Here is a 467,481-nt window from a genome sequence, read left to right on the forward strand (position 1 = left end):
ATTCCCAAAGTCACCGCAGTCCCCCTAGAGGTTGTTGCATACATTCTCACCTATTCGGTGCTGCCTGCTCCTGCAGTGCAGCCACCAGTGGCGGCTGAGGTAGAAGTGTGTGTGGGGCTTGCTTTGTCAGGGAAGAAACTCTTCCCTTGGTGGCAGTGGAGAAGGAGGCGTTGACAACTGATAGCCCAGCCAGATCGCTCTCTCCATCCTCCCTAGTCCTGACCCCGCTGTCTGAGACTGTGTGACCTGACACACACACACCCCGCCCCGCCATCTGAGACTGAGGAGGAGCAGGAAGTACTTCCGCTTTTCAGCCCTGGACGGAGGGCAGTGGTGGTGGTGGCCCCCAGCAGGAACCAGCCACCCCAGTAGTACCATCACCACCAAAACAGTCCTGACATGGTGTGGGAGCACTTTCAGCTCCGCGAAGGTGACCCTACACATGCTGTCTGCACCCACTGCTAGGCACAGGTCAGCAGGGACAAGGCCACTAAGCATCTTGGGACGTCAGCAATGCGGAGGCACCTGCAACTGCATCATCTGGGGGTCATTGCTCCTGCTGGCAGCACTAGGCCGCCTGGCATGCCCTCAACTAGCGGCGGCCCTGCATGGCCTCCTGCGCTCAAGTAGGGGACATTGCCAGTTGCACAGAGGGTGCAGTCAGCGGGCAAGTGGTCTGGTCTGAAATATATCTCTAACAAGTAATTATTATCCAGGACTCAATCAATCAATCAATCAATCAATCAAGTAATTGAATACTCAATTAACATTGATAGGAAAACACATGCAGATAGTTAAGCAATACTTTTCTGGTAAGAACAGTTTGGAAACTTTCAAGAACTATACAAATGTAAGCATTTATAAACATGTGCCAATGGGACAAGGAAGGGGAGTGCTTACCAGCTGTTTCTCAAGCCAACAAACATAAAGGCAGTGTGATGTTTGCCCACATGCTGATTTGATTGGCAATGCTGATATCTCCTGAGACAATCCTCCCTTTTGTGGGTATTTTAGTTCCCCTCTAGGGCTTTAAAGAGCATCATCAAAAAGTAGCTCTGTTGTAGCTATATAGTTAGCATTTTTCTCCTCATTAAAAAAGAGGTGGAGAAATTGACTCTTCGCCTCTTTCTCACACACAACCCTTACTCTTGGATGTTTGCAATTTCCCCTGCCACCAAAAATAACCCAATTTTTGCTGTACATTCTCTACCCAAGATTACATTTTGCATGTTCACTGCAAACTTTTCTTTGCTCTTGGCACCAACATGCAAAAGAATATTTTAAACTCCTTTGTCAACACAATTTGCAAGTTTCCTACTGGGTCACAGGAACCTGCAAGGCAAGTGTTGGTAAACCCCTGGAAATTTCCACAGATAATCTTGATGGTATTTATTCTGTAGAATTTGAACACTGCTCCAACACAAGAAGATCTCCCTCATGAATGAAAGGATTACAATGCAGTGCAATTTTTCTCCAGATGTTTTCTTTGAGAGATGGTATGCATGTATTAGCAACAGAGGAGCTAAGCCTCAAATTTCTGCTTTGTTCTTAACTGACTAGAGACAGAAGAAGGCCAGCCCCTTTAAGTGAACAATTAAGACATTTATTCTGTATCATGATGTGGAATGGATGTACTGCATCTAAAATAAAAAGCCCCATTGTGGGGTGGAATCCTGGGAGTTTCAGTTATTTGCACAATAGAAGAACATTACAGCCAACCTTGGTCTGTTGCACTAGTGGATGTGTCAGTCTTTTAAAAAAACTTGGTACACAACCCTGTAATTAAAATCCATTGCTCTTGATCTTGCGCTTTGACATGCAGAAAGTGCAAATTTTCTTATAACTGAGCCCAAGCCTGGAGAAATGGTACCTATTGACCGTGTTTGTCATGCAAGCTATTGAAGGCTACATGTGGCTCACGTTGGGCCACAGTCATGTTTCAGTTTGAAGCCTACTCTGAGAGGAGCACAAGCAGATTTGGGAAGGTAAGCAAGCTTTTCCACAAAACAACCACCCTTCTTTCTTCAATCAAACTAACAGGAGGAGGGGAGATTTTGAGGGGCTGGTTTCTCTTTAAGGTAGAAGTCCCAGTGTATGTGTCTGTTTGTTTTGTGCCAGGGCTAGCATTTGCCAAGGCTTGCTTTGGGGGCTCTTGCTCAGTGAAACAGGCAGAGCTGAGGGGTCTCAATGCATGGATGAGACACTGGTGATGAGAGGAAGGGTTTAGATTTGTTAGGTACTGGGATACATTTTGGGGCAAGCAAAGTCTGTACAAAAGGGACAGGCTCCCCTTGCTGGTTCCATAAAAAAAGGTCGCAAAGCAGCTTTTAAAATGATAACTAGCATGGCTAACAGGTAAGGTCAAGGGAGCTGAAAAGGGGAAGAAGACTCCCTTCAGAAACTAGAAGGCCTGCCCAAATGGAGAGAACAGAAAGGAAAAAAAACTCTAGCAAAAGAAATGCAAGGTGACAATAAGGGAAGCAAAAAGAAAGTCTGAGAAACATTTAGCTAAAAGCATCAAGGGAAATAACAAAAACTTATTTAAATACATCAGAAGCAGGAAACCTTCCAGGGAGGTGGTTGGACCATTAGAAGATGAAGGCATGAAAGGGATTATTAAGGGGGATATGGAGGTTGTGGAGAAGCTAAATGTGTTTTTGCATCTGTCTTCACAGCAGAGGATATTGAGTGTATACCTGTTCCTGAACCTGGCTTCTCAGAGACAGAGGCTAAAGAATTTAGTCAGATATAGGTGACAAGAGATGATGTTCTAAACTGTATGGAAAAACTAAAAACTAGCAAATTGCCAAGGCCAAACGGCATCCATCCAAGAGTCCTTAAAGAACTCAAATGTGAAATTGCCGACCTCCTTGCAAAAATATGTAACTTATCCCTACAATCAGGCTCTGTACCAGAGGACTGGAAAGTAGCAAATGTGACACCGATTTTCAAAAAGGGATCCAAGGGGGATCTGGGAAATTACAGGCTGTTTAGCATAATGTCTGTTCCAAGCAAATTGATGGAAAGCATTCTCAAGGATAAAACTGTAAAGCACATAGAAGACTAGGCCCTGCTGAGAGAGAGCCAGCATGGCTTCTGCAAAGGTAAATCTTGCCTAACCAACCTTTTGGAGTTATTTGAGAATGTCAACAGGTGTGTGGATAAAGATGATCCAGTTGACATAGTATTCCTGGACTTCCAAAAAGCTTTTGACAAAGTTCCTCATCAAAGGCTCTTGAGAAAACTTAGCAGTCATGGGATAAGGGGACAAGTACATGTGCAGATTGCTAACTGGTTAAAGGACAGGTCTATCATCGACTACTAGTTGGAGGGCTATAGGCCACCTCCAGCCTCAAATGCAGGATGCCTCTGAGTACCAGTTGCAGGAGAGTAACAGCAGGAGAGAGGGCATGCCCTCAACTCCTGCCTGAGGCTTCCAGAGGCATCTGGTGGGCCACTGTGTTATGTTTTTAAAGGTTAGGTATGAATGGACTGTTTTCACAATGGACCGGAGTAAATGATGTATCAAATGATGGAGAAACCTGTGTAGACTTGTTCTTGGGCACCATGAATGTAGTTCATGGATGTAGGATTTAAAAGCATATTGTTTACAAAATCTCAATTTATGGCTATGCTGGTCCTATTGTTAAATAGAAGATAGGGAACATCAACTCTTCTCTGAAGTAATCATAACTATTCTGGATGTACCCTATTAAGATGACTGGGTGCCCCCAAGATCAGCTATGTGCCCCCCCCCGCCCCCGAGATGCAAACACTTCCAAATCAATTTGGCTGACCAGGTACATGTGATACACAGAAAGCTGAAACTATAGGAATAATACATCTTTAATGGTTTTATTAGAAATGTTAAGGAAGCTTTACATCATATGTACAATCTGCTGAGTATTCCACAAAAGTAATACTGTCCTCCTCCTAACCACAAAGAGCTAAGTGGAGAAAGTCCCCAAATGGCGGATTTTGCTTTGTCTGCCAACTTGCATCTGGTATACTTTGTTCCTCTTCTTCAGTATACTGTATATACACAAGCCTATAAGTGGTCGCTAAGAGTCAACACCGACATGACGGCACTCACTCACTCACTCACTCACTCACTCAATCGTGCTGAAATGGCTATCCATACCAGCAGTCAAGAAATATGCCGCAGACTAGCATTTGGTAGGGTTGCAATGAAGGCCTTAGAAAGGATATTTAGATGCTGTGGCATGTCTATACCTACAAAGATTAGAATCGTTCAGACAATGGTTTTTCCTCTGATGCTCTATGGATGAGAAAGCTGGACTTTGAAGAAACAAGACAGAAAAAGTATTGATGCTTTTGAACTTTGATGCTGGAGAAGACTTTTGAGGATACCATGAACAGCCAGGAAAATAAACAAATGGATCATAGAACAAATCAATCCAGAATTTTCACTCGAGACACAAATGACCAGGACTTTGGACACATTATGTGAAAACCCAGCTCCCTTGAGAAGTCCATAATGCTGGGAAATGTTGAAGGAAAGAGAAGGAGAGGATGACCAGCAGCAAGGTGGATGGACTTGATTACAACAACAGTGAATGCACCACTGAGAGACTTAAAGGCCAAGTTGAAGACAGATCATCCTGGAAAGAATCTATGTGGTCGCAAAGAGTCAAGACTGACTTGACGACACTTAATTAATCAATCAGAAAAGAGAGCAGGAGATATATACAGTCTCCATACAGCGACATTCTCAACCAATGTCCATATGAGCAGGGGCTGTTCTCAGCAGCATGTTATGGTTAACCCCGCCATATTTCACTCATCCATCTTTAGAAGGGCAGACTTTTTTGAATTTAGAAAGCTGGTTTTCTTCTTTTTCTTTGTTGACATATCCAAAGAAAATGTGGAATCACGGAAAACAAATATCTTCTCCTTTGTGTCTGTGAGCTCAATGACTTCTGCAGCACCCACAGGAGCCACCTCATCTGACTGAAAGTGTTCAGCCAAACATTCTGGAAGAAACAATTTTGATTTTTCCAGAAGTGTAAGCTGTTTTTGCTTCAGGACACTGAATCTAGAAAAGCAAAAAGAACATTGAAAATGACTGCCATGAATAAAATCTAAGAGGGAACTTTTGCTACAGTGTATTATTACTGGAATAACTTATAGACTATACAGGAACGTTTGCTTTAAATGGAGTGTCAGTTATTCTGACTTTAACCCAAATCTTTAATTCATTCCCCAAATGTTGTGCATTTTCAGGACTTCATTTACAACAGAACAAGATATGGCAGCAGCAAACCCATGCCTTCAAAAGCTGGTTGGGCTGAACAGCTGCAAAGAAAAATGGAGGGTGGGGGATTCCAAGGAGAAAAAATGATGGGTAGGAGTGGATCCTAAGCCCTTTCTTGGCCTAGCACTTCTCTTTTGCAAGACCTTCCTGAAGCTACTTTCCTCCTATCTGAGTTCCGAGACTCAGAGAGAAATGGAGAGAAATGGCAGGCACACGAAGGGTTCGGCACCCTTGCCCACTTGCCACTTCTCTACTTGAAATGCCCCTCCTCCCACACTGTTCAGCTGTTTGGCAGCAACCTGTGCTTGAAGACAAGGATGTGATATCATTAAGTTGAGTTTCACCCTTGGATCCTCATGTTTTTTTAAAGAACTCTTCATTGTAAAGTAATTCAATATAGTTTAGAAAGCTTGTGAGTAGGCCAAATATTAAGATCTTAAAGATTTTATTTATTTTTACATTTATATTCTGCTATTCCTCCAAGGAGCCCAGAGCAGGGTACATAGTTATGTTTCTCCTCACAACAACCATTTACACTTAAATGAGTATTTGCTGGTTTCATAGTGAGCCCAGGGTCCAATTCTGGGATGGATATAAAAGGGAACCAGCAGTCAAAATAAATATCAGAGGAGGGGCCCCTCAGATTTGTGTAGATAATTTTTGCAGAAGCATAACACCCCAAATTCTGGATTAATTCTTGGTTTTTGACTGAGTTACGGTTTGGGACATTGGCACAAATAAAGGATGGACAATGGGATCTCTATGAGGTTTAGCCAGCCTTTAAAAAAATTTAAGTAGAAAAATTGGTCAAAAAGAGTGCATGTCTCATATACAGAGAACAATTCTCAATCAAAAATGGGCTATCACTAGTGAAGAAAAGTCCCCCTCTGTCATATTCCATGACACAGGATCAAATTTCAGACTGCCTTGCTTTTCACAGGAGGAAGATTCTCAAGAGAAGCTACAGAGAACCTGAGGTTTAGGTTTTGCTTCTCCCCAAAGAACTATGAAACATAAACATACCTTTTATTATGATCAACAGAATCCCTCAAGTGTGTGTTTATCATCTCTTGTCTCATTTTGGTTTCTAAGGCTTGCCATGACTCTTGGAACTTCCTGAGGAAACAGGTTTTTTTTTTTAAAAAAGAAGAACTAGAGAGAGATAAACCATAGTTAAGACATTTATTATCCATTTTCATAGCACTTGAACACATGCAATACAAACACACACTGACTGATGCTACTATCCCAGTTCAATCATCACATAAACTCCCAACTTATCATCTTTGAACCCAAAGTTTGGAAGTTGGGAGTGTATGTTATTCCTCCTGATCTTATACTTTGTGTCCTTAGAAATTACAACATGGAGGACCAAGTGAAAAGGAAAGGAATGGCCAAAAAAAGGCAGGCAAAGTAAGGCTATTTTTATTTAATTACTAGTAGATGAGGCCCGTTGACTAGGCAATGCCATTTTGCATAGATTACACTTCTAGGGAAGTTCAAGAAATGAAATATATGTAATAGTTTTTTTTAATGTGCTTGCAAAAGGGAAATAAAAGAATAGTTTGAAATTTCAGACTGAATTTTCAGATTAAAATGTTTTCAATTTCAGAAGTTTGAAATTTCAGATTTCAACTTCAAACATTATTCATTTTATTGCATAATGATCATACACAGTAAATTTCAATAATAGTAAATTTGAAACTGAGAAAGATCTTCTGCTTTTCTTGGACATTAGGTCATTTTGGAATTATTGATCTGAAAACTGAGTGTTAAAAATCTGCTGAGAACAACAGTTAAATATGATTATTAATTCAGTATTTCTGCATTCACCTAATTTAAATGGCAGGGTTGTTCATGCAAACTTTGGTATCTGTAGTAAATTGGGAAGTATATTAAGAATTTCTTCAAAAAATGTTCAAAAATTATTTAAATTTTCACAGAGCATAATGTCATGTAAAAAATAGTGTATCCAGTTAATTTCAGTTATTTAAAAGATAGAATAAAAACCTTAACAAAAACCACAGGATAAAACACATAAAACTGGCAGCAGAAACACAGGCAGCAAAGTTAGTGAAGGAAGAGACTATTAGGAAACTATGATAGTGGTAGGGATACTGTGGGAATAGGAAGTCTAAGAGTAGAGTCTGATAGCAGTATATTGCAATCAATACTTTATTACAGTCATAGACCAGCACATAAGCCCAGCAAAATAACCATCAGGGTTATGATACAGTGGTTAAACACCAACATAGATCAGCGAGATTTAAAATTCTTAATGAACTCCTGGCGAATTTTACCAGTTATTAAACAGAACTTAGCCACATTATGAATCATTCTGGCCAGTTAAAAGATAATCCAAATAAAAAGTGCAACCTGGATGACAGATAATAAAAGGATTTATATATTTATGCCGTATTATCTTGATAAAATTAACAATAATGGAGGACGTTTGCCGTTGTTTCGAGATCTCCTGAGTTGCAGTGACAAGCATTCTTTGGAGGGAATTTTTTGATACCTCCCTTACAGGACTGTTGTTTGTAAGGCAATACATCATGCCTGTGTCAAAATTCTTCAGTATTTTGGTAATGTTAGATATCTAGCTGGGGTGGAACTCAGAACTTGATTGCCCAAATGGACACCAACAGGAATAGAGCCCTGGTCAATTTGATGCTACATATCATATATTCTACATCTGAGGTTGGCCCTGGTATTTTCATATCCCAGAGTTATCAATGCAGAAGGGGAGAAACTGTAATGACACAACCTTTCCTCCAACTCTCTTTTCCATCTTGAGTGGTAGCTATCTATTAGCACAAGTGGAACTAAACCTATGGGATGGAAGACCAGCTTTAGCCTGAATTCAAAGATGCTCCATGCTCTGGCCTCCAGTTTAAGTTGTTCTACTTCCAGACAAAGGACAGCACTAGGCACACACTGGGGTACTTGAAAACTGTCCATCAGGAACATAGATTGCACGGATTTCACCTTTCAGAAGTTAGACTAGAGGATACATTGTTATCCACGGTTTCATTACCTGCGGATTTGCGTATCTGTGGTCAGGTAAAAGACACCTGGGGTTGGAAATTACCGTGGAGGTCATTTCCACCAGCCGTTTTGTTTATCTGAGCCGCAAAATGGCTCCTTATTAACACCCTCCCAAAATAGCAATTTTCAGCCAATTTGGGGGCATTCCAGGGCACAGCGCAACTCAGTGGGATCAGCAAAGCATGGTAAGGAGCTCCTCTCCATGTTTCCCCCCAAGATTTGGCAGAGGTTGGGCAATTTTAGACAATTTCCAAGCCGACCAGGAACCTAACCCCCACAATCCCATAACCCCACTGCCTTGATATTCACAGTTTCCATATCCGCAGTTGCATCCAGGAAGCCCTGAAAATATCAAGGTCCTCCTGTACATGCCAAGTTGAGCTCCATATAGGTGCTGTGCTTGTACTTTGGCCGAAAAAAGTTGTATCGTGGAAGGTAGAATTTGGGCGCTCCTAGAATGGTGGAAGGATTGAATTGCTTGTGCACTCTTGTGTGCATTCTGCCTTACATATCTCTATGTGCACCTCTTCTGCCTGAGGCCTGGAAGATTACACCAGAGTATTTGAAATGCTTAACTTGTTCTAGCCTATGCCCATTTAGTGACCAATTCTGAATCTTTAGTTTCTTCGCATATACCAAGATCTTAGTTTTGGTATAATTTATTTCGAAAGCTTGTTCATTACAATAGTTGGCAAGAGAGCGCAAAGCTCTTCTTAGGCCTATCAGAGTTTGTGAGAGAATAATGGCATCATCTGTACATACAAGTATGGCAAGATGTTTATCTGCTAATTTTGGTGGATGATATTCTAGATTGCCTAAATGGGGAACAAGAGAGTTGATATAAAAGTTAAACAGCGAAGCCAGGATACAACCCTGTCTGACTCCCCTGAATGTTGGTATTTCCTAGATGAGATGTCCCTGAGTGCTACAATCTACCAACATGAGAGTTTTCATATAATTTAAACATTAAAAGAAGTAGACGGCAGTCTATAGTTGATCTCAATAACTTACACCAAAGTTTCTCTCTGGGGTATATTGCAAGACTTGCTAGTTTACAAACATTACAATGTAGGCAGAATTATGGAGATTGATAGCAAAATACTCTAACAACCAGTGGCGGCTGATGGTCATTGGGGCTGGGGAGGCAGAGAGCAGGAGAACATGGAATACACTCTGCTCATGCTCAGAGGCTCTCTTTCCACTCCATCACTCACATATTCTGCAGAATAGGATACAGAGTCTTCAACCTTCAGCTTATCTATTCTGCCCACCTCACCCACATCACCACACCAATCTGATGATCGGCTCACCATGGCATACAATCTGCCTCAAGTGACTCTGGGGTCCATCATAGTGCCTAACTGCACTCCAAATGAACTGCTAGGCAGTGTGTAGAGCCTGCCTGGAGACTGCCCTTGTTGTTGACTGCCCAGGAGAACTGCTGAGGAGCTGTGAGGGCAGAGGAGGGAGGAAGAAGAGGAGAGGAAGCAGAAATGGAGACCAGAGGAAAGGAAAGGAGGCAGAAGAGGGAAGAAAGGGGAAGGAGCCGAGGAGGGGCTGCATGATCGACTCCTCCCTCCCTCCCTCCCCTGCCAGCTTGGTCAGTCTCCCAGTGGGCTCTGCGCACTGCCCAAGCAGCTTGGCTAAGATGCAGTTCGGAGCTGTACCCCACACAGTGACTTCAGCTGCTGCTGCCACTAGGAGTAACCCACTTGCCTTCCTCTGCTCCTTTCTTCTTTTCCCGGCCAAATGGAGCACATGTGCAAACATCCTCTGAAAGGTGACAGCAGCAATGCTGCCACTCACAGGAGTTTAAAAAAACCTGTGGAAAAACAACGCATGCTGGTTTCTTCTGGGGAGTGAATACCCTAATTGCGTAGGGCAGGATTTATTCTGGCATTTACTGCATTTGTGAGTGCCAGATCTGCTGCCCTTTTAGAACTTGTCTTTGCAGAAGCACACACAGAAGCAGAGGAGGTCCCTTTTTGGACAGCAGTGAGACTGCAGTCAAATCAAATCAAGTTAGATTTCTGACTGCGAGAGGGGGAGTAGCACCCTTTCTTCCCTTACAGACCAGCCACCTTACAACATAAGATGGCAACACAGGCATTCCAATATTGGGGAGCTTCAGGGGGCACAGGTGTGGAAAGAGAGAATAATTTTAGGTTCAAGCAAAAGATTGGTACCTGTCAAGCAAATATTCCAAGGAGGAACAAAAAAGAATGAAGAAAAGATACAGAAGAGCACCACACACCCCTATACCTCTTGAAGTTGCCAGCTTCCTCTCTAATGCCATCATTTTCAGTAATGATTTCTGAATATTTACTGTTGATCAACCTCAAAATGGAAAGCAGCTCACTCTGGGAGCTCATCGGTAGAAGCAAGTGCATGATTCTGTGTAATGGCCCCACAGGCACCATTATCAGTTTTGTTAAATATGTTGCTAATCTGAGCTCCTACAGGAAAATAAAGATTGCTACAATCAGAAACAAGCACAATATTCTCTTTAATTAATAATCAGCATGCATTTCTGAAATTGCACTCAGGAAAAACAGTCACTTCTATCTATCTATCTATCTATCTATTTATTTATTTATTTATTTACGTATTTTTATACTGCCCAAAACTTATAAGAAAATAAAAACAGAAAGTAAAACATTAGTTAAAACAAAAACGGAACACTTAAAACATTACAACAATTCAATTTTTTAAAAGAATACTTTAAAACAGCATTAAAACCATTAAAACAATATTAATTAAAAGCCTGCATGAACAGATGTGTTTTTAAAGACTTTTAAAAAGCTGTCAGAGATGGGGAGGCTCTTATTTCACTAGGGAGCGCATTCCAAAGCCTCGGGGCAGCAGCGGAGAAGGCCCGTCCCTGAGTGGCCACCAGACGAGCCAGTGGCAAATGCAGATGGACCTTTCCAGCTGATCTCAGTGGGTGGTGAGGTTCATAACCAAGAAGATGTTCTCTTAAATACCCAGGTCCCAAGCTGTTTAGGGCTTTATAGGTTATAAAACAACACCTCGAATTTTGCCCAGAAATGTATCGGCAGCCAGTGTAGCTCCTTCAATACAGAAGTTATATGGTCTCTCCGAGATGACTCAGAGATCAACCTGGCTGCCGCATTCTGGACCAACTGTAGTTTCCAGTCTATATACAAGGGCAGCCCCACATAGAGCGCATTGCAGTAATCCAGTCTGGAGGTTACCAGCAGATGTACCACTGTTTTGAGGTCGTTCACCTCAAGAAACTGATGCAGCTGGCGTATCAGCCGAAGCTGATAGAAGGCACTTCTGGCCACAGCCTCAACCTGGGACACCAGGGAGAGGCTCGGATCCAGAAGCACCCCTAGACTGCATACCTGTTCCTTCTGGGGAAGTGTGACCCCATCCAGAACAGGCAGATCAAAATCATCTCTCGAGTTCCAACCCTGCACAATGAGTACCTCCACCTTATCTGGATTCAGTCTCAGTTTGTTATCCCTCATCCAGCCCATCACTGACTCCAGGCAGGCATTTAGGGAGGTTATGCCCTCTTCCAATGATGCTGACATGGAGAAATAGATTTGAGTGTCATCAGCATACTGATAGCACCCTGCACCAAATCTCCTGATGATCTCTCCCAGCGGTTTCATGTAGATGTTAAAAAACATCGGAGACAATACGAAGCCCTGAGGCACACCATACAGATTTTGAAGAACAGCAGTCTCCAAGAGACACCATCTGGAATCTGCTCGAGAGGTAGGAGTGGAACCACCGCAAAGCAGTGCCTCCAACTCCCAACCCCCTCAGACGCTTCAGAAGGATATATGGTCGATAGTATCAAAAGCTGCTGAGAGGTCCAAAAGGACCAACAGAGTCACACTTCCTCTGTCCATTCCCAATTGGAGATCAACCATCAAGCCGACCAAGGATGACCAATGAAAGCAAGTAATGAAAACAGTTCCAAAAGTTTGTTTTGGAACTTGCAGCCCATCTTACATCGTTTTGAGCAGACAGTGTCTACATAATGGTGAACACAAAATACTCCTCATGAGTTCAGAGGCTGCCATGCCAACAATTTTACTTCCTATCTCTCAGGACCAGCTTAGAGCACTGAAAACAAGTTCTGGGTGTAGCCCTGACAGTGGGCCCTCTCAACAGTAAAGGTAAGTGGTAGGATGACTGATAAAACCCCTCTTTTTAAAAATGAAAGTGGATCAGTAGATACATACTACGTGGGAGATGGCAATGGGAAACCCCTCCTGTATTCTTCCAAAGACAACCACAAGGCTCTGTGGTCGCTGGGAGCTGACACCAACTTGACAGCACACTTTACCTTTAATTTAATTCATATTAAAGCCATGGACCATTCCAAGGTATGTTGGATAAAGGACATATACAGGAGAACCTCGTTATTCGTGGAGGTTCCATTCCTTGTCTACTACAGCAAGAAATGGAACTGCAAGTATGGAGGCATTACTCCTATGGGAAACAGTGGGTTAGGTTCCAGGATGGAGGGGAAGTGCTTAAAATGGGGGGGGGACACAAAAAACAACACGTAATTCCATACAGTACTGTGGTCCATGTGCCCAGGATGTGTCCCGGAATACCCCCAAAACCATGAAATGTGCCCCTAAACAATGAAAAATCACAGGGGGAAATGAGTCTTTTCCCAAGAAATGAGCCACAAAATGGCTCCAATGAACAAAATCTGGAGTCCCATGTGGCCCTCTAGGACTCATGTATATTTGTGTTTTAACCCTACCGTATCCACGTATACTGAAAACGGGTGCCAGAGACCCCGCGGATATGCGGAGCTGTGAGTAGCAGTTCCACAAATAATGAGGTTCTACTGTATAGAAGAATGATGAAATTGAGGCCATAAACGGCTTCTTCTGTTAACATGTGTAATTTTTAAATGCATGCACAGCCACATCTATAGCCAAGAATGAAGAAGACAAACTTGCCCAACAAGAACCTTCAGACCACAAAATGAAAAGCAATAAATGGATGAAAATAATATTTGAAAAGGAGGAGGGGTGGGATGTAGCTTAATAAAATAATATCTTTAAAAGGACCTAGTGCTGAGTATGTTATTTTGGATGCTCCGGGGGTTTACCCTCCCATGTGCCCAACTGCTGATCTAGCTACTTATTCCCAAGTAAATCTATCTCGGAGTGGATCTTAGGGATATGCACAAACTAGTTCATGCACTCCTGGGAGGTGGTTATCTTTAAGGGGCAGGGAAGATGACTATCTCTGCCCCGTCACCTTCCCCCTGCTAGCACTCTCTCCAAAAGCTTTGGCACGAGGCTGCAGTGTACCTCCTTGCAGCCCCGGTCAGTGTAGTACTGGAAATAGCCAACACACAGGGGCACCTTCCCTGCCCTTTAAAGGTAATCCCACTGCTTCCGAACCAGCTCGAACGGTGGCATTCCAAACCAGTTCGGCACTCCCGAAAAAGAGGGCCAAACCGGTTCATGCACATCCCTAGTGGATCTAGCCAAGTTCCTGCTCTGCAGCAATGGAGGGGATCAGAAAGAAGAGGCTAGCAGACTCCAAAACTAAGACCCTACGGCCAGAGGATCTCCCTGACAAGGAGTGGTGGCAGTGTTACTGAGTGTTCAGGCAAGCGGACTGGGCCCACTGTGCACAAAGTAAGCATAGAAAAACCCAGCCTGTTTCATCACACCAACGACCACCATCTCCAATACCCGGTTGTTGTGGGGTTTTCCAATGTAAGATCTGCCTAGTTTGGGCATTGGCAATAGACAAACTGGAGGTCAGATCAAATTTGGCCCTTTTCTCAGTGCTCTGAAGCCTGTTACAATTGCCATGGTTTTCACTGGTATTTGGATTCTACTTTGCTCACAGTTAGGTAGATACATAATACCCGATACTTGTCTTCCCTGCTTTATACTAAAATGGCCCGAAATTGCCCATTCCATATTTTACTGACTCATCATTTAAAGTGGAATGTGCAAATGGAAGTTCTCAAGGAACTTGGGAGAGAGACCATGGCACATGATATGGAACAAGTCTTAAGTCTGATCTCTAGCTTCTCCAGTTACAAGATCCTAGGCAGCAGGCATGGGGAAGATCTCTTTTTGTCTGAGACCCTGGAAAACCACCACCAATCAGAATCACCAGCCAGAATAGTGGCTCTCCAAGGTTTCAAAGAGAGGTCTCTCCCAGACCATCTTTCTTTGGAACCCTGGAGAGCCATTCTAGTAAGAACAGGCAGCATTGAAATAGATGGACTAATGTTTTGAATTTTTCTTACTCTTTGAAGGACAGCCAGCCCACCTGACTACTTTCCGATTAAGAGATAGTACAAGCCAAGTGTAGGGAAATTTCTGGATGAAACTAAGGGTGAAATACCCCAATTCAAAGCAATCTTAGATGCCTCTTCATATTAACTTTTCCCTTCCCTGCTACCTGTAGGAAACATCCCCCACCCCACCCCTAACATTGCTTTCTTTATCTGAAATAGAAGTTCCAGTGCACTTACCCATAGCAATGAAGCTGATTTTTGAAAACACACTACACAATCCAAGTGAAATGTTCTCTTTTCTATTGCTGTTTCTCTTTAACAACTTATTAACTTGAACAAATGACATGTTCTTACCTTGGTATAAAGTGCCAAAAGTGTATCTATTTCTATGGTCTCCAGAATATTTTCAAGCACCACAATATTACTTTGAACCTCTCTTGATCTGAAATTAAAACAATTATTTTGAGAGGCAGGATATTGCTTAAATGCTTATAAAAAGAAGAAATCACTTCACTTTGGGTGAAGTCCAAACTACACCCTCAGATGCCTGTAACAAATGACAATAGTACTTTAGATAGGTAATATAATAAGAATCTTTTCACTTTACAATACTATATTTGTAGCGATGGAGCATATTCTGCATTACTCATTTCATTGTTCCATCACAAAATGTGTGGTTAAGAATAGACATAGAGGGTTAAATTCCACAGGCACAGGAGAACAGGAACATTGGTTTATTTTTAGGAAACTAATATCACATTGCATGCAAACAAAAACCTAGTTATAAGAAGCAAACTTTGCACCTTGATGGCAAAGAAGAGAGACAAGGTTCCTACTTGTGCAATTATAAGATTCTGGAAGTTACAAGTCTATTTTCCAAAAGTAATAATCAGGCCCTAGAAGACTGGCCATCAGCCTCCATTTGTCCAAGTGTATGTTCTCTGAGATAACAAAAGAAGCATAAACAAGAAAATTTGTCCCATTACAGGAACATCTTACTCTACACAGGTGAAGCCCGTGGATACCAAAGCATTGAGTTAATCAGACTCAGGGGGTTAAGTTCCTGGAGACTCCAGAAACAGTGAGAAATGGTGAAAAATGGCCCTCAAAACTGAAAGACGTGCCCTACCATGCTATGTGGGTCTCCAGATGCCCAGCAATGCCTCCCAAAAGTCCCAAATCTCACTTTTATTGATTGATTGATTGATTGATTGATTTGATTTGATTTGATTTGAGCATCGCACTTCCAAAATGGCTCAGGGCAGTTCACAACATGATAAAAACATTTAAAACAAATTAACAATTAAAATCAAACTATTAAAACACAATAAAACCAATTAAGCAGCTAAAAACCCTGGAAATCAGGGCAACAATTTAAAACAATGTAAAACAGTTAATCATTTAAAACCCTGGAAGGCCAGGCCAAACAGATAGGTTTTAAGGGTTCTCCTGAAGGACAGCAATGATCTCAAATTATGAATTTCTGCCGGGAGTGCATTCCACAGCCCAGGAGCAGCTACAGAGAAGGATATGGACCTCCTCAGATGACCTTAACATGCGGTGGGGATCATGTAGAAGAAGGCGCTCTCTTAGATAACTCGGACCTAAGCCATTCAGGGCTTTAAAGGTAATATCCAGCACTTTGTATTTTGCCCAGAAACATATCGGCAGCCAGTGTAACTATTTCCAAACAGGCATGATATAGTCTCTCTGGGTTGCCCCAGAGACCAATCTGGCTGCCACATTCTGAACTAACTGAAGTTTCCGGACTACGTACAAAGGCAGCCCCACGTAGAGCGCACTGCAGTAGTCAAGCTGGGAGGTTACCAGCTGATGCACCATTGTTTTGAGATCATCCTCTCTGAGGAATGGGCACAGCTGTTGAATCAGCTGAAGCTGATAGAAAGCACTCCTGGCCATGGTGTCCACCTGAGATACCAGGGTGAGGCCTGGGTCCAGGAGTACTCCCAAGCTGCGCACCTGCTCCTTTTGGGAGAGTGTAACCCCATCCAGCACAGGAAGATCTAACTCACCCCTCAGATTTTGAGCCCCCACAATGAAATGCTTTCCCCCATGAAAAATCACAGTTAAAAAAAATTTACATAGATGAGCCACAAAATGGTTCCTATCCTCAGGATGGCCAAAAATGACCATGGAGGTCATTTTTGGCAACCCCGAACCTGCACATACATGGAATCAACCCTTTGTAAACCTCCTCCACTCAGGATATGCCAAGGTCGGGAATCAATTACCCAACCATGAATACACAAAACTGTGGATGTTTGATCTGCAAATGGCAAGGTTCACCTGTACTAGTTCTGAAAATCTGAAATTCTTAGAGTATCAGTCCAACAACAACAACAATTTATATCCTGCTCTTCCTCCAAGGAGCCCAGAGCAGTATACATGGTTATTTTTACCCCTTATGTTTATGTGCCTGGCCCAGTCACCCAGTGAGTTTCATGGCTAAATGGGGATTTGAACCCAGGTTTCCCCAGTCCTAGTCTAACACGCTAAACACTACACAGCAAAATATATCACCCTGCCTCTGTAATGTGGACTAATCAGTAGCTTTCAGATCCTCAGAGAAGCTGTCATGGGAGGCCTTATGACAATCCAGTCAAATACACAATATTAATTTGGGATCTCCTTCCACATGCAAATGAAAGGTAGTTTAAAGTGGAGTGATTAAGTAGAATCAGAAAAATTCTGGAAAATCCCAGTTTTAAATCAAAGCAAGTCTGGGTTTTTGGCTGTCATGGGGGTGAGGACGAGGTTTTCAAAGAAAAAGCTGTGTATGGAAGATTTTCTATGGACCTGATCTGCAGAGTGATTCCTGCCAATTTTTTTTTGCCAAAGTACTAATTTCAGCATCCTTTTGACCCAACTTCCTAATTTAAACAGGATTATTTTTAAACTCTCCCTCTTCCCCCAATTTCCCCCCAGCATTGTATCAACTACTATTATCACTTAGCCAAGGAATGCTGAATATAGTGGATTGCAAGTTTCAATTCTGAAGTTTATGGTCAACTCACACCTGTGTGACAAAGACTGATAGCAATATTTATAGTGATAAAAATTAGAGATCCTTACCTTTGTCTGTTCAAATACACTAACTGTTTGCATGCATTCAGTGATTTCCATAGGAGTGTGGACACCTGTCCATCTGAATTAGATTCCTCTGTGTTGTTCGTAAGGCCCAGACTATCTGGACTCCACCTCTTTCTGTTCATAACATAATGCTGTCGCTGAGCCAACTCTTGATGCAACAGCTCATCCTGCATCTTTTTTTCCAGCTCCTCAGTTTCCTTGATTTTAAAAGGAAGTAATGTATAACAATCATAAACACTGCAATCATCACCAACATTATTATTATTATTATTTTTACATGGTTTATCAAATCAAAAGGTCTTAACTTGGCACCAAAAAAGATGTAAGGTATGGTGCCAGGAAAGTCTTTCTGGGGACAGCATTCCAAAAGCAGTTCGACAGAAAAGGCCATGTCCCCATTCTCCACCCACCTCACTTCTAGAAGCAGGGCAGGGGCGTAACTATAATAGAGCAAGGGGAGACAGTTGTCTGGGGGCCCACTGCCTGGGGGGGCCCCCAGAGGTAAGTCACATGATGGACTCCCCCGGGCTTCCTTCAGTTGTATTCATCCTCCAAAACTGATGTGTGTGTTAAGACCGGGAGCTACCAGAACAGCATGTCTTTCTCTAGTACCATTAAAGGACTTGCATCATCCACAATTTACAAAACCTTTTTTAACAATAATGTATGATGATGTTCTATTGTGGCACATAGATTGATAGATAGATAGATAGATAGATTGGTTATCTATCTATCTATCTATCTATCTATCTATGCTTTTTGTTACCACTATTCAGCCTTATTTAAGATTCCTTTACTTCATGAGCTGAGCTTCATTGGGGGGGTGGGGGGGGTGCATTTTAAAATATTGTCTCTGGGCCCACTCCAACCTTGCTACACCCCTGAAGCAGGGGCATCCACAGATGGGACTCAGAAGATACTTTTAATAATCAGGCAGTTTCATGTGGGAGGAGGTAGGCCATGAAGTACTTGGGCCTCAAGTCACTTAGCATTTTAAAGATTAAAATCACTACTTTGAATTGTCCTTGGAAATGAACAAGTAGCCAGTGCAATTGTTTTAAGAATGGTGAGATATGCGTCCCAAAATTAATACCCAGTAAAATGATTTCCCCCCCTATCAAACTCGAATTAATTGGTGGCTCATCCTTGAAGAGGAGTAAGAGACAGAGTGCCATTAAGTCCATCGTTAACTGGGTTTATATTTGATGAAGACTTGGCACCTAATACTTTTACTTTGCTACTTACATGATTGCTTTGCTCCAAGATCTCAGCACAATCTGACTTGGTCAGAGTTTTTGATGAACTCAGTTCTTCTAGAAGTAAAGCTCGTAGTCGGACGAGAGCTTTGTAAAACTCCAAGGTTTGAGGTGTCTTTGCAATCCTTCGGAACTGTAAAGAAGTGATGTATTCCCCAAGTTTATTCTCCAGAGCCTGCAGCTGATGCTCTCTTTCAAGTTGTAGTTCACTGAGAATCTGAAAATGAAAAATCAAACTCTGAGATAGCCAGATTGACAAAAACCTGTCAAGTATATTCATCATCATCATCATCTTCTTGTAAACTACTTTGAGAGCTTTTTCTCAAAAAGTATATAAATAGTAGTAGTAGTAATCCAGGAGCTAAGGATCAGACTACTTTATTGATAGCCTCACTATCGGTAGTTGATGGAACAGACCAGTGGTGAGGAAGAAACTACTTATATCTATAAGATTTGGCTTATTTGTTACATTTCTTATATCAGAATTGGAACCAGCCACAATGATAATTTTTGACATTAAATTATCTACATTTCCTCATTTATTTGATTGATTGACTGATTGACTGACTGATATACTACCCTTCCAAAAATGGCTTTATCATTTAGATAAAATGAATTTGCCCAGGCATAGCTAATTTCCAGTTATTAAATTCAAGTAAGCTCAAAGGGCATCTTTACAAATCCCTGCACTAATTCATTCAGTCATCTCTTTTGAAGCATGCTGTAAAAGGACCATGATTACATGAAACTAAATGCATGCATGAGAAAGAACTGTAATGACAGCCTGAGCTTGCAGTTACTCACACCGCAGAAGAGGCAAGCCACGCTTGTGAGTGATGGTAATTGAAATGTCCAGCTGTGTGCACACATCTGCACAGGTAGCTTCCATGGATCACAGCCATACACTATGAATGGTGCACAGAATATTACTGAATCATTGTTATATCAGGCTATCAGAACTTTTAAGTGGAGTTTGTGGGTGCATGTTATATGGAGGAGCTTCACACGGGTCATGTGAAGTGCCAGACGAGGTTTGGCGGGGAGAGTGGGCTTAGCCCACTCTCCCCGCACACAAGCAGTTGCGGATTGGCCACCCAGACGAGCGGCTGCTCCGGTCGGGCGCTCCTGCGCCCGGCTGCGGCTCCGTCAGGCAGTTCTGGGGGTTGGGGGAAGGGGAATGCCGCGTGTGTCCCCCCGGAAGGCACTGCATGAGTGCACGGTGCCTTCCTGGGGTCCCCTCTCCCCACCACCCCAAGTGGGTCAGTCGCAGCTGCAGGCAGCCGTGGCTGACATACAATCAAAAGGACGAGGTTAACGGAGTGCTCACTCCATTAACCTCGTTTAAGGGTAGGGGATTTTAGGCGGGCTAGCACCCAGAAAAGCGGTTCTCTCAACTGCGCAAAAGCAAGCTGGACTGCATCAGCCCGCTTTTGCGAGGTCGTGTGACTAGCTTCATGGTTTTTCACAGCTACTTTGCCCTTTGTCTCTCACTGCATAGCTCCTTCTATCAGATTCAAGCCTTCCTTTAGGTACTAGAGACCTGGTTTCTTCCCAAGCCTCCCTCCCAGTGTGGCTGTGAAACTCAACATGGGGTCCCTTCATGCTTGGAAAAACAGAGCGTTATACCACAACCATTGTCAAGCCTTATCTGCCCTTCCTTTACAAGCAACAATAGTAAAACCCTGTTATTTTGGCCTGATCAGGGATGAGTATCACTACAGGTTGTCCAGTTGATTACAGTTACCTTGGTCACGTGTTCATCTGTTATGTAGCTTTCATATATGTGAATCTTCTTTTCCAGGGCTTTCTTTAGAACATCCATCTGATTTTTGTTCTCTAACTTTTTTTTCACTTTAGACCCTTGCTGGAAAAATGCACACACTTAAGACAATTCTTATATAGGCTATAAAATGGAATATGCTTCCCTCCCCCATGTCAAACCAAAATAACTTCAGAGACAAAGATGTGATTTGCAAGCAGTTTCACTGTCTTTGCAGCACTTGCAGCTTTTTGAACTCTTCTAGAAACAAGATACAGCTGCAAAATGATGCTAGAATAATTTTGTCAAAATGGTGTAAAATAAGGGTGTTTTCTCTCTCTAAGCAAAAGTATGGATATAAAAAACATCTTGTCCTAATTTGAACTGTTTGTTCAGGAAACAATGTTCCTGATAATGTGCGGAGGTGGTAAAGGAATCTGGTAGAGATTTCATGGATGTGACTCAGGGGGCGTGTTAGATAGAATGACTGTTAGACAGAATGCAAATATTAATGATATGTTTTCTCTTTAGGTATTTTTGTTTAAAAAAATTATTTACTGTTCTTCAGTATACATATTTATTTATAAACCAGTACAACAAAGCGAACAGCAAAAAAACCTTGAAGAGTGAAACAGCAAATAAAAGCAGCATTTAAACAACTTCAACCAGAGTTAGGTGGTCTGGGAAAATAAAAAGGTCTTTGCCTGGCATGGAAACAACATCAACGTAAGTGCCACATGTGCCTGCTTGGGAAAGTATTCCATAGATGCAGTGTTACTGCATCTAAGGCTCTATCCTACCCACCTCACATCAGATAGCGGGGTTACCCTGAGAAGGGCCTCCAAAGATGCCCTCTTGTGTGGACAGGTTCATATTGGATGTCTGGTCAATGTCAGCCTGTTGTATGGAATAATTTATTCTGTTCAGTACTTCCAATAAAAGCAGCATATTCTGGGCACAGATGCACTAGGTTGCTGGGCTATCTGGACTATCTATATAGATATCCTCCTCAACCAACCCTTTAAAAGTTTATGATAATATACTGTTAAATTGTCTATGCATGCGTTGCAATCACAATTAGTTCTGAGTTTTCTACTGGTGAAAAACCCATCATTTTGATTAGCAGGGGCCTATGCTATGACCCTCCTCATGGTCAGGAAAATTGAAAGCCCAGGTGGGATGCAGGGAAATGTTTACATAAAATTGCTAAATTCCTCACGTAACTAGTTAGGCCAGATGGATTCTAGGGATATAGGGATATAACACTCTTGGGGCCCTTTGGGGGAAAAGGCCCTTATCCTGGTACCCCAGAGGATCACTAAGCTGAGTCACATGGGTTTGTATTTGCTGTATCTAAACCACTGGGACCACTGTTCCCTTTAATAGGGATTCCCAGATGTTGCTCACTACAACTCCCAGCATCCCCAGCTGCAGTGGATTTTGGTTAGGGATTCTGGGAGTTGTAGTCAACAACATCTGGGAATCCCTGTTAGAGAGAACACTGACTGGGACTAAATCTACCATAAAATACCCAGAGAATCAATAGCTGCCAACAATTACTGCAGTAAAGAGTAGCCGAGCTCTTGTGCATTATGGGGGAAGAGAACTAGCTGAGGTACTGTGTTACCGATCCCTGTCCAATCCAGTCCTCCCATAAAGGGTCAGCACACATTTTCAGTAGTTTAGAGTTTGGCTAAGATGACTAAGATAAGGCAGTAACATGGGATGATAGAAGGTAAGTATAAGAATATCAGATGTCTATTTTAACGAAGAAGTTAGATTTTATGAACGCAATGCACATTGAAAACCGTGAAGGAAATAGAGAAGACTGTGGACGCCATGTGTGTGCTGGTGCCATGCGTGGGTACTTGGGACAAATGCTGCCACAACAGGAACTGAGGTTTCTGCACTGGTTTGGTACCAAACTGGTTTAGATGAGGTCCAAACCGGTTTGGCACCACGGGGAGGGGAGTGGAGAGCAGGATCTTTTTCTTTTCTTTTTTTAAAGGAGAGCAGGTCCTTACCTGCTCTCTGCCACCATGTGCAGCTTTCTGCAGCGGCGGTGTTTGTCCCAAGACCTGACTGTACATTTATAAGAACTGGCCTGCAAAATGGACACAATGGCATGATCTGCTTCAGGTTATCAGTGGTGGAATGAAGCTTGACTAGTCATATCAACATTAACTTTCACCTCTAAGGAAGGAAGATTAGGAGTATAGGTAAAAAACACAGGCAACATATAGATTTGAAAATGATCAAAAATAGGTACAATTTAGTCTGCTGCCTTCCACTTCTCAATGACAGAGACCCTGATTTTAAAGCTAATATGATCAAGGGATGTCCTACAAGTATTACCTGCTTGTTAGGTGCCAGCATATTTTGATCTACCTTCTGCAGTGCTGCTTCTCTCCGCTCCGACTGGTAAGTCTGCAGCAACACCCTTGCCCGAATCTTGGGTAAAGCCAAACTGCAATCCATCTGGGAAAAGCAACTATGGAACTCCTGCCTTATTTTCAGCAGTTCTTCTTCAGACAAAACAAGAGAAAAACCTAAAAGTTTCCTGGAAGAGAAACAACATTCTTCAAACTTTTCCTGTTTCATTATTTTGTTTTAGGATTCATATATTTGAGATTGACACTCAATATATGAATGACTGTTTTAAATAGTTTTAAATTGCTGTTTCAACAGTTTGTTTTATTTTGTCTTTATTGTGTTTATTTTTGCGAACCACCTAGAGCCTTTGAAATCAGGTAGTATATAAATAAAATAACAAAAACAATAATATATAAGAGTTACTGGGGAGATTAATTTGAAATAAGACCTCCAAGGGTCATTTGGGTAAAATTTTGCAAACTTCCTTAAATTGGTTTTCGGTTAAACAAAAGTCTTTTTCTGATTATTGGATTTTATTTGCATAGGTAGAAATTCCGAAGCTTAAGGCTGTATTTTTAAAAGAATGAGTACTACTGGGTGTTTGTTTCTCAGACTTGTTTAGATACCCTTGCAAATCAGTTGTTCTTTGTCACATCCATGTTTTTATGTGTGATGCACATGCTCAACACCATGCTGACCACGCAAATGGTGTCCGTGCATGCATGTGTACCTGTGCCATGCGCTGGTTCTTGTGGGGAGCACTGTGGCAACAGGAAGCTGCACGGGGTGGCGGAGAGCAGGTAAGGACCTGCACTCCTCCTTTTTAAAGAACCTGCTCACTGTTGCCTACCCCAGTCCCACTGGCAGTGAACTGGTTTGGACTTTGCCCAAACTGGTTCAAAACTGAACCTATGCCTGAGACTTGGTTCATGCGTATCCCTAGCCCTTTGGTCCAACTATGCAGATGTATTTTGGTTTCTGACCTATCATATCTCAACAATGTAGTTTTATTTCATCAAATTAATGTGATGCTTGTATCAAAACTGGAGGCTTAACATGGAAGGTTGAATTCCCATAATTCTAATATTCCCTTGTTTGACCATGAATGCATTGTTGGGGGAAAGAGGTTAACAAACTGGCTACACAAATTAAATACGATCATTCTCAAACTGTGATTAAATCTCATATTAAGGAAAAGTAGTAACTTAAGACTCCTTTTCAAAATTACTTTTCAAAAACACTTTTGATTGTGTTTGGATACATCAAATCAAATATAGTTTCAACTTTATGCTACATAAAAGCAACACCTTTTCTCCATTTTTAATAGCATTTATTCCCTTCCAGAGTCCATCAGTTCTGATTATAGCCCATGTGACTTGGATTTGTGTCCCTCAGTGATGGCCTCAGAAATTCTGGAATTAATAAGATTCTTCTTGAGCAGTAAGGTATCAGGAGAATATATATTTCAGGGTGAGTGGCTGAAGTGCTATCCAGAATGTCGGGATCTGACTATATACATGTCACCAAAGCTATTCCTATTGGGATTCAGACATAATTCACATTTTAACAACAACAATAATATAAGGGGACAGGATCTTCCACTGTTACAGAACCATCAAACTTATTAATACAGCACCTAAGCTATATCAAAATATCTGCTTTGCTTTAAACTACAACTGTTGATGACAGTGGGCCAGATGAACTCAAAACCTGGCTTTTTGGGTACTGAACTTGACCCAAAGCCTGCCAAGCCCACATCCTCAAGTTTCCTCCTCCCACTTCCTTCTCACCTCATTTACTCAGAAAATTATAGTTTAGTTAAATCACAGTTCAGAGAGTAATCTGAACCTCAGAGTGTGATTTAACTAAGGTTTAGAAACCAGGATATGAAACTGGGATTCTTATTAAAAATATTATACTATACGCTGTACTGCTTCTCAACCAAAAAAAAAAAAAGTTCTCAGGCTGGTTTACATAGCAAAACATATGAGAAAATGCTTCCCTATATATAAATGGCTCATAATCTCAGGATAAGCATAAAAGACACCAGCAACTGTCAACGGAGAGATGCTATGCTGGGTTGAATGAGGACAGTTGCTCTCCCTTGCTAAATATTAGATTATTAGAGAGGGTTAGGTAGAGATTATAAATGGTTTTCTGAGGGAGGGCAGGATGCCTCCTTAAGGTAAGGAGGTCTATCATTAGATCATACTGAAGAAACCTGAATTGGATCCCTCAAAGTTAGCCAATTATAGACTCTAATAATATGCTTCAAATGTGATTCGGCATCTGAATCATGGGCACATCCCTTTAAAACTGAGGGCTTATACAGCCCCTTTAACATGGAGGAGAGCAGGTCCACATACCTGCTCCTCCTCTGTTCACCACTTCCGTAATGGCGGCACTCCCAGCTATGACCGTGCATCCGTGGACCATTCCAGCTGCCACTGCACGATACTAGCATGTGCATGGCCTCCCTGAAGGAGTATGCACCATGGTATCCTACTGGGTTGCCTCAGGGAATTGAAATTAGGTAGTACTGTTTTACAGTGGTTCCACTCCTACCTCTCGGGCAGATTCCAGATGGTATCTCTTGGAAATTGTTGCTCTTCAAAGCGAAAGCTACTGTATGGTTCTGCAAGATTCCTTACGGTCGTCAATGTTTTTTAACATCCACATGAAACCATCAGGAGATTTGGTGCAAAGTGTTTAATGGGCTGGATGAGGGATAACAAACTGAGGCTGAAGCAGGATAAGACAGAGGTACTGACTGTGGAGGGTCAGGACTCGAGAGATGGTTTAGATCTGCCAGTTCTGGATGGGGCTACACTCCATCTACGTATGTACAAGTATGTAGTTTGGGAGTACTAGTATGTAGTTTTGCATCTATATATTTAATCCTCTTAAACGTACCTGTTGCTAATCTCATGTGTGGCAGCTCTCGCAAGAGTTTGCGAGCAGCTGCCTGGATAGAGATGGCGGCGGGACAGGGGAGAAAATAGCAGGGAGAAGAAGGTGGCAGTGGGCTGGCCCAGACGTGAGGAGGAAGAGGAGGCACAGGCAGCGGGCCGGCCTGGCCACCGGGAGAAGGCAGCCGCTGCCTGGAGCGGGCGGGCGGGTGGGTGTGGCAGGCCAGTTTTCCGGCTAGCCTGCCAGCCAGAAAATGGGGGGGGAGGAGAAGAAGTGGGCTGGCCAGCCCACCATCCAGAAAGCGCAGAGGGGGCAGAAGTGGGCAGGGGGGAGAAGAAGCATGACATATAATACAGCTAGTATAATTATTTGATTAAAAGTAATTGTTGTAGTTCTATAGCCTATGTGTATAACTGAATGAAGTATTGATGTTGATAAGGAGAATTGCTCCCATTTCAAGGAAACATAATAGAATGATTTACTTTTGTTTAACTGTGTGTGTCTGAAAGAATGTATGAGTAAGCAAAGGATATACCAGCCCCAAAACATGGTAAAATGTTGGGAGAGAAATGCAGATGACCCAAAAGGACCAGAGAAAACTGGATAAAATGCTGAACACAGAAGAAAGGAGTTGCTCGGAAAACAAGGACTATGGTCAATAAGGACGGATGCAAACACGGAACAGCAAACAGCTTCAAAGGCAGGCAACCCTTTTTAAAGTCAGGCATCAACAGAGGTTTTCTCGGAGAAGCACAGAACATCGTGGGGCCTCCAGCTTCTCACAACTCCCCATTAAAGACTGATCACCTTTAAGTGGGGCTGGTAAGTATGGATGTGTGAGTGAATGAATTATAGTTTAGCTAATACTTAGGGTGTAACAATTAACTGATGAACTAAATCCAGCTGGTATCCGGGATCTATTTTCTTTTTGGGACTTGTATTAGCCTATCCGAAGCAATACTCCTAATTAAAAGTGATCCCCTTAATAATTGGTCACAAGTAGGCCGGATGGCTAGAAAGCCGGGCATGCCAGCGAGGGTAGGGGGAGAAACCGGCAGTGGCAGTGGCTGCGCTGGCCGGAGGCGCAGATGCTCTGCGCCCAGCCCAGCTAGTAACCTTTTAATTGCTGTAATCTCTGAATGTTTTAAATTTTGTAATTGTTGTTTTAATAGTTGGTTTTATTCCGTTTCTATTGTGTTTATTTATGTGAACCTCCTACAGCCTTTGGAGTCAGGCGCAGTGTTCCCTCTAAGGCATGTGCGTGTGTGCATGCTCATAAGTTTTTTTTATGTCCACTGAGTTAATTTTAGATCCTGCTCAGGTTTAATCAGGAAGGCCCAACTCTGAATGCATGTGCGCACACACTGCCTTGATGCTGCCACCCAGAACAAAACTCATTCTGCACTCAGATGAAAAAAATTAGAGAGAACGTAGGCGGTATATAAATTAATGGCTTGGGCCCAGTATTTAAGAGAGCATTTAAGAGTATTTGGGTATTTAAGAGAGGACCTTCTCTGTCATGAATTCTGCTGACTACTGAGATCATGTGGGGAGGTTCGGTTACAGCTGCTACCAGCTTGTCTGGTCGCAGCGTGGGACTGAGCCTTCTCTGTGGCTGCTCCAGGGCTTTGGGATGCTTGGGATGCTCTTCCTGTCAATATAAGAGCTTCTCCATCTCTAGTTGCCTTTAAAAAATCGCTGAAGACATCTGTTTTCTTAGGTCTTTTGTTAAAACCATTTTAAAAACTATTTTTTAGTTTGGATGAAGGAGAGCTTGTCTTGTGGTAGCAACAATGAATTGTCCCCTTTGCCAAGCAGAATCCATCCTGGTTTGCATTTGCATTCAGACTACATGTGAGCCCTGTAAGATATCCCTCTTAGGATGGAGCCGCTCTGGGAAGAGCACCTGAATTCTTGAATTCAGAAGGTTCCAAGGTCCCTCCCCGGCATCTCTAAGATAGGGCTGAGAGAGGCTCCTGCCTGCAACCTTGGAGAAGCTGTTGCCAGTCTGTGTAGACAATACTGAGCGAGATGGATCAAGGGTCTGACTCGGTATAAGGTGTCTCTTTCTCAAGTTAGCAGAGGATTAGATCCACAGCGCTCCAGGTTATACCAAAACAAGAATTTTAAAGAATGGATTATACTTCCCAAATAGTCTGAAGCAATTATCCTCAAGACTAAATTTCCTAAGTATGCATTAGTGTTAAAGCATAAGGTACAGTTCTAGCACAATCATGGTTTGGGGCATTTGTTTAACAAGAATAGATTTTATTTTATTTATTTTAGTTAGACATTAGATCCAGAAGTACGCACTCCCAGACTGCATACCTGTACCTTCTGGGAAAGTGTGACCCCATCCAGAACTGGCAGATCAAAATTGTCTCCCAAGTTTCGACTCTGCTCAATAAGTACCTCCATCTTATTTGGATTCAGTCTCAGTTTGTTATCCCTCATCCAACCCATCACAGCCTCCAGGTAGACATTTAGGGAGGTTATGCCTTCTCCTGATGATGTTGACATGGAGAAATAGATTTGGGTGTCATCAGCATATGGATAACACCCTGCACCAAATCTCCTGATGATCTCTCCCAGCAGTTTCATGTAGATGTTAAACATTGGAAATAAGATGAAGCTCTGGGGGACGCCATATCACACATGATCTTATCCACTTTCTGAAGAACAACAGTCTCCAAACAACACCATCTGGGATCTGCCCTAGAGGAAGGAGCGGAACCACTGTAAAACACTGCCTCCCACTCCCAACCCTCTCAGATGCTCCAGAAGGATACTATGGTTGATAGTATCAAAAGCCACCGAGAGATCCAAAGGTTGGAGACAAGCTGGTGGTTGCTTATCTCTGGGGGATCCAATGCAGGCTTCTTCAGAAGAGGTCTAATGATTGCCTCCTTAAGGCATGGAGGCATCCAGCCCTCTCTCAGAGAAGCATTTATAATCTCTACCAAGCCTTCTACAACAATCCTTCTACCAGATACTATAAACCATATCAAGCAAGGATTAAGAGAACAGGTAATAGGCCTCACTTTTCAAGCAGCTTATCCACATCATCAGGAGTCAGAAACTGAAACTGATCCAGCATAAGCACATAAGAAGAATTGCTGGACACCTCTGTATTAGACTCTGCAATAATTGTGGTGCCTGAGTCTAAGTCAATCTGAATACAAGAGAATACAACAGGTAATTGATGGCTCCAAATTCTGATTCAAGGGAGGAGGGACATGTACTAGTCTTTTCACAACGCTAAACTACTCCACTGGATGTGAACTTGTGGAAGCAATACGGGCTGAAAAGAATCACTTCTTTGCTGCACATATTGCCTGAGTATAGGTCTTCAAATGCGCTGTGTTGTAATCTGTCAGATTCGAGTTGAGTCTTTCTCCACTTGCACTCCAGTCATCTACCTTTCTATTTCAGCTCCCCTAGTTCTTCTGTATCCCAAGGGGCCAATTTTGAAGTGGGTTGCCATAGTGAGTTTGCTGTTCCAGTTCTCCAAAAGGGCATCAACAGAATCACCAGCATAGCCAACATTAAATCCTTCCAAGGCTTCTTGGAATCCTATAGGATCCAAGAATCTTCTTGGGTGCACCATCCTAATAGGCCCCTCACCCCTGTGGAGGTGGGATGTGATTGTGAGTCCAACCTTAACCAAATAGTGGTCTATCCATGACAATGGGGAAATCACAAGAGTCCTCATCCATGGAACACCACCCTGATCAGAGTAAAATACCAGATCAAGCTTGTATCCAGCAACATGACTCGGTCCCAAGACCACTTGGGATAGGCCTATAGTTGTTACAGCCACTATGAACTCCTGGGCCGCCCTGGACAAATTGGTCTCAAAGTAAACATTGAAGTCCCCCACCACCATAAGCCTGGGAGACTCCAATGCCAAGCCCGAGATCAAGTCCGTCAGCTCAGTTAGGGACTCTGTTGGGCAGCCAGGTGATCAGTACACCAACAAAAGTCCCAGTATATCCCTGGTCCTCAGACTTAAATATACACATTCAATATGGTCAGACACCCCAACAGGGAGCCTGGTAAGAGAGATGTTTCTCTTATAGACCACAGCCACTCCACCTCCCCGCCTACATCTTCTCACCTGCTCCTCAGCAGAATACCTTGGAGGGAGAAGCTGGGACCATACAGCACCACCATCCCCGCCCTCAACCAAGTTTGATATGTGATACATACCTGGTCGGCCCCTTTATCCATAATCAGATCATGGATAATTTCTGATTTATTCTGGACTGACCTGGCATTACAAAGGAGCAAGATGAAGCTCTGTGGGTGGTTGGCACTGCTCCCTCAGGTCAAAGAGCTGGCAGGACAGCCAGAACAGGCAACAGCTATTAGGCTTCTGATTTCCCTTCCCCTGTAACAGTCTGTTGATCTGCTGTTACTTCTCCTATTCCCCACCACCATCAGAATAGCTGCCCCATAATCAATAGACATGCCCCCTGTCTCACCATCTCCAAACAAGCCTAGACACATTGTAAACTAATCTCACCCAAGACTCAGACAACCAAAGCTATCTAAACAACAGCTTCCGCTTCTAAAACAGCCATAAAAAAATACTCTGCCCCAACCCTCAGTCCCACACCGAAGGCCCGGCACCAGAGGCCGGCCCGCTTTCGTGGCTGCCTCCAGGCTGGACACCTATCCCGCCAGCCACACCACCATCTGTGCCTTGGGGGCACCTCCTTTCTTATAAGGAGGATGGAGATGGTGGGAGGTGGCGAGGGTGAGGAGAGGAAAGGATTCTGAAGGTTTCCCTGACCTCTCCTGACGAACAAGAGTCGTGTCGCCCTACCTGTGCATTCCTGACTTGTTTTTGCGGCCCCGGACCTTCTGAAGAACAGCTTGCTTGCAGCTTGTTTGCCTTCTGGTCCTATCTGTGCCTTCTACCTGAGTATTTGACAATTTAAAAACCTTGGAAGGCCAGGCCAAACAAGTAAGTTTTTAGGGGTCTCTTAAAGGCCAACAATGAGCCTAAATTACGGATATCTGCTGGGAGTGCATTCCATAGGCCAGGAGCATTCCACCTGTCCATGAGGACCAGATCTCTCTCTCTCTCTCTCTCTGTCTCTCGGAGATTTCTGGAGCCCTTGGAAGCATAAATAGGAAGAAGGCATTCTGGAGGCGTAGCAGACCGCCTGCAGGAGGCCGCTGAAGGGACACAGTTTCTGTGTGGGACTGGGGTCTGGGGGCAAGTTATACTAAGGTGGGGTTGGAGGTCTGGGTTAGTCCTTCTTTTATTGGGTTTTGCCAGGCCTTTTGTTGTCATGTGTTTGGTTTTTTTAGGCAGGGTGATGTGGGGGGTGCTTCTGGCAGCTCAGCAGTAGCTATTACTGTTGCGGTGGGGAATAGAAGAATATACGTTGGCAGAGCAGCTGGCCATTACAGGGGAAAGGAAACCAGTAATTTAATAACCGTTTCCACTTCCAACTGCCCTGTCAGCAATCTGGCGTTGAGGAGCAATCACAACTACCCACAGAACCTAGCCTTCCTACTCTGCAATGCCAAGCCAGAATAAGACCAAAATCATCCATGACTTGATCATGGATGACGGAGCTGACCTGGCTTGTATAACTGAGAGCTGGATGGAGAAGGCTAGTTGCCCAGTTTGGGCCCAGCTTCTCCCACCAGGTTACTCTGTTGTGGAGCAGGCTAGTGGAAGTGGGTGGGGGGTGGGGGTGGAGTGGCTGTGATCCATAAGAATGCCATCTCCATTGCCAGGGCTCCTGTGAGACAGTTGACTCTGAGAGGCCAATTGCGCAGGCGCGGCGGCATCCAAAATGGCTGCTGAGCTGTGGGGGAAGGCCCAAACAGGCTGAAGAGCTGGCCCAACAGACCGGTTTGGGCTGCATTGAGGCCAGCGGGGGAGGGTGAACCTCCACAGACACCCAGTCGCCGCCTCCAACAACTCCCTGGGAGGGGATAATTGGCATTTTTTAAAAAATAGTTAAAAAAAAGAAAAGTCCGTGAACCCCCAAACAGGGTGTTTGGTCTGGGGTCAGACCGATCAGGGGGTGGTTCGGTTCGACCCCGGACCGTCAAACCGAACCGGCTCGACATCAAACCTGTTCGACGTCGAGCCGGTTTGCACATCCCTATCTGTTGGTTCTTTTGGATCTCTCGGCGGCATTTAATACCATCGACCATGGTATCCTTCTGGATTGCCTGGGGGAGTTGGGGATAGGAGGCATTGCTTTGCAGTGGTTCTGCTCCTCTGTCTCAGGCAGATTCAAGATGGTGGAGTTTGGTGATGGTTGCTCATCAAAACAGGAGCTATTATATGGAGTCCCTCAGGGCTCCATTCTGTCACCAATGCTTTTTAGCATCTACATGAAACCACTGGGTGAGGTTATGAGTAGATTTGGTGCAGGGTGTTATCAGTATGCCGATGACACCAAATTCTATTTCTCCTTATCATCATCGTCGTCGTCGTCATCATCATCAGGAAATGGCATCCATTCCCTAAATGCCTACCTACGGGCAGTAATGGGATGGATGAGAGATGAAAAATTGACTCTAAGCAAGATTGAGGTCCTCATTGTGGGGGACCAGGATTTGAGAGATGAGTTAGATCTTCCTGTGCTGGATGTGGTTACACTCCCCCAGAAGGAACAGCTATGCAGCTTGGGAGTGCTCTTGGATTCAGGCCTCACCATAGTATCTCAGGTGGGGCCTATGGCCAGGAGCACTTTCCATCAACTTCAGCTGATTCTACGGCTGTGACCATTCTTTGAAGAGAACTACCTCAAAACAGTGGTGCATCAGCTGGTAACATCCAGGCTTGACTACTGCAATGCGCTCTATGTGGGGCTGCCTTTGTATGTAGTTTGGAAACTTCAGTTAGTTCATATAATGCCTGTTTTAAAACAATTGAACTGGCTGCCAATATGTTTCTGGGCAAAATACAAAGTCCTGGTTATTACCTTTAAAGCCCTAAATGGCTTGGGCTACCTTAGAAAGCACCTTCTTCTACATGATCCCCATCACATGTTGAGGCCATCTGGAGAGGTCTGTCTCCAGTTACCACTGGTACATTTGGTGGTGACTCAGAGCCGGGCCTTCTCTGTAGCTGCTCCTGGCCTATGGAATGCACTCCCAGCAGATATCCGTAATTTAGGCTCATTGTTGGCCTTTAAGAGAGCCCTAAAAACTTACTTGTTTGGCCTGGCCTTCCAAGGTTTTTAAATTGTTTTAAAGTATTTTAATTGGTTCAAATGGTTCTGAATTGTTTTAAAATTATTATTTTTTTAATATTGTTTCAAGCAGTGTGTTTTAAATAGTGTTTGTTTTTATGTTTTTTAAACTTGTTGTGCATCACCCACAGCCTTTGGATGGGGCAGTCTAGAAATGTAATAAAGAAAGACGCCCCAGAAACCCAGAGCCTCCCTCTCACGAGAGACTCCGAGACTTGGCTGATGGTAATTAATGCCTGCAGGAGGAGCTAATAAGGCAATCAGGAAAGGAAGGCCACAGCTCCAAGAGCTGAGCAGAGGAAAGCTGATCCTTTGACCGGGCAAGAGGGGTGGGAAGCAGCAGTCAGTTTCCAGTCCAAATGGAAGAGACTAACTGGCCAAGCCCAAGCCGCTTACCTTTATCCCTCCAGTCCTCAAGTCCGAGAGTTGAAGATAGATGCAACAGAAAAATAATGATGAAATTAATACCATATATCTGTTAGACACTTGTAAAATGTCTCCTTGCAGGTGATAAAACCAATTAAAAAAACAACAGAGCAGATACTTACAAGAACACTAATTGTTCCCATTCCCTTAACTGTCTCTGTTCTGTGATACTGCTCTGAAGTTCTTGGTTCAATTTCTCTCTCTTACGCTGCAGTAATATTTTAGCAGCCTTCATTTTGTCCTGATCTTCTTTTTCAAGCCGCTTTGTGTCTTGTGCAATCTCTCTCTTGTGGTCCTCTATCATTTGCTGCAGAGGCTGTTTAGGCACATGAAGTTTTAACAGTTCTTGCATGACAAATCCATACTGAATGTGTCGGATTTCTTCAGCGGCTCTCTCTGTCAGAGAATGCCTGAGCGCTACTAGTTCTTCCTCGGCTTCATTATCCAGTTTTTCATTAAGCTCTTCAAATTCAGCAGTACCTTCAGCCAGTATCTTTTGCCATTGCTCCAGGTACTGGCAGATATCGCCAGGGGTTCTGAAAGCATCCCCAGGGCACATCTGCTCTTTTTGTTTCTCTTTCTGCAATGCATTAAATAAAACAAAAACATTTTGTCTCAGACTACAATACATAAATGTTTACCTGCACAGCATAAGGCCCAGGGGCCAGATCCGGCCCACAGGGACTTGTTGTTGGCCCACAGGTAGGACTATCCGGCAGCAACAGCAGCCCAGAAAGGCAGGGGCCACTCTTTAGATCAGTGTCCTCTTCTCCAAGAGGTCCATCCTCTATTATCTCTGAAACTGCCTTACAGCATCATCCTATGCATGTTGACTTGGAAATATCTCCACCCTGTTTCCAGAGAGGCTTGTATGCCTAGGATTGCAACCTGAAAGCAACTGTGATTTAGGGAGAGGAGAGGACTGGACATTTGTTTGGGGCTGGCATGCACTCCAGCTGCCCCACTGACTGAGCAGGGACAGAACTTATTTTCTGGCCACTATCCTTAGTTAAAATTGTGGGTCCTTTGATGGGCGGAAATACAAATACAAATATGATGAATATTTATATGCTGCTTTTTAACAAAAGTTCCCAAAGTGGTTTACACAGATAAAAATAAATGAATAAATAAATAAGTAGATAAAATGGTTCCCTGTCCCCAAAGAAACATAGGATAGACAACAGCAACAGCCACTGGAGGGATGCTGTGCCGGGGATGGATAGGGTTAGTTGCTCTCTCCCTGCTATATAAAGAGAATCAACACATTTAAAAGCTGCCTCCTTTGTTCAGTTAGCAGGGTAAAGATCCACAAATAACTAATAATTGCATTCATTAATATTTTTAATAATTAATTTTAATGTAACACACTGAAAATTGACCCTAGCCCCAAACACCATGTTGTGATTAGTAATGTTGTGATGACCTTGGCCACAAACACTATGATGTGATGAGTGTAGTTCTGGCCTATCATCTGGGGCATTTAAGCTGTGCACACCGGATCTAGTAGTGCAGTGGATTAATTTTTTTAAAAAAATCATTTCATTGATAGCATGCTGCACAAGAACACATGCAGTGTGGAGCAACACATTGCGTATGTGTATGAGCAAACACACACACACACACAGCCACAGCTGCCCTTCCCCCATCAACAGAAGCTGCTGAAGTCTGTTCACTTTGATGACAGTCATTTTGGGGGTGGCGGAGAGTAAGTTCTACCAATGAAGCTTCAGTCTGCCAAGTAGAGATGACTTGCACAACTTGGTCTTAGTTAAATTACGGTCTTAAGAGTCGCACCATGGCGTGGCTCTGCCGTCGGAATGGAAGACTACATGCGAGCACTGTAAGATAGGAACATAGGAAGCTGCCATATACTGAGTCAGACCTTTGGTCTATCTAGCTCAGTATTGTCTACACAGACTGGCGGCTTCTCCAAAGTTGTAGGCAGAAATCTCTCAGCCCTATCTTGGAGAAGCCAGGGAGGGAACTTGGAACCTTGATGCTCTTCCCAGAGCAGCTCCATCCCCTGAGGGGAATATCTTACAGTGCTCACATGTGGTGTCCCATTCAAATGCAACCAGAGCGGACCCTGCTTAGCTAAGGGGACATGTCATGCTTGCTACCACAAGACCAGCTCTTCTCTCTGATATTCCCCTTAGGGGATGGGGCTGCTCTGGAAAGAGTGCAATGGAGACCGCTGAGCATGACGTCTATCAGGATATTGTCTGAACTGACCCACTGCAAGAACTGACTACTGAGTATGCCAAAATTCAGATATGAGGGAGAGAGTTCAGAAATGAATGCTCCCAAATAAGTGATTAGGAGATGAGCCTTCCCAAAGTGAATTATAAACCAAATTATTGGTTCATAATGGGCTCACCTTGATGCCACTGGTCCTCGCCACCAAATTCCTCTCCTTGTTGTCCCCATCCCAAATCAGACACCTCATCCTTAAGGTCCTTGTGCTTATTCAGAATGTCCACTGCAGCTGAGGAGCATGGAAAATGATTGTTCTTAGTACTCTTCTGCTTACTGAATTGATCAGGGCATAACTGAGAATTCCATCTCCCAGATTCTGCAGTGATAATGAGCACCTAGGCCTTAAGAAAACTAGGACAAAACAGAGTTAATGACTAGGTGACGTGGGTTGCCCCAGGAGAGGTTGGAGAAGGAGAGGTTGCCCAACACTACCTGCCACACACAATCTAAACATCATGGATCCCCCCCCTTTCTTCTGTATTTTAATGTTTCTTGTTCTTCTTCTTAAGTTCTAGATTACCTGTTGCAGCATTTCTTGTTGTCTTGTATGTATCAACTTTTGGTGAATTTTTTGCTTCTCCTGCTTTAAAACATGATCAATTTTCTGTTTAGCAGAGTGCAGTTCAGCTTGTGCTATATTTAGGACTCCTCCCAAGTGATTTTCAGCCAAATGACCAGCTCTGTAATAAGAATAGGAACGTAACATTAATAATTGCAAGCAAAATAACCCAATAACACCCATCATCTCGAGTTCTCTTAATCTGTTTATTATTTATGTTGAATATGTTTTGTACACTCACCATGGCCCGGATCCAGTCTAGTTAATCACAATCCAAGTGGTTCAGAGTGGATGCACACTCTGATTTGAGTTACCAGTTTGCTTTCTAAACCAGTTGGGCTTAGGACCAAAAGTAATGACAACTGCAGTTAGAATCTGAAATAATCTCTCCACATTTCCCCACATGCTTGCATATCTGTCCTCCCATGTAATGAATCTCTTATGTGTGTGTTGCATATATATGCAATTCCATGCAAAGGAGAGACAAAAATTCTGTAATGAGGGAAGGACTGTTAAGAATGAACCAAAATCTGGAGGTCTATCCTCTGGGATCTCAGCTGCTTCAGTCTCACCATTTCAGAGGAGCTGGGATTGAGGGGTGAACCTTTGGCAATTCCCCCTGCTAAAATAAATACCAGCCATGAACAAGGGTCAAATTCTAGAACCTCTGACCTATCAATGGCCCAAAAAAGTTAATCTATATTCATTAAGTTTCTTAATATATAGGAAGAGGATGGATGGTGGTGGGGCGGGGCTTGTATAAACAGGCAGATAAATATTAATACATTTTTTTTAATGTTTCATTTCAATGGAGGCTTAATCAAGAACATACACATGACTAACTTTGCACAACCTGTAAAGCAACATAGATTAAGTAAGTCTAAAATGTCATTACTGATGTAGTGATAGTCACCTCCTACCCCAAAGTAGAGGATTTTTTAAATCAATAAGACCCATAGGACAACATCCAGACTAAGTTAGCCATAACAGATTTCAATGGGGTATAGTCATCACTAACTAGACTGGATGAAGCCAACATTACTGCAAGAATATGGACATAGTTGAAAGATGCAGGAGATCAGATATGACGACTATTTCTTTTTCTTTACTTTAAATAGGTTTCTTTAGGTTAAGCAGGGGCTTCACTTTTGATCAGAGCAGCAGTGCACAGTCAGGGTCCTTAACATTGTCCCCACCCACGTCATATTCTCCACCCACACCCGAAAATTGCCCTACCAAGTTATAACTAGGGCCAGCTGGCGGGGGGGGGGGTGGACTGCAGATACCTGCATTTCCCCCTCAAAAACAGCTGATAGTGCTAATAGCTATAAAGTGCGTGCACACACATTTAGACAGGCAGATCCCATTTTTCCAGTCATGGATTTCCCATGTTGCAGCTGTTTGAGCCTTAAGTCAGAAGGGTCTTGCCTCTTGCTGGTGCAGGCAAGACCACCACCAAGCCAAACACAGTCACTCAATCAATCAATCATCTTTATTACGGCCAAAGACCAGCACAGGATATAATACAGATACAGTAAAATAGAAGATCATGTGGCAATAAAATCATATTACATTAAAACTAATATAATCCAAATTATCATGAAATAGTTACAACTAACTTACTAAAAAATTCATATGCCATAGACTATAAAGTTATAATTTATAAAACACAACTCTAAAAATTGTGGGGAGACTAATAAAATAAAATAGATATATATATAATATAAGGCGAAATAGCTAAAATGTGAAGTAAAACAACATGGGTTATGGGCTGGCAGTCAGGATCTGGCGGATCTTGAATGCTGCCACAGAGAACCTGGCAGCGTTGTACGTGAAGGTCTGATTTTCATCTGAGAGCAGCATCGTGGTGCAGTCTTGATTAGAGTGACCAGGGTATCTGAGAAGTAGGGGGAGTATGAGCTTGTCTCGGCTATCTTTATAAAAGGGTGCTGGTAGGGCAATGTGGTCACAGTGGGCCTTTCTTGAGCCAGAGGCATGAAGGACCACCCCCAGGTATCTAAAACAGGCGGCCTGCTTAATTCTGTGTCCGTCAATATTCCAGTGTCGGGTCTTAGGTCATCTAGTGAAGGCCATGACCTTAGTTTTTTGTAGTTTATTTCAAGTTGTTCACTCTTGCAGTACTGTGACAATATCACCAGAGCCCTTCTGAGGCCTATAGGGGTCCTCGAAAGGATTGCAACATCGTCTGCATAGAGTAGGATGGAGATGGTTCTTCCAGCCAACTTGGGAGGGTGGAAGTCAGGGTTGTTAAGGTGGGTCACCATGGCATTGAAATGAAGGTTGAACAGAAGCAAGACCGGGATACAGCCCTATATGACTCCCTTCTGGGTTGATACATGGTTTGTAAGGTGTGCTTGGGGGCTTCATCTCACCCTGAGTGTTGTGTCTGTGTAGAGGGTACGGATCAGATAAAGCAGACGCTGATTGATTGTAATGGATTCAAGCTTTTCCCATAGCTTAACTCGGGAGAAAGAATCAAATGCAACCTTGAGGTTTATGAAGGCAGCATAAAGGGAGGTAGTGTTGTTAGAAGAATACTTTTCAATGAGATGTTGGAGCACCAGACACTGGTCAATTGTAGATTTGCCTTCCCTAAAGCCCAGTTGTTCATCTGTCAGCGTCTCTTCTTGGTCTAACCAGTCCTTGAATTTCCCATGTATGTGTCTGGCATACAGCTTGCTAGTGTCATGCCCTCGCTCTCAGATAGCGAGGAGGAAGGGGATACTGACAGCCCTTCAGCCGATGCAGGGGTGCCTGAGGGGGTGAGCCTGGCTGTCGATTCCCAAGAGACGGCTGAGGCAGGTCCAGCTGATGTCTCAGAGCAGGCACAGCAGTCTGAGGCAGCAGAGACAGGGACTGACGAACCGGAGGATGAGCTAAGTAGGCAACCCCCACTGACTCCACAGCAAAGATGGGTCACAAGGCAGCATGCACAGCTGGAATCCATCAGGAGAAGTAGGCGCAGAGGGCTGATAAGCCTTGAATCCCTGCCAGCTGAGAGTTATCAGCTTGGACTATAAAGCATGTCTACAGCTTGCAGTTAGCAGCTGGAAGACAACGTACATCATCCCTAGTGTCGACAGCCTTCAGCCTGAGCCAGAGAGAGAGAGACATTTCTGAACTGTGTTTCGCTTCTGCAACCCAGACTGGTCTTTTGTGAACTATCATCCTAGACTTCCCTACCGGGTGGCCAGATTGCTGACTGCCTATAATTGGCAGGGTCAACTTTGTCCCTTTTTGAAAATGGGCACAATGATCACCAGCCCCCAGTGCTTGGGAATGCGGCCCTGAGAGTCAATATGGGTAAATAACAAGGTCAGGATTGGGCCCACTACTCCAGGTTACTTTTTATAAGATCCATAGGGATGAGGTCTTCCTCTGGGGCCTTTCCCACTTTAGATTGTGAAACAAGGGACTCAATCTCCGATACAGTGACCAGTGGCCAGGTCTTTTATATCCTTTAGAGGGGGACCTGAGTTTGCCAGGAACCGCCCCCACTGAGAATGAGTGGTATCCATTGAGTGTAAGGTCATCTATAGCCCATTTCCTGGGCTAGAATTATGCTGAATTGGGAAAGGAAGCTGTTGCAGACTATATCTCTGTGATGGCTCCACCCTGCCAAGTCCCATTGCCATTACTGAAATTAACGACTCAGCTGAGAGCAAACATGCATCGCCTAAAAACTGGAGGAGGTGAGTGGCAGACTTGGCAGATTTAGGGTCCCCTTTTCTCAACCCCCGTGGGTTGTCTCCGGCTGGGCTGCTTGGTTGGTTCAGGAGTTATTAGATTTATCTGAGGTTCCCCTGTGGCACATTCCTTGTTGGAGTGGGGAGGGCTCAGTGATTGGGTGGGGCCTCTCTGCTTCATCGAAACACAAGTCTGTAAAGCTGTTCCTAGTAAAGGAAATATTTTCAGCAGAAGAGTTACTCACTGTTCCTCTCTGCCTTGTTGGTGGTAAGAATAAATCAAGTTTCAGCTGTTTGTCTTTTCTCCACCGCCCAGGTTGAAGTTGGCCACTACTTTTGTTGTCAGGGCTTTTGTTGTCAGGGCTTTCTATTTTTGTTGTCAGGGCTTTCTATTTTGTCCCTGTTTCTTCCCCCCCCCTTCCAATGACATGATGGATAAGGGGAAAAGGTGCCCTGGGGCAGTGGCGTAGCTAGGGGAGAGAGGGCCCGTGTTCGCCCCTCTACCTGGTGGCCCCTCAGAGTGAGGGAAATAATGAAGAAAATAGGGAGGGGTGGAGCTAGGGGGGCCCTCAGAAGCTGGGGCCCCCGGGTTCTTTGAACTCATCAGCTCAATTATAGCTACACCCTTGCCCTGGAGGTGGTTGTGTCCAGTGGCTGTGCAGAGCCTCAGCAAGGAGTTCCTACTCGGTTGCCATCTTGGCTCCTAAACCCTGCAAACACAGTCCATCAATCACATATGCTGGTCCACCAAGGGCTGGATAAGTCTCTGCTTGCTGATTACCTGTGGCTACAAAGAATGGAGGGACTGCTAGGCCAAAACACTGCTGACAGGCTGCATTTGACTTTGTGGGTGACAAGCTGTAACGTGCTTAGTACAGTATATTAATTTAAAAAAAACACCCAAATATTGTGCAGCTACAAATAATCTACTACTAGAAACCCTCACAATGCAATGAAATAGACAGATATTTACCTTTCTACCTTACTAATGAAAATTCCTATCTGGCTTGCTGCAGTGCTCCAGAGAGAAGACATCTGGGAATCCAATAGCCGAATGATTTGAATAAGGTATTCTCTATGAGCAAATATTTTACTCAAATGATACTTCTTATGAGCTTGCAAAAAATCCATCAGCTCTTCAATGTCTCCCTGCAGGGGGAAAATACCAACCAATATATCCAATTAATTTTTACAGTTGTTTAATGTAACACCTTGGAGAGTGGCAATTAAATTTTTGCATTCATACAAGGATTAAACAGCCTTTAGAAAGCATAGCAATGAATCGTACATGTTTAAAAATAAGATGGTTCTGCTTCATTGTGGGTGCTAAAAATGGAGAATTCACACATTGCAAATCAACGTTTGTACCAGTTCAGCTGCCTCTGAAAATGTCATGCAGATCTTGGGGGGAAAATCACCCCAAGTTCCTTCTCTTCACCGCCACACCCACCTCCACTTCTTTTAGAGATACATTTCTGTAGAGGTTGTTTAGGGGAAATGCCATGGAAATAGCCAGTGACAAATATCCCCAGTGTGCTGGAGATGCAAGGGTAGATGAGGGATGGACACTTAACAGGGTTTCCTCAATGACTGATAGGCTCATCAGACTGATAGGCTTATCAGTCATGGTGGACAAGCGTCCCACAACTGGATGTTGTCAGCTTGCCCATCTATTACTAATCTCCCCTCGCAACACAAAGCCACAAACTTACAGTTCACACAGGGCAAGAGCGAGGCCAAGGAGGCCCAGCCAGTGTCCCATGTAAACTGAGCTCACATCCTGGAGCAGTTTTTCAAACCATCTGCAAGACACAAGGGTTCGGCACAGGTGCATAGGGGAAGCAGAAGAGTTGATGTGGAAAGCGTTTCCTGAAGGTAGAAGCTGCATCTCACTCTGCTTGATCTCACCAGGTGCACCACTGAGGAGGAAAGTAAACCGCACCGGGACGGAGTGCAGTGCAAGTTTTATCAGTGAGGAATGACACTTCTGCAGTAGTGGCTGGTGCAGGCACTGCTGGGGGGTGGGGTCCACGAGAAGCACCTTTAAGCGTAAATAAATAGGTGCTTACCTCCACTAGCACCGTACTTGAATGCTGCTTGGAGCAGCAGCACACCACCCAGCACCCCCTGCAGCTGGGGATTGCCTCTGCCACTCACCTGGGGGGGAATTGGCTCCATGGAGGCCAGATGAGTGGCAGAGGCGATCCCTCGCCGCAGGGGGGGGCTAGGCGGAGTTCTGCTGCGCCGAGCAGCATTCAGATGCCGCGAGAGCGGAGGTAAGCATCTATTAATTTGCCCACTCTGCCAGCAGCACTCCTGTGTGTGTGTGTGTGTGTGTGTGTGCGCGCGCGCACGCACAAGAATTGCAGGAGAAAACTAGTAACACAACGGACAAAATTGTCTGCTGACAGATGAAACCTGGCTTTCTTCTAGCAATTCATCCCTCCTCTACTTTTCCAACAAGGCTGCTGCTGTAGGTAAGAGGAAGAAAGCACTACAGCAGTGATTCTCAAACTTGGGTCCTCAGGTGTTATTGGACTTCAACTCCCATAATCCCCAACCAAAGGCCACTGAGGCTGGGGATTATGGGAGTTGAAGTCCAATAACACCTGAGGACCCAAGTTTGAGAATCCCTGCACTACAGGAACTTACCAGAAGAGCCCACTATCCCTCCTATCTCTGCGCTGCAGTGCTAAGAATGTAGGTTCTGATCTGTATACAACTTTGGAAGCTTTGCCCTATCCAGGGTATACATCACGCTTTAAATGGAAAGTGAAATGTTTCCATAGCAGAGGAACGCTGTAACTGAACTTCAGTTCCTTAATGCATAGTTATTCTGCAGTTTTCTTCACATTTCATCCAGCGCAGGTTTGCAACCTGGCCACCAATGGATGTACTGTATCCCCAGGCTCCATTCGGCCAGGTGGGCGAAAGGTTTGTGGCTTGCTGAGGAAGAAGAAATGAGGCAGCTTCCTTCTTCTGCCGAACAGGTAACATGGATCCTGAAAGAAGACTTGATCCCCTCCCAGAAGACAGAGCTGACTGGCATCACTGAGAGGAGCCCAGTAGCAATACCAGCTGACCACTGATGCCAACCTTTTAAATACAGCACTCTCACTTATGTGCCCGTTTATCCAAATATGGCTAGTCTTACAGTCACAACAACCCTATTTAAAGAATTAACCAGTATTGCTAAGCCCCGTGGAGCTGGCTGTGGGAATGCAGATTACTCAGGCAATCCTGGTCAAGCCACTATTGGTAAACCACATTTAACCAAGATCTGATCTGGTGAAATTGATTGCCTAGAAAAATCTGTGTTCTCACAACCATCCCCACAGGGCTCAGCAGTCCAGGTTAACTCTAACCAGAATCATCATGATTGTGAAAATACAGCATATTTAAGCATTAATTTTTCCTGGTGTATATTTATGCTCATACCTGCATTTTACAGTAATCTTCGACTAGAGATTTGGCTGCTTCTAATTTCAATTCTCCTTTTAAAATTGCATTTCTTATCTGAGTAAAAAAGATGTTGTGGATCTCATTTCTCTGGGAAATAGCCAGTTCTCTATAAGCCTTAGCAAAGTATTCTTCTTGTTTTACCATCAGAAACCTCTTGATGTGGTGGTGTTCAAGTTTGTGAATTTTTTCCAGAAGAGGTCTGCATTCTGCAGCGGACTAAGGAAGCAAGAATACAAACCCAAAATGAACTAGTAATACCAGCATATAAAAATCATGGATCCACAAATACTGCCTTAGCTAACTAGCCACCCTCTATTTGTCCGCACAGCAACTCCCCTCTCCAATCCTCTAGAATATGCAAAGGGATTCAGAGAGAATCAGACATTTATCTTATTTACACCGGAACAAAAAGAGAAGAGAAGGGTCTCTCCAGGGAGAGACAGTGAGGCTGTTCACACATGCAGCCAAGAGCAGGCTAAGGCAGCCAAGACTGCTCTTGCTTGCGTGTGTGAAGATGCTGCCGCAAACCTGCCTGCACAACCTCTGCACAGAGGTTAAGGGAGTGCTCGTTCTTTTAACCCCATTTTCTTGCTTTTAGCTGGCACTGCAGTAGTGATGGGCACCACCCACCCCTTGCTGCTAGGATACCCATAATCCACCACACACTCACATGGTGCATTATGGGAGTTCCAAGGGCCAGGAAGACACAGGCCATCCCCTGACCCTTCGCGCTGCTAGGGGCTGCTGGCAGGGGTAGTTTAATGCAGGGGCAGAGGAGGCAAAATCTGAGGAGCAGCTGTGGGGAGGGGGGGCGAGTTCCCCCTTTTACTTTATTTTTACAAAAATCACAGCAGCAGTAGCTGTGGGGAGGGGGGCAACCAGGCAAGGGGAAAGGTCCCCCTTTTGCCTTGCTGGTGGTGGGAAATGGATGGGGCATGGTGGTGGCTGACTGTGGGGGGGGAGTCACAGTGCCCCCCTTTTTTATTTCTAAGCCCATGTGGAAGGAAAGCTGGAAACAAGCTGCAGATAGCAGAACCCGGCGGCTGTGCAGTCGCTTGGCAGGAGGGAGGAGCTCGCGGTGGTGCTGCCAGCACAGCGGGCTTAGAGGTTAAAAGAAGGGCACAGTAAGTTTGAGCAGCCTTCCCCGCCTCCCTCCACCAAGCCCTTCTCACATCGTGAGAAAGGGCTCAATGGCTGACATGCAAACTGACAAAACGCTGGTGCAGCAAATGCACAGCGTGCAATATTGGGCAAGGGTGATTTTCATTAAATTATATAGCAGCAAACACAGCAGAGGACCACAACTAATCCTGGCTGTGTGACAAATGCACTGTATGATGGTTTTGTTTAAATGTTTGGGAAACCCTCAGAATATTTTAGATGTATGTCTAAAGTATGAAACAGTGCTAATGCATATTCTCTTCCACTTTCATGAGCAATCCACATGGGAGGTCTTACAAACATATATTAAAATGGCATCAGGAACACAAGGCAGAAGTGACTGGGGGCACAATAAAGCAAATCCGCATTGAGCAAATAGCCAAGGGGGTATTTTCCCCTTCATTCATTCCCAGAACGAAGATTAAGAGGTTAGGGGGTTCCAGAACTGAGTTTCCCTGTACCCCCCCCTTGGTTCCCCTGCAGAGGTGCCCAACCTGGCATGACCTGTTTGAGAGAGTCCAGGAAGGAAACAGTGTTCATCACTGAAGCTAAGAATAATCTAGGGGACCAGTTAGGGAGGGAACACAGGTGTGGCATCTTACCCCACAGGAGTCTGGGTAAGAGCTTCCCGACATCCCAAGAAAGACTTCCCACATGGAGACTCTCAAGCACTCCTCAGACTTCCAAACCAAGGCAATCAGGCCTTGTATCCCTGCACATACTTACACTCCTGACCACCCAGTCTCCTTTCCCAGAGCCTTCAAAGCTTTAGAATCAACAGATTAAAACCCTTAAAATCCACCTTCCCAAATAATCCCATATTCCTGTCTAGCTGTCCCAAGACTTATTGTTCTATTATTCTATTAGCAGGGATGTAGCAAGCCTCAGGTGGTACGTGGCAAGCCACCAGGGCTGTCCTTAGAGAGCCCTAGCACGGTAAGGGGCCTGGGGCAAATTAGCCAGTGTGGGGCCCCCTTCCAGTTAATTCTAATGGGTGTTAAAATAGCATGGCCTGGGGCGGTCACCCTGCTTGCCATGCCCTAAGAACAGCCCTGCAAGCCACACCCATGCAATCGACAGTGACATTGGAGGCCCAATCAGAGGTCTTCTCCAGCTGTGAGAATTCTGTACCATGGCTATAGAGGTGTGCACAAAACCAGTTTGCCCAGTTTGATTCGAGTCTGGACCGGACTCAAACTGAACTGGGCATATTCGGTTTTGTGTCCCCCCGCCAAGATACCCCCGGTTCATCTTGAATTTGAGCCAGTTCAGGGATTCTAAGTTTAATTTTTTTAAAAAAATTTAATACTCATTGCCAGATCCAGATCAGCAGTGGTGGCCGCAGGGGGGTCTCTGCCATCTCGCCCTCCCACTGCCGGCCTTCTCCTATTTGAAAAAGGGCCTGTTCGATCCATTTTCAGGCCATTCTGGCCCTTCCTCATGAGGTGGCGGCCATTTTGGAGGTTACTGAGCATGCCCAATGGTGGGGGGGGAAAGAGATGGCAGAGACATATAACCCCCACGGTGGTGAATGTTAAAAGCTTTTTTTTTTTTTTTAAATAGAACCCCTGAACTGGCTCCGAGGTGAACTGGGCCTGGTCCAGCTCAAGGGTGTGCCCTTGAGCTGTCCCGGTTCGATGGTGAGCCGGCTCAACCTTGAGCCGGTTTGTACATCCCTACATGGAGACCTTCCGAAATAAACAGAGAAACGACACCACGAATGCGACCAAGAGGGTGAGGGGGGTGAAAACAATGGGATGGAGGAGGAGCAGGAGCACAGCTCAGGTGAACGTGGTGGTGGGGGAAGCAATGACATCAGCAGGGATGGGTGGGAGAGAAGCAATGTCATGGGGAGCACTGAGGGTGTGCAAGTGGGTGAGAAGCATTGACGGCAGAGGGGATGGGGCAGTGTGTGCAGGGCTCAGGTGGAGGTGGGGAGGTCTCTGGGTGAGAGGACTGTGACGGGGGCAAAGGGAGCAAGTACTGCTCTTTGTGGGTTCAGCTACTTCCCATTAATTATTATATTGATTTCATGCCTCTTTACCATATAAATTTGGCCAGCCAAAAGCCCTCCAAACTGTACAGTCTATGCAATCATTCTGAAGACCCTCTGCTGCTTCAATACCTCCATAGTCAATTTCCCCACCGAGAATCCGGTTTCTCTTCCCTTCACATCAGACATGTAAATATAGGGAGAGCTCCTACTTCCCTGCTCCCGGGGGTATTCTGGCAAGCCTGGGAACTGCCTCCTCCTTGGATTCCATTTACTAGTTCCCAGTGTCCCCCCACTTTTTGCATAGTCTAATCCTAAATCTGCCCTTACACTGCAAAGATTAGTCAGATCTACTGACTCAGCTGAAGAAGCCGTTTCTCCTCTTGTCAGTTTCCTCCATTTGTTCCCCCTTGTGCCTCTCTCTCTCTCTCTCTCTCTCTCTCCCTCTCCTCTTCCCCTTGCTGGATCTCCAGACCAGCTCCTGCCTCCGTTCTCTTATCCGAACTCATTTGGGTTCCTCTCTCTCTCTCTCTCTTTCTACCTGTCTCCTTCCAGTTCTTCTGACCAGCTCTGCCCTTGTTTCACTCCCCAAACTCTCTCGGCTCCCCCGTCTCACCTCTCCCAGTCATCTGCCAGTTCTTTGGATCAGCTCCTCCTTCTCTCATTAGTTGAACCCGTTCAGGAGGCTGCATTTCCCTCTCTCGATCTCCTGCCAGTCCTCATCTTCAGGAAACTGTTTGTTTTATAACCCTGCTGACATGGTCTTGCAAGGGGGTAGAAAGCTCTCCTGGTAACAGAGACTGGAATCTGGTTTGTATCAAGTCTAGAACCATGGGGAACTTGGCTTTTCAATTGCTAGCTATGGGATGAATTTAACCTTATAATTCTGCTAAAATATAAGAAATGTCAGAACAGAAGAAGGACACTTCAGCAGTGTCCCATTGTTTTGACATTTGATTTACCTTTTCACTTGCCTGCTTTATCAATTCTTCAGCTTCTTCATTGTTCTTTCTCTTCTTCTGCTGCTGAGATTCAACTTCTTTCCTATTCTCTAGATTACATTCTGCTGTTAATGCAACCATCTTCCGTTTGTATTCTTCCTGAATTTCCATCTCCATAGTAAGCAATAGTTTTTGGAAAGTTGAACTCATCCTTTTCTCCACATGAGGAGAGAGCCTTTGAGTAGCAACCATGTTCTTCACTGAGAGGGTAATCACATCTTTGCAAATCTGCGTTCGATAGGCTTCCAAATCTCTATCTGCACAGGTCAAGTTTGCTATCTCAAAGCTATAAAAAAGAATAAGGATGTTTGGAAATTTGAAAATATAAAGGGTTCTGTCACTGCTAAAAAAAATTAAAAACAAAACACCACCATCCAATTTTACAGCATTCAGAAAAGAGCAGGAAGGATGTCTGAACTATGACGACTGTAGTGAAATAGTGCCAGTTTCAAAAACAGAAGCTTTTCTCAATTCTGGCCTACATTATGAGGAAAATTACTCGAAGTAGTCCCATTGAAATTAAAAGGATTTTAATTCCAATGGGACTACTTTGAGTAATTTTTCTCATGGTGACATATCCTCCATTTCTAAGGATACTGGGGAGAGAACACTAGAAGGATGATAAAAGAGAGAAAACACAAGAACAAGACAAAGAAAGGGGGAAAATAATCTGGAAAAAATATATAATCTAAATCAGAGGTTCCCAACCTGTGGTTCTCCAGATGTTGTTAAACTACAACTCCCATCATGTTCAGCAACAATTTATTGTGGCTGGGGATGATGGGAGATGTAGTTCAGCAACATCTAGAGGACCACAGATTGGAAACCCCATCTAAATTCATAAAGACAGAAGGGTAATGGCAGCAATGCACCTTCATTTGGAGTAGTTCTGAGAGAGAACAATACTACAACATCGATTATTATTGTTCAGTGGCTGACCCTGGACCCTGTTATCTGCGGGGGTTCCATTCCCGCCAATTTCAGTGGGTAACAAAACTGCAGTTAATGGGGCATTAAGTCTATGGTGATGGGGATTAGATTCCTGCAGGGCAAAAAATGTGTGGAAAAGGGCTAAAAACAGTGGAAACCGGGGGACGGGAGGAGTGCCCTACCATGTTCTGTGGGTCCCCAGCTGTCCAGCTATGCCCCTAAAACACTGATTTTTCCTATTTTTCAATGAAAAATTGCATGGGGAAAATTCTTTTTACACACAAATGAGCCACAAAACGGCTTTCTTTAAAATGGTGGCTGGAAATGACCTTGCGAGATCACTTCCAGCCACCTCAAAACCACAAATATGTGAAAATTAACCGCTCCTCCACATATACTGAGGTCAGGTGTCGATTGTCTGGGCACGGATATGTGAAAATGCAACTGCTGGGACCACGTGTGTCGAAGTCCGCCTATACTGGGGGAAATTATTCAAATGCCCAACCTGCCCTTCTAATTTCAATGGGACTACTTTGAGAATTTTCCTCAGCATGTCAGCCAATATTCATATTGGTATTGTTGACGTGCACAAAGACAAGGCATCTTGGTAGATGTCACAGGCCAATATCAAGCCATATTCTGCTGGCACTGCAGACACTGCCAATAGCCAGAAGGCTCTTTCCCTGTATGTATTTCTATTAACAAAGAAAACAAATACCAATTTCAAATTAATGTAAACTACTCGAAGAACCCTGCCATGTGCTATAGAACACCATGTAACAGTAATGATATTCTTACTCTTCTAAAAACTGAAGCATTTTCTCCGATTCGTCCAAAAACAAAATGTCAATAATTTGGTCATTCAAAAATATATCCTCATGGCTGGTACCACCAGGTGAATTAAAGTGTGAATGCTCCAGTTTATATTCTGTGTCGCAGTCATGTTCCACCTCCTAAATTCACAAACAAAACAATAGTTTTGACCATGTCATGCTCATTGGGAAAAGGGATCATTATTGCTTTGTTCCTAATCTGTAGGTGAAAATATAACTTCGGAAGCACAACAGATCCTTCCCCATACCTGCAGCTTTTCAGAATGGAGCACTGTATGGTGACCTGGCCATTTAGTTCATATGAATCAATGAGAGTTTCAGCAAGAGTAAGGTCTTATCATTTACAAAATTCTACATATGCACCTACAAAGCATCTGGCTTTCTAGTTCATGTAGTTTCATAGCAATCACTGAGAGTTTCAGCAGCCATATGGAGTTTAAACATTATAATCTATATTAATGAGATAATAGCAGCTTTTTGTGGGGGTTTCCGTCAGAGAAACTGCATGAGAGAAAGGGCTCAGTTGGCTCTCCCCCAGCTTCAGCTGGGACCACACAATAACAGATACCCCATATTATGCATAGTTTGACCTTTACTTTAGACCAGAGTTCTCAACTTTGGGTCCCCAGATACTGTTGGACTACAACTCCCGTCATCCTAGGGATGATGAGAGTTGTAGTCCAACAACATCTGGGGACCCAATGTTGAGAGCCCCTGCTCTAGACACCACCACTTTTGCTTCTGCCAATCTCTTTGACAGATTCTCCAGTACAAATGAACATAAGAGGGCAAATTTTAAAAAGACGTGGTATATAGTAGGATGGAGAGAAGAATCTCATTGCATTTCACGCTTAATGGTCCTTCACCAGGGGCATTTTGTGTACAGTAAAGTTTTATTCTGCATGAGAAGAAAAGGCATTCTCTGTTCCCTGTAAAGGTTTTCTCTGCTCCATCACAACTGGGTGAGATGCTAAATGGATGGAGCAGCTGCCCTTTGATTCTCCAAGTGACACTTAATCTAAGCCAAATGCAAAGCACCCAAAGATTTCTTAAAGAGAGCTCTTTACTGTATGTGCCAGCTGATAGCTAGCGGGCCTCTATTTCTACATTAGCTATTTGAGAAGGTCTGTTAAAGGGGTTCTTCTGGACTTAAGCCTTACTTTTGACCATATATTCAACATGTTTGCAGACAGTAATCCACATGTGCAAAAACAAAAGAAAAATGTCCTTATCCCTATAGGGTTATCTTCAGATCCAGTTATTTAAGACTAAAGAGCAATTCAGATCAGACTAAAGCTTCTATTAAGAGCGGCAGTGCTGGGGGGGTGGGGGCGGGAGACAGGTGCTCATTGCAGATGTATTTTCCCCTTCTGCTGTCAACAGCAGTTTGGGGGTAGGGGATTTAAACTGGGGGCATAAAAGGGGGGAGTAACTGTGGAGCCCCCTTACTACTCAAATCTTTTTAAAAGAGTTATGGCACAGGTAGTTTGGCCCCAAGATTAAAATATTTTTAAATGGCTAAAGCAAACTCTCTAGGCTTCTTATGGTCTGCCATTTCAAAATAACTTTCTGCCCAATGGGAATTTTGCCTTTGTTTCTCATTCAATAACACTGTCTGCATTTCTTCCCCATTACTGGGAGATTATTGATTTATAACTAGGGATGTGCACAAAACCGGTTTGCCTGGTTCGGTTCGAATTCGAACCAGGTTCGAACCAGGACGGGGTTGTTCAGTTTTGGTTTTGCTCGAACCTCCCCCTGGTTCAGTTCAAATTCGAACCGTTTTGAACCAGTTCGGACATCCAAAAATTGGTAGGATGGTAGCTGACACCCAAGGGTACCTGCCACCCAAACCCCAAAGCAATCGGACACTCGTACGATTTTTTATGAATTTTTGAAAATTATTTTTATTTTTTTCTCATAGGGTATACTGGGACTCGAACCAGCCCATTATTCCTTATTGTGGAGCACCCATGGGTGCCAACAACCATGCAAACCCTGAAGCAATTGGACACCCCTATGATTTTTTAAGAATATTTGAAATATTTTTAATTATTTTTCTCATAGGGTATAATGGGACCAGAACCAGCCCATATCCCCTATTATGGAGCACCTAGGGGCACAAAAGTGGGGTGGGTGGTAGACAACCATGGGTGCCTACTATCCACAAAGTTCCAAGGCAATCGGACACTCCTCTGATTATTGGTGAATTTTAAAATTATTTTGGAATTCCTCATAGAGAATAATGAGGATTGCAGCAAATGTATAGCTTCACGTCGGGAAGAAAGGGGTGTCCTAGAGTGGAGTGTGGTGGGTGGTAGTTCCCAAGGTGGGCAAGGAAGCTATCAGATTATTTGAAAGGAATGGGGCAAAAGGCTGATTTTTAAGTGATTTTTGAAGTTTATGTGACTGTAAGGTTTTTCTCCATAAAGAAGCATGGAGGTGTCAGCAAGTGTGTAGCTTCTCGTCAGGGGGGAGGGGAGGGGTGTCCAAGAGCAGAGTGTGGTGGGTGGTAGTGCCAAAGGGGGACCAGGTAGCTATCAGAATTATTTGAAAAGAATTGGGCAAAGGGCTGATTTTTAAGTGATTTTTGAAGTTTATGTGTCTTTAAGGTTAGCAGATGAGAGTGGATTCATGGTTTGTCATTGAAAATCTTATATGCTACCCAAGAATCTACACTCAGAACACTTCAGAAAGAACAAAACCCAGTACCCCATGGGTTAGCTACCCATGGAGGTGGTTGGCACCCTCGCTCTGGGCCACCCCAGCACCCCCCAAGTGCAGTTATGGGGCTGCTGAAACCTCCATTCTTCCCTATGGAGAAAACCTTAAAGCCACTTGTGGGGTGCTGGGGTGGCCCAGCGTGAGTGGTGGTCTATTGCAAAGAGAGTGCCAACCACCCCCATGGGTTGCTAACCCATGGGGTTCTTGGTTTTGTTGTTTCTGAAGTGTTCTGAGTGTAGATTCTTGGGTAGCATATAAGATTTTCAATGACAGACCATGAATCCACTCTCATCTGCTAATCTTAAAGACACACAAACTTCAAAATCATTTAAAAATCAGCCCTTTGCCCAATTCCTTTCAAATAATTCTGATAGCTACCTGGCCCCCCTTGGGCACTACCACCCACCACACTCTGCTCTAGGCTACCCCTTTGTCCCTGACGTGAAGCTATACATTTGCTGACACTTCCATGCTTCTTTATGGAGAAAAACCTTAAAGACACGTAAACTTCAAAAATCACTTAAAAATCAGCCCTTTGCCCAATTCCTTTCAAATAATTCTGATAGTTTCCTTGCCCACCCTAGGAACTACTACCCACCACACGCCTCTCTACAACACCCCTTTCCCCCCGACGTGAAGCTATACATTTGCTGCAATCCTAATTATTCCCTATGAGGAATTCAAAAATACTTTAAAAATTCACCAATAATCAGAGGAGTGTCCAATTGCCTTGGAGTTTTGTGGGGGGTAGGCACCCCGTATGTCTACCACCCACCCCGATCTTGTGCCCCTAGGTGCTCCAAAATAGGGGATATGGGCTGGTTCTGGTCCCATTATACTCTATGAGAAAAATAATTGAAAATATTTCAAATATTCATAAAAAAGTAGGACTTTCCGATTGCTTCAGGGTTTGGGTGGTTGTTGGCACCCATTGGTGCTCCACAATAAGGTATAATGGGCTGGTTCAAGTCCCATTATACCCTATGAGAAAAAAATAAAAATAATTTTCAAAAATTCATAAAAAATCGTACGAGTGTCCGATTGTTTTGGGGTTTGGGTGGCAGGTACCCCTGGGTGTCAGCTACCATCCTACCAATTTTTGGATGTCCGAACCAGTTCGAATCGAACCACCCCCTGGTTCGGTTCGAATTCGAACCTGCAGCTCGAACCTGATGCCTGGTTTGGTTCGAATTCAAATCTTCGAACCACCCTGGTTCGAATTCGAAACGGTTCGCACATCCCTATTTATAACTCACTTTTTGATTAAAATCCAAGGCGGCTTACAAAACACATCAAAACAGAACAGATTGGCATGCCCTATAAAAACATACCAATAAACAGCAAAACTAAAATTCCAGCTAACAGTAACAACCATTTCTCATAAAAGACAAATTGGAGCTAGATGCATATTGAAACTGCATGGGTTTTTATTATAAAATGTACCTGTTTATTATAGCACTTTTGGGGAGCTCTCCTAGTTTTGTAAGCAGTCCACCATGTTACACTTGATAATATAAAAGACATTACGAAAGCAATGAAAAATCCCAAAGCATGGATGCCATGACTAAACAAAATCTGAAAAGAAAATAATCTGTTACTCATCAACAGGAAATTCATACAAGCAAAAGCGATTTACTTAGTGAAATTTACAAGACTACATGAGAGGAGCCTGAGGACTTTTTAAGAGATTCCAACAGGATACTATATAGTAAGTTATTTTAATAATGCAAGAAAACACAAAGCTTTTTCAAAGAAAGCTACCATCTCTTCCTCTCTTAAAAAAAAGAGGGGAGAGGCAGCACAGTAATATGCTTGCATACATGTCCAGGATAAAGGAGACAGGAATTCTGAAGAATGCATCTGGGTGAAGACAGGAGGAGCAAAACAGGATGGAAATCACTGCAGGAATCTGAACTAAACCAGTCAAGAAGACTGAAGAGGTGCCTATCTATAAGAAAACCCTTCTAGAACAAACTTAAACCCTTTCAGAATAAATCATAATGGTTTCAGCCATCTCACTTGTTTAGTGATCCTAAAAATGAAGTTGTTACTTCTGTATAATTGTCTGGATTATTTGCACCAGTAATGCAATCACTAGTTGGTACAATATCAACTCAACGACTGCTACTATTACAACTACTTATATACCACTTTTAAACAAAAGTTTCCAAAGCAGCTTACTTAGAAAAATAAATAACAAATAAATAAGCTGGGGCTCACAATCTAAAAAAATATGAAGTAGACACCAACAATAGCCATTGACAGGATGTACTGGGGTTTGACAGTTAGTTTTTACTCATCTCAAGCTTTCAAAGAGAAGGAATCAAGGAGCCTCAGAAGGAAATCTGAGTTACTCACCTTTGTCTTTTTTTCTCCTATTATTCTGAATGATGCTGTCAGTGAGCCAAGTTCTGAACTGTTCTGAAAATGGGGGATGAGACACACACACACCTCAGTTTCTCAGCATATTTTTCGGATAACACAATCTTAGTCAGGTCTTGAGAAGAAACAGATCCTGTCCTTTCCCTCAAAAAATGACACCATTTCAAGCAAAAGGCATAATTCAATATTTAGATGGAAGAATACTTATGCACTGTATAGGGTCAGAATGTGGCTACAACATGTATATATTTTCTATCTAGGAAACCCTGAAATATTACCATTTACTATTAAGAGTTTCAAGGGCAAAATTAAGGTGCAATGCCATCAACCCAAAGCAACATAGTCCTTCAAAGTTGCATGAAGAATCCCGCCAGGAGGTAATATGACCATATATTGGATGCAATTAAGGCTAGCAGAGGGGAACAAAGAGATCTGACCAATGGTGCAAATAGACTAGGAAGCTCTTCTGTTCAAACTCCATTACAGAATCATAGAATTTTAGAACTGGAAGGAACCCTGGAGTTCTCCTAATTCAACCCCCTCTTAAATTCAGGAAACTGCCACAGCATCCCTGACAAATGTCATCCAGCCTTTTTTTGAAGATCTCAACCCTAAGTAATTCTTTGCTGGCCCAGCAACTTTGGGATCATGCCACATGTTGAACTACCTCATAAAACTTCAGAAGAGGCTTCTCTTGCTTTATCTTCTTCCATCTTAAGGTCATCAAAGCAGCCTTACTTTGTGTCAATGGTCAGCACTAAAGGCATGAATTCAATGCAAGTAGCCAAGAACTTGTCCGATGCAACAGCTAAAATTGTCAGTGCATCAGGAAATGGCTAATCAATGCACATATTAACTATCTGCATACATCTGAGACATGATAGACACATGGCTAGTGATTATATTGCTTTTCTTTTGCATTGCCATCTGCCTTGCTTCTACTCTGCTTGTGACACATTTGCATCAAGAGAGCCAATCTGGAAAGGAAAGTCCTTATTTAAATGCAGGGGGATCAGACCAGATTCTCTGGTCTGATTTGTTTCTGTTCAGAGGGCATCCTCACCAACACTCCTTAAGTGAAAGAAACCCAGAGAAATACTTTGCTTCCCTGCTCCATGCCTAACATCCTGCATAGAATTTTACATAGTAATTATTATATATATAATAAAGTACATACCAGTGATGAGCTTCGGAAGGTCAGTTTAGCAGGCAATGTCAATGCTCCGGCATCACCCATTTCCTTTGCCCTTATGACAGCAATGTAGTCCACTGAATAATATCCTCCAACTGTTAACAAAGGGCAGAAAAGGCAAGTGATAAATGCTAGGACACTTTTGAACACTAACTATATCATATTGAATTGGGAGGCATCTTGAATGTAAAAGAACTAGCTGGCCCAGGTGCAGAGCATCTGAGCCTCTAGTTGTCCCTTCCTCCCCACCCCTCCTTCCCTCCCTTGTTCTCAGCTCTCCCTCTGTTCTCACCGCCACCACGCTGCCGCCACTTTCTCCCCCCCCAGCCACTGCCACTTTCTTTCCCTCCCAGCCACTTTCTCTCTCCCCGCTTTCTCCCCTTCCCGCTTCCCCCCCCACTGCTTTCTCTCCCCTGCTCCAAAAATGCCCCCCCAGCATTAAAAGGCAAAATAAATTGTCCTACCATGCTCTGCAGACCTGCAGCAATGCCTCCCCCAAGTCAGAAATAGTCCAATTTTTGGTATTTTTCCACAATTTCTGGTGGAGCATTTAAAACAGGCATCTCCAAACTGTGGCCCTCCAGAAGTTGCTGAACTACAACTTCCAGAATACCCAGCCACAAAAAATTGTGTCTAGGGATGCTGGGAGTTGTAGTTCAGCAACATCTGGAGGGCCGCAGTTTGGGGATGCCTGATTTAAAGTAAAGGAGCCACAAAATGGCTCCATTTCACAAAATGGCAGTCTGAAATGAACTTCGCGGTCATTTCCAGCTGCCTCTGACCCGCAGATACATGAAATTAACCTCTTGTGGGCTGTCGTCCCCTCCCCACCCGGCACATATGCTGAGGTCAGGTGTCAATCACCCATCCGCGAATACATGAAACCACAGGTGGTGGGTCCACGAATACGGAGGTTCAGTAAGTGCTGAGAAAATGGTAAAAGAGATTTACTTCCCTGTCTCACAATACTAGAAACCAAGGCCATCCAATGAAACTGGTTTAGCAGGAGATTTGGGATGGACAAAGGAAGTACCTCTTCCACTTAATTTATGGAATTTGCTGCAACAAGATATGGTGATAGCCACTAGTCTAAAAGAGCATTTGATGAATTTAGAGAGGACAGATCTATCAATGGCTGTTGATCATGATGGCTATATGCTACCTCCTTGTGCAGGCAGTATACTTCTGCCTACCAGCTGCTGGGGAGCAGCAGTGGGAAAGGGCTATTTGTCCACATATGCTGCTTCTGGGCTCTCCAGAGGCATCTGGTTGGCCACTGTGGAAAGGCTGAACAAGACAGGCCTCTGGTTTGAACCAGCAGAGACCTTCTTATGAGCTTATAGATTAGCTAGTCTCAATAATCAGAATAGGCTAGGACAACTTTCTAGGAAAGAACTAGTAGGGATGAGGTTAGGGTTAAGTCACTCTAACCAGCACCTTAATCAGAACACACTGCTCTAAATATATAGGCCAATAATCTAGCCACAACTCCACATTTTATTTAAGTATTTTAAGGCTTTTCATGTTCTGAAACCAGCTGCATTTCACACCATCAGTGAACTTACCTTGCAAAAATTGTATTCTGTATTTTTGAAACCCATCTGCTGTCTTATTACCCTTTGTTCCTTGAATGTGGAGACCAGTAATGTTGTCCAGCAAAACAAGATCTGTGACATTAAATGCAAGTGGTGCATTGGTGTTGTTAATCAGAAGTTTCACATAAGCCCTTTGGGGTTCATGCTCAGTAGCAACCTTTAGAAAGAAATAACAGTGTTAATTATTATTATTTATTATTATTATTATTATTATTATTACATTTTATACCGCCCAAAACTTACGTCTCTCAGCAGTTTACAACAGAATAAAAACAAAGTAAAACATTCGTTAAGACAAAAATGGTGGGGTTGACACATACATTACAAAAATTTTAAAATTTTAAAATAATATTTTAAAACAGCATTAAAACCATTTAAAACCATTAAAACAATATTAATTAAAAGCCTGGGTGAAGAAATGTGTTTTCAAAGACTTTTTAAAAGCTGTCAGAGATGGGGAGGCTCTTATTTCACTAGGGAGCGCGTTCCAAAGCCTCGCAGCAGCAGCAGCAGAAAAGACCCATCCCTGAGTGGCCACCAGATGAGCCGGTGGCAGCTGCAGACAGACCTCTCCAGCAGATCTCAGTGGGCGGTGGAGTTCATGCAGAAGAAGGCGTTCCCTTAAATACCCAGGGCCCAAACTGTTTGAAAACTGTAATGAAAACGGATTTAAACTTGGTGCTGGTTTTCCCCAACCTGCTCCCTCCTGTTGAATTTTTCATCTCCCCACTTTGCCTATGAGGGTCTCCTGGGTCCCCACATGTATTCATTATTCATTATCATACAGAAACATGATGCTAGACTAAACTGGCAGCAAGGTCCTTTGAGGTTACTGTGGTGATTGGCCAGAAATGATTATTTTAAAAAATGAATGAATTTAATTAAGGTAGAAAATTCACAGAAACTCTTCTGTTGATCTTCCTTACTCAGAAGTTTATTTTACAGTTGGACCACAGGTTCCATATCTGCAGTTTCCAAAAAATAAAAATCCTTCATGTATGAAACCAATTCCTCTACAGAGCAGAGAGACAACTTACTCCTGCAATTCAAAACCAAAAAGCGGAGTCGCCAATCAAGGCTCCTGGAAGGTTACTGAGATGACAAGTAATGTACCAACATAGCTCAACAAGTAAAATTTGGGTCTGGCTGGTGAACAGAGCCAATATTTCTTCACCCCTGCCTGTACCAACCAAGAATAGGTTCAGAGCCTAAATATGATTGACCTGGCAAGGGAGAGAGCAAGTGGCTTGGAACTTTAGAAAGCCTATGGACTGTATAAAACTCTCTGCTCCCACTTCTTTCTAATGTGTCTGGCACAGGCACTAGGTAAGATGGTATGCCACCAGCCAAAGCCTTCTGTTACCATGAGTAGGCTCAGCTTCTTCTTGAAAAATGTAATTATATTGCAACCCACAAATACAACTTGATAGATCTGGAATGTATCTGCAAGGGATCCAAAGCAAAGTTTGATTCATTACACATTTTTATTTCAGCAAATGAACTACAATAATTCCAAGGACACTGCCAATTCTGTTACAACTTCTAAAACTTTGATAGTGCTTACTGGTTTGAAGTTCATACTTTCCTTTTAAACTGATGGCTCAAGAATATTTATCAAAGATTCAGATCTCATGATGACCCTTCGAGAAAGTATGTTGAAACTTACCACCGCACACTTCTGAAAAGTGATTCCATGTGCAGAAGACACTGCCATTCTTGATGCAACTTCATGCTGTACAGAAAATTACACATCTTGCCTCATTTCAGCTTAAACCAAAATATGCATTTTGTCTTAATGCTAAACAATTAATTCATAACGGGCTATTTCTGCCATGAATTTTATGAAATTATTTCAAGTTAAGGTTCATCATTCTGCAAAACTATTCCCTGACATATGTTCATGGGTGTAAGTGCAGAACGGCAAACAATACACTTGCACATGTAAATACAAACAAGGTTAATATAGACTCCTTCCTTCATTAACTAACTATCACTAGACAAGCCGCTAATTCAAATGGGCCGTCAAGCTATTCAGAGCAGAACAAAGCTACTTCTTATAGCAGCTCCTCCGGGGACTACAGAGTTCTTCCAAACTCTCAGCATTACAATTCCCCAAGAGCTTCTTGGCTGATGAGAGACCTGCGACCTGGCTACTCATCTTTCCCGACAAACTATTCCCTGCCATGTCATCACAAATTTTTTCATGCACAAGTACAGAGCAGACTGGGCTGCTATACAACAGCATCTTCTTATGTTCCTGACTGGTGTGGTAAAGACTACACCCCCTCTAAAACAAGAAATGGTGAGAGTATAAAGGCACATCACAAGCAGTCTCTCTGTAGCAGGGATCCCCAGATGCTGATGACTACAACTCCCGTCATCCCCTGCTGAAATAGCCTTTGGCTGGGGTTATGGCAGTTGTAATCAACACTTGGAAATCCCTGTTAAAAGGAACACTGATAATGAGGCGCCAAGAAGTAAATGCAAGAACTTTGGCAGTAGGGATATGCACGAGCCGGTTCGGTGCCCCTTTTGTGGACTGCTGAACTGGTTTCGATGTCTGGCATGTGAGCCGGTTCAGAGGCAGAGAGCCTTTAAGGAGCAAGAAGGGTGCTCTTACCTGCCCCACTGCTTTCCCCCTGCCAGCACTGTGCTCAAAACCATTGTCGAGGGGCTGCAGCATACCTCCCTGCAGCCCCAGTGTGCGTCCAACTGAAAGTGGCTGACACACGTGCATGCCTGTGTGCACGCGCATGCACGCTGGTCACTTCCACTAGGACACACCCCAGGGCTGCAGGGAGGTATGCTGCAGCTCCACTGCAATGGTTTGGGGCACAGTGCTGGAGAGGCAAAAGAGGCGGAGCAGGTAAGATCACCCTCCTTGCCCCTTAAAGCCCACCCCCCCGCCTCCAGGGAGTACATGAACTTGTTTGCACGCATCGCTATTTGGCAGTAGCAGTACTTAAAGGCATCCACAGTAGCTCTTTTCCACAGGATATGTATCAGGAATAGTTGAGGCAACTGCAACCTCATCCAGAAGGCTGGAGCCCTCCTAGTCCTGATTTAACCCCAGAGTGGAGGTAGAGCACTTTCCTTGCACAGATCCATGGCTGGTGCAGCCATAGCCCTTCCTCATTAGAGGCTCTGCTTGAGAAGAAAGGGTTCAGCCCGCAGAGAAGAAAACGCAGAGAAGGCAACTGAAAAGGGAAGCTGCCATCCTTGCAAGGGCATTCTTCATTCTGTGGATGATGATGATGATTTTAACTGAAGTTAAATAATATCTGGTCAATCTAGAGTTCAAAGCCTACATTAGGTAACGTATTTTCAGAGGTGATATTTTACTGACCAGTTGATGGTTACTGGAAGCCTCTCGTTTGACCATGTTCTTTCTTATCCAAGAGGGTATCAAAGCAAAGAAGGAATGGCTGAAGTGAATATCTGGTGCTGCAGAAGTTAAAAGCAAAGCATGGTCTTCTTCACTTTGCCTCTCTGCCAGTTGCATTTTGACAGCTGTAAAAAAATAATTTAAAAAAAAAAACCAAAGGAAAACTCAGTGCTAGAAGGGAAGCCCAATTCATAAAAAATCTGGTCCAGCAAAGCAGACAGTGCAGAGGCCATAAGCAGAAGCATCTAGTGGCTTGCTTTGCTTTTTGCTTTGCTTTTTGCTTTTCTAGTGGCATTTAGTGGCTTGCTTTGCTTTTTCTGTAATCTGTAGACATGCCAGGGAAGACAGCTAATCCAGTGTGCCATCTGCTCAAATGAAACTGGCCAAACTGGAGACAGGCCCCAACTGCAGAGTGTCAGGCATACATACATTTAGCATGAGATCTGATAAAGCCAATACTTCAGTGAAAGCCTTTGGAGGATACACATCTGGCTTCCCAGAACTTCTGTGCCAAAACTGAGGAACCAACCCTGTTCTACACTGAACATCAATGTGCTGAACGCATTCAATGTGCTGAACGCATTCATTATAATCAATGCTCGGGATATGCATTTTACAGCACAATCCAATGCATGTTTATGCAGAAATAGATCCCACTGCATTCATGAATATTTTGTATTAAAACAGAACAGGAATGGTTTCATGATGTATCATTGACTTGACACTATCTTACTTATTTTCCTCTTCCCTCTCCATCCCTTTTTCCTTTTGTATCCATCCTCTAGAATCTGTTAGACTGTAAGCCTGCAGGCTGGGACTGTTTTTTGTTTTGTTTTGTTATTATATTCTTATATTATAAGAATATTATTCTTATTCTGGCACAATGTCAAGGAAATGAATTCCCCCACCTCAGCAAATGAACCTATGAATTACCAAATAGCTAGGAAACAAATAACTAGAATCCAATGGACAACATACTGTGTGAGCAAGCATCTGGCTAAAATAGTTGAAACTGTAATCAAAACCAATACTTACCTGTTGTGCTGAAGCACTTCCTCGGGGGTTTAATCCAAAGCTCTTCTTGAGCAACCTGAAACAGGAGCATAAATTGTATGGTTTAGTCCTGAAATAAATGTAGATAACAATACTCAGCCACTTTTCCTACTTCAAGCCCATTTGTTTCTATATAATTTTAAAGGCCTAATGTTCTCTAAATTTATAAGAACATAAGAACAGCCCTGTTGGATCAGGCCCAAGGCCCATCTAGTCCAGCATCCTGTTTCGCACAGTAGCCCACCAGATGCCACTGGAAGCCACAGACAGGAGTTGAGGGCGTGCCCTCTCTCCTGCCATTACTCCCCTGCAACTGGTACTCAGAGGCATCCTGCCTTTGAGGCTGGAGGTGGCCCACAGCCCTCCAACTAGTAGCCATTGATAGACCTCTCTTCCATGAAGTCATCCAAACCCCTCTTAAAGCCATCCAGGTTGTTGGCTGTCACCACATCCTGTGGCAGAGAGTTCCACAAATGGATCACGCGTTGTGTGAAAAAGTACTTCAGTTTGTTAGTCCTAGACCTCCTGGCAATCAATTTTATGGAGTGACCCCTGGTTCTAGTGTTGTGTGAGAGGGAAAAGAATTTCTCTCTCTCCACTTTCTCCACCCCATGCATGATTTTATAGACCTCTATCATGTCACCCCGCAGTCATCTTTTTTCTAAACTAAAAAGCCCCAGGTGTTGTAGTCTTGCCTCATAAGAAAGGTGCTCTAGGCCCCTGATCATCTTGGTTGCCCTCTTCTGTACCTTCTCCAGTTCAAAGTATGTATTTGTTATATTTGTACACTGTCCCAAATTCACATCTCTGGGCAATTCACAACAAATCAAGATTTATTCATGCAAACTTTTTTGTCCAGGCTTAAAGATGGAAGATGCATCTACACAGTCCTTTTATTGTGGAGATCTGAAACAATCTTATCAGCACATTTAGACCCCCCCCCCCACAAGCAGAGCCTAAGCACTTCAGGGGAACTTCCAGGAATGCACATATTAACGGTTGTGTTTTAAAATTTGCACAACGTACCAGCGGGGATTCGAACCGGCCACCTCTGGCTTGCTATTCAAGTCATTTCCCCAGGGCACCATTAGGTGGCTAGTTCCACTTATATAGGGTGTGGATTTTACAGTGGTTTGTATCTGACCCCTGGCTATACAAGTATCATGTTACACACAACCATAATAACCATACTTTTTAAGCTTAAGTGAAGTTAAGTCTAACTCCTTTTCAAAAGGACCTTTTGTATCAAAAAGCTGATTATATGCCTCATTTCAGAAATTATGCAGATCCATGGCTTGACAGGATTCCAATTTCATAATAGTCCCATGGTGTGAACAAACTGAGAGTTTATAAAGGAGTTTGGGGAAAGTGTGTGTGTGGGGGGGCGGGTATAGCCTGCCATTAATACTGATGAGGGAGGGAAGCGCCGATTTATAGGTTGCAGGGGCGCGCAAGAAACCCCGCCCATGGCCATGCCCACCCTAACAGCCAAAGAAGCCAAGAAGTACCGGTGCTCCATCGCTGCACATGCTCCCTCCACTATACCCCACCACCGGAGTCCTGGAACAGAATCATAACTAGTGCCTCCCTTCCACTCCTGGGCTGGGCGCCCCCGTCCCCGGACGTTTGGTTCTGTCGCGATGTGCTCTCCTGCTGTGATGGGTCTCTCGCTTTCCCCTCTCTGCCAACGCAACGTCAACGCATCTAAGAACCAGCCCGTGCTTGAGAAGAACGGCAGCTCCACTCACCTGGGAAGGCAGCGCCAAGTTAGTGCCGAAGGCCGCGGGAAAGTTTGGCCCGCAGAGAGGAGGAAGGTTTCCATCCCGCCGTAGCAGGCAACTTGGGGGCCCGTCTAGCTTCTGCCGCCGCCACCAAGAGCAGCCGGGGCGACGATGACGATCCACCCCCTCCGGAAAGAGGCTCGCTGCCGCCAACAGCAGAACTCCCAGCAGCGCCCCCGCTGCAAGGCAGACGGGTGGCTCAAGGCGCGCTCCCATCCCCGAGACATGAGGGACGGGACTGGAGCGCCGGGCGGGCGGGACTTGGCAACCGGGAAAGCAGCGCTGCCTTTCGACCACTCCGAACGGACCCCGTCCAGGCTCTGAGCAAAAGATCCGGGGAGGAGTCGGCCCAAATCCACCGAGACGGGTGGTCCAAAGCTTCAAGAAAGGCGCCCGATTGGCTTAGCTCGACTTTCCAGCCGAGATCCGGCTCCAGTTGCAGACGAAGCCCAGCCCACCATGGACGGAGAGAGATGAGGGAGGAGATTGGGGGGGATCGGAGTGGGACGCCTCTGCTGCTGAAGCTTCTGAGTCTGGACGAGCAGCTTTGCCTCCTTTAGGCGCGACAAGGCGAGGGGATCCCTCCCGGGAGACTCCAACGTCCTCCCGCGTATCAGCTGGCGCTGGAGCTTTCCGAGGAAACTTTTCCTAATGGCGCCCCCAAAGTTAGTTCGTGCTTTATCAGGCCAGCCTAGCGCTGTAGTCCTCCTGGACAGGGTTAGCAGGGATTAAGCGCCGTCCTAGCAAGACTGGTTGCTGAGTAAACATGCCCAGGGTTGTACCCTGAGTTCCTTTCTCCTCCACCCGGGTCTGCTGCCATGTCTGCTGCTGCCGGGTCGTCATCACCGACGGGCCCCTGTTTCCAAGAAGTCGGGCTGCAGCTCCTGGCGCATCTTTACCAACTATCGCCCGGCTTGCTGGCTCTGGCGGTGGTGCTGGGGATCGGACTGGGGATCGGGGCGGCAGCCGTGCTGTGGCTTTGCGGAATCGGACGTCGTCTGATCCAGCCAAAGGTACCTGGTGGTGTCGTCGTGATTCGAGGAGTCCTCTCTTTCCCATATACACGTCGCTCCTCAAAGTTTGTTTTAATATGCCATAGGGTAGATGCATGCATTATGCAAGTAATTAAGCTCCAAAGGCTGCTGTTTTCCTAAATAATTATGAGTCTGGAGAGGGAGCAGAGAAGCAGTGAAGAGTGGGGCTTCAGCCGAGGCGGCAGTTAGTTCCTCCTATTTCCTTATTTATAATTCCCAGATCTTAATTGAGTTCAAGGGTTCAGTGTAGGTGAAACCTGAACATAAATATGAACAGCTTTGTACCCAAAAATAAGTTCTAGCCCATAGATTTATGACACCCAGAGACTATGCTTTGATTTAGAAGCAATCTGTTCTGTGGGAACTGCAACCCACTACAAACACAGATTATGTGTAGAAATGAATGTGTGGGGGAAATTGGGGTCCTACTCTCTGACCCTGCCCCAACCTCCACCTGTTCACGATGTCATCTGCACAGGGCCCAGCTTCCTGTGCAGGGTATATACACAGGGTATATACTATACATGTATACCCAAATGCATATGATTGGTATCCTGCAAAGCTGAGGGTGTGGATTGTCCAAATGGCACTTTGAGTACATAGAGATTCATAGTTCTACACAGAATGACATTTGCATAGGGTTTTTGTATTCCTCAGTTACACTGAATAAATGTAGTGTTTGTTCAGAGTTGGCCAAAAAGAAATAGTTCTCTGTGTTGTCATCTGAGGAAGACTTTTCTACTTTCTGTAATGTCTGCAAGACATTTGCATGTCTAAAAACATGTCCCTAGGAGCAGGGTGTAGCTAGGGGAGAGGGGAACATAGGAACATAAGAAGCTGCCATATACTGAGTCAGACCATTGGTCTATCTGGCTCAGTATTGCCTTCACAGACCGGCAGCGGCTTCTCCAAGGTTGCAGGCAGGAATCTCTCTCAGCCCTATCTTGGAGAAGCCAGGGAGGGAACTTGGAACCTAGATGCTCTTCCGAGAGCAGCTTCATCCCCTGAGGGGAATATCTTGCAGTGCTCACACATCAAGTCTCCCATTCATATGCAACCAGGGCAGACCCTGCTTAGCTATGGGGACAAGTCATGCTTGTTACCACAAGACCAGCTCTCCTCCCATAATCCTGGGGGCCTGTGTTTGTCCCTCTCCCAGGTGGCCCCTTGGAGTGGAGAAGATAATGAAGAAAATAGGGAGGGGTGGGGCTCTCAGGAGCTGGGGGGCGGGGCTCGGGTTCTTTGAACCCATCCACTCAATTATAGCTACACACCCCTGCCTAGGAGCTGCTCTTGGAGTTGAGAGATGATTGTCCAGCTTCCTTTATTTTGACACCTTCAGAATGTGCTGTGGTAATCATGCAAGCAATAGTTATAACACCTGCCTGGAGCCTCATTCTCTGGAGTCAGGAGGGAAGGGGCACTTGCCAAACTTGGGAAGGACAGCTGCCTTGGTGAAATGCATTTGTGGATTCATTTTAATAAAATATGTTTGGTTTGGGGATTTCAGAAGGACGATTCCCAAAGGCTGGTGGAAGGTGATCACTCTGATACACAGGAACATCTTCATGAAGATCATCCCTTACCAGAAAAGAAGGAAACAGAAACTTGGACAGCTGCAGAAGTGGTATTGGAACTTAGGCAATTTTCTAGATGTTTGTTATGTCTAATACTTCCACCTGCTGAAGCCAAACTGAATAAGAACAGTGATGTGGGTTTTCGGGGGAGGGACGAATTGGAACATTTCCCCCCGATTTACATCACACTTGCTTGCATTTCCCCCCGATTTACATCACACTTGCTTGCTTAAGATTCTCTTTTCTCACGAAATGTTACTGTGGAAATTTTGCCTATGCTCCAGTGATATGATTGGCATGTTATTTGACCTATATATTTAATAAGAAACACATTTTTTAAAAATTCAAATAGTTACATAATTGAAATGTAATATGCAATTAGAGTGGGGGGATCAATAAAAGGTACTTAATGCAGTTTTAATATGATATATTATTCCAAAGGAATTCAACCTTCACTTGGGAATTATTTGTACAGTAAATATGTCAGCATGCAGAGACGTAGCAAGGTTGGAATGGGCCCAGAGACAAGATTTTAGAATCCCCCCCCCCCAAGTATGTATATATATATATAACTTATGTGCCACAACAGAACATCATCCTAAATTATTTTTTTAAAAGTTTTGTAAATTGTAGACGATGCAGGTCATTTAATGGTACTAGAGAAAGACATGCTGTTCTGGTAGCTCCAGGTCTTGACACCCACATCAATTCTGGAGGATGAATACAACTGAAGGAAGCCTGGGCGGGTTCGCAGCTGGGGGAGTCAGTCATGTGACTTGCCTCTGACAGCTGTCTCCCCTTGCCCTATTATAGTTACGCCCCTGTCAGCATGGCAACTCAACAGTCTAGATTACAAAAATTATGTATGAAGGAACACAACCAAGACACTGGGAAAATATGAATATATACTGCATTTTTCACATGCCAAAAGAAAATCCAAACATTCAAGTGAAACTATCATTTATGCAAAATAATTTCATACGGAGCAAGCATTGTGTGTATAAAATATACATATACAATTTATCGCAGCTTTGTGTTTCTTTAGTTTATCTATATATTTTCACCTTTAGTTTATCTGTATCTTTTAAGTAGTACCACTGAGTAACTTAATCTGGATTCCAGCCAGTGTAAACTAACACATTCTAGATTCTCACATATTGTACTTGCTTACAGTTTAGTAGACTCTGTGCAACCACACTTATTCTAGGTCTTTCAGCTCCGGTCCTCTGTCTCTAATAATCTGTGCTTCTTATCCAAATTTGATAATTTTTAAAAGTGTTTTTCTTTACAGGATAGCCAGCCTCCTTGGGATACTTCCATTGCAGAATTCGCCCTGAAAGCAAAGGTCATCTATCCAATCAATCAAAAATTCAGGGTAAGACATTTTTTCAATGAAAGAGGGATAGACTTTTTAACATAAAAGTAGCCTCTGGAGAACAGAGTTGACAAATTACATTGTTGGTATTCAATTAAAGTGGATGTGAGATGTGTTTGCATATATTTAGTTGACGTAGATCTTATCCTAGGCAGCTGGAGCTTGCTTCAGTTCAAAAACAATCCTTATGTTAACCAGATGACCACTCTTAGCCCTGCTGCGTGCAAGCTGCACGCCTACACAACTCGAGCAAGTGGGACCAGCACAGAACAACAGAGGCCAGGACTTGTTATCCAGGGTCCCACAGTATATTGCATGCCAAGCACAGTGCACTGGGGGATTCCCCCAGTGGACGCATGCTCTAGGCACCCATCTCTGTGTCAATGCGAGCTGCAAGCAAGCTCGCCTGTCAAGTGTATCAAGCTTGCGCTGACACACCATCCCGGCAGCTGAACACACAATCCCGGCTGACACATAACTCCAGCCGCCAGATCCACATGAATCCCGGCAGCTTGCGCTGACACACAATCCCGACACATGATCCCAGCAGCCAGACACACGATCCCAGGCTTCGGCGCTGGGTTTGGGGCCACGGGGCTGCCAGGATCTGCCTGGGCTTGGCTGCTCATAAGAACAGCCTTGATGTCCGCATGTGGTAATGCTAGTGACCAAAATGGTGCTGGATAAGGTAGCACCACTCTTACAAAACAATAACAAAGCACTGGAGCATTCTCTCACCCCTGTTAGAATCCCCGACCACGCTTGTGCATTATTTTGAACATAGGGGAGTTGTAACTGCCTAAGATAATATTGACACCAACTGACTATATATAAAGTGGTAGCTGAACGGAACTATAATGTCACAACTATGTCAGCCAATTGGGGGCATAGGGGTAACTTTTTCTTAGACTAGTAGCCATTGATAGACCTCCCCTCCATGAATTTAGCCAAACCCCTCTTAAACAATGCACCACAGCTCATTTTCTCACTGCAGAACTTCAGGGTTCTCTGAAACAGTTTGGAAACCATTGATTTAGACCACACCCTCAGGCAGAACTATTAGGACTCAGCCAAAATGGCCCCTTGCACCTGGTTCCCAGGCTGCAAAGTGTGTATGTGTATATTTTGGCAACTTGCATGTTGCATACAGAGGCAGAGTGGCAAGAAGCTTACTGGTGCTGTCAATTGCCATCCCTGCTTGATTGTTTCTTGCGCTCACTCTGATTTATCTTCACGATAGCACCACATGGCCATTGAGAACTGCAGTGAGATCATCAGAATCGCACGAAGAGGTGGCAGCATATCAAAAAAGAAGCAAGTGGGTGTGGCACCTTTGAGCCAAAAAAAATTCTAGAGAGCTTCTGACTCAGCCCTAAGGACAGCCAGCCAATCAACTGCTACCCACAGAGCACCCTGAATAGTCCAGGCAATGTGAAGTGGTCAGCACTGTGGAGGCATTATCAGTTAAAAAAATAAAACTTTTCATCTTTGAATGACTGAGCACATTTCTCAGGAGGATAGGAAAAAATGAGATGTCATGTTTTCATGTTTTTGGCAGCAGCAGGCGGTGGGAGGCGGATTTAAAATATAGAGTTGCTATTTTTGTGAGCTAAACATTGGTAAAACTTATACATTTGCATTGATCAAAGCCCCTGGCAGATGGCTCATCCAATCCCTCACTGCACGAGAATCCCAAACAGGCTGTTCTGCCTAATCAGATCCTGGACGTGTCTTCTTCAAGCAGCCTTGGGTCCCTTAGTCAGAGAGAGAAAGAGGATTGTGCTTCATCCACTACAATACATTCTGCAGCAAGTGATGACCGATACCAGGATCAGACTTTCCTCAAAGTGGCATCTTTCCCTGAAGTACTGACCTGTGATATGTAAGTGACCCAGGTTTGGGGTTTTGGTTATATGCAGGGGGCAACGCATTTTGTCTGACCTCTGGTGGCCAACCAAAAATATTTGGTTGCCAGACCCCTCCCCCTAATGAGTGTCGTCCAATGTTCCCTCTAAGGTGTGTGAATGTGTGTACACACACAAGTTTTTTGACGTCCACTCAGTTTTCAATCCTGTTCAGATTAAATAAGAAATGACCCATTCGGAAAGCATGTGCGCACACACTGCCTTGATACTGCTGCCCAGAACAAAACTCATCCTGTGCACAGTTGGAAAAAAATTAGAGGGAACACTGGTGACGTCTTGTACCTGTCCTGATGCTGGGCCTCAGCATCAGTGCAAAGTTAGGGATGACCTCTGCTCCTCTCCCCAGCTTCAAACTGGGGAGGAGAGTGAGGGATCCTACTTGGAGTCGGAAAGGGGTGTGTGGACTTGTCTTTGAGAGCCTCAAACACAGCTGCTAAAGCAAGCCCCTCCCCTCCCCCTCTAGGTCTATGTTGGAGACCGAGACAAGGCACTGGTTACCTTGGCTCTTTATTTCCCAGGTAGTCCAATCGCCTTGCAAGCCCTGCAGCCAAAGAATGTCCCTCCCCTTTCCCCGTTAGTTCTGAACTGGAGTGAGGAGATGAAGGGATTGTCGACTTGGCCTTCTGAGCACCCAGCAAGCACAGAGCCACAGGAAGCCCCTCCTCTTCCCCCTTCCAGCTCAGGAGACTAAGATTAGCTTTGGGTGCTGCATTTGTGTGACACTCCAAACACCTTATGAACACACTGGCCAAAGAGCCTCCAGCCTCCCTCCTTGCCCCCTCCCCAGTTCCAGGGATGGAAGTGTGCTGCACATGGAGATTATTCTCACTCCCATCTGCAGCTTGGAAGTTGGGAAGAAGGCTGGGCAGCAACCCATCATGCTCACCAGAGGGCAGCAACACTCTTGCTGGTCACATTGCTTGAAGTTTTGTGTTGATGGATCATAAAATTAAGCATGTATTTTTCTTGCCCATAATCTAAATTTTAGCAAGGCAAATACTAAGGGATGGCTCAGATTTACAATTGAAACCGGGATTTAGGGATTGGGTGTGGACTGCAGGTTCACACATAAAGCATAAGGTAAAGTTGTGCTGTCAAGTTGGTGTCAGCTCCTGGCGACCACAGGGCCATGTGATTTTCTTTGGTAGAATACAGGAGGAGTTTACCATTGCCATCTCCTGCACAGTATGAGATGATGCTTTTCAGCATCTTCCTATATCACTGCTGCGGGGATTCGAACTGGCAACTTCTTGCTCCCTAGGCATGTTACTTCCCCGCTGCGCCATTAGGTGCCTGGTAGGTTCATGCATACCTTCCCTTTATCCTGCAGAGTCCATACCCACAGACCCCTCTATTCAGTTCTGGTTAAAATAAAAATGACAGGTCTTCTCAATGCACTGTGAAACTCTGTTGGGTTCTCAACAGTATATTTTGGAGCATATCTATTTGCATTTAATGTGGGTTGTTGACCCTCGCACACACCTAATACCTCAAACAAGTATATTATTATTATTACATTTATATCCCGCTCTTCCTCCAAGGAGCCCAGAGCGGTGTATGATATACTTGAGTTTCTCTTTCACAATGACCCTGTGAAGTAGGTTAGGCTGAGAGAGAAGTGACTGGTCCAGAGTCACCCAGCTAGTTTCATGGCTGAATGGGGATTTGAACTCGGATCTCCCCGGTCCTAGTCCAGCACTCTAACCACTACATCACGCTGGCTAGTAGAGAGGGATGGGGCAGAGCATACTTCATCCTGTGGCTCAATCCCTATCCCAAAATCCCAGTTTCAGTCTAAACTGAGCTTCAAAGATGGGCACAGGATTCAAAGTAATTGTCTTCCTTGCAACTGAGTTGTGAGAGATCCAAGTCAGTTCTTTGCTGCAATATTACTCTGTTTATCTTTTATATAATTACCATAATATTAGCATTAATATTAATACTTTAGTGAATACCATAGTTTATCACATGACCTGATCTTGGTAGATGGCAGATAATAGTTCAAGCATAGTTGGAAGATAATGAGCCCACCCCCATTCCTTCTAGATGATATTTTAATCTGTGCTGATGTTTAAGTATTGTTTTATATGTTGTATACCGCCTAGAGATGTACTTATCAGGCAGCAGAGAAATATGAGAGATAGATAGATAGATAGATAGATAGATAGATAGATAGATAGATAGACAGATAGATTTTCAAAGTTTTAAAGACCACACAAGATTAAGTCCATAAATATAAATCCTGTTGAATAGGTTTGTTTGAACTGTGTCTTTAAAAATTCTATGTATAGTGTTGTTAGATCTGTTAATAAAATGCTTTTATTGGGTTTTTAGATTTGATGTAAAGATGTGTTTGTACAGCCTCTTTTTGAAAAATCTCCATCTTCTGGATGCAGAACAAAGGAAAGAAAAATATGTGGTAGGTGCTGTGACTGGTGCAGGATATTTTTGTGCCTGAGGCAGAAAAAGCAAATGGCACCTTGTCACTGTGCTCTTTCATTTAAATGTGGTTTGTGCTCCAGAAATTCACAGTATCTTGGGCCCTGTAAGTCAGATCTGTCTCTCTGTCATTTTGCCATCCTTAAAAGTGAAAAATCCACTGCTTGAGTCAACCATATTGCCTTGCCTCATGGTAGTGTTGCCTCTGATTTGAGCAAATAGGAGAACTATTTAGAAGCCTTCAGTGGTGATGAAGTGGGTCAAGTATTTGAATATGGATTACTCAGGTTCATATCTCTGCCCAACTCCGAAGCTCTATAAAAGCAAATTTGGGCAGATGGCTTCTCCTTTTTCTGTCCCACCTCCCAAGATTGTTGTGAATGTGAAACATTGCTCTGAGTTCTTTGGAAGGGATTATAGATTGTCCAAATATAGCAAATAATACTTCTTTGCCTCTCAAGCTACAGAAAGGCACAGGACTAAAGTGATCTGTTTGGGACACATACCAGATAGGGGGATGTTTCATTAGAAATTCAGTGAAAAACAAGAAAGAAAAGAGCTACTCTTTTCCTCAGACTGGATAAATGGCTGCCAAGCAAGAAAAAAGTTGTGCAGTCTGCAGACGAAATTAGAGCTACCTTGCCGTGAAGCATTATGCCATGAAACAAGTTGTTTTGTTTCATCCAAAAGCTATTTAAGACCATTTAATTACATTGATTTGGGGTTGTTCATTAGCTTTTGAGCTCAGTCCAACCAACCCTACCCATATGCTATAGAAATTAGCATCCGGTCTCTGTGTGCAGATGACCTGCTAGTAGGATAAGAATGGGATTGAAAATAGGCTGCTCCTGCCCTGGAGCAGAGCAGAAAAGCTGGGTTGTTCCCCTTAGTTTGGAATCTGTTAACTCCAGTGTTGGCTCATTCTCGTGAATAATTTAAAATACAGCTTTGAAAAAAGTAAATAGGATAGTTCTACCTTGTCATACTGCTCAGCTTTTATCTGTGCTGTCTTTTAAAACAGGCAGTTCTTCATATTTTCAGAACGTATGTAGCAAATTTGCATCTTAAAAAGAAAATTCCAGAAAATTTGTATGAAAATATCCTTCATAAACAAGAAATGGTAAGTATTGATAATTGAGCAAAGTAAACTTTCTCCATTAATCTCATTACAATGATTTAATTTTGATGCACTCTTTGAGAAGATTATATGATTGAACACTGAGATTTCCTCCACCCCAAATTCTTGTTTTCTTGTTATCCCCGATAAATGGCTTTGTGACAAATGGTCTACCTGTCTTAAGACAATTTAAATCTATACAGTCTTTCTCGAGGCTACAAGGAGAAAAGATCTGATCTGTGAAGGGTACAGAATGTTTTAGATTGCTTCTATTTGCTCTACATAAGTAAATATTTCCACTTATTATGTTGCAAAATCTTCTGCTTTCTATACTTTGCAATAACATCAAAGTGGGTGGCACAATACTAGAAGAGAATTTGGGGCTAAACCGAACTCTAGACATTTGCAAGAGAGAATAGGTACTTGGGAATAAAGCATGTTGACCTCTGTGCTATACTGGCCACTTTCTTGTGGCAATCAGACAATGAGATAACCATTTAGAATGAGTGACATTTGGAACTTGTTACTCTGAGATTAGACTTGCGCAGGGCATACTGGAGCTTCCGGGGGCCGCATGGCCCCCAATCCTCCCAGCACCTGCTGGCTCCATCACGGAGCCGGCAGTCGTGTGGGCGGCCAATCCGGCCACCCAAGGCTACCGCCCTGCTCGTGTGCGGGGAGAGCGAGCTAAGCCCACTCTCCCCGCTCACCCTCCCCAGGCGGGTCTCTTGGATCATGAGACCCTCCTCCTTATCAGTCTCCTCCACTGAAACTCTTCAATCGTGCCTCAGGATATTTTTTAACCTATAAAACCCTCCCAAAAGAAGGCATCAATCTCTTGCACCCCTCCTACTCTGAACACACTTGGGCATGCTGCTCACATGCACCCCATAGTTAGCCACATGCTTGAGCCAACTGGAGAGAAGAACCCCACCTAGATTGCCGATAGCTATGAAAAACAGCTCTGTTTTTTCTCTTTCGTTCACCTCGAACCTTTCTTTCATCCCTTCCCAGTGCTATGACATGGAGGGGAAGTACTTTAGGAGCCACCTTAGCCACTTCCAGAGAATCTGCCAAACTCTTTTATGGAAAGACTGTCATTAGCGAGGCACTAATCGCCTGCTTAATCACTCTATTTGCCCCTAATACCCCCAATAAAGCAATCCCTTTGTTTTCAAGGCACTTGTCCACTTTCTTGGTCCTTTCCAACGCATCCATACTGCGACCCTACTTTCCCTAGTGTTTTAAGGTTAATATAGCTGTTTGCTGGTCTGCATCCATAAGAACATAAGCCCAAGGCCCATCTAGTCCAGCATCCTGTTTCACACAGTGGCCCACCAGATGCCGCTGGAAGCCACAGGCAGGAGTTGAGGGCATGTCCTCTCTCCTGCTGTTACTCTCCTGCAACTGGTAATCAGAGGCATTCTGCCTTTGAGACTGGAGGTGACCTGTAGCCCTCCCAACTATTTGAAACTAATTTTCCCACTTACAGCCAAGCATAGTCACTAAGGGTGGTTACTGCCACACATTCACGCAGACCCACTAACACGCCCTGGAGCTGTCACTCACTCCCTCAAGCTTGGTGACGGTGCTGTTTGTGTGAAGGGGGAAGCACCACAACCCTGAGCATCCAGCTCAAGGAGATGAGTGACAGTTCTGGGACGGGACTTCCTCCCTGCTTTGGGAACTGTAACTGTGAGTGCAGCGGCTCTCACAAGTGTCTGAATGAACCTTCTGGTATGCCTGGAACTGACAGAGTGGAATGAAATACGAAAAGAGGGAAAGATGAAATGCCTTTGGTTTAAAGCGTTCCTTCTGAAAAGAGAGAGGCAAAGTCAACCATGCAGATAAGGCATCAGGACTTGTCATTCCTCAAAGGTCTTAGCCAAGACTGGGCTAAGGCAACGAAGTCCAGGCTTGGCTGCCTGTGAGAACCCCTGGGAGGCACAAGACTCCCTCAGCAGCAAACCCTCCTAGGAAGCCTGACTCTTAAACGAGGTTGAGGGAGCAAGCACTCCCTTAACCCTGTTCGATGGATCGTCTGTCAGCGCCAGTTGCTTTCAGCTGGTGCTGCAATACTGACAGGCGCCTGCCTGTAGCTGGGGGGGATCCCCACAATGCCCCGTGTGCTTATGCAGTGCATTGTGGGATTTCCGGTGACCGGGACGATGAGTCCCAGCCTCAGAGTGATCAGCCCTGCAATCAGCATGGAGCAGAGCTGATCTTGTGGGAGTGTGGAGTGTGCTGCCACCGGAACAACAGTGACTGGGGAGAAGGCAAGTCTTGAAAATAGCCTTCCCCCTTCCCTCCCGCCCACCTGCTCGGCAGGTCATGTGAATGTCCCTGTCTCGTCTGTATACAAATGTAATTGCTGCAATAGGCAGCTGGCTGTTTGTACTGAAATTTTTAACAGGCCCATTGTGGTCCTGAGGGCAAGAGGGAGGGAAGGGAGAAAGGAAAGCCTCATTAGTTCAGGCTGACTGCAGCTTTTCTTATGTCTACACTTTAAGGCATTGCTGCTACCAACTATTTGCATAATAAAGCCCACATGCTAATCTCTGGTTGCAAACTGTTTAGCAAAATGTTAAAGAGAGATCATCAAACTTAGTACCTGCTCCTGTCTGGCATCCAAAGTATCCTTGATTCAAAATGACAATCTGAACACCTGGTGGTTAGCTTTTCAACCTGGATGCGACCTACCCTGGTGGTATCAAAATGGTGGCTGTTACAGACATCAGGAGTTTGCATACTAGTCTGTTTGGTCTTTTCTAAGCCATACTTACTAGAATGACTTCATTGTATGACTTCTAAGTAGTGTCATGGTTGGCTAAACTGATAGATGTTGAAGCTTCAATAGGAAGCTATGGCAGAATGCACCAATAAAGGTCCAAGATTCATTGTGGTTTTGGATCAGCCCCAGGACCTTATGAGATCACAGAATTCTTTGCCATAGCCGAACCTCCTTCATCAACTAGATATGTGGACCTTCTGCATGTTGTTTTATCTCTGTGAGTTGCTGTTTTTTCATGAATGACTCTCCACATCTGAGATATTACATGTAGTGCATCTTGCCAGATGAGTCCTCACAATCTTGTAGGGCGACAAGAGGCAGAAGCAGCCTGGGGATAAGAGTACATATAGATCATCTCTAAGTGAGTAGGATGTAGAGTGGTACTCTCAAGACTGTGAGCTGCCCAGAGACATGCATGTTGGGCAGGATAGAAATATGTCAAGTAAAAAAAATACAATGATTTTATGGAACTAGATTGTATTCTTGTTGGGGAGAAAGAGCTACTGAACCTGTTTTGGAATACTTCATCCCAGATACTGTCTTGCCTTGTTTTCGGCAGAAGAAGTGCATTTTGGGGTGCAAAGAAAAATGTTCACTCTGGCTCTAGCAAATTAAATATGTCCAGAAAGTTTTTATTCTTATTTAATGAGTCTTTGTTTTGTTTGCTTCACAGGCATTTGAGGAACTGCAAAACCAGCTCCGATCCAGACTTCTGAACACTGAGATGTCAGGAACTCATGAGTCAGAGTATCAGACCTTGGATGACTTGGAAAGGAAAGAAAGAGACTATTCTGATCACATCCTAGATAATGTATGTCCTCATTTCATTTTTAGCATTCCTCATTTATTTTCATTGTATCTTCTTTTGATGAGTCTTCAGAAGGATCGTACACTAATGTTCTCTTAATCATAGGTATCAGTAGCTTTTTCTCTGATCTCTGTTGGGATTGTTTTTGATACAAGTTATTCTTCCTCTGTTAGAATGTTTTTGCTTTGTTTTTTGAGAGCTGTTGGCTTGAAGGTTTGAAAGTTCTTTCAGACAATATAATATTTTAGCATTGTCTAGAACTATTTCTCCTTTTTAGCCTACTTTCCAATAGGCTTATGAGATCACCCGGCATTCCCTGTGTGTGTCCATGTGTGTCTGTGCCCCCTCCCCTCACACTGCCTGGACCAATATGAACTAAATTGGGTACAGTTGTAGGGACACATAAACACACCTCAACAGCGTAGTTTGTGATGATGTCATCCACCCAATTCAAGATGGCAGACATGTAAACCTTTGAGGTGCAAGTGGACTAACTGGTGACCCCCCTAACCAATTTGAACCAAATTTGCTACAGCTGTAGCAACGCATAGGGATGCCACATTGGTGTAGTTTCTGATGCTGCCATCTTCCCCAATCCAAGATGGCAGATGCATTAACATTTGAGGCGCAAGCGGGCTAACTTGTCCACAGTTTAACACAAGCCTGCTCAACCTATCCCCCCCAGTTGTTTTTGGACTACAACTCCCATAATCCCCAACCACAGTGACTTATAGCCAGGGATTATGGGAGTTGTAGGCCAACATCTGCAGGAGGGCCAAAGTTGAGCAGCCCTGGTCTAACTGATTTGAACCAAATTAGGTACAGTTGTAGTGAGTTACACATAGGGACTCCCCAATGGCATAGTTTATGATGATGTCATCCACCCTAATTCAAGATGCGTAACATGTAAACATTTGAGGTACAAGTGGACTAACTTGTGAACCACCAAACTGATTTGAACCAAATTTGCTGCAGCTGTAGGGACACATAGGAACATCTCAGTGGCATCGTCTGTGATGACGTCATTCACCCCAATTCAAGATGGCAGGCATGCAAATGTTTGAGGCGCAAGTGGTCTATCTTGTGGACCATCTAACCAATTTGAACCAAATTTAGTCCAGTTGTTGGGGTAGTGAAAGGAACATAGGCAAATTAGTTCTTACTAGAACAACTTGTATCTTAATCATTTTGATAATCTTGAGTTGTCTACTCAATATCTTAGTGCATGTATGAGATTAATATGTTGCTTTTACTCAGATACCAGAGAACAGATATGGGTATTGTTGTTTTTTAAAAGATTGTTGCCTGTGGGCGCCAGGAGTCGAAGTTGACTTGATGGCACACTTTACCTTTACCTTATGCCTAGAAGTCACTCATGTCACCGTAAAATGATGAAAGTGTGTTTTCCCTGCACATGAAGTGTCAATGAATACCAGGTGTCCTACAGCTTTGGGGGATCCCTCTGGGCCTGTTGTGCTTAGCCAGGTTGCAGTCCGGTTTATTTCTGCTTTGGACGGAACTGCGCTGAACACCTACAGGTGTTACAAACTATAAGGATTGGCCGTACTCCAGTGATTTCCAACCTATCTTCTGTGGAACCATGCAGTTCCTCGGAAGTTTATTGGGTTTCTTGAGGGTGGTTAGAGGCATGCTGAATTTGTCCACTTCTCATCTGAAAAAAAAAACCCTTATTCTTGGTAGCACCCTTGCATTCCTTGTTTCTGGAGCACAACATCCCTGAATGTCTGTATGACCTACAGCCTTATTTTTAACCTCACCCTTTAGCTTTTTCTTTTTGTGTTTCAGTTCCTGATCATAAATGCAAACACTTTTATTTTAATCCATTATTCCTAGATGGAAGCTTTCTGGAAACACACCAACCAAGCCTTGCTTTTTTTCCTGGACCAATCAAAGTGCTCAAGGGCAAAAGCAAATAAAATCATGCTGAGCCTGACTGAGAAAATGATTTGGGTGGAGGAGTTACTGAAGAAATTTCAGGATTTGCAGACCATGGTAAAGTATGCAAGCCTTATGCTGAAACTGATATGCAGATGAGGGCGTGCATCATTTGTGTCAGTCAAAGCCTTGCTGTTGTGTTGACATCTTAGCCCAGCCCAGGATATGCCTCAGCCTGTCTTCCCAAAGCCCATCATCCTCTGGGGTTGCAGCAGACCTCAAGGGCTATTGTAAGAGAAGGCTCTGCCTTAGCTAGAGACACAGATCACCCGGTCACTATGACCTGTTCAGGTGAGGTTACTGCACAAGGCTCCCCAGGGCTTTAGAGCAGAAGTACACATTGCAGAAGATGCATTGTGGCTGCCACTAAAAACAGAAACCGTATACCATCTCTTGCTCTCTCCCCAGATATTCTGTAGTTAAAAAATAACAATACTTGGCAAATGGAAAGACAGTCAATGCCCGTCTAAAGAGGATTGGATTCTTAAAGTACTAGAATTGGCAGAAATGGTGAAATTAACATCACTACTAAGAAATAAATTTGAAGAATTTAAAAAAGAATGGGACCCTCTTCTTGTCTATTTAAAAATACATCACAAAATGGATTTTTGTCAGGCCTTTGAGGGCTAATAACAAATGTCTTAAAAACACCCTAAAGTTGTTTTTTATATGAATTACTGGGGAGAGAATGTTTAATCTATAGGCAAGATCCGGTTATTGTCAACAACACTTGTTCCAATGATGAGATGGAAGTCTTTATTGTGTGTGTTTATATCATTTGTGTTTGTCCTTTTGTGTTGTGAAAATTGAATAAAAAGTATAAGACCAAAAAAACCCAAAAAACAATACTTGTATGTGATGTCCCTTTATGTTTGGAAGCGGTATGGAAATCTGTTCTTGTCATCGTCACAACAACCCTAAAAGATAGGTCATTTATTGTTATCTCTGTATTGCAAGTGTGGGGTCTGAGGCTGAGTATGACTTGCCTTTGGCCATCTTGTTAGCCCATGCTTGAGGCAAACTTCAAACCAGGGACTTTCTGAATTATGTCATTCTGCTCTAAGTTTTCTGTAATTGGGGCAAGGGCGGAGCCACCATTGAGCAAATGGATTCAAAGAACCCAGGCCGCCAATAATCGGGGGCTGCACCTGGCACCCCAGCCACACCCTCTGCGCCATACGTCAGATGCAGGGGGCATGATTTCATTCACAAATGAGGCTGCATTCCCCATTTAACAGCAAATACAGGTCAGCGCTGCGTTTGCAGTGTGGCCAGGAGCTGCTCTTCCTGCCTTTAAAGGCAAGGAGAACATTCCTGGCCGCGCTGTGAATGTGGCGCTGGGGTGGGGGCGACCCAGTCGCTGCTCCCCCTGCGTCAGATGGTCAGATGCTCCCTTTAAAGTCAGAGAGAAAAGCTCCCGGCCATGCTGCAAACACAGAGCTGGCCGGTATTTGCTGTTAAACGGGGAACACGGCCCCATTTGTGGATGAAGCCACGCCCCCTACATCTGATGTATGACGCAGGGGGTGTGGCTGTGGCACCAGGCGCAGCCCCTGATTGGTGGTGGCCCAGGTTCTGATGTCAGATTATGTCAGATGCAGGGGGCATGGCGGGGGGGGCACCAGCGGGAGGAACATGGACCGCCGGCTGACTTCCTCTGCCAGTGAATGGGGGTGGTGGGTGGTGTGTGCAATGGCATTACATCACATACCATCTCCAGCCTCAAAGGCAAGACGCCTCTAAATACCAGTGCAAGGGAGCAACAGCAGGAGGGAGGGCATGCCCTCAGCAATTGCCTGTAGGCTTCCCAGAGGCATCTGGTGGGCCACTGTGTGAAACAGGATGCTGGACTAGATAGGCTTTAAGCCTGATCCAGCAGGGCTGTTCTTATGTTCTTGTATTTCATGGTTTCTGGGGAGGAAGAAGGGAAGGAGATGACACAGGGCTCCATTTTTGGCAGCAGTAATCTGTAATTCCACCCATAGAATCCTCTACCACCGATGTCATCTGATCCAGGACTGTGTTCTATGCTTTTAAGTGATTAATATATTTGTAAAAACAAACTGGTCCCATGACTTGGTTACTGACGTTGCCCCACATTGCACCCTTGAGGACCTGTATGGTGTGGGAATTAAATGAACCTTTGATAGGAGTCGGCTATTATTTAACTAAGAATTTACACTAGTGGGGGGGGATTTTTTTTTTGCAATTGTAGTTAAATGGGGCTTCAGCACAATCTGATACATTGCAAAGCTTCTCAAACATATGGTTGCAGTAGATATCCGCTTTTTAATGTAAAATAAAATTTATTTCAGGCCATCCAAGAAAGAATGTTTAACTGGGAGCAACTGGTGAAAATTATCAATATGTTGAGAAAACAGATACAGGAAGAAAGTAAATGCAGACTCAAAGCTGTATCAAATATACTGGATCAGTTAACTAAAAAGGACAACCTCACTGTGAAACAAAGGGAGAAGCTTTTAACAGGCATCCATAAAGTATTTTGGGAACATGTGGAACATTATGAAGATGGTGAGTTTACAGAGGATTTCTGGACTCAAGGTGCTTCCACGCTTGCTTTTATCTCTGCAACTGATATTCTTGGCTCACTCATTTATTACCAAAAATCCAATGTTCCTCCCAAACCAGTACATATGTGAGTTTTTCCCCATTGTCTTCCCATTTTTTAATTTCTTCCTCAAACTCTTGTTTATTGTGATTTCTTTAGCATCCAATAAAATTGCTGCACAGTGGTTGACATCCAGACTAATGTTGCACTAACTGAATAACATTTTTCGTGTGAATGAGGGCAGGCATTTTTGCCTCTTTCCTGCTTCCTTCTGCAGCCCTTTGTGCTGTCCAAAAATATGTCCCTGAGAGTCCCACAGCCCTTAAGGACTTATTTCCAGGAGGCACAGAGAGTTGTAGAGAGAAGGGGGAAATGGCCTCTCCTTTATTGAGTGTGGAAAATATTACTTGATGTCCATAATGCTAGTCTGGATGTCAGCCATACCTTTCTGTTATGCATTTACTGGAACAATGGCTTTGTCCAATTTTTTGAAATTTGAAAAGAAATGCATACCAATGCTTGTGTGCTTGGTGGCCCCCATCAACCCTAATTGCAGCTCCCTGACTTGCTTATTGGACATCAAAGCTGATTGCCCTGCAGAGTCCCCCTGACACCCTGCAGAGACAACCATTCTCACTGTACAGTGCTGTGCCCAGGGCCAGGGGGCTCCTTTAGGAGGAACAGAGCCCTCTTGAGCCCCTAATCCATCTTGCAAGGTGTGCTCAGAGTGCTGGGAAGTTCAGCCCTTCCCAGCCCTTCCCGCATAGAGCATTTAAGAGAGGATTTCCTCCAGTTTCCCCTCTAACAGGTTTTCCCAGCTGTTGTTGACTACAACTCCCAGAATCCCCAAGCAAAAGCCATTGCAGCTGAGAATTTTGGGAGTTTTAGTCAACAACATCTGGGAATCAGTGTTAGAGGGAATACTGGTTCCCTCTCTCTTAAAGGGCCCTCCCAGCACTGAGAAAAGCACAGGACTGTGCAAAGGTCGGCACAGTGGGAAATGGCTCTCACATTGAAGGGTTTTGTGTAGAGGTGTTTTGTTTTTTTTGCCACAGTGGCCCCCTCTTGAAAAATAGTAAAGATCACTGATCTAAAACAACCTCTCCTCCTTGGAGCAGCAGCTGGTGGTAGCAGAGAGAAAGGTGGAAACTGGTGCTCAAGGAGAAGAGGAGGGCTGTCCAGTCCTCCTGACCTAGCAGTGGAACTCTGCTGGCCTAGTAGCCACAGCCTCAGCAGCATACCTATACTGCAGGAGGCTCTTCCCTGCTACCTACCTGCTTATCCTTCCTCTATTTCTTGCTTTCTCCACCTGCAGTCTAGGCAGAAAAACTGGCTCAGTTGCCCTAAAATCAGTCCTGGAATAGGACGGAATAGGCAGAAGCCAGGACGGGAGAGGTTTATGGCATGGAAGGGAAAGACTGCACTGCTGCTAGGTTGGGTGACTGGTATTGTTGTTATTTATATATCACACTTCAAGAACAACAACAGAGGTTCTCAAAGTTTACATTTCAATATACATGGTTTTGAGAACTTTTTGTTGTTGTTGAAGAGCATTATATAAATAATAAACAAAGCTTAAATAATAAAAATTATCTTAATTTTCATAGTATTAAGTATAGTATTCTTCAAACATATATCCAACTCACTTCTTAGACCAAGGAATTTTAAATAGGTGATCATTTGTAAGTTGAAGTTGAATGGATTTTCTGAAGGTTGCATGGCTGGATCTCTCTCACTCTCTCTCTCTCTCTCTCTCTCTCTCTCTCTCTCTCTCTCTCTCTCTCTCAACTCCTTGAGGGTATAACAATAAATTGTACACATTTTGTATTCCAGAATGCATTCAGCTAGGTAAAGATCTAATCCAAAAATACCTTATGAGTCACACAAAGAAAATAGAATGCCTTAAAGAACTTCAGGAAGATGAGCAAAGAGACCTCCTCAGCAAAAGCAAGCAACTGGAAAGCCTTGATGAATTTTTGAAGGTTAGGAAAATGTCTAATTCTTCTTAAGCGTTTTTTAGAATTACTGCACAAAAAATTGTTGGAAAAGATAGAATTTGTATCCACTGAATAAGAAGTAGTAGTAGTAGTGAGCCCCCTGTTCTGATGCTTTCCCACAAAGCAATGGATTTAATTCAAGTTTGAGTCCTGGAATAGTTACTTAGTTACGAATCCTAGGTTAGGAGGAGACTCTGGCATCAAAATTGTCTAGCAGGAGTTTTGTATGATGATGGTTTCGGCTATTCCAAAAAGGAGATTTTACAGTATTCTTTGTTAATATTCCTCTTTATTTTAGGCATATCATGAAATGACAAAATGCCAGAGAAAAGCACGATGTAACCTGGAAGAAGAGAGTGATTGTGAAATTTGTGAGGCTCTGGCAGATGTCTATAAGGTGATGTTTTTCTCCAGTCCATTCAGCCACAAAGGCTCTCTTGGGATAGGGTTCATGCTATGAGCATTTACTCAGCAGCAAATCCCAGTGTATTCATTGGGATGTATCTCGAGTGAGTGAGTTTAGGATTGTACCCTTAGTTATACATAACACTGTGTCTCTGCTAAGTTAAGGGAAATGATCTAGAGGGAGCGATAATTAAATATAAACTAGGAAGCATGCAGTGGTGGCTGGTGGAGGATGGGACAAGGCAGAGAGGTGTACCATAAAAGCACCTGCTCCATTTTGCTGTGCTGACCCCTCAGATGACCATCATGCAAGCACATAGGCCATCGGAGAGGTGGGGCTCACAGCTCATTGTGTGCACAGGATGCCAGGCAGAGGAAACGTTTGCTGGCAGTTAAAATTATACTCCATCTTCTGCTCCACTCCTCCTGCCCCAGCCTCCACCAACCACCATGGGAAGCATGCCACTTGGTCAAACCAACGCTCAGAGAATTGCCTTTCTCGGCTGGTGTAGGAGGTCACCCAAGCTTGGGATTACATCCCCCCCACATGCTCCAAAAGGCAGGAAGTAGTCATACTTGAAGATCCTTAACCCAGTGCATGTGGGCGGATCTCCTCAGTTCTACTTCCTGCCTTTGCTCCAGAAGGCTCGCATTACAGCTCGCTGGCTTTGGCCTAGTTAACTAGGCCTCTTCTTTTCTTCTGCTTATATTCCTATTGTTTTTGACTATTTTCAATCTATTCTTCACCTGGTATTCTACTACTATTAGTTCTCTCTAGTTACTAAAGAAAAAAGAAAATAATAATAATAATAATTTTAAATTTTTTTAAAAAAAAAATCATATCTGTTCTTCTACTGTCCTTTCTGTTATTCGTTACCTCTCCTCACCTCTTGCCGACCTTTTGGCCGATGTCCGCTAAAAAGACCTTCGGACTCCTGGCTATTAGGGAGAGATCCGCCCATCAGCGCCTGTTCCCGCCAAAAACTTGGGACTGCGCAAATCCTGTAAGGAAAATGGCAGATGTATCAGATGACCTTGCTGGCGCCTGTAGGCCACAGCGGTCCTCTCTGTTGCCAGATACCGGTGAGGAGACTGGGCGCAATTCATGCCACCAGCAATCCACCGAAGCAGGACGCAGGTGGCGGCACCAGAATCGGAGGCTTTCCTACAAGGAGGCCCCGTTGGTGGCCAGATACCGGTGAGGAGACTGGGCGCAATCCATGCCACCAGCAATCCACCGAAGCAGGACGCAGGTGGCGGCACCAGAATCGGAGGCTTCCTGACAAGGAGGCCCCGTTGGTGGCCAGATACCGGTGAGGAGACTGGGCGCAATTCATGCCACCAGCAATCCACCATAGCAGGACACAAGTGGCGGCACCAGAATCGGAGGCTTCCCTACAAGGAGGCCCCGTTGGTGAGAGAGCTTTCGCCTGGCAACGCAAGCAAGGTAAGCCTGTGATGTTTGGCCTCGCCCCCCCCCCAACTCCTTTCCCTAGCAGTGCAGGAGGAGGACTGCCTCAGCGAGTATTGGGGCCACGCTGAAAGGAACGTCAGGAGTGGCCGCCCCAGAGCCTGTCGGAATCAGACGGGGAAGACGTGCAGGATGATGAGGCAGGGGGTGCTGAGCCCATGGATGGGGCGTCGGAGCACCCAGAAGGCCATGAACAGCTCCCCCCAGTAAGATCGGGACTTGCTCGGGGGGGAGGAGGTGAGTACAGATGCCCCCTATGTGGCCCCTCCCTCAGGGCCTACTCCTACAGGGAATGTGGGAGTTCCCCCTGATGCTGCCACTGCAAAGGGCTGGATTCAGGAGGCCGTTCAGGTCTCACTGGCAGCGGCGCTTAAAGCGCGGAAGCCTGCAAGGCATTGCAAGGCGGGCTGTGATCCATGTGTCGCCCTCAGACTCTCAGGAGGAGACGGTGCCTGCTAAGCAGCCCAGGGTGGCTATACGCCAGGACTCTGTGCCCTTGCGTAGGGAGAGGTCTTCAGATGAGTCTGGAGAGGACTCCCCAGATCTATTGTGACCCAGGGTCAGTGGGTCAGAGACATTGCTGGGCAACCCAGACAAGGGGCCCTCCTCCTCGGAAGAGGGGGAGGTGATTGAGGACTCTGCTGCAAACTTACACAGTCAGAGGCTCTCTCTTATGGTGGATTTTCAGCCACTAATTAACCAGGCTATTGCTGCGCTTGATCTGTAGCCAGTTACAGAGGAACAGATCTCTCCTGTGTCCAAGGGCTCCTTGGTGCTGCCTAAGGCTAAGGTACCACAGATTAAATCAGTGATACCTGAGGGCTTTACTAAGACCATCAAGGAGGAATGGGCAGTTATTGCGACTCCCAAAGCGTATGTTGACATTGGCTAGCAAATTGTACAACTTTGAGGAGGAGACTCTGGACTTGCTGAAGGTGCCACTTACGGTTGCTCACTTCGGGGCCCTACTTAGTAGCACAGTGGTACCCAAGGATGGGGACTCCTCTTCTAAGGAGCCAGAAAAGCAGAATCTGCACTGCGCAGGGCCCACGAGGCTTGAGCAGTGGCCATCAGAGCTGACACCACTGTGTCCTTGGTGTCTAGAGCATCGGTCTTGTGGATTGGCGAGTTACCCAATGACCCTCCCACTAATCAATCTAAGATGTGGCGTAAGCTACTTCGTCTGCAGAGGGCGGCTGCCTTTTCAGCGGATGCTACTCTGGACAGTGTTCAGTTCTCGGCACGTGCGGTCAGTGCAGGTGTCCTGGCAAGACGCAACATATGGCTAAAATTTTGGAAGTTGATAATACGTCTAGGGCTAAATTAGCCGCTGTTCCCTATGCTGGGGGAAAAGCTAATTGGGAATGAGGCCCTGAAAGAGGTCCTCATTGAAACTAAGGATAACCGCAGGGCTCTGCCATCAGCTCCTAGGAAGAAGGACAAGAGTTTTAATCATAGACCGATGCAAACCTTCAGGGCGTTTAGACCTCAGTTTGTCAGAGGGAGCCTTTTAGGCCTTTTCGATCGCAGTGGAACAGATCCAGAGGCCAAGGCAGGCAAGGGTTCACTCAGCAGAACCATCAGTCTCTCGGAAACCAGCAGTGGGGCCCCCAAGCAGCAGTCCTGACTCCCACTCAGGCAAAGTGGGGGTCTGCCATTTGGACTGTTTTGGAAAGAATCCATCGACAGGTGGTTTCTTTCCATTAGCCTACACGGGTACGAAGTGGAGCTGGCCAGCCCCCCAGGAAACAGATTCCTCCTTACCCCTAGATCTGGGAAACCGGAAAAGCACAAGGGGTTGTCCATGGCCATTCAGTATCTGGTGGCTATAGGGGCCATAGAGGAGGTCCCACCTCTTCAGAGAGGCAAGGGCATCTATTCTGTGATTTTACAGTGCCAAAAAAGGACGGATTGGCCAGGGCAGTTCTCAACCTACGCCCAGTCAACCGTTTTGTGATAAAAAGGAGGTTCAGGATGGAAACCCTTTGTACCATCTCAGAGGCATTGCAGATGGGGGACTACATGACTTCAATAGATCTCCAGGAGGCCTATTTACACATCCCCATTCATCCACGCAGTCGACATATACTCCACTTCTGCTACATGGGGAGGCATTATCAGTACAGAGCCCTTCCTTTTGGTCTCTCATCAGCCACCTGAGTTTTTATGAAGGTTCTAGTCTGCTAGTGGCCACTTTATGCACTGAGGGGGTCCACCTGTATTGTTACCTCAACAACTTGCTCAAGAAGGGGCAGTTCAGTCGGCTCTGTCCAGAACAATGTCTGTGTTACGTGCGCATGGGTTTCTGATAAATGTGGGCAAGAGTCACCTGATGCCCACACAGAGCCTTCGTCATTTGGGCATGGTAATGGACACCTCAGTAGGCAAACTGTTTCTGCCACAGGATCGGATGGAGGTCTTAACGTCACTGGCTCGTGTGATTGCTTCGAGACTGTGGGCCAGCCTTCTCAATCTAGCAAGTTTGTTGGGTCTCATGGTGGCGGCTATGGACTCGGTGCCTTGGGCGAGGTTTTCATCTACGCCAGTTACAGTGGGGTTTCCTCCTTTACCAGCACAGGATTGCCCTCAAACGTGACAAGAACATTCCTCTCTAGGTGTTTCTTCGCTAGTCGATTCGTTGGACGGCCCGGGGAAACTAGACAAGGGCAAGCTGTTCATAGAACCCGAGAGAGTGATGGTCACGACGGACACCAGTCTATCGGGCTGGGGGGCTCACTGTTGGAACAGTTCTGCCCAGGGGCTTTGGTCGGTGGAAGAGTTGCTCCATAGCATAAACTGGCTCGAACTGTGGGCTGTCTTTCTGGCCCTAAGAGCCTTCACGCCCTTGGTGAAGGGAAGGAATATCTTAATGTGTACAGAACAACTTAATATCCATTCTGGACCATCATGTAAACAGAATTTCCAATGTTCGGGCAGATTGGCTAAGACGGCAGGAGATCCAGCCGGCAGAATGGGGCCTGCACCCTCAAGTATTTAGGTGGCTGACAGAGCAGCTGGGGTGTCCCCAGATAGACTTGTTTGCATATCCTCAGAATGCCAAGATTCAGAGGTTTTACTCACGTTTCCCGATGTTGGGGGCAGAAGAGACGGATACGCTATCGGTGCCATGGCCTCCGTGTCTGCTGAATGCATTTCCTCCAGTGCCGCTGCTCTCCCGTTGCCTCAGGAAGCTGCGGGGTTTCCGGGCATCCCTGATATTGATTGCATCTTTTTGGCCCAGAGGGCCTTGGTTTTCCGAGATCGGCAACTTGACCGTAGGTCATCCACTCAGTTTGCCAGACCATCCAGTTCTGCTGTGTCAAGGTCCGATTTACCATCCTTGCATCTAGAAAGTGTTCAGCCAACAAGATTTACCAATCGACTTGGCGTAGTTTTCTGCGCTGGACAGCAAAGCTCTCCCTGCAGCTGGACAAGTGCAGGTCGAGGGGATTACTAGGTTTTCTTCAGGATGGCCTTGCGCTTGGTCTGAAACCCAACACACTTAAACACCAGGCAGCGTGCTTGATCCAGATGTTGTTTCCTCATCAGCGTTTGTTCAGGCGTGGCACCCTCTTCTACGCAAGTTCTTGAGGGGGCAGCTTTGTTGTCTCCTCTGGTCTGCCATCGTTTTCCGTCATGGGATTTGCATATTGTGTTGTGGGGTCTGCAGTTTCCGCCATTTGAACCACTTTGATCTGTATCATTGCAGATGGAAGGTGGCCTTTTTAGTAGCTGTAACATCAGCCAGGAGGGTTTCTGAATCGCAGGCTCTGTCAGTTCAGAGTATTTTGTGTAATTTCTCTACGGACTCTGTGAGACTTATCCCGGATCCTTCGTTTATCCCTAAGGTAAAGTCTCAGTTTAATCGTGAGGCGGTCATTTAATTACCTTCTTTTTGTCCGGATGCTCGTCACCCTGCAGAGAAGGAGTGCAACCGGACGCAGGCTTTTCGTAAGTCAGATGCTCTTTTTGTGGCCTTTAAGGCTTCTAAGATGGGATGCAAGGTCTCTTCAGCCATTATTGCTCGATGGGTTCATTCATGCATTACGATGTTGTATGAAACCCAGAAACTTTCGGTGCCTGGTCAGATTACGGCGCACTCAACTACATCGGCAGCCACTTCCACTGTGTTATCTTCACCGGTGTCCCATGAAGAGATTTGCAAGGCGGCTACTTGGTCGTCGCCTTTTACATTTTCAAGGCATTACAAGTTGGATGAACATGAAGCTGCCAGAGCAGCATTTGGTCGGAGGGTCCTGCAACAGGTCCTTCCGGGTCAGTAGCTCCAGCTTGGGTATTTTCCCTCCCGTGGTTGGTGCTGTGGTATGTCCCAAGCTTGGGTGACCTCCTACACCAGCCGAGAAAGGTACATTGGTACTCACCGTGAAGGTGTCTTCTGGCTGGTGTAGAAGAGGTCACCCAAGGCCCGCCCGGGTTGTGTTAGGCTGGAGCTGATGATCTGGTTGTAGGGGGACAGTTTTTCTGTCTTTCTCTGCATTATTGTTTGTATATTGTTGTATATTCTCTGTTGTGTTCTGTGGTTTTCATTCCGTAGCTTGAGCTGTTTTAAGCACTGAGGAGATCCGCCCACATGCACTGGGTTAAGGATCTTCAAGTATGACTACTTCCTGCCTTTTGGAGCATGTGGGGGGGATGTAATCCCAAGCTTGGGTGACCTCTTCTACACCAGCCAGAAGACACCTTCACGGTGAGTACCAATGTACCTTTTTATTGTTGAGAGTCTAGAATTTCATTCTGGGCTCCTTAAAGGACAGGATACAAATGCAGCAACTATAGATACGTCTCTGAAGATAGCAAAACAGTAATGGTGCACGTTATTTATCAGCTGAGAAGCTTTTTCACATTACTTTTCTTTTGTCTTCCTTCACTTGAACAGAGACCTACCTATATACAGATGGTATCGGAAGAATTAATAGGATGTACTTCTGGGTGAGAGAGAGGGAGGTATTTGCCCATTGGGGAGGTTGAAAAAAGTAAACATATTCTATTTGTGTGCTGGCTTTTAGAACGTGTGAAGTTTAGAAAATAGGCTTGAGAGTAAATTGACCAAGAATAATGTGGTGGGAGAGGAGTTATTAAAATACTCATAATTAATTTGCAAAATAAAGTGTTCCTGACAAATTTAAAAAAATAGAAAGTCATCTGCCAGTCAAAAGAGTGAGATGTTTTGTGTTTACAGTGAGCAATGTACATCAATGTATTTACATAGTAGAGTGGAATAAAAGTATAACAGTGTTCAATTGAATTTTTTGTGTTAGATAGCTGCCTTCCTCAGATACTCTGGTCATGCAGGAGGAAATAATTCCTTACAACCACTTGATATAGGAGATGCAAAGGAAATCTTTGAAAATGAGAATTTGACTGATACTTTTTCATGGCAATAAAAGTGGATCCATTTATCATTTTCGTGCTATGTTAGATATAGCCAGTGCAGCTGTTCATTCCTTTGTACTTATTTGTCCTTTCAGGTGTATTCATATCATCTTCTACCCATTTTTCGGGTATAATGCAATTTCATTTTTTAAAAAAAGATCTTTAATTTCTTGTCAAATTTGGCAGCTAACTCCCCGGCAAGAAGTTTGCCTCCATTACTGGACCCCTCTGGTAACTTGAGGGAAAGTCATTGGTTACATACTTTATTATCATCAAGATATATATTGAAAGCATAAATATATACCAAAAGCAGCTCCCCCTTTGATAGCTTTTGTTTGCTTAGGTTGGGAATATTAATTTGAAATACACCATTATTTTTCTTTCAGAAATCTATGTGTGAGACAAAGTTCTTCCAAATGCACTTTTGCCTCTTTTGACCCCACCCCCAATATTAGTTTTTCCAGTGTTGCCACTGGGTTTCTGATAGGACACTCTCGGAATGGAAGAGTGTTCTAGCTAGATGGTACGGACTTCATTCCATTTGTACAATTATGAAACAGAAAGCAACATATGGGGATGTATAAAACTGGTTCACAATCGAACAGCGAATTGGGTTTGTTTGAGCAATTCGATCACAAACCAGTTTGGGCTGGTTTGTCGAACCAACTGGCCCAGCCAATTGGTTCAACCAAACCAGTTCAAGCGACCGAACCACATACCCACTGTTAGGTCCAAATTTGGTTTGAATTAGGAACGAACCATGCCAGTCAGTTCATGCACACCCCTAGCAACATATCTATGTAGATGATGGGACATGGAGAAGATAACATTAAGATAACATCATGTAGTGAAGGTCATTTGAGGAGTTCCGTCTCCAGTTACCACCAGTACGTCTTGTGGCCACTCAGAGGAGGGCCTTCTCTGTAACTGCTTCTGGGCTGTGGAATGCACTCCCTGTAGAAATCCGTAATTTGAATTCATTATTGGCCTTCAGGAGAGCCCTCAAAACCTGTTTGGTCTGGCCTTTCAGGGTTTTTAAATTGTTGTAAATGTTTTTAACTGACTGTAACCTGGTTTTCCAGGGTTTTTAAACTGTTTTGAATCTTTGAACTGTTAATTCTTTTATGGTGTTTTATAGTCTCTGTTTTTAATTGTTAATTGATTTTAATTGTTTTCTTTTTAATTGTAAACCACCCTGAGCCATTTTTAGAAGGGCGGTATAGAAAGTGAATGAATGAATGAATGAATGAAAGTCAAGATGCATGATAGAAGGAGAAGGACTGTGTATGTATTACCACAAGCTGTCTCTCAAATTATTTGTATTAGAAGCTGTATTCTAGATATTCCCAAACTCTGGAGGACTTGGTGGTTCAGCTGTTTCTTCAGACCCTTCCTGTTGTAACTGGGTTGCCACTAAGAGAATGTGAGCTTCTGAAAGATGAATTGCAAGAAGAGCTGGCCCTGCAGTTAGAAGAATCAGAGAGGTGCAAACAAAAGCATTGGACTTTCTTCCAAGAACAACTACAACAAGAACAGGAGGTACAACATTAGACCAACTTTATCTTTTACATGGTTGCTGCTCCTGACTTGAGGGGTTTTGCTCTTTTTCCCACTTTTTTTTTTAGTAGCCTCAGATTTGTCTGACAAATGGTTTTTATGTTTGTATGTTTGTAAGTCTATGCTTAACGTAAGCTCCCAATTGTTTTACTGTATGTCCAAGAAATGCATTTCCAACAAGAAACTGTATTATTCTCTGCTGCTAGATGAGGACATCTCCTGTGGGATATCCTTCCCATGTGCTCCAGAAGACAGGACTATGCAAATTATGAAATGCTTTAAGAGACTGGGAAGGAGAAACCCCTCCCAGTTCTTCTAGTCCTGCATCCTGCTCCAGAGACAGCCTTATTTCCCTTAGCCAAGCCTTCTTTTTTCTACTGTTTTTTCATTGCTTACCCTCTTCTTCCTTAACTTATCAAGAGGTGCTCTTACCCTGGACTTCGAGGCCAAGGTCTAGGGCCTCCACACCCCCTGGGCCCCCCCAAATCTTTCTTTAGTCTGCCCTGGGTGGTGTAATTGGTGCCCTCAAGAACGTATGTGTTAAAAAATGATGCTTAACTTGCTACGGTGGTGGTGGGGCTCCAAAGGCCTTTAGGTCCAGGCTCCAAAATTACCTGGGTGCACCTCTGATCTTATCTTCCTTTCTTTGAATTCTATTTTAACCGCCGCCGCCCACCCTCATGGCTCAGATTCCTAGAAAAATATGGAACATTTTGCTCCCTAAGGGAAAGCATACCTCTTCCTTTCCACCCACGGGCAGTCTCTTCCATCAAGCAATGATTACTCGCTGATTCCTTCTATCAGAGGTGGGGCTCGGAACTTCAGGAAGGCCCGTCAGCTCCACCCAGGACTGGGCCCATACGCAGCATCTCCACCCAGGACTGGGCCAATACTCAGCCTTCAGTCCCAGTCATTCCAGGAATATCGCCAGACCTCACCTCTGCATCCAGCAGCCTTCCAGTGCTCTGAAGGCCCTGCAGACTCACACACCCCTCCCCCGGTGTGGACTTCCAAACGGCTGGGCCATGAAGCCCTTGCCCATGTCAAGTGAGCCTTCCATGCCCACCCCAGCACCCTTCAGGCCACTATCTGAAGACAACAGCTCCCGCCCAGGCCAGCAGCAACAGCTACCCATTAGGAATGCCCCAAAGCAGCATGGCAGAAACACCTACTGAAAAGAGGCATGAAAAGGACTGTGGGCCTTTCAAGGATGGCGGGACAGGAACACCCTCTTGGCCAATCATGCCATCCTACCCCCAGAGAGAGTCAGAAAGAGAGATGCCTTCAGAACCAGTGAGACCAAGGCCTTCCTGCCCCTCCACTTCCCATCCCTGCAAACCAGCCCACCCTGACTATCCAGCCTGTCCTGCCAGCTGCTCCTCTACTTGATCTCCTCTCTCAAATTCCCCCAGCTTGGCAGACTTGGTTTCAGGGAATGCTGGACAAGTCACTCCAACAGCACACAGGTTCCAAGAGCTCTAAAAAACCAGACCAGGCATGGGGATTCCTCCTCCTCCACTTCAATGGCATCTTCTTCCTCTTCCTCCTTGCCTAAAAAGGCAAAGAAAATATCTAAACATGGAAAGATGTCCAGGGCCAAAAGGGTGAAGAATTAATATATATATATATATATATATACACCAGACTAAAACCAGAAGAGTGCAAGACTCCCCTTCCAACTCTTCTGCCATCTCAGTCTATGATTCTCCAGATCAACACACCAGGAAGCCTGATCTGGGCCCGCCAGGGCCCATCCATAACATCGAAATCCTGTTATGATCCCCAGTAACCCAGATACCCCCCACTCCATAGACCGAGGACCATGATATAGTCTTGGACTCCAGAAAAGAGGAAGAATGGTCAGACGATCAGGCCCCTGACTCTTTATCTCCAAGTCTTTCAGGCTTTTTTCTTCCAGATGACTTCATGCAACTTTGTAATAAAGCCATTTTCTACTGTAGGACTTAAGCAACCTTTGGGGAGAGGGATCCATCTTATTTATTTATTTATTATTTCTCTGTGTAAACCACCCTGAGCCATTTTTGGAAGGGCGGTATAGCAATCGAATGAATGAATGAATGAATCCTCATAGGGATTCATTGTGGAAAAGTTATTATACAACAAAGGATCCAAACACTTGAAAAATAGTGACCACACATTTTGCTCCATAACTCCAGTTCTACAAGGGCTAGAGCTTAATGTTGTTTTTTAATGAAAGCTGGGAATCTGGGGGAATTAATATAAGGAATCCGAATCTTGAATCAATTCGAATATAATCTGGCACAATTCAATTTGGACCTGAATCTAGCCAATGGACCACAGGGGCAATTTGTTCTGTCTCCGAATTCCCTGAATCAGCTGGATTTGGGTACAAATTGATTTGTACCCAAATCGATTCTCACATCCCTACTCTACAAGATCAGCAACCACATGAGCTGCATTCTCCACAAATGCCCTGCTCTCTGAAATTTGTGGAGCGACCACCAGGACATCTCGTCCACCTTCACTCAGCAGTATAAGATTGTCTTACATCGCTCTTCCCAAGCAGCTTTCGGTAGACATGTCCTTCAACAGGTCCTTCCTCCCCAGTTCCTCCCACTGACTCCCCCACCCAGGAATTTTAGCTGTGGCAGATCCCACAGGAGATGTCCTCACCCAGCAGCAGAGAAGGGAGCATTGGTTACTCACCATGAAGGCTTATTCTTGTTGCTAGAGTTGAGGATATCTAGAACCAAAAACTGGGCATCTGCACTACTGGTGTACTTCTCTTTTTCCTGTTATCCTAATCTTGCATTTCTCTCTGTATCTTGGACTTGGTTACTCAAAACTGAGTGGGGTTTCTCCTTATCAGGCTCTTAAAGCATTGCATAATTTGCATAGTCCTGGAGCATGTGGAAAGGATAACCCACAGCAGATTGCCTCAACTCCAGCAGCAAAAAGAAGCCATCACAGTGATAACCAATGCTCTTATTTGCCCAAATAAAGAGATGTAAATCTGAATTCAAAATACTTTTAACATAAGAAGTAACTGTAAAACCTTTCAGGCTCATACATATAGATGAATTGACCTAGCTCCTAGTCTATATCAAATGTTTGTTCTTTGTCTTCTGTGAGGGAAGGGGAAGTTGTTAGCTTGGTTGGGATTAAACTCTTGCACAAGAGACAGGATTGCACAAGAAAAATTGCAGAAGAGACAGGTCTTTGTGGGGCTTGCTGAAGACTGAGATGAATGCCAGGGAAGAAGGAAGTTAAACAGGAGGGATCAAAGGGTGACCGTGTTTGAAAGAAAGGTGCAGAGTAGGGAAACTGAGAAAGTAAAGGAACCTTGAGAGAAGGATAGGTGGAGGAGAAGACTGCTTGAGGAACATGGCAGAGGAGACAGGGAATCAGAACAATGAGGCAAATGAGACAAGGTGGGCATTTCAGCTAAGGAGTGGACAGTATCAACCAGGTAGGCCATTGGATCAACCAGGTAGGCCATAGGCATGTCAGAGGAGAAAAGAGTACAGAGGAGCAAAGGTAAACTATGTGAAAGGAAGTTTGTGCTGCTCATTGGAATCATGTGTAATGTGTTCACTTTCAACTTGAAAAAGGCAGCTCACCAACTTTACCAGTGGATCCTTTTTCTTCTCTCCTTATTAGCTATGGATGAAAGAGCACGCCTTCTCTGCAGTGATGCAAAATCATTTGACAGAAACAAATGAGAAGAGTATCCAATGTGTGTTGAACAGATTAGGCGGGCTCAGCAAGGAGTAAGTATGGTTATCCGAGCTAGACCACTAAACCACAAGTGAAAGTGAAAATGTCTGCATATAATGTGTTCTGCTCTAAGGGTGTTTGTAAGAAAACCTTCAGTGAAAGGCTCCGATCACCCCTGGCTTTAGCTTAACTTACTTTTAGCTGCTCATTTGTGAGGATTATGATGTTTGCAGCACAATGCACATTGCAGCTTCCCTGTAGTTAAAGAGAGCACAGCCAGCTCTACAGGTTCCTAGGGTGGCACTGTATGAGGTGCAGGTGTGTGGCCACAGTTGTTGCAACCAGGGGTTGGTGGAGGAGATCAGAAGAACAGCTCTGAATATAAAGGAGGACCCCTTGGGCCTGATAAGTATTGGGAGTACCAGTCATGGATGGATGGGAACAGACAGTTCAGAATAAGAATTGGAACATGGGGGCAGGGGGGAAGAAGAGAGAGAATAAAAACAATTTAGCATTTTCTCTATGGTATAGGTGGCTGGAGGTTGGGCACAACTGGTGCCACAACTGACACAAATGTGGAGTTTTCTAAGACACTAGAGAGAGAGGGCTGGGGGATCTGGACCTAGCATTGAATCAGGCCTGCAGCCCTGCCCCTGCTTCCAGTGCTGTGCTGGTGCCTGCTTCCCAGCTCAGGAAAGTGCACCCTAGACTGGTCCTCTCTTGCCGTTTAGAATGTAAAGTACAATTGACTTGGCAGCTACCACAAGAATTGACTTGTGGAACCCTTGCCAAACCGGTTGGCCACCACTAGTCCTCAGTCTTAAAATGCATGGAGATGAAGGTGTCCACAATACAGGATGCCAGTGTACTACCTTGTTTTGTTTTCATTATATCTCACTATCTAGTTCATTTTTCTTGCTTCACCTCCAACGATCCAGGCAAATGTGTGAGTCTTTGTTGTTTATTAAGTTGCATTTAGCCTGGTTTCCTTTTTAAATCTGGTAAGCATCACTGAACTTTCTTTCCTTTTCCATTTCCACTGCTGCCATGACTGAATTAAACATAGCTTTGTCTTATCATCCTTCAGTGAAATGTCATTAACGAAGACATGCTACCTTTCATCAAAAGGATCAGCTCCATTTCTTTAATGGAAGGACATGCTGCTGCCTTTATTCTACTCTTGCTGAGCTGTCACTCTAGACTTCTTCTTCTTTTGACTTGCTATTAGATCTCTTTTCTTACTCTGTTATACATGTGAAATAGCAGCTTCCTTTCCCCTGCTACACACAAAAGCATGATCATTTTAAGTGATGAACACAATGTAACTCCTTTCAGCTCCTGTTCTTCAGTCTCACCCCTCCTGCCCTGCTGATATGAGAGATTCTGCAGCTCTGAGTATGCAGCAAAAAAAATCTAGTAGTTCTATCCAGCTGTATTCCTCAGACCTTTGTAGAATTATGTTCTTATTAGTATAACATTGTCTTTGCATTCTAGAGCATAGGCTCAAAGAAAGGTTGTCTTGTCATTGTTCTGGCTGGAATCCCTGGTTGTCTGAATTGCCATTCAACAATAAAGAAGGAACATCTCTTTAATCTCCATTGACCAACTGTGATCTTTTTCACAGGTCTTCCAAATATATATCACAGAAACACAAACTCTTGCTAAGCTCAGTCCTGAGAAGGCTAGCTCTCCGACAGGTTATTATGAGTGTGTTGGCTCAAATAAGAATATCCCGGAAAAGAAGCTTTGTTTTGGAGCTGAAAGAGCAGCACCGACTCCAACAGAGTTCTTCCCACTGCTTTGATGAACATCAGTGGAAGCAGCTGAAAGAAATGGTACTCTTCTTTGCTTCTTTGCCCTCCCCCACCCTGAGTTCACAGCTTGTACAAGCCTCAGATCTATCTAGCCAGGAGAGCAATACTGTAAAAACTTGTAAAATATAGATCATCAACCCAGTGGTGATATATGTAGGGTCCTAGGTTCTCAGGGACCTCCCTTGCCCCTGGGAGGTTCTCTCCCAGGGGCAAGGCATGGAACAGCTGAAGAGATGTTCCTCAAGTGGAGGCTCTCATGAAGCAGGCAGAGCCTTTTTCCATGCACCAGCCTAGAAGTGGATTGGTCTGTTTGCTCCCTTGTGGACTGCTTTCATTAATCCACTGTTGACTTTTGGGGGATGACTGTTTGCCCCTGTCATCCCAACCTAATCTGAAAAGGTAGCTCAGAAGGAGTAGTGACTTGTTCCCTAGGTTTTGGAGAGAGGGGTAGAAATAGTGTGTTCTTCAGCATGTGAGGATCGATGTTTACTCATTTGTGGAACAGATTATTGGTTTGGGGAAGGGGGTAATTTTAAAAGGGAGAATCATTAAGATTAGATAGTTTGACAAATGCCAGTGTGAGCTTTCTTCCAGAGGTTAGAAGAGCCCTACAAAGATTTAGCATGTGCTTATTGAGGGACTTCTAAGCAGCAAATACATCATACACGTGACTTACAATATTTTGCCAGGGCCAAATGTGATACTAGGCTGCAAATGTAGCTTCTATTTATATCTGTTCCATCTTCAGACAAATCAGTATTTTATTAGAGCATCTTCTGCCCAGAATACCTTGCAATTAAGAATTTTGCTACCTGAAGCATGGTGCTCCCTTCTAGCAATCTAGATTTGGATTGCTGGCTCTGCAATGACTTTAGTTGTATTATTATGTTTAATTGGTGACCATCCCCACTTTGGAAATAAAAACAGATTGGCAATCTGTGATAACCGTAGAGGCAGGTGCTCTGCAGACTTCCTTGTGAGTTTGTATATGGCAACACTGCACAACTTTGGCCCTTCTGCTGCTGGTAGACTGCAATTCCCAGCATCCCTGACTATTGGCCAGTGGGGATGATGACAGTTGTAGTCCAAAAATAGATGAAGTGCTGAGGTTGTGTAACCTGGCATATGGAGTTGTGCAAAGGTTTTTTTGTTAGTGGGGTGCCAAACTGGTCCATGATTGAACCGGTCATGGGCAGAATTACAATTAGGCAAGGGGAGGCAGTTGTCTGGGGGCCCAACTGCCTGGAGAGCCCCCCTGAGACACCTCACATGACTCCCCATTGTGCCCTGCTCAGCCCCAAGGCCCTTCAGCCACTTGCCCTGTTCGCCCTCTCTCCTGCTTGTCCTCCTGGCCAGCAATCTAAGCAGCAGACATGCTCCTTCTCTCCCCACCTCTCAGCTGATTGTTGGGTGGGTGTGGCTTCCAGAGAGGCCTCCGTGTAGGCCTCACTGAAGCCTGAACTCGAGTAGGCCAGCAGGCCCCAAGCAAGCAAGGAAGAAGGCAGACAGAGTGGCCTCCACAGTTCTCTGCAGCAGACCCTCTGCCCAGGACAGCCAGCCCAGCCTTTGCCAAGTAGAATGTGAATTCCTTTTTGTGGTTCTGCCCACCCAGATATATAGGAATCTGCTTGCTACTGGGCTTTGATATGGCGGGGGTGGGGGTGACTGAGAAGTCTCTGAATATTTAATTTAAAACAGATTGGAAAATTTGCTGACTTTTAAAAAAACCTATCTAAAAAGTCCTATAAGTGGCTTGTTTCATGGCAGAAAAGTACAAAAACTTCTGGAACAAATACTGTTATATTCATTCATTCATTTATAAATACACTTATGTTCAAGTTGTTTTGCAACTCAGAAGGTCTGAGTGAGAACTGTGAAGCATGTGTTGTGCTTTTATTTTATTTTATTTTATTTTTCTTGTGTGTGAACTGCTCTCCAATAACTCATAGGGACTTCAGGGTAAATCTGGCCAACATGTGAATGCAGCACCTCCATTCCAGAGGAGAGGTGTCTTAAAGGGCTTTAAAAGCCCCGTGTGAAAAACCTCCTGGAATCAAACTTTACTCAATTTGTTCAGAATTCTTTATGTACGCTACTACAGCAGTCAGCATAATATATGCACAGAAATGGAAGAGTAATGAACTGCCTTCAAAAGAAGATTGGCTGATAAAAATTTTGGAATATGCGGAGATGGCAAAACTCACAGTACTGATAAGAGATCAAAATTTGGAATGTTTTAAAGAAGATTGGAAACCATTTCTATTATACTTAAAGAACTATTTCCCTAATATTGATTTTACAACAGGGTTTGAAATTTAGTAATAATAGCAGGTTGGGTAGATCAAAATCGAGTTTGTAAGGTTTAAGATATATGTTTTGAATTACTATTATTGCAAGGGTTAATTCTACAGTTGGTGATTCACGAGGAGTAGGGGTGTGCACGGAACCGCACAGCTGCAGTCCAGCACTGTGGAGGGGTTCCTTTAAGGGCAGGGAGGGTTTACTTACCCCTCCTGCCGCTTTGCCCCCTCCAGCGCTCGTAATTACTGTAGAAATTGGGGCGGCAGGATACCTCCCTGCCGCCCCTTCTTGCTGCTGAATGTAAAAGGCTCCGACAAGCCTTCTGCACACCGCACGCGAGCTTCACGTCTCCCGGAGGCCCAGTCTACCCGGCCTCGGCCCCTGCCGGCGGGTAGACCGGGCATCCGGCGGCCGGAGGCCCGGTCTACCCGGCTTCGTCCCAGTGGGTAGACCGGGCCTCCGGGAGACGTGAAGCTCACGTGCGGCGTGTGCGTGAGCCGAAGGCTTGTCGGAGCCTTTTACATTGAGCAGCAAGAAGGAGCGGCAGGGAGTTATCCTGCCGCCCCAATTTCTACAGTAATTACGAGAGCTGGAGGGGGCAAAGCGGCGGGAGGGGTAAGTAAACCCTCCCCGCCCTTAAAGGAACCCCCTCCACCCGGACCGGCCAGGTCCGAACCGGTCCGGACGGTCCGGAGGCCTTTACAATGGCCTCCGGACCGGTCCGGACCCAACACCTAACGAGGAGGTGTGAGCAGGAAGTCAATATTTGTTTAATATGATGTGAATGTTAAGATATTGTTAAAATCAATAAAAATTTAAACATGGAAAAATAAAAAAAAAATTTGTTCAGAATTCTGAGAAAACATACATCGGCTCACATTGCATGGTTGAAAGTCTCCTTTGCTAATCTGCAGCGAGGGGCCCATTTTAATAATTAGTGTTTCTAGTGTGTTCTAGGCATTAAAAGTAGCACAAATATATAGTACTCAATGTATATCACTATATATTGTGAAGTGTGCGTGTGTGTATTCAGTGAAATATATTTCCAGGCAGCATACTTATTTTGAAATATCAGACTTAAATCCTTGGGGGCCTGGGGTGTGTGGAGGCCCTGGATTTTGAGGGAAGGGGCCATTTTAAAATCTCATCTCTGGGCCCACTCCAACCTTACTACCCCCCTGGATCCGGTCCACCGTAAACCAGGCCGGTTCGACCAGTTCGACTGTGGTCTGGACTGGCCTTTGCAGAAAGGGTTCCAGTCCATGATCTAGACTGAACCCAGTTCAGCCACAGATCATTTCACTGGTTCAAGCAGCTGTAAAGGGGAATCCAAGTGAGGATTCCCCTTTGCCTCTGAAGTAAAGGGTTTTTGTAAAAGGCGGTGGGGGAGCTATGAGTGAGAAGCACCTTTAAAAGTCAAATAGAAAGTGCTTACTGCCAGGCCTGCAGCACTCCCCCTGCCCCCAAACATGCAGTGGCAGTGGCAATATCTGGTCTCTGCACATGTGCCGAGGCCATTTACAGCATGGTCAGCAACACCTTGACCTTGCAAATAGCCTCCGTTCATGCGCGGAGGCCAGATATTGCCCCTGCAAGGATGAGGAGGAGCACCACAGGTTGGCTGGTAAGCACCTTCTATTTTACTTTTAAAGGCACCTCCCATTCACCGCTCTTCCCTCTGCCCTTTACAAAACCATTTTTTACTTCATAAGCAAAGGGGAATCCTCTCTGAATTCCCCTTTACAGCCACTCGATCCGGTGAACCGGTTCGAGTGTGTTCAGTCAGACAGGCAGAACTGGCCGGTTGGTCCAACCAAACTGGTTTGCAGGCCGCAGTGTGGTCCAAATTTGATTTGAATTCAGACCGGACCATGCAAATTGGTTCCATGCATGCCCTTAGTTTTTGTTAATCCCCACATAACAGAGTTGCTATATAGATTTTTGTGCATGTTGCATTAGCTTCATCCACTCTTCTTTGGAGTGTGGCATTTGACTATGAGTAGAAATGTACCCAAAAGAATGCCCGGGAAATGCCATATTGAAGCTCATTGTTTCAGTTTTTGCAGAGTTCTTGCTTGAGTAGGCACCTCCAAATCTCCTTGATTTTTTACTTCAGGGGGGGAAATGGCAGCTCTGTAAAAACTGAGGGAAATGAGGGGCTTTGATAATGACCTTTGTCAAGAATTTTGTATTGCATGGCTCTACTCACTGCTAAATACCAAGATGAGTTATATGGCTCAGTGTGAAAAGAAAGGAATCAGAAGGGCACTGCGAGACAAATTCAAGAGAGATGCTTTTGAGGATGACTTGATATAAATCAAGTGGATTTTAGCAAATGGTTCAAAAGTGGAAGAATGATTCACCCACTTAAAAAGACCTTTAACCACTATCTAGTGTCAGTGTTGTCCAGGTCTAAAGATTTCAATTTATGAAGCACCAACACTGATATGCAATAAATTATGCTGCTGTTTGCCTAAAGAGCAATGATTCCTTCCATCTACAAGGAGTCACACATTGCAGAAGAGGAAGAAAAGCTGGAGAATGAGATGCGAGAGACAAGGCTAGAATTTCACCAGCAATTAGTTGCAGAAACCCAAGAGAGTCTTCAGTTTCTACAGCAACACATGGAACAAGCACTTGGCTGTGCCTTGCTCCATCATGCCCGGCAAGAGGCTGCAAAACATAATACGGATGGAAGAGAAGACTTCAAGGTATTAAGTCATAATCTCTGGTAATTTTCAGAAATGGGCACCATGTTGATAAAATTGTCTACTGCATTCATACTGGCTCCAAAAAGTAGGCTTGAAATCTGGTTTGGACTTTAGGAGAAGGAAACTCCTTAATCCTTTCTGTTATGTTTTCAATGTCTGGGCAACTGTATCCTCACCCTCCATCACAACTCCACAGGTGGCAGCACTTCTGTGGTGGTTTTTGCACTAAATTGATTGTAAAGTGTTCCCAGACTCTGTCACCCTGGTTTTGATAATGGAATCTCCATAGTTCTTCACTTTAATTGGGGTTTAAAAAAAACAAAAAACCAAGGGTGGTTTTAAAAGGTAAAAGTAAATAAATAAAATAGTTAATAAAACAGTTTTTATTCATGATTTAATTTTGGATGTGCCCATCTACTTAGATATACATTGATGAAATTTTGGTTTCCATTTAGTCCCAATTTCAGTGTGAAGAGTTGGAGGTAGTGTGTGTGTGTGTGTGTGTGTGTGTGTGAGAGAGAGAGAGAGAGAGAGAGAGAGAGAGAGAGAGAGAGAGAGAGAGAGATGCTCAGCATCTCATCCAGATCAGGTCTTAAGTGCAGGGAAAGGCTGGATTGCCAAAGATAAGATAGATGGTACTTTAGTCTACTGTGCAATTAACAATAATAAATACATAAATAATAAATATAATAATTATTATTTATATTTATACATGCTGTTTTAATTGATGAATTCTCAATGTGGTTTACATAGATGATGGTGAGAATAATAATTATTATAATATGATTCCTTGTCCCCAAAGGGCCATAGTCTAAAAAGAAACATAAGTGCAACGGGCAATGGAGGGATGCTGTGCTGGGACTGAAGAGGAACAGTTGCTCTCCCCCTGCTAAATATAAAAAGAGCCACCACTTTGAGACAAAAGGTGCTTCAAGGGCTCTTCTGTGCAAGAAGGAAAAATACAGAAATACATATAGTTGTTATCAAATACTAGACATCTTTTCAGTATGCACAAACTCTTTAAGCATGAGGAACAAAGCCCTCTGGAAGACGATTCAGTGCTGGGATTTTGCTCTACTGTCATTCTTATTTCATAATGTGAGAAAACCGCCCTGAGCCATTTTGGGAAGGGTGGTATATCAATCAATCAAATAAATAAATAACCAATCCTCTGGGGGGAGAAAGTTCTTCTGAAATGGTGGCACAGTTCTCCACTTCCTGACATCCCTGTTCATGTTGCCCAGTCTGACATGCCTGTTCATGAACTCACAAAAACCTTTTCAGTGAGTTTCCCTTTGACTGACTGATTTGACTGAAATGTTTTATATCTTCCTTTGGTCAATTGCAACATGTCTTGCAGGAGATACTGAAAGAAGCTGTTGTGGAGAGCGTATACATCACCAACACTGGACTTCGCCGGCTGCTGCAAAGTTACTGCGTGCAGCTAGCAAAAATCCAAGAAAGTCACGAAGATGCAGAACTGAAAATATTTCAGGGTATGCCTGGGAAAAGCTGTAGATTAGACAAACAGTTCTTATTAACTGAATAGGTTTTAACTCATGATAGTAATTTACAAAGTGAGATATTTACACCTGAGATAAATAGTGCCACTAAAATATTACCTTTCGTTCTTCCTTTGTTATTGTGAGGGTCCACCCTACTCCAGGGTGCCTTTTTGCTCCGGCCACTCAGATCTATATGACGGGATTTAAGTCCCTTCTCACACACACACACATACCCCGCCCCTTTGTTCTATAGGAGCATGGAGAACGGCCTCTCTTTTAATGGAGTGGAAGAGGAAACAACCAAAGATGTTAAAACAGATAACAGGTTTGTATTGTTCACTAGATGGTCCAATTAGTGTGGTGGTTACAAGTACAAGTAGTACTGAAGCAGAATGGTCTCAAATTCAAAAGGTACAAAAGTGTAGCAGTTACCCAAAGTTGACACAGATTACAAAGATGCTGAAAGATTCTCTTCTCCAGGAGCTTTTTCAGAGAGCAACCTTACAGCAACTTTACTTTTGGGAGGGTGAGTGTGCGTTCACATATCAGCCAGATTTACCCCCAAGTCTGTGCGGTATTTCAGAGAGCACTTCACACAAGATTCGGGTTTCCCCCTCTGTCTTGGAACGTAGCCTGATTTATGTCTGGGGTTTTTAAAATATCCTCTTTTTGTGGTGCAGTATGCCTTATATCCCGAACTTGCAGTAAAGCCTCGCAGTAAACCTGCGGTGAAGCCTGCTGTGTGAAAAGCCTCCTGACTGTGGTTCAGGCACCTTGCTTATTTCTGAATTACTAGACAGCCTCCCACCTGAGGTCTGTTGTGCTTATTCCCCAAACAGGTTCTGGCTTCACACCTGCTAAATCCACATTGTTCAGAAACCTTAACTCCACAAGCCGACATCCAGCCTTCTATCTCAAACCAACAGTCCTCAACTGACTTTAACTGTCTGTTCCTCCTAACTGTCTTGCCTCCACCAGGATTCCAAAAGCAGGGTTTCCTGGTCACTCTTGCAGGGGTCTCCCTAGTCCTGCTGCCAGCCAATCCTGCACAGACTTAGAACCACTGTGTAGTACTAGATTAACAATTAACACACATATAACTGACACTTGTAACAATCAACACAAAACAGTTCTCAAAAACCTAATTATTTCTCTTGATTGTGAGGTTGGCTGGAAGAAGCTCCATAGTAAGATGGCTTGTTTTTTAGAGTTCTGTCATTTTAAAACTTGAACATTCTGTTCATCATAAAATCAATACAATTGGACCTATCTGGATAAAATTTGGCATAGAGAATCCTTTTAATGAGGAGTGTCATCTGAACAAATTTCAGAGAAATCCAATATGCCTTTGAGGTTTAGCAAATTTGCATTGTGGTGTGTGATTGTGATTACGAGCTTGCTATCTCATAACATGCTTCACATTTTCTCCTTTGGCAGTTTAGCTTGTGTCAGAAAGTAAGTATATTGTGGAAGGTTTTCCTTTTGTTGGCTTGTATATCCCTGGAATGGAGGTGGGGGAGAGAGGTGCAAATGTATGTGTGTGTGTATGCACATGCATGTGAGAGAGAAAATCCAGATTATGAGTGTTAGAGAAAGGAGTGCTGCTGCATGTGCTTGTGCGTGCAGGAAAGAAGGTAGGTAGGGGTGTGTGTGTGTGTGTGTGTGTGTGTGTGTGTGTGTGTGTGTGTGTGTATTGGGCGGGGCAGGGGGGAGATCAGGTCCGTTTCCTGGCTGTAAAGTGGGAAAATGATTTCCGCATGCTTAATTATTTGAGTACATCATCCATATTTTGACTTCAGCTGGGGTTTTGCTCACTGCCACAAATGACAGGCGAAAGGGTTAATCCAAGGCTTCCCCAGTCTACTTTGGTCTCCCCCACGACTGAAGCTGGGAGCTTCTATCATGGCTCTCACATAATGTGTATTTTGTTCTTTAGATAAGCTAATTGAAGAGAGCAGCATGAACAAAGCAGGCAAAAGCCTTTAACAAGCCTAGAAGATAAACCACCGCAAGGTTTTTACCCCCCAGTAGTATATGGCATTATAGTGATCTGGCATGGATGCTATGTCTGGCTGGCCCTTCCTACCATGTGTGGGACTGAGTATGCATATCCTGCCTCCCTACTGGTACACTGTCTCACAACTTCAAAATTGCATTGGGGGGGGGGCATCCAAACCAGCTCTCACGTGTAAGTTAAATACTGAAGGTAAAGTGTGCTGTCGAGTCAGTGTCTACTCCTGGCAACCACAAAGCCCTATGGTTGTCTTTGGTAGAATACAGGAGGGGTTTACCATTGCCATCTCCTGGACAGTATGAGATGATGCCTTCCACCATCTTCCTATATTGCTGCTGCCCGATATAGGTGTTTCCCATAGTCTGGGAAATATACCAGCAGGGATTCGAACCGGCACCATCTGGCTTGCTAGTCAAGTCATTTCCTGCTGCCCCATTAGGTGGCTACAAGTTAAATACTAGCTGAACAATATTAAGTCAAGTGCGAGGGGCCATTTGGATTAAGCACATGATAATGAGTTTGTGGGATGGCTTACCTGCAGATAGGGCAGCCTGTGCTTGGTGGGGATGTATCATCCTACCTGGGCACTGTTTTTGCTGTTCATTGCCTTGGGCACTCCGAAAAAAAATAAAACTGCTTGAGGCTGCAGTAATTTCAACTTAATCTGTATGAGGAGGCATGGCTTCATTAACCTGTTCGTTTCACATCGTCCTGCTTTCCTGTTTATATTGTGGGAAATGGAGCATAAGTTAGGAAGCTCCTGGAGAATGCCCTGCATCTAGTTTTTCCAAGAAAGTTTATTTTTAAAAACAAAACCACCCACTTCCATTTATAACTAGAGCTAGACTGTGTTAGAAGTATGAAAGATGTGTCTTGTAAATCAGTAGTGGTTTTTAAAAGCTTGAATTGAAGTGTGCTGTGTTGTGCTGCTAAGACGTTTCCGTTAACAGACGATCAGAATTCGTAGGATAGGGAGCACGTTGGAAGCTGTGTGAAGCCAAGTCCAAGGTTTTACAAAGATGAATTTTTTTTTAGCAGAAAGGACTGAATGCAATAGATATCAAAGAAGACAAGATGATGAGCAAAGAGACCATCAAGGCACTCTGAATTCTTCAGCTGCAGGCCAGGAAAGGTGAGAGCAAACAGTAGTATTGCTTGATATAGCTTGATAGTTGTGTTATTTAGAATTAAATAGCTATCAATAAATTTCAGAAACATTCTCCTTTGCATCTGTCTCCTGGCATCTGTCTCCTGGCCTGTCATTGAAGGAATGTGAGGCTTCCTGTATCCCCCAAATTTAACTGTCCTGGCATTCTTTGCCCTGGCTTTATTGTTTGCATGAACATCTTGGTAGAAGGGGCTTACAACCAGAGCAATCGGTTCTTTTAAAGGGCTTATCTTTTTCTTCTGCGGTAAGTGTGAGCTGGAAACTGCTGATTTCTGATAACAGGTTTTGTATCAGGATTAAACATGCATACTACTTCTTAGTTACTTTCTGGTAAACTCTGACTGTTGTTAAGAGACTGGGTATAAAATGGAAACAAGAGCATTCAATATTACATACAGGTATCTGTCTCAAATGCACCTGTGCTGATCCAGAGGTTCCTTTATAGTTTTAGGAGCTCTAGTGTGCTTATATGGGGGTCACACACAAGCAAGGGCTTCCCCTAAATCTTCAGTATCAAGAGCAGCTCTCTGCAAAACTCATGTACATACCTCACACCAGATCTGAAACCTGTTCACTCAGCAGTTCTGTGTGTGCATTAGAACAGTCAGGAACACCCACAGAGCTGTGGTTTGGAGCCCCTGTATATTTTTCTATGCTCCCCAAACAAAAAAAAAAATGCCTTAGGTACTCCCAGTGAGAAATTGCACCATAGAAGGTAATGGCATGAAATGTCTGTCCACTTTGAAAGGCTTGTATAAATGGAGCTTTTTATAAACTGCATCAACTTGAGACTTGTACGCATAAATGGTTTTATAAATTGCATCTTGAGACTTGTACTTGTCTGTGTCTTCTAAAGCCTCTTCTGCATGACTCTATTTTTCAGTCCATTTCTTGTGAAACCACTGTCAGTACAAACCTGCAGTTGAGAATACACCAACACTTCTTTTTGAAAACTGTTAGTATTTTTATATTCTTCCTGTATGTTCAGAATTGAAATTTTGTGACTGTCACTTTCCAGATATGTAGCAGTTAACCTATGGGCCAAGCTATGCTTTACATTGTTCCTGCTGTTAGCACTGATGGGCTTCACATTTTTTTGTTTGAAAATCCATTCAAATTAATAATCCAGCACACGATTATGTGTTTGTGGGATGGCTGTACCATCCGGTTTTATCTTTCGATACTCTGCATAAGACTGTGGAATGCACTCCCTACTGAAATACGATCCTCCCCATCTTTGACAATTTTGAAAAAAGCACTTGAATATCCACCTCTTCAGCCAAGCTTTTTCTGCTTTTTAAATTTTTAAGTTTTAATCTGTTTTTAACTTTTAGATTGCCTAAATTGTATTAAGATTTGTGTGTATGTTTTAACTTGTTTTATGTTGTTGTTAACCACCCAGAGGCGAAAGTTTGGGGCGATGTACAAATTTGACAGACAGACAGACAGACAGACCGACCGACCAATCAATCAATCAATCAATCAATAAGCAGGCCCTTGCCACAACCCATGTGTCTTTGAACCAGCCTCCCTCCCCCTTAGCTGAACCAGAATGCTTTCAGGACCCAAAAGGGAAGACTGGAAAGTTGCTAGAATGCATTGCTGCTTCAACTTTTTTTTTAAATTGTGCATTTACAGATTGATTGTATTCTGATTGTCAGTTCATAGTTGCTGTTGTGCTCCAGCCAATCTGCCTTGTGTTTCAACACCTTGAGAACAAAACCAGTATTTAAAGATAAAACTTTCCTGCATTGTCTTTCCAGAATGCTACAGGAGCAAAAACGAGTTATGGCTTGGTTTGATGTCCAGCAACAGGCCCACTTGGTTTCCCTGAAACAGAAGATGTTACTTCTGAACCATATGGAAACACAGCTAGAGAATGAGCTAATGGTAAATTGCAGGGTGGGGAAGGAAGTGGTTCTGCCTTCTCCAAAATCCTGAGTTGATGGCTCTGAAACCCACTAAGGAAAAGACTCAATTCAAAATAGGAAAACGTGTTCAGGTGGCAGAGAAAATGCTGTATGAGCATGATGTTTAATGTCTGCTTTTCACTGGAGTAGCATATTCCCCAGAATGCTTAATCTGAGAAGAGTCATGCTTCACTCAAGTTAGATTAGCAGTTTTTATACATTAGAACAGATGTTTGATGGTGCTTTTGGGTAGGCTCATTCAGACAGTGATTTATTCCAGCTTCAACACATATTCCAACAGGAGATGTAACAAGCCATCCCCACTGAGTTCCAAGTATGTTGCCTATGTTTTTTAGCATCGCTTTCCACATTCTGTGGGAGAAGCTGTGTCTTTTCAATATTACTTTTATTCTGTTGAAAAAGACACAGGTTTTTCATGGATTGTCAGCAGATAATACTAAGAGCTCCCGTGAAGTACTGAACATCATGTGGATGGCTCATTACATCTACCATCGGAATTTGTGCTGATGTTGGAATAAATCACTGTCCGAAACAGCCCACTGGAATTATCCCATTAGGCCAGATATCAATACTCCTGTATAACAAGAGAGAGATCTAGACATGAAACACTGTAATAATTAAGGTCAATAAGGAAAAGTCCAACATTTGAACTTGGGATTCCCAGCCCCTGTATATTATCCATTGCTGTGCCAAACCATCATTTCTCTGGGCTCGGTACAAACTTGTAAAATGGGACATTTCCTGCCACACACACACACACACCCCACACTGAATTCATCCACAAAATCAAAAACTGTGTTCTACCTGGGTTTGGGAGTTGTGTGTTTCCAATTTTTGGTTGTGTGGAAGCAAGGTAGGAGGAAAACCTGGGTAGCTTTCCCTTGCTTCCACGCAATCACTTCTACCCAGGTTTTCCTCCTACCTTGCTTCCACACAACTGAAAATTGGGAGCACACACAGCTCCCAAAGCCAGGTAGAACACAGTTTTTGATTGTGTGAATGACTTCTATGAATGTCCTTGGGGCGATTCTCACGAACGCCCTGGTCAGGCAGGGAGGGCGTGGGGAGAAAGCTGCTTTCCACTTACCTTTCCCCAGATGACCAAGCAGGTTGGCTTTGGCGCACCTCCCACATGCCCACATGGACAGCCCTGCTCCATGCAGCTCCGTGAAGCATGGAGCAGGGCAGAGGGATCTGGGGCCAAAACTTGTTGTTCTGGCCTCCAGGCATCCCTCAATGCAATGCAGGGGATGTGCGTTGCATTGGAGACTCCCCCCCCCCCTCAGATAGGCGCTCTATGCTATGCGCCCATCTCTGTGATTCCTCTCGCTGCACGCAGCCCTAGGAATCACATGATCCCCAGTATCCGGGTTAAGGGTGCAAGAGCACCCTTAACCTTGGCTAAAAACCAGATTTATTAAGGGGGTTAGGCAGGAGGGGACTGCAAGGATCCCGCAGCTTCTTATGACCAGCCTAACCCTTCTTGGGGCAGCCCAAGCAGTTAGGCTGGTCATGAAAAAAGCTTCTTTGTTTCAGAATGATTAGATCTCTTGTTTAGGATCTTTACATTTCTGACTGCCTGGTTTGTATTTGCAGTGAGACAAGTGAAAAATGCCTTAAGAATACTTCACTGAACTGGGATTAAAACTGGATTTTCTCACTCTTGCAGCAGCCTTTGTTCTATATATTTGTACTATAATATTTGTTGTCTTTTAACTTCAGAAAGCAGAACAGCACTTTATCACTCAGGTGGCTGCTATGGCTCGACTTCCCTTGTCTGTTCCCAAACTAACTTTAGAACCAGCTGAAAAATCAGGTGAATCCAGAAACTTTTGCTTGTTTCTTTTGAAACTTTAAATGGCAATATTGTTGATATATATATAATCGTAGATACTGGCAATAAAATGTTGTAGTGTATCCCTAGCTCCTAACCATCTCACATCTTTCAGATGCTGACTTTTAAACTCCACTTTTTAGATTCTGTGAAGTGCAGGTTTGGGGGTCCCTCCTCCATTCTATTCTTTTGCTTATCTAACCTGATGAAGAGTTCTGTTTGTTGCTTTGTTACTTTTTAGTAGGTCCTAATAAAAGTATTATCCACCTTCAGTGGCGCAGTGGGGAAATGCTTGACAAACAAGCAGAAAGTTGCCAGTTCGAATCCCTGCTGGTACTATGTCGGGCAGCAGCGATATAGGAAGATGCTGAAAGGCATCATCTCACACTGCCCAGGAGGAGGCAGTGGTAAACTCCTCCTGTATTCTACCAAAGAAAACCACAGGGCTCTGTGGGCGCCAGGAGTCGACATCAACTTGACAGCACACTTTACTTTTAATAAATGTATTACTTATTTTGGATTGGAGAGTTGGCTCTCAACAAATAAACCTTTTAATTAATATCCCAGACTCTAAATCAAAATTGCTCTCCTGCCCTACCCAGCCCTGGGTACATGGGGGCATCAGTGGAAGGGCAGGGACTTTGGTCATCGTCAGAGTTTTAATCACTTTGAAGCAGGGCAGGGTGCCAGCCTCAGTCCTGAGAAAAGAGATGGTGGACCACAGTTTGGCTGGAAGAAAGAGCGGCCCCTTCCATATTTTTCCCCCTTTGAGGCAGAATTTTGCTGATTTTCTTGATGAGACTTTGGCAGTGTGATTTGTTGCTGCTCTTTTCATAGAACTGTTTCGTAGAATTTCTGTTTTTAAAAATGAGTGGCATTTCTTTTCTCAACATACCTAGGACTTTTCAAAAGAAATTTCTATCACTGTAAGTCCCCCCACCCCGCCATTGGCTATTAGCTATGCTGCAAAGTGACCAACTATAGGGGTGAATGTTTGCGCTTAGTTGAGATTTCACATTTAAAATATGATCACCTAATTCAAAAACAAAAGTATCTGTATTTTAAAGCTTCTGAGTAACCAGTTGCATCTTTCTTTTTTCCTTTCTTTTTTTGCTTGAAGAAAAGAAATTACTCATTCATATTTCCAGTGTTTAGCCACTGAGAAACAGTACCCCCACCCACCAACCCCCACCCTAACACGTCTCAAATACTTATACTCATGCAATAAATCACTGTCAACAGTTGCTCCCAGTGAATTACAACTCTGTTTTTCATGCTTCTTCCAGGAAAAAAGCCAAGAACAAAAAAAAAGGATTCTCAGTCGCGAGAGAGAAAAGAGAATGGTAACAGTGAAAAAAGGGACAATGCTTCTAGTGGCCAGACCTCCACTTCCTTCAGGTAGTATAAAACATTGGCCAAAATGTTTCAGGCATTCCAATACATTGGCTCAAGGTGCTAGTACACTGCCATATCAGTTCAGTTCGATATGGACACACATACCCATACTGCAACTGTGCTGGCCATAATGGGAAGAGAGCTGGTCTTGTGGTAAAGTAAAGTAATTGTACTGTTGAGTTGGTGTTGACTCCTGGCTACCACAGAGCCCTGTGGATGTCTTTGGTAGAACACAGGAGGGGTTTACCATTGCCATCTCTCGCGCAATATGAGATGATGCCTCTCAGCATCTTCCTATATTGCTGCCGCCCAATATAGGTGTTTCCCATAGTCTGGGAAACATACCAGCGGGGATTTGAATCAGCAACCTCTTACTCCCGCTTACTGTACTTCCCCACTGAGCCATTAGGTGGGACCAGGGTCTTGTGGTAGCAAGCATGAATTGTTCCCTTTGCTAAGCAGGGTCTGCTCTGGTTTGCTTTTGAATGGGAGACTACATGTGTGAGCACTGTAGGATACTCCCCTCAGGGATGGGGCCGCTCATACTTACATGCAGAAGGTTCCAAGTTCCCTCCCCGGCATCTCCAAAATAGGACTGAGATTCCTGGCTGAAATCTTGGAGAAGCCACTGCCAGTCTGTGTAGACAATACTGAGCGAGATGGACCAACAGTCTGACTTGGTAGAAGGCAGCTTCCTATGTTCTTATGGTCCATTGCAGGATTGAGCTCTGTAAAAGTCTGAGGGTTTTTTTAACTGGACTCAGCCCTGAAATGGCTGGTGCGCTTGAGCCTCGGCCAGCGGAGCAACAGTGGGGCTTATTACCATGCTGAAGGCAGACGCTGCCTTGTTCACTGCCCTCTGCCCCAGTGAGCACCACCCACCACTGTTTATCAGAGATGAGGAGACAGCAGGGAGAACACCCAAGGAATGCTCAAGGATACGCAACCTTGATACTCCAGCTGTTGTGGAATTACAGCTCCCATTGCAAGCAGGTTGCAAGCAGGAATCTCAGCCCTCTCTTGGAAATGCCAGGAAGGGAATTTGAAACCTTCTGCTCTTCCCAGAGTGGCTCCATCCCGAGGGGAATATCTGACAGTGTTCACAAAGGTTGCCTTCCCCTGGAGCAGGGCTGCTCAACTTCGGCCTTCCTGCAGATGTTGGCCTATAACTTCCATCATCCCTGGCTGTTGGCCATTGTGGCTGGGGATTATGGGAGTAGTAGTCCAAAAACAGTTGGGCAGGAGCTGAGGAGGCCTGCCCTGGAGGCTGAGCCTGAGGGCCTCTGTGCTGCGTTGCCCCAGCACCCAGGGGTCTTGGGAACTTCTTTACCTACAATAAATGTTATGGCAGGAATTGAGGCAATATCTCATTCACTTCAGATCAGGCCAGATGCTGGAGGGTCTTGGGCCCATTCCAAAATGGATGGGAGTCAGGCACCAAAACCCTTGTTTTCTTAATCCCACCCAGTACTTCTCCTGACAGGGCTGTCCCCAACTCTCTGTAATGATTAACTTTACAGGTTGGCTATACTTTATACAAGTACTTCATAGGACATTATTAGCACATGTCCTATTCTTGTACTGTCATAGTTATGCTCCCACAGATAATATTTTCCTTTCACTTATCAGTCATGAAATGACAGGGGAGAGAAATAATGGCACACTCTATGGATATTTATGTAAATCAAGTTGGGCATACTCATAAAATGTTCTGTTCTACATTTTCTGGTCTAAACTGATAAGTTTTCATTGTCATAACAGTGAACAGACAATATATTATGTTTTATGCTGAAGAGTTTTAATGGATTCACAGCCAGGTGGACTAATTTCATTGTGCTTTCTTATCAGAAATACATTGCAGAATCGTCAGGAAGATGAAGTTGGCCCAGTGAAAAATACAAAGAAGCTACTGGAGAAAAGATGTAACACTTAATAAAAGACCTTTATTCTCTTTATTGAAACAAGCCATTTTGTATGATAGAGCTATGACATCCACATGATGACATGAAGAACAAAAAAGAAAAGGTGACTATGGTAGACTTCTAAGATTCACTCTTGGGTGGTTCTGGTCAATTAAGCTGGAGAATCTTTAGAATATGAGATTATTAATGCTTTCTGCTGTGCTGTTGGTTATAAAAACATTCTTTAGACCTAGGCCAAATGACATGTTGCAGTAAGCACTCCATTAGGGCCACCTGGAGAAGGCCTGCTCAGGATTGGTTCTCAATATGAAGCATCAACTGTGAGACACAATGCAGGGCCTTCTTTGTTGTGGCCCTTGTTCTGTGGAACTCTAACCACCTGGCATCTACCAGGAAACAAGGTCAGGTCTTCCTGTTTATGTTGTGCTGTTGTAATCTTTGCATGCATCCAAAGGGTACATAATTTGAGCAGTGAATCTGTTTTAGAAGCAGCTAGAAGACTGAGAGGAGGGATAAAAATAGTTTAAATAAACATGCAAGGCACTTGGGGGGGGAACGACTTAAACAACTTGTGGGGGGAATTGGTGAAAAGGAAGAGGAAATCAAATCAAATCCATGTTGAATTGGGAGGTATGGGATGTATGTGTTATTTGAGGAGCAAAGTTGCAGAGAAACCAAGTTTGCAGCAAGAAAACATCAAAGCAACCATTTCCAGGTACATCTGTCACGATCCTTTTTGTAACTCATAATATAATTTTGTAAAAGGTCTTTGTATTAGCCTCTTCTAAGGCACATGATTATATTTGTATATTGGAGAATTTTGTGTGAACTTTATGAACGTGTTAATGGTGATTTTGATTTAATGCCATTCTGAGTATTTCTATGAGAAAATAGGGGCTGTATTGGCCCCTCTTATTACTCTAAGAAGCAAGAGAATATCCTAGCAGCTAGGACCATTTTAAATAACTTATTCCAAGAATATAGCACTCAGACCCCTGCCCATAATGGGCAGTGAAGTTCTATAGTTTTATTTGCTAACATATTTATGTAAATATTTTGGCTAATGGAAGGGAATAAGCAACCATAAGTTTGCCCTCTGGAAAGGAGCTAAACTATTCGTACTACTTGGAAAAAATGTACAGGCAAACCTCGGCATTTGCAGACCCGACAACTACAGTTCTGCATATCCGCGGTCGAGCAATTAACAACCAACCTCGGGATACATGGGGGAAAACAGTCAACAAATGGTTAATTCCACATATCTGCAGGTTGGGGGTGGCCAGAAATGTCCTCCGAGGTCATTCCCAGCCACTATTGTCAGGAGAGAAGCCATTTTGTGATGCATTTTTGTTGTTTTTAATTAAAATCATGATTTTTCATGTGAAAATAATGTATTTGGGGTGGGGGTGGGGACTGCTGGTCACCTGGAAACCCACAGAGCATGATAGGGTACTTCTCCCTGTTTTTAGGGCCCCTTTCCACTGTTTTTCACTGTTTTCCACATCTCCAGGGACCTAACCCCCCAAGTTCCATTGTTGTCTGTAGTTCTGTTATCGATGGTTGTAGCAGAGAACAGTAGCCCTGAGGATAATGGGGTTCACCTGTAATGATTATCTCCATGTTCTTTGGTATTCTTGAGCTGTAGAAGGAAAAGTTCATTCACAGTTTCCATTCTGAAGACTCTAACTATGGTAATTCTAATAAGATTCTAAATATTGCACATAACAGAACAGTGATGGCATCTTTGGATAATGTATACTTTAAAACTGATTTTAATAAAATGGCAGCTTACAATCAATGATGAATATGCCTCTCTGAAGTATCTTTGTCACCTCTAATCTGTGAATACAAATCAATGATTTCTTTTAAGAGCACCTTCTACTAGGGTCAATAGTTGTTCTAAGCAAATGGTAGACATGATGCACAGCATTACGGAAGCATGAAGCTTCATTGGGGGACTGCTCTGGACTTATAGAGGAAGTGTCAGGGCTGCACAGAAGGGACAGTTGCACAACCGAATGCTTCCACACATTTCCGCATTTTGGGAAACCACCCCTTCTGAGCAGCCCCGACATTCCCTTTGAAGTCTACCACAGTCCCACAATGCAGCACTATGTCTCCACAATGCTACACGTCATGGAGGAGAGGAGAGCTGGTCTTGTGGCAGCAAGCATGACTTGTCCCCTTAGCTAAGCAGGGTCTGCCCTGGTTGCATCTGAATGGGAGACTAGAAATGTGAGCCCTGTAAGAGATTCCCCTCAGGGGATGGAGCTACTCTGGGAAGAGCACATGAGGTTTCAAGTTCCCTCTCTGGCTTCTAAAAGGTAGGGCTTAGAGAGATTCCTACCTGGAACCTTGGAGAAGCCGCTGCCAGTCTGTGAAGACAATACTGAGCTAGATGGACCAATGGTCTGACTCAGTATATGGCAGCTTCCTATATTCCTATGTCCCTATGTCAGCCAATATGCTCCAGATATTTGTAGTGATACCCAGCTGGGCCTCTAAACCTAAGCAGTGGTAGAGGGGAGAAATGGCTTGCATTGCTGCAAGCAATGTGTGATCCTCTGCTCAGCAAGCAAGGCATACTAGCTGACTGGCTCTCATGTTCCCGAACCACCACCACCCCACCCCGTATCCCACTCTTTCCGCTGTTGCAGCTGGTGCACATTTGCAACAAATATTTGTTGGAGTCATTTCCTCCTTTGCGCCATTTCCTAGTTTGAAATTGCAGGGAAAGCTGCTTGTCCCAATGCTTGCAGGGGCAACCTCCCAGTGGCCCCTGTTCCTGGCAAAGGCTGGAATATTCTTCCCCTCACTTCTGCAGTCCCAGAGCTTTTTCAAAAGGCAGGGAGCAGGAGGAGGAAGAGGAAGAAGAGCAGCCGCCGCAGGGATGGCCTCCACTGCCAAATAAGGGATTGAGGGAGATGGGGGGAGATACCATAGGGATCGGGAGCAACAGCCTGCTGCCACACCTCTTCAGACATCCGAGCTTGAGCCAAGCCGATGGTCAGCACTGAATATCTTTTACTCTGTTGCTTACTCTTTATGCTGTCTTGTGTAACATGTCTTGCCCTGTAATGAGCCCCTGGTGGCACAGTGGTAAAACTGCCGCCCTGTAACCAGAAGGTTACAAGTTCAATCCTGACCAGGGGCTCAAGGTTGACTCAGCCTTCCATCCTTCCGAGGTTGGTAAAATGAGTACCCAGAATGTTGGGGGCAATATGCTAAGTCATTGTAAACTGCTTAGAGAGCTCTGGCTGTAGAGTGGTATATAAATGTAAGTGCTATTGCTATTGTGTAACATGTCTTGCCTTCTTGTCCTTCCAAATTTATTTTATGAATACAAGAGATTGAGCAACTCTTGACAGAGTGTCAGTCTGGTACAGCCTTTGCCGTTCTGTGCTTATTTATAAATTCCCCTCAGTTTTGAGAGGAGGGCACATAAGCTAGCTTGCCATAAACTAGCAGCTTGAAATGTTATAAATGTTGTTTATAAAGTGCTTTATGTTTTTATTGCTTAAAATATGCATTTTCTTTTGGGGGTCTAGTCTGAGGGGGTGGGGGTGCGATAAAGTTGCCAAAAACAACAGCAGGCTCCAGTGTGTTCTCATTCAAATATTTTTGCCCATTAAAGTCATATCAAACTTTAGCCCAACAGTGTCCCCTTGTGGCCAAAAACGAATAACCATAAACAAGGTTGTTCAAAGAGGAAAAGAAATCTCCATTTGACTCCACAGCTTCAGGTATTCTAGGAAGCCAGGGCTTATTGATCGAGGGAATTCCGATTCAAATCCCTTATTCCTCTTTCTGCTTCACTGCTTACTACTAGACCGCCCGGTCCCTCTGTGACATCACAATTAATGCCAGCCACATGATCTTTTGACACTTCCACATTCCTAAGCCCATTATATTTTAACTGCAAATCAACCAAGGACATAAAGAGAAGCAAGTATGGCAAAGGCTGAAGAGAAAGCAATCAGAAGGGCACACAAGGTCTTCAGCAGAGTCCAGAAGAGCACAATTATTTGGGATTTGTCACCGAAATATTTATGTGGTCAACATGTGGCTTCTTTGTACAAAGTTAACATGTCTCAACACCTGTTAGGAATTCACAATAAGTGAACCCTAAATATAATGGGAGAGAGTCCCAACAATTCCAATTCAAATGCATCAGCCAGGTTTGCATTAATCTTCCTATCTGGATTGCCCTTCCACAGGGAGTAGAGGGGGTAGAAAGAGAGAACGGTCAGTTTTACTAACAGTGGGGCTGCAGAGAAGAGAACAAAAGTGAAGCTTTGCCAGTTGCTAATTAAGGTCCCTGCCTGTCAATATGTTTTTGATTTACAATCTACAGCTTTCAATGCCAGCAACTACCCTCACCACATTTTTCCTCTCTCCCTTGAGCCTCTGGTCCTTGCATATGATTTTAACTTGTTTTATGCTGCTGTTAACCACCCAGAGATGAAAGTTTGGGGCGGTGTACAAATTTGATAAATAATAAATATATGGTGCTAGAGTAAACTTATAAGTGCACACACATATCTACCAATGCAGTAAAAGGCAATCATATTCAACACTACAGACTGTTGGCACTTCTTTCTCAAATGGAAAATGATGGGTTTCAGTGAAGGTCCACCCCCGCCCTGTTCCTTTCAGCAGCCAATGAAAGGCAGTGGGACCTTATCAAACAATAAGGAAATAATGGAATTCCTCCCTCCACTCTGCCACATTTTTTTACTGGGAGGGCAGCTTTTCACTCAGGCTTACATTAGCTGGCAAATGGCCAGTGTAGCCATCAACTGGCTAATTAACATAAGTAGCTGTTCTAACCTTGTTAAGAGTTCCAGTCCAATCCACACAAAAGGGTTTCATGGGCTACTTTTGTGTGCTCTGCCATGTTGGTTTTGCACATTTCCGTTGCCCTAAAGTACATCAGCACAAACGACAAATGCTGCTCAACGGTCTTGATTATGAATTGGAAGCCAAAGGAGACAACACATTTCATTTCTTTTCTTTTCTTTTCCTTCTCTTTTTATTTCACAAGCCTTCAAATTCAGAAAATGAACCACAACTAGTCGATCTGATACACTGTTGTAAGTAAAAATGAACGTGATTAAAAAGGAGAAAAAACTTTGTACAAAAACTTTAAAAACCCAACAGCAATTTGAATTGTTTGCAAGTACCAAAAAAATTGCATGCAAAAGGCGAGCACTACTGCCCAGTTGTGGAAATCCCCTGAACAAGATGGCAACAGCGTCGCTGGGTGGAAGTTATGGCTCTTCCTAAAAACAAACAAACAGTGATACAGACCTGGAATGTACTAAGTGGATCAGAGCTCCTGGGCTCTCCTCTAGTGAAGCTTTTAGTTGGCAATGCCTCCTAGTTGGATCTAGAATAAAACGAAATACATCAACAGAAAGCCGCTTGTCCTAGTCTACTGCATACTCTTAAAATGTCCATCATCTTCCTTCTTTAGTGGAATCTCTTATCTTGGCATCGTGTCTAGTTAATTGTTGGCAACGTGTTCTAAAATGGACTCACTCACAAACTGCAACTTGCATCAATAACTTAGTAACATGCATCAACTACTCTAGCACAGCTAGTGGGGGGTGGGGGGTGCAAAGGAACCATCAGAGAGTTACAAGACAAAGCTAAAAGCAGAAGAGTCACTAACGGGGCAATGGAAGCACCATGCTTTAAGGTGACAAAGGTATGAAAGCACAATTGTGAAGCAATTAGTTCCAAGCAAACACACCACACTATGATGACCTCTTTCTATGCAAAACCTTTTTTTTTTAAAGACCATTCATTTCCCCCCCTCATTAGTACCGAATAAAATTGTGGGTTCAACAACACAGACACAGAAGGGAAATAAGATTATTCCCATGAGCCTTCATTCTTGGTTTCCTGGTTTCCATCCACGCTCACCCAAGACTAGTAATATTGGAGCGGCCACCAGGGGGCGCAACAATGCGATGTCCAGTACGGCGTGGGTTGTTATCATCTATTTGAGCACCTGTAAAAACAGTAATCCAGAAACAAAGCAATAGTTTATAGCCACTCCAGCTCTTTTCACTCTATTTAGCACTCAGTTAGCACTAGAAGCGCTTTTCTGTTCATAAACGTTTTACCTGCTTTAGGTGAAAACCGAATCTCTCTTCCAGAAATTTGGATTTGTGAGGGGAGGGGGGATGACCATACTGCACAACTTTCAGGTGGAACCGGAGGGGTGGGTTGGTTCTTAAGCAATGCTGACTCCCACTTAATACTGGATCCTCAAAACCTGCTATAAGTCTTCATAGAGGTGAATGAGTATTTTGATATAGCACTCGTGGGACCTTGGAGTGATTCCCAGAAGGTAATGTGGATTCCTGTGTGCAGTTTTCTGCCACTATACATGCAGAAGGTTGCTGGGTGACATTCGTTATCCAGCCACGAAGCTTGCATATGTAAGCTTCCCCCAAATGCCCCAAACCATATGCAGCAAAGCCTATGGCTATAATCATGGTAAGGGCCTCCACTCATTCTAGAAACTTATTTCCTGCCCAAATGGGGTCATTAGTGCCGCAATGACTCTGTAATAATCTGCTATTTGTAACGCATAAAACAGGTTTGCAGGCCATTTCCTAATAGTCATAGTCTGTCACATTGCTTCACCTGATAAGCTAAAATTAGACTGGTGGAGGTTCCTGATTGGAGGAGGCTGGTTTTTGGCAGGAGATGATTTAGTGGAAGGTGCAGGAGTTGCATATTTTGGTGTCACTGGGACTTCATAGACTGGCCCATCATACATTCCTCTGGATACTCCTTGTAATTCTGTTACCTGCATATCACAAAACACACACACATTTACTCACTCACCTGTGTCCAGTGAAATTTTATGACCCCATCCCACACACAGAATCAATGCAAATGTGCATGCTAAGGGGAAGGCAATACAGGAAGCAAGTCATGATTCCTCCATTTACTGACAGGCAGAGCCTGCTTCTTGTACAAAGCAGGTGAAGTGCACATTTAATAACCTCTCTTCTTAAGCACCTAAAAATAAGGTGCTGTACGATATAGCATACAGTGAGTCTGTTCTCATGACCAGAGATTCCTGGGTAAGAGGGGGCTAAACCAAGGAATCTGTGATTGTCTGGGGCACCAGAGGTCCTCCCAACCCAGCAGATCAAAACCTGGATAGCCCAGATCTGATACCCACGATAAAAGCCAAGTAGGACAAAAACGGAGCCTGTCCTGCCTTGTATTTTGGTCATCTGTGCTGCTACGCCATTTTTAACTGTTCTCAGGCAGCCGGGATCTATCATAGAGTCCTGCGGCTTGTGGGGCCAGGCAGAGTGGAGCTGCTACAGCACTGAGGGCTGCCTCTCTACTGTTTGTGCAATGCATTGTGGGATAGCTGGAGGCCCCAGCTCCCCATATCAGCAATTGAGATTGCCACTGCCCCGTTCATGTGGGCACGTGAACTTCAGAGCCAAAAGGTCATCTGGGAGGCACGAGGTAGAAGTGTGCCTTCCCTCCAGCCCACCCCAATATGGTCATGAGAACAGGCTCAGTGTAAAACACAAAAGACTGCCACCTACAGGTGTGCAAACTCTATGCAAGGAAAAACATGCATCTTGCCATGATGGAATATATGATCACACTGTTATCTAGAAGCAACAATAGATGAAGCAGGACTCACTCAAGCTCCCTCCATCACTATTCTGGGTGTATGTCCAAAGCCACCCACTTCTACTTTCCCTGCTTCTCCTCCAATTTAGCCATACGATGCACCCTCCATAGCCGCCTCAAAACAGTAGCTGAGGGGCTTAGGACAAAAGGTAAGGGGACCAGGGAAGAACCGTCTCCCCTGCGATTCGAGCACTGGGAATAGCAAAGATACAAAAATGTACTTGAACTAATTTCCACAAGTGCTGAATTAGGACAATTACAATGCTTCCAAAATTAAATGTATCATAGATACCAGGTTAGATCCAAGGGTTCCCTTCCTCTGAAGGTGGGGGTTTTTTGGGGGGGGGGTTGTTTGCTGAAAATCTAATGGAGAAAACAAACCAAATTCCAACAGAGCTGGAGAACTCTCAAAACAAGCCCCCAAGGGAGGCAAACAGGCAGCTGTTTTACAGCTAACCTCCCCATCACAGTCCATTCCTATGAGTAAAGTTGCTCCTTACTCATGAGCAAATCACAAAACCACCAAGGTAAAGACACCGCCCTGCCCCCCCCCCCCCGGCAAAAAACAAACAAATACCAGCCACTGCAAAAACTCATCTGAGAAAACTCTACTAAGGCACCTACAAAAGCCAAGTAATCCACCTGTTGCCCTGAAAATAAACTGGGCTGATTTGAGTATTTGAATCAAACTCTCAGACTGGCCCAAACAGGACTGTTAATGTTTGCAGCTCTGTTCAACTCAGGAGGCCCCTGAATATGGGAGGAGAGCTGGTCTTGTGGTAGCAAGCATGAATTGTCTGCTTTATAAAGTAGAGCCCACCCTGATTTGCACATGAATGGGATACTACAAGTGAACAATGTAAGATATCCCCCTTAGAATGGGGCTGCTCTGAGAAGAAAACCTGCACACTTGCATGCAGAAGGTTCCCACCCTGGCATCTTGAAGATGGGCTGAGAGAGAGTCCTGCCTGCAACCTCGGAGAAGCCGCTGCCAGTCTGGGTAGACAATACTGAGTTAAATGGACCACTGGTCTGACTCAGTAGAAGGCAGCTTCCTGTGTTCCTAATATAATATCATTTGCAGATGGAGATTGTGAGGCCTGAATACAAGTGAGGCCATCACTTGGTTGTGCAGTGCTAACATTCGCAGCCAGGGATCACAAGGCTTGAGTAGAAGATGAAACTATTATCAAAGCATCTTTGAATCTGCAGATTTGCACAAACCTACCTTATTCCTAATTCTGATGCGCTGATAAAGGTATTCAGGGAAAGGCTTCCGGGGAATGAAGCGACCCATTCCTTTACTTACATGGAGATTCCCATCCTCAAACACAATCTTCCCTTGGCTAATGACTACGAGGGGAGCGCCGTGGCATTCCATGCCTTCAAAGATATTATATTCCACAGCCTGACCAAAAGGCAAACAAAACAAAACAAAACCATGCCATTTATTCTCCTTGATTTCTAGGCATGTTTTAAACACATTAATTCAACGGGGGAAGGCCTTAAGTATGCTGCTCCATGATGCACGTTTAGCTTCTAATGATGAAATAACAGAATTTAATCAAAATTAAATTAACATCTTTTTAGATTGTGAGCCCTTTGGGGACAGGGAGCCATTTTATGTATCTATGTAAAATGCTTTTGGGGGCGGTTGTTGAAAAGCGGTATATAAATATCCACTGTATTGTAATCATATTGTAAAACATTTATTTTTCAGGGGAACAAACAAGAAACAGTGGATGACGTCTGGACTAACCAAGTGCTTGCCATGACAAACGTGTCACACTAGCATAAGGCTGTTGCGCTAGCTAGTTGTGCTATGCTTGGAGTTTGCGCTCCAGACTAGCATTGTGCTAGCACAAACATGTTTGCACTGGTGCAACAAAGAACATGGCCTGCCTCATATGTTTTGCAGGAACCTGTATCCCAATAGCACCATTCCAAAGATCCCTGTGATTTATTTAGTGCAGCGATGTGATCTTCTCACACAAATGCAACTTTGTTCACCGAGCAAGCGCTTTGTTAGTCTGGATGCCGATCCCTGTTTGGTAAATAAAATTAGACTTCCTTGATACAGAATTATCCAGATCCCTTGATCCTTGAAGACCCATAGTGAAGTCCCAATCCCCTAGCACCGCTGGAAATTTTGCTAACAACTCACAAGGAAGTCAAGGTCTCAGCAATAATAGCATACAATACAATCAACCTGAAAGGGAAATTGAAGCTTTTGGAAAGAACAGCTGTGGCTTTACCGAATGATTCATTTTATCAGCACTGGCATCAGCATGCCTAGGAAATTTGCAGCACCCATCCAGATGAGGGACCAACAGGCTCCGGTGTGAGAAGGGACCTACAGAGGATGCTTTGGAAAGGCCCCCTCCAAACCTGTCCAATGATAAAAATTACTTACCTTTTCTTACTTGGAAGTAGGGATGTTCATGGAACTGGTTCTGTGCACTCCCGGGAGGGCAGAGGGTTTACTTTAAGGAGCAGAAAGGGTGCCTCCTACCTGCCCATCCCTGCTCTGTCGCTTTCCACCCACTGGCGCTTTCCCAAAAAGCATGGGCACGGGGCTACAGTGTTCCTCCTTGCAGCCCCATTCAGCTTTGCCACACAAATGGCCGATGCACATAACCCCCACACACACCTCCAGGCTCCAAACCAGTTCGAACGCCAGCACTTCAAACCAGTTTGGCACTCCAGAAAAGAAGTGCCAAAATGGTTCCATGCACATCTCTACTGTGAAGGCTTCTTGCTGCTGGAGTTGAGGACATCTCATGGGTTATCCAGAAGGCAGGACTATGTAAATTATACAATGCCTTAAAAGTATGGGAAGGAGAAACCTCACACAGAGTGGAGTAGCCGAGTCCATGGTACAGAGAGAAAAACAAAGGGAAAGTGAGAAGTACACCAGTAGACACAGATGGAGACTCCTGGATGGGGGGGTTAAGAGGTTCTCAAATCCAGCAGCAAAAAGAGAAGCCTTCACAGTGAGTAACTGATGCTCCTCTCTCTGCTGCTGGATAAAGACATCTCATGTGGGGCAAGCCACAGCTAAGAATCGTGGGTGGGAATATCAGCTTCTACTGGGATGGAAGAGCCTGTTGCAAGACTCGCCTGCCAAAGGCTACTTGTGAAGAGCTATGTTAGTTGAGCTTGTAGTGTCAAGTGAAAGTGGACGGAGGTGCCCAGGAGGCCGCTCTGCACATTTCAGCTAGTGGGGCGTTAGTGGAAAACGCAGCTGATGTGGCCGCTGATCTCATAGAGTGTGCTGTGATGTTGTGGGGCGATCTTAAGTTCTGCACCTCATAGACTAGTGTGATACAGGCATTAATCCACCTGGCAATAGTGGTGGAAACCTTCAGATCCATAGATGCTGGTAGATAGGAGACAAACAAGGCAACAGTGGAGCAAAAGGAAGCTGTGCATGACAGGTATACTTTCGGACAGTGATGCACATCGAGCTTATGCCAAGAATAATGCAAGAATAGCACACAGTTGTGCAATGGATGGCCATTGGAAACAATGGCCATTCATCATGCAACTGCATTCATGCAATTCTTGCATTTTGCACAAGAGTGCTTTTACACAACTGCACACACATTCCATTACAATACAGATAGAATGTTGTGCAGTACAGTATGCCAGCCAATAACAATACTTTTCTATGTCTGAAAAATCACATCTAATTTTGGTTGCAATTTCTTTGAGCTTTCCCTCAACATATACCCTCGTTATAGAGCCCCCATGTTCATGGTGTTTCTTAGTGTGCTGCAGAAAAGGGTTTAAAAGAACAGGTGGTTCGCCACTCTTGTATGTATGTCAGTCCTGTGGTGTTAACACAGTTCTGGCACTTGAAATGTTTAACTCCCCCCCTCCACCGCCAATGAAGTGACTAGGGCTGAAGAGTTATTCCTCTTACCGATTTATGGCTTTTGGCTGTGATTGTCTTCCCCTTCTCTGGATCCCAGATCACAATGTCAGCATCAGAGCCCACAGCAATCCTGCCCTTCCGTGGATACAAATTAAAGACTTTGGCCGCATTGGTACTGGTAACTGCAACAAACTGGTTTTCATCCATTTTACCTGTAGACTAAAATGAATTTTTCATGAGTAACACATCTTTTGAATGGAGAGGTAATAAGAAGTGCAGATGAGAGAGATTAGGATTTGTAAACAACAGAGTGAAAATCTTGAAGCAGCACAGATTTTGGAAGTCTATAGCACTGCTAAGCTAGTTGATAGAGTCATTCCAAAGTGCAATCACTAATATAATGCCAGCATATATATCTGTGGAGGTTTTTAATATGCTTCAGAAAAAGATATCAGTTCATTTGCAGTTTTTGCACATTTTTACGCCAATCTGCTGGTGTGACACAGCTCTAGCACATAAAATACTTGAAAATGGAACACTTGGGGTGGGGGGTGGGGGACCCTCAACATACAAGTAGATGGTATCTGAAACCAGCAGTTGAGACCTTGGACCCAGAGAGACAAGAAACCAGAAAAATTCCATGACAGCTGGAAGAATCCTGGCAGAGCAAGCGTCAAGTGGCTTTGTGGCCTACTCCTAGACTAGGTGGCTTTGTGGCCTACTCCTAGAGTCCAAAATGGTTGGCCTGGGCTAGGAATTTGTTCTCGATGCTGAGCTTTGAGAGGCTGTGTTCTGATGAGGAAGGGCACCTTGAAGGCACTGTCAACAGCACCCATTAGAGCAAATAATATAGGGAGTGGTGAGATGGTAGTGCTGGTGGATGTAAGGAAGAAATGTCTGCCTGGAGGGGATTTATAATTTTCAGATCTCAGGACTGTTGAATATGCAGCTACCTGGAACAACAGTAATAACAGTACAACATACAAGGGAGTGCTTGTTGGTTGGAGCTGGGGTGTGTGGCGGGGTGGACAATGAGAGATGGATCTGGAAGGAAGGTGTGAGCACAGTGCTTCAGAGTAAGAAACGGGAACAGGCAGAATTTATCACTGCCCAGGGCAGCTCCTTGGCTTGGGCTGCCTTGGTGGAATTTACATGAACTTGGTGCAAACCAACTGTGAAAACCAAACCATAATTAAAAATACACACTGCAGCAGAAAAATAAAATGCAGAAAGCAAGAGAGTTTTCACCACTCAGCTAAGCGCAGGGTTGGAAGACTATAAACATTAGGTAAAGGTGAAGTGTGCCGTCAAGTCAATTTCAACTCCTGGCGCCCACAGAGCCCTGTGGTTTTCTTTTGGTAGACTACAGGAGGGGTTTACCATTGCCTCCTCCCACACAGTCTGAGACGATGCCTTTCAGCATCTTCATCTATCGCTGCTGCCCGATATAGTACCAGCGGGGATTCGAACTGGCAACCTTCTGCTTGTTAGTCAAGCATTTCCCCGCTGCGCCATTAGGTGGCCTATAAAGATTAGAACACATGTGAATGCTAACTCAAGGCCAGGAGAGAGAAAAATATGCTAACTGAGCAAAGAGGCACCTTTTAAAAGTGGTGAATCTCTTTATTTAGCAGGGGGAGAGCAACTGGCCCTATCCATCCCCAGCACAGCATCCCTCCAGTGGCTGTTGCTGGTGTCTATATTATGTTGCTTTTTTAGATTGTGAGCCCTATGGGGACAGGGAGCCATTTTATTTATGTATATCTATGTAAACCACTTTGGCAGGGGCGTAACTATAATAGGACAAGAGGAGACAGTTGTCTGGGGGCCCACTGCCTTGGGGGGCCCCCAGAGGTAAGTCACATGACTCCCCCGGCCGCACACTCGCCCAGGCTTCCTTCAGTTGTATTCATCCTCCGAAACTGATGTGAGTGTTAAGACCTGGAGCTACCAGAACAGCATGTCTTTCTCTAGTACCATTAAATGACTTGCATCGTCCACAATTTACAAAACCTTTTTTAAAATAAGGGGGGGCCATTTTAAAATCTTGTCTCTGGGTCCACTCCAACCTTGCTACGCCCCTGCACTTTGGGAATTTTTGTTGAAAAAAATGTATGTATGTATTTGTTTATTTCGGCCCAAGGCCAGCATAAACACAAGAAAAAAAAACAACAACAACAATAAAATACATAAAATACACAAAACATTAATACCTTTAAATACTGTATACATGACTAATTTCAACCAAATGAAACCGGTTAATCTGAAATGCACAGCCCGGCATCTCGTGCCTCAATCACTCTAAACCGAATCTTGCTTGCTATGAAAAAATTTTTTGCTACCCTCCTGTAAACGTATTCTGACTTAGCAGTAAGCAGAAAAAGGACCTTGTCCCCATCAGAAGGGCAATTAGAATTGTAATGAATTAACAGAGGGGAGAGAAGCTTTCCCCTTAATTAGTATAAAATCTACATTTCAGCATCAGATGTTCCGTAGTCTTCACTTCACCATTCTGGCAGGGGCATAATCTTTTATCATAGGGCACCTTCCCGAAGCGTCCTTCCAATACCGCCGTATGAAGGGCGTTAAGTCTAGCCGCTGCAAGAGCCCTACGATGATCCCCGTTGGAGATCCTAAGTAAATATTCAGCAGGGGAATGACTACTGATTTGATCTCCTAGGATCAAAATAGAGCCTATTTGGGCAACATCCCCCTGCTTCGTCATATCCCAAATACATTGAGTTATGACCATTTTGGCCTTGCTGTGGCCCAGAGTTCTAATCAGGGGCAGGGAAAAACCCAAGGACGCTAACATTGCATTAATATCATTTTTCCAGCGGGTCATAAAGCCATCCTCCACTATCAAAAGAGCAATGCCCGTAGGGTAAAAAATCAGATTACGCCAATAAGAGAAAACAATTTTCCAGAGTCTCACTTCTACGGTGGCCACCCGATCTCGAGCCTAACAGCAGCATTTGAAACTCAGCACGGTAGTCTAAGAAGAGACCTAATAAACTTAGATTGGACCGTCTCCAACGTCAGATAATTAGTTTTGTTCCCCAGCGTGCATCCCACTAGGAGCAAGGCAAGAGCCTTGGCCTTGAAAAGCTCTAAAGCAGGGCTGCTCAACTTCGGCCCTCCTGCAGATGTTGGCCTACAACTCCCATCATCCCTGACTATTGGCCACTGTGGCTGGGGATTGTGGGAGTTGTAGTCCAAAAACAACTGGGGGGCCTAAATTGAGCAGGCCTGCTCTAAAGGTACTTGCAACAAGTGAGCTTGTTTCTTTATGTGAAAGGAGCAAATTGCTGAGGCAGCTTTCTGGGCGTTGGCAATAACATAATCCCTATGTGCTGTAGTGCTTCTATTGGACTGTAACACAACTTCAAGATATTTAAATTGTCTGGTCTGCTCTAAAGTATGCCCATTAAGTATCCACATAAGCGTCCTAGGTCTAGCCGCAAAGACCATGATTTTGGTTTTATCATAATTCAAAGACAGTTCGTGGTCACTGCAAAAATTGGCCAGCTCTTTCAAAATTCGCTTAAGTCCAACCCTCATCCTAGAAATCAACACAGCAACAGCGTACAAAAGCACATTAATATGTTTTTGAGCTAATTTGGGTGGGTGAAAGTCCAATTTCCTCATACGTTCCACAAGGGGGTTAATATAAAAATTAAATAATGTTGGGGCCAAAATACACCCTTGCCTGACCCCAGTCCTGGTTGAAATTGAATTAGTCACCTGAGCTTTCCTATTTAGCCTGACTTTGCGGGTGGTGTTCTCATGTAATTTAGCCATCAGCAGGAGAAGTCTCCTGTTGATATTAAAATGTAGTAAAAATGGTATATAAATATTTGTCATATTTGTCGTCATAAGATTGCTTTTACTTACTACACATTTATACCAGACAACTGTCATCCTCTCTTCAATTCCATTAACTCCTTCAGGAATCAGAGTAAAGTTGTCTTTCCCGACAGCCTTCTGAGCTGTGCTGTAAGTACAGTGGCCGCTTCCAGTCACCTGCAGGTCACCACTGAAAGAATGTATACATGAAATGTTTAAGTTGAATGGCGAAGAGACTGTGGACTGCTTACAATCTTCATTTCTATCTAACGGTGCTGCAGAGGTATTTTATTTACATTATCAGCTATATTGCTTTTCTGCCTTTATCAGGTCCTCAGAGCAGCTTAATGTATATTCTGCTCACAATGACTGCTTCTAATTTCCATTCACTACTCTGCTTCCATATTTGCATCAACAACAGCTACTCCGCTTATTGTTTCTTTGTGATCTGATTTCATTTCAGTTTCTTGTGAAAAGGCAAGTACGTTAAACTAAGATTATGCAACATGAACTTGAGAATGCTGGGCAGCATCCTACCCCTGGAGGTAGGAGGCCTCTGCTTGTGGGCCCCTTATGGGCCTCCTAACCGTCCGGGCCCAGGGACATTTGTCTCCCTTTGTCCAATGGATGCTACGCCTATGCTGGCATGACTAAATAGCACTGCAATCAATGAGACCAGTTAGTCATGACTACCTTAAGTCCCATTCATTTCAATGTGATTTAGCCATGACGTACTTAGCCTGGATGCTGAGCAGTGTTATTTTAGAATAGATTCTATAGCCCCCTTCCATTAATGGCCAAACCATACTATACATAATGTGGTGTGTGTGTGAAAATCTCCTGGTGGATTTTTGTTTTCAATTGAAAAGCAGCTAGTGGAGGCTGTCAGTTTGAGTGGAAGAATAACAAGGGGAGAGGCTGCTTCATTATTTCCCTTCCAGCCCTTCTCCCACTCAGAATCACTCTTCCGAAGCTACTTTTATCATCTAAGGGGAAAATATATAGGAACCCCGGGACTTTATAACCATGGGCGGGAAAGCAGCTTGGGGCTATTTAGAATAGGAAAGGGGTCGGAAGGGAAAGGACTAAGCAGCCCATCCCCCACAGTTATTCTTCCACTCAAAATCACAACCATTGATTCTGACTTTCAGGGACATTGTTAAGGGACCAGCGGCTTTTCACACATCTCCAGCATCACAGAAGATTTACTATTCATTTGAGAGCAAGCTAGGTTGGGCCACGTAGCGGAACACATCAAGAGTCTTGTTTGTTCATTTATTCCATTTATCTATTTAATTATTTATTACACCTATTTATTTAATGGACTTTAGATCACCCCCAAGCTAGTCAAGGGTCAGTAGTCTGGTTGGATCAATAGTTAACCAGCAATTACAATTTAATACCATGCTAAAAGTGAAGTCAAATGATCCGGGGTTGTAGGATCCAGACTCAGAGGTGGCGAGGTCACAAATGCCGCAGCCTTGGCCCAGTTTTTGCTCCAGTAATGTGTCCCATCTGTCCCCAAGCTGGCAGTGATTGGCTCCCCAAAAACAAGAGCACCTTGGGAAGAAGGAAACACATACATGGTTAAACTACCTTGCTTTCCCAAGCATGGAGGCTCAGCTGCCACCCAAACAAAAAAAGTGACATAACACTGAAGACATTGAACGTCTTTACCAACATCGTAGCCATTCAATAAGGCAACTTGCTAATGCAAAGCTATTGTTGCAACCAACCCAGATTCTGACTCAGAGCAGAACACCCCAGCTGAAACCTCCAGCCCGGGGGGGGGGGTGGAACTAGATCTAACAGACCATGAGTAGCCTGAACTTGTCACCTCTTCTGCAGTTGTCCCCCGGAAGGAGCCCTGACATTCTTGGGACCCAGTGTCCCCCAGTGAGGCTCTTGTCCAGTCTGAAGAGCCCCTTCTATTGCCCCAGGACCCCCGATACAGAGGCAATGCTACAGACCAAGGCCACACTTCAGCAGTAGAAGCAAAGTGCTTGCCTGGGTGACTGGCCTACTTGAGAGGAAGGGGAGACCAGCCTGGGCCCCTGTTCTGGTCAGGGCCAATCTGAACTCCAGAAATGGGTAGGGCTTCTGACTCCAACACAACCTCTCCATCTGCAGCCAGCCTTTGCTAGCTCAGCAGCTCCTTCCTGGCTATTCCTGCTTTTAATTAGGATGTCTTGATTGCTAGCTAGCGAACGTTGGAGGTCAATGTCCATTCAATTTGATAGATATTATTCTTGCCATCATCTCACTCTGAGTTTAAGGAAGTTGCAAGAGCAGATAAGCAGTCCCAAAGAGACACACTTAAGGAGAAGAAAATATTTTTCCACCAGGGTGCCTGACTAACTCTGATCTATAGATTCTCCGTCAATGGAGTTCACGAATCCCCTTCATCTTCCCAATGGCACAGTTGCGGAAAGCCCTCAGTCTGGCTGCCTATCATCTTTCAGCACGGACAGCCAAGTCCAGGCATTTCTGTCATACTGCTCAGACTTCCATGCTTTCAGCTCCCAATTATACAACAGGAACCACAGACTGGAGGAAACAGCATATACAGCAAGACTGTATGATATTTACGCAAAGGTCAATGGGCTCCATACAAAAATATCACAGCGAGCTGATCTGGGTCACTTGAATTGTATCAGTAAAGCAAAGCAGCACTGCCAGGGAGGTGGGATGGGGTAGGATCCCCACACTCACAACCTGAGAGGGGTTTTTGACAGCCTCCTCCTATCTCCATTCCACAAAGTTTCCTTGCTACTAATCATTGGACCGATGCCAGCTATGTGCCAGAGCACTCTCCAGAAACTACCATTCAGTTCAGTAAGGATCGATTCAATACAGAAAATGATGACCCAACGTCTTAAGGAAAGTCGAAGGGGGGGAAAGGGTAGGACAATACAAAGGGAGCAGAGTGACAAACAATAAAACCTGTGGGAAGAGCATTGGGTGGGAGAGAGAAGGTTTCTCCTGCTGCAGGGAGTCAAGCTTGATGTCTACAGCATCAAGCGGTGATTTGCATGTATGAATGAGCCATCACTGATCACAAACAACACTTTCACGTGACTTCCGCCAGATGAAAGTTTTCCCATTGAGTCAGTTCACGTGGTCAGCTACAAGTCATCAAATGGTGAGAAAACAAATCTTGTCTATGCATGTGTCAACCAGGCCTAGCTTGGACTTTCTAACTTGGACTTCAGGATGGAAGAATTTGGTCTCTCTAACACCTTGAAAATGAGAAGCATTATTTGGTGTGTTGAATGGAGGAAGCACCCGGAAATGGCAACGATCCTCTTATTATGGTAAAACCAGCCTGTTTGGGGTTTCATGTGTGTGCTTGCTAATGAACTGTCAGAAGATCCTGATGCTGCCATTCTTTTTCTGAAACAACCTACCATAATCTGGGGCACCCCTCTGGCCCTAGAAGTCCAACAATATAGACACATGCTTCAAAAGGGCTCCCTTTGAAAGGCAACTTTCTGTACCTTTCTTTCTAGCCAGTGAAATGATATCAGCTGCACTCCTACTCATGACCTTGGTGATATACACTGGACAGTTGATCCGACTAGCTATGGTGATGGCCCGGAAAACAGCTTCTGCTTCAAGCTGAAACAAGAAAACTCATTATCACCTTGCATCATCTTGACACCGGTATTTTCAAGGTCTCAACACTCTTCCCCCTCCTGCCCTATTAAGAAGCTTCTCTCAATTTAGCAGTTTCAGCAATTTCTTTCTGAGTTTATGTAACTGTGCTCTTTAAAATTAATCTCCCTTCCTCTACTCACCTTATTTAGCCCTTCTTTGCTTTTGCTCCAAGCTAAATTTACTGAAAACTACACACAGTATTCAAGGTCGTGCCTTGAAAAGTAGCATTCATATTTTCCCCAGCTATTCTTGAAATGCCTTTCCCAGTGGAGTTGGATATTCCTTGTTAACAATAATATTGCACTTCATTTAAAAATGCATCTCTTTGCATTTCAAAATAAAGAGTCTTCAAGTGATAACAAAAATGTTTAGTCTACAATTAAGGCATAATCGTTAATAAGCAAAAGTAATGGAACATTTAATGAGAATCCTGCCCTGTCTACTGTCATTATCCTGAACTATATCTCTCTCAAACCATGTTCAGTAGTCTTTGGTATCATAGTCTAAACTCTCTTCAAAATCTTTCTACCTAATTATCTGATTGCCCCTCAAATACAGGGCATGTATATGGAAATGCAAATGAACAATTTGGCTGCCAGTCAAATATCCAGAATTTACTAGTGGAATTGACCAGATTTCCAATTTCCTCATCCAGGCTTGGTGATCTTGTGTTTTTTGCACTTGCAAGAAAGGTTAGATCATTTTAAGACATAGCTGTTAAAGCATTTGAACCAGGGGCGTAACTACCATTAGGCAAGGGGAGGCAGCTGCCTAGGGGCTCCCACGCCTCGAGGGGCCCCCCAGAGGCAAGTCACATGAGGCAAGTCACATGACTATATATTGTGAAGTGTGTGTGTGCATCAGCGAAGGGCCCATTTTAAAATTTTGTCTCTGGGCCCACTCCAGCCTTGTTACGCCCCTGATTTGAACTGAATGCAGCTCTCACCTCCTCTGGTCTGCTCAAAGCATGCCCCTCAGGTCCAGTTATTCCCATCTCAAGCATACGTTTTTGTTCCTAAAAAGATAACAGACACATGGCAATTGTCTGTAGGTTGAGGAGTAATCAGGTGATGTCACTTCAATACACTGCACTCAGCCATGTCTGCCAAAGAGAAATGTAGGACAGAAAGCCTACCCTCCAGAAAACTGGAATTTTCAGGAAGCTGAATTCATTGCCCAAGACCCCATTCTGCATTTTTGTGGCAGCACAGCATAAACAAAGCTCTGCAAATTGGGTTTTATCTGGAAAAAGACAAGCACCCTGAAGGATCCCCTCATGACAACATTAAGCATGTATGTTATTTGGACCCAAAGAAACTTCAGAACCCGCTTCAGATAGATTCTGAATTTTCACACCACCAAGGCTCATTTACATTCACCATTCAGCCCAATTCCACACCTATATCCAATGCAAATTCTTACCTGTTATTAGAGTGCAGTTGCCACTTCCACATGGCGAAGGCACAACACTACAGTAGTCACCCATCAGGAACCACGTGAGAGAATGGAACAGGCTCTGATATCAAACTGCCACCTCTGAGGATGTGCCCCCTGGTGGAGGACCTGTCCATCAATGAATCCATACTAATCCCAATAGACATGTAAAAGCAATACATTTCTCTCACCTGATCTATCAAATCTCCATTTTCAGCATGTACCATGATTACAGCTCCAAGACTTTTCAAAAATGTGAAGGCTTCATAGAGCTTATATGCATAATATAAAGAAAAGAAAATAGTCAATAATGGCAGCTGCTTGTTGACTGTAGTTATTTTATGTCTATGTTTAAAATCATACCACTCTCTCGCTTTGGGATAGCACAAAAGCCCACAAAAGATGAACCTTTACTTCACTTGGACAGCCACATGCCTATTTATTTTGTCCCTTCCCACCAGCAAACTAAGTGATGTTATTAATGAAATGAATAGAAGTGTTGCTACATTTTATTCTGCCCTTCTTTCCTGGGCTTCCTAACTGGAGTCAGCAGAAAGATCAAGAGAAAAAATAAGGGAAGGAGACACCATTCCTGTTGCAGGAATGGCAGACCATGTTCCAAGAACTTGCACCAGAAACCAGCATAGCAGCTTCTTGATGCTCACACTTGAAGCGGAAAAGAAGCTCACTCCACCATTCAGGCATTATACGATCTCTCTCTCTCTCTCTCTCTCTCTCTCTCTCTCTCTCTCTCTCATGCTCTCTCTCTGTAGAACTTCACCAGGGCGTTTTTCACACAGCAGGCTTCACCACAAGTTTACTGTGAGGCTTTATTGCAAGTTCAAAGTTGCCCCCCAAAAAGTCACAAAAAGTGTTTTTAACCCTGGATATAAATCGGGCTACACTTTAATAACGTGTGATGAAAAATCCAAATTGTGAGTGACATGCTCCCTGATCGCTTGTAGGGACTTCAGAGTAAATCTGGCCGATATGTGAATGCACACCCTCCATTCCGGAGGAGATGCGAGCCAAAAGCCCTGTGTGGAAAACGCCAAGCATGTACAGTATGAGTAAAGGCAGCTTTTTCACATGTTACTTTTCCCACCAACACAGAGATTTTTTTTCCCCTTAGACCAGTTTGGACAATACTTTGTCTGTCAGCCCTGCCACATGTGATAAGGAAGTGAGTGCTTCATGAACACACACATCGTTTCCCTCTTCCCAGGGCACTGTTCTGTAAATGTACTCTTCGACACGTATGGCAAATTCTACAATTTGCAGCGTGGGTAGAAGGACAACTTGAACAAACAGCAGGCCTATGCAATCCTCAACCCAGGCATCTGAGGGAGAGGAAAATCATGCAGGCTCATGGAACACTCACTTCTATATCATGTGAGGCATGGCTGGCAAATAAAATATCATTCAGTCCATCCCTTAGTGAATTGTACTATTTAACACTCGAGGCCTGATTTTTACAATGCCTTAGTTCTCCCTCCACACAATAAGATAAACACCTAACATACTTAGAATGCAGGTGCTGTTTTCAACATACAGACCTCTAAATGAATAGTTGAGATTAGCCGTGCAATCCTATGAGTGTTTACTCACAAGTAGTCCCATTGCATCCAATGGGGCTTACTCCTTGGTAAGCAGACATAGGAAGCAGCCTTAGGGACAAACTAAATGTGACGTTAAACATGTCATTGCCTAGTTTGGGGAGGCACTTCTAAAGTTTCAAATAACAGCCATGTATGGGCTCAATCCAGATTGGGATCACGGTGTGGAGGTAGGGTGTGCTTCCATGACGTTTCCTTTATCTCCACATCCTTTTTCTTGCTGAAAATCCCCTCCAAGCTCTCCTGAGCCCCTGGAGGTGCCATTGGAGCAAGAGGCAGTTTGGGGGTCAAAGCAGCTTGGAGGATTATTTTTCAATGGGAAAACAGCCAGGAGAAAAAGTGTTAAGCACTTACTACCACAGTACTTCTGTGCTGAGGTCCCAATCCAGATCATAGCACAATTGCTATGTTGATAAAATCACCAAACTAGGCAATGATGTGCTTTAACTTCACTTCCCATTTGGCCCTTATTCATCCCACTATTCAAGCTAGTTCTTTGCCAAGAACTTGAGTTTTAAAGTATTTCTTTAGATGCTGGTTTGTTTACAAATCTGAGTAAGAACGCCTAAAATAATTTCTAAGCTTTGTCATTCAGCTTTGTCGCCAAAACTGAATAAACGAACAGCCTCTTCTTATTATAAGGTGATGCTGGTGTGTGTGTATGTGCAGTGATTCGGTACCTCCTTTGGGAAGCGCAGAACCGGCTCAGGCACCAGCAGCTGAACCAGTTCAGTGCCTTACCTGCTCTGCTGCCGCACCGCCATTTTCCCAGATGCAGCGCTCACACTAGGCCGTGCACAGCTGCAGCACTGTTCCCTGCAGGCTGCATATGGCACACGCAGGGAACGGCACATCAGCCATGTATGTGCCAATGCCGTGCATAGCCTGCAGGGAACAGCGCCATAGCTGCATGAGGCCTTTGGTAGAGCGAATGCCACGCCCAGAAAAGTGGCAGGGCAGCAAGGGAACACAGGACCTGCTTACCTGCTTCTTAAGGGAACCGCTCCCTGCCCCGTCTGCAGCTACCCGAGCCCATTCAAGCTCATCCCTCTCTCTATATTGTATTCAATCATATTTAGCCTGTTGCATTTAATATTTTGAAAGGAAATAATTTCTTATCTGGGACAGCTCCAAGCATGTGAAATTTCTTCTTGAAATTGTGAAGCAACAGGAAAAACTAAGCTAGAGAACTCCATATTTATTCAAGTTTCTATTCCAAATCAATTCTGCTCCATTTCTGTTAAATGTAGCAGGCATCACTTGCATTCATCAGAACTTCAGTCCAGAATACATTAGCTCCGCTGAACTTCATAAGCCCTAAACAAGACATAGATGTTCAACATCTCTTGTTTCAGAGAAACTGATGACACTTGACTGGTAGGTTTTCTTAAGCTTAATTTTTCAAATTCAACAAGCACGTATCTTCATTAGAAAGACTATTGCACTACGATGCAAAGCTCTCGTAAGAAAAGGTATGCAGCAGATTACCTGGCTATCAGTCATTTGGTAGAGATCTTTGTAGGCCATGTAAACTTGGAAAGAATTAACACCTGTTCACAGAAAAAATATGAATTCATGCTTACTATTTTTAGCCTTTTGAAGCTGAGCATTACCTAAAGACAGATATATTCATATTAAAACTGTAGGAGTGTATTAACCATTTTCAGTTACAAATACATGCAAAGATATTTGTATTTTAGTCTTAGCAGTTTAACCAGTTCATCTTCTACACAGACCATGATGGCATGTTAATGTGACCTCATCAGAATGAGTCAGATGGGAGGTTTCTGAAGGGTAGGCAAGGTAAATAAAGATGCTAGTCTCTTAATTATGTACAGCTATCTTCAAGAGATACTTCCCTCTGCTTTGACTCCCAAGTTCTTTTTCCTGCTATCTGAGGTGCTCAGTGCTATTACATAAGGGTTACAGTACATATTTTATTGTCCGTTTCTTTTGGTAGGGAAGAGAACTGGTCTTGTGGTAGCAAGCGTGACTTGTCCCCTTTGCTAAGCAGGGTATACCCTGGTTGCACATGGATGGGAGATTACATGCATGAGCACTGTAATATATTCCCCGAAGGGGATGGAGCCACTCTGGGAAGAGCATCTGCATGCAGAAGGTTCCAAGTTCCCTCCCTGGCATCTCCAAGATAGGGCTGAGAGAGACTCCTGCCTGTAACCTTGGAGAAGCCACTGCCAGTCTGTGTAGACAATACTGAGCTAGATGAACCTATGGTCTGACTCAGTATATGGCAGCTTCCAATGCTAACCATTTTTGCCATTCTATCTGTTTAAAATGCCTGGATAAAAGAAGCACCAGCCTTTTTTCAGCATATGACATAATACCCTAAAGCAAATCTTATAATCCGGATGCATCTTTGTCCACCTAGTTCTTTAGTGATGTACAGGCTAGACCTGGAGGAGCAGAAGAGGGCTGAACTGCAGTGACCTATCCTAATTCCATCATCCTGTTTAGGTGCCCTGTTCAGCTATCATTTAATTTCAAGTGTATGCATCTGGATAAAATCTCCCAGGAAAGTCCACACATCACTCATCATAAATCAAGTTCCAATCTCACAGGAGGAGAGCAAGGTTACTCAATTGATATCCAATAAGTCTGAAAGGCCCCTTTCCCTCTCGTAATCCCACCATCCTGCCCCATCTATTACTGACCTTTATCTTGCACCAGTATATCCAGCTCTTCCCGGATCCCATCATACCAGCTGGTGATATCCACATGGAGGGAGTAATCACAACAGGATTTGGTGTCCGCTGCTTCATGCCACTTTTCAAATGAGGTTAATAAGCTGGAGCCAGGCTCAGGAAGGACATGGTCAACTGCCATGAAAACAAGAGCACCTATTAGCCAGCCATTTTTCCAGTCCACACTGTTGCCTGCAGATACAGAGCAGAGGCTTGTACATGACGCAAACCAAGCTCTGAAACCTCTGGTTACATTTGGTCTTTTGTTTCCAAAGACACATGCCACTCCTCTACAGAAAGAATGGATGTCTGCAATTAACTTCATTGAATTTCACCTTCCTTTCTCCCTCAAAGAGGGAAAACTTGTTGGTTAAGCCAGTTAGGGTTTGGATTTGTAGTAATATCAGTTTTTGCCATGCACACTGAAAGTGCTAAATACGTAATAAATCATAATTGCTGCTTATATGTCTGATCAAAAAACAACCACCCTGCTCAACTGTTGGCTTAAACAATCATCTAAATTGTGGCCACTGTATGGCAATCAACCTCTTGAAAGAAAAAGTAGTATTTCATTTCATCATGGCCAAGCATGAGAGACAAAAGGGTGAAATGCTACCTAGAAAGGAAGGAGAAGCCTATCTGTTTCCTTTTCCCCCTTGACCACCAATATTAAAGGTGTCAGAAAAACAGATGGATGGATGGATGGATGGATAGATAGATAGATAGAGTGCCATCAAGTCAGGACTCATAGTGACCACATATATACAGAATATATAACTTAACAAGAATATACATGCTTAACAGAATATATAGCTTATTTCTTGTTTCTGCAGAGCAATTTCAGTCCCACATTACCTTGCACAATTAACTCAATCAGAATTTCTTTATTAAGACCCAAGGCCAGCAAAGAAAATCAACATATTTGGCAGTAGCTAATAAATCAAGCTGAATTCAAATCATTGGCCATTGTCCGCCACAACCTAAAGGCTAAGAAGCAGAACTTGGCTACATTATAAGTGTCCTGAAACTTATAATCTGCTAAAAGAAGTGCTACATAAAAATCATCGGAGTGACCTGGGAATCCACAATTAACTCATTCAGCAGAATGACCACTTGCATAGCAAAAATCTGCAGTATCTTGTGCCAGGTTAGTATTTCTATTCCACAGTTACTGTACCACACAACCCCTCTCTAGCATAAAGTGTAAACAAATGGCAAGAACTTCCATGTAAAATATGAAAATAGAGGGTGCAAACAAAAACACAAAGAAAGGTTACACAACTATCACCTGATATGTCAATCAATCATTTATTGGTTTCATTTTTGTCTCACCCTTTCTTGAAGAAGCTCAGGATAGTTATCCCCCCATTTATTCTCACAACAATCCTGTAAGGTAGGTTTGGCTGAGACAGCAGTTAGCCCAAGGGACCCAGTAGACTTCGTAGTTGAGTGGGGACCGGAACTGGGTCTTCTCAGTACTAATCCAACATGCTAAGCACTCTACAACACTGCCCTATCTGTAAATAACACACACTGTAACAATGTGTGAATCCACTCTAAGGAACATATCCGCAGTTGAGCCTTGACCTGATACACTCAGACCCACATCGCACCTTGAAAGAGACAGCTTGGCCACAGCTACTCATGCTCTGGTAGCCTCCTGCTTAGATTACTGCAATGTACTATACGTAGGGCTGCCTTTGAAAATGATCCAGAAACTGCAGTTGGTACAAAGCAGGGCTGCAAGATTAACTGGGACTGGGTATTTTGATCATATAATGGCAGTGCTTTATCAGCTGCTCTGGCTCCCAGTCCGTTTCCAGGCCCAATTCAAAGTACTGGTTTTAACTTGGGGCCGGGTAACCTGAGAATGCCCCATATGCCCCAACTTAAGATCTTCTTCGGAGGCCCTGCCCCAAGTACCCTTGCCAAACGAGGTGAAGCGGGTGGCTTCTAAGGGCCTTTTGTGGCGTGGCCGATGCACGCGTGTGCCATGCGCGTCGGCCATGAGCATGGTGACACTGATCAGGGCTGCAAGCAGGAACGCTGCAGCCCAGCGCACCCGCTTTTTTGGAGGGCGCTGGCAGGGGAAAGATGACGGGATGGGGGCTGACAGGGAGGCAGCACCTTCCCAGTCCCTTAAAGCTAACCGCCTCCCACCCTTCCGGGAGTGCATGGACCGGTTCCATGCACATCCCTACAGTATATTGTCAAAAGATACATTACGTAAACAGATCCTGTTTTAAGTCAGTCATTTAGAATAATGCTTTGTGCACATCACCAGTATGGTCTAGTGCAGGCTGGCTCAGCTTCAGCCCTCCTGCACATGTTGGCTGCTAACTCCTATAATCCCTCACTATTGGCCACCGTGGCTGGGGATAATGGCAGCTCTAATTAAAAAAAAAAAAAAAAGCTGGAGGGTCGAAATTGAGCCGCCCTAGTCTAGTGGATAAAGTACTAAGTCTTGGGAAGAGTCTATTCAAGGTCAGACTCCTCCTTCCACAGGAAATAGCAGCTGAGCAAGCCACACTCTACTTATTTGGGGATGCAATGAGAAATAGGAAGTGATTTAATAAAATTATGAAAAATAGTAAATATTCTTGAAAACATATGGTAAATATAAAGTTTTACTGACCAGAACGTTCGGTCCCTTCTCAAGCCTATTGCCTATCTGAATGTATCCATAAGAGCAGCTGTTTCTTCAGTTACTACTGCCTTTTCAGGGGGCTCTGGATTTGCCCGTTCAGTCACAGATGACACAGGAGAGCAAACTCTTCCATAGCACAAACTCTCCTATTCTGTGAATGGAACCCATCCCCATCTCCAGTACTTACTGATCATGGTTGTGCCTCCTGCTAAAGCTGCCTTTGTGCCTTGATAGAAGTCATCAATAGCCGTCATGCCTTGATAAGGCTTCTGGAGATAAGTATTGACATCAATACCACCAGGAATAACCATTCGCCCATTTGCCTCAATAGTCTTCACACCACCAGGAACAATCAAATTCTCTCCTATTTGTCTAACAAAAAGGAAGAAGGGTTATTTATTCCTCTGCCTAGAAACACTGGCCGACATGACAGGCAGCCCTACATTGATGTTAGGAACCTGCCAGGGCTGCTGCAGAACTTGAAAGGCATAGCACAATGGGTTTGCTGTGGGATGTCTTAAAACCACTTCCAAGCAGTCATGCAGCACTGCTTCCACTGGAAATACTTCTGCTTGGAAGAAGCTCCGAGTCATTCTGCAGCAGTCCATTCGCACTACATTGTCAGGGCTGCCTTCCAACTTGTGTAGCAGTTCCTGTGGGTGCCTTACATTAATTCAGAGCTGCCCATCATGTTGGCTATTAATAGCAATCCTGAAGAACTCAAGTTTAAACCCCAACTCACAGAGGAACCTGAAGCATTTAGCATACCATGACATACGTATGGAAAATCTTGGGGCCTAACTCTTTATCAGTTATATAATTACACAGCATTTTGCATTTCCATTAGATCTCATAGCATTTTTCAACTGTAGAACCTGCAAAACAAATTTTAGTTAAAGTATCTCATAGTCTTAATGCTGCTTCAGCTATTCTCTTTGTTTAATCCTCCAACCAACTATTAGGGTAGCATGATGTTTCTTACCCTGTAGTGCAGCTATTTCTATCTTCAGCACCACAAGGAAAATTATCTGGATCTTTTGGCAAGATTAGAAGATTACCATAGCCAGCCCAATTCTCAGACAGGGTTTTTGAAACAACGAACATATAACAAAAAGGGGAATGTAGAAAGAAGGGTGAAAATCATCCACATCTTTGAAAGTTCAACAAATTCTTTAGACTACCATTTTTATTATCATATAATAGGCTGTTGCTTTTGACATGTCTGTCCCACAAACACACTTGTATACCCTGACTCTGTGATATTATGGAAATATTATAAACATTAGGAACATAGGAAGCTACCTTATACCGAGTCAGACCATTGGTCCATCTAGCTCAGTATTGTCTACACTGGCAGTAGCTTCTTCAAGGTTTCAGGCAGGAGTTTTCCCCAGCTCTGCCGGGATATGCCAGGGATTGAACCTGGGACCTCTTGCTTGCAAAACATCTGCATTCCCATGGAGCAACAGCCTCATCTCCAAAGGTGACATACATGGGTCTTCCATCCAAACACTGACCACACCAAGACCTGCTTAGCTTCAGCAAGTGAGCTAGCCACTCCCAGTCCCTTCTGAGCCAAAGTCTGATAGTGTCAAATCAGCATATGAATTCCAACTCAGTAGTTTCATGATAGAGCCTCCCTTTGAAACCTTCTTGTTGAAGTATGTGAACTTTCGAGTCTGTTACATCCATTAATTACATGAAGATAAAGAAAGAAGATCAATATTAACTATTAATGCATATAACACTTAAACTGGCTGCTGTTTCTAAAATTAATTCACTTTCGTGCTATTGGTAACCACAGCAAAATAGCACACCACCTCCATCAAATTTTACATTATGTTCAGTGGAGACTCTTTGATGGAAGTACTTGTTTGCCTCTCTATTTTTGTATTGAAATCCTTACACTAAATACACAGCCTGGGTTCAATTTATTATTATTTTATTATTATTTTGCATTTATATCCCGCTCTTCCTCCAAGGAGCCCAGAGCAGTGTACTACATACTTGAGTTTCTCTTTCACAATAACCCTGTGAAGTAGGTTAGGCTGAGAGAGAAGTGACTGGCCCAGAGTCACCCAGCTGGTTTCATGGCTGAATGGGGATTTGAACTCGGGTCTCCCCGGTCCTAGTCCAGCACTCTAACCACTGCCAACAATGCACTCTTCTGGCATAAGGAAAGACTAAAGCATAACTTGTATCTTTTGTGAGATACCATTGTTAAGAAATACCTATAGATCTTACAGGCAGAATACCATGATTTAGAGACTTGTCCAGTGTTCCCTCTATCAGGGATTCCCAGATGTTGTTGACTACAACTCCCAGAATCCCCAGCCAAAGGCCACTACAACTGGGGATGCTGGGAGTTGTAGTGGACAACATCTGGGAATCCCTGTTAGAGGGAACAGTGGTCTTGTTTCTGTAGACATGCAAAGAATGTTCATTGTTCGAAAACTAACTTTATGAGCCCGTCTTCCAGGTACACATCTGCATAGAAGGAGTGGTCATCATTGATAATTCGTCCACCTTTAATGAGTAGGCGATCACTCTGGAAGGGGGGAAAAACCAGAAATAGTGAAAGGATAAGAAAAAGAAAAAGAAGTCACAAAGCTTGCACTAAAGTTTTTCATAATTAACCCTCAGCAGCAGAGGAGTTATCTAATCAGAAGGCACACACTAAGGTACTGTTCTTCACTGCAAGGCCCAGGAGCAAGTGGTGGCTCCCACCGACCCGAAGAGTGGTTCTCTAACTAATTACTCATTAGGTCTGTGTGAGTTTTAGCCAAAGTTGAATAGTCCGCACAACTGCTTTGCCACCATGTGGAGATTATTGTTCCCCCTGTGCTTTGCCCAGTGCCAGTGGGGCTCCATAAAGAGAAATGGAGTCCTCTTGAGGCCTAGTGCCATCTTTGAAAGTGTGCACTAAGTGCTGGGAAATGTAGTCCTTCCCAGTGTTTTACCCACACAGAGCTCTATCAGGAAAGTGTGGAGAAGGACTACACTTCCCAGATGTTACTGGGGCTTAACCAGGTTCTGTTTCTCTTAAAGGGCTCCCCAACCCTGATGCTGGGGAAAGCACACAACTACACAGAGGTCAGCATGGTGTAAAATGGCTCACATATTTTTCCAAAATGGTCCACACTGGAAAACCAATGAAGATCACTGCTATAGGGCTCTAAGTGTGGATAGGTTATTGTTTGCTCAATGAATTCATTTATTTATTCATTCAGTCATTCATTCAATTTCTATATCGCTCTTCCAAAAATGACTCAGGGTAGTCTACACAGAGAAATAATAAACACATTATTTAATTATGATAATTTAATTAGATAATTAGATAATTTAATTTAATTAGAATTTCTATAGTACTTTTTAAGGATGCAGAGTTCAAAATGTATCATTTTGTTCACATGCATTATCTTGATGTAGTCCTTCCAACAACCCTGTAAAGTAAGCATGATTATCCCAATACAGCAGGTGGGGGTTGAGAAGCTTGCCTAAGGCCACCTAGTGAGTTCATGGCAAAGACGAGAGTTGAACCAAGGAAGTCCTAATTCATAGCTCAGTCTCTTAGCCATTACACTATGCCAGCTTTACTCCATTGTTCATATTTATCTTCCACATCCAACAGGTATGATTCATCACTCTCTATAATGAATGCTCCAGGCCTATTTCCAGTGTACACTGTCTGGCTTCTCCTTCTACTGATGATTACAAAAACCAACCTTCCTTCCCTGAACAGAAGTGCTATATGTACTTAATGTATTCTTACTCTCAGACCAGACAAAAATCCTTTGATCTCCCCTTTTCTAAAAGTCAGCTCGTTGGGTAGAAATGCCTATTTATAGTCTTTGTTGCATTTTTCTAACAGATTGCCCATTCTGAAACACTTCCAGTATTGGATTGCTATGAATTTCCTGATGGATTCTGGGTTATCACCTCTACAGCAGAAATAGTCAGGTGGGCTCCCAAACCATTTCCTCAAGCTCCACATTATATTTAGCAAATGTTGCTTCCTAAATCTTGTCACTGGTAGTTAGGATAAGCAAGGTAAGTTTTGCAACACCTAAACTGCTCAATTAAAGCACAGCTCCTTGCAAGAATTTGGCTCTTTTGCATCTTAGTCAATATAAAATGTCTGTAAAGAGTACTATGTAACTTAGGAATAAAAAGCGCTCTTTGATCTACCATTAAACGCAAAATATGCCTTGATGCATTTGTCTGTAAAATGCTGTTAGGAGTATGACCTGAATGAACAACATATTAGGATACAACATAATAAAATGCATTTTCCTTTATTTACTCTCAGAATCAGTCAGGATAAAGAGGCTTAATCTACCTCCTTGAGTTTTCAGATGTTGACAGGTAAAGCTAATCAATATAAAACATCTGTATGTACATAATGCCTGTATAGCATCAGCACTGTTAGCTCTGGGCACAAAGGGCGTGTGCCCAAATATCTGGCTGGATGCCCTGAACTTCTTGTCTGTCTGCCCATCCCCACACCACCAACACTGTATGAAGGAAACACAAGGTAGTAGAAAGGGGGAGCTCTGGACTGGAATTAGAAATCCCAGCCCAGCAGGTGCTCCCCACCACGGCCTCCTGTTGTTGAGCCTCCCCACTCCACGCAATTGTAAGGATGGAGCCAAGCGTCTTCTCCCCATTTCCTTTTTGAATCTCTATCCTGTTTGTGCCCAAAGTGGGGGAGGCAGTTATGCTGGGAGCTGGCTCTTTGGGTGTGCGGGGCCTTTGGCCTTGTGCCCAGCAGCAACACGGGTGCTGGGCTCAATGGAGGAGGTGGTGGGTGTCCCTTAGCCCAGCAGCAACACAGCTGACAGGCGGCCCTTATGTGGCAACAACCCAGCTGCTGGACTCAATGGAGGAGCTGGTGATGGCACAGGAGAATAAGGCACAGGGGTGGAGCTAGGGGAGATGGGGCTTGTGTTCACCCCTCTCCCTGGAGGCCCCTCGGAGTGAAGGAGATAATGAAGAAAATAGGGAGGGGTGGAGCTGGGGGGGTACCTCAGGAGTTGGGGGGCCCAGGTTCTTTGAATCCATCTGCTCAATTATAGCTACACCCCTGATGAGGTAGATAGTACCCACCAAGATACCCCCCAAATTTCACACAGTGGCAAGGCTGCTATAAGAAATGATAGCAAAGGGAAGGGTAATTTTAAAATAAAGTACTGTGGACCAGGGATCCAACCAATCACAATAGGACCCTAGCAGCATATCTGGCCAAAACATGCCAGATATAACAAGGGCATACTGGTGATTAATGGCTTCAAAAATTGGAAGAGTTAGATTCTGTTAGAGAGAATGAAAAGGTTTCATTATCAAAATGAAGGGAATTATCAAAATAAGGGGAAGCCCAGATCTTTGAAGTACATAGCAATGCCCCACTTTATAGATTTTTGAAATGTAGGTATCCAGGATCAATTAATCTGATCTTAACTGTCTTTAAGGGGAAAACTGTTCTAATTTTAACTTTGGTGCAGAAATGTGTTTTCTGATTTTTTAAAATATTTGACAAAGTTCTAAATTATTTACTCCATATGATTTTGGAATTAAAGAAATGTACTCAAGCCTATTTCATTAGTGATGATTTATGGGAAGGGACTATTCTGGAATCAACATATATTAGGATGTTCAATTACTGGTGCAGAGTATTACAAAAGGTGGGATGGCATACTTCCCAAGATTTGACTTATAAAACGAAACTTAAAATCTTCGTTTACAAGTCTGAATTAATTAGCAGATCTGGTATCATATTATGGATTTTCGTCATGGGCATTAGACTGTCTTTGCAATGTAGCTAAACTACTGTATGTTCAGACAGAGGCCGAATTCACACATAGTGCAGAACCACAAGTTCAACCAAGCTGCTACAGCCCCAGACACATATGGGAGCCACTGGAAATGATAGGTTGTCTTGGCATATTCTACCCTTCCACACTACTTGCAGCATAGAACTGGGCATCTGTAACTGAGATTTGAAGTCAAGGACAGGTGTTCAGTTCCATGCCACAAGTAGGGTAGAATATGCAAAGATAGATGAGTTCGTATGTCATGCCCAATCTTGGCACATCGTTCCTGAAACCAGGAGTAAGGCTCACATGCACGCCCAGGCCTGCCACAACTCAAACAAACCACCAGTTCCACACTACACGTGAAGCCGAACAGAGTCCCTGATGCAGATATAAAATCTATTGTGGATGCCCTTTTGAATTCATAGATTATAGTCTTGCATCACTGTGGAAAGTATTTATTTCCATTGAAAACAGAACACAGGAAACATTTACCCAATTTGGTTTTGAGTAGACAAATATGAAGGTGCACATGGGAGGCTCCCTGCAGACCTGTTTAGAAAGCATTCCTGTTTAGGAAGGATTATGAGATGTACCCAAAGATTATGAGATGGATCCCTTCCTTTAACAGAAGGAGTCTTCTGGAGGAAGGAGTCCTTCTGTCAGCGTAAAATTCCTTCTGTTAGAAAAAAGGAACCTTTAGCTTCAATCTCATCTGTTTGGATCCAACCGTATGTTGAGTATTTTACTCATTATGTTTTAGAATATCAGCCTGATGGTGATATTAAAGAATATTATTTTGAACCTTTTTTTTTAAAGCAAAGTTTTGGGATGCTAAAGGAAAATTTCATATTTATCACAAGGTAAACGTCAAGATAATCAAAAAATATTGCTTAAATTTTTTAACTGTTTTATTTAGTCAATGCAAAGGTTTTAATACTATGAGTTATTCACATATATTTCTGGTTTTGTTTTTCTTGTGTTTTTAAAACATTAATTCTCGATGTTTTTTTATACTGTGTATGTGTAATCTGAACTTTAAATTGAGCATGCATGGGGACTGATTCAATAATTTGAGATGTGTGCATGTATATTAATTTGTTGCTTCAGTTCTGGAATGTTGACCAGAAGAAATACACAGAAACTAGCTGGGCCGGGCACAGAGCATCTGCGCCTCTCGTTATCCCCCATTTCCCCTGCCTCCGGTGCTGCTTCCCCTCTGGCCACTTCTCCACCCCCTGTGCTCCTACCCCTGGCACTGCTGCTGCTGGGCCATCCTTCCTTGTGTCTGGAGAGGGAGTGTGCCATCCTCTCTGCCGCCCACCTGCCGGTTTCACCCACCCATCGGCCGGGCCATCATTCCTTTTGGCCAGCAGGTGGGCCAGAGAGGGAGACTGTACCACCCACTCCGCCGGCCGCTGCAGAAGTAATTTTCTGGCCCACCACCCACCCGTCACCACCTTCTTTCTTCCGCCCCACCCCCCAGTCACCGCTTTTTTCTCCGCCTGGTGGCAGCTGGCCACCACCATTCACTGCCATTTCCCCCCCGCTGGGTGGCCAGCTGCCGCCACCATTTTATTCTCCCACCGGTACATCGCTATCTGGCAGCTGGTCGTGAACTATTGCGAGAGCTGCCACACATGGGATTAGCCACAGGTACGCCTTAGAGAAATATATATAAAGAAGATATACAGTTCATAAACAAGCTTTTTCCATATGGATCAGCATTTCTCCTGGAAATAAACCCCTTGCGGGTCAACATTCTTTGGGAACATTGTACTTAATGGATCCATAGACCACCACAGATGCTTGTTGCTATTATGCAGGTTTTAAAGGCATAGTAGTCCTACCAAAAAATAGACCGCAAGCCTAGTCACCCTACTCCTATATTGCAGCAGTAGAAAGGTGGCTGCCAAAGCAAAGAAGGGATTAAACCCAAAGGGACAGGAGGTTTTATGCAGCATGTAAGTTAATGTCTCTTCCGCCTCCACCAGCCCTGCCATTTTTATGGGGAAATCTTTAATTTTTCCCATTTAAAAAAAAACAAAACTCCCCCATAAAGGTTCCAAGGAGCTTTAGGCAATATTTACACTTTACTGCAACGAGTGGCTTCTGCCAGAAGAGAGATCTGTAGGCCAAACTAGACACTATGTTAAGTCTATTATTAGTTGATGGGCTTTTCTTTCAATACAGTAGCCATGAGTAGGGAGTGATCCAGATCAGGACGATTGGGGAGGGGGATCTGAAACATTCCCTCCAGTACCACCCCAATCCCTCCCCTCCCCTGCAGCTGCTATCTGATAAGGCAGAAAAGCACCCATTGGCACCAATGGGATATTTTTTACTCATGTAAAATAACAGCCATGGCAGATCTGATCAGGATTGGGACTGTGATAGGGGCAAAGCCAGCCCCCTTCTGCCTCACTACAACTCTGATCCAGATCAGGACCCTTCACAGCTGACATTTTTGAATGAAAAGTTCAGCCCACTCGTATTAATGGCAGACTTAACAAAAATGGGTTCACCCAAATGGCTTCTGAGTGGGTAGCCATTTGGGTGAACTAGCTCCCTGTGACATTTGGGCAGTTTCAAACATGCCAGGTCCCCCCATCCTGGGCCTACCCCCTGCCTATTAGACTTCCTTCCTGCAGCTTGAGTCATGGGAATCTAACAAGAGAAGTTTCTCTTCACATGTTGGTAAGTGGTGGGGAAAGCCTGTGCACGGGGCTGCTATGAAAGATACAGAGCAAACACGGCACAAAAGAAAGCCAGCTCTGCTCCAGCCGCCTTGCCTCTGGCTCTCTGTCCCTCAGCTTCAATTTCAAATTCGCATGCTTCACCGAGGGGTCATGACTGTAATGACCCAGTCCAGGGTTTGCCTCTCCTCCCTCCCACCCAGCTGGTTAGTTTAAGTCAATGTGTGAAATGCGGCTTTGGCATAAGTGAATTACAATTGCCATGTGGCTGGTTGGTGTCTTACAGTCTCCTTAGTGACTGGCAGGAGTTCCACTTATCTGCATCCCTTTCTTCATAATATCCTCCAATGATTGGATTAGTCCCAGTTCTGGTTTGAACAAAAGGTTTCACTTTCCTCTGTAAGCTTAAGAGTTTAGGGTTAAACTACATATTAGTTTCCTTTAAAATGTTAGTCAGATTGAGCTTCCCATGGAACAGCACCATGTGTGTGTGTGGGGGGGGGCTTTAGTCCTATTCCCCACTCCACTGCAGTCCTAATCCCAATCACACACACATACAAAGGGTGCAATCTGCCAAGGGGGGAAAGTCTGCACTCATTTCCCTTGGCAAATAATACCTGGGGGGCCTGCACCTGCTTTGGGATTGCAACAAAGCAGGGTTAAAGGGAGGGATGTGCCTAAATGGACTCAGGCAGCCACAGCTGGGGCGGTGGGCAGTTCCCTTAAGAAGCAGGTAAGCAGGTCTTTATCTGTTCTGCTGCCGCCCCGCCACTTTTCCAGGCCCAGCGCTGGCTCTAACAAAGGCCACACATGGCTGCGGCACTGTTTCATGCAGTCTGTACACGTACAGCCTTTGGTAGAACAAGTGCTCCGCCTGGAGGAGGGGGGAGGTGGCAGCAGAGCAGGTAAGGGCCTGCTTTTTAAGGGAACTCCTCCTTGCCCTGCCGCGGGATCAACGGTTCCCGATGAAGGCGCCAAACTGATTCGTGCACATCCGTAAGAACATAAGAACAGCCCTGCTGGATCAGGCCCAAGACCCATCTAGTCCAGCATCTGGTTTCACACAGTGGCCCACCAGATGCCACTGGGAGCCTACAGGCAGGAGTTGAGGAGCTGAATACCCCTGCAACTGGTATTCAGAGGCATCCTGCCTTTGAGGCAGGAGATGGCCTATAGCCCTCAGGCTAGTAGCCATTGATAGACCTCTCCTCCATTTATCCAAACCCCCCTTAAAGCCATCCAGGTTGTTGGCTGTCACCACATCTTGTGGCAGAGAATTCCACAAGTTGATTATGCATTGTATGAAAAAGTACTGCCATTTGTTGGTCCTAGATTTCATGTCAATCAATTTCATGGGATTACCCCTGAGTCTAGTGTTATGTGAGAGGGAGAAAAATTTATCTCTATCACTTTCTCCATACGATGCATGATTTTATAGACCTCTATCATGTCACCCCGGAGTTGTCTTTTTTCTAAACTAAAAAGCCCCAGGTGTAATCTTGCCTCATAAGAAAGGTGCTCTAGGCCCCTGATCATCTTGGTTGCCCTCTTCTTTACCTTCTCCAGTTCAACAATGTCCTTTTTAAGATGTGGTGACCAGAACTGTACACAGTACTCCAGGTATGGCCACACCATAGTTTTGTATAAGGGCAATATAATATTAACAGTTTTCGTTGCAATCCCCTTCCAAATGATCCCTAGCATGGAATTGGCCTTTTTCACAGCTGCCGCACATTGAGTCGACATTTTCAACAAGCTGTCCACCACGACCCCAAGATCCCTCTCCTGGTCAGTCACCGACAGCTCAGGTCCCATCAGCATATACTTGAAGGTGGGTTTTTTTGTCCCGAAGAGCATCACTTTACACTTGCCAACAATGAACTGCATTTGCCATTTTGTTGCCCACTCCCCCAGTTTGGAGAGATCCTTTTGGAGCTCCTCACAATCCGTTTTGGATTCCACTACCCTAAATAGTTTGGTGTAATTTGCAAATTTGGCTTACCCCTACTTCTAGATCATTTATGAATAAATTAAAAAGCACCGGTCCCAGTACAGATCCCTGGGAGACCCCACTTCTTACTTCCCTCCATTGTGAAAACTCTCCATTTATACCTACCTTCTGTTTCCTGTCCTCCAACCAGTTACCAATGCACACATGTACTTGTCCCCTTATGCCATGACCGCTAAGTTTCCTCAGGAGTCTTTGATGAGGAACTTTGTCGAAAGCTTTTTGGAAGTCCAAGTATACTATGTCAACTGGATCACCTTGATCCACACACTTCTTGACACTCTCAAAGAACTCCAAAAAGTTCTTGAGGAAAGATTTATCTTTGCAGAAGCCATGCTGGTTCTCCCCCAGCAAGGCCTGTTCTTCTATGTGCTTTACAATTTTACCCTTGAGGATGCTTTCCATCAATTTGCCTGGAACAGACGTTAAGCTAACCGGCCTGTAATTTCCCGGATCGCACCTGGATCCCTTTTTGAAAATCGGTGTTACATTTGCTACTTTCCAGTCCTCTGGTACAGAGCTCAAGTAAAATTCATTTTTAAAGCAAATGAGCTGTGGGAGAGGGGCAGCTACTTTTAGGAAACATTGCCAGATGTTGCAGTTTGATTGACCTTAACCAACAAGACTAAAAATATTAATCACTAAAAGAGCCCACAGCACTAAAAGATCCACCCTAAGAGTAAGGCCCAAATGCCCAATACATTATAGTGGGATTAAATATTACTGTAAACATGGAGCTGCTGCTAAAAATAGCAGTCCTGTGCCGAGTTCTTCTCTTCTGGAACTTGTAGCAGAACTTGTGAGTGTCCCTGCTCTCAGTTCACATCATTACTTGCTGCTGGACGTTTTTCACACCCGGTTTATAGTTCACATCTCCGCTGGAATGGAGGTGTGCATTCACATATCAGCCAAATTTACCCCAAAGTTCCTGCAAGCTGTCAGGGAGCATGTCACTCACAATTCGGGTTTTTCATCGTGCATTAGAGTGTAGCCCAATTTATATCCGGGGTTAAAAAATCCACTTTTGGTGTTGGTTTTGGGGGGCAACTTCAAACTCACAGTAAAGCCTCGCAGAAAACCCGTGGTAAAGCCTGCTGTCTGGGAAAGCTCCTGGGACTTTTACACAGCAGGCTTTACCGCGGGTTTACCGGGAGGCTTTATTGCGAACTCAAAGTTGTCCCAAAAAACCGACACAAATAGTGGGGTTTTTTTTACCCCAGATATAAATCGAGTTACACTCTAACACACAGCAAAAAACCTCAATTGTGTGTGAAGTGCTCCCCCATAACTCGCAGGTACTTTGGGGTCAATCTGCCCAATATAGGAATGCACTCCCTCCATTCTGGAAGAGATTCAAGTTAAAGGCTTTAAAAGCCCCGTGTGAAAAACTTACTTGTGGAGGTATGGAAATGTATGTGATGACCTTGTCAAAGAATGGATCAATTTTACTACACACTGCAGAGAGAAAGGGAATAACCATATTTATTGCAACATGTAGCTCTTGCCTCAGCTGGCACACTCTATTTATTATTATTATCATTATTATTATTATTATTATTATTATTAATTTGATTTCTATACCGCCCTTCCAAAAATGGCTCAGGGCGGTTTACACAGAGAAATAATAAATAAAGAAGATGGCTCCCTGTCCCCAAAGGGCTCACATTCTACTTATCACATTCTACTTATTTAAAATTAAGACTAACTCTGAATTAGCATGTTCAGAAATTAGGCAAACAGCCTATGGCTGCAATAAAAGAAGAGAAAATAACCAAGAAATTGTGACTATATTTTGTGTTCCTGGAGGGACATTTTCAAGAGATGCTTTAAATTCCACTAGAGAATTTCATATGAAACTAAAGAAGCATATGGCCGTTATAATGATGAGAGGTGTAGTAAAACATATTTTAGGCCACAGATAATTGGAAAGCTTTTTCATATTGTGTTTGTTTGTTTGTTTGTTTGTTTGTTTGTTTGTTTTTAAAGTTTGTGGACCACCCCAAACTTCCATGTCTGGACAGTTTCTAATATATTATTGCCTTAACATTTTTGTTTGCATGCTGTCTATGCTCTGAAGTTGGTTTACACAGCAACTAGCCTCTGAATTTAGAATCAGAGGATGTCACTTCTGCCAGTTGCTGGAGAACATGTACTCAGTCAAGAATCTTCCCAGGAAAGGCTACCTTTTCCTGCTTATTACAACATTAGAATTTTAAAGCTTAGTTTGATTCAGGAACTTGGCAGACAGTGACAATGTTACTTGCAGAGTGGTAACTGTGTTAGGCTGTTGGAGCAAAACCAACAAAATGTCTTGTAGTGCCTTAAAGAGCCTTAAAGACCAACAAATTCATTTTAATTTAAGCATTCACAGTCTAGAGCCTATATCATTAGACACATGAAGTCATATACTCAGCTGGAAGTGTGTGTGTGTGTGTGTAGATAGATAGATAGATAGATAGATAGATAGATAGATAGATACACACAGATACGCATACATGTTGTTAGTGCTGGTCTGAACTTCCCCCCCATTTACACTACCACTTTTTCAGGCAGTAAAAATGGGGCAGTTTCCACCGTTTCAAGGGGGAATCTACAACATTTCTGAGAATTTTTTGGGTGTGTGTGTGGTGGTGGTGGGGGTGGTTCACCAGTATGACTAGTGGCAGAAGCAGTGATAACATGAATGAATGAAATTGAATGAATTAATGAATGTATTTGTTTTGTTTTTTACAGAAAACCTTGAGCCTCTGTAAGAGGCAACAGTGCTTGAGTGCTGTAGCACTTCCCAGCAGCCATCTACCCCTCAAAATGCAGTGAGAAATTATGCTAGCCACCATTTCCCCCCCCTAGAATGTAGTGGGGAGCTATGCTAGTCTTGTCATTCCATTGTGCCTTTTGCGGGGGGGGGGGGGTGTTGCAGAATGGCAGCTGACCAACACTGGCTGCCAGGAAGAACAGCAGAGCTTCAAGCATAGCTGTCACTGACACTCTGAGAGGTGTTACATTTTCTGTAAACAAAGAAGACATTCACTGTCACCAGAACTCATATTGATAAGATGCCCTCTTACTGTTCAAATTTTGTGGGTCCCTCCTGTGATGAACCTTTCCCAAGCAACCTCATAACAGCCAAAAGTATATCTATATTCTCTAAGGCATACCCATGGCTAATCCTGTGCGTGGCAGCTCTCGTGAGAGTTTGCAAACAGACGCACCTGATTGGGCAGTGGGGATTCCATATGCAGATAGGGAGGAGGAGCCTGTGATGGTTAAGGTCAGTTGGAATGCTACTGTTACTGGTTGGAAGATGTTCTTGACTGTAGAGGAGAGGAATCTATATATATAAAAGGATAGTGGGCAGGGGTCTGTGAAGAGAGGGGTCGTGAGGAAGGAAAGAACCTATTCAGGAGAAGGAGGCTGCCCTTGTGTGAATTAGATGCAGAAACAAGATGAACAAGATATGTTAACTCCGGAAGGGGGGGAGGGAGAAAGTAGGGAGCGGGAAGAAACACAGAGGGGAAGAGAGAATGGAGGAGAGATAAAGAGAGAAAAAGAAGGAAGGGAAGAGAGAAAGAAGAAAGGGTGAGGGACTGGCCTGAGCCTGTCAGTGGCCTGAGGGGAATGAGTGGCTATGGCGACAGCAGCAAGGAAGGGCCCAGTCAACCACTGCTGCTGTTTGGGGCTACCGAGGCCATTGGTGGAGGGAGGCAGGCAGGCAAGGGACAGGCCCGGGCCTGTCAGCAGCCTGAGGGGAATGAGCGGCCATGGCAGTGGTGGTAGCAAGGAAGGGCCCAGTCAACTGCTGCATCTGTGGGGAGGAGCAGGCTAGGCTCAGGTGAGGGTGGGGAGGTCTCTGGGAATAGGGGGCTGCAGTTTGACCAATCGGCGCCAGCAATGCTGGGTGAGGGGGATGGAGTAAAGGGATGGAGGAGTGATCAAGAGGTGTGAGGGGGATGGAAGCAACAAGATGAAGGAGGAGCAGAAGTGCAGCTCAGGTGAGGGTGGAGAGATCTCTGAGGTGAGGGCAGCTGTGGCAGAGGGTGAGGGGAGCAATCAATTACGAGTGCGCAGATGCTCTGCGCAGGTTAAGCTAGTTTGTGATTATTTTCAAGCCAACATTAGTATACATGATGACTGCCAAATGAGAATAACACTTCATGAATTGGATAAAGCAGGCTCTCAACCAGGGCTGCCCAACTTCAGCCCTCCTGCAGATGTTGGCCTATGTCCCATAATCCCTGGCTACTGGCCACTGTGGCTGGGGATTATTTGGGAGTTGAACTCCAAAAGCAATGGGGAGGCCAAAGTTGAGCTGCTCTAGACCAAGCCTGCTCAACCTAGCCCCCCTTAGTTGTTTTTGGACTACAACTCCCATAATCCCTAGCCATAGTGGCCAATAGCCAATGATTATGGGAGTTATAGGCCAACATCTGCAGGAGGACCAAATTTGAGCAGCCCTGCTCTAGACCTTGAAAGCTTATGCTAAATGAAACATGTTCATCTTTAAAGTACTGCAAAACTCTTTCTTTATGTTACTTAAGCAACAAAACCCCACTACTACTCCTATTTCTAGCTTGGCCACTAATGCTGTAACTCATCATTTCTACCCTCAGCTCCCACTTCTATGCCCAGCTTCCCAGGACCACACCAGGGGTGTAACTATAATAGTGCAAGGAGAGACAGTTGTCTGGGGGCCCACTGCCTTGGGGGGCCCCCCAGAGGCAAGTCACATGACTGACTCCCCTAGCCACGCACCCGCCCGGGCTTCCTTCGGTTGTCTTCCTCCTCCAAAATTGATGTGAGTATTAAGACCTGGAGCTACCAGGACAGCATGTCTTTCTCTAGTACCATTAAATGACTTGCATCATCCACAATGTACAAAACCTTTTAAAAGAAAATTTAGGATGATGTTCTATTGTGGCACATAGGTGTTATATATAGATATATAATAAATTTTACTATGCTTTTTGTTACCACTATTCAGCCTCATTTAAGACTTCTTTACTTCATGAGCTGAGCTTCAGTGAGGGGGGACATTTTAAAATCTTGTCTCTGGGCCCACTACAACCTTGCTACGCCCCTGGACCACACAAATGCAAGTGGATCATTTGGAAGATTATATATTCTACACAAATGCACACAAGTGGCAGCAATTGTAAATCTTGGGGAAAGTTAAGAATTGCTGCAGACCTTTAAGAACTTTGCTGTAGAAATTCCAAGTTCTCACTGTTCATATGGACAATACCTCAAAAGCTGCTGTGCAAAAAACAAAAACAAAAACCACTCCCCCAAAACATCACCAAAAATCTGTTGACCGCTCCTGTCTAATCATAAGCAACTGGTCAGAGTGCCATGTCTCTAGCATTTTCTTTCCCCACCAGCAGTATTCAGTAGCTGCATTTGCTGCATGTGAAGCTGCAGGCACAAAGCCCATGAGAAGCTCCGAGAGCACCATCCTGCCTTGCCTGCTGTCCTCTTCACTAAGCTTTTCCACAAGCGGATATGTCTTTCAATTTATTATTTTGAAAATATGTCTAAGAGACCTGGATAAGGAAGCCCCAAGCAAAGTATGACAATGTCCTGCCCAGATTGTCCTTTGAGGCCCTCCTCTGAGTCCCCTCACTATCTGAAGAGATGTGGATGGTGACCAGAGCCAGGATCTCCTCTTTTATAGCAAGACTTGATTCTCACCATGGTACCTGGAATATTAAGTGATTCACCTGAGTCTGGCAATAGATGGACACAGCCAGGAAAAGAAGTGAGCAAGCACAGTAGGCATGGGTTCAGTAGCAGTTCATCCTAACAAACCAAGGGGGGCTCCGAATGAAGCACAGCTGCTTCTGGTTCCCAGAAGCCCGTGTTCAGTGATCAACCACCCCACACAGCTCTACCTGACAAATGGCCAGCCTGCAGGCAGCATGGCTCTCATTAATGTTGGGATGGGGCAGGATGGGAGGGGGAGAGGTGCAAACTGGGCTCTCAGCAACCAGAAGCAGCTGCACCTCATTTGGCACCCACCCCCTGGGTCATTAGGACAAGCCACTACTAAGTAGCTTGCTCCCTTCTCCTCCTCCAGTCCTCCTAGTCATGTTTGCCCATCACCTGCCTGAACCAAATGGACATGACCAGGGAGAGGAGGGAGTAAACCGCCTCCATTTTGCTTGCTCTCTCCTCCATTGCCTGCCTGGGCCATATAGACATGATCAAGAGAAAAACAGAGCAGGCAAGGTGGGGGCAAGCACAGTGGGGAGTCTGCCCCCATGGAACAGAAAGCATTGCTGAGGGTGAGTCTTCTTGCCTTGCCCCTGCCCCCAGTAGACAAGGTCATTGCTAGGGGCAAGGGGTAAGTCCACCCCACCCCCTGTGGAGCAGTTTGACTCCTAAGGTTTGGGGTTGGCTTCTGGATTAAAATTAAAATGGCCAAATTCCTTGAAGGTTAAATACCAAAAAACTAAAATCATGATGTTTGCAAGATCCCCTACAGAGTTAGAGTATTGATGGATTTAAAATTGACCATTTTAAATATTTAGGGGCAATTTCCCAAGAAAAAGGCAGTTTAAATTAGTGTAAAGAATTTGTAACGCAAAATGCCCAAATAAGTCTTTCAGGAATCTTGGCTTTTTTTCAAACTAGAGGTGGACAGTTTATCCCGGCTATCAAACTATACAAAGCTAAAGCATTAGCCCGTCTCCTATATGGTGCCCAGATCACCTCATATTCAAATTCTGCAGCCTTAGAAAAACCCAAACCAAGTCTTTGAGAAGCCCATTTCAACTGCCTTGCTGTGTGCCTAATGTGATTTTGCATTTAGAGGCCGATGTACCAAGTGTGGAAACTAGGGTCTTGCTGGCGGTATGTAATTTATGGTTAAAGCTTATTTTTCCCCCCTAAGGGTTTGCCACCTTTGATACTGAAGGATGGCTTTCAGTCGTGATGGAAATTACTAATAGCAAAGAAATCCTATTTACTTGGATTCTCTCCTGAGCTATTGATAGCGTGGGGCCATATCATGAATGTGCCAAGTTAGTCCTCAAACAAAGGCTCTTAGTCATCACACGCCAAAATGATCTAAGTTTTAAAACAAATCTAAAACAAATAAGTTTTTCCTTGGGAACCAAATATATAACTCCAAACCAGCTAGGTACCTTAGCACGTTAACAGTGCCTAAGTATAGAAGGATGTTTTCATTGGCACATTTTAATGCTCTCCCATCAGCGGTTCTGGAGGGTAGGTTTAAGTGGATTCCTTATGAGGAACGGTTATGCCCATGAGGAGATGGAACAGTTGAGTCTATAGTTCATGTTTTATTTATATTGCACTTTTGATTAAGTTTCTCATACTCTTATAGCTCCTTTACTAACACATTTTCCAGGCTGTTCAGTTGAGTTTTTTGTTTGTTGTCTTCTTGCTGACCATGACCCTAATGTTACAATGTGTTACATACAATGTAACTAAATTTTGTGTGGTGGCTAATAGACTCAGACAGACTGTAATACTTAATCCAATTGTTATGCTTTAGGATGAATTGTTATCAATGGTTAAAGTTTTCTGTCTACTTTGTATTGCAGGTCAGAGACGAAAATAAAGCTGAACTGAACTGAAAAATTGTCCAGGCCTATGTGACAGCACTCTATCGCTGGAATTCCCTCTCCAAAGGGAACTGGGGCTTTTTAATGCTGCTTTTTTTTGGTCTCTTGCTTTGTTTTAGTCTTATAGCTGAGGTGTTTTATTGTTATTTATATTTTAATGAATTTTATTGGATACCATTCTGAGAGGTTTGCCTAAAGAGTGGCCATAAATATAAAATGATCCAAGCTGGAAAATTACATAATTGTATATCCTCCTTATATTACATTACCTTTGATGCCCATATATCACCTTTGTTCAGATTATGCCTGGGGGTCAGGACAAGTAGTGACACACCTGATGGCCAATCCAGTCCCTGGGAAAGCAGTGCCTAGAAGCAACTGTACATGATTCACTCACCAGAGACATCTAGGAACAAAACTTGTAAAACTCCCACCCTACACACTGGTGTACCGTGATTTCTCTCACACCCTCAAACACACCCAGGTTCTGTGTACAGGATGCTATAGTTCCATTTTATATTTTAATTTTAATAAATTAATCTTGCCAAGATAAAGAAACCTGGACTAGGCAAAATCCGAAAAGCTTTTCAGCCACAGTGGTTGACTGGGAGAACATGTCAATGGCCCTGCTAGATCAGATGTGTTTCTAAAAGTGGCCAGTCAGACAGGAAGCCTTGGAAGCTTATGGAAGGGCATGACGCAGTAGCCCTGCCCTGCTCTTTGCCTCCAGCTAACTTTGGTAACAAAAAAAGCCATCACCTTAAGTGGCACAGTGCGAAAATGCTTGACTAACAAGCAGAAGGTTGCCGGTTCGAATCCCCACTGGTACTATATTGGGCAGAAGCGATATAGGAAGGTGCTGAAAGGCATCATCTCATACTGCGTGGGAGGAGCAATGGTAAAGCCCTCCTGTATTCTACCAAAGAAAACCACACAGCTCTGTGGGTGCCAGGAGTCAAAATCGACTTGACAGCACACTTTACCTTTAAAGTAGATGTAGGTCAACAGGCTTATGCTGAATTCAGACAAGATGGAACTAAAATGATTAAAGGAACCCAATGGGAGGAGGGAGTTGCCTATTACTGACAGGTTAACAGTTGCCCTGTCGGACCAGGCATGAGTCTGGAGGTGCTGTTCTGGATAAGCTGGAGACTGCTGTGGCAAAGAAAGTCTATTGAACATCTGGTTAGGAATCTCACTGCAGTTATGCATGCCTTTGTCACCTGACCCTTGTCATGACACTATGAAAATTAGAATGGAAAGGGCCTCAGAGACTAATGCACACATGCTGCCTGCCAAGCCATCCTTTTGCTGCTTGTCCTTTGAATGGATTCCAGGTTGAATGGATTCCAGCACTAAAATCTAGGGCAACAGTGGCTTCTCCCCTCCCCCCTTGACACTCCCCCCTTCCCTTGTGATGCTGCAGCTGCATCACCACAGCACACCCCTGCATTTCTATTTGCCTATAAAAATATACATCATGCTCCACCTCCCACCCAGCCTTTTGTGTGTCTGCAAAGGCCAATGGGGGCAACATTCTGGGCGGCGGCGGCAACTCCATGTTGTGCTTTCAAAGAAATCTAAGTGGATCAGATCAGCGCTGCACTCACTCACTTGGAAATAAGCACCCACGATCATCAGGCTCACCCCTGAGTAAACATGTGTCGGCTCGCTTGGGCTACACAGATGGCAAGAGCAGGCAAGCGCTCTGGCTTCCTTTTAGCATGGATGTCTCCCACAAATGTTGGAAGAGCAAGTTAGAAGAAATGCCTCAGATCTCGCTTGGACGTGTACGTGCGGCGGGGGGGAATACACCATTTTTCAATGGAGTGCTCGGTTTCCTTCAGAAAAGCCATAAATTGTAATAGTAAAGCTTTCCCTGATCTATTAATAGTGCGGGGAGGGAGCGCTGGCTCTATTATTATGGCGCTCTTTGGCTGCTCACCTTGCTTTCCAAACCCCGCTCTTAAGAGTTCCCTGCTTGTAAATCTCACTGTTTTTCCGGCCCGGGAGGGCGCGTAATTCCCGTTCATAGCCCAGCAGGTGCTTGGCGTTGCGGAGGAGGGGGTGCTCCCTACGCCGCCCCACCGCGCTCCCTTTCGAAGGCCCGGCCTTAGGATCCCCTCCCTCTTTTGTTCTGCCTCGCATCCTCAGAGGCCGCCTCGCCCCTGGATTTTCGCACCTTCCTCAGAAGGCGGCGGCGGCGGCTGCAGCGGCGGCGACATCTCCAGAAGCCAAGACGCCTCCCCTCCCTTGTCCAGCTAGTCAAAGGCGGGCACTGCCCCGCCCCACCACCACTCGTCCCCTGCCCCAAGAAATCCGCGACCGCGAGCCGCCTCATCCACAGAGCCTTCCCCGCCGCCGCTGGCACGAGTGGCGGCGACGAAGCAGCAGGCCTTGGCTCGCCTCCCTCTCTTCCCCTGCCCGGGGGGATGTCGCGATCGACCAGACGCGTGGCTTGCAGCGCTGCCGCCATAGGCAGCCCCGCCCCCGCTGCCCCTTGGGCCGCTCGGCTAGCAGGGTCACCGACCGGTCGCTCTCGCCAGCCGCGGACGCACGCGAGACTCTCGCCCCGGCCGCGCTTCCTTCCCCACGCTGCCGCTGCTGCGGCGGCTGCTCACCGTGATGTGCGGGATGCTCTTCTTGCCCTGGTAGCCAGACATGCCGGCTGCGGAGAGGGGCGCGGCGGCGGTGGCGGCAGCTGCGGCAACAAAGCGGGGGAGCGCTCGGACCCCGGCCGAGGCTTCTCGCCGGGAGGAGGAGGAGGAGGAGGGCGTGGAAGGAAAGCCGCGCCTGCCGCTCGATGGCCGCCCCTGTTCGTGGGCTGCGCTGGATTAGGGACGCGGCGGCTCCGCACCCCGCGGGACTGGGCGCGAGGGGCGAGCTCCGTCTAGAGGCGGCGGCTGCTGCAACAGCAACGCGCCGAGGAGCCCGATTCGTTCGCTCCGCGCAACCTAGGAAGCGTTTCCTTGGCTCCTGGTCTCCCCCTCCCCGAGTCAGGCCTCCAATACCGGCAGGGGCGGAACACGCTGCTCTCTGTCCACGCTTTCCCCACCCCGGCGAACAGGACTCCTGCCTTGGCAGCAAAAGAAGGACGCTGCTTGGCCGCCTCGCCCCCTCTGCACGCGCCATGATGCCTGTGGGGAAAGGACGGCGGTGGTGGCAGCCAAGAAGGTCCCGTTCCCCCCCCCGCCCCCAGACAGGGCCAGCAGCTGGACTCCGACTCCTCCTCTCTGCCTTTCAGATCCAGAGGGGATTTTGACAGGGCAGCCATCCAGCCGCTTCGGCCCCATGTGCCGTATAAAACCGCCGCTGCGAAAAGAAACAAGAAGGGGGGGAAATTGGGCAGGTGCCGTTTGTCGTGCAGAGGCCACCCACATTCTTTCTTATGGATGGAGGCCAGGATGTTCTTCCCCATCATTCATTCTGTTCTAGAGTGCTCAGAAAGCCTGACCAGACGGCGGGGAGAACGGGAGGAGGAAAATGGCCTTTAACACTTGTTTTTCTCTAGCCACTGAAACTGCACAGGAGACCTGTCCTCTCTTGCAGCAAACTAATTCTGACAGCCACTCCATCCTCTGCCCACAAGAGCCCTGCCCTCGGAGCTGTCCTTTTACACCCACAGCACAATCCCGTCAGAAGTAGGTGCTTTGCTACTATAAGAGCAGCATAAGCATAGCATACACCTTTGTTTTCTATCCAGACTGCACCATACACTTAGCAAAGGGTCGTCCTCTAAATAGTTTGTCACCAGCCCAGACTGGGATTTTGCCTACATCATGAAAAACCCTTCAACAAGGTGACCAAGAGACTAGTCCTTAAGCACATGAGACAATGAATTTAGGCAAGGGCATCTGTCAGCCAGGGCATATTTTTAATTTTCTAGGGCATGGGACTCAAAGGCAGCAACCAAGCACAAAATGTGATGCAAAGCAATGAGCTGGCAGAAGCTACAGGGGTATCTGTAGGAGAGCAGAACTTTTAGGTGGCTTACAGTCCAGGCACACTTAAAACTGTGGGGACAACAATAGCAAAAAAAAAAAAAGTTAGTAATCACCCATGATGTGGGGGATGCCCTCCAGTCACCATGTATGTTCTGTGGCCACAACCAAAGACCAACTGAGAATTGTTGCTCTGTATTCTAGCAATAGGGCTACCTAATGGCACAGTGAGGAAATGCTTGACCAACAAGCAGAAGGTTGCCAGTTTGAATCCCCACTGGTACTATTTTGGGCAGCAGAGATATAGGAAGATGCTGAAAGGCATCATCTCATACTGCATGGGAGGAGGCAATGGCAAACCCCTCCTGTATTCTACCAAAAGAAAACCACAGGGCTCTGTGGGCGCCAGGAGTCAAAATCCACTTGACGGCACACTTTACCTTTTACCTTTACCTTTTCCAGCAATACTATGCTCAGTAATGATAGGTGACAAATTCACTCTTGCCTATGGTGTGTGAATAAACACAAAGGTCTGGGAAAGAGAGAAAAGGTCTCTTCCATGGAAACAGACCTCTGTGAATTTTCTAAGGCAATGTTCTAACAAAATCACAGATATGTTAGTGAATGAGACATTTATGGCACAATACAAACTTAGCCCACCTTCTCAGACACAGACAGTTTTCTTATTTTAATATTTAATATTAATATTATTAGAATTTTTTAAAATCAGAGTCAACGTACTTAAATCTTAAATCACCTCCACATTCTGATTGCTTCATACAGTTAAGCCATACACAAAAATTCTTCTAGCTGCATCAGAAATATTGCCAGTGGTGGGAAGACAAACCATGCTTTGGGAACTGATCTGCTTGATTAGTTGGTATATACAGTGCAATTTACTTGCCACAAATACAAATACAACGAATATTTATATACCACTTTTCAATAGAAGTTCCCAAAGCAGTTTACATAGATATAAACAATCAAATAATAAAATGACTCCCTGTCCTCAAAGGCCTCACAATCTAAAAAAGAAACATATGGCAGACACCAGCAACAGCAACAGGAGGGATGTTGTGCTGGGGTTGGATAGGGCCAGTTGCACTCCCCCTGTGTCACAAAATGTCTCCATATTGTGACGACCACATGAAGCAGTCACAATATGGAGACATTTCAAGCAGTCTCTATATGGTGCGACCACATTACAGGATGCTTCAACCCAATGTATCCTCTTGCTTGCTCTGGATTTCTTGGGTATGCTTCATATACTACAATAAACACAAGTCCCTGTTTGCCCCTGTTTGTCTTTATTGCAAATATGTGGAGGACAGACACATGTCTGAAAATCCTTATTGCTACTCCAAAGCACATACTAACCATCCATTTTCAGATAAACATCTCCCCTCCATGTTATGGTGGTCACCATGGACCAACATAACTACTACTACTTATATACTGCTTTTCAACAAAGTTTCCAAAGCAGTTTACATAGAAAAATAAAGAGTACATAAATAAGATGGTTCCCTGTCCCAAAAGGGCTTACAGTCTAAAAAAGAAACATAAACCAGCAACAACCACTGGAAGGATGCTGTGCTGGGGTTGGATAGGGCCAATTGTTCTTCCCCTGCTAAATATGAGAGTATTAAACACAAGAGTAGTAAACATAGTAGGCAAACGGGAACCTTTCTTTCTTGTAATATGTGAAGTAGCCTTTATATTGAAAGCCAATGGAGCCAACATCCTCACAGAATAGTCACTCTACAGAATTCTCAGTCCTAATCTAAAACTTTCAGATTTTTGAAATGATATTTTGCACAGTTACTCCTAAAAACCACAATCCACATTAGCTGTTCTGAGACTTCTAGAAAAGCAGGTGCATCAACTCCACATGTAAACAAGAATTACAACTATAGACCTAACAAGACATACTGTAACATGGAAGATGGATTAACTGGATGTATTTTTCTTTTACAAAAGCAGCCACGGGACCTTCCAATTTGGATCAGAGGTGTGATGTGGGAGGATAAAATTTAACCCACCCACCCCTTTGCCAATTCCCTGATACAAATCCTATCTCCAGACATGGAGACATATTGTTCCCAAATGTCTCCATGTCCCACATCTTGGGGGAGGGTGTGATCTGCATTAGGAAACTGGCATGGGGAAATGGAGAAACCCCACCTACCCTTTGCTGAGGTCCTGATCCAAATTGTCTGCATCTATCCTGGGGCTGCTTTTAAGAAAAGTTAATAAGCTGTGGAACTCCTGGATCAGCTCTCTCATGTAACATTTAAATTGTTCCTAAGACTACAGCTACCCAAGATAAATGGTTCTTGGGTATCTGGGGAGCAGACCATGTTGTGGTATCTAATGGTCACTGAGGCAGACCAATAGTCTATTTGGTGAGTCAGTTCTGGGAAGCTGGAGTCCATCTTTCCTCTATTGCAAGCTTGGCTAACTGAGGTCAGACTGGAGTGTAAGTTCCACTGAGGAACAGTTGGAAGAGTTCTTCTTCCAGCATTTAACATTCCATATCTAATGGTCACAATGGAACTGGAAACTTCTGAGAACTTAGATACATGTGCCAAGAACAGCATGCTTTAGCATCAAAAAGGTATTGGTTTTCATAAGGCTTCTGTATAAAGAGTTGCTCCAATAATGAATCCTGGGTCCACATGATTATTTTGCTGTCTTTTAGCCTTCCTTTCTTCATGCTCATTATGATGTATAGCTAAAGCTGTACAGATGTCAGTAGGTAAAGGCTTGGGCACAAGCCACTGAGTAGTTTTTTCTGCACCCAAATTATATGCCACCTTTCATTTCAGTGGGACTTGTACAGGAGTGCTTCTTCCCAGTTGGGCTGTGCCTCTAGAACACCCGCAAGCCAAGTAAGTGCTCTTTCTCCTCCAGAAAATTGAATATAGACCCTCAAGAAAAATTAAGGAGCTTCTGTCCACTCTAATGCCACTTGGGCTTGCACATCATTCTCTCTCTCAAAATTGGTTAAAATGATAAAAATGGGAAACTGTAGATAAATATTATTTTCTGCACAAAAAGGGGAAGACATGAGGAAATTAAGACCAAATTGTACTCCAGTTCAGATTATTACCTTAAAATACACTTAACAAATGCCATAGGTGAGGCATTTCTCAGAACACAATGGGTGTCTGTGTGTGCATGCATGTGCGCATTGCACATTAGGTGTATCACCTCAGCTTGCATGCTATAACAAACATCTAAAAGATGGATTGCCCACTCGGCAAGAGGTTCCTAGCTAGCTAACCCAGCTGGGTTTCTTGTTCAGATCATTAAGTGCTCCCCCACTCAACTTAACTAGACTGAATCTTTGTGCTGCTCCAGTGACTCCAAATAGAAATTAGCAAACCACTCAGCCTTTCTGAAAGAAAGGTCAAAGAGGAGAAGGCCATTGATGAGCTCAGCAAAGCCGGTATTGCACAACCGGCACTTCAGAGGCGAATAGCCTGACTTTCCAGGGTCCGTGGCTTCATAAATATACAGGACTTGCAACCACTGAAGATCTTGTTCAAACCACTTACTAGCCACAAAGCAAAAAAGATCCATGCAGTGAACTAACAGAGATTATGTCCCCAGCCTGCATTTCTAGCTGTGGGCAAGAAAAGTGGCTGGCTGCTAATATAGGCAAATTTCAGGGGCGGGGAATTTGGACTGGGATTTTGAATTCCAACGCCTAAGGAAAGTGAAACTGATGGTTCACACAAACCGGGTATTGAGGACGAGCCTTTCAGCCCTATGAGATTCATATTCAGAGCATCTGCACACAAATTCCATGCACCTCCCGCTTCTCAGCAGCATCAGGGTTCCCTTTGGGAAAGCACTTAATAAATCATCTCACTAGAACACATGTGATGATGGCCCCCTTCCAAGAGGAAAGTGGCGAGGGAAGAGACCCCATGGGGGATGCGTTTACTTTTTACAGCTTGTTCATTACATGCAAAGCTAAAGGCCCAGTCGAGTTTGACGGAGAGTTCCACGCCTTTCCACACCTTTAATTTCTCCACCCCACCCCCCTATTCATCACTGCGGCCAGCGCCTCTGATGGATCGGTACTTTGTCCCACAGAACTCAGTGGGAACACGAAGATCCAAGCCACGCTGGGCTCCCAGTGCCTTTCTCTTGGTCGCGCTGGAGCTGGCTTCCCGATAGACCGACAGTGCGAGGGATTGAGATCTCGTATGGGGGAGGAGGACCCTGGGTTCGTCTCATTGGCTTTGGCACTGAACAGCCGGCTGTTGCTGCCAGGCCTCCCGCAAGCCCCCTCTCCGGTTTTGCTGGCAGAACGCCGCAGTGAGCACTGCGGCGGGGGCTCGGGTGAAGGCGTGGGAGCTGGCGGCGGCGGCGGCGCGCGAGGCGGGGGGCGGGGACCGACCACTCACTCCTCCGGGCCTGAACAGCAGCAGCCCGCCATCCCCGCCCCCGGCCATCCCTGCTCCCGGGTCCCGTCCCCCCCTGCGGCTCAGGCGCCTTCCGCCCCTTGCCTTACCTGCCCATTGTCCAGGCCCTGCCGCAGCAGCTCCTTCCCGAAGGGGTACCTGATCTCCACGCCGGGCGTCTTGTCGTCCCGATCGCCGCCGGGCGAGCTGATCACGGAGCCGGAGATCTCGCTGACGTCGCTGGCCGTCTCGCTGTAGTTGTCCCCCCCGGCGCCGTCGAGCATGTCGTGGCGGCTGCCGCTGCGCGGGGTGCGGGAGCCCTTCTTGCCCACGCTGTAGGCGTCGAAGTCGATGGTCTTGTTCTCGTAGGCGCCCTCCACCGAGGCGAACATGCCGCCGTATTTCTGCCGCGGGGTCTGCGCCGTGGTGCCCGGCCGGGCCAAGTAGACGGGCAGGTCGTCCTCCTTGTTCCAGGTCCTTTTCCTCTCGGCCATCCTCTCTCGCTCGCTCCTCTACCGGGATCCTCCGCAGCAGCCACCTCTGGTGGGAACCATGCAAATGAACGGGGGCGGACGAAGGACGCAGCGGCTGGCTGGAGGGGCCCTTCCCCGGGGGGCTTCCAACCTCCCACCCCCCCCTCGGAGGACCGAAACTAGCTCCTTCGCCGGGAACACGTGAAAGAAAGTACAAAGGGACGAGGCTGCGGGGAGGGGACTGGAAAAGCCTTCGACGAATGGGAAGAGCAGCGGCTGCGGCGGCAGCAGCGGGGACTGCAGCGAGCGACACTCGCCAGGCCGATCTCGGAGGCGGAATGTCACACGCACCGCACACGCCACGCCGCACACTGGGGCTCCCTCCGGAGTGCTCGCGCAGCCGGACGCTGGCCGGGGTTAGGCCGCCCACGGCTCTCCCAAAAGAGGCCGGCAGCAGCAAGGCCAGCCGGACGATGCCTGCCAGGCCGGCGTATGCGCCTCCCCCCAGCAGCGGCTCTTTCCAATGGAAAGGACGACACCGCAATGAGGGCTCCAGACAGAACAGCTGCCGGCTGGGGGGGGGGAATCCTTACAGCTGGTGGACGATCCGAGTCGCCCAGCCGGGCTGCTGGTTGCCCTCTGGGGTGGGGATGAGGGGAAAGAGGGAAGCTTGCTGGTCTGCCTCTAGCCTCCTTGAAGCGGCTTCCCTGGCTCAACTGCGCTGCGAAGCTGACACGGAAGTGATCGCGCCTCCGCAATCCGGCTACACCGGGAGGGGCGGGGAAGGGTGGCGGCGGCGGGGTGCGGGGAGGTTGGGTTTGCGGAGCGGAGAACTCCGCGGGTGAGGCGGCGCTGCTTCGCTTTGCACGCTTCTTCTCGCCGCTGCAGGGAGCTGTCCGTTCAGCACCAGGAACTGCGGCAGCCAGCTACGGCCATGGTTCGGGAAGTCGAGAGCCGTGAAGCCGGGTAGTAGACGGCTTCTTCTGGGTTGTCCAGATGAGAGGTGCTGCGGTCAACTACACTTGAAAGTCACGCCTTCTGCCCTGGAGGTCCCTCCCCTCCTGATAAGGGACTGTGCGCCGTGGCATTGACAAGTAGCCCTGAGGCGAAGGATGGTGCACTGGAGAGATTGCATCTTATCTTATATCGTCATCATCCCATTCCCCAAGGTTCCAAACGGGCAACAAAAATGTTTTGTTTTTAAATTAAATTAAATTAAATTAAAGGTTTTAAAAATCTTAAAATAGTAGAACTCCCAACTATATCCACATATCCCTGGCTACCCCAAGCCAAGTAAAACGAAGAGCAAGTATGGCTCAGAGCAGACAGAATGCTGGACTTGGACCACAGAGACACAGCTGCCAAGCTCAATGGGTTGCCATTCACTCTTTCCCAGCCTAACTCACGAGGATGTTGTGAGGGTAAAATGGGCTGGCATGCGGGGGGAGGTAGGCTGTTGTAAGCTCCTTGAAGAGAGACCAGGGGCATAGGGAGCTTACCTGTGGCCAGAGGACACAATCTTGCCAGTGACTCCCCCAACCCTTTTGATTTTTAATCATGCACACTTTGTGCCTCAACCCATGCCTCCTGTGTCTGACATCAGACACAGGGAGTGTGGCCAGTACCCAAGATGGAGCCAGTGAGAAGGTTCCAAGTTCCCTCCCTGGCATCTCCAAGATAGGGCTGAGAGAGATTCCTGCCTGCAACCTTGGAGAAGCCACTGCCAGTCTGTATAGACAATACTGAGCTAGATGGACCAATGGTTTGACTCGGTAGAAGGCAGCTTCCTATGTTCCAGCCCCTGCAGAGTTTCCCCAGTCAGTGGCTTGTTGAATCACTGACTGGGAGCTCCTTTCCCTGCCTCCATGAAGAGGCAAGGAAAGGAGCTCCTAGTCAGTGAGTCCACAAAACACTGGCTGGGGAAACTGCAGACTGGCCCTGTCCAGGTATTGGTCACACCCCCTACATCTGATGTCAGATGCACGAGCTATGGCTACTGGCCAGGAGAGGGTCCATTGAGACCTTCTCCCATCCTCCCCAGTCAGTGTTCTATTGAAACACTGACAGACAGGACTTATTCCAGCCCAGCCAACATTTCAATGAAACACTGGCTGGGGAAAAGAGGGGTGTGCCTCACACTCCCTGGGTGTGGGAAGGGGCAAGTAGGTGCCTGGCTGAGGGCAAGGAGATGCTTTGGCAGCTCCCCCAAACTCTAGCGGCCAAGGGAGGGCCATCCCCCTCTTGCTCTATTGTCCTTCCACCCCTGAGGTAGACTAGGATGCAAATGTGGTAGATTTAGCTTGTGTCTGGAAGTTTAAACTCAGCCTTTAGATGCCAGTTAAGAGAATCCTAGAGATGTGGCTTATTCATTTATGAAGTTTGTCTACTGTATGTGTCTGTGCTGTGCATAAGCAAGGGTTCCCTTGACCAAACTTGAACCAAGCTGAAACCTGTGTGTGCGCGTGTGTGCATGTGCATGTGCACCTCTTAGGACTTTCCTCCAGCTGCTAAATGTTGCATTTTGTGAGGGCTCAGAATAATTTTTCCTCTTGGCACAACACAAGCAGTATTCTCTCTAATTTTTTTCATCTCTGTGCAGAATGTGTTTCATTCTGGGTGGCAGTCTCAAGGTAGTGTGTGTGTGTGTGTGTGTGTGTGTGTGTGTGTGTGCACATGCATTTAAAATGGGGCCTTCCTGATTCAACCTGAGTGGGGTTTAAAATTAATTGAGCATACATAAAGAAAATGTGTGAGCGCACACACATGCGTGCATCTTAGAGGGAACACTGAACACAAGGTTGAATTTGGTTTCTGGTTCTCACTGGGCTGCAGTAGCAGCCTAAATAATGGATGTATGTGCATCAATTCCTGCACCCAAAATGAGCACTGGGCTACTGCAGATCATACCTACACCTATGATACCCCCAAATCAGCATCATCTCTAGCTCAAAGCTTAATTTTGTTTCACAATGCATATTAACATGGGATGCTACTGGAAAATATTTAGGAAGAAGGAATTGAGTTTTGCTCCCTAAAATAAACCATAGACCTCTTCAATTATAAACCCTTGCCACCAAAAAATGATTCTCCAAGATGCTCTAGCGTACTGTCCAATCCAAAGCTTGATGTTTGTACAAGAGTGATGTCATCTCCCCAGGGATATTATTTCTTTGCCAATATGTTTATGACTAAGAATAGGAAAACTGGAGACTTGTATCTAGAAATAAACTTCGGGTCATCTCAAATCAGAGATCACCTTCAACCAGCATAACGTACTCTGTGTGTCATCTTTAGCCTAACACTTCATCGTTGTGCAAGTCACTGTGATGCTGTTTATAATCTTTGCTTACCAATATATCTGTGAGAAAGAAACTGGAGAAATTGCACCCTGGAATAAACTCTGAGGAATACTAAAGCATACACCCCCACCCCTTGGAGACTGTCCCATTTGAAATGGGTAATAGCAGATCTCTGATCCAAAGCTTCAGTTTTGCGTAGTGCCTGTTGAATCCAGGCCAACATTTAGGAATAAGGAACTGAATGGTTTGCACCCTGGAATAAGCCTTGGAGCATCACAAATCATATACCACAATCACTAAGAGAGGCTCAGACCTATAAGATGCCACAGCAGCATGTCTAGATGATGACACTGAGGTATTCCTGATAACATTTGAACAGATTGCCATTGAATTCAAATGGATCAATGACACTTTACCTGGCTGTTCAGCTCACTGGACATGAGCAGATGGTTTACTGTGAGCTCTTGTTAATATATCTTTGAAATTATACTGCAAGTTGTTTAGAAACATAGGAAACTGCCATATACCGAGCTAGACTATTGGTCTATCTAGTTCAGCATTGTCTACATAGACTGGCAGTGACTTCTCCAAGGATACAGGCAGGAGTCCTATCTGGAGCCCTATCTGGAGAGGAGATGCCTATCTTCTCATCCCTATCTGGAGATGCCAGGGATGGAACTTGGAACTTTCTGCATGCAAGCAGTGTTTTTCCTTAGGGAGACAGGGGTCTCAAGATGAACTGCCCCTGTTCCTGACACAGAAGCTCCAGGAAGCTGCTGGGTGATGGTCTAGGAATGCTATCAGGATCTAAGTAGATGAACAAATAGAAATGCAACAGTTTGTGGAGTGCTGCATGGCTTACCAAATTTGGCATGCCTAGTTGGCTAAGTTTAAGCTAAAGATCATCCCAGAAGCAGTACCACTAATGGTCAATTTATGGGCCATTGAAGAAGTTCTTTGTGAGTTGAGACTAAGGTGTCCCAGAGGCTAGACTTCATCAATGATTGACTTATTCATCCCTGTGATCATCCAACACTGGGTGCAAAGTTCCATAGAGACCAAAGGAGGAGGGAATAGAACAAGAGGGCAAAATAAGGACCTTGGGCAGGTCCTTCATATTATAAGTGAAGTCAGTTTGGTCATGAGAATGCCCAGCCATGGAGGCTCACCACTTAAGTTCCACCCTTGGCCCTATTGACCCAGGAATGGAAGATAGACCTTAGTGCACCATTTCTGGTCACACTGGGCTGGATTATAATAAACACTTTGAACTGAGTCTGGAAGACAAAAGAGAGAGCTAGTAACAATGCTGGAGTAATTACATAATGCTCTCCCACCAGCCCTCTCTGATAAGAAAACGGTTAATGTATGTGCACCATTCTGCAAGAGTACATAAAGAGCAGTCCCACACTAGAGTAATCTGCCTGAAGGGGACTAGCTTTGTTGGCTGCAGTGAAAAGGATGTCTAAGTGTGTGTGACAGAGTTAATGCGTCTAATGTAGCAATTTGCAAAGGATTTCACTGAGTGGCATGTGAATGAAGTGACTGCCCTATCCATGAACAACAGTGACACCACATTTAAACACGTACATGGGATTTTTTTAATTGGTGGTGGTGGGGTGTGTCTGTTGAAAGATACCTTATAGGTTTAAAGTCAAACATTATGCCCATAGCTGGTTGTAGACCATAATAAATGGAATGGAACTGAATTGAATCAAATCAAACCATTCCTATATTGCAGTCTTAGGGGAGACTAAGACTGAGATATAGTAGCTTGCCTGAGGTCATCTGATGAGTTACTGGCTGAGGTGAAATTTAAACTGACACCTTTGAAATTTGAATGGACACCTTCCCATATCACAACTCTCATTCTCAGCCACTATACAACACCAGCTCTCATATGCTGTCATAGGACTAATGTTAGCTCCAAAATTTTAATGCTATACTATTTCTGCCATGTATCTCTTGCTCTTCTGTTGGTTTCATTCTGTTGATCATTAAGCATCATCCTGTAGTAGGCTGTAATAAATTAGGACTGTCTCTATATATCATGACTCACATAATTGCAGAAATGTGTAGCATTGCCTTGTATATGTCAGCAATAAACAGCTTTTTTGATTGATTAAAGCTTGTATGTTGTTTGCCATCTTTTAATCTAGGGATTACATTCTGTGCATACTCACTGGGAAACATTCAAGGGAAAAATTCTATGCATACACATGCAGTCTGCAACAAGTAGGAGCCCAAATCATGTGCAAGTGCCCCCACAGTAACTCTGACCTGGTTTGCAAGAAAATTAATATTTCATGTAACTTGAGGCATAAATAATTATTATTGATAAAAAGAACATTGAAATCATGGTGAAAAGGTCAAGATATTACTTCAAGCTATGATAAATTCCAGTTTTAGTGAAAATATGAAGGCAGTGTGTTCATGGTTACATATGTCTTGAATGTCATTATAAATGCCACATATTTTCCAATAAGATCAAAGCAGAAGTGAAAACTAAATGCTTTTTGATGTATGCCACAATCATTTTTTGAGACTAGGAAAGCAAACCCCCACCTCACTTGCCACTTGCTTCATGTTTTCTTGATGGAGTTCACAATAGTTATATGAGCCCAAGAAACACCTTTACACACTATATCAGATTTTCTGGATGTATCTTACAGTAGTTATTGCAAGAACAATTCAGAAAACAAGAAGATAGAGTTAGAGGAGACCCTTTCCTGGCATTCATAGCCTTTCTCCTGTTGGTTTTTACTTCGTTCTATTATAATTTTCCTCTGATTCTAGCCTCTCTCACTTCTCTTAAGTTCTCCCTAATGGGGCAAGTAACTGCTTAGGCAGTGATTTAGACTGAGAAAATGGCATAGGAGAAAAAGATTACATACACCCTCACCAGTGCTGCAATCCTGATGCAATTGTCCCTCCAACTCAGCTGCTTTGAAAATAAAATTAGTATGGGAAATCTGAGCATAGATCTCTTATCTCATCCAGTTTTGTCCTCAGATCTTTATCTTCTCACTTTCTGCACTCCACTTCCTTCTACTTCAACAGGAACCCATCAGCTGTTCCTTTCTCTCAATCCCATCAGTAGGAAACTGGGAGGAGGGGAAGGAATTTCATGGCATCCTTTTAAAGTCCTAAGCAAACAGCAGGAAAGCACAGAGTGTCCCCCATTAGTCCTCAGCAACATTTGCCATCACAACACGGTGGAGATACAGACACCCATAGTTATACTGGCACAGTAGTACCAGTATAATTAAGATATTGAGTTATTTCAATATTCAACCATTACAAGCCCTAAACATACTTACTATTGGTCATAAAATCAACACTGTCTATCCAGTCTGCCTGAAAGTTTCACACTGAATGCCTAGACATCAGTAAGGTGAAAAGCAACACTACCCTTGCAAATCTAGTGCAGGTCTGATGTAAAATATTTGAGAGGCAGAAGTTTTAAAACTGACCCTTCTGCTCTAGAAATTGTGATGGCTATGGGGTTTTTTGGGGTTTTTTTTTGGGGGGGGTTGTCATCATATAATTTTTTAATGCCCTTTTAACTGCCTCTTTAAAAAAAGCAGGTATATGCTGAAACATAATCCTGTGTTGTTGTTTTTAAATCCATCCAGTATTTCCTGAGTTATTAGCCACTGAAGCTCCCATAATAACAAGGTAAAATCAACTAAGGGTGCAGCTCAGCAATTTTACCCACTGAATGTTCTGAATGTTCTTGGAGGGGCAAGTGACAGTCCTGGAAAGTTCTGGAAAGTGAATTTCTGCTTGTGAACTCAGCTACTAGCTTTAAACAACAGTCTAGGAGACCATTGGCACTTTGAGGCCAAGGTAAAGTGTGGGTACATGGAGCCTAATTCATAATTGGTGAGACTGTATAGACTTTACCACTTATATGACACAGAACTGAAAATGGACACCCTATTCCATGCTTTTTAGAGTATGCATGAAATTTTAAGCACCATCACTTTACTGAAAACTCAGTAAACTTCAACTGAAATTTGATTGATTGATTAAGTGCCATCAAGTTGGTATTAACTCTTAGCGACCACATAGATAGATTCTCTGCAGGATGATCTGTCTTCAACTTGGTCTTTAAGGTCTCTCAGTGGTGCAGCCATTGCTGTCACAATCAAGTCCAAAAACCTTGCTGCTGGTCTTGCCTTCTTCTCTTTCCTTCAACTTTTCCCAGCATTATCGATTTCTCAAGGGAGCTGGGAACTGAAATTTACACCTTCACAAATAAATGTACTCATTATACATTGCACTGACTCGGGAAAGAGGGTGCACGTAGTTGATATTTGGGTACATAGTACATAGTGCAATGTACTATGTATTGGTGATCAGAAAGTGCTCTATTATGGGGGAGTGTGTGTGTGTGTGTCGGGGGGAGGTTTAATGAAATCCATAAGTCACACTACCTGTTCTGCCCTAATTTTAGCCCCTTCCACTGGCCCTCATGAGTCACACCCTTAGCTCTGTTCCTGAGGATGCTGTACAAATCACCCATACATAGAAACATTTTATGACTGGGACAACATCACATTATTTCAGTGTGGTTAATAGCAGTAGGAGCATTAATGTGCCAAGTGTGTTGGCTTCATACTGTTAACTACATTGAATTGCAGAGGTAAATCAGTGTTCTCATGAACTTTGCTTTCAGAAATATTAGTGGGGGAATTGTTGAGGATGTGAGGAGAAACATTATGAGTTGTGAGTTCCAGAACTTTTTCTCCCAGGGCCCACCAACCTTGCTACATTCCTGGGTTGACTGCATTGAACAGAGCGGGGTGGGACTGTATCAGTTAAATATGTTTTTTCTCATATTTCTTGCCCAGGGTCAGAAATAGAAAAATTGAAAATGTTTCCTATGAAATATCTTCTCTCTTTCTTACAATGATGCATTACAAGTTTTATAAGGTATAGTTTGCTTTTCCATTGCTTTTTCAAAATGCTGTCTAACATGTCTACTACTCCTCACATTATAACTATGTAATATGAAGATGTTTTTATGTAAGACAATGAAAAATGTTGGATAATTCTAATTCTGTATAACATAGAGTTATATATCAGTCTCAAATCCCAGATGCATTTTGGCCTTTGCCCATCACAGGAACATTGTCATCTTCACAAGAGAAACACACTGATACAAGCAGGGGCATATCTAGGGTGGGGCAGGCAGGGCACGTGCCCCAGGCACCACTTGAAGGGGGGGCGCCATTTCTAAAAATTAATAAATTTTTAAAATGGCCACCGAGAACAAAATGTCCACTGTGCATGCTCAAATGGCCTCTGTGAGGCCCTAGGCCATGCCAGGCCTCGCAGAGGCCATTTGAGCATGCACAGTGGCCATTTTGTTTTCAGCAGTCTTTTTTTTAAAAAAAAAATATTTTAAAAAATTGTCACTGCACATGCTAAAATGGTCCCTGCGAAGCCCTAGAGGCCAACTGGGGGAGGTGGAACATTTGCAGACCCCCCTGGCCTTTAGGAAGCCCCCCGAAGAGGCTACGGGGGGGGAATTAAAAATTAATATAATATGTCACTGTACACATATTCAGTTTGGCACTATGTACAGAGAATCAGGGCTTGTGAATACTGAGCTGAAGCTTATGAGCTAGGATTGTATTCATTTGCTCTTACTTTGCTTCTTGTGATAAGTGAGTTAAATGTGATGTCTTAATAACATGGCAATTAATGGTGAGTTTGTCTTTGAATCAGCATGAAATCCTTAGTATTAAGGCCCACTGGGAGTTTCTTGCTCGCTTTCTCTCATTTTAACTGTCTTTCTGAAATACTAGAATATATTTCAAGCCGTGATACAGGTTACTCTGCATATCCTTTAATTATATTCAGAGTATCTGGGAAAAGTCAAATTCTCCATTTATTTTTAAAACTTATGTAATAGTGATGCTACAATGCATAGTAGAGAATTAGACAGGCACTTCTGTTTAGTTTTCCAAGTACACCTCCACATAGTATTTGGCTATTTCATGAGCCCCAGCATACTGAAATTTGTAGTTTTCCAGCATTTTTTGGTCTGGCTACGTCCACAGCTAAATAGTTTTTGAAATATTAAAAGATTAATGAGCTTGACTTGTGTTTTTCAGCTGATATTATGGTAAAGTTATCTGAAAGATGGGTGTCAGATGTTTGGACAGGGGGCGCAATTTCAGTGCTTGCCCTAGGCACTATTTTCCCTAGATACACCTCTAGTCCTTCCTAGCAGGGCTTTTTAAAAGGAAAATTAGAAATGCACAATGGCACGTGAGTTAAATTTATACACATAATATGTGCCATGACACATACATATGCATTTTCCTTGTCTGTGCATACATATACATTGTCGCCTAGACTCACATTCCACGACATGGTAGTCTACACAGAGTGACAAAAAATCCTCAGAATTGAGAATTTGACTGCACTATTGCAGAAGGGTGTTATATTCATCAGTGAAGACTCTGTGCGGAGTAGTAGAGGCATCTACTGGAAGCATCTTTGGCAAGGGGAGGAGAAATGGGTATGCTTGATCGGGATCTGGGTTCTAGGGGAGCCTGGACTACACACTTTACTTTTCTCATTGTCAGTCACTTTTTACATCATCTAACATAATACATGTTTTCCATGACAAATTTTTGAACTGCACAACTGTGCGTTCTTTCTCTCTCTCTCTCTCTCTCTCTCTCTCTCTCTCTCTCAGAACTGCATGTTTTGTGTCTGGATGCACATTTTTTTTAAAGCCCTGCTTTCTAGGACCCTTCTTTATTGGTTAATTGGTGCATGCCTTCCTCTTTGGAGAACGGTGGAGGTACTGTCTTCTTGATCTTGTCCCTGTTCATCTTGGAGATATTCTCCATGTTTCATCCTCCCTGCTTGCTTGTGTGGAGAGAGTTAAAGGAAAGTCAAAGAGGGCAGATGCTGCAAGAGGCTTGTTGTGGGTAACAAAGTCTCAGAAGGAACCTATTCAGATGCCTCAGACAGGGCTGGATTAAGCTAGTGTGGGGCCTGTAGCATATGTTATGAAGGGGCCCCAAATTTAAAAAAATGCACATAAATATTAAAACATAAATTATTTACTTGCATAGTAAAGTAATTCAATTTTTTCATTTGCCTAGTGCCCCCCCACCAACCACCCCATGCCTCCACTTAGCTGAGCCAGCCAGTCAACAAACTTTGCAAAACACACACACACACCACACACACACTTTTGTGACTCCTGACCATGGGTTCTCCTTTGGAGTTATTTTCACAAAGAGAAAGGGGGTGGGGAACAAAACTCTGAATGTTTAAATTAAAAGGTTCTCAGGAATTCTGTACTTTGAGAAATCTGAACCTATTAGCAATTTTGGCACACAACAGTGGGTGTTTGATTCCAATGTGTGCAGAACATATTGGATCCCAGCAGCCATCACATTAAAAGGGCCATTTGACAATATTAAGAATATATGTTTAACCTCTTGTGCAAGCCTGACAGGAAAGCAGATGTATATTTAAAATAGTTGATGCATTGCAAATGAATATGATTATGATGAGGTGCATTAGCAACTTCCATGAAAACAGAAGTATCCAAAAGACAATCTTTTGGCAGGAGCTACAGCCTCTTTCAATCTAAATTACACTAAAATGCTTAAAAGGAGGAAATGAACAAATCATTCAGTGCAACCCTAAGCATGTTTACTCAGAAGTAAGTCCCACTGAACTCAATGAGCCTTACTCTCTAGTAATTGTGTTTAGGTTTAGGTTTATCTTTGGACAATTTCAAAGGGCATCCCAATGTAAAGCTAATGAATTTGGCAACGCAGCAGTAGTTATTTCAGTTCTAGAGGAGAGGAAAGGAGTTCACCTTAAATCTGGCAGTTCCTTGAAAAGCAATGATCACAAATTCCCTCCCAACTGCACTAGATACTAAAGGAGGATATAAATGACCTTACTCAACAAGACCGTGATATAAGCTCCCCTCAATTGATTCACTGAACTTTGAGACTCCTCTTGCCATGCATCTGAGTTACTTCCGGCTTTCTTTTTCCTCTTAAAGGTACACGTTCTCATTGTTTATCTTTACCCTCTCCCAGTCAGTCGGAAAACGCTGGCAACATTCACCTAGCATCTTCTTTAGCTTCCTTTCTTCCGCTCGGCATTAATAGTTAGTTGTTTTTTAATCTAAACTGCTTTTATTTCTTTTACTCTCTCTGTGTATGTTTTTAAAAACTTTTACAGTTTAAACAAATAAAGACCAACTCCCTGGCAATTAAGTTATCTTTGAGACCCCTTTGCAAGTGATCTGTTCCTATTGTTGTTCTTACTGCTCCCTCCTGTGCTGCTTAACATAATAGATAACCCAATCAACACCATGGTGCCAGGAAGACCTTGCTTAAATGCCCTCGAGCGAGGCGAGAGAATGGGCAGCAGCAGGCAATGGGGAGAGTCAGCAGAGAGCACCAAATAGAGAGCAAAAGAAGGGGCAGACGTTCAAGCCAGGCGTGCGGGGCCCTAGAAAACGCGGGGCCCATAGCAAATGCTACATTTGCTACTATGTTAATCCGGCCCTGGCCTCAGATTGTAGCAGTTTGCAGGCTGATCTCAAACACTAGATATAGCTGTAATTATTGTTTGGTATACTTCCAAAATGCAGAAGTATGAATTCCTTTTTTAAATTTTTTTTTTTAAAAGGAAAATAATATGTGCTAAATACACTGTACATAGTTCATTTTGTGTCTTTAAAACAGTAAAATCAGTTTAAATAGTAGAAGGCATTATATATATTTCAAACCCCCCTCCCCCAAAATTTCAATTTTAAAAAACAGCAGAAACTTGTGTTCCTCCCCACATGGCTTCAAAATCTGCAGAAATTGGACATCTCTATGAGGGGGTCTTTACAAAAGCAAATGGGCTGGGCTTCTGTGGACTGATCAGAAGCTGCTTATCCTTCCAGCCAACTGCACCTTCTAAAAACAAAATCCTAATCAGGGAACTAACCTGCTCCAAATCAAAGAACCGCAGAATGAAATGTAAAATGTATCCCACCCCCCACCCCCGAAACTGTGATATGTTTTTTTTTTTTAAAAAGCATTGGAGGCAAACTTGTTTCAGAAAATGGATATCTTGAGCAATTCTAACTGAGCTGCACTGATATGTGAGGCATGGATGTCATCAGGACTTTTTTCCAGGGTGGGGCGGGGTTTGCAGTGCAAAGCCTACAACCCTATACTCACCAGGGAGTAAGCTCTATTGAATGCAAAAGGACTGGCTCAATCGGCGGCGGGGGGCTCCCCATCCCGCTCCACTGGACACCCAAGGTGTGAGGTTTCAAGAATATTAACCTATGTGCTATTGTTTGGATTCAAGATTTAACCCATTTGGCTCTTAAAAGCAAGCAATTTGATTTTTTTAAAAAATGGAATGTTTGTGACCATTACAAAAGTACTTTTATGCATTTTAAATTTTGACTGACTTCTAGGTTTTTAAACTATTTTTCTATAATTTTGGGATTTAGTTATTTTTTTGGCTTGGTACACTTTTAACTCTTCATATGACCATAGTATTATTTAATTTAGATATTTATTAATTACATAATTTAGGTAATTTTAAAACCTTACAAATTCTTAAATTAAAAAAGTAAAAGCTTGAATTGAAAATAGGCATACATTTTAATATACAAAATTATACAAATTATACATTTAACATAGAAAAATACAGTATATCTTGTTAACAAGATATAGCGGAACATTTAAACAGTTTTAAATTGGACCCTACAAAAACGTGATCAAAGTAGAATTTGTGACTGTATTACAATTCCATTGTTTCTTTGATGATACTGAAAATTAACATATGTTCACTTTTTCCATTATACAATGTAACAAAAAAATAAAAATAAAAATACATGCCCCAATCCAGGAGGTTTGTTCCATGTTCAGTAGGGACATTGCACATGCTATACACAAAAAGGAGGAATAAATATTGCTCTGCCTTCTGAATAGAGAAACCTGTATGGGATGACGCAGTACATGGCAGAGATGGGGTAAGGAGAGATTCCCATACAGATTTGCAGAGCAGATCCATTTTTGCATGTGCAAGGTCTTACATACAACAAGGACATGAGCACACTGGCAGTGTAATGCAATACAATGCCAGGGCTAACTCATCTTACTAGTCTGCATCAAATTTTCATGCATAGTACTAATTGTGTACAATATATTTCTTCCCAGGAGCATCTCCAGATTGTAGCCAGTAGCATCTTTTGTGCCACTACTACATTACACTTTGCTCTAGGCCAACTACAGGGCATCAACCCTTACCTGTGAACTTCCCAAGGCATTTGGTTAGTTACTGGTGGAAACAGAAGGCAGAAACAGATTGACCCTTAGTCTGATCCAGCAGGGCTCTCTTTACTTGTATTTCCATTGTTAACCCTTAGTTGCAGGCGGACACCTTATATATTTATTTACTCAGAAATCTGTTAAAAATGTGAAAATCTGGTAAAAGTGCAAAGTCACAAAACAATCGCCATTCACAAAACAAAACAGACAGAGCTGCCTTTAGGAATGGCTCTATTATCTCCACCATACATGTGCCATAGAATAGGTTCTTTGGAGTATACTTTAGGTGCTGTATAAGCGTTATCACAAAGCAGGACATTAAGCTAGTGTTACAGGATACCACAATGGTGCTATAGGCATATTCACTACTGTAAATGTTTAGAAACTTGATAACACAGTTTTAAGTTGCTAATCCTCTCAACTGCAGAGAGAAATAACGCAAGAGTGCAATAATAATAGACTATATTATTGTATTTAAATTGTATAACATTCTACTGGAATTTCATTATGGAATGGAATAAGTAACAAGATTATGAGTTAATGTCCTCAGGATGTGGGGCAAAATATAAATTTTGGAAATATATTTGAACTATAGAACCATCTCTTTGTGTACGAGATAGAACAGACTGTTGTGAGCTGCCCAGAGAACAATTTGTTATGGGGTGGCTCACAATTAAAGTTTGTTTGTTTGTCTATTTATTTAACTAACTTAAATTTATAGACCACCCCATCCAAAGGCTCTGGGCTGTGCACAACAAGTTTTAAAAGACATAAAAACAAACACCATTTAAAACACACTGCTTAAAACAATATAAAAACAATTTAAAAACAATTCAAAATTATGTAGAACCAATTAAAATACTTAAAAACTGTTTTAAAACCTTGAAAGGCCAGGCCAAACAAGTAAGATTTTAGGGCTCTCTTAAGGGCCTAAACTGTGGATATCTGCCTAAACTAACAAGCCTAAACTTCAGATATCTGCTGGGAGTGCATTCCCTAGGCCAGGAGCACCTACAGAGAAGGCCCAGTTTTGAGTCGACAGCAGACGTACTGGTGGTAACTGGAGACAGACCTCTCTAGATGACCTCAGTGTGTAATGGGGATCATACAGAAGAAGGTGCTCTCTAAGGTAGAACGGACCCAAGCCATTCAGGACTTTAAAGGTAATAACCAGCACTTTGTATTTTGCCTGGAAACATATCAGCAGCCAGTGCAACTGTTTTAAGACAGGCATAATATGGTCTCTCCTGGTTACCACAGAGACCAGTCCGGCTGCCGCATTTTGAACTGAAGTTTCCAAACTATGTACAAAGTCAGCCAAACAAGCCTGGAGGTTACCAGCTGATGCACCACTGTTTTGAGATTGTTCTCTTCAAGGAATGGACACAGCTGTCAAATCAGCCAAAGTTGATGGAAAGCACTCCTGGCCATAGCCTCCACCTAAGATACCAGGGGAGACTTGGATCCAAGAGCACTCCTAAGCTACATACCTGTTTCTTCTGGGGGAGTGTAACCCCATCCAACACAGGAAGATCTAACTCATCCCTCAAATTCCAATCCCCCACAATGAGCACCTCTGTCTTGCTTGGAGTCCGCTTAAATTTGTTATCCCTCATCCAGCCCATAGGCAGGCATTTAGGGAGTAAATGCCATTTCATGATGATGATGATGATGATGATGATGATGATGATGATGATGATGAAGAGAAATAGATTTTGGTGTCATCAGCATACTGATAACACTCTGCACCAAATCTCCTGATGACCTCACCCAGCGGTTTCACGTAGATGCTAAAAAGCATTGGTGACAGAATGGAGCCCTGAGAGACTCCACATACTGTAATGGCAACTGTCACCAAGCTCCATCATCTTGAATCTGCCTGAGAGACAGGAGCGGAACCACTGCAAAACAGTGCCTCCTATCCCCAACTCCCCCAAGCAACCCAGAAGGATACCATGCTTGATGGTATTGAATGCTGCTGAGAGATCCAAAAGAACCAACAGAGTCACACTCCCTCTGCCGATTCCCTGGTAAAGGTCATCCATCAGGCTGACCAAGGCAGTCTCAGCCCCATAGTCAGCTCTAAAGCCAGTTTGAAATGGGTCTAGATAATTGGTTTCCTCCAAAAATGCCTGGAGCTGGTTAGCCACCACTCTCTCAATCACCTTGCCAAATCATGGGAGACTGGAGACTGGCCGATAACTATCCATCACTGAGGGATCTAGGGAAGGCTTCTTAAGAAGTGGTTTAAGCATTGCCTCCTTAAAACAAGGAAGCCTCTGAGTACCAGTTGCAGGGGAGTAACAGCAGGAGAGAGGGCATGCCCTCAACTCCTGCCTGTAGGCTTCCAGTGGCATCTGGTGGGCCTCTGTGTGAAACAGGATGCTGGACTAGATGGGCCTTGGGCCTGATCCAGCAGGGTTGTTCTTATGAAGCATCCTACCCTCCCTCAGTGATGAGTTAATGATATTAACTAGGCCTTCTCCAACAATTTCCCTGCTAGATAAAAGCAGCCAAGTCAGGCAAGGATCCAGAGAACACATGATAGGCTACACTGCCTCAAGCAGCTTGTCCATGTCCTCGGGCATCACAGGTTGAAACTGATCCACTCTAATACTGCAAGCGGGGTTGCTGGACACCACCTTAATAGCCTCTGCAAAAACAGTGGAGTCCAAGTCGGCCCAAATACAGGAGAACAAAGTCCCTGGAGATTGGTTTGAATTGGAAGGAGCCTGAATCAAACTCCTCACAACCCGGGACAGCTCTGCCGGACGTGAACCCACAGAAGCAATGTGTGCAGACCAGAATCGGTTTTTTGCCGAATGCACCACCTCCGCATAAACCTTCAAATGGGCTCTATGCTGTGTCCTGTCACATTCAAGCCAAGTTCTCCTCCACTTGCGCTCCAGTCGCCTACCTTGCTGCTTCAGACCCCATAACTCCTCTGTACACCAAGGGGCCACTTTTAAAGCAGGTTGGAAGAGATGCTTAGGAGCAATAGTCTACTGCCCCAGTGACTTCCATGTTCCAGGTTCCCACCAGGGCATCAACAGAATCACTGGCAGGACCAACCTCCATGCCTTTTTGGAATCCTACTGGGTCCAGCAGCCATCTTGGGCGAACCATCTTAATAGGTCCTCCACCCCTGCAGGGATGGGTAGCATCTGTGAAACCAACCTTAACCAAGTGGTGGTTTGTCCATGACAAAGGGGAAACCACAGGATCCCCCACCCATGCAACACCCCTCTGATCAATACTATCATCATCATCACCACCACCACCACCACCACCACCAATGTGGGGGGAAATGCTACAAAGTAATGACAAGGTGATATATTATACCATATGGGTCATATAAAAATCATTACTACCTATAAACCACATTTTTGGAAATGCAAGAAAGATTTAGTTACCTTCTAGCACTCATGGTGGTACTGCTAGCTTTTAGAAAAGTATTGGTATGAGACTGGATATAATTTTATAGAATTGCAAACTTCTTCATACAGTAGATCTAGTTCTGATAGTATTCATTGACTTGTATAATCAATGACTCACAGGAGTCATTATCCTATATGAGTTGCACAGTCCAATTTACTAAATACTTAAGCCTAGGAAAAGTTCCTAAGTGAGAGAACAAAGTGCATGAATATGCTTGGCTTACCAAATTAACACATTACACCCAAACAAAAGAGGACAGCAAAGTTCTTTTTAAAGAATTAGCTACTTTTTGTTGGATATTGGAAAGTAAAGAAATATTTATATCTTGGATGTGAATATATATATTTACATTGATGCAACCAACTGTATTAAACATCGTACTATGTATATTATAAAGTTTGTTGTGTTTTTTTTAAAAAAAAAATAAGTTATTGATAAGCTGTGTCAAATGGGTTGTGAAGTGGATGATCAATTTTTTGCTGTATATTTTCAAACTGGGTTCAGTCTATGCATCAGTCAATTTTCCTTAACACCACTATGCAGAATGAGTACAGTGCTTCTATCTACAAGATGTTAATTGAATCCCTCTTATCATAATTACAGATGTGCCTTTTATTAAAAACAGAGGAAATGCATATTTCTCAAAATCATATTAAAACCTTCAGTTGGCCTCCTGCATTTGAGTGAACAATATTATTATGACATGATATCATACCAATATTTTTATGATGTTTGGGTTGATCCTACTGCTAGCAGAACTAGCATGAGCAACAAAGCTTCATTGAGGCAAACTCTCAAAAGGAGAGACAAGGGGTGTCTGGAAGTAAGGGTGGTGGTTACATGCCTATGGTCAGGGGCATAGGGAGGGGAGAGACGGCCAGTGTGTGCCCCTCTCCTCAGTGGTGGCACCAGGAGTGAAGGATATAATGAAGAAAATAGGGAGGGGTGAAGCTGGGGGCCCCTCAGGAGCCGAGAGGCCCAGGTTCTTTGAAACCATCTGCTCAATTATTTCTATACCCCTGCCTATAGCCTAGAAGGGAAGCGAGGGGGAAAGAAACTGGGTGGGGACAATTATTGGAAAGAATCGGTGTGTGTAGAAGTTTCATTTCAATATGCTGTGTGTAAAGCTATACATTAAAAAAAATCCATCAGACAGTAATATAATTTATCATGCTTGTGATCCAATTAAGCATTTCTTGAATCCAGTTTGGCTCTTGGAAAAAGTCCTTAGAGAATACAACTAGTTAAGTTAATATTCCTAGGAAATTCCTTGTTCATTTAACAACAACTGTTCCCTGCCCATACACTCACTGACAGCATCCTAATTTGCAGAATACTCAAGAGACACCACTAGAGGATCCGAAATCACCACTTGTTTAAAGCGGTGCATTTAAATGCAAGAAAGCGCCCAGTTCGCTATGCCATTGCGTGTTGATAGAAAATAATATATCAGAATGAGGAAAGATCTCTGGAAAAGATCTTGTGAGCACATACACATGAAATTATTTTGTTAGAATTTGTGTGGGAGCAGGCTCACTCAAATCCACACCAGTAACGTATGTTTTTAAGAAAGGCATCAGATTTGGTCTAGTGTAGATTTGACTCCCACCATGTGGCAAGAATAACACTACGGTCTTTAGTCCCCACTGCAGTATTTCCTAGAACTCTTCCTGATGCCCCTCCCTCTGTACAATTTAGTGGGGTAAGAAAGATAAGAAGAACACACTATAGCAAAAACTGTGGTTTAGATTTTGATCTGATGCATGCTTGCCATGGCATCTAAGGAGGCTTGGAAGCATGAGTAGATGTTCCCATTGTTCTCCATACGTCTACCAAGTTGCATCAAGTGCAGGGACAGTAGGAGGGTTCCAGAGAATGTTGTAGGGATCTTTCAAGTGTCTTGAGCTTGAAAGAAAGTGCCCTTTAAATAAAGAGCCTATTTAGCGCTCGGAGCAAAAGAATCCCATTTTGATTCCAAATGTTTCAATGTTTTGAGCGCCATTTTGGAGGCCTGTTTTTTTCTTGCTGATTGGTTTTCCAGCACTGGCTTCCGATCCTATGGGGGTTTGGGGAAAAAGGTTAAAGATGTGTTAAAAATTGCTCGCTTGCCCATTGCTTTTGTGGTTTGGGTAGTACCCTCATGCCCTATCACCCAACTCATATTTTGGTGTCCTAAAGAGCTACCCATGGGGAACAATGGGGTGTTTTGAGTTTCAGGTTTTGTTCTGTAGAAATAACCGGGTTAACCGCTGTTTCGATGAAATGTGCCATTTGTGTTTTGTTTCAAGCTCAAAACAAAATACAAAATTCATTCCGTACACATCCCTAGAATGTTGCAGCAGGGATTTGGGGCAATTCCAGACCAAATTTGGAGCAGACCTAAAGGGTCTGGTGTCTGATCCAAAAGGGATCTGGAGGAGTCAACACCTAAAAATCTGATGTACTAGTCTCTCCTGCAACCCACTGCACATTTTGGAGTATGCCTTATCACAATGACTTATACATATTACTTTTTCATACAAAGTATCTTTGTATGGAATCCAATAGGATTCTGAGATTCTGCTCATGGTTTCTGGAAACCTATTTCTGGATAGACTACTCCAGAATGGTTCTTCTAGGTGTTCATGGAGTGCTTTGCAAAAACAACTCACAAGCATAAAATATAATGTAGACAGTTATCCTTTAAGAAAATTTTAGCAAAGAAATTTTAGCATTGTTTAATACTGCTTGATGGCAGGGAATGGATTTGGAAATAACCTAATCATTGACTAAAGCAGAGAACCAGCATACTATAGTAGAAAAAGAAAGTGTCAGACTTGGACCATGGACAGCCCATGGTTTAAATTCTTGCTTAGCTGTGGAGCTATGTGGGTGGTTTTTGTCTACCCACCAAAATGGTTAAGTGGGTGGTTAAGTGTCAGCCTAACCTATCACAGAGGGCTTTTGTGAGAATAAAATGGGTTATCCCTACACATACCATGCTGAGCTCCTTGGATGGAATACAAACATAATAATACTATTTGAAACATTTACTCATATTTGGACTTGCAGACACCAGGAGATTTAAGACATAAGCAAAAAACCTTGCACATACTACCATGACTAATAAATTCTAATGCTAATATTTTTAAGAACCAAGGCATAATAATATTGGGGAGAAATTCTGAACAGAAAGGAGGTATACACAGGGTGTATATCATCCAAAATGCTGTTTTTCCTCTGCCTTAAGGCACTCAACAACTTCTAAAGATTTACCACAACATAAGCATATGTTCTCTTGCCATCATTACAGTTTTATTTAAAAAAACCCAAATTCCATCTACAGTTTAGAAATATGAGTAAGACTTGATTAAACACAGGAGCAGCCTCCATAATAGCCAAATCAATTTTTTCTTGGACTGTATCACTGCAGCGGTGTGTGGGGGTGGGAGGGTTCATGTTCAGATCTGCTTCTGCCCTAGATCTCCCCTGCAGAGAAATCTAGGAGATTAGGGAGAAGACCTCAGCTCCCCAGACATACTATTGTTCTATGTGGAGGGAATGTTTGTCATTGAAACATAAGCACATAAGAACAGCCTGCTGGATCAGGCCCAAGGCCCATCTAGTCCAGCATCCTGTTTCACACAGTGGCCCACCAGATGCCTCTGGGAAGCCCACAGGCAAGAGGCGAGGGCATGCCTTCTCTCTTGCTGTTGCTCCATACCTCTGAGGTTGGAGGTGGTCCACAGACACCAGATTAGTAGCCATTGATATACCTGTCCTCCATAAATCTGTCTAAGCCCCTTTTAAAGGCATCTAGGCTATTGGCTGTCGCCACATCTTGTGGCAGGGAATACTCCATCTCCCCTGAAGGGAGATATGATAAGTTTTACATCTCAGTTCAACTGATTGTATAAATGGGCCCTTAGAGCCTAATTTTAGAAGGCTCCAGGATGTTAAACAAGCAGGGGTGTTATTATTATTATTATTATTACATTTATATCCTGCTCTTTCTCCAAGGAGCCCAGAGCAGTGTACTACATACTTGAGTTTCTCCTCACAACAACCCTGTGAAGTAAGTTAGGCTGAGAGAGAAGTGACTGGCCCAGAGTCATCCAGCTAGTATCATGGCTGAATGGGGATTTGAACTCGGGTCTCCCCGGTCCTAGTCCAGCACTCTAACCACTATACCACACTGGCTCTCTAGTGTATATATAGTGTATAGTGTAGCTATAATTGAACGGATGGGTTCTTTGAACCCGGGGCCCCCAGCTCCACCCCTCCCTATTTGCTTCATCATCTCCCTCACTCTAAGGGGCCACCAGGGAGAGGGGAGAACACGGGCCCCCTCTCCTCTAGCTATGCCCCTGCAAACTAGCATTCATAGGAAATGCGGGGGGGGTGCAGGTCCTGGTGTGTCCACACCATAGCTTACTTGACCAACCCTAATATTTTTATATTAATTTTACAGCGCTTTTAATCATTGTGCTTCCAATATCTGAAACTGAAGTTGGTGCAAATAATATTTTGTAATAATATTGGAAGGCAATAGCAGCACTAGAATGAATATCATGCCACAAGAAAAGTAGCTCTGTATGTCTTATGATAATTTCAGATTGTTAAAATCTGGATTTCTTATAGTGTCTGTTAATGGCTTTTATCATTCATGAAGAGAAATTATTCTAAAATATTAGACATTATTTATCAGTTTAAAAATAATTTCTATGGTTGTTCTTTTTCATCTTTTCAGATGTGTGGCAAAAATAATATAGAGAAAAGCAGTTGCCCATCATTTACCATTCTTCATAAGGGATCAGGGATTAGTAGCTAAGAAGAGCACAAGTTGCCGTGGTCATTTATCATCATCCATTGCTAAACGTATTATCATACTGGGTATGAAATTAGTCTGTCAATTATTTTTATACATTTGTACCATTCTGCCATTCACTTTCAAACAACTAGTGGGTCAATCATGATTAAGACCACCATTTTCTAAACAAAGAGCAATTAAACAAAATGTGGTAGGTCCCACTTCTCTGAGTGTCCAATATTGTGACTCTCAGAGAAGTGGAGTCCATTCTAAATATTTCAGACAAAAAAACAAGGGAGTCCTTATCAAGGTTTTATACAGATACATTTTCATTACCTTAATCTTGTTCATGCATATGGAAATTGCTGGAGAGGGAACTCCAGGAACATCAATTCTTAACACCTTTTATACTAGTGACCACTCAGGGCACTAAGAGTAGTGACAGTGATAAAGGGTCTTGCTCTTTATTTCATTCTTGTTGTCTCTCTTTCTTATGAAAAGAAAATTCATAATTTTCTGAATTTCTCTGATAGGTAGCTTTCTCTGACTTTCTCTGATAGGTAGACTGATATTCTGAGGGCCTATCGCTCCGCCTTTCTTGCTCCCAGAGTGCCTCTTGACTCTCTCTGCTGCAGATTCCATTGGTCATGCGGCTTCTTCCTCTCCGTCTCTACTCTATATTATGAAGACAGAAAGCTCCGGCATACAGGCTTTCTATCCAAGAGTGTAACTTCCCCAATAAAGCTTACTTGCTTTTGGAACTTAAACAATTGTCTCAAACTACTCTTTAATGGGCTCAACTTTTACTGCTCACACTGGCTCTGTTATAATTGGGGTTAGTCAAACCCCTGCCTTCAAACACAAATCCCTTGTATTTTTATTCATGTCTATTGCTACCTGTTAACAAATTCATATTATGAATACCTAAAGGTGGTATTCATTACTGAATGAATAATTATACCATTTTAAAAATACTTTTCTTAAAAGTAAATACTTAAAATGCTAGCCAAATGTTTGGGCTTTCCCCAAACATTAAGATGGACACACTTTGGTAGATTTGTATTCGGTAGACTGAAACTCATTAAAACACATAATTATGTAACAATCTGTACATTTTTTAAAAAATCACTCCACATTGGGCTGCCTTTGTACATAGTCCGGAAACTGCAGTTGGTAAAGAATACAGCAGCCAGGTTATTCTCTGGGGTTACCCGAAGATATATTACACCCGTTTTAAAAGAACTACACGGGCTGCCAATACATTTCCTGGCAAAAAACAAAGTGCTGGTTATTAACTATAAAGCCCTGAACCCCACCACCTATTAAGATCATCTGGAGAAGTCTGGTTGTGGTTGCCACTGGCTCAGTAAGTGGCAACTCAAAACTGGGTCTTTTCTAGGGTTGCCCTGGGACATTGGAACATGCTTCCTAATGAAATCAGAGCCTCCCTTTCTCTGAATGTTTTTTAAGGAGGACCTGAAAACATACATGTTGAGTCAGGCTTTTAGTTTATAGTTGTAAAGTTTTAAGTTTTAGAGTTTTTATTTGTATTTTAGATGGTTTTAATTGTGTTAATGTTTTAATTGATGTATTTTTAGATTGTGAACTGCCTAGGGATTTGCATATGGGGTGATAGAATTTCTAACAACAACAACGACTGTTGTAAAAAGATCACACAGACTGACTTCAAACAAAGGGATGACAAAGTAGCAGGGATGATACACTGGAACATCTGCAAAAAATACAAGCTACCTGTAGCCAAAGATTGGTGGGACAATAAAATTGAAAAAGTTGTTAGAAAACGAAGATGCAAAAATATTATGGGACTTCCGACTACAAACAGACAAACATCTGCCACGCAATACATCAGATATAACTGTAGTTGAGAAGAAAGAAAAACAAGTTAAAATAATCAACATAGCAATACCAGGGGATAGCAGAATAGAAGAAAAAGAAATAGAAAAAAATCACAAAATACAAAGATCTACAAACTGAAATGGAAAGGCTGTGGCAGAAAAAGACCAAAATAATCCCAGTGGTAATTGGCACCCTAGGTGCAATTCCAAAACAACTTGAAGAGCACCTCAACACCATAGGGGCCACAGAAATCACCATCAGCCAATTACAAAAAGCAGCTTTACTGGGAACAGCCTATATTCTGCGACGATATCTATAATAACAGCAACAACATTGATAATAAAATCCAGCCATCCCAGGTCCTTGGGAAGGACTCGATGTCTGGATAAAACAAACCAGTCAATAACACCTGTCTGACTGTGTAAATGAAGAAGAAGAAGAAGAAGAAGAAGAAGAAGAAGAAGAAGGAGTGTATTCTGAAATTTAGAGGAAAATGGCTGCATCCACTGTATGTCAAAAATTGCCAGTACTTTACAAAGTGTGTGTGTTCATGTTCCATCCTCCTCTTCCTTTAAAATTCTTTGGCAAAAGATATCCCCCTAGTTTTGCAGTATTGGAGAGGGTTTAAACAGTTCTATTTTTTAAAGCATTTCCTAGTCTTTAATTAGTTAATCTAATGTAAATGGTCTTATATTTCTTCAGAGTTTATTCTTTTTGCCATAATGACGTAAATTTCTATATTTTCAGTTTAATTACTGTATTTTGCTTGTACTGATTGTAAATTATGTTGAGAGTTGCAAACAGAAATGTGATTAATACATTTAATAATAACATGCACCCGCCCGCCCACGCACATACACCCATGTTGTATGATTCTCAACCTAAGCACATTAATAATCCAATTGGATTTCAGTGGAACCACAGATTTCATTACAGCTAATTGTGACTGCAACGTAGCCCATGTTTATAGCTTCAGTGAGTTTTCTTGCTAAACCATGTTATTTTTTACTATGTGGCATCATTTCACTGTACTATATCACATTAAACAGAAACACCATTAATTCTCTGGAGAAGTCTGCTCTTCAGATGTTACTAAAAGGAAGTCTCAAGCAGCAGAAATTAATTCATTCAATTATCTGTGCTGTGAGATGGTGGAGTTAAGAATACTCAGCACCTCTTAGGAATGATCAGTATTGTGTAAACATACATGCATTCACACATGAAACACGATATGGGGAATGTCTGAAACACTGAAGTATTATGCTATTCATATCCTGTAGGAGCAGATTAATAAATGGTTGTTCTGAAGGTTTCCAAGATAAGAGTGAATTATTGTGGGTTCATAACTCTTTTTTCAGTTACGTATCTGTGGTAAGCAGCAGAATGCAAACTTGCTCCGTCATGCCTCCAGCAATGCTTTGCTTTTTCTCTCTGGATCAGGTACATCTGTTCCTATAAAGAGAAAAATGTAAATAAAATCCCATCAGGAAAGAAAATAAGCAAGCCAAGTTCCTTATTTTGTTATCAGAATAAAATACACTACTCAGGGTTAGACCAGACAGAATGCTAAATGCATCATTTGTGCTTGCATTTCCCCGCATCAAAATAGCAGCTCACTGTATTGGGCATTGGGATCAGGACTATGGCACGACGGGAGGAGGCATTAGGCAGGAAGCTTCTATACTGTAAAGGTATCCATATTTCCAGATTGATGCCAGATGGCATGAATGTAAAACCTGCTGGAGCAGGACGAAGAATGTGATATTTTATGCTTCCAACACAGTAGCAGGCTTTATCTTTTACAATTAAGATAAACAAAACATCACAGCACACTTGAATTTTACCAAGCAGATACCTGCCAATAGTAGGCAGCATTAGACTACATCACAGTCTAACTTGCACAGAAGCGCCAATCCATTCATATTTATTTGTTTATTTATTGTTAAATTTATATTTATTATTCATTCAATTTATATATCACCCTTCCTAAAATGGCTCAAGGTGCTTTACATTAAAATCAAAAACACATAATAAAACAAACAAAAAAATTAACCAGATTAAAACTCGTTAAAAAATAGCACTAGATATCATTAAAAGCCAGGCTAAAAAGATCTACATATTTAATCCCCGTAGACGTGCCTCTGTGGGGATGTGTCCCGGCAACCCAGCTGATTGGCTGGGCAGCGGAGCGGAGGGACGCACCTGATTGGCTGAGGCGCGTCTGTGGTGGAGGACAGAGGCGGCGACGGGCCTTGCCGGGCCATGGAGGCCAGGGTGGCAGCAGGCCCAGCCCAGCCGGAGACAGGGGCAGGGGGAAGAGAGGTTGCCGGCGGCGGGCCCAGCCCAAACGCGGAGGCCGCCGCCGCCGGCGGGCCCGGATGCCAGGTGGCGGGGCCGGATGCCAGGCGGCGGCAGGCCTGGCCACAGTGGCGGTACTCGGCCGGGCCGGAGACTTGGGTGGGGGGAGAGAGGCGGCAGATCCGGCCCGGCGAGGAGTCCAGGCGAGGAGGCGGCGGCCCGGCGGGAGACTGGGGTGGGGGAGGGGTAGAGGTTGCCGGCCCCAAAAAACGCACAGATGCTCTGTGCAGGGGTCGGCTTGTAAGTCTTTAAGGCTCTCCTGAAGGCCTCCAAGGAATATAATCCTCTTCATGTAACACGTTCCCCAAACATGGGGAGTGTGTTCCACAACCTAGGAGTGACAACTAAGAAGGCCTAATCCCAGTTTGCCACCAGATGAACTGGTGGCACCCGAAGACTCTTCCTGATTATCTTAATGAGCAGTGGGGATCTTGTAGAGAAGGCACTCTCTCAGGTAACATGAACTGAAGCCATTCAGGGTTTTAAAGATAATAACCAGCATTTTGTACTTTGCCCAGAAAAATATCAGCAGCCAGTACAACAACAGGCATAATGTGGTCTCTCCAGGATACCCCAGAGACCAATCTGGATGCTGGCTTTTGGACTAACTAAAGTTTCCTAACTACATACAAAGGCAGCCCTACATAGAGCGTATTTCAATAGTCCAACCTGCGGACTACCAGCAGGTGCACCACTGTTTCCAGGTCATTGTCCTCAAGAAATGGGCAGAGTTGTTGCATCAGTTGCAGCTAGTAAAAAACTGCTATGGGAAGCTGACTACACAAGACCAGACTCCCTTTGGATTTACCCCTGCTGCCTAATCCCCGAATGGCGTTCGGTTCTCTGCTGCTGCATCCCAACTCCCAGTCTCGTTCAGAGGAAAGTGGTCCTTTGGTTTCATCAGAGTCATAAGGAGTGAGGTAGTATAATAACCACCTGCATCCCTCTGAGCCTGTTCTTTCTTAAATCCAAAAACCTGTTTCTCTGAAGCGCAAGCTAAAATTGCCTCTTTGTAAATTACCTGGTTAATCTCGGTGATGTATTTTAATAATAATTTTGCCTTAATAAAATCTTCTTTTATTCCTGTACCCCTAATCCTTCAATAAACTGATTGTATTCATGAACCTCAACTTATTCTCTGTCAGTTCATTTGCCCAGGACCAGAACTTTGCACAAATTTATTCTGACATGGGACTGCTCCACTCCATCTCACTAATTCCCCTACACAAGCCCAAACATATTTAGGGGTATTCTTACCAATCACCCCGGAGCAGTTCCATTAACATTATACATGTAAAAAATGCATGTAAAATAATGTCTATATAGATAGATAGACAGACAGATAGATAGATAAATAAATAAAAAACTAATATTCACTCACTCATTCATTCATTCATTCATTCAATTTCCTTCCAAAAATGGCTCAAGGCGGTTTACACAGAGAAATAATATATAAATAAGATGGATCCCTGTCCCCAAAGGGCTCACAATCTAAAAGAAACGTAAGATAGACACCAGCAACAGTCACTGGAGGTACTGTGCTGGGGGTGGATAGGGCCAGTTACTCTCCCCCTGCTAAATAAAGAGAATCACCACGTTAAAAGGTGCCTCTTTGCCAAGTTAGCAGTGGATAGATAGCCAAGTTATGCTGTCTACTATATATCTACAGATATTTATTTATTTATTTATTACATTTAAACCACCTAACACCTAAATCTCAAGGCGGTGTACACAACCTAAAACAATAAATAAAATTCAATAAAAATATTAAAAACAATTAAAATCATAAAATATTAAAGACACTTTTAACAAAAACATTTTAAAATTTTATTAAAAAAATATTTTTAAAAATTTAATATGCTATCTCACTGAATGTTTCTCATGAGAGTAACATTTCCAATATTTCCATTTAGATCATGGGTATGATCCACTGTGTAACAGTAAGTGCTCATTGTCTATGCAACAAATTGTATGTGTGGAAAATGAGGAGACCCCACTAGAAATGGATAGGACAACACAAAAGCAACCTATGAATCACACAGGGTCACATTTTGCAGATCTAGATTTTGGGTTGTTGAAATGCTGAGCAAACTGAGGAGTGTTCTGAACTAGAGAACACACACCCCTTCTCCTGCTCAGTTAATAATCAACCCTCTGAGGCTTGTAAAAAGAACAGAAGGGGGGGACTTTTATTAAATTACTGCAGACTGGTTCCATCTGTGGCTTTTAGCTTTTCAGATACACTTAAAAATACTTGGTTACAAGAATACTTCAAAAGCACCCTGAATGATGCTGGGGTGGCATACAGTAAAATCTTAGTTACTTAGTTGCACCGAACAGATATTTAGGAAAATGCAAAGCACATAAACAAAAGCGAACTAAATTCCAGACAGACAGTCTGACTAAACATACTGTTCCCTATGCTGGGTTCCTGAAGCCAGCTCTGGCTTCTTCCCTTGAACTCACCAAACTCCTGATGAGAATTTATTTATTTATTTATTTATTTATGTTTGTTTGTTTGTTTGTTTTTTATTATTGTTAAATTTATATACCACCTTTCATTAAAACAATCCCAAGGCGGTTTACAGCAAAATTTAAAAACAAGATTGTAAAAAAGACACAATTAAAATATTAAGCTAAAAATATAAAACAAATCTAATTAAAAATTTAAAACAAAAGCATAAAAGCAATACAGAGTACAAACAGCAGTAGCAGAGACAATCAAATAAAAGCCTGGGTAAAAAGCCTCGATTTAACATGCTTTCTAAAAGCTGTGATGGAGACCGAGGAACGAATAGCCACCGGGAGTAGGGGTGTGCCCGAACCGGTTCGGAGGCCATGCTGGAGGCCTCCGAACTGGTCCAGTTCCGAGCTGGTCTGGCGGTTTGGCACGGAGGGGAGTTGTAGCTTTAAGGGCAGGGGGGTAGTACTTACCCCCCTGCCACTCTTCCCTCTCCGGCGCTGTGCTTTTTGACAAAGATTCTGGGGCGGCAGCGTTCCTCCCTGCTGCCCCTGCCCCTGTTGTTAGCCTCCCAGAGCCAAAGTAAGGCACACGCATGCGCCCGTTCTGGGTTGCATGCGCACCCGCTGTCGCCGCATGCGCGCTGCGCATACGTCACGTGTATGACCGGACCGGTTCGGCACTTTGCACATCCCTAACCGGGAGAGCATTCCAGAGTCTGGGGGCAGCAACAGAGAAGGCCCTGTCCCGCGTGCACAACAACCAAGCCTCCCTCATTGTCGGCACCCGGAGCAGAGCCCCCTCAGATGACCTCATCAAGTGGGCAGCAACCCTTGGGAGCTGGCGGTCCCTCAGGTATCCCGGGCCCAAACCGTTAAGGGCTTTAAAGGTCAAAACCAGCACCCTGAATTGGACCCAGAAACAAACTGGTAGCCCGTGCAGCTCTTTCAAAATGGGTGTGATGTGCTTCTACTGGGTAGCTCCAGATAAAACCCTAGCTGCTGCATTTTGCACTAGCTGCAGTTTCCGGATATTCTTCAAGGGCAGCCCCACATAGAACATGTTACAGTAATCCAGTCCTGTGACATGACTAAGGCATGGGTAACTGTGGCCAGATCTGCCTTCTTGAGAAAGGGACGCAGCTGGCACACTAGCCGAAGCCGTGCAATGGCACCCCTGGCCACCGCCTCCATCTGAGCTTCCAAAAGCAGAGCCGGGTCCAGTAATACCCCCAAGCTGCGTACTTGTTCTTTCAAGGGGAGTGCAACCCCATCCAGAACTGGTAAAATCTCCTCATCCCAATTGGCTCTCCTACTGACCAACATTACCTCCATCTTGTCCGGATTCAATTTCAGTTTATTAGCCCACATCCAACCCATCATGGCCTCTAGCCCCCGATTCAGAACATCCACCGCCTCCCTAGGATCACGTGACAAGGAGAGATAGAGCTGAGTGTCATCTGGATATTGCTGGCAACTCAGTCCGAGTCCCCGGATGACCTCTTTCAGCGGTTTCATGTAGATGTTAAACAGCATGGGGGACAAGACTGAACCCTGTGGGACCCCACAGGCCAACGGCCACAGAGCTGAGCGGTAGACCCCCAGCACCACCTTCTGGACCCTCCCCACAAAAAAGGACCGGAACCACTGCAATACAGTACCTCCGATTCCCATACTCGAGAGGCGGCCCAGAAGGATACCATGGTTGATGGTATCGAACACCACCGAGAGGTCCAGCAGAACCAACAGAGACGCACTCGCCCTGTCTTGTTCCCGGCGTAGGTCATCCACTAGAGTGACCAAGGCAGTCTCAGTCCCATATCTGGGGCGGAAGCCATATTGAAAAGGGTCCAGATAATCTGTATCCCTCTGTAGCTGGGATGCCACCACACGCTCTATCACCTTGCCCAAAAAGGGAAGGTTAGAGACTGGTCTATAATTGTCCAGTTTGGACGGATCAAGGGAGAGCTTTTTAAATAATGGTCTTGCCATCACCTCCTTGAGGCACGATGGCATCCTGCCTTCCCTTAATGAGGCATTAATAATCACCTCCAACCATCTATCTGTACCCTCCCTGGCAGCTTTTATTAGCCATGAAGGGCAAGAGTCAAGAATCAAACCTCCTGCAGATCTCTCACGCTGAAAGATTATCCTGCATGAGGCATAATTCCCATGAGGCAGCCGACCTCATGCTAGTCCACACTCTCTGTACAGATTTCCCCCTTCTTGCTCCTAGCAATCCCAGCAACAGCTCTCATGTTCCACCCACCTGGTCAACTGATTGGTTGAGCCCTGGAAGTCACCAGCCTGTCAGTCAAGACAGAGGTTCACTTCCTGTTAACCCTTTAGAGGGAGGGAAGACTATTCACTACACTGTTGTACCAGAAAATAAAAACAGAATATATGATAGACAAGCAGCACTCTAAGGACTTCATGTTGGAATCGTACTTTCAAAAATTACTTCTCACTTGCCTCAGATTCTTCTATCTCCTGCATTAGTGAAATAGCTGAAGAATGCTTGAACATACCGTACACACAAAGAACATACTAACATGAAGAAGTTGAGAAGTTTTATTCAGTTAAGGAAATCCTTCCACTTCTTGAAGTGTATGAAGCACAAAAGAATAGTTCAGAATGAGAAGTTACCAGTTTCTTCAGACAACAGTTCTGAAGACAGAAATTAACTTGTGTTATATTACAATTTTCAAAAAAAACATTAACTGAAATTGAGAGGCCTACTGATAAAACATAAATATGGGTTCAGGATGGCTTCTTTCCTTATAGGTACCTTGATGTTTGTGGCCTGCTCTTACGTACCCGCCACCCTCACACACAGACAGCCCCCCGCCCCTTTGTTGCTGCCCCACTTTTCCAGCTGCTAAGGCCTAAGTAGGCTCAGACTCAAGCTCAAGCTAAGCAACCATGGGCCAAGTGGCCTAAACACAGCTACCACTGCTGTCTCCCACCAGCTCAAAATCCCTGCTAACTTGGCAAAGAGGCACCTTTTAATGTGGTGATTCTCTTTATTTAGCAGGGGGAGAGTAACTGGCCCTATCCACCCCCAGCACAGTACCTCCAGTGACTGTTGCTGGTGTCTATCTTATGTTTCTTTTTAGATTGTGAGCCCTTTGGGGACAGGGATCCATCTTATTTATTTATTATTTCTCTGTGTAAACTGCCCTGAGCCATTTTTGGAAGGGCAGTGTAGAAATCAAATAAATAAATAAATAAATAAATAAATAAATAAATAAATAAATAACTGCAGTCCATGTGGTGAGCAGTCAGGTGTACCCTATTTGTGCCACCACTGCCATTCCTGGGCAGGCAGGTGACATGAGATGAGGGACCAAGCACACCATATCAGCATTCCTGGGGCTGCAGGCAGGCACCATGTGGCTCTGTTTGCCACCACCACACTTCTCCATCTCTTCATTTCCTCTCAGAAGAAGAGTTAGCAGAGTAGCAGTGTGGTAGGGGAAAACCGGGAAGGGAGAAGGTGAAGTTCAATGGTTGCCATTTTGCCTTCCTTCCTGTTTGAGACCTGGCAGGCAACCTTGGAGAAAAAAATAATATTTGAAAAAACAAACCGGGTCTTCAGGCCCCAAAGATGATAGCTAGCAGTGCCCCTGCTAATCACAGATCTCCCACAGTATTTCTAATTTGGCCTCAACACAAAAGTTCAGTTCCTTGGCAACCAGACAGCCTCGAATACAAAGTCCACTCAGAGATCTATTTTAGCAAAATAAATAAATAAATAAAAATGGGAAGGAAACTGTCACAACCCATTAATCACCAGTTTTATGTCATGCACTTTTTCTTTCTCTTGAGTTCAAAAATTGCTGATAAATTAGAATTTCCAGTTTATGCTCAATTGCCTTGTATAAATCCTTTGTCTCCTCTCAGATTCAAGGCTATGGGAGTTCATGTAGAAAGACAAAAGTCGATAATGCAGACTCAAATCCATTTCATTCTAGAGAGTTACAAATAATTTGCTTCATCCAGCATATGAAGGAAAGGACTGGGATTCTGCTTGGAGCATACGTACAAGATGGCTGCTTGAGCCAAGTGCTCCACAGAAGCCCACGCCAACATTTTCCCCCAGGCTTCTCAATATCAATTTTGACACTATCTTTAAAATGTACACTTATTGGTCATGGAAATGAAGTCAGATTTTGAAATTCTCCACTAATAAACATGGCAGCCATCAGTTAACAATCATTACACAAGATGCTGAGGGACAAATGAAATGAAACCAAATTACCCCCAGCTGCTTTCTCCCCAGGGGGCTCTGGATACAAGATGTAACCATGGCAGCATGGGGAAGGGTCATAGCACAGTAGTAAAGCACATGCTTTGCATGTATAATGTCCCAGGTTCAATCACCAGCATGTCCATGAAAAGGATCCCAGATAGCTGACAGAGGAGAAGACTTCATCAATAAAACTGAAGGCCTAGAGAGTTCATTTATGAGGAATAATCTTTCAGTGTTAACCTCTAGGCTTGATGATTGCAATGCGCTCTACATAGGGCTGCCTTTGTATGTAGTTTGTAAATTTCAGTTAGTTCAAAATGCTGCAACCGTATTATGTTTGTTTTAAAACAGCTGCTCTGGCTGCCAATAAGTTTCCAGCCCAAATTCAAAGTGTTAGTAATTACCTTTAAATCCCCAAACAGCTTAAGACCTGGTTACCTGGAAGACATTTACATAGTTAAAAAGTCCATTCTGCACTGTTTGCCAGTTCAACTCTAACTGAGGAGTTGCTGAGTTTCTTAGCAATAATCTTTCAAGTCCAACCCTCTTAAAGAGATAGGTCATATTTGCATGTAACGCAAAACCGTGGGTCCAATGGACCAGTGGTTCCATGCCCCACCTTGCTCTCCTGTCCAAATTTGGACACAATAGAGAGTATTCTCTCTGCAGTCAGGAGGGGGACCTGGCTGCATGGGCATTCTCCTTGCACAAAGGACAGCCCGCACAGCCAATCACAGCTGGAGAGGGTAGGATCTTCCTCCCTCAATTCCAGTTACAGCAAATGCAGCCAGCAGTTTTTGCTTGTAACACTCCGTAACTGAAACTTTGGGTTGGGGTGGAGAAACTCACTACAAAGCATGAGTTCAAGTTGGAGTTTACAGAGCACAACCTCAGATCGATTTCCAAATGGTACTGGAGTTGCATGCATTCGGGTCATCATATCCTCTCGGGGCTTTCCCTGTATTTGCTCCTGGGCTGCGGAGTGCACTCCCTAATAGGGTATTTCTTTTGTTCTTGTTTGTTTTTATGTGAACCTCTTAGAGTTATTTGGGTTAGGCCATATAAAGATATAATAAATAAAGCGAAATATATCAGGCCTTCCTGAAGGCACTGAAATCAAAACCCTAGAGATATTGATCAAAAAGTGGCTAACAAGGGAATGCAGAGAGGCGGGGTTAGAAAACATGGACCAATGGTGACATACAACTTCACAGAAAACATGGACATGCTTTTAACACCCCTGTTATCATACTAAGTAACACTCTGTAAGAATCACACAATTCCCATTTGGGTAGGCGCGCCCAGCCAGGGTAGGAGAGCAAGGCGCAATCCCGACCAGCAGTCGTGTAAATCTGAACAACATGGTAGGAGGATGTGAGACTGATGATGTGACAGGCTGGAGTTGGGTAGGATGGGCACACCCTACCCAGATTCTGTACCCACTGAGGTAGACATAAAGCCATGATACACAGCTCCCGCCTCCTACAGGATCACTCTTCTGTCCTACTACCTTGTTTGAGTTTGCATGACTGCCTACTAGGCTCTCCTTCTAATCAGATGAGGATTGTGTGAATGAAGCTTGTGAGTCTTGTTGTAAGCTCTTCACCCTTTGGCTGCATGGTGTATTCATTGACCATGCAATAATCTGATCTAAAAACCTAAATGGCAGTTATTCTTTTGGTTAAAGAAATACTAGAAAACCATAGTTGTTCTGCAAACAAGAGTTCCAAATACACCTCAGCAGCTGCGACAGGTGAAATGGCAGGCTGTGCCCTGCATGGCGCCTCAGTGTTCAGGCACACATCCATGTAAAGGCAGGCACCACTACAGACCAGATGCATCCATGCCTGACTTTGAGATTTAACTTTTATTTGTATTGGTTTTTATTTATTTTATATGCCACCTAACTCCACATGCTCAAGGCAGTTCACAAAAACACAACAAAAACAAAATAAAACAAACTGTTACAACAAAACAATTTAACATTTAGCGGTTACTAAAAGCCTGGCTTAAAAAAAAATTGCCTTAAGGGCTCTTTTAAAGGCTGGTGAAGATGCTAAACTACAAACATCCATGGGGAATGCATTCCATAGCCCAGGAGTAACTACAGAGAAGACCTGTTCCCGAGTCACTGCCAGACAAGCTGGCGGCATCTGGAGACGGGCCTCTCTTGGTGACCTTAATGTGCGGTGGGGATTATGCAGAAGAAGGCACTCTCCCAGGCAGGGCAGCCAAGAGTGGGTTTGGGCCCCAGTGAAAATTTTTCTCAAGGCCCTTGCCATGAGCCCCCCCCCACTGCCATGAGGCCCCCCTGCCGCCATTGCCACGAGACCAAACCGCTGATCTTTAAAATGATTCTAGCTGCCATGAAAGTGGCTGGGGGGGGTGAGCCGAGTACCCCTCTGTGGGGGTGGTGGGCGGAGAAGGAGTGGCCGCTGAGCCTGACTGTGGCCAGGGGCGTAGCTAGGGGAGAGGGGGCCCATGTTCATCCCTCTCTCTGGCGGCCTCCCAGAGTGAGGGAGATAATGAAGAAAATAAGAAGGGATGGAGCTGGAGGGCCCTCAGGAGCTGGGGGCCCGTGTTCTTTGAACCCTTTCGCTCAATTATAGCTACGCCCCTGCCAGTGGTCCTTGAGAACAGCAAGGTGTTCCAGCGCGCCTGTGCAGTTTGAAGAGAGTGTCAACGCTCTATTCAAACTGCGCAGGCATGCTGGAGTGCCTCGCAGTTCTCAAGGGCCACTGGACCAGATGGTCAGGCTCAGCAGCTGCTCCCACTCTGCCTGCTGCCCCTGCCGTGTGTGTGTGTGTGCTTGGCTCACCGCACCTCCACCCCCCGGCCGCACACATGCCAGCTAGAATTTGGCCTCATGGTTAGCTAGTGGTTTGGCCTCATGGTGGCGGCAGGGCGGGCGCAGGGTGGTGGCAGGAGGCAAAACAAAAACATATGCAACATAGTTGGGCCCCAGGCCCCCTTCTGGACCCCGGTAATTTGTACCAGCTCCTCCCCCACCTCATCGGTCCTGCTCCCAGATAATCCAGTCCTAATCCTTTTAGAGACTTGAGACTGAGAGATGAGCTCTGAAGAATATCAACACTATTGACTCACAATATCAGCATTTTGATATTCCCTGCAAACTGAGTAAAGAGGCAGCCTTTAAAGTGGTGAGTTCTGACACTCCTCTCCTCTCCCCTCCCCTCTCTCCTGGAAGCCAAGAAGAGTCCTCTGATCAGGAGCCCAACAGCCTGCCAGTGAGTCATGGAGGTGAGAGATAAAAAGTGAGCTATTGCCCGGAGAATGGGCTCAGGGGCCCAGGGACGTTTGTCCCCACCTTGTTCAATTATAGCTGCAGGTCTGTTTTTATATCTCCGGTTCTTACAAAGGTTACATTATTTGTTTCTCTTTTTAAAGAAAGCTGGACTGCTAACAGCCCACCAAGTAGCATGTTCAGAGTCTAGGCCACATTGCAACCCTGCTCCCACTGCAAAGTCATGGCCTCCTCTATACCAAGGCCTTTGCTCTCTCATCCATCCCTTGCTATGTTCAAGACAAAGAACAGCATCAGGCCCTCTTCTCCAGACCTAACAATGCATTTTGCTCACCAGGATGAGCAAACTGTGGGGTGAAGGCAGAGTAAAGGTAATAAAATTGTCCAGGCTGTCCTCTGTAAAAACACTCTGTGAAGTTCTGCTGGCCTTTAACTAGTATTAAAAATAAAAATAAAGGGACATGCCACCAGTCATAGGGCAAACCATGTATTTCACAGAAGTTACATAGTGAAACTATCAGGGCACATAGCAGAAACTGGTTAATGTACAACCACATTTAGTATGCAGGGGAACTAAATCTCAGATTACAACTGCCTGAAGCAACGTATATGACCCATTTCCCATTCAGAAGGGAGTAGGGACGGCTAATTTCACAGCCAAAAATTGTAGCAGGATCTTGGGCAAAAACAAAGCAACTTTTGTGCTGTAAGGGAGGGAAGCAAAGCAATGTCTGTGGGGCCCTGTTTCGCTCCCCTTCCTCCCAAAAAACAAGTGAAGCCTCTACTACTTCAGAGAGTCTGAAGAGAATGAGCTGGCTGCCAAACCAAAGCTGCTATGAAAGATGATTGGTCTTTTGAAGTGTTTACATAAAGAAGAGATAGTAATGCAACAAGATGGTTACTAAGGCTGCAAAAATCATCACAAAACAGAGCTATTTTAATTGTTCAACTTGGCTGGATTGTATTGGATTTGTGTTCCCTCTGAGAGATGTTCTGAGCGGAACTAGCAGACACAGAAGCCTGAGAATCCGCCTAGCAAGCATACAGGCTTCCCACATAACCTCCTGCCCACCTGCACCATTCCCAAAGATTGCTGCGCTGCCCAGCCACCACAGTGACAGTGCTGGGTGTGCACTTAAAGAGCCACCACCACCAGTGCAGTACCCGGAGTACTTGCCCTGCATTTAGCTGCCTCCTGGTGGTGGGGAAGGGATTTACAACTTGCACAGGCCTACTAGTTATATCATACAGGCAGAGCAGGCAAAAGGGCTAAGACAAAGAATAATAGACCCAGCAGTCTACCTCAAATTGCAGCTGGTCAAGAAAAGCAGGGAGGGCTAGGAAAGGAAGAAAAGTGATCATTCTGCTGATCCTGTAGAATGAGGGAAAGGTCAGAGAATGGTGCCTGAGTGTGGAAGAGAAAATGGGCATTCAAGTGGCTTATGGATGATGATGAAGTGCCCCTTGCCTCCATGTACATGGCAGCTCCCTCTCCTATTTTAGTGAAACAAGGTTACCATAGCAACCTGCATGCAACCTGCTTAGATGAGCCAGCTGAGAAGAGTTGGTAGCTGGACTAATGAATTTAAAACCATAGACTGAACCCTTGAAAGATTAATGTGCTTAGGGATTCAGATGTGTCCTACTTATGGATTCTGTCTATCATAACCATCCAAGCATTAATGCAATTGAGGACCATAATTTGTTTTAAATGCCAGAAAACAGGGTGTTCATACTATTTCCTTGAAGGCCCCATCATCTATGGGGAATGGAGGGCTGAGATCCAAAGAGCTGCTTTAGAAATCGTACCCAGGAGCCTGGGCAGACTGAGTGCAATAATGGACTTTTCCCACCCTTTCCTCCAACTGTCATATTATACGGTTATTTTGAAAGTCCCCTGAGATTCAACAAGCTGTTATGGTAAGAATTAATCTGCCTACTTTGCTTACACTATAATCTTAATTGCTAATTACCATCCTCATAAATTAGCCCACTTCAGCCTTAAACATTCATGTCTGCCATCTTGAATTAGGATGGGTGACATCATCACAAACAACACTGTTCAGGCATCCCTATGTGTCTCTACACTGTAATAAATTTGGTTCAAATCGGTTAGGCAGTTCACAAATTAGCCCATGGGCCTCAAACATTCATGCATCTGCCATCTTGAATTGGGGTGAATGACATAATTACAAACTATACCCTTGAGGCATCCCTATGTGTCCCTACAGCTGTAGCAAATTTGGTTCAAATCGATTAGACGGTCCACAAGTTAGCCCACTTGCACCTCAAACATTCACACATCTGCCATCTTGAGCCGGGATGGATGACATCATCACAAATTATGCCATGTGTACCTACAGCTGTAGCAAATTTGGTTCAAATTGGTTACGTGGTTCACAAATTCGGGCGCCTCAAATGTTTACACGTCCACCATCTTGAATCAGAGTGGATGGCATCATCAGAAACTACGCCGTTGAGAATGTGGAAGCAAATGAAAATGAAGGACCCCAAAAGCCTTGTCTTGACCTGAGTGTAACATGTATCAGAGGAGTGAGCTAAGGAACAAAGGAGTCTCGGGTAAACAGTTCCTGCTCCATCAGCGGAAGACTGTAAGGAAACTTAAAAACATGTTTATGTTTAGTTAAACATCCTCTTATTGCTGTATAAGCTATGTTGTTGTTGTTTACACAGTCAAACAGGTGTTATTGACATAATTGAAAACCGCCTTGGGGTTTTCTTTTAACGAAAGGCGGTATAAAAATGTAAAAATAAATAAATAAATAAAAATTGACTGGTTTCTTTTATCCAGACATCAAGTCCTTCCCAAGGACCTGGGATGGCTGGATTTTATTATCAATGTTGTTGCTGTTATTATTACAGATATTGTTGCAGAATATAGGCTGTTCCCAGTAAAGCTGCTTTTTGTAATTGGCTAAAGGTGATCTCTGTGGCCCTATGGTGTTGAGGTGCTCTTCAAGGTCTTTTGGAACTGCACCCAGGGCGCCAATTACCACTGGGATTATTTTGGTCTTTTTCTGCCACAGCCTTTCAATTTCAGTTTGTAGATCTTTGAATTTTGTTATTTTTTTCTATTTCTTTTTCTTCTATTCTGCTATCCCCTGGTATTGCTATGTTGATTATTCTAACTTGTTTTTCTTTCTTCTTGACTACAGTTATATCTGGTGTATTGTGTGGCAGATGTTTGTCTGTTTGTAGTTGGAAGGCCCATAATATTTTTGCATCTTCATTTTCTTCAACTTTTTCATTTTAATGGTCCCACCAATCTTTGGCTACAGGTAGCTTGTATTTTTTGCAGATGTATCATCCCTGCTACCTTGTCATGCCTTTGTTTATAGTCAGTCTGTGAGATCTTTTTTACAACCGCTGATTAGGTGGTCCACTGTTTTATCTACTTCTTTACAAAGGCGGCACTTGCTATTTGTTGTTGATTTTCCTACTTTTGCTCTTATTGCATTTGTTCTTAGTGTCTGTTCTTGTGCAGCCAATATTAAACCCTCTGTTTCTTTCTTCAAGTTGCCATTCTTAAGCCATTGCCAGGTCTTGGTGATGTTTGATTTTCCACTTATATTGTACAAATATTGACCATGTCGTGGCTTATTTTTCCATTTTTCTGCTCGGTTCTTGACTTGTTCTTTCTTGTAGGCCTGCTTTCTTTCATTGGTGTTGAATAGTTTCTCATTATTGACCATTTGAAGTGCATCCTCTTCACTGTCCTTTATGCACTTCAAGGCCTCGTTTCTCCTCCTCTACTGTTTGATGGACTTGCAGCATTTCTCTTCCACCTGAGCTGTGAGGGAGGTATAGCCTATCTACATCACTGTGGGGGTGCAGAGCATGATTGAAGGTCATTATTTTCCTGGTCTTACAATCTAGCGTCTCTAGCTCTGCCTGGGTCCATTCTATTATTCCTGCACTGTATCTGATAATAGGTATAGCCTAGGTGTTTATGGCTTGTATGGTGTTCCCGCCATTGAGTTTGGACTTTAGGATTTTTCTAACTCTCCTGATGTATTCACCTCAGTGTGTGTGATGTTATCAGCCTGGAGAATGCCTAATAATAATAATAATAATAATAATAATAAGAAGAAGAAGTTATAAGTTTATTCGGTCATTGACCAGCAAATAATAATAATAATAATAATTCAATTTTTATACCCCCCCTCCAAAAATAGCTTGGGGCAGTTTACACAGAGAAATAATAAATAAATAAGATGGATCCCTGTCCTCAAAGGGCTCACAATCTAAAAAGAAACATAAGATAGACACCAGCAGCAGTCGCTGGAGGTACTGTGCTGGAGGTGGATAGGGCCAGTTATTCTCACCCTGCTAAATAAGAGAGAATTACCACATTAAAAGGTGCCTCTTTGCCAAGTTTCTTGACCAGTGGAGAATTCCATTTGTAAAAGCATGCTCAGGATTGTACTAAACTGCTGACAATACTGTTTGAAATTGTATAAAAGTGCTGTAGCCTTATGATGCCTCCTTGTCTTAAGGAGGCTATTATTAGACCTTTAAAAAAGAAAGAAAAAAGAAACCTGCATTGGATCCCTCAAAGTTAGCTAATTACAGACTTGTCTAATCTTCCTTGGTTGGGCAAGATGATTGAGCAAGTGGTTGCTTCTCAGCTCCAGGCAGTTTTGGATGACACAGATTATTTAGATTCTTTCCATACTGGTTTTTGGGTGGGCTATGGGGTGGAGACGGCCTTGGTCGGCCTGATGGATGATCTCCAATTTGCGATCGACAGAGGGAGTGTGACTCTGTCGATCCTTTTGGAAGGTTTTGATACCATTGACCATGGGTTGCTTGAAGGAAGTGGGATTGGGTGGCACAGTTTTACAGTGGTTCTTTTCCTACCTCTCCAGCAGATTCCAGATGGTGTCACTTGGAGACTGATGTTCTGAAAAATCAAGAGCTAAAGTGTGGGGTTCCACAAGGCTCCATATTGTCTCCAATGTTTTTTAACATCTACATAAAATCACTGGGAAAGATCGTCAGGAAGTTTGGTCTGGGATGCTATCAATATGCTGATGAACCCAGACCAGATGAACTCCATACTAACTTCATCAGGAAATGGCATGACCCCGCTAAGTGCCTGCCTGGAGGCGATATTGGGCTGGATGATGGATAACAGGCTGAAGTTGAATCCAAAAAAGATGGTGGTACTCTGGGTCAGGATTCGAGAGATGATTTAGATCTGCCTGTTCTGGATGGGGTTACACTCCCCCTAAAAGATCAGGTTCGTAGTCTGCGAGTGCTCCTGGATCCCAAACTCTCCCTGATTTTGCAGGTTGAGGTTGTGGCCAGGAGAACTTTTTATCAGCTTCGGCTGATACGCCAGATACATCCATTAAGGACAAATGACCTTAAAACAGTAGTACATATGCTGGTAACCTCTAGGCTTGACTACTGTAATCCACTCTACGTGGGGCTGCCTTTGTAAGTAGTTCAGAAACTACAATTGGTACAGAATGCGGCAGTCAAATTGGGTCTACCCAAAGGGATCATATAACAACATTTCTAAAAGAACTGCATTGACTGCCGATATGTTTCCAGACAAACTATAAAGTGCTGGTTATTACCTATAAAGCCCTTAACGGCTTCGGTCCAGGGTACTTAAGAGAGCGCTTCTCTGTTTTGAACCCTGTCGCCTATTAAGATCATCCGGAGAGGCCAGCTCATTTGGTGGAACTCGGAACCGGGCCTTCTCCGTGGCTGCCCTGGGGCTTTGGAACGTGCTCTCTGCTGAAATAAGAGCATTTCCTTCTCTGTTTGCTTTTAGGAGGACCCTGAAGTTGCACCTGTTTCCCCAGGCTTTTAACTGAAATTTAAACTTTAAATCGTAATGTGTTCTATTGTGATTTTTATCTGTTTTTATGAATTTTAAATGTTTTATATTTGATATTATGTTTTAATCTGTACACTGCCTTAGAGATTTCTATATTAGGTGGTATAGAAATTCATTCATTCAATCAATATTAAAAATATCCCCAGCATCCAAAGTGGATGTTGACTGAGAAACACAAGGTCAAAGCTACCTTGAGTGTGCAAAACTAATTGAGTGGTTCTTTGGATCCCATACTGCATGAAAACCTTCTTTCTGAAGGGCCAAATTACATGTTACATTGAGCATATCATTGGCCCTGATGCACTAAGCTTTTGTTTAAATAACAGCTGCAGATAAGGTGAAGATCATTCAAACTGTGGAATTTTTAGGCATACTCTTTTACAGCAGCAGGATGGAGTTCTGGTGGCAATGTAACCCACAGTATAAGAAGCAATGGGTAATAACATTCGTTTCAATGAGTACTTAATCTTTCTGCTTTTACTATATTTAACCACATGCTAAAACAACATTTGGATCCAATGCGTTATACTGCTGCTGAACAAAGAGATTAAATAATAATGTCCTTAACACTGTGTAACAGCCAAGGGAATAATATATGACATTATCTTTCAAATCAAGCAGCTCAGTGGTTCTTCCGAATCCAAATTAAATGCTGGCAACATTTAAAAGCTATCCAGCCTCATTCCCTGCTTACCTTAGCATTTATTGAACTTGTAATGGACTTCTGAAAGTTCTCCCTCAATATAAATCTAGCAGGCAGAATGAAGACTAGTTAAAGAGATTAATGAGAAAGCCAACAACGTCCTTAATGTTCTAATTGATGCTTTGTAAGCTTTGCGGCCGATTACATCCCGTAAGCGAGAACATTTCAGCTACTTCTCCAACGATAATTTACATTTCATTGAAAACATGTTGATGAAATGGTATACAAGGAATTGTCTCATATCTTCTCATAGATTGATTGCCTGATAACTCCAAAGAAATCAAGTGGATACCTTCAATTTTTGAGACTTATTTTTTAGAATAAGGGAGGGGGACCTGAACAAAAATCTAAAGCAATTCTAATCAATAACAGCTGTTAAACTCTCTTTGTAAGACATACTCCCAGTCTCCAAAACTCCACACTGAACAAGATAGCTTGACCTCTGTATGGACCAAACTAGATGAGATACCAGAGATTTGTTATCAGGATCTCCTGTGCTAATTTGATCAGGAAAGCAGCACTGGATGTGAAAGCATTTCACACACACACACACACACACACACACACACACACACACACACACACAGAGCTGACATTGGTTTAGTGGGGCTGGGAAGCTCTCCTAGATGGTGACATATTCCAATTTCAATGCAAATTATGATGGTAATAAAATGAGAAATGCACACAACATATCACAGAATATTCTTAGTGCCATCTGCTGGCAATCTGTGAATAAGCAGTTTCTTTCAAATTAGAATAAAAAGAATTTTAAAACTCATGAATGCCACAGATTGTCAGTAGATGGTGCTAAGAATATTACACAACATCCTTGTTCAAAGGGAGGATTTGTTGTGGTATTTATCATTGTAATTGGCATTACAGTTGGAATATATCACCATTTGGAAGAGTCCAAGATGAACATCTGTACTTGTTCTCCCTCTACTGTCTGCTTGAGAGGGTCAGAACAATTTAGATTATTGAAATGGCATGGGAGGGGAGGGTTAAAAAACTCCCCCTCCTTCAGTGCCACTTCAACAATAACAGAACCACTTCCCCAGTAACAGTTCCATACAGCTGCTTTGAAAAGCGGGGAGGACCTCATATGAGAGACTGATTTTGGATTTCTCATGTCATACTTATTTGGCCTTAAGCAATTTGATCCATACTTCTGTCTCTATTTAAGATAAATCTCCAGCTCCGTCAGCTCATTTTGTTCCCTTCTCTCAATGGCAAGGAAGAACTATAATTATCCATCCTATTTACAGCAGCCTCTATCAGGACATATTGTGGGGGTTTTGCCAAGTTCAGCCTTTCTTTGTACATCTCATATTTCAATTTATTATCAGCTTGGTTACTCTTAATCTTCTGAATTGTGTCTCTGGTTGCACATTCTAGCAAAGCTATATTCATGTGCAGGAGACCATCATATGCAGCCAGATGTTTAATTAAAGATGCACCAAATGTTTGCTCACAAACATTTTGGGATAAATGTGTGCTTTTGAGTTGGCCAAAATGTTATCTAGAAAACATCCTACTTTTAAGGACATTTTCATTTCCTCCCACACCTGTTCTTAGCCCCAATCTGCTACTGCTTTGGTGCCATGTTTTCTGCATCTTGCTCCTCCACTACGTGATCCGACCAATCAGGGATCATGTAGTGAATATGATGACATTTCAATGCCACAATCTTTTTCTAAAACTCTGTCATGATGTTAAAGTTATCCTGATCAGTGCATTTTCCTAGTCACTGCTCAAATCGCAGCAGGGAGGCGGGATGCCTCTTACCTTTTGTGATGTCCCCTGTTTGAGCTATTCTTTAGAAGGCTAACAGGGGTCCCTATCTCTATTCAAGGGCCCCCATGTGGCTCCCCTGCCTGAATTGCTCACCATTTCTCTCTGAGGCTGTGCATCAACTTGAGAAGGGTGGTCTTGTCTCCAACTCTGTACTGCTTAGCTTACTCAGTCTGCTTATCCAAATTCATCCATTATATGTCCCTCTACAGAAAGGATCTCTCTTTAGCTAGCTAACTAGCGTGCTACTTAGTGGGCAGTCAGTCTGCCTTCCCACCTGCCCTTTGCCCCCATGGTTTGGTTAGATATTTCTCCCATCAATCAAAGTCCCTGCCACACCTCAAAGGTCCCAGCTGCCATAGCATCTATCTATATTGGTTGAGGGAAATTTACAGCCAAGCATACGGTCCCACACCAACGGTCCCACACCAACTGCTTTAAAACTTGCCTTGTATCTGACCCCAAGGTAAGCACATAGCTTGAATTCCAGCTGGGGAAGGAGCAGGTGTGAGATTCCAATCCAATGGCCATCAGGATCAACACAGGAGAGGGCTGCAAAAGAAATGCTTAAGCCTAGCTGGCTTCATTGCTATTTTAAGACTCAAACTGGAAGACATGAACACAAAACAAATTCCTATGTGGAATTAATAGAAATTCCTGCTCGGAAAAAGAACCAGATTCCTGGTAATGGTATCTCTGTCACAGTGTGAAGGCAGACTGATACAGACATTTTGCTCCTTACGAGGAATTTGGTGAATGAAAGGACTGATCTACTGTGCATCACTGCCATCCTTTGCCATCCCACCATGTAGGATTATACCTTGTTTCAGTTGTAGGAGTGAAATATCATACCTGCCAACATGTCCCCTTTTTCCCCATTTAGGTGAACGGGAAAATAGGGACATGTTGGCAGGTATGAAGTATGCCTCCAGTCTCAATTCAGAAAAATAGTGTGCTACATCCACCCAAAGTTTGGTTAACACATACCTATACCATATACAGTGTCATGAACACCTCATTCATTGACATCAAAATGTATTTTTCTTTGAAGTCTTCAACACAAATTGGATAAACGAGGATATATTCTCTCAGAAAGCCTCTCTAGTTACCTATTAGTTTGTATAGCTACAGCATCTCTTTCACTTAATAAATTAATTAAAAATCCACATGGATGTTTCAGCTTTTGTTCATAATCTCTGTTAAAATGATAGAATGTTAGCAATGATCCCACACTGCATATATACATAATTAATATTTTAAAATGTGCTGTTCAAGTCCTTCTTGATTAACAACAGAGGAACTATTAATCAGAAAAAGACCGGAACAGTGCATTTTAAAGTATTAATTATGAATATACACAGTTTGGGATTATACCCAATACTCTTTCATTGGTACACAATGCTTTCATTCATTGCTCTGGATACATGTGTTTTTAAAATGTGCTCTATTAATTTTTAAGGATATTTAAGCTACAGCTAGTGATTATATTTTCATATGCAATGAACTATTATATTTTTAAAAACTTTATAACACTTCCATCTCAGTTTCTCCGAGAGGCTCAGGGCATTGTACATTGGGGCTATCCCAGTTTATCGTTACAATAACTGTGCAGTCACTTAGACTAAAAGAGACTGGCCTAAAGTTACTGGTGGCTCAGTGGAGAATGGTTTTGCAATACATTACAATAAATGTGTAGTTTAGATCTCTCTCTCTCTCTCTCTCTCTCTCTCTCTCTCTCTGTATGATAACACACTGATAATAACCTGATTGAGGGTGTCCCAATCAGGACTGGGAACATGGTCTGCTGGGAGCAGCTATTTAATTATATAATAATAATAATAATAATAATAATAATAATAATAATAATAATAATAACAACAACAACAACAACAACAACAACAATGTGATGCAACACTTATTAACTAACAAACAGCTTCCAGTTGAACAGAAAGGAAATTGCCCGAACACCAGAGGCACAAAAGACCAGCTGCTGATTGACAAAATGATTTTAGAAAACTGCAAGAGAAGAAAAACAAATCTAAGTGTTGCATGGATTGACTACAAGAAAGCGTTCGATTCATTGCCTCACACATGGATACTAAAATATTTAGAAACAACTGGTGTCAGCAAAAACATTCAGCTATTTATTTAAAAAAGCAATGAGCATGTGGAGTACACAGTTAACAATCAATGGCGAGACACTTGGACAGGTTAGCATTAGAAGAGGCATTTTCCAAGGGGACTCACTATCCCCTCTGTTGTTTGTAATTGCCATGACCGCACTTTCACAAATACTAAACAAAACAGGCCTCGGATACCAAACATCTAAAACATCAAGTAAAATCAACCATCTGCTGTACATGGACGATCTGAAGTTGTATGGAAAGTCCCAGTCAGAAACTGGATCACTGCTAAACACTGTCCGTATATTCAGTAGCGATATAGCAATGGAGTTTGGACTAGACAAGAGTGCTGCATTAATAATGAACAGAGGGAAAATAAGAAAAACAGAAGGAATAGAACTGCCCAATGGCAGCAAGATCAAGAACTTGGAAGAGAAAGAACATTACAAATACTTGGGCATTCTCCAGGCTGATAACATTGCACACACTGAAGTTAAAAGGAAAATTGGAAGTGAATACATCAGGAGAGTTAGAAAAATCCTCAAGTCCAAACTCAATGGTGGGAACACCATACAAGCCATAAACACCTGGGCTATACCTGTTATCAGATACACTGCAGGAATAATAGACTGGACCCAAGCAGAGCTAGAGATGCTGGATCGTAAGACCAGGAAAATAATGATCATCAATCATGCTCTGCACCCCCACAGTGATGTCGATAGGCTATACCTCCCTCGCAGCTCAGGAATAATAAATTGATGAAAATGCTGAAAGTCCACCAAACAGTAGAGGAGGAGAAAAGAGGCCGTGAAGAATATATAAGGGACAGTGAAGAAGATGCACTTCAGATGGTCAATAACACGAAACTATTCAACACCAATGAAAGAAAGCAGGCCTACAAGAAAGAACAAGTCAAGAACCGAGCAGAAAAATGGAAAAATAAGCCCCTGCATGGTCAATATTTGCACAATATAAGTGGAAAATCAGACATCACCAAGATCTGGCAATGGCTTCAGAATGGCAACTTGAAGAAAGAAACTGAGGGTTTAATACTGGCTGCGCAAGAACAGGCACTAAGAACAAATGCTATAAGAGCCAAAGTAGAAAAATCCACAACAAACAGCAAGTGACGCCTTTGTAAAGAAGCAGATGAAACAGTGGACCACCTAATCAGCTGTTGTAAAAAGATCGCACAGACTGACTACAAAAAAAGGCATGACAAGGTAGCAGGGATGATACACTGGAACATCTGCAAAAAATACAAGCTACCTGTAGCCAAGAATTGGTGGGACCATAAAATTGAAAAAGTGGTAGAAAATGAAGATGTAAAAATATTATGGGACTTCCGACTACAAACAGACAAACATCTGCCACACGATACACTAGATATAACTGTAGTCGAGAAGAAAGAAAAACAAGTTAAAATAATCGACATAGCAATACCAGGGGATAGCAGAATAGAAGAAGAAGAAATAGAAAAAATCACAAAATACAAAGATCTACAAATTGAAATTGAAAGGCTGTGGCAGAAAAAGACCAAAATAATCCCAGTGGTAATTGGCGCCCTGGGTGCAGTTCCAAAAGACCTTGAAGAGCACCTCAACACCATAGGGCCACAGAGATCACCTTTAGCCAATTACAAAAAGCAGCTTTACTGGGAACAGCCTATATTCTGCAACAATATCTGTAATAATAACAGCAACAACATTGATAATAAAATTCTGGCATCCCAGGTCCTCGGGAAGGACTCGATGTCTGGATAAAACAAACCAGTCAATAACACCTGTCTGACTGTGTAAATAAATAAATAAATAAATAATAATAAAATTCTATTTCTATACTGCCCTTCCAAAAATGCCTCAGGATGGTTTATTTATTTGATTTCTATGCTGCCCTTCCAAAAATGGCTCAGGGCGGTTCACACAGAGAAACAACAAATAAATAAGATGGATCCCTGTCCCCAAAGGGCTCACAATCTAAAAAGAAACACAAGATAGACACCAGAAACAGTCCCTAGAAGTACTGTGCTGGGGGTGGATAGGGCCAGTTACTCTCCCCCTGCTATATAAAGAGAATCACCGCATTAAAAGGTGCCTCTTTGCCAAGTTAGCAGGGGTTTAACTCTCTCTTGCTATGCAATGGTCCCAATTGGGGCAGCTCATCCATCAGGCAGGGTGAGGCGATGGCCTCAGGCAGCATCTGCACTCTAGGGTGGCAAGTACAGGCATCCCACCCCATGCCCAGTCGCCCACCACGCCTCACTTATCTACCACATCCTAGCTCCTCATTGCCCCCTTATGATGATTTGCAAGCACTTTGCTAGCTGCCTGGATGTCTTTTTTCTCTTATGATATGAGGAAGGAAACCAAAAAAGGAAGCCATTCAGGCAGTTAGCAAAGCGCATGCAAGCTTATAGATGAGGTAGGGCAGTGGCAAGAGAGGCGGGATGACTCCATCCCTGATGCCTTCATGCCCACCATATGCGCTGCTCTTCATGTCCATCATATGTGCTGCTCCATCTACCAGTACTGCCCTCCATCATCTGCAGGCTTGCAAGCGAGCTGCCTGGTTGGTTTTTCCTCCGTTCTCTTCCCCCACAGAGAATTGACAGATGGGCAAGGGCAGGGCCAGCTACAGAGGTGGGACAGCCCACCCCTGGTATCAGAGCATGGATATGAGTAGGTGTGGTTGGCATTGCCTTGAACTGGTACTGGTTCCCCCATCTGAATCGGTGCTTGGGTCAGTAACGGACTGGATGAAGGTGAATAAGCTGAGACTCAATCCAGACAAGACAGAAGTACTGCTGGTCGGTGGTTCCTCTGCCTGGGTGAATGATGTTCTGCCTGTTCTAGATGGGGTTGCACTTCCCCTGAAGGATCAGGTTCACAGCTTGGGGGGTGGTCATTGATCCAGCACTTTCACTAGAGGCTCAAGTGGCCTCTGTGGCTCGGAGTGCCTTTTATCAGCTTCGGCCGATACGCCAACTGCGACTGTACCTGGACAGAGATAGCTTGGCCATAGTTACCCATGCTCTGGTAACCTCTCGCTTAGATTACTACAATGTATTGTACTGTATGTGGGGCTGCCTTTGAAAATGGTCTGGGAACTGCAGCTGGTACAAAATAGGGCTGCGAGATTACTAACTGGGACTGGACGTTTGAGCAGATTACGCCAGTGCTTCATCAGCTGCACTGGCTCCCAGTCCATTTCCAGACCAAATTCAAGGTGCTGTGTTTTTTTAAATCTTTAAAGCCCTAAATAGCTTGGGGTTACCTGAGGGAATGCCTTGTCCCATATGTCCCAACCCAGTCCTTAAGATCCTCTTGGGAGGCTGTTCTCCAGGTGCTCCTGCCAAACGAGGAGAGGCGGGTGGCTACTAGGGAGAGGGCCTTTTCAGCTGTTGCACCCTCCCCAGTGAAGTTTGCCTGTCTTCATCACTATTTTCTTTTAGATGCCAGGTAAAGCCCTTTTTGTTCACTTGGGTCTTTTAAAATTTTAAAATCTTAAATCTTAAATTTTAAAATTTTAAACTTAATTTAAAAAATGATGATTTGATTGTAACTGATTTTGTGTGTGTGTGGTAAAAACGTTTTTAAAATTGTTTTTGTATCGTATTTTGTACTCCCTCCACTTTTTTTGGTCTATTATGATTTAATGTATGTTTTTATCTCATGTTTTAATGTTGTGTGGTAAGCCGCCCAGAGAACAATTTGTTATGGGGTGGCAAACAAATAAAGTTTATTAATAATTTATAATTATTATTAATAATAAAATATTGCCCTGAAGTTTTTATTAGTCTCAGGACAAAGCTTCCACTGGTGCCAATAGAAGTTTCCCTCCCAGAGCTAAATGCACTGTTGAGAGCACATTTTTCATTCAGACCACAGCACAGTGGGAAAGCGTTAAATACCCTCTTCCCATATGCTATGGTTCTGATTAGGCCCCACAGCTTTAAATAAAAGAGGTCCCAACTATGCATTGGGCTGAACTGGGATTTGAATCCAGATCTCCTTAGTCCAAATGTAACATTCTGTCCTATGTGCCACACAGTTTATGCTATCCTTTTACCTATTCTGGTAATGAAGGTCCCATTGCTACATCCCAATTCATCTACCACTTCAGCTAACCACTTTTCAATTGTTTTAATAATGTGAGGCTGTAGGATAAAAACCCAACGAACACTCTTAGGGGTTTGGCTAGGTCCCAGCTTATTTCTCTCCTGATAGTACCATGAAAAGAACCTGTTGCAAGTAATAAGCTACAATCTTCTGCTGCAGTAAGAAACCAGATAGTTTGTCTGCTGTGAAAATTATAGAGGCTTTGCAGAAACTGGCCTCATCTTGTAGTTTTTACAGGTATACAGATATGACAGGACAGCTTTTGACAATGGCAAGACAGTCCCTAGACAAGTACTCTGCAAATCCTGCTCTAAGAGGAACTTGTCTCTTCCCCACACTGGTCACATGAAAGACCAGCTAGCCTCTGGAAATAAAAGGTGTCACCATACCTGATGCTTCATCATGCTGAGAAGGGCCCTGTGGGTGTAGAGATTACATTATTGTACAGTTCTGTCTGTCCACTTATTATGCCCACTATGTGTTATCTCAACCATTTTATTTTTGCCCTCAGGGATGCTTCTTTTCCCTTTTACCCAAAAGGAATTCTTGCTTTGACTAATGCAATCTCCCACATTTTTATCTAATTAGAGTTTAGTTGCCCAACCATGATGGCTCCTACATCTGACATGCCTGAAGATTCCATTACTTTTTTCCTCCTTCTCTTTCTCCTCCTCCAGCCAAATTCCTTGGAGTGTGGGCTTTCCTCCTGGGCCTGACCGTGTTTAAATTAAAACTCTGAATATGGAATAGAATAATAGGAGTGTATCATTTGTTTTCATTTGTGTCTCCAAAACCCAATTCATGTTAATGTATGGAAGGCCCATAGCTCAGTGGTAAAGCACATGTTTTGCATACATAAGGTCCCAGGTTCAGACTCCAGCATCACCAGTTTAAAGGGTGTTAGGTACGAGGGCTGGAAACGACCTCTGTCTGGGTTGCTGGAGAACTGTTTCCTAGTTAGTAATTGGGAAAAAGAATAGGCTTCATGATTGTGATAGCAAAGCAATTAAGCACAGATGAAGTATTTTAATTTTAATAAGTACATTTCTGCTTAAGTAATATATGCTTAAAGGATTTAATGATGTGCTGTCGGTGTGTATGGTGCTTTATAGAGGAATAATTTGGAGTCAGGCCTCTGCCCTAAGGGGAGGCAACAGAAGGAAGGTAAAGAAGGGGGAATATGTGATCAGCTCTGTGACAGGTAGTCTTAAGTGTTATTCGGGAATTTCCAGGAAATGTTATGCCAGATAGATAGATAAAGAGAGAGGGGGAGAAAGAAAGAGAGCGGGGGCTAGGAATTTGCTTAGGTAACAGATTCACAGTTGGGCTGGTGGGAGAGTTGTTGACAATTAAATCCCTCTCTCTTTTGGTCACTGGAGGTTAAAGTGGCATCTATGACACAAAGCACCTTGGACTCCACCTCGACAGAGATAGCCAGGCCACAGTTATCTGTTGCTCTGGTAACTTCCATATTAGAGGAAGACTTCTCACTTAATATTTAATTCACCATACTTTCAACCACGACAAGAATACATTGAGGCTATTCCCATGACTACTGGAAAGCAGGCTAAGGGAGCTTAACCCGTTTTCCAGGGATCGTGGGAACCACTGGGCTTGCAGGTGAGCCCCGGTGCTCCCAAGGTGGCTAGCCTGCCTAATTCCCCCTCCCCTTAAGTGAGGTTAACAGAGCTAGTGCTCCGGTAACCTAATTTGGTTGCTTGTGTGTTGCCACAGCACGCAGACCTGGAAGAAGCTCTTCTCACCGATCGTGAGAAGAGCTTTATTGTATAAATGTTATGAATTATTCTGGGAGTATCAACAATTCAATACTTTAGTATGATAGCATCCTGAACTGTGCCAAGCAGTGTTCCTTGTAATAAGGATCCCCAGATGTTGTTGACTACAGCTCCCATAATCCTCAGCCAAAGGCTATTGCAGATGGAGATGATGGAGGCTGTAGTCAACATCTAGCAATCCCTGTTACAGGGAACAATGGTGCCAAGTCAAGGCTGTGAGCATTTCAAGAATTGGATTATTATTTATTTCCCACTTCAAAAAATGCCCAAGTGATATCCAACAAAAGTCATGAAAAATGCAATCACACTTAAAATACAACAGATAAAATAAAATAAAATAACAGCACAATATATAAATATTAAGTAGTAAAAATGGGGGGGGGCAAATAAAATTGCACAAAAAACTGTTGTCCGCTTGCAAATATTTGACTAGCCTTTTGTTATTTTGAATACATCCCTGGAGGAAATGTTCAATACTATTAGGAGAAAGTGCAAGGATTGTTGCTTTAACCCAACATAACCCAGCAAGGGAAACCCTTTGGCAGCTTATGCAAATACTTGTCTGGATGCATATCCCTGAATGCATAGGACACTCACATTATTATCACCTTCTCATTTAGAAATCTGCCCATCTCTTACTCTTCCATGATTGTGAAGCTGGCTGCCTGCTTTTTCTTCTTATCAATCCTGCCACGGTCAGGACTGCCCTATTTACTCCCCTTTCTTACTGTTTCCCACTCATAGGTTTCTACTCCCCATTGCATCCAAGTTGCTTTGCAGTATTATTCATCCTGGGTCTCTCTCAACTTTCATATCTGCCCCTGATGCTTGGTTTACCTTTCTTGCTAACATCATCCCTTCCATGCTCCTTGGTGTGTTCACCATTCATCTTGATAACCTCACCTATCTCCCTCCTACTCTATGATGTCCTCTTTTGGCTACTCACTGTTATGGTCACTCTCTTGATCTTGTGAATTCAAATAACTACTCTGAGCAACTTCTCTACTGTGAATTTGACCAGACATCATCTTGTCTTTTTCAACATTGTGCATTCCTCTTTCCCCTCTCAGCCTGCCCCTCACTCCTTCTATGATCTTCAGTCCATCAAAGCCATGGCTTTCAAGCATTGATCTCCTCTGTGCAGCGGCAGTCCTGAGCCAGGGTGAGAAAGTCTCCTCAAGCACAGGTTCTGTGAAGGACAGGGGGCATGGGAAGTGCCAGAGCACCATGGACACCAATCTGACCTCCATCTGGGTGTTTTTCACACAGGACCTTTAAAGCCCGTTAGCTCGCATCTCCTCCACAATGTTCACAAATCAGGCAGATTTATCCCAAAGTCCCTGCTAGCTAACAGGGAGCACCTCACACACAATTCAGGCTTTTCACTGCGCATTAGAATAGCCTGATTTATATCTGGGGTTCAAAAATCCACTTTTTGCATTTGTTCTTTTGGACAACTTCGAGTTTACAGCAAAGCCTCGCAGTAAACTCACAGTAAAGCCTGCTGTGTGAAGAATTCCCTGTTGCTTGTTTGCATAGCCTGATAATCATTGTGTGTCTGCCACAGGCTTGGCATTATCACCTGAGAATGTTGAGCACCCACCCACAAATTAGGGTTGACATTATATTGCCCTTCACCTGAGAAAGCAAAATGTCTTGGACACCCCTTCCATTGTCATATCTGTCCTCTCTGTAGATTCTGTAGTCTACACCTTCAATGCCTCCCTAACCTCAACTCTTGACTTGTTTGCCCCCCCGACCCACCAAACTCTTGTCTTTAGTTCTATTCTCAACTAACTCACAGATTAGTTTTTAAAAAGCAATATGTGCTAGTACATTTATTACCAATGAAATGTCTAAAGAGAATTTTTTAAAATCAACATGAAGTATTTCATTTTTTTCTGATAAATATAATCCTCCTATCATAAACAAATAATCTTTCATGGGATTCACATTAAACTCCCCCCCCCAGCTCATTTTTCACCTAACCAGGAATATAACAGCACCTAGTAGTTTGGAATTGCCTGAATGAAGGTCACAGCTAACCCCTATAAAGATGAGCTATCGTTAAACTGACTATCTTTAGAGGCAGCGCTGGAAGATATTTTTAATACTTATCAATGAAACTAACCTATTTTAACTGAAAAACTGATTACTGTCTAAACAGAGGATTCACTAAGGTTGAAGCTGAGTAGCAAGTCACATTTCTTTATAAATCATCTATATCCATCCAAGCATCTAAATTGCTTCCAAAAAAATGTAATAAAGATCAGGAATGAAGTGGCAGAAACTTCTATAGATACGGTAAGGACTATTCATTTTTTGTTTTTTGCAGGCACATAATACTATGGCAGCCACATGGAGGCTGCTTACAGTGGCTGAAATCACATAGTAAGTAATTTGCATATGTCCAAAAAAGGGTTGATGGGGGATCTGAGGAAAATTGCCTTGTCCACAACTTCTGCTATTGAGTGGCTAGCAATGTGTTGACAGCAGCCATGTGGAACAATTTAAAGCAGCCTCTGTGCAGAGATGGCAATTTGTCTATCAGCACAAAGCCTTCCTCACCAGTTTGGCACTGAATAATATAGTTTTCTTTTTCAGTAGAAGATATTTTTCCTCCTTTTTCATTTTATGTGGGAAAACAATGTTCATACAAAAACAAACAAGACCTTCTCTTCCCAATTATGCTTTATTTTCTTAAAGTATTTTTATCCCAAAATTTTCCAAATTGTTGTTTACAAATAACAAAGAAGCCATTTGTATAAAATCTATACAGCTCCAAAAATATACTTATTTATAGAAACATACATTTCACCTTAATATCAATATTACCCCCCACACACTACTATCCTGAGGCCAAGATTTCTTAATATCTAACAGGATCGTTCAAAATTGCCAATACCGTATTCTTCAGTTCCAAACACTGAGGTCATTGAAACCCCTCTGTAACACCATGATTCCATCTACTGCAGAAATTATGAAAACTGTTAAAATAGTATTTCCCCCCAGTAACTGATTTGATTTTCCATCTCGATTTGTATATCCAAACCTTCCACCTGCTTGCACTTGACAGAACAGATAAGAAAACAAGAACCTATTAGAAAAAAGAATTCTAACTCAGAAGGATGCTAGTGCAAAAACACAATTTAAGCCAATCTGGTCACATTATATTTTTATTAATATAATAGTAGCTTTCACAGGACAAAGCTATCACAAGTTTCAATCTCTACCTCCACCAGGGATAGCCCAAATTCCCAAATAAAATGATCAGTTTTTAAAAATGACAGGTAGCGAGGATGCTTTATTGGAACAATGGAGACTTTGAAACTAAAATATTGTATCTTCTTCTACTGTATCAGTTTTTGAGTAAACACATTTTTCATATTGAACTGTAGAATTATGAATTAATTTACTTAGGCAGAGTTGGGGGGAGGAGGTCAGTTTATTTATTTATTTATTTAATTGTGAAATGAAAGTTGTTCCAGATCACACCTTTGCTTGTAAGAGACAACAATTTGACTATAACCAAACACAACTTTATTATGAAAAAGATACCTGAAACTTGCACATTTATTACAGTGTGTCTGTAATGTTCGTCTGATTTAATTAGAAGCTTTCTCCTGAAGTACAGACACTGCAGCAATTGATTAGAATAATACCCAATACATGATGGGCATCAAATGGAAATAAATTGGAAGTGCTCTTTACAGCATTAATACGTTGGTGACAAAATTTACTGGTGAAAACCAGTGATTCATTTACACACACTTTACACACACACATTTACGCACACATATTTGAATGCACTTTAGTAAAAAAAATTCCAGGGATTTTCAAGGGATTACCAATTACCAAATTAAATAAATATTATTTTAAAGTAAATATATAATCCCTAAAATGTGGTGGGATTCCCTTAAAAAATGTCATCCAGATAAAAAGGAAATAACAATTTGTAACACTGAAAAGAAAACACACTGTAAAGGCTTTTTACCTTGCATTGTTTTCATGGGCTTTCCTCTTTCCAGAGCAGCTGATTTCCCCCCCAAAGGACTCCAGCCTTTATTACTTGCTGACAAGGTGTCTGACAAATAGCTTTCTGCTGCAGCAGTTGAGGTTGAGCCATCTGTTTTTTCCTTTAGAGATCTATGCATTATTCATGATGACATTTCTTTCTCTCCTCCTCTGGCCAATAGCCACTATGTTTGCCATTTTCCTGTTTTATCCTGAAACATATCACCAGGTTGGAATAATTGTTCATGCTCTTTACAATATTTAAATGACAAGTCTCTGAAAGCTCTTGTGAAAAGAATTCTGGGCACCATAGGCTAGAAAGTTCTATCCTGGAGCCTATGTGGAGGTGTTGAGGCATGCCCTCAACTCCTGCCTGTAGGCTTCCAGTGGCATCTGGTGGGCCACTGTGTGAAATAGGACGCTGCACTAGATGGGCCTTGGGCCTGATCCAGCAGGGCTGTTCTTATGTTGGGAGCTTTCTTCCTAGACTAATAGCAGCTTTAGGATGGGGTGGGGATTTTCATTGGGACCATAACATGAGAGGAAAGGGTTAAATTAGCCTCCTCATGTGATCCTGATCCCACTTTATAGCTATTTTATTTTTAAGACAGAAGCACAAATCACACTTTTAGCATCACATGTGTTTTGAATCTGAGTTGGAGAACAAACTGAACAAATGTCTTGATTTAATATGAATGGGAGAACCAGGAACAACAGAGAATAACTTATTTATTATTTTATTGATTTTCAATATTTATACCCCTCCCCTCCAGTACACTATTGCTCGGGGCAGCTCACAATAATAAAATGTAAAATAAAACTAATACAATTACCAAATTATGTAAACAAAAGTCAAGCTAAAACCACAATCAGAATAAAGTTTCAAATTAAAAGCTATTTTAAAAGCTAAAAATTGAGAATTATAAAAACTAAAAATGAAAGAACCTACCAGATATAACCAAAGATGGAGCATTAAAAAGCCTCTTTAAAAAGATGTGTGGTGGTTTTTTTTATTTATTTTAAAAACACAGACACACTGAGCAAGGGAGAATGGTGAAGCTCTTCAGAAAGGGCATTCCAAAGCCAAGGGGCCAGAACTGAATAATAACAATACTTCCTAGTTGACACAGTAATGGTTTGTTATAATTATCATTTCTCACATATATATCCAATCCTTTCTCAGTGACCTTAGGGCTAGTTTACATAGGATACCTCCTCCTTTGATTCCCACAACAGCCTTGTAAGGTAAGTTAGGCTGAGGGAGAAAGAGGGGCTGCTATAAGATCCCCCAGTGATTTTCATTGCAAGACACATTTGCTCACCCTGGCTTTTAATTAGATCTACAGTTTTTACAGTTTTAACATTGTGTTAAATTTTAATTGTGTTAATGTTTTGTTGTTTTAATCTGTATTGTTTTTTATTGTAAACTACCCAGAGACATAAGTTTTGGTCGGTATATAAATATGATAGCCAGCGTGGTGTAGTGGCTAGAGTGCCGGACTAGGACCAGGGAGACCCGAGTTCAAATCCCCATTCAGCCATGAAACTAGCTGGGTGACTCTGGGCCAGTCACTCTCTCTCAGCCTAACCTACTTCACAGGGTTGTTGTTGTGAGGAGAAACCTAAGTATGTAGTACACCACTCTGGGCTCCTTGGAGGAAGAGTGGGATATAAAATATAAAAATAAATAAAATAAAATAAAATAGAGAGAGAGAGAGAGAGAAGTAATGTGGGTAAACATCACTACCCCATTGGTAAAGTGGGTGTCTCACAAATGGGTGCCTTGGGTGTCAAAATGGACGCAAGGATGACTGGAGTGAATTCCTCCAAATTGAGGACACCTCCTCATAAGGTATGCAGAAAATCTTGACTGTGTTAAAAATAGTCACTGGATCCCCACAAGTCCCAGACTAGTGGTAATTAGGGTTGTGCATATGTGCTGCCCTCATACTGCCTTGGATGACAGCCAGGTAGCAGTGAGAGCCCTCAACCACTGATGCCAGAAGTTAGCGTGCATGGAAAAAAGTGGCCTGCTGGGGCAGGGATGTACAAGTGCATACACTTACTGCTTTTATCCTTGAAGGCTGCCAAGTGCCCTTGCAGTACAATGGTTGGACAGCAATTAGAGACACCCCTCTGCTTGGCTTTTCCTAGCTGGAACAGAGGCGTGGGCAGTGGCAATTATCTTGGACTTGTGGAAAGGGGTGGGAAGGAAGAAGCTGCTTCCTTTAGCACCCTCTCTTCTCTTCTCTCTTCTCTCCAAGCCACCCACATTTCTTGCCCCAACTAACAAGATCTACACAAGGAAGCAGGCATCTGAGCAGCAATACACTTGGCTGGCTCAAGAGCGTACATAAATAAGATACATAAGAGAGCCAGCATGATGTAGTGGTTAGAGTGCTGGACTAGGAGCAGGGAGACCCGAGTTCAAATCCCCATTCAGCCATGATACTAGCTGGGTGACTCTGGGCCAGTCACGTCTCTCTCAGCCTATCCTACTTCACAGGGTTGTTGTGAGGAGAAACTTAAGTACGTAGTACACCACTCTGGGCTCCTTGGAGGAAGAGTGGGATATAATGTAAATAAATAAAATAAATCATCATCATCATCATCATCCCATTGGTAATTGGCACCCTAGGTGAAATTCCAAAACAACTTGAAGAGTACCTCAACACCATAGGGGCCACAGAAATCACCATCAGCCAATTACAAAAAGCAGCTTTACTGGGAACAGCCTATATTTTGTAACGATATCTATAATAAGCAACAGTATTGATGTTAAAATTCAGCCATCCCAGGTCCTTGGGAAGGGACTCGATGTCTGGATAAAAACAAACCAGTCAATAACACCTGTCTGACTGTGTAAACAAGAAATAATAATTAATAATAATTAATAATAATAATAATAATAATAATAATAATAATAATAATAATAATAATATCAGAAGCACAAAGTGTATCCCAAATCAGATGCAGTAAATAGACACATAGGAACATAGGAAGCTGCCACATACTGAGTCAGACTATAGATCCATCTAGCTCAGTATTGTCTGCACAGACTGGCAGCGGCTTCTCCAAACTTGCAGGGGGGAGTCTCTCTCAGCCCTATCTTGGAAATGCCATGGAGGGAACTTGGAACCTTCTGCTCTTCCCTGAGCAGCTCTATCCCCTAAGGATAGGAATATCTTACAGTGCTCTCACATCAAGTCTCCCACTCATATGCAACCAGGGCAGACCCTGCTTAGCTAAGGGGACAAGACATGCTTGCTACCACAAGACCAGCTCTCCTCTTTTGCACATATTTGCACTGCATTGCTTCAAACTGAATGTGCATATGGTGGCATGTAGCAATAAACATTCCATTGAATGGAATACATTGTGAATACACATATGTGCTCAGTTGTGCAATGGATCCTCCTGTGATTTGTGCCCACAACCTATCCAGTTAAGGGGCTTTGCAGTCAGAAGTAGTCTGGAGGAGAAATACTCTTGCCCAAATTCACAGTTGAATGTATGTTTCCAGACTCCTCCTATAAAATATGGACCATGGTCCATCTTGCATTCGTCTTAGAAGAAAGTCTGGGTTCATGACCTATACCTCTCCTGGGCTAATCTAGATTGGAAGGAGAACTATCCCCCTGGATAAGGGGAAGCACACACTCCATAAAATGTGAGGTTCTGACATCCTGGCCAAGTGAAGGCCTCTAAAGGTAAAGTGTGCCGTCGAGTCAACTCCTGGAGACCACAGAGCCCTATGGTTGTCTTTGGTAGAATACAGGAGGAGCAGCTGAATATCCAAGGAAAGAGGATAGGTTCCTTCTGCTTTTTGGCAAAATTCAGAAAATATTTGCACAAGTGCTCTACATAATTTTAAAATACAGAATGAAACTATAGTTTCCTGCCACCTTCCCCCAAGTGTTCACATTCTTGCACTGAGAATATAAATGCCATATTCAAAGTGTGTGCAAAATTTAGTGAAAGGTTGCTTATCTGTGATGATCTAGAATGCACACATTATTTGGAAAAGAAATACACCTTTAAAATTCAGAATTTAATATAAAACACAAAGTCTGTTTAGTCTGAATAAGCTGTCTGTTCTCAGGTCGGTTGGCTGATTGCGATGTTGTGCTTCCTGGTATATGTGGCTTTCGCCAGTTCTCTGGAATGTTGCTATGGTAGAGGAACTGCTTCCTTGGCGAGTTTTTATTGCTAAAGAGGATATTGTCCGGAGGAGATTAATGCTTCCTAGATTCTGACTGAATTAAAAAGCGGGCATTCACAAGTGCATTTGTAAATTAAATCAGCTCCATCTTTAACAGGATTCCTGCAGTTAATGGAAATTAGTATAAAGAGCTTCAGGAAACAATAATAACTGGATTATTTTAAAAGGAGGAAGACATAGATAGATTGGTCACTGATTACCTGAACAGTAAATAGATTTTTCTCCCACTCCGAGAACGAAGATATGAGAACACAGAATGTGAATTGAAACAGGGCCACAATCATATTACCGCAGAGGCGTATCTAGGGAAAATAGCGCCTAGGGCAAGCACTGAAATTGCGCCCCCTGTCCAAGCATCTGACACCCATCTTTCAGATAACTTTACCATGATATCAGCTGAAAAATACAAGTCAGGCTCGTTAATCTTTTAATATTTCCAAAACTATTTAGCAGTGGCCAGACCAAAAAATGCTGCAAAACTACAAATTTCAGTATGCTGGGGCTCATGAAATACCCAAATACTATGTGGAGGTGTACTAGGAAAACTAAACAGAAGTGCCTGTCTAATTCTCTACCATGCATTGCAGCATCACCATTACATAAGTTTTAAAAATAAATGGAGAATTTGACTTTTCCCAGATACTCTGAAAATAATTAAAGGATATGCAGAGTCAACTGTGTCACTGCTTGGAATATATTCTAGTATTTCAGAAAGACAGTTAAAATGAGACAAAGAGAGCAAGAAACTCCCAGTAGGCCTTAATACTAAGGATTTCGCACTGATTCAAAGACAGACTCACCATTAATAGTCATATTAGCAGGACATCACATTTAACTCACTTATCACAAGAAGCAAAGTAAGAGCAAATGAATACAATCCTAGCTCATAAGCTTCAGCTCAGTATTCACAAGCCCTGATTCTCTGTACATAGTGCCAATCTAAATATGTGTGCAGTGTCTTATATTATATTATTATTTTCTACCTGTAGCCCCTTTGGGGGGCTTCCTAAAGGCTGTGGGGTTTTTTTTTTGCAAAGGTTCTTCCTCCCCCCGCTGGCATCTAGAGCCTCACAGAGACCATTTGAGCATGTGTGGTGGCCATTTTAAAAAATAATCTTTTTTTTAAAGGCCACTGAAAACAAAATGGCCACCGCACATACTCAAATGGCCTCTGCAAGGCCTGGCATGACCTAGGGCCTCACAGAGCTCATTTGAGCATGCATGGTGGCCATTTTGTTTTCGGCAGCCATTTTTTTTAAAAAAAAATTAATTTCACAAAATGGCGCCCCCTTCAAGTGGCGCCCGGGGCACATGCCCTCCCTGCCCTACCCTAGATACACCCCTGTATTACCGGTAGGAACAAAGGCTGATCTGCAACATAAAGAACTATTTAACTTCAGAATCCCTTCTGTTCTTCCATGTGGCTACCTATCACTCAAAATGGGAGCTGGTAGAGAGCATCTTCCATCACTTGCTGTGGAGGAATAGCTTTCTGTTCCTCCTTTTTATCGCTGCCACCAAGTGGATTTTTGGTATGGCTGAGTCCACTACAACAGCCCTTCACCTTTATCAAAAATTACAAAAGGGGGGGGGACCCAAAAAAACACTTCAGCAAAGTGGAGAGGTGGAGATAGATCAACAAGCTTTTGATCTTTATATAATAAGTAATTTTACTTTTTTAAAAAAAATCAGTTCAATTAAAACAATACTTTTACAGCAAAAATGCAATTTCAAAAGAGTTACTTATTAACACAGCAGGTTAGGGAAAATAAAAAGCAGGGAAAATGCAATCACTACCTGGCTCCATACTGGTCCCTACTCTGTAGTCCTCTGTACTTTTTCTTCTTCTCAACTTCTGGCTTACTGGGCAGTCTCTTGTTCTGGTTACAGGTCTGGGGCTCAATCCAGTCTGGCTTATCTTTTTCTTCTAGTGATTTCAGCTATTTTCCTCCTGCTACGTATCTGCTACAAACGGACCAGCTCCACTGCAGACAGATTCTCTTTCAGACTTCTTCTAGCTGCACTCATGGTTCTCTTGACTCTTCTGGACTGTGCTGGTTTCATCTGGACTCACTCTAGCAGACTTCCAAACTGACTTCCTTCTTCTGCAACCTCCAGTTCTGACTTAACTAAACCCTTTGAAACTCTCTCAATATATACAGTATCTGGCCAAACAGTGCGTCCACCCAGCCAATCAGAACAAACAAAAATTCCCTCTATTTTTCAAAATTTCTTTCCCCCCTAAAAAAATCTACTGTCAAACTACTACTTTCATGGCAGAGGATACTGAGCATATACCTGTTCCTGAACCAGGCTTTTCGGGGATGGAGGCTAAAGAACTGAGTCAGATAGAAGTGACAAGAGAAGATGTTCTAAACTGTCTGGAAAAACTGAAAACTAACAAATCGCCAAGGCCGGATGGTATCCATCCAAGAGTCCTCAAAGAACTCAAATGTGAAATTGCCAACCTCCTTGCTAAAATATGTAACTTATCCCTGCAATTGGGCTCTGTACTGGAAGACTGGAAAGTAGCAAATGTAACAACAACTTTCAAAAAGGGATCCAGGGCCGATCCGGGAAATTACAGGCTGGTTAGCTTAACATCTGTTCCAGTCAAATTGATGGAAAGCATCCTCAAGGGTAAAATTGTAAAGCACATAGAAGAACAGGCCCTGCTGGGAGAGAACCAGCATGGCTTTTGCAAAGGTAAATCTTGCCTCACAAACCTTTTGGAGTTCTTTGAGAGTGTCAAGAAGTGTGTGGATCAAGGTGATCCAGTTGATATAGTATACCTAGACTTCCAAAAAACTTTTGACAAAGTTCCTCATCAAAGACTCCTGAGGAAACTTAGCAGTAATGGGATAAGGGGACAAGTACATGTGTAGATTGCTAACTGGTTGAAAGACAGGAAACAGGGGTAGATATAAATGGAGAGTTTTCACAATGGAGGGAAGTAAGAAGTGGGGTCCCCCAGGGATCTGTACTGGGATCAGTGCTTTTTAATTTATTCATAAATGATCTAGAAGTAGGGGTAAGCAGCGATGTGGCCAAATCTGCAGATGATACCAAACTATTTAGGATAGTGGAATCCAAAATGGATTGTGAGGAGCTCCAAAAGGATCTCTCCAAACTGGGTGAGTGGTCGACAAAGGGGCAAATGCGCTTCAATGTTGGCAAGTGATGCACACTGGGACGAAAACCCCCAGCTTCAGGTATATGCTGATGGGATCTGAGCTGCCGGTGACTGACCAGGAGAGGGATCTTGGGGTCATGGTGGCCAGCTCGTTGAAAGTGTTGACTCAATGCGTGGCAGCTGTGAAAAAGGCCAATTCCATGCTAGGGATCATTAGGAAGGGGATTGAAAATAAAACTGCTAATATTATAATGCCCTTATACAAAATGATGGTGCAGCCACACCTGGAGTACTGCGTACAATTCTGGTCACCACATCTAAAAAAGGACATTGTAGAACTGGAAAAGGTGCAGAAGAGGGCAACCAAGATGATCAGGGGCCTAGAGCACCTTCCTTATGAGGCAAGGCTAAAACACCTGGGGCTATTTAGTTTAGAAAAAGATGACTGCGAGGAGACATGATAGAAGTCTATAAAATCATGCATGGTGTGGAGAAAGTGGATAGAGAGAAATTCTTCTCCCTCTAACGTAACATTAGAACTAGGGGTCTTCCCATGAAATTGAATGCCAGGAAATCTAGGACCAACAAACGGAAGTACTTTTTCACACAACCCACAATCAACTTGTGGAATTCTCTGCCACAAGATGTGGTGACTGCCAACAACCTGGATGGCTTTAAGAGGGGTTTGGATAACTTCATGGAGGAGAGGTCTATCATCGGCTACTTGTTGGAGGGCTAAAAACCACCTCCAGCCTAGTACCAGTTGCAGGGGAGTAATAACAGCAGGAGAGAGGGCATGCCCTCAACTCCTGTCTGTGGCTTCCAGCGGCATTTGGTGAGCCACTGTGTGAAACAGGATGCTGGATTAGATGGGCCTTGGGCCTGATCCAGCGGAGCTGTTCTTATATTCTTACTAAACCAAATGTGAAACTATAGAAAAACAAGAATGAATTTTGACCCCACACAGAGACCAGCCAACATTTTATACATATTTACAGTGGATAAGAGGTTTGTGCTCATTCCTTCACACTTGTCTTGGTCAGGTGACCCCTTTCCTAAAAAGTGTGACTGTCAGTCATCTGATTAACTCTCACTGTGTGGAAATGTTGTTGTAATATGTCCAGACTGTAGGTGGCACTAGCATTTGCTAGTGGTGATCCTAATTGGAGGCACAGTGCCTTCCTTCTTCCTGCCCATACTTTTGTTGAACATGTCTCTTCCTGTTATGCAATAAAATAGCCTATAATGGCTGCCTTCCTCTGAGCTCTCATGACACTCACCAAAACCAACATGGTCCTAAGACTGTCTTGTCCCATGAAACAGTCCCAGCTACCTACTACTCCCAACTGGCCTGCTGTGGTTAGTACATGAGAGGACAGCAGATGGCAAAAAAGTCTATCTCAACTGAGCTAATCATTTGCTTTCAGCCAGGCTTTAGGTCGGGTCTGCACAACATAAGGCCCGGGGGCCCATGGGGACTATTTTTCTGGCCCACAGGAAGGAAAATCCTACAGCAACAGCAGGAGCCATGAAGAGCTCTTGGTCTGTCCAGTGACCACCAGCACCAGCAGCTCAATGCATTTGTCAACTTGAGACCAGATGTTTCTCACCCACCTGGCTAGTCCTGCCTCTGGGCCAGAGCCCACTAATTGCATCCCTCTTTCCTCTCACCTTTCCCCCTCCAGCCCTCTGCCTCCTCGCTTTCATTAATTTTTTAAATAATTAATTATAGTGTAATATTTAATGTGCTGAAAATGGACCTCGGACCCTGCACACCAAGTCACGGTTGGACACTTGAGTTGTGCACTTCTGCTTAAGGTAGTGGTTCTGCTAGCAAGACATGTTAGGGTGGGTGGCACTACAATAAGCACACTTGTGGAGGCGCCTATGTGGAGGCCAGAGACAACAGCCACTGCTACTGAATTCCCAACAGATGAAGTGGGGCTAAACCTTCTGGAGATAACATCTGGTTAGACTCTTCTAACTGAATGGCCAAAGTTCTGTAATGCTTGGGACCTTTTGCCTTGCATTCAGAAGGTCCCAGGTTCAGTCCCTGGCTTCTCCATGAAAGGCAGGGAAAGTCTGAAACTTTGGAAAGCTGCTGCCAGTCAGAGTGATAATACTAACCAAGACAGATGAAAAGTCTGGTTTACATTGGTCATGAAGGCTGTTTCACGTGATCGTCTAAAATTGACTCTCCTATATGCTAACAGTCCATTTTTCTCGCCAAGTGTTCTGGAATGCTGTCGTCAATCACCTGAATGTCCTTCAGAACATGCCCAAATGCATCAAACAAGCATGGCATTAATTCTATCTCAGGATGTTGTAAACCTGTATTGATGAACATTGCAACAGAGGAAGTGCCTGGTAGGGGTGTACAAGCCAGCTTGGCTTGAGCTGGGCTTGATGTTGAGCCGGATTGGCGGGCTTGGGGTCTGAATTAGAACGGAACCAAACCGGTTCAGAACTCTACTTGTAAAGGGGAATTCGGTGAAGATTCTCCTTTACCAGTAAAGGCGCAGGCAGGGGGGCTTTCCTAAACCTAGATGGGGCAGGAGGGGCCACTCTGAAAGAGACCAGAGGGGTGGAGGGAACTGCCCCCCACATGGCCACCGCCACCAGGACTGGTAAGTACTAAATCACTCCCCTCCCACCCACTCTAGGTTTAGGGAAATCCCCCTGCTCACCAGATTCCCCTTTAACAGTAGAGCTCTGAACCAGTTTGAACTGTTTTGGCAGTCTAACCAGACTGGGTCCGGTTTGACAGGTGCAAAAACCAAACTGGCCTGGCCGGATTTGTACACATGCCTAGTGCCTAGCTCTTGCAGACTGACTTGCCGGTTCTTAGATCAACTAAATACTATCAAATGTGGCTTGATAGGATTGTTTTCCTCCACTCCCTTATTTCTCTTGCCCCAGGAATAACTAGTGCAACTTCACTTTGAGCTGGGATCAGGGCAATCCTTTTGGACACAGAACCAGGAAGACACTGTTCCTCTCTGTCAAATTTCTTCCCTTTCATCAACTCTGGTGCTGTTACAGCAGTTTCAAAGGAACAGCACCTAGATCCCATTCAGATGGTCTGCTGTCACAGCAGAGTTGGAGATACTCTTAAACAAGAAATCTGTTTCACTTCCCTAGTTCCATTACACTCCCTTCTGTACTTATCTGGATAAAAAGCACAGCAGAGCCTCTTACCTTCACACATAAATATGTTCAGAAAAGATAAGAATTACAAGCCCCCACAGGATACTTCAATATTAACACTCTTCCCTCCTGCAAGTTTATTTTTCCTATCACTAACCAAGGAAATACTTTTAATTCTATGATACTGGGCATTAGTTCAGCATCTTTCTACCTACCACTCATTCAAATTAAAACACGCACACACAGAGATTGTTTTGTAGAAACAGTTTGGAAAACTGGCCCCAAGGATGACCACAAGGTCTTGAAACCTTACACTGGGAATTGTGTACTGTATTATGTATCTTCTAACAGGAATTAAGTGTGTACCTGAACTCAATATTTGTGAACATATTTATAAGGGATCTTTTATTATGGGTATTATTTGAATTATATTTGTATATCTGTTTTGGGAAAATAAATTATTAAAGAGAGAGAGAGAGATGGTGGCTTACATACCGCATAGAGAGCTGCCTTCCTAAGCAATGGGCGTGCTCACTGTTTCTGCCTCTCTTTCTCAAGGGCAAATTCCATGCTACATTAAATGCAAAGTTTGGCCCTTGCGTGCTTGCTCTTGTTGTTTATAAAAATCAGCGATAGAGGATGATCCACATCATATCAGGACCACAGGGGTGGGCTGGAGGGATGCTTTAGCCCTTTCCTTCCTCTGAAGTCTTAATCAGAATTGGGGTCTCTGTAGCTGCTATTTCCCATCGGTACCAGTAGTGGCTTCCCTCCCAAGGAAATAGCATCTATGGAGGAGGTCCTCTGATCGAGATCAGGCTGGCAGCATAGAAAAATAGTTAAAGCCTCCCATTACCCCTGCTTCAGTCCCAGTTTGGATAATCCTCCCCCACTATGGATTATTTATAGTAACAACGAAAACCAAGCATTCAAGGGCCACACTAGAAACTGTGCATTTAATGTAATGTGTAGATTGGTCTTCAGCCAAGCCTACCTGATAGGGTTGTTGAGATGATAAAATGCTAATTTGAGCTCCATGGAGGAAGAACAGGAGGCAAACATAGTAAATAAGCTTATGAGCAGAAGGTTATTTTATCATCTCTTTGACAAATCATTTGACATTGATTTCTCATCTTGATATTTACACAGATCAGCGTAAGTGTTGCAAGGAATTGCTGAAACCCAGGCCTATGCTGTTTGTGATGCACCAAGCCTAACACAGCCCAGCAGCCATTTATTTTTTTAAAAACCTTGTTTTTCCTGTTCCAGGCAGGGAGCAACAATGGATTGTTGCATACTTGGACAGTAGTGTAGCATGGACCAAATCCTTTGCCTCTTCAGTGCAAACACCTGCATAATGCTATGCAGGTAAAGCTCTGGACCAGTTGAGCAATCCAGCATTTAATTTTGTAGCACCTCTGCCCAAGGCAAGACAGAAAGCAAAGCATTAAAATATTTCAATTTTGAATTAAACTGTAGAATTATATTAGTGCACGTCATCATCAATTATCTCTCACTCTCCCATCTCTATGGCAGGATTCAGAGCCCAACCCAACACCATAAATATCTGGAGGTTGAAAAAGTTTGTTGAAGTGCCCTCTGGTGGCAAGATGGTAGACTATGGATGTCTCAACACTAAAACTGTCAATTATTAGTCTTACAACCCTCTTAGAGCTCAGTTCAGAAAGTGTGCTCCTTAGCAAGAGGTAAACGTGAAATTACTGCAAGTCTCCTCAAAATAAAATGAACTTGGAACTACAGGTATGGCCAGTGATTGTCTTCTCTGAAGTTCTTTAGTCTTCATTCTAACAAAACAAAAACTACAGGTTCCATTTTGTTGCTGAGTAGTACATAAAATACACATGGCACGGCAGTGATTTCCACATTTTCTAAAGTTTGTTTAATGAATTAGTTTTAGCAGTCTACAGAAACTCCCGTGACAATTACTATCATTCTAATTGAACCTATTTTGCCTCCCTCAAAATACTTCATGTTTCGAGGCCAAACTCCAAATAATGACAGTACACTGAGAGTTTTCAACACATAGGTCTGCCATGTGGGGGCACAAAGGAAAGGGCCAAAAGAGTTGCATTGGAAAGGGTACTCAACCTTCTCCCCACCACCTCCTCCATCATTTATTTATTAAAACACCATTTATTCCCACTTTTATTGACAAGGCAACCCACAGCAGATTACTACAACAAACAAAATAAAAATATAATAAGTAGCATTAAAATATCAAAAACAGCAAGGCAACAGCACCACAAAAGAAGAAGAAGAAGAAACAGAACCCAGCAACAGCATACTACCACCTAGGCACCACCAGCCCCCTCCAATTGCAAAATGAAAAAGTCCTGTTTTAATTTGCCCCGTGAAGAAGATAGAGTGGGAGTAACATGAGCCTCCAATGCGAGGGTATTCCATACAGCTGCCACCACCACTAAAGAGGCCCAGCTCCTACTGGAAGCCACTGTATTTCTGATGGCAAGGGCTCTGGAACACGACCTCAGATGATGACAGGAGCATACAGGCAGGTGCATCAAGACCACACGAGCAGGCACATTCCCCCCACCCCACCCTCAGTCAGGCATCAGCACTGCAAGTGAACCTAGCCAAGAGGAAAGTAAGTAAGGGGAAAGGCTGAGAGAAAGAGTATGCACCTTCTACCCAGAAAAGAATGCACCACCTACCCATACACCCATTTTGTGCTTCCGATTGCACCCTAGCTTTAAATATGATTGGGGCAGAACCTTGTTTTAAAAACTGGGTCTGCCATTATAGCCTCAGGACGCAACTTCCAAACCTCTCTTGGAATTTTGTTTTACGCAAAACTCAGTGTCAGTGCAGGACCTAACAGTTCTGTAGGCTCATCAAAACACATTTTGCTTTTCTGAGAAATTCCTGAAATGTTACGCCTGCACAGGAATAACCAAACTTGTCTTGAAATTTTATTTTACACAAAGTTTGGTGGAAACTCTAGATTATACAGTATGTCCACTTATTATTTATTGCATGTATATTAGTCAAACATTGCACCACTCCAGCTGACAGCTGCTAGAACACCCTCTGAAGTGTGCTATAATCTAGGAATGGCAGAGCCTAGATCAATAAATAAATGTTACAGGTTGCTGTGCTACATTTTCCAGAGCTCTTTCATCACTGAGCCACCTGAGGCTAGAGGGCTACAACAACAGCATACTAAGAAGTCCATGTGGTAACAGGTCTCTAATTAAGCTCATATACTCACACTCTCTGCAAGAAATGTTCTAAACTAGTTTTTCCTTCTCTCCTGGTGGGTGAGAACTTGCCAGAAAAGCCAGAAATACAGTAATGCATTTTTTCCTGACAGGTCTCAAACTACTACTACTACTACTTATTATTATTATTATTATTCACACAGTCAGACAGGTGTTATTGACTGGTTTGTTTTATCCAGACATCGAGTCCTTCCCAAGGACCTGGGATGCCAGAATTTTATTGTCAATGTTGTTGCTGTTGTTATAGATATTGTCGCAGAATATAGGCTGTTCCCAGTAAAGTTGCTTTTTCTAATTGGCTGATGGAGCCACAGGATTTCGTGGGGCTTCATGCTGGGCTGGGGTCTATCAAGAACAGCAACAGGAGGGAGAGGGAGAGGGAGAGTCTCAGAAGCTATACTCTCACGAGGCGGGTTTTCAGACAGGCTAGCCCTCTGCCAATACTGAGAGAGGAGAGGAAGAAGCTACAGGGCAGAGGATTGGTAGTGTGCATGGTTCGGTTCGGGCACACTCTTACAGACCTCCGGACCGGTTCGGCAGTCCGGAGATCCGGATGGGCGGGGGCATGTAGCTTTAAGCGGGGGGTGGTGGTAGTACTTACACACACACCCGCCTCTCTTCCCCCTCCGGCGCTGGTTGTTTTAAATATCTTCTTGGGGCGGCAGAGTTCCTCCCTGCCGCCCCTGCCCCCGTCGTTGTTCCTTAAGGGTTAAAAGAGACTAGCGCTAGCGGCGCGCATATGCCCTGCTCGGCGCGCGCGCTCGTCTTTGACGCTGGTGCGCGCACACCACATGCAGCGCACCAGCACCAGAGACAACTGCGCACGCCGAGTAGGGTGCATGCATGCCGCTAGCGCTAGTCTCTTTTAACCCTTAAGGAACAACGACGGGGGCAGGGGCGGCAGGGAGGAACTCTGCCGCCCCAAGAAGATGTTTAAAACAACCAGCGCTGGAGGGGGAAGAGAGGCGGGGGGTGTAAGTACTACCACCACCCCACGCTTAAAGTAACAGCCCCCCTCCTGTGCCGGACCAGGGGGTACTCCGGACCATGCACACCCCTACAGAGGATGATGCCAGCTATGGAGAGCTGAAGGGCTTGGCAATTTCTGTGTGCAAAGCAGGGGTTCTATCCCATAGGTTTCCCCTGGACATAGGAAGCTGCCTTGCACTGAGTCAGGACTTTGGTCCTCCTAGCCCAGTATTGTCTACCCTGACTGGCAGCAGCTCTCAAAGATGCCCACCCACCCCTGCCGCAACTCTGCTACTCAAGAACCTTGCAACTAGAAACTGAACCTAGGACCTTCTGAATGGAAAGTGTACGTTCTGCACACTGAATTCCTTAGATTAATTATACACAATGTGAAGAAGTCCCTCCGTTTTCCCATCCTAAATCCCCTGCCAATCCGCTTCATTGGATGACCCCTGCAATGAAAATGGCAAATAAAAATGAGGAAAAGAGAATGTGCTTGGAGACTGTTGTTAACTGGGCTAACTGGGCAAAGAGGCACCTTTTACCATGGTGATTCTCTTTATTTAGCAGGGGGAGAGTAACTGGCCCTATCCACCCCCAGCACAGTACTTCCAGTGACTGTTGCTGGTGTGTGTCATATTCTCTATAAAAAGAATATGTTTCTTTTTAGAATGTGAGCCCTTTGGGGACAGGAAGCCATTTTATTTGTTTGTTATTTCTCTTTGTAAACCGCCCTGAGCCATTTTTGGAAGGGCGGTATAGAAATTGAATTATTAATTATTATTATTATTATTATTATTATTATTATTATTAATGCTTTACTGGGAACAGCCTATATTTTGCGACGATATCTATAATAAGCAACAGTATTGATGATAAAATTCAGCCATCCCAGGTCCTTGGTAAGGACTCGATGTCTGGATAAAACAAACCAGTCAATAACACCTGTCTGACTGTGTAAACAAGAAATAATAATAATCATCTTTCTTTTGTTCTAGATGGTTGCCAACTTAGCTGAAGCAGAGGAGCAGCTGAGAAATCAAGGTGCTGACAACCTCTCCACTCTTTAGCACAAAGGAAATTAGCTGTACATAGGGGCTCCCAACACTAATTTGAGAGGGGTCCTTGAGAAGATTGCTGCATCATCAGCATAAAGCAGGGTGGAAATATGTTTCTCTGCCAACTTTGGAGGGTGGAACTTGGGGTTTAGATTGCCCACCATGCCATTAATATATGATCCCAACATTTCTAGAACCAGCCCTGCTAGCATCTGATCAAGGATGTCAGTGTTAACAGCTGTGAATTTAATAAATGTGTTTGTAATCATATTTGGTGGTAAGAAATGTTATCCTGAAGACAGAACACTCCTTTTTATTTGGCATCTAGTGTCTGGTATCACAAGAGGATTTCCTTGCAGGAGACTTCACTCTAAAATTCTAAGAGGTAACCTTTATAATCAGACAGTGCATGCTGGTATGAGTGACAGCCAAACCATAGGGCCTAAAATTTTTAGATTCAGCATGGTTTTTTCTTTAAGAAACACCTGGTTGCCACTTACCCATTAAATGCCATCTGCTTCCATAACAATTTCTGAAAAAGGGAGGTCATTTCCCAAGATGATGGCCAAAGTGTATAAAATTTGGATACTCCCAATTTTCAAATGCAGTGCACTTTTTTCATTAAGAAATACCTGGTTGCCACTAATTTCTTCAAAATGCCTTCCCCACATTTTCTATATGCCTTTTCTGGATTTTTCAATCAATCAATCAATCTTTATTATGGTCTTAGACCAGCATAAGGTAAGAGGAGCATGTAATATTGAAAGCAATTAAAAGCAGATAAAAACAATAGAGTCTATGCCTGTTCGCATAGAGACTGTAATGTTACTACAGGATTACAGAAAAGCTAAAAACTAAGAGTGTCTGTAAAATAACTATAAAATTGCTGAAAGAGTAGCATGTGTCTATGAAATCACAGTAGGGCTGAAATATATAAGATGCTGTTAAATGTTACATGCTATAAAATTGCTGTGATGCTAAAATCATTAAGACATTGTCTATAAAATATTGAAGATAAACTGCATCATTAAAAGCAGTAGGGCTAAAAGACTGGAGGATTTGTTCAGGCTAGCGGTCAGAGCCCGGTGAATTCTGCATCCTGCTGCGCAGAACTCGGCAACATTGGGCATTATAGATGGATTAGGGTCTGGGAGTAACAGGGAGATGTATTATTGGCCTGAGCGTTCTGGCAACCTATCAAGTAGCAGGAGGATAAGGACATTTTGTACGTCTCTGTAGAACAGGCAGTGAAGGACATGCTCAATTGTTTTGACTTGCCCCGAGTCACAGGGGCACAGAATTCTATACTTTTATAGTCACAGACCTCTCATCTTTCGGAAGGGTAAACTGGAGACTACCATATATGGTGGTAGCCCAGTTCGGGCTTCTGCACATGCATGGGGGCCATTTTAGTGATCTCCACGCATTCGCAGAGGCCATTTGCACGACCATGCAAATTGTGTGGTCATACAAATGGCCTCTGCACATGCGTGGTCACTAGAATGGTCCCTGCACATGCACAGAGGCCCGGACTGGGCAGCAGCTGGCTCGGGCTACTCTGGAGGAGGCTGGCATGGGTGGGGGGGATCTGCCACTGCTGTCGCCCTCCCACAGATGCCACAACAACAAAAGGGACTTTTAAGTAGTAACAGACTTCCCTCCTGCCCCCTCTAGACTTAGGGAAGCCCCGCTGTTCCTTTACTGGAAAAGAGGAATCCTTACCAGATTCCCCTTTACCAATAGTGCTCCAAACCAGTTTCGTTTAAACTCAGACCTGCCAAGGCTGGGCCGGTCTGACCTTGGACCTATCAAGCCAAGCCGGTTCAACCTCGAGCCCAGCTCAAAGCGAGCCAACTTGCACACCTCTACTTCTAGTTGTGTGAGGCATCCAGCCAGTATTATTATGTACCTTAGACTATCAGAGAGAATAGAAATTCAGGGACCTTTCTAAGTTGGTTTGGCATTCTGTGTCAATAATGCGCTGTTTGAAAAGTGTTCTGGCCTGCTCGTAACCCATGGGGGAAAAGTGAGGAGGGGAGAGTCCAGTTAAGGATGTCTCTCTGCCAGCTTCAGAGAGTGGAAATCTGGGTTTAGATGGCCCAGGCCTACTATGTCATTAATATATGGATTTTTGAACAAACTACATGAGACTAAATTAGAGTGAGCAGACTAAATGAGATCCTGCTCGCCTTCTCCCATATTCCATCTTTAAGGGCAGATTTAAGGGCTCATGTGTACATTGGACATAATATATATCTACTATGTATGAGCATGGAATCCATGTATGTTGGCCCTATAATCAATAAACTCAGTTTGATTAGAAGCAGCCCAGTTTGGCCAGTCTGAGCTCGAACTGAACCGGCCCTCCAAAAAGTGGGGCCGATCCAAGTTCGAGCTGAACTGGGCCCGGTTTGAATCAAACTGGTTCAGCCTGATTCAGCTGGTTCTAGTGCTCACAAAGGAGAATTCAGTAAATATTCCCCTTTACAAGCGTCAGGGGAACCTTATGGGGTTGAAAAAGGGCAGGCGGGGAACATGCAGGAGGTTACCTTACACACTGCAGTGGCATTTCAGTTCCTTGGCAGCAGTGGCAGCGGACTGCCGGAGGCTCCCCTAGGCCCCGCCAGCACTCAGTGCAAGCGCAATGTGGTGAGAATCCAGATCAGGCCTCCACACAAGCATGGAGATCACTCTAACAGCCTCCCTGCTGGCCCACACTGATCGGGGGGGGGGGGGAGCACTGCCAGGGAGCCACACCACAGCAGTAACCTCTCATTCCCCTACCCTTTTCCAACCCCATAGGGTACCTCCGTTGCTTGTAAAGGTGAATCCTTTACAGATTCCCCTTTGCAAGCACTAGAACTGGATCAAACTGGTTTGACCTGGTTCTAGGCATGAACCGAACTGCCGGCCAGTTCTAATGAAGAGGCTCACAGAACAGATGGTTCGGTTTGAGCTTGGTTCGAACTCAAACCGAACCACCCCAAACGGTTCTGTGCACACCCCTATTGAGCATATGCACTTGAAAGTCAGGAATGAACAAAGCTCCAACATACTCAATAGCAGACTGAATGAAAAACTACCAGCTAAGCCCCTGTTTTGTAGGCAGGAATAAAAATGTAACAATTAAAAGTCCTTACCTGGTTTGAAATAAATATACCTATGCATTAAGGCTGAATTAATGTATAGGTGTATTTATTTTAAATCTGGCTGCCTCTGATACTCCAAAGAAAGAAAAACTGCTGCATTTCATGTCACACTCAATAAAAGTCTTGCACACAAATGCAAAGGAATACAGCCCAGAAAAGGTGTAGCTTTATTCTGAATATATATTTATCTGGAAGCAAAATAATGACAATATTCCTTATTAGAACACGAGTTTCCAGTAAACAACCACCAGCTCATTCTTCTAGAACTGCTCACTAAGGTATTATTGTGTCTCAATGGTGTTCAAAACACATTTAAAATAAAAGAAATTACAAACAAAAGGTAACTGACTAGAAGTATCAGCATTTCTTCAGAAAACTACAGGGTGCAATTAATAAATTTAGGTTTTGTTGACAACTCAGCTTTTTCTGCTTAGGACATAATATTATCTGTATGAGACGTCATGCTGTCCCGCTATGGCACTAATTGTGATGTCATAGACTGAGCATGATACGACATGCCACATATTCAGATGCTTGAGTGCTCTTTTAATCTTAGTGGGAGTTGTAGTAATTTGCAAGGAAGGCAGAATTTCTCAGTTATTAAGTTACAGAAGTTGGAAATGCAACAATGCCCTGTATCTACCTGCTTTAGCAAAGCAAAATTAAATTTTTGAAACATATTTATATATTATGTATTGAGAGCATATCCCTCAATATATATTATATTAATGTGTATATATAATATGAATATTATATACATATTATATAATGTTTTATATAATATGTATATTATATATTTTATATGAGTCTCTCTTTCTTTCTCTCTCTCTCTCTCTCCCCAAGTCAGAAAGTTCGAGATTTGAGTTAGGACTGCTAGTTCTGTACCGCAATATTATGCAAGCAAACAGTTTTTCCTAGTGACCCTCTGTAGCAAGAAACACAGCTGTGATCTGAAGCAAACACACACACACACACACAACCTGTTCTTTAGATCAGAGGCTTTCTTCCATCTGACAGAATGCAGCAAGGGCTTGAAAGCTACAAACATCATTTGATTCTTCCATCCTCCCTCTCAAAAATAAGCCAAGTAGTTAAGAGGCATACTAGCTGTCAAAACCTGCATGCTTTTGTATACAAATAAAGCCACATGCTTCCAGTGACATCACCAGAAGCCACATGCTTGCTGATGTCACCAGATACTGTCAGAAGCAGGCCTACATCACCATAAATCAGGGGTGGGGGACCTTGGCCCTCCAGCTGTTTTTGAACTTCAAATGATGGGAGCTGTAGTTCAAAAACAGCTGGAGGGCCAAGGTTCCCCACCCCTGCCATAAATGGTCAGGGGTGGGTCTATGTCACTGAAAATGGTCCGAACCAGGCCTACACCCACTCTGCAGAAGTTCTGTCCCCCGACACAACCCTAAAATATGACCTGGCATGCCCTGAAGTTGGGCATGTGATCCTTCTATGAACATGCCCCACTACCTAATAAGATATTCCCCTGAGGGGATGGAGCCACTCTGGGAAGAGCAGAAGGTTTCAAGTTCCCTCCCTGGCTTTTCCAAGATAGGGCTGAGAGAGATTCCTGCCTGCAACCTTGGAGAAGCCGCTGCCAGTCTGTGAAGACAATACTGAACTAGATAGACCAATGGTCTGACTCAGTATATGGCAGCTTCCTATGTTCCTATGCACCCTAGACCAATAGTAACAGATTTTAAAACCTGGGAAGGCTTAATGGCACAGGTTCCACAATGAAGAAGCAGCCATTTTGTCTAACTTTATGGGCCAGTAGGGGTTCAAGTGACCCTTCAACAAGCACAGCCCATTATCCTGGCCTGGTAGGAAGATGGTTCTGCCCTCTGAGCCATCTTGTTTTGCAGAGTCGCCCGGCAGTGCGCTCACAGGGTCCCCTGAAAGATATTTAGAGCCAAGTGTGTCACCTCCTGTTGAAAAACCTAACTTAACCTGAGAAAATTGTGCATTAGCTTAGCACAAGTTCGGATGATGAGAGGTTTCTTCCAACAAAGCACCCAGAAGAAGAAGACCAAGAAGTTCATGAAATGTGGCAGGAAATCATTTAGACCATTGCAGCAGAGCCTTCTGGAACACAGGTGTTACCGGGGAGGGGGGGATGTTATAGGCTACTAGAGACCAGGATAAGGATAACTTAAAGCAGTGTTATTTGTTTTTCTAGGAGGATGAGGAGCCTTGCCTTGATATGAAGCCTCCAGCCATGTGGAACCCAGCAGCACCAGGGCTGGATTACGCTCTTTGCCACCCATAAGCGGTCAAAGATTTGCCACAGCAGCAGCAAGAGAGGAAGGCAGGGGTTAAATCTATTTTTTTAACATTAAAACTGCCACGGCGCGACAGTGTGGCAGCAGAGATGGTGGCGATACCCCTCCTTACCCAATCCCACCTACCTCCCAAATGATAGCTATCACCTGAAATCGGGCTATAGCTGTCATTTGGGAGGTAGGCGGGCTTGGGTAAGGAGGGGTATCGCTGCCCTCTCCAGTGCATTAGTGGCAGAGAGGGCGGCGACACCCCTCTTAACCCAAGCCTGCCTACCTCCCAAATGACAGCTATCGCCCAAAATCAGGCTTTTCTGTGCACGTATGTTTGCAACAACATAAAACAAATTAAAACAAACATGAAAACCTTACAATGATTTAGAACCACAAGTCCAGTTAAAAAGCTTGGGTGAAAAAAATGTGTCTTTAACTAGATACAACCTGATGCTTTTTTATACACTTTAAAGTACAAGAAGAAAAAGAAAAAGAAAGGTAGATTACCCTTGGCTCAATACTGGTTGCTTACATGTGAAAAAAGCTTTCAACCTTTTGTATCTTGGTCATTTCTCAACAGACCTGCATCAGATTTAGAAAGCTAGTGGAATGTTTTACCTAGTTACTGCATACCAAATTTCAGCCAAATTGAAAGATTGTTTGGATTTTATGACCAATAGAATGTCCAGGGCTTGAAATGGTGGGATGGAGTTTTACACCTCACCTTATTGATACAGGCTGATGTACAGAGCAAGAATGCACCAGTGCAGCAGGAGAGCAGGCTAACAGAACTTCCCAACTAATGCACAAGTGCAGCAGGGAAGCAGTAATTTTTGATGCCTTCCCCTTCCCCAGGAAGCCATCTGTGCCACCCGAAATATGTCCCTGAGGGTTGCACAGCAGCAGGAGGGGAAGAGGGGGCATCAAAACATCCCTGCTGCACTGGTGCAATTAGTTGGGAAGTTCTGATAGGCAGTTCTCCTACTGCATCAGTGCATCCTTGCTCTGTATGTCATTGACACTATAATGCCTATATAAATTGCAATACAGAGCAGTAATTTCCCAACTGTACATTGGGGCACACTAGTATACTGTGAGAGGACTGGTAGTGTAAACCCTTAAAGGCTCCTGCAAACCTAAAGTGCTCATGCACAGAGGAGGCTAACCCCTGAGTCTCTGCATGACTCACTGCTCTGGCCTTTCAATCAGCCTCTACTGCAGTCGGCAGATCTACAATTCTGCTGCACATCTGTATTAGGTGTGCCTGACTCAACCAGTTACAGTGACTGGCTACATGTTACTCTCCTCATGTATGCAAGGCTTTCACTGCTAAGAACTCTGAAAGTTCTCCTGGAAATAGACAGAGAAAAAGAGGGGAGCACAGAGCTGCTTGCCACCTTTTTCTGTTCATTATTTAACTACACTCATCTCACTTAACGGTTCCTCCCCCTTCCCCTCTGAATCCCTAGCACAGTGGTGTAACGGGGGGGGGGGCAAACAAGGCACCTGCCCTAGGCACCACTGGGGGGGCGCCACACCAGTGCCTGCCACCCCCTCTCACTGCCCACCTGCCCAGCCCCAAGGCCCCACAGCCACTTGCCCTGTTCGCCTTCTCCCCTGCTTGCCTTGCTCTCCGGCCTACAATTGGAGCAGCCAGCAAACTGCAACACAGCTCCTTCTCTCCCCACCTCTCAGCTGATCAGCGGGTGGGTGGGGCTTCCAGAGAGGCCTCCGTGCAGGCCTCCCTGAAGCCTGAACTCGAGTGCCGGCTGCTCTTACCCACCGCAGTTCTCTCTGCCCAGCACAGACCAGCCTTTGCCTGCTTAATGGAGGTATGATGTGAATTCCTTTTTGTGGTTACCCCCCCCCCCCCCGATATATAGGGATCTACTTGCTATAGGGCTTTGATGGGGGTGGGGAGACTGAGAAGTCTGAATATTTAACTTGAAACAGATTGGAAAATTTGATGCCTTTTTAAAAAAAACTGTCTAAAAAGCCTTGCAAGTGGCTTGTTTCATGGCAGAAAATTACAAAAACTTCTGGAACAAATATATTATATTATATTATATTATATTATTTCATTCATAAATGCACTTATGTTCAAGTTGTTTTGCAACCCATAAGGTCTGAGTGAGAACTGTGAAGCATGTGTTGTGCATTTTGTTTTTATTTCTTTACAAATGCATTATATGTCCAAGCTGGTTGGACATGTCCAAAAACCTCACTCACACTATTTACACTGTATATCATCGGTCAGTATGATTCTGTAATGATATGAAAGGTTAAGGAGGCCCTGCACATGCTGATTAGCCCCCCAGCCCCGCACCCCACTAGGAATGACCCTGCTTCTGAGCACCTGCAGAGAGAGTTTTTTATCTCAGTACAGTGAGAGACCACAACCAGCCCTATTTCCATATAGGGGAACAGGGAGAATGACTTTTAAGACAGACTAGGGCATAGCTTCAGGAGCTCCTTGAGCCCTGGCAAGGAGTCTCATCTTAAAATTTTACCAAGAAGAGGCAAATTCCTCATTCTCCCCCTCCCCACTCTTTTTCTCCTGAGGAATGGTGCTAATTCTTGCTCTTTTCTCTATTTCTTCCCACCTATCTTCCTTCTTCCTTGCTTCAGTGAGACTTACTGGTCTCCTATATGGAGCAAAATATGCTGGGAGCACAAATTAGTTTGGTTTACATCCCTGAGCATGTGCAATCCTATATGCACTTACCAGGGACAGTTGCATGCAATGGAGTTTAGCTGGAGTACCTCCAGCTAAATGTGATTAGATTTGCTGCCTGAGGCTGCAATTCTCCACACACTTACCTGGGACTTTTACACACAGCAGGCTTTACTGCAAGTTTACTGGGAGGCTTTACTGTGAAACTGAAGTTGTCCCAAAGAACGAACACATAATAGTGGATTTTGTTTTACTCCAGATATAAACCAGGCTATACTCTAACGAGCCGTGAAAAACCTGAATTGCGTGTGAACTGCTCAGGGTAAATCTGGCCAACATGTGAATGCAGCACCTCCATTCCAGAGGAGATGTGTGTTAAAGGGCTTTAAAACCCCTGTGTGAAAAACCTCCTGGAATCAAACTTTACTGAATTTGTTCAGAATTCTGAGAAAACAAACATAGGCTCACCCTGCATGGTTGAAAGTCTCCTTTGCTAATCTGCAGCGAGGGGCCCATTTTAATAATTAGTGTTTCTAGTGTGTTCTAGGCATTAAAAGTAGCACAAATCTATAGTACTCAATGTATATCACTATATATTGTGAAGTGTACACTGTGTGTATACAGTGAAATGTATTTCCAGGCAGCATACTTATTTTGAAATATCAGTCTTAAATCCTTGGGGGCCTGGGCTGTGTGGAGGCCCTGGACTTTGAGGGGCTGAGGGCCCATTTTAAAATCTCATCTTGGCCCATTCCAACATTGCTATGCCCCTGGCGGAATAGATACTACACATGGGTTTCTGCACAACACCTGCACATAAGAAACTGCCATGTAGAAGATGTGTCTCTTGTAAATTGACCCTGAATTTTCCATCCATGACTGGGATATCTGAGTTAGAGTTAATAATAAAAGAACAGCACACTGCTTGTGACAGGAAGGGGCAAATTACAATGATTTCTTAGTCTGGCAGGGGCTGGTTTTGGCCCTGGCTGAATTTGGCTGTCTGCTGCTGTTGCAAATTCCTCTGTCTAGTATGGCAAACTAATGTAACCTCCTCCCTCCGGGTGCCAAAGTAAGCACTAGTGTAGTGAATGCACATATACCCCATCATGAGCCAACAGTCATCACAAAACAAAGGCTGGCTGGAATCATTCACTGGTTTATAGGCTCCCCCCCCCCCCCGCCGCCACCTTCTTCTTCCCTATTTCGCTAGTGGCTATTTGGGCAGGTGATCCCCTAGGACAAAGTCATGTTTTTTTAAAAAGCATGAGATGAGACAGAAAATGACACTTGGAATCCTCACATAACTCCTGACTGTTGTTCTACGACTTTAACAGAGATGGCTCATGTTTTCAGGTTTTGATCAACAACCATGTCTAGATGGTACAGTGTTCTAGTCTAGAAGGTACAGTGTTCCTTTTAACAGGGATTTCCAGATATTGTTGACTACAAGTCCCATCATCCCTGTCTGGACAGGGGCACAATTTCAGCGCTTGCCCTAGGCACTATTTTCCCTAGATACGTCCCTGCCCTAGCAGCAATTAGCTACTAAAGGAAGGGTAACATTAAAGCTAAAGGAGCGATGGAGAAAGGAAACCAACAGCTCTAGTCTCCTTAGGCTTCTTCTGCCTCCTAGAGAGACTACAGCATTCTTAGCAATTAGGAGCTGGCCTACACGTGGATACTCTTCATATGAGTGTAACACAGCCAGGCTCTTTCTCCGCCTCAAAAGAGACTGCCTATTACACCTCCGTTTATCACTGCCCTGTTTCCTTCCAGTCAGGATGCACATCCAGATCAGAGGCTAACGTAGAAACACTAAGGGTGGGCAATTCTGTCTTACACAATCCAAACGTAAACATTTTTGGTTGTCACAGTGCCTCCAGTTCAGAAAAACAAGTATGTCTCAGCTATCAGAAGTGCATAACACTGGTGGAGATCCAGCAGTTTTATGCATCCAGCAGAAGTGCATAAAACTGGTGAAGATCCTTTCTCATGGCTAAAGGTCTGGATCATGGCTAAAGGTCAGGTTGTTCATTAGTGTGGAAAATACATACAAAGCAATAGACAGAAACTAAAAATAGCCAATAAATATCAAAAAGATTCTGGACAGCAGGTAAGTTGAAAACTTATCAGAAAAGTCAAATCTTCAGTCTTCCATATGTGATTTAAATGCATACATTCCAAGTTTTGTTTTGGTTTTTCAAGTCATATTCCTTATCACTGCACCAAACTTTTGATTTTTGACATTGCCACTAGAATAATGTGTCACTGTGGGGATCAGCTTGAAACAATGAACAGTTGTTTCCTGGTTCCTAACTGAGTGGCAAGGGAGTGCTGGCATTTCCAGCAGTATGGCTGGTTTGAAAGGCTTGAACCTACATTGGCTATGATGCTTAACATGTAGCTTGCTTGACTGGACTGACTGCCATTCTAAAAAATGAAAAATTACTTTTGGTGACACAGCAGTCCACAAACATGCCCAGTCATGCTAAGAACTGATATGTGTACAGAGACCACACAAAGGGGAACAGCTGCTCATTCTTCCACCTAACTGTTCATAGGGCATTCTCAAACCTGATACCCCATGTTTTGTTTAGGACTGTTCACTAGATTTGTCTAGTCAGTGGCAATAAAACCACATAAGGATCTCCTTCCTTCAGTCTCAGGCTTTCTGCAAACACACACAGAGAAAAGTATGTATGTTTTGGTTGTTTCAAGGATAGGGATGTAGCAAAACTGGAGTGGGCCCTGGGACCATGGGCACACCTAGGTCCAAAAGCAGCCTGGACCTGAAGGGCTTTGGAGGAGCCACCGCCACGAGGCACAACTTTATATATATATATATATTTTAAAAAAATTAAATTCCTGCTGCTGCTTCGCCGCTGCTCTTGTCTCTGGAGAGCGGGGATCCAAATGATCGGTGGGGCTCCCCAGAGCCCCGCAGCTGCCCCATGCCCATCCCACTGTTGCCCCACGTCCGCTGCTAGGGATGTGCACAGACCTGTTCAGAGGCCCTTCTACGGGCCTCCGAACAGGTTCAAACACTGGGAGGTTCAGAGGTTCTACGTTGGGGGGGGGGATAATTTTAAGGGCAGGGGAGGGTGCACTCCACCACCACACTGTGTTTTCCCCCACAGACGCTTGCTGAAAAATCAGTCTGGTGGAGCGGCGGTGCACCTCCCTGACACCCCATCTGCTCCTTGGAGCGGAAGTGACAGAAAGTAGTGTGTGCGCATGCAGGTGCATATGCACATCACACTTGCTCGCGTGCATGATGGGCATGCATGCGCCCAACATGTGCACACCCACACACTACTTCCTGTCACTTCGAGTCTGAGGAGCAGACAAGACAGTAGGGAGGTACGCTGCCAACCCGCTGGACCGGTGTGCCAGTGAGTACTGGCGGAAGAAATGCAGTGGGGGGGGGAAGTGTACCCTCTTCTGCCCTTAAAGTTATCCCCCTGCCATCAAATTGGCCCCTGCCAGTTCCATGCACATCCCTACCTGCCGCTGCCCCGCCTCCGCACTGATATTTGCCATCTTCGCCTCCGGGGGGTGGGGGGCAAGCAGCAAGCAGATCAGGCCTCCCCCTCACACGGTGGCAGTCTGTCCAGCGGGCGCTCCTGCATAGTGTGAATATGCAACATCGCATGGCATGACATCACCGGCATGTGACATTCCATATTCACACTGTGCAGGCATGCCTGCTGGACAGACTGCCACTATGTGGGTGGGGGGAAGGCCTGCTCTGCTTGCCACTTGCCCCCCACCCCCCAGAGGCAAAGATGACAAATATTGGCGTGGGGCAGTGGCATGGCAGTGGAGGGGCAGCAGGGCTCTGGGAGGCCCCCCAATCATTCGGAGCCCCCCCCCAGAGGCAGGAGGACACAAATCTGGCCTCCGAGGTCCATGGCTAAATCCGCCTCTGCCTGGGACAAACAGTGAGGATGGGCTTCTCCCCCCTGCCACACATACACACTTCCCCACCATTGTCTTTGGAGAGGCAGAAAGGGAAGAGTGAAGAGCAAACTACTGCTCAGCTGATGGCCCTTCTCTCCCTCAGAGGCCCAGGGACATCTGTCACTATGCCCCGTCAAGGATTTTATTGTTTGGAATGTTAGGGTCTTCACTGAGTCCCTATAAAGGCTTGTGGGCTCTGTTGAAATCTTGACAGGATGGCAATGGCTTATCAACCATTGACTTTACTGATCAAGTTTGTTGCACTGTATCCTCCATGAAGCTCTGACAGTGCACATCGAATATCTATTTTGTTCTCACAGTAACTCTGTGAAGTACAGTATGAAGTGAGTCACTATGGCTCACCCACAGTATTGTATTCAGGCACAGTGAATTAACTGTGCACTGCCCCCTTAAGACCAGACCAGCTTCCAGACTTCCTCTCCCTCTCAGATTAGGGAAAATCCTGTGCAGGCCTGAGTTAGGAGCCCTGCCAGGTAGCTGTATTTAACCTTGTAAATATATCAGTTAAGCTAGTAATACTGTGTGGAGCTTGAATCCAATAGGCAAGCTTCCACACACAACTCACCCATGGCCTCCATGTATGGTTCACGGCTCAGCAGGGATTTAGTCTTCCTAGAGACAGTCCAACCTTGCATTCACAACTCTGGCTCTTGTTGCTTATCATTAGATTAGTAGATTCAAATAGCAAACAATGGCTGTTGCAGTTCCTATAAGACAGTAATATTGTGCATCAATGAATTGTTGCGGGGGGGGAACCACACACACACACACACACTTATTTTAAAAAACTTCATCTTCCAAACTACTATTAGAGTCAGCAATAGATAAAATATTTCACAATATTTAATCTAGCAGTTTCTTTGCTCCCATGTCAAATATAACAGGATTGAAAAGTAAGGACACAAACCTGTTCCAGTGTTTTCCTGCTTTCCAGAGAGGTCAAAAAACTTTTCCTGCAGAGCACTGAGTTTTGGATTTTTAAGCAAAAAGCCACATTCTCCTTGTGCTTTAATTTTGATGCCAGGTTTGGAAATGCGGCTTTTGGAAAGTTTGAAACTGATTTAATAAGCCTCGTTCGGGGCTGAAGCTGTCTTGTGAACATGTGCTACACACAAAAATTCCAGATAAAATAATGTATTTCTCATGGGTCTCTTTGCAGCAAAAAATATTTTCCTTGGCAGATTGGCCATTCCACTGTATCCATTGCTGCATTTACATTGTATACTGTATAAAATAGATTTTCAATCCTTTAATATATATAATTGGCTGGTCCTCTGTTTTTCGTCAGTCATGTACATCACAACGTTTCCTGGATGTTTTTTCCACTGACCACACTATTCCATCCTGTGCTGTGTACTTGGCATTTTACTTCTGGAATTAGGGGGAAACACATACTTCTCCCAGCAAGTCCTTCCCCCTTTTTTAAATTTATAGCCCCCCACCCACCCACCAAATAACATGAAGTCAGCTACTTTGGAATCCCCTTTGGCTAATCCAACATATTAGCATGATTGTTGCATGCTTATTTTATCATCTAGCATTATAAAAATGATATTGTGCAATTTTGCATAGGCTTCTTTCCATTCCCGCCCCCTAGGATTACTATTTTTCCATCAGCTATCCTCATTCTTCTTAATTCGCGCCTTGCTGTTTGTTGTTACTTGAGTAGTTATGTCTTTGTGTATCTACACAATAAATCAGATGTTTAATGTTTATTTTAATTTATCTTAGAAACACAATACTAGTCTACTCCATACTGTCCCATTTGGCAGCCATCTTCGCATAATCTTTAGTCTAATAAACATTCCTAGTTAGATCCATTTGTTTTATGCCACAACCGTTTTCCTTCTGTCTCTAATACTGAAGAAACTGTATCTCTATTTCCAGAGCTGTAAAAGTGCATACTTTAAATTTTCTTCAGTGTTGAACATTGTGTCTTTTCATATTCCAGTTTATATTCTACATTTTTATTTAATCGGAATCTTGTTGATATACTATAAAGGATCAGTACCAGCACTTGTGTATCCATGAAAGTGGAGCCAGGACCATGAATATTTTCTTCAGTTATCAGCCTTTAGTCCATAGCTTTTCTGGATCCAAACTGTACAATATCCCAGCAATTTAAGTGTCTTTTCATTATGGCCCAGAATTTTAATTTATTTAATAACTGGCACCCCAAGACAAACACTTCCCAGACACTTAGATTTCATGTGTGAAATCATTTTTCTTTCTACATGGCTTCCAGGTCTTTTTCTTATATGATAGAGGTGAGCTGTAACATCGGAGTTGCCATGCCCCCCTAGTGATGCTCTCCTTCTCAACTTTTATTTTTCCCTTTCTGCACCACATCAGGTTCTCATACATTTATTTTAGCTTCATCTAACAGGATTCTCATTCTTTATTTGGATCCAGTCTTGTAGTAGCTTTATCTCCAGTTTACAACAGTATTTCTTCTCAGCACTGAAAATTCCACATCCAAACGGTTCTGTGTGAAAAACTTGCCTCTGTTTCTTGAGATCATGCAAGTGGGCACAAAGAAGTAGGTGATTTTACAATAACACACACAAACACGCACACAAGTAGACATAGTGAAGACTGTTGTAAAGAAGAATTGCCCCTGAATTTTTGTTCATTTCATTGTCTCAAAACTTCATAAATTTCCTTAGTATTATTAGTGCTGGTTTGTTGGTATAAGATTATCAAATAATTCCAGTTTATAGCTATAGCTTTATACAAAAAATCCAAAATGGCTCACAGCTGTTTGAAAGCAAAACAGCTGCAAACTGCATCAAGGAAAAGTAAAGGACATTGACTTAAAGCTGCTTAAACAAACACTTTTGGTACTTGTACAAAAACTCATTGGTTTACTCCAAAGGATCTTTTCATAACCTATAGAACAGAGAGAATATAGTAGATAGCAAGTTAATAATTATGCAGATGGACTTTCATTCATATTTTTAAACATTTTAGACTGTAATTCTAAGTGAATTTTCCAGAGAGTAAGTCCCATCAAACTCTGTGAGACTTCTGTGGAAATGTGCATAAGATTTCACTGCACATGGATAACAATTTCTTTTGATCCCTTAATACTTGTCTTGAATTTTGAAAATTCCACAGCCAGGATCCAAAAAGCTACTTTGGATTCCAGTGGGAGTTTTGACTTTTCTTTTGAACAGTACAGTAGACATAGCAGATATTCCTGGGTCATATTTTTAAAAATCCCCTCTGTTTCAAAAATGGTTTGCCATGCAGCTTGATGGGGAGGGGCAGCTGCCCCCAAACGCAAGCCCAAATCCCCCATGGGTATAAAGAACCAGAGCTGTGGTTCTTTGGCTCCTATCTTTATGTTCCTAACACAGTTTTGCAAGAAGAAGTGCATACACTCTAATTATAAATTGCCATAAAATAAATTTAAAAAGAATACCAACCACATTTCTTTGCTCTGTAGATTCATCAAGGCCACAGGATGAATGCTAGTGAGAAAAACAGAAAAAGGAACAAAAACTATAAAATAAGGTCAAAAGAAGAAGAAAAAGAAAAGAAGAAAAAGATGTAAGATATGTAACATGAAAACCAGTGGCATCAGTTAGACCTCAAGTTATTAGAATTCTGTTAAAAATAGTTTCAAAGACCTACTATAGGGCCCATGGTTTGTTTTCTCATCATGCTATTTCAGTTTTTTCCAAAAAGCTATAGAAATAAATAACCCCATTAGTGACAACGTTACAAATCTTCCACTAACACTTACATTCTGAAATAGTCAGGCCAAATCCTAGTCCGGTTCTACCCTAACTTTAATATCAGCAACACTGATATTAACTACCCTAACACTAATATCAGCAACACCTTGGGGCTCTGCACTTGAAGCAGCTGCTGGCACAGCCAATTCTAGCACTTATTTACTACCATGTTCTAGGATGAGACTGCAGTCCCCCTGTAACTTGTGAGCAGTGCTTTTAAAACCAACATCCAAATTGTTCTGTTAGCCCAGATGAGCAGGTAACTCATGTCCCCTTAGTGTTCCAGTGATGTCTTACCTCCAATTAACAGAATCAGTGCAATTAATTAATATGCAGCTCACAAGCTCCAAGAGCAATTGGCTGACTCCATGCAACCAACTGTATTATTAATTATTATTATTTAAATTTCTATCCCACTCTTTCTCCAATTGGTATACACAGTTCCCACCAATCCTGCATATAATCCTGTATATAAGATTGTCCCTTCATTTTATCTTCAATTGATTGATTGATTGATTAAGTGCTGTCAAGTCAGTGTTGAGTCTTAGCGACCACATAGATAGATTCTATGTGATTCTATCTATATGAGGTAAATGAGGCTGAGAGGTGAGGCTTGAATAAACTCACAATTATGTGAGGTAAATTAGGCTGAGAGGTGGTGACTGGCCCAAGGTCACCCAGTAAACTTCATTGTTGAGAGTGGATTTGAACTGGGTCTCCCCACTCCTGGTCCAGCCTTCTAATCACTGCACCATGCAGCCATAGGTTAGAGGAACATAGGAAGCTGCCAAATACTGAGTCAGACTATATATCCCTCTAGCTCAGTATTGTCTACACAGACTGGCAGCGGTTTCTTCAAGGTTGCAGGCAGGAATCTCTCTTGGAGATGCCAGGGAGGGAACTTGGAACCTTCTGCTCTTCCCAGAGTGGCTCCATCCCCTAAGGGGAATCTCTTGCAGTGCTCACACATCGTCTCCCATTCATATGCAACCAGGCTGGACCCGGCTTAGTGAAGGTCACAAGTCATGTTTGCTAACACAAGACCAGCTCTCCTCTCCTACAACTGAGGGTCCTCAGCAGTAGGAAAAAAGTTATACTTAGTTTTCAGTGTTAAACTGGATTGGCTCTCAGCTTCCTCCCTTGTCTTATCCCCACTTTCTTGCCTCCTACCTGTTGAAAGTGAAGGACTATGCGCTGACTCTTGTCTCAGTGACAGTGGAGGACAGACTAGTGAGTCAGAGGGTTAGAGGGTCAAGACACTGGTCATCCCTTCTCTACCGCTCTGACACTATCCCTTTGGAATGTAGATTGCTACTCTCAGGGACACTTCCTCCCTTCCTTGTCACTTCCTCTCTCCCTTCTCTTCCCTTCCTTCTACCTTGTAACATGCAAGCTCCTCTCCCCTGCACCATGTGTGCAGAGGTGCAGAATCCATCTGCATCCAGCTAGCTAGATAGATTAGAGATTCTATCTACTCACTTTCCTATCTAGAATGGAATTCTCTAATAAATACCACTTATATTGATTTGCAACTATGAACTGGCTCCAAGTTACTTTACTCTCAGCATACACGCATGCCTAACTAAATTCCGCTGTGTTGTGCCTCTGTGCACTCTGCTATAATGAAAAAGGGTTTTTCTTACCAGAGAGAATTCCCAACACTACCCTCCTAATCCCACCAATCATTATCATTCTCAATCATTCTCAGTCCTCATTTACCACATTCTCACATGACACATATTGTTTTATAGGGGTTTTTTGCACTCCTCCTGTCCTGGGATTCTTTTACAAGGCTTTCCCACCCTCTCCTAACATGTTTATTCAAGCCTAGTGATGTATTCAGGCCTAGTATTCTAAGAGGTGGTCTGAGATATGGTCTATGGTAGGAAAGCAACTAAAAGTGTGTGTGTGTGCGTGCACGCACACGGGGGTGGGGGGCACATCCTTAACCATAATGCCTGGGCACTCACAAAAACTAGTAGTCCCATTAAAATTAAAAGGGCAGTTTAGGACTACTTTGAGTAATTTTGTTCATCATGTCAGCCAGCAAGAATTGTATAATACGTTAGAAATAATGTCCTATGCTGGCAACTCACACATGTCAAGTTTCTTAAACTTCTAAAGCTATACAGAGAAGCAGGAAGGAAGATCTTCACACATTTCAGAACTTTTCCATAGTAAAGCAGGTGCTTTGTCTACTGTTTTAGCTCTATGCAATGAAAAGAATTAGCAGGCAAAATTTAATGGACCAAGCATCCATTTAATGCTAGCTTTTCTAGGTATATCTTATTTTCTTCACAAAACACCCCACACAAGCATGTGTTTTTTTTTTTTAAGAAAACAGGAATTTTCCATAAGTTAGAATGCTGCTTCCAGAACATGCTCTCCCATCTAGCAGATGCTTTCATCTAACACCCTACTTAAAAGGGTTTCAAACTTCAGTGTAAAGCATACATCTTGCTCTGACTCACAGGCAAACAACCTCAGATCAGTGATACATATGTTGGTAACCTCCAGACTTGACTACTGCAATGTGCTCTACATGGGGCTGCCTTTGTACATAATCCAGAAACTGCAGTTGGTACAGAAAGCGGCAGCCAGGTTGGTCTCTGGATCATCTCTGAGAAACCATATTACTCTCATACTAAAAGAACCGCTACCAGTAGGTTTCTGGCCAAAATAGAAGGTTCTGGTTATAACCTATTAAATCCTAAACTTAGGCCCAAGGTATTTAAAGAGAACATCTTCTTTGCCATGAGCCCCATTGCCCATGGAGGGCTTCATCTGCAGTTGCTACCAGCTCATCTGGTGGCTACACAGAGACATGCCTTCTCTGTTGCTGCCCCAAGACTCTGGAATGTGCTCCCTGCTGAAATGAAGCTCCTCATCTCTGAAAACTTTTAAAAAGTCCTTAAATACTCATTTTTTTTCACCCAATCTTTTTAATTTGACTATGGTTTTAAATTGTTTTAAGGTTTTCATTTTTGTCTTAATTTGTTTTATGTTGTAAACTGCCCAGAGATGGCAGTTTGGGGCAGTCTACAAGTCTGATAGGTAAGTCATGCCTCAGGATGTTTATACAAATGTATTTTCCTTTGTATCTGTGGGGTGTCCAGAACTTGCAAGATTTTCTAGAACCAATCAGGAGTTGTGTTAAAACAGAAGCAACATTCTGAACAGTAAACAGCTAGCCTGGGTAGGAACACAAAGAGAGAGAGAAGCCCTATTTGCAAACACACATGCAAGGGAGAAAGCCTCCTAGACATGGCCTCCAACACTGAACTGACCATTTTCTCCAGCCAGCTGTGCATGTGGTGTTTATCTAAGTTGTATGTGTGGAGGGCTTGTCTACAAAACTTTGAAACCCTACCAGATCAGGACTACAATATCACATAGTTTGAGAGACAGATACACATACTCCACCCCTATGAAACTTGCTCACTCAAGAACTACAAGTCCCAGAATTCCCTAGTTCCTGGCATTTCCTATGCACAGACAGGAGGAACCAACAGGGTGCAGCAGATGACTGATAGCAACATGGAAGAACAAGCACGACGACAAAGACATTTAAATCCCAGGTACAGGGTGATCCAATGCTGTGATATAATATGCAGGCTTCAGAACAGGGGAGTAGCAAGGTTGGAGTGGGCCCAGAGACAAGATTTTAAAATGGTTCCCCGCTCACTGAAGCTCAGCTCATGACGTAAAGAAATCTTAAATGAGGCTGAATAGTGGTAACAAAAAGCATAGTTAGATACTTATCTGTCTCCCCTATGTGCCACAATAGAACATCATCCTACATTATTTTTAAAAAGATTTTGTAAATTGTGGACGATGCAATTCATTCAATGGTACTAGAGAAAGACATGCTGTTCTGGTAGCTCCAGGTGTTATTAATCAACCCACATCAATTTCAGAGGATGAATACAACTGAAGGAAGCCCGGGCGGGTGTGGGTCTGGGAGAGTCAGTCATGTGACTTGCCTCTGGGAGGCCCCCCAAGGCAGTGGGCCCCCAGACAACTGTCTCCCCTTGCCCTATTATAGTTATGCCCCTGCTTCAGAACATATGCAAGTAAATATGTTCAGCCTCTGGTCTTCAAAATACATAGAATTGATACTACATTCTTGGGACAGACAGGCTCTAAGGAGCACTTGCATATAACTGATATACTGCTAGAACTGTAAGTATCTTAAACAAAAGTAGCTAAGAAAGACCTAAAGGACATCAACTAATCTTGAGTTTTTCAAACCAGATGGAAGAACCTCAGATTTGAAGATGGAATTTTTCTTTAGCAAGTTAGCAAGTAATCTATAAATATGTTTTACATTTTAAAAGGATTCCAGATTACTTATAATAATCTTAACAAATTACAATATGCACTTCTCCAAAGAAGATAAAGAAAATCTGGTGCTAACAATAAAATACTGAGAAAACAAAAATAACTTTTCAAAGACGGGAATGTATTCAGTAGTGATGAGATTAATAATAAACTACCTTTTCCTCTATTTCTTTGAGCTGTCGCTTCTGAAGTTCAATTTTGTCTTCTAGCTCCCGAATTCTCTGGAACAAACAATGCAAAATTTAAAAAAGAGACATTAAGTAGTAGGTTGCCAAGCAATATCCAGGTATTTATACACATGAACAACAAATTGCCCAAATAGGTGATGCCATCTTCTCCATTAGCCTGTTGACTCATTCAAGAACTACGTTAACTGTGTACCAGGGAAACACAACCTTTTGGCACCAGTGTACTCCATGGCCATGCCCCCTGGCACCTATGAGTTCAGCATGTGTCTGAGGAGGTACAGCCATTCACACACAAAAAAGTATCTGTGTACTGACATCGGAACACAGGTACAACACAAGTCTGAAGAGGACTGCACTCTTCAAATATATATACTGGCCCCAAAATCTATGATTTGTACCATCAAGCTAACCTTTGACTAGAACACAGACAAAATCACAGCACAAGCTTAAAAGATGTGCACGAACATTCCAAATAATACAGGGACATGGTGAAATGTAATGGAAATTTTTTTGTAATTCAGGGATGAAGCAAGTGATAAAAATCCTGGCTTTCTGTTTTCTCCCCCAGATCCAAGTTTGAGGATCTGGGGGAGAAAACAGAAAGCCAGGATTTTTATCACTTGCTTCATGGGATTTTTTATGGGTTTTGAGTGAACTTAGTCTTTTTTCCCTTCATGGGTTTAAAGGTCAACCAGTTATATGCACTGGTGCTTCTTAAGCTGGGGCGGGGATCACTCCAATACAGATTGTACTATATTTACCCAAATAGACTCTGCATTTCATATTTATATAGATAAGACTTAGACTATCCGCTCAAGAAGTAGAGGTTACATGCAGGTTATATCTGTAACTTATATACATATATATGTTTTAATAATATCTTAAATAAAATAGATTATATATTTCTATAAAATACATAAAACAGCACAGGATGTGTATGTATGTGGCACCTTGCAAATAAAGAAAAATTCTCACATGTTAAAAACTTCATGATCAAAATCAATCTTTAAATCTGACTTAAGGATGTTATCTGTACATTGCTCATGTAGTGACAAAAATACAATACTACATTAAGAGGTTTAGAAGCAGCTTAATAGTCCCGGTGACTCAGGTACATCTTATTGGATTTGCATTCATCAGCAAGTCCACAAAAGCAATTTGGTAATTTTAGCACAACACAGGCAAAGGAGGATTTGCTAAGCTGCTTAGAGACTCAGCTTGAAAATGTTTGAAAGGTTCAGTCTGATCTACAAGATATGCCCGACAGAAGAACTCTTTCAATCAATCAGCCTCTATTACAGTCAGAGACCAGCAGAAAAAACTACATAAAATAATAGAAGAACTCTTTCAAACAGCACTATCAACCTGCAACATGTTCTAGAATGTGAAAAAGTGAAGGAGACACCAGCATCAGAAATATCCTTCAATTCACAATGGTAAGGAATTGAACTTTCAACACAATAATGCCATTTGCTTAGCAAAACGTTACGTCGGTTGAAGTGTGATGTTATATGTTACATAGATGGAAATTGTGTGGAATGAGACTGAAGTTAATAAAGCAACACCTGTCTGTAATTAACTATGTTGAACTACTTGGTACTACAATTGTTTTGAAAGTTGCTACCGACGATGAGCCATGTTTCAGGGAGCACCTTGAGTTGATGAAGGGCTTGCTTCCTCTATACATAGCAAGACTAACTTGTATTTTAACAGCAGCCATATCAAATCACAAGCAATTATTGAAACTTCCAGATTTTTAGGACCATACAAGACAGGTTAAGCAATCACATTTGTTGTTTTTTGTCTCTGCCCCATTCACATTCAGAAGGGGAAGGGACTAATTTTTATAACAAAAGAAAGCATGGGATGATAGGAGCTGAGCTACTGCCCCTCTCATTGTTAGTTCACTGTGCTCTGTCACTTTAAACGCTTATCTTCCAACCCAACACTGATGCCAAAAATGAACTGGGCTGGGGAGAAATGTTTATGAAACATTGGGGCTCATGGCGGTAGGGTAGGAGGACATAGTCACTCATCTCAGCCATGCATAAAGGGGTAAAATTTATGGAAATTTTGAAACCATGGAGAAAAACAGGGTTTTTCCTGGGGGGGGGGATTGAAATTTGGAGGAAATTTGAAATATCTATAATACATATTTCTGTATTATATTTAATCTTACTTTACTGTTTTAAAGTCACACAATAAGCTAGCTTATTTAGCTCCTGCCTTAAAATAAAACTAAGGCACTTAGACTTTCAAATGTCACAAATACGCTAAATAATAATTACAATTATACCATCTAAAGATCGAAGCAGATTCTGAATTTAAGATGACCCCCTTGAAAAGCAGAGGTTAAATATCGGTTATACCTGAATTTATGCAAAAGGAACAGCACTCTGAATTTAAGACAACCTAGACTTGGATTGAGATAAATACAGTATGTAGAGCTAGAAATTGATCTGCAAGTTGCTGCAACCCTGAGTTATCTGGACATTTCTGGTATTTTGCCAGTTGAAAATTAGGGAGGGGGAGTTGAAAGATGCAGTAAGATGCTGTTGTATTCTATCCAGTAATCTTTTGCAGTTTGTTTGTTTGGACATTTGTCCCAGAGGGGATCCCGTAGAGAGTGTGGTTGGGTGGAGTCAGAAAGGAAAAGGAAGGAGAAAATGGAGTTGTTGCTTTAGTTAAATCTGCATAAGATTGCCTTGTTTTTATAGCTGCTTCCTCCATATAGAAACACTTGGCAATGAGATTTTGAACCAGCTAAGTATGTAAGCCTGCAAAGCTTGTGAATGTTCCTGCAACCTCATTTCATTGCATCACTGGGCCTACATTCCTGAACTGCTTTTTACTGTCGCTGCCACTGATTGTTTCTCCAACTTCCTGAGTTGCACAACCCCTGAAGGTATTTTTCATCAACTAGCCGACCCCGCACAGAGCATCTGTGTGCTCTTCGGGGCTGGCAGTTACCTCTCCTCCCCAGTGCTGCCTCCACAGACGGGCCCGCCGCCATTGCCTGCCTCTGCGGCTGGCCCGCCACAGGGCCGAGTGCCGTCTTCTCCAGCGGGCCGAGTGCCGCCTCCACGGGCGGGCCCACCTCCGGGCTGAGTGTTGCCTCTGCCGCCAGGCCGAGTGCTGCCTCCGGACCCACCACCAGGCTGAGTGCCACCTCCACCGCCGGGCCCGCTGCCACTTTCCTCCACGGCTAGGCCCACCTGCTGTTTGCCTCCCCGGCAATGCCTGCCGCCGCCTCTAGTCTCCTGGGTGTGCCAGCGCCCAGCCAATCAGTTGGGGTGCCGGGACGCACATTTGAAGGCACACCCAGGAGAAATATATATATAGATCCTGGACTCTGTTGTTCACTAGATGTCCACTGCAGCATGGCTCAGATCCCACCACCGCCTTTTTTCTTGTCCACCCCAGGAGAACCTGCTCTTCCCTAGAAACAATGGAGGTCCTATATCTGCAATTACCTCCTCAACATACAGAGCCCTGATTTTATTCCAGCAAAGCAGAAGGCTAGAAGGTTTCACTGCCTGAGCCCTGAAGGGCAGAGAATATATAATCATTTGCCCTTTCCTGCCATTTTGGAAGGGGATGCCAATTCTTATGAAGCTGCTCTTCAAGCCTTAGATGATCATTTCAACCCTACTTTGAATATGATTGCTGAACACTACAAGTGCTCTTCTAAATCCCAACTGCCTGGTGAATCTATCGATCAGTATATCACAGCACTGCGTGCCTTAAGTGTAAACTGTGAGTTTGCCAGCTTTACTGATGAAATGCTCAGGGATCAGATTGTTATGAAAACAAACTGCTCCAAACTGCATGAAAAACTGTGATTGGAGCAGAAACATACCTTGGATAAAATTATAGAGATGGCTAGGAGGGTAGGAAAATGATCTTCACTGTGCCAGATCTCTCTCTTAGGTACACCAAAACACACCTGAAATCAAGGCTGTTCAGTCTAAATCCTTCCAAACTCAATCTTCTCCTATGGCACTGCCCCAGAAAGTGGTGGCCCAAGAAAGGAGGCGTTACCAATGCTGGAGCTTTACAAGTAAAGGGGGATTCCCTAGCCTAAGGAGGTACCTTTAATTTCCAGGTGGCAGGAACGCCGGAGGCAAATTGCGTGGTGACGTAAATGGCCTCCATGCATGTGCAGAGGCCCAAACCAGGCCACAGCCACCCCAGGCTGTCATTTGGGAGGCCAATGGGGTGGGGCTTGGAGGAGTCCCCGTCCCGCCTTAGGTTAGGGAATCCTCCATTACTTGTAAAGGGAAAGCCTTGCCGGATTCCCCTTTACAAGTAAACCCACAAACCAGTTCCTAGAACCAGGTCTGGTCTGTTTCAAACTCAGACTGCCGGAACCAGGCTGGTTGAGCCCAGCTCAAATTGAGCCTGTTTGTACATCCCTAACCCATAGCATTGCACTAACCACTTAAGACTATAGCATGCTGATATCATAGAACCTGTTGATTTATCAGAATGGGTCTCTCACATTCTTCTTGCACGGAAATCAAATGATACACTTCAAATGTGCATAGGTTTAATAGATTTGAGCATGGTCGTGGATTGTCATCCACTACCTAATACAAATGAAATGCTGCGTACTCTGAAAGAGCCCTCTGTGTTCACAACTTTTGACTTTTTTTTGGCTGAACATCAAATTCCTCTGCTCAAGAGATCTAACAAAAATACAACATTCATTACTCCAGAGCATTTTTTTCAGTACAAAAGACTGCCCTTTAGATTAGCCGCTGCAATTTCGGTATTTCATATAACAATGCATGCAATTTTTGAGACTACAAATGGAATCACTTACTTTCAGGATGACATTTTAGTATATGGCAGAAACATCAAGGAGTGTGATGGTAAACTGAGAAAAGTCTTAAGAAACTTCCGACAACACGAACTTACTATCTCTGCAGAGAAATGTCGGTTTTGCACACACTCGGTGACATACTTGGGACACACAGTATCTCATAGTGGCATACATCTGCAAACAGACTTGGAGAAAACTATTTGGGAAGCACCAGAACCACATAACAAGGATGCACTTCGCTCCATTTTAGGATTCTGTATTACTCTAAATTTGTTAGACAATTTGCCTCAAAAGTTGCTCCATTGCGTCTTCTTTTTAAAAAGAATGTAGCATTTAACTGGGATGCTTCTTGCAAGACTGGTTTTCAGACTATCAAATCAGGCATTGCTGAAAGTCCTGCTCTCACTTCTTTTGACACCAGCAGGCACACTATTGTAACCACTGATGCTTCTGAATATGGTTTGGGTCTTGACCCAGCAAAAAGGGGACAGGGGAGTTACATTTGCCTTTGCTTCCAGAGTGCTTAGTGTATCAGAGAAGATGTCTTCTCTCACTGAAAAAGAACTTCTAGCATGTTTCTGGGCAGTGAGGCACTAAAGGACTCACTTGTGGGGCACTGTATGGTTAGACCATAAACCCCTATCTGCTTTATTTACTACTCGGGGATCAAGTCGAGCCCAAGAATAAGCAAATGGATCACCAGACTTATGGATTTTGGTTTCCAGATGGAATATCTTCCAGGTCTTCAGAAAACAACTGCTGATTGTTTACTTCCTCCTCCAAGCCAAGAGCAGATCCCAGAGGACAAAAATGAAAGTTGTAATGGCACCAATAGCTTTATCCACTCATGGAGTTATCATGTCTTCTGAATGGAAAGCAGCTCTCAGAGCTGATCAAGTGCTTACTGAACTTACACCTTACATAACTAATGGTTGGCCCTGCAAAAACATGGTACCGGAACATTTTCAACCATACATGCATGGAGTGAGTGAGTTGCCTCTTTCTCAATGAACTGCTGTGGAGGATTGATTGTTTGGTGGTGCCAACCTCCTTACAAGCAAAAGTGATCAAAATTGCCCACAAAGATAAGCTGGGCATGAACTTGACTAAAAGGAAAATCAGAAAGTTTCTGGTGACCAGATATGGACAAACACATTGAAAATGTAATCTGGCACTGTATGGCTTGTGCTGTATCTGACAAATCGCAGAAGACTTTTACTACCCCCTTGACTCCAGTAGAGTATCCCAATGGTCCCTGGAAAAAACTTACCCTGGATATAATGGGGCCTTTTGATAATCAACCAGCAAAGCAAAGATTTGTTATAGTGATGGTGGATTACTATTCCAGGTGGCCAGAAGTTTCATTTCCTGTTAACGTTACTACAAACAAGGTGATCCAGTCCATAGCTGTAGTTTTTGCGAGGGAAGGTCTTCCTGAAGAACTAGTGACTGACAATGGGGCACAGCTTACCTCATTTGAAATGGGGCAATACTTGCATAACCACAAGATAAAACACATACTATTTCCTTGTACCATCCTTGAGAGAATGGCTTAGTGGAAAGAATGAACAGATTAGTTAAAGAAAGTTTACAACTCGCTACTGTGCAACAACAACCCTGGAAAGAGGCAGTCTGTGAAACTATTTGCTAATCAAACTACTCCTCATTCTACTACAGGAAAATAACATTTTGGACCTCACCAAGCTTCCACTAAACTTACCCTGGCAACAACGGATGGAGTTACAAGTGCAATCTCACCCTGAGGATGCAGGGATTCATTATTGGGTAAGAGAGAAGCAACAAAAACATAAATACCCTTCAAGAGGGAAGGGAGTCTGATCTTAAGAGAGGAACTTAAGAGGAATTTGATCTTGCCTCCAGTTTTGACCTCGCAGAAGAAGCTGATGAAAGTGATGGACAATCCTCGGTACCAGAAGAACAAACAGCAACTGTGCAAGAGAACCCAAGACTTTGGAGAAGTGTGCATGACAGGAAACCATCTAAAAGACTTCAAGACTTGTCACTTAATTTTAAATCAATTCAAATTTTGTTTCTTATAAAGAGGAGGGATATTGTATTCTTTCCAATAATCTTCTACAGTATGTTAGGACATTTATCCCAGGGGTATCCTGTGGAGGGGTGGCGGGGTGGCGCATAGAACCAGAAAGGAAAAGGGAGGGAATGGAGAAGCAGAAAATGGAGTTGTTGTAAATCTTTAGATAAATCTACATAAGATTTCCTTGTGTGTGTGTGTATGGGGGAAGCAGCTATAAAACAGATGCAGTTTATGTACTTCCTTGTACGAAACTGGGTGCCAAGGTGAGGTGGGATAGAACCAGGAAGAGGCAGATTCCAGACTACCCAGTTTAAAAGATTAGGTTTCTTCTTCGGCTTTGCTACCACAATAAGCCTCTTGAAGATCTGTCCCCTTTGACTTTCTTTTAACTTTATCCACACAAGCTGACAGAGCAAATCAGCTAGATCATGGGTAAGCAACCTTGACTCTCCAGCTATTCTTGAACTCCCATCATCCCCAACCACAATTTATTGTGTCTGGAGATGATGGGGGTTGTAGTCCAACAGATGGATAGCCTTGACTAGATAGTATATCTACCAGGCCTGCACAACTGGGATCCCTGATTTTGATACAAACGCGCTACCGCCACTGCATTGGAGGTGAACATTTCAGTGTGGATAGCACCAAGCAGTAGATGCTTTTTCTGGCATGGATGGGGGCTTCTTGCTGGAACCAGAAGTCACCCACAAGACACTGGGAAGGTTCACACGGAATGACTGGCAGGCTCACAGGGACATTTCGTGACTGTAGTTTCTCCCAGAACTTCCCCATGGGTGCCTGGGGACTACACCTTACCAGCATCCTGTGTGCACTTTCCCAGCATTCCCTCAAGCCTTCCCAGCCTTCTGGAATCCCCAGATTCCAGAAGTTCCCATGCATGGTCTCCTGGTGTTCCCACATGCCCCCCCCCCCAGCTTCCTGTGCGCAACTTCTACGCCCACACTGGAAAAAGTAAACACTGCCTGCTGATGTCTGGAGTGTCCAGCTGGGGGCGGGGGTTGTGATTGTGTCACAACTGGAGATTCCAATTGCACAGGGATAATATCTACCAATTTCCAGACCAAAGAGGATAACTGCCAGAACCAATCACAAGCAAAGAAGGGCCCAAGGAAAAGCCTAGGGCGGTGCATTCCTCTAGTAAAGACGTGTCCTGTGAGAGTCAAAGGCTGAAACACACCTGGGATTTGAGAGTTATATATAAGTCTATATTATACTGGATTAGAATTGTAATTATCTAATATTTTTACATAAAACATTTTCATATGTTTTTCATAAAGAGCAATGGGCAGGAAGTGATCATATTTTAAAACCTTATCTTGCAAAGATTTTCATACATCATTCTAAAAGAGAAAATATTTCATAAGAGGTCTGTCCCCCCACCCCCAATTTTCCAAATGTTTCACATTTTTCTATCTCTGGCCTTAAGGGAAAAGATGGGAGGAAACCTGTTTCCCCCACCAGACTTTCACATCCCTATTATAAAAATTAGACCCTCTCCCCATTTAAGATGTGAATAAAGCAGAGTGAACAACAAATATGGCTGCCTCAACACCTGTGGCTCCACTGTGCACATAGATCTTTTTGAGAGAAGGAGCACCTTTGTTTCTATAACCTCACGGATGGCTCACATTTGCATAATGGAAGTGTGTCTGTGGAACTGTTATGATACCCAAGAGCATAGGGCAGCAGTTCCTGCTTGCATAGAGCATTGTGCATGTGTGGGAGTCTAAATCACGATGCGTTAATATTTTGTAGAATTTTATACTGCACAGAGCTACAAACATTAAAAAACAAAAACAAAACTTCCCTCGGATCCTTCATACACAATATTTTTTAAAGCAAGCACTCATATTTATTAGCAAAAACAAAAACAAACCCAGAAATGTGAGCAAATCTTTAACATGATATTGAAGATGGTTTTAATATTACTGACTGAAGAAACATTCTAATGAATCTCATCTCAGCAATAATTTAATATTTTACAAGATCTGTCCGAATGAATGATGAAAAATCAATATGATGACCCAATTAAAAGGCAACAAACCTATCAAAGTAAAAAATTGCATAACATTCAAGATACCTTAATACAATTAAAACACTTGATTAAAATAGTGCATTATTAACACCTTACAAAAGAATAAGGCACAACAAAACAGCACTTCAGTAAATGGTATTTAAATTTGGCTTATTGATTGTATCCCAGGTATTAACACTTTTATGTATTAGGATGAACTCACTCTCAACACCATATAGATAGTTGCAAATTGCAATTTTAACACAAAGCATGTGTGACATTTGGCTTTCTATTATTAACCTTTTAAAACACACACCCTTCTCAGAAAGATATTCAGCTGCAGAACTACACTGAAGTCCACACAGCCAAGTGTCATCTTGTTTGACTTAAAAATCCAAGATCTGGCACAACCTCAAGTTGATCAGCATGGCAGAAATAAACCACAAGGAAGGTGCAACTTGACTTCCAGTTCTCAAAACCTCTCTGTACATAAACAGCAGGTAATTTGACTTCCTGCCCTCCCCTTTACGCTCAACCATTTACCAGGATAATCCTTTTACCTGTTACACAATAAGAGCATTACTCTAATCTATAGAATAAATCTGAAGCACTAACTTCACCTTCTGCATAGAAGAAAGCTGGAAGCTGCAGGGATCACTTCTTAAACAAACTAGGGCCAAAAATGTGGTATGTATTATATTGGATATAATCCAGCAGATGTTAGTTGTTACTAATGACTAAGCTACTTGTTATGTGGGAGATAAGTGATCAGAACTCCAGTTTTTATCCTCTCACTAAAAGCAGTGATGGGGAGGTGTTTTGGATCAAGACCATGTCACAGAGGAAGGAAGCTGAACCCCTTCCCGCTGCAAATCACCCTCCCAAAGCTTAGCTGGAGAAGGAAAAATACCTATTAGGTTTTCCCCTTTGTAGCTAAGAGAAGCTTGGGTTTTTGTTTTTGTTTTATAATGGAAAGAAAAATATATTGGGAGATCCAATCGCTGATCTCCCATGTAATGTGTAGATTGGCTCGAAGCCCTATTGAAAGCATTATTGCTATCTCTGTTCTTGGAAGTGTCTATAGTAAAACACAAATCCCCAAACAAGTGAAATTAAAGATACTTAAAACAATCATAAACTACAGTTTCAAATCTTCGATTAGGAGCAGCGTTGGAACAGACATAATACTGAATTGAGAGGAAATTGTTGCAAGAGAGGGCAATGCACAATCCTGTGACCCACTCCCTATACCAGGCCATACATCTTTCTGCCCAACCCTCAGGTTAGGAAAAATATAGGGTACCCCAAAGCAAACATAATCTGATGCTTCATAGAATCATAATCATTTTTTAAAGTGTTTTACTACACTGCAAACTATCTTGGGGTCATTGGATGAATGGTGGTATCCTAAATTAAAATAACAACACAATGATGATGATGATGATCATCATCATCTGACAAATTTGCCAAATAATCAGACATTGCAGGCATGCTGCTATATATGCCATGTAATCTTCGTCTCATTTGGCTACTGGTTTCAACTAATGCTTTACCACAGCATTTTACTAATCTGATAGGTACTTTGCCAGTTTCCTAGAAGGAGGTGCAGCTGTCATTGTTTTGGCAACTATGGTATGTTCTTTTCCAGCTTTGCCAGATACATTACAAAATATTTTATAATGAATACGACTCAGTCTATCAGAAAGCAGTTGGTTTTCATTTTCCTTCCTCTGTTTCAACACCTCACCACAACCTGTTCAGGCATGCCTTCTGCAGACTGTGAGTAGAGCTTAGTGTCTGCATAAAAATTAGTCCTACGATTACAAGGGAGGGGATAGGATTACATTTCAAACTGGGATATGGGGGCCATTTTGTCTGCTTTGACTTGTATACATCATAAAGGCCCTTAACCAAGACCGGACGACTGAGAACCTTAAGAATGTTGGCCGAATGAACGGAAAATGATTGAGAAGCCCCCAAATGGTTGTAGTTAAAGTGGAGATAGACACATGGTGCCTGGGCATGCAGAGTGCTAGGTTACCTGCTGGGCTTGCTGAAGCAGCTCCATGCGCTCATGCAGGATCTGGCTGTCAAACTCACGGCTTTGCCTCATGATCTGCCTCCGCACCTTCTCCACTGCGGTGCGCAAGTCGTCCTTCTGGGCCTCATTCAAGGACTCGCTCACTCTCTTCCCCGACTCCTGCTGCAGAGCATTATAAAGTGTGGCTTCCAGCTCCTGGATTTTCTAATGCAACCCAAATCACATACAAAACAGTCTCCCGTTTGAATACGGAAAGCCAACACAACACAACAAGAGCGGCAACAACAGTAATGCACATGGGGTGGAGGGAAGCCTGCGGAGTACAAGGACACGATTCAACAGCAGAGAAGCAGCCGCCAAGTGTCAGAAGCAAGTGAAGAGCATTCCATGTGAAGTGCGCACAAGACTCTGCTACAGTACAGGCACTGTGCCATTGTTCATGGAGTGATTTGCTCAGTCAACCAGACTTGTCACCAAGTTGTGCAAAAGGAGAACATGGAGAGGAGCCACAGCTCAGTGGCAGAGCACATGCTTTGCATGCAAAAGGTTCCAGGTTCAATCCCTGGCATCTCCAGTCCAAAGGATCTCAGGTAGCATGGCTGGGAATTGACCTCCACCTGAGAACCTGGATTGCTGCTGTCACTCAGAACAGATAACATTGAGAAAGATGAACCAGTAGTCTGTCTTAGTATAAGGTAGCATCATATGTTCAAAGCAGATCAGATTAGAAAATCCCTTTGCGACTGATGAACTAGAGACTCCTTTGTTTCCTGTGGATTGTTAAGCCTATCAGTACAGTCAACCACCAACAGAAAGTGGTAAGCAACAGGAGCCCAGTGGAAGTTACAGTTTTGTATTTTCCTCACTGGAATTCTCCCCTACATTAAAATATATGTTGTAATGCCATGGGTATGCCAGTATTTTTAAATTTTGCCCTAGTTAACTATATACTTCTGTCAGAAGCAAGATCCTGGGAGATGTATGTCCATAGCCAAAAGCAACTGGCTTCCACTTTCATGACTTGGCATACAACAGTGGTGTATCAACACATAAATCCTCAGAGCAATTGTTACCAGCTTTGAAAGAAAACAAAATACATACTCTTGAGACTGCAGGGCAGTCAGCAAAATGCCATTGGATTATGGCTCTGTATTTCATCCAGGCAGAAGAATCCTGAGCAAAATCATCCTAATAACAAGCTTCCTATTCAGTGCAGAGTCCCACATTTGCAAGTTAGCAGAACTCCAAGCAGTGGCCCCAGTCTAATTCATCATATTTTCCACAAGCCACTGACCAAAGTTAAATGCCAACAACACACTGCCATTTTTTATTTATTTTAGAAATAATGGCTTATGAGTGGGGCCAGGAAATGAAGTCAATGCATCACATAGCAGGTTAGGGTCAAAGTCAGGGTGAAATCTAGCAGCTCATGGAATAGAATCTAGGGTTGTGCTTTTTTTTTTCTGTTTTGTTTTTGGCCCAAATCCGAAACATCCCCATTTTGTTCTTTGTTTGAAATCAGCCAATCCGAAACACTCCAATTTTGTTCTTTGTTCGAAATTGCAAAATCCAAATCCAGAACGCTTTGGATTTTAAAAAATGGCCCTGGGGCAAAACTAGTGGGTGGCGGTGGTAGTACCCAATGGGTGGAAACTATCACCCAAATTTCAGAGGAATTGGGCAAAGCACTGATTTTTGGTGAATTTTTGAAGTTTAAGGTTTTTCCCATAGAGAATAATGGAGGTTTCAGCAAAAATATAGCTTTCATGTCGGGGGGAAAGGGGTGGCCCAGAGCAGAGTAGGGTGGGTGGTAGTGCCCAGTGGGGGCAAGAAAGCTGCCAGAATTATTTCAAAGGAATTAGGCAGAGGGCTGATTTTTAAAGATTTAATGGAGTTTATGCATCTTTAAAGTTCTTCCCCATAGGGAATGATGGATATTTCAGCAGCCCCATAACTACACTTGGGGGGCAACAGGGTGGCCCAGAGCGAGTGGTGGTGTAGAGCACATAAGGTGTCAACCACCCCTATGGGTTGCTAACCCATGGGGTACTGGTTTCTGAGATGTTTTGAGTGTAGATTCTCTGATAGCATATGAGAGTGGATTCATTGTTGTAGAACATCTCATATGCTACCAGAGAATCTACACTCAGAACACCTCAGAAACAACAGAACCCGGCACCCCATAGGTTAGCAACCCATGTGGGTGGTTGGCACCCTATGTGCACTACACCACCACTCACTCCTGGCCACCCCAGTGCCCCCCAGGTGGAGTTATGGGTCTGCAGAAACCTCCATTATTCCCTATGGGGGAAAACCTTAAAGCCGCGTAAACGTCAACAATTCCTAAGAAATCAGCCCTTTGCTCTATTCCTTTGGAATCTGGGTTGTGGCAGGCACCCCTTGGGTCACTGCCACCCAACCCACTGTTTTGCCCCTAAGGCCCCCTTTCTGCCCCAAATGTGCCCCAAAGACATGTCAACTTCATGAATTCTTTAAAAATCAGTCCTTTTCCAAACTCCTTTGGAATCTGGGTAGCAGCAGGTACCCAGTGGGGCACTACCACCTGACCCATTCTTCTGCCCCCAAAGCCCCCTTTCTGCCCCAAATCCACCCCAAATAACATCAACATCACACATCAACAACAGCAGAGCTTTGCAAAGAACCAGGCAGATTTCCAAAGGTCATGCATATCCACACCCCCCCACCCCAAATGCAATTTATTATTACATTTATATCCCGCTCTTCGTCCAAGGAGCCCAGAGTGGTGTACTACATACTTGAGTTTCTCTTTCACAACAACCCTGTGAAGTAGGCTAGGCTGAGAGAGAAGTGACTGGCCCAGAGTCACCCAGCTAGTTTCATGGCTGAATGTAGATTTGAACTCGGGTCTCCTCGGTCCTAGTCCAGCACTCTAACCACTATACCATGCTGGCTATTTTGGCTACAAAACAGCCGAAATGGCCTGTTTTGTGCACAAAACATTTTGTATCCAAAACGAAAACGCACATCCCTAATAGAATCTGAAGGTGTGGGGTGAACTGAATACTAATGACATTTTCTTGGTCTGTCTCCAGCACTTCTTGGCTTCCTAGAACATGATACTGGCTAATGTTGCACTTACAGGCCAGTAAAATAATAACTGGTTGCTAACCTCACAATAAGACATCTTGTACCCTATGGTTTTGTCTCCTATTTCAAAGAACTGCCAGTCTGAGTGATGGGTGGCATGTAATGGATAGAAAATGGCTCTTGGAAGTTATGCAGTATCATTCAAATGGAGCAGCATATTTGACCAGGAGTTCTAACATGGGTTTCCCTTGCTGTTGTTGAACAGGGCAACACCCACCTTGACTTGTGTGTGAAGAAAGGGAATTATATCTTTCCCTGACCACACTGATGAAGAACTAAAACATAATAACCAGCTTTAGGATTTTAAATATGTTCCCTCAATACCTCTCACATATTTGGCATCCATTGCATTATCAAACTACAGCATAGAGAGATTAGATATCAGGGGAACAACAAGTAACCAAGAATTTGTGGTTTACACACTCAAAATGCATATGTTGTTATTCTGAGGTAAAAACACCAGATTCTATTATCCAGGAATCCTGGGAATGTTAGCCACACATTCTTGCTGTCTTCTTTGGACAATAACTTGTCCTCTTGGCTAAGCAGGGTCCACCCTGGTTGCATATGAATGGGAGACTAGAAGTGTGAGCACTGTAAGATATTCCCCTCAGGGGATGAAACCTCTCTGGGAAGAGCAGAAGGTTTCAAGTTTCCTCCCTGGCGTCTCCAAGATAGGGCTGAGAGAGATTCCTGCCTTCAACCTTGGAGAAGCCGCTGCCAGGCTGTGAAGACAATACTGAGCGAGATAGACCAATGGTCTGACTCAGTATATGGCAGCTTCCTATGTTCCTAAAACTGCTTGAAATGGCTCCCCATGTGACTGTCTTGAGTTGTGAAGATGTTTAATGCATATACAACTGCCCTGACAGAAGAATTTTCAGATTGCAAACTTTTATCCCAGGGATATATGACGACATGGAGAAACATGCCTTAATTCACAGGGTGAGCTATTGCTCACCAAGAGATTGTACTGTAGAATCAGTTACCAGGGGAAGCCTTTCCAATCCACTCTTACATGTTGCTAGTTGTTTTTGGGGCTCAGCTCAAAGAACCTAAGTCCTGGTTCAAAGGGCCTAAATGCATGTTACTCATGATAGATCTCCTAGTACTTTTGTTAAAGAAATATATATGCTTGGAAGTCCTGCAAATTTGATTGCAACAGTCCTGCTGGAGAAGGGGTTGTTAGCGCCCTTTCCACACAGGCTGTTTTTGAGGTTACATTTCCCCCCACCCTAAGCTGCGTTCCTACTTGTGTGGGGGTGGGGGGGGGCAATATAAAAACTTGCAGATACCCATATTTTACCACAGTAGATGGGAAAGTAGCCTGGGAAGAGGGGAGTGTTTGATGACAAACACTGTGATAAGTGTTTGGTGAGCATTCCAGCATGTGAGTCCCTACCCCTACAGTCTGAAGCTATACAGCCCAGACATAGGTTTTCCAGCTCAGTAAGAATTAGGCCAGCATTTCATATCTACCTGTACACTAAGGAAAGTTTAGTAGTACTTTGTTTCTGCACTTGGAAAGGCTAGAAATAAATGTTATTTCTAGGCAAGGTGAAAAAAACCATGAAGAAGTTACTTGATTTTGACTAGTGTTGTTAGTAGTTTGAGCCCAGCTCTTGCAACCATAGTTTCCTTCTCTTTTCCTAGGCAGTTTCTGGTGTCTTAACATAGCAGAAGAGACAGTATACATATAGGCTTATACAATATTTTAAAATGATTGTATTTTGTTCAAACTGATCACACACGCGTACACACACACTTTTCCTACCATGTAAGCCTGGTCGAGAGCTTGTTTCCTGTAATCAAGTTCTTCTTCTAAATAACCCTTCTGTTTACTGAACAGGTCCTGAGTAAAACACAAGGAAGGGTTTGTTCTTTAGCTCAACTCAAAAGCAGTTGCAGTGGTTATAAGCTTGGGCAGGTCAGGTGTTAATCACTAATCTAAGAGAGGAGGGAGAGAAAGCGTGTGCCACAGAGCATATTCATGGTTAGATAACTTAGTGTCGAAAACAATACTATTAAAAACATGTTCCATGGCATGCCTTTTCATAAGCACACCTGAAGACAGTGGCTCCTTGTTTTTTCAACGAAGCCCCCAGCTAGGGGCTTGAAACCTTTTCCACTTGATCCTGCAGGTTGGTTGGTTCAGAAATGTTCACTTGATAACTTACAGTTGAATGTATGAACTGGCTTCATAGAAAAGCACTGAATATGAGTTGTCATCAGGTAAAGTTCTAACTATATGATTAGGGCTGCTAACTCTGCTGCTGCTCCTGAAGATTCCCCCCACCCCACTCCATTTTTCCCTTTTCCAGGAAAATTCCATTATTCTGTTTCACACCTTGTCCCTGTCCCCAGCCTCTACATGCTGATTGGTTCTATGCATTCAGAGCACACACATGTACAGGCTCTTTCCATGTGCTGGGAAACTCTAATAAAACAAGGCTCTCAATTGTGTTGAGCCAGGCTGTGAGCCAGGCATCATAGAAGACACCAACCAAGGGTTTGGCAGTGCTGCAGTAGCAGCAAGCATGGTGACTGAGCCTGGCTTAGGATTTAGCAAGCTTCCCGGTAAGACATATAAGGGAGAAAGTGTAGGAATTGAGAATTCTAAAGCATTGCTATTAGCACCGCAGTCACCTCTTCTGGCCACTAGAAGAATGATGAGATATGTTAATAGGTCTCTATCTTGGTCAGTTAAGAATCAATTAGAACTGTTCTGTTGTTGTTTTGAAGGCTAGTGCCTTATTTCTGTATGGTTTTGTTTTTTTTAAATTAGGGGTGTGTAGAACCAGTTCAAACTCAAACCGGACCAGCCTCAGAAAAAGGCGGCCAGTCCAAGTTTGAACTGGACCGGGCCCAGTCCGATATAGACTGGTTCAACCCAGTTCCAGGGGCTCTGCTTGTAAAGAGGAATCTGGTGAGGATTCCCCTTCACGAGCAAAGGGGAATCCTGTCTCTAAAAGGGTTCTAAGGGCAGCCGGGGGGAGGGGAGGTGGCGAGAGGGCACCTTACCGGATTCAGTGGTGGTAGTGTGGCAGAAGCTCCCCTAAATCCCTCTGGAGCTCCCCCCAAGCAGTGTGGGCCAGTGTTGGAGTGCAGGGCACATGCCCAACAGGCCTCTGCACCAAAATGGCCACCGCAATGGGGGTGAGGCCTGGAGCAAGTCAAGGACCGCCCAAACAGGGTGATCTGAGGCAGAATGGAGGCCTGCGGGGGAGGGGGAGCCTCCGGAGATCATCCTGCAGCCTTGGAGAAGCCCCCCCGGAGGGGATAAGTAAAAACAATAATATTTTTTTTTAAACAGAAAAAGCTCAAAAACACCCCCACCTCCGAAAAGTTGAGGGGGTTGGTCTGATGTCGAGCTGAACTGGGGGTGGGTGGGTTCGGCTCGACATCAAGCCGTCAAAGCGAACCAGTTCGATGTCAAACCAGTTCAACATTGAACTGGTTTGCACATCCCTAGTACTGATCTGCGTGTATAAGTTTACACAGAACTTAAAGATCTAAAAAGGGCTACTGTGCATGAGTAATGAAGATCTTTATGTAAACTAGTCTTGATGGGTCGCATTAAGAAACCATACTGGTGTCCCTATATGTAAAGTGGAGGGGCAGTGTGCCTACTGAATAGCAGTTGTAGGTAAGTAGTGGCAGGACAGGGAATATGCCTTCATATCCTACTTGTGGACTTCCCAAAGGCATCTGGAAGGCCACTGTGGGAAACAGGATACTGGACTAGGTCGGCCTTGGCCTGACCCAGCAGGGCTCTTACATTCTTAGGAGCACTTTAGTTTAGTTTATGCCTTGGGCCTGATTCACACATGGTTCATCACTTGATCAGAACAACATCAAGAGATGACTTCCACATACAAATGAGTCGTCACAGACACAACAATAAGTTTCAGATAACTTCAAACAGTTCTCCTTGACTTTGCATTCAGCTTTGAGTAAATAAGGGGAGATAGACTGTTCTGTACATACCTTTAAAATGCACAATGTGTGTCATTGTGTGTCAACAGGTCATCTGTTAGCCAGGCTAACCTTTCAACTACTAGCTGATGTGATAGAAGGCTCTCAGCTAAGGTGTGGAGTTCCTGCCCCATTATTGCAGAGGTGTAAGTACATCCTGTACGTCCAAATATATATGTATCATATATATTGACATGCAATATATATATATATAACATGCAATAATCTACATATCTCTTTCTAAAATTGACGTAAAGACACTCACTGTTCCTAGTGGGGTGGAGGGGCCTATACTGTTTGTAGGGACCACCAACCCTTGCAGAAAAACAGAACAGGGTTAAACAATCACCTCACACCAAGCTCCACAAACTTCCCCAACAGACAGTTGCCCATATGTCATGGAATATCCCTGTCAGGTTTAAGGAAAACATACATTGTTGATGGTTGCATATAACCATGAAGCTCTTCTCACGATCAGTGAGAAGAACTTCTGGCGGGTCTGCGGGGAGAGCGGGCTTAGCCTGGTCTCCCCGCAGACGAGCAGCCTCCAGGCCCTGGGTGGCTGGATCAGCCACCCACATGACTGCTGGCTCCGTCACAGAGCTGGTGGAGGCTGCGGGGATCAGGGGCCGTCTGGCCCCCAGAGGTTCTAGGATGCCCTGCGCATTCTGGAAAGACCCCTGAGGCTGGGAGGCTGGCTGCAGTCAGGGGTCTATTCATGTGTCACCACACACAGTGGCGGTGGCACACGAGGAACAAAATGAGGTTAATATGGCACTCGCTCTGTTAATCTCATGTAAGGGGTGGGGGAATTAGGCGGGCTAGCCGCCTTGGAACCACCGGGCTCGATTCCGTTAGCCCGCTTTCTACTGATTGTGGGAATAGCTTTCGTATATATTAAGCAGAAAAATGCAACATGCATCCATGTTCCCTATTATTTGCAAAAATAAAGAAAGAAAAGAAAAAAAGAAAGGTTAACAGTTTTCTGACCTTTTCATTTTCCAGGTCAATCATCTTCTGAGTGAGGGCAGCTTCAGTCTCTTCTATTTGTTTTAGCCACTGTATGAAAATGATGGTGACAAAATAAAATCAGAGGCTGCAACACAGCTTATGCCAAACGTTTGGTAAGTAAAGATTCAAGTCATATGCCTTAAATTCTATTAATTGCTCAATTTTGTACTCAACAACTAATTAACTCATTAGATTTGGACATTTGAAAACAATTACTAGTTGTAATGAGATAGTATCTCCTATACTGAAATGGATTCATTCCATCTTCCATACATTGGGCAGCTTCAGATTTTATTTATATTTACATTTATATCCCACTCTTCCCTCAAAGAGCCCACATGGTTATGGTTATCCTCACAACAACCCTTTGAGGCAGATTAGGCTGAGAGATAAGTAACTGGCCCAGAATCTACCAGTGAGTTTCGTGACTCTGGGGATTTAAACCTGGGTCTCCCCAGTCCTATTTTAACTCTGTAACCACTACAGCATGTTGGCTATCATTCTGCTTTAATAGGGGCTCATAATTTATGTTCTTCACAAACTGGGGAAACTCATATTTCCCACATGAGTGCAAATGCAAGCCATTATGGAACTTAACATGTTTTTTCTTTAGTTTGGACAACAGAGGGTATCTCCTAAAAATCTTATGGGCGACACAGCCTTGAGAGGATATAGCAGCATTGTGCCAAAGGCCCAGAAGAGGCCTAAATCCTAGCAACAGCAACCTCAAATTATGTTTTCATGATAATATTTTCCCCAATTGACTTCAGAAGATCGCTCCTAGGAGGAAACGCTGTTTCCAAGAGCACTTGCCATTGTGTGATCCAACTGTAGGCTCTTACAGAGATCCCTGGAGCCCTAATTGTGACTCATTTAGCATGTGGGTTGAAAGCAAGTCAGGCAAATTATTTGTCTGTGTGTTTTGAGTTGTGAGCGTTGCATTGCTGACAGTATACACGTGCGCCCTATTCTCATGATTATTGATCTGTTCTGTGCATCTCTCAAGGGGAGCTTTCGTTTTTCAGTGGGCTGCTAAACTGCTGTAGGTACCCCTTCTTGGGGCAATGCCCATTCAACAGCTGCCATGCTAGAGCTGCTTTAAATGGCTGGCCATGGGTGGCTTCCCCATGTGGCAAACTATCTGCAATGTCTAATCAGAGAAATCATGCCCTTTTCTCCATGCCCCTGCAACACTTTACTTGTTGCAGCCTTAGATGTCCCAGACTCCAAATCCCTATGGTAACCCACTGCACAGGGGTGGAAAACCCTTGCCAGATGAATGTAGCTGTCATAGGTGACCCTTTAATATAGCCTGGATATGGTGACCTCTTTTTTTTTTTTTTTGGCGCAACGGCCCATAGATATGAAGCCACTGCACTGCCAGTCTGTGAAGACAATACTGAGCTAGATAGACCAACGGTCTGACTCAGTATATGGCTTCTTCCTATGTTCCTATATAGTCTAAAAAAAGACATACTCTTCAGTTGTCCCAAATCACTCTGGGCTGTCATGGCTATCAGCTAGTAACTTCAGTTAATTCACTATCCCAGGAGAATCATTATGGATATTGGCCTTCCTTCCCAGTCAAGCATGCACAGTGGTTTAAATTTTTTTTTTAATGACACGTGGGCAGGGGGAATACAGGTTTTATGGAATAGAAACTTGCATGCCTCAGAGAAGCAAATCTTCATGTAATTCTACCTTTTCACAGAGGGAAAGTACAGTCCCAGCTTGGATTATTGCAACTTGTTCTTCATTCCTCAAATTCTAAAACGTAAAAAACACATGAGATTTTACAATGCAGCATAAATCCATCCTCCAAAAACAATCAGAGAACTATGTTGCAGGCATTGTTGAGCACATGAACATTTTTTTACTTTTTAAAAAAGTTTGGCAAAGAAAAACACACTGCCAGGAATGACAGTTGAAGCAACTCTGTCTTATGGGTATGCTGTAAGTCAATGCTTTTCCAAGGCCACGGGAGCCTTGTTTTGTGAGCAACATGGCTTCAGTTGGGGCTGCCAGGTACCTGGAGGGTCACAACCTGAGACTCGGGGGGGTGGGGGGGAGTCTAGAAGCTGGTGGGATAGGCCAGAACCAAGTGGTGCCTGCTGGAATAGGGGATGATACCTGATTGGTCAGGGGAAGAGTATGATTGACAAGAGGAGAGAGGTTGCAAATGGCAAAATCTCTTAAGCCAAGAAGAAAATAGGCCAGCCTTTTGATTCTTTCACCCTGAGATCTTCTTCCCCTGGAGAGCCTGAGGCAGTGGTTAAAATCCTGAAACTGCAGGTAAAATTCTGCAGGCTCCGATACCTAATAAACCTAGCCTCCTGAATGTAAGAAATTGCTGAATGATAGAAATTTGATTTTTGAATGCTCCTTCCACTGCAGGCTACAGATCACTACAAGATAACAGCTCAGTACTCTCTGTGAAATTTGTTTACTGATTTGTATCAAAAGGTTAAACCTCTGGCAGTAACTATTGTAATTATAGGCTTATTTACATTATTTATAGGGATTCCCTCATCCTGATCTATTGCATGAAAAAACAAGGCAATACTGGAGAAGTCATGAGAATGCATGGTTATCCATTTAAGTCTTTTGACTGCTCATCTAAGCATCACCTCCTGCAATGTTTGAACTTGTGCCTTTTAAACATTTGACAAAAGGAGAGGCCCAATCCTGGAATTTGACGCACAGGTGCAAGCCAGAGTCTCACCTTACATAAGGAATTGCAAACTATTATTTCCTTACAGATACACAGTGACAGAATGTCTTATGTTTTGTTTATTGTAGTAGAAGGGTGGACAACCTGATCATATGAAAAGCCACGTAAGAGAGAGCTTTAGCCAGAAGACTGCCATTTAATTTACACATATTAGATGCATGTTATAGATATTATTTGCTTAGGACTTTCAGGAACATGTGGATACTAAATTATAACTGATAAACATTCTGCATCAATTCTACAATATTCTTGTTCAGAAACTGTTGCTGTCCAACATGAAAATCTGGACCACAAAATAAATAAATAAATTGATATATAATCTTAAACTATTACAGCCAAACAAAAAAGAAGGATGAATCTGGGCATTTTAATTGTTTCCTTGATTCTGATCCTTTAATATTTTGGCTGTCATATTTTCAAATACATCCCTGAAATCTTGAGTTCTAGAAATTTACATTTTGAAATGAAAGGCTGACATTCTCAGAATTCTAGGGGACACAGAGAATCAGCAAGATGTATCTTTTAAGATGACATTTAGCCTACAGGCATATGTTGCCCGCCCCTCCATTGCCAAATGCCTGCTGACATACTATAACAAATACAGAATTGGAACTATGTAAATAAATACATTAGCTACCCCATTATCACCAAGGATATCTAGCTTCTTCATAAGTTCAGAAATATTCACATCCTGGAAAAGAAATTTCAATGTTTATTTTTCAATGCATCCAAATCACATATATATTCATAATTGCGTTAACCATTACAAATTCTTCCACATTAACTAGGCTGGAAAAATGACAACGTAGAAGAGATTCTGACTTCAACCAACATTAACAGCAAAATTCCCATCTCATTCCAAAACAATAGTAATTCCTCCAGTTAATTGCAGGGAATTTAGGTAAGAATTGTTCTCAAAGTTAAATTTTGAACTGTGTAATATTCTCAGTGTTATGAATTTTATATATATATATATATTCTGCTATACTTCACTCTCATTTATTTTTGTTCAGCAACTGAAAATCATGAATATTAAAATCAAAGAAGCCTTTTCAAACTCCATGATACTACCACTAACAAAGAACATCATTAAAAGGTTTTTGCTAAGGATTTTTTTTTTTAAAAAATCAGACTTTGAGGCATCACACCCATTTTACAGAGAAAAGTAATTTCAAAATTAATGATCAAATATCAAAAAAATAATTTGAGTAAAACAAAACTAGTGGTAATAGTGAGGTGAGAGGCCTTGTCGCATAACAGTGAACATCTGAGGTTGGGAATCTGCATGCAGCATGTAAGACGAGGTGGTAAGTATGCTTGAGATCCCATGTGGAGTTCGTAGGGATATGGAGGCTGCCATTTTCACAAACATGTTTGAAAAGGCAGAGGCCACATAACTTCCAGGGACAAACTAGATGTGATGGTGGCAGCTATGTCTGTTCAAATCATGTGTCTACTCCAGGGTTCTCAAACTTGGGTCCTCAGGTGTTATTGGACTTCAACTCCCATAATCCCCAGCCTCAGTGGCCTTTGGTTGGGGATTATGGGAGTTGAAGTCCAATAACACCTGAGGACCCAAGTTTGAGAATCACTGGTCTACTCCATTGACATATGAATTAGAGTAGAGAGTGGTTTTAACTTCAAAGGGGCATGCAGAGGAGGAGAGGCAAACTCTCCTCATCTTACCTCTCCCTGGTCCATCATTCAGACTTCCCCCCTCCTTAACCCAGTTCTAATTCCAAAAGAGAAACACGTTGGAAGAAAAGGGGCTATGGTGGCAGACCACAGAGAGATAAGGCAGAAGGGTTCACCTTCACTTGTGTGCTCCCTTTTGGTGTAACTCCCCACGCACTTAAGATATAAGTAGGGCAAATATGTGATTAACCAAATGTGGCTGCTGTTATTATATCTGGTTTGGCCCACCTACTATTTCTGACCATTCAGGTATCCCACAAGAATCAACAAATCCACATCTACCTTTATTCCCTCCTGACGACAGAACAGTTGAAGTGCACTTCCATTGTTTTCAGGGAAGGCAGTTATATGGAGGTTAAAAGCTGGTGACCTTCGTTCTCTCTCCTGAGGAAAGATTTTGTTCAAAACAAGAACATTACGGTTACAGGAGATACCCACCCTCTCTTCTTCATGTCCTTCAAGCCAAGCAAAATAACAACCCTGTATGGGATTTATGTTTGCGTACGTTAGCATAACTAGGAGGCTGTAATAAAGGGGGTTCTCTTCCAAATCAACCTTGACACAGCAGCACAAGGGGTCATGCAAGATTATTTTTAGTTAGAACATGAAATTAGCAGTGTTTTCTTTTAAAACTGAAAGCTATGGTATTTCAAGGTGGGAGAGGAAAAGCCAAATATCAGCTTTGCTCAGAGGTTTAGCAAAGGTAGCAGCAGGCCTGGCAGAATGGCACCTTCATGATTTCTTTGTCCTACAGCCCAACAGGAAAGTATTTTCAGCTGCTGAATGGGTGGAGAAAATCTGAGACATGCAATTCAAGTCAGCTGCTGCTGATCACATAGCAGCCACCAGCAAGGTGTTTGTTTGTTTTTTGCACCACAGCTTCTGAGCTGTCTCAGGATGATATTGGATTCAATTTGTAGTTAGGTGAAATAATATGTCCAAATAAATGTGGGATCTCCCAGCTATGGTGTTAGCTTCTACATGCAGTAAGGAGGACGACATAGAGGAAGAAGCAAACCTGAGACCCATTCCTGATCTCACGATGCAGAGATGTAATCAGAAAAGCATGGTCCAAACAGTTATTCATTTAGAGTAGCATGCAGTAGTGTCTTGAATGGTGTGGATTAGAATTACAGTAGGTGCACCCTTAAAAGTACACTACCATGCTTCACTTGCCCTAGATTTATCAATCACTTCCCACAGAAGTCAACTTGGGTTAAATATTTATGTGACATATAAATAAGAAACTTATTTACTGGTTACGTATCTATCATCTACTAGAATGTAGACTGAAACCTGCCCCAAGCATGGATTTAATTAGGTATGGTGCCAAGGGTACCCACATTTCAGTATGGGTAAAAGCTACAAAGCTTATCACATTCTTCAATGTAATTAAAATGGTTTGGATGCAACACGCAAAAAATCAAATCAAATCAAATCAATCAATCAATAAATAATGAGCACTCATATTTTCCAGTTGGCAGGGCTCCATGTGATGCATAGATTGAACTGAAGGACAGTTCAATGCATTCAAGGATTTAAAAGCACTGGGATTCCAGTCTCATTTTCCAAAAACAATCAGTTATGCAGGGGCATCCAAACACTACTCAAGATGCAACACATTATTGTGTGACTTTGTGGAGGCATATGATAAAATATCATTCAGAATATTTTCAGTAAAGATCAGCTGTTTAAGTACTCGTTTATGACATAATGTAGATACAGACAACCAGAAACATTACCTAGAAAACTAGGAGCCAATGTGTACACAAGTGGGATGTGTGACTCTAGTAAATCACCCCTTTTCAGACTGGCCATATGGCTAGTAACAAAAATGTACTTGGTGACCCACATTATAGAGCCATAACGCTGCCCACCCAGGCTGCTGCGAACTTCAAAGGCAGTCTCAATGCTGTTTTGAAGCAGTGATTTGTAGGAGCAGTGTTTCCTCAGATTTCCCCATGTGCAGCAATGGGGAAGCCTGCAGTTGCTGTCCCAAAGCAGCATCAGGATTGCCTTTGAAGTCCGCAGCAGTCCAGGGATGCAGTGTTATGGCTTCGTAATGCTGTGCATCATGTGGGTCAATGCCATTGCATGGTGCTTGCTTTATCATGTGGCCAGTTTGAATAAGCATACACTAGATTCACACAACAGGTTTGTGTGCACTGGACCTAGGAGGGATGAGATAACACAGGCCTGCTCAATTGTGCCCCCCCCCCAGCTGTTAGCCCCACAACTCCCATAATCCCCAGCCACAGTGGCCAATAGCCAGGGATTATGAGAGCTGTAGGCCAACATCTGCAGAAGGGCCAAAGTTGAGCAGCCCTGAGTTAACTTAATGTGTCTCAGGGCAAAACTAGATGTGATGTGTGAACTCTCTGATTGGAACTTTCAATGTCTTTTTTTCTTTCCAAAAAGTAACTAGCGGGAGGTGGAGGATTTGAATCAGGGCTGTGGTACGGGGAAAAGGGTAGACCACCCTCCTCCCATGCCATGGCCCAGATCCAAATTGGGCCCTTCTGTAGTTGCTTTTTGAAAAAGAAAAGACATTGGGATTTGTGATCATAGAACTCACACATTGTATCTAGTCTGGCCTCTCTTGTTTATTTGTTTTGCTTCTCAAAAGCATGTATGATCTTAAGGCTGAACTGTGATTGCAATGTGTGTACTAAACAATCAGCAGTTCTGAAATATATGCATTGCAGCCCACAGAAGGGGAAGGCAAGACTGTCATAGAGTAATTGGTGGTGAAAAGGGGAACTCATTATAGGTGCAAATTGGCAGGGCATGGTCCCAGATTTCCAAAAATATTTACGCTCTGTCTTTCAGCCAAAATTGCAGTTTCATATGGAATGAAGTGATTAAAGGAGCAATAGTTGCAAGGGCCATGAAAGCACAAGAACAAGCAAGGTTTTATGAGACAAGATGAGCTAAATGCTGTGCGTATCGTCAAATACAAGATGAGGAGAAGAGGAAAAATTGGTATCTGTATATAATATATGGATCAGGAACGGAGTATAAATCCAGAAAGGAATAAGATTTTCTTTGATGAAATTTTAAACTGGCTTAATTGTAGCATCCAAAAACTGAATCTTTGCCCTATGCTCCCCACAGATGCTAGTTGGATTATATTAACAAAGCACCCAGTAACAACTTATATTTTTTAATCAGCAGGGAGAGCTTTTCTACATTTTACAGAAAAGATTTGATTTTGCTCTCTCTCAGAATAAAAAAATAATGGGAAAAGTGATTTCACCTGGATTGTTTTCATGTCTATTCCATCCACAGCCCGATTTCCAAGATAACCAGAAGGCGTTTGTGAGAGGAATGTGTGAAGTTGCCTGCAGCTGAGTCAGACCAGTGGCCCACCTAGCTCAGGACTGTCTGCTTAGACAGTCAGCAACTTGCCAAGTTCTCAGGCACGGGCACTTGTCAGCCCTCCTACCTCCCTAACTGGATGATAGGGATTGAACCTAGAAACTCATAGATGAAAAGAATGGACTCTGCTATGCTGCTTCCTCAATGGACAAGGTTCTCACTGGAATCCAATTTTTCCACAACAGTCAAGGAAGATAAATATAAAATTAGACTAAAATTGGTTTAAAAAACCCTCATCTGCATCCATTAGGATTCTCATGAACCTGTAGTCATGTCCAGTGGTTGTTCTGGCTTTGTGGACAAGTTAATACTGGTAAGTAATGATACCTGTTAAAAGGTTCATGATCCTTATACAAGGATCATCAAACAAGACTAGCTAAATAAAATAGTAGAACCAACATTTTTCAGTTACACACACGTGGAATGTCTACACAGCATGACAATGTGGTGAAAGCTTTCCTCTCCATGGAAAGCTATATATGCCAAGGTTTCTGAGGTCATGCAAGAGGCAAAATTACAAATAAACTACAACTGGTTTTGTGACATTTGCTCCAAAGATACAAATCATGTTAGACTAACCACTTTTTGATCAGGATTATGTATTGTAATGGTACAAACATGATAATACTTCCTATATTCTTCTCAAAACATCCAAGTAACATTTTGGCTCCCTCGTAGTACATGGGGCTCACATTTTTTAAAATAAGCAATTTGATACAATACCACTATCATTCACTGAGGGTCAGCTCAAGGTGTGAGGGGGCCCATGATAAATGAGCTTCATAGGCAGATCCTAGATTATTTTGGCATGGGGGCAGGGTGTCTCCATATCTATGAATGAGAGCTTTCCTCTAGAGATCACTCTGATGATACAGGGGCCTCTACAAGACCATTTGCAGACTGAGAAAATGCTTAGAAGAGATGACAGAACAAGTTGCTTTGCTGAGTGAGACCACCCTGTCAACATCTGCCCTCCCATCCAGAAATGGGCTTCCTCCGAAGGCCTCCTGCATCACTATAGAGGCCTCTGTGACAAAGCTTCCAATTCATAGATGGAAAAAGCGAGAGAAAGCAGTGACAGGGTGATTCAACCAAGAGAGCTGAGTGCCTGCTGCACTCTCTCAAAAGTGGGCACTTTTTAAAAGTGCTATAGATATTTGGTCTTTTAAATCTGATTGAAAGTAAACTTAAACATATATTAAAAATGAGATGGTGGATGTGTCATAACCTTAGACTTCATTTCATGCAGAAATGCAGGATGTGCAGAGGTGTGTTAATTGAAACAATGCCAGCTGAGACAGAGTTGGTAGTATGCATATCAGATAATGTCACATGCAGGGAAGGAGCAGTCATGGAAATGAAACAAATAAAAAGTCAAAACACTGAAAAAGAAAACATTTTATTGGGTGCAAAACAAACTATATGCAATATACATATTAGCTATGTTACATTGTCATAAAGTGAGCATTCTCTGAAAAACCACATTAAGGCAGTGGCATTATATTCATCACCCAAATGTCACAGCAGATATCAGAATATCTGATTTGGATAAGGAAAACCTTACACATGCATTAAATGCTAGTGAACTTTATACAAATTTTAGCTTGGGTTCAAAGACAAGTTCTGTTCCATTTGAGAGTTTACAACTCAGAGAATCTCTTACTTCCAGTTCTAGGACTCGGAATTCCAGCAGCTCATTCTGGTCTTTGGCATCCTGCATCTCACTCTTCAGATGATTTTCTTCCAGCTCCATTTTGTAAATCTAAGAGACAGCAAAGTACCACAAAACTGAGAGCCAAAGTAGATGCAGCATATTCAATGCATGCTTTTTATAGCATACAAAATAAATGAAAACCACAGCAAGAAGTCACTTGTTGAAATAAAGCAAGCAATCATTCTATCATATACAGAGTCGAAATGTCACTTCTGTGGGCCTACACATTTGGATCATCCAGATACTTATGCTTTGGGGCTGCAGAAAGGCAATAGGTTTTAAGAGATTTGAGAGTAGTAGGACATTGCACTGTAATGAGCACATACATGTAAACACATGCATACACTGAACACACAAATAGAACCTGCAACATATGTAAAAATTATTTGACTGATTGTGTGACTAGATGTGATGTCTGGAAATCCATGACCTGGTCCCCTGGAATTCCCTAAAAGGGCAAATACAGCTGCAGGGCAGGGTGGTGGAGCCCTGGATTGGAGTGCAGCACAGGGAAATAAAATATCTTCCTCACTTGTGCTGTTTTCCTGATCTGGATCACACCCACCCCTCCCCACCCCAGCTGCTGTTTGCCCCATGCAACAGCAGCTGATGGGTGGTGGACATGATTTGGATTGTAAATAGTGCAGGGGAAAGGGATATTTCCCCTTATTTCCGCTGCCAGAGCCCCAAATTAAATAGCAAGAGGATTTCCAGATTTTGTCCTTGTTTTTGTTAGGACCGGGGCTGTGGCAAACAGGGACGGAGTATGTAACCCCACAAGCCACTGTCCTGCTGACAATTTATTCATTCATTCATTCGATTTCTATACCACCCTTCCAAAAAATGGCTCAGGGTGGTTTACATAGAGAAATAATAAATAAATAAGATGGATCCCTGTCCCCAAAGGGCTCATAATCTAAAAATAAACATAAGATAGACACCAGCAACAGTCACTGGAGGTACTGTGCTGGGGGTGGATAGGGCCAGTTACTCTCCATTTACCATATAAAAGAAAAATCAGTGCAAAAGAACCGTCAGTGTCACTTTACATTTGAGTTCATGGCAATCTGCAATATGAACAGCTGTTGTGCTCTCCACATACCCTTTCTAGCAATTCTTGGTTCATCCTGATCAATGCCTGCTTTTCTTCTATCCATTTAGAATCCTGAAAGAGAAAAATTTCCAACATTAAAATAAATGTATACACTGGACCATTACAAGAAGGTAATGCAAGTATAAAGTCAAATCTGCATGCAAAGTATAAAACGTTTAAAGAGAGAAAGTCCTTTAAATAACCACTCTTTGCCCAATGAAAGTCACTTATACATTCTTGTAATTTGCAGAACAGAAATATTATTGGTGATCTTGTCTTGCTCATTATCCTCTTTCATAGATCTTAGATGTCTAGTAATTTTATTAAGAAGGGAGATGAATGGATATGAGGGAGAATGGTGCAAACAAGCTCCAGAATCTTCATTCAGAAGGAACACAGGTGAAATTGGTATTTCAAAGAGAATGGTCATTTTAGAGAGTTTTTTCTACATTCCCTCAAATTCAAAGGATTATTTGTTGTCGGAGATGATGTTTGGTATTAAAAACCTGACATCATTATCAGAGGTTGTAGTATGAGGCTGGCAAGTTAATTTCAACGACATTCAGAGAAGCATACAAAATGCTGAGGCACAATGGTCATAGGAATATAGGAAGCTGCCATATACTGAGTCAGACCATTGGTCTATCTAGCTCAGTATTGTCTTCACAGACTGGCAGTGGCTTCTCCAAGGTTGCAGGAAGGACTCTCTCTCAGCTCTATCTTGGAGAAGCCAGGGAGGGAACTTGGAACCTTCTGCTCTTCCTAGAGCAGCTCCATCCCCTGAGGGAGGGAGGGAAATAAATAAACAAATAAATAAACATATACACATACATACATACACACACATACACACACACTCACACTTCAAGTCTCCCATTCATATGCAACCAGGGCAGACCCTGCTTAGCTAAGGGGACAAGTCATGCTTGCTACTACAATACCAGCTTTCCTGTTGTCCCCCATGAAAATTACTGCTATCACAACAACTATTGCACACTACCAATCCTGTCCTCAGCCAGCACTGAGAGTTGAATCGAGAAGAACCAACTGACCATCAGCCAAAGGAAATCTCTCCAATATTTCAACCAATCCATACCAGTTCATCTGGTATACTAGTTCAGCTACTGGCTATAGGGGTGTATAGGACGTCCACATCATTAAGCATTGCAATAATGTATTTTGAGAATCAACAGTGGAACCTCTCTTAAGATGTGAAAAAGACTTATTAGAAATGTAAACATTGGCTGACACCCTAACAAAGCGCTTGTGAAAGGACTTTGTACTTGCACAAAGCTGTTGTGCTAGCTTATGCTAAATCTAGCATGCTTGTGCAACTGTTGCACAACCTGTAGCATGCTTAATTTGTTTTAAAGGGAACGTTTACGTGAAAATGCAACAGTGCAATTCAACCAATTGCTGTTTTTAGTACAACTCTGCAATCTTGCACTAGTGCAGGGGTTCTCAACCTGTGGTACTCCAGATGTTGTTGAACTACAACTCCCACCATCCCAGCCACAATAAATGGTAGCTGGGGAAGACAGGAATTGTAGTTCAGCAACATTTCGAGTACCACAGGTTGAGAACCCCTGCCCTAACAAGACTTGGTTCATTACACAAGCATTTTGTAAGAATCTCAGCAACTGATTTTAAAGAACTGTTATAGCTTGTATATAAATAGAAGTTCTAAATAAAAATGTAAATACATTGTTTAGGTATGATGATACTCTGTACTCAACAGGGTAGAGGATTGTTTAATTTACAAAGGTGTAACAATGTTAATCTGTTACAGGAAAAACAACAAAGAGGCCTCTTAAAGACTAGCAGATACGGCATTAGTTTTTGGAGGCTACATTTTGAGTTGCCTTATACTGAGTTAGCCATTGGCCCATTTAGCCCAGCATTGACTACTTTGACTAGGAGCAGCTTTCCATGGTCCAAGGTAAAACCCTCTCTCATCACATGCTAGCTCATCTTTTTTTTTTTTAATTAAAACTGGAGATTAAAGCAGAAGGTCCCAGGGATTGAACCAGGGGTGTTCTACCACTGAGCTGTAGCTTTTCCACAAGAACAGTCTATGAAGCGGACTCTAATCCATGAGACCTTACATATACCATAAGCCTTTTCATCTTTAAGGGTTAATATGTTTATATATACTGAACTTTTCTGAAGCAAACTGCTGAATATTTATATCTGCTATCAGATTACTGGTCAAATCCCAGTTTAGCTGTTAGAACTGTGCAAATTCGGATTCGAAAATTTGGATTTTATCCGAAATTGCCAACAACAGATGAAAACCAATATGTCCAGCCATTCTGGAAATATAAAAGGGGGGCAAAAGGGGCATGCCATAACCCCTTTTCATGAAGGCAAAGGGCAGATTCCGCCACATGGTGATGGAATGATGCTCCAAGGAGGGTTTTTAGTTTCAGAAGTTTTTGTAAAGCTCTGTCTTGAAACAAATGATATTTCACAATTTTTAGCCATTTCCCAAAAACTTTCATACAGGATTGACTAATTTCTTCAAATTCACTATAGGAGGCCCTGACCTCCTTCCCCACATGTATGGCAGATTTCAAAGCTCTAGAATCAACCATTAAGTTTTGGTAATTTTTTTTTTTAAATCTCTCCATTAACCACTATGGGGAAAATCAGAATTTAAGGTGGATTTCGGATTCAAATTCAAATTCCAATCCGATATTGCCCAAGCCCATAGAATCTGATATTGTCAAATTTGGATCAAGTCAAGTCTGAATCCGAATTTTCTGAACACACAAAAGCTGTGTCACAAGATAGTTTTAGGCAAATCATTATCTTGCTGCTTTCGTCTCCCATCTGCAATATAGAAATAATAATACTGGCTTACTCTATAGGAATGTTGCAGGGATTACTAAAATAATGTTTGCAAAGCACTTTGGGCACTATTTAAATTTTATTATATGCTCATTCCTATTTTTAAAGAAATTGATGCTTCTTTATTGCAGCATTTTAAATCTTAAACCAGTTCAATGCACTTAAGAAAGTCACCTGCCTATTTAGGTTAAAAATATCAAACAACAATGATGATAGTCCCAAGGTTGCCAAGGGTGAAATAATACCTCTAGCTCTATCCCAAGACAAATATTTTTACTAATGTAATCACATCATGCACAGGAAATGCTTTTGTTTGTAAAACAAAATTTATTTTGAAAAACAGCTGCTAACAGTTCATCTTTGCAGTGAAAGAAACAGAAAGTGCAACATACTCCAAGAAACAAAAGAGTGTGCGTTTTCCCTTTAAGGCTGCCTGAGACATTCACAAACACAGGATCAAGTCCATAGCTTAATATAGTAGGAGATAAAAGGTGAAGACAAATGCAATTTGAAAAAAGAGAGAGTACAGAGTAGATCCCTGAGCAATAGGGAGGATCCAACTTTCTCCTGACTAAACTCAATGCTGGCTTATCAGGCTTGCACCTTTCCATGCTTCAAGCCTGTATTTTGTCTTGTTTTTACTTACAAAAAACAGCATTTATATATGTTTAGCAGTTTATGCATATATTAACCACCTTATTAACAAAAGGGACCCCCTCCCCAGGGCAAAACCTCACCAAGAAGTGTAGAGAGGGTTCTTTATTACTGCAGAAGCATCAGCCAATCAGTGCTATGCACAGCTGACCCCATTATAAACTTGCAGAACACTTCCTCCCGCCCCCAATGTCTCAGACCTTGATCCTGGAGACAAAAATGGAGAGAGAGAGCTTCCAAAGCAGCCCGACTGCTCTAAAAACATTCCATCTGTCTTCACCCAAAGCCAACCACTTCCAATCCAATGGACAAAATGTAAACACAAAGAAGCCCACCTTCTGATTCATGTGTTAAGAATTTTATGGTTTGGTAGATAGCTAGTACAGTAGTTTCATATTTCTGTTAGTTCTTTATAGCACATATACCATTTGACTGCAAACATGGAAGGTCATTTATAAATAAAGAAAACAGCAAGGAGTCAAAGCCAACTTGTTTTTATAAAAGGAACATTCAAGTTTATGTCTTATCATCCTGAAGGAAGCAAAGCTGAAACCACAACCAATATGGTTAATTTGTGCTTGATAATAAGGGTGTGCACAAATGCAGTTCGAGCACCTTTTGGGAGTGGGAACTTTAAGAAAGAGGTGAGTAAATCCTTACCTGCTCTCCACTGCCCCAAGAAGTTTCCTGCTGGGCAACACACGTCCCAAGTACTCCTGTGTGGCACCAGCATACACATGGCATCTGTGCATGAGTGGGTGCCATTTGCGTGGTCATCGACACGACGTTGACCACACAAATGGCACCTGTGCATGCTGGCATCGCGCAGGGGTGCTTGGGGAACATACCGCCCCAGCAGGAAGCTGAATGGGGCGGCCAAGAGCACCTGCTCTCCTCTTTCTTAAAGTTCCCACTCTCTAAAAGGTGCTCGAATCGTGGTACGAACCGTGGTTCATGCACATAGGAACATAAGAACATAGGAAGCTGCCATATACTGAGTCAGACCATTGGTCCATCTAGCTCAGTATTGTCTACACAGATTGGAAGCAGCTTCTCAAAGGTTGCAGCCAGTAATCTCTCTCAGCCCTATCTTGAAGATGCTAGGGAGGGAACTTGGAACCACAGTAGTCTCCAATACTTTCGTAGGCCCAGTACTATTCCTAGCCTGGATATGAGCCTCTCTGTCATTTCAGTAAGTGGCTCAAAGTAGATGTGGCATAGTGGACATCTTTGCTGGGTGGAGTTCTGGGTGTTGATAGGACTCTTGTGCCCCATTCTGCATGCTGCTGGGATGCAACCATGTGCCAGGGGTCTTGAACACAGGCCCTTTGAGTACTCACTACACCACTGCCACGAGTTTAGATAGCTTCAAATGGGTGTAAGACAAAGTCATGGAGATGAGATTTATCTATGGCTATATGGGACCTCCAGATTCATAGACAGTATGTCTCTGAATCCCAGTTGCTGAGGAGCCACAACAACAGAGAAAGGCTATTGCCTTCATATATTGTTTGCGGCTTCTTGGAGGCATTTGGATGGTCACTCTGGAAGCAGCATGCTAGAGCTGATGGACCTTTGAACTGATCCAGCAAGGCTCTTCTTATGTTGATGGGCACCTTTTGTCTTGTTCTTGGACTGAACTTTTGGGATACTGCTCCTGTGCTTATATAAAACTAGATGCCTAGACCAATGATCTCAAAGAAGACAGTAAACGACTATGAATGGCTCAGGTTTCTAAATGAATTGATATCAAAGATGGTTTCTGATGGAGGCATTTACACTAGATCCATTTCTTAGCCTTGCGTATTTTGAGGGGTTACCCTGTGATTAGCAATGATGTAGATCTGATATACTATGAATAGGAACTCCATTTACTCCTGACCCCAAAAAATTAAACATCACCATATCCCCTCCAAACCTCTACCAGAGTTTTGTGCAAAAAGCCCCGAGATTTGTACCGCCTTGTTTGGGGGCATGACAAACATCTAAAATTGGGGTTCTAAGGAAAGTCTCCTGAAAATGAATATTTTCAGATCATTGTTGTATCTCCTCAAAACCTCAACCAGAGTTTTTGTGCTCATTTAGTGCCACAAGCCACAAGTTTTGTGCCACCTCATTTCGAGATGTAATTGTAATCTCAAATTGGAGTCCCAAGGAAATGCTCCATGTTGCGCCATCTTGTGCCACAAGCCCCAAGTTTTGTGCTGCCTCATGTAATGGTGTAACAACATTTCAATTTGATCATACTCCCAAAATTGAATGGGAAACACCATTTTAATGGGAAACAACATTTCCTAGGTCAAAATCCCAAAGAACTAAAATCGTCATATCCCACCAATAACCTTACCAGATCAGGCTTATCTGTAAGCACAGTGAGAGAGAAAAGCAAAGTAATGTAACATTTTAGCAGTGTGATATAAATTAATGTTGGTTCACTCTCTCAGTTTACTGGGTCTTTAATTATTTTTTGGTGCATAGCTATACTGCCACTTCAACAGATTGTTGAGATTGGTTAAGCAATACATAACTTACACACTAGAAACCATAGCATAACTGAACTGCTGAATTTACCTGATAAAAAAGTGTAAACATGCATAAAGACATTGATTGATTGGTTGACTGACTGATTGAGTGCCGTCAAGTTGGTGTCAACTCTTAGGGTCCACATAGATAGATTCTCTCCAGGATGATCTGTCTTCAACTTGGCCTTTAAAGTTTCTCAGTGATGCATTCATTGCTTTTGCAATCGAGTCCATCCACCTTGCTGCTGGTCATCTTCTTCTTCTCTTTCCTTCAACTTTTCCCAGCATTATGGACTTCTCAAGGTAGCTGGGTTTTTGCATAATGTGTCCTAAGTATGATAGTTTGAGCCTCGCCATTTGTGTCTCGAGTGAAAATTCTGGACTGATTTGTTCTATGATCCATTTGCTTGTTTTCCTGGCTGTCCATGGTATCCTCAAAAGTCTTCTCCAGCATATAGACATACACATCTATTTAATTCTTAATGTGTGCAGCTGGTATCAAGTGCACACACTGATACTGGTATTAGTCCAAATGTCAATAAAGGGATGTACATAACTTTGGAGCCCAAATTATCTTACAAATACTTTCATTAAGATATGCCTAATACTGGTTCAGGAACAGAATGAAACTCTTGCAAACTTACTCGACCTTCCTCTTTGAATGTACACAGCTGAATACAGTCACTAGATCTGAGGGAACAGACTTTTTGGTGCACATTTCAGTCAGAAGCTAGAAGAAGCTTATGTTGGGACCTCTTTGGAATGCTATGAAAATGCTTTGGAGCCCATCACTGAGTAGTGAAATTTTTCTAACACCACCACCACCACACAAAATATTTGTTTGGAAATGCAGAGAAAATAGTCATAAACTGTATGTTAATAAATATGTAAAATTAACGGTAAAACAGGTAAAACAGTAAAACATTTAAAAATGAACAGTAAGCCTTCAGGAATATGCTGTTTATGGTGAAGGAAATATATGTTCTGTATGAGAGAAAGTTTTTCTGCTCTATGAGTGATGTCATAACTTCTATGTATTGTAAATTAGCAGATGGCAAATTATTTCCTTGCTTCTACTGGATACTGATTTCTTGTTGCTCAGATCATTATATCATTGCTCATATATTATTGTGTCTTCAGCAATATGCCACATAATGCTCTCAGATTTGCCACATTATATGCCACATAATGCTCTCAAGAGCAATGGCCCTTGTTTTGTATACTTGTGCAGATATCTCTTTCCTTATGATGTTTGCTGCTAAGCTACTTAAAGTAAAGACATTAGTGCACTGAACAAACTCCTTGTATCTTTCACTGTCACAATATGCCACACAGATTATTTGTACAAGTGAATCAAAAGCACACGTGTTTTTAAAAATGGCCATCGTCTTATTAACTAGAATTGATTTCATTTTATTTCTATTCCCATTTTTATTATTTATTCATTCGATTTCTATACTGCCCTTCCAAAAATGGCTCAGGGCGGTTTACACAGAGAAATAATAAATAAATGAGATGGATCTCTGTCCCACAAAGGGCTCACAGGAGAGGAGAGCTTGACTTGTGGTAGCAAGAATGAATTGTCTCCTTAGCTAAGCAGTGTCCACCCTGGTTGCATTTGAATGGGAGACGAAGTGTGAGCACAGTAAGAGATTCCCCCCTCAGGGGAAACTGAGCCACAGCATCTCCAAGATAGGGCTGAGATGCATAGCCTGTGAAGAGGCATATGAGGAGCTGGACGGGGATGAGAGGCTGGCTGGTGAAGAGTGTCCGGGGCCCCCAGAGAGGGGCAGACACAAGGCGCAAGCAGCCTGGGACAGAGGAGGCACAGAGTGCCACTCAGCCCCCTCCCTGTCCCTGCTCTGGGGCCATACCCAATAAGCCTAGCCAGGCTGGGTAAAGGAAACAGGGACGTGTAGCCAGGCAATCAGTTTCTTTAGCATCATCTTCACTGATCACCGAGGCATTAGTCATTGCAGCAGCAAGCTTCACGGTACCCTCCAGTGATTGAATGTGTTGGCAAAACAAAGTCATCCAGATGCAAAGGCAGGGTCTTGTGTTGAACAACTCTGCACTTGAAGTCCTTGAAATAAGTCTCACTTGAAACACTACTAGCTGTAACAGCACCATACCCATAGAATGGGACCATCATACCTGTTCATAATGAAATCGGATGCGAGACTTTAATAACAACAATAATTATTATCTATATATATAATTCTCCTGGGTGTGCCCAGGAAAAATGCGTCCCGGCAGCCCAGCTGATTGGCTGGGCTGCGGGGGCGCCTGATTGGTCCTGGCGGCACACCCAGGAGAACAGTGGCGGCGGCCATGGCTGCTGGTGTGCCTGGCCTGGCAGCGACGGGGACAGGCCAAGGAGCCGAGGCGCCGGGCCTGGCCGGGCGAGGTGAGGAGGCGGCGGGGGAAGCTGGGCGAGGCGGCGGCAGGCCCGGCCGGGAGGAGGAGGCGGTGGCGGGGGAAGCAGGGAGGAGGAGGCGGGGGAAGCCGGGAGGAGGAGGCGGCGGTGGGGGAAGCCGGAGCCCGGGGGACGCAGGAGGCAGCGGAGGGCCCGGCTGGAGGAGGCGGCGAGGGAAGCCGGGCGAGGCGGCGGCGGGCCCGGCCGGAGCCGCGGGCGACGGTGGTGGGCCCGGGCAGAGCCCAACTAGAGGCACAGATTCTCTGTGCCTGGAACCACTAGTTATTATTATTTCTTGTTTACACAGTCAGACAGGTGTTATTGACTGGTTTGTTTTATCCAGACATCGAGTCCTTCCCAAGGACCTGGGATGACTGAATTTTATTGTCAATTGTTATAGATATCGTCGCAGAATATAGGCTGTTCCCAGTAAAGCTGCTTTTTGTTGTTGTTGTTGTTATTATTATTACATTTATATCCTGCTCTTCCTCCAAGTAGCCCAGAGCGGTGTACTACATACTTAAGTTTCTCTTTCACAACAACCCTGTGAAGTAGGTTAGGCTGAGAGAGAAGTGACTGGCCTAGAGTCACCGAGCTAGTATCATGGCTGAATGGGGATTTGAACTCAGATCTCCCCGGTCCTTGTCCGGTAGTCTAACCACTAGGTTGGGAAGCAATTTCCGGTAGCCCCTGTACCCTCAAGCGCTTTTGATACTGACGGTTTGCTTTATATTCTCTACCATGCATATGAAAGCATTCACATAGCACTTCTCTGTTGAATCAGTGCGGCACGATCCTTTGCTGCATTCTTCTTCCTTTGTAACTCCTTGAGAACGAATTCTTCCTATTCTATGCAGCAGTATATTTTTGCTTAATCCACATTCTGTAGGTTGTCCTGTGGCCTTGTCCTCTCACTCAGTGCAACAATTATGATGTGTTTCAGCAGCGCCTCCACATCCTTAATATCTTATGATTGTACAACTTGAGACATACTTCTCGGGTAGAACTGACGATTCTGTGATGCTGCCTTTGCTGGCTAGGCCATTTTGCCATTAGGTTGATCATGTGTGCAACATCATTTCAAATGCAGCAAGCAGACAATTTTGGTGGCCCAAGAGCAGCCCCGTTGGGAGCTAAACTACGCCCTCGTGGCTGGTCTCGGTATCATGTTGTTCTGAAAGCAAACTGCACACTGGATAGATTTTTTTTAGTGCCAGGATTTTAAACAACAGCATTGTACAGATATGAGCGTCCTGATTTCATACCATTGGCTTTCCTCTCAACTTTTCTAACCAATCCTCCTCTTGCATCAATACTCATACTGGGAGTCTTTGAAGTCTTGCAGTATTAGTTGTAAACATGGATTTGAGCAGAGCTGTGGTATCTCACATTTAGCACATGACACTCTACTGTGTCCATTGCAAGGACAGCAGCTTGTATGGAGTCATCATGCAGACAACTACAGACCACTTCCCTTCATTGCTTTGCACTTTGCTATACACAGAGCATTTGCAGTAGGTAGATTACTTGGTTCAAGGTCACCAAAACATATCAGAACATTTGCATCAATGCTCTGTAGAGCAGTTGTAGACATGTTTTCCGTGGTCATTTTCTGCTTGCTTGCTTGCTCCTTTTCATCCCCAGTCCCTTTTCTCTTCAAGTTTGTAGGATGATTTTGATAGAACCTTCCCTTGTATGGTTTTGAGATAATATGAAATTATGCTTTTTCAGGAGCATTTCCTTGGGACCCCAATCTGAGATGCCCATTATGCCCCGAAATGAGGTGGCACAAAATTCGCACAAAACTGATAGAGATTTGGAGGGGATATGGGGTCAGGAGGAGCATTTCCTTGGGACTCCAGTTTGAGATTCTTGTTATACCCCTAAATGAAGCGGCACAACGCTCAGGATGTGAGGCACAAAAAGGCACAAAGTGAGTTCAAAACTCTAGTGGGGTTTTTGAAGGGATCCTCAACTTGTTTTGAGAGGATATGAAATTATGCTTTTTCAGGAATATTTATTTGGGACTCCAATTTGAGATGCCCATTACATCCCAAAACAAGGCGGCACAAAACTCAGGGTTTGTGATGTAAAGTGGCACAAAAGTAGCACAGAACTCTGGTAGAGGTTTGGAAGGGATGTGGTGATATGGGGAGAGAGGTTGGGAGGAAATGGAGCCGAGAATAGGGATTTAAAATAATGTTTTATATCTTATTCTGACTTCACTCACGAAGGTCCTCTTCCAAAACATTTGTGGTCAAGAAAGGATTTTGAAGTGATTCCATTACATATATGTGGAAATGTTCTGTTAGAACTGATTATTTTAATCACAGGATTCCAGTAATTATATGGTTATACGTATCGGATTGTTATGATCCTTTGGTGTAAAATAATAAAATTGACATGACAAGATTCTCATCTGACCTTTTATATCATTGATTAGATTCTGTACAATTTACATAGATATCCAGTTCCAACCTAACATCTGCATCCCAGTACATTATGATGATCACTTCACAAGAGCCTCATGAGAACTAAACACTGGCTGACATCCAGAGCAGCGGACTGAGGACAGAGCAGGAGTTCTATCATCACAGAGATAGCATTTGATGCAGCCAAATGCTTCCTTAGCAGAAGACCACACTGCCGGGGGGTGGGGGTGTTGTGATTTTCACTGACCTCCAGAAATGCTCTGTGCCAGGAAATATGTCTCTGAGAGCTGCATGACCCTCAGGGACATATTTCTGGAAGGCAAAGAACACTTCTGAATGCTGGAGAGATTCATGAAAATTGATCCTGCCTCCCCACACATGCTGCACTGCTGGGGAAGTCTCTAGCTGCAAGTAAGGTAAAGTGTGCCATCAAGTCGGTGTCAACTCCTGGTGACCACAGAGCCCTGTAGTTGTCTTTGGTAGAATAAAAGAGGGGTTTACCATTGCTATCTCATGCACAGTATGAGAAGATGCCTTTCAGCCCGATATAGGTGTTTCCCATAGTCTGGGAAACATACCAGCGGGAATTCAAACCGGCAACCTCTGGCTTACTAATCAAGTCATTTCCCCGCTGCACCATTAGGTGGCTTCTAGCTGCAAGTACACAAGGCCAAACTACATGTTATCTCAAGCCTGACACTGGGCCTGGCATGTCTGAGGTTTTTTTCTTAAATAGGAACTGTAGGCCTCATCCAGATTGGCCTCATCCGCCCGTAATCAAGCACACCACATGATTGATCTAGTCTGGTAGTCATCCCAGGCAGAACTAGATCTCTTGGGATACACAGCAATCAAAGGCATATTTCCCTATATGGGAGAAGTTATCTTGCAATAAAGCTACACCTTTTGTCAAACTCTGGCAGTAAACCTCCTAGCACGATGTTGCCAAAAAGGCAATAAAAAGAAAGCTATAGTGAAATGTCCTGAGTCTGCAAAACATGCTTAAATACTTTCTATAAGACATGCAGTTTGATCCTACTAAATTCCAGGGGACATACTTTCAAGTAAGTTTGCTCAGGATTGCAACCTAAGCTATTCAATTATTTAATATAATATAATATATATTATTTAAAAAATATATTTAATCTTTAGCAAACATTTTTCCAGTGATAGAACATCAGCTTAATGTACATCAGACACACAAATGTACCAGGAAGCAATGAAGATGATAAGGGCAGCACTGCATGCAAAAGAGAGAATGGAGTGAGAGTTAGCATGAAGGGAGCCTTTTACCTGCCCTCTCTCAATCAGAGCTTTCTCCAGGTCTTCAATTTTTGCTTGGCACCTGAGAAGATCAGCCTGCAGTTGTTCACGTGTCTGAAAAGGGAGTTTAAAGAACTCATGTTGACAATGTGGATATCAGAGATACTTCCTATACTCTGTTTTTGTGCACAAAAAACATGATTTCAAGAATTCAGCATTTCCAGTCCTCTACCCGCAGCTACAATCTAGCCAGCACACAACAGTAAGGCTCAACTGTTCTTCACTAAGTTGTCACTCAATAAATTCTGTTGGATTTGGCATTCAGAAAGTAGTGAGGATGTGATAGTAACAGTTATCATAGCATAGAGAAAGTATCAGAAACACAAATTGGTCCCATCGCATTTAACTGGAAAGGTGCTGGGACTAGAACTTCCACTACAATTTTTCAGCTGGGCAGATTTCAAGAAGCTAAGAAGGCCTGAGACTAAGGGCCAAACCACACAAAATGTCAGTTCAAAGCATTATTTAACCTGGTAGTTTTTCTTAACCCATAGCAGCTGAATCATGTCCCTCCCCCACAATGGATTACATAGGAACATAGTAAGCTGCCATATACTGAGTCAGACCATTGGTCTATCTAGCAGAGTATTGTCTTCACAGACTGGCAGCAGCTTCTTCAAGGTTGCAGACAGGAACCTCTCTCAGCCCTATCTTGGAGATGCTGCCAGGGAGGGAACTTGAAACCTTCTGCTCTTCCCAGAGCTGCTCCATCCCCTGAGGGGAATATCTTACAGTGCTCACACTTCTAGTCTCCCATTCATATGCAACCAGGACAGACCCTGCTTAGCTAAGGGGACCACTCATGCTTGCTACCACAAGACCAGCTCTCCTCTCCAAAAAACCAATTACCAAAAAAACTAATTACCAAAAATTCCAACCACAGTAGTGGGAGGCAGCCTTTAACCCTATCCTCCACCATTGTTTCTGATCTAGCTGCTGTTTACCTGGAAAAAAGCTCTTTAGTACTTACCAGATCACCCCCAATTTGCATTACAACTCACACAATGGTTCCACCCCTATTAACTGGGCAAAAGGCATATTTTAAAGTGATGGCTCTCTTATATTTAGCAGGGGGAGAGCAACTGTCCTTATGCAGGCCCAGCACAGCATTTCCTCCAGTGGCTATTTCTGGTGTCTACGTTGAGTTACTTTTTAGACTGTGAGCCCTTTAGGGACAAGGAGCCAACTTCTTTTTAGTATTCCCTTCCTCCCATGTAAACCCCTCTATGAACCTTTTTTTGGCTGAAAAGCACTATTTAAAACATAATAACAGGTTTGGACCCAAAATACTGCATTTCTCATGTTATTATAGATCCCTATGTATTCTACATAGCACCAACGTTGAAAATAAAATGGAGGGAAATCATTGTTTTCATTTATTATAAGCACCACCAGACTTGGACTTCTTTCTCTTCCCCCTTTATTTGACCAGCTTGCCTAGGAAAGCTATTGCTAGCTAGTACAAATTATATAACGTGCCTTGGCAAGAAACAGGAAACCGTTCTCTTGCTGGGAGGGTTAGGAACTGCTTGCACTTATATTCTACAGTACATGGTACACTAAGCTGCAGAGGCAGGCAGATCAGCTGACTTGAGCCCATTGGTTTAGGGAAAGGAGAGGTGGGAGTATATGGCCAAGGAACAAAGAAAGTAGCAGCTCTGTGAAATAGTTATCACTTGTTAAAAAAAAATGCCCCTCCTTGTATGTACCAGGTGGTATAAAATGTATGTACCAGGTGGTATAAAATATGATAAATAGTTATATAAATAAATAATTATATGCACTATAGATGGAGGCTGTTATTAAAGGGGGAAGAACTATATGATAATTGGGAAATTGGGGTATGTCCATCTCTGGAATCTACTGAATCTTCAGACTGGAAGTCTGGAGCCACCAAAGTATTTCCTAAGAAGTCTCAAGTGATTATGCCCATGGTGACTATATAAAACAAGTACAATTAAAGGAGAAATTTAGAGTAATAGAAATCAGGCATCATTCAATCATGTACAATGGTAGAAGTAGGCAAACTATTATATGCACTAGTCCCTAGACAACTGTGTATATGCCAAATTAACTCAGAGAAGCTGTATTTGTTTGCAAAACCAAAGTAAAAAGTTACCCTTGCTTCTCTTTCTGCATCCAGGGTTCCCCCGACCTGTTCTTGCAGCAACGCATATGCCCTTTGCAAAGCTTGATATTCTCTGGTTAGTTGACAGAACCGCAAGTCAGCTTCTTCTTTAGGTGTGTTCTTTAAATAGATTATAAAGACATTGTTTTCTTCTGGCATTGCAAATATGTTTAATAGTTTGTTGTTATGTTATTTACTATTTAAAAAGAAAAAGAATTACATAAAGAAGGAAATTATGAAAGGAGGATAGGACATTCCAGCGATAGCCCTTACAAGAAGGGTTCCTAACTTTGGGTCTCCAGATGTTGTTGGACCATTGCGCTGAGGATGATGGGAGCTGTAGTTCAATACCATCTGGGATATAAGGTTGGTGCATTCCAGCAGTTAATGAAAGGACTGCCACTTCCCTGCCTAGTCCTGTTGTTGCAAATATGAAGGTGGCAACAAGCTGAAAACAAGGTTAGCAGTGGTTTCAGAAATAAAAAGCTGACACCACAGAGAAGTCTTCCTGGTATAACAATTAAAGCTTAAATATTTTTCTTAAGAATTTGATTCATAAAAGGGGACAAGGTCTTTCTAGAAACTTGAGGAAGAATACATTTGTGCTTCCAATATTATATCAGTAATAACTAGGGGTGTGCAATTTGGGTTTTCGGTGATTCGGTTCGGGACCTGAACCGAATCGCCCCCGTTCTGTTCTGTGCCCGAATCTGGGCTACCCGAATCACCGGATTCGGTTCGGATTCGGATTAAATCTGAATCCGAATCTGAATCGATTCGGGTAAGAAAAATGGGTCCCAGGGGCAAAATAATGGGGTGGGGTGGTAGTGCCCAATGGTTGGAGGCTACCACCCAAATTTCAGGGGAATTGGGCAAAGGGCTGATTTTTGGGGAATTTTTGAAGTTTTTGTGTCTTTGGGGCAGATCGGGGGCATAGCGTGGGATCAGGGCAAAAAGAGTGGGGTGGGGTGGTAGTGCCTAATGGGTGGAGTCTACCACCCCAATTTCAGAGTGATTGGGCAGAGGGCTGATTTTTGGGGAATTGTTGAAGTTTATGCGTCTTTAAGGTTTTTCCCCATAGAGAAGCATTGAGGTGTCACGAAATCTATAGCTTCACGCGGGGGGCAAAGGGGTGGCCTAGAGCAGTGTGGGGTTGGTGGTAGTGCCAGGTAGGGTCAAGGAAGCTACCTGAATTTTTTCAAAGGATTTGGGCAGAGGGCTGATTTTTGGGGAATTGTTAAAATTTACGCGTCTTTAAGGTTCTTCCTCATACGGTATACATGGAGCTTTCAGCAGCCCCATAAGTGCACTTGGGGGGGTGCTGGGGTGGCCCAGAGCGAGTGGTAGTGTAGTGCACATAGGGTGCCAACCACCCCCATGGGTTTCTAACCCATGGGGTACAGGGTTCTGTTGTTTCAGAGGTATTCTGAGTGTGGATTCTATGATAGCTAATGAGATTTTCAATTAAACACCATGAATCCACTCTAATTTGCTATCATAGAATCCACACTCAGAATACCTCTGAAAAATTCCCCCCAACTCAGCCCTTTGCCCAATTCCCCTGAAATTTGGGTGGTAGCCTCCATCCATTAGGCACTACCACCCCACCCCACTATTTTGCCCCTGGGACCTGAAATTCAAGCTGACGTCACATCAGACCTTTTTGCATTCAAATCAATGGAGGCAAAAAGGCGGGAAATTCAAACAGACGTCATCCCGAATCACCCGAATTTTTCGGGCACGAATCAGGGGTGATTCGGCTTGGCCCCGAAAAATATCGGGGGACATATTGGTTCAGACCCAAATCACCCGAAATTGCTCGTTTCGGGCACAGATTGATCTGTGCCCGATATTTTTTGCACATCCCTAGTAATAACCATCTTCCTCCTATAATGTTGTTTCCTGCCCATCACTAACTTCTGTGTTAAAGAACAGACCCACCCCCCACCCAGGGGCGTAATTATAATAGGGCAAGGGGAGACAGTTGTCGGAGGGCCCACTGCCTTGGGGGGGCCCCCAGAGGCCAGTCACATGACTGACTCCCCCAGCCCGGGCTTCCTTCAGTTGTATTCATCCTCCGAAATTGATGTGGGTGTTAAGACCTGGAACTACCAGAACAGCATGTCTTTCTCTAGTACCATTAAATGACTTGCATCGTACACAATTTACAAAACCTTTTAAAAAACAATTTAGGATAAATTTTACTATGCTTTTTGTTACCACTATTCAGCCTCATTTAAGATTTGTTTACTTCATGAGCTGAGCTTCAGTGAGGGGGTGGCCCATTTAAAAATCTTGTCTCTGGGCCCACTCCAACGTTGCTACGCCCCTGCCCCCACCCCCCACCCACAACCACACCACCAATGTTGGCCTGGTAAAAACCATGACAATTCATGGTTCAAGTTCTAGTTTTCCTGGCACTTTCTATTTTCTCTATCAGCAAATAAGAGCAAAATTAAATCTTGTGTGGGAAACCTGTGATCCAGCTCTCCCAACATATTTATTTCACATTCATACATTTAAAGCAGATTGTAGGGGGGGAAACTGGATTGGAGCAGAGGTACTGGGAAAGAGAGTGCTTAAACTCCATGTTGTTTTCCTAATCTAAAACACGCACACACCAAGCTGGTGTTTGTTCTGCTGGAACAGAGCAAAACCAACAGAGGAACAACAGAAGAACCTGCTGAGCACCTACTAACAACTTCTTCTTTGGGCTAATTGTTTTATTTTTAGATAGTGAACCGTCCAGGGCCTTGCATATGGGGTGGTATAAACATGTGTTAAATAAATATATAAATAAAATAGTGCTATTTCACTATTAAAATATATTAATGAAAGAGAACCTGCCATTAAAGCCCCTTTCCTCAAGCAGGTAACAGATGAAGACTAATTAATGAACAATTCACCACTAATCTCCCAACTAAACTCAACAGGAAACAATAAGAAGACCAAAACATGCAAGGAATTGATTTAATTAATTCCTTTTTATTAATTAATTAGGAATTGATTTAATTAATTCCTAATTAAGTGCTGACTGGCTGGTGTTGTAACTGTATTGTATTACCCACTTGCCCCCAAAAGCCACAAATCAGGTCTAGGGAGGAAATGCAGGACAAGAAAACATCTGGAACAGCAATTTGAAATGACATTGTCTGGATTTCCCATTTAAAAAGAAGAAGAGGAATGAACATGAACAGTAATTCCAGAGAAAACAGCTAGGTTAGAAGCAACCATATTTTGTCTCCAAACCAGAATAAGAAGTGAATTCTTGGTATGGTTTTTGTATGGTGATATACATAATGACAATGGAAAACGTAGGACAGAGCGAGAAAAATGAACAGAAAAAGGAATGAAGTTGAAGAATAAAGCAATAGGATAAAATAAGAGCACAAGTAAGAATTAACAGGGGAATGCCTAGTTTTCTGTAAAAGTTGAATGTGTTGTATACATTTGTTGTGTATCTACCAGCCAGTGGAAAAAAAGTATTTCAAAGCAGAGTACATGTGCTGGTAGAGAAGCTATAAGATGGCATGACATATTCACACATTACACTTCCATGGAATCCTAGTATCTGAGGATTCTGAAATAGTAGCACAGCATGCTTAAAATAGGTATCTTATTGAGCACAGACAGGAAAACATAAGTGAAATAGCATGCAAGTCCCAAACAGCAAACAATTTTCAAAAATGAAGTGACTTAGGAAACAAAGTTTGAAGGAATAGGAGAAACTGAAAACAACTAAAACTTGGTAGAGTGCCATCCACTGTATATATTATATCAAGATTTAAGCAAATGCACAGGTGCTTACATCTTCCAAGTCCTCTTCTGGTGTAGCTGGAGTCCTGTCTGTCTTATCTGTGTTATAGGAAGTTACCGATGATGTTTCTGAATCAACAGATTCTTCATCAAATCCAAAAAATGTCTCTACAACATGCCTCTGCAATTAAGACAAAGGTTCTTTGTCACCAACAGGGTAGATATTACAGTGTTATACATGTCAGAAAGCCTTTATTTCCTGTCCTTGTTAGAAATAAGCGGATGGTTGTCCAAGGACCAAATCTGGCATCCAGCATAACACCTGATTGCAAAAGTCCTCTTCATACATAATTACTGCATCTCAGTTACTTTCAATTACTACTATCTCAGTACTAACAATTTAATTCCTGACCAGGAACTAAAGAATTCGGGATTCCTAATATAAGCAACATTAATCGGAGTAACCCTACCAATGACAGCTCCTTTATTAAAGCTATAACAGAAAGGCAAATGTTATAATCCTGGTAAGTTTTTTTGCTAATTCAACCCAGGTATGTAAACTCAAACACAACATTTATGTATTTATTTATTCAAAATATTTGTACCCTGATTTTCCATCCACATACAGGGAAACCCCACCCAAAAAGTGTTTGCTTGTACTTCACTTTGCTTTTGTTCGTCCCCCACTCTGTGGACCCTAGCCACCAAGAACTGGCAAGAACCACCCCGCAAAACCATGAAATTCATCAAAAAGATGAACGATTAAACATTTGACTCTCTCTAGCCAAAGGCAGCCCTAGCATGTTGTAGCAATCCGATTTGGTTGCGACTAAGGAACATGCCACAGTTCTAGATCTGCCTTATCCAAAAGGTGCAGCTGACACACCAGTGTAGGAGTTCTGGCCACAACAAGCAGGCCATTGTGGAGCACTGCCAAGCTGGAGACCTGGTTTTTCAAGGCAAATATAAATCCCTCCTGGATTCTACCAAAGACAACCACAGAGCTCTGTGGTCGCCAGGAGTCGACACCAGCTTGACAGTACACTTTAATTTACTTTACTAGCCTATATACTTAACCCCGTTAATTTTTTCTACCAACTAAAAGCACTTCTATCATGTCTGGATTAAGTTTCAGCTTGTTAGCACACTCTTGTCCATCACTGATCTAAGACATCAGTTCAGGATCTCTACTGCCTCCCTGAAATCTGACAGAAAAGAGACTTATAGTTTACACTATTTAGCATACTGATGATGTAGCACCTCAAATCTCTGGACAACCTCCCCCAGTGGTTTCATGTAGATATGAAATAGCATGAGGGATAAGATGGAAGTTAACTCTGTAGAACCACATAAATCAAAAGGTCTAACAGTAATCCCCTGGCACCAACTTCTCGGACTTGCCTTCGAGGAAAGACTGGGACCACTACATAACAATACGTTCTAATCCCATCCTGATCATATGGCCCAGAAGGATACAATGGCTGAAAGTATTTTTTAAAATCCAGAACAGGGTTTCGCTTTCCCTGTCCCATTCCTGGTAAGCAAGGCCACTAAAGGTAACCAAGTCTGTCTCCATTGCAAAATGAGGATGGAAAACAAACTGAAAAGAGTCTAGTATCATCTGGAAATACTTGGGGTTGGCCTGCTAACATATACTCAAACACTTTGCCCAGAAATTGCTTATTTGAAACAGGTGAAATAAACAATTGTTTGTTTGAAACAGTAATTATCCAGAACAGGATTGAAAGAAGGCTTTTTCAATAAAGATATTACAACAACTTCCTTTAAGGTCAACAATATCCCTCCTTCTCTCAAAGAGGTATGTATTATCTTCTTTACTCAACCAGCCATTTCATCTTTGGCCATTCCAATTAGCTAGGAAAAGTGGCAAGACCACACAGGTAGTTGGTCTCACATTTCCAGGGTACCTGCCTACATTCTCTGGCTACACCAGCTGAGAAGTATCCATACTAAAAGAATAAGCAGAAGCTTAATACATTCCCTTTATTCCCCTTTATTATTTCTCAAGAACTGAGTTAGACAACCTCAAAGCCTAATCAAGAAACTTCACAGATTTGGTTATAAAAGAGAAACTTGTTTTTAGTGATAGATGATAAAAGGGAAGAGAGACTTTCAAAAAGTACAAGGCATGATGTCACTGTAGGCTGGAGAATACAGCAAGTGTATAGCATCTTAAAGACAAACATTTATTATGGCCCATGGAAACTTATGCCATAATTCAGTTGGTAGTCTGAATTGTCTGAATTGTGACATTAAGAATCTATGGTGCCATTAAGACTCTCCCCGCCCCCCCTTCCCTCCACAGCAGGATAACATAGCTATGTTTCTGGAACTTGTGGCAAATAGCTGTCAAATAAATTAAGTGGCAGGGAATACATCTCAGTCTCAGAGGCACTTGGTGGGCCACCATGTGAAACAAGATGCTGGACTAGTTAGGCCTTGGGCCTGATCCAGCAGTGTTGTTTTTATGTCTCATTAAGCTCGGATAATCCTAAGGTCTCCTGTTCTTCAAAAGCACCACTTCAGAAGGTATTCAACCCACAAAGTTATACATTGTCATCCAACATGTGTGAGAAATATACCACATTCACAACGATACTTTCCAGAAACTGACAGAACAATTGACCTCACTCCCTCGCACTAAGTTTTATTTGTTTTAAAATCTCTCAGGTTTTGATATTTTTGTCTCTTTAGTTTCTTTATATTTCTATGAGTGGAGGAATGATATCCATTATTAATAGGCACTAGTTTATTTCCCTATCCAAACAATAGTAGACCCTTTATCAGCAATTCCAACCTGTGATTGATGTATTCCAACAGAACGTCCGTGGTTTTTCAAAGCTATTAAAGGGCTGGGAGTTAAGCTGTGTAGAAAATAATCTCTTATTTCCACTTAATTAACCAAAATGGAAAAAGGAAAGAGGAAACTTAAACTGAATTCATCAACACAAGAATATGAACAAATAACCAAAAGCTCCTTACCTTCATGCTTGTAAGTCATTTCTTGGCAGCCAGAAAAATATAGGCACACCAGAGCACACAGACAAATGAAAAAAGAGAAATACAAGACAAAAAATATGTATTCCATCCTAATGTTGCAGACACTGAACACTTCCTGTTTCTAATCAGCAAAATATTATAGTGACATTTACAGAACAGCAAATAGTCCCCAAAATTCTCCAGGTTCCAAATAGTATTACTCCGTTGGAAAGCCAGAAATGTTGGAATGGTTTTTTTTTAAAACCAATTTCATTCATCAGTTCATGCAGTTTAGTATTCAGCTACATATTATTCTTAAATCAAGAGATGTAAAACTATAAAAAGCTGCTTGCTCAGAAGAAAAACATGTTTAGCCATACGCACACAACCACATTCCTCTTTCCATAGCTCCACCGTATATAGAAATAAAGAGTCCCACCCTCTGTACTGCTCCTCAAGATCTGAGCTAATTGTCAGCACCATGCCACTCTTTTAAAAATCCCATGACAATTAACAGAGTGCCTAATGAAAACTAACATAGCAACAGTTACCTGGTACGCTTAGATACTAGCAAGGGAATGCATCAATAGAACCATGAAGGCCATCTAATCTCCCACTGATAAGGCCCAGCAGCTTATGCTACAAACTACAATATGCCACAAGCAGAGAACAAGAGCACTGCAAGAGATATCTACAGAGCAAATACAGCCAACTGACAAAGCCAAGTCACATAGGTTAAAAACAAAGCCCAAAACAGAGTCACTATTTCTAGCCAACATGATCTGGGGCAAATATTACTTCCCACAAATATGGAAGCCACCCACAAGCGTGTTCATTTTCTCTCCGGCTGTCCATGCAAAATCCAACTTTATTGAGGATTGCTGCTTTGTCATAAAATGTATTCCCCCTTTGGGCAGAGGCCTGCCAACCTTCCTCCATGGTTTAACAGTCAAACATGTGACCAGATAAATGTGCTACAAATCGCTCTTCACTTTTACTGCAGGATACCTGCAAAGGCCTGCTGTTTCTAACCCTTGTCACCAGCTCTAGGATGGCCCTTTACCTTCATGGGAGAGAGCCATGTCATGTGCAGGGTTGTTCTTTCTGGCTGAGTGGATGTAGTTTGTCTCCAGCCTCTCACCAAATACTCGTATCTACCTGGTCAGCCTCCTCCTTTCGAGACTCATCCTGAGCTGTCATTCAGCATTAGCTTTGTTTCCTTGCACCAAACCAGAGGTTTCTAATCTCTTCTACTGTTACCAGACAGCTCGATTTCGGGGTAGCCCAGAGATCACACCTCTATTCATATCGCTTTGGAAGGTTATCCAGCTCCAGACTACAGGATCATAGTGAAATTTTCACCTGCCTATGTTTGATAAGACTCAGATTGGGTCACTCAGCATGAGCAAAGCATGGGGCAATGCACCCCAATAACAAAGACTGGGTGGGATGCCCCCCACCCCTCTCTTTCACAAGAGCAGACAATAGCCAGCAAGCAGACCCCATTTTAAAAGGTGAATTAATTAAGAAAGGAATCCTCCCTTTCCCAGAGATAACAGTGGAGCACGCCTTGGGAGGCACACAGATAATCGGTGGATTTCCCAATCCATTCTAAAACAACAAATTAGCTGGCAAGGACTCAGGGAAATGAGCGCATCAAAAGTGGAGATGTGTAATCTAGATACCTGAAGGGAGACATCCTGTTCTTGAGGTAGCCAGCCCAGCAGTCCTATTCATCACATCCAATACAGTAACATAACTTTACCTATGCCTTTGTTGACAAGCTACCTTCAGAGTGATTAAGTTTGGGTGGCAAGAGACCTTTGTCTTACATGGAATCTGCCATCCTCTGGATAAGCAAAATGGCTGGGAAACTACCTCAGGGTATATTTAAAGGTATATATACCTCTAGCCCAGGCATCCCCAAACTGCGGCCCTCCAGATGTTGATGAACTACAACTCCCAGCATCCCTAGACAATTTTTTGTGGCTGGGTATGCTGGAAGTTGTAGTTCAGCAACATCTGGAGGTCCGCAGTTTGGGGATGCCTGCTCTAGCCAAAGCACATGGCTGCAGAATCTGCTTGGATTTATTATCCATGGACTCTGAAAGTTCCCAAACTGCGGCCCTCCAGATGTTGCTGAACTACAACTCCCAGCATCCCTAGACACAATTTTTTGTGGCTGGGTATGCTGGAAGTTGTAGTTCAGCAACATCTGGAGGGCCACAGTTTGGGGATGCCTGCAAAGCACATGGCCGCAGAATCTGCTTGGATTTATTATCCATGGACTCTGAAAGTGAGTGGCAGCCTTCGCTCCTTGCCCTTTCCTTCCCACCGCCCTGCCCGTTCCCTGCAAGAAGACCTACAAGTGCAATAAATCTTGTTGAACTGTATTGTATTTCTGTCTCCTCATCTTTTCCAAGACACCAACACTTGCTCAAATTGATACTGAAGCCAAACTGTTCCCCAAGCCAAGCTAATTTCCACGCTCTAAGCCAAAGGTACAGTTGGGGCGTCTAGCCAGAGTTCCAGGACAGTTCTGGTAACACTGCCCTTTCCAGTTGACCTGTGACAACACCCACTAGTTATGTCATTCTGAGACACTGCAGGCCATAATCAATCTAGGTGGACCTTTTGGCAGCACAGTCAGAATGTGGTGGGGTAAGCTATTGGACTCCATCCACAGACTTTCTATGCTAGGAAAACTTAATTGTTCACAGATCAGTTCACTATTTTGAGGGGGGGGGGTTAAACTAAAAAACAAATCCTTCCCATGCTCCTTTAAAAAACATCCTTAGTTTAACATATGCCGATATCTACAGTAAGAAAAAGAACACATATGCCTAAGGCATGACAAATATTTTATTCCCACAGATGAAGAGCACAATCCACTGTGATTATCCTGAATAACCTTCATTGAGGAACTGGCAGAGTAAATCTGATAAAAATGACCAAAATAAAACTTAGTGAGTGGAAGCTAGTTTAACTGAAAATTAATTGAAAATTCCAAGCCACATAATACTTCATGAATATGGGGGCTGTTTATTTCAGAATCAAACCTATAACCACGGCCTAGGTCTTCTCTTTTTCTTTTTTAAAGGCCCTGGGACAACTGCATTCTGGGCTTACAGAGCACATAAGAGTGCCAGATAGAACACCTCATTGCCATCACTAATTGCTTACAACCTGATCCTAAACATGTTTACTCCGAAGTAAGTTCCACTTTGTTAAATGGGGCTTAATTTCAATTAAGTGTGTGAACAGGGTTATAACTAACACTCCTTCAGTTTCAGGCTTCCCTGCTAGATGCAACCAATCCGCAGCCACAGCATTACATACAGGATAAGCTAGGAATTTTACTTATTTATTACATTTATATCCTGCTCTTCCTCCAAGGAGCCCAGAGCAGTGTACTACATACTTAAGTTTCTCCTCACAACGACCCTGAGAAGTAGGTTAGGCTGAGAGAGAGAAGTGAACGGCCCAGAGTCACCCAGCAAGTCTCATGGCTGAATGAGGATTTGAGCTCGGGTCTCCCCGGTCCTAGTCCAGCATTCTAACCACTACACCACGCTGGCCCCCAGTGCTACACCACACCGGCAGATGTTTCAGGTAGCAGGGCTGGTGGCAGCTCCTGACATCATCTAGAAGACAGCATTTATCTTCACCCCACCCCCTTTGCATGAAAAAATCACCTAGCATATGAAAAGTACCTTTGTTGAGTGCAAGGAAAATCAAATGCATGTCTCAGACACAGAAATACTTGGCTGGTGACCCCAGTGGTTCTTGCCAATGGTCCAAGTTCTTATAGCAGTGCACGTGAAGAGGCACAATCTGTTTCCTGGCTCCTGTGACACATGAACATCAGGTAGGGGCTTGGCAGTAGAAGAGGCAAGAGCAGGGCTGTTCAACTTCAGCCCTCCTGCAGATGTCCCATAACATCTCCCATAATCCCTGGCTACTGGCCATTGTGGCTGGGGATTATGGGAGTTGTAGTCCAAAACCAGCTGGGGGGTCCTAAGTTGAGCAGACCTGGGAAAGAGGCACCTATGTCTCATTGGGAACCAGCCTCTTTATGAGCACAGGGCTTTACAATCACAGTGTTCCTCCAGTTTAAGAGCCACACCCCTACAGGTTGGTCATATTCATTCATCTAGACGCTTTCCAGACTAGCTGCTCGTTAGCAGCAAAATGCCTCCGTTTGGGCAAGTCGCATTCGGGCCCCAAACAGCATGGGGAGCAGTCTCGCAGAAACTAACAACCCGAGAAAACAGCAACTTTTTCAAGCCAAATATACGACGTCCTTGCTCTATATCGCAGCGATTAAATTCGCAACAAGGCACTAGAAATGTGAACTGCACTCTGCTGTCCATGTAGGGACTGTGGTGTCACAACACAGGAAGTGTGGAAGCACACTTCCGAGATTTGTCCTGACCCCGTTGTAGGGTCTAGTCTGGAAAGCGCCCTAGTTAGGTTTCTGTCTTGTACCACGCTCTTCCTTGTTCACTACCCTGCAGCTGGGGAGGGAACTAGCATGCTCAGGTCCCTGTCTGCTACATATTAAAACTTATGGCAATACAAAAAAAACCACAAAAAAACCCACAACCTGTTCCAGGGATAGTTCATATCCATATGGCTATAGTGGTATACATTGGTAAAATGAATCTATTAACATAATCCAAAATGAGCCACTTCTTCTATCAGCAATAGCTGCCCACACTCACCTTTATATCAGTTCACATCATTAACTACGAGATAAAGAAGTATTCTTGTATCTCTTTAAAAAGCACATATATTGCCAAATACAAGGTTTTTTAGCCAACTTTATAAAACTGAAAGTTATAGAAATGCGCCACCATCTGGCCATCAATAGTCTGTTCAAGGTTATATTGAACACAAAATGTCTAACATCACATCTATTTTAAAAAAACAAAAGAAAAGACTTTGGGAGAAACACACACACACTCATTCAATTAAAAGCTAACAGCAACTTCTAAACTTTCTTTTCATCCTTTAATGCTATATTTTAATACGGAAAATAAGTTTGGGAAAACCTAATTCATCAGGATGGAACCAAGAGTCACTCACCTTTGGAGGTTTCAAACTTTTCCTTTTCTGCTTTTTAGAGCGTAATAATCGTTCTCGCTCCTAGAGCAAGAGAGATGTCATTGTAAAAAGATATATTTAAGTTATACAAGACAGCATCCAAGATTTTCATAATACAGGTGAAACTCGGAAAATTAGAATATCGTGCAAAAGTCCATTAATTTCAGTAATGCAAATTAAAAGGTGAAACTGATATATAAGACAGACGCATTACATGCAAAGCGAGATAAGTCAAGCCTTAATTTGTTATAATTGTGATGATCATGGCGTACAGCTCATGAAAACCCCAAATCCACAATCTCAGAAAATTAGAATATTACATGGAACCAAGAAGACAAGGATTGAAGAATAGAACAATATCGGACCTCTGAAAAGTATAAGCATGCATATGTATTCAGTACTTGGTTTGGGCCCCTTTTGCAGCAATTACTGCCTCAATGCGGCGTGGCATGGATGCTATCAGCCTGTGGCACTGATGAGGTATCACGGAAGACCAGGATGCTTCATTAGCGGCCTTCAGCTCTTCTGCATTGTTTGGTCTCATGTCTCTCATCCTTCTCTCGGCAGTGCCCCATAGATCCTCTATGGGGTCAGGTCAGGCGAGTTTGCTGGCCAATCAAGCACAGTACACTGTATACTTTTCGGAGGTCTGATATTGTTCTATTCTACAATCCTTGTCTTCTTGGTTCCATGTAATATTCTAATTTTCTGGGATTGTGGATTTGGGGTTTTCATGAGCTTTAATATCATCACAATTATAACAAATTAAGGCTTGACTTATCTCGCTTTGCATGTAATGCGTCTGTCTCATATATCAGTTTCACCTTTTAATTTGCATTACTGAAATTAATGGACTTTTGCACGATATTCTAATTTTCCGAGTTTCACCTGTATGTGACCCAAAAGTTCAAAAGGATATTTTTGGATGTGGAAACTGAAGTCACAACATGTCACACAGAGAAGCCAAAGATATCATCCCCCATTACTTTTTAAAAGTTTAACTTTTTGTAGTGGTTCCCATATCTGAAAACCTGGCAAAAGCATGCTATAACTAACTAACACACACACACACACACACACACACACACACACACACACACACACACACATATCTTTGGACCAAACTACAAATGATATTAAATGCAGTCCCAAGCGTGTGCTTTTTATTTTCCAGCTTAAAGAACAGCTGTGGGAGAGGCAACTGGGATCACAGTGTGCAGGGAGGACATGTAACCCTTTCACTTTGCATAATGGTGCCAATGAAAATGACCCAAAGCTCCTACTAGCTCCAGGAGGAACACTTCACTGGTGCCAGTTTTCTCACTAGATAAATGCAATTCCATTCTTTTTTCACTCTTCCCTTGCTAGTAACTTCAACCAGTCTACGGACTGGGTAGGACCCATGACATCACTGCTAATTAATGACAACTGTACCCTACCTTACGTCTGCATCATTTTATAAATGTTTTAATTTGTATTTTTTGAATAATTATTTAGAGCTTGTACAGTTAACTGTAACACAAAGCACTTTTGCAGACCTTTAGAATATAAGACATGTACAAACCAACCTATCTCCCCTTTAAAGAGAGCATGGCCCACCATGTTGTTTCACACTTCCTTCCTCCTCCACTTTCCTTTTACTAAAGTTTTTCTTTGAATCCTACACCTTCTGCACTCCACTACACACAATTTAAAAAACAAACACAGAAAGAATGAGAAGCAGCAAACCTCAGTGCAATTATCTCTTGCTACAAGGTTATTTCCTCCCCATCCACCTAGTGTATCTCTATAGATGGTATGGTGAGGAAGGACATGATCACTGTGCATAAGAGGGAGGAGCTCTACGTTTTCCATTCCCAGAGCTGGCTCTATAGTGGCAGGATACAATGGCCGCTGTTGTTAACAAGGATGACCTGCTAGCAATCAGTCACAAGGAGCTGTGCCAAAATGTAAGCTATTCTTTATTTGGATCAAGTGATCATATGTCCTTACAAATAGATTTCTAAGCAGATTTTTTTTAAAGGCAGCTAAGGCTGAGCTTGGCAAAAAATGTAATATTACCACTGTGAGGTCATCAATAACATGTCGTTGCTCTACAACTTGCAGCTTAAGGAACTGAACTTCTTGTTCTTCACGTGTGCTGCTGAGGTCATTCAATGAAGTGTGCCTTCTCAAAGCTGGTTGGGCAGATAACTTCTCTTTCTATAAAATATATATATATATTCATTTCGACAGACAGATATTATGTAACTTCCTAGAGCACACCACATCAATATCTACAGTTCAAGCACAAAGAAATACTAGTACAAAAAATTGTGTGGTAAACAACCTTAAATTTTTAGCATACTTTCCTTAAGTAAAGGAAGGCAAGCTTATGAGATCACCCAGGTGTTAGGGATGTGCGAACCGGTTCGAATTCAAACCAGGGTGGTTCGAAGGTTCGAATTCGAACTAGATCAGCCATCAGATTCGAGCTGCAGGTTCGAATTCGAACCAAACAGGGGGTGGTTCGATTTGAACCGGTTTGAACTGGTTCGAACCTCCAAAAGAGAGTGGGGTGGTAGCTGGCACCCATGGGTACCTACCACCCAAACCCCAAAGCAATTGGACATTCATACAATTTTTAATGAATTTTTGAATTATATTTTTATTTTTTCTCATAGGGTATAATGGGACTCGAACCAGCCCATTATTCCCTCTTGTGGATCACCCATGGGTGCCAACAACCACCCAAACCCCAAAGCAATCGGACACTCCTACGATTTTTTATGAATATTTGAAATATTTTTAATTATTTTTCTCATAGGGTATAATGGGACCCAAACCAGCCCATTATCCCCTATTGTGGAGCACCTAGGGGCATAAAAGTGGAGTGGGTGGTAGGCACTCAGGGGTGTCTACCACCCAAAAAACCCCAAGGCAATCGGACACTCCTCCGATTATTGGTGAATTTTTAACGTATTTTTGAATTCCTCATAGCGAATAATGAGGACTGCAGCAAATGTATAGCTTCACGTCGGGGGGAAAGGGGTATCATAGAGCAGAGTGTGGTGGGTGGTAGTTTCCAAGGTGGGCAAGGAAGCTATCAGAATTATTTGAAAAGAATTGGGCAAAAGGCTGATTTTTAAGTGATTTTTGAAATTTAGGCGTCTTTAAGGTTTTTCTCCATAAAGAAGCATGTAGGTGTCAGCAAATGTCTAACTTCACGTTGGGGGCAAAGAGGTGGCCTAGAGCAGAGTGTGGTGGGTAGCCTAGAGCAGAGTGTAGTGCTCAAGGGGGGCAAGAAAGCTATCAGAGTTATTTGAAAGGAAATGGGCAAAGGGCTGATTTTTAAAGTTTATGTGGATTTATGGTTTGTCATTGAAAATCTAATATGCTACCAAATAATCTAGACTCAGAACACCTCAGAAACAACAAAACCCAGTACCCCATGGGTTAGCAACCCATGGGGGTGGTTGGCACCCTCTTTGCACTAGGCCACCACTAACTCTGGGCCATCCCAGCACCTCACAAGTGGCTTTAAGGTTTTTCTCCATAGGGAAGAATGGAGATTTCAGCAGCCCCATAACTGCACTTGGGGGGTGCTGGGGTGGCCCAGAGCGAGGGTGCCAACCACGCCCATGAGTTGCTAACCCATGGGGTACTGAGTTTTGTTGTTTCAGACACATAAAATTCAAAAATCACTTAAAAATCAGCCCTTTGCCCAATTCCTTTCAAATAATTCTGATAGCTTTCTTGCCCCCCTTGGGCACTACCAGCCACCACACTCTGCTCTAGGCCACCCCTTTGCCCCCGACGTGAAGCTATACATTTGCTGATACCTCCATGCTTCTTTATGGAGAAAAACCTTAAAGTCGCGTAAATTTCAAAAATCACTTAAAAATCAGCCTTTTGCCCAATTCCTTTCAAATAATTCTGATAGCTTTCTTGCCCCCCTTGGGAACTACCACCCACCACACTCCACTCTAGGACACCCCTTTCCCCCTGACGTGAAGCTATACATTTGCTGCAATCCTCATTATTCCCTAGGAGGAATTCCAAAATACTTTTAAAATTCACCAATAATCAGAGGAGTGTCCAATTGCCTTGGAACTTTGTGAATGGTAGGCACCCCTGGGTGTCTACCACCCACCCCACTTTTGTGCCCCTAGGTGCTCCACAATAGGGGATATGGGCTGGTTCAGGTCCCATTATACCCTATGAGAAAAATAATTTTAAAATATTTCAAATATTCATAAAAAATCATAGGGGTGTCCGATTGTTTCGGGGTTTGCATGGTTGTTGGAACCCACGGGTGCTCCACAATAGAGAATAATGGGCTGGTTCAAGTTCCATTTAACTCTATGAGGAAAAAATAAAAATAAGTTTCAAAAATTCATTAAAAAATCGTATGAGTGTCCGATTGCTTTGTGGTTTGGGTGCCAGCTACCCCTGGGTGCCAGCTACCAGCCTACCCATTTTTGGATGTCTGAACCGGTCTGAACCAGTCTGAAACGGTTTGAATTCTAACCGAACCAGGGGGAGGTTCGAGCAAAACCAAAATCGAACCATGGTTCGAATTTGAACTGAACCGGGCAAACCGGTTTTGTGCACATCCCTACCAGGTGTGTGTTTCGAGCCTGTTTGCACACCCCTTGATAGATAATCTTTCAATGACCAAAATTGTTCAGGCTATACACCCAAAATCATCCCATGCGTGGTAATGGAGTAATTGGGTATGGGTGCGTGAATACATACATACATCGTATGTACGTCACTACAAAAGCATAATCGTAAGCTTTCATCTGTCTGCTTCTCTCTGTGTGTGGTAGAGTGTAGCCTGGTGAAACAGGAGGTTCTGCTCCTACTGCCTCCCCTTTTTTCAGCCTAAAATTGCTGTTGCCATCCAGACCTCCCAAAAGGTAGGTTTTCACTTGTAGATCATTTCAGGTCTTACTGGGGATGGTTTGATACAGCTGCTCTCATTTCCCTTTCTTGTGTTGTTCTCCGCTGAGCTACTGGGCAGCTCACTTACTTTCTGTGGGCTTGCTATTGTGGTTCCCACAGTTTCTTCAGGCAGCTCCTGCAAAAAGCTTTTTCTCTTGCAGAAACAGTGGCTGACATTCTAATGAAATGTCAGCTCTCCGTGAGGTCCGCCAGTGCTGTGGACACCATTGACTACCTCAGCACTGCCACTCACTGTGCATTTGTGTATGTGTGGATTTTGATTACTTCTCCTTATTTATTTGAAAGATTACCTCATAAATGGACTCATGGAGCTTACAACATAATTAATTAAAAACTGACTAAAACAGCTTCTAATATCATAAAGGTGCAGAATAAGACAGTCATTAAAACAGGGCAATCACAAAGAAATACACAGAGTTAGGGCAAGGCCTGCGGAAATATAAAAAAATCTTCAAAATTGGTTTATGTGGCCCTGGAAGTGCTCTGTGCCACCGGAAAAAAATGTCCCTGAAAGCTGCACAGCCCTAAGGGACATATTTGCAGGTGACACAGAGGGCTCCCAGGGGAAGGGGTGGTTGTAGAAACTCACCCCCTCCCCAACCCCTTTGTGAGCTCCACTGCTGCATTAATCTGGAAGTCATCCACAGCATGAGTGCTTTGTTAGTCAGGATGTCAGCCAGCATTCCTACAGTGAAATCTGAATTTGTCTCCTAGAGAAATCATGGGATCTCTATGCATGCTTATCTCCCCTTCTTCACACCCAGGGCCCTACACAGGGCTGTAGAGCTGGCTGGCTGTTACTGGAATGGCAATAGTGCAGTTAAGGGCTATGGGAGTGGCTATCAACACAGCTGTCTTTACTCCTATTACGATTATGCTTTTGGCATTGCTGTTGGGCGACAGGAACATAGAAAGCTGCCACATACTGAGTCAGACCCTAGCTCCATCTTGCTCAGTATTGTCTTCACAGACTGGCACTGGCTTCTCCAAGGTTGCGGGCAGGAGTCTCTCTCAGCCCTATCTTGGAGATGCTGCCAGGAACCTCCTGCTCTTCCCAGAGCGGCTTCATCCCCTAAGGGGAAGATCTTACAGTGCTCACACATCAAGTCTCCCATTCATATGCAACCAAGGTGGACCCTGCTTAGCTAAGGGGACAAGTCATTCTTGCTACCACCAACTAGTTATACAAGCATAAGTTCTGGAGCAGCCCGAATCTTTGGAGCTTTTCAAAACTGACACTTCCTATGTCCTGCAATCACCTGAATCAGCTCTAAAATCTACCAGAATCTGTAACATGCAAGATATTGCTGCTCACCATTTCCACATTTTCCTTGGAGAGGCTCTTAATTTTTTCTTCCATCCTCTGTATACTCTGCAGCATGTTATCATTCTTTTTATTCAACCTTTTGTTCTTTTCTACAAGTGGCTTAAGTTGCACTTCTGTCTCCCGAGACCGTTTCAGCTATGAAAAGGTTTAAAAAACAAACAAACACCAGTAGACTAAATACAGTTGAATTCTTCATAGGGTCACTTTGACCTGAAATGATTGCTACCAGTGGCATGCTGGCATGAAGCTCATGCATCACCAACTTCGGAAGTGGAAGCCAGAGCTAGGCAAACACTGTACTAGACACTGCTGCTCCTTTCACATACCATCCCAGCTAATATCACTATAAAGTCACAAGTCACATGTCCAAGAGTACATGATCTTGATTATTTCATGTGTCTCTAATTAAGTTACAGAACTTTTTCCTTCACAATACTGATTATTTCATGTGTCTTTAATTAAGTTACAGAACTTTTTCTTTCACAATACTGAAGCACTAAGGTTAACTTTTCATCAATGTAATTATTTTTCATTGATAGCAGTGTTTCAATAGTCCTTGAATTGTGTAAAAGCACTTAATAGGATTTTTTCAGAAAACTGTCCCTTCCCCCATCCCCTCGGAAATATCTAAGCCTTAAATATAAAAGAAAGAAGAAAAACCATTGGAAAACACTGGAAAGCTGTAGCTATTGCTCTCTAGTAAAAAGCAATTAAAACTAGGTTAAAAGTTCTGGTCTTCCCAATACTAGAAGCAAAGCTGAAGACAATTAAGTACAGAAGACCAAAGATGAAGAGTTATCGCAAAGCGAGCTCATGTGGTAATAGGAAGACGACGCCAAGACAACACACACAACCTTGAAGATGTTATATCATGCAATATGTGAAAGTGCATTTGCAGCACAATCATAAGAAGAAACAAAGCTGACCTCAGGGTTCTTAAGATCATCTCTGTTCCATTATACTACAATCCATTGGTACATTTACGCTGGCTGGAGGGCCACAGGACATCCATATTCCCTGTGCTGGCGGATGCTGAAAACAAGCCAACATCAAGCCTCTGTACCTGCTTAATACCGAGGTTATGTCAATGTAACCACAATACTGGCGCAACTCCTCCAGGGTAGGGGTAAAAAATGGGTGACACTAAAAGCATGTTGAGGGAGCAACAGGAATTTGATACTGCCCCCAGCAATAGCATCCACTAAAAGAGATGGTGTAAGTCAAAACACTCTCATAAACTCAATGGAGAGTCACCTATTGTCATGACAGAGCATAGGATACTGACTCTGTAGCAACTCATTGAATGTCAACAGAAGCAAATAAATTCCTGCCAGGCAATCCATACTTCAGGTGGTAGGGCACAAGGCATGGGGTTAAATCACTGGCACGCAAGGGATAGTTTGGTGATACAATGGCAAAAGGACACTTTGCACAAACAGCCAAAAATATAATCAGATATAGGAAAAGCATATGGGTAACATTTGTCTTCCCTGAACCTTCACAGATATTCTAATTCACAACTCCATACTTCCAAATGCACCCTCAACTCTAGTCTTCCAGCTGCAAGGGGATGCAAGGCATAGCACTCCACTAAAGTAAGCATGGGAGAAGGATGCCATGCTTCAAAGTATAACCACTGCAAATGCCTCTCCCTCGCTCACCATATACACATGATGAGCAGTTACCTGCATATGGAGGTTCCACAAAATATGTGAAATGTATTGGCTACATAACCCTCTCTCCCTCACACCAGGGACACAAGGCGGGGGGGGGGGGGGAGCGGCTAATGGATCTCCACATGCACCAGTAGATGGGGATATACCTAGGGAAGAGGTATAATAGGGAGAACTACACCCGCTCCTTTGCTATCTGTTATATATAGCTTTCAAAAGGCACAGAACCCTGATGTAACCACCATGGCTGGCAACCCTATTCATGTGCTTTGTTCAGAACTCTTTGCTTGAAGAAGCTGAGGTGGAAAAGTGGAAGTGTGAACACTACCATGTGCCCAAGACCTGTTTGCAAGCTGTGTGTGCATGCACGTACACACAATAGTAAAACAGCTTGCAGTTTGCAAGCTTGCTTGCAAGTACTCAAGAAAACTGCCAAAGTTTGTTCAAATCGTAATCCTACATGCAACCCCAATGCTAACCCATGCTTTTCCGTTGATTTTTTGGGCAGTCTAGGCTAGGTAGCCCATGCAGCTATCTATTTATCTATGAGATTCAAACTTGTGTCTGCAGAGATGATTAGAGTATATCAGTTAGGAGCTCATGCTGTGCAGACCACAGTGGTTCACATTGTCAAGGAAATGATGTTGCCCTTGTGTCTGTGTGTGTGGTGTAGTAGGATGATGTCACAGAGCTGTTTCCCCAGCATTGTGCATGGGATGGCGCCTTCTATGCATGTCTGATGTGTGGGAGATCATTTGCAGATCATATTGCAACTGGTATCTGTTGAAAGTTTTGTCACGGACAGTGGGGGAGTGTCTATTTTACTACCAACCGTGTAATTTAAAATAGTTTTGCTGCTTAATAGTGTACAGGACCCAAAGAACGTTATGCCAGCACTAGACTGACATTAGCAGGCTTCTGGTGCAGGAGGGCCATAGGATTGTTCTGCTAGTTACATTACCAGTTCATTCCTTTCATCCGCTAAAAGTGTATTTCTGTCTTCAAGTTTCCGTATTACTGCATTCAGTTCAGCTATTTTTAGTAGAAATCTCCGCATATCTCGCTCATCCATATGTTGCTCCTTTAAAATAAAAAAGCCGCATTAAAGCACACAACTGTCAAAAATGTTACCCCATAGAAGAGTAAGTGTGAATTATCACAGAAAATCAAACATTCACTATTTGAAATTGATGTACTTGCATCCACACAGGAAAACATGCAATTGACATATACTAGTAAGGGGCTGAGGGTGCAAGTGCTTTTCTGTTTTATGCACTTGTGTGACACTTATACGAACTGCTTGCTATTGCTAGTTTTGTTAGTTCTAGGCCAAATTTCTCCACCCATAGCACTTTCAGCAAAGTTTGCTATACTGGGAACCTTTCAGAGTAGGGAGAAACTTTTGAAATGTTTACCCATTCATTGTGTGCAAGAGAGGGAAGGTAGCGATGAAAGTGACAAACACTTTCACGTGGGGAAGCAGAGCTGAAAAAGCTAATCCACTCTCATGCTTGAAAAATCCAGTTAATGTTTCAAAATAGCTTAGGAAGACTTTTATGGGTGTTTTATTTCAAACATTTTTGGAACACTAATATTTACACATGTACAGACTCAAAACCTTTTCCCAATAAAAATTTCCAATAATGTCTGAATATTTGAAGGTTTATGCTGAAATCCTAAAGTCTACCCATTTCTTGATAACTGGAAAACCCTAGGAAGCAATAATATTACTAGCAAATAAAACCCTTTGGAGAATTGATGCAAAGCTTAGTGCTGCACTATTTACTTTTACTATGTAATTTATAAGCTGTCTTTCTAAGGTTAGAATTAGGACCAAACTTCATGCTACATAATGAGATTGGTCCCAGCATGCTTTATCTTTATTCCAAAACAGCTGCTATGGGAGGACATATCCAGAGTGGGGCTGAGGCAGGGTCAATGGGTTGAAGCTCCCTTCCTCCACACCACAGTCGTGATCCAGATCAACTCCACCCCCACCCCCAAGCCTGCCATGTAGAACAAAAATCAAGTATGCCAGGGACAATCACGTTAACCTAACATTTAATTTGGCCTTCTAGTGTAATCTGGGAACATGTTAAAGTTTTAGCCCAACCCCTGCTAACTGGGCAAAGAAGCACTTTTTGAAGTGGTGACTCATATATAGGTTGAGAGCTATGGTTCTTATTCAGCCCAGCATAATGTCTCTCCATGTCTGGCTGATGTTGGTGTCACCTTTGTGTGTGTTTTTAGATTGTAAGGCCTTTTGGGACAGAGAACCATTTTCTCATACCTTTTGCTTGATGAAAACTTCTTTGAGAATGTTCTTGTTGGAAATAAGTAAATAAATATTTTTAGCTGTTAGCAATAACAATAGTATGATAGACATGTGAAACACACTTAGTTCTCTTACCGGACTTCCTGCAAGCTCGGTGACATCTCCCACACCAGGAGGAAGCTCTCTTTTTGGGCTGCCATGGTATCGTTCTGCCTCTTTCACTTGAACAAGTTGTTCATCCAGTGCTTCTTTCTGGAGTAGCAACTTTTGTGTATGACCTGCCTGGACACCAAGATCTTTCTCCAAAGCCAGAATCACTCTGTCCTTGCCTTTTATCTCATCCATCTTAAAGGGAGTTAGAAAACATCATTAACAATGTTTGCAAGCACTTCCAAGAAAAGAGTATTCTTTCTCCTTAGCAACACTTTCACAGTAGTCAAATAATGCCAAGAGGGAAGTACTGCAGGAATTAAACATCTGATTCTTGTTTAGAGTGCTCCTTTGGCTTATTTGGTAATATGCAAATATAAATTCCTTTGAGAACCGTCGATTCCTTTCCATAAAGGTTGGGAACAGACAAGTGACACTATGGGAGAAAAAGGCAAAATGTCACCCTCAAGGATTAAAATCCACTTCTTTTCAAAGCATCACTATTTCTGTGGTTCTTGAATAATAAGTTGCTTAAGAGTGACAGGCTTGCTTTTAAAAGTGTGTACTTATTCAGAAAGCATTTAGGATTCTCCAGAACCTACAGTATTATGTAAATATTGAAAAAGTAAATTAGACTCTAAGCAGAACTGAAATAAAAATGTCTAACAGATATATAAGCACCAAAACAACAAAAAATAAGATCATGTCAAATAATGATTAAAAAGTCAGCAGAAATACAAAAGAGAGTCAGCAGGAAGCTACAGCATCATCATCAACAGTAATGAATAAAATGTGATAATATTTACAGTATCAAACGGAAGCTACTTTTTAGAAGTTACCATAGAAATATCACAAAATGTGTTTTCATCATACTTTGACTTTATTTTTGAATGTAATATAATATTTTCTCCAGCTATACAATTGTGTGCTATAAGTACTTGCACTGAATTCTTTTAATTTTTTAATTAAATAAATAAATGGACCCCAGGAACCAAGACCAGGTACATTTTTTAAAAGGTCACACACCAGGCTCACAAACTGTCCTGAATTTGACAGTTCCCCACATCTCTCAAACAACCATTATTCTGCACACTTTTAATGTTTTCTCATTCTGTATAGACACTGAAACCAAATGTGAGATTGGAAACAACATTTAGAGGAACGAGGCTTGTGAAACTGGTGTGAAGGTAGAGTATTTGCTAGATATTCTATGCCTGTTCAACCCTACCCAATTCCCTAAGTGAGCCACTCTTTGCTTCAACCATTTAATTAGAGACCCATATTTATTTGATGAAATGTGTTGCAAATTTTGGAAGCTATTGAGGCCTGAGAGTATTCTGAAATGTCAGAATTTCCTGGGAAAGAAATCAAAACAGGTATGGAAAATTTTCTCCAAAGTGGAAATTCTCTCCAAATCTTAGGGTTGCTCCCAAGGAGAAACTGAATTTCTCTCTGAATTTCAAGGTTTTTCTTTGAAGAAATATTTTCAGATGGTTTCCCCACACCATAGGAACATAAGAAGCTACCGTAAACTGAGTCAGACCATTGGTCTATCTAGCTCAGTATTGTCTACATAGACTAGCAGTGGCTTCTCCAAGGTTGCAGGCAGGAATCTCTCTCAGGCCTATCTTGGAGAAGCCAGAGAGGGAACTTGAAACCTTCTGCTCTTCCCAGAGCAGATCCATCCCCTAAGGGGAATATCTTACAGTGCTCACATGTGGTTTCCCATTCAACTGCAACCAGAGCAGACCCTGCTTAGCTAGGGGGACAAGTCATGTTTGCTACCACAAGACCAGCTCTCACATCCCAAGTAGAAACTGCAATGGGTGGTACTCATATGTCAAATCACAACTGACAATTTTCTGTAGCATCTGTGTCTCCAAACAGTCCATAAGGGTACGACCAAAACAATGATAATTATCATTGTCAGTAATTAAAAGTGGGCTACATATCAAAAGCACAAATCCCTTTGCTTAAAAAAAAGGCAGGGGGAGACAGTAACTTCTCCATGTTGATAACACCGCTGTAGTTATTGTGACAAAAAACAAATCACAGTAAAATGTAATTTATACTTCAATGTGTCCAATTCTGGAATTTAGAGCTTGTCAAATCTCACTTCCCCTTACTTAAACTTATCCATTTAAATATATGAAATGAACCCCATGGACCCAGACGATTAAAATCAGAGCTAGTCTACAAATTAGGATGATCATTTTTAAAAGGGCAATGGCATTTGCAATGGTTATGCTTGTGTAACAGCTGTCATCACAGAATATAAAGCTGCAATCCAGTGCACACATACCTGTGAGTACAATACACTGCACAGTGGACTTTACTACCAAGTAAATATTTATAACTTCTCATGTAGTTCCTCAGATCCCAGCCCCACCCCACTCCCAATTCAAAAGTCACAATTCTTTCACAATGTAGTCCTAGTTACACCACCTGGCTATAGATTGCAATTCAGGGCACAATTCTATACTGTGAAAAACTCAGAACACAGAAAGATGCCTCTCAGTATGCAAAGATGAAGGCCTTCCTGTTGAGAGCATCAGCCACTTTCTCCATTTCGACTGTTGGCCATACACTTAAGGAACATTATTAAGGAACTCTGGGTGTACTGAAGACCACTGTCACATGAAGAATGTGGGAGAGGTGAGGGAGCACTGTGCAGGCTCCCTCTTTCCCTAGCAGGATCTAAGAACTGTTCCCACTGGGTGGAATCTATGCTCTGGCCTGCCATAGATGTCCCTTGATGTTTCAAAAAAAGCACTGGCTCTGGCCAATTGCCTCATAAGGCATGAAGTACCCCCTGACATACAGGCTCTTGTGCCCTTTATTCATGTAACTGTGACTTTAGTCTTTCTTTTTCCAAATTCAATTTTTATTGATTTTAACAATAATATTATTATCATTCATAACAAACAGAATAAATGAAACTGGACTTCCCGCACAGCTCTCTTCGTGAAACATCAGCTATAAAATTTACCCTTGCTATATTAATAATTCAAAACATAAATTTAGACCCTTACAAACACAGTTAATCTACCCAACCTGCATTTTTTTTTTAAAAAAATTCCAAATCCTGCTGTGTGAATTTAGTTTTTCAGAAGAAGAAAAAGTGGCCATCACAAAAATATCCCTTACCCTCAATAACTGTGTTGAGGATAGGGTATGGAAAACTAAGTATAAACTGAGAGTCTTATGAAACATAGCTCTGAAGCTCTGGAGTTACTAGCAGGCATGAAAAGAACTGAGAGGTACTCTACCCTTCAGCGGGACAAGAAAATTTAGAACATGTCCTGCCTCTGCAATGGATGGGTGCCCATGCCAGGATGCCTTTCTACCACTAAGAATTACAAGATAGCATTAACAGCCCTCTGATCGTCAACAGAAAATAGGGGGGACTCAAGGAGTTGTGGTAACACACAATTATGTCACTGACATACCACTTCTATTAATACTGAAATATTTGGATAGGCATAGGCATAGAATATATTGGACTATTGGCTAAACCTACCAGCCTACGGATGTCCCTCTCACATTCACGCTTTATCCTATTAATCTCATCTTGATGGGACTGGTAGGCCATGCGCAGGTCAGCTGCCTTCATCTTATCTGCCTGCATGAGGTTGCTCAAGGCTTCTTCCAGCTGTTTTTTGCCTGACTTCAGTTCCAGTATCTCCTGCTGCATCTTTATACGCTCACCATCAAAGGATTTCCGGGCTTCCTCCCTGGCTTCATTTAGCAAAGCAGTTTTCACTTTGTCAGCAGCCCCATCCCGCAACACATTCACGGTAGACTGCAATCGCTGGACTTCAGTGTCTTTGATTTTCACCATTCGAGCTACCTCTTGTTCATGCTGCCGAATAAGTACCTCCCGGAGAGCCTGGAGTTCTTTCATTTTCTCTTCATGGAGTTTTGCCTTCAGTTCAGATATGTAGGCTGTGTGCTTGTGCTGCTCCTGTTCTCGCTCTTGCTTTACCTCCTGGAGCTTCTCTCTCAGTTTACTTACCTGGAACATATATATACACACAAACATTTTTAAAATGGTAATGGGTTAACAGAAGTATATACAACAGTAGGAATGCTTGTTATGCAACAAACACAAAATGTGAACAGAGAGAGAGAAAGCATGCGAGAAAGAGAATCCTCTATAATAAAGAGCCACGGTGTAATCCCGTGTCTCCCTGCCTGTGTCTTTCTCGGCCGTTCTGGGCATGCGCAGAGTGCATGCCCAGGACGTCTGAGAAAGATACGGACGCAGAGACACGGTGGCCATGTTGGGGCCGGGAGGAGAAGCGGCGGGCTGAGGAGAAGCGGCCGCCGCCAACGCAGGGAGGAGAGTGCGGGCGAGGCGGCGGTGGCCGCGGCAGGGCGACTGGCCCCGATGGCGGCGGTGGCCGCGGCGGCGGGAGTGCGGGCGAGGCGGCGGCGGAGCCGCGGCCTTGGCAAGAGGTGGCGGTGGCCGCGGCGGGGCGACTGGCCCCGATGGCGGCGGACGCCACGGCAAGGAGACTGGGCCTGATGGCGGCAGCCGCCACGCCAGGGAGACTGGGCCCGCTGGCGGCGGGGGCCGCGGCGGAAGGACTGGGCCCACTGGCGGGGGCGGTCTACTAGCGCCCTTTAATCTAACGGGCTTAAAATTACTAGTGTATACATAAACTCTTTCTGAGATAAATCCTGCTAACTGAGCAAAGAGGCACCTTTTAAAAGTGGCGATTCTCTTTATTGAGCAGGGGGAGAGCAACTGGCCCTATCCATCCCCAGCACAGCACCCCTCCAGTGGCTGTTGCTGGTGTCTATTTTATGTTTCTTTTTTTTAGATTGCAAGCCTTTTGGGGAAAGGGAGCCATCTTCTTTATTTATACCTATGTAAACCACTTTGGGAACTTTTGTTGAAAAGCGGTATATAAATATTTGTCATATTTATATTCTGAATGTAGTGAGACTAAAGTTGGACTACCCACATTATGCTGAAAGGACTCCGCAACAGGGTTTGGCCCCAGAATAAAAGCGTTTGATTTCAAGATTCAAGCCTTGCTATGAACATGGAGAAATTACAATTATATTTTATTATTTACTTTATATTTTATTTTTAAGCTGTTTTTTCCAGCAACAAAGACTCTCAATGGAGAGTTTACAAATCACAAAACATTGCAGTTATTTTTTTAAAAAAATTGCAACTACACCAGTAGTGAGGGCAGCAAGAGGAGGATGGCAAGAGGAACCTTTAAAAATAAATCAGTAGGCGCTTACCAGCATTACTGCAGCACCTGCAAACTGTCTCAAGCAGCAGCACTCCACCTGGTATCCTATGCAGGGTGGTGGTGCTTCACCCGGCATCCCATGTGGGGACACCATGCTGACCACGCAGAGGCCAGGGCCATGCCACCGCCTCATGTGGGATGCCAGGCGGAGCATTACTGCACCACACAGGATACTGGGCAGAGCACTTCTGCTTGAGACAGTTTGCAGGTGTTGCAGTAACTCTGGTTACTGTTAATTTATGTTTAAAGGTGCCTCTCGCTGCCCCCCGCCACCCTCACCAGCCACTATTATTGTACACAAAATACAAATATGGAGCAATATCCAGACTAAGTTACTCAACAGTACTCCTCAGGAGTTACTTTATGAACTACTTATTTTCAATAGGCCTACTCAGGAGTAATAGAATTTGGCTGCTACCCATTTTTAAAAACCATTCACTGTCCAATTCTGGTTCAGAGGAGGATATGAATAAAAATGAAAATAACTTATGAATTGGTCAGTCCAAAGAGCATAACTGGAAAGTGAACTGCATTCATATATCGAAATGTACCTGACCTTAATTACATACCTTCCAACATGTCCCTTTTCCCCCATTCACCTCAATGGGAAAATGTTGGCAGGTATGTTGTTATGTCAGAAAAGAGGATTTGAAATACAACTTGCTACCCTGCTGTCCAGGGCAGCCATACAATTCATAACTTCCGAAAAGAAAGCAGACTTCAATTAAGTCATAGTTTGATAAAACCATATTTTATAGTGACTGCAATTTAATGTGGAAATGAAGTTGCCAACAAAAAGTACTCATCATAATTAAGTTGATAAGCATAGAGGTTTGCTTAGTTCAACAGCTTTTTCAAGACTGCTGGATAGCATCATAGCCAGTAAGAAAACAGTTGAACAATATCCAGAGTGACTGAGATGGGAAGAAGAAATGATAGAAGAAATGCATGATAGAAGAAATGCAATTAGACATTTTAGAATTCAATATGTCATTAAAAAAAATTCAGTGATATTTCTAATACGAAAGAAAAATCAATGCTGCTATTCCATTACTCTCTTTATTATATTAGTTATGCAACTACTAAAAGTAGGAGCTGGATATATACATTGAAAGTCCCTGTCTGATGGAATGGGATTACTGTTGTGCCCATGCTAACTTCAAGTTCGTGAGGTAATCTAATTGCAGTCATCTTTGACTAAGCTTTTCACTTGTAAGCTCATTACAAGGACAAGAACTTGCCCTAGACAGTCAAAATCCAAGGAAATGCTACTCCTCCCTCCTCTTTTGCACAGAAGGGAAGCAACATGGCAATTAAAATGGACAATTCAAAGCCCAGCCTCAAGTATTTATTTTTGTGACCATTCCCTCACAGATTTAGATCAGAACTATACTCAAAGAAAAACATCTCTCAGTTTCAATACCCTCACTGCTTCTGACTTTCAACCAATACAAAATCTACTTTACTGCTTTTGTGCATATTACACACACACACACACACACACACACACACCACAATCTTGAAATATAACAAGAGAAAACACAAAATCCATCAACAAACTTCATTAAAAATTATGCAGCACAAGATACAAGAAAAAGCATGAATTTTCAACAAGCCTCTAGAAATCAGGGAGAGCAAATTAACAGATCCTGGAGGCCTGGTGGAACAAGACTGCCTTCAACTTCCAAAAACTTAGCAGTGAAAGAGTTAGACATGCTTCCCAAGGGATTGACTTCCAGATTCTGAGTGTCACAACCAGCTTTCCCACATGCCTGCCAACTGCACTTCAAACAATGGTGGATGGAGTAGAGCCTCCCCAGAAGATTTGAATAGACAGGCAGGATTATGTAGGAGCAGCAAATGGTCCCAAATTGTTTAGGGCTTAAAACATCACAGTCAGCAGCACTTTGAATTGGGCTCGGAGACAAACCAGGAGCCAATGCAGACTGAATAATATCATCATGACATGGCTTACTCATGGTTTGTAAACTGCAGTTAAACAGCAGCTCTGAGTTCAGACAAGCCACAAAGTTGTGGTTTAACAAAACTTATTACAATGACAAAGCTCTGCACTGGAGCTCAGGAGGTAAAGGGGTGGGGGAGAAGGGAGTTTATAGGCTTGAGAGTCACGTTCATGATCTTAAAATACGGTTTATTGATCATGTGAATCACATAATCTATGATCATTTGTTTCACACATTATTAGCCCTATTCAGACATTATGTGGTACAACTGTACAGATGGCTGTGCACTCGTACATGTTTTTGTGTGCATGAATGTACCTGCTGCATTCGTTTTAAAAGTGAACCTGGGTCCAGGCCCCTCAAATGTATGGTATGGGTGGGAAGTGCACTTCTGTACCTGCATTGAACATAATATATGAATAACTGTACACACATTGCACAAGCGCTGAACATAATGTGTGAATAGTGCTATTACAAGTATGAACCCACAACAAAATGTTGCAGCATATCCCTGGTATGCATGCATTACCTGAGCCAGTGCATGAGCATGGTGAACGTTCAAGGCACCTTTTCCCCTCAGAAGCAGAAGGGGTTGTGACTGACCTGAGTGAATGTTCTTCAAGCTGAGATATTTCCTGCTGTTTCAAACCCTCCTCCCCACCCCCAACCTCGGTCACCACCCAGTCCCATTAGTCCCACCTGGTTGTCTGTTAACTGCCAAGTTTGTGAACATTCTGCTCTATTGAGTTACATTGGGGCAGTTTTCAGAGGGGTTGCCCCCTTAGGTATCTGCTTCAGATTTTTGTGAAACTGACATATCTGCAGGTTACTTTGAATCTGCTGGTGCCTCCCTCTCATCCACACGTGATCCAGTCACACATCCATAAGGATGTATGGTGCTTTAGAAAATAGATAGCTTTAGCTAACCGTTCATATGAATGAACACTGTGGAATAGCTGAGAATATTTGCATGGACAAAGAACACATTATGTGAACCAGCTTGAAGAAGTTAGTCATTTTCCCATTCAATTGCACTAGGCTTCTCAAAGCTTTTAATTGTGTATGCCAGAGAAGCACAAAAGAAAACAGCATAAATTAAAAATGCTTACACTAATCACACACCAATTTTGCTGACTAATAATCAAGCAACACTGGGAAATATTTGGCTGCTGCTCATATGTTCAGCCATCTAGAAATTTCTAGGCAGGAATGTACAAGTGAGTGAAGAAGTAGCAAAATATCAAATCCACGACAAAACCAGGCAGCTCACAAAAGCTACTGATAGAACAGACCACTTTCATGAAATTATAGCTTGCTGTCATTTGCTTTCATTAACTGAAGTCTCTAAGCAAATGAACAATCTAGAGGAAGACAGTTTCAGAATAAGTGAGATTCAAAGCCAAGAACTTGATGATGTAGATAAACACCAGCTCTAAATCATTCAGCAATGCAGTCACTTACAGGCATTGCACCCAGACCCAAGGAGACACAGACATGATTGTCTGGTGAAATTGGCCACATTTATTGAGACACAGTTCATTGTGTGCTGGCATGGCACTCAGCTGGGATTGGCGCTCCTCCCACCACAGTGCGGTTCCTATAAGGCCGGCCACAAAAGTGGCCGCCTTGGCCTAGATTACCATGGCACTAGAACCTTGGCTCCAAGTGTCTCCAACACTCTAAAGCGGGAGACGCCCTTCCTAGCCAACCTAATGTCAGGTCTCTGGTACCAATGACACCCCTCCAACACCGTCCAGCCATACGAAAGGATGTCACTTGCAGAGAAGAACAGATTGAGCGGCATCCCTGATCTGTCAAGACCCAAGGGATCCGCCCCTCCCCCTATATGCGCTTACCTAAGGTGCTTACCTCAGGTGCAGCACCGATTTTAAGCTGATGCTTCCCACCGCACTGTCCCTGCCAGAATGTGACCGAGAAGTTATGGCCCCTAACTAACTACTGGGAATACAGATATAGACCGGGGCAGGCAAAAAAAGGCACATACCACCGGCCACTTTGGTGTGGACCCAAAAAATTCCTGCCCGGCCCCAAATGGCAACCAACCAAACCCAGCCTATATCTGAGGAATGGGAGGGAGGGGGTGCCTGTGAGAGACAGACTGAAGCGGTGCATGCTTGCCGCGCCTATTTTTAATTATTATTCTTTATTTTTACATTTTATATCCCGCTCTTCCTCCAAGGAGCCCATAAGTACTACATACTTATGTTTCTCTTCACAACAACCCTGTGAAGTAGGTTAGGCTGAGAGAGAAGGGACTGGCCCAGAATCACCCAGCAAGTCTCATGGCTGAATGGGGATTTGAACTTGGGTCGTCTCAGTCCTAGTCCAGCACTCTAACCACTACGCCACGCTGGGTCTCTTTGCCTGGCCCCGCCCCGTGAGCACCTGGGAGCCAATGGGTGTGGCTTCCCCAGGTCACGTGCTCCATGGGGAGGGGGCAAACGAGCCAGGCCGCCTAGAAGAGCGGCGAGTGGCTGGATTAATTGCACATTCTACGGCCACGTGTGTGTATGGCAGATAGCATTGTGGCAGCAGACTCCACCCTGACATACGCACATTCATGAGAACACCTGTAAAGAGCTCCTGGCTGCTCAGCTGTATGTGCAGAAGGCTCTCTTTGCATGATTAGGAAAACTTGCTTCCCAAAACTGTCAGGTTAGATCAGAAATCTGACATTTCCCAGCATTCCTGCTGGACAAGCAAGCTGCCCCTCAGCTGAGAGGCAGTGCAGGGGCCACCTGAAAGGTAAATAGCCAGTGCAGTCCCGCTCAATTGACAGTCATTGCGCTGGCCATTTATTGTAACTTTTAAATGGTCCATGTGGAGCCTCTCAGCTGAAGGGCAATGCACTGACCATTTGAAAGTTGGGTACAGCTATTAGGTGACTGTACTCTTCATAATTCCATCCATGGAAAGTCAGTTTCTGCCCATCCCAATCTCAGAGTGTATACATCTTACAGATTTCTAAAATGAGAGAGTCCATGTTTTTGCCAGTCACTCCTTCAGCTTAGAAACATTTGGACCATGCCAGGAGGCTGGTGGGGGAGGGGGGAATATCAGGATACGGTACGTCCTCCATTTTTTTGTTTAAAGAAAATTGTCCCCCACCCTGAGCCAGAACCAGTTCAGACTAGTGCTGGACCAGGCCTGGCTCTAGTGTGCAGAGGACTGGACCTGGTTCGGTTTGAGTCCAGTTCTACTCTAACCAAATCGGGTTTTCCAGTTTTGTACACACTCCTAGTTGCTGTTGCTGTTGTCTATCTTGCGTTTCTTTTTAAATTGTGAGCCATTTGGGGACAGTGAACCATTTTATTATTCTCTTTTCTCTATGTAAACAACAGTGTGATTTTTTAAAATGAAAATTGGTATATAAATATATATAATAGTAATGATGACCCTGATATTGTGCAGTAATATGAGGACAGAAGAAGAAGTGTGCCATCCTCGGGGAGAAGCTGGAGAGCAGCTGTGGCAAAGGTTTGTTCCATAGCCAAGCATGCACGGGGAATTGGGGAGGGGAGCAATTTTTGCCCCTCTCCCCTCCGTTAAAGCCCTTTCTCATAAATATGTTTGAGAGATGTGTGACCCTCAGGGACATATTTCTGGAAGCATTTTTGTTTTTGCACAAAGCAGCTTGCAATAAATCTAGAACATAACATATACAAAATGGAAGCTGTTGTGTTAATTTAAGAGAAAATGCTAGAAAGGGTATCCCTCAGGCAGTAAGAATGCACTTTCCCTGAAGGTTTCCCCTGGTTGTGGAACTTCTAGTCTGGTTCTGTTTTTTTACTCCCTGTACCTTACTGAAAGAGTCACATAATAGCACAGTGGGGAAATGACTTGACCAGAAAGCCAGAGGTTGTCGGTTTGAATCCCCGCTGGTATGTGTCCCAGACTATGGGAAACACCTATATCGGGCAGCAGCGATATAGGAAGATGCTAAGAGGCATCATCTCATACTGCACGGGAGATGGCAATGGTAAATCCCTCCTGTATTCTATCAAAGACAGGGCTCTGTGGTCGCCAGGAGTTGACACTGACTCGACGGCACACTTTACTCTACCTTGCTGAAACTAGAGGTGTTTGTTTCCCCTTCTCTTCTTATTCCCTACACTACATTTCTCACTGAGCTCTGACAATCTAGCTCCTACTGACTCAGCAGGAAACACTCTCACAATTAATGTTTTCTATTCATGTGACATTGAAATTGCAAAAGTACAACATACAAGTTTGATGGATGCTTCATTTCTTTCAGTCATCGAGGCTTGGTGGCATCAGAGTTAGTAACTGATCACCTGGAACATACCAAAAGGGCAACACCACAAAGGATATCCCAGAAGAAACCAATTATGGAAGATAAGCGGATGAGAGATTTGGTCAACTGTGTCTCAAGAGTGACACTTCTGTTATTAATAAAACATAGAGTCAGCAACTCCTATCCAGGGCTAGTCTACTTCAGTGATTTTTTCATGTAAAAATTGCAAGAATTGTTGCCACACTGGTTGTGTTAGCGATATTATTAATCCATCTGATGGTAGAAAATATAAACTCAAACTGTACCGCAACCAGCAGTCACACTCCCTCTGTCTCAACCCCACAGCCAGCAATAAAGCCAGTTTGAAATAGATCTAGATAATCCATTTCCTCCAAAACTGCCTGGAGCTGGTTAGCCACCACCCTCTCAATCACCTTGCCCAACCAAGGGAAATTGTTGACTGGCCTATAACTATCCATTGCTAAGGGATCCAGGCAAGGCTTCTTAAGAAGCGGTCTAACAATTGCCTCTTTCAAACAAAGAGGCACCCTACCCTCCCTCAGCAATGCATTTATGATATTAACTAGGCCACCTCCAACAATCTCCCTGCTACTACTTGAATCTATTCACTGATCTCTTGTAGCTGCTAGATTTGCATTTGTTTCTTCATTGTTGAACTGGACATTTCTCTGTGCAGAAATAATTTTACATACCTTGCTCTTTTCCTGCTGATATTCTATCTGGATGTTGGTCAATTTAGTCCGTAATTCCTCATTAGCAGTTTGGACAGCGTCAACCTCCATGTCAGACCTTTCTCCCTTTGTACGGTTTTTCTTCGACATAGCTTTAAATACTGTTTCTTACATCTACACTGGACCAACAGCCAAGCAGTTCTGCATACTGTGCATTAAAAAGTCAAACAGCAGTCAGTGCCATCCCACATATAACCCTGTGCTGTCATGATTACTGCCTTTATTTTCTAAAAGAAAAAGAAAACAGGAAAAGATGTTAACGGTTTGACCAAAGAAAGCATCAAATAAATATAATGGGCATGATCCAACAAAGGTAAGCATTTTTCAGTTCTATTTATTTCAGGCAAGCAGATTTAAGCACACACTTAACTTACCTATCTAAATTAATGGGACTTAGGATGCTTAACTTTGGCAGGATTGCACCCTTTGTATTTTAAATAAATTAAGAAATGGGTGCTATATCAACGATTAGTTATACAATACTTTCCAAAGTATATGATAGAAGGCAATCATTATTTTTGCAACAATTTTTTTTCTTAATTAAGTCAACCAAGTATACAGGAAATCCACATAGAAGTTCTGAAAATACACAATGCCAGTCCAGAATCAAGGGAGCACATGTATGCTTCCAGAATGAAGCATTTGATTTAAAGTTTGCTGGGAATTAAATGCCATCTAACATATTATATACAGTCTGGTCAGCATCCTGGGCCCAGACTCTGTGTGTGTGTGTGTGTGTGTGTGTGTGTGTGTGTGTGAGAGAGAGAGAGAGAGAGAGAGAGAGAGAGAGAGAGAGAGAGAGAGAGAGAGGGCATTTGATACCCAGCAAACTCTAAATCAGATGCCCGTTTTGCCACTTAATATTGCCTCTACCACAAGCAACATAAAGAAGAGTTAATGGAACACATCTTCTCATATCTAACTTGATTTCTTCATTTGGATTGGTAGAATATCAACCTGGTGTGATGCAATGAGGACAAACACTGCAGAAAAATAGATCAATGTTCCTCCCAAAAAACAAAGATATAAAATGACTAATTTGTCCTGTTAAGTGGACTAAAATATTTGCAGACAAAGTATCAGGTTAAATATGAGGCAGCTCAGATATATAACTTAAAATAACAATCTTTATTTATCTATCTATCAAATTTGTAGACCGCCCCAAACTTTAGGTAGACCGCCCCAAACTCTAGGATGTCTACTGCAACATAAGGCAAATTAAAACAAAAATGAAAATGTTAAAACAATTTAAAACTGCAGTACAGTTAAAAAGCTTGGATTAAAAAATGAGTTTTTAAGGACTGTTAAGAAGTTGTCAGACGGGGAGGTTCTTATTTCAGCAGGGAGCACATTCCAGAGACTTGGTGCAGCAACAGAGAAAATCTGTCCCTGTGTAGCCACCAGATGAGTTGGTGGCAACTGCAGACAAACCTCTTCAGATTATCTCAATGGGCGATGGGGCACATGGCAAAGACTACATTCCCTTAAAATACCCAGGGCCTAAGCTGTTTAGAGCTTTAGAGGTTATAACCAGCACCTTGTATTTTGCCTGGAAACCTTTTGGTAGCCAGTGTAGTTCTTTCAGTATAGGAGTAATATGGTATCCCCAAGATGCCCAGAGACCAACCTGGCTGCCGCATTCTGGACCAACTGCAGTTCCGGACTATGTACAAGGGCAGCCCCACATAGAGTGCACTGCAGTAGTCAAGCCTGGAGGTTACCAGCATATGTGCCACTGTTCAGAGGTTGTTTAAACAGACACAGCTGGTATCAGACACAAAGCTGTTAGAAAGTATTTCCGGCCACCGCCTCAATCTGGGACACCAGGGAGAGGTATGGATCCAGAAGCACCCCCAGACTGAGTACCTGTTCCTTCTGGGGAAGTGTGGCCCCATCCAGAACTGGCAGATGAAAATCATCTCCTGAGTTCTGACTCCACATAATAAGTACCTTCATCTTATCTAGATTTCATCTCAGTTTGTTATCCCTCATCCAGAACATCACTGCCTCCATGCAGGCATTTAGGTTATACTTTCTCCATGTCTCTCCATGTCAACATCATCAGGAGAAGTAGATTTGGGTGTCATCAGCATACTGATAACACCCTGCACCAAATCTCTTGATGATTTCTTCCAAGAGAGATAATATAACCAAGAATAACCAATATGAAATATATTCATTCACACACACACACACACACACACACACAAACTTTATTTATATTTATATTTGAGAATTATTATTAGTAGGAACAAATTTCAGATTGCAATGCAGCCACCTTTAAGAGCTGCCCCATGGCAGCTTCTCCCTTGCAAAGGACCCTCAGAAGGGGGAGATCTGAAGGACAGAATGTGGGTGGTGTTTAACCCTTTTCCTGCCATTTCCCTTGAAACTTCCCCTCCAGTGTTCGCCTCCAGTGTTCTGGAACAGTGTTCCAGATGTGAATTTGCAACACAGCTTTGTAAATCTACAAAGAAAAAAAACAATGCACTGAGGTGTGTGCTGAGCTGCGCGGCTGCACAGGCTGTTGGCTGGGGGGAGCGCTGCTGCTTGGTACCACTGCTAGTAAGCATCTTAGCATAGTGCCTCTTGCTGCCACCACCCTCATTGGCAAGCCCTTTAAAAAGAATTTTTAAAGAATTCCCTTTTTACAAGTAAAGGGGAATCATCACCAGATTCCACTTTACATAGCTGCACGAACTGCTAAACTGGTCCACCTTGTACCAGACTTGATTCAGTTCAATTGCTGACTGGACACCCTTTCCTCAAGGCCGGTCCGGTCCATGATAGGACCTATAAGTCAGCCCAGTTCAGTTCATGCACACCCCTAGAACAGATTAAATATCTAGCAACAAAGACATGACATTGTTGCATGGGTATTGGTGTTTTCCTTGTGTAACTGCTAGCGAGAAATATCTAGGTACAACTATAACATCATGAAGAGTTTTGCAGACTCTATGAACTTTATTTAAAATGTGTGTCAATATTGTTACATTTGAGGTTATTGTTATTGCACAGATATAAGCACAGGGAAAGCTAAGAGTCATCTTAGCCAGGGCAAACATCTGGCTTTGTATTCACATTCCCAAACCAACATTCTTCCAATATCAATATTCTCCTAACTTAAAAAGTAAAATTTCCCAAACAATAATAAGGCATCTTTATCTTAATTCAAAATAAAGATAGAGCATCTTTATCTCACTTATGTAAATAAAAATATTGTTGCATATAGTTCTCCCTAGCATTAGCTTCCAATGAGGAATAATCAACAAAGCATGCTTGTCGATTAACAAGCAGTCTGCTCAATTGAATGGTCAGCCATTTTAGAAAGATCCCATTGACTAAGCAATTTGCTTTAGACACAAAGATGTCTCGCCCATTCTGTAATAAATAATTGCAATTAGAGCTTTTAAGGCATTCAACCATGAAAGGCCATGAAGATGAGCATCTAAGGAGGCTACCCTCAACCACCACCACTTTGGGGTTTTATATATTAAGCACCATATGAAAAAGGCATTGAATTTTTGCCTTAAATACACAACCTTCATTATTGTTTGGAAGAATAAAGGCAGAAAGAATTGCTATCATCACAATAGGAGAAATGACAGTTAACACTGGTTGCACAGCCAGCATCGTCCTCGGCAGTATCACTGCTTCCATATCCACAGCAGCAGCACTGCAACTCTCTTGTCCCTGTTGAGACTGCACATCATGTCAGCCATTTTATATGTCTGCAATTATCTACACATGTGCACAGAAACAGAAGCCAGTGGTAAAGCCTTTACATTGGCTGTCCAATTGCTATATAAACCCCCATGTTTCAAGAACTACCCTCAAAAGTGCTGATTGTGAACTGTCTAGAGATCATTCATTTGGACAGTGTAAAAATATAATGGTATACAGGGATGTTGTGAGGAGAAACCTAAGTATGTAGTACACCGTTCTGGGCTCTTTGGAGGAAGAGCGGGATATAAAATTTAATAAATAAATAAATAAATAAAACAAGGTGAAAACAAAAAAGGATTTTGCAAATTAATTGTTTCGTGCTCAAGGGTTGTTGGGGTTACTATTTATGGCAACAATAAAAACACTGTCCAAAACCAATAGCTTCTGGTTGTTTATTTTATTTGCTGCTAAAATTCTAGTAAACTGCTCTCTATTGCCCAAAATAAATACACAATAGGAAATGGCAGAATTGTTCCTTACATGTAGAAAACCGTCCAGCTTCTTTGTATGCCTGGCTTTAATCATGATACAGAGATTAGTGGTTCTGTATTTGTGCAATTTTAGATTTTAAATGGATAACTCGTGGCTTGTCATTTTGAATCCAGAAAATAAATCCTAGAAACCACACTTTCTGATATCTCCCATTTCCAATTCAAAAGAACACAGAGAAAGGTCATTCAGACATAATGTCAACCACAGTTTGGTATAACGAGAATGAGCCTCAGGCTTGCATATTCCCTCTTCCCCTTATACGCACTGCAATTTGAGATTTCTCATTCTGGAGTAGTGGCAACCCACAATTTGAGGGCTCATCTGCACAGAACAGTTGAAATAATACAATTTATAATTTCTTTTACAACTGAAAACACCGCCAAGGCACTACACAAACGTGATATCAGCAATAAGATCCTGCCTGCAAACTTACAATCTAAACAGACTCCCCATGTAGCTCGGAGGGGCACAGGTGGGGGTTGAAGGGAGGCCCTGTTCAAATCCAAATCCAAAGTTCCTTTGAGCACAAGGAAATAGTTGTGTACTTCTCTATACCCAGGCCAAGGACAAATGCTTCATTTTTACAAAAACATGAGTTATATTACAGTTCATAACAACTGTCCATGTCAGGAAACAGTTAAAAGACTGACCTTCACAGCATTCCAGAATCTAGAAAGGGCAAACAGATGTTTGGAAAGTGAGAATGCTCGAATCCTGTGTTTCTCAACTGCCGGTCCGCAGGCCAGTGCCGATCCATGTGGAGTTGAGTGCCAGTCCATGTGGAATTAACCCCAAAAAACCAATTTCGAACTGGTGGGGGCCACTGCTGCCAGGAGCTCTCTGGAGTTGATTTCTAAGCAGGCAGTCCTTTCTGCCTTGCTCCCTCGAAATAAACATAATCCCTGCAGCAAGGGCCGCTTGCGTAGAAAAACAAGGATGCTTTCTGTTTTAAACTTATTTGCCTTGAATTTGTGTTTTTAACTTCAGAGAATTCATGGAGATAATCAGGGTAATTTTTGATTGACCTCAACAATATGTCCAGTTTTTTCTCTCACAGGGTGGTCCTTCTGCAATGGCATATTGTAGGAGAAGAATGGCAGTTCAGTCCCCAAATAGCAGAGCAAAATCAGTTTGGTGAGAAAGCAGTAAAGCAAGAGGTCTTGAGAGAGTTCTTTAGTACTGAAGAACTACAAGGATTTATTTAAAGAAAAAGGTTACAAACAAATGTGGAAAAGCCTGCAGTTTAATTTCAGCTGTAGCTCATGGCTGAAAAGAGAGAGAGAGAGACCAAAACAAACAGCCATCTCTGGAGAGGCAAAATGGAGACTAACATTGGAAGAACAAAGAGGGGAGGAGTCAAGCACTTTTATCCATGACCCTAAAAAACCCCAGTGGTTACTAAGAGACATTGCAGCTGAGAGCGGATGCTGCCAGAGTCCTAGTTCCAACACATATTTCCTCAAACTGGTTAATTTCAATGAGAAACTGAACATCAAACACAAGGGCGGGGGCAAGATCCATGGAGCCCAGGCAAGCTCTCTGGAGCTCATTTCTAGGCAGGCAGCCCTTGCTGCAGGGATTATGTTCATTTCAAGGAAGCTCCCGGTGATTACGTTCCTTTCGAGAGCTCCCGGTAGCAGCCCCCACCAGCTCAAAATTTTTGCGGGGGGGGGGGGGATTCCACACGGACCTGAACAGACTGGCACTCTGAGGGCTGCCTGCCTAGAAATGAACTCGGGAGCGTTCCCAGTGGCAGCGGCCTCCACCAGCTCGAAATTGTTTTTTGGGGCCAAAATAATTTGGCCATTCAAGAAGAAATGTTGCTGGAGCTGTCATCTGATGCTGGTCTCCAAGCTGCCTTTCAATCAATGCCCATAGCACAGTTTTGGATAAAACTCAAGGATGAGTATGAGATTCTCCACAAAAAGGCAATAAAAATACTCCTCCCATTTTCATCAACATATTTTTGTTAGGCCGGATTTTTGAGTATGAGTTTTACTAAAACAAACACACACAACTGAATTGACATTAATCATTGTTTACGCTTGGCCCTGACGACCACTGCGCTGCAAATAGAGCAGCTGGTGAAAATGAAACAAGAACATTCACATTAATTTAGAATCTTGTGTGTAGTTTAATGAGTATGTAAATGAAATACATTTTTTTGTTATTTTATTTATCAACTGAGGACATATGAAGACATACTGAAGACATATTTATTCACTCAGGCTTTTAATTAGATTCATAGTGTTAATACTTAATGTTTGCTTTTAAATGATTTTAATGTCAATTATTTTAATGCTTATAATATGATTTTGATTGTAAACTGCCCAGAGATGCAAGTTTTGGGTGGTATGGAAATCTGTTAAATAAATAAATAAACTTAAACCTGAAACCCCTTTATAACTGCTGGTCCAGGAAACTGTGCACGAAAAATATACTGGTTCTTGACTCCAAAAACATTGAGAAACACTGCTCCAGGGGCGGAGCCATCATTGAGCAAACGGGTTCAAAGAACTCAGGCCGCCAATGAAAAGGAATGCCGGAGCCCTTGTTGCACATGATGCCATGCAGGACGGGCCAAACAAAGGCCGCCATTCGGTTGGCTCCACCCCGCACTGCTCTAATCTGAAGTAAGGATACTATTAATGTGATAGTATAACACTACAGTAAAAAGGAGAGAAAGGTTTTGTCAGTGAAAGAATATTTCACAAACAAATGCCCTTTTCTGCCATAAACTGAAAGCTCCTACTCGCATCCCGATTTTCCACTTTCACTCCTGATTCAATTCACTCCACGAATACTAGGAAGATTATAAACAACTAGGTCACTGCATCTGTCTGATTACCAGAGCCACAAAAGAAATTCAGACATATTGATCTTGAAAGCTCACAAAACTACCACTATGTGTACAAGAGGAACAAAAAGCTATGCAACAAAACTATAAACAGTTTCTGTATTTCTCATTGAAATTAACCATTGAGGAAATATGCCATTGTGAAAGGACCACCCTGTGAGAGGAAAAACTGAACATTGTGTTTGAGGTCAATCAAAAATTAGCCTGATTATCTCCATGATTTATGTGCAGTGAAAAACACAAATCCAAGGCAAACTTGTCTAAAACAGGAAGCATGCTTGTTTTAACAGAAGTGTGCACACAGTCCCTATAGTATGCCAGCTGATTTGCTTGAGAGATACTTAAAGGTAAAGATAAAGAGTGCCGTCAAGTCGATTTCAACTCCTGGCGCCCACAGAGCCCTGTGGTGTTCTTTGGAAGAATACAGGAGGGGTTTACCATACTTACTATACCTTAATATGTTCACATCACTACAGCAGATTCAGTTTACTTTGCACATAAACATCTAACATGCAAGGTAATGCAGGTCCAAATACCATTTACAACACTACCCTCCCTTCCTCATAGAAAACTAGGGATGACAAGTAAATTCCTGCAGTTTCGTTCCATATTCCGCCATTCCATATGCCCTGGATTCCAGTTCAGTTTTCTAACAAAAAGGAACATTTTAGAATATTGCTAATGCCTTCTGTGTGTGCATGCACGCACACGCACAATCCTATTTCCCTGGAAGGGAGACAAAAGAGATATTCCTTTGAATTATTTATCTTTTTATGCTGCCTTTCTGCAGGAGTGCTCCAGCACTGAGCTGGTAATACTTAGAAGAGCAAAGGCCTGCTTCATCAGAAGAAAACATCTTTATTCCTTTAAGTAACATAAAGATAACAACTAAGAAGAATTTTCTTCTGAGGAAAAGGAAAACACACACACAAAACAAAACTCTGGTGTTATTCTGGCCTAGAGTCCAGTGCTGGAGGGCAACTTCATGATGTGCTAGCAGTTGAGACTCAATTTGGGTGTGGATTTCCACAGTTCGGTCATACTGACATGCTCTGTAGATGGAGGTCTGTGGAACCCAAGGAATAGCAGAACAGTTGAATAATAATGGAACAGGAGTATGTCAGTAAGCAGGTTTGTATAGGATGCACCATAGTGGTTCACACTGTTGAGGGCATTGTCAGATCCTTGTGCTTGCTGAGGGGTGTGTGTGTGTGTGTGTGTGTGTGTGTGTGTGTGTGTGTGTGTGTGTGTGTGTTCAATCAGTCCAATGAATAGTTCCACCCCACCCCCACATGTTAGCCTATTCCAGATTGAATATTGGAAAATTGTATGAAATTGTGTTAAAACATACCAGCAGATTATGGTTGGGCCAGCAGATTATAGTTGGGCACAACTGTAGACTAATGACATGCAAAGTAGGATTGCAAGGTTTAATCCATTATTTAGTTAGAGCAGTCAATTTTAAAATGTTTTGGTTGGCTAAAAAGGTATCTCCAATTATTTGGTCAGCGGACTTTTAAAAATGATTTTAATGCAAGTACTTGTAAAAACTGCAGATGGCAAGCACCATTTGAAAAATTGGCATTCATATATTTCTGACTTAAGTATTGTTAATTTACTTCTGATTAATGTTTGCAAATATCGTAAAATTCTACTAAACGTTAAAATTTTTTTTAAATAAGAAGAGGCATTTCTTCCTGTGTGAGAGTGCAAGGGGAATTGTCTAAAATGAGGTCTGCTGTGAAACAGACCCATTTCAGACTGGCTTTCAGGTGGGCTATGGGGTGGAAACTGCCTTGGTTGGCCTGATGGATGATCTCCAATTGGGAATTGACAGAGGAAGGTGACTCTGTTGGTCCTTTTGGACCTCTCGGCGGCTTTCGATACTATCGACCATAGTATCCTTCTGGAGCGTATGAGGGGGTTGGGAGTTGGAGGCACTGTTTTGCAGTGGTTCCGCTCCTACCTCTCGGGCAGGTTCCAGATGGTGTCCCTTGGTGACTGCTGTTCTTCAAAATCTGCACTTTTGTATGGTGTTCCCCAGGGCTCCATATTGTCTCCAATGTTGTTTAATATCTACATGAAACCGCTGGGAGAGATCATCAGGAGATTTGGTGCAGGATGTTATCAGTATGCTGATGATACCCAAATCTATTTCTCCATGTCAACATCACTGGGAGAGGATATAACCTCCCTAAATGCCTGCCTGGAAGGATGAGATGTAACTGGATGAGAGATAACAAACTGAGACTCAATCCAGATAAGACGGAGGCACTCATTGTGCGGGGTCAAAACTTGGGAGATGAGTTTGATCTGCCTGTTCTGGATCGGGTCACACTTCCCCAGAAGAAACAGGTACACAGTCTAGGGATGCTTCTGGATCAAAGCCTCTCCCTGGTGTCTCAGGTTGAGGCAGTGGCCAGAACTGCCTTCTAACAGCTTCGGCTGATATGCCAGCTGCGTCCATTTCTTGAGATAAATGACCTCAGGACAGTGGTACATATGCTGGTAACCTCCAGACTAGATTACTGCAATGTGCTCTACGAGGGACTGCCCTTCTATGTAGGCTGGAAACTACAGTTAGACCAGAATGTGACTGCCAGGTTGGTCTCTGGGTCATCTCAGAGAGATCATGTTACACCTGTATTGAAAGAGCTACACTAGCTGCCGATAAGTTTCTGGGCAAAATACAAGATACTGGTTATAACCTATAAAGCCCTAAACGGCTTGGGCCCTGGGTATTTAAGAGAACGTATTCTTCATTATGAACCCCACCACCCATTGAGATCATCAGGAGAGGTCCGTCTGCAGTTGCCACCAGCTAGTCTGGTGGCCACTCAGGGACGGAACTTCTCCGATGCTACCCCAAAGCTTTGGAATGCGCTCGCTGCTAAAATAAGTCTCCTCATCTCTGTCAACTTTTTAAAAGTCTTTAAAGACGCATCTGTTCACCCAGGCTATTAATTAAATAGTGTGTTAATAGTTTTAACATTGTTTTTAAAATATTTTAAAATTTTAAATTGTTGTAATGTGTCAATCTTTTCTGTTATCATTTATTTTGTTTTAATTAATGTTTTAGCTTTTCTGCTGTAAACCGCCCAGAGATGTGAGTTTGGGTGTTATAGAAATATGTTAAATAAATAAAATAATAAATAAATATATAATAAATATGCATGCATTGCCGAAAACAGTGGTTTTCTCCCTCACATGAAAATCTATATTCATTTAATCCATTAATTGACTAAAATGCATACAATCAACTGGAATATATTTCATCAGGTGACAGCCCGTAATGTAAAATATTAATATACAAGTAAATTCATAAACAGAACACTTGTAGCAGGCCTAAAATCAGCATGAACAGTCTGCTTATGGGAATTAACAGGAAATGAAGCAAAAAAAGCAAAAATATAGATACTTAAAGAGAAGTGATGGTTTTCACCTTAAATTATCTGGTGTGATATTTTAGAAAATTATGAGGGGAAAACCTTTATGCAGACAGTTTTCATTTCCCCCCTTTTAAAATGAAGATGCAGTGCATCTTCCAGTCAAATCTAGAAGCAAACAGAATTGTGTTCCTAAAGGTATTATAAAAGGTCAATAGTTGGCATTCTGTATTCAGAATGTAGGGCTTTCTTTTTATTGACAGACATGAAGTCTTCCGTTTGCCCTGCATTTTCTGCAACTAGACGCTTATATCAAGCAGACCATCAATTATGCAAAGCTCTGTTTTCACACGCACAGGAAATCTTTGACATTTGTTGCAAGCATGGAAGAGCAATACTCAGTCTATGAAAAACCAAATAGGCAGATCTCAAACAAATTCTTATTGGGTTTTTTAAAACAAGTTCTCTCTAATGCTGTGACATATATACGAATGGTGTTTTAACATTTGATTTTTTTTTTTTTTTAAAGCAAGCAAGCATTCCAAACTTTTGCAGCATACATGAATTTGGATTCCCATACTTATGTACACAGACTTAGGGTGTTTCCAGACTTCAGTAATAAGCACAGGAACATCATTTTCCCAAGTGCAGTTTTACTCTCTGCACGATTTCACTCTCTGCCCATATACAAAGCAAGATCCTAGTGCAATTTTCTCAGTACCACCTGCTGCCAGCTCTTGCCTTTTCTGAGGAACTGATTAGTCACTACTTTTCTGGCAAATAGTGGCTGAGGCATCTCACAAAAGGCAAGAAATGTCCAGCAGGTGGCACTGCACAAGGCTCCTACCCTACAGAGGGAACGCTAAAGTGTACAAAAAAGAGTTTAAAATGTGCTTGGAAGCAGACTGGAAACATTCTGTAATACAAGCACACACAGCAAACTCAGATGTGCAATGTAAAAGAAAAAGAAATAATGGCTGCAATTCTATGCATGCTTTAGAGTAAGTCCTATTAAACTGGATGTAGCTTACTTCAAAATAAATATCCAGTGGATCAATCTGCATGGCCCTTCCCTATTTTGCCCTCACCATATTTGCCATCAATTAGAAGGGAGAGCTTTTTGTGAGGGAAGGGTTGGTACTCTCTCCTTCTCTCTCCACACACACTTTCCACTCAGTGTGTTTGATGCAGATGGACTCAATTGCAGACACCAAGAAGCCAAGAAAAACAGCTGGGAAATACTGAGCTTTTAAATTTAACTTTAAGAACTATAACATTCATCAGAGATTATCTCACATTGGTCAGAAATATTAAGCATATATTAAGCAGTTTCTTTTTCTAAATTTAAATTTTGTAGGACCCCTTCACTTGAAACAGACATATTTCTGAAAGATACTCTTTACGTGAAAAGAGATTCTAAAGTTTCAACCTGCCGCATCATCCTTTTAAAATGTAATCTGTGATAATCTTTTGTGAAAGTTCTTTCCACAGCGACTTAGAAATCCATTTTTTAACAAATCTCAGCTATCTGTATTTTTGAAAATTCATGTCTAAAAGAACTGCACACATTGTACCATGACAACAATGACCAAATTATATAACCCTGTCAGTTACATCTCAAAATGAAGCACCTGTCATTTGTATTTCCTAAAATGTGTCTTTATAAAATCTACATTAATATTCTTTACACACTTGGTCTTGTCTCCTAACTTTAAGAAAGAATGCCCACATGACATTATAAAAATGTGAATTCCTTAGCCAACAACAGACTATCTCCTTCTCTAGAACACAAAGCAACAAGCAGGTTTTTTTCCATTCTCCATCAACCATTTCTGCAAAGGTACATTATGCCTTTTGTCCTCCTTGGCCAGAAGTACCTGGAGCGCATGTGCGCCCCCGACAAGCAGGCACACAGGCCCGGCATGCACACGCCGGGTACTTCTGGCCAAGGAGAACACCAGGGTGGCAGGGAGGTACGCTGCCGCCCCGGACACTTTTTAAATGGAGCACTGGTGGGGAAAACATGGCGGGAGTAGTATGGGCATCTTCCTCCGCCCTTAAAGGTATGCCCCCCACCTTTGAACTGGTTCAGAGCCCTATAAAGAGCCTCCAAACTGGTTCCGTGCACATCCCTAATACTAAGCTTTAGTATTACCTTTAACTTACTCACAAGTGCTTTTTCAAAGTGCTGTTTATTGACATCTAGAAAAGTCTGAATGCCATGAAAAATACTGGTTAGAGACAGGATTTGGTAGATCACTCAAGTCAAGAAAGAACCACTTACTGTTTAACTACAGCTGGCAACCATTTCCTTTGTTAGGCAGACTGCTAGTTAATCATCCAGAAGGGTTTGTTGATATTGCATCAACTAGACCTAATAGGTAGTGCTGCTGAGCCTGAAGTCTCTCACTGAATCTCAAAATGGGGATGAGGGAAGAATTCAGGGGTTTTGAAACCAGAGCATGGTGAAACCATAGAGATTTCAGAGGAACTTTGAGAAATTCTTCGAGAATTTCAGAGGCAGCTCACTGCTGCTTAGTGGCGGCTATACTTTCAGGTTTTGTTGTTGTTTTTGCTGCTGCAGCATCACCACCAGCAGTGAAGCTCTTCTTGGCAGTCAGCTCCAGCTGCCTACCATGATTTTGTCCTCCAGAATGCCAGGAATTATGCTGTGGTGACATGGTGTCATTCTGAGGATCCTTCAGTGGGGAAAAATTGTGGCCTCAAAACTGATAGTTCTAATTTTCCCCACCCAGAAGCCTTCCAAGAATGATATTATGTTATGATGCTATGGGCGGGTTCAGAAGACCCACTACAACTAAATAGGAGAGAACTGGAGGCTGCTGGTACGAGCTGGTACTTTCACCCCTTTCTGAGTAATCTGAACCAGGAAATGTTGGGTTCCCTCTGCCCACCATTCTCTGGCCAATTTCAAATGTTGGTTACAGATGGGTGTTGGGCAGTGAAAGGAACCCAATATTCTCCACCCAACACTTCTGTTCAGATAACATGGAAAGGGGCAGAAGTATTTCAAGGGAGGAAAGCGGGTCTTGTGGTAACAAGAATGAATTGTCCCCTTTATTAAGCAGGGTCTGCCCTGGTTTGTATTTAAAGGGAGACTACATGTGTGAGCACACTGCAAGATATTCCCCTTAGGGGATGGGGCTGCTCTGGCAAACACATCTGCAAGTTTGCATGCAAAGGGTTCCAGATTCCCTCTCTGGCATCTCCAAGCTAGGGCTGAGATTCCTGCCTGCAACCCTGGAGAAGCCACTGTCAGTCTGTGTAGACCAGTGTTTCTCAACCACTGGTCCCTGGACCGCTGCCGGTCCCCGAAGGGTTGAGTGCCGGTCCCTGACTGGGAGTCAACCCCCCCCCCCAACTGAAATCAAGGCACTCACTTACTCAATTTTGCACATGGCACGGAAGAGGAAGAGTATCACGGAGGCATGGGACCCTTCTTGTGCCTTGCCTCCACGTGCTGCTGAGATCTTCCTACAGCTACCTTATTCCCTATCTTTACAGCTTCAAACTGTATGCGATGCGGGGGCATGGAGGAAAAAGTATGGCAGTGGGCGCCACTTGAAGGGCTGCTGGTTCTTGCATGCTCATTGTTTGTAGCCAAAGGCTGGTTGATTGAAACCCAGCTGCCTGTTGTGATCGAGGCGCCTTGAGAGGGAACGCTGTTTCCCTCTTGCATCAGTGGGGCTTGCTTGTATGTTGTTTTCATTGGCCCCATGTAGCTTTTGAATTTTTCTAATGGCCCAACATCCCCTCTCCACTGAGTAATCACAAGCACCTCCACTCCAGACATACTGGAGACAAATTTGTTCACCCAGGCTTTTAGATTCAGGGGTTCTCAACCTTGGGTACCCAGACGTTGGTGGACTTCTACTCCCATAATCCCCAGCCATAATGGCCAAATGCCATTGTTGCTGGGGGTTATGGGAGTTTAACTGAGGGACCCAAGGTTAAGAACCCCTAATATTCCATGTTTGCAAAAGATTCCAAATTTAATTATTTTAATGCTTATATTATTTTCATTCTAAACTGCCCAGAGATGCAAGTTTTGGGCAGTATAGAAGTCTGATAGATAGACAGATAGATAGATAGACAGACTTGAAACCCCTTTACTAACTGCTGGTCCGGGAAACTGCACATGAAGAATGTAGCGGTCCTTGAAACTCTGCACGAAGAATTTAGCGGTCCTTGACTCCAAAAAGTTTGAGAAACACTGGTGTAGACCAAGGGTCTGACTCAGTATAAGGCAGCTTCCTATGTTCCTATTGGCTTACATCGGGAATCTTCTGTTCCCTCTTACTTACTAGCAGCAGCTTGTCTGAATCCGCCATTAGTCAATCTTGGAGCTTCCAGGGGTGGGGGGCTGGGATAATGATAGATGGTGGAAGCTGGCTGCCAAGAAAAGCTGCTGCTGCTAAAGAAGTAGTGAAGAAAATTTTAAAGAGAAAGGGGGCGGGGCGGGGGAGAAAAACTAACAGTAAACTGGCCCTGAAACATTTGAAGAATTTCTCATGCTTCCCTACAAAATTGCCAAAATCTCCCTTCCCATTTTCACCATCTGTAAATGGGGCAGAGAAAATGTACGGGGCCTGTTTGGATATCCCTGCTTAGAAGATACTTGGTAAACTCTCTGTATGCTTGAATAAGTATGCATGAGAGCTGGAGGGGAGGGACAGGGATATGAGTGCGAGAGAGAGAGAGAACACACAGTTTGCAGTCCAAAAGAGAAAGAAGCAGAGAAAGAGCACTGTGAAAAGCACCTTGGGCGGCCTCTCTCTGGCAACCTATTTTGGAGTAGCAGGTTTGCCACCTTATACGAGTGCCTGCTGTGTGCCTCCATTTATGCTCTATGTATATTTGTTAATAAAGTAAATATATTACAAAAATGCTTCATTGCTCTCTAGTGCTGTGCCTGGTACTTCTCACTGCTCAGGAAAGTGGGGAGTATACAACACTTTTGTTCACTTAAAAAACTGTAACACGCCTTTATTTTGAAAAATAAAGTGGTCAGAAGTACAAAAACTGTCTGACAACAACAAAATGATGATATCAGAATCATAACAAATCAAATGCATGCCTAAATAAAAATATTTTCACACTTATTCTGACATCTAGCTCTGGAGAGCATGTTCATGAAAGGAATTCCCCTGAAGTCACATTCACGTCAGTATTGTATTGTATTAAAAATAGGAATACGAATATATATATGGCTCCCTGTCCCCCAAAGGACTCACAATCTAAAAAGAAACACAAAACACCAACCACTAGAGGGATGCTGTGCTGGGAATGGATAGGGATTGCTCTCCCCCTGCTGATGAAAGAGTATCACCTCACCACTTTAAAAAGGTGCTTCTTTGCTCAGTTAGCAGGGGCCTGAGATAATTGGAGCATTATTATCCCAATTAATTGAAATTAGGACATTTAGTTTATAACAGATGCAGAAATCAGAAGTGTTATAAAATCAGACTGCAGTTCTAAAAATTAAAAAAATAGTCAAGAAAAAATTTGAAAGATAACCACAGAAGGTTACAAAATGCTTCAAGAGAAATAAACTCTCCTTAGTTTCAGAGAAGCTTAGTGTATGCTTAACATCTAAAAATAGACAGGATACCTAGACTGCAAACAGAAGATGACAAATCCACTACCTATGGGGCAGTTAATACCACTTGTTCCTGCCCCAGCTGATCAGCATCATTTCTGCTTTGTCGGACGTCAGTGAGCGGGCCATGCCAGTCTTTCTCGGGGCCACTTGGCACAGTACTATTTTGGAGTGCACATGCAGAGCACGCACTAAAAGGGTCATTTTGAGGAAAGCAAAATGTTCTCATACCAAAGAACAAGTGACTAGTTGGAACTCACTAACACATGCCATGTGTAAAGAGGACCTCAGATACAGGCATAAAGAGTTCAAGCACAAAAAGTTAAAACATTGCTTCTAAAAGACACACTCTATGATAAGAAAAATCCTCTTCATATAAAAGGACAGACTCTGCTACTTTAACTGTTGTACTATAGGGAGTATCCATTAACTCAGTCTTGGGTCCCAATGGAAGATAAATTCTTTAGTACTTTTAGAAGGAAAAAATAAAAAAGCAGAATTAGCCTAGTGTTATTATTAATCCCTCAAACATTGCTAAACTCAATTTGTGTTATACATTTATATCCTATCCTTCAATGTAAAAACATTTCAAGGGCAGGTTATAACAAAATAGTCACTAAATCTAACACAACTATAAAATAGTATTCAAACAAGAAGAGATAAAACAGCAGCATTTATCAATTTTACTCAGAAATTAAAACCCCGAGAAATTAAAAGTGCAGCAGCCAAGCCACTGTAAGAGTTAGAATTGTGCACTTTGCAATAAAAGCACAAACCATGATGTATACAGAGGGTACCCTGTGAAGTTCAAATTAAGATGGGAAGCCATTCCTAAAGCTCTCAGAAGACAGGCTGACCAATATTTTCAGAAGCAAGTCTCACTGAGTTTAAGGGGCGGGGGGAGAGAAAACGTGCAATCCTATAGCCACTTACTGGGAACAAGCCCCATTTATTTACTGGCAGGACCTTCGTGTCAGTGAATGCTTAGAGCCCCAGAGTAGTTACACCTTCCTATTTGGGCCTCTGCTCAGTTTACATATCCAGTGTTGTGTCAATAGAGGCCTGCTGCATTAGTATCATCCACCCCAGATGCCTATAATAGGAATGTGCACAGAACTGCGGTGGGGCGGTTCGAAGGTGGCGGGTGTCTCCCTTTAAGAGCAGGGGGAGGGCGCACTTACCCCTCCTGCCGCTTTCCCCCCGCCAGCGTCGATTTTTTTTAAACAGCCCATCATTGCAGCAGTGTACCTCCCTGCCGCCCTGTTGCACTCGTCTTCCGGATATGACCAGAAGTTGCTGACGCACCTGTGCACGCCAGTACAGGCGTGCACACGTCACGCATGCATGCACGCCCATACCAGTGCATGCAGGTGCATCTGCAACTTCTGGAAGACGAGGGCAACAGGGCAGCAGGGAGGTACACTGCCGCAACGATGGGCTGTTAAAAAAAATGACACCGGGGGGGGGGGGAAGCAGTGGAAGGGGTAAGTGCACCCTCCACCCACTCTTGGGTCCAAGAGTGGGTCCCTCCACCCACTCTTAAAGGGAGACTCCTGCCTCCTTCGAACTGGGGGAAACGCTGGTTCTTTGAACCGGTCCGGAGGCCCATAAAGGGCCTCTGAACTGGTTCCGTACATATCCCTAGCCTATAAGCTTTGGCTGGGCAGTGGGCACACCCTGTCCTTGCTTGCCAGTGCTGAGGGAGAGGTCTGAAGAAGCTCCTCTTCACCTTCTAGTGATGCCTTGGGCTGTTTACCTTTATAGATCTTCTACTCTAGTAAATGTTCAGGTTATTTATTCATTGTTACATTTTTATACCACTTTTCATTAAAAAAAATCTCAAAGCAGTTTACAAACCATTGAAAACAATATAAGACCATAAAACAGTTACACAATAAAAATATTAAATTTGAATATAAAAATACACATCTAAGAAGTTGAAACTGTGATGGAGACTAAGGAGCAGATGCCCACTGGAAGAGTATTCCAAAGTCTGAGAAAGCCCTGTCCAGTGTTCCTTCTAAGGCGTGCACATGTGCACCCGCTCACAAGTTTTTGGATGTCCGCTCAGTTAATTTTAGATCCCGCTCAGGATCTTAAAAAGCCCCATTCTGAATGCACATGCACACACACTGCCTTGATACTGCCACCCAGAACCAAACTCATTCTGCACATAGATGAAAAAAATTAGAGAGAACACTGTCCCTGTCCCGCATGCAGCCGAGCCTCCCTCATTGTCAGCATGCAGAGCAGAGCCCCCTCAGATGACCTTGTCAAGTGGGCAGAAACCCTCAGGTATCCACGGCACAAAACTTTAAGGGCTTTAAAAGTCAAAACCAGCACCTTGAATTGGACCTGGAAACAAATTGGCAGCCAAGTTTACCTTCCAGTCGTCACTTATTTCATCAATGACTCATTATTATTGCCCAGGCACACTGGGAAACTATAATACACCATGAAGGCAATGTGCAGCAGGCAAACAACAACAACCTACCCCCAAATCCACCAAGTGCCCATGGCTAATCAGCATCTCTAAGGGGTCAAAAAAGATTCAATTCGTCCCTATGAAAGCAAACTACTAGGCCCACACTGCTCCTCCTTCGGATAGATCAAATGCTGAGAACTGGTACAGGGTGATGAAAGCTGTGGGCGTGAGAGCCCTGTTGCCTCCTGTCACCCCATTATCTGGTCTTGCTTGTGGCCAACTTGGCTAGGTTCTGCCTTGTCCATTGCCCAGCATGCTGGGCGAAAGCTGCCTCACCTTCCCAATGGCAGCAGAGGGGAAGAAACATTAAACCTTCCGTTCAATTTCAATGTCCATAATTCCATTATTATTTTTGAGGGAGGCAGGCAGCATGTTTCCCTTGCACCTTCATCAAATAAACCCTAGGAGGAAGTTATTTTGTTGAAATCTGATACAGAATGCTATCCCACCCCCCTCCTTTTTTGGCCAGACCCACTTTGAAAGCTGAAATTACAATGTAAGCACTATTAATTATTATTTATCAATTATTTATTATTATTATTATTACTACTACTACTACTACTACTACTACTACATTTATATCCCGCTCTTCCTCTAAGGAGCCCAGAGTGGTGTACTACATACTTGAGTTTCTCCTCACAGCAACCCTGTGAAGTAGATTAGGCTGAGAGAGAAGTGACTGGCCCAGAGTCCCCAGCAAGTCTCATGGCTGAATGGGGATTTGAACTCAGGTCTCCCCGGTCCTAGTCCAGCACTCTAACCACTACACCACGCTAGTCACCATTAACCAATAATGCATCATCTTTCAAATCCATATTTTATAAATAAAATTAGGTGATTATATATCCATCGTCATGCTGTGATTACAATGAGCCTGCTGATGTTCAATTTGATTTTTGACTAGCGTCAGCAGATGACCCGGTTGCCTCAGCTACCGAGAGAGGACCCCTGCTGAGGCCTGTCACATCTGGGCTGTGAGAGAGAGTGTCTCCCATACAATTTGCAGTCTTTCATATGCATACATCTTCTACCTGAAATATGCAGCTGGTAGCTGCTGAGAGCAAAATATTTTTTGGCCCTTTGTGACACTAAATGGAACTCAAATGTCAACAGCTGCCTTCTTAATGGGTTTAGGGGGGGGAAATAGTCTTAAGGGTCATTTATTCACCAATGTGGTTAATTGTGGTTAGCCAGCGTGGTGTAGTGGTTAGAGTGCTGGACTAGGACCGGGGAGACCTGAGTTCAAATCCCCATTCAGCCATAAAACTAGCTGGGTGACTCTGGGCCAGTAACTTCTCTCTCAGCCTAACCTACTTCACAGGGTTGTTGTGAAAGAGAAACTCAAGTATGTAGTACACCACTCTGGGCTCCTTGGAGGAAGAGCGGGATATAAATGTAATAATAATAATAATTTGCCAGGCTAAAAAGGTGGCAACCCTCCTTAGCTTCCTTGTCTCTGGCATAAATCCTAACCCCTAAGCAAAATGAAAATATGCTCCATAGCTCAGATGCTTCTGCTCTGCCACATCTCAATTGCTTTCCCACGTTTCACCTGCAGCTCTTATATTTGTTTGCTAGGAAACTTTATATAACCCACTATAAAGTAAAGTGTGCCATCAAGTTAATTTCGACTCCTGGTGCCCAACGAGCCTCCCACTATACAAAAAGGTTTTTTTTTTAATTTACTCTACAGATGCACCAAGGTTCTTTTGACACAAATTATGATCAGCTTTAGACCAAACTTTAGGGATACTTCTGAAATGTTACCCATCCAAATTTTTAACAAGCGTCAGTAGGTGACCATCCGGTTGCCTCAGCCACCAAGAGTAGAGGACCCCTCTGAGGCCTATCACATCTGAGCTGTGTGAGAGAGTGCCTCCCATACAGTTTGCATACATTTTCTACCTGAAATATGCAGCTGGTAGCTACCAAGTGTGAATTATTTTTGGCCCTATGTGACACTAAACGCCTGCACTAAAAGGAACTCAAATGTCAACAGCTGCCTTGTTAATGGGATTAGGAATAAATAGACAGACTCAAGGGTCATTTAATTCAAAATTGCTATTGCAGATTACAAAAGCTCACCGTTTGGTTTGTTTACATGGAATTAGACTAAAGGGTGTTCTTTTATCCTCCTCTGGAATCATTTTCCAGTCACAGCATCCATATTATGAATTAACAACTCTGATAAGGATGTGAAGAAACTCCCTGAGAAATGCCACCACTCTATTAAAGTTCTTGCTCCCTTCAAAATGTGTGGGAACAACCCACAAAGTTCATCTCTAAACTTGCTTTAGTATAGTCAGCTGTCCATACGGAAGACATAAGAAAGTGCTATTGATCCACTTTTATCTTGTTTTGGATTAACATCGATTCTGTCAAACAAATCCTCTCTCAGCAATCCCATTAGTTTTCACAGCTTGTTAGTACCTCTGCTACACCAGTGTCTCCAAACCCTTCCATATCTGTGAACTTCTCTCAAATCAACTTTCTTTCTAGTTGTTCCACAACTGAGTCCAGTTGAAGGGGACAGTGATGGCCAACCTTTTTGGTACATGTTCCCTAAATCCTATCAAAAATAGGAGACAGGACATTATGCGAGTGTACTCAACACATACACATCCTGCAGAGTTTTAGGCTGATTGTGCTTCTTCTCTGTTGAGCCAGGGAGCAGGATGCCATGCACTGCTTGAGGCGCAGTCAGGATCAGTAAATATTCTTCATTTAGTACATTGCATTTGAAAAATTATTTTTGAATGTCTCATCCCAGGCACAAGAAACTGGCACTTAACAATTTTAGATACATTTGCTCTGTCCTTTGCATATCACCCGAGCATTCACATTTTCTGCTTAGTAGCAAACTTTCAAATTTTCATGCTGGACCTATTTTTGATAGGATTTATACCTGGCTCAGAGCCAAGCAGCATCATGGCCAATCGTCTCTCTTAGATCCAAGGTCATACACTAACTAAAAACAAAGTTTTCCCTTGCAAACAAAACGCCCTTCACTTATTACCTTCTAATATGTAGTCCCATGTGCTTTCCCCAAAACATTTGGAACCAGTTTTGAGGGGACATGGGGTCTGCGAATGAGGAAACATTTTCAATTTACACATACATACCGCTCATGGGCAAAGCAACAACAACAACAACAACAAAGCACAACCTTTGGAACCACTACAAATGATTGATCAATATTATTCTGCTACATCTCAGCAATGATTCAGAATTGTCAAAGGAAATAAAACACCTATTAGGCAATGCTGCGTATCTGCTTAGGACAGAAGGAAACCACCTCACACACAAAAATAATCCAGATAAGAAACATGTATACATGATAACTAGGGAACAAGATTCAGGAAGGGAAACTCTATCAACATAATATAGAGAAATCAGGGGCTTTAAGGTTTCATCTTCTTATCTTTTGCCAACTGGGAAAATAGTATATTGTGAAAAACCAGGGGATTAGCTAAAGAGATTAAGACTTAGTCAATTCCAACATCAACTCCCCATTCATAAGGAACTTGTTGAAAAGGTGATGAAACACCATACATGCAAAAGAACACAGTAATTTAGTGAGTAAAGCTATTTGGAAATTATTGCATCAGCTATAGTGGAGTGATGGATATTCACAAAACACAGATTCCCACCCACCACTGAAAGAGAGAGTCTCAAATCACAATATATAATTTTCAGTTTGAAAGAGAAAGTGAACAGTTTTAGTCAACTCCTCAGCTGCAGCTAGAGATCGAGACTGTAATATTCTGTTCTAAAAATGTTTAAATCATAACAGGTTCATATCACAATCGGAACCACTTCTGAATGGCTTGCAAGAAACACTTTTCTATGTTGGAAAGACAGTTACATTTTCATTTAGAGCAGTCCACTTTTCAAGCCAAATTAATGTTCTATGAAAACCCATGATCAGCATCAAAACTGACAAATCTAATAAAGGATGGAATGTGCATGTGTGCTCAGGGCTCTGCAGAAGATTCTCCTACTGTATCTGTGGCAATGCTTGAGTGCTCATCTCTGAGGTCTAGGTATTATGATCCACAATGTATTACACAGAATGTCTTTCCCAAGCTATTATTCCACAACGTTAATGAACTGAAATCCACAACGTTAATGAACTGAAAATTATATAGAAGAACAAGATTCGAAACAAAGATGTTTTATGCAAACCTTGTAAACCATGATGTCCAAGAAATTGCTGCTTTGATGCCAAATTCCCTAGTTCTTAATCTCTTATTAGTTCATAAGGGGTTCAGCGATCCGATACCTGGTTTGTAAGCACTTTGCATTTTCTTCTACATCAGCAATGACCGCTGAAGCACTGCACTACCCTCTATAGCCTAAGCTTTTAAGGGTTTTAAAGAATAGCTAACAGAAAATACATTATCCTAAAAAAATAAAGGAACAAAATGAGCAAAAAGGGGAGCAGGAGATAAAGGCAGGCTAAACTGAAATGCTTCATCACCATCATATCCCAGCAAGGCTTAGGCTCTGTATATATACTCCACTCTCTGTCCACCCAAGCTGTAGCAATGGTTCCTCACTGCCCACAATCTTCCTGGTTACTGCTGGCATTATTAACAATGCCACAGGGCGGGCATTGTTAGAGGATGGAGCAGTGGGGTGGATAATAAGGTCTCCTGCTGCAGCAATCATGAGAAGCTAGTGGCAATCAACTAAATGAAAATGGGCAGATGCAGCAAGCCCAGCTGAAGTGGCTTGACAAGCCATGGATCCCCACCACTACCACAGTGCTCGAAGCATGTCATGCATTAATTTCCATCCCCATCTCCCCATTCCCACAATCTCTCCCTACTTGGGAAGGAGGATGAGGCAGCCACCAATGTTGCCTGCCTGCCTATCATCATCCCCTCACTCATTCATCCCATTTTAAAATGCAAGGGCAGGACACAGAACCGAAGGAAGTGTCTGACCCCACACTCCCTTTTACTCTGTCTTCTACTCCACCACCCTTTCGGACTTCAGGGAGCAAGCTGGACGGTGATCAGTGGTGGAGGCAGCTGGTGGAGCCCCCACTTCCACTATCAAGTGGGGGTGGCTGTCCACCTGCCAATGAAGTGGCAAGTGAGGCAGGCAGCCAGAAGTCGTAGGCCAGAGAAGGCAGCTAACTCAATATCTCTTTCAGTCTGCTGCCTAAGCTAACGACCTTAGCACACCTCTTTAGCAGGCCAGCCAAGGAGTGGAGTTTAGCCAAAACAAAAAGCACATGGAGGCCATTTGAGGCAGAAAGCTACTTGAATGAGACCATTTCACCAGAGCCTCTGCTTTGCTGCAACTGCCTTAGGCTTCTCTCTTCCCAGCCCTCCTTCCTAAAAAACCATGGGCAGCGACTGAACATGGGGCTTTTCATGTGCTTTGTCTGTGCTATTTCCCTGGGCTACAGTTCCACAAAGGAATCCTTCAGTACCAGGAGATAAGGCTACCAGCATCTCATGCATGGCACTGGGAGAGGGTGTCATGGGTCAGGCAGCTGGAAGACAGCAAAGCCTCCAACATCAGCTTCTTATCTGTTTATGGCTATCATTGCTCTGTGGAATTACTATTACTAACAATATTTAGATGTTGATTTTCAACAACAAAAGTTCTCAGTGCAGTTTGCATAGCGAAGGAATTTTTCTCTACCTCAACAAGGCTTGCAGTCTAAAACAAACAAACCAGGAAGACAACAGAAACAGGCATGGAATAGGGACAGTTGCTATATGCCCCCTGCTAAATACAGAAGAGCTACCACTTTATAAGGTGCCTCTTTGCCCAATTAGCAGGGGATGGAAGTATGCGTTTTATTTCCACTATTTCCCCCTTTTTTCATCTACAGGTATCTTTGCCAGACAGTCCTCCCAAAAGATAGTGGAGTCAGACTTGCACAGTCACACCCTCCTATATGTCCACTTGCAACTTTCCTCCTTACTGTGCTGCTAGGCAGCCCCAATCTAGCCTCCCTACCCTGCTTCATCTCCTTTCTTTCCCTCCTCCTCTTCTCTTTCTTAATCCTTATGTGTATCCTGTTAAGAATCAGTACCATGACTTGGGATAATGCACTGAGGCTAACGGGGGCAGAATTGATAGGAGGAAGGATGAATAACTGTAGTGCAAAGAATAGCTGATGGGGATACACTATTGTCAGTTTTGTTGCTATGACAAACTGGAACTGTAGTGTTCACGTGTTTGTCAAAACAACAACAAGCAACCATCAACACCACCCACTTTTAAATAATTCAAACATCAGAAGTGAGAGCAGTGTCAATGTCACAGGGAGCACCCTCATGCAACTCTCAGGGGCACAGCATCCTGCTCAAGAGCCCCCTCTGTCCAGCCAACAACTGGAGGCTGCCAGATAGGTGGACCTCCTTCCCCTTAACTTGGAGGTGTTACAGCGATGTGGGACACCCCCTCCACCCTCTTCTGAAACTGAACTGCAAATGTAAGCATGCAAGGAGGATGTGAAAGTGGCGGCACCACCACCACCACGACCACCCTCTTGCCTGCCTGCACACCTGCCTGCTGCTATCACTTCCTTTCACCTGCAAGAGCCATGGCAGCCATGCTGAGCACACATGGCAGGTGGGCAAATGACTGCACTGCTGCTGTCTCACTGCACATTTACTCTCATTCACAGCTCAGATTTGAAAAGAGAGGAAAGTGAGGGGGGGATGGAAGCTAAGAGGAGGAAGGTTAAGTGGGGACACAGGAGTAACAAAGGACTTTTGAAGGAGGGAGTGCTCCATACAGCTGCAACATGGGCTTGTCTCAAAGGAGTGGAAGCCCACCTAGGTAGGAGAGTGACCAACACAAATAGGGAGCCCCAGAAGACAGCTTGCCTAGGGGCCCTGCAGATCTGGAGTTGGCCTAGATTAGAGAGCCTTAATGTGACATAATAAAGCACATAATCCTTTCCAATATACAAAGCAAACCATACATGGGCTGTTTTTTACATCCTGCTTCACTGAAGACACAGAATCTACAGAGCATACTAATTAAGAGTGTTTTAAGGAAAATCTAGCACTCACTCAGCCACAGAAAGCCAAGGCCAATAAATTCAAACCCCTGCCTGCCAACCATCCTCCCAATTAAGAGAGAGGCAACATTGCTTCAGGAAAGGCGGCAGATGGTGAAAGGAAAAAACTAGGACAAACATTCTAACTTAAGCTTAAGCAAGACAAGGAACCTCTTCTGCAGCTGAACAATTCAAAAATATTTCAAAATATAATCGATTTTTTAAAACATTTATATATGAACCCACCTTATCCTAAGGACTGTGTGTTATCTGCCCTTCTAAATAGACGTATTTACCAAGAATATGAGGAATTTGATAACAATTCTATCATATTGTATTTAATCACTGAAAAGATTACCAGCTGATAAACTTAGTGCTGCTCAGAGTCTCCAACAAGTCAAGTTGCCAAAATGAGCTACAACAAACACTACAAATAATAAAAATTACAAAATATCTAAACTTGAATCTTTAGTTAAAAATGTTAAAAATTCACGATCTCCCTGGCAGATCCTAAAGTTCCCATCAATACTGAAAACAATAAATATAAAAGACTAGACACAGCACTCGCCCCACGTATTAGTAAATATTTATACCTACCTTTGTGTTGAAGGCAGCTTACAAATTATCAAAGACCAAGTAAAAACACACACCAAAAAACACAATTAAAAAGAACTGTAAAAGTGACCAATTGTCCCCAAATACTGCATCACAGATAATTTAAATTATACATGTGTGCCTACACAGGAAGGCTTAAATCCTTCTATCTATCTAATGAGAGCCAGCATGGTGTAGTGGTTAGAGTGCTGGACTAGGACTGGGGAGACTCCTGTTCAAATCCCCATTCAGCCATGAGACTTGCTGGGTGACTCTGGGCCAGTCAGTTCTCTTTCAGCCTAACCTACTTCACAGGGCTGTTGTGAGGAGAAACTTAATTATGTAGTACACAGCTCAGGGCTCCTTGGAGGAAGAGTGGGATCTAAATGTAAATAAATAATAATAATAATATCATCTTGGTTGTGAACTTTTAATTGCAATGCAATACCTGCACTCGGCTGCAGACAAAATGATTTACCTAGCATCGGGCAATGAGTTAGTAGAGCAGGCCTGCACAACATAAGACCCAAGGACCAGATCCGGCCCACGGGGACTTTTTTGCTGGTCCCCAGAACGAAATATCCTGCAACAAAAGCAGGAGCCATGAAAGAGCTCTTGGCCTTTCCAACTGCGTGGCAGCAGCTCAATGCAGCTGGCCGCTTGAGACCAGATGTCCCCTACCCACCCACCCCACTAAATAAAGCCTACCGACACCAACCCTCTGCCGCCTCACTTTTATTAATATTTTAAATTTTAATGTAGTAATTAACGTGCATTAAATTAACCTTGGCCCCATGCAGCAAGTCATGGTTGGTTCCGGCCCACTGGGGCATTTGAGTTGTGCACCCCTGTAGTAGAGAGACTCAAAGAAAAATGACACAAAAGGCTCTATCAGTGACAGTGGACATACAAGGCCTGCATGGAGATTCTTTCTTTACCCTAACTATATGTCATGTGAATATATGCATTAAAAAGCTAGCTGCTTTGGGTATGAGATGATTTGGAGCAGACAAGCACTACTTGTCTGCTCAAAATATTTTGGTTTTGGGGTTTTGTTTTGTTAAACCATTTTCTGTGCCAAACTGCCCCGATCCAGGACTTTCCCCTCCTAGAAAAGTCCTTGGTTACTCCGTAACCTTCCTCCTCTTACCTTCCATTCCCTCCCTCACTTTCCTCCTCCCATTAGTGCTAAGCAAAGGAAGAGGCCAATCATTAAAGGAGAATGCCATTAAACCACTAGGAGAGAAAGATGGTGCATAAAAAAACATAGCAAAGAACGGATTTCTCCACACCTCTCTCCTGAGTGTTTGTGTGGGACTGGGAGTGAATTCAATGCTAATTTTGTAAACTGGAGATTTGCCTTAATTCTTACCATTATAATTATTTATTTATTCAATACATTTTTATACCAGCTTTCTGCCTTGACAAAGGCACCCAAAGTGGCTTGCACTATTAAAATAAGCAGATTACAGAATGTTAATAAAACGTTGTCTCAGGCTGCTGGTCTTTTCAGGAGCTGAGAACAAGAGCTCCCTGGCCTGGGCACATCCTTTCTTGCCTTCCTCTCAGGGCACACTGGTCTTTCCATACTCCTGGGAAGGCGGGGGGGGAGGGAGGGGCTGCCCCAACAGTCCCCACAAGCCAGAGGTAGTCTCTATGGGGGCCAATGTTATGCTCTCCCCTGGCCTGGGTGCCTCCTTTCTTGCCTTCCTCTCCGGGCACACAGAATACACCTTAACGTATTCTGTTTACTAGTGAATTAGTTTAGTTGACTGCTCATATTCATCTCATATTCTGAACTGCTAAAAGCTCAGCTGTAGAGCAAACCAACAGTGTAAACTGTTAGAAGATTAAAGGGCATAAATAAATAAATAAATAAATAAATAAATAAATAAAACTTTATGTTACTTGCACCATAACAAATTGTTCTCTGGGTGGCTCACAACACAACATTAGAATATGAAATTTAAAAAGACACACATGTTAAGTCATAACAGACCAGAAGATAAAAGAAAAAATACAATACACAAAGTAATCTAAAAACTGTTTAAAAATCAAATTTAAAAATCAAAATTTAAAAAACCCAAGTGAACAAAAAGGTACTGGCATCTAAAAGAACAAAGTGATGAAGCCAGGAGAACCTTACTTGGGGTTCTATCCCATAACTGGGGTGCAACCACCGAAAAGCCCCTCTCCCTAGTAGGCACCCACCTCACCTCGTTTGGCAGGGGCACCCAGAGGAGGGCCTCTGAAGATCTTAAGGCTGGGAAATATGGGGCAAGGCGCTCTCTCAGGTAACCTGACCCCAAGCCATTTAGAGCTTTAAAGGTCCACACCAGCACTTTGAATTGGGCCCAGAAACAGACTGGGAGCTGGTGTAATATGCTCAAAATGTCCAGTCCCAGTTAATAAACTTGCAACCCTATTTTGTACCAGCTGTAGTTTCTGGACCATTTTCAAAGGCAGCCGCATGTACAACATATTGCAGTAATCTATGCGAGAGGTTACCAGAGCATAAGTAACTGTGGCCAAGCTATCGCTATCCAGGTAAGGTTGCAACTGGAGTATCAGCTGGAGAATCTGATAAAAGGCACTCCGAGCCACAGAGGCCACTTGAGTGAGTTCCCCCAAACTGCGAACCTGGTCCTTCAGGGGGAGTGCAACCCCATCTAGAACAGGCTGGACATCATTCATCCGGGCAGATGAACCACCAGCCAGTAGTACTTCTGTCTTGTCTGGATTGAGTCTCAACTTGTTCACCTTCATCCAGTCCATTACTACATCCAGGCATTGAATCAGGACAGTCACCACCTGTGTCTGATGAAAAGGATACAACTGAGTGTCATCCACATATCTCAGGCCAAATCTCTGGAGGACCTCTCTCAGTGGTTTCATGTAGATGTTAAACAGTATAGAGGAAAGCATGGAAAGCATGGAACCCTGCAAAACCGAAACACATAACTGCCAAGGGCTTGAGCAGTAATCCCCCAGCACCATATTTTGGTAATGAAACTCAAAGTAGGAGTGGAACCACCTCCAAGAAGTGCTTCCCAAACTCAACTCAGCCAGCCTATCCAAAAGGATACCATGGTCAATGGCATCGAAAGCCACTGAGATCCAAGAGAATTAACAGGGTTGCACTCCCTGTCTCTCTCTGCATAGGTCTTGCCACAATGCAACCAAAGCAGTTTCTGTTCCAAAGCCAGGCCTGAAGCCTTATTGAAATGGATCTAGATAGTCCATTTCCTCCAAGAGTGTCTGGAGAAGGTCAGCCACTACATGTTCAAGCACCTTGCCCAGGAAGGGAATACTGGCCATAGGCCTATAGTTGTTTACACCCTCTGGGTCCAGACTAGGGCATGCTTAAGGAAGTACCGGTAAGAATCCTTTCTGTTTCCATCTACTCAGCAATGCTGTCTCTATAATACAGCAGCCTTTAAAAGAAAAGAAAAAAAGGCAGCTGTTACTTTTGTTTTCCAGTTCAGATATAGCAGCAAACCATTTAATGAAGAACATGCTTTTTAATTCTGGTTTGCAGAACAAACCATGGTTTGTCCATTCCAGCATCACACCAAACCATTTGTGATCATATTTCCCTTTAAAACTGAGATGTAAGAATGAAATTTGATGCATATGTTCAGGATGTAATTCTTCATTTGCCATTCAAAAAATAAATAAATCAGATTTTGCCCAGAAATATATGTAACATACACTATAATGAAACACACACTTAACTCCATCAAGGCAAGGAAAAACACGCACCTCATTTTATTGTTTTAATGATTTGCTATTTTTATCACATAAGTTGCTCTGGAGGACTTGTTAACTAAAGAGTGGGAGAAATTAAATAAGTAAATTGATATGCAAATGAGATACCTTCCTTGACCACTGAGAGATCACAACTGAACTATCTTTGTAAAGTTTGTAAGCACTAGCTTGACCCTGACAGCCATTTTCAAAACAATTCTTTATTGTGAAGCAAGACCTTGAACACTGTACTTTCCTAGTTAATATTTCCCTAGTTAATCATAATTTATGAGGCGTTTGTAGAATAGTTCTATCTTGCTCCTAGGCTTCCTGGACAGGCTCATAGCCACAGGGGGTGTGTGGAAAGCTGGGCACACCAGCCCAGGTCTCTGAATTTCAAGCTTTAAAAACAAGATCCCTTTCCTTTACAGAGAGATAAGAGAAAGTGTGCAAGCAAGAATCTATCCAGCTGCTCTGTAGAGAATGTGCGGGAGGGATAGCTGGCTCCTACCCTGAATCAGTTAACTCCTTACAGATTGTATTCTTTCTCATATACGCTGTTCCACAACTTTCTCTCCCTAGCCTCTCTTTTTTTCTTTATTTCATTCCTCTCATGTGTAATGTCAGCAGTGACTGACAACATACTACACTGGACAGAAAATATGAGCTAGATCCATGATATTTTTGGTTTGCTCCTCTGTTTGCAGTGGAAAACTTGGCTCAGGAATAGACTGGGCCATGTTTTTGTCATTTATTGCAAGCCACTTTGCTACAACATGCCTGTATGAAGGCATGTGCGTCTCTGAGTATATGCAGAATATGTTCAGGCTAAAAGACTAAAGGGCATAATGCTCAGAAATCCCAGAATCTGATCACATAAAAAGTAATGCCCTTTATAGGGTTAAAAGACTGCAGGGGTATAATATCCAGACACTTAAGCTACAATACCACAGAAAAAGAAGGCTAAAGATGTCTAATGCTGAATCAAGTATAAATAAGCCTTGCTATCAATGCCAATATTGTAAACATTGAGCAGGAGTATCTCTAAGCATGTACAGCGTGTCTTTCCTTCATTACACAGTAACTCTGTACCCCTACCTACCTGGTATTGAAGAAAGTTTCGAGATTAGAGGATGACTTACAGTCAGGCAGAGTTTGGGCATTTTATTAACTAAAGCACTGGTTAATAGCCATCTATAGATATTTCTATACTAGGCGGGAAAGAAATTAAGTGAAATGAAATGAAATGAAATGAAAAAATAATGATAAATAAATCTCCCCCCATGTTTTCTATGACAGTTTGAATCCTGCTCCATATATCACCACAGACTCCTTTAGTTAAAAAAAAAAATTATATCGACTAGATTGCACTTTGGGTGCTTGTTTAATATTAAGAGACATATTGCCTTACCTCAGATAGAGGAATGTCCTTTTCAGTGTTCAGATGAGAGGATATGGATTGTGTGGCTTTGTAAACTGTTTTGTCTGAATAATGTCACATATTATTCCTGTATATATGCACGTGTGCTCAACAAAGTTTCCTGTACCAATTTTTTTTCACCTTGTCAAAATCAGATATAAAAGCAAGACACAGGAGCCCCTTTCCTCTAAACATATGGTTACATAACTTGAAAATGCCTTACTTTAATCATTTTGGATTATAGGTCTTTTATTTCACCTAAATATACACCTTGAGATCTTAATACTGCTACTTTTGAGAAGGAACCTGGAATAGAAATTCCTGGAATAGAAATTCTGCTTTTGGAGAACAGAAAGAATCAGAACTTGGTTAGCACTCCAGACTTATTATTATTTCTCATTCAGAAGGCTCACCAATTGTTTCTATAGGCCATGACAGGCTTTTGACAGACACAAGATTTACAGTCCTGGGCATGTAGCCCTTGTCCACAAGTCCTGTGACATCTCTAACCTGTCATCACAGCCCTGAAGGCCATTGCACAGGGAAAGGCCAACACAGAACATTTGTAGACTGTATACTGTATATATAACCTACAGTCATGATATGGTTATTTGGGAAGGTGACTATATAAACCACACAAAGGTCCACAAGCAAAGCTTCCAAGTATATTCCCCTTTAACAACTTGCCATCATTCCCCCATTGGAGCAACTTATGACCATCAACTCTGTTATGTATGTATGGAACAAATGCTTTAAAAAAAAACAAAAACTTCCAAATTAATTAAGCCATTTGGCATCTGTCACATTCTTTTGATTATGTGTATTCTGTAGTCACAAGAATCATTGAACTGGAAAACGAGGACATCAAGTCCCAAAACTGCTCTGGATCTCATTGATGTTCAATCAGCAAGTAAAAGATGCTTATGTATTCCAAATAAAATGTATAATGAAAAAGAATAGCGATGTGCAGCCACAGTGCATTCTGTCTGTGCAAGCCTTGTGTTTTTTGTATTAAAATTTATTAAAGTTTAAATAAGATTACACAATCAAAATAATAAAACAATAAATCCACATTTGTTACAATAATGAGAACTGTGTGAACAGCTTAAACTCACTAATAGAGCAAAAGACAAAAAGGGGGTGCGGAAGCACTATGTTAAACTAGAAATGTTTGTGTATGGTGCTCTGTTAACAAATATTAGAATCTGGGCAAATATAACCTCTTTTAAGAGGTTATATTTGCCCAGATTAAATTTATATTTTAAAGAAAGACACTAACAAAACCAATGAAGTTTATGAACTGAGAATTTCCAATGAGCTTTATTGTCAAAGTAGCAAAACTACTTTTGCTGGCTGCTCCAAGGGAAGGAGGAGCTGGGATTCCAAAGGAACTTTACTAAGTTTTACTTTACTAAAAGTTCCAAAATTCATAAGCATGCCCCACAACTTTAACTAATAATTAATATTTATTTATTTATTATTTATTATTAAAAATTGTATACCGCCCTTCCAAAAGGCTCAGGGTGGTTTGCATTAAAACACCATTTAAATAAATTAACAATTAAAACAGAAATTATAAATCTACATAAAATAATAATTAACAATTAAAACATCATAAAACACCAATTAAATAGCCAAAACAATTTAAAAACAAGTTTTAAAAAGCTGAGAAAGCTTGATTCCGAATCAGAATCAATTCTATTACAGCCCTGAGCCAACCAGAAAGAAAACACTAGGAAAAACATACAGCAGTACAATAAACATCTGTCAATAAGAAAATAAAAAATATAGGAACAGACATGCAGATAAAACTGGAAATACATGATAAAGAACCATGGCAGGATGTCTGTCTCATAGCCCCATAAATGAACCTAGCCACTATCCTGGTGACTTCGTCATTAGTGTCAGCTAGGCAGTAGTTAAGATAAAAGGAATCAGTCCTACCAGGGAACTGCTGGAAAATAGGAGCCAATAATTCTCTCCTAGAATCACGATATAAGGAGCAATATAGCAAGATGTGAGTGACAGTTTCAAGGCTACCCTCTCCGCACGAGCACAGAGAAAGCTTGGTTGAAGAGATGTGTTTTCAGAAGTTTCTTAAAAAATTAAGGAGGCTCCTTACCCTTCACAAGAGCTGGTCTTGTGGTAGCAAGCATAAATTGTCCCCTTTGCTAAGCAGGGTCCGTCCTGGTTGCATATTTGGAAGACTACATGTGTGAGCACTGTAGGATATTTCCCTTAGGAGATGGAGGGGATGGAGCCGCTCCAGGGAGAGCAGAAGGTTGCCCATTCCCTCCCTGGCATCGCCAAGATAGGACAAGATTTATTTTATTTTATTTTTTATAGGACAAGATTTTTTTATTGAACCAACAAACTACCAAAGCATACAGTACATTGCCAAAGCACAATTATATACAAAGTGTTTGTTTGTACATGATATATCTACAAAGATTTACACACAAGGATTTGGAAACCCACAAGGTTATGAAGTATATGCAGGTAGTACTGTAACTCAGGGGTGGGGGATTTCAAGGCACATCAGGTAATCGGTGGGGTTACCTCCGACGTCCATTTCCACAATTTGTCCCATTGCTGTTTAGAAGAGATACTCTTGTCTTTTTGCACATAACCATACAAACTTTTCCAGAAGAGATTTACTGTCTCATCTGTGTGAACCTCTTGGTCGCGTCTTCCCTCCCTATTCCTATGCAGGAGCATTGCATAAATGACATACAGTTTATGTCATTTTACTAACCTGTTTACGAGAAGGGGAACGTTCCAATTCCCTAGTATGATGGCACCCGTTCCATCCCGTTTCCTTGAAGAATTCTTTCTGGGACCTCGAAAGGAAGTTATATCGCTCAAACCCGAGGTTAGTTCTTCCCAAGTCTGTTTTTCCAAATCAGGCCACTCTAACAGCTTGCTTACTCCCTGCCACACTCTTTTGGCTACCACACACTCTTTTAAGAAATGTGAGTGGGTTTCCCTGAACGTTTTACCTAGCTCGCTAGCTTTCTGTTTGCAGGTGATTTTAGGGCACTCTTGCTGGTCCTCTGGGAGCCATGGCTTAAGATAGGGCTGAGAGAGACTCTTGCCTGCAACCTTGGAGAAGCCGCTGCTGGTCTGTGTGGACAAAACTGAGCTAGATGGACTAAGGGTCTGACTCAGTATAAGGCAGCTTCCTATGTTTCCCAATAGCTGCCACTCGAATGTCAGCCAGCCATATTTTTCTTGTACGCTAACCTCTACTTCCAAACCACCACAAGACACAGAATTCTAAGCTAAGTAGTCTAGTCGTTAACCCATTTTATCCACCAACATCCATCACAATTTATCTCCACTGACATTACTTACATGTCCAACCTCAGTTCTTCCAGGGTATATTTAATATTACAAAGAGGGTTCCCCCCCATCTTCTTCTCAGCCAGAAATCATTCATAGCCATACCTGATTTATCACATGTTCTCCTCTTTATTCATAACACATAAGATCCTTTTGCAATATTGTGTGTTATATGCAACTTAGAATTATAGATGTTATCAAATTAATTTCTTGCCAAAATTTGAAACAAAACTCATGGTTCTAGACCTCTCCTTCTCCCCAGCAGATTGGATTTTATAAGATTTGGAGATGTCTAAAGATTCTATTCACTCCATACATTTGTGTAAAAACATGTATTTAAATACATACTTTGCAATATCCAGGATGACACAAATAAGATGAGTCTGGCTGTTACTCTGAGCTCTTACAAATCTGGGCCTATCTTATTTGTGTCATCCTGTATAATTGCTCTAGTTGTATGTATAATTTTTCCAGCAAATAGTGAAAATACTTAAATTAAAATACATATTTAAATACACATATTTTTCAGTGACAGGAAAAAAAGTCAACAGATTTTCAATAGAAGAGAGCAGAACAGAAATCAAAGGAAGATGTGTAAAGTTTGGGCAGAACAGAGAGATCTTTCCATCCCAGCTTATAAAAAGGTTTCCCACAGTAGTGAAGCACAGTTACCATTTTATACCATATTTTTCAACGATTCCGTAGCCCTTAATTTTAAAAAGCTTGACATACTTTAAAAGCAATAAATATACTGAAAATAAAAGCTCAGAAATGTTTGTTTTTAAATTGTTATTTGGGAAGCAAAAACGTTAAGACTGAATTACAGTACTAGCTTACTCACTACAAAGGTTTCAAGCAAGATTATTCTTAATATAATGATATTTCATAGTGATTTAAACTTTCATGGATTCTCATAAAGTATTATAGCATAGTGAGAGTAATTAACTAGGGTCCCTTGAGAGAATTGTGACTATTGAAACCTGTTTGGATTTGCAATATAGATGGTTTGCAAGGGCTATCCTGCCAGGCCACCTATGCCTGCTTGCTGCAGGGGATCCTTTTGCTCCAGAACCTTGGCACCATAATCAAATGCATGTTCCCCAACAGGAGGGGGGCAGAGAGGGGGAAAGTGCTCAAGGCTGCTCTTTGTCCCAGTCCTGGAATGAGGACATCAAATTAAAAATTGCCTATAGTGAGGAGGTTAAGGCCCATCAACAGAGGAACCACTGCCACTGGGCCCAGTACAGTGGGGTGATTTCCCAAATTCTCTTTCCCACAGTCCATCAAAGAATGGGAAAAAACCCAAGTCTAGGATATTTCTTTTCACACACCCCTCCCCTTGTATTGGTTGACTTGGGCTCTAGACTTCAGGCTCTGCTGGAGATCAGCTACATTACTGCACATCTGAAGGCAGAGTCAAGAATGCAGAAGGACATCATGGAGGGAGGGTGCAAGTTTGGTTGGCTTCAGCTTTGAGTTAGAGGAGACAATAATTCTTCCTTGCTTGCTGTTCTGCCACTAACCAATAATCTATCTTCAGCTAGCCCTCTATAATTCTTCAATTGAAAGAAAAAAGCTGTGCGAATCTGCCTATGAATGTTTTTTCAGTAATACTCATGTGCCCTCTGTAACAGGATTAATGGAAATGAACTCAAAACAAAGCAGGATCCCTGGGGGAAACTGTTTCCTGATGTACAGCTCCCAGTCTTATTCTGGAGGCAACTCTCTGTTCAACAATGCTTTTGTTGCAAGCCTAACGTCTGCCAAATCTTGGTGGGTTTGAAAGATACTTTTCCAGCCCATGTGATTAAAAGGGGGTTGAACCCATTCTGAGATCTTTCATGGACGTCCTTCTGATGCATTCCTTTGTTGCAGGGGGTGGGGTCAGCTGAACTATCACTCAACATACAACCCAATAATAGTTTAAATTAGTGACCAAATTAGCATTTGGGTCACATTTAGATCAATGATTCAAATCAACTACAGGTTGCTTACCTGTAACTTTGCTTCTTCTAGTGGTCATCTGTGATTTTACACCAATGGGCTATGGGCCTGAGCAGAGACCTCATCAGAACCCAACAAGCTCAATTCTCCTGGTTTAGGCGGGAACCCCGCCCTCAGCCGCTATATGCGGCTGCACCACTCCACATCCCCTCAGCCATGGAGTCCACCTTCAGTAGATCCAGCAGGAAGGATGGGAGGGCGTGTAAAGGATAGATGACCACTAGAAGAAACATAATTACAGATAAGCAACCTATAGTTACTCGACATGGTCTCTGTCTTTTACACCAATGGGTGCATAACAAGCTAGCACCCAAGGTGAAGGGGAAAACGAAACAGAACATATGTACACTGGAACAGCAATTGTTTATTAAGAACAAAGCACATTAATTGAAAATAGACTGCAGAACAGATCTGCTAAACTTAGCATCATCACAAGACCTCACATCAATAGCATAATGTTGAATAAACAAATAGGATGAAGCCCAAGTAGCAGCCTGATAAATAGTGTCTAATATGGCCACACAATCAAAAGCTAAAGAGGCCGCTATGGACCTTGACGAATGTGCCTTGATAGTTCCAGGCAACTGCTTATCTGCCAAACTATAACAAAATTTGATAGCGGAAACAATCCATCTAGACAAGGACTGTGAAGAATCTTGCAAACCCTTGTGGGGTCCATCATAAGAAACAAACAGAGAAGGAGTTTTCCTCCATTCTGCCAACCACTGAACATAAAAGGCAAGAGCCCTCCTGACACCCAAATGATGCAGCTTGTGCTCTGCAGCAGACAAAGGGTTCTGAAAAAATATAGGCAAAGTAATCGACTCGGACCTGTGAAAAGTGGAAACAATTTTAGGAAGAAACTGAACATCCTTTCAGAGCACCACCTTATCTATATGAAAATGAAGGTATGGCAAATCAACTCTCAGGGCCTGGAGTTCACTCACTTTCCTTGCGAAGGTGATTGCCACTAAAAAAGCAACCTTCCATGTGAGAAGACGAGGTTCTATCAAGGCCAACGGTTCAAAAGGTGGGCGTAACAGGCCAGGCAACACCACAACCAAATCCCAAGTAAGTGCCACGACAGGGTTATCCAGCAAAGTATGCAACAGCTGCTTCAGAAACCTTTTTACCAATGGGTCCTTGAACCAAAAAACCTAAGCACCAAGCGAAAACACCACAAGAGTGGCCAAATGTACACAAAGATAGGACAGTTTCAGACCAGATTCCTTCAAATGCAAAAGGTAAACACAAATGTTCTGAACAGACAGGTTAAGTTCATTAAAACCCCTCTGAGCAGCAAAGGCAATAAAATGAGTCCATTTATGTCCATAAGACTTGCTAGTCAAAGGCTTCCAGGCCACAATCAGAAAGTCTCTGAGTTCTGACAGGAAACCGGAGAAATCTTCCAACCCGTCAGATGTAGAGAACGGATCTCTGGATGGAGCACTTGACCCCTTTCTTGAGACAGAAGGTACAGAAGAGACGGAAGATGAACGTAGGCTTCCACCAATCTCAGGAGAGCCGGAAACCATGGCCTCCTGGGCCACCAAGGTACTATCAGGATGGCCTGAGAACGGTCTGCCTTCACTTTTTGAAGGACCCTGGGTATGAGAGGGACTGGAAAAAAGAGGTAAACATAATGGTCCCTCCAGGAAAGGACAAACACATGCTTCGGAGAGCACCTCCCTCTCCCTCCTCTTGAGCAACAGAGGGTTCACTGGGCATTGTCCTGTGATACGAAAGCATCCATAACTGGAACAACCCATTTTGTAAATAACTCTAGAAGCACACCCTGATCTAACATCCACTCGGAGATTGTCTTCAATCTGCTCAAACTGTCTGCCCAGGGGCATAGCAAGGTTGGAGTGGGCCCAGAGACAAGATTTTAAAATGCCCCCACTCACTGAAGCTCAGCTCATGAAGTAAAGAAATCTTAAATGAGGCTGTCATTTAATGGTACTAGAGAAAGAAATGTTGTTTTGGTAGCTCCAGGTCTTAACACTCACACAAATTTCGGAGGATGAATACAACTGAAGGAAGCAGGGGCAGGTGCATGGTTGGGGGAGTCAGTCATGTGACTTGCCTCTGGGGGGCCCCCAAGGCAGTGGGCCCCCAGACAACTGTCTCTCCTTGCCCTATTATAGTTACGCCCCTGTGTCTGCCTGAACATTCAGGTCTCCTCGAACGTAGACTGCTTGTGGCGTTACCGCATGTGCAATACACCAAAGCCATAGGTTGATGGAAAGAAACAGCAGACTTCTCGAAGCCGTGCCTCCTTGTCAATTTATATAGCCCTTTACCGTTGTATTGTCTGTCTGGACCATCACAAGGCAGCCCGCAATTACACGTAGAAACCCTTTGAGGGCATAGAAGATGGCCATCAGTTCCAAATAGTTGATATGCTGACCTGTCTCTCTCGCAGTCCAATGGTTGCTCAGGTGAACCTGGTCCATATGAGTGCCCCAACTGAGCTCTGATACATTGGTGGTAATGACCCTCCGTGGAGGTGGCAAATGAAAAGGAGCGCCGTATTCTAGATGACGGACTTCAACCCACCAGGCTACATTCTCACACACCACTTGAGGGGTGCGCCTCAGATGTCCTGAATCCCGAAGGGGGTCAAAAACATCAAGAAACCATTTCTGAACGACACGCATCCTGAGACGTGCATGCAGAAGCACATACATGGTTGCAGCCATATGGCCTAGCAGGCGCTGTACAGAGTGCATTGACTGAGGCCCTCCAGCCACGAATGTTGATGCCAATCTTACAATTGTCTTTATACAGGTCTCTGGAAGAAAGACCTTTTCCATGTGGATGTTGAAAATCAGTCCTATAAACTGTGTCCTGTGGACTGGTTCTAACTGGGACTACTTGAAGCTGATTTGCAAGCCCAAAACCTCCAAAGTGTCTATGGCTGTGTTGAGAGACTCCTAAACAGCCCTGTTTGAACCTGTCACAAATGATAATGAGCCAATTATCAACTATGGCAGTATTTGAACCCCTCTTTCTTGCAGAAAAGCCACCAGCAGGGCAAGGCACTTTGTAAAGACCCTTGGGGCCATTGTCAGGCCAAATGGCAGGGCCTTGAGCTGATAGGTGTTTCCCCCTAACTTGAACCGCAGAAAACTGCAATGCTGTGGGCAGATGGAGATGTGATAATACGCATTTTGCAGGTCTAAGGAGACCATCCACATTTCTCGCTCTAACAGGGCCAAAATGGTTGGCACCGACAGCGTACGGAACCACTTGTAGACGATGTGCTTATTCAGGCCCCTGAGATCTAATATAGCGCATTGGCCACTGTCCAGCTTCGGAACGATGAAGTACCGGAAGTAGAACCCGAGACTTGCCACACTGGCAACCTTCTCAATTGCATCTTTCAAGAAAAGGGCAGAGATCTTCTCCTCTAATGCAGGGGTCAACGGCGTGGTCACAATTCCAGCCAATGGGGGTGTCTGGAGAAACTCCAAAGCATAACCTATAATAGTGAGGACCCACTGATCCACCTTGTCCCAGTTTGCAGCAAACGGAGCAAGGCGGGCCCGAAAGGTCCAATAGTCACTGTTTCTTTTGAAAGGTATTTGGTCGCTGCTTCTGGAAAGGAAGCTTACTGGCCTAAAAGCCAGACTTGTAGCAAGGCTGGAATTTGTTAGCATGAAAAGAATGCTCCAAAGAAGATTGTAGCTGTGGAGCTGATTTAGTGTGCAAGTAGGGAGACCACCTAGAATGACTTTGCGGCTTAGGAGTAAAGGAAGAGTAAGACATAGACTTAGCCATACTTCTCAGTTTTTGGACTTTCCGCAGTATCATCAGTCTGTTCCGCAAAAAGGCTAGAATGTTCAAAGGAAGATCCTCAATCCTAGCCCGAGCCTCATATATTAGTCCAGAGGAACACAACCATGCATGCCTCCTGATGTCTATAGATGTGGCCATCACTTTCACCGCACATTCCACGGAATGCCTTGCAGAGTAAAGTTCTTGCTTTACCACCTGCACTGCTTCCCTCAAAAAGACTTTTGCAAGATCACGCTTATCTTGGGGCAAGAGATCCAAAAATGGGGTCACTTTCTCCCACAGAAAATGGTTATACCTAGCATTATAAGCTAGATAATTGGCAATCTTTAAATGCAGAGCAGACGCTGAGTAAAGCCTCCTCCCAAAGGAATCCAATTTCCTCCCCTCTTTATCTCCCAGCGCAGACTGATTGCAACCTTTGAACGTATTAAGAGAGGCTTCCACCACAATAGGATTGGGTGTGGGGTGATTTTTCAAGAAAGCCGCGCTATTCTCTTGCATCTGTACCCTACATAAATTTTCCAAACATCTATTAGGTTGGAAAAGCATCACTGGCCTTTTCCAATGACCATGCATGACCTCTAGGAAAGCCATATTAAGCGGCAGAGATGCAGGCACTTTGGCCTCTGCATTGATCAACTCAAACAAATGGTCCAGTTCCTCTTTCTGCTGTATGTCCAAGCTCACCCCTACAGCTGAGGCTATACGCAAGACATAAGCAGAATACTGTTTCAGATCTTCTGACGGAGAGACGGGCTTAGAATCCAATGCAATATCCAAAGGGAAAGACCCCAGCAAAACAAGATCCGAATCAGGCAACCCAGGATCACCCTCTCATCACTTTCCATCTCTGGAGGCCCAACTGGTACCAGATCCAAGTCCAAAGGAACGACTGGAACCTCTGGAGGGTCATCCAACAGAGAAAGTATTGAAACATCTGTCACCAGTACCAGCAAAGACTGCATCACCTGGGGCCGTACTGGGTCCCATGATGGAGACGAGCACTCCTGAACATGCTCCTGCGGGTCCCGCTGAGGAGAACGAGACCAAGGTGTGCCTTGTTAATGTGAAGGAGCTTTATACCAAGTACGTCCATCTCCCCAGCCTTGATCACAGGACTCTTCCCACTACCAAGGTCTGTACTGCGACCTAACGTGAGAATGGTCCGAACGACATTCCGATGGAAACTGCCTATAAGTACCTTCTTCTTGACGCCAGTCCCTGCACAAAAGAGTCAGCCTCTGCAGAATACATCAACCCCGAAGGGAAATCACGGTATCGACCAGAGAATGAGTGGCGATAGCAATTCTACTCTCGCCCATATCTGGATTCACAAGAGCATTCCTCTGAGTCCCAGCACGTTCCTCAATCCTTACAGAGAGTCTGGTCAACTCACTTCAAGGGAGGCGAACGATGCCTAGGAAGTCAAGCATCACCCCTATCCGGAGAGTAGGCTTCATATTCCGAAACGTCATAGTCCGGCCCCTCCTCAACCTCCAGTTCCTCGTGATCCACCTTGGGGGATCCACTTTCCGATGGATGGTATAGAGACCTCTGGTCCACTGGCAAACATTTTTAAGACTGAGAGGCAGCGCCCATTGGTACCGTCACTACCGGTACTAGAGCAGATGTAACCATAGATGAAGGCTGCACCTTTTTCGACGAATCCAGCTTTGGTTTCTTCTACTTTGGTACCTCCAAAGGAGTAACCAGCAGGGTCTTTTTCTTCTTAGGAATAGGTGGCAGGTGCTGCCCAGCCAGGAGATGAGGGGCTTGAGTCACCTTCTTTTTCTTAATGGGTTCTGAAGGAACAGCAGGAGGCACCGGTCCTGACGGAGGCTGTATAGGCCCAGGCAATGGGTCTAACGGTGCAGAAGAAGCCGAATCCACAGCCACACTCGACATGGGTACTAGGGGATGTGCACGGACCGGTCCGGGGCCATGCAAAAGGCCTCCGAACCGGTCCGGAATTCAGCTGGTCCAGCGGTCCAGCACTGGGGGGAGTGTTGCTTTAAGAGCTGGGGGGTAGTACTCCCCCCCCGGCTGCTCTTCCCCCTCTGGCGCTGGACTTTGTTAAAACATTTTTGAGGTGGCAGAGTTCCTCCCTGCCGCCCCTGCCCCCGTTGTTGTCTGAAGAGCTTCCCGAAGTTCCAAGGAGTAGAAGCTGGCGGCGGGCACATGCGCCCGGCGGCGCCGCCCACACGCCACATACATCACAATGATGTATGCGGCGTGCGCACCAGGGGCGGCAACGGGCGCATGCGCCCGCCACCAGCTTCTACTCCTTGGAACTTTGGGAAGCTCTTCAGGCAACAACGGGGGCAGGGGCGGCAGGGAGGAACTCTGCCACCTCAAAAATGTTTTAACAAAGTCCAGCGCCAGAGGGGGAAGAGCAGCGGGGGGGGGGGAGTACTACCCCCCCGCTTTTAAAACGGCACTCCCCCCAGTGCTGGACCACGCCTCCATGGTTCCATGCACATCCCTAATGGGTACCAACAATATCGATACAGACACTGTCTGCGCCAACCCTGGAGGCGCGGAGTCCGAACACTGAGGAAGCCATTTTCAAAGACTGCTTCAATGACAGGGCCTCCAGTGAACAAAGAGCTAGGTCCCACAGGGCTGCACACAAGCAAGACACCCTATTCTTTCGCGCCTGCTTCATGAGTTTTTGGCAATGAACACAGGTCTGGACAATGTGGGATTCCCCGAAACAGAGAAGACACTCAGTATTGGTATCGGGGGATGGGATCTTCAATCCACAATGGACACACTTTTTAAAATGAGTTGTGCCCGGCATAGAAATTGTTTTTTTGGCTGCATGGCCGTGAGGTTCCAGAGCATCTTAGAATCCAAGGGAAATAAGAAAAGTGGGGGGGATCCCAAGAAAATAAAAATGTCAAGAAAAAAATGCTACTACCCGAAGAAAGAAAACAACAAGGCGTGGAAAGAGAACAGGAGAAAAAACAACAATAGAACTAAGCAAAGCTAGAAATCCTACTCGTTGCAGAGCCCAAGATTCCACGACATCTACTGAAGCACGGACAACGAAGACTGAGGGGATGTGGAGTGGCACAGTCGCATATAGCGGCTGGGGTGGGGTTCCCGCCTAAATCAGGATAATTGAGGTTGTTAGGTTCCAACAAGGTCTCTGTGCAGGCGCATGAGACCACGTCAAAGAACCAACCTTCCCCACACAGAATAGAGGAATTCACCAGGAGGACATCAGAGTGTCTTAGGAGGATGTCATGACACCTGTGAAAGACGTGTGCTCTCAGCATTTCCCCTTTTTAATCATGTGGGCTGGAAAAGTATCATCCAAAACAGCCCTCTGGTTTTTACAGTTCTTCAAATCTAAAATTGCATTGGCATCCTTATATCAACAGGCCTGACCCGAGTCTCTCCCTAGTAGCTGGGATGGTGTGGCAAGCCACCACCCACACCTCTACCTTTACAGCATAAAGACCACACTACATGCCCCTCATCCTGCCCTGTCTTTTCAAAAGACACTTCCAGTCATTCCACACTGTCCTCTGTCTTTTGATAATGCTGAGTGGGCAGGACAAGTGAGAGGGAGAGTGGTGATGGTGGTTGCAGTTGCTATGTATGCCATCACCAGATGAGGTTTGGGGAGGCAGCAGACAATCTGCTGCTGCCACCAGTTTGCTGCCTGAGGCAGCTGCCTCACCCAGACCCATTAGTGGGTCAGCCATTTCATCCTACATTTGAAGGAGCCAACAATATAAAAGTGACATGTACAAATATCAAACAGAACTTTTAAAAATTCACCAGCTTAAATCCAAAATTAAACTGCCATTAACAGCAGACAATGCTTCAAAGACTAATTTAAAAGGACATATGCCTCACATTTTTTCATAAAAATGATGAGGGAAGAGCTCTGCAGCACCTGTTTGGAGAGCTCATGCCATAGCCTCAAAACCAAGGCAGAAAAAGCCCTACTACAAATGACAAACTCAGCATACTCTGACTGGAACACACAAGCCCCTACAAAGAAGGGCTTTTTAAGATAAATGTAGCTTTCTTACTCCAAAGCACTACCCAGTTGTAAGTTAACTGTAACTACCAATGCTAAAGAAAGGGAATGTTCTATTTATGTCCTATTGCATACTATGATCACCTATTTTACTGACTTTTTCTAGGATTTTCTATAAATACTCTAAAAACTTCTACAAGAAATTTGCATTTCTGTGTAAAGAACCTAATGTGATCCAAAATTATTAAAGTGTCTAATGAACAGATTTAAATACCTGCTTCACTGCCTTTCCTATCCAGAAGAGATTTCACAGACACATACATAGTGGTTGTTTCCAAACTTTCCAGACACTTATGCTTAAGACATACTGTGTATATTTATTTGAAGCATATAATTTTCTACACCCACCCAGTCATTCCCTGTGTCTCAGTGTGAGGGTAAATTGTTTTGCAAACAGATTTGCTGAACTCATAGAAAAAAGCCCTCTAAGTTATCGGAAAGCTTGTGGTTTCCCCTTACTTACTTTTCTCAAATTCTAAATGTTAAAAAAAAAAAAAAAGTAAAACAGCATACACATGCATATGCTTGAAAAAGACTCCATTGCATTGGTTTGGATTCAAAGATTCCCTTCCTCCAATGGAAGAAGCTTCCTCTGAAGAAAGGAGTCCTTCCACCAGAGAAAGGAAACCTCTGGATCCAACCCAATATTTTCAGTGAAACAAGCAATTCAAAATTAAGTTTTCCCCCCCAGAAATTATATTATAGGTCAGGACACAGTAATAAATTATGCTCTTAATGTACATGAAGGCAGTGAATAGTAAATCTTTGTACCACAGAAATCAGCTAATAAGATTTGAACCAAAATTTGTACTTGCAAATAATCACTTATTATTACCATTAGAATAATAATGAATAAGTAAAATGAATCATTGGCTGGAGCAATCTTGATTGCGCAGACTGATGCTATAATGCAGTTGTAGGTTGTCGAGGAGGTTAAAAGAAAGAACACATTCCCAGTATGGTGGCCACATTAGGGATTTTTTCACATTAGATGTGCACTTACAAATGTAATGCTTAAATCAGACGTAGGATTCAATGTAATTAATGCAGTACTTTGCTCAAGTTCAAAAGGAAGAGCCATTATGTCTTCCTCTAATCCATTTGCCCAACATTTTAAAACCTTGAAGCATCTATCTCTGGGACAAATGCAATTGTTTTGTCAGTTACTTGGAAATAAACCAGGGTTTGTTTTAGCAGAGTATTGTTTTAGCAGAGTAAAAGCATATATAGATATGTGTGCACGCACACACACTTACACTTTTATTAGCTATGCTGGGATATAAATTGAAATAAAATACATAATTTGTCAGTACAAAACAGGCATTTCGCACAGGCTTCAGCAGCTTTTATTTCTACGTACAGAGAACGAGATATTTTAAGTCAGGCACTGTTGTGAGTGGTATCTGTTTCAAAGTTCCTCACGAATCCCATTCTGACACAATTTCATCCAAATTATTCTGGATAATCACATTGGAAAGTGATTTCTCAATTGATACATAAGTGATCACACAAAAATGCTAAATTGTTAAGTGCACACAGAATACTACTCTTCAGCAGTCTCTCTTTGTACATCTCCAGGTCCCTATGGGTGTGGTCACATGAACACTAATTCTTGTAGAAGTCTTCTGTAGCTGCTTCATGGAGGGAAATATGTTCAGCTTGAAAGCCAGTACAAGCTGGGCAGACTCAAAGGCCTTGCTCCAGGGAATATCAGTCATGCTTAAGTCCCCTTGAAATAGTAGGACTTCAGTTAGTCATGACAGAGGCCTAGTTTTCAGTGAAGTGATAGACCTTTGTCTGGGTTGTACCACTCCAGACTGCCAGAGGAAACTACCATGATTGAATGGTCTCCATACAAACAAAAAGCCAAAACTGTGTACAGAAAACTAGCATGCCAAGGAAGGATAGGGTTTTGGACCTGACTTTCCTACCATATATTACTACTCTATGTAGTGTGAGTAGGAGCATTCCATCATGTTAGTCCCTACTTGCTGTCTCGTGGTATATGCCAGACACATGTTTACTACTTGAATGAGAACTAAGCCACCATTGTTCCGAATGTTTTCAATGGAACTTAAGCACATCTAACTCTCTCTGGCCAACTTTCATAGATTGTACAAATCACATTGGCTTATTTGATCATGTGTTAAAATCCAGTTCTTTTCTGCACTGAAATGACTCTTTACAGCCATCACCTACTGAAGATTCGCAGAAATCTTAAGGCTTCTGAATAATGTATTTCTAAAAATTAGACATGTTACTAGTCCAAATTCATTTTGAAAACGACATTAATTTTGAAACCAATAGAGAAAATTGTGTTTTGTTTTAACTAGTTATATTCCTCCAACTTATTTCCAGTTGCACTAGGACACTTTCTTTACAAAATTAAAGTATTCTGCAATAGATGCAGAATAAAATTGCTTCCTTGCTGTACATATTGCCACAGCATAGGCATTCAAATAGGCTCTATGCTATGTCTTATCAAATTCAAGATGAGTCCTCCATTTGTGCTCCAGCTGTCTACCTTGCTGCTTCAGCTCCCACATATCTTCTGTATACAATGGAGATAATTTTGAAGTGGGTGACTTTATTGGGTTGTTTGTTTAAGATTATGTAAGATTGTGTGTCCTTTAGGGACAGATAATCTCATATGTTATGTACACCACTTGAAGTTTTTGTTGTTGAAAAGTGGTATATTATTATTCATTCAATTGTATAGAAAAACAATTGTATTTCAAATGTAATTGTAACTGTAATAATCAATAATAATTCCCATGGGAATTTCCAATGGGAGGTGCTTCTGGGCACTTTCCAGACTAGACCCTACAACGGGGTCAGGACAAATATCGGAAGTGTGCTTCCACACTTCCTGCGTCGTGACACCGCAGTCCCTACGAGGACAGCAGGGTGCCATTCTCATTTCCAATGCCTTGTTGCAAATTTAATAGCTGTGATGTAGAGCAAGGACATCGTACATCCGGCGTGAAAAAGTTGCTGTTTTTTCGTTAGTTTCTGCAAGACTGCTCCCCCTGCTGTTTACATCCTGAATGCGACTTGCATGTGCAGAGGGCCTGTCTTTCAAGACCAAGAAAATAATTACAAGCCCATTCCTACATTCTCAAAAATATAGCTTCCAAGGTAGATGGCAAGTTAGCTTTCAGACAGGCACTCACTCTTTAGGAATTAAGCGTGAGCCTCTGAACTTAACAGAGTACCCTTTCCTCATCAACAAGTAACCATAATCAGATTTTGCACCTCTATGACTGTGGAGGGGAGAATTTTAAAAATTGCTGTTTAAAAAACAAAAGAAGTCTTCTGTCTTCAAAAACACAGATGAAGGGAGAGTCTGCTGTTCAGGGAGAGTATAGGATTGTTAAGAAGAAAAACCATAGGAAAATATATTCGGCTTTTAAAATTATATACTCATCCCCCATGACTTTATGTAGATCTAGATATCAAGATTAATAGTCACTGATATTAATTTTATATTGTTTTTTGTCTTTGTGAGCCACCCTAAGCAGTTTTGCTCTGGAGGGTGGGATACAGATATGATAGATAGATAGATAGATAGATAGATAGACAGACAGACAGATAGATAGATAGATAGATAGATAGATAGATAGATAGACAAAACATAATTTTCTGGGCCCTGTAAGAACTTGTAACACAACCCCCACTTCCTTCCTCTCTCCCCACAAAAGGCCTTGTTTGTTTTAAAGAACTGGAAAACTGGTTGGTGTCCTTTAGCTTCTTTAGATCCCTTGGTTTAAGCTCCTTACATTTCTGGCTGGCTGATTTGTATTTACAGCCAGACATGGCAATATGACGTTTGTTTATATTAATTATACATGAGTGGCAAATGCCCTTTAGACACTACTCCCTTTATCTTAGATCTATTTATTTATTAAATTTATATCCTGCTCTTTTTGCAAGGAGCTCAGAGCTGTATACATGTTTATTTTTACCCTCATAACAACCCTGTGAGGTAGGTTAGGCTGAGATATACATGACTGGCCCAGAGCCACCCAGTGAGTTTCATGGTTGAATGGGGATTAGAACTCGGGTCTTCCTGGTCCTAGTCCAACACTCTAACCCCTGCGCTATGCTGGCTCCAGAGTGCATATTCTATGCACTCTGAAACTCAAAAACCTCTCATTTACTCATTTGTGTTCTGGGGCCTGTAAGTCATATCCCAGCACTGGCTCCCATTGGCCCTGGGACCTCTGATTGTTATGGTGCTTACAAATCCATCCTGCTGCCAGATCCTGTTCACGACTCCTGCCTCTGTATCGGAAATGTCAGAAGGAACTAAGAGATTCCGAGACTTGTAGGAAATATAAGCCACTTTGGATAATACCTTAATGGTCCACACGATTAGAACAGGGATGCGCCAAGAGCACATCTATCATGATGTCTTCTGTGGACATCCCGACACCCTCCCAGCATGTCCCTTTATCACATGGATGGGATATTAATCTGAAAGGCTCAAATAGCCACTCTGCACATGCTATGTTGACTCAATGCATAGCCAACTGTGAAAAAGGCAAATTTCATACTAGGGATCATTAGGAAGGGGACTGAAAATAAAATTGCTAATATTATAATGCCAGTATACAAAGCTGTGATGTGGCTCCATTTGGAATATCGTGTACAGTTCTAGTCACTATATCTCAAAAACTGGATTAGGGAGAGGGCAAACAGGATGATCAGGAGTCTGTAGTACGAGGTAATAATACATTTAGGACTTTTTAGTTTAGAAAAAAGGCAACTAAGAGGAAACATGACAGAGGTATGCATGGTATGGAGAGAGTGAATAGGGAGAGGTTCTTCTCCCTCTCTCACAACATTAGAACCAGGGGTCATCCCATGAAACTAACTGCCAAGAAATTTAGGACTGGCAAAAGGAAGTACTTTTTCACATAGTACATAATTAATTTAAGGAATTCTTTGCCACAGGATGTGAAGTTGGCCACTTTGGATGACTTTAAGCAGAGCTTAGACAAATTCATGGAGGAGAAGCCCATCAATAGCTACTAGCTTTGATGGCTATAGGTTAGCTCCAGGTTCAGAGGCAGGATGCTTCCAAATACTAGTTGCAAGGAAGCAATGGCAGGAGAGGGGACATGCCTTCATCACCTGGTTGTGGGCGCCTTCATCACCTGGTTGTGGGCTTCCCAGAAATATCTGGTGGGCCAGTGTGGGAAACAGGGTGCTCGACTAGATAGGCCTTGAGCCTGATCCAGCAAGGCTGTTCTTATGTGTACAGAGCGCCATTCAGATGTAGGGATATGCACAGAACCAGTTCTGAGGCTCTTTAAGGACCTCCAAACTGGTTCAAAAGTCAGGCGTTCTGGCGGTTTGAAGGTGAGAGGGGTATCTTTAAGGATGAGGGAGGGTGCTCTTACCCCTCCTGCCGCATATCCCCCACCGGCGCTGTGTGGACTGATAGAGTATTGTCTGAACCAACCACATGTCACACAGAGGGTAGTTTGAGAGACTTCTCCCTGTCCCACAAATGACAAGTCCTAGAGTTTTTGGTACAAGTGCTTGCTCATCCTTTTTCTTTTTCTTTTTGGAGGGGGTGGCATGGGCCAGCAGTTAATTGTGTATAACATCGCTGGTCCTTGTCTAACACTACTTCTGACTGGATTCAGAAACTTACAAGATCTAGACACCCCATATAGAGAAGGAAATAAGTTTGCAAGAACATCCTATTGGAGATGCAGCTTCTGATGGCATTGACTCTTAGCACCAGCAACCCTATTGACCACTAGGGGTGGTTTCTTGAGTTAGACGACCTCAAAACAGTGGTACATCTGCTGGTAACCTCCAGACTGGATTACTGCAATGCGCTGTATGTGGGGCTGCCCTTGTACATAGTCCGGAAACTACAGTTGGTCCAGAATGAGGCATCCAGGCTGGTCTCCGGGTCATCTAGGAGAGACCATATTACTCCCGTATTGAAGGAGTTACACTGGCTGCCAATATGTTTCCGGGCAAAATACAAGGTGTTGGTCATAACCTATAAAGCCCTAAACAGCCTGGGCCCTGGGTTTTTAAGAGAACGGCTTCTTCGTAATGAACCCCGCCACCCACTGAGATCATCAGGAGAGGTCTGTCTGCATTTGCCACCGGCTCGTCCAGTGGCTACTTAGGGGCGGGCCTTCTCCATTGCTGCCCCGAGGCTTTGGAATACGCTCCCTAGTGCAATAAGAGCCTCCCCATCTCTGACATCCTTTAAAAAGTCCTTAAAGATGCATTTCTTCACCCAAGCTTTTAACTGATATTGTTTTGAATGTTATTTTTAGAATATTGTTTAAAAAAAATTAAATTGTGTTTTACATTTCTTGCTTTTAAATTTTTGTTTTGTTTTGTTTTTGTTTTTAATTAATGTTTTACTTTTTAATCTTGTTGTAAACTGCCCAGAGACGTAAGTTTTGGGCGGTGTAAAAATATGATAGATAGATAGATAGATAGATAGATATAAATTAAGGGTAAAGATAGCCAGTAAGGGCATTCCAACTCTATGCTTTCTCTACTTCCCCTTTGTTACACTGATAGTCTCAGGTTTCATTCACTCACTTGGAGAGACTTCCTTCTTCTCTCTCCCCTTTTTCCTGTATGCAGCTAACAGCAAGGCCTTATCTATCTCCCTGATAGATTTCCTAAATAAACTACTTTATTTAGAACTTTAACTCCATGTCTCCAGACAATATTAGTTGGAAGTACTCTCCTTACCTTTGCACTTCCACTGCAGCTGGGATAAAGAAATCTCCCTGCCAAGCTCTCTAACACATACCCGCCTCCTACCAGACTGCTGGACCAAGGTAAAGTGTACACCTTTTCTCCCATTCTTGGGACCTGGACACTATTCAGGGAAACACCCATTCAGATATTATGTTGTACGTGCATATGGATGTCTGTACACAAGTTTTTGTTGTATGACTATATATGCAGTCACTTTAAAAGTACAGTTTAAAAGCTACAGGCCCTTTCAAATGGGGTAATACTAATACAGTAAGTATACTGCTGCACATGCATTGAACAATGTGTGAGTACTGCATGTGCATACAAATCTATACATGCACACACTGTAAACCGATGATTTGTGCATTGAACATGATGTATGAATATACCTCCACATATCAGATGCTGGAATCAAACAGGGAGAGTTGTTGCCTTCATGCCATTTATGAGCTTCTTGGTCAATGTTTGGAATAGTGTTCTGTACTAGATAACTGTTTGGTCTCATCCAGTAGGGCTGTTCTTGTGTTCTTATTTATCTCTGTATGCCAAATACCAACACTAGTACACTTTCTGAAGTACAATTCACTTTGCAACATGACAAAAAGCTACTACCCATTGTTTTTTCTCCTGCAATAATTTACGTAGTAACAAAGCTCTGACATAAATGCTGCACAAGTTATAAGAAGAGAAGCAACAGTTCTGCTTTACAGAAGGGGAGACTAATCACAGTCATCTCAACAGTTTACTCAAAATACATGAAAATTTAAGAGCAAAGGCTAAAAAAGAGCAACATTCATTGCATGTATCAAGCTGCATCTTGCACTAGCAGGACATTAAGACTGCAATCATGACCTTGTCTATCCCAGAATACTCCCATTTTCTCTAACTGCACTACTCCACAGTAAATGGGTTGTACGTAATTTCCTTGGGGCTTTAATGTTACATCAGATGAAGATTTCTCTCTCCCTATCTATATTTATTAGCAGATCTAATATTCTTTCCCCACCCCACCAAGACTTAATTTTAGTCATGGTGCGGGGAAGTTTGCTTTTTAAATTATTATGGGCTGGTTACACAATAACATACCCAAGTGGATAATAATATACCTAAACAGCAATTTATTTCAATCAGAGCCTCTGTCCAAGCTCTTTAATAATTTGTGTGAGCATAGAGGTAGAGGCCTAAGATCTGAAGGTATACTGCAAGACACAGGGCAGATGTGGTTTCCTAATATCTAGCACCATTCATAATCACTGAAAGACAAAACAAAGAAAAACTATATACTAGATAGAAGTAGGAGTCCCCATTCAAGTTTACTTAGTGCTCATTTTTTTCAGTACAGACATTTTGAAGAAAGACTAGAACTGTGTTACATAAGAGCCTAAGGAAACAATACACTAAAGTAGTGGCTTAAAAAAAATCAGCCTCTTTAATACTGTCAATTTTACATTCAAGACCTTGTTAGTTTGTACAGTACTCTTAGTATTCTAAGAAAAACTGAGGCTGCAATCCTGAAGCTATAATGAACTCAGTGAGGCGGGGCCTCACTTCCTAGTAAAACTCTTTGAGAAGGCTTTTGGGTTCACAATAACCTGCAGGAGGAGACCTAATCTTCCTGCAAACTTCTACATTCAGAAATCTCTCACTATTTTCATGGTAAGGCTGCAACATGCAGCTGAATTTGTATGATGACTCTCACAGCCAAACTACACATTATACTAAGAAATCTCACAATGTTTTGAATTTCACTTAAATCCACAAGGTCTCTCAAATTGGATGATGAAACAATGCGGGAGGGGGGTACTCTTTCCTTCTATTCAAAACTTAATCGCCTCCTAAGCTGTTATGTATCTATGCGTTTTCTACAGCAGAGAAAAAAGCTTTGGGGCACAAATGTGTGTGATGGAGATCAGAATGCTGGGAAAAATTACTAAGCACTACCGGCTCTTCCACCTCTGATCATATCCAAAGCAGAGGGGTGCAGATCTCCACTAAGCATTTGAAGAATACACCCAACATGTTTTTCTCCTGCCCAAAAATTTTACGTGAGGACTTGCTCCTGAAGCTTTGCCTCTGTTTGCACCCCTATAAGTGCGGCTGCTTTTAAGGGGAAAAGGAAAATCCAAAGTGTGCAACCCTATAGCCACTTTCGTGGGAACAAGCCCCACTAAATACAACGGGATTTGCCTCCAAGCAACAATGCACAGGATCGCCTAAAATGCAAGCGAGCCTCAAAGCCCAATCCTACGCATGCTTGCTGATGTTAACGGAAACTGACTTGCTCTCAGAATTGCAGCCTCAGAAAGCCACCAGCAGATCCCTTCATCTTTACCCTAGAAGCGCTTCGGCGCCACCCAGAGAAGGAGGAGCGCGGAGCCACGCCGGAGAGCCTGTTTCAGCAGTGTTGCGGGGAAGAGGAGGCAACCCCCTTCCCTCCTCCGCTGCTTTTTGAAGCAGGAGCCTTCCGTAAGGAGAAGGGGGAACGTGTATGGGGGGCATGCATGAAGCGGAGGCGGTAGCGGCTTGCAGGTTCAGGGCAGGAAGGATGCGGCAGGGTGGGTCCCTCCTCCGCCCTAGTCAGCTGCACGAACCGCTGGTTGGCGGCGTCTTCGTAAGGAGGGGCTGCCGCGTCCATGGAGACACTGGGCGGGAGCCGGTGGGCGAACGGCAGCCCGAGCCGAGCCATACCCTACTTGACACAGAGCAGGTAACCGCAGCAGCCCCTCAGCCTCGTGCGCCCCACAGCATCCTTCACGCCGCTTCCTCCGCCCGGCTGCCCGCGCTCCTCCCAGGTTGGCGGCGGCATCCCACTTACCAACAGCCGGGCGGGGGATGCTCCTCTGCTGCATTCACTTGCCGTACTGCTGAAGAAGCCGGCGGCGGTCTGTCTCTCCTCCTGCAAGCAATCTGCTCCGCTCCCCGCCCTGTGCCAACTCCGGCTGTCACTCTAGACCCGCCTCCGGGCGGCTCGAAGCTCGCCACGTCGCTTTTCGATTGGTGTCGGGCCCTGCCAATCCGTCGCGTCTTCTCCCCGCCGTCGATGGAGGTGAGGTCTCTCAGTGCGTCCCCGACGGCTGCTACTGCGGAGGAGGTTGTGTGTGCATGCACGCCCGGGTCGCTGGCACGGACCAGTGGTGTGGTTTCGTGGCGCACGGAACTGGTAATGCCACTGACGGTGGTGTGGACAAGCGACAGGCTCGTTCTCTTTTTCCTCTGTGCTGTCCTGGAAGGAAGGGGGGTGCTGATGCCTGCGAGGAAAGCGAAGGCTCGGGTTGGAGATAGATACATCGCCATCAACCGGTAAAGCTTTTCTGGACTGTACCAATGGAACCAGGAGTTGCATATTTGAATTCACCTTCCTCCCTCGCCTACATAAACATGTCAGGAGAAGGCTAAGCTAAAACGCCTCTTCCTAGGCTGCAAGGGTGGTGTGTTCCCCCTCAGGGGGAATTCCCACCTGCAACTTAAGACTTTGCTACTTGATTCTAGGAAACTGATAAATTGGCCCTTGAACGCTGGCCTTCTAAATGAGCTAGCCTGAGGTTGGTTGCAGGACTGTCTTTTCAGGTGCAGGAGAGCTTGCTCTTGGATAAAGCCCACATTGCATGCTTTGTTGTGATTTCTTTTAGGAGCATCTGTTTCAGTGACTTGTTTATGACTTGTTTATATATTATATAATTACTGTATAAACATTATTAGCACATTAGTCACCTCTTCTTTTTTGGGATAGGGCTTTCTACCAACATAGGGCCATTTAATTATTTTACAGACACTTATATTTATAGACATATATTTATTTACAGGCATTTATAACCTCTCCATTGTAGCATAATGCCCAAGATGGCTAACAACATTTAAAACCTGTCCTGATGCAATAGAATGTCAAAACAAATGATAAAACAGCAGTTAATAAAAACCATTTAAAAACCCCACTTAAAACAACAGGAAAAGAATTGTTTGCTGCCCAGGCTTATATATGTCTGCTTGGAGAAATCATGGATCATAGAGTTGGAGGAGGTCTTGATGGCCAGGGATGGAGATTAGGTGGCTCTCCAGAGGGTTTGGCCTTGCTTCTCCCTCTTTTCCCTTCTGACCAATACTGCAAATCTCATTGGTTGACTGAGTGGGGTGTTTTTAAGCACCCTCTCCCCCGCCCCCAGTTGCTTTTATTTTCTCTTCTGTTGATTTCGCTTCAGTTTCTTTCCCTGCAAAGCAACCTCTTTTACTCCTCTCCAGTCCTGCAGCACAACAATCCTAGAATTCAGAGGTTTTGAAGTTAAAATCCCTTATTATGCTGATATACATTTTTGTACAAGTTGCCATTCCATCTCCCCAAGCCACTGTTTTGTACTGGTAGCTCACAGCAGGGAAATGCTTGACTAACAAGCAGAAGGTTGCCGTTTCAAATTCCCACTGGTATGTTTCCCAGACTATGGGAAACACCTATATCAGGCAACAGCGATATAGGAAGATGCTGAAAGGCATCATCTCATACTGTGCGGGAGAAGGCAATTGTAAACCCTTCCTGTATTCTACCAAAAGAAAACCACAGGGCTCTGTGGGCGCCAGGAGTCAAAATTGACTTGACGGCACCCTTTACCTTTAGCTCCCAAGGCAAAAGAAGTAGCTCCTAGAAGCCTGAAGTCTTCCTACCCCTGCTTGATACAGAAAATCCCGATGTAGTGCATCCCCAAAATATGGCTAAAGACCTACAGTGAGGAGAACACACCCAACCCTAGGTAATTGTTTACATTATCAAATTGGCCTTACCATTAAGATCTTTCTCTTAATGTTCAGCCAACATCTACCCTCATTAAGCCCATTAAATCTAACTCTGCCCTCTGGGATAGCAAAGCACAAGTCTTTGCCCTTTTCTTTGTGACAACCCTATAGATATATATAGTTAATGCTATCCTATCCCTCCTCAGTCTTTTCCTCTCCTAATTAACTAAGTTCATATAATGTTTTTCTCATAAAACCTTTTCCCAGAGCCCCAACAATCACTGCCCTCCTCTGAACCCATTCCAACTTGTCTACATCTCTCTTAAAGTGGCGCCCAGAACTGGACACTGATGAGGTTTGGCTAATGGAAAATAAAGTGGAACTATTACACCTTATTTCTTGTAATTGTTTCTATTAATGAAGCCTAAACATAGCATTGACCTTTCTTTTCTTTTCGGGGGGGGAGGGGGCTGCTGCTGCTGCATCACACCTACTTTCGAGAAACTGTGCATCAGGTTGCGGTCTCAGTATGGAGAGGCTCCAACGCTCCAAGTCCTATATTTTGGGCGCTCCAAGTTCAGGATTAACTTCTATCAGTCCCTTCAGATTAGGGTTGCTAAAGCACCCCACAAACAGTAAATGATCTGCAGGAGTACCCAGCCCACATAAGCCACTCTTAGCTTTCTAAAGAAAGCATAATATGTATTCATATGAGATCTTTTTTTAATTCTTTAAAAGTTGTATAGTATTTAGGGACATGTTGACAAATCTTAATCATTTAAAACCAATAGGCAGGCTCCAGAACTTGTCATGACTAAGTATCAGTGAAATAAATGAGACAAGTTTGTTAGGCCTAATCTAAGTCCCATTAATTTAAATGGGACTTTCAGTAGTGTTGTCTAACTTAGCCTGGATCCTGCCCATTGTGTATAGCTCTTTGGGGACTTTTAGAGGAGCATCTACTGCCTTAAGCAGTAAAAACAAAAGTGAACATTGGAAAGAAATGGGCATGTCTTTATGAGTAAGTCTTCACTGCAAGTTTGAAGTTGCCCCAAGAAACCAACGCAAAAAGTAGATTTTTTTTAACCCCAGATATAAATCTGGCTATACTCTAACATGCAGTGAAATAGCCTGTGTGTGTGTGTGTGTGTGTGTGAATTGATCCCGATAGCTCACATCTGGCCATTACATGAACGCACACCTTCCATTCCAGAGGAGATGCGAGCTAAAAGCCCTGTATGAAAAATGCCATGGGGAGATTTGGCATGACTCATTGGATCATGAACAAAACTGAATAGCAATATGGATGAGCAGGCTTTTAAACAGAAATTCCAGAGGTGTTCAGCTTATGATAGAAAAGGCATTATCAAATTCTTGAGGAAATGTATGGGGGGGGCAGGAACAGAGGACATTAATATTAGGATCATGACATTATAATGGGAGATGAGTAGTCATGTATATCCAGAGTCGAATGATAGTAGCATAGGGTGCCTGATGTGATCATCACAAGCAGTGCCTAGTTTGTTTTTAACCTGTTTTAAAATGAAGATCTGATAGTTTGTCAGTCCACAAGCTCAGAAAGAAAGCCTTAGATATATACTCTATCATATATTGTGATTTATTAAGAACTAGTTAATTTTGGCCCGTTGAACAACGGGCCCTAGTAACGGCTCTCCTGTCCCCCCGCTGCCATTCCCCCTCCCTCCCTCATTAAGGGCCAAATCGGCCCAGCCACTTGCCCCCGCAGCTTCCGCCGCCAACCAACCGCCCGCCCACCCAGCTGCCGATACCTCCTTGCCCCCGGAACACATCCTCCGCTTGATCCGCTGCTCAGTTAACAGAAGGAGAGAGGTGCTCGCATGCAGAGCTCCACTCTCTTTAAAGTCTCTTCCCGAACTGGCGGTTTGGGCGGCAAGGACGCAAAGCGCCAGTTCGGGAACAGACTTTAAAGAGAGTGGAGCTCTGCATGCGAGCACCTCTCTCCTTCTGTTAATTGAGCAGCGGATCAAGCGGAGGACGTGTTCCGGGGGCAAGGAGGTATCGGCAGCTGGGTGGGCGGGCGGTTGGTCGGCGGCGGAAGCTGCGGGGGCAAGTGGCTGGGCCGATTTGGCCCTTAATGGGGGGGGGTCAGCTGGGAGGGAGGGTTGGCGGCGTCGGCTGCGGGTGCCTTTTAAAAAATATTTAAGTGGCCTCCGCTCCGCCCCCGGCCTCCGTCTCTCTTGGCCAAGGCAGCGGCTCCGCCGCTGCCTCGCCCAGTTTACCCCGGCTCCGGTTTTCCGGCTTCTTCGGGGCAGCCGCTTCTGGCCGCCCAAGATGGCTGCCGGGTACTGGCGAGCGTGTCTCCCTTGCTTCGCGCAGGCGCAGAACAGGGCAGGGAGGCACAGACACACGCTTGGTGTCCGTCCACGGACGGACACCAAGCGTTTTATTAGAGAGGATATTTATATATCACTTTTCAATACAAGAAGTTCTCAAAATGGTTTACATAGCAAAAGGAATGAGAAGCTGCTTCTTTGTGTTTATGCTTCTAGAACAGGAGTCAGCAACTTCCCCCCGCCCCATTGCCACCCTAGAAAGACAGAATTATTGTCTTATGCACTGAACAAGCAAAACAAAATGTGGGAGGGAGGACTATCCTCATTTTGTTTCCAGTTTTTGTTTTATTCCTATAAATAAAATATTCCCTAAGTTTTATTCAGACACAGTACTTTATGTAGCTGATCTGAAATTCCCCTCCCATTTTCTCCACCAGATACTCAAGTGTTAATGTGGGGGCCAATTTAGACCATTTGGTGGAGCATGACATGAGAAATTTCTCTCCATACTGGAAACTGCCATCATTTACTAGAGAAATTGCTCGCCCTGTTGGCAGCCCCCAAATTTCTCACCTTGGGAGCTACCACCCACATAGGAGGGGGCTCATGAAGGGCATCCTCAGACATAGGAGGGGACTGACCTTGATAAACAAGATTCAACCGACAATGCATAGTTTCAGAATGGAATGGCTTCCACTGGTGCAAAAAGGATGCTTCCTATGGACTCTCAAACTAGAAGCATTGCAGAGAACTGGGTTAAATGGAAGGCAGTGTTTTTGATAGGATCAGAGTTTATTTGGTTTATATCTTTATAAAAACAATTACCCCACTTTTCACTGGAAAACAAATAAGAACACCCCAAATCAGTTAAAAAATTTAAAAACCTAGTCATATACAATAATATAACATAATTCAAACTGAGCAAATAAACAGCAAAACGAGTAAATAAAAATAGCAGATAAAAGACCATTAAAATATCCCACATACAGGAGGACCTCATTATTTGAGGGTCCAGCACTCGCAGTTTTGCATATACACAGTCGGGTTATTAGCACCCAACCTGGGTATATACGGGGGTGGGGGGAGGATTAAATCTGCACATCCGTGGGTCAGGGGTAGCCAGAAAAGACCTCTGGGGTCATTTCTGGCCACCACTTTTTCAGGGAGCCATGGCTCATTTTAACAACAACAACAACAACAAGCGGCAAAAACAGCTATTTTTGCAATGGTGGACTACTGGAGAGCATGGTAGGGCACTTTAGGGGGTTATATGGGGGAATAAACACCTATTTCCAGCCTATTCTTGGCAATTTTGAGCAGTCCAGGAACCGAACCCCACAATTTCCATAGCCCTCATTATCAATTATTCGCAGATTCACTATCCCACCCGCAGTACAGAATCCCCTGTGAATAATGGGGTTCTCCTGTATCATATTTATGTATTTATAAAATGGTCTGCTGGTTTTCAAATAGGCATTGGTCCAAAGCGCAGGAATGAGTCTCCAGTGGAAAGAAGCATAGAAGAGCAAACCCAGAAAAATTATCTGTATCATTTGAGACCTTCTGAAGTCAAAAGGGAAAACCTTTCTGTGAAATAAACCAAGACCTTACTGAAACAATTAATGAGTGGATAACCCAGCTACAGGATAGTGTCTCTGCAGATATGTTTAAGGAACAGATTATTATGCAGTCTAACTTCTTTTGAATTACTTTTGAAATATAAGAAAAACTACTCATAAAGGATGGGTTAATTCTAGACCAAGCTATCAGGATTGCTAGAGCTCATGAAATATTCAAAGGATACTTTCATAACAATAATTTTAGAACAGAGAAAGCATTTGTCACTGTTCACACAGGACACAAGAGTTAAAGACACTGGAGCACACATGAACAACACTCCTAAGAATGTATTACAAGAGAATAGCCTAGGATGTAGCACTAAGAACATAAGCCCTGCTGGACTAGATAGGCCCAAAGCCTATCTAATCCAACCCCAGCACAGCATCCCTACAGTGGCTGTTGCTGGTATCTGTTTTATGTTTCTTTTTAGAATGTGAACCCTTTGGGGACGGGACCATCTTATTTATGTATAATTTTTTTTCTATGTAAACCACTTTGAGAACTTTGGTTGAAGAGCAGTGTCAAATGCAGATATGAATATTATTATCATTATTAATTAACAAACTTCATTTGTTAGTCACCATATTCTCTGGGCGGTTCACAAAACACAACATTAAAACATCAAATAAAAACACGTACATGAAATCACAATACACCAAAGTACGTTGGGGGCGGGATCCAACATATAATATATAATACAAAACAATTAAACTTTTTTTTAAATCAATTTTTAAAATCCAATGTAAAAATCAAAATTTAAAAGGCCTGAACAAAAAGATCTTCACCTGGCATCTAAAAGAACAAAGTGATGAAGCCAGGCAAGCTTCACTGGGGAAGCTATTCCATAAATGGGGTACAACCACCGAAAAGGCCCTCTCCCTGTTAGACACCCACCTCACTTCATTTGGCAGTGGCACTTGGAGCATGGCCTCTGAAGAAGATCTTAAGGTCCAAGTTGGGACAGATGGGGCAAGGTGCTCTCTCAGGTAACCTGGTCCCAAGACTTTTAGGGCTTTAAAGGTTAAAAACAGCACTTTGAATTGGGCCCAGAAACAGACTGGGAGCCAGTGCAGCTGACTAAGCACTGGCATAATATGATCAAACTGTCCAGTCCCTTTTAATAGTCTTGCAGCCCTATTTTGTATATGAAGAAAGGCACCAACATCTGCATCTCTTTGTGGTACATACATCAGCTATGCCAGTACTAGAAGCCCCTACAGGCACTAAATCTGCCTGTACTATGTGAATGATAGTAGAATTTACTGACCACCTCCTAAGCAAATGGATGAGGCTAAAATGCTGCTGCAAGCTCCCTAAAGGAAGGATAGAGCACAGATATAAAAGAGGAGTTGCTCAAGGGTGTTACCTTCACCATAACTGGATTGTTCTTTAAATGCTGCTCGTGTTCCTTGGAGTGATTCAATTTGTCTGCTGTTAATTGCAAATCTTGTACAGAGCTATCACCTATCTATAGCTCACAGCGAGCTGTGCTATGCTTAACCTACAGTAAGCTTGAGGTGAGGTCCACAGGTGATCCCTGGGCCAGCTGCTTTCCGGCTGTTTTTGTACTTGTCTTGAACCACTGGCCAATGTGCTGAAGTAGCTGACTAATGAAGAGAGATGGAGGATTACAAGGGTTTAAATACAGAGGATTTTATGCTGTGTAAGAAGAAAATCCCTGAGGACTCTTGTTCCTTACTACAGCATGCATAATACAGTATATACCTTTGTATTGTCTGCAGCTTTATAGCAGGAAGTCTGCTATACAGTGCAGTAAAATGTCAAGTTGTGTTTTTAATCGCCTTGATGGATCACTACAATTCTCCTGCCTCTGATCTCTCTTGTGAAATTGTACAATGAAGGGGGTGTTTCACCATCACCAATTCTCTATCCACTTCAAAACCCGTTTCTGCATCTAGCATTAGCATAACATAAAGCTTCAGAGGCAGTGTAAATCCCTTTGGGGAAAAAGCCCTCATTGATCTCAATAGAGAACAAAACAAAACAACTCCACTATCTTCCTTGTACCACTTGGTTGTTGCCAGCCCAGCATTGGCCCTAGGAATCCAGGCCAGTAGTGGGACTAGATGGCATGGCTCACCTTTGTGATCCATATATGTGCCCTAGATCACACCAGCAGAACCTGGGTGATGCAGAAGAAGTGGAATTACCCCACTGGGGCCCTCCACAGGAACCCCTGGGCCAGGGCTTGGCCGTTACAGAGGCACTGGATAGGACCTTGAAGTCAGATGAGGTTGTCTATGGAACCTCATTCCACAAATGGTCCAGAGTTGGACACCTCAGAATGTGAGTGCTTGTCAGGGCCAAGGGCATGGGCTGAGTGAAGAGAATATGTGGCTTACCTGACTACTGTCTCCCTTCCCTGTCAGAGACAGCTGACATAGGAAAACCACTGCACTTACCCCAACCAAGCCACGGCCGTGGGGGCATGGGGGTTGGACCCATTGCCATTGCAAGGCTGACCTAATCTCTTGCACTTGACAAAACCTGCAGAGGGTGAACACATGGTATTGTCTTCACCTAATAGAGACGTAAGTTTTGGGCATTAAAAATATGTTAAATAAATAAAATAAATCTTCCTCTCACCCACCCATCCCACTGTGGCTGTGCTGGGTGTCTTGGGCTCTTCCTGTGCTGGGTGTCTGGGGCTCACTGGCTGGCATCCCTAGGGCATCTAGAGATGCCAGCCAGCAAGCCCAAAGCACACAGCACAGGAATGAGGGCATCTGCTATGCTGCTAGGATACATGGGCTGAGTGTGGGACGTCTCTTTGAGTGCTTCTGAGCTGTGGAGCACCACCAGGTGCTCCAAATTGACACTGGGCAAACCACCTTCCAATAGCTACAGAAGCTGCCCCATTAGGAATGGCTTACTGCCCTCAGGGACATTAGTGGGCCAGTTATGGGTGTGCCAGTCTCCTGGAGTCTAGCCACAGGACACCCCTACCTGCCAGGGTCCTGGTCCTACCTCTCCTAAACCTGTCCTGTGGGACGTGTCTCCCTCAAGAGGCCCAGATAGCAGGAGCAGCAGGAGAGAGAGAGAGAGGAAGGGAGAACTGCAGCCACCACACCTGCCATAGCAACAGCTGTGGGGGAGGAGCCTGAGTCAGTTTGTCACTCAGGCAGGTGTCTCTGGCCACCCAGCTCCTGCCCTGGTTAGCTGCTGTTCTCTGGGCCTCCCAGTGTTCACTCACTAGGATGATTGCCAGCAACATCTACTGGTACTACTTCTACAGATATTTATATGCTGTTTTTCAGCAAAAGTGCTCAAAGCAGTTTACATAGCAAAATAAATAGTAGAGGAATAAGAGGATTCTGTGCCCCCAAAACAACCAGCACAGGCTCGTTAATTTCCCATGACAACCTGTTACCACTTCCATCCCTTCTTCCACTTCATGCTGTGATCACCAGGAGAACTAGGCGGGTACAGTCTGAAGAACATGGAGGTGCTATCACCTGCCTCCGTATCCTTGCTAGCAAAGACGTGGGCCAGATGTAGACCCCCAGTCCTGGTGGGGTAGTGGTGAACCCACTTCTCCCCTCTGTCCAGTGTATTGCCTCATCATGGAGACAATGAGGGGGGATGGTTCCTGATCTGCCAGCCACCATGCAAACAGAGAATCAGCTGAAACAGTCCACATGTTTTATTGAGCAGCTTCAGATGTGAAGTGACTTCTGACAGCATCTCAGTGGTGTTACCAGTCTTTCTGTACTTGCAGAGACCCTTTGCCTGGGAAAGCTGCATGACAAAGGAGCAATTGGTGCAGCTTTCCCCAATACATTGCTATCTGTTGTGCACTCTGGAAAGCCACAGGAGAGAAGCATAATGTATACCTTTGTATTGTCTGCAGCTTTATAGCAGGAAGTCTGCTATACAGGGCAGTGAAATGACATGTTTTTGTTTTCTAAAGTGCCTTGATGTATCTGCATTTGATGTTTCTTGTGAAAATTGCACAGTGAAGGGGATTTTTATTTTATACAGCAGCCATTGTCCCTGTTGGACTTGTAAATACAATCCTCCAGATACGGATTACTCCCGATAAACAAATATTGGGAACTTTTGCTATAGCTTAACGCCTCCCAGCCAGCACATCTTGAGATGTGACAAAAGGCCCCAAAACAACAACATCATCATCATCATTATTATTACATGTATATCCCGCTCTTCCTCCAAGGAGCCCAGAGCGGTGTACTACATACTTAAGTTTCTCTTTCACAACAACCCTGTGAAGTAGGTTAGGCTGAGAGAGAAGTGACTGGCCCAGAGTCACCCAGCTAGTTTCATGGCTGAATGGGGATTTGAACTTGGGTCTCCCCGGTCCTAGTCCAGCACTCTAACCACTACACCACGCTGATGGTAATGGAACATGTGACCATGAGGAGGAGGGGAGCCGCCCAGGGACTTTTTTGCATGGGGTGGTATATAAATATGCTAAACAAATAAAATAAAAATCCACCAAATCTCATACTCCTTTTTGCCCCCAGCACTAGCTAATGTTACACTAACTTCAGACATAGCTGGCTTTCCACTGATCACTACTGATCCTGTAGGCCTTGCTTGTGGCCCCATGTTCTTTATGGGGTGGGGAACAGCCTTGCCTCTGTGTGCATTCAATAGTTGCCCATGGGGAGGAAAGAGAAATGGTGATAGTGATGAATACTAGCTAGTAGCTACACAAATAGGACTGATTACTAAGTGCTTATTGAATTAGTAATGGCATGGTGAAATGGGTTGAAGCATGTGGACTGGAAGAACACCTATCTCCCCATGCACCACTAGCACTTCCCTTATGCCTACACTCGTCTTTGAAGCTGCAATATTGTCATTGCAAGTGTACTCACCCCTGCACTATAGGGAACAGCACTGGAACTCTGTGTATAGTTTGTTTGTTCTGCCCTGCATGTCCTAATTCATGTCCTGCAAGGAAAAGTAAAGAATGTTTGGCCAGCACTAGCAATCCGTGGAGTTGTGTTTAGTATTCAGTAACTTAGGAGGTTGAGGCTGTGCTACTCATTGCCTTTACTAGAGTACCTGGGTTTGAGATATTGTGGACAAAAGCACCTGCGCAGTTTATATGCTACCCTGTGTAGCATAATAAAATCATATAGCTATAAAATTTAAGAACTATGAAAAGCTATGAAATTAGTTACAAATGTAAAATGTGATAAAATATACAACATAGAAACATAGAAACTATGAGATTAACAGCTATATTTTTAAAAAAACCTATAACAGCCTATGTCTATGAAGACAGTTTGGAGGTGATATCATAAAAGGTCAGAGTATTGTTGTAAGCTAAGGTCTTTTAAAAAACGATAAAATTAGTTAAGATTAGGATTAAATTATAAATGAAAATTAAGATAGGAACTGTAGGACTGGGGAGCAGATGCATCAGTACAGGGATGAGCCATATCAGGCCTAATTAACTCTTGTCGGCAGTCAGGTCCTGGTGAATTTTGCACACTGCCATGCAGAACTTAGCAACATTATGTGTTACTAGTGAATTTCGGCCCGTTGAACAACGGGCCCTAGTAACGGCTCTCCTGTCCCCCCGCCGCCATTCCCCCTCCCTCCGCAGGGCGCCCGCCCTCCCTCCCAGCTGAATTGGGAACCAAGCCCACCCACCCACCCCCATTAAGGGCCAAATCGGCCCAGGCACTTGCCCCCGCAGCTTCCGCCGCCGACCAACCGCCCGCCCGCCCAGCTGCCGATACCTCCTTACCCCCGGAACACGTCCTCCGCTTGATCCGCTTATCTATTAACATATTAACATGGGCGCCAAGGACGCAAAGCGCCAGTTCGGGAACAGACTTTAAAGAGAGTGGAGCTCTGCATGCGAGCACCTCTCTCCTTCTGTTAATAGATAAGCGGATCAAGCGGAGGATGTGTTCCGGGGGCAAGGAGGTATCGGCAGCTGGGTGGGCGGGCGGTTGGTCGGCGGCGGAAGCTGCGGGGGCAAGTGGCTGGGCCGATTTGGCCCTTAATGGGGGGGGGTCAGCTGGGAGGGAGGGTTGGCGGCGTCGGCTGCGGGAGCAATTTCTTTAAAAGTTACATGGCCTCCGCTCCGCCCCCCGGCCTCCGTCTCTTTTGGCCGAGGCAGCGGCTCCGCCGCTGCCTCGGTCAGTTTCCCCCACTGCGACTTCTCCAGCTTCTTCGGGGCGGCCGCTTCTGGCCGCCCAAGATGGCTGCCGGGTGCCGGCCATCGTGTCTCCCTTGCCCTGTTCTGGGCATGCGCTCCGCGCATGCGCAAAACAGGCCAGGGAGGCACGGACACACGCTTGGTGTCCGTCCACGGACGGACACCAAGCGTTTTATTAGAGAGGATGAGGGGAATGCAGTCAGAGAATAGTAATGATATGTAGAACTGGTCTGCGGGGCCTGGCAACTTCGTAAGTAGTGGGAAGATGAAAGTATTGCGGATGTCTCTATTTTAAAAGGCAGTGAAGGAGGACATGCTCGGTAGTTTCAACTTGCCCAGCATCACCGGGGCAGTCCAGGAAGGGGCTCTTCCTAGATTTTCCATCTAACATGGCCAAAGGGAGGGCACTGCAGCAGGCCAGGGTGAAAGCTCTTCTGTGGTTAGGGACCTCCGGCTGTGTAAGATATGCAGCAGGTGACATTATGTACCTTAGGCTTTCAGTGATGGGGAGGTTTGGGGCCCTGCCTAAGTCAGTTTGGTGCTCTGTGTCCATTATGTGCTGTTGGCCTGCACATGTCCCAGGGAGAGTAGGTGAGGCTGGGAGAGCCCAAGTGATGATAGTTTTGCCAACAGAGTTCACTTCCATGTGGATTGGTATCCATCCTCCAGCTTTAGCAGGGCTAGGCCCGTTGGGAAGGAGGATAATAGCCAGAAATTTAGTATGAACAGCCATAGTCTAGACTTCACTTTCACCAGGCCTGCCTCCAGGCGTAGATCGTCACTGGAGACACAGCATGGTACCTGGAATACTGCTCTTAGGAACTTGGACTGGGGGCGATGTTAGAGACAGGGGCGTAGCAAGGTTGGAGTGGGCCCAGAGACAAGATTTTAAAATCCCCCCCCCCCCCCCGGTTTTCTAAATTGTGGACGATGCAAGTCCTTTAGTGGTACTAGAGAAAGACATGCTGTTCTGGTAGCTCCAGGTCTTAACACTCACATCAGTTTCGAAGGATGAATACAACTGAAGGAAGCCCAGGCAGGTGCGCGGCTGGGGGAGTCAGTCATGTGACTTGCCTCTGCCCCCCCCAAGGCAGTGGGCCCCCAGACAACTGTCTCCCCTTGCCCTATTATAGTTATGCCCCTGGTTGGAGGAGGGGCTATGTAGAGAAGCTGGGATCTGCAGAGAAATTGAACCAGCGACTTGGCTTCAAGCAGTTTAAGGGCTGTAGCTATGCCAGATGCATGAAATACAACCCCAGGAGGCTTTACACACAGGGCTCTTACTTTGAATCCCCTCTGGAATGGAGTGTGCCAGTCCACATATTAGCTTAATTTACCCCGACGTCTCTGCAGGCTGTCAGGGGCCAGTACACACCTGACTCTGCTTTTCCCCGAATTACTGTAAAGAATTACTGTGCATTCTTGCTTGGCCCGAATTATGTCTGGGGTTAAAAAATTCTCTATTTGCAGCAGCTTTTTTTTTTTTTAACCATGCTTTCTAATATTCCCTGCATCTTCTCCCGAGATGTGTGGAGTGGCCATTGACAGTAATTCGATTTTCAAAACTCAGTGAAGGGGAGTTTGACAGCAGTGTTGGGTGTGGTCATTTCTGCTCTGAGTGATTTGCAATTGTGAGCGGGTGGGAGGGAGGACAACACAGAGTTCAGTTCATGTGCCAGCTATCATAACTTCCCATCTCCCAAGCACTGAGCAAAACGCTGTTTGAATCCAACCAAAAGCCAAGCAAGGGCGGGGGGAGACTGCCCCTCCCTCCCTCAGAGGATCTGCTGCTGCCGCCAATGGCTTGCTGCAGAGCAAGAGGAGGAGGGGAGATAATATAACAACAATAATACAGGCTGGGAGGGGGGCTGGCTCCTCTTCCATCTCCTCCTCGGTGCAGTGAACCTGTAGAGCCGAGGAGTGGGGGAGAATGGCTGAAGCAAATCCCTTAAGTCATCACCACCGCCTCCTCTCCTTCTTCCACCTTCTCCATGCTGTCGTCCTCCTACTGAGCCTAATTCACACCAACATCCACACAGGTCAGGCCGACCAACCCCTAGAGGGGAAGGAGGAAGGGAGTGAGCAGAGGGGAATTAAGAGAAGGGGCTGTGGCTGGGTTCTCCTCTTCCCTCACAGCCACTGTTGCTGCCTCCATCTGTGTATGCGATCGGGGCGGGGCAGGGAGGGGATTGCTTGGGCCATGATGAGGCGGTACTGAGGAGGGAGGGCAAGGGGGAGGGAAAGAAGGAGCTTGCGTGAATGCGAGTGTTGCTCTCGCTCCCTTTGTTAAACTAAGCCCCCCAAAGGTCTCTCGCCTGTGATTGGTTGGAGAGAAAAACCTGGAGCAAGCTGTAGGAATTGACACAGGAAAAAGATAGCAGGGATTGCTGAAAGGAGCTGACCCTATGTGAACTGTCTATTTAATCCCCCGAATTAAATATCTTGCAAAGCAGATACCCCTCAGCATGAAGGCATGTGTGAATAAGTACCAGGTATTTAAAGCATGGGACCTGCACAATGTGCTCCTGTTGATGTGCCAGGAGTGTGTCTTTGATCTCCTGGCAAAGTCCATGATTTTGGTTTTGTGGTTGTTTATTTTTAGGTGGTTCTCCTTACAGTAACATGCAGGTGACCCCAGAACTCTTCTAAGTCCTATGGGTGGTCCTGGAGAGAATTGCTGCTTCATCTTTGTAAAGGAGAATGGAGGTGTATTTCTCTACCCACCATGGCATTTATATAAAAGTTGAATAGTAACGGGGTGAGTATGCAAGCCTTGTTTGACGCCCTTACAGATGGGGACAGCGCTTGACAGGTGACCTTGAGGATTGCATCTGATTTTCAAGAACTTGCCATCGTGGAGGGTATGAATGAGAGACAGCTATCTTCGTTGGTACCTCCAAAGGAGTAACCGGCAGAGTCTTTTTCTTCTTAGGAATAGGTGGCAAGTGCTGCCCAGCCAGGAGATGAGGGACTTGAGTCACCTTCTTCTTTTTCTTAATGGGTTCTGAAGGAACAGCAGGAGGCACCAGTCCTGACGGAGGCTGTATAGGCCCAGGCAATGGGTCTAACAGTGCAGAAGAAGCCGAATCCACAGCCACACTCGACATGGGTACCGACAATATCGGTAGCTGTCAAAGTGTATTAATAGGCAAGTTTTGCTAATATATATGAAATGAAAGACTGTTTGCAACAGAATGATAGTACCATTAATTAGTACCATTCACGTGAGATAAAACATTATTATGTAGTATTGGTACCTCTTACAGGATAAACCTATATGCCAGCAAAACCCACTATTTGCCTATAGAAATAGTTCCAATTTACAGAACCTACTCGTTCATACAAGCAACTATTAACACCCTTGATGGCTCAATTCCAGTGGGCCAATTTATTTCTGGAAACTGCTCTGTATGCAGCAATTGTGTCAAACTGAAGAAATTCACCAATCCTGTGAAGTCCAGGGAATATAAAATACAGGATTTTTCACACGTAACACAAAAGGGGTGATATATGTCATTAAGACTCCATGTGTTGCGCCCACAGGGGTAGCTTGGACTCAGAAGATCTTGTTTCTGTATGTGTTAAGCTTATGCCACTAAGTGTTAATAATGTGCCTATCTATCACTTTCACTGAACGTCTCATCCAATTGATCTCTAATTTATATCAGGGTGATTTTAAATATCTAACCCAAAAAGCCAGATACTTGATCAATATGCCAAGGATTTATTTGAGATCTCTCTCTCAGATTAGAGACAGACCTGCCCAATTCCAGTGCCACAAATTTAGATCCTTATTCCAAGGATCTGTTCAGTTCCAGTGAGTGTAGTCCAAGGTCTTCAACTCTGAGTCCATACATTGTTTTGAGACAAAATACCTCTCAGAGGCCATGTTATCAGTCACCTTGCACTCTGTATATGCTATAGAGCATCTCAGAGCCAAAGGAACGGAACACTATCCCCTGGGAACTCTCTGGTCCTCTAGCGAGATATAGCAATTATTTGGAGAGACATGAGAAAGACACTGACACCAAACTGTCTTTTAAATGTTTACTTAACTAATAGACACTTTTACAGAGAAATAACAGCTGGCAGGGGTGTGTATGCATGTTGCCTTAATGATTCACAATAACTAATACATAAAAACTATTAAGAACATCTTAACTTCATAAGAAAAGGAAAAGGTAAGAAGTTGGGGGAAAGGTGGGGCGAGATGGAGAGATTTGGATTAGAGAAAGGAATGGGTTTTCCAGGAAAAGGTCATATTACCATGCTTCCGACTAGGCCCGAGGCTGCTCTTGTTGGAAACTGGAAATTGGCTTCAGGTGTTGGAAGGTCTTAGAGCATAGGCCCGGGGAAATGCAGGAGCAGGTTCCAGGTAAAAATCTCTACTCTGAACTCCGCTCTTCAGCAGAGCTCACAAACAGAGACTCCATGCTATTGGATAAGACCTGGCTCACAACTGTCTCCTTTTATACCCACACTCCACATTGCCCATCCAAAAGAATCAGAAGCCCAAGCCAAAAACCCTTCTCTCTTAAAATCTCTGTCTCTCCTTTTAGCCATCTCTCGCATGCTGTTTCAGTGAAAAATTGCTCCTGCCCCTCCCTTCAGAAAAGGGCTTTCACAGAGAACTTTACCAGTCTTATCACTGCAAAAAGTATCACTTCTGCCAGCTTCATACAGCCTCTATTGTCTTTTCTTGCAGCTGTCATGAATTTGGCTATCTCTGAGTTTCTCTTTCAGTAACTTAAGTACAGCAATTCTTGCAGCTCCAACAATGAGAGATGGGGTGGGGGAGGGGGAGAGTAAGGAAAACCAAGAGATGCAAAATAACCTTATTGATCCTTATTGGCAATCATCTCTAATATCTCAGTGTTACATAACTCTTGCCAGCTCAGGTTACAATATAGTCAGATATGCATTAATTAGCATGATTATTGCAAAACTCAGGCGCAAATGGCCTTTAGGTTTGGTACTGTATCTTGATCAGAGCTTCAAAAGCTTCTTCGTCCAAATTTCTATGAGAACATCACAGATACATCATTCCGGAGAAAGCTTCTCTGTCAGCATTCCTTCAGCATAAGCACCCCATTCTCAGAGACTGCAGTTCAGAGTTCAGGGCTCCCCAAAGAATCTTCTGGTCTATGAACAGGCTTGGTATCCATCTTAGGTGAGGGTCTGACTGTCCCTGATACTGATTTAAGCGGAGCCTAATTCATGCACCACACATGCCCCTTTCTGTATGTTGGGGAAACAACTTGACCAATTAAAGTTAGACTATCGAAACACAAAAATTGCATCCAGAGTAAGGATGTGCACTGACCAGTCCAGAGCCCATTCTAGGGCCTCTGGACCGGTCCGGACCTGGGGCTGGTTCGGCGGTTCGACGCCGGAACAGTGGACCTTTAAGGGCGGGGGAAGGTGTACTTACGCCTCTTGCCACTTCCCCCCCTCCAGCGCTCTCATTTTTTAAAGCATTTGGGGCAGCAGGGTACCTCCCTACCGCCCTTCCCTCGTTCCTTGGCAAAAGGCTTCAAAAGCCTGACTGCACGTGCACACGTCGCACGTGCGTGTCACATCCGCGCATCACGTGTGTACGGCAGATGTGTGCGCGCGACGTACGCACGCACACGACACCCAGGCGTGGTGTGCGCGACGTGCACACACACAGTCAGGCTTTTGCAGCCTTTTGCCGAGGAACGGGGGAAGGGGCAGCAGGGAGGTACCCTGCCACCCCAAATGCTTTAAAAAACGAGGGCACTGGAGGGGGGGAAATGGTGGGAGAAGTCAGTACATCCCTCCCCCCCCTTAAAGAACCCCCCTCCCCAGTGCTGGACCACGGAGGTGCGGTTCCCTGCACACCACTGATCCAGAGGGGGGGAAATGCAAGCTGTGCTGGTAAAACACTTCTTAAAGATCAGCCGTAAATTATATGACCTAAATTTTTGGTGTGTAAAACAAGTCTGGGTTACAGAAGACATAATAGATTTCTCTCACGATGGGAACTATTCTGGATTCACACCTTACAGACAAACATGCCTCTAGGACTCAGAGAGAAGGTCAACTGGTTTTTGAAGTAAATGCCTGTATTAACTACCTTCACTTCCTGCTTTCTCTAATAAATATGGTCTTAGGATTTTATCATATATTCATATTTTTCTAAAATACTAATTTCATTTTATTATTTTATCTTAAGGTAGTTGCTATTAAGGTGGTCACTGTGTGAAACAAGTTATGTTTCATTTTGTTGAAACTTTATATAGGTATTTGCAGAATTGGGATTGTATCATTACCTTAAGTTTACTTTCATTTTAAGAATAAGTTCTTGTAATGAGACATCAAGTAAGGGTTTTTTAAATCCTTTGGCTTCTTGATTGTTAAATACTGGTATGTAGTTGTTCATAATTTTTAACAGTACAATTTCTTATGTAGGTTGGCTAATAATTTCTCTCACAAGAGAAATGAAATTGTCTCATTAATGCCACTGAAGAAGACCAGCAATAGGTTGAAACACATTTGGTTGGACAAAGTGCCTTTTTATTCTCAGTTTGGGACATCACAAGGCAACTGGGCTAACTTAGTGCCTTTTTCTGTCTGGATAAAGTACTTCTATATTTCCCCTTTGCGACATTATAAGACAGTTGGACTGACCTAAAATCTTCTAAGTTATTCTTCATTATGTCTCCTTATTTTAGAATGGTTAGATACTGGTAGTTTTATCTTTATTATGTTACCAGACAAGCTGTGTTTCAGGGTAGCACAGAAAGCATCCCCTGATGTGCATGGGACTGTGGGATCATAGTGTCCATTTTGGATATTTCAGTTCATGGGCTCATGAACTTTTCACCTGCCTGGGTTTAGCAAAACCTGCAGCTGGTCGCTCAGCATGAGTAAAGCGGAGGTGTGTGTGTGGGGGCAAACCCAGGTCAGAATAACAAAGACTGAATGGGCCACCCCCGCCCCTCTTTCGCAAAAGAAAAGGCACTAACTGAACAGACTAAACTTGAAAAGGTGAACCAGTTAAACCTCCCTTCCACCAAAGAGAATGATGAATCACTCCTTGGGAGTCATACAAGATAAGCAGTGCAACTCCTAACCCTTCTTGGAATTAGCAGTTAGCTGGCAAGTACTCAGGGAAATGAGTGCATCAAAACTGGAGATGTATAATCTTATACCCCGACAAGTGCTCTGCTCTTCAGCTATGCAATCCAGCACAGCTCCATCCAACACAAGAAACTGACTTTGCATAACTTCCCCTTGCCGTTGTTGGCTGAGATTCACTCAGCCAGATTATGCTCAAGTAGCAATACGCTCCTTTGTCATTTATGGAATCTGCCACATTCAAGTTGTGTAGAATGGTTTGGAAACTGCCCCGGGTGACGTTTTGAGATATAAGTACCTCTGGCCAAAGCACATGGCCTCAGAATCCTTTCATCTTGGAATCCATTTGGATTTACCATTCATCGGACACTCAAAGTGAGTGGCAGCTTTTGCCCCCACCCCTTTTTTCTTCTCCATCTTGCTGCCCTTCCGCAAGGAAACCTACAGTGAATGAATGCACCACTGGACCAAGGATAGGTAAACTCTTGCCTCTCTGAGAAGCCTTCTCGCCCCTTTCTTTTTCCCTCCTTCCTCACCTTTATGCACTTTCTATGGCAAGCCTTAAAGCCAAGCTCTGGTCTAAGCATCTTAGCAAAGCCGATCTACCTTCAATGTGGACTTTAAGCTAAATTATTTTCAGCAAGATTAACTAATAACATCTGTTAACTAAGATGTTATTGCCTTGCCTAAATAACTTTTGCCTTCCCGTACCCCATTTTACCTTCAATAAATGTTGTATTACATTTCTGCCTCTTCATCATTTCCAAAATGCAAAACTTGCTCAAATTGATACTGAAGCCAAACTGTTCCCTCTAACCAAGCTAATTCCCCACATTATACTGAAAGCATAGTTGAAGTGTCTAGCCAACACTCTGGGGCCATTCTGGTGACAATTATAATATGAAAGCTTTGAGTGTTATATAAGAACAACCCTGCAGGAGCAGGCCCAAGGCCCATGGTCCAACATCCTATTTCACACAGTGGTCCACCAGATACCTTTGAGAAACCCACAAGCATGAGGTGAGGGCATATCCTCTTTTGCTGTTGCTCCCCTGTAACTGGTATTCAGAGGCATCTTGCCTCTGAGGCTGGAGGTGGCCTAGTAGCCATTGATAGACCTGTCCTCCATGAAATTGTCTAAGCCTCTTTTAAAGCCACCCAAGCTAGTGGCCATCACCACATCCTGTGGCAGAGAATTCCATAGATTAATTATGTGTTGTGTGAAAAAATACTTCCTTTTGTTGGTCCTAAATTTCCCAACCTTCAGTTTCATGGGATGATCCCTCGTTCTAGGGCTGTGAGAGAGGGAGAAAAGTTTATCTCTGTCCATTCTCTCTACGCCATGCATAATTTTATACACCTCGATCATATCCTGCCATAGTCGCTTCTTTTCCAGACTAAAAACCCCCAGATGCTGTAGCCTTGCCTCATAAGGAATGTGCCCTAATCATCTAGGTTGCCCTCTTCTGCACCGTTTCCAGTTCTACAATGTCCTTCTTAAGATATGGTGACCAGAACTGTACACTACTCCAAATGTGGCTGCACATTTGTATAAAGGCGTTATAATATTAGCAGTTTTATTTTCAATCCCCTTCATAATGATTCCTAGCATGGGATTTGCCTTTTTCACAGCTGCTGCACACTGAGTTGACACTTTCAATGAGCTGTCCACCACAACTCCCAAGATCTCTCTCCTGGTCAGTCACTGACAGCTCAGACCCCATCAGTGTATATGTGAAGCTGGAAATTTTTGCCCCAATATGCTCACTTTACACTTGCTTACACGGAACTGCATTTATTATTATCAAATAAATAATAAATAATTTGCCATTTTGTTGCCCACTCCCCAGTTTGGAGAGATCCTTTTGGATCTCTTCACAATCTGTCTTGGATTTCACTACCCTAAATATTTTTCTGTCATCCGCAAATTTGTCCACTTCAGTGGTTACCCCAATGTCTAGATCATTTATGAACAAGTTAAAGAGCACTGGTCCCATTACAGATCCTTGGGGGACCCCACTTTTTACTTCCCTCCATTGTGAAAACTGTCCATTTATTCCTACCCTTTGTTTTCTGTCCTTCAACCAGTTACCAGTCCAGAATTGAACCTGCCCATTTATCCCATGACTGCTAAGTTTACTCAAATACAGCTCTATTATTGCACAGTCCTCCCACCAGTGTTCCTTCTAAGGAATGTGCATGTGCACACGCAAACACGTTTTTAAATGTCCACTCAGTTAATTTTAGATCCCATTCAGATTGATTCAAGAAGGTCCCACTCTGAATAACCCCTGCTAACTGAGCAAAGAGACACCTTTTCAAGGGGTGATTCTCTTATTTTTATCAGGGGGAGAGCAACTGGCTCTATCCGCCTCCAGCACAGCATCCCTCCAGTGGCTGTTGCTGGTATCTGCCTTATGTTTCTTTTTAGATTGTGAGCCCTTTGGGGACAGGGGACCATCTTATTTATGTCTTGTTTATTTTTCTGTGTAAACCGCTTTGGGAACTTTGGTTGAAGAGCAGCATATTAATATTTGTTAATAAAAAATTAATTATTATTAATAATATATGTGTGCACGCACTGCCTTGATACTGCTGCCAAGAACAAAACTAATTCCACACACAGATGAAAAAAGTTAGAGAGAACACTGATCTTCACTGTCAAATTTTTGAAGCAAATGCAAAACTCATTTATCTGATAGTGGGATGAATGTAAATATGATATGGGACAATTGCTCCCATCATAACTGCTTCTTTAAAAAACCATATTTCCCACCTAAGCTAAAGGCTTGGTCTTTTGGGGTCTGCAAATTGCAGCAAGGCTTGGAAGCCAACAATTTCTGCTAGTCAACAGGAGTATAAAACTATTCTGCATGGGCACATGCAGAATACCTTCCTTTTCAAGGAGTGCAGCCTGGTCCCTGCACCACACAATTAAAAAGAGAAGCTTACAGGACAGATAGCACAACTTCTCTGCAGACCTGAATGGCTGTCTTCTCGGGAGTTAAAAATTGCCCTCACACCTGTGGAATGAGGGGGAAATGCCTTTTCTGAAAGCTGCTTTGTAATTACTTTGTTCTCATGGAATGGGAAAGTGTCTTTGCAAAAAGAGTGAGACAGAACTCAGGTTTGCACTGGTCAAGAAATGGTTAATAGAGTTTGCAAGTGTGGAATGGAAAATTCCTTGCTGAGTTACTTATCTGCCAAGGACAGACAGGGTGGGGGAAGAGGGTACGGGTGTTGCAAACTTCATTAGCATAGGCATCGAATGATCGGCTTATTCCAGACTGCCCTGCTTCTTAGAATGTGAAAGAATCTTCTCTTAATTTGCTTATCTGTCTGCTGAAGAACCGAAACTTAGGGCAAAGTCCAGCCTCAAGGCAAACACATGTGTAAATGTAATGAATTAATTGGTCCCTCGGGCTGAATGGGGGATGCCCAGCTGTGTAACAATGCCAAGGTATAAAACCCCAAGGCACTGGGTATTTGGCGCGTCTTTCCTGGTAGGCCACGAGGCACAGGAAAGAGCCACCAGCGCTGGTTTTGGTTCAATAAATGGTGACTATTGCTTCCTTCAATCATCCTTGTCTGTCTGGTTTGTGGTAACTGGGGTCTCCCAGGTAACATAAACTGGTGCCGTGACTCGGATGGTCTGCTGGTGATTTACCTGCCCATCGGTGGCTACTTGAGGGTCCCTTTCTCACGTCGTGGGAGAGCAACCCTTCGGCGCCACTTCTCCCATTGTAAGAAGGAAGGTTTTGACCCCCGCGGCGTGAGACCCAGACTCCCAAGTCCACCGAAGACGGGCGCGGAACGAGGCACACCAACGCAAGGGATCCGGACAGGTGAAGTATTGGGAGTCCCGGGACGGGTAGGAGACCAAGGGAATAGCCCACCCTAGGTCAAGAGCCGCTGTGGGCAGAGGGCACTGCCTAAAAGCAGGACAGGCTCTGGGAGGAGGAACAAGGGAGGAGTTGGTGTGAATGTGTGCAGTTTGAAAGTTTGGTGAGTGCAGAGGGGGACCCCAAAGGGGGAAACCCACCCCGAGTGTGGCCCTGCACTGGCAGAGGCGGGACTCCTGAGTACGTTTTCTGTCCCGGCGACGGGAGGAGAGCGGAAACTGGAGGTGCGAAGTGTGAATTTGTCTGTCTAAAATCCTTTTGTGCCTCACTGCGTGGATCCCTTACCCGCAGTCCGTTCCCCCCCCCACTTGTCTGTTTGTTCAGAGTGTAAGAGAGCACGCCTCTGGGAAAACAATGGGAGGGGAAGGGTCGATGCTGAAGAGCTTCAAGCCAGGCTTGGGGGGGCTCTGAGGGACTTCAGGCTACAAGAGTCCCGAGAGCCAGAGGCCCAAGCCTGCCAGGACCGTGTGAAGCACTTGGGGTTCCGTATCCCCAAGGCCAGTGGGAATTAGGAACACGGTAGGAAGGAGGCAGTTTGCTCTCTCCCCCAACTCAGAAATCAGGAAGGCAGGAGATTATGGGATCATCATGATCCTGGCCAACTGAAGATGTTAGTAACCCAGAAGGTGTGGAATATAGTACAGGGGACCCAGGCTAAACCCCTACATAGGTACCAGGTTGGTCCCTGAGACCAAATGCCCTCCCCCATGGCTCAGGAGCTGTTGCAAGCAACAGGCAACCCTCTGAGTAGCCATGAGGGCAGAGGCCCAGGCAAGCAGGCTGGGACCATTTGCCCAGCAGAGATGGAGGTAAATCTCAAGAGGAGAAGTGCAAGTTGCAGGAGATTGGCACAGATTCACTTGGAAAGGTGCAGAGAGGTAGAGACGTTTCCGGAGGTTTATTTGGTGCATGTGATGTAAAGGCTGGTTAATTGTTGAAAGGCAGATGGAAAGAGGCTGGTTTAAGGAAAGGAAAAGGAAAAGTGTGAAGTACTGAAGGTTTGGCATGTTGTTTGGAGTTGCTTGTTGTGAAGCCAGGAAGGTAGTGTTTGGGTGGTTGTAGGACAAGGAGGGACAGACAGAAGGTGGAGAAGCAGGGTTGTAGGAGAGCAGAGAAGGAAAGCAGCAGATAGGGGAGAGGAGATAGAAAGGAAGTGGAAGGTGTGGTGGGACTGGAAACCGGAGGCCACCAAAGTCCTGATAGCGCAGGACGAAGCCGGGAGCCTTCCAGTAGGCTTGGGCAGAGAATGCCCAAGGAAAGGCTCATGGCCAGAGACAAAAGGTTAACTTTTGGCGGCCACCACTTCAGAAGGCATGGGTAAGTTGAGCAGGAGAAGGAACAGGTCAGGATAGAGAGGAGGGTCACAGGGAAGGGAAGGAGTGCCCCACGAGAAACCGGAAACTCCTGCCTGGGAGGTCGGTGGTCACAACAAGTCTGGCAGAAGGATGCCACAGGGACAGGTGTTGGAAGACCAGCATCACAGGGGCCCCCGAGAGGCAGGAGCCAGGAGACTTTGTCAGCCTGGCCTCCCCAAGGAGGGCGAGGACAAACCGGTTACCATCAGCACAGGGGGCCAGAAGATGAGACACAGTAAGGAGATCTTCTGCCTGCCCAAGGTTGTTTGGTGTACCCAGCAAGTGGCTGTTATGCACTGCAGGGGCTACCAAAGGGGGGATGGCAGGAAGGCACAAGGCAACAGGAGGGCTGACCAGGCAGCCCAAAGAGTGGCTGAGGGTCTACAAGCAGATCCAGCCCGACAGGGGATCCTGTTGTCCAAACTCACAGATCTCTGGGACTCACAGCACCCAGAACACCCAGAGGATGAAACCAGGATGGCTGAGTCACCAGCCAGGGACCAGGGCTGGTCCTTTCAGCCAGACAGCAGGCAGGCAATGCCCAGAGGGTTGGGACACACTTTGGTAGAACACTACCATCAGTCCACCCACAGGGGAAGAAATGGCCCCGCAAGGCTACTGCAGGAATCCCTACATGTCTGCAACATGTCTACTTAGGGGGAAAAAGCTTGTGCACGTTACGTGACATGTGCCAGGATAGGAGCCCGTTATGCTCCTTGGGGCTCAGGTAGTAGAGGCAGGCCTAATTGAGTATATCCAAATTGACTTACTGATTTCCCGGGGCAGGGACAGTTCACCAAGTCCCTGCATCTGCTCACACCAACCCGGGGTGTTGACAAAAGGGAAGTTTTCAACGGAATGAAAAGAATGTTGATTTATAGACCAGTTTGCTAGTGACTGTGTTTTCTTGGGGTTTCTTTGTTCCGCTTGACTGGTTAACTTGCTCATGGGTTAAGCCCTAAACAGACTTAAATGTTATATCACAGTTTATTTTGTTTAAATGCAGTTTGAAATATGTAGCTGTTTATTTTGTTGTGTTTTTAAAATGATATTTAAAATCTGAACTTCCCTGTTTTCCATCAAAAATGTTTGTTTAAATGTTAACTGTGACTGATGCTAATTTCAGGGGAGCTGTGGGTGTGTATATGTGTGTATGTTTCTATGGGTGTCCAGAGATGCTTCTGTGAAGATTCTGTTCCTGAGAACTTTATTTCTGTTCAGTTCTGTTTCTATTAGGCTTTGTGTGAAATTCCACGTTTTGATAAAATGCAGAGGGTATTCTGCCTTTCTGCCTATTTGTTTTGCTGATGGGTGTTTTTTTGTCATATATGTGAGAGTGTTTTGGTAATTTGCTATATAGAGGCTAGGCTGTATATATATGCTGAAGAAAGGGCGAGTTCTGTCCACTCCATTCTCCCAAATGTCTGATTGTGTGTGTCCTTGTCATTCAGATGCAATTGTTTTTGCCAAATGTGATTTTATACTGTAGTATTGGCTTATGGTGATTTCCTTATTACAAACTTGTAATTCTTTCTTGAGCTAAAGGGAGCTTGGAGAAAAGTTCTGTATTAATGTATACTTTTAATTTTCTTTACATTTTCTGTATGGCCTATGGCTGTAATGAAATTGCTTGACTAAAAAGAGGGGGCTCTTAGATTCCTCTAACTCTGTTTCAGTTGTTTTTGTATAGACTGTACATGGAAAAGTGTTTCCAACATGCAAATGCTAAATTATGACTGGAGTGTAGTCTCCTCACTCCCAATATTGAGTGAAAAGGAAGATCTCTGAACAGCAACTTGTCATTGTGGGTAAGAAGGAAAAGAGATTTTAAGTCAGATAGTCAAATGCAGTTATTGTTTTATATTTTTGTAATATGTATGAAATGTTTCTGCTAATTGATTTTGCTGTAAACTATTATCAATGGGTCTGAGGCTTCAAAATTTATAAATTCGTCCCACCGCCAGCCCTGCTTTGCCTTCACAGCAACTGGATCTTGAAATTCCAGATCCCAGACATGAGATTTGGTGAAAGGAATTTTGTTTTGCCACTCCTGCAAGTGGAAGGGAGTTCCACAAGACTGGTTTGCATGTTATCTGGAAAACCTCCCAGTTTAATAGGAATCAAGTTTGTGTGTTGTCGTACAATCCGTACCCTGTTTTCACAGCTCCTGACTAGAGATTGGATAATGACTGTGTTTATCACAGGCTTCACTCCTCGGCGAAACTATGGACATTTTTCTTGATGCTATCTTTTAACTAGGAAGCCTGTTTGTTTCATGAGACACTGGACCTCACGTAAGGGGTTTTGATCCTGTTTCAATAGGTATAGCATTTTTCTTGGGGGGCAAGGACTGTTTCTTTTATAGGTTTTTCTGAGGATATTGTTGCCCTACCAAGCTTGCTAGTGATGAGGCTGAAGATGGAGAGCTGGAACACTACCTACATGTGGCTTAGATGGGGGCAGTTAAAATCCCAAAGGCCAGATGTCACTGACGAATCATGAAGTCAGATACACTGGATGGAGATTGATTGCCCTGACAGAAGTCTGTAAGTATGTAGGCAGCCAACGTAGTGGTTAGAGTGGTGGACTAGGACCAGGGAGACCTGAGTCTGAATCCTCATTCGACCACACTGCTGGGTGACACTGGGCCAGCTATTTAAACGGCCTGGCCTGCTTCGAAGGGTTGTTGTGAAAGAGCAGACTTATGCAGTACACCGCTCTGGACTTTTTGGAGAAACAGCTGGATATTCGAGCACTGGAGCTTATGTTGTGGCCTCTCGAGAGTCAAGACTGTTTGACCTGTCGGATTTTAATGCCTTTACAGTCAACAAACCCACAAGGGGGTATGGATGTGAACATTATTATTTTCTCTTTTTGATTTTCATTGTTTTTGCCTCCTGCTCAGGATTGCTCATCAGGTGAAGTAAATGAGGACATTATCTTCTGTTTTGGACTTCGGGGGGAGAAAAGAGGGCAAGCAGGAAAACAAAAACATAAATTGGAAAGAAAATGCCAAAAGATCAAATTGAAAATAGCCTCAGTTTTATTTATTGTATTGGGCTACTCAGGAACTCAGTTTCAGCATGTTGTCCCTACCCAGGGGAGGGAAATTGGTAAAACATGCATCTGTCTTTTATTTCTAGCATAAGCAGGATTGCCTTGAACTGTCTCTCCCGAGAGGGATGTCTTTCTGTTACAGACCAAAGCAGTGGTCAAGTGAAAGGAAGGGGAGCCTTCAGAGGATCGGCAGTGTGACAGACTGGGACTTATGGAATTGGCTCACTGGATCTAAACTGGTTGAAATCTGCGTTTATGATCTTTCCTATTGTTGTGTTAATACTGCTACTGTTGCCCTGCATAATACTATGTATAACCGGTGCTTTGCAATCCACTATCTCAGCGATAGTAAGAAAAGAAACTGCTCCCCATATAATGGCTATGTACCTCAGGAAGAGAAGCCATAAAATGGCTTCTAAGGGGGGAAATGTGGAATGAGGGGGAAATGCCTTTTCTGAAAGCTGCTTTGTAATTACTTTGTTCTCATGGAATGGGAAAGTGTCTTTGCAAAAAGAGTGAGACAGAACTCAGGTTTGCACTGGTCAAGAAATGGTTAATAGAGTTTGCAAGTGTGGAATGGAAAATTCCTTGCTGAGTTACTTATCTGCCAAGGACAGACAGGGTGGGGGAAGAGGGTACGGGTGTTGCAAACTTCATTAGCATAGGCATCGAATGATCGGCTTATTCCAGACTGCCCTGCTTCTTAGAATGTGAAAGAATCTTCTCTTAATTTGCTTATCTGTCTGCTGAAGAACCGAAACTTAGGGCAAAGTCCAGCCTCAAGGCAAACACATGTGTAAATGTAATGAATTAATTGGTCCCTCGGGCTGAATGGGGGATGCCCAGCTGTGTAACAATGCCAAGGTATAAAACCCCAAGGCACTGGGTATTTGGCGCGTCTTTCCTGGTAGGCCACGAGGCACAGGAAAGAGCCACCAGCGCTGGTTTTGGTTCAATAAATGGTGACTATTGCTTCCTTCAATCATCCTTGTCTGTCTGGTTTGTGGTAACTGGGGTCTCCCAGGTAACACACCCCTCACAACTATATTGGCCACAACTAAAGAGCACTAAGCAGCATCCAGACTCTGTCAGTCATGATTATCTTATCTCATTGATTTCTGTTATGACTAACTAGTTTGGATACTGCCCACTGTTATGTTTGATGTGAACATGGTTCGACACTGGGTCCACCTCTTAGTCAATCAAACAGACTCAGCAGACTCATTTTAGAGGCTTTATTGCTACTGCAGTTTAGCAATAGGTAATCAATAGGCTCAAGTTCTCAAACCAATTACAGTTTGGTTACAGGTGCATCTTACATTTATACAATCTGAATGATGCTGACACCCTAGACACAGTATACGTGGCAATAAAATGGTGGTCTAAGTATCTAGTATGCATGTGAATAATTCATTGTTCATCTGGTGATTACTCCTTATTTGGTTAAATCCTGTTTTCTTAACTGTCAGCAAAAAACAGTGAGAACCTTGTGAGAACCAAGTTTCATAGATACAATTTAGTGGAGAGAGATAATGACGTTGATCATGAGAGGCAGTGATGTCCCTGAGCTGGGCTGGGGTTACTTTAAGTTAGAATGAGGTATTCTGGGCAAACATGGAGTTTCTTTGGTTTTCTAAACACATCACCTTCACCAAAACAAAAACAACAAAAAAAGCTAGCTTGAGATTTCCCCCAACAGTGGTCTTCACAAAAATACTTGCCCCACACCTCTGTTTTTTGCTCCTACACGTAGTTTCATTTGTGCCTGGGCATAGCCCACCAGGAATCCATGTTTAATACCAAGGCATAACGTTCAGTCAGTAAACTGAAGGCCTGCAAGGGTGTGGCTGGATTAATGACGTAGCAGAAGAAGCTGGTCTGGCAGCATAGCATGTCTGCTTAACCAGGAAAACGTTGAAAGGTTTTTTTTCCTTTAAAAGAGAAGCAGCATGTTGTTGTTGGAGACTATGCCTGAATTCCCATCACTAGAATTAAATTCATAGTCGCTATGGAGACTTGGCCTATTTGCAGACTCACGAAAATCACTGAATTGTGTGATTATGATATTACATACATTTCCACTAGAGGTCGCCATCTGCAAATGCGTATACGCCGTATATGCCCGTATACTATACGGGCATTTTTAAAATTTTCGCTTCAATCTGACCATATTTTGGACTTCTAGTTTTAACTTTGTCACCTCTTTTGCAGGTGCTGTGGATAGGAAGAAGTCCTGGGGGGAGTACAGGTGGATTCGCCTCTCATCTCCCACCATACCATACCTCGCTTGCCCGTTCCACCACCTTCACCACCTTTTCTTTGGCCGTTCCTTCCTGCAGGATTTGGTGGCGATTCTGTCCCTGCCCCAGCAGAGATGTTGGGGATGAACGCCCTTGGGAAACTACCAGTTTTCACATCTTAGGACAGAGCACCTGTCAGAGCATCTGTCTTGGACTGCAGTTCTGTGGGTACTTATTTGGGATTAAGTTTCACTGAACTCAGCAGCAGGGCTCACGCGCTATAAACGCAAGAGGAACAGACTACAGAATATGATTCAACAAAAACCACAGAATAAGACAGTACAACCCTTTAAATCCTCATGGCCAGCTCGCTCCCTAAGGAGGCTGGGTGAGGCGGTTGATTGCCCACTACGGTGTATCTGACTCCCCCCACCCGCCTGCCTGCCTTTTTTCCTTTCCTTTCCTTTTTTTTAAAATTGTACCAAACCTTTAGGATTTCCAGGACCGCTTTCAGTCGTCACTTGGAGACTGAAACCAGTTCCAGGAGACTCCAGGCTAATTCTGGACAGTCAGGAACCCTGCCTCCACTACCCCCCAAACCTTAACGTGGAGGCACTGTTCTTTAGGAAGCGCCGCGGAGGAAGGAAGTGCTGCGCGGTGGAGCGGAGCGCTCTATTCTTTTTCACACCGTTCCACTATTTTGGAAGCGCCAGAAGCAGAAGGGAAAGCAGCAGTGGTTGGTGCGGCGCAGCTGGGTAACTTGAGGGGAGCCTCAGGTGCGGTCCACCAGGGTGGAAGGGAGCGTGTATGTGTGTGGTGGAGAGAATTTAGGGGGTTCTGCGGAAGCCGATGTTACTTAGCCCTGTAACGTCCCCTGTGTTCAAAGGGGGCTTGTTCCCAAGCCTAGGATTGCCGGGCTACGAGAATTGGAGAGAAAACTGCTTCACATGAACAAGGAGTTCCTCCTCACGCCTCTTCTCCGGTTACTTCTTTGCAGAACCTCCTGACCTCACCCTTGTGGTGTTTTTAGTCCATTCATCGATCCAGACCAGCTTTTGCATGGTGCTTTAGTTACTTTTATTCCACCCTTGGAGTCAGAGAGAGCGTTCTTACTCCTGGACTTGGGGCTAAAGTCCAGGGCCTCCAGTCTACGCACCCCTGGGAGTCCACAAATCCTCTTTAGTGTGTCCTGGGTGGTGTGGTCGCTGCTGGCCCGCACTGCACCAGGCTGCAGAGCGTGAGTGCTTTGGAGACAGAGGGGCGAGTGGGGAAAGAAATAAAGCATGGGTTGGGAATGTGTTAAGTTGTGTGTTGAATGTTTCTGCTAATGAATATGTGCATAAATATACCTGTGTTCTATTCTTACGTGGTTCTTGTAAATTCAGTTGCTGTTTATACCCTCAAGAACCCACGTGGTAAAAATACTGCCTGTGTCACTGTGTGTGAATGGGGAAATGATGCTTAACGGGGGCTCCAAAGGCCTTTAGGTCCAGGCTCCAAAATTACCTAGGAGGTGCACCTCTGCCTGGAATAGACGCTGGCTAACAAAGCCAACAGCAAGCGCAGTCTGCACTTGCCACTCTGTAAATAAGATCTATTTCATTAAGCTATTAATATTCCTGATTCTAATCCACTGCCTTGTCCTACGACTCTTTCCTCTGGATTCTCTGACCGCACTCTGAGATCATGTGCTCTATCCTCCCATTTGTTGCTGCCCAGGGCGCCGTCTCAGCAGGGCAATTGCTGCACCAGTCATTTTCTTAAGCACGAACTAGCCCCTCCCGGTCCAGCCTCCGAGTCGCCGAACTGGGCAGAGTTGCAGGCAGTCACGTGAAGCGAGAGGGACTCAGGGAGGGAGGGAAGCCTTGCTGTGGGTTCGCTCTAGCTAGCAGGCCGAAAGAGAGGGCTGTGGTTGGCGAGGGCAGGCGGGAGGGCCGGGCAGGAAGCGGCTGGGCTGGAAGCTCCTCCCCGCGGAGGTTTCTCATGTTTTACAGTAAGACTTGTCAGGAGTGGGAGGAGCTGCAGCTAAACTTTGCAGAGACTGACTAGGCGGCTCCTCTTAGCGCAGCTGCTGGAAGCTCCCTACTGTTCCTGGTGGATGATTCAGGTGAGTTGATTTTTAGGAGGGTAGTGCTAGGTTGGAGCTCTTGCGGAGAGCCCCTCTGGGCATTTTTCTTCCCCTTCTGGGAGTGGCCGACGGCTCGCTCCCTGACCTGTCGGTCTTTGTAGCTGGGAGTCCGCAGCTGCAGTCCAAAGCTGGCTGGCTGTTGGTTCGTCCCCCTCCTTTCCTGCCTAGCCATCTTCCTTCTGGTGCTGCTCCTCTGAAAGCGCTAGTGGCACTTTCACTTCCTGGTTGGTACCATCCTCTCTGGATCGGGGTACCTGCAGAATTGCCGGGCGACTTGAGGACACGAGTTTTAATGAGGGGCAATTGCCCCTTCATTTTAGCGGGGATTACTTCGAAGTAAGGGAGCATGGGCTTTGTTTTATTTCTGTCTGTATTAGGGCTATAGTCCGCCTTTTCAGCAAACGGCCCAAGACAGATTATAAGTCTCAAAGCCCCCTTCAGTTTTTGCTTGGTTGGAAGTAAAATGTTTCGCTGAGTTCCAGAAAGTCTGCCCAGGATTCAGTGGGAGCCTGAGCTTGTCTTGTGCAGAAGCAATCCCCAATGAGTTTAAGGGGGCTTAGTCCCAAGCAAATGTGCACCGGATCCAGTAGATTGCCTTTTCCTTTGGCGGATGTTTAGGCTGATTGCTCTGCCCCACCGAGCAGTAGGGCGTTCAGAGGCGTCCTTGCTGTCAATGAGAGCTCTTTGGCTCCCATCCCTAATCTCTGTCTGATAACGGCTCTGGGCAGCCATTCTGCGCATGTTCACTCTTAAAGTTTTAATTTAGTTTGAGGTCTTGGTTATGGTTTTTAAATGTTTCTTCCAAATATCTGCCATTTTATCTTTGTGGGGGACTGTGGTGTTGAGTGTATCTGATTTCAGGAGTATTTAGTGGTAAGCTCCAAAAAAGATGGTGGGTGTGAGAGAGAGAGAGATGGATGCAGAGTACTCGTTGGGGACAGGTCATAAAGGCTTTGACAGCTTAATTACAGTTACTAGATATATCTATTTAGGTGTGTGAGACTTCTGTCTTTGGATACAATTCTTTGCTGTCAGTAGTGAAAGAAAAATATTTTGCACTTTCTCAAATGCTCTTGTTGTCAGAGGTGCAGCTAGGTAATTTTGGAGCCTGGAGCTAATGATGTTATGCTCCCAGCCCCTTGCAAGATAAGCATTTTTTCCCTCCGCAGGCACAGACACCACTTGGAAATAGATCTTTAGACATTATGGAAACACCTGCAGAATAAACAGTGGAGCAAGCAAAGTGCTTCAAAAACAAAATTCGGCATTTAAAAACAAATTTTCTCACATGGCTTTACCCAGATCAACCCAATAAGGATGTGCACGAACTGAGGTTTGAGCATTGGCTCGGTGCTGTGGGCAGGGGAGACACTAATTTTCAGTAGGATCGCTATTGATGAGGGCATAATTATCCGTGTCTGCTAACTGCCTCTCAATTTTCTGAATATAATCATTCGTGTTTAAAATCACAAGGGCTCCCCCTTTTTCTGCACATTTGATTACTATGTCAGGATCATTAGATAGTTGGTGAAGTAAATCTCTCTCCTCATGAGTAAAATTAGAGGGACCATAAGGTCTAAACCTCCCTCGCTTTTCAAGTAGATCCAAATCCCTTTCTAACACTTTATGAAGTGTAGCAATCGCTGGGTTGTCTATAACTGGCACAAATGAAGAAGGAATTTTAAATGGGTCCTGTCGATATTCCATATTAGACCCAAAATGAGATTTTAGTTTCAATAATCTTATTAACTTGTATACATCAATATGAGTTTGAAAGGAATTATACATAGGAAATTTAATGAAATTTAAACCCAACATTAGTAAGCTTCATTCATAAGCTGTAACTCCATGCAGCTTCCTCCATGTAGCTTCCATGCGCAAGCGGCATTTGTGTGGTCAGCATGGTGTTGCAGGAAGCAGCATGGGGTGGCAGAGAGCAGGTAAGGACCTGCTCTCCTCTTCCTTAATGCTCCCTCTCGCTGCTTTCCTCCCCATGGTGCCAAACAAGTGCTTGGACCTCGGTTCATGTACATCCTTACAACATAACAAGTTTTCTTTAAATGTAATATTGGTGTGTGCTAACATGAAACAAAATCAGCATTACCCTGTGTGAAATAAATTTGGATGATTGCTTTTACTGACAATGCAATAAGCGGTCGAGTAGGACCTGTTACAAACAATCCATAAAATAAGACAGCTTCAACAACTGGATCCAGTCCAGGGGGCCTCTTTCTGGGAGATTCCTGCTGGAAGAGGAGTGCTGCTGCTGCTGTGATCCTCCCAGGATTTGGGGGGCCCATTCATGCACTGGCTGGCTCTCTAGTCAGCTGCTGCTGGGGGCCTCACACACTCTCTTGCTGCAGTGGCAGGCTGAATCCTGCCTCGCTAGGCTCACAGTTCACCCGCCCTCATCGTCCTCTGTACCGCTAAGGATGCCATTGTGCCCTCCCCGCCATGCTCTGTGTGCGTGCATGTGTGTGTCAGAACCCGCAGCATACGAAGGGGCAGACTCCAAGGCGGCTACTCTCAATGGCATGCATGCACAGTTGTGCTGGTGGCGCAGCATGGGAGGATGCAGTGCTGCCTTGGAGAGTAGAGACCCAGGCAGGCTGCCACTTGGTTTGGTGGCTGCCCACGCCTCCCCGGTCACAATGGAGGAGATCAGGCTGTGCAGGGGCTGGCTAGGCTGCAGTTGGCACCGCTGCCCGCTAGCCTCGGCCATGCTGTCTTGGGAGTGGGTGGATGGCTCGGGGCAGCAGTCACAGCTTGCACTCAGGCTGCTCCACCTGGCTGGGAAATTTCTGCAGGTGGCATGGGGTTGCAGTGGGAAATATCCTGCATTATTCAGGGCCCCCCAAAGACAGTGGGGGCTGCCACCACCCGGACTTCCGCTCTGAAGTCTGGTGAGAATGGCACCATTAGGCAATAAAAATAATTAAGCAAATTTGGTTAGTGTATCCAAGAATTGAATCCTGGCTAAGATTAAGGTGATGTTCCAACTTTCATGGTCACTACCTCACATGGATTCTTTATTTTTGAGGCAGAATCACACAGCTATAATGTATTCTTTCCCAACCTGGTGGTTTGGGGAAACCCAGCTCTAGGGAAGCTATTATCAGAAATAATGGGGTTGCTTTTTAAACCTCTTGTCACATAATAATTCTGAAGTCTGGGCAAGACTTCTAATATTTGCACATTCCTAAGGTTATCGGTACAGCAGAAACTGCTATTTTTAAAATCTGTTTTCTTGAAGGGTAAACCTAGCAATCTAACTTTCCTCATTTCAGCTTTGTCCTTGCAGTGACTCCTGATACTTGGTCTGTTTTTAATTCTGGACATTGTTTTAGTAGTCACTGCTGAACTGCAAGCAGAAGTGAAAATTGCTACCAAAGCTATTGCAGGTCTCTTAATTACTTTTTCTGTAGGATGCTCTGTTTCAACAGATTTCAACAATGTCTGTTGAACTGATGTAGTGAGAGCAGCTCTTTTCTTTGAAAGTAGTAAAATCCAATGCTTTGAAGCTTGCACACGTATATATTGGTGCTCTTAACAGGTGGTGTTAATACAGACTTGTATTCTAATTTGCTTCTGCCTTTGAGATTGTTTTTTAAAATAATATTTTTATTTAGTAAGAGAATAAAAAGTAACATGATTACATTATCATCTCTTGAACTTCAAGCAGTTACATATGACAGATTGTATATGACAATTTGAAATTCCGCTTCCACCCTTTGCCAGCCTTCCCCCTCACATCAGATATTACAAAAAGATTGCCTTTGAGATTGTGACGACTGTGTGATTGCCAAACACATCATTATGCACTTGGTGTGATCAGATTTTCCTTTCTGCCTTAATATCTGCCTCCATAGCTTCTTGTAAACTTCTTTTTAGTGCTCATAATGAGAGGAGAGGGATGTCTTCCTTTTGTTTTATGCGCATGAAGATGTGGTTGGGTAGCAAGCTGCTTGTGGTAAGCATGAACCTGATCTTAGGTTAAATTTTGATAACATTCACTATCTAAAGGTTATGTAAAGGTGGTATGCCTGCACTGGGAAGCATCCAGACTGCGTAGTCACTATTAACACGTTACATTTATTTCAGTGGAGCTTAATCGTGACTAATTTAGCCTGGAACTTGAACTTTGAATGAACTTGGGCATGATCAAGAATTCTCTGGTTTTTTATAACTCATATTTGTTGAAGGTGGGGTCAGGTTCAAACCCATTTGCACAAATGAGAGCAAACAGCAGATAGTCTCATCCTATGCATGTTTACTTGGAAATAAGTCCCACTGTGTTACTGGATCTTGCTCTCAGGTAAACAAGAACTGTGGATTGTATTTGGCAGTTGATCTTTCTGCTGTTTTTCAAAAGGTAACATCAGACCCTGACAATCCTGGATCTCTTCCATATTACTATTTTCTTTTATTGTGTACACAGCAAAAACAAAAAGCACCCTCTGACAATACAGTTAATCTCCAATCTGTCTGTAATATTCTTTCTAATCTGCAGCAAAAATGGACTCAAAACATGATCCTCATTCAGGCACCTCTTCTGCTCAGCTTGGAAGGTCCCAGCTAAATGCAGCAACTGCTGCAGAAGGCCAAGGTGAGGGAAATCGGAAACCACAACCTCCTTCTGGAGGTCCAGTTGCCTTGTCTGCTTTTTCCGCTTCAGGTGCCAGTTCCCCGAACAGTAGAGAGAGAGCTGAGAGGAACGGTAAATATGAAATGTGAATTTGGTGCAGGATTTTGGTCAATGTAATATGCTACTTGGTGCAGAGAGAAATTTGCAGACAGGTTTTTTTCCACTGCTTATATTCACTATATAATATTGTTTTTGTTATCACAATTTTGGATATAATTTATCATGCTGTTTCTTAGAAATATTGAGAAAGGCAGGTGTTTTCCTCTGGAAGCGTTTATGCTCTGACTTCCACTGCATAAGCCTGTCTTCCGCACAAAGTATTGTGACCATTCCAACTTTCAATCAAATTTGGTCTTACCATTCATAAAAATGCTAGAAGTGAATTGGCCAGGTGAGCCTCCTAGGACAAGGAACAGGATTGATTTGACTTAAATCAAATTGATTTAAATCACGATTTGAATTGCTTCACAGAAGGACTCAGTTTTAATGATTTAAATCACAATTCAAATTACTAGTCAGGAGGGTTCATTTCCTATACAAGTACTTTCTTGTTGTCTAATATAACCTAAACATATTTAGATGTAGGATTCATTTTTAGAAGGTAGGTACACACTTGTCACAATTCTGTTTTATTCTACCACTACTGAGTTTCTAGCAGCTACCTGCTGAATCTTAGAAGAGTCCCTGAAGCAAGGCCTCCATATTTAGGTCCATTATTCCAAAACCTACCTTTTCTCTTGGAAAATGGAGTACATCTGTCAATGAGATGCTTCCACCGAGATCATTGTGACCATTCCAGCCATCAGATTGCTTGAAAATTTTAGATTCAACCTTACTACAGACCAGAGAACTAAACATGTTTCAGGAGAGCTGTAGAATGACCCTGCCAGGGGCAACCAGTTGCTTGCTATGCACAATAAGTCCTATGCACTGGATTAATTTACTTGTACTAGAACCAATCCTCGGGCTGTCTGCAAAGCTTCAGACAGTTATGAGAAAGAGAAAAGGTAGATGGAGATACCTTTAGCCATGTATCTACATTTATCTACTTGTAAAAATAGCAAAAAGTGCCCTTGTGCAGAACTATGATAGCTGGCTGACTGCTGCATTGGGCCTGGAATCTGGTTGAGATTCCTTGCACCAAATCTTGCAAAAGTGCATTTTGAAGCAAGATTGTATATGGGCTGATTCAAATGACACTCTTCCTCACTGAACTAACCCACACAATTAAGAAAGGGAATGTGCAGAGAGCATGCATGTCTTTGTTTCTTTTTTGGGCATCATGATGTCATGGTGCATTCCTTTGGAGTGCGTGTGCACATGTGTTGTGGGGCAGTCATCTGAACCAATGCTCTATACACAACCTGGATAGTTGCATTAAACTCATATTTGAGCCACATGTAGGGCAGCGGTTCAGACAAACCGCTCTCCTCCCTGCTGCAATAAGGGAATGTACTGGGAGGACTCGGGATGTCCAAGAAAGACATTGGGATGGATGCATTCTCGGCATGTCCCCATCTTAATTATATGGGCTAGTTCAGCGGGGAAGTATCTACTGAAATGGCCCATTGTGGAGGGGAAATTCCTTCCTAATATATAATAGTATGTGACAATGGCAGTGGAATAGTGGCTCTTATGGATTAAAAATTAACACAAGATTTGTAATGTATGTTACTTGGCCAAAATTAGAGAAACTTTGTTAAAAGAAAAAAATTCTTATCCTGCCTTTGTGTAGGGGAAAAGAGCCCCAACTGTGACAAATTTAGGGAATTCTTGTTAGCACTGCTTAGCACTCTTTTTATTTCAGCCATGTTTTCTCCTTTGTTCCCAGCTGCCGTCTCTAAGAGAAATGTAACCAATGCATCACAAGCCTGTGCTGCTTGTCATGTTGGTTGTCTTCAAAACACACCTTAAGTGGATTGTTTTTACATACATATATAGCCTCCAAAAGTTGTGACTCACCAAACCACATGCAGCCCACCAGCTACGTATTATGACCTTGCTGGGCCTTCAAAAACAGAGTGGCTGTCAGACACCTGGCAGGCCATGATACCTAGCTAGTGGTATGTGATCAGCTTGATATCACCAAAGTTGTGTAGGCCTGCCATATACAATTTGGAAGGTGGATATGAAAGTGCAACTTCTGACCCTATCCCACTGAATCACATATGCCATTCTCAGCCTTTCTTGCCTCTCGTATAGAGACTAAGAAAATATGGACTTCACAAAATAGTGTTTTCCACTTTCACCACATCCTGTGGTGTTCAACCAGCCCTGTGAAAGAAAAGATTGTTGTGCCCTTTTACAGATAAGAAACGAAAACTGAATAACTTCAGTACTTGAAATAAATCCACTAACATCCCTGAATGTGATTTTACCTTTTACCTACCAGATACTTTAAAGATTTTGATACTAGGAAACGTTGGGAGTTTCATTGCAAGGGCAATCAGTCCTGTGATTTTTGTTTACCTGGGATTCTAAAGTAGCTCAGTTTTAAGAGAGAGTTATTTTTTGAGAAGTCGAGTGTGCTGCTTTCTAAAGTTTATATTTGATCATTGCTGAATCGTCAGTGTTAGTGAAATGTTTACTTCTAAAACGGAAAAAAGAGTGTTTATAACTTCCCCTTCTACTTTGCAGAAACTGGATATTTGTGCATATTCCAAACCACTGTTTAGTTCTAAAACCAAACTTTAGCAGTACAAAAGGTTACCCGTCCTGCCTCAACTGTAATGCCTATTCCTGTGACCAGCTGCATGCAGAGTTGGCATGCATCACTGAGACCTGGGTGGGCAAAGGGAGGTTATCCTCTCTGTTCTGCCTGCTTGGTTTTTTTTGGTGTTGCAGCAGCAGTCTGGACTTGATAGTAGGGATGTGCACAAAACCACCTGGTTCGGTTCAAGTTCGAACCAAACTCGAACCGCACTGGGCCAGTTTGGTTTTGGCCCCCTTCGGAAACCCCACCCCAAATTCATTCCCGAGGGTGGTGGTTCACTGAATATTTTGTAAAAAATAAAAAATTTTGACCGGGGGGGGGTGGTTCGGCTCAACCCCGAACCTTCTAACCAAACCAGTTCGATGTCAAACTACTTCAGATTCGAGCTGGTATGCACACCCCTACTTGATGGGTGGGGAGGAAGGGTGGTTATAGTCTCTTCCCTTTTCAGGTATCCTGACCAACAATTGTCCTGCTTTGAGTGCTGGACTCTTGGTACAGGATAGGGATTCTGTGGGCATGCCATCCAACACATTGCCTAACAGTCTCCCTGCCTTAGCTGGTGAAGGTGGTCTTGAATATCTTCCAGGCTTATTGTTCTGGGGGTTTATTCTGAATCCCTTTTCTCAGGTTCAGTATAGGAATTCATGGTCTTTGTAACAACTGTGGGCTCATCTCCAGTAATAACTGGCCCTCATATTTGACTGATAGTATGCTTGACTTAGTCTTCTGTATTGTATGGATAATTGAGCTGTGAGTGGATAATCTTTAGTCCCTTTATCATATAAGAGTCATTACTTGATAAGCTTTAAATTAGTAGAGGTCAGTAGTCTGAACAGGTCAGGTACCTATTAGGATGACTGATGGATTCAAAGGGGTTTCTGATGGCTCTGGAGGAGTTTCTTACTGTTGGCTAGTGAGTCTGTCAATTCCCTAGTCTCCCTTTGGAATCAGGAGATGATTTAGGCAGCTGACACAATCACTCATACATGTCCCTGCCTGTTTGGAAGAGCCTGATCAGCGCCTTGGCTTTATAAGAGGTGAAGGACAGTGGCTCAATGGAGAGACAATGAGATAGTGTAACTACTGAAGGGACAATTCTGACCAAACATAGCCTAGAACTCCTTTTAAGCCCTACTTTGTGGTAGTGGTGTAGGGCTTATTTTTGCTCCACCATTATGTCTTCACAGAGCTCTTCAACTAGGTGTTTTCAAGTAGTGAGAGATATGTTACAGCTTAGACTTCAGGACTCTCTATAGGTTACTGAGATCAGTTTGCAAAGTGCTTTGTGTTTGAAATAACTTGTGTTCACTCTAGCTTGGACTCTGGAGATACGAGGTTAATGTTGAATGTGTCTGTCTCCTTTTATCACTTTCATGTGGATATCTTTCAGTTAATGCAACCTGAAGATATGGAGAGGATTCTTGAAGGGCTGAGGCCAATTGCATGGGTTCAATCTTTGTCCCTCCTGGCATGCGAAATTTGCAAGGGAGAGCTGGTTAGTTGGATGGTGGAAGTTGTTTAATACCTACTTGAGAGGAACTGTCATAATCTAGCCTAGTTTCAGGGCTGAAACGGCCTTGGTCATCCTTGTAGATTACCTATGCTGGGCGAAGGATGGGGAGTAAAGACCTCCTAAACCTCTCAGTGGTTTTAAGTACGCATCATCCATCCTTCTGGGTGTGTCTCAGAGATAGAATTTGGGGTACTGTTTATAAATGGCTGTGGTTATTCCTGAAATATTATGCGGCCTACCCTTAATGGTGCTCAAACCTCAGTCGGTCCAAAAGGCTGCAGCCAATCTTCTAATATACTTGTTGCACAGAGCATATAGCCAATGTTATTTTTTATGCATTCATTATCAGCTTGTTTCCAGGCCCAATTCAAGGTGCTGGTGTTTTTAAACATAAATTATCTGGGGCTCATAAAATATGAAGGATCTGTGCCTACCCATATTCTCAGGTGAACATCTCAGGCCCAGCAATGGGTTTCTCTGTCCTTAAAACTGAAAGGAGGAGATGAGAGACTGGGCCATTTCAGTCATGGTTCCACATACTCTCCCAAGGGAGGCTCACCTGGCCCATAGCGGCATGCCTTTTGAGGATCAGTGAAAACCTGCTGTCCATGAAGGGCATCACATATTGTAATAGAAGTACAAAGTACTAATTTTCCAATCCAGATTTACCCCTAATGATGTGTTTACTTTTTGTTAACCTTAATGACATGTCCACTTTGTTGGTGAGATTCCTGTTGTATTTCATGTAATTTGAGTCCTTTTAACATTTCTTGCTAGTCAGTTTTGCTTTCTATGGCTTTTTCAGATCATTTCTCTTTTGATAGATTTCATGTTATGAAGCCTCCTCTCAAAAGGATTTTATTATATTGTAAAAATCATATTCTAAATTATATTGTGATAAGATATATTGTGGCTAGACTCTGTGTGTGTGTGTGTGTGTGTGTGTGTAGTGAATAGACTTATTTTGAAAAAAGACTTGTCTAGTCTTTCCTCCTGCAGTTAGAGAGAGAATATATTAACTGAGTGAATACCACCCCTCCCTTGTGGGGGAGCCCAAGTGGAATTGTGTGTGTAATGTAAGTTTTGTTTTGCTCCATGTGGTAAGGCTGTGATCCTACAAGAGAACAGGAATCATGAAATGTTTAACCAGTGATAGCAATAGTTGGTAATGCCAGGGCCTGGCATTCACCAGCAGAAAGTTGATGTGCATGTGGAGGCCAGAGACCTGCCTTTCCCCACTGTGCATTTCGCCCCCTGTGTCTCCTGTGTGGGAGGCACTAGCTGTTGAGGGAGGGAGAGTTGTTTAACCAGGGGTCTGGGAATGTTTCGGGTTTGAATTAAGTCCACTCCTTCACCAACATAACCTCAATGCCACATGCTTTTGGCCCCTGCAGCAGAGTTGCTTCAGTGTGTCCCTAAGGTTAACATCTCCACCAGGAACTAAATGCTGGTATATCTCAGATATTTCTGAGGAGGAATAACACTGAATCTTAAAGCTCTGTAGCTGATGTAAACTGAGCATAGGATTGTGCTCTTTGAGGTAATAGAAGTCCTAGGAGCAAAATATAAGAGAACAAAGAATCTGCTGGGGGGGGGGGCATTTTAAAATAACATATTCACTTCAAGAAGTACCACATTTGGGGGTTGAGGGAGTATTGTTGATAAAATACAAGTTTGCAACAAAAACAGTTCTTAAAGCAGTTCACATAGCAAAAGAAATAAGGTGTTTCCTTGTTGCAAAGGGGCTTGCAGTTTAAAAAGACACAAGTAAGACACCTTGAGAGCCACCTAATGGCGCAGCGGGGAAATGACTTGATTTAGCAAGCCAGAGGTTGCCGGTTTGAATCCCCGCTGGTAAGTTTCCCAGATTATGGGAAATACCATTATCGGGCAGCAGTGATATAGGAAAGACGCTGAAAGGCATCATCTCATATTGCGCAGGTGAAGGCAATGTTAAACCCCTCCTGTATTCTACCAAAGACAACCACAGGGCATGTGGCGGAGCCAGACTGTGAGCAGCCCGGCTGCCGTGGCGGCCCCACTCATCCTGCCCCCTGTGTCTGACGTCAGACGCGGGGGCTAGCCATGCCCCTGCATCAGACACCAGATGTGGGGGGCATGTTCTGGCTCCGAAACAGGGCCGCGTAGCCCCCTTCTGGAATTAGAGCCAGGTGCTGCGAATGCAGCGTTGACCGTCCAACTCCCGAACGCGGCCACGCAGCCCCATTCAGGAGCTAGACTGGGGTCAGTGCTGCATTCACAGAGTGGCCAGGAGCGGCTCTCCCTTGCCACGAATGCAGCGCCAGCCATTTAACTCCTGAACGGGGCTGCGGAGCCCTGCTCGGGAACTAAACCAGCACCCCCCCCCCATGTCTGACATCAGACGCGGGCTGTGTTCTCTGAACTTAAGGTGCGGCGGCCTAGGTTCTCTGAACTTGTTCGCCCAGTGGTGGCTCCGCCCCTGCACAGGGCTCTGTGGTCGCCAGGAGTCAACACCAACTCAACAGCATATTTTACTAAGACAATGTGAACAGCCACTGGGAGAAATGCTGTGCTAAACTGCAAGGGAGCAGTTGCTCTCCCTCTGCTAAATACAGGAGCTGGCACTTTAAAAGGTGCCTGTTCCCCAGTTTAGCAGGGGCTATGTCTCTTTAAATATAAATGAATAAATATGGAGGAACTGTGTAGGTTTGGAGACCTGCTTGTTTTCGATGAGCTGGTGACTTATTACAGCTTGAAAACCAAAGGATTTTTTAAAAAACGACACTGCTTTAATTGAATAGAGCACATCGCTACCTTTATGTTTTAAATATTCTGCATAAATGGTTTTCATTGTTCTCTAAATAATTGGAGCCACATGGAAAGAAATCCAAATTGTACTTGTGAGATGGTGCAGTCTTTATTTCATTCTTGTGAAGTGTCAGTAATATGGCCACTTTACTTCTCCACCTACACATTTTAAATGTACTTCTTATTACTGTCACTTGTGGGAGTAGAAGTGTCATCTCATTGGTGCTTAGTACATTTGACAACTTGTAGTTGAGGTGTGACTAACCCTCCAGTGATCTTAGGTGCTTTATGTAGCAGTAGATCCTAATGCTTTTAGTTGCACTTGCTTCCATGTAACACATTTAGGATGGTTTAAGAATGCCCAAACACCTACAGATTCTTCCCCCCGCCCTGATTTTTTAAAAAAACCAGGACTCATTTCATACACTGTAGCAGGCTGACAGATGCTTCTTCCTCACTGCTCAAAACACTGGATGTGAAACATGTAGCACTGCAATTCAATGCTGAATTTTCTTGGCCAACTTATATATGAGCACAGCAGATGTTGCACTTTTGTCAAGTAGCTTTCTTTTTGTGGGTGTTCACATAGTTGCTTGTTTAGGAAAATCCAGCTGCATTTCTTATTTTATTTATTTACTACCCAAAACTTACGTCTCTTAAGTCCATTGTACCAAGGATGAGGAAGAGATTTGGTGTCTCATTCATAAAAGTACTCTGTTTCAATATAGGAAGAGTAAATTTTGGAGTAATGGACAAAATATACAGTTGGAGGCCCTGCTCCAGGTGCTTCCCCCATCTAAAATTCAGCAGGTAGCTGCTGTATCAAAGATCTTTTTGGTAGTGGCTCCCTCGTCCTGAAACTCCTTGCCCAGGAGGCTTGCCTGGCTAGTTCACTTCTGCTGTCTAGAAGAATTATTCGAATCAGGTTTGGAAAGGTTTTTGTGGCACTGGGAAATTATTTGAGTAGAATTGGATGTGTCTGTTCGCTTTGTTTCATTGTGTTTTCTTGAATCTGTATATGTGTTACATATGTTTGACAAGCACTTATATGGTATAATTGTATTTTAAAGTTGGGCTACAGAGCAGGGTATGAATTTTAGAGGCAGAGAAGTCTTGCACATAATCTACACCCACTCTGCAGAAGTTCTTTTGTTCAGCCATAAACTTGCTAGGTGGCTTTAGGTAAGCCACTCCCTCTTAGCCTCAGTGATAATATGGGGATAATGTTTACCTTACAGGGTAGTTAGGATAGCAACAAGAAAATACCTAGCATTTGTATAGCGCTTTCCATGTATTACTAGTTCAGAATGTGCCAGGAGTAGCTGATGCAATCTCACTTCATCTCTGTTATGAATTTTGGCGCAGAGAAGAGGTACTTGCTTCTCTGTTCTGTTTCTCCTTGTTAATAAACAGGCATTTCTAAGAAATGTCACCTCCTGAAAGTTTTTCATTTGAAATAGCAGACTGAGGGCCAGACTAGATATGACATGAGACTTCTGTGAACAGGATCTCCTATCTTATGTTTTTTTGTTTGTTTGTTTGTTTGTTTTAATGCCAATAATACTTACAGGTGGTGAGAGACTTAGCTCAAGTCCATAACACTGGAAGACACTTCCCAAAGCTTGAATGTGCCAGACTTTTGAAGGGGGCAGTATCTTAATTTAAGGGGGAGAATCATGCATGGGGAAGGGCAAACATCCCATCCCTCACCCTCCCAGAACTGCGATTTCCTTATGAATTGCCCCCCACCAATGGCTGCCATTAATTTGTTTTTTTAATGCAGGACTTTTGTTGTTCTGTTCATAGACCTGTAGTGTTGCATCTTAGAGGTGGTGCATTCCCACCCAAATAGACAAGTGGAGGTGGGGGAAACCAAGAATATAGTAAGGAACAACCTTTTACTGGACTGGATTTAGCCAGGACATGACTAAGTATGTGAAGTCATGTGAGGTTTGCCAGAAGGTGGGGAAGAGCTGGGACAAAGGGTGGGCACCTGTGCAACCTTTGTCTGGCAGGGGCACCGACCACACTTTAGAGAGTGGCAAGAGATATGGCAATAGACCCCTAGAGGAAAGCAATATGTGTTGGCTGTAGTGGACTGTGCCACTAGGTGGCCATAGCCTTGTGCCAGAAAGATGCAAAGACTGCCAGTCAGGCCCTATTGGATATTTTTGCCAAGGTTGGCTGTCCAAAGGAAGTCCTGACTGATGCAAGTACCAGTTTCATATACAGGGTGTTGGAGAAGCATTGGAGCACCAATGGTGTGGAGCATCTTGTCCCGATGTTTGGCCAGCACCTGATGAGTGGATCAGTGGGAGAGGCCCAAGGGACTTTGGGGGCCATGATCCAGAAATTTGTTAAGGAACATTCTAAGGACTGGGACTTGGGGCTGCCACAACTGTTGGATGCCTATAGATCAGTGGCGCATCCGAGCCTAGGATATTCTCCCTTTGAGCTAGTCCATGGGGACTTTGGGACAGATGCGATGTCAGTGGGAGAGGAAGGAAACCCCCCAGGGACAGAATGTATTGAACTTTGGGGACAAGCCCCAAAGCACACTCAAAGAGGCCCTGTCCCTTCTGCAGCACAAACTGCAGGAGGCCCATACAGAGCCAAAGGCCTGGCCTGGCCTACATGCCAGGGAGCGTGTATTTGATCCAGGAGAACAGGTGCCAGTCCTCAGGCCAGCTGGGCCCAATAAACCCAATATGGAGATGTGGTTGAGGGAGTGACAACCTGCTTTTGAGGTGTCAAATCAGTTCTCAGTTAAAATGTGGGGGGGGGGATCATCCTCCAAGCTCCAGACTTTAAAAGAACTGTCACTCTGATCACTGATGCTTCTGAGAGGGGCATTGGGGCAGAGAAGATGCTATTGAGTCCAGACCAGGCCCCTCATATGGGTGTGGTCCTTAACCAGAAGCAGTCAGTACCAGGGACTTATCACAACAACAACATGACAGGTGCCTTGTCACAGGGACACTTTGAAGTCTCCACTGGAACCTAAAGATGCTTGGGGAGGGTGGAGGCAACAGGACTAGAGATTCCAATTGTTATTTTGACATGTTATTGTTTGTTACAGTTTTGTATGTATAGATAGTTAAGTTAGGAAATTAAGCTTTGTGTTCCCAACCCTTTTGAGACAGGAGCTGTTAACTTCCATTTCCACCCCCCTGTCTCAATTTAAGGACGGGGGTGTAGTGATCAGACTCCCCTCCCCCTAAAGAATGAACCAGAAGTAAACCCTGTCTTGACTGATAGGCTGGTGAACTCCAGCTGATAGGCTGGTGAGACTGATAGGCTGGTGAGCTCAGCCAATCGGCACACCAGGGGGGTGGGACCTAGAGAGTGAGGAAGAAGAAAGGTTCTTGGTTAAAGAAGGACATGCGGCCCTGAAGGCTGACTGCAGGAGAATGACTCTACAGCTCCTTGAAAAATAGGAGGGCAGGAAACTTGAATTCTCATCTGGAGTTTGGTGAGTTCAAGGAAAAGGAAGCCTCGGCTTTGGCTTCGGGAAGATTAATTTAGGGGAAAGTTTGTTTAGTCAGACTTTGCGTTAGAAACGTCTGTTTCTTTGGTGTATGTGCTTTGCATATTGTTTACCCATAACGTAACTGAAATAAGGAACACTAGCCTAAGCCTACTCAGCATTGGAAAAGGCTCTATAAACATTTAAGCGTGCATAAAGACAACCTATTTTTGTAACCTGTTAAGTATCCTTAGTTGTATTTAAAGCTGAGAAAGCCTCAAGCAGAAGCAGTTGGTAGTAATGGAATAAAAAAGAACTTTAAAAAGACTCTCTGAGTTGGTTTTTAACTCAGGAAAAGGGGGGGTCGAAGGGGGAGTTCTCTGGTGCAATCACGTCCTCAAACAGTCAGAAGCTATCCGTTTTCTGACCACGTGCAGGCTTGTACTTGCCCAAGAGCAATATAAAGAGAGTTTTTCCTGGGATTCCACCCCAATCCCAGGGAGGATCAAGCTCTGTAGATAAGAGGGGTGGTGGCAGCGGCAGCAGCCTTTTAAACTTACCAGGAATATAGAATAGTTTCAGGAGAAGCCTAGCCAGGTAGCTCAAGCAGGGATGATTCCGAATTTCTTTCCATCAGGTGAGCTTGCCCTGAGACAAAGGCTTTAATCTGCTACACGAGTTTGGCCCCGAGACAGTATTTACCTACTAGGAGATTGTCTTAGGAGTAAGCTGACGGGCAACTTGTAAAATGCAAAGAGTGCTGATGTGAGCACAGCCAGTGGCCTATTTGTTCATGCAGTGAATCCTTAGAAATCTGTTAGGCTGAAAGGGAAATTGATTAGATGGTTTCCACCTTGATGGAGCTTCTTATTAAAAAAAAAACAAACAAACAAAAAACACCCCAAAACCAATGAAGCCCCACTCGCACTTGTCAATCCACTTTGGGATATTTATATTTGTGATCCTATTCAAAATTCTATGCACAAATGTGTTTAATCCATGCTTGAAGCAAATAAAGTTTGCTTTTAAAATGTACCATTCATCTTGTGCAATGCTGCTTTGACTGCACAGAAAAAGAGAAAACTTTTTGGAACTTCAGGAATGTGAGTAGGAGTGTCCCTTGGGAATCTAACACTTTTTCTGGAAATTGGATAATGATTTAAAAGCACTAATATTCATTACAAATTGTGCACATTGTGTATTAATGTTCCACCTCCACAAGTACTTTTTAGTGTGGTAGAGATGAAACTTTGCAAGAGTCCCTTAAGTCTCTGGTCCTTTGAGGGCTTTGCAGATGTATACTTAAAATGCTTGTATAAGATAAATTGGACTTGCCCAGTTAAAACACTTGACCAGAAGGTACTGTGGCCATTTAGATAAATGCCTTTTTCATTTACCTAGATTTTTATTTGTTTCATAGCATGAACTCCAAGTGTCGAATACACAACTATCTTAGCACAAAATGCAGCAACTTTGCTGACCCTAAGGAACTCTGGGTCTGGTCAGTGTCTGGATGGGAGGCCGCCTGGGATTCCACAATAGAAGGAAAGCAGAACAAGATTCTTACTCTGTGGCAGATGAGAAGAGACTGATATTTTTCAAAGCCATGTTAATTTTGGAGTATCCACCAAACCTCTTCTAGGTGGTTCTTGTATGGTCTAGGGATACATCAAGAACGGTGAAGAACTAACTGTCCAAAGAGATATCAAGAGTTGTGCATTAGCTTAAGTGTTCAGTTTGGATATGGGAGACTCCTGTCATGGGAAGGGCACTGTCATACAACCTAATATTCCTCATGGAGTTTGTGAGGATCCAAGTGTGACTGAGCTTAAACTACTGCGAGAGTCACTACTAGAAAAGCCTTTCCCCATTGCCATATGTCTAACCTCCAAAGGCAGGAAACCTGGAGAAGGGCTACTGAAGAACAACTTAATTTTCAGGAGGAATGGTCCTTGAGATACCTAGGTCCCAACCCTGTGCTGGTCTGTGACTTTATCAATAAAGATTGGTTGATTGATAGGTTCCAACCCAGAAAGGGTTTTAAATGTCAAAATGAGAACTTTGAATTGTACCCATAAATGTATAGTAAACTAGAAAAGATGTTTTCAGTGCTGGTAGCTAATACCTCATGGCTGGTTTGAGTCAATAACCTAGCCTCTGTGGTTTGCACGAACTTAAATTTCCAAGTAGCCTTCAAAGGCAACCCAGGATATGATGCATTGCGGTAATGTAATCTGGATGTTGTTAGGGCATGGCTAACTGTGACTAGGCTATCTATCTCTGTTAAAGAGGAGTTGCAGTTGGTGGAAGTCTTTTCATACCACGGATGCCACTAAGGCATCGAGCACCACTAAGCTGTGAAGCTGCTTCTTCAAAAACAGGTGAATGCTATTCTGCCTGTTCAAGGAAACTGCCTGCCAAAAATTCTTCCATCTTATCTGGACGGAGCTTCAGTTCATTATCCCTCATCCAGTTGTTACTGAATGTTCATTTTAGAACTTTCTCTGTATCACCTAAATCAGATGGAAAGGAAAAATAGAGTTGGGTGTCATTACATGCTGATGACACCACACACCAAACCACTTCCTCCAGTCGTTGCATGTAGATGTAAAACAGCTTGGGGGACCAAGCAGTCCTCCAGAACACCATGGCATGTGTTATGGTCCAGCACCTTCTTCTGGGATTGAATTGCCGATAGAAATGGTTCTGATGATGCAGTTCCTGTGCACAGAAGAATAATGATGATATTGAAAGGTGCTGAAAAGTCTAGGAGAACTAACAGGGTGTTAGGTTCAGAACCCCCGCATTTGAACCGTTCAAATATGGGGGTGGGGGCTCCTTTAAGGCATGAGGAGGGTGTCCATACACGTATCATGCGCACGCTGACCAGGCCGCCACTCTGCACCAGCAGTTTTTGAAGCAGTGCCAGAGGGTGAAGTGCAGCAGGGAAGGTAAGAGTTCTGTGCACACCCCTAATAGATAATCCATCAAGATAATCCACCAAGGTAGTTTTGGTTCCAAAGTGACTGAAAGCCAGACTGAAATGTGACTAGGTAAGCAGTGTCATCGGAGTGTCTGGTCAAGTACCAGTACTCGAGTGCTCAAGCACCATGCCCCCACCTCCAAAATGAAGATTTATGACTGGCTGATAGTTACAGCTATAATCTGGGTCTAGGAATATTTCTTTAAGTGTGGCCACCTGACTGCCTCCTTCAAGACAGTCATTACTCCTCCCTCTTGCAGAGATATTAATCCCTTCTTGGCCACAGCAGCCCCCACTCCCCTGGCAAGATGTTGGTGAGCCTTGTTGGCCCAAACCTCTTGCATCCTTTGGCCACAATAATTGAAAATCATCCAAATAGCAATGACTAGACAAGAGTCTAGGCATATGCCGTTCCTGAACTATGGTCAAACTAGCAATTATATCAAGACAAAAGCACTTTTTTTTGGCCTCAAAACATTTGACAAACAAGTTGGAATGGGCTACCAAGGGTTCCCTAAGATCACCAAGGAATGTTATTTCAGATCGACACCACACCCCTTGAAATGCTCTATGAGATGACACTACAAAGATGGAATGGTGGCCGAAAAGTATTTCTTTGCTGTCATCACTGCTACAGAGCAGTGTCTGTGATCTAATGGCAAAACTACTCTGGCTTACTTGAAATGCTTGTGCTTTCTCGTTTTGTGCTTCTACATATAATGCCTAAAGCAGTGACCCCTTCATCTTCAACACAGTGAGATGTGTTGCTTTCTGCCATCCGTTTGTCACATACACCATGTGTTGAATCCCACTTTGAATATTACATGGAAAAGTGTAAAGCATTTGCACTGCTTCTCCCGCAGCTTTCTGTAACATGCGAATCTATTATTGCATGAGAGAAAACTGGGAGCAAGAAAACAGTAAAGGTAAAGTGTGCCGTCGAGTCGATTTCGACTCCTGGCGACCGCAGAACCCTGTGGTTTTCTTTGGTACAATACAAGAGGGGTTTACCATTGCCTCCTCCCACACAGTCTGAGATGATGCCTTTCAGCATCTTCCTATATCAGTGCTGCCCGATATCGTACCAGTGGGTATCTAGCTTCAAATGAAGTCCAGATACTGCACTTGTTCACCACTGTACTATGAACATATTCAAATATCCTCAGTACATGGTGCCCTGAATTATAGGTGTATATATAGTTCGAGTGTAGGAGAAGATTTAATGTTTAGAGGATAACAGTTAGTATAGAAAGCTCACATTTGAGAGCTCTGCGATGAGCACAGCATATATTACCAATGTCACTTAATCACAAGCAAATGGGACACAATAAACTAATAGCTGTAAGTGTGAGGAGTGTTGGCAAAGTGCAAGATTAATGGATTAAAGTGATACCTCTGTAGAGTTGTTGCCATCAAATAGAAGACTTCTTATTAATTAGATGAAATAATGGATGTGTGTCATAAATGTATTTATTTTGACATATTTGTATCCTGCCCACTACCAAAGTCTCTAGGTGGTTTACAGCAATAAAACAAACCAATAAATTTTAACAGTTAAAACATATAAAAAGATCAGATTAAATGTCAGTGGATAGCAAAGTATTCCTGAAAAGAACCACATAATTAAAACCGAATACATAAAACAAGATGCACTGGTTGACTATTTTAAAAGCTGAATTGGAAAGATAAGTTGATTTCTCCTATTGTAAAATGGTTTATGAAAAATGCTTCTAAAACCACACACAAAAGAGGCAAGCCTCAAACTAGCACTGTTAGAATATGTGCCTTTGAGGAATTAATTTTATGAAAAGCTAAATGAATGTAGATTAAAGCCTTCCTTAGGGAACAAATATAAAATGCATGTAATGATTAAGCAAACTAGCCATTATTCCTCACTCTAAAAAAAATGTAATAATGTGTTACATTTTTTAAAATAATAACTTTAAATGTCTAGTGCTATCTCAATCAGACACGTGTAATTTAGAAAGCCATACAAGAAAAAAGGACAACACTGATTGTGGTGATAAACATCAAATGAACAGAAAGATGCACCATTTTTTTTTTAGTAGCAGCTTCAAGTACGGTTTAAATGTCCAGGAGCACTCCAAAATGCAGAGTGACCTGAGGAAACCATTCTAGTTCTTTACACTAACTTCCCCTTTAGATATTATTTCATTTTAAACTTTGACCTAAAGATGCCATTATGCCACCAAGTCTTAAGGCTGCAATCCTAAACATACTTACTAGGGAGTAAGCCCATTGAACCTAGTAGGACTTTCTTCTGAGTAAACATGCATAGGATTGTTGTAGTGTAATGGTCCTACTTAACTGTGGGTCTTGCTTGTGATTCAGTTTCTCGTTTGGCAAGATACACCAGTGTCCTAAGAAGCAGACAAACCCACAAGTTCGCACGTGCACATGTGTGTAAAGCTGCCTTACTCCTACTGTAGCAAGTGAATCAGTGGCAGTGTTCCCTGTAACAGGGATTCCCAGATGTTGTTGACTACAACTCCCAGTATCCCCAGCCAAAGGGTATTGCAGCTGCGGATGCTGGGAGTTGTAGTCAACAACATTTGAGAATCTGTATTAGAGGGAACACTGTTCAGTGGTAATTCACTTTGATCTTCTGATTGGTTTTTGCTGGTAGTTGCTAATAGTTTTGTAATTATTACTGTAGTAATTGTGTAATACTAATTAGGGTAGGAGTAGCTACCTAATGGCGCAGCAGGGAAGTAACTTGCCTAGGGAGCAAGAGGTTGCTGTTTCGAATCCCCTGGTATGTTTCCCAGACTATGGGAAACAACTATATTGAGCAGCAGCGATATAGGAAGATGCTGAAAGGCATCCTCTCATACTGCATGGGAGATGGCAATGGTAAACTCCTCCTGTATTCTACCAAAGACAACCACATGGATCTATGGTCGCCAGGAGTTGACACCAACTCGACGGCACAACTTTACTTAACAGGCTATAGGAATGCTGACCGAAGTACTTTCAAGATTTTAAAAAATGGAATCATTTGTAGATTGTCAGGAAAGCTGGGAATGTAACGAAACAGTCGGTTCTTTCTGTATGACATATGATGTCGCCATAGTATCCTGGAAAATATCTGTAAATGCAGCAGCCCACATCTTAAGCCTTAGAGCTAAGTTACTTGGCTCTTTGCTTGACTGTGTTTTCAGGACAGCTGGGTCACATCACTCAGGAACAAATGTTGTTTAATGTCCTAACAGGCAGGGGAGTGATCAGATTCTTTTCCAGGAACTTTCCCAGACAGCAGGCTTTACTGTGCGGGTTTACTGCAAGTTGTGAGGCATATTGGATATTTTGAATTTGCCCAAAAAACTGACACAAAAAGTGGATTTTTTAAAATCCCCAGACATAAATTGGGCTAAGCTCCAATTCACAATGAAAAACCCAAATCGTGTATGGAGTGCTCCCCAGTAGCTTGCAGGGACTTTGGCGTAAATCTAGACAATATGTGAACGCACACCTGCCCCTTCCATGGGGAAGCAAAGTAGAATTGCCATCTGGGAACGGCCCAGAACTGGGATATTTCTGCTCTTCAGTTTCTACCAAATAGAAGGCCTGTAAGAAATATGCAGTTTGCTTAGAACTTACTGTCTGAAGCAGAATCCTTCTCTGCTCTATAAATAGACTCTGGATAGCTGGCATTCTGTTTCAGTGGATGAAATGTCCATCAACGTTAGTGTCCTGTTCAGAAAGCAGAGATTTATGTGTAAGAGCAAGGTATGTTGAGGGGCAGGCTAGATCACAGAACAAATGCATGGCTGCTGCCACCACTGCAAGTAACAGCTATGTGTCTACTTTGTGTATGTAGCCAGTAATAATACTTCCACACGAGGCCATCATCCCTTCTGGTGCATATGTCTGATGTCATGATGTTCTGCCTTTCCTCAATCCCCCACTGTACATGGCTGGCTGCTGATGGTATGGCCCAGGGAAATGCTGCTACTTCCCATGCTTGACTAACAAGCAGATGGTTGCCGGTTCGAATCCCCGCTGCTACAATATCGGGCAGCAGTGATATAGGAAGATGCTGAAAGGCATCATCTCATATTGTGTGGGAGGAGGCAATGGTAAACCCCTCCTGTATTGTACCAAAGAAAACCACAGGGCTCTGTGGGCGCCAGGAGTTGAAACTGATGGCACATTTTACTTTTACTTCTCTTCTGCTATCTATAATAAAGAATATGATGTGTAATGTACTTCTTGATATCTGAAAATAGCTCATTAGAGTTTCTAATTTTGCCCTAAAACTTTGTAACAGTGCTACTGTCTTGAAATTCTCCAGGAAACTAATCTGCTATTGAAATGAATAGTCATGAGAACAGAGTGAGTAAGGATTACAAGAAGATCTGATGATTTTATTTAGACTGGGTGCGGAAGAAGCATGCATAGATCCTTCAGAGGTTAGCTTTTGATCATTGAGTTAAATAGCAGGGATGTATCTACTGCTTTCAAAAAGGTTAAGGGTCAAAGTACATGTTACCTTAAATTATTATTTATATAGCATTTTAAAAAGTTTTCAAGGTGGTTTACATAGCAAAAAAGAATAAATTGTTCCCTGCCCTCAAATGGGACTCACCGTCTAAAAGGAATGCAAAGGAGACACCAGGAACAGCCACTGTGAGGGTTACTATGCTGGGATGAATAGGGGTAGTTGCTATTCCTTTCTTAATTACAGAAGGGTCACCAATTGAAGAGGTGCCCCTTTGCTTGGTTAGCAGAGATAAATGTATAATTTGGCCCTGTGTGGATTCTCCCCCTGTGAGGTTCTCCCTCTCAAATAAGCTTACATAGTAGCTGTGGGTAATGGCCAGGATAGGGACCACAGGATCTGGGGAGGGGATATGCCTTTCCCTTTGTGCTGCAGTCCCAACAAAAACCATATGTTGAGACTGCAATATCTGATATTTGCTGGGGCTGCATTGGAAGCTATTACTGGCAGGGAAGCTATCATTGACACGAATAGTTGCTTCCCTCCAAAAAGCAGCTTTAGGGACACACTTTTCTTCAGGACCACAGTGCAAGGGGTTTTCCCCTCTTTTTGCACTGTAGTCTCAATTCTGATCATACCCTTCCATGCTTGTTGTTTAAGCTTTTAAAAAAAATATTCTGGAGCTCCTTTCTCAACTTCCAAGAACGAAGAAAATGACCTTTTAAAATGTGTTTATTTTGACAGCTGACTGTTCAATTGTATGAGTCAGAGCTCTTTAAAAGTCCCAGTTAAACACTGAAAGGTAAACATGAACTTTAAAGTAAAGATTCTTCAACTTCTAGAGAAGACAGAAGAGAGGGAAGAGCAGAAATGTATTTATGTTAGTGTGTGTTGATTCTGGGAAACCGTGGTTGATTATGCTGCACTGTTCTCTTAAAATCCAACAAAAACCTATTTCTATCAAAAACAATTACATTAGAGTGAAACTGTGGGGGGGACCCACTTATTATATTACCACTTACTAAAGCCAATAAAATATCAAGATCCAAGTTGTTGCAAATATAAGATGTATCCCTGTTTGTAAACGCTGGTTCTCCCAGTGGCAAAGTAGTCAGGGCATTTGATTTTCATCCTTGAAAGTTAAGACTTTGACATTTCATTCAGATGTTTAGGGGGACATAATTCACTGGGTTGGACAAGTTTCTAGTGGCTGTAGATGGTTCTGACAACAGGAGGGCTCCCTTATTTACTGTTCTGATAGAACACAGGCTTCCTTAAAAACCGTTTGTTTGTTTTTTAAGAGACGATAATGGAAGAACCAGAAGTGCTCTTTGAAGAACTGCTTGAAAGAGCAAAAGCTGGGGAACCCAAAGCACAGACAGAGGTACATTTTCATACTTTATCACTTTCCTTGTAGCTTTTTATAAGTTCTGTGTGGGAGATGTTTTCTAATTAGTTTAAGGTTTTTCTCTGGAGATGTAACATTGTAGAATTACAAATGGTGCTGCAATGAATCTTCATGATCTTCCATTTTACTACAGATTTGCCCTAGCAGGGGAATGAAGAAATGTCTGTGGGGGAACCCCTCTCCCCCACCTTCCACTCATGTGTTTTTTTCACACCTGTTTGCAGCTAGTTTCCCCTACTGTTTCTTGCTCCGGGAGGAGAACAGTGGTTCCTCTAATCTTTTCCTCCATCTGTGCACAGTACAAGTTTTGTTCTGGGCGGCAGTATCAAGGTAGTGTGTGCACATGTGCATTCAGAGTGGGGCCTTCCTGATTCAACCTGAGTGGGATCTAAAATTAACTGAGTAAACATCCATCAACTTGTGACCGCATTCATGTGTGCACACCTTAGAGGGGACACTGGAGGGGAAGATGGAGCCAATTTCCCAGGGCCCAGGCAAGCTAAGCAATGCTAACCTGCTAGATCCAGTGCTGTGCAGCAAGACTTTCACCTTGAGTCCTCTCGTTGTACATAATTGCACATGACTAGTTGGGGCACAATGTCCATGTGGGCACACATTAAGATATTTGTCCAAATGTGCATCTCATTGAAAGTAATGCATTGTAAATAGAAAAACATCCATATTTGGATGTGATTCCCTATCTACATTCTTTTCCAACTAGTCCACTGAGTACAACTACATTGAGATGAATGAAGACAACCTAGTTCCTTTGGCGTTTCCTTTTCCTCCTACACCCGCTTGTCCTTCAGCCTTTCACAAAAAGGTGTGGGAAATTGCCAGAATTTTTTTTTTAGGGTACTTTCTTAGTGGTGAGAGATGTCTTTCAGTTACAGCGATACTTTATTTTGAGGGTCTATCTACTCCACTGACATGAACAGATCCATTAGGCATTCACTGTTCCCAGGAAAACTTGGGGAACTACTGTGACAGTGATTAAGATTCATAGATTGCTTTTCAACAGAAGTTCTTGAAATGATTTACATAGAAAAATGAATAATAAGAGGTTTCCCTGTCCCAAAAGGGCTCATAGTCTAAAAAGAAGTATAAGCTACTGGTACTGTACAGTGGGAAAAGGTGCAGCAGCCCTCATGGCTTGCTCCCCTTGCCCTCTTCCTCTAGGTGGTGACAGAACGACGAGGGTGAGAAGGAGGAAAGGAACAGCAACAGCTGCCTACTCATTTGCAAGCTTTCTTGCTCTGCCCTGGAGGAGGAAGCGGGTGAGCAAGTGGGCATTTCCTATTCCTCCTGCTTGCTGTTGCCATTTGCTTACCCTGGTTTCTCCTGAAAGAGTGCGTGGATGAGGAAGTGATGAGGAGCAGAGGTTACCTTGCTTGTAGGCTCCCCAAAACCCAGAATGGGCACTGGTATACACCCAACATACATCTGTAGCACAGATCAACCCACACAGTGCTCCTATACTGTATCAAAGCATGGCACAAAGTTTGGTCTTTGTGCCATGTAGGAAAACATAACACCAAATGTGTGAACGCCTTGTCTAAAAATGAATGTCATGGTACTTCAGGGAAAGAGATACATCTGCTTACCTCTGTCAACGGTGTGTTGTGTTGAACTCATCAAGGATTAAAGAGAGGCCATAGCTCAGTGGTAGAGTCCAGTGCTTGTTTTGCAGACAGAATGTCCCAGTTTCAGTTCTCTGAAACCCTGTAGACCCACTGCCAGTTAATACAGACGGTACTGAAAAATAGCCTAAAAATATGACCTGGAGTTAGATAGCTTCATATTGATATTGGGCAGACCTGAATGTGAGCTTTTTGACTGCGGCTGGTGATGGTGGTAACTATTCTGTGGTTCTTACCTCATTTTCTTTAAATACTCCACTTGCTATGGAATATGTCTAGTCTGGCTGTTCATTAAACGGAACCTTTCTTTGATTGTTAGACGAAGATGGCAGATATCTAAATGGAAGTTAATCTTGTCCTTTTACTTGTGTAGGTGGGGAAACGCTACTTGAAGCTAGCAGAAGAGCAGGATGAGGAGCTGAACAGTTGCAGTGGAGTTGAGTGGTTGATTCTTGCTGCCAAGCAGGGACGAAGAGAAGCTGTTAAACTGCTACGGAGATGCTTGGCAGACAGAAAAGGTGTGTGTCCCTATTAGCATTTCTGTCTACACTGCAAATTTTGAGAAATGGACACTACGCTACCTCTTGCGAGTGGTGGTGGGGGGGAGCACATTAGAATCATGCAAATGTCTTGTGGAAAATATGGTGCAGATTACCTGATAGCCTCTCCCCCCACCCCTGCTTTGTCTGCAAGTGCTACAGAGGGAACCTGCACAGCCCCTAACTAATGAAAAAATAAGAGGAGTTTCTAAACCCTGCTAACTGAACAAAGAAGCACCTTTTAAAGTGGCGATTCTCTTATATTTAGCAGGGGGAGAGCAACTGTCCCTATCCATCCTGAGCACGGCATCCCTCCAGTGGCTGTTGCTGATGTTCATCTTATTATTATTTTAGATTGAGAGCCATCTTTAGCTGTTTGTTTCTGTGTAAACCATTTTGAGAACTTCTGTTGAAAAACAGTATATACATATTTGTAGTAGTACAGGTGAAACTCGGAAAATTAGAATATCGTGCAAAAGTCCATTAATTTCAGTAATGCAAATTAAAAGGTGAAACTGATATATGAGGCAGACGCATTACATGCAAAGCAAGATAAGTCAAGCCTTAATTTGTTATAATTGTGATGATCATGGCGTACAGCTCATGAAAACCCCAAATCCACAATCTCAGAAAATTAGAATATTACATGGAACCAAGAAGACAAGGATTGTAGAATAGAACAATATCGGACCTCTGAAAAGTATACAGTGTACTGTGCTTGATTGGCCAGCAAACTGACCCCATAGAGAATCTATGGGGCATTGCCAAGAGAAGGATGAGAGACGTGAGACCAAACAATGCAGAATTGCTGAAGGCCACTAATGAAGCATCCTGGTCTTCCATAATACCTCATCAGTGCCACAGGCTGATAGCATCCATGCCACGCCGCATTGAGGCAGTAATTGCTGCAAAAGGGGCCCAAACCAAGTATTGAATACATATGCATGCTTATACTTTTCAGAGGTCCGATATTGTTCTATTCTACAATCCTTGTCGTCTTGGTTCCATGTAATATTCTAATTTTCTGGGATTGTGGATTTGGAGTTTTCATGAGCTGTACGCCATGATCATCACAATTATAACAAATTAAGGCTTGACTTATCTCGCTTTGCATGTAATGCGTCTGTCTCATATATCAGTTTCACCTTTAAATTTGCATTACTGAAATTAATGGACTTTTGCACGATATTCTAATTTTCCGAGTTTCACGTGTAGTAAATGGTAGAGCAGAGCTGCAGAACAAGGGCTAGGCTTGCTGAGTTCCAAGTATGGGTAGTTTTGTGAATAATCTTTGAAGACCAGGTGAGCAGTATGGACAGGAGTGCTTGGTATCTACAAACATGAAAATGTGCAATGACACAGGAATTCAGGGGTGGGGGCTGGCACTGGCTCCCAGTGATGACCCAAAAGTGCTTGTGGCATGAGCAACCCCAGGCCATTCTGTCCTTATGATTGCAGAGAGAGTTCTAGGTGGAGAGAGGCAGCAGAATGTTTGAGTCTTTTGAACAAGGGCAATCTATCTTCTGCCCAATAAATCAGTTACTTGGGAGGACCCTTAATTTGCTTGTTTTGGAAGATCCACCTCAGCAATACTCTGCATGTGACACTTATTAAAAGGAACCTATATACCTGAGGTTGTCTGTTGGTTTTAGATACGGATGTCTTCGTAAACAGCAGCCTCGGTTTAAAGAATTGCCTAATTGAGCTTGATAAGTGTGGGTTTAAAGATAACAGAAAGAAGAACTTAACTTCTTGGAAATGTGATTCAGATTTTGTGAGCACTGAACTCTCAAATTATGAACAGGTGTCACTTCTCCCCACTCCCCGCCCCCCTAAAGAACGTGGGATAATCGTACCTAATGCATCTTTCTTTTCTCGAGGCATCACTTCAGAGAATGAGCAAGAAGTGAAGAGATTATCATCAGAAACTGATTTGGAGAGAGCTGTGAGAAAAGCTGCTTTAGTCATGTACTGGAAATTAAACCCAAAGAAGAAAAAGCAGTTGGCTGTTTCAGAACTATTAGAAAATGTTGGCCAAGTTGATGGTGAAGGTTTGTATCCCATAAAGGATGAAAGATGTACTGAACATGGGATAATTTTCAAAAATTGTAGTGATGCAATTAAACCTCGAATATACACAATAATTTTTAATTGGCAGTTATTTTCTGTATTCAAAGTTTAATTAAATTTAATGGGGGAAATAATTGCAGTAATTGTCATGGTCATTATTTCTTGAACACTTCCATAGATGTGAAAGAGCATTTGTGTTATGCTAAGTATTTTCTGATAACGTTAAGTAGTTGGGCACCAGTAATGTATATAGATTATAAACATGGGAAGCAGCCTTTTACTACTTTTTAATTTGAACCATATGTCCTAGTCGTCTTTATTCTTTCTCAGTCTGACTACCTGAGTTCTTGTAACTAGAGCTGCCTAGGATTTATAAAAATGAAGACTGCAATATTTATCTAATCACTTAATTACCTAAATTAATTTTAAAGCTTTTTGACTTTGAGAGACACCCCTGATCGACTGATCAGAAGATTAAAATTTTAAAAATTAACACATGCTTATAAAAATTGAAAATTAATTTAATCAATAGATTAAATATATGAAGCCTTTATTTATTCATTGGTAGAGACTAATTTTAATTGGCTAATGCAAACTTCTAATCCTGCTGGTCTTTGACCATAATAACGTTTTGATTGATTGAACTTCTAATCACTAGATTGCAAGTTAAGAGCATACTTGGCTTTTTAAAAACATGGTTTTTTTACTCCTGATATGTTAATGTAATATATAAAATAACAATAACATTCAAACAATGTGCAATAGCTTTATTTTATTAAACAATATTTTCTCATTTCTTTTAACTTCTCAAAAAGGCACCTATCTGTCATGGCTTTTCAACCATATGCAGTCTGCCTTTTAACCAATTAATCAACTTAAAATGATTTAGTCAATGCATAGCTCAGTTTAGATCTGTACTGAACCAGAGGCAATGCATTATTTTCTATTATGGGAATTGCAACTATTCTGGAAGGGCTGATGACAGTTATGCAATTTGCTGATGTTCTGTAGTTTGAGATGGATTCCTCTCTCCCTGAGTTTTCTAATATGCTGAATAAAATATCTTGAACAAACTTGTGCTTATGAGAACAGATGGCGAGAAACAGCCTGGCCCAATTCCAAAGTCAGTACAGAAACAAAGAAGAATACTGGAACGACTGGTGAGCAGTGAATGTAAGGAAGTGTTTATTGTGGTAAACTTTGATACTTTGTACAGTATATGGCTTGGGATTCCCCACTGCACCCCTCCTTAAATGTGGCTGTAGATGTAGAGTAGAATCTGAGCTTAATCTCAGTCTCAAAAAGAATTCTATAAGTGACTGCCTCTTTTAGGAGCAAGACAGAGAGACCAATTAGGTAAACAGATAAAGCAGCTTAATTCCACAGTATTCTGAAAACTGGCTCGCAGAACCAGAGGAAGAGCGCTGCTGGGTCTGATCAAAGATCCATCAAGGCCAGCATTCTGTTTCCTGCAGTGACCAACCAGATAGGTCTGTGAAGCTGACAAGCAAGGTGTGAAAGCAACAACCCTCTCCTCCTGCAGCGTCTGTCAGCAACTGATATTCAGTAGTATTCAGCCGCTGGAGATTTTATATATCTAACAAGACAAGTAGCTTTTGATAGACTTGCCCTCTATGAACTTGTGGTGAATTGTAAAAATTATTTTTTTAATGGTTAACGAAGTACTTCCTTTTGCCTTTCTTGGATCTCTTGCCAATTGCTTCCATTGGATGCCCCTGAGTTCTTCTACTATGAACACTTCCCCCTGTCTATTTTTTGCATAGTATGCATAATCTTATAATTAGAACAGCCGTCTGGATCAGGCCCATGGTCTATCTAGTCCAGCATCCTGCCTCACACAGTGGCCCATCAGATGCCTCTGGAAGGCCACAAGCAAGAGGTGAGGGCATCCCCCCTCTCCTGCTATTGCTCCCCTGGAACTGGTTTTCAGAGACATCTTGCCTCTGAGGCTGGAGGTGGCCTATAGCCACCAGACTAGTAGCCAGTGATAGACCTGTCCTCCATGAATTTGTCTAAGCCCCTTTTAAAGCCATCCAAGCTAGTGGCCATCGCCACATCCATGGCAGAGAATTCCATAGACTAATTATGTGCTGTGTGGAAAAAATACTTTCTTTTGTTGGTCCTAAATTTCCCAACCTTCGGTTTCATGGGATGGCCTCTGGTTCTAGTGTTGTGAGGCAAGGAGAAAAAATTTCTGTGGCCACTCTCTCTACTCCATGCGTAATTTTATTTTCCTCAATATCCTCCATCATGTCCCCCCTAAGATGCCTTTTTTCAACCAAAAAGCCTCAAACGCTTATAGACTGGGTGCTCTATCCCCTGATCATGAACTTAATCATTTCCCCAACTCAAAAGTCACTTAACTTGAGTTCCTTTGTCAGTCAGGCTGGCACCTCTGCCTTATGAACTCCCTCCTGCTTCTGCCTAGCTTGCAGATACAATGCCATCCAAACACATTCTTGCTCCATAGATGATTTGATCATGACAGAGTCTGTTCTGCAGTCTCTGAAATCTGATAGTGAAACAGGAATCTCTGGGGTTGTGAACAGATGGTAATATGGAAGTGCAATCTTTGAGGTTGGAACCCTTTGGAGGCCCATAGATGGGTTATTATGATCAACTGGAAGGGCAGATGTGATGATTGCGGTAATTTGGGTCAGGTCATTTCCCAGTTTGGGGTGAGATTTCATCAATACGCTGATGATACTCAGCTGTATATTGCCATCCCAGACCATTCTGGAGATGCTGTTTCTGTGCTTACTCGATGCCTGGAAGCTGTTAAGGTCTGGATGAATCAAAATAAGCTCAGACTGAATCCCTCCAAGACTGAACTACTCTTACTCAGCCCTCGTACGGGCCAACTGCTGGCTGTGAACCTTGTTTTAGATGGGGTGACGCTGCCCCCAAAGGAGCTTGTACATGATCTGGGGGTCTTTTTGGACTCTCACCTCCTGCTTGAACAGCAGGTGGAGGCTGCAGCCAGAAGTGCCTTTGCCCAGCTCCATCTAATTCATCAATTACGCCCTTACCTTGATCGGCAAACATTATTGGCAAACATTAATGACAGTGACCCATGCCCTTGTTATCTCCTGCCTAGATTATTGTAACGCCCTCTATCTAGGATTACCTTTGAGGACTATCGGAAAGGTACAACGGGTCCAGAATGCAGCGGCTCATTTACTTATGGGTGCCAGAAAATATGACAGGGTAACACCTCTCCTGCAGTTATTGCACTGGTTGCCTATTCGCTACCGAGTTCAATTTAAGGTCCTGGTTTTGACCTTCAAAGCCTTGCAGGGTTTGGCACCTGTCTACCTACAGACTGACCTCTCCCATCCAGTTACATCCCGTCCAGTCAGATCTGCTCAGATGGCCCTTTTGTCGGTCCCCGATTTCCGAGAGGTTCGGGATGCTAGGACCCGTAAAAGGGCCTTCTCGGTTGCTGCCGCACTTCTCTGGAATTCCCTTCCCCTGCAGATTCGTCTAGCTTCTTCCTTGTCGATTTTTAAATCTCTATTGAAGACTCTTCCTTTTCCACCAGGCTTTTACCCTGTAGTTTACCCCCCCCCCCGCCCCCTGTTAGTTACTTTAGTTTTATTTAGAATGTAATTTTAATGCTGTCTTGTTGTACACCGCCCAGAGTCTTTGGCATGGGTGGTATATCATATGTTTTAGATAGATAGATAGATAGGTAGGTAGATAGGTAGATAGATAGGTAGATAGATAGGTAGGTAGATAGATAGATAGATAGATAGATAGATAGATAGATAGATAGATAGATAGGTAGGTAGATAGATAGAATACAAAATCACAATACCGGCTGGAACAAGCACAGGTAGGGAACAGTGTTCCCTCTAACAGGGATTCCCAGATGTTGTCGACTACAACTCACAGAATCTTCAGCTGCAATGGCTTTTGCTTGGGAATTATGGGAGTTGTAGTCGTCAACATCTGGGAATCCCTGTTAGAGGGAAGACTGGTAGGGAAGGCGTTGTGATTCTCCGAGTATTATGCCTTGCAGTACCAAAGTAACCTGAACAGCAAGATGTCTCTTTGAGTGTGAATGCAGGAAGGAAGTACAGAATTCTCAATACTTGGTAGAACTTTATTTCTTCCAATTTCTGTTCAGTCATACAGATAGACAAGCTTTAAATTGCATAGACAAGGGCTCGTTCTAATGTTATAATCTTGTACAGTTATCCCTCGCCAACTGCGGTTTTAAGTATACGTGAATGGGAAATTGTGACCTGTCTTGCCAAATATCTGCAATTGGCAAGGCATTTTAGTTATTTGGGGGCTTTTTTTAGTGATTTCAGAGGTTCAATCTGCTCATTCCGCTTGGTGACTCTTGGGAATATTAAGGGGTTTCTGGTTATTTTTACTGGGGGGGTGTGTTTGTTGTTTTTTGTGGAGCATTCTTTCCTTGATTTTTAGGTGTGTTCATGATTGTGGTTCCCCTAACCCCCTGTGTGTTTCATTCATTCCTATGTCTTGCCAACTGCAAACTTGCCAGCCGTGGGGTTTTGCCGTAATGTAACTTTTGCGGTTTGCCGAGGGATGACTGTTCTTTTGGTTTAGATAGGAGTGGAGAGACAGGCAAAACAAAAAACAAAAAACCCAGCTTCAGATGCAAGACTTAGTGGCCGGAAATGCTGATATCAAAACAAATCTTAAATCTGTTCTTGTGAGCTTATGTTCTTTGTCACAGAACCATTATCTACCCACATTGTTCGTTGATTTTGCTAAAAAATATTAATGCTTTTTGTTTTGTGTTTACAATTTTAAGCAAAGAACTATATTGCCATGGATGACTTTGTTGAAATAACTAAAAAGTATGCAAAGGGTATCATTCCAATGAACCTAGTGGCGCTGGATGATGACGACGACGAACTGGCAGGGAGGAGTCCAGAAGAACTTCCACTCCGACTCAAGGTGAACATTGAGGGTTGCTGCTCAGATGTTGTTTGTACTTACTGAGAGTAGCCCTCTAGTGTATGCAATCCTTTTCTTACGGCAATGTAGAATAGCATATCTTTTGTTGAAGTTTGGCATGCCAAGGCTGCATTTTCAAATCCTCTACTACAGTGCCTCAATCCTTTTCATTGGGCTTGTTTTCCTGTGTGTTAACTGCTTTTTGTATTTCTGCATGACTTCTTGAGTTTTTGTTTTTTCTTGTCCAAGTTGTCTTGTACAACATTTTTATTTTCATGTGCAACATCATTGTGCTGCTAGATTTATTTTACGATTAAGGATCAGATACATCAGATACTATTATTTTAAAAATACAGTGAGTAACCAGACAATAATAGCAATAGATGCCAAACAATCATCTAAAACTTTAAGAAAGCTTAAAATAACAACAATCCTGCAAACTCAGGTCATAGCTTGCAGACAGCAAAACAATATTTTGCAACATTTAAATAAATGGCATCATTATTGTCAGAAAATAAAATTTGCAAATAGAAAGCATCTGAGTGCCCTGGATATTTTGACAGCAATTGTAAGATTAATCAAGCCTGAGCATCTCTGTAATATGGGCAGTACGATGGAACATGAGCAGAAGATTCAACAACCCCAGCTCCACATGGGCAAACCCTGGCCCCAACATTGTGCTGCTACTTTGCATTAAGTGTAATAGCATTATGCTAGCCCAACACTAATCTGGATGTAGGCACTAACTTTCATTGAGATAATGACATCAAAATTCCATAGTTCAACATACATTTCTGAAGCACAGAATTATATTGTGCTAAAGATTTACAATATAACTCATGATTAAAATAACTGCATATAACCAATGATCTAGGGGTTTTATAAGTGTGTTTACTTGTTTATAATGTGTTGACACATTATATCTGGTTTCTTCCTTGTCTATAAATATGCATTTATGTGAATACTTTAAAAACATTTTTATATTGGGATATAAATTATGAAATGGTTTTTAAAAGTGTTTAATCTCTACATAGACAATAGTGTAAACTGATGGATCATGAGCCCCTTGATTATCTAGGGGCACTTCATGTTGCTCCAGTTCCCTTTTAGTAGCTGATTGGCATGAAACAAGGGCTATCTCAGAATTAACTGCATGTTGAAACCCTCTGTTCTGAATGGCAAAAGAACCCAAACATTTAGTATTGGTAGTAGTGATGTGTTCTATAATATTTGAGGGTATCATTATGGAGGGGCTTAACACATTTGCTATCATAATCAGCCTGTTATTATTATTATTTAATCTCAGCTCAACCTCTTTTGAGTTGCAAGTTTTGGTTTGATCTGCTTGCCCATTCAGTCTAGAAGGGATGTGGTGATGTCTGGTGCTACAATAGAGTTGTTGAATGAACTGCATTTTCTTCTTTTCCAGGTCATAAAGTATCCACTTCATGCCATTATGGAAATCAAAGAGCACCTCATAGAGGTTGCATCTAAAGCAGGAATGCATTGGCTGTCCACTATTATTCCAACACACCACATCAATGCTCTCATATTCTTCTTCATCATCAGTAACCTGACAATTGACTTTTTTGCCTTCTTTATCCCTTTAGTTATCTTCTATCTCGCCTTCATTTCCATGGTGATTTGCACCTTGAAAGTATTCCAGGACAGTAAAGCTTGGGAAAACTTCCGCACTCTCACTGACTTGCTGCTTCGTTTTGAGCCTAACCTAGATGTTGAAGAAGCAGAAGTGAACTTTGGTTGGAACCATTTAGAACCTTACCTTTACTTCCTGATCTCAGTATTCTTTGTCATTTTTTCCTTTCCTGTAGCAAGCAAGGACTGGATACCATGCTCAGAGTTGGCGACAATCTCCGTGTTCTTTATGGTGACAAGTTACATGAGTTTGGGCACGAGTGCCGAACCCTATACGCGGAGGGCGTTACTGACAGAAGTTGCTGCAGGCACCCTCTCCTTGTTGCAGATTGTGCCTGTAAATGTGGGCCATTTGAAAGTCCTGGGGAAAACCTTTTACAGCATCCCTCTTGGCCACTTTTTTGTACTGAATGTGAGCATCCCTTGCCTTTTGTTTTTGTACCTGTTTTATCTCTTCTTTAGAATGGCACAGTTGCGGAACTTTAAAGGCACATATTGCTACCTGGTTCCTTATTTGGTGTGTTTTATGTGGTGTGAACTCTCGGTGGTTATTTTGCATGAGTCATCTGGCATTGGTCTGATTCGTGCCTCAGTTGGTTATTTTTTGTTCTTGTTTGCGCTTCCTATACTAATGGTAGGCATTGCCCTGATGTGTGTCGTCCATTTCATAAAATGGTTCATAACATTAGACCTTGTGAAGATTGTGGTAACCCTTGTGTTATGTGCTATTCCTGTGTTTTTCCGATGGTGGACAAGGACCAGCTTCTTTGTGGTTGAAGCGTTTAAATCCCTCACAAAGAGCTCTATTGTTAAACTCATTCTGGTATGGATTACTGCCATAATGCTGTTTTGTTGGTTTTATGTGTACCGCTCAGAGGGGATGAAAGTATATAACTCCACCCTGACGTGGAATCAGTATGGGTTTTTATGTGGACCGCGAGCTTGGAAGGACACAAATATGGCACGCACCCAGATCTTATGTAGTCATCTAGAGGGCCACAGAGTGACATGGACTGGACGATTCAAATACGTTAGAGTTACTGACATTGACAATAGTGCAGAATCTGCTATAAACATGCTTCCCTTTTTCATTGGTGACTGGCTGAGATGCTTGTATGGTGAAACCTATCCAGTGTGTGACCCGAAAAACCTTACCATGGAAGACGAGGAACTCTGTCGTCTAAAGTATCTGACAAAACATGACTGTCACATGAAAAGGTTTGACCGGTATAAATTTGAAATAACGGTGGGCATGCCTTTGAACAATGCAAGTGGAAGTAAGACTAGAGAGGAGGAGGATGTAACCAAAGATATTGTGCTGAAGGCAAGCAACGAGTTTAATAAAGTGCTGGTTAATTTGAGGCAAGGGAGTGTCATTGAATTCAGTACCATTCTGGAAGGCCGTCTTGGCAGCAAATGGCCCGTATTTGAACTGAAAGCCATCTCGTGCTTAAATTGCATGTCTAAACTCTTGCCTGCAGGAAGGCATGTGAAAGTAGAGCATGACTGGCGAAGCACTGTTCAGAAAGCTCTCAAGTTTGCCTTTGATTTTTTCTTATACCCATTTTTGTCAGTTGCATGTTGAGCTTTAAATGAAATATTTGCCTTGCCACAACCAAAGAGTTGGTTTAAAAGCAGCTGCAACAGCGTTCGAGATGAATGCTAATTGTTTTGAGTACTGCATTGTGCGTCATGCACAGTCTTAGTAATTCCTGTGCTGCAGAGAGATTTATATGTATGACACTAACTCCTATCTGCATACTAAAGCATGAATAGTGTTTCCTACAGGAGTTGGCTTCACTAGCTGATGTTAAAAGCACTTTATTTTTCAGATAATTAATCACTTACGTTCTTGTATTCTTAAAGTTGACCTTGTGAGTGACGACAAACCCTAGTGCCAATCATGCAGAGGTCCCTCAGAAAATATTAACTGTGCCATGTGGTTGAATGTCTGTCTACATTAAACAGAGCTGGCCTGAATTACACTGCAGGCTGGATAACCATTCTGAGGAGGACAGGCTTTCATCCAGTCATCAGTTTAACTGTTGTTGGAAGTACTCCTCACTAGGAAAGAAAAAATGTTGCATTAAAATAGTAGGATGAAAAGCAATGGGAAGTCTGGCTAAGGAAAAACAATGTACAGTATAGCAGTTTGTCCTGGAAGTGGAAGTATCTGGTCAATGGTCTGTACTTATAAATACAAATGTGAAATTAAACAAGGATTCAAATCTATAGCGTTGCAGTCTTATTTGCTACAACTTCTCTCACACACCATTCTAGCCTGCTGAATCACGTTCCATGTAAGGTGAGGCCTCTGTGGAAAATACTTTGTGCACCCTTCCATCTTTGTAAAGTAGACTTGTAAAACCCTCTTTCTCTTAGGTCAGTTTCTTAACCTTGGGCCCTCAGATGTTTTTGGACTACAACTCCCATCATCCTCAGTCACAAAGGCTGAATAAAAACAGTTTAAAATGTCAGATAAAAGCCTTAGAAAACAGGTGTGTCTTGAGTCTTTAAGATGGAGATGCTTTTATTTTGACAGGGAGTATATGCCAAAGCCCTGGGGCTGTCCAGAAAAGGCCTCGTCCTGAGCTACCACCAAACAAGCCCGTGGCAACCATAAATGGACCTCCCCAGATGATCTTAATAGGTGGCAGAGTTCATGACAAAGAAGGTGCTCTCAGATATCCTGGACCCAAGCCATTAAGGGCTTTATAGTAATAACCAGCACTTTATATTTCACCAATACAGATAGTTTAAAATCAGTATTATATGGTCCCTGTTATATGCTGCTGCATTCTGTACCAGCTGTAGTTTCCGTACTACATACAAAGGCAGCGCCATGTAGAATGCCTTACAGTAGTCAAGCCCGGAGGTTACCAGCTTTTAACTTTCACTCCAGACTTTCTGGAAAGCTATACCAAAAGTCTCTGATTAAAATGAGAGAACATCACCATATTTCATTTATCAGACACATTCTGACACATACTTGGAATGACCCAGACACTTACTAAACAGTTCTTTACTGTTGTTGGCAGCTCTGTGGCTGACTTATGTTAGTAGAAGTAAGTAAGGGAAAGTTTCCCTTTCTTTGTAGGTGGATGAGAGCAGCCCTTATTTCTGCACCAGCCTGAGAGATTCCTTTTGCTTTTGAATGGGTATTCATTACCTGGTCATCAAACCAATTTTGGAAATCAGCTTGACAGGTAATGAGCCAATTAAAATAAGGGCTTTCTTTTTCCTGAGCCATTAGAGGGCACCCAGTCTGCACTCTTTGTTGAACATTAATAAAACAAGAAAATTGAACTGCAGCATTATATAGATCTCTCTACCCAGTATATTAAGACCTCAGAGTAGTGATATCATCTGTCCCCTTCTGTATAATGAATCTTCATTTATCTGTGAAATCAAAAACATTAATAAGATTTCTTTTTTCTTTTTTTACAACCCCCCACCAGCCAACTTACTACTTTGTTACAAGCAGAGGAAATGATATGACAAGCTTACAGGACCTGACATTCCTTGGCTTTAGCATTTGCGGAAAGTATATGCGGCACTGGTGCTAATACAGCATTAGACAGAAAATCCTTCTGCTTCTTATTTCATCACTAAGAAAATGCTTCTTGTTGGGCAGTGAAAATAGAGGACCTGAGTGTGGAATACAATATATGTGCACAAGTGAAGATTCTGTCCCATCTTCCCACATACAAAGCAAGATCTAAACTGTCAGTCATTACCAAATCTCATTGAAAAGAGAAATTATTTCTGTCTAACTTATGTCAATGGTACTTAGTAATGACTAGCTGAGTTTGGATCCTATGCATCACCAGGGTAGGAGTACTTATTATTATTATTATGTCATTCTGGACCAGATGCAGGACATTATTGCATATAAAGCTTTAAGTGGCGCTTGCTTTTATCAGATTGGTAGCATAAATGTAAAACCAACATTTGCTTAGAATGTCCATTCACATTATAGACCTCATCTCCTCTGCCTTATTTTCTCCATTTACTTATTTAGCAGGTTTGTATACTGCCCCAAACCTAAGTCTCTGGGTGGGTTTACATTAACAATGACAAGCTGTTAATGTGCAAAGGCAATTTAAGCATCACATATACAAATGCCTTCGGGCATTCCAACTAGAGTTCCCATGATGCCTAGCTTTCCTGGATAACTGGGTCTTCCTAGGTGTCATTACCACTAGTAAGTAACGTAAAGGAATGAGTGTGGCTAGAAATAATGGTGCTGAGACCTCTAGGCATCTAAGGCAAACCTTGGGGATTCCTGACGCCTACCTAAAATGGATCTGGTACAACACAGAGTTAGTGGTAAAGCACCATACAAAAAACTGGTCTGTTATACAGCAGCACCTGTATGCTAGGAATAATGATGTGGAGGAGGAGTTGTCTTGTGTATGTCTTTCCCTGTCCAAATTATTGTTAAAGCTATTTTCTACACAATTTTGCACAAAACACTACTTTCTGGGCCTCACACCTACACTTAGAAAGAAAGTTTTTTTTTAAATCCACACTTCAAGTGCTTTGATGATGACAATTAAATCCAGACTGCAATTATTTGATTTGAAGGAACCATGAATTAAGCAGAACTTAATGTCAGGGGTGGATTTTTTTGAAAAATTGTTTATTGAAAAAGCCAGTATCAACATATTTATATATATTTATATATATATGTTCAACAACAATCAGCAAATTTGTGCAACACAAGAATACAGCCATGAAGCTTTCCAAGCAATCGGATTTACCCACTGTATCATAATGTACTGCTGAAAGCTCAAAATCAAAGAGAGCAAGAGAGAGGGGGCTTCCCTGGTTTCACGGTGACTGACAAGAATATATATTTTTTACATTCACAAAAATCAGGAAACTGAAGTATATGGTGTTACTGGAGATCCAAATAGCTTATTGGATTTTAGTTCTAGTTTGGTTCCCTTCCCACCCCCACTGAAAGATTTATATAAATGTTGCCTGGAGACTGTTTGCGTATAGCTATAAAGATTTTTGTGTAGGACGTAAATCTATTTGGTACTCAGTGGCTGAAATATAAGGTAATGGAAATTAATGTAAATAGGGAAAATATGAAGAACTGTAGGGACCACCTTAAGTGGCGCAGCGGGGAAATGCTTGACTAGCAAGCCGAAGGTTGCTGGTTTGAATCCCTGCTGGTATGTGTCCCAGACCATGGGAAACACCCACATCGGGCATCAGTGATATAGGAAGATGCTGAAAGGCATCATCTCAAATGGCGTGGGAGGAGGCAATGGTAAACCCCTCCTGTATTCTACCAAAAGAAAACCACAGGGCTCTGTGGGTGCCAGGAGTCGAAATCGACTTGATGGCACACTTCACCTTTACCTTGATGAAGAACTCTAATCTCATTAGTTACTTACAGAATCCTGTCTGAAGAAAGTCAGAACCATGTGTGTCTTTTAAGTGTTTCAAGCTATAAATGCCAGGATGCAGTTAGCATTTTAAATTGCTGAGACCGATGAATAAAGGTTTTTTTAAAAAGACTTCTATACAATTTTAACCACATTCTTAAGCCTCCTTGCAAGAAAAATCAATTATTTAATTATTAGAATACTATGTACATAAATACTGTCCATGTAAGGTGTACAGTAGCTTTATAAACATTCCTTGTTCTCAATTAAAATTTATATATTTCATACTCTGTATAGATGATTGGAAATTGATGCAAGAAAATGGCAGCTGTACTTCATTTCATGAGTTAACAAGGCCTTCTCTCAAATCATGTCTTGAAATCTACAAGCCGTGCAGCTTCCCCACCCACCACCCACCTGCCCCTACCCACGCCTCCAAATCAAGTATAAAAGCATGCACATTTCTTTATCAGGCTTCTCTCCATTTATCAAAAGGTCAATGCAGAATAGTGCAAAATTGACTGTGGAGGGATCTTGAGACTGGTAGTGTGCTTCTGATCTCCCTTTTCATCAGGGCAAGAAATAAGTCAGGTACTGCTTGACATGAGAATACCGTTTAGTATGCAGACTTCATGGGCCATACTAAAAAGCAATATTTTTACTGCTCTCTTCTCCTATGCGTATGGTTATGTTGCCAGTTCTAGTATTTCAGAGTCCTTGTAAATAGAACTATGCAACCAGTTTCAAGAACACTTCACATGCCCCCTGTTCTCCTCGAGTTGCACCTTGGTATGCAGAAGAGTAATTTAAAATACCCAAATTACAACACAGATATGCTATCTGTATTTTGGCAGTTTCAATGTCTGGAGAATACAGCCATCTAATTACAGTCCATTGTGCATATGCCAGAAAATACCGAAGCAAATTTAGGATCTGTGTCCCCTCCCCAGCCCCATTACAGGTCAGAATAAAATTAGGTCAGTTTAAATCCAAACTTCTTAACTATTAGTGTGTGTATATTTTTAACTTACAAAGTGAAAACCAGCGACAGAGATGACAAAGAAGAAATCCACTTCATAATTACTTTCCACAGTCTTGCTGAACCAGAGCAAACAGAAGTTGCCTTAAAAATAATTGCCACTCTTGCTATAAGCTGTGATCGGGCATGGGTTGGGTGAAAGAGGGAGACAGAAATGACGGGCCCTTCTTGTGGGTGGTAGGCTGCAGCTGGTCTTCCACATTTTTTGTGTAACTCTCTTTATGGTCCCACTCCCTTGAGCCAGTACCTTGGGGTGATGTCAGCTGCCGAGAAGGAGAGCATTAAGTTAGACCTGAGTAATTTTTTCCTGCTGTGCCTTTACGGAGTGCCGTTGGGCCTAACCTAAGTCCAGTATGGTTCTTCCTACCCAACCTTTGATCACTTCAAGCCCTGTTTCTGCTTGCATATGTGCTATTAGCTGCTCTG

General features: G+C 43.3%; 6 protein-coding genes and 2 long non-coding RNA genes across 45 annotated transcripts; 4 read left to right on the top strand and 4 right to left on the bottom strand.

Moving 5' to 3' along the window:
- Window positions 1-3,828: 3,828 nt before the first annotated feature.
- On the bottom strand, window positions 3,829-64,085 carry EVC2 (EvC ciliary complex subunit 2). Of its 2 annotated transcripts, none has more exons than XM_053258003.1 (22): window positions 63,628-64,083; window positions 61,862-61,916; window positions 60,788-60,951; window positions 59,108-59,173; window positions 57,412-57,598; window positions 55,832-55,941; window positions 54,631-54,693; window positions 53,716-53,847; window positions 49,514-49,668; window positions 47,747-48,071; window positions 43,607-43,846; window positions 41,142-41,317; window positions 36,423-36,582; window positions 33,769-34,226; window positions 23,067-23,271; window positions 20,697-20,816; window positions 18,942-19,169; window positions 17,679-17,893; window positions 14,940-15,027; window positions 10,586-10,779; window positions 6,299-6,391; window positions 3,829-5,056 (listed from the first exon to the last, which is right to left on the bottom strand). In XM_053258003.1, exons 1-22 carry the CDS (start codon window positions 63,874-63,876, stop codon window positions 4,798-4,800), a joined length of 3,942 nt encoding a protein of 1,313 aa, XP_053113978.1. In that variant the 5' UTR covers window positions 63,877-64,083; the 3' UTR covers window positions 3,829-4,797. The 2 variants fall into 2 exon arrangements, 1 of the variants encoding a protein (XP_053113978.1); XR_008309085.1 differs by having other exon boundaries at window positions 4,921-5,056; window positions 10,578-10,779; window positions 63,628-64,085.
- On the top strand, window positions 63,940-114,402 carry EVC (EvC ciliary complex subunit 1). Of its 6 annotated transcripts, none has more exons than XM_053258004.1 (21): window positions 63,995-64,673; window positions 66,205-66,321; window positions 67,563-67,646; window positions 69,296-69,528; window positions 71,906-71,990; window positions 73,032-73,130; window positions 76,592-76,729; window positions 78,581-78,739; window positions 80,998-81,214; window positions 83,085-83,233; window positions 83,547-83,645; window positions 91,845-92,057; window positions 95,718-95,827; window positions 97,399-97,609; window positions 102,394-102,600; window positions 103,961-104,096; window positions 107,155-107,251; window positions 109,051-109,177; window positions 110,941-111,034; window positions 112,339-112,450; window positions 114,296-114,402. In XM_053258004.1, the coding sequence occupies exons 1-21, from the start codon at window positions 64,479-64,481 to the stop codon at window positions 114,378-114,380; spliced, it is 2,967 nt and encodes a 988-aa protein (XP_053113979.1). In that variant the 5' UTR covers window positions 63,995-64,478; the 3' UTR covers window positions 114,381-114,402. The 6 variants fall into 6 exon arrangements, with proteins under 6 accessions (XP_053113981.1, XP_053113983.1, XP_053113984.1 ...); XM_053258005.1 differs by having other exon boundaries at window positions 63,997-64,673; window positions 107,158-107,251; XM_053258008.1 differs by lacking the exons at window positions 110,941-111,034; window positions 112,339-112,450; window positions 114,296-114,402 and adding an exon at window positions 108,171-108,242 and having other exon boundaries at window positions 63,941-64,673.
- On the bottom strand, window positions 91,787-105,068 carry LOC128328228 (uncharacterized). 2 transcript variants are annotated; one of them, XR_008309087.1, is made up of 3 exons: window positions 104,914-105,068; window positions 93,568-93,626; window positions 91,787-91,979 (listed from the first exon to the last, which is right to left on the bottom strand). It is a non-coding gene; the product is annotated as an uncharacterized LOC128328228 (long non-coding RNA). The 2 variants fall into 2 exon arrangements; XR_008309088.1 differs by lacking the exon at window positions 93,568-93,626 and having other exon boundaries at window positions 104,223-105,068.
- Window positions 114,403-119,368: 4,966 nt separating the features above from the next.
- Window positions 119,369-169,481, bottom strand: CRMP1 (collapsin response mediator protein 1). Of its 5 annotated transcripts, none has more exons than XM_053258012.1 (15): window positions 169,345-169,481; window positions 168,438-168,818; window positions 144,285-144,373; window positions 142,013-142,197; window positions 139,149-139,313; window positions 137,965-138,026; window positions 135,052-135,132; window positions 134,373-134,441; window positions 133,267-133,387; window positions 131,173-131,329; window positions 129,818-129,959; window positions 125,972-126,142; window positions 123,275-123,454; window positions 121,027-121,192; window positions 119,369-120,385 (listed from the first exon to the last, which is right to left on the bottom strand). In XM_053258012.1, exons 4-15 carry the CDS (start codon window positions 142,134-142,136, stop codon window positions 120,294-120,296), a joined length of 1,530 nt encoding a protein of 509 aa, XP_053113987.1. In that variant the 5' UTR covers window positions 142,137-142,197; window positions 144,285-144,373; window positions 168,438-168,818; window positions 169,345-169,481; the 3' UTR covers window positions 119,369-120,293. The 5 variants fall into 5 exon arrangements, with proteins under 5 accessions (XP_053113987.1, XP_053113986.1, XP_053113985.1 ...); XM_053258011.1 differs by having other exon boundaries at window positions 168,389-168,818; window positions 169,345-169,472; XM_053258010.1 differs by lacking the exon at window positions 169,345-169,481 and having other exon boundaries at window positions 168,389-168,916.
- A 12,212-nt stretch (window positions 169,482-181,693) lies between these two features.
- JAKMIP1 (janus kinase and microtubule interacting protein 1) lies at window positions 181,694-394,136 on the bottom strand. 17 transcript variants are annotated; one of them, XM_053251864.1, is made up of 26 exons: window positions 393,992-394,136; window positions 339,833-340,098; window positions 331,130-331,624; window positions 327,595-327,804; window positions 326,146-326,265; window positions 323,500-323,646; window positions 319,299-319,439; window positions 317,220-317,279; window positions 309,184-309,312; window positions 305,367-305,495; window positions 303,218-303,301; window positions 291,060-291,122; window positions 289,907-290,005; window positions 285,148-285,249; window positions 283,808-283,861; window positions 282,141-282,206; window positions 280,419-280,487; window positions 277,228-277,305; window positions 272,325-272,528; window positions 261,335-261,400; window positions 256,527-256,571; window positions 254,006-255,987; window positions 253,664-253,805; window positions 229,640-229,835; window positions 225,198-225,429; window positions 181,694-193,917 (listed from the first exon to the last, which is right to left on the bottom strand). In XM_053251864.1, the coding sequence occupies exons 2-22, from the start codon at window positions 339,959-339,961 to the stop codon at window positions 255,955-255,957; spliced, it is 2,523 nt and encodes an 840-aa protein (XP_053107839.1). In that variant the 5' UTR covers window positions 339,962-340,098; window positions 393,992-394,136; the 3' UTR covers window positions 181,694-193,917; window positions 225,198-225,429; window positions 229,640-229,835; window positions 253,664-253,805; window positions 254,006-255,954. The 17 variants fall into 17 exon arrangements, with proteins under 17 accessions (XP_053107839.1, XP_053107837.1, XP_053107842.1 ...); XM_053251862.1 differs by lacking the exon at window positions 229,640-229,835; XM_053251867.1 differs by lacking the exon at window positions 229,640-229,835 and having other exon boundaries at window positions 256,527-256,602; window positions 393,992-394,135.
- Window positions 248,213-289,240, top strand: LOC128325940 (uncharacterized). Of its 4 annotated transcripts, XR_008307754.1 has the most exons (5): window positions 279,476-279,574; window positions 280,434-280,552; window positions 282,958-283,142; window positions 283,959-284,071; window positions 287,695-288,118. It is a non-coding gene; the product is annotated as an uncharacterized LOC128325940 (long non-coding RNA). The 4 variants fall into 4 exon arrangements; XR_008307753.1 differs by lacking the exons at window positions 279,476-279,574; window positions 282,958-283,142 and adding an exon at window positions 248,213-248,272; XR_008307755.1 differs by lacking the exons at window positions 282,958-283,142; window positions 287,695-288,118 and adding an exon at window positions 288,154-289,240.
- Window positions 393,418-411,437, top strand: LOC128325939 (uncharacterized). Its single transcript, XM_053251875.1, has 2 exons — window positions 393,418-394,476; window positions 408,596-411,437. Exons 1-2 carry the CDS (start codon window positions 393,665-393,667, stop codon window positions 408,612-408,614), a joined length of 831 nt encoding a protein of 276 aa, XP_053107850.1. The 5' UTR covers window positions 393,418-393,664; the 3' UTR covers window positions 408,615-411,437.
- Window positions 411,438-424,257: 12,820 nt separating this feature from the next.
- On the top strand, window positions 424,258-462,849 carry WFS1 (wolframin ER transmembrane glycoprotein). 8 transcript variants are annotated; one of them, XM_053255730.1, is made up of 8 exons: window positions 424,258-424,403; window positions 430,287-430,493; window positions 449,653-449,735; window positions 451,773-451,917; window positions 453,819-453,989; window positions 455,101-455,181; window positions 458,816-458,961; window positions 460,391-462,849. In XM_053255730.1, exons 2-8 carry the CDS (start codon window positions 430,292-430,294, stop codon window positions 462,200-462,202), a joined length of 2,640 nt encoding a protein of 879 aa, XP_053111705.1. In that variant the 5' UTR covers window positions 424,258-424,403; window positions 430,287-430,291; the 3' UTR covers window positions 462,203-462,849. The 8 variants fall into 8 exon arrangements, with proteins under 8 accessions (XP_053111705.1, XP_053111708.1, XP_053111704.1 ...); XM_053255733.1 differs by having other exon boundaries at window positions 424,260-424,403; window positions 430,287-430,382; XM_053255729.1 differs by having other exon boundaries at window positions 424,272-424,424.
- Window positions 462,850-467,481: the final 4,632 nt, after the last annotated feature.

This window comes from Hemicordylus capensis, chromosome 5, assembly GCF_027244095.1.
Source record: "Hemicordylus capensis ecotype Gifberg chromosome 5, rHemCap1.1.pri, whole genome shotgun sequence".
Classification (NCBI taxonomy): Eukaryota; Metazoa; Chordata; class Lepidosauria; order Squamata; family Cordylidae; genus Hemicordylus; species Hemicordylus capensis.

Excerpts from the sequence above, each read along its gene's own strand:
- CRMP1 (XM_053258011.1), bottom strand. The coding sequence starts at position 168,772 with ATGGCCGAGAGGAAAAGGACCTGGAACAAGGAGGACGACCTGCCCGTC. Across the intron at positions 139,314-142,012 it reads AGGAGGCACAACCATGATCA|TTGACCATGTCCTTCCTGAG; the intron begins GTAAGTACTGGA and ends TTTTCATGGCAG. Across the intron at positions 135,133-137,964 it reads ACCAAATGACTGATAGCCAG|CTCTATGAAGCCTTCACATT; the intron begins GTAATCTGCTGC and ends TATGCATATAAG.
- JAKMIP1 (XM_053251860.1), bottom strand. The coding sequence starts at position 339,961 with ATGTCGAAGAAAAACCGTACAAAGGGAGAAAGGTCTGACATGGAGGTT. Across the intron at positions 331,625-339,832 it reads ATCAGCAGGAAAAGAGCAAG|GTAAGTAAACTGAGAGAGAA; the intron begins GTATGTAAAATT and ends TATATGTTCCAG. Across the intron at positions 309,313-317,219 it reads AAAGTTTGAAACCTCCAAAG|AGGCATGTTGTAGAGACATT; the intron begins GTGAGTGACTCT and ends TCTTAATTGCAG.
- WFS1 (XM_053255730.1), top strand. The coding sequence starts at position 430,292 with ATGGACTCAAAACATGATCCTCATTCAGGCACCTCTTCTGCTCAGCTT. Across the intron at positions 449,736-451,772 it reads AACCCAAAGCACAGACAGAG|GTGGGGAAACGCTACTTGAA; the intron begins GTACATTTTCAT and ends TTACTTGTGTAG. Across the intron at positions 453,990-455,100 it reads TGGCCAAGTTGATGGTGAAG|ATGGCGAGAAACAGCCTGGC; the intron begins GTTTGTATCCCA and ends TTATGAGAACAG.
- EVC (XM_053258004.1), top strand. The coding sequence starts at position 64,479 with ATGTCTGCTGCTGCCGGGTCGTCATCACCGACGGGCCCCTGTTTCCAA. Across the intron at positions 97,610-102,393 it reads GGAAGCAGCTGAAAGAAATG|GAGTCACACATTGCAGAAGA; the intron begins GTACTCTTCTTT and ends TCCATCTACAAG. Across the intron at positions 111,035-112,338 it reads AGAACCAGCTGAAAAATCAG|GAAAAAAGCCAAGAACAAAA; the intron begins GTGAATCCAGAA and ends TGCTTCTTCCAG.
- LOC128325939 (XM_053251875.1), top strand. The coding sequence starts at position 393,665 with ATGGGGGGCATGCATGAAGCGGAGGCGGTAGCGGCTTGCAGGTTCAGG.
- EVC2 (XM_053258003.1), bottom strand. The coding sequence starts at position 63,876 with ATGGGAGCGCGCCTTGAGCCACCCGTCTGCCTTGCAGCGGGGGCGCTG. Across the intron at positions 17,894-18,941 it reads TCTTGGAGCAAAGCAATCAT|GAAACTGAGGAGCTGGAAAA; the intron begins GTAAGTAGCAAA and ends TTTAAAATCAAG. Across the intron at positions 10,780-14,939 it reads TTTTGGCACTTTATACCAAG|GAGCTCAGATTAGCAACATA; the intron begins GTAAGAACATGT and ends ATTTTCCTGTAG.